At 35.6% G+C, this 533,715-nt stretch overlaps 4 protein-coding genes and 1 non-coding gene across 8 annotated transcripts in view; 4 read left to right on the top strand and 1 right to left on the bottom strand.

Moving 5' to 3' along the window:
• Positions 1–44,765, top strand: part of NP15.6 (NADH dehydrogenase [ubiquinone] 1 beta subcomplex subunit NP15.6) — a 48,331-nt gene extending 3,566 nt beyond the window's left edge. The window contains exons 2-3 of the mRNA XM_090411576.1: positions 25,199–25,332; positions 44,396–44,765. Coding sequence (XP_090267702.1) covers positions 25,199–25,332; positions 44,396–44,549 — 288 coding nt within the window. The 3' untranslated portion in view covers positions 44,550–44,765. The remainder of the gene's footprint in view (positions 1–25,198; positions 25,333–44,395) is intronic.
• A 15,039-nt stretch (positions 44,766–59,804) lies between these two features.
• On the top strand, positions 59,805–402,557 carry LOC150109791 (uncharacterized). 4 transcript variants are annotated; one of them, XM_090411294.1, is made up of 14 exons: positions 59,805–60,034; positions 71,696–72,127; positions 92,138–92,185; positions 120,020–120,223; positions 138,552–138,712; positions 199,125–199,249; positions 239,871–240,445; positions 259,150–259,278; positions 279,487–279,563; positions 316,367–316,509; positions 329,993–330,081; positions 343,766–343,846; positions 361,813–362,044; positions 402,412–402,557. In XM_090411294.1, exons 2-14 carry the CDS (start codon positions 71,789–71,791, stop codon positions 402,504–402,506), a joined length of 2,298 nt encoding a protein of 765 aa, XP_090267420.1. In that variant the 5' UTR covers positions 59,805–60,034; positions 71,696–71,788; the 3' UTR covers positions 402,507–402,557. The 4 variants fall into 4 exon arrangements, with proteins under 4 accessions (XP_090267420.1, XP_090267343.1, XP_090267504.1 ...); XM_090411217.1 differs by having other exon boundaries at positions 259,141–259,278; XM_090411378.1 differs by lacking the exon at positions 92,138–92,185 and having other exon boundaries at positions 259,141–259,278.
• A 90,556-nt stretch (positions 402,558–493,113) lies between these two features.
• On the top strand, positions 493,114–503,617 carry LOC150109790 (uncharacterized). Its single transcript, XM_090396662.1, has 5 exons — positions 493,114–493,168; positions 496,136–496,232; positions 501,361–501,540; positions 501,783–501,965; positions 502,936–503,617. The coding sequence occupies exons 2-5, from the start codon at positions 496,148–496,150 to the stop codon at positions 503,439–503,441; spliced, it is 954 nt and encodes a 317-aa protein (XP_090252788.1). The 5' UTR covers positions 493,114–493,168; positions 496,136–496,147; the 3' UTR covers positions 503,442–503,617.
• A 2,560-nt stretch (positions 503,618–506,177) lies between these two features.
• LOC150109789 (protein lethal(2)essential for life-like) lies at positions 506,178–507,061 on the bottom strand. Its single transcript, XM_090411112.1, has one exon. The coding sequence runs from the start codon at positions 506,949–506,951 to the stop codon at positions 506,424–506,426; it is 528 nt and encodes a 175-aa protein (XP_090267238.1). The 5' UTR covers positions 506,952–507,061; the 3' UTR covers positions 506,178–506,423.
• A 21,167-nt stretch (positions 507,062–528,228) lies between these two features.
• Positions 528,229–528,347, top strand: LOC150109788 (5S ribosomal RNA). Its single transcript, XR_016549065.1, has one exon. It is a non-coding gene; the product is annotated as a 5S ribosomal RNA (ribosomal RNA).
• Positions 528,348–533,715: the final 5,368 nt, after the last annotated feature.

The following is a 533,715-nucleotide window of genomic DNA, read 5'->3' as shown; positions in this document are numbered from 1 at the left end:
CTAAAGTCCTTTGATGGGCACCCTCTAATGTTGCTGTTGGGCAGAAGGCCTAAGAATTAAAGTTTCTGAAATTTCTGTTTGATTAAGATATATTGATGATGTGTTCTTTATTTGGCCACATTATTCAGAAACATTAGATTCTTTCCTTCTCTATCTCAACAGCCAGCACCCCAGAATCCAGTTCGCTTTAGTAAAAGAAAATAACAATAGCATGCCTTTTCTAGACTCTAATCATACATACACCTAATCGCATCCTTTCTTTTTTTTTTGGTTTATACATACATAACCCTCCCCCTCCCCTCAACAGTACAGTGTCAGCAGAGCCCCAACCTCTGTTCATCCCAGGCTTCCCTTACAGCTGAACTCTTCTTCATTCACTAGACCTTGCTGTCCAGTGGTTACAGTGCTAAAAAATTCAAATTAGTTCCATCTTCTCACATCCTTATCAATATACAGACTATGGGAATGCTATTATTATTCCCCAGAGCAGCTCAAAAAAAATTACCAGAACTTTAAAGAAATTCAGGTAACCCTCGTATAATGCGGATGTTAGGTTCCATAGAAATGTCGGGTTATATAAATCGCATTATGTGAGACTTAGATCACATAGAAAAAGTAGGGTTAGGTTCCTAAATCGTTTTTTTTTTTTAATTATATAAACAATGACATATCCAACAAGAACAATATTTTTATTTAATTCAGGTAATTCATGTAAGTTAAGAAAACAAACTATGAGACAAATACATAGTATAAAATTATAAAAATTACAAATTGTACATAAATTATATTGCACATGATGCATAAATGTATTAGACATGATAAAATAAAGCACATATTTTAAACGTCAACACTGTCTTCAGAAATAACATTTCATAGATGTTCTTTAAGTGGCCGGAGGTCGTCACCACTTAAAATCTCTTGGACATAATTTGTATAATTCTCATTGCATACTTCAGCTGGTTTAGTCATCAAGAAGTCAGTAATAATACTTTACTTTCCACTATGTTGCAGTTTTTTATTAAGTTCATAATATGGCGCTAAACAAATATCCAATTGTCTTGTGAATTTTTCTGAGCGCTCCATTGAGGGATCATTGTCCGTAAAATAACTTCTTAACTTTCTTGCCAAGTCCAATCCTTCTGCTAATTTCTTTAAACTGAATCTTTAACGGATTCATCACAATCAGAATCTTCGACAGAACTTTTCCCGTCATTTGGTTTGATGCCATATATTAATTGTACCAGTTCCTCATTTAAATCTGTTTCTCCATCAATTAATAGCTCGGCATCCACTGGAGATACGAAATTTTGTTCCAGAAGGGCTTCAGGCCATATTTTTTTCCAGCAAGCGTTCAGCATAGAGGGTTGTAATTCCTTAATGGACAGAGAAATAATTTTCACACAATTCAATATTGAAAACTCTTTCTACGCTTGAGGCGGTGTCATGTTTGCATTAGATTCCATTTTTTCCAGGATTAATTGGAATGTTTGCCAAATATAATATGACTTAAATGTTGATATTATTCCTTGGTCGAGTGGTTGAATAAATGAAGTAGTATTAGGCAGCAAAAAAGTTATTTTAATATTCAGATGGCTTAAATTTGTTGGGTGGCCTGGTGCATTGTCTAAAATAAGTAGAATTTTGAAGTCCATATTGTTTGTGTAACTTTCTACATCAGGTACAAAACACTTGAAAAACCAATTTTCAAACATGCTAGCTGTAACCATGCCTTTTTGTTGGCTCACCAATAAACAGGTAGGGTGGACTTGTTGAGCCTTTCATCGCACGAGGATTTGTGGATTGGTTAATAAACATTGGTTTTTGTCATGTAATCACCTGATGCATTACTACAAAACTGTGGTGTAATTCTATCTTTGGAAACTTTGAATCCAGGAGCTGATCTTTCATTTTTCGAAATATAGGTGTGGTTTGGCATTTTTTTCCAATATAACCCAGATTCATCTGCATCGAACACCTGGTATGCACTATAACCACCTTCTTTAATGATTTTTAAAAGTTCTGCTAGGTATTTCAGGTAGCTTCAACGTCTGCTGATGCTCATTCTCCCTGGATTTTAAGATTATACAAAGAAAATCGCTTTTTAAAGTTTTTGAACCAATCCTTACTGGCTCAAAATCCTTGCTGAGAGTTTCCTCTGAAGATTTTTGATCGAGTTCTTTTAAATGTTTATAAACTTAGAGAGCTTTTTGCTTAATAAGGTGTCCATGCAAAGGAATTTTCTTTTGAGTGCAATCTTCTATCCAAATCATTAGAGATTTCTCCATTTTTTTCTATTAGAATATCGCAAACACAAGCAACGTGCTTTGCACTTACCATTGACCCAGCTATAACACTTTCTCGGATTTTATGTTCATTTTGTTTGATTGTTTTCAAATTGTTGATTCATTTAAATTCAGAGTCCTTGCAACAACTCCTGGTTTTTCTTCAATTTTCAACTGATCCAAGATTTTGATTTTTTCTTCAAGAGAAATGAATTTCCTCTTCAATGTTGGTTTTTTTCCCTTTCGTTGCAGTTTTAGTGGTCATTTCAATAAAAATAAACTTTTACATAAAAAAAGCATTACATATGTATGTAACTCACCAGAAAATAAACTGCTCAGCTTGAGAATAACACACTTATGATTTTTAATATGCTTTCTGGCAGAAAACGAAGACAATTTTCAACAATATACAGTTTATACAGTAAACCCTAGATGGCGAACCTATGGCACTCGAGCCAGAGGTGGCACATAAATGATTTGCAGGTGATATCCTTTTATACGCTTATAAATTATTCAACTTTTTTTTTTAATTAGTACAATACGAACAAGCTGAATTTTGTTTTACACAAGAGAGCAGCTATAAAGACATGCATATGATTGGTGCTGTATTAACAAAAGATCACGTGATCTAAAGACAAATGCAACCCACAAGTGTTGAATTGAAATGCTAATTCTCTTCAGTCGAATTCCGTAACATCTGAAACTGTTGTTGTGTCCTGAATAAGCATTAAGGTTTACATTAAAATATTCAGGTCACAACATTAATTCTACTCAGGCAGAGAACATGGAACGTTGGCAATAGAAAAAAAATAAGCTGTATGTGAATACAAGTCAGGATAAAGTTTAAGGAATTGTACAAAATTGTATAAAGTGTTTAAATATAATCTGTATTAAGTGTGGGCCTGATAATAGAAATCCATGTAAGCTGGCAAAATCCGTTTGAAAAACCAGCCTCTTGCACTGAAATAGTAAAGCCTGTGAATCAGGGTTCAAAGGTCACGTATTCCTGGAAGACACTAAGTGTCTTCCAGGAATAGTGCCTCCTATTCCTGGAAGACACTTAGGTTTCCCCTTCCAATACTTTCATAATGCAGGCACACGTGCAAAAAAAAATAATAGAGGGAGCTAATGAGATTGAGTTGGACACACGTGACCGAGTTGGCGCGTATCACAAATATCGAGATTTTACGAGAGGAGAAAATTGAACAAAAAGGCCTTGCATGAAGATTCAAGCTCTTATCTTTTTTCCTGGATTCCTAATCTCTCGGAGTGGTCCTGCTCGTCGTAGGAGGGAAGTCCCTGCCCAGTCGCGGAAGGCACTTAGTTCATCCGTCGTAGCGTTCGTATTGGGCCAAGCTATGTCTGTGTTCTAGGATAGCTGTGATGTTGTCGTATGACGGAGGGACTAAATTGAGCCGTCCATTCAAGGCGACGTTACCGTGCCACTTCCCATGTTTCCCTCGGAGATTCTACTCGCACAGATCTATGGAAGATATCCTCCAAAGCGATTACATTTGAAGGCCTTGATGATTAGACAAGGCGGGAACAAGTTTTAAGAGTTCAAGGACAGAAATGGTAATGTAGACTTTTGAAATACTAATTCCAGTTGTAAGAAGAGTGTGAATTTCCTGTGCGAACGTTTAAATTGGACTGAACTTAAAGAACTGTAAGAGTGGCCTACAACTAGATGCGTGTCCGAATCAGTGTTAAGAATTGTTTGCCCACGAGGCTGAATAGATACAAGATTATGTTAAACTAAGTGTAATTGTGCTGATGTGTTCACTGATAGCCACGTGTATCCGAATGGCTTAATGATAATCTGTGAATTTTACTTTATGATTGTATTTAAGGTTATTAAGATTTAGTATGTGTGATAAGTACAAGTTAATTAGAGTTTTTGATCTGAGTTGAGTGCAACCATATTATCCTGTTTTGAGATGTATTATAGTGTATCACCTTAAAGCTAATTAAATTGTTTCATTCATGTACTTGCCTGATCTGCCTATATTATATGAATTCAAAACTACCGCTCATAAAATTAACAATGAACCAAGCGGGATAAACCCATGAATACTAATGCAATAAGTAAGCCACGACTGTAAGAAAGAAAAGGACAAGCGAGAGGGAGATAAATTTATGCTTGATCAAATAATCATTAACTCTCTGAAGGAGTCACCCTGAACAAGAATCCTTTCTACCTAGGTATTAGCTGGCACAGCATAAATATAAATGTGTTAATACTTATAGGGTGAACTTCTTCAGATTGTTTGTTTAGGACATAGAGAGGCCAATAGGACTGCAAGGCACTGAATGAGAGAATATTTGATTGTAGAGTTTAAATTATAAGGGATAAATGTGTATAAGTAAGGTACAGTGTTAGACGAGTTTTGAATTTAAGAAAGATAGAATATTGGATTAGTTAAGAAAGGGTAGAAAAAAGGGTAAATATCTAATTAAGTAAAGAAAAAGCAAACAAGATAAGAAAGGGGCAATAACATAAATAACAGAGTCGAGAGGATGGTAAAGACAAAGGATAAGAAAAAGACACAACATAAATGGCGCAGCTGGTAGGATGAAGGAAAGATATAAAACAATAGAAGTTAATCTAAACGATTAGAGTACAAACATATTATAACAAATAAGTAGAGAGATAAATAATATAAGAAAAGCACTAACATAAATAGCGTAGCCGATAAGGTTAAGATAGAAAAAGGTTTAGGTTGGAAAAGATTGAATAAAATACAACCATTGTATAAATAAAAACAAGAATTCGACATAACACTGTCATAACAACATTCACTATTAGTTTTAACACATTCACAGCAGGTGTCATTTATCGTTCCAACAGAACTTCTCTTACTTCTCTTACTCAACTCACACAAATGTTTCAACCGTTGGTTGAATTTTATGGCTTCTTGTTTGCGTTTGAGGTGGCAGGCAAACTCGCACATTCATTATATGGCATGGTAGAATTTTATTTTAAGTTAGCCTTTGTGATCTGTCATAATGACATCGAGAATTTCAAATGCAATAAAACAAACACTTATTTCATAATTGAAAAATTGGACAATAGTTTTTACTTAGATACTGTGTTTCAGTGCAACATATGATTTTGCTTAAATCTATAGAGCATAGTTTCTGTGAGAGGGGACATGTGATTTATTAGATAGCGCCGTTTTTATTCCATCTGTCTCTAATTGCACTATTTGTTGAGAATGACATAGACTGCAAAAGCCTCTGTACAGTATCTTATTCAGTGATACAATAAAACTAAATTCGATACTTATAACTACTTGCACGATACGGGCAGACACAAATTTAACGAAGATAAAATTTGATTTTTAAGTCCCGTGGTGAAAAATATATGAAAAATAAATAAATAAAAGGTTACTAGAAATTATAGACCGCGTTGAACAAGGGATACTACAATTTGTGGACTGCGTTATATTGAAACCGCATTGTATAAGTACCGTGTTATACGAGGGTTACCTGTATAATCTTCATCCTGCTTTCAATCATTATTTGAAGTGAGCTTCCCTTCTTTGCTCTCCTAATGATCTGGAACAGAAGGAAAAGAAGTTTACAGGGTTCCTTATTCTTGTAACTAAAGGTTTGAATATCAGGAGGTTGCTGAGAAGAGAGTGAAAGATAACAGTGTGGTAAGAAAGGTAGTCAGTGAGTTTGCCTAGGTACAGCGAGCAGAATTATGAATGGGATGGTAGCTGAGATGTTTGAAGGAAAAGGAATTCATTTTGTGAATGTGTGAGATGAATTTGAGGGACAGGATTTGGTATGAGTCAGCTGGAGAAATTGTTGCAAGAGACAGCGATGAGTGAAGTAAATGGAAGACCTCGGGAAGTGAGAGATAACGTGGAACAGCACATGGTGGGAGAACAGCAGGTTGGAGAGTTGTGAATTCAGAGGTGAGTGAGGAAAATGAAAAGAAGGAACACAAGACGAACAAGGAAATGCGGGATGTTGGGGACAGAGAGGCACTGCTTGAGATGAGTGGATGATGGATACAGGAGCAAAGGTATGTTTGTACATCACAGGATTGGGATGACCAGGGATATAGGGGGAGAGAAATGGGTTTGAGGAGAGGTATAAGATCAGTGATAGAGACTTGCACCCAAGGGAGGGGGTCACATCTGAGGAGTGGGGTTGAGTTAAGAACCAGAAATAAGCTGGTATTTATGTGCCAGAAGTATTCAAATAAAGAAAATTAAATTGTAGCATTATTTGCCCAAAAATTGTGGGAATAAGCGAGGATGACATTCTAATAGGAATACAGATGGATGGATATGTTTTTCATGAGAACAGTCAAAATAAAGGTGGGGGTACTTTTGATGTTAGCAGAGGAGTTATCTCCAACTAAGGTGAACTAAGAAAAGGGTGATCATTATAAGTGAGTTTAATTATGATAATATAGACTGTAATTAAGAGACAGCATCTGAGAGCAAAGGAAATAAATTTCTTGAGTTCTTGAGGCAGTTCGTAACAGAGGGTACATGTGGATCAAGGATCTTGGATTTGAATATCTCATCAGAGGATGTTATTGTAAATGAGGTATTGATTACTTGGGTGGTGGGGTGGCTAGTCATATGAGGACTTCTGTGAGAAAGAGATATATGTGTGACTATAAAGCTGGTGATTATGAGAAACTCAGAAGACAGCATGCAGCTACATCATGGCATGAAGAATTGGAAGTAAAGGAAATCAGTTCTGCTTGGGACCTGTTCAGCAACTTTCTGGCAGAGACAATGTCTTAATGCATTCCAAAGATCAAGAAGTTGAATAAGGTGGTGTGAGATGGACAAATGAAGAGGTGAATCACGAAATTTGGAAGAAGACAGCAATAAGGAGGCAGCAAAAGTTGAGTGCCATTTACATATTTGGTTTAATCCTTTATCCAAGTGTAAGCAAACAAAGTTTGCTCCTGAAATATTTTCAGGACTGGGACAACTTGTGGTAAAGGTGGTATAAGTTCTGATCAGTTGCCTTAGTATCTCCCATAATGCAAAGCACATCTCCTTGCAGACATGTATGATGCTATGCATTAAGGGAAGGGCCACTACCCAGACCGGTTTCAACCTTTATTGAGGTCTCGTCAGTAGGAGCTAGACCCAGAGGTGGTGATTCTTAGTCCTTATAAGAACTGGCTTAAAGGGGCGAGGACAGTGTGGGAATAAGGTGTTATTGAGCTATTAAAGCTCTGATCATGGCATGAGGGTAACAGCAATAGCCGAGCCTCAGTTAGAGCTTCATTGGCTACAGCATTGCCATCCATTACCCTCTAAGGGTATTAATCACCCTTCACATAATTTTTTGTGATACTAAGGTGGAAGTAATACAAAAGTCATATCACCATATACCAGTTGCCAAAAGGTGTCAACACCTTATTATTAAAATTCTCTGGATTAGCGATAGTTGATGGAAGTTTTTTCACTCGGCTATGCTACCAATTACATATTTGGTTTAATCCTTTATCCAAGTGTAAGCAAACAATAAAGGTCGAAACTAGTCTGGGTAGTGGCCCTTCCCTTAATGCATAGCATCAAACATGTCTGCAAGGAGATGTGTTTTGCATTATGAGAGATACTATGGCAACTGATCAGAACTTATATCACCTTTACCACGAGTTGCCCCAGTCCTGAAAATATTTCAGGCGCAAACTTTGTTTGCTTACACTTGGATAAAGGATTAAACCAAATATGTAATTGGTAGCATAGGCAAGTGAAAAAACTTCCATCAAAAGATGAGTGATTGTGATAGTTGGTTGCATGAAGAGTGCAAAGAGCAAGCAAGAGAGGCAACATGGTAAGGGTATCAAAAGTGCAGTATAAACAGCAATGAGGCTAAAAGGAATCCTCAAGAGTTTTTGATAGAAGAAAGAATGATTATGGAAAGATGATACTGGTTGGAGAGAATGGTAGAATAATAACCACTGAAGAGTATATGATAGAGATGTTGAATGAGCAGTTCATAAAGGTATTTCATCTTTGTGACAGTAACATTATGCAGAACTTGAGAGCAGCAGGAAAGAGGAGTCACTGATGGTGAGTGAGCAGGGGATATATGAGGAATTGAGTAAATTTGGTGTCAGTAAAGCCTTAGGACTTAATGGTATATCACTGCGTGTCTTGAGGGAATGTTCCATGGAGTTAACAGTGGCTTTAACTTACCTCTTTAACTCGTGCCTTAGATTTGCTCAAGTTTCAAAGCATTGAAAAGAGGACAAAATTGTCCTGCTTTATAAAGGGAGTGATAAGACTAAGACTTTTAATTACAGATCAGTATGTTTGTCTGGAGTTGTTCTCAAAATGTTGGAGAAGCTAGTGAGGACAAGGATTCATAACTGGGTTGACAGCAGCTGAATTCTCTTTAATGGACAGCATGGGTTTGCTAAAGGAAGATTGTGTTTTAGCAATCTGTTTACTCATTATAACAAGTGACAAATACACGAGACAAGGGAGATGCATATACAGTAGTACATTTAAATTTTGCAAAGACTTTTGATGAATGGTCATATTGCATAATTAAATTGAACAGATGGGGAGTTGGATAGTAGATTTGTATATTGAATTGGAGATTGGCTATCTGACAGGTATTAGCAGGTTGTGTATGAGGACTCATATCCCAGAAGAGGAAAGTCACTGGTGTGTGCCACAGTGGTCTGTTTTGGGTTTATGATTATTTAATTTATAATTACATTGGAAGGGGCTTAAATGGTACAGTTTTTTTGCAGATTATGCAAATTCAGGGAGAGTTATGAGATGTAGAGAAGATGTTGTAGCCTTGCAAGAGGACTTGGATAGACTCTCTGAATTAAATGGTTGAGAGTGTGTGTGAGGGATGTCAGTTTAATGTAGCAAAATGTAGGGTTTAAAATTTGAGAAGCAAAGGTGGAATGCAGAATATAGAATTGGTGGAGATTTCTTAGAGGAGTTGGAGGAGATGCAAGATATGGGGGCATTGGTGGATAGGGACTTGAAATTTCATGGGCATCTTGCTAAAATTGTGAGGACAACATAGGGATGATGCAGAGAATACTGATGTGTAGAAGGATGTTATGAGTCCATTGTACGAGGCTTTGATCCAACCACATTACTGCGTGCAGATTTGTTCACCTGGTTTTCAAAAATATGATGAGTTGTTGGCGAGGGTTCATTTACTAAGTCAGTTTAGGGGTTCTGGAATGTAGACTATTAATACAGATTGAGAGAGAATGCAGATTGCAGAGCCTAGTAGAAAAATGAAGAGGAGAGACAATGATCGAGGCATATAAGTTGGTAAGGGATAATTACCAGATTAATGAGGATGAGATTTTTCATAAAATGTCTGGAAACAGGGTGAGAACATGAGGCCATTCCTGGAAGTTATATAAGGAGCATATGAGTAAAGAGGTGAGGAGTACATTTTGTGCATGGAGAGTGGTAGATGATTGGAATGCATTGCCTCAGAGTATAATGAGTTCAGAGACGGAATGCATTTAAGTCAAGGTGTATGGTGAGCTGTGCATGTGAGAGTGTGACCTCCCACGATGAGTCTTGACTGCATGGAAGTCTGATGATGATAATAATATAGAACATGTGTTTCCAATGAGAAATATGGGATATACAGAAACTTTTACAAGTTACATGAAAGTTGTAGATTGAAATATTAGATTTTTTTCTTCTACCTTAACACTACTTTATTTTTGTTGTCGTTATAAAAATTAATCCACATTCTTTTTTCCTTTCACTTTAAATATTAATTTTAAGTCATAACTAGCCATTTTCAATATGATTATGGGAAAAATAATGACACAAAAAAATTGACTCTGAAGCATAGTCCAAAAGTCTACAAATAAAAAAAAATTTAATTAACATAAGCAATTCAGTTATTAATTAGTTATAATGAATTATTTCACTTATGTCTCAATTTCTAGATCAATTAATTTTAAGTATTGTTGTCTCTTTCTTTTTCATACTTAAATTAAATTTTAATTTTTAAAACTGATTCAGTGTGCTTATATATTCCAACTCTTCTATCAATTCTGTTAGAATAAGGCACTATAGAGAACAAGGAGTGAGAAGAGAGTTGGACAAAATAACTTAATAACTCTTAAAGATGAAAACAGGGTACTAATTAAAGAGAAGAACAGATCATAAGAATAATAGAATCCTTTTATGCCAAGTTTTCTAAGATGATTCCCAAGACTTAAAACCAATACAAAAACAAAAATGTAATATCCAAATGGAAGAGGGGGGGAGTATCCAGATATCTTCTGATGTTTTAAAAGAAGTTCAGTATGCAATGGGTTGCATGACTAATGGAAAGACACCAGGTGAAGATGGATTACTAATAAAAGTTCTGAAAGCAGATGGTGTACCAGTCATTATGTTAATAAAATTTATACATCATGCCTAAGACAGAAGACTATCAAAGAGTTGGAACAATGCTACCTTTGTTATAGTTTTTGAAAAGGGAGACAGTGAAGATATTAAAAATATTGCCCTATCAGTCTCCTTTCAACAGTATATAAAATTTTTACAAAAATCATTAGCAACAGAATACAAAACAGATTTGATATTTACCAACCTCCAGAACAAGCAGAATGCAGAAAAAATTACAGCACCATTGATCATATGTATGTAATAAGATAAATAACTGAAAAGACAAATAATGCCAAAAACCTTTAGGGCTGGCATTTATTTTGAAAAGGCATTTGATTCAATCTCAACATTAGCTATTATAGAAACCCTTAAAAATCAAGGAATTGAAAAAACTTACATTGATATGCTGGCCTGGTTGGCCAAGTCATTAGTATCTGCTCTCCAGCCAAAAGGTTGCAGGTTCGAATCCTGCAGTGGGCATGGATGTTTGTGTTTATCTGTGAAAATACTAGTGGTGGTGGACAGTAGATGGCATTGGTTTAGATGATGCAGTTGGTGGATGAGGTTGAGTGTTGGAGACAGAGAGTTGTACAGTAGGTGCCCTTCCTCGATGAGTCGTAGACTCTCTGGGGTGTTAAATAATAATATACTTAGTTATATATATATAAAAATTCAGCTGCATCTTTAAAATCAGGAATAGATATGAACTTTTCTATAAAAAAAAAACGAGTTAGACAGGGAGATGCCCTTTCATCTAAATTTACAGCATCTCTGGAAGAAATTTTAAAAAACTATATTGGAAAAATAGAGGAATATTGGTAAATGGGTAAGAACTAAACCACCTATTTACCGATGATGTTGTTGTTCTTTTAGGAAGCTCTGCAAGAGAACTTCAACAAATGATCACCGAATTGATGAAAAACTCCCACTGACGAGACCTCAAAGGTCGAAACCGGTCTGGGTAGTGGCCCTTCCCTTAATGCATAACATTATACATATTATTATTATTCAGGCCTCCAAGGAGTCAAAAGACTCATCGAGGGAGGTCCTTCCTAAGACATAAAGTCTGTCAAGACTCATCGAGGGGAGGTCCCCCTCTGAGAAACACAAAGTCTATCATACCACTCTTTAAACTCACTGACCGTTCTCGCTCCCACCACTCCATCAGGCAATGCATTCCACGGCTCAACCACCCTCCACACAAAGGAACCACTCCTTGAAGTTTGCCCGCTAGAGGGCCAGACGAATGGTTGTGTTTTCAGAGAGCTCCCGAAAGCTAAGTACAATTTTGAGTAAAAATTAGAATATAGGTTAAAATCATAACGTAATATTGCCTAATTTTGGTAGCTTGTTGTGTCTGTGGGATTTTGGTGTGAATTACGTTATTTAATTTAGTATATAAGTTACGTTTCATAGATTTGAATATGGCGCCAATGCGACGTAAGATAATGGCGTCCAAAAATACGACGCCATTGTACAAAAACTATAATGCGAGAGAGTTTGTCCAATGTGATGTGTGTGGGATGTATGCATTCCCGAATGAGGCTGGAATTTGGATTGAAAGTGATAGTGGTGGGAGAATGTGTAGAAAGTGTAAGCAAAGTGAGGAGTTGAAGTATGTGTCAGGTAGTGAGATAGTTATGGTTGAAGAAAGCCAGAATTGCCAGAATGTGAGTGAAAATAGTGGCTTGATAGAGAATTGCGATGTACAAGATGGCAATGAGAGCAGTGATCTAAGAAAGAGCGAAAGCAACCATACTGAGAGAGAAAATGGTTTGAATAATAAAATAATGAGGAATTATTTGTAGGAAGTGAGATTGCTAGGTTGCACACAGTGATACAAAATGCGCAGTGGCAATTAGAGCACCTGCAAAACTCTTTCCAGAGTGATTCGGATAACGTAAAAAAACAGTGCAAGAATGAGAGAGTTTCTGAAATGAAGGAAAGAGTGTTGTATGGTGACTCGTTATTAAGAGGGGTGATAGATGGCAGTGTAACTAAATCGTACTTACCGGGTACGAAATTTAAGGATGTAAGTGAGAGTATTAGAGTGCAAAAACAGAGGGCGAAAGAATTAATAATTGTGGCGGGTACGAATGAATTGAAAGGTGATAAATTTTTTATGAGAGAGGACTTGAAAGTATTGTTAAAGGTAGCAAAACAAAAGAGTGACAGAGTTAGAATGGTTAGTCTGTTGCCGCGGTATGACAGAGAGGAGTTTAGGAGGAGGGCCATAATTGCAAATGACATTATGCGTAGGTTATGCAGACGGTGTGGTGTGGAATTCGTGGACGTGTGGAATGAGTTTGAAGGGCGAAAGGACTTATACAAGATGGATGGCCTGCATTTGAATGGACTTGGTGTGCGGAGACTGGAAAGAGTGTTGCTGAATGAAGGGAAAATGGATGTGCAAAACCAGGGAAACTAGAACTACCAAGGAGGGGGGGGGGATGGATATGCAGACATCAGTGAGGCAGATGAGTGTAAGAATGTATATAATGTACCCGAGCCAGCACTAAGGACAAAAAATGGGAATGGGTCATTTAGAATAACGTATCAACATAGGGGTGGGACTAAGGGATCACTGCATTTCATGTATACTAATGCCAGGAGTATTAGGAACAAGAAGGAAGAATTTTTGGCCTTGATTGGCTCTTCCTGGCCACAGGTTATTGGCATTAGTGAAACATGGCTGACGGAAGAAGATATAGTTAGTGAGATAGAATGTGTAGGTTATAATGTGTTTAGGAGGGACAGAGAGAATAAAATGGGGGGAGGGGTATTATTGATGATAGCTGATGAACTGCAGCCAAGGAGAATTGAAGTTGTATCGCAGGATAGTGAAAGGAGCTCATTTGAGGCTATTTGGTGTGAGATTGAGACTGGCAGAATAAAATATACAGTTGGGTGCTGCTATAGACCAGGTGATGGAATAGATGGTGGAGATAGTATGCATAGGGAAATTGATGAAATGAGTGGAAGGAGGGTAATTATTATGGGGGATTTCAACTATGGTAACATTGATTGGAAAGAGGAGAGGACACATGTGAGGAAGGAAAAGGATTTTATTCAATTATTAAGGGATAACTATCTGAGACAGCATGTAATTGAAAATACTAGGGGTGTGAGAGTGCTTGACCTGGTAATAGCATCTGAGAATTTGACTGTAATGAATATGACCATGTTGCCACCTATTGGTGAGAGTGATCATAAAGTCTTGACCTGGGAGGTGGCTAAAGGTGTAGAATTTTCGATTAAGACAGGGTATATGTGGAATTACCGTGCTGGCAAGTATGACAAGCTTAGGAGATTGCTTGGATCAGTGCCATGGCATGCACAACTGCAAGGGCTGGACGTGGATAGAGCATGGGAAGTGGTCAAGGAGCATTTACAGGAGGTAATGGCTGATAGTATACCTAGGGTCCGAATAGTAAAACAAGTAGGGGTTAAATGGATGAATAACACCATTAAGCTTGAGCTGCAAAAAAAGAAACAACTGTGGAGGGAATTTAAAGAAAGGGGTGACCTGCAGGCACACGAACGGTATAAAGTGCAGGCCAGAAAGGTAACGAGTGTGGTAAAAAAAGCAAAAGCGGACTATGAAAGGATACTAGCTTTGCAAGCAAAAGAGAATCCAAAACAGTTCTTTCAATATGCTGCAAGCAAGAAAAAAACTGTACACTGTAAAATGATTTTAAGGAATGACGATGGTAAGGAGGTCACTGAATCAGTCGATATAGTGGAGTTACTGAGCGCGCACTTTGCAAAAGCATATCATCCAGGTGGTGACATTGAAAAAATGAAGGAACCATTAGTTTATACGGGAATAGTGATGAATGAAGTGGAGGTGACTAGTCTATTACAGAACCTTAATGTGAACACATCTGTGGGATTGGATGGTATACCGGCACGGGTCTTGCGTGAAGCGGCTAAAGAATTATCAGTGCCCTTGACCATGTTGTTTAATCTGAGTCTCAGGTCTGGCTTAGTCCCGAAGGTGTGGAAAGAGGGGAAAATAGTTTCACTGCATAAAGGAGGATCCAAAACTACGGTTGCAAATTACCGACCGATCAGCATATCAGGAGTCGTTGTCAAGGTCTTAGAGAAAGTAGTCAAGGGAAAAATACAGGAATGGATTGATGAAAACGAGATACTGTACAGGGGACAGCATGGCTTTGTGAAGGGTAGATCATGCTTCAGTAACTTGCTCAAGTTTTATAACAAGGTGACATCTGAACTGGATAAGGGAAATGGGTTTACAGTGATACTGCTGGACCTGGCAAAGGCATTTGACAGGATACCACATGGAATACTAATCCGTAAACTACAACATATGGGAATGGATATAGGGTTGGTGAGGTGGATAGGTGGTTGGTTGATGGAGAGATATCAAAGAGTAGTTTATTCAGGAGTAGAGTCCAAAAGACGGCCTGTGACTAGTGGTGTGCCGCAGGGTTCTGTTCTTGGACCACTGCTGTTTAATCTGTTCATTAACGATATAGGGAAGGATCTAAGTGGAACAATTCATTTGTTCGCTGATGATGCAAAGTTGGGTATGGCAATAGTGAATGCAGAAGATGTCAAAGTCTTGCAGGATGATTTGGATAGATTGGAGTTCTGGGCTAAGGAGAATGGATGTCAATTTAATGTGACAAAATGTAAGGTTATGCATTTTGGGGTGAAAAGATTAGCAGCAGTATACCACATTGGTGGAACTGTACTCCAAGAGATTGATGAGGCCAGGGACTTGGGAGTGTTGGTGGATAGGGAGATGAAGTTTAGGGGGCACACTGCAAAAGTAGCTAAATCAGCTCATCAACTCACTTGGTTTTTGAAAAATACCTTGACGAGCAGAGACAAGCAAGTTATTGTACCTCTCTACCGAGCCTTGATAAGACCTCATCTCGTCTACTGTGCCCAGATTTGGTCTCCTCGGTTCCTTCTTGATGGGGAGGAGGTGGAGAGGATCCAGAGGCGAGTGACTAAGATGATAACAGGTCTATGGAATGAACCATATGAGAACAGGTTGAAGATTTGTGGGTTGCAGAAACTAGTTGATAGGCGGAGGAGGGGAGATATGATCGAGACATTCAAATTGCTAAAGGGATTCTATAGGATTAATTCAGGGGATATTTTTGAGATCAGGACTGGTGGTGGGAGAACTAGGGGACACCTATGGAAGCTGGGCAAGAGTGTGGTTAGCAGGGGTGTTAGAGCTGGGTTCTTTACTTTTAGAGTGATAAATGAGTGGAATAAGCTGCCAGAGTCTGTTGTGGGTGCTATGACTGTGAACGAGTTCAAGACAAGGTATGATAGATATTGTGAGAATGTAATCGCATAGTTGTGTGGACATGATGTTTAGGGCCTCCCTCGATGAGTCTAAGGACTCCTGGAGTCGCCCGAAATAATAATAATAATAATAATAATAATTACCCTCTTGCTCACAGTTTCCTTTCGTAACTTCCAGGGATGGCCTCTTGTCATCACTCCTTCCCGCTGTTCAACCAAGCGAAAGAACTCCCCAGTGTCAACCCTGTAACCACCTCTCAACAGTTTAAAAGTCTCAATCATATCACCTCTCCTTCTTCTATCCACCAAACTCTGCAGTCCACATTCTCTCAGCCGATCCTCATAACTATCCTTGTACAGTCCTGAAACCATCTTTGTCATCCGTCTTTGTATCCTTTCCACAGTTAATTTATCCCCTTCAAATCCTGGGGACCAAATCTGAGAACAATAGTCCAAGTGTAGTCTGATCAGAGACTTATACAACGGAATGATAACCCTCTTATCTCTGCAGGGCAGTGTCCTTCTCATAATAGCAGCAATCCTCTGTGTTACCTTCACCACCTTTGCAATATGTCCCCTAAACTTCAGGTTTCTATCAGTCATCAACCCCAGATCTCTTGTCTCCCCAACTTCCTCCAGTATAACTCCTCCCATAGAGTATGCAGCATCCCATCGATGTTTCCCAAACCTCAAGACCTTACATTTTGCTGCATTAAACTGACATCCCCATTCATTTGCCCATCTATCTAGCTTATTTAAATCCTCTTGCAGGTCTACCACATCTGCACTACCACTTCTCATCATCCGCAAACAACTGAATATCCCCCTGCAATCCACTGTCATTGATATAAAGTTTAAACAATATAGGTCCTAGTACTGAGCCCTGTGGGACCCCACTTGTAACCCTCTGCCTCCTGGAAACTGCTCCACCATATACAACTCTCTGATACCTATCAGACAGCCAATCCTGAATCCAGTTGACCAATCTGACATCCAGACCCATGTGCTGCAACTTAAATATCAGCTTATCATGTGGCACCCTGTCAAATGCCTTCACCAAGTCTAAGAAAATTGCAGTATATGCCTTTCCCTCATCTAATGTTCTTGTAACTTTATTATAAAAGGCTAGCATATTGCTAAAACAAGAGCGTCCTTTCACAAATCCATGTTGATTCTCACAGATAACATTACCCTCATCTGCCCAATGCTGTATACGGTCCCTCCCTACTTTCTCCAAGATCTTAACAACTACTGATGACACACAGACTGGCCTATAATTAGACACTTCCAGTCTGTTACCACCCTTATGCAATGGCACTATCTTACCTTCCTTCCATTCCCTGGGCACCTTTGTCAAAGCCAGACTTTCATTGAAAAGCCACGTTAAAGGCACTGTCAATTCCCTAGCACATTCTCTCAAAACTCGTGGTGAAATACCATCCAGTCCGACAGCTTTACTGACATCCAGAGTACTCAGTATCTGAAACACACTCTCCTCCTGTACCTCCAGACCTCGAACCAGTCCTATCCCTCTAGCATTAAAACTGACTCCTCTAGGATGAAAAACTCCAATAAAGTGTTCATTGAACAATTCCACTATGTCCTTTGCATTAGTCACTCTATTCCCATTTTTATCCCACAATATCATTCTTCCACAGTCATTTCTCCTCCTACTGGCCACATAGCTAAAAAATTCCCTAGGATTTTCTTTGGATCTTAGGGCCAATCTCTTCTCATATTCCAGTTTCGCTTTCCTTACCACACTAGTCACTCTTCTGGCCTGTGTCTTATATTCCTCAAGCATCTCTTCACCTGTCTCTTATATCTCTTCCATAGCCTCTTTTTCACATGCAATTCCTGTTTAATATTGTTTGTCATCCACTTTACTCCAAATTGCGTCCTCTTCTTCACTCGTGGTATACAACTTATCATTGCTGATAACAAATATTCTTTCACAATTTCCCACACACTAGTGATATCCCGGCCTTCCAATTCCTCCCTCCATGAAACTTCCCGAAGTTGACGTCTAAGACTATTATAATCACCTGCCTTATAATTCCACATAAGTTCCCGTCTCTTTGATACTCCTGCATGTCTATTCATTTTCCAAGTCAACACCATATGGTCACTCTCTCCAACTGGTGGGAGAGACGTCAACTCAGTTATTATCAACTCTTCTGATGCTATAACCAAATCCAAAACTTTTGAACCTCTTGTTCCCTCTGTTACATGTTGCCTAAGACATTTGTCCCTCAAGAATTCTAGAAATTCCAATCCCCTATTGCTACATGCATCTTCCTCTCTCCAATTTATACTATTGAAGTTAAAATCTCCCATAACAATCATTCTTCTTGCACTTGCCAAACTTAGCTGTTTAAACATCTCCTGGTCCCCATCCTCTGTGCTCCTGGGTCTGTAGCAACACCCTACTAAATATCCTGTCTTGCCTACCTCTACCTCACACCATATGCTCTCAAAATCATTTGTCTCACTTCCTTTCAAATTCTCCACTCGCAAGGAGATGTATTTTGCATTATGGAAGATACTGAGATAGGAGTGATGTTAGCTTGGTCCACCTTTGCTACAAGTTTCCTGGTGTTCTACTACCTTACCTCAGTGCTGAAGATATTTTCATGCGCAAACTTTGTTTGCTCACACTTGGATAAAGGATTAAACTAAATTTATTATATTAGCACTGAATTGAATGCAGAAAGTCAAAAGAAAGGATTAAATATAAACAAAGACAAAAAAAATAATGTATGATAAATACATTACCAAAAAGCCAGTACAAATGGAACACCGGGAAATTGATATAGTAACTTCCTATGTTTACCTAGGACAAAAGATCACAGTAGAGGGTGACTACAAACAAGAAATTATATGTAACATCGAACTTAGTTGGATAGCCTTTGGAAAACACCATGAAGCATTCAATGGAAATATCCCAATCTGCCTTAAAAAAAAAGATATTCTTCATTTGTATACTCTGGTAATGATATATGAAAGTAAACACTGACTAAATAATTGACCAAGTTGAGGATTATCCAGAGGAAAATGGAAAGATCATTACTTAGTATTACCATCCTAGATAGAAAACATGATACTTGAGTCAGGGCTCAGATTAGGGTGAGAAACATAACAGCCATTAATAGATCCAAATAACAATGGGTAGGTTACATTGCAAGAAGTATTAAGAAATGGACAAAGATGATGTCAGAATGATATCTTAGAGATGGAAAGAGAGCTACAGGAAGTCCTAAGAGATGGTGGGAGAATGAGATTAAAAGAGATGGAAGTAACTCTGGCATAGAAAGGCTCATGATAGGAATGAATGGAGGACTTTCAGGGAGATTTTTGTCCAGCATTGGACAGAAAATGGCTGATGATGATGAAGGCACTACAGAACATTATCCAAAATAATTTAAGGTTATGTTTTTTGTATGATATACTTATGATTTATGAAATCACTATATTCAATAACTGAAATTATTGTTGAATTAAGGGAAGAGCAAGTGCACTTCTTTTATAAGCAATGTAGTGTGAATGAAAAACATATAATTTCTCTGATAACATTCAGAAAAACTTTTAGAATTTAGAATCATCCCCTGCTTTTGACATTCTCTGACTAAGGTTTCTTGCCCCATTTATTAACAATAATTTGTTGCATTCACCAGTCCCCAAACAGTGATAACCATCCTGACTTCTTCATATCCTCTTCCATGAAACTTTACTATCTACAATCCAGCTATCCAAATAGTGAGGTCATCTTTTTGTGTAACCTCAATGTCCACAATTTCAACAGGTCTCCCTATTCCAACACCACTGACCAAGCTGGACAAGAAGCAAAAGTCTTTGTCATAAGTAGTACCTAACACAGATCGCACCTACCTACTTGAATTCTGACTTCACTCTCAAATATTCTTGATCTCTTTTTGACCAGTTCTCCTTCTAGCTACACTGTACAGGTCACCTTTCCTCTCCTCTCTGCAACTCTGACCACAATCCTGTACAAGTCTTTTCTCTCTCTCTCATAAAATTCCCCACTACCCATTCCCAACCTCGCATCCTTTATCACTACAAAGGATCCAACTGGAATGACATGACCTTCAAAATATCTACCTCCTCCTTTCCTTGTCTGATGATTGTTTCCACTCATCTGACCCTAACCTGCTGTGAATGAATTAAAAAATTTTTCTCGCCGGCATAAAGACCTTCATTCTCAATTCAAGGCATAATCCTCATCTGCTTTTCAAGCACTGGTTAAACCAAAGGTGTACCAAAGCAGTCGAAGAAAAAAAAATTTAGCTTACTGCAATTGGCTTGCTTGAAGGACTCCAATTTCATACTCTGCTACACCAAAGCACCCAACATATGCAAATCACATCAGCAGATCCAAATCTGATTTCATAAAGATCGACAGCAAAAAAAAAAAACTTGCCTTCTGGTCCCTCGCTAAGGTCATCAGATGCAACTTCTACTCTCCTCCTGCGCTTCCACCTCTCTCATCCTAATGACTCTATTGCTACTTCACCCAAAAATAAAGATGAGGACCTGGCATCACTCTTTTCCTCAAACTCTTGCGTTGATGACCAGGAAAAATCACCTCCTACCATACCCTAATCCTAACATCATATGCCTCCATAGTTTGATGAAAATAAATCAGGAACTACTAAACAACTTGGATTCTAAAAAGTCTTTTGATCCTGATGGCATCTCCTATTGTTTTCAAACATTCTGGTCCAGAATTAACACTCGTCCTGCATCATCTCTAAAACTACTAAGTCCTCTCCAGATTAATGGAGAGGACTGTGGACTGGTGGTCCCATGCCAGCTGATGAAATTCATCCACAACTTAAGGATAATCACAAACATCCATGACCATTTAAATCCACAGCCTGTTTGTTGGTGCATATACACTAGCCACTTGGCCAAGCAGGTTGGCATCTTGTTCAAGATTTCCTTTCACCATTCTGGTTCTGATAACTGATCATTTTGATTATCAATCTATATCTCAGAAAGCTGGTTACATGATTCCAGTGAGATAATCTTCATAATCTTCCATGGAGGTTGCAACATCTGTAGTTCTGACTAGCACTCTTCTCTAACTTCCAGACACAACATGAAGAGAAGCTGACTGACTTGTAGTGATTTAGTGCAACATGTTAATCTACCTACACTTGTTAGAGTTTGATAATTGTCAGCATTCTCTTGATTCACATACACTGTTGACTTTAATTCTTCTGCTCACATTTCTCACCATAACTTTGTCCATGTTTCCTTTTCAATAGATTGTTCTCCTGTCCACTCTCAGCTTTGTGACCTATTGTCGCTATAATATTGCCAATTGAAATACTTGGAATGATTATTGCTTCCACTTTTCTAATCTAAACACTTGCTCTCATCTAATAACTGAAATTATTCTTTCTGAAATGAGTGCCTTTATTCTCCATTTCATTCAAAACCTCCCATCCTTGTTCGAGCCTTTGTTTTCCAACAAATGTTGCCAAATTTGTTGCTAAGAATGCAGCATACACTCAGTGGCTTGGGTTAGGTTAATCCATTCTCTCATTTAGCCTGTAACAACTCCCAGAAAATTAAAAAAATATGTAGCAGAACTTTGAGGCCAAATGCACTAAGCTTGCCTCATGCTGAAATGGCATTCGTCTAGGTCAGTGTTTTCTCAAACTTTCCAAGCCCAAGGACCAGTAAAATGCTTAAAACAATTCTGCGGGCCACTAAGTTACAGAGGCATAGCTAGGGGGAGGGGGGGAGATCTGCCCCCTGGCGGCACCTTTTTTGGCATTTATGAAATCTTGTCTTACTGTCTATAAAACAGCAACTGAGTGATGAAATAAACTTTGATAATGTGATCGATGATTTTGCAAACAGAAAAGCAAGAAAAATAACATTTTAGAATGTTGGAATTAAAGTTTTACTTCAAAAATAAACATACTATTTTTTTTTAAATTTATTTCCCTATATGTCGTTTTAATTTTTTGTATTTTTTTTAAAAAACCTATGTAGGAATTACCAACATTTTGGAAAAACTGTGCCATTTATAACATAATAAATCTAAAAGCATGTTTTGAAAGATATGGCAACATAATTAATTAAATTGGAAGTAAACAATTAAAAGTGTATCATCATTGAACAAAGTTTTAATTTTTATTAAACAAATAAATAAGATGATATAATTATGTTACTACTTACTTTTAATGAGATGGTTGAGCTTCTCGGCCCTTGCAGAGTTGCTGGGTATCTGGCTCAATATTGGTCAACTTCAGTCGAAGATCGGCACACACACTAAGACGATTTCTGTATTTTGTTTTTATTTGAAGGAGCAATGAAAATCCTTTCTCACAAAGATAGGTTGTAGAAAACTGCAGGATGATTTTCAATGCTTCTTTAGATAATTCCGGAAATTCACTTCTCACTGAAGATGAGATCCAAAATCGAGCAAAAACCAAGATCACGGAATTGCATTTTAAGCCCACTGTCACTTGAAAGTTCAATTAACTGTTCTTTTTTTGATAACGAAAGGTCGTTCTCGTGACTGCAAGCCTGAAATGGATCGCGAACCCACAGAAATTTCTTTTCTGTTTATGTTCGGAATATGTTTCAAAATTCCGTTTTAGATTTTAGAGGTGATCACAAACCTTTTCCACAAACTCAGAATCAACAAAAATATCATTTTCATTGAAAAGGATTCCAATGTTGGAAAAGGTGCAAATTGTCTGTCTTTTACATAATTAATCCATAAAATCAGTTTTTTCTCGAATGCCTTTATTTTGTCGTAGGCATCGAGAACAGTTAAAAAATTTTACTGAAGGGAGAGATTTAGTTCGTTTAATTTCGAAAAAATGTCTGAAAGATAGGATAGCGTTGATAACCATGCTTCATCAACAAGGAGTGATGCAAAATTAGAATTACGTTCATTTACAAATAATAAAATTTCGTGCCTTAATTGAAATAACCTTGTTAGTACTTTGCCCCTGAAAAGCCAGCGAATTTCAGAATGAAGCAAAAGTTGTGTATATTCACTGCCCATTTCATTGCAGAGTACTGAAAATAATCTGTTATTTAACGGTCGACCTTTAATAAAATTAACTAGCTTGACAGCATTGTATAGCACAGTTTTAAATTCTGGTGGCATTCCTTTGGAGGCTAACGCTTCCCTATGTATGAAACAGTGCACACAATTCATATCCAGAGCTACTTCTTTGACCTTAGAAGCAACTCCACTATGCCTGCATGTAAGAGCGCGAGCTCCATCCGAACAGAAGCCTATACATTTTTCCAACTGGATCCTTTTGTGTACTATGTAATTATTGAGAGTATGAAATATTTCTTCTCCAGTTATTCAGGATGACAAAGTTCTACAAAACAGAATATCATCATGAATGTTGTTATCATGCACATATCTTACGTAGCATATTAACTGTGCATTGTTTGTAACAACAGTAGTCTTGTCTATTTGTAACACATAATAAGGGCCCTTCTTAACTCTTTCAATTAACTGAGATTCTATGTCACCTGCCATGTGATTAATTCTGCGACCGACAGTGTCATTTGAAAGAGGAATCAAATCAACATCTTTTAGTAACTTGCTGCTAAACATTGTTTTTACCACATCTTTTATAGCTGAAAGTAGTAAATTTTCCCCAATAGAATGAGGTTTCCCTGTTTTCGCTATGCGTAAACTTAAGAGATAGGATGCTTCCAGTGCTTTGCTATTAATGGAACCCATGGCCGAAACTATATCTTTCCTATGATTTAATGTCCCTAAGCATCGCTGAAAAAATTCATTTGGCTTATTTTTCATATCACAATGTTTAGTTTCTAAATGTCGTCTGAGTTTTGCAGGTTTCATATACTCGTTCGACAACACTTCATAACACAAAACACATTGAGGTTTCTGTTCACTTTCATCTCCACACCAAGTAAACCTGAATTCCAAATATAAACTGTTATATTTCCTACTGTATTTTTTCTTTGAACTGCTTATTTCTTCTACTTTAATAGTATCAGATTTACTGGCCGTTATAAGACATGTATTACAATTTGGGTTAGCATTACCTGTTCCATTTGCTCTTCTTTTCAAAGTCCTAGTACTAAGCCACTTTTCCATTATTAAAAAAATGTTTCCAAAAAATATATAAATACTGGGGTTAACTCACAACACACTTTGTTCAAGTATCACCTAGCACTTCTGAAGATACATGAGCCTTGAAGGAAACCTTCAATAATAAAAATCTATACACAACAAGCGGTTGAAATGTTGATAACACATGTTCACTTCAAATCTGACAAAACAGCAAGGGAAAGCGGAAGCAATAAAACTATATTGTTTTCCACTTTACTCCTCTTTTATTATTCATCATTCTGCATCTACAAATTTAGTGGCAGAATGACAAATAATAAAAGAGGGGTGAAGTGAAAAACAATAGTTTTATTGCTTCCGCCTTTGAACATTCTGACGCTATTTGTTGGATTTTTGAAGGCTCCATTTCATTTCAATAATTTTACTTACTTATTCAATTTTAATTTGTTTTGTTTGGATAATTGAAAAAAAAATATTTATTTAATTAATTTAAGTCTGCCTGCGGACCACCTGTCCCATCGTCCACCGGTTGAGAAACACTGGTCTAGGTTGTTGAGCAAAACTCCATTCTCTTTCAACCTCAATCTCTCTCTCATCCAGATGGAACAAAGGCAACATTATCTAAAGATAATACGCACCTTTTGGCATCAGTCTTTTTCTGCCACTCTTGTTTAGACAACCTAGGTATGTATCCTCCTTTAAAAAAATTCTGGAGAAAAAAAATTGTTAGCTTTTGAAATGCAATGTTACACCAGATATGTAATATAGGCATGTATCAGATATATCGAATGAGATGGTTGGATGAAGCATATCCAACTTTCTGATCTTTGCATGGTTCTGTCTGTGACTTAATGTGTCCTTTTTTTTTTTTTGATGTTGTTCTCTTTAGTTGTGCTTTTGATCTTGTTTTACTGTTATGCCTGTGAATAAGTTGGCTGATCTGCAAATTAATGTTAGCATAGACTTAGTTCTGTTACTGATTCTAATGAACATTTATTTATTCCTAGTAGCTTATTCACTCTGATATTATGTAAGTCAAATGTCATGTTACTCACTATATCTGTTTATATATTTAAATATGCATAGTTGCTAAAAATGCAGCATACGCTCAGTGGCTTGAGTAGCATTAATTCTATTTCCCATTAATGCAGAATTGGATTAGTTTTGGGTTCGACTTAGAAGACATCCGAGAAGACAGGCAGCATATGCATCTTATGCTTTTTGGTGGTATTACTCTGATTACCATTGGAGGAATTTTTCTATTTTCATACCTGCCAGATTTCAGGTATGTGTTAATAAACAAATTGTTATTTGCTATTTCACTCCTCCCCATATCTTGTTGTAGTATTTTTTTTCCTTCTCTCCTCTCATTCCATATTTCTGTTCAGTTATATTAAGATATCATATTATTAAGTTTATAAACGAATAGCAGATTACAATTAATCATATCTGTTTCTTTAGGAATTGCAAAGATGTTTTGTTTCAGGCTTTTGTTCTTAATTGTTTTGGTCAATGTACATAAGCAGTTATTCCAGGTATGATGAAATATCTAGAATGGCTGCATATTGACATCAGTTCAGAGTTGGCAGTTTTTGCCTATCAAAGGGAAAAGTAATAGACAGTATGAGTGAATTCTTGTCATCACTATGGATATAGTGAATGTCAGCATGACAAGATTCAGGTGTTCTCAGCACATGTATGCATTTCATTCCCACCTCAGTTTGAGATGTTGATGATAACCAGGAAACATTATAAACTGTAGGATTAGTGATATGAATAGGTCTTGTTGTTTAGCCACATGACAAGAATTACAGCTTAATATAAAGTTAATCTTCAATGGTTTTATGGAGTTGGTGGAGAATATGTAAAAGTGTCACTTTGTGTGCGTGTGCACGTGCGCGCATTACGAATATGCTTCTTCTCATTAGGTGTATCGAATTCATTTGAATATCTTCAGCTCAAAACCGTGAGCAAAATTTTTTAACTTTTCAGCTTTGAAAAAATCTTTCTCCTGAGCACCTCTATAACCCACTTGGAAGAATGACTCACCAGAGAACACATGCTGTTAAGACAAAAATATACATACTATTGCATTTATTACCCATTAGTAGGTAATAAATGCAATAGTATGTGAATTCTGTAGTGTATTTAGTGGATAGAGAATTTGTGCAGTGTGTAAATGGTGAATTAAGTAGTAAAGATATTAAATGGCCCTTGGTGAGTGCTTGGAGATACATATCAATAATGATAATAAGCAAATAAACAATACAGCAATAACATACCAGTGGCATGATGTGTTTTAAAATACCTGGGTTTGATTGATGCTGATCCAAGATATCTTCAGTAAAAGAACTTTTTCAACTGAAGATAATTTGGTCTTATATGAGAGCTACCTAAATGATGATTATGTGAGATTTAATTATTGTTAATTTTTTAAAGCATATCCATCTGTTTTTCTGAGAAACTTCATTTCTGCTGTTTGAATTCGTTTTTCATCTTTCCTTTTTATGGTCCATGTTTCGCTTTGGTATAGTAGAGTTGGTTTTGTCAAGACATTATATAGTCTGATTCTAAGTGTGTTTTTGTGTTAGGGATGGCTTAAATATATTATTTATTATACCATTTACTTTGACGTATGATAAATCACATCCTAAGTATCTGAAAGTATTTACTTTCTTTACTTGTTCTAATATTTTATTATCTTTCACTATTTTACTTCTTATTGGGTTTTCTCCTTTGAATGCCATTATTTTATTTATTTTTTTTTTTTTTTTAGATATTGTCATATTGTTTTCAGATATCATTTAATGATTTTAATGATCTTTGTAAATCATCTTCTGATGTAGCTTATACTATTTGATCATCTGCAAATAGTAGTGTATCGATCTTCATTTGTTATTGGGTTATTTGTATACCAAATGGGTTATATTGTTTCCAGATTGTTATAATTTTATTTATATATTAATATATATATATATATATATATATATATATAATGCTAATTAACTGCTATTTTATTTCCTGTATATATTTCTTGAATGGATTGTAAAAGTTGGTTTGGTACGTTTAAATTGGTTAAACATACTATTATTATTATTACTGGTAAAAAATTTAATTTATTATTATTTATTGAATCCTGATCATTGATTGTGCCTTTTTTTAAAGATATCAGTGGTATCAGATTTCTACACTCAAACTAGAGCAGATGGAGTTGGATATTAGATTTATGCACTGGATTGGAGACTGACTATCTGGTAGGTGTCAGCAAGTTGTGTATAGGGGAGCAATATCTTGGAGGAGTAAAGTCACTAGTGGTGTGCCTCAGAGGAGTGTTTTAGGGTCACTGCTGTTTAACCTGTATGTTAATGATATTGGGTGTATTATGATGAGTTGTGTGTATGACAAAAGGACTTCCTAGATGAGCCATGGGATCGTAGGATAATAATAATAATAAATCTAAGCATATAAGTCAGATCCTAGATATGTATTTTAAAACTTCTCACTTAAAGAGAACTATCTTCCTCTTTTTTATTCTGGAGTTTACAGAATTTCCTGCTCTTGCAGCTTATGTTATTATGGATAAACTGGTCATTCTGCACAAATTCATCTTAAAGAACATCAGGAATACATTGCACTTAAAGAATCCAACATACCTACACCTGAACAAAAACAATTGCCTAAAACTTTCTCAATTTTGAGAAGTTATACTGACTAATACTAACCATTCACATTGCCAGTGTAAAATAATCTCTCATGATAAGTAACTTCAATGTATATCATGTTCGGTTTTACATGGTTTTTAATTCAGGAAAATGTACTAAAAATAAAGCCTCAAAAAATTCTTCCACTTCTACCTTAGTAGAACCTTCTGTGGAACCATAGGAACAAATAAGTCTCATTGTCCAGTTCCCCATTCTCATATTTGTCCACATCACTCCACTTGAGATTACCTGCCATTCAAGAAGATTAGCCTCATATTCGTATTTAGTGTTGAATATTATGACTACTCCTTTTCTTCGATTGTCGTTGCCTGAATATAACATTTTATATTTATTGCTCAGAAAGATCTTGCCAGTTTTTGCCTTTTTTGTTTCAGTCACCCCTATTATGTCGATCTGGTACTTATCCAGTTCCTCAGCTAGCTCCATTTCTTTGCCATTCAGGCTTCTTATGTTGATAGTACTGATCTTGAACTCTGGTGATGTTGAATTGGGGTGGGTTTTAGGATTTGTTCCAGTAGCTGACGTTTCGCTGTTTGCCCTGGTTCCCCTGGTGAAAACAACAGGGGCCTTGTTTAACTGGGTGACACCCCAGCCAGCATGAAATTCTATCATGTACCATCATTTCTTATTTTGGTTTAAGCTTTTATTTAATCGCCATGACTAATTTAAGGTTGGAATACAGTAAGGTGGGGAATACGATTAAGATATCTGCATTGTCTTTGGAGTAACTTCTTATACTCTCACACTCAATATACAGTCTAGCTGGTGTAGTCATCAAACAAATAAATTTGCTAGACTATAGAGTGTGGGAGATAAGATATTGTATAAGCATATGTAGTGTGGCAGTTGGAAGATAAGACATCTGACCATTAACGATAAAGAGAAGGCAAAGCAGGGTATTACAAAATATATTACAACTATTAAAGCATATTTTACACATCTATGGCACATGACAGTGAACAAGACTCATCAGCTGTATATTTTAGGGCCATTGCTATTTAACCTGTATGTTAATGATATTGGCAAGGATTTGGATGGGGTTATTCAATTGTTTGCAGATGATGATGCAAGGCTGGGACAAACTATGAAGAGTAGAGCAGATGTTGTGGCCTTACATTTTGAACATTGAACTGACATTCCCACCCATATTCATTCACTCAATCTATTCAAGTCAGGATGTCAGTTCAATGTTCGAAATGTAAAGTTTTAAATTGTGGGAAACAAAGATGGGTTGTGGAATTTATGCTCCAGGGAGTCCAAAGACTCATCGAGGGAGGGCACCTGTTATACAACTCCTCTCTCCAACTACAACGAACCGCAACTACACCAACGCCATCTACCGCCCACCATCACTAGTATTTTCACAGACAATCACAAACATTCATGCCCATGGCAGGATTCGAACCCACAGCCTTTTGGCTGGAGAGCATATACACTAACCACTCAGCCAACCAGGCCGGCAAATGAGTTGTAGAATAGGTGCCCTCCCTCGATGAGTCTTTAGAGGTGTCAGGTAATAAAAATAATATACCTGCCAAGTGTAAATTCCACATCCCATCCCCTATATTGTTGGAGGTGGAGGAAATATGAGATCTTGGGGATGATGTTGATAAGGGTTTAAAATTTAGAGGATATGCCAAAATTGTGAGGAAAACACAATGAATTCTGGGGATGATGCAGAGGACACTGATTTGTAGAAGTAAGGAGATCCTTGTTCCATTGTATAAGGCTTTGATTAGTCCACACGTGGACTACTGTGCACAGATTTGGTCACCTGGTTTTCAAAAGGACGAAGAGATGTTGGAAAGAGTCCATGGGCGACTGACTAAGGTAGTTTCTGATCTCTTGAATGTTGAATATGAATTTCATAATGCCTATATGGAAAATGGACCAGGCTAACTAGAGTACTTTGTTTCCCATCTTGCAAAATTTAATGCAGATACAGTCAGTTAAATACCTATCAGTAAAGTATATAACAGACTGTGTTCTCCAAGTAGCAACAGCATCAATTCCAAAAACATCTCAATCTCCACTCTATCCAAAGCCTTGGTGGTACTCTGAGCATCAGGTAACCAAAAAAAAATCAGTATATCGAATGAAATATATTTCATAGATACCCCACCACATCAAACTAAATATTTTTAAGTGTGCTTGGGCCAAAGCACATTATTATTATTGTTGTTGTTCTGGGCAACTCCAAGGAGTCGACAGACTCATCGAGGGAGGCCCTAACATCATGTCAAGAACAACTATTCGACATTGACACAGTATCTATCATACCTTGCCTTGAACTCATTCACGGTCGTAGCACCCACAGCAGACTCTGGAAGCTTATTCCACTCATTCACCACTCTCCAAGTAAAAAACCTAGCTCTAACACCCTTGTCAATCATGCTCTTGCCCAGCTTCCATGCATGGCCCCTAGTCCTCCCACCACCAGTCATATTTTCAAAAATATCTTCTGGATCAATCTTGTAGAAACCCTTCAGTAATTTGAATGTCTCAATCATATCACCTCTCCTTTGCCTATCGTCTAATCTCTGCAACCCACAAATCTTCAACCTATTCTCATAAGGTTCATTCCACAGACCTTCTATCATCTTGGTCACTCGTCTCTAGATCCTCTCCACTTCCCATCACGAAGAAACCCTGATGCCCATAACTGGGCACAGTAGTCCAGATGGGGTCTTATCAAAGCTCGATACAGAGGAACAACAACTTGTTTGTCTCTGCATGTTAAAGTATTTTTCAGAAGCCAAGTGATTTAGTCACTTTTGCAATGTGCCCCCTAAACTTCAATTCCCTATCCACCAACACTCCCAAATCCCTGGCCTCATCAATCTCCTGGAGTACGGTTCCACCAATATACTGCTGCTATTCTTTTCACTCCAAAGTGCATAACCTTACACTTTGCCACATTAAATTGACATCCATTTTTCCTAGCCCAGTCCTCCAAACTATCCAAATCATCCTGTAAAATTTTGACATCCTGTGCACTCATAATTGCTCTACCCAACTTTGCATCATCAGCAAACAAGTGAACACTTCCTCTCAAATCCCTTCCTATATCATTGATGAACAAATTGAAAAGCAGTGGTCCAAGAACAGATCCCTGCGGCACACCACTAGTCACAAGCCATCTTTTAGACTCCACACCTGCATAAACCACTCTCTGGTATCTCTCCTTCAACCACCCTCCTATCCATCTCACCAACCCTATATCTATCCCCATCTGCTCCAGTTTACTGATTAGGGTTCCATGTGGTATCCTGTCAAAGGCCTTGGCAAGTTCCAGTAGTATCACTGTAAACCCATTACCCCTATCCAGTTCAGCCGTCACTGTGTTATAGAACGTGAGCAAGTTACTGAGGCATGATCTACCCTTCACAAAACCATTTTGTCCCCCATACAATATCCCATTTTCATCTATCCAATCCTGTATTCTTTTCTTGACTAATTTCTCTAAGACCTTGACAATGATTCCTGATATGCTAATCGGTCGGTAATTTAAAACAGCAGTCTCGGAACCACCTTTATGCAGTGGAACTATTTTCCCCTCTTTCCACTCCCTCGGGACTAACCCAGACCCGAGACTCAAATTAAACAAAACAGTCAAGGGTACTGACAATTCTTTAACTGCTTCTCGTATGACACGAGGTGGTATACAATCCAATCCCACGGATGTATTGACATTGAGGTTATGCAATAGACTACTCACCTCCACTTCATTCACCACAATTCCCGTATAATCTACTGGTTTATTCGTTTCTGCAATGTTACCACCTGGATGATATATACTTGCAAAGTGCTCACTCAGTAACTCAACTATATCAACTGATTCAGTTACCTCCCTACCATTGGCATTCTTTAAAATCATTCTGCCATGCACATTTTCCTTTTACTTGCTACATATCTAAAAAACTGTTTAGGATTCTCTTTAGCCCATGGCCAATGTTCTTTCGTAATCCTTTTTTGCTTTTCTTACCACACTCGTTACTCTTCTGGCCTGCACTTTATACCGTTCATGTGCCTGCTAGTCACCTTTCTCCTTAAATTCCCTGCATAGTTGTTTCTTTTTTTGCAGCTCAAGCTTAATGGTGTTATTCATCCATTTAACCCCTACTTGATTTATTATTCGGACTCTAGATATACAGTCAGCCATTGCTTCATGCAAACACTTCTTAACTGCCTTCCATGCACTATCAACTTCTAGTCCTTGCAGTTGTACATGCCATGGCACTAAACCAATCAAACTTCTAAGCTTGTCATACTTTCCAGCCCGATAATTCCACATGTACCCTGTCTTAATTGAAAATTCCACACCTTTAGCCACCTTCCAAGTCAAGACCCTATGATCACTCTCACCAATTGGTGACAATGTAGTCATATTTGTTTCAGCCAAATCCTCAGATGTAATTACTAGGTCAAGCATTCTCTGACCCCTAGTATTTTCCATTACATGCTGTCGCAGATAGTTATCCCTTAATAACCGCATAAAATCCAGTTCCTTCCTCCCGTGTGTCCTCTCCTCACTCCAATCAATGCGACTATAGTTGAAATCTCCCATAATAATTACCCTCCTTCCACTCATTTCTTCTATTTGCTTGTGCATACTGTCACCACCATCTTTTCCATCACCTGGTCTATAGCAGCACCCAATTGTATATTTTGTTCTGCTAGCCACAATCTCACACCAAATGGCCTCAAATGTGCTCTTTTCTCTATCCTGCAATTCAACTTCTATTCTCCTTGGCTGCAGCTCATCAGCTATCAAGAACAATACTCCTCCCCCCATTTTATTCTCCCTGTCATTCCTGAACACACTATACCCATCACATTCAATCCCACTAGCTATATCATTTACAGTCATACATGATTCACTAATACCAATAACCTATGGTCTGGAAGTGCCAACCATGGCCAAAAACTCTTCCTTCTTGTTCCTAATACTCCTAGCATTAGTGTACATGAATTTAAGACCCCCATTAGCCCCAACCCCTACCTTGATGCCTTATATTAACTATCCCACTCTGATTTGTTGTCCTTATTCGCTCGGGCATATTATATTCATTCATACATTCAATTGCCTCCCTAAGGACTGTATATCTAACCCCCCCCCTTAATAAATCTAGTTTCCCTGAATTTGCACATCCACTACATTCAGCAACACTTTCTCAAGTCTCCTTACACTGTAACCATTCAAATGCAAGCCATCCATCTTATATAGATCCTTTCGCCCATTGAACTCACTCCACACATACACAAATTCCACACCACTCGTCATACATAACCGACGCATAAAGTCATTCGCAATTATGGGCCTCTTTTTAAACATTTCACTGTCATACCGTGGCAAAAGACTAATCATTGTAACTCTCTCTCTCTCTTTTCTTTTGCTACCTCAAACAGTTCATTCAGGTCTTCTATCATTTCCATTTTATCTCCTTTCAAATCATTCGTACCTGCCACAACAATCATTTCTTTCACCCTTTCTTTTTGCTCTCTAATAGACTCAGTTACATCCTTTATGGTCGCGCCAGGTTGGTACGATTTTGTCAAATCCTCTACTAACACACCTCATACTAACGAGTCTCCATACAGCACTCTATCCTTCATTTTGTTCATGTTCACACTCATACGCCTATTTTTCCTGTCATACTTTTTATTATTGGCTGGTTCATTCAGTCGACTTTTGCTCATACGCTCTAGCTGCTGTTTTATCCTTTGTATCGCACCATTCAACAACGCGATCTCACTCATTGCATCTATTTCATCTTTTTTATTCTCTGTAAAACCATTTATACTATCATTCACACTTTCTACATTCACACTCTCACAATTCTCTGGTACAACCTTGTCGTTTCTTGTCATATCCCTATTTTCTTCATTCTGAAGTTTGACAAAAATATCACACTCACGATCCGAAATACACTTCAATTCCTCATTCTCCCTACATTTTCTACACACATTCACTCCTTTATTATCATCTAACCACACTCTGACCGCACTCCGCAAAGCGTACATTTCACAGATAGTACACTGATTCATCTCCTTTACATTACCGTTCTTGAAAGAAGATGGTGAACCATCATTACTGGCCGCTATTTTCTTTCATACTGGAGCCATACTAGTAACGTATTTTATCAAATTATAAATTATAAACACCAAAAACACACAAACAGATGCACTAACAAAGCAAGGCAAACAAAACTATGCAATATTAAAGTAAATTTATCAACGATAACTGAAAATAATGCTTATCTTATCAGAGCTTTCACGAACACTACACGCTACGAATCCCTCTAGCGGCGACTTCCTGACATAGATTATGTTATAAAACACTTTAGTACACTAACTACACTAATAAAACTACCATAATATACTAAAATTACACAATTAAATCTAACAAAATATTAATAAATCAACAAAAATCATAAATCTTTCAGGAGCTCTCCGACAGTACGTCCTTTCACCAGCTAGCCTCGACACCAGTCCTCAATTATGCGAGACATCAGAGTCAAAAACAATTTTGGATCCAATTTACTTCATCGATTAATCAAAGAACCAGTGCAAAAATTGTATAGGATAAAATCTGGAAAATGAAAGGTAGATGCAGAACATACCATTTGTCTACTTCAGACCATAATGGATATGTTGTTGTTGTTGCTGATCTCAAAGCTATTGTAAAATTGCAGACACTTTTGGAGAAATTTTTCCCAGGATATTTTCAGAGAATATGAAGATGCTCATATTCTCCTGAATTTTGTAATTTTGAAAGAGCAACATGGGAATATGCAGTCCAACATGTTTGAGCTGTACAATCAGCCATTTTTTCAAGGAACTGAAAAGAACTTTTATTGTCTTACTCTAATGTGGTAGTCCTTGATTATATCCATTATAAAATTATGAAACATCTGCCATTATCTTCTATGGATCTCTTTTATCTTTACTTACCTTTTCAAAAAATTCTATAACCACCCTGATTTGTGGAGGGACTAATTGTATCATGGCCACCAACTCTGCACTCTTTTTCCTAATATTCTTTGCATTAGTATATATAAGTCCTGTAACTTTCCTTCTCACATTTCTTTACCTCATCATTCAAGTGTTTGGCAATGCTTCTCCCATTGAGGCCATCCCTATATTCCCATCTTGTCTTCATTCATTATCTCACACCAATTCTGGTATCTTACACTGACAGTCCCATCATCTAGTTTTTGCTTCCCTGACCAGTTACATGCTCTTCTCCTCTCAGAACAATCTGCCCAGCTTCATGCTACTGCTGTTACTCAAATGCAGACTGTCTGCAGCAAACAGCCCTCTCCTACCTTTTAAATTTCTCCCATATGTCCACAGACGCAAGTCTTATCTTCCTGCACATTCTAGATATCATGATACCCAGAATGTGCAGGAAGAGAATTTGTGATAATTGTTGCCCTTCTCCTCAGCTCTCTACTATTATTCCTTGACAATATACTCACAATTCTCACTTTCACACACTTTTGCTTTGCTTTTGCTAACACTTACCCAACAGAATTTGCAAGTCTCTAGCATACTTGCAAATTCTGTTTGTAAATCATTTGTTCCAGCCAGCACACTAAACTCTTCTACATTTCTTCTCCTCTCTTCACCTCAGACACTTTCTTGACACTTTCTCTGTTTTACATAGTTCTGAGAGTCCTCATACGGCACTACACTACACTACTTTTCACCGTTACACTATTATTGTTATCTTTGACTCTTCTACTACTGGCACTTCCTTCTTCCACCTCTAGCTACCAATCTCTTCTCTAAATATCCTATCTCACTTAATAAAAATAACTAACACTAGGTTTATTGGTTGTAAAGATTTGTTACTACTAGTCACTACTAGTTTCACCATGTAAACTAGTGGCTTCATCTGGGTTTGGATGAACATATAAATATAAATAAACAACAAGCTTTGATTATGAATCAATACATTACTGAAAAAAATACCAAATGTATAGGAACCATTACACAAGTACAATAGAAACACGTGGAACATGGATGCTGGCACATGGTCAGTCATTTTTCAGCAGGTGCGTCCGATAGTTAGCAGAGAAATTAAACTCTCACGGGTGACTTCCAAATGTCACACAGAATTATCCCTTGGTTTCTGTTTAGGGTACCTTGTTATAGATTACCACTGGAACCTCTTTTATGTTGTGGGAGCTGTAATCTTCTTCTGTATATGGCATTGAGCTCTTATCCCATTCAGTGAAATGGTATGCCAACACTGAATTGTCCACTCTGTTGTTGTTGACGTCTCCAATATGCTCCTTTTGTCTTATTTCTAAAAAACGACTCAAAGTTTGTAATTAAGGCCACAAGAACATTATGCAATGCAGCCATAACAATGTTATGGCTGCATTGCATAAAGAGAATTGATACACTATGATAATGGTGGGTTTGTTAAGTCATTTGATAGGATACCACATGAAAGGCTGTTGCATAAACTGGAGAATATGGGATTGGAATATAAACTCTTGACTTGCATCAGTGGATGGTTGACAAACAAATATCAAAAAAATAGTATATGGTGGGTGTGAATCTGCCAGATTTAAGTTGACTAGTGGTATATCTCAGGATTCAGTCTTTGGGGCTTTGTTGTTCAATCTATACATTAATGACATTAGGAATGGTCTAACAGGAGATGTGCAATTGTTTTCCAATGATGCAAAAATAGGCAGGGCAATCAGGGATGCTACTGATATTACTATTATTACGGGCAACTCCAGGGAGTCATTAGACTCATCGAGGGAGGCCCCAAATCATATTCATCACAACTATTCGACATTCATACAGTATCTATCATATCTCGCCTTAAACTCATTCACTTTCACAGACTCAAGGAGCGCATTCCACTCATTCACTACTCTAAAAGTAAAGAACCCAGCTCTAACACCTTTACTAACCAGACTTTTGCCCAGTTTCCATGGATGTCCCCTAGTCCTCCCACAACCAGCCTTGTTCTCAAAAATATCCTCTGAATTAATTTTATAGAAACCCTTCAGTAATTTGAATGTCTCAATCATATCTCCCCTCCTCCGCCTATCAACCAATTTTTGCAACCCACAAATCCTCAACCTGTTCTCATAAGGTTCATTCCACAGACCTGCTATCATCTTGGTCATTCGCCTCTGGATCCTCTCCACCTCCTCCCGATCAAGAAGAAACCTAGGTGACCAAATCTGAGCACAGTAGTCAAGATGGGGTCTTATCAAGGCTCGATACAGAGGAACAATAACCTGCTTGTCTCTGCATGTCAACGTATTCTTCAGCAACCAAGTGATTTGATGAGCTGATTTGGCCACTTTTGCAATGTGTCCCCTAAATTTCAATTCCTTATCCACCAACACTCCTAAATCTCGTGCCTCATCAATTTCCTGGAGCACGGTTCCACCAATGCAGTAAACTGCCGCCAATCTTTTCACCCCAAAATGCATAACCTTACATTTTGCCACATTAAATTGACATCCATTCTCCTTAGCCCAGACCTCCAATCTATCCAAATCATCCTGCAAAATTTTGACGTCATCTGCATTCACTATTGCCCTACCCAACTTCGCATCATCTGGAAACAAATGAACTGTTCCTCTCAGATCCTTTCCTATATCATTTATGAACAAATTAAACAGCAGTGGTCCAAGAACAGATCCTTGTGGCACACCACTAGTCACAGGGCGTCTTGTGGACTCTACTCCTGAGTAAACCACTCTCTGATATCTCTCCGTCAACCACCCTCCTATCCATCTCACCAACCCTATGCCCATCCACATATGCTGCAGTTTACTGATTAGGATTCCATGTGGTATCCTGTCAAAGGGCATTAGCAAGGTCCAGTAGAATCACTGTAAACCCATTACCCTTATCCAGTTCAGCTGTCACTGTGTTATAATACGTGAGCAAGTTACTGAGGCATGACCTACCCTTCACAAAACCATGCTGTCCCCGATACAGTATCCCATTTTCTTCTATCCAATCATGTATTTTCCTCTTGACTATTTTCTCTAAGACCTTGATAATGATTCCTGTTATGCTGATTGGCTGGTAATTTTCAACAGCAGCCTTGGAACCACCTTTGTGCAGCGGAACTATTTTCCCCCTCTTTCCACCCCCTTTGGGACTGACCCAGTCCTGAGGCTTAAATTAAACAAAATGGTCAAGGGCACTGACAATTCTTTAGCTGCTTCATGTACGACACGAGCTGGTATACCATCCAATCCCACAGATGTATTGACTTTGAGGTTCTGTAATAGACTAGTTACCTCTACTTCATTCATCACAATTCCAGTATAAGCTGTTGGTTCTTCCATTCCTGCAAAGTCACCACCTGGATGATATACTCTTGCAAAGTGCTCGCTCAGTAATTCCACAATATCGACTGATTCGGTTACCACCCTACCCTCAGCATTTTTTTAAGATCATTCTACCATGAGCATTTTTCCTTTTACTTGCAACATATTGAAAAAACTATTTGGGATTCTCTTTAGCCTGCGTGGCCAATTTCCTTTCGTAATCTGCTTTTGCTTTTCTTACCACCCTTGTTACCATCCTGGCCTGAGCTTTATACTGTTCCTGCACCTGATGGTCACCCTTCTCTTTAAATTCCCTCCACAATTGTTTCTTTTTTTGCAGCTCAAGCTTAATAGTGTTATTCATCCATTTAACCCCTACTTGATTTATTATTCGGACTCTTGGTATACAGTCAACCATTGCCTCCTGCAAACAGTTCTTAACCACCTCCCATGCACTATCAACATCCAGCCCTTGCAATTTCACATGCCATGGCATTGAGCCAAGCACACACCTAAGCTTGTCATACTTTCCAGCCCGGTAATTCCACATGTACCCTGTCTTAATTGTAAATTCGACTCCTTTAGCCACCTCCCAAGTCACGACCTTATGGTCACTCTCACCAATTGGTGGCAACATGGTCATGTTCGTTACAGCCACATTCTCAGTTGCAATTACTAGGTCAAGCACTCTCTGCCCCCTGGTATTTTCCACTACATGTTGCCGTTGATAGTTGTCCCTTAATAACCGCATAAAATCCAATTCCTTCCTCCCATGTGCCCGCTCCTCTGTCCAGTCAATGTTACCATAATTGAAATCACCCATAATAATTACCCTCCTTCCACTCATTTCTTCTGTTTGCTTATGCATACTATCCCCACCATCTATTCCATCACCTGGTCTATAGCAGCACCCAATTGTATATTTTGTTCTGCTAGATTCTATCTCACACCAAACAGCCTCAAATGTGCTTTTTTCCCCATCCTGCAGTTCAACTTCTATACTCCTTGGCTGAAGCTCATCAGCTGTCATCAATAACACTCCTCCCCCCTTTTTATTCACCTTGTCACTCCTGAACACGCTATACCCGTCGCATTCAATCCCACTAGCTTTATCATCTTCTGTCAGCCATGTTTCACTAATACCAACAACCTGTGGCCTGGAAGTGCCAACCATGGCCAAAAACTCTTCCTTCTTGTTCCTAATACTCCTGGCATTAGTGTACATGAATTGCAGAAGCCCATTTGTCCCAACCCTACTTTGATGCCTTATACTAACTATCCCATTCTGATTTGTTGTCCGTCCTACTCGCTCGGGCATAATATACTCATTTATACACTTAACTACCTCCCTAAAGTCTGCATATCTACTCCACCCCCTTAATAAATCTAGTTTCCCTGATTCTGTACATCCATTTCCACATCATTCATCAACACTTTTTCAAGTCTCCATACACCAACTCCATTCAAATGTAACCCATCCATCTTATATAAGTCCTTTCGCCCATCGAACTCATTCCACACATCCACAAATTCCACACCACTCTCCATGCATAACCCACGCATAAAGTCATTGGCAATTATGGCCCTCCTTCTAAACACTTCGCTGTCATACCGCGGTAAGATACTCACCATCCTAACTCTCTCACTCTCCTTTTGCTACTTCAAATAACTCCCTCACATCCTCTATCATTTCCATTTTGTCCTCTTTCAAATCATTCGTTCCTGCCACGATTGTCATCTCTTTCACCCTCTGTTTTTGCAGTCGAATAGATTCGCTGACGTCCTTTATGTTCGCACCCGGCTGGTACGACTTCGTTAAACTCTCAATTATTACACCTCTTAATAGCGAATCCCCATACAGCACTCGCTCCTTCATTTTATTGACGTTTACGAACATTCTATTATTTGCCGTCACAGACTTCCGCCGGTTATTTGTCGGTACGTTCAACACACATTTTTCCATACGCTCTAGTTGTCTTTTAGCTCTGTGTATCGCACCGTTCAAACGGGCAATTTCGCTACTCGCATTTATCTCACCATTTTCATTATCGATCAAATCATCCATTCTTTCTGTATTTCTACATTCATTTACACTTTCAGCGACGCTCTCACACCTATCTGGCACTACCACGCAATTCTCTAGCACACCACCATTTTCTACATTCTGACTATCGTTAACGATGTCACTCTCGACACACGAAACATGCTTGAAATCCTCATTCTCTTTACACTTTCTGCACATATTAACTCCACTATCACTTTCTAACCAGACTCCCACCGCTCTTCGCAAGGCATACATCTCACAGACAGAACATTGCATAAATTCGTGATATTCAGCACTTACAAAATTATTTGAATATGCTGGAAACTTGGGCAAAAAAAATGACTGTCAGTTTAATGTTAGTAAGTGTAAAGTTATGTACTTTGGAATGATGAGATATCCAATGGCATATTATATTAGTGGGGGTTATGTTACAAGAAACGATGAGGCTAGGAATCTTTGTACAATGTTGGATAGGAATTTGAAGTTCAAAGGTCACATAGCAAAACTTGCAAATACAACTCAGAGGAAAATTGCAATGCTGAAGCAAACCTTGACTTGCAAGGAGTGATTTTGCCTCTTTATAAAGCCTTGATAAGACTGCACCAGGATTATTGTGCACAGATTAGGTCTTCTAGGTTCCAAGGGGATAAAGAACCTGTGAAAAGGATGCAAAGAAGAGTTACAAAGATTATATCCAGATTATTGGTTTTAGATTATGAAGACAGATTGCGAGTATGTAGATTACAGACTCTGGTTACAGGAGAAAGAGAGGTGATATGGTAGAGGTATATGAACTTCTGAATGGCTGTTATAGGATATTGTCTAATGAAATTTTTTATTATATGGAAGGTGGGAAGAGAATATGGGGAGGGGCATCCACAGAAGTTAAGATTGTTCTCAGTCAAGTTATGTTGACTGAGAACAATCTTAACTTGCTGCTCTGTTATACTCACAGAGCAGCGAGTGAGTATAACACTTTGCCTTTAGGGATAGTGAGTGCATCTAATGTGAATGCATTTAAGGGAAGGTATGACAGATGATTTGGGTGATTTAGAGACACTCTTGATCAGTCCTTGACTCCCTGGAGGGCTCAGATGATGATAATGATTATAACAGAAAAGTATATTATGTCTTGTCTATTATAATGAACTTTATAACCAAGCAAAAAAACTACAATTCCCCTGCTTATTGTTGGCCTAAAAGAGGTTTGAAAAAGGTCAATGTAAAAGGAAGGTTTCCAAAATGTGTCGATGTTTAGTCTCAAGCAGGATGTCCATCTGTGTACTAAGGTGCTATAGGTAGTTTACAGTGTTTTGTGGGTGAGCACAAAAGAGTATGATCTATAAATACGCAGTACCTTGCTTCCATGTGTGGAGGTGACCTTAACGATTCTCAGCTTAGGATGTCAGTGGCAGCTAATTGAAAAGAAAAGATTAACAGGGCTGTAGAGTCAAAAAAAAAAAAAAAAAAAAAGCATTTTGTCAGATTGACTGTGCAGTCTAAACATGGACTGATGAAGCATATCTGATTTGTGTTACCACTACTTATGAAAGGTTATAAACCTATAGTACAGTAGTAATATGAATGCACTAAAGATACTTTTCATTTTTTATTTTATTTTATTTATTTATTTATTTATTTTGTATTTTTATGTATTTTGACATAATCTGAAATGCCTACTTTAGAGTTCAGTCATGGAAATTGTCAAGCCACTTTATGCCTCCAGTAAAGAGGGAAGTGGTCTCACACTGGATGATGAAACCAGTGCATGGAATGCTCCATGCGTTGGCAATTCCCTTGAATGGAGGTCAAGCAGATTGAGAATGAGCTTCTCCACTAAGACAGATGTTCATTCACCTTGCCTGAAGAATATCTGCATGCCCGTGCATGTACACACACACACACACACAGAGAGAGACAGAGACAGACAGAGGCTGTCTGAAGTGATGGATTTCATAGGGATAGAAGGACAAAGGTATGCCAGCAATACAAACTGATTGGTGTTTCTAGGTTAGTCGCATCTTTGGGGTAATGCACCCGGACATATTTTCCAATTGCTTTAGATCCTTTGTCATTAGTAAAGCAAGTACTGATTAGTGCGGTCTGCCTGCACATCATTGCACCAAATACTGTCATTCATATAACTCATTTTAGGAATGTTAGTCAAGTGAGTAATATTTATTATCCAACTAGTTTCACCGATTTTTTGCTATCGACATCTTCAGGGATACAATTGGTAAGCGATATGAAAATAACAGACTAGGTTTTAACTGACAGTTCTAATTCATACAAAATTAGTACTGTGCGTGAGACAATACGTGTGTTGTGGGTACATGATTTATTTGTTGAGAGACATAATGTAATTGCCGTGAAAGTTCATTTCTTTAGTGTTTAGTGATCTAATTAAAGTTTTCCAAATATCCGGTAGATTAGACCTTGATTCTTATTTAGGTTTCCTGTTGAACGGCGACTATAGCAGCTTCCTTGAAGGTTCTAGAATGGTAGTTCTCTTCTATATAGGGCATATGACTCTTATCCCACTCAATAAGATGGTTGGTAGTGGGAAGAAAGGCCTGAAATATCTTGTCTGTTGTTTTTAACATAGCCTACGTGCTCCTTCTGTCTCGTTTTGAAGCTTCTAGAGGTCTGACCATTGATAAGGATGTCATCTACATATCTGTAGTATGTAGAAAATCTACAACTTGGTACAGATATGTAGATGACATCTTTATCATTTGGAATCATAAGAAAAAAGAACTAACAGATTATCTCAACGAAATGAATTGTTTCCACCATACTATCAAATTCACATTGGAAATTGAAAAAGATGAAAAACTTCCATTCCTATACATCCTAATAAAGAAACAAACTAATAACAGTATCAACCTGTCTGTGTATAGAAACCTTACGAATACTGGATGTTACCTCCATTTCAACTCGTCACATCATATATCCCAGAAACTTAGCATTATCCATATGCTTAAGAAAAGAGCTATACCACAGACCAAGATGACTTACAAGAAGAATTAACTACTATATCCAGAAAGCTATCCTTAAATGGTTATCCTAAAAGACTCATCAACAAGATTCTCTTTTCGGATATACCACAAAGACAACATGATGACACCCGATACATCAGCACTGTAACTATCCCATTTGTTAGCACCATTTCCAAAAAATTGGCTATCCTTCTAAAACCACACAATATTAGACTAACATTCAAGCCAGTCAACACTATTCGGAAATTTTTAAGATCACCGAAAGACCCTCATCCATTCTACAAGTACTCTGGAGTATACAATATACCTTGTTCCTGTGGTGTTAGTTACAATGGTCAGACCTCTAGAAGCTTCGAAACGAGACAGAAGGAGCACGTAGGCTATGTTAGAAACAACAGACAAGATATTTCAGGCCTTTCTTCCCACTTTGCCACTACCAACCATCTTATTGAGTGGGATAAGAGTCATATGCCCTATATAGAAGAGAACTACCATTCCAGAACCTTCAAGGAAGCTGCTATAGTCGCCCATTCAACAGTAAACCTAAATAAGAATCAAGGTCTAATCCTACTGGATATTTGGAAAACTAATTAGATCACTAAACACTAAAGAAATGAACTTTCATGGCAATTACATTACGTCTCTCAACAAATAAATCATGTACCCACGACACATGTATTGTCTCACGCACAGTACTAATTTTGTATGAATTAGAACTGTCAGTTAAAATCTAGTCTGTTATTTTCATGTCGCTTATCAATTGTATCCCTGAAGATGTCGATAGCAAAAAATCGGTGAAACTAGTTGGATAATAAATATTACTCACTTGAGTAACATTCCTAAAATGAGTTATAGTTTCTAATACAAGTAGTCAAGAAAAAAAGCCACACTACTGTCATTCATGTTTGCTGTTTCCTGCACATAATGGTTCCTTTGAACATGTCATTACAATACCTAGGAATGGTTGTTACAAAAACAAAAGTCCAAAGGGCAGGAATTCATCACATCTGTGTAGGATCATTAATTTTCACAGCTTGTGGAATGCCTCAGCATATCAATGCTATTCTGAGGACTCAAGTTTTCTTTGACATGGAATTAAGTGGATTGGTCTCGTATGGTGGTAGAGGGTTTTTTCATCCCTTAAAACGGCTGGTTCCTCTTGCATGTAAATATGTATATACACAAACATGATTATAGTGTATATATATATATATATATATATATATATATATATATATAGTTTTTCTGTTGTTATTTTTTACAGAATGCAAAACTGGACAATAAGAGAAGCCTATTTGGAATTACACAGGAGAGAAAAAACAGGCATGTACCCATTAATTGACAAAAATTTAATTGATCCAAGTAAAATTACATTACCATCAGAAGAAGAACTCGAAGATACGGAAGTAATTATATAGGGGAAAATCCTATGTTATATAAACCAGTGTAGTAAATTAAATGTTCTTTGAAGTTTTAATTAAAAAAAGAAAAAAATACTGAACTACATTTAGAAATTTTGGATTTATGAAATAAATATTAATAGAGATAGTAGATTATGGCATTTAGTGCAATTTGAATGTAGCAAGTATATACATATAAAGAAAAGAATAAAAGTTAACTGTTTGTTGTTTTTTCTTGTGAGTTAGTGTAAAATATTTTACCACCCTTTCATTCATTCATTCATTACATTTGGTTAACTGGCTTTCGTTTATCTAATTTTTTTAGTGGAATAAGATAGTTTCCTGTTTTTAGGAAAGTGTAAACTTAGTTATTAAAGGACTGGTGCAAGGGCTATCATCTAAGACTAGCCTTGCATGTAGAAAGCTTACAGAATTCCACTTCTCATAGTTAAGATTTGAACCAAGTCTGCTTTTAAATGAAGTAATACGTGGTAAAATCACTTAGTCATTTGGGAATCAAAGAACAGTGAAGTAGCGAACAAGGTTTTCTCCACTGAAGCCTATATTGAAGTGGATAACAAAAATAATTTAATCTCCGAAATTGCTGAGTTAGCAAAAAGCAGATTATTATACAGACAATGAGGGAATTACAGAAAGTTGAGCAGCATTTAGAGGAACGTAGGAAGAATAAAAAAAATTCAAAATGAAAAGCAACAAAGCAAGGAATCAGGTAATTAAAGTTGATGGTAAAAAGAAGGATGTTATTGGTATGGTGACTATCATAAAACATATCATTGATGAGTGAGTTATGATGCGAAGTTTTTCCAGAACAAGAAAATATAATGCAAGAAATTGCAAACAGAAAAGAAAAACAAAAGAGGTAATTCTGGTAGGCACCAATGACATAACTAGCAATAAATTCAGTATGAGAGAAGAGAGTGAGAAAGTAAAAATTGTTAGTATATTATCTAGATGTGATGGAAATCAATAAGAAGAAGGTCTATGATGGTAAACAATTTGATGCATAGGCTGTGTAGAAGGAATGGATGTGAGTTTTTGGATGAGTGAGTTTGAGATGAGATTGAATTTGTATAATAGAGATAGCCTACACTCGAATGTGTTTGGCATCAGGAGTCTTGAAAGTTATTGATATGAGACCTAACACAGAGTCAAGGAACCCGAATTCTGATGGGAAGAATCATGAGCATCTGTGTTAATGATGAGGATGGTTATTATTATGGAAATGGAGATAGAACAATTCTGTGTTCGCCCAGTTTGGACCTATCAAACAAAGTGTAAAGATGTCTACTTTAGTAAGGAACTAGATAAGAACAGAGATCTGCAAGTTGTCGATCTGTGTCATGCAGACCACAGACAAGAGTATACAAAATAACAGGCAGGTAGCATTATGTCTGTACATGAATGCTAGGAGCATCAGAAATGAAGGAGTAGATTTTGTTGCCTTGCTTAATAAGAAATATAAACACAAATATAAACAGACGGCAAAGGCAGGTTATTAAAATGTGCATATGATTCGTGCAGTATTAACAAAAGATCACGCAAAAAGATAAAAGCATAGCTGACAATTGAGTTGAAATGCTAACTCTCTTCAACCAATGCCATATGTGAAACTGCCATAACATTCATTATATATATATATATATATATATATATATTACTTAGTTTTAACACTTTTACGAATTTTAACACGTTTGGTTGAATTTTATTGCTGCCTTGGGAAATCGAACTCACACACATATAATTAATAACAATAGTTTTTAAATTGTACATATTTGATCTGATGTATTAAAATAAAGAACTTATTATTAAAAGACCAGAAGGTAAATGATGAAATATACAAAGATAAAATAGACTGAAGCATTCGAACACATGCACGCCATCAAACACGAATGATCAATTGTAATGGCCTAACAGTTACTAAAGTGTATGTTTTAAATGTAACTTAATGCGTTTGTTTTCACACCAGTTCAGCCTTGAAAATGCTAGACAGTGGCTAGTGAAACTTGTTGGCTCTTTATATTTTATCATTTACCTTCTGGTCTTTTAATAATAAAAGTTCTTTATTATAACAATAGTTTTTAGTTAGATACTGTGTTTGCCCATGCAACATATGGTTTTGTTTCAGTCTGTACAGCGTAGTTTCTGTATGAGGGGACATGTGATTCATTAATTAGTGTCTTTTTATCCCCGTTGTCTCTAATTGCACTATTTGTTGAGAAATATATTACACAGACTCCTCATACCTTATTCACTGGCATAATAAAAGTACTTGTTTTTATTGCCTCTGCAGTATAGTGGCTGTTAGGGAGGGCGAGTTACTATCTCCCCACATGAACTTGTTTAAGCTTTTTTTTTTCATGTGAAGTATATGTGAAACTTTTATTGGTAACAGAAAACTAACCTCAGATGACAGTGATAATATAAAACGAGTTTTGATATGTATATAAAGTCGATATCAACAGTCCCTGATTACGAACGCGTGATGAAAGGGACAGGAAGATTTGGAGCTTCCCTGGAGAGCATTCGAAGTAAATACAATTAACCACTGCTTTGAAATGAAACATATGAATAAGCAATATTTACTAATATTCATTAAGTGCCGAAATATACAGGAAGCAAAGTTTGTGAACCAACACCAATGTGTGAATTTTTCCATTAAAATATAAAAAATAACAAAAAAGAAATAATAAATAATAAAAGTTAAATACGTTTCTTTTAAAATAAAAAAATCTACTTATTCTTAAAACACTTTAAATTTGTTTTCATTATTTTACGGCCCCCCTCAACAAAACCTACGGCCTCCAAGGGGGCTGTTTGGGAAGCGCTGTTTTATGGGACATTGTACATTCAATCCAAACAATCAATGAAGTATGTTGTAATAATTTCGACAAATTATTTTCTTTTGATATATTGCACACAGGTACCTATAAACACGACCTGGAGCATCGTTGTTTTTCACGCCAGGATAACTGTCCACATTGGCAGCGTCTTTTTTGTTGAAACTTGTTTTGATGCAGAGTGCGTTACTTTCTGTGAAGTATACCCTTTGACATTTTCGAGATGAACTGTGGTTCGATGGTGTTCATGCATATCAAAAGATAAAATCTGCCAAATGGGTTCTGAGGTACTGATGCATAGTCCGGTTTGGTATAAATATAATTCGCTACGTTTGTTTTGATATTATTCTTATTATCTGAGATCTCCAGGGAATCAAGGACTCATTGAGGCAGGCTATGAATCACCCGCATCAGCTGTCATACCTTCCCTTGAATGCTTTTGTTCATATTATTTTTAAGCTTTTGTTGATATTCTTATTATTATCTTAGATCTCCAGGGAATCAAGGACTCATTGAGGCAGGCTATGAATCACCCACATCAACTGTCATACCTTCCCTTAAATGCATTCACACTAGATGCACTCACCACCCCTAAAGGCAAACTATCCCAATCACTGCTCTGTGACTTACATGGATGCCCCGTGTTCTCTCCCTACCTTCCATATAATGAAAAATTTCATCTGACGATATCCTATAACAGCCATTCAAAAGTTTAGAGCTCTATCATATTCCTGTTAACCAGTCTACAATCCACATATTCGCAATCTGTCCTCATAATCTAAATCCCATAATCCAGATATAATCTTTGTAACTCTTTTTTGCACTCTTTCCACAGCTTCTTTGTCCCCTGGAATTCCAGAGAACAAATCTGCGCACAATAATCCAGGTGTGATCTTATCAAAGCCGTATAAAGATGCCAGCAAAGGTTGGTCGATTGGTAGGGCCTCTGCTACTAATGGCTCATGCTGAAAGTTAAGCAAATTTGAGCGTGGTTGGAAGGGGTAAATCGTTCGATGCTGTTGGCACACAAATTTAACAATATCTGGTCACAGGTATTAATGAAAGAACTTAATTTCGTAATATCTAAGAAAATTAACAATATCTTGTTACAAAATAATGGCCAGATATTGTTAAATTGCAGTACGGGCCTTGGAGGTGGGTAAATAAAAAATGATCACTACTCCTTAATCTTTAGGTGTAATCCATGAAAATGCACATAATCCTCTATTGCTGCAGAGATCATCAAAATCGGTCAGTTATTTATTGAGTTATAAGTGAACATCGAATACAGACTTTGCTTGATAAATCCATATAGATAAAAAATAAATACAATTATAGTTATTCATTTTTAATTCACTTTAAATTATTAACAGCTGTATATACAAAGAGCAAATAAAACAAAGAAATTTTACATTCCCTGAATATAAAACTAATTAAATACTAAACAAATATAAATGAAAATAGTTAGGTCATATAAATCGAATTGACAATAGCAGACTGCCTAAAATACTATACGGATATAAATCAGTGGAGTTCTCATCCCAATCTACAAGTGAAAAGGTGATGTTCAAGATTGTGGCAACTATAGAGGGATCAAGCTGATGTAACATGTTGAAGATATGGGAAAGAGTAATGGAAGGAAGGATACACCAGGAAACAAAAATTGGTGAGGAGCAGTTTTGATTTATGCCAGGAAGAGGGACAACGGACGCAATATTTGCACTAATGCGATTGATGGGGAAATATAGGGAGATGCAGGCGGAGCTACATAAGGTTTATAGACCTGGAAAAGGCGTACGACAGAGTGGCCAGACAGAGGTATGGAGGTCTATGAGTGAGCAAAAACTTGGGTCAGTTCCAGTGTTGGAATGACAGAGGGTTTCCCCATTGTTGTAGGGCTCCATCAGGGATCAATTCAGAACCCCTACCTCTTTGATCTGGTCGTGGATGTACTAGTGGGGGACATCAAGGAGGCGCCAGGGAGCGTGATGTTTGCCGATATTCTCTGCGAATCATCCCGAGAGAAACTTTAAAAGACCCTGGTAGAGTGGAGAAAGGTATTGGAGGAGGGAGGCATGAAAATGAACCGGGTAAAGACCGAATATATGTCAACAGGGAATGATGAGGATATGATCATATGACTCGAGGGTGAAAGGTTAACTTCAGGGAAGAAATTTAAGACCTTGGGTCGGTCATCGAGAGGAACGGTGACCTGGATGAGGAAATACAGCACTGAATAACATGCGGCTGGATAAACTGGAGGAAGATGAGCGGGATTCTGTGCGACAAGAGAGTGAGTTGTAAGATGAAAGAAATGCTGTATAAGATGGTGGTGAGGCCGGCGATGCTCCATGGTGCGGAGACGTGGCCTATAACAAATGGATGAGTGGTGTGACAAAGGACAGGATAAGGAATGACTACATCAGAGGGACGGTCAAGGTAGAACTGATCAGTAAGAAGGTGCAAGAAAGCAGGCTGAGGTGGTTCGGTCATGTAGAGAGGAGTGAGGAGTATGTTGGTGAGCATGTGGAGGGAAGGAGGAAAAGAGGCAGGCCCAAACTCAGATGGAGAAATAAGGTGGCAGAGGATCTTAGGGAGAAAGGATGGAGTCTGGAAGATGCCCTGGAATAGAGAATTTGGAAGAAGATTAAAGATGGGAACGCCGACTCCGGGATAAGGCATAGCGAAAGAAGAAGATTTGAATGAAATATTAATATAACCTCTCCCAAATTACATTTATCTGAGAGGGAGTGTTGCAGTGTTACTAATATTTGAAATGGGATTCACGGATACCAAAAGTTTGGGGACCCACTGCTGTAGAGGACAAACGATTGGAACAAAATGAATATTGAAAAAAGCCAATCTTGTAGAGACTCAGTCCACTATATATATATATATATATACATACAGGGTGTTCAGGATAAATTTGACAATTTCGTAAGGAAAAAGAAAATCTTCTTTGTATCTATTAAATTTAATGAATTGACAAAAAAACATTACAGGCAGAGTTAATTACAATACTATCAACAAGATTTACTCAAAATAACCACCATTAGCATCGATCACAGCTTCAATTCTGCTTCGGAACCTCGAACAAGCTGATGCTACAGTCTCCCTGGGAAGGGCCGCAAAAACTGTTTTAATTTTATCCATTAACTGGGCTTTTGTATTATTGGAAGTGCGATTGGTGTCTTTTTCAACTGCGCCCCATACAAAATAATCCATGGGGTTAAGGTCTGGGGAGTTTGGAGGCCAAACATTTGGACTGGTGAAGTCGTAGAAATTTTCAGACAACCATTTTTGACTTTTCCCAGAGGTGTGGCAAGGGGCCGAATCCTGCTGCCATACATACGGCCTACCATTGGCTACCAGGGCTTGGTAGCCAATGGTAGGCCGTTGTTATCCAGGGCTTGTTATCCAGGGCTTGACTACAGTTAGCAACTCCACGAACAAAGCCCGAATTCCAATGCCAGGGTTCTTCAACACCTGTTCCTGCAGATTTGCGAGGAATTCTGCTGTACGAACGCAATCAGACCGTCTGCTAGGGATCTTTCTTCTTGCTACATCCTCGTAGTCACCATTGCAAGTCTCTAGTTCATGCCTGATTGTTTTTACTGTATTCAGGGAGCATTGGGCAGCAGTCGTAATATCCTTATTTTGATGGCGGGCACGAATCATCATGATACAAGTTATTCTCTTCCATGATTCAGGTGGGTTCCAGCTATCCATCCTTTCTGACATCTTGTATATGAATGAAGAAGGGTCCAAACTTTTAAATGAAGAGAAGTGTATGTTAATACATGTAACTTACGGAAAAATATAATTAATTATAAATATGTCAAATTTATCCTGAACACCCTGTATATATTTAAAAACAGTAGTGCAAAGCTTTTATTGGCAGAAAAAGTCTTTGATGAAATGAACAGGCAAAATCATTTAAAATATTATTATACCATCCATGAAGTCAGCAGACTCATCATGGCAGGCATTCAATTGACATGTTTATCATACTGAATCTGAAAATCCTTAACACTCCCTGCATTAATAATATAACAACCTAACAAAATATTAGCTGATTTAAATATACAAAACTAACCCTTAGTCAATTCCAGAACTATACATTCATCAGGATTCAAATGACAGCGAGTATCATATTGGAACAACATCAACAGGCTCGTGGTGGATACTCTATAACTTATACATTTTAGTAGCAGAATATCATAATACAAATAAACTCAGAAATAACTAAGTTTCAAGACGACCAAGTCGTATTAGATAACTCACAGGATTTAAAAGGACCATTAAATGAAATATCCGTTCTAGCATCTCAGAAAAAAACATTCTCAACAATCTTATGTAAATATATGTTGCTACAACTCAGCGAATGCAGAGGTATTTGATTCTAATTTATTCAGATAGATGAGATTTGTGAGCAATAGGAAATAATAATAATAATGGAAGAGACTAAATATGGAAAAAGGAGGAAATAATGTGTGACTAAGAAGAACAAATTTCTTGAGCTACTTATGGACAGCTCTCTTATAGAACATTTAATACACTGACTGTGGCTTGAGTGTTAGATTTAATAATTTGCATACCACGGCGCTTGGCGGTACGAAGGAAGATTTGGTTTCGAGTCTAGTCGGCGACTAGAGGAAATTTTTCTAAGCATTTTAACGACCGGTTCCCGAGTTAGTCGATTTCTGGTATGGGCAAGCGGGTTTTTCCTCCTGGAAACTCGGGTTTTTCGTCCCGTAAACTCAAGAAAATCGACCGTAGAGCCCACGTTATTTCAGACATTAAATAAATTGTGTTAAGGTTAGGGACCATGAGATGGCAGACATTTGAGCCGTCTCTCTTCACTGTGTACCGTTTAATTAGTGATAGCCTTGGGCCATCTATCTCTGATTGGTGCCAGTGGAGATTGAACTGCCCACTCAGTCTCCAAAAGTTAGATAAGGATAAATGGCCTCGCCTACTCCCGTATACGGAAATAAAAAGGCGTTAGCAGATTTTTTTTTTCATCTCATATAATGATAAAAGTTTCACCGTGAGGTTGCTAATTCAGGAGTTGATTATGTGTTTTGATGTGTGGAGTGAACAGACAGATACAGAATTCATGAAACAAGGGAGATCCTTGTTTCACGAAGTCTCTGTAATTCTTGAAATTACAGACTATGAAAGCGAGAAAAACAGCAATGTCTGAACTTGTCCCATAATCAGTTACAGTAATGTCAAATTGTATTCCTAAAGTTTTGAGTTAAAGTAGGGATGAAATGGATTAGTCGTGGAATTATGCAGATGGCTTCTAAGAAAGTGAACGTGATGCAGAAGATATAACTGGATACTCCACACCAAAAAAAAAAAACAGAAAAGTGCTGACTAGGAAGTTGACAGGTGTTCCTTATAAGGAAATAAAAACAAACAAATTGGTTAATTCAGTTTTATGTTTTTTTTTAAATTAATCACTATTATTCATACATAATATTTACATGGGAGAGCCTGTGTAGCTCAGGGGATGTGGCGTTTGTGCACCGCAGCGCTTGACCGCACGAAGGAAGACTTACTTTTGAATCTAGTCGGCGACTAAAGGAAATTTTTCTAAGCCATTTTTCGCCCGGTTTCCTAGTTAGTCGATCTCTGGCACGTTTTTTTCTCTGGGAAATTCGGGTTTTTCTTCCCGTAAACCAAAGAAAATCGACTGCAGAACCCACATTATTTCTGACATTAAATATATTGTGTTAGGATTAGGGACCACAAGATGGCGCTTGGTGAGCCGTCTCTTGACTGCGTGCTACTTAATTAGTGATAGCTTTGTGCCAGCTATCTGATTGGGTACCAGTGGTGATTGAACTGCCCACTCAGTCTCCAAAAGTTAGGGCTAAAACAGCCTCGCCTACTTCCTTTACGGGAATGAAAAAAGGCATTAGCTGATTTATAATTTATTTTATATTATAATATTTACATGTACATATCATCATCATACGTATCAAGGATTTAGGCCTACCATGGCCTGTTCCGGCATTAGAAGTCATCGTTGAATCGTTTAAGAGGACGTCCTGGTTTTCTTTTTCCTAATGGCTTGTACTTTAAGGCTTGTTTTGGTAATCTTTCTGTTTTCATTCTTTGAACGTGTTCCATCCATTTATGTTTATATTTTTTAATTTTTTCTATTACTGGTTCTTGGTTTAATTCTTTCATAATATCTTCGTTTCTTTTGTGATCAAATAGGGTATACTGCAGTTTTTCTCATAAACTTCATTTCTGCTGTTGTTAATCTTTGTTTGTCTTTTTGTTTTATTGTCCAGATTTCGCTTCCATACATTAAGACCGGTAAGGCTAATGTATTGTATACTTTTAGCCTGGTTTGTTTTTGAACTAGGTTTGGTTTAAATATAGTGTTAATTACACCTGTTATTTTAAAATATTTTGCAATTTTTACGTTTATATCTTTTTCATTTTCATATGTGATCATACATCCAAGGTAGTTAAATGAATTCACCTGTTCTAAGATCTTGTTATTTATTACTATTTTAGTTCTTGCTGGATCTTGTCCTTTAAAGGCCATAGTTTTTGATTTTTCTGACGATATTATCATACCGTAATCTTTGGATATCTCATTTAGATTTAAAATAGCTTTCTGCAAGTTATCTTCAGAATTTGTAATTATTATTTGGTCGTCTGCAAAGAGGAGAGTGTTTAAGTTAACTGTAAGTGAAAGTTTAATTCCTTGGTGTAAATTTTTACTCCATTTTATTTTTATTTCATTTAAGTAGATATTAAAAGAGTTGCTGAGAGGGGACATCCCTGTTGGAACCCTTGGTTTATCTCTCTTGTATATGATAGCACTTGATTTAATCTTATTTGTATTTGATTATTTTCATATATACTTGTGATAGCTTTTAGGACATTATTTGATATTTGTCTTTCTTTTAATATGTTAAATAATATGTTTCTTTTAACTTTGTCAAATGCTTTTTCAAAGTCAATAAATGCAATATGTGTTTCCAAATTATATTCTCTTCTTTTCTCTACTATTAATTTTAGGCAAAATGCTGGGTCTATACATGATCGTCCTTTTCTAAATCCATTCTGTACCTCTAGAATAAAGTTTTCGTTATATTTCATTAGTTTGTTATTTAAGATTCTGCTATATATTTTGTAACAGGAATTTAGTATACTGATACCTCTATAGTTTTTAGGGTCATCTCTATTACCTTTCTTAAAGATAGGAATCACACATGTACATATACACTACTATATATAAACAGAGGTACCTACACGTGCATTAATTTATTTATGAAAAAAACTAATTATATATACATAATTAGTTTTTATCAGCTCTCTCTCTCTCTCTCTCTCTCTCTCTCTCTCTCTCTCTCTCTCTCTCTATATATATATATATATATATATATATATATATATATATATATATATATATATATACACTCGGCCAGCCTGGTTAGCATATCTGCCCTCCACCCAAAAGGCTGCAGGTTCGAATCCTGCTATGGGCATAGCTGTTTGTGGTTGTCTTTGGAAACACTGGTGATGGCGGTAAATAGCGTTAGCGTAGATGATGATGGTAGTTGTGGTTTGTAGTAGTTAGTAGAGACAGAGTTGTAGAGTAGGTGATGAGTCTTTGGACTCATCACCCTCACTCAATGAGTCTTTGGACTCCCTGGAGGTGTTATATAATAATATATATATATATATATGTGTGTGTGTGTGTGTGTGTGTGTGTGTGAATGAGCTGTTCATCCTCAACAGAATACAATTTTTTTATAAAGGCTTGTATCACCTGTTCAAACATACAGAGAAAAAAAACAAATATAACGAATACCACTAATACATTTGAGATGTGTATATGAGTACTAATAAATGAATAACAGGCCATGCATATTACTAAACCATCGAATATGCATTCGACACTGTAAGGCATGAGTGCATCTTTGAAGTAGTAAAGGAAATAGTTTGAGAACAAACTATAAGAAGAGATGGTTGAAAGTTTTTTATTTATGATAATGTAGAAAGTCATGTAATAATAAATAGATAAAAAACTCTCCACACCTTTTCCAAATCAAATGTTTCGTACGACAAGGTGATCCTCTCTCTCACTTTCTCTATGACTCTCTTCGCATTAACACTTGAACTATTAAGTAAGGAATAAATACAAATAAATCAATTCAAAGAACTATTCATTGCAAAAGTCAAGCGAAACTGGATGTGGCGTTTGCACACCATGGCGCTTGATCGCAAGAAGGAAGACTTGGTTTCAAATCTAGTCAGCGACTAAAGGAAATTTTTCTAATCCTTTTTTCTAACGGTTTCGGAGTAAGTTGATCTCTGTCACGGGCAAAAGTGTTTTTTTCTCCCGGAAACACGGGTTTTTCGTCCCGTAAACCGAAGAAAGTCGACCGTCAAACCCACACTATTTCAGACATTAAATATATCGTGTTATGTTAGGGACCACGAGGTGGCAGCTTGTTGAGCCGTCTCTCTTCACTGACTGCTGCTTAATTAGTGATAGCCTGGGGGTAGCTATCTCTGATTGGCTACCAGTGGAGATTGAAACTGCCCACTCAGTCTCCAAAAGTTAAATATGGCTAAAACAGCCTCGCCTACTCCATATACGGGAATAAAAAGGAGTTAGCCGATTTTTTTTTATTTTTATACTCCAATGATATAACACTTACCATAGAAAGTAAAACAATCACGGAGGAAACTTAGAATATTGGATTCGTTCGGAAAGGCCACAGTTCTTAAATTAAATTTGATCTTACTATGCGATAATTAGCAATTGAAAACGGAAACTAAAATCCCGGCAGTTTTGTACAGTAAAATTAAAGTCTTAGGAATCAAAATTGGAAGCCTGGATCAGTGTGGAAATGGGAATCAAAAATTCATAGGCTCTTTGCGACGTACATATGGGGTTTCACAATGGTAATCACAGTCACAAGGGAGATGCGTTGTACAACACTCTTCCAAGAAATAGAAGTTGGAGGTCTAGGCTTAGTCAATATACAACTGAAAACATCGATTATCAAACCCATAATTGCAGGAAAGTCCATAAAATCAAATTATGAAATTCCCTTTCTACAAAATTGCGTTCTGAAAGACAGGCCCGGCTCGAGGTAGGGTCGAAATGGTCAAATGCTGCAGGCAGAAAAGTAAAAGGGCGGAAAACTTACAAAGGTTTGTTATAATTATACTGTGGCAAAAAAAAAAAAAAATTATAAATGAAAAATTAATTAAATTGGATATACATATTTCAAAAATATAAAATTTATGCTTACATATATATGAAGATAATTATATTCTATTCTAATTGTATAAGCTCCAAATAATTATTTTTATTTTGATAATCCCTGGGATGGAAACATTTATATCCAATTTCATTGAGAAAATTTGATCTTATAAATAGAATATTTATATTTAAAAAACAAAATTAATCGGAAAATTTTATTTAGTAATTTAATATTTTAATATACAACTTTGATATATTAATAAATAATAACTCTTTTCCTTCTATTAAACAAGGACCACCTAGAATGTTCATTGAAATGGTTGAGGTATACCGTGTTGTTGTAGAAGAAAACTACATCGCAGAGAAGTTACTAAATACCAAATCACGAGCAGTATATGAAAACTTTTCTAGATCCACTTTCTCTATACTGCAGCACCTAGAACAAAGAAGAGGAAAGATCATTCTAAGCTTAGTTTTAAACAATATATTTTGACTTCCAATAAGGTCATTCTACAAAACATTTTCTTCAAGTGTGCATCATGCATGTTTACCGCCAAAATGTGGGTTGTGGTAGGGGCATACTGTTGGATGGCACGGTAACCTGTCACTTTTGGAATGAACCAGAAACTTTACTACAAGATTATTTACTGTAAAAAGCGGAAGAAATCTGTAATGTTGTGAAACGATAGATGCGACAGATTCCAATAAATGAAAATTGTACTATCTATATACAGTATATATTAGCTAAACGAGAAGGAGCTAAGCAGGAAACAAATAATCATAATCATTATAACTATTTATGATATTTGTACAAATATGTATTTATACAAATAAATATGTATAAATATGATATTTGTATAAATAGTAGAAAAAGAAAACAGTGGATGTGGCTCAGCGGCAGTAGTTCAGTGGATGTGGCGTTAGAACACACCAGAGCGCTTGACCACACGAAGGAAAACTTACTTTCGAATCTAGTCGGCGACTAGAGGAAATTTTTCTAAGCCTGTTTACGACCTGTTCCCAAGTTAGTGGCGATTTCCGGAATGGGCAAGCGGGTTTTTTCTCACGGAACCTCTGGTTTTTCGTCCCGTAAACCAAAGAAAATCGACCGTAGAACCCACATTATTTCAGACATTAAATATATTGTCTTAGGGTTAGAAACCACAAGATGGCGGCACTTGTTGATCCGTCTCTCTTCACTGCGTGCCGCTTAATTAGTGATAACTTTGTGTCAGCTATCTGTGAATGGGTACTAGTGGAGATTGAACTGCCTACCCAAAGTTAGATAGGGCTAAAACGGCCTCGCCTACTTCCTTTATGGAAACAATCCTTTTTTCCCAAGTAAGCTAAGTATTTTTAACATAGTATATACCCAAGGTAATAAACTTTCTACATCTTACTCTCATTCTTAGATTTTTATTTAATAAGGTCAAAGCACCTTGTCACAACTTGTTTAGTTAAAATTTATAAGCTCTGCATTACTTCAACCTTTGCATTTTTGGGTCTGTCTCCCACTGAGGAGACGTCAATAAAGGTCTTAACCTGTTTGGGTAGTGACCCTTGCCTTTAATGCATGGCATCATACATCTCCGCAAGGGGATGTGTTTTACATTAGGGAAAATACTAAGGAAAGTGATTAGATCTTGCTCCACCTTTACTACAAGTTGCCTCAGACCTGTTCAGGCACAAACCTGACTTACTTGTCTGTTTGCTTACTTGGGAAAAAGGATTAAAACCTAGCTTATAAAATTGCTTGGTATCTTTAACATAGTATGTACCCAAAGTAAAAAACTTTCTACATCTTTCTCTCATCCTGAGATTTTTATTTAATAAGGTCAAAGCACCTTCTGGCAATTTGTTTAGGTAAAATTTATAAGCTCTGCATTACTTCAACCTTGGCATTTTTGGGTCTGTCCCCCACTGACGAGACCTCAATAAAGGTTGAAACCGGTTGGAAGCTTGGGTGATGAATGGCAATGCTGTAGCCTGTGAAATTAACTGAGGCACGGCTGTTGCTGTTACCCTTCCAGATGAGCAAATGAGCAGCTCTGCTCAGTGGTGGGGGAGCTTGCCATGGTGTAGAGCCAACCGGTTCTCAGAGTTCTTCTCAGTGGCAGGGTGAGCCTGTTACTGAGGGGAACAACGCTGAGTTTCTGACTTTCTGATCCTGCGGGTCGCTCGTTATTGGAAGATCCGGGGGATTTTACGAGTTTTTGGAGAGGTATCCCCACACTTAAACAAAGGGAAACTGGTCTGGATAGTGGCCCTTGCCTTTAATGAATAGCATCATACATCTCCGCAAGGGGATGTGCTTTGCATTAGGGGAAATGCTATGTAAAGTGATCAGATCTTACTCCACCTTTACTACGAGTTGCCTCAGACCTGAAGTATGTTCAGGCACAAACTTGACTTACTTCTCTGTTTGCTTATTGGGAAAAAAGATTAAAACCTAGCTTATAAAATTGCTTGGTATCTTTAACATTGTATATACCCAAGGTAAAAAACTCTCTCTCTCTCTCTCTCTCTCTCTCTCTCTATCTATCTATCTATCTATCTATATATATATATATATATATATATATATATATATATATATATATATATATATATATATATATATATATATATATATATATATATATATATATATATATATATATATATATATATATATATATATATATATATATATATATATATCCGAACGTTGTTCCCATAATACTGAAAAAACATCTAGAAACACTTGAGTTAGATGGATTAAAAACTGTTAAAAACTGGGCATTTGCAAAAATCGCTTTGTACCACACAGCATTCATATTCAGAAGGTATTGCGACAATTCATAGGCCCTTAGGTAGGGCTCGAATTAGTGGAATATAACCAGCCTTTTACTTAAGGCTGATTCATCCAAATCAAGCTTGATTTGGATGAATCAGCCTTAATGAATATTATGTGTATATATACGAAGTGTGTGTGTGTGTGTGTGACTGCAAATCCAATCCAATTCTCTGATTGACAGTTAACTCTATTTGGTAGAGTTTATATTTAACTCTCAATTTTTCTATTTTCCTGGTCATAGATGGCACTAGTTTGTGTATTGTGATAGGACATGTGATCAGTGGGAATTTGTATTTGTTATTCGGTACTGTTTGCTGAAGAGAGTTGGTGTATATACATAAAATCGAGTTATGAATAGTTTATTAGATTAGTCAATTTTATTTAACGAACAGTTGTATCAGTTATATGTGTATTAGTATAGACTAAGCTATGAAACGAGTAGGAAGCTTATAACATTGCTTTATTTAGAATTTTGTACTTACGGAAACTTGTCATCTCTTCCTTCATCTTATAATGCTAAATGGGATGATTTCCAGTAAACGAAATTAAAGATGGAATATTGGTAATAAAAAAAAATAAAACAAATGACTATTATTACGTTACACCTCCAATTCTACGTAAACACACTGACAATTGTAATTATATCCAATTTCATTGAGAAAATTAGATTCTCTTATAAATATAATATTTTTATTCTTTATCATAATTTATTATATTGTTTTGGAAAGATAACTATATTTAAAATTAGTTGCTTAATCTAATGTAAGATGTTCCAAGGAAATCATCTTCACTTTGAAAAGTTCACAATCAGTAGCAGTTGGTTCTAAATGCATTTATCCAAGTGCAGTGCTGTGCGCTAGACTAAGCAGTAGCGTTTTAATATTTGATTCACTGAATTAACAAGCAAGAAATTGTAACATTCGACGAGCCACTGTGCTTATTTTGTAAAACAATAGATACCAGTACTTGTTATTTGGTCGTCTTCACGTGTTAGGCAATTGTTTGCCTGTAATGTTTTCAAGGGTTTAAAAACTCTTCTGTTCATGTCCTCCTGGGTAGTCCTCTTGATCGGTGTCCCTTTGGTTTATATTTCCAGGTAATATTTGGCTATCTGTCCTCATTCATTCTTTCTATGTGGTTTTTCCATAGTTCTTTCTATAGTTTGTGATGTCTTCTGTTATGTTAATTATGAATAATTGTTTTCTTATTTCTTATCTTGTCTATTCTTTTATAGCCTGCAAGCGGTTTTAGGAACTTCAATTCTGCAGCTTCCACTTGTCTTTTATGTTATTTGGTATACTAGATAAATGTAAATAATTACAAATTTTCCTAGTACTCATATGTCAAAACATTATTGCTAATGTAAAGGTGATGGTAAGCCATTGTGAACCAATCCCCACAAGCACTGTATATAGATGTGTGTATACACTATCTACCAATAATTTTCTTGACACTAGCAATTTACAGTTGATACTAGAAGGTGAACCCTAATATCAGGTATGCCCACCTTTGGCTTTGATCACCTCCTGCACCCCTTTGAGGGAGGCTTTCCACCAAAGTGCAGCAGACATCAGGTGGAATTTATCTCCATTTCTCCATCAAAGCAGCACTGAATTTAGTGACAGATTGAGGATGTGCTGTCCTGGACCTCAATTGTCACTCCAATTCATTCCACAGGTGTTCGATGAGATTGAGGTCAGGACTCTGTGCAAGGCAGGGCAGTTGTTTAACACCCAACTCTTCATGCCATTCCATAACAACAGCTGCAACTTTGTGGCATGGCGCATTGTCATCTTGATAGTAACACAGGTCTGTTCCATAAAAACTCCATGGTGTAGGTAGCACCTGATTATCCAGAATATCAAAGTACTGAGCTGCCTTCATGGAACCATGGACAATGACCAGTGGTCCCACTCCAAACCAGATGAATCCCATTATTTCTTCACCACCAAACTTTAGTGGTACAACACACTGTGGTAACAAGTGTTCACCAGTCTGCCTCCACACTCACACCCTGCAATCAGACTGGAAACAGATGAACCTTGATTCATAACTACAGAGTACCATTTTCCACTGGTCAATTGTCCAGTTCACATACTCTTTGCATCAGGCCAGAGAAGCTGCCTTGTTCATTGTTGTGATGTTCAGTCGTTAACCTTTTGTGGAAACCCAATAGAGTTTGTTTTGTACAGTGGTGCTCTGGAACTCATCATGGATGGTCTGTGCCAATTGTAGCTGGTTTTTGTGTGCCACGTGTTTTAACATTCTCCTGTCCCTGTCAGTCATTTTCGGCAGATGCCATGGGCGTTTTCCTGCACTAGTGATACCAGAATGTCTCAATTTGTTGATCGCGTTGTCAACTGTTGATTTTTGCATGCTCCAGTTGAGCGGCAATGCATGTATGTGACAGCCTATAATGACATCTCTCATGAAGTTGCTAAGTTCATGTCGTGTTGCCATATCACCTGTATTCAACTGCTATGATGAAATACTGCTTCCTCCCATCTGGAAACAGATGAACCTTGATTCATAACTACAGAATACCATTTTCCACTCATCAATTGTCCAATTCACATGCTCTTTTCTTCAGGCCAGAGAAATTATGAAATACTATGATGAAATACTGCTTCCTCCCATCTGTATACCATTTTTATGTTATTAACAAACCTGGAATGTTTCATAACTTCAAATAACAGGAGTGTCTAGACAAGTATTGGTAGATGGTGTATATATATGTGTGTATGTGTGTGTGTGTGTGTGTGTGTGTGTGTGTGTATATATATATATATATATATATATATATGCACGTGCATGTTTGCTTATATATATTATATATATAAGCAAACACAAATTTTTATGACTAGATATGTGTGTTGAATGGGGCTGGTTTGCCTGTTCTGAGAGATGAAAAGCCTGAGTTTCTGCTTGGAAAAACTCACCTTTTAGTCTTATTTATATATATATATATATATATATATATATATATATACACATACATACATACATACATACACCTTATATAATATTTCCATTTATGCTTTAATTAATATCACTTAATGCTAAATATTTTAAACATTTATTCTTGTTGATTTAACAGCAGAGCAGAAATGAATATCAGATATACAAAGATGTGTCTGAAAGAATTTGAAGAAAAAAGAAGTAATAAAAATGAGGAGTACATGCTGGATTTCTATTCATGTCGTCACTTCAGCATAAAGATATACAAACAAAAAAAAAATGAAAATCTTTGAAGATGAGAATTAATCTTGGTAAGTCATTGCCACACTCTGAAGGAAACATTAATTCTGCTATGGAAGCATATGGTGAGCAGCAGAGTTGATCACATCGTCAATCCGTTGCACAAGTTGTGTGCAAGGATATCCAAACTCCATGGTGTCAGGAAGTTATAGAGGCAGTCATGGAAAAAGAAGAAAGCACATTATTATGCAGCATCTTTAAGGAGTCTAGTAAACTCATCGTAGAAGTGTATTGCACTCCAGTAAACTCATCGTAGAAGTGTATTGCACTCCAGTACACTCACCTTGCTGCTGTCACTATTCAGTCTTTCAGCCATGCATAATAACACTACTATCTTCAATAACTGTCATCTACTTCCTATAAAGGTGACATTAAAGCTGAATCAAAGGACATCTAGATGGCTGGAGTAATTGCTTTGAAACAGTACTGAGTTAAACAAGAAGTGACAGAACAGTGGTAGGAAACATTGAAGAGGAATGCAATCAGGAATATACATCAATACTTGAGATAGATTTCCATTTCACTAAATTTGAGAATTACAAAAGAAGTTCTCCACTAAGCATTTAGGTGTGATTTATCAAGCATATGAATTTGGAAATTCATAATGAAGGTTTACAATTTGTAAACTTTTTTTTGGCAACATATGAGATGTGCTTGTTGAAGGTAAATTTTTCATTTATTGTTACTCCTAGGTATTTTAGCTCACTGGGTACCTCGAGAACTTGTAGAAAGACTGTTACAGGTTGTTTTGATTTTTTATGTGAGATGTGTAGTACTTCAGACTTAGTGCTATTGAATGTAACTTTCTTCTCACATGTCCACTATAATTTTAAAGAGTTCTTCATTGGCCATTACTTCCAATAAGATAGAGTAAGTTTTTGCACCCGAATCATTATCATCGCATCATCGGCTTTTGTTTCAGTAGTGAAAGGAAGTCTTAAAAGCAAGTCATACTGGATGTTCCAGAAGCCTGCTCCACAGCAGGAGGCTTACAGGGCCTCATTTGACTTATTTTGTTACATTTGTGGCTTTTAATGTCATGTTTGCCCTTTTGTCTGTAAAATAATTTTTTGTAAGATAGAGTAGATTTTCTGGACATTTAAATCTCTTAATTGATTGATTATAGCTGGCTGCCACACAGCATCGAAGGCTCCTTGTACATAGAGTGAAATCAGTAGTACAACTTTTTTTGCTGTAGACTATCTTCTGTGAACTCTTTGACCTCCATAAATTGCATCTACTGTGCTTGATTGAGGTCTAAATGCATACTGATTGCTGCTTAGTAGATTTCTTGAGTGGACATAGTGCATTATTCTGTTTATCAGAAGTTTTTCTAGCACCTTACCAGCAGCGTTTATGAGACTGATTGGCCTGTATTTGATAATTTCATTGAATGTTTCTTTTCCTGGTTTGATTATGAGTATAATTTTAGAGCGTTTCCGTATTAAAGAAAATTACCCTCTTTTTTAGTCATTAAATGTAAATGAATTGGGGAATTCGACAAACGCTTCTTGGAGTATATCACTGGTTATTCCGTTCTCTCCAGGAGATTTTCTTGGACCATTGATTTTAATACTGACTTGATTTCATTAGTTGTAAAGAAGTCATCATTAAGAATATCTATGTCTGTTTTCATTCTTTGCCTGTGAGTTTTGTGGATTTCTTCTTCTGTCGATTCATCGTCATCAGGAATAAAGTTGTTTTTCATAATAGCTGCATTTTTTGCTAAGTTTTTAGTATAGGTGTCTGTTGTCTTTAATAGTTGATAATATAGGTATTTTATTCTTGCTTGCTGATAATTTACATATGATATTCTAATTCGATATGGTTGAAACAGTACAGAATTTTTTCCATGATTCTGTTTTCACGTTTGTAATTTTGAAGTGATAGCTGTATTTGGCTTTATAGTAGTTCTGTTTTCTGCTCTCTCTTAAATCTTAGTTATTGTATTTTCTTTGATATAGTTATCTATATCAAAGTCTATAGTACGAGTTCATTAACACGCTTTCTTAGGACTGTTAGGTCTAAGAAAACGTCGTTCCACCAAGGTGCTGATTTTTTTTCCATCGATGTTTAGCTTTTTATTTATTCTGAGTGTTTGGTTGCTGGATTTTTTCTGACCTGATGAAAGTGCAGAAGCAGGGAAGTCTTTATTGACTTGTGCTGATGCATAGATGGCCAGGTTCTTGTCTAAGCTGAGCTGTTGTTTGCTGATCCCAATAAAGTGATGTTCCGAGATTAGGCAGGAAAATTCTCTTTTTAATGCTTTTACAAATATCTCTAGATTTATTTAAGTTATGGGATATTGATATTACATCCCATATTGTTTCATAGCCAAATAAGAAACTCAAAGAGTTTCACTGATGAGACCTCAATAAAGGTTGAAACCGGTCTGGGTAGTGACCTTCTCTCACTCATAATGTAGAACAGTAATAGCTCCTAAGAGCTGGGCTTCACATTATGGGGAAATATCAAGAATAGCGATCAGAGCTTGCTCCACCCTTACCACGAGTTGCCTCAGTGTTGCACTCCCTACAGGATCAGTTGTAACACTATCCAGGTATTTGCTTACGCTTGGACTCGCTGAACTTTATATATTTACTATATTCGGCATGAAACTCTTTGAGTTTCTTATTTGGCTATGAAACAATATGGGATGTAATATCCCTTAACTTTAAGTTTATATGTCGCCGAATTGAAGCCTTTGGCTCTTCATATAATTAATATCTCTAGATTGCTTTTATCGGTTAAGTACTTGATGTTTATGCAATGGTGTGTATTCCATTTAAATTTTTGTTACTGATAATTGAAATGAGTAATGATAATTGGAATGAGTTTGAGGGATGAAGTGAGCTGTATGGGAGCGATGGACTGCATTTGAGTGGTTATGGTGTGAGTCGCTGAGAGACTACCGCTGGAAGGTAGAGAAGTGAATAGAGAGAACGAATCAGATCGAGAGGGGAGTGATGTGGAAGAGCAGGAGAGTAAGACAGCAGAGATTGAAGAAGTGGAAATGAATGGGGAAGTGAGTGGTATGAGTATAGAAAATGAGAGAATGGGTGTGCAAGAGGAGCAGGGAAACGGGGAGGCTCAGGGTGGACAGGGGTACACAGCGTGAGAAAGGTGGATGCTCCAAGAGGAGGTGAGAGCATGTGTAGGCAGGAAAGAAATGGGATGACCAGGGATCAAGAGGAAACAGATGAAATTGAAAAGGGTTCTAAAATGAAGAAGCAGAAAGGGAAATGGCCACAGTCCAGCATGGAGAGATCACATCGAGTGAATGGTATCAGTGGAACTAGTTGTAGATCCAGAAATGAGCTGTTGTGTTTGTATACCAATGCGCGAAATATAAGAAACAAGGCAGATGAAATGGTTGCACTAATTGCGTCTGTTCACCCAAAGACTGTCGGAATAAGTGAGACATGGTTAGATGAGGACGACATCCTGACAGGAATAGAGATGGAAGGGTATGATATGTTTCGTGTGGATAGAAGGGGTAAAAAGGAAGGGGGAGTGCTGCTATTGATGATAGAGAAAGAGTTATATCCATACAAGATACAGATGCAAGAGGGAAATAGGGCCAATGGTTGTGAGGCTGTATGGTGTGAGATAGAGGTGAATAGAATCAAATACTTGGTGGGATGTTGTTATAGACCTGGTAATGTGGATAGTGGTGATAGTGAAATGTATAGTCAAATAAGTAAAGGGTGAACATTATGGGTGATTTTAATTATGGCAATATAGACTGGAATGAAGAGATAGCAACTGGAAGTAAAGAAAATGAGTTTCTTGAGTTATTGAGGGATAACTACCTCAGACAGCATGTAACAGAGGGCACACGAGGATTAAGGGTCTTTGATTTGGTCATCTCATCAGAGGATGTAATTATAAATGAGGTGTCAAATCATCCACCAATTGGTGAAAGTGACCACGAGGTGATTACCTGGGTGGTTGCCAGCAGTGCAAAGACCCCTGTGGAAAAAGGGTATATGTGGAACTACAAGGGGGGGTGATTATGAAGAGCTCAGGAGACAGCTTGCGGGTGTAGCATGGAATGAGGAGTTAGCTGGAAAAGAGATCGGTGTAGCTTGGGGGATTTTCAAAAACTATTTAGTAGATGAAATGTCTAAATGTATTGCAAGGGTGAGAAGGTTAAATAAGGTAGGTGTTAGATGGATGAATAAAGAGATTAAGCATGCGATACAGAGAAAAACAGCATTGTGGCGGCAGCATAAGAGAAGTGGAAGTAACCAATTTCATGAGGTCTACAAAGACCAGGCAAGGAGGGTGACTTGGTTGGTGAGAGTAGCTAAAGAGAGGTATGAACATTAGTTAGCTAACGAAGCTAAAAAGAATCCTAGTTAGTTCTTTCGATATGTAGCCAGCAAAAGAAAGAATGATTATGGAAGGATGACATTGATTGGAGGAAATAGTATAAAGACAGCTGTTGCAGAATGTGTGGTGGAGATACTTAATGAGCACTTCATAAAGATCTTTCAATCTTGTGAATGTGACTTCATGGAGAGATTAAGAGCAGTTGATGATGGGGAGGAGAGACTGACTGTAAGTGAGCAAGAGGTGTTTGGGGAGTTGAGTAAACTAGATGTAAATAAGGCTGTGGGACTTGATAATATATCACCGCATATTCTGAAGGAATGTGCCAGAGAGTTGACACCTGCCTTGACATATTTTTTTAATACGAGTCTTAAAAAACATACGAATCTTAAAAAAATACGAACTTGACCAAGTTTAACACTTGGTCAAGTTCCTAAAGAGTGGAAGGAGAGCAAGATTGTGCCACCTCATAAAGGAGGTGATCGAACTCAAGCATCAAACTATAGGCCTATCTCTGTGTCAGGTGTTGTGGTTAAGTTGTTGGAGAAGCTTGTGAGAACTAGGATCTAGAGTTGGGTTGACAGCAATGGTATAATCTTTGATGGACAGCATGGATTTGTTAAAGGGAGGTCATGTTTTAGTAATGTACTTACTTATTACAATAAAGTGACTGCTTCCTTGGGCAGAGGAGAAGGATACACAGTAATATACTTGGATTTCGCAAAGGCTTCTGATAGAGTACCTCATGATAAGTTGACAGTCAAACTAGAGCAGATGGAGTTGGATATTAGATTAGTGCATTGGATTGGAGACTGGCTATCTGATAGGTATCAACAAGTTGTGTATGGGGGTGCGATATCCAGGAAAAGGAAAGTCACTAGCGGAGTGTCTCAGGGGTCTGTTTTAGGGCCATTACTATTTAACTTGTATATTAATGATATTGGCGAAGATTTGGATGGAGATATTCAGTTGTTTACAGATGATGCAAAGTTGAGACGAACCATAAAGAGTAGTGAAGATGTTGTAGCCTTTCAAGAAGACTTGAATAAATTGAGTGATTGAGCAAGCAAATGGGGATGTGAGTTGAATGTTGCAAAATGTCAGGTTTTAAAATTTGGAAAACAAAGATGCGATGCAGAATTTATGCTTGGTGAGAATATATTGTTGGAGGTAGAGGAAATAAGAGATCTGGGGGTGATTGTGGATAAGGATCTAAAATTTAGGGGACACATTGCCAAAATTGTGAAGACAACACAAAGACTTCTGGGAATGATGCGGAGGACACTGACATGTAGAAGTAAGGAGATTCTTGTTCCATTGTATAAGGCTTTGATTAGGCCACACATGGACTATTGTGCCCAGATTTGGTCACAGGGTTTTCAGAAGGATGAAGAGATGTAGGAAAGGGTCCAAAAGGCGACTGACTAAGGTAGTTTGTGAGCTCTGGAATGTCGAGTATGAGGAAAGATTGAGAAGATGTAATTTGCAGAGTCTGGTGGACAGGAGGAAGAGGGGAGATATGTTAATGACCTACAAGTTGGTAAGGGGTTGTTATAAGATCAATGGTGGAGAAGTTCTACAGAGAATAGTGGGAGATCAGGGGAGAACCAGAGGTCATCCCTGGAAACTGTATAAAGAGGGTGTGAGTAGAGGAGTGAGAGGCAGGTTTTTTTCATGCAGAGTTGTGAATGATTGGAATGCCTTGCCTGAGAGTGTGGTGGTGTCTGCAAGGAGTTTGAGTGTGTTTTAAGACACGGTATGATGAGATGTGTGTGTGTGTGATAAAAGGACCTCCCAGATGAGTCTTTGACTATGAGGTCTTGGGAAATAATAATAATAATAACGGAACTTAATAAGCTTTTCTCTTCTTTGTATCTCCATTCAGAAACCCAGAGTAAAATAGTGTTGTTTGCTATTGTTAAATCAATGAAGCGGCTTCCTCTGGGTATTTTCAAATGATAGAGTGTTACAGTCGTTGTTTAGTATGTGTAGGGAATTTGATGCTAAGAACTCTTCCAAATTTTTACCTCTATTGTTTGTGCTCTCATTGCACCATAAACCAAATGAGCATTATCTATTCCAGGAATTAGGCTGTGGTCGATGGTAAAATGTACAATGTTGTCCATTTTTTCTAAGTTGTATTTTATGTTGGTGTTTTAGTTTAGATACATACTTGCAGCAAAAGTTTTAATTCTTCTTTATGTAATTTCGATAAGTATCAGTACTTATCAAAATTAATCCTCGTTGCTGTGCTAAGAAATTAATAATTCAGGGTTGACGACAAGTATTGCAGCTCTCTTTCTTTCTGATCTTTTGGAAAATATTTTATAATTAGTTGGAAAGCTGCATATTTTGTTGTTGATGTTGTAGGGTTCTTGTATTAATGCTAGTTCTATATTTTTTCTATTTATGAATTCTGTTAAATTATTTGCAGCCTTGGTAGAGCATTGAAGATTTATTTGAAGGCATGCCAGGGAAGTAGTGCTCTTTCTACTAGCTATATTATTGCTTTCCATAATCTATGTTTTGAATTTTGAGCAGTCTATAATAGTTGTATGTCAGGCTCTTTGCTTAGTGCTATGTGTTTTTGGTTTTCGCATGCTTGTCGTGATTTTGGCAATTTATGCATTTCATTTGAGACTTATTTCGTGGGCACTTGCTGAACTTATGTTCCTTAGAGCAGAATGGACAGGTGGTTTTTCTCCTTCAGTCTTGTGAATGATTGTGGAATTTGCAGTTAAAGCACCTCAGAACGCTTATGTAGTCTGTACAATGGCAAATTCTCCACAGCATTTTAACCCTGGTTATCAGCAATTTTGTCCTCACCATAGGATCAACTTCTATAATCAGGTTTCTCTTGTTCGTTTTTTTATTTGTCATGATGAATTTCTGTGTCATCTTTGTATTCCCACTGAAGAGTTCTTCACTCTGCATGCAGATTGAGTCAGTTGTGTTGTTCGTATCAATTTCACTGGGAATGTCAATTATATAATTAGCCTTGGAAGATGTTTCTTACTGGGATTTGCTGCTAACATGTCTTTGCATTCCTTAGAGATTTCGTTATGTAACAAGTCTATGTCAGTCTTTTCTTTGGATTCAATTAAGACTCCTCTGTTTATACTTTTCATTTTTGTGATTTTGATTTTTCTTGGGTTTACTATTTTTTTTTTTTTTCGCTGTTTAGTTGAGATTTCGGTTTCACTATTAATTTATAGCAAGGATTGTTTTCAGATTCGTCTTTGTTTTTAGCATTGTCTTTAATGACTTGCAAGTATGTCTGAGTAGGCTGAGCTAAGTTAGCATGTTCCTTGTTGTTTTTAATAGTCTAGTTCTATTGATACTTTAGTTTCATTTTTTATTTTATCGAATACCTTAGTTTGCTCACAGTTAGTATGTCCTTTTTAAAATCATTTCTTAAATTACCGCTTACTTTGGCAATGTTATACAGCAAATTGAGGGCTTTTTCGAACTCTGATTCGTCCTGTCCACCTTAATTTGTCTTGATGTTACTCAAAGTTGAAGTATTATAACTTCCCATTGAACTGCTAGATTTTCAACATCATCGTCATCATAATGCTAATTACCGGTATAGACCATATTGGTCTGTTCCGGTCTCATTATCCATCCAGTATCCTTTTTTGAGGTCTACCCTGCCTTCTCTTTCCAATTGGCTAATATTTTAGTATTTGTTTAGGATATCGGGTGTTGGCTATTTGGTTTACATGTTCTGTGTATTTCTGTTTATAATTGTTTAGTTTTTCTTCTATTGATTTTGTTTTTAGTTCTATTAAAATATCTTCATTCCTTTTTTTGGTCTAATAATGTGTATTCTGCAGTTCTTCTCATAAATCTCATTTCACTTGTTTTTATTCTTTATTTATCTTGTTTGTTGCCCAAATTTCACTGCCATATAGTAATGGACACTGCTAGAGTATTCTATATTTTCAAGCATGTTTATTTTTGTACTATATTTGGATTGGGTGTTCTATTTATCAGGCCTATAATCTGTAAAAATTTTGAAGTTTTTAATTTTGTCTTTTTCTCCTTCATATGATATTTCATATGAAGATTTCATATATTTCATATATAGATTTTCTAAGGTACAAAATTTAAGAATATGAACTTGCAGTTTTCTTACAGTTGCTGCTTGTTTCTAGAAATGCCTCCATGCAATTAGACTTCAGAAGGTTGTTTCTTGTGACCTTTGTACCTCCCATTGGCAGCAGTTCGGGGGGGGGGGGGGGGAGAGGTGCTAGCCCTTGCTAGCAGTTAATCCTATTATGAGCTGGACATTGTTTTTATTGTTACCAGAGATCAGGCTTCTGATTTGTAGCTGAATAATAGATTCAATCTGACTAGCAGTATTCAGTCCGTAAAAATAGAATAAAATTCACTTATACTTGCTTAGAACTATGAAACTATGGAGTAAATTACTCACTGTTAGAAACGGCACCGTTCAAGCTTTTGTGTGTGTGTGTGTGTGTGTGTGTGTGTGTGTGTGTGTGTGTGTGTGTGTGTGTGTGTGTGTGTGTGTGTTAACCTTACATGTTTGTTGTTATTGTCTATGAACTAAATTTGATTCTTATGTTTTTTTGTATTTAAAAAAATAATCTTTTTTTTTTTTTTTAAGTCATTTGCATATTGCAGAAGTTGGAACTTGGGAACACTTGTGGAGCATTACTCTACATGCTAATATTTTAGAATAAATGTCTTGGTACAGGAGATGTTTGGTATTCCCCTTATCTTACTTAGTCCTTTTGATTCCTTCATGGACAAATCAAGTCATCGATGGAAAAGGCCTCGTTTAGATGATGCTGGAGATCAGGCTTCTGCTAGTCGAAGTAATTATAGTTTAGAGACTGAAGATGCAGGTGTTGAAGACCTTTGGGGACAGACTGATTTTACAGCTGAAGAATATGACCTTCTGCAGAGCCAGATTGGGACACAAGAATCTACTCCAGATAGCTCATTTTGGAATAGACCTGGAACATCAAACCAAAGTGATAATCATGTCAGGAATAAGTATCTGCATAATCCTGCAGAAAATATCCCACTTAAACAGGTAATTTCATATTCAGATTAGTTCACATTTTTAAATGTATATAGAATTACTTTTTGAAAAACAAAATTTCATGGCATTAATGATTTCATTAATATGGAAATGTTGAAAATAAGTTTTTTATATCAGTCTAACAGGTGAGAGGTCAAAAAACTGTAACACAACAGTGCTGTTTGTAAGTAGGTGGTTATAAAGAAAGAAGGAATCTATAATTTGTTTCTTGATAAGCTGGAGGTTTTATTCATTGGGAAAAATAGTATTGGGAAGGCTATTCCAGAAAACAGAGGTAGAAGGAAGATGATGAGATATGGTTCAATAATTTTGAGTTGAGAACTGTGTATGAACGTTGGCCAGTGTCATCATGCTTTTACATGATTAAAGGAAAGCAGAAGAATGCTAGTAGCCAGTTTTGTGGAACATTCCAATGAGTATACCCTTAGAAAAAGTCAATGCAGAAACAGAACACCTATGAGAAAGTGATTGGAGAGCATCTTTGAGAAATGAATTGTCCTGTTCTGTATACAATCATGAACACTGAACACATAGCGAGATTTTTGGTGCCCAACCTGAAATGAAAAAAACAATTTAAGGTTGGGCAGATTTGGAATTTGTAGAGTGTCAGGAATTGAGCAATACAGAAGTAGTGTTTTTAATGAAAAAATAATAGCAAGTGTTTTGGATGCTGAGGAGGCCATGGATGAAGTAACATGCTATGCCAGGATAAGCTAGATGTGAAAGTCAGTACAAGAAGAGTAAGGTGATCTTCACTGGAAATCAATCAATAAGCACTGAAATTTACTAGGTTATCTTCACTCCTCGAGAATGGTGAGGAGCATAATGTTCAAGACATTGCTTATAGAAGATCTTGTAGATAAATCATTTAAATAACATAAAGTTTCTCAAATTAAGAAGCAGAATGGAGACTAGTACTGTCATCAGCAAACTATGAATAAGATTTGATATGAAGTTAGAGAGAGACAAATAAGTCATTGAAGCATAGGAGGAAACAAGAGCACAGCTCCCTGGGGTACTCCAGCATCGATAAAGAAATCTGATGAGAGGAAGCCATCCACTATTGAAATGTAGTGAACAACTAGAAAGAAAGCTGGAAATTTAGTTAACAAGGACAGAAGGGAAATCATATGGCAGGTTGCCTGCTGTGAAGGGCTCACTCTCAGACACAATCAGATCTGTTGGAAATATCAGAAACAATCATATCTTTCTCCAGATATCCCCCCCCTTTTCTCTCTGATGGTGGGTAAGGTTAGCAAGGAGGTCACAAAGTAATGAAGTAGTTGGCTCTTGAGGTGAGTGTAGTGGAATGATATGTTAATGGTTGATTTTTATCTCCCTGAATAGGAACTGTTGGATTTTGAAAGCATGCTTCCATGCTGTTGATCATTTTGTTTAGAGTAGAAAACACACATCTAGGGTTAAAAATTATTATTATGTGACACCTCCAGGGAGTCCAAAGACTCATCGAATTAACTAACTTTATTTAGTTATCAATTTATTAGACCAAATTTTGCTTGATCACAAGACATATTCATGAACATAAAGATGTGCTCTGTATATCTTTGTGTCCATGTGGTTACGATGAGGACTACATTTTTAGAGTCTATATTTTCCATGCAGCAAGTGCCAGACTCAACTTGCCCTGCATCTCCTGCTACTTAGACTTCCTCCACATATAACCTGGTAAAGCAGTAGCAGGATTATTCAGCAGTTTTACTGGGAAGTCTCCAGTTGTGTTACCATTAGGTTTAGTCGCATGTACTATATATTGACCACTTAGCAGAAACTGCTTTACTGCGTTACACTCAAATGGAGGAGGTGGTGGTGGTGCCAGCTCCCTAGTTTTAATGGGCATGCTTCACAGTGTTGATCGTTCCCAGTTATCTGCATTGCATGCGTGAAAAAAGCAGAGAAACTGGATACAGAACAAGGTAGTAGCCACTTCACCATACTAAACAGGGTAGTGGTGTTTTACCAGGCAATAAAAATTACCTACCAAGTAAGTTTTCTTTTAGCTAGGGAAGATATGCTTTTAAGGCAGTAGTACTCATTTCACCAGCACCCTGTTTGTGGTAACTCTCTACCATGAGAAGATATGGTTGACTTGATTGGGAGCAGCTATGTATTGTGTATCGCCAGTCCATTAATGGTCCTTAACTCAAGGATTATTAAGTAGGATAGAAAGCACTTATAATGCATGGTTTATATGGTACTTTAATTATTTCTTTCTTAAATTACTTGTTTTTTTTTTAATCTGATCTTCAAATGAAAAGTTGCAAAGCTTAGAGTATGTTAGTGCTGGGTATTTGTGAAAACTGAAGTAGGTAAAAAGTTATTGCTTTTAAATAATTTGATAATGATGTTTGTAATTTTTAAATCATGCTTATAATAGCTGCTTTGATAAAAAGTTGATGTGACCATGCAAAGCTTTCACATTATTTTATCCTTATTTCACAAAGGAAATACGGCTAAAATATACAATATATTTTAGCCTGATTTAGCTAGTAATTATGTGAAACATTATATTGAGAAAAAATTCACGGCTTCAGCAGTCATTTCATTGCGTAGCTGAAAACATTTTTTCATCCAAGCAATGAAATGATTGCCAAAGTTTATGTTCACTATCTATAATTCCATGGGTACTGTTGATTATTATTCTATTAAGTTTTTAATTATAGTGTTATAGTGCATTATAGTACACTCCTTCAGTAGGTTAAAAGTTCTCGGCCTTGACTACAGATGGTAACGTTATCGGCAAGATTTTTTTTCTAAGTTGGTACATCTGCCATATGCATCCATGTGAAATTATAAGTCGTTCTATCAAGTAGTTTGTTTTATACAGCCATCTGAATCAAAAGTGTTGTCTGTATTCTTTGAAATGGATAAAATTGAATATCGTTCAGTTATAAAATTCTTTGTAAAAGAAGGTTTAGCGCCAAAAGAAATTCATTTGAAGTTCATGAAAGTTTATGGACACTCTTCTCCTTCGTTTTCAACAATTAAGAAATGGGCTGCTGAGTTTAAACGTGGCCGTACCAGCCTTGAAGATGATCCACGTGAAGGACGTCCAAAAAGTGTAACAACACCAGAAATCATTGATTAAGTGCATGATATGGTATTGGATTACCAGCGAGTTAAAGTGCGTGAAATTGCTGAGACTATAGGTATTTCAAAAGAACGTGTAGGATATATTTTGCATGAAGAATTCCAAATGAAAAAGCTTTGTGCAAGATGGGTGCTGCACTTACTCACAGCAGATCAAAAATGTAAATGTAAATCAAAAATGCATTTACATTTTTGTGTAATGTTTTAATGTGTACATTAGTTGTGTAATGTAAATGTGAATACATTTACATTACACAACTTCAACCACAACTCTTACTCATAAACATGCACATACACTTATTTACGATTAATTAGTAAAAAAAAAAAACTTATCTGAAATGGAAACCTTCTTTCAAACTTTCCAGTGACACCACCTGGCACCATCATTTGCTTAAACCTGGATAAAGGATCAAACAAGAATATAATTTCTTGATAAGTACACTTGTTAAGTGTAATTATCATAGTATTTGATGATTTGTCTCTGTTTTGTGTGTATGTGTGTTGCTAGTCCTTAGTTTTGTTCTTTTTTCCCCCCAATGCCCTTGATGTGTTGTGACGTGTATCTCTACTGACCAGTCTGTTTGGACAGGAAGAAAACTATTTTTATACCTTGCTCATGCACTGTATTAGAGAGCTTGTAATGTGAAGGGATCATGTGTAAGGGAGTGATTTAATCCTCATCCAAATAGAATAGAACTATGCTTCTCAGAGCCATATGAGAAAAATGGAATGGGCAGTGCTCCAGAAAATATGACATAACAGTAATGTCATTGTATTAAAAGCCAACAAAGGTAATGCCACAATAGTCAAGGACACAGGTGAGTATGTTTAAAAAAAAAAAAAGTTGAACTTAAGTCAGTCATGAAATTTGCAGACACAGCCCATTCAGGGAAGATACATGACATCAAGGATGTAGAGAAAAATAAGAAAATAAATCAGGACTAGTGGTACATACAGCAGAAAAAAATCAAGTATTATTGGAGCATATAGAAATGACCTGAATGCTCTGATGAATTGATGACAACAATTCATCAGAGCATTCAGGATTAACTGAATTATTACTCTAATCATTGCAAATCTGATGTAGGATCAGATTTGGTCATTTTTCATTGAAAACTTGGCATGTAGATTTCAGATACTACATATCACACACTGCTAGCCATCATAGCACAGTACATAGTACATCATAGTGTGGATCATAGGTATGCAGTATACTCTGTTTCAAATATTCTGTATGACTGTTACTATTGACATTTTGTATGTGTGTGTGTACTTCAATTGAAAAAGTGTATGTACACAAAATCAGTTATGATTAAAAAAGCTTAATACAACAATTATTCAATAAAAACTCTTCATGTGTGAATATATATATATATGAGATAAATAAATGTTAAGCATGTTTCTCATCAATGGAAGTCTCTGAAGCAAAACAAAAATATTTCTTTACTGTGGGAAATTTTCGGTGAGACCACATTATAATACAAATAAAGAGTTTAATAAAAATAAGCAATTAAACCCCGACAAGTTTCATATGCTGCAAGACTTATTATCAGGGGTAGTGGTACATAAAAGTTTTACACAACAAAAGCGTATTAACAATTAATTACACATATTAGAAGTTTTTGAATACTTCACAACTGTTAAATATAATATAAACCAGAATACAAGCAGTAAATTTGTTACTGTAATTTTATATTGGGAATCAAGTTCAGATAATCTTTGAAAGCAATCAGCTCATCCACCATTCTGACCAAATGATGAAAACATTATTGATGTAATGTAACCAAATTTTTGGTTTCTTCTGATAATTTTTAATATGCAGTATTCTGCATATAAAAATTCAGTATAAAATTTATTCTTGAACTAGAATAGCACAAAAATTACTGTTCCTTAATATCCTTGTCAAAGTAAATGAAGAGGGAAAAAGGTTATCCTTTTCCTTGTACAGAAAAGCTATCACAACAGGAAGATTTTTAAATGCCACTTCACACCACCATCCATTGCAAAAGATAGGTATAATTAAAACTTTACGAAACCGGGCATACAATTCAAGCATGTCAATTAAAAGGAATGAAGAACTTCACTACTTGAAACAGAACCTTGCACTTAATGGTTTTGAACCCAAGATGATTAGAAAAATTCTTAATACGTCTCTTGCAACTCAATTACTTAAGATTTCAAGAATGCAATCATGCTGCCTTACATCAAGAACATCAACAAAGTGGCTGCATTGCTCCATGAGTACAACATAAAAGTAGCTTTTTTACCTTTACAAAAAATATCAAGATTCCTACATCGACCAAAATCTCCACATCACCTCATCAAAAAAACCAGTTGTCTATGAGATTCATTGCTCTTGTGGCATTTGTTATGTAGGCAGACAGGAAAGTTGGAAGAGATTCGACATGTCTGAACATGTAAAAGATGTTAAAAAAAGAAGAGAGCATAGATCAGGCCTGGCATTTTGCACAACTACTACGGCCATCGAGTACTTTGGCAACAAACAAAAATGTCATATATTGATAGCAAGTGTTTTAAACGAAAATTTAAAGAAGCCTTGCAAGTATTTAGGATCCCTACACAAAGCAATAAAAATCAAGTCTTAATTTTACATTAAGTATTGCCTGCTTTCATCAAAAATTTAACTGCCACAGACCTAGGATATATAGCATATACATCCTATATGCTATATATCCTAGGATATATAGCATATATATCCTATATGCTATATATCCTAGGATATATAGCATATAGGATATATATGCTATATATAGGATATATAGCATGTGTGATACCACAGAACGTGATAGCAACGACTAGTAGTATTCCTACATGCATACAGTAACGAATTTATCATTTGTATTCTGGTTTATCAATTATATTTAATAGTTGTAAAGTTATGAAAAACATCTAATATGTGTAATTAATTGTTAATAGTCTTTTGTTGTGTAAAGCTTATATACCGCTACCTCTGATGGTGTAAGTCTTACGATGTACGATACTTGTTGGGTTTCAATTGCTTATTTTTATTAAACTCCTTATTTATATTGTGTGGTCTCAATACTGAAAACTTCCCACAGGAACTTACATTTACATTATTTCTTTATTTTTAAAGAAAGGCAAAGATTAGTCAGTCTCATATGAAGTTTTTTTTATTTTTTTTTATGGAAAATAACTTCTTATCCCACAGAACAGTCATTCAGAGAGAACATAAATAGTTAACAGTACAATATGTAAAATTTGTAGATAAAGTTTCCTCATCCTCAACTGTTCTCAGTTGCATTTCTCAAAGAGGTAGTATATTTGCAATTTTTTTCATCTATTTGATATTTTGGGCAGCAGATACTTTACTGTACCTCATGCTGAAAATGCCATGGAAAGGTTTGGAGAAACTTATGCTGCTGCTGTTATTGACATTTTGAGAGCTTTTGACGATGTTTGGCATTGAGGTCAGCTAAACAAATTGCCATCATTTGGCCTAAATGCCACAATACGCAATTATATAGCCAGCTGTTGGATTCTAAATGAAGAGAAATGAAAATTATTAATACTTCTTTCAGAATCCAACATAATCCTCCATGTCAAAGGCAAGACTTGTAAATATTATTAATTGTTTGTCTCTTGCTTATAGTGTGTTATTCATATAATTGCCTTGAATTTTGTTTATTATTATTTAATAATATAATCTTAAGTAATGTAATAGTTATAAAAAGGACTCTGTATAAAAATGTCATTCATTTTATTTAATTTATTCCTATAATAATATTGTAAGAAATTATATATATGTAAGTTTAATGTATCCTATGTGAACTATGATATTTTTTATTTAACATTACTGAAAGAGAAAGTAATTTTATATAATTCTTCTGATTGAATTTGATTGACTGTTGTCAAGGAAATGGAGTTAATTTTAGATAGTGCGTGCATAGAGCGTGAGCTATGGTATTTGAAGGGTATAATTGATATAAGCTGAATGAGCTAGAACCATATTTTGGGAGGGAAGAATGAACGTATTTAATTGGAGAACGAAGGAAAACGGGAGAAAGCTTATGGACAGCAAGGAGCGAAGTAAGGGGATGGCAGAAATGGGGATTTGGAAATGCCGTAAATAGATTATGAAAGGACCGGGAAATTAATAGGCAATTAGGAATATTTCTACGGAATTCTAAAATTACTATGAATGCCAGTTGTTTTGAAGAAGAACAGTGCAAGGCTGAATTTAATGCATGGTAATAAATAAGGAATAAGTAGATTACCTAATACGTGTGCATCATGACTTATGAAGCTCTATGTTTAACATTTCAGTTATTATAGTGAAGATTTCTTTTGAATAGTGTTGCTTCAGTGTGATAGTTAACTACAGTTTTAAGTGTGCCTATAGTGAATCCAATGTGTAAAAGATGTAACCCAGTAAGAGCAGTCCATTTTTTTATATTTCAGCGTGAAGATATAAGAGTTAGCTCCGCCTGATATGTCTTAACATTAACTATGGCGTTCTACTAAAAATAGCCGAAGTATGGAGCTTTAAAGTGTTTCCCCTTTGAAGTGATAACTACCTCATAATTGAATTAAGTGTTAGTTGACTAAGAGAGAATTAGACAATTCTACTTTAAGAATAATTACTGTGAGACTCTGTAACATTGAACTGTGTGGACCATCTTCAATTATTCGGGTGAATATAGTATTTACAGCTGAGTGTGAGATGCCTAATGTTTTATGTTTGTTATGAGTATTTGGACTAAGCTGATTCGCATTATCTTGTTTTTTAAGTTTTACTTAAATGTACATGTTCTATAACCCTGTATTAAATGTTTATTTTATTGGATTCAATTTGTTGTTTGCCTGATTTTTCTTCATTGCACCGCTCATAAAGTTTATCGGACTTTGTGGAGGCCTTAAATGTTAATTTTAAACTCGGCCTGTAGAAAAGTGAGATTGCTAAAGTTAGTTGATGATTGATTTCACTATATTATATAGACTAATCTGAATATAGGGTGGTGCAGGATAATATAAATTTCTCTATATTTGGATTAGTAATCAACCAACAATTAATTAAGATAATAAAAAACAAATAATTTAAATAAGAACTACGTTCTAACAAAATGGCAGATTCAGAGTCAGGATGTACAATCCAACACAGCTCTCTCTCTGGTTCACTGCATGTTATGGTGGATTGCTACTGCTCTTTGAGCTTCCCTCCAATGCAGAAGTGCCTCAGGGTGCTGTCTGTCATCTACTCTTTCTCCTATATATAAGTGAACTACTCCCAGTCATTACTAATCATGTTCACAGCTTTGCAAATGATGATACCTTCATTCATCTTACTCTTTTGACAAACTCTGTAGTGCTATGAAATCTCAAACTTCAAGATCATCTAGAACCAATGCCTTAAACATTAATCTATGTACTATCCTTCAGTGGGGCACAGATGGTCATCTTTCAGTACCATCCAAATATACTCTTACCTTTTCTCTTGCAAAAAAGCAGCTCACCAATCCTTATCCTCAGTAAAACACAAATCATCAGACAAGACCAGATCTCTCTGTTTGGACTAGCATTTACCTTCTGTCTCTCCTGGCATAAACACATCACATCAGTAGCTTTCTCAGCAACAAGAAAATAGGCATGTTTTCATTCTAAATGCTATTTTACACCCATCCAATTTTTTAACTATACAAATTCTATATCCACCCGCTCTAAGAATACTTAACTTATTTTCAAGTGAAGTGGTTTACCTAAAGCATACTTAATTCTTGTACTATTCAGAGAGCAGTTTGGCTCATAGATGATGCCTATCTTTCTCTCTTACAGATTCACTTCAACTTCTATCTTGTTGATACAGTGTTTTGGCACTGTTCCCCCACTTTCTGTTGGGCTTGTTAAAACAAGAGCAACACTTGCTCAGCATTTCCTTTCATTGTAACTGCAAACATTCCAAATTTTGTATAATCACGTAATCACAAGAAAGATATTTATTTAACCAAATATTTCGGTCTGGAAATAGCAGACCATCGTCAGTAGTAATACAAGAACAGTTTAAAAAATACAAGCTAGAATACTAACGATCTATTGTTAGTATTCTAGCTTGTATTTTTTAAACTGTTGTTGTATTACCACTGACGATGGTCTGCTATTTCCAGACCGAAATATTTGGTTAAATAAATATCTTTCTTGTGATTACGTGATTATATCATTCAGCCTTATGTCGCAAGTATCCTTGAAACAACAGATACCAAATTTTGTTTCTCCTCTTTTATTTCATCTATCTCAGTCCTCTAGAAGAGCATTCATGAAGTATTCACAAACAGATACAACCTCCAACTCTTAAAAAAAAACAAAAAAAAACTTCTGTCTCAATCCTGACCTACACCACACACACATGCACTGATGTGTTTATAGAACTGATTTCTTGTGTATGCGTGATCTGTTAAACAAAATATTAAACTGATGTTATCTAGATAAAATTTGTTCATCAAGATACGACAGAAATTGTACATTTATTTTTTATTTTATATATATATATATATATATATATATATATTGCCTGGTTGGCCAAGTGGTTAGCGTATCTGCTCTCCAGCCAAAAGGTTGCAGATTCGAATCCCGTCATAGGCATGGATGTTTGTGATTGTCTGTGAAAATAATGGTGTTGTTGTTGTTGGCGGTAGATGGCATTGTTGTAGATCAGCGATTTTCAACTAGTGTGCTGCGAGAGGTCTTCGGGTGTGCCGCAAGATTTATGAAAACAAATTAATCGAAAGAAATAATGTCGTAATTTGCGCATTTATTTATTAGTGTCTGGTCTTCCATCTTCTTTGTAAATAAATCAAAATTATGCCTATTTTTTTGCCAGATCATCAAAAAAATTAAAAGAATATATTTTTAGTATGCCACAGAATTTTAATAATTAGTCTCTCCATCAACCACTGTCCTATCCATCTCACCAACCCTATATCCATCCCCATGTTTTGTAGGTTAGTGATTAGAATTCCATGTGGTATCCTGTCAAAGGCCTTAGCAAGGTCCAGTAGAATCATTGTAAACCCATTACCCTTATCCAGTTCAGCCATCACTGTGTTGTAAAATGTCAGCAAGTTACTAAGGCATAATCTACCCTTCACAAAACCATGCTCTCCCTCATACAGTATCCCATTTTCATCTATCCAATCCTGTATTTTCCTCTTGACTATTTTCTCCAAGACCTTGACAACGATTCCTGATATGCTGATCGGTCGGTAATTTACAACAGCAGTCTTGGAACCTTCTTTATGCAGTGGAACTATTTTCTCCTCTTTCTACCCCTTAGGACTAACCCAGACCCGAGACTCAAATTAAACAAAATGGTCAAGGGTACTGACAATTCTTTAGCCTCTTCAAGTACGACATGAGCTGGTATACCATCCACCAATCCCACAGATGTATTTGACATTGAGGTTTTGTAATAAACTATTCACCTTCACATCATTCACCACAATTCACGTATAAGCTGTTGATTCTTTCATTCCTGCAATGTCACCACCAGGATGATATACTCTTGCAAAGTGCTCGCTCAGTAATTCCACTATATCAACTGATTCGGTTACCTCCTTACCATCGGCATTCTTTAAAATCATTCTGCCGTATGCATTTTTTCTTTCATTTGCAACATATCGAAAAAACTGTTTGGAATTCTCATTAGTCTGCATGGATAATGTTCTTTTGTAATCTGCTTTTGCTTTTCTTACCACACTCGTTACCCTTTTGGCCTGCACTTTATACTGTTCATGTGCCTGCCGGTTGCCTTTCTCCTTCAATTCCCTCCACAGTTGTTTATTTTTTTGCAGCTCAAGCCTTAATGGTGTTATTCATCCATTTAATCCCTACTTGATTTATTATTCTGACTCTAGGTATACAGTCAACCATTGCCTCCTGCAAACACTTCTTAACTGCCTTCCATGCACTATCAACATCCAGCCCTTGCAGTTTTACATGCCATTCCACTGAACCAATCAAACTCCTAAGCTTGTCATATTTACCAGCCCGATAATTCCACATGTACCCTGTCTTAATTGTGAATGCCACGCCTTTAGCCACCTCCCAAATCAAGACTCTGTGATCACTCACCAATTGGTGGCAACGTAGTCATATTCATTACAGCCAAATTCTCAGATGCAATTACTAGGTCAAGCACTCTCTGACCCCTAGTATTTTCCATTACATGCTGTCGCAGATAGTTATCCCTTAATAACCACATAAATCCAATTCCTTCCTCCCATGTGTTCTCTCCTCTTTCCAATCAATGTTACCATAGTTGAAAGAAATTTCCCATAATAATTACCCTCCTTCCACTCATTTCTTCTATTTGCTTATGCATACTATCTCCACCATATATTCCATCACCTGGTATATAGAAGCATCCAATTGTATATTTTGTTCTGCTAGCCTCAATCTCACACCAAATAGCCCCAAATGTGCTCTTTTCTCTATCCTGCATTTCACCTTCTATTCTCCTTGGCTGCTGCTCATCAGCTATCATCAATAACACTCCTCCCCCCAATTTTATTCTCCCTGTCATTCCTGAACACACTATACCCCTCACATTCAATCCCACTAGCTATATCATCTTCTGTCAGCCATGTTTCACTAATGCCAATAACCTGTGGCTTGGAAGTGCCAACCAAGGCCAAAAATTCTTCCTTCTTGTTCCTAATACTTCTGGCATTAGTATACATGAATTGCAGAAGCCCATTTGTCCCATCCCTATTTTGATACCTTATACTAACCATCCCATTCTGATTTGTTGTCCTTCGTACTCGCTCGGGCATATTACACACATTCATACACTGAGCTGTCTCCCTAAAGTCTGCATATCTACTTCCCCCCTCCTAATAACTCTAGTTTCTCTGATTCTGCACATCCACTTCATTCAACAACACCTTTTCAAGTCTCCATACACCAAATCCATTCAAATGCAAACCATCCATCTTATATAAATTCTTTCGCCCATCGAACTCACTCCACACGTCCGCAAATTCCACAGCACTCCTCCTGCATAATCCATGCATAAAGTCATTAGCAATTTTGGCCCTACTTCTATAGTCTTCACTGTCGTACCGCTGCAACAGACTCACCATCCTAACTCTCTCACTCTTTTCTTTTGCTACCTCAAGTAATTCCTTCAAATCCTCTCTCATAGCCATTTTGTCTCCTTTCAAATCATTCATTCCTGCTACTACTATCAATTCTTTCACCCTCTGCTTTTGCACTCTAATAGACTCGCTTACATCCTGAATGTTCGCACCATGTTGGTATGATTTTGTCAAACTCTCACGTATCACACCTCTTACTAAAGAATCTCCGTACAACACTTGCTCTTTCATTTTGTTTACACTCACGATCATACTCTTATTTTTCTTATCATACTTTTGCCATTTATTAGTTGGTACGTTCGGTAAACATTTTTGCCAACACTCCAGCTGCTGATTCGACCTATGTATCGCTCCGCGCAAACTTACGATCTCACTCATTGCATCTATCTCATCATTTTTATTATCCATTAAACCATTCATTCGTTCTGTATTTTTACCTTCATTGTCACGTTCAATGTCGCTCTCACAGCTATCTGGTACTACCTCACAAATATCACTATTCATACTTCACATATCAATATTTTCTACATTCTGACTTTCAACAATGATATCACTCTCACGATCTGAAACTCACTTTAAATCCTCACATTCCTTACACTTTCTGCACACATTCACTCCACTATCATTGTCTAACCAGACTCCAACCGCTCTCCTCAAAGCATACATCTCACAAACGGTACACTGAATAAACTCCTTTATAAAATTTTTGAACAAAGATGGCGATCTGGACGCCACTGTATTCCTTCTTATCAGCGCCATGTGCACGCTATTAATCGTATCTATCAAATTACTAATTGAAATAACTCGGGAAAACACACAAAAGAAAAAAGAAAGCAGATAAAATTTCCTTACTTGACAAAATAAAAAGCCAGCCATCATCAGCTGGCAGAGGTAACTGGTGTGTTCCAAAATCTACAATTGCACATCGTTAGGCCAGCAGGACAAATTGCGAGAATGGACATTGTGCAATGGATAACAGGGAAAATCCCAGAAACGGAAGTGAGAAGTCAAGGGTTGCCATTGAGGAGGCTCTCAATCAATGGTTCTCTATTCTAACTGAATGAGGTGTGCCTGTGGTTAAATGTTAAAAACCAATTTGGAAGAGTTAGCTAGAAAGCTGGGCCATGTGAGCTTTAAAGCTATAGATGGTTATCATGATGAAAAACCAGACATGAAATGAAATTTAAGAAGGCACATGGAGAGAAGGACAGTGCTGATACTGTGAGTACTGACCAGTGGAAATCAACTAAACTACTTGACTTTCAGCAGAAGTTTAGTCCTCAGGTTAAAAAAAAAAAAAACAATGGATCGCACACCATGTTGTGTGCTGTAACATGTCATAAAGCGACAAACGGAAGCTGTTGGTTATTGGAAAAAGAGCCAAGCCTCGAAGCTTGGAAGGACTTATAGACAGTTTGCCAGTTCTGTATTATGCCAACAAGAATGCATGGATGACTTCTGTTATTTTTCAGGAATGGCTAATGAGTTGGGATGCAGAATTGCAATGAAATTCAAGAAAAATTCTTCTGCTTCTGAACAACTGTGTGGCAGACCCTCAGTTAAATTGTTTGTTTGAAAAACATTGAACTTAAATTTCTTCCACCACTGTTTTTGATTTAGATTTGTTTTCAGTGATGTGCACATCATTGAAAACATTAAATTTTTTTTGAGCAACTATCTGGTTCCTTCTGTTCATGCTATTCAGGATATTATTCTATCACAGAAGTGTACTATAGGACAAATTGTTTTGGAAGAAGGTTAATTGTGTTGATTTGTGTTGATTCTGTACGCATTACAATTATGGTCCTTGTGAATCTGATTAATAATGGCTTCTGGTCTGGTTTAAGTATTTTACTGTTTCATTTGGAAAAGAATGCAACTTTGTTCTGTGCAATAGAAAAAATTGGGAAGGGAAAATTTGCATGATGCACATGTGTTGTTATTAATGTTATAAATTTTAAGAAAAATTGCTGTTTAAATTCTTGAATTTTTTTGTGTATTGTCTAGTGCAGTGGTTCCCTAAGCGTGCGCCGCACCGCCCTGGGGAATCACGGCTTCCTCACATGGGTGCTGCGATTACAAAATTTTCATAATTTTATTTCTATTTTCAATCCAATGTGATAGGACGCGACATCTAGCGGACCTGATGCAAACCAGTAACTCACTTAGTAATAACTGTTTGCAGAAGTCTCTATAAATAGTTATTTATAGAGGCTTCTGCAAACTAGATCGTGCTCTACAATAATTAAGTTTCTCGATTGTTTTAGTAGTTTCTCGAACTTTTCTCTTCTCGAACTTTATATAGAAATTGTGTTTGTATATAAATAGCTAACAGTTTCGCGTGGTCTTAGTGTTGAATTAGTTTTTGAGGATTGTATCAACTGAATATTGTTGTGATTTAGTCAGGTTAAGTTTTTGAAGTATTTCTTTTCGTATGTATTTTAAAATTGGATCGGTTTTTACTAAACAGTAATAAGCTTTGTGAGAGAGAAAATAAAGAGGGTACACCGTCAAATAGTGGCAAGAGTGTGAAGACATGTAAATATCGAAAATATGATGACAGTTATTTGCACTTGGGTTTTACATCAACAGAAGTCAATGGTGAAGGGAGGCCGCAGTGTGTACTGTGTATGTCAGTTTTGGCACCAGAGTGCATGCTACCAAGTAAGTTGAAACGCCATTTAGCAACCAATCATCCCAGCATGGTTAGTACATCTCGTGACTACTTTATCAGAAAGTTAAAGGAGTTAAATCAACAAAAAAGTAGTTTTTATAAGCAGGCGTCAATACTAAGCAATGCTTTGCTAGCATCTTACAAGATGGCACATAGAATCGCAAAATATAAGAAGCCTCATACCATTGCAGAAGAACTCATTCTACCGGCTGCTATAGATATGGTGAACATATGATTGGCGAGTCTGCTGAGAAGCTGCTTTCAAAAGTGCTTTGTCCAATAACACCATCAGTCGCAGAATACAGCACATAGGTGGAGGACCCCAATGATCAATTAATTGAAAAAATAAAAGGGAAGGAATTTGGGTTGCAGCTGAATGAGGCCACAGATAATAATAATGATGCCCACTTGATTTGCTAGGTGTGGTTGTTTGGATCATACATCCTGGCTTTGAATCTGCCATCTTGTTGGAATGTTATTCTTATTTAAATTATCCATTTTTTTTTTTTTTTTATTAATTGTTGGTTGATTACTGATCCCAATATAGAGAAATTTCTATTATCTTGCACCACCCTATATTCAGATTAGTCTATATAATATAATGGAATCAATCATCAACTAACTTTTGCAATCTCACATTTTACAGGCCGAGGTTAATATTATCATTTAAGGCTTCCGCAAGGTCCGATAAACTTTATGAGCGGTGCAATGAAAGAGAATCAGGCAAACACCAAATTGGAATCAATAAAACAAAACATTTAATGCAGGGTTACATAACATGTACATTAAATATAACTTTGAAAACAAGATAATGCAAATCTCAAATACTCATAACAAACATAAAACATTACGCATCAGACATCCAGCTGCATCAATTTTACATTCTTACGAATAATTAAAAATGGTTCACACAGTTCAATGTTACAGAATCTTACAGTAAATATTCTTAAAATAGAATTCTCTAATTCTCTCTTAGTCAACAAATACTTAATTCAATTATGAGGTAGTTATCACTTCAAGGGAGAAACACTTTAAAGCTCCATACTTCGGTTATTTTTAGTAGAACGCCACAGTTAATGTTAAGACATATCAGGCGGAGCTAACTCTTATATCTTCATGCTGAAATATAAAAAAATGGACTGCTCTTACCGGGTTACATCTTTTACACATTGGATTCACTATAGGCACACTTAAAACTGTAGTTAACTATCATTCTGAAGCAACACTATTCAAAAGAAATCTTCACTATAATAACTGAAATGTTAAACATAGAGCTTCATAAGTCATGACGCACTCGTATTAGGTAATCTACTTATTCCTTATTTATTCATCATCATCATCATCACGAATCATGGGCTCACTGCTCGTTGATGTCTGATGCCTGTTTCACTATCTTCTTCCACCTTTCTTTGCACAGTGTGGCAGTTTTTGTACACCCATTCCACACCAGTCTTTTATATCGTCTATCCATTCTCTGTATGGTCTACCTCTTCTGTTTAAACCGTCCCAAATATCAACCTTTTTTCCACCTTTCTTTGCACAGTGTCGCAGTTTTTGTACACCCATTCCACACTAGTCTTTTATATCGTCTATCCATTCTCTTTATGGTCTACCTCTTCTGTTTAAACCGTCCAAAATATCAAACATAAATGTCTTTATCTTCCAGTCCTCACTCATTCTACAGATGTGTCCAAATAATTGCAGCTTCCATTTTATAATCTTCTGCATTAGATTCTGTTTTGGTTGTATCTTCTGATAGAGCTCTTCATTGGTGATTTTCTGTACCCATCCTATTCTTAGAATCTTCCTGTAACAAGTTCTTTCAAATGACAAAATTCTTTTTCTTGATTCCTTATTTATTACCCACGTTTCAGATCCATACGGTACACAGCTGAAGATGCATGTTTCCAATACTCTTAGTTTTGTTTGCAGACTGATCACTTTACTTTTCCAGATATTATCCATGGCCTTCAGATTTGTTCTTCCCTTTGCAATCCTGATCTTTATTTCTTTTTTACAGTCCAAGTCATATGTCAGTTTACTTTCCAAATATGTGAATTGTTCTACATTTTCTATATCAGTTCCATCCACTTGTATCTTTTGTTTCATGTTCTTCTCACCAAATACTATTGTCTTTGTTTTTTCAAAGTTCATAACAAGTCCAAATCTCTTCCCTTCCTCATTTAACAGTTTCAGTGTTTTTTGTAGTTCTCTTTCGTCTTCTTCAATAATAACAATGTCATCTGCAAATCTCAGATTGTTAATTCTCATTCCGTGTACAGATATTCCTTTGGTATCTTCTTTCATTTTATCCTTTGCTCTTTCTAAATGTGCGATGAAAATGCTTGGTGATATTGGGTCTCCCTGTCTAGTACCTCTGCTTGTTTTAAACCATTTCCCCAAATCATCACCTATTCTAACTGCTGCAACTGCATCCTGGTAAACATCCTTTAATATAGCTATTAGTTTTTTAAATATTCCTTATTTATTACCATGCATTAAATTCAGCCTTGCACTGTTCTTCTTCAAAACAACTGGCATTCGTTGTAATTTTAGAATTCCTTAGAAATATTCCTAATTGCCTGTTAATTTCCCAGTCCTTTCATAATCTGTTTACGGCATTTCCAAATCCCCATTTCTGCCACCCCCTTACTTCACTCCTTGCTGTCCATAAGCTTTCTCCCGTTTTCCTTCGTTCTCCAATTAAATACGTTCATTCTTCCTCCCAAAATCTGGCTCTAGCTCGTTCAGCTTATATCAGTTCCTTCTCCCTTCAAATACTATAGCTCATGCTCCATGCACATGCTATCTAAAATTAACTCTGTTTCCTTGACAACAGCCAATCAAATCTCAATGAGAAAAATTACATAAAGTCATATCAGCAGAATTCTACATATTTACATTCTCTTTCAGAAATACTAATAAAAAAAAATATATCACAGTTCACATAGGGTACATTAAACTTGCATGTATACATTTTCTTACAATATAATTATAGGAATAAATTAAATAAATTGAATGACATTTTAATACATAGTCCTTTCATTACTAATGCATATTCTAGATTAAATAATTAAACAATAATAAACAAAGTTAAAGTAATTATATGAATAATAATTTATAAGCAGGAGACTAACATCAAATAATATACACAATCCTTGCTTTTGACATGGTGGATTATGTTGGATTCTGAAAGAAGTATTAACAATTTTCATTTCTCTTCATTCAGAATCCAACAGGTTTATAGATGGTAATAACATTGTAGAAGACCTTCTCTTTTGTAAAAGTATCACTGCTGGTGCTAAGGCTCAAGAATTGTTCCAGATCCTTGATACTTTTATATCCAAAAATAATTTGAAGTGGACTAAGTGCGTTGGTGTTCTGTACTGATGGTGCTCATTCTATGTCCAGCTACTATAGAGGATTGCAGGCACTTATTCGAAGCAAAACCGCTGATGCACTGTGGACCCATTGCGTTATCCACAGGGAAGCAATCGTGTCAAAATATCTGAGTCCAACATTGAACCAGGTCTTAGAATATGTAGTGAACTTTATAAAAACTCGGCCGTTGAGGGCAAGGTTTTTCAAAAAACTATGTGAGGATATGGGATCCGAGCACGTCTTTGTTGTACTACAGCACTTCGCGATGGCTCTCTCGTGGTAATGTTTTGTCTCGTACATTTGAACTACGACAGAAAATTTATATTTTTCTTAAAGTATACTGAAAATTTTGTGAATGAATATTTTTTGGTAAAACTAGCATACTTATGTGATATTTTTGAAAAGATGAATGCTCTGAATCTCTCCCTGCAGGGATGCGACATGCACCATTTTAAGTCGATTGAGAAAATTTCAACTTTTATAAAAGAACTAAAACTATGGAAAAGAAAAATGAATGAAGATGGAGGCAAAGAATGTTTCCCCTTGTTGCAACAGTTTTTTGACCTCCAATGGAGTTGATTTCTCTCGAGGTATGAAATCCATTTTTGAAGAACACGTATCACAGCTTATCACCTGGTTTGAGAAATATTTTCAAAATGATAATATCGATAAATTTGCATGGATTCAAGATCTATTTAATGCCAGTGCTCCATCTGAATTTACTGCTGCAATAGAAGAGAATCTTATTGAGTTGTCTTTTGAAGACAAAATTTAGCAGAATGGAATTAACTGAATTTTGGATATCAGTAAAAGATGAATATCCCCTTCTGAGTGAAAAAGCTCAGAGAATTTTAATTTCATTTGCGACTTCTTATTTGTGTGAAGCTGGATTTTCGGCAGTTGCTGTGATAAAAACTAAGTATCGCGCGAAAATCAATGTGAATGTGGAGAAGGAAATGAGGGTGGCTGTGTCCAGTTTGGTTCCAAGATTTGAGAAAATGTGCGGTGATCAACAGGCTCTTCCATCCCACTAATGATAATTAGTTGAATTTGTTCAATTACTTTTTTTTTGTGATATTAAATACGTCTTTTATTTATTTTTACCTAATCCTTTAATTAAAAAAAATTATTTGCTATTTCGCAAAGTGTACTTGTTAGAATTTGACATGGGCGCCTTGGGAAAACCTGGATTCAGCAAGGGCACTGAGAATCAAAAAACTTTGGGAACCACTGGTCTAGTGCATTAATTTTTTGAAAGAGATGTTAACCAATAGACAGTGAAATGTAGATGTTTATTTTCTCAATCTTATCTATGAGTAAATTTCAGTTGTATTTATTGTTGCCTATTGTTCTTGTAGTTTTCAGTTTCAGTAGGCCAAACAATACTGAAGTATTGTTTTATTTTGATTAGCATGTTTTATAGAATCAAGTTGTTTTATCTACCAAATTCATAATAATAATAATAATAACTTTTTTTTTTTTGTTGTTGTTATTGTAAATTATATAGTAAACACTGACATCTTAATAGCTTATGGAAATAAAAACTAAGTTCTTGTTCATCAGTACAGACATATATGATAATGATCAGAGATTTGAAAATGGGTTCAGTTATCCAATAGTTGAGCTGTTAAGATTTCACTGTAAACAACGTTTGTTATAGTTTTTAAAATTTGTTGCAGTTGTTAAAGTGTTTTATTTTCTATTTCTCAGATATCTCATAATGAATTAGAGAAGCAGTTGGCATGCTATAAAGAAGAGGTAACTTAAAAAATTTAGTTTACACTTGTATGCTTTTTTTTTTTTTTTTTGGATAAAAAGTCATTTTTATTTTGTTGTCTGCTATTTGGCAGTTATCACTTACTTTTCTGTTATGATTTAAGAGATTGTCATCCTTTGTCAAAAACACAATAAAACTATTCATTTTTAACTCTACCCTGAAATCATATTGAGGACGTTAGAAAACCAGCTTGAATATTTTGCACTTCTTCAGTTCCGTATCTTGTTGGAAGAAACAAGAAACTGAAAATCGTAAGTATATTACCTAGATATGATAAATATGAATTAAGAAGGGCTATGATGGCAAATGATTCAATCCATAGACTGTATAGAAGGTACTGGATATGAGTTTTTGGGTGTACGGAGTGAGTCTGAGGGAAGATCAGATCTGTATAAGAGGGATGGCCTACATTCAGGGGTAGGCGTTTGGTATCAGGAGTCTTGAAAAATTATGATGGGAGCAATGGCAAGAATCTGTATGTAAAAGTGAGTGTGTTATAAAACTGTGTTAATAATGCGAATGGCATTATCATGGAAATGGTTATGAGGAGAGAATGAATTTGATTTTTTGTTTGTTTGGTTTGGACCCATCAGGCATGTGCAAAGGCACCTGCATAAATAAGACACTAGATAAGAATAGAGATCCATAAGTTGTCCAACTTTGTCCATCTGAAAAAGTCTCGGCCTAACAATGAAAAAACGAATTTATGTGTTGTGAATGGAGAACCTGTGGAACAAGTAAAACATTTCAGCTACTTAGGCACGATTTTTACTGAAGATGGTAAATTAAATATAGAAATAGACAACAGAATCAGCAAAACTGGTATGGTGGGAAGTCAATTGAATAAATTCATACGGAATAAGAAAGAAATTAGTCGGAACACTAAATTAGCTGTATACAAGACAGTGTTCAAACCAGTTTTAACTTATGGATCTGAGAGCTGGGTCAGAAGTAAAACACTTGACCAAAGACTAGAGACCGCAGATATGAGAGTCCTGAGAAAGATTAGAGGCGTGAATAGATGGCATCAATGGCAATATCATATTAAAAATAAGGATATTAGGAAAGAACTTGACATTGTCAGCATCCAGGAATGCGTTAGCAGAGCTAATCTCAGGTGGTATGGTCACTTAAATAGAATGGGAGAGGAAAGATTAGCAAAACAAGTGTTCTCTGCCAGGTTGGCAGGAAAACGACCCAGAGGAAGACCAAGATATAGGTAGATTGATATGGTACAAAGTGCCTTAGACGATAGAAATATAAGATCTGATAATGTTGGAGTCTTGACAAGTAACAGACTGATTTGGAGGAAAATTGTAGATAGGAAGTTAGTAATGATGTAATTTTTTCATGTAGTACTGTCATATCCTGTACACCCCTTGAGGGTACATGGCAGGAATTTGATGATGATGATGTTCCAGCACTATTATCCCATTCCTGTCATAGTTCTCAATAAGAACTGCAAAATTACTCCTCTACAGCTCCCATCACCTCTTGATTCGAAGAAAAATGCTGACCAACGAGGAAGAGTTTTAGTTTTGCGAAGAGATAGAAGTCAGAGGGAGCCAAATCTGGGGAATAGGGTGGATGTTCCAACAATTCATAGTGCAGATCCCTTAATTTTCCCATTGCCTTTGTGGGCAGGTGCATTGTCCTGATGAAAGATGATTTTTTTCTTCTGCAAACCGGGTCTTTTCTTATGAATTTTTTTGTCGAGTCTAGTTAAAAGATTGGAATAATATTCCCCGGTTATTGTTTTACCCTTTTCAAGATAATTAATAAACAAAATGCCTTTAGCATCCCAAAACACCGATACCATGACCTTTCCTGCTGATGGAACCGACTTTGACTTCTTTGGCACTGAACAACCGGCTTCTGTCTACTGTGATTTTTTAATGGTACTTGTGACATAATGATTAGAAATATATACACATTAACACAAGAATAATGTTTAATTTGCCAAATATTTTGGTCTGAATATTACAGACCATCTTCAGTGGCTACATAGGAATAGTTTTAAAAAACAAAGTGGAATACGAACAATTGATTATTCAGACATAGAACTAACCGCTTGATGTCATATCACGAAGTATTAGAAGAGTAAACATTTTTAAACTCATAATTAAAGATATTAATTCAGAAATTCATATAATAATCTTAACATTAGACTAATATAGGAAATTTACAAAAAAAAAAAAAAATTAATGTGAATACGAATGTACCTCTCAAAGAGACTTTGATAGGTACATCTTCCCACAAGATATTATAAAGTTATTTGATTTCGTAATGCATTCTGGATATTTCTTATGTCAAAACAAATTTTACAACCAAGTGGAAGGAACAGCCATGGGAAGTCCACTTTCTCCTGCTCTTGCCAACTTTTATTTAGAACATCTAGAAGTCCTGTTCTCATCTATATTCCCTCACCCATCCTTTTGGGTGAGATATATAGACGACATCTTTGCTGTATGGCCTCACAACAGAGACTCCTTACCTTCCTTTTTAAGCAGTATCAATTCCTGACATCCTCGTATAAAGTTTATTATGGAGATTGAAGAAGACAAGTTATCTTTTTTAGATATCCTTCTCATCCGTTCACCTTCTGGTATTCTTCCAACAACAGTTTACAGAAAACCAACTTTCACAGGTCGTTATATTCTCAAAGAATCTGCTCATCATCCTTGTCAAAAAACAGGAATCATAAAATGTTTAATCTGACAAGCCAAAACTAACTGTTCAACTTCTCATTTATTACAGAAGGAATTTTCGACTATCAAACATCACATGAAACTAAATGGCTTCTCCGAAAAGAGTACGCAACATCTTTTCGATTCTTACAATCCAACACAGAACAGCAAAGATTCAATACGCTGAATTCCAATTCTTTACATTTCCGGGATTTCAGAACCAATTTCAAGCATTCTGAGGAAATATGATTTAACAGCCACTTATACTCCTATTAACAAATTATCCACCTATTTTCCTTCATCTAAAGATAAACGCTCAACCTTGTCTCTACCAGGTGTGTATCAAGTTCCTTGTAATGTAATCTTTCCTACTTTGGACAAACTGGATGTTCTATAGAAAAAAAGAATTCAAGAGCATCAGTCATCAATTCAACACAACAAACCTGAGAAATCTGGATTAGCTCAGCATGGATTAGAAACAAGCCACAACATCCTTTGGTCCAAGACTCTCCTCCTACACAGATGTTGCTACAGATTTGAACGTTTATTTAAAGACAGTGTGGAGGCCTTACTTCAACGTCCTAACTTGTACGTAATGACTGTATATCTATATCAAAAATTTGGAAAAGTTTAATCAGGATAACACATTAATTTTTTTTTTTTTTTTTGTAAATTTCCTATATTAGGCTAATGTTATTTAAGATTATTATATGAATTTCTGAATTAATATCTTTAATTATGACTTTAAAAATGTTTACTCTTCTAATACTTTGATCATTCCCACATGTGTGAATGATCAATTGTTCGTATTCCATTTTGTTTTTTAAAACTATTCCTATGTAGCCACTGAAGATGGTCTGTAATATTCAGACCAAAATATTTGGCAAATTAAACATTATTCTTGTGCTAACGTGTATATATTTCCTGTCTACTGTTTTGACTGCTTTTGAATTCTGGTGTGTAATGGTGAATCCAGGTCTAATCCATAGTAATAAATCGATGCACAAAATCAGTTTTATTCTTGTTAAAATGCTGCATGCACTGTTCAGAGATTTTCATGCTAGTGCGTTTTTGATTTGCTCTGAGCAAATCTTGTGCAAAGCTTTTTCATTCAATTCTTCATGCAAAATATATCCTACATGTTCTTTTGAAATGCCTATAGTCTCAGCAATTTTACGTACTTTGACTCATTGGTATCTAATACCATATCGTGCACTTGATCAATGATTTCTGGTGGTGTTACACTTTGTGGATGTCCTTCATGTGGATCATCTTCAAGGCTGGTATGGCCATGTTTAATAAACTTGGCACCCCATAAACTTTTATGAACTTCGAATGAATATCTTTTGGCATTAAACCTTCTTTTACAAAGAATTTTATAACCACATGATACTCAATTTTATCCATTTCAAGGGATACAGACAACACTTTTGCTTCAGACAGCTGTATAAAACAAATTACTTGATAGAATGACTTGCAATTTCACATGGATGCTTATGACAGATGTACCAGCTTAGGAAAAAAAAACAACGCTTCCCGATGGTGGTGCCATCTATGGTTGAGACTGAGAACTTCTCAGACCAACCTCGTAAGTAGCTTATGCATGTACACGAATGCTAGGGGTATTAGAAACAAAAGAGTAGAGTTTGTTGCTTTGCTCAATAAATTGGGACCTCAGATTGTAGGCATTAGTGAGACCTGACTATCAGATGCAGACATACTAACTGGTATCGAATTTATGGATACAGTATTTTTTGGAAAGGATAGTTTCAATTCATCTAATGATATTAGATGAATTGAACCCATTTAGTGTTGAGACTTAATGTTGAGGCTGTTACTAGTAAGTTTTTCATCTGGCAGTGAGTTTGAAGTCATCTGGTGTGAAGAGCTTAACACGATGAAATACATACTGGGGTGTTGTTACAGACCTAGTGGATTGGTTGATAGTGATGATGAAATGCGTCAACAAATAAAGATAATGGGTAGCAAAAGGAGTAATCATAACGGTTTACTTTAATTATCCAAACATTGATTGGGTGGCAGTAAAATCTCATGAGAAGAATGAATTTATTGAGCTGTTGCAAGACACCCTCCTCAATCAAGGTCATAGAGTGTTCGATTTGATTATTTGATTCATTTAAAGGCCTGGCTATTCTGCCTCCAGTTGATGACAATGACCAGGAGATGCTCACTTAGGAAGTTGTCAAGTTTATGATTGTTCCATTCAGAAAAGGCTACATGCTGAATGGAACCGACTTTGACTTCTTTGGTGCTGAACAACCGACTTCTGTCTACTGTTTTGACTGCTTTTGGATTCTGGTGTGTAATGGTGAATTCAGGTCTCATCCATAGTAATAAATCGATGCACAAAATCATTTTTATTCTTGTTAAAATGCTCCATGCTTTTGAGAAGGAATTGACAGTTAATTATGACTGACTGAGGAGTATACTGCATCATGATATCAATTATTGGATGGGCAATATATTGACAGCCCATAGGCAGTGTTTAAAAAATAATTAAATGATAAAATATCAGAATGTGTCCCTAGAGTTCAAAGAATAAATAGAGTAGGAATGAAATGGATGTGTTATCTCATCAAGCAAGAGATTTGTAAGAAAAGGATGATATGGAAGGAATACCGTGTGCATAAGGATGTCAGTTATAATAATTATAAGAGTCCCAAGTGTTGTATGGAAAGCCAAGTTTGAGTATGAAAAGAAACTGGTTCCATAAGTTAAAGACAACCCCAAAGAATTTTATCATTATGCTACAAGCAAAAATAAAGAATGAATATGAAAGAATAACTCTATTGAATGTAGAGGGTGCAGGGTTGACAGATGCAGAGGAGATTGTTCAGTGAACTAGGTGCCTGTTTGGCTTAAAGTTGTCAACCTGATGTATGCAACATTGCACTCACTGCTACTTTTTCACTGAATGAAGAAACTGAGGTCTATGAGGAGGAGGTATTAGAACTGTTGCACAAACGGAATAGGAATTCAGCAATATGGACTGATGGGATATCAGCATGCATGCTAAACAATTCTACTGAACTGGCTATTCTTTTGATTAGGCTATGTATTTTGAGTCTCAGAACAGGGAAGATTCCACATGAGTGTGAAGAATGTATGGTAATCCCATTGCACAAGGGTGGTGCAAAGACCAATGTATCCAGCTATCGACCTGTTAGTATCTCAGGAGCAGTGGTGAAAATTTTAGAAAAGTAGGTTAGGGTTCACATTCAGAAATGGGTTGACAGAGAATCTCTACTTTGCAATGAGCAGCATGTATTTACTAAGGAAAGATGATGTTTTAGCGACTTGCTCACATTCTATAATAATGTTGCTGTTGAGTTGGATGGGGGAGGGGGGGGGAATTGGATACACCATGATACTTTTGCATTTTGCTAAGGCTTTTGACATATAGCATGGAAGACTGTTGCATAAATTGGAGAATATGGGTTTGGATTATAAAATATTAGCATGGATAAGAGGATGGGCTGACTGACAGATATCAAAATGTTTTATATGGAGGGATGTGAGTCCAAGATTTAAGATAACCAGTGGCGTACCACAAGGATCAATCCTTGGTTCACTATTATTCAATCTGCACATTAATGACATTGGGAAGGAATTGACAGGCATACAGCTATTTGTTGATGATGCAAAGATAGGTTGGGTAATCAGGAACAGCTGAAATTGTGGGCATTGGAAAATGTCATTTCAGTTAGTAAGTGTAAAATCATGCATTTTAGTCAGATTAGATGTCCAGTGTCATATTATATTGGTGGGATTATGTTAGAAGAAGCTGATCATACTAAGGAGTACAGTTTTAGTTGATAGGTAGTTGAAGTTCAAGGGCCATATAGCAGTGAGTGATTGCAAATACAAATCAGAGGATAATTGCAATGCTGAAATGAACTTTGACATGTAAGGATGTCATTTTGCTTCCATACAAGGCCTTGATAAGACCTTGTTTAGAGGTCTCCTTGTTTCATTGGATTCTTATACCATGGAGAGAGTGCAAAGGTGAGTGTTAAAAATGATATCAGGATTGTGAGATACAATTATGTAGACAAATTGAGAATTTGTGGACTGCAGACACTAGCAAACAGGAGAAAGATGGATGATATGATTGAAACTTAGACTTCTGAAAGGGCCATACAGTATTTCAGTCAATGGAAGTTTTAATTTTATGGAGGGTTGGGAAAGGATGGGAGGGCATCCTTGGAAGCTGAGAATGAATACAGTCAAAAAAAAAGTGAGAGCTAGATTTTTCTCTTATAGAGTGGTACATGATTAGAATGGATTTCCATTGGATGTTGTGTGCTAATAGGGTGAATGAATTCAAGAACAACTATTGACATCTGGTGTGTAGTATGTGGTCTTCCTTGATGAATCCCTGACTCTCTGGAGGTCTCTTATAATAATAATAACAATAATAATTACTGTTGTTGTTTGTTGTCAAGTCTATTGAAGAGCTTCTAGATATGACTGTAGAGCTGCTTTGGCAATCTGTTGAACTTTGATTCTTGAGCAGCATCAATTGCTTATCAAGAATAGATATGGGCAGGTGTTAGTTCAACTCCTGGACAGTTCCTGCATGCTTCATAGCTCCTACTACCATCTGGCTGAATTTTCATGCCTTTAAAATGTTCTGTCCTTAGTGTGGTGATGATTGTGGTTATTTCTGTATTTTCATTAATTTCACTGATTTCATTCTTCTTCTTGAGTGTTTGTTTTACCAATCTTATTTTGGTGATAGAGTTAGCATCAGTTAGTAATAGTGGGTGTAATTTTTTGAGGTAAATGTCTTGCTTCTTTGGCTAGACTGTCTGCTCTTTCATTGCCTTCAATATTTACATAGGCTAAAGAGCCAAGAGGCTATTTTTTTCCGGCAGCATAAAGTGTTGTACTACCCAGGTGTTGACTTATGCTTGGACTCGCCGATAGTTCTTCGGCATGAAACTCTTAGATTTCGATATCTGAGTTTCGTATCCAGCTTTAAAAATAATGAGGGATTTATTATCCACTTAACTTAATTTACATAGGCTGGTATCCATTGCAGTATTCTTAATTTTCAAATTTAATGTTGTTAGTTGTTCATGAATTTCCTGTGTGTGTTTTGTTTTTCCATTTTTTAATGCTTCAAGTGCAGATTTAGAGTCGCTGTAGATGGTTATTCCTTCTGTAATGTTTATTGCTGGATTAGAGAGATGGAACTTGAGAGCTGTTAATTCACAAGTGAAGTTTGAAGCTATTTTGCCAGCTGTGGTTTTGATTTGCATTTCCTCGCCTGCAGGTAGAGTTAGAAAAACCTCTGAACCTCCTTGGTTGAGTGTTTCATCAGATGAGCCATCAGTGTAGGCAATGACATGGTTAAGATTATTTAAGTGATGTATAGTGTCAAGTCCTTTTCTTTTATTTTCTTCCTGTGAATTCTTTTTTGAACAAGGTTTTAGGAGATTTAATTTTATCATTGTGTTTTTTGGTAGAATAGTGGAAAGGAATGGTTCTAAGTCGATCTGTTTTCTAATTTCATGATTGTATTGTAAAGTGGATGATCTCTTTAGTCTAGATTTAGTGAGATGTGATTCTGTTAGTGAATTTAACTATGGAAAGTTTTCTTCTGTCTTGTAATATGTGAAGCCCACACTGTTGTTGAGCTTTTAAATTATTTGTGGATCAGACTGCACCTATAACAATTTTTGCTGCCCTTGATTGTACTCTGTCAAGTTTTACTTTTGAGCTGGAGCCCAAATTGATCATATAAGTGCAGTATATGTAGTTTTGAGTGTCTTCGGTTTTGCACCCCACTTTGTTCCACAAAGCCTTTTGATGATATTAAACTTTTTAAGAGTTTTATTAGATATATTTGTAATATGAGTTGTAAATCTCAGGTTCAGCATCTAGGGTTAGGCCTAAGTATTTTGGAGACTGTTTTTTTATTTTGGTATTATATATTTTGATTTGGAGGTTGAAATTGTGTCTATTTTTTCTATGAGTGGAGAAGATGCTCAGTTTTATTTTTTCTGGGTGTATCTGTAATTTAAATTCCTTTGCCCATCTTTCTAAGCCTTTTATTGAATTATTTAGGACTTTTTCAGATTATTGAGGATTACTATATCGTCTGCAGAATATGATGGAAGGGACTTGGTGTACAAGAATGTTAGATCGTGTTATAGGATCAGAAGATCTGTCCATAACTAATGTAGCTATATTGTCTCCAATTTGGGAAAGTGATCATGTGATATTGACTTGGGAGATAGTAAAATGTGGAAATTCCAGTTAAGAAGGGATATATGCAGAACTACAAGGTGGCAGATGATTATGATTTACTTAGGAGGCAGCTGGAAGCCCTACCATGGAATAAAGATCTGCAAGAGAAGGATGTTCACAGCACATATGGGATAGTCAAGAAGTATCTGGAGGATGTATTATCACATTTTATATCCAAGTTCAGAAGGAAAAATCAGGTAGAAGTTAGGTGAATGAGTAGTATCTTTAAGCATGAGCTGCAAAAAAAAAAAAAAAGAAAATGTGGAGGATATAAAAGAAGAAAAGTGACCAGCTAACTCATGAACAGTACAAGGATTAGGCAAGAAAAATGACGTGTGATAAGGAAGGCAAAATCAAATTATGAGAAGAAATTAACAAAGCAGGCAAAAGGAAATCCTAAAGAGCTTTTTTGTAATGTGACAAGTAGGAGGAAGAATGACTGTGGAAGGATAACTTTAATGAGTTCAGATGGTATAGGCAACAGAGGCAGATGAAATTGTTGAGCTGCTGAGTGATTTTGTAGGGGTATATCATCCAAGTGAAGATATTGTTATGAGAGGTGACAGGAACTGATGCAAGAACAGAGGTCAAAAAATTAGAGATACTTAATATATTACAGAATCTGAATGCAAATACAGCTGTGGGATATCAACTTGTGTTTTAAGAGAATGTGCAGGGGAACTGGCAATGCCTTTGAATAGGCTGTTTAATTTAAGTCTCAGCTCTGCCAAAATCCTAAGAGAGTGGAAGGAGGGCAAAATAATTCCTTTGCATAAAGGAGGATCTGAGTCTGCACTAGCAAATTATAAACCAATCAGTAACTCAGGAGTGGTGGCGAAAGTATTCAAAAAGTTACTCAAAAAGAGAATTCAGGAATGAGTGGATAAGAATACAATGCTCTATGAAGGGGGGGGGGGGGGACTTTGTGAAGGGTCGGTCATGCTTTAGTAATCTAAACAAAAAAATCCACATTTGACGTCCATAGATGCCATGTGGTCACTCCCATACCTCACTGGGTTTTGAGAGTGTTGTGTCGTACATCCTGTCTTTGAATCCGCCATCTTGTTGGAACGTTGTTCTTATTTAAATTAATTGTTGGTTGATTACTAATCAAAATATAGAGAAATTTATATTTATACTGCGCCACTCTATATTCAGATTAATTTATGCAAAATAGTAGAATCAATCATCAACTAATTTAAGCAATCTCATTATTCATACAGGCCGAGTTTAAAATTAACATTTAAGGCTTCCGCAAGGTCCGATATCTTTATGAGCGGTGCAATGAAAGAGAATCAGGCACACACAAAATTGAAATCAAATAAACAAAACATTTAATGCAGGGTTATATGACAAGTACATAAGCTTAACTCTGAAAACAAGATAATGCAAATAACTTAGTTCAACTGGTTCATAACATTCTCATAGATTTAGACATAAGACAATCAGTTATTAAATCTATAGTTTTCCTAATAATTAAAATGGTTCACACAGTTCAATATTACAGAATCTCTCAGTAAATATTCTTACTGTTATCATTCAGTTAGCAAACTCTTAATTCATTGATGGTGGCAGTTATTACTTCAAGGGGAAATACTTTCAAACTTCTAACTTCGGCTAATCTCAGTAGAACACCACAGTTAATGTTAGAATATATCAGACGGAGCTAACTCTTATATCTTCACACTGAAATACAATAAAATAGGACTGTTCTTACTGGGTTAAATCCTTTGCACATCAGATTCACTGTAGGCACGTTTTAAAACTATATTTACTTATCACTCTGAAGCCACACTATTCAAAAGAGATCTTCTTTATGATAACTGAATTATTAATTATCGCGCTTCATAAGTCCTGATGCACTTGTAATAAGGCAGAATACTTATTCCATATCTACTTCTATGTGATAAATTCAGCTTTGCACAATCCTTCTTTAAATATGACTGGAATGCGTAGTAATTCTAGAACTCAGTAGAATTATTCTGGGATGCCTATTAATTTACCGGTCCTTTATTAATCCTATTACAGTTCTACAATTCCTGATACTGCCACCCCTTACTTTACTCCCAGCTGCCTATAAGTTTTCTCCTCGTCTTCTCCGTACTGTCCTGAGTGCTCCTTGTTTACTTTTGCTTTCTGCTTATTACCTTCATTCTTCCCACCAAAACTTGTTCTCACAGTCCAGCTCATATCAACTCCCTGCTTCCAATACCGTAGCTCACGCTCCACGCTCGCACTATCTATTTTTAACTTCGTTTCCATGACAACAGCCAAATAAAACATAAACAGAAGCATTACATAAGATTCATTCTTATATACAGCAATGATAAATAAAAAAATATTATAGTTTACATATGGTACATTACATATGTACAGGTTCTTATAGGATTATATTAATTAATTTAAATGATATTTTCATACAGAGTCTTTTTATTACTATTATGACATATTCTAAAATTATATAATTAAATAATAACTGACAAAATTCAAAGAAAATACATGAATAACAAATTTTAAGCAAGAGGCTAACAAATAATATTTAAACAAGTCTTGCTTAGAATATGGCAGATTATGTTAAATATGAATGAAGTATTATTGTTCCCAAATATCTTCATTCACAATTTAACAAGAGTGACCACATGACATTACTGTGTGTTCAGGTTTGGTCACCTGGATTTCTTGAGGATGAGGAAGTGGTGGAGAGGATCCGGAGACAAGTAACAGGATGGTGAGTGGTCTATGGAATGCTTCCTATGAGGATAGATTGAGGGTTTATGGATTGCTAAAGTTGGTTGATAGGTGAAAAGAAAAAGGGGGTGGGGAATGGTATGATTGAAACATTTGGGTTGTTTAAAGGATTTTATAGGATTGATGCAAGGGAAATGTCTCAGCACTTAGCTAGTGGGGGGGGGGGCAGAACAAGATGTCATCCCTGAAAGTTGGTTGGGTTAGCAAGTTTGTAAGAACTAGATTTGTCCTTGCAGTAGAGAGAGTGGTGAATAAATGTAATGAATTGCTTCAGTCAGTTGTGAGTACTTTGTGTATTAATGTTTTCAAGGAGAGGTATGATAGATATTATGTTGTAGTTTTGGTCTTCCACAATGAGCCTTAGGACTTCATGGAAGTGCCCTTGCAATAATGATAATAATAATAATAATAATGTTCCCCCACTTCAGTTCATTGATCTGTATAAGTTAATTTTCAAGGCCTTCTGATTTTTTTTCCCCCTCAAGTTCTGTAGACTATATTTTGTGAACTCTATTCTGTAAATGAATGTTTATCATTTTGTTAGGTGGGAGGTGAATTTCATCGCCTGGCATAAGACCACTTTGCTTACTGAAGGCCTGGAGCAGCTTGAAAAAGTTCAATGTTTGCTCTTTAGAATAGTGTTTCCTGATTAGGTTAAAAAATAAATAAATAAATAAATAAAAATAAAATTCATATAAATAGAAAAAAAATCCTTAGCTCACCCACAGTATGAATATACAGTCATCAAATTCTTGAAATGTATCCTCAGGAAGAGTACAGGATATTATGAGGGTATTACATGTAAATTTTAAATTATTACCAATTTTCTATCAGCATTTTTTCTGTAGAAAGCTTCTGTTATTAGGACCATATATTTTTAGATGAATAATTAGTTTAATAAAAAATAAACACACACACACACATACAAAGTAGAAACAGTTAATTACACATAGTAGATGTTATTAGAACTTCAAAATTGGTATATATAAATAAATAACCATAAAAAAAATTCTATTCAACATTTTTATTCTGGTGACTTATTTATATGTATGAATTATGAAGTTCTGTTAGCATCTAATATTTGTAATTAATTGTTTCTAGTTTCCTTATTTTTGTACTACCCCAAAACTTGTAGGGTTATATATGTTTATTTTTATTATTTTTATTAATCTTTTAAAATAAAATATAAATTTTATTTATATTTTTATTAAACTTATTATTTATCTAAAAATGTGGTCTCAATACTGGAAGCTGTTGGATCCTACTTGTTCTTAATCTGTACCTTGGATCCGACATGATTACAATTACGATGTTCTTAACTAATTGATAAGTTGAGTTGATTTCTAATTCAAATATAGAGAAAATTTATATTTAAAGACTGTGCCACTCTATATCTGAATTAGTTCAAGAATTGAAGATAAATCAACCCCTTAACTATTTCTCCTTAATATATATACTGGCCGAGTATATTTGACTTACTTAATTTACCCGCCTTGGTTCGAATATTTTGAATGGTGCAGTAAAAAAGATTCAGGCAAAATACAACTTTAGATAAACAAAAACAAATATTTAATTTTATAATCACAAATTATACACTTAAGATCAAAATCACTAATTAAGATATTACAAATGCTTTAGCTCTTCTGATAATACAGTCATACAAACTCAGGAATTAGTGGATCTGTTATCTCTATAATACAGTCTTCTCACAGTTCCTTAAGTTCCAAATACAACAAAAAATGCAGTAATACCTCTTCACAAACAAACACTTTTAAATTTACATTTTAGCTAACTTCTTCAATAGTTATTGTTAGTATAAGGAAATTCTAGGATGAAACTCTCACACTTTTCTGCAAAGGAATATTAATGGTTGGAATAGTCTTACCGATAATTTTCTTTCTTCATAAACTTACACGCAAACATTTTTATATAACTGTAAACACTTTGAGCAGTATACGGCACTCATTAAAACAAATCTAAGCAATAACTGAATTAATCATCGGTCACAATACACATAAACAAGCGTTGTTGCATAAAGCACTACTGATCACTCATGAAATAAGGCAACACACAATAATTCCTTAACGTGAGGTTTTATATGCACAGTTGTTCACTCTTCCGGCATTCAATTAATTCTTAGACACTACAATTCTAAACACAGCTATCGGTATACTTCAACTTTACAGCTTTACTATTCTTTAGTAACTTCGTGCTTTGCTTCAAGTTTCCGTGTGTCCTTGAAAGGTCGGCCCTGAAATTAAATCTCAACTCAATTATTGCTAGTCTATTTAGTAGTTAGCTGTTTTCCGTAGCTATAATTGTTATTCTACAACTTATTAGCTAACCGCCTCTCGACTAGTAGACTTTATTTAGCTGCTTGAGTGACTTGCCGACTCGCTATTATCGCACTGTGATTCCCGAATGCTCAGATTCCAACCTAATGCCAATCTCTCTCTAATAAATCTCTAATGCTTCCAATTAATTAATAATTCCAGCGTTCATTGCTTATATATCTGTTTTTCCCCCTAAATTGCTCACGTGATTTCTTTCTAAAACTCTTTTCAATAAACCTCACGTGGTGGTCCAAAACGTGCTCGCTTACTTACATACGTTTCCATGACAACAAAACAAAATATAATAAAATTGAGCTATTGCATAACGTTAAACTTCTACAAACAGGAATAAATAGACAATATTTACATTTCAATAAATGCGCAGTTAAAATATTGAATATAAATTCTTATAATATTAACATAGTAATACATAAAATAGCTTAATAATATTTAATACAGTCTTATCACTATTAATACATATATCTTTGATTAAATAATTAGATATTAGACAAAATTAAAGTAGTTATATGAATATTAAATTGTAAAATAAGTTGTTTACATTAAATAATATTTACAATTGTAGCCTTTGTGATGGAAGATCATGTTGGATTCTGAAGCAAATAATAATTACTTTAATCTCTACATAATCAGAATCCAACAAAGCTTCCAGCAGAACTGCTAAACCACAGAAACTTGCCTATTAATCATTTGTCTATCAAGACTCCAATATTATCAGATCTTATATTTCTGTCTTCTAAGGCATTCTTACTGTAACAATCCACTTAGATCTTGGTCTTTGTCCGAGTCTTTTTCCTGACAAAGAGCACTTGTTTTGCTAACATTCCCTGTCTCATTCAGTTCAAGTGACCTTACCACCTGAGATTATCTCTGCTAACATATTCCTCTATGTCAGGTTCTTTCCTAATATCCTTATTTTTAATATGTTACTGCCATTTATGCTATCTGTTCACTTCCTCATCATCATCAAAATATTAATTTTATTTATATTTTTATTAAACTTGTTATCAGATTCCTGATATATACCCTCAGGGAGTGTACTGGATAATTATGATAGTACTACATTAAAATGTTACACCACTACCTATTTTCAATCAATAATTGTTCAATAATATTCACTTGGGGTGCTTAAGGGTCAAAGCTGTATAACTGAGAGGAGACCTCCACATAGCCTTTAAAGGAATGCGGAGCACCGATCAGGGCTTCTAACCTAATGTCCAATCCTCACCTTCTCGTGTTGCACCCTGTTGGGTACCTACCTGGATACTGAACGAATGAGGATGGGCTGGCAATTTGGAAATTAGCCAACCAAATTGTATTCTTATTGGCTTAAACCAAAATACAAAATGATGGTACAACATGACAAAATTTCATGTCGGCTGGTTAAACAAGGCCCCCGTTGTTTTTGCCAAGGAACTAGGGCGAACAGCAAAAAGTCAGCTACTGGAACAAATCTGAAAACACACCCCAACTCAACATCACCAGAGTTAAAGATGGGTATTATCAACATAAGAAGCCTGAATGGCAAAGAAATGGAGCTAGCTGAGGAATTAGATAAGTACCAGATCGACATAATAAGGGTGACTGAAACAAAAAAGACCAAAACTGGTGAGATCTTTCTGAGCAATAAATACAAAATGTTATATTCAGGCAATGACAATCAAGGAAAAGTAGTAGCCATAGTATTCAACACTAAATATGATGCTAATCTTCTTGAATGGCAGGCAGTCTCAAGTAGAGTGATGTGGGCAAATATGAGAATGGGGAACTGGACAATGAGATTATTTGTGCCTATAATCCCATAGAAGGTTCTATCAAGGTAGAAGTGGAGGAATTTTTTGAGGATTTATATACAGCAGCTGACACAATGAAAAAGGAAAAGTTGGTCCTTGTTGAGGATCTAAATAGCAGAGTAGGAAATGATTGTGAGACATACAAAAATATTTTCAGAAAATTTGGAGAAAAGAGCAAAGCTAATAATAATGGCAAATACCTGTTGGATTCTTTGGGGAGACCTCACCCCTACCAAGGGCATCCCTCGGGTGGTGGATGAGGGAAGCCCAAGCGGGCAGCTCCGAATAACGAATAAGGAGCCGTGGACCAAAGGCACACTTCAGAACCATGGTCAGGAGAAGTGCTGTAGACCACTGTAAAGATGCCAGCAAGTAGAAGAAAAAAAGGCCCCCAGTCCTGCATGACTCTTTGCAATCCCACCAAGGTGGTGGTGAGAAATCTGCAAGAGTTTGTGTGTGTCTGTGTGTGTGTGGGGGGGGGGTGCTAAGAATCTCACAGAGGAAGGTAGACCACTGTCGTGACGACTTTTTTCTGTCGTGTTCTAAATTACCATCTAGATTCAAGTCACTTTTATGAATAATACAACTAATTACGAAATGATCACCGATCCAAAAGTAGGGAAATTTATATTTATACTGCGCCACCCTATTCTTAGATTAGTCTATATAAATAGTAGGATCAGTTCTAAATTAAGTTAGCAGTCATCTCATTAGGCCAAATCATCTATTATCATTTTTACTTGGGGTTCCCGCAAGATTCGAATATTTATGAACGGTGCAATAATAAGGAATTCAGGCAAACACAATATTTAGATCAACAAAATAAAACATTTAATATATGATATGGTTAACAAATACAAGAACTCTGTTTTAAAATGGAACTATACAATTAACTTAACACATCTTCTTAGGTCACTGATGCTAATTCAATGTTCTAATTTTCATATACTATTCACAGTCTCAAATACACAAATCTTCTTATCTCAAGTTAATATAACAATTTCACATCTTATTCAGTCTTCACAAATCTATCAGCTCAATGTTTATATTCACAGCAGGCAATAAACTACGTAAGCTATATTCCAAGCAAATATATTCCCGGACCTTGAGCATCGGAGGTATATTACAGTTAATGCTAGAATAGAGAAACTTATACAACTACTCTTACCAGACAAATTCTTCAACACATCAAATTATTGAGAGAGCACTTATGAATTAACTTAATTAACGTTAGCGGAATACACATAACAAATATTCTCCATAGTTTAAACTGTATTACTGTAAGTCGCACTTCACTATTCGAAACAACAGTAATTAGGTACTGATATCTTTTCTTGTTCACTTTTCTCCAAGTAATCAATATAACCTTTTCCTAGGGCAACATAGAATTTAATCGTAATCCAGATTAACTAGAACTAATCAGAATTTTCGCATTGACTGTCCAGTTTCCTTTCATCTGATTACGGTATCAACCTTTCTTCATAACAACAGCAGATTTCGCTTATAACATTAAACTTTATGTTTCACTACTTATAGGTTCACTTCCGAACACTATACTCATAAATTTCTGCCCTGAGGATTATATAATCTTGGTTCCGCAAAACTTTCTCCTCACTCTTAATAATTCTTCTCTATATCCCCCTTATCTATGACCTTCACTCCCCTCTCTATATCTCCCTATCTGACCTTCACTCCCACCTTACGTTCGAACGCCACGTTCTTCTCCACTCGTGGTTGTTTACGCGTGCGTCTCCATGACAATAGACTAAACGTAAACATTTCGCTAATGTAATGTATGGTCTATTACTACTACTACATGAGTGATTACATAACATTAAATATTTCTCAAATAAGAACAACAGAATATTTAAGCTACTTCTTCAACTTATTGATTACGTATACAGTTAAATATAAAATAACACTTTACGTTACACCATATATATTTGGTTATACAAAATTCTATACATTTTATTATTTTATAAACTAATAATAGGTCAGGTTTTAATTAAATATTTATTTAGTAATTCTCAATTAAGGAATAATAAATAATTTTATATAAGTCATGATTAATATTTAATAAGCAATGTTAAATGTGAATGAAAAAAAATAAATTACATAACATAGCTTCATTCACAATTTAACACCACCATCTGGAAATCCAACCCTGTTTATTGGTTCCTTCAACACTCGAACTCTATCTTCTGACCCCATATTGATTTCCTGCTTTCGAGAACTGCAAAATGTAAAGTTTGATGTCCTTGCTATTTGTGAAACCCGAAGAAGCTCTGAATTAACAGCAAAATGGAACAATGGCTACCAAATTTTCCTGGGAGCTTCAGATAATGCTACAAGGGCTGGAGGAGTTGGCTTCATAAATGAAAAGCTAACGAAAAATATTATTTCTTGCACAATTCATTCTGAACGACTAGGAACACTAAAATTAAAACTTGGAGAATCCATAACAATAAAAATAATAGTAGCCTACGAACCCGCCTCAACAGCTGATGAAGAAGAAATAGAAAATTTCTATGAACACCTATGAGAAACATTACTAAAAAAACAACATACACAATAGTGTGTGGAGATTTCAACGCAAAGATTGGTACAGGATTTATTGAAGAAAAATACATTGGATCGTGGGGGAAGGGGAAAGAAATGAATGAGGTGAACTCCTGGCTGAATTTGTAGAAGCAGAAAGGCTCTACATTATGAATAGTTTCTTTAAAAAGAGAACTGGAAAAAGATGGACTTGGCGATCTCCAAATGGAGAGACAAGAAATGAAATTGATTTCATTCTAACTGATTGCAAAAGAATAATAAAAAATGTTGAAGTCATTGGGAAAACCTACTGCAACATTCAATCAGACCACCATCCAATAAGAGCCACCCTTAAAATACACAAAAAAAATGAAGAACGCATACGAGCACAGTCCAACCATATAAAAACACTCAAAACAGATAAACCCAGAAGAATTTAGAAAAAATGTGGACGAAACTGACTGGAAATTAAAAAATGACATAGAAGAAGATTTAACTAACTTTAACAATCAATTAATGAACTGCAAAGAAAGAACCTTGTATGAACTTCATCCTAAGACCAGGGAATGCCTATCAGCAAGAACAATAGAACTATTGAAGAAAAGAAGAATACTGAAAGATACAGGAAAAGACCATCTAGAATATAAAATTATTTGTAAACAATTGAGACAGAATATCAAAGACGACTATGGCATATATAGAACAACAAAATTGGCAGAAGCAGCTAGGCTCTGCAGTAGCCTAAAAAAAAAAAGTAGAAAAAGAAATAAATCTAAAGCAACCACTACCGTCTGCCTTCATAGACAATCAAGGAAACAGACACACAAATAGAGGTGAAATGGAAAAAATAGTAAAATCGTTTTATGAGAACCTTTACTCATCTAAACAAGTAATCACATCTCCAGTACCAGACAAAAATTTGGAAAATTTGGAAATACCATCTGTCCTACCTGAAGAAGTAAAAATGGCTATCCACCATATGAAAAATGATCGATCACCAGGAATTGACGGTATAAAATCTAATGAATTAAAAATGGGTTGACAAATACTCTTTAAAGCTTTAGCAGAAAGCTTTAAAGAGCATTACCCGATATATACAATTAAGGAAAGTACCCACTGAATGGAAAACATCAAAGACCATAATTCTGCATAAAAAAGGTAATAAAGAAGACATCAGTAACTACAGACCCATCTGTCTATTATCGCGCACACATAAAATATTCGCCAGAGTCATCCTAAACGGAATACAAACCTCCATCAATGAAAATAGCTGCAAAGAACAGACTGGTTTCAAAAAAGGCTTTTCAACAATAGATCACATTCAAACTATTACTCAGCTAACAGAAAGATGCAGAGAATACCAGATCCCACTTTGTCTTCTTTTTATAGATTTTAAAAAGGAATTTGACACTGTTGACCATAACGCAGTATTTCAAGCTTTAATAGAACAAGGCGTAGAAAAAGCATACTTCCAACTCATAAAAGATATCAACAAAGAAGGCACATCAAATATCGCCCTTTTCAATCACCCAATTACAATTAACTTAAGTAGAGGAGTACATCAGGGTGATGTCTTATCACCTAATCTCTTCACATCTACTCTGGACAGCATCATTCGAAAAATTGACATGAAACATGGAATAAACATTGATGGTGAAATGTTAAATATCCTATTATTTGCCGATGATGTGGTATTAATATCTCACTCACCCAAACTCTTAGAATCAATGCTGAATAACATAAGCCAAAACTGCCAAAAAATTGGATTGGAAATACACCCGGACAAAACAAGATGGATGAAAAACAAATACTGTAAAGATCATGCAATCACTCTAGAATTTCGCACCATTGAAAAAGTTGAAGAATACATCTACCTCGGCCAGTCCATAAAATGAATAATGATATATCAAATGAAATAGCAAGGAGAAAAAGAGCTGTTTGGATAGCCTTCAACCAAATAAAATCAATAATTACCAACCAAAACATAGATATACAAATAAGAGCCCATCTTTTCAATAGTCACATCTTACAAGCATTAACTTATGGCAGTAAAACATGGAACACAATTTTAAAAGAAGAACAAAGCTTAATAACAACTCAATGTGCAATAGAAAGAAGAATGTGCAATAATATAAACAAAATAGACCCCGTAAGACACACAGAAATCAGGAAGAAGTCTGGATTCACGGACATAATAAAAGCAATCTACAACAGCAAAAGAAGATGGGCAGGACATCTCGCCAGAATGAGAGACAACAGATGGACAGTCAGAGTTACAAACTGGTATCCGAGAGATACCAAAAGAAAATCTGGAAGAACAGCCTTAAGGTGAGAAGACACAATGATTAAGAAAGTCGGAAGAAAATAGAGAAGAAAGGCCCAAGACAGGAATAACTGGACTCTTTATGACCTGCAATCATGGAGAAATCCTGACTGAAATCATAGGTCCATCAAGGTAACCTGCTGGATTTCTGCTCAGGACATGGACTGGTTATTACTAACACCATGTTCCAACATAAAAATGTGCACAAATTCACATGGAGAGAAGAGACAAGGAATAAGGAAAGTCTCATTGACTATGTATTGTTGATAGTGATGTTTTCTCCCTGGTGCAGGACACCAGAGTGTACAGAGGATTTGAAACTGGAAGTGATCACTATTTAGTCATGAGCATTCAATATGAAATTGAATTTCATATTGACAAGAATGAACGTAAGAAAGTTTTAAAGTGAATAAAAGTTGAGCAGCTCTCAGATGTGAACTGTAGACTAAAATACACAAAGATTATTGAAGAAAAAATGAAAGTGTTTGAGAACAGGAACCAAACCTTGGAGATTCAGTGGCAAGCCTTGAAGAAAACCCTGATTGATTCAGCCAGAGAGGCATGTGGTGAGGTTGTCTGCAAGGATAGAAAAATCATAACTCCATGGTGGACACAGGAAGTTAAAGAAGAAAGCATATCAAAAGTTCCTGGCAAATAAATCAGCTTCTGCTCTTAGAGAATACAGAGACAAATGTAAGAAAGCAAAACACCATGTAAAACTAGCTAAACAAAAGTCATGGGAGGACTTTGACAAGAACATTGAAAATAAATATCAAGAAGGTGGCAAAATATTCTGGAGGTTGTTGATGAAGCTTAAGAATGGAGGAAAGCGCGCTGTAAAAGGAGTTAGAGATGATAAAGGTGACATGAAATCAGAAGAAGATGATATCCTTGAAGTATGGAGTAATTACTTCGAAAAATTGCTAAATGAAACAAGCAGTGAGAGCACAGTGGTAAAAAACACTCAACAGGCATACAGTCAGGAATACATATCCATACTTGAAGTAAAAAAAGCCATGAAAGGCTTGAAACGTGGAAAGATACACAGGAGTAGATGATATTCGACTAGAAATGCTGAAGTATGGTGGTATAAAACTCTTACAGTGGTTGCACTGCATAGTTCTGAAGGTCTGGACAGAGGGACGAATTCCTGATGATTGGAGTAGAGCTCTCATAGTACCCATATATAAAAAGGGAAATAAAACTGAATGTGAGAATTGCTGACCTTTCTTAAGAAATGGTTGAGAAGAATTGTGGAAGAAATGCTTGGTGAAGAACAAGCTGGATTCAAGCCAAATAGAGGCTGTCAGGATCAGATCTTCACTTTATGACAACTAGTGGAGAAATCATGGGAATATAACAAAGATCTGTATTTAGGTTTTGTCGATCTGGAAAAGGCATATGACAAGGTGCCAAGAGAGAAGCTATTCAATACGCTACAGTTATATGGTGTCAATTGGGCATTATATCAATCAATGCTTAGTCTGTGTTTGAGTTGGTCAGCAGTTAGAATTGAAGTAAGTACAGGAAGATGGTTTAATGTTAAATATGGTGTGAGACAAGGATGTACATTATCCCCTCTGCTATTCATTATCTATATGGATCACATTATGAAGGAAAGCATGATATCAAAATTGGAGATGTTAATGTCAGCTCTTCGTTTTATGCAGATGATGTTATACTTCTATAAATAAATAAATATTTATAAATAAATCTGCTATAAGTCTGCAAGATTCCCTGACTAAATTGAATAACTATTTAAATGGATATGGTATGAAGGTCAGCAATACAAAGACAATGAAAATAGGCAGAATTGTTAAAAATGTCAACTGCGTTGTGAACGGAAAACCTGTGGAACAAGTAAAACATTTCAGCTACTCAGGCACAGTTTTTAGTGAAGATAGTATATTAAATATGAAAATGGACAACAGAATCACAAAGCTGGTAGGAAGTCATCATCATCATACGTATCAAGGATTTAGGCCTAGCATTGCCTGTTCCGGCTTTAGAAGTCATCGTTGAATCGTTTAAGAGGACGTCCTGGTTTTCTTTTTCCTAATGGCTTGTACTTTAAGGCTTGTTTTGGTAATCTTTTTGTTTTCATTCTTTGAACGTGTTCCATCCATTTGTGTTTATATTTTTTAATTTTTTCTATTACTGGTTCTTGGTTTAATTCTTTCATAATATCTTCGTTTCTTTTGTGATCAAATAGGGTATACTTTGCAGTTTTTCTCATAAATTTCATTTCTGCTGTTGTTAATCTTTGTTTGTCTTTTTGTTTTATTGTCCAGATTTCACTTCCATACATTAAGACCAGTAGGGCTAAAGTATTGTATACTTTTAGCCTGGTTTGTTTTTGAACTAGGTTTGGTTTAAATATAGAGTTAATTACACCTGTTATTTTTAAATATTTTGCAATTTTTATGTTTATATCTTTTTCATTTTCATATGTGATCATACATCCTAGGTAGTTAAATGAATTCACCTGTTCTAAGATCTTGTTATCTATTAGTATTTTAGTTCTTGCTGGATCTTGTCCTTTAAAGGCCATAGTTTTTGATTTTTCTGACGATATTATCATAACATAATCTTTGGATATCTCATTTAGATCTAAAATAGCTTTCTGTAAGTTATCTTCAGAATTTGTAATTATTATTTAGTTGTCTGCAAAGAGGATAGTGTTTAAGTTAACTGTAGATGAAAGTTTAATTCATTGATGTAAATTTTTACTCCATTTTATTATTATTTCATTTAAGTAGATATTAAAAAGAGTTGCTGATAGGGGACATCACTGACGGACCCCTTGGTTTATCTCTCTCTTATATGATAGCTCGTGATTTAATCTTATTTGTATTTGATTATTTTCGTATATACTTGTGATAGCTTTTAGGATATTATTTGGTATTTGTCTTTCTTTTAATATGTTAAATAATATGTTTCTTTTAACTTTGTCAAATGCTTTTTCAAAGTCAATAAATGCAATATGTGTTTCCAAATTATATTCTCTTCTTTTCTCTACTATTAATTTTAGGCAAAAGGCTGGGTCTATACATGATCATCCTTTTCTAAATCCATTCTGTACCTCTAGAATAAAGTTTTTGTTATATTTCATTAGTTTGTTATTTAAGATTCTGCTATATATTTTGTAACAGGAATTTAGTATACTGATACCTCTATAGTTTTTAGGGTCATCTCTATTACCTTTCTTAAAGATAGGAATTACAATTGCTTTTTTCCATTCTATTGGGGGGATACCAGTTGAGTAAATTTTATTTAAAAATAATAAGAGTCTTTCTTTGAATCTTGTTCCTGCGTATTTATATAGTTCTGAACCTAGCTTATCTTCTCCAGGTGATTTTCCGTTTCTTGTTTCTTTCAGGCTGATTTCTAATTCTTCTTCAGTTATTTCCTTTTCATTTTCGTTAATTGTTTGCCAGTTGTCTTTTTTAAAATATTTGTCTGTCCACAGTTCTGTGTAGTAATTTATGAAATTCTTCTAATTTCAATTCAGTGTTTAATTTTATGTTTTCTTTGGTATCTGCATTTAGGTGTTTCAAAATCTTATATACATTGGGTCTTCTTTTATATAAATCATGTTCTAAATTAGAAACAAATTTATTCCATGATTCTCTATGTCTTTTTCTTACTTCTCTTTTAGCTATGGCTCTTATTCTTTTATATTCTATTTCATCTTCTAATCTTTTACTGCTTAACCATTTGTGATAGGCTTCTTTTTTCTTTTTGATTATTTCTTTGATTGTATCATCCCAGATCTTCAGTTTTTTTCTTTTATTGAATTTTTTGGTCTTTCCTAAGCTTTTATTTGCTGCTGCATTTAGTATAATTTTTATATTAAGCCATTCTATTTCTGTTTCTTCATTTTGTTTTATTTTATCTAGATATTGGTTAATTCTTTGTTCATATAGCCATTGTACATTTGTGTCATTCAACAGTCTAGTTTTATAAACATATGTTTTAATTTTTCTTTCTGTTCTTGTTACTTGTAGCCATTTAGGTGGTAATCTTAATTTTATTTTAACTTTTATTAAATTTTATTAAAAATAGGAAGTCAGTTGAATAAATTCATATGGAATAAAGAAGAAATTAATCGGAACACTAAATTAGCTATACAAGAGAGTGTTCAAACCAGTTTTAACTTATGGATCTGAGAGATGGGTCAGAAGTAAAACACTTGACCCAAAGACTAGAGACCGCAGATATAAGAGTCCTGAGAAAGATTATAGGTGTGAACAGATGGCAATATCGTATTATCAATATCAATGGCAATATCAATGGCAATATCATATTAAAAATGAGGATATTAGGAAAGAACTTGATATTATCAGCATCCAGGAATGTGTTAGCATAGCTAATCTCAGATGGTATGGTCATTTAAACAGAATGGGCGAGGAATGATTAGCCAAACAAGTGTTGTCTGCCAGGTTGGCAGGAAAACAACTCAGAGGAAGACCAAGATATAGGTGGATTGATATGGTACAGTGTGCCTTAGACTATAGAAATATAAGATCTGATAATGTTTTAGTCTTGACAAGTAACAGATTGATTTGGAGGAAAATTGTAGATAGGAAGTTAGTAATGATGTAAATTTTTCATGTAGCACTATCATATCCTGTACATCCCTTGAGGGTCCATGGCAGGAATTTGATGATATGATAATATTCACTCCCTTAATATTTTTAACTCCCATATCTGTAGTCTCCAGTCTTTTTTTATCAAATGTGTTATTTCTAAGCCACTTGTCAGATCCATAAGTTATAATTGGTTTTTGACACAGAACATTGGTTCTTTTATCATCTGCTCCGACTGTCTTTCCACATCCAGATTTTTGATAGCTTTTTCGACTTCAAGTTGATATTATATTCCTGATCGCATTCCTTTTGTGTGTTTTCTATCATAGTGCTGTCATTTCATTTAGCAGTCGTTCAAAGGAATTACTCCATATATCTAGAATATCTTTATCTTCAATTTTCATTATCATCTTTGATTCCTTTTATAGTACTCTCTCCTCCATTTCTAAGCTTTTTCAATAGTCTCCAAAATTTTTTGCTGCCTTCCTGATAATACATAATACATATATTTGCTATGTTCTTATCAAACTCTTCCTATGACTCCTTTACGTTTCTTCACTTTTTTACATTTTACTGTATACTCTCTTTGTGTCCTGAATAGCTTACTTACTTGCCAGAAACATTTGATATGCTTTCTTCTTTCCTTTACTTTTCTACTTTTCTGAATCCCCCATGGAGGTCTGAATTTTCTATCCTTGCACACCACCTCATCACATGCCTTTCTGCCTGAATAAATTGTGTTCTTCAGGACTTGCCATTGATGTTTCATTTTTGTTTTCAACCTCTTTCATCTTTTCTTGTATGATGTTCAAAAACCAATTATGTACTTGACTCTATAATTCATTTCTGAAAGCTGCTGAACTTTAATTCATTTTAAATTTTCTTAATTTCTCAATTTCTCATCAAAAAATAAGAAATTCAATTTTATCTTGCTCAAAATAAAATTATGATCACTTTAGATTTCAAATCCTGTATGTATTCTTGTGTCCTGAACTAATTAGTAAACAAATAGCAAGCCTACAACAAATTATTTCTTTTGTCCCTGCTAGTTCACTATAAAGATGTGTGTGTGTGTGTGTGTGTGTGTATACTTACATCGATATGTATTAAGAGCGTTTCTATTTTTTTAACAAACAAATAGCAAAAAACCTTCAGCTATAACAGATTATTTCTTTGGTCTTTTCTAGTTCACTGTTGAGAGATTTCAGTTTGTTTACTTTGATCTTCCATCTTTTCACAACGTGTACTACATTTCACTTTGGAGTATCCAAACAGATTATAATGACTAATAACAAATTATTGATATGATGATTGACATTCAAACATGTTTGAAACTACATGTGCTCCTTGTATTGTCCATACTGGCTAAGCTGATATTGGTGATTATTTTCTAATACACTTTTTTTATTCTGTTCTTTCTTTTTATAGGTGATTAAAATCATTCAGTATATTTAGAGTTAAGCCTAAATAATTATCCCCTCTGCTATTCATTATCTATATGGAACGCATTATGAAGGAAAGTGGTATTAAACCTGATATTAAAATTGGAGATGTTAATCTCAGATCTTTACTTTATGCAGATGATATTATACTTTTAAATAAATCCAGTAGAAGTCTCCAAGATTCCCTGACTAAATTGAATAACTGTTGTAATAAATTTGGTATGAAAATCAGCAGTAACAAGACAAAGACGATGAAAATAGGCTGAAACATTGAAAATATCAACTGCATCATGAATGGAGAACCTATAAAACAATTAAAGCATTTCGTGTACTTAGGCACAATTTTTAGTAAATAAATAACAGAATCAGCAAAGCATCCTGAGAACAATTAGGAGTGTGATCAGATTTCATCAATAACAATATCATATTAAAAACGAGGATATTAGGAAAGAACTTAACATTATTAGCATCCAGGAATGTGTTAGCAGAGCTAATTTCAGGTGATATGGTCACTTAAACAGAATGGGAGAGGAAAGATTAGCAAAGCAAGTGTTTTCTCTGCTAGTATGGCAGGAGTAAGACCCAGAGGAAGACAAAGATATAGGTGGACTAATACAGTAAAAAAGTGCCTTAGAAGACAGAAATATAAGATCTGATAATGTTTGAGGTCTTGACAGGTAACAGATTGATTTGGAGGAAAATTGTTAATAGGAAGTTAGTAATGATGTAAGTTTTTCATATAGTACTATCATAATATCCTGTACACCTCTTGAGGGTAAATGTCAGGAATTTGATGATTATGTAGTCCCTTTTATTTAATGCACGTACATTATTTATTTATTGTTTTGTAATTTCCACTATTAATGATGGTATTATCTGTTATTCATTTTTCAAAGACTTTGTGAGTTTGAAAAATGAATAACGGATAATATCATCATTAATACTGGAAATTACAAAATAAATAATATTAATAAAATTGGTTGGTGGGAGGGAAGAATCGTTATTCTTGGGTGTTTGATGGGAATTAGTCATGGTAATGATAACAATAATTATATATATTGTTTTTAGATCAAGTTGCTGAAAGAACAACAGTATGCACAAGAAGGCCAAATTAAAATGCTCAAAAAATCTTTGGAGAAAACATCAAGAGAACTTGATTCAGAACGCTTAGAAAGAGAAGAAAATGTTCAAATGAAAATTGAACAGTATAAAGAACATGAAGAAAAATTGCAGCGACAACTACAAACATTGCAAACTGAATTGCAGTTCAAGGTAAAGAAATTTAAAAATTATTATTGTTTTACTGATGTTATTTGCAGAACACTGAATAATCTGAAGAATTATCAAATAAAAAAAATAAAATAAAACAATAAATAAAATAATTTTCGATACATTTCTGTTTAGTTGGCAGCTTAATATAATTGTGCAGTGGTTTCCCCCCCCCCCTTATCCACTGTTTTGCTTTCTGGTTTCAGTTACCCGCAGTCAACTCCAGTCCAAAAATATTAAATGGAAAATTCCAGAAATAAACAATCCATTCGCTTTAAATTGCACACCCTTCTGAGTAGCATGACAAAATCTTGCACCGTCCTTCCTGGGACATGAATCATCCCATTGTCCAGCATATCCATGATGTACTGTATAACGCTACTTGCCCTTTAATCATTTAGTAGCTGTCTCAGTTATCAGATATACTGTTATGGTGTTGCAGTGCTTGTGTTCAAGCAAACCTTGTTTTACTTAAAGTGCACGAGTAGGATGCTGGCAAAGAGAAGCCATAAAGTGCTTCCTTTAACTGAAAAGGTGAAAGAAAAAATTGTATGCTGAAGTTGCTAAGATTACATTCATATAATTTATTACAGTATATTGTTATAATTGTTCTATTTTATTATTAGTTATTGTTGTTAATCTCTTACTGTGCCTAATTTATAAATTAAACTTTATCATAAGTATGTATGTATGTATAGGGAAAAACATAGCATGTATAGGATTCGGTACTATCCGTGGTTTCAGGTATCCGCTGATGGTTTTGGAACTTATCCCCCCTTGGATTATGAAGGAAAGTGGTATTAAACATGATATCAAAATTGGAGATGTTAATGTCAGCTCTTTGCTTTATCCGGACGATGTTATACTTCTAAATAAATCTGCTACAAGTTTGCAAGATTCCCTGACTAAATTGAATAACTGTTGTAATAGGTATGGTATGAAGGTCAGCAGTAAAAGGACAATGAAAATAGGTAGAATTGTTGAAAATGTCAACTGTGTTGTGAATGGGGAACCTGTGAAACAAGTTAAACATTTCAGATACTTAGGCATGCTTTTTACTGAAGATGGTAAATTAAATATGGAAATAGACAGCAGAATCAACAAAGCTGGTATGTAGGCAGCCAATTGAATAAATTCATATGGAAGAAGAGAGAAATTGGTCAGAACACTAAATTAGCTGTATACAAGACAGTTCTCAAACCAGTTTTTACTTATGGATCTGAGAGCTGGGTCAGAAGTAAAACACTTGACCAAAGACTATAAACTGCAGATATGAGAGTCCTGAGAAAGATTAGAGGCGTGAACAGATAGCATCAATGGCAATGTCATATTAAAAATGAGGATATTGGGAAAGAACTTGACATTGTCAGCATCCAGGAATGCATTAGCAGAGCTAATCTCAGGTGGTATGGTCATTTAAACAGAATGGGCAAGGAAAGACAAGTGTTCTCTGCCAGGTTGGCAGGAAAACGACCCAGAGGAAGACCAAGATATAGGTGGATTGATATGGTACAAAGTGCCTTAGATGATAGAAATATAAGATCTGATAATGTTGGGGTCTTGACAAGTAATAGACTGATTTGTAGGAAAATTGTAGATAGGAAGTTAGTAATGATGTAAATTTTTCATGTAGTACTATCATATCCTGCACACCCCTTGAGGGTACATATCAGGAATTTGATGATGATGGTGATGAACTCTAATCTAGAGAATTGTAATAATAAGGTGATATACATCTGTTGTATATGAAAAATATTACTTCTGCATTAATTTAAACTTGGTATCTCTTCTGCATCTAGTTCCTAATGATGAAATCTCAATAATGGTTGAAACTCTTCTCTAGTGGCCCTTTCCGTAGCATTATATATGTCTGAAAGAGTATGTGCTTTGTATTATGGGATACAAAGGCAATTAATGTGATGTCCTGAGCTTCTATATACAAGTAGCCAAGTTGCAAATGTACTTCACTTGCAAACTTTCTTTGCTTACATTTGGATAAAGGATAAAACATGAATATACTTTCTCAGCAAGCATAATATAATTTATTTATTTATTTTTTATTTTTTTAATTTGCTACATAGTTTGCCCATTCTACTTCAGATATCAAAGTAAATTTTTTTCATTACACTTTAGTTCTCCAATAAACGGGACAATGGCTTCATATCAGGTCATTAAATTCGTCTTCAAACCTAAAGACAATTAAGGTCTATATCCATAGTGGTGTAAAATCTCTCATGATATGTGACTTCGTAACTTATTTTCATTTTATATGGTTTTTTGTTTAGGAGAATGTACTCAGAATAATGCTAAATTGTTTGATTGAAATAATCTTTTCTGTAATAATATTGTATTGAACCTTTGTAAAAATAATGTGGCGCATGATGTCATCATGTAAGGCTATTAAGTAATGTTAAATCAGTAAGTCTAACGCTGAGATTAGTGAAGAATTCTGAGAATTGCTATAGATGAAAATTTCTAGACCCATGAAGAATGACTTCATCGTGTCCGAAGTTGATACGGGACCATAGTTGCCATGGATAAAGAATTCCAAAAACTCATGAAGAATGACAGCAGCATGTCCGAAGGTAAATATGTGACCATTTTCGAGAGGCATGTGCATAATGGAGAACAGAGCCTATGTAAGCCAATTCGTCAGGAAGAAATTTTGTCTGAGGGTTTTCTAAGCTTTCGCTTACCAAAGTCATTATCACACCAAGTTTGCTGTTGGAAATTAAAAGAGAAGCATCGTAAGGTCTAATTCTTCTATCTGGGATCGTCACCAAGCAAGAAATATTGTATCGCTTGTCTTGAAGGGAAGGAGCTGTACATTGCAGCCAAGTTAAGAGTCCTATAAAGCAAAGGCATAGCTGACAACTTGGACAAGGAAGAAATTTAGCAGGAAAACAGGAACATGTCAGCAAGTGGAAAGAAATTTGATATTTTAAGCATACTTGTGACATAAAGACTGAATAATATATGCACGTAAACATAAGAAAGATATTTAAGTTAAGGGATATTATATCCCATATTGTTTCTTAGCCGAATAAGAAACTTATAGTCTTGGCAATTCTCATAGAAGGGATGCAAGTTCTGTTCGCTACAAACTTGGTATTAACTTGGTCTATCTACTCACTGATGAGACCTCAAAAAAGGTTGAAACTGGTCTGGGTAGTGACCTTCTCTCATAATGTTGAACAATAATACAGCTCCTAAGAGTTAAGTTCATATTATGGGTAAATATCAAGAATAGTGATCAGAGCTTGCTCCACCCTTTCTATGAGTTGCCTCAGCTTGCACTACCTTCAAGGGTCAGTTGCTGCTCTATCCAGGTATTTGCTTACGATTGGAATTGCCGAACTTTATATAGTTTCTATATTCGGCATGAAACTCTTTGAGTTTCTTATTCGGCTAAGAAACAATATGAGATATAATATCCCTTAACTTAAATATGTTCATGTCGCTGAATTGAAGCCTTTGGCTCTTCACTATAATTACAAGAAAGATATTTAATTAACCAAATATTTCGGTCTGGAAATAGCAGACCATCTTCAGTGGCACTACAAGAACAGTTCAAAAAAAAAATACAAGGTGGAATACTAACAATAGATCATTTAAAAAAAAACAAGCCGTGTGATGTTATATCTCTAAATATTAAAGGGAATATTTTTAAGCAGAGACATGATTAAAATAAAGATATTAATTAATAATATTAAATAACATAAAATTAATATGAATTAATGCATTATCCTGATTAGACTTTTCCATTCATATAGAATCTTTATATACGAATGTACCTGTCAAGGAGACGTTAAAATTACTTGCTGACATCTTTCCAGAAGACATTATAAAACTATTCGATTTCGTAATACACTCTGGATATTTCTTATGTCAAAACAAATTTTAGCCAAGTAGAAGGAACAGCCATGGGAAGTCCTCTCTCTCTCCTGCTTTAGTCAACTTTTATTTAGAACATCTAGAAAAAGTCCTCTTCTCATCTATTTTTCTTCAACCATCCTTTTGGGTAAGATATATAGATGACATCTTTACTGTATGGCCACGCAACAAAGACTCCTTACTGTTCTTTTTTAAACAGTATCAATTTCTTACATCATCGTATAAAGTTTACTATGGAAATGGAAGAAAACAACCAGTTATCTTTTTTAGACGTTCTCCTCATCCAGTCATCTTCAGATACTCTTACAACTACAGTTTACGGTAAACCAATGTTCACAGGTCGTTATATTCTTAAAGAATCAGCCCATTATCCTTGTCAAAAAACAGGAATCATAAAATATCTAATCAGAAGAGCCCAAACTAATTGTTCTACTTCTAATTTTCTACAGAAAGAACTTTCTACTATCCAACAACACATGAAACTCAATAGCTTTTCCGAAAAGAGTACCCAACATCTTCTCGATTCTTATAATCCACCACAAAACAATGAAGATTCAATATGTCGAGTTCCAATTCCTTACATCTCCGGGATTTCAGAACCTATCGCAGGAATTCTGAAGAAATATAAGTTAACAGCTACGTATTCACCTATTAACAAATTATCTTCCCATTTTCCTTCTCAACAAGACATGCTCAACTATATCTCTTCCTGGAGTTTATCAAATTCCCTGCAACTGTGATCTCTTCTATTTTGGACAAACTGGATGCTCTCTTGAAAAAAGAATCCAAGAACATCAATCCTCCATTCATCACAACAAACCTGAAAAATCTGGATTGGCTCAGCACGGGATTGAAACTAACCACAACATCCTTTGGTCAAAAACTCGCCTCTTACCTAGATCCCGTTATAAATTTGAATGTTTATTCAAAGAAAGTGTAGAGGCCTTACTCCATCGTCCTAACCTGAATCGGAATGACTGTATATCTGTATCAAAAATCTGGGAAAGTCTAATCAGGATAACTCATTAATTCATATTAATTTTATGTTATTTAATATTATTAATTAATATCTTTATTTTAATCATGTCTCTGCTTAAAAATATTCCCTTTAATACTTAGTGATATCACATCACGTGGCTTGTTCTATTTTTAAATGATCTATTGTTAGTATTCCACCTTGTATTTTTTTTACAACTGTTCTTGTAGTGCCACTGAAGATGGTCTGCTATTTCCAGACCGAAATATTTGGTTAATTAAATATCTTTATTGTGTTTACGTGCATATATTATTAAGGGGAAAGAAAGACAAGAAGAAAAATTACGTGTGAACAAAGGGTTAATGTGAAAGACTGTCTGCTGAACAAAATCTGTAAGTAGTTGTAATACTGAACAAGAAGAATATGTCAAGTGTCTATGTTTATGAGATATGTTAATGGTGAATTAGGCATAACCAAGATATGTCTTATATTCAATTAATATTATGCTAGATTGTGAGTTAGCTTAGAACTAAAGTTTAGAGTAGAAAGAAAGTTTAGAGTAGAAAGAAAACCATTTAATTAAGTCTGTTTGACTTAATTAAATGGTTTATAAACAATAGATTCCGTCAATGCACTATCTTAAAAAAAATTTGAACCTGCATAAGATAGAAGTTTATATGAATTATATTTAAACCACGACTAGTTTAAAGAAAAAATAATATAAGCGGGGAATATAAACGATATGTGCTTAGTCTTTGATTTAAGATTTTATGTTCTCACACTTAATATATAGTCTAACTGGCATGATCTTTAAAACAAATGAATTTGTTAGACTATAGAGCAGTGGTTCTTAACTGGTGTTCCCCGGAACACTTGTGTTCCGCGAGCTGGTTACAAGTGTTCTGCGATTAAAAGATGTCACATGACACAGTTCTGAGTGTAATTGGCTACTCTGATCCTAACAACTGAAGACTGCTATGCGCATTGACTTCTAACCAATAGAATATCGTTTATAGGTCAATGGCTCTATTAAATGATTTGTTATCCTTGCAAATAAAATAAATCCGAATATTAGCTCTATGCACTGTTTTTTGCACAGAGAATCCCTAGTTTCAAAAACATTATCGGCAATATTAAAACCTGTACTAAACTAAGTTGTAAAGACGGTAAATTACATCAAGTCAAGTCCTTTAAAAGCATAGCATGCCTTTTTAAAAAACTTTACATATCTATGGAAGCCAAGTACAAATCTTTGCTTTTGCACACTGAAATAAGATGATTATCCAGAGGGTAAAATGCTATTCTGAATATTAGAACTTAAGAATGAATTACTGGCCTGTTTTCAAAATGAAGATACAGATGTTTTTGTAAAAATGTCTTGAAAATGATATTTGGTGTGCTAAAATGGCATATTTAGTGATATTTTTAATTACTTAAATAGCATTAATACAAGTATCCAAGGGAAAAATGAAAATATTTTAACGTCCACTTACAAATTGTCAGCTCTTCAGAAAAAAGTATCTCTTCGGAAAAACCACATATTATTATTTGTCACCTCCAGGGAGTCCAAAGACTCATCGAGGGAGGGAACACTCTACAACTCTGTCTCCACCAACTTAAAGCAACGACACTAATGCCATCTATTGCCAACCACCACCACTAGTATTTCCACAGACAATCACAAACCTCCATGCCCACGTCATGATTCGAACCTGCAGCCTTTTGGCTGGAGAGCAGATATGCTAACCACTATCAGAAAAAAAAATACAATAGATATACAGTAGATATATTAAAAAAAAAATACAGTAGAAATACAGCATCATAATAAAAATGTCGAGAGAATTATTTTCGTTATAACAGAACATTTAACAATATTGGAAGAAAAAATTTCAAGTTACTTTCCTTCTTTAAATACATACAATTATGACTGGATACGAAATCCATTTGGCACAGTTAATACATTGAGTTGTGAATTTTTGTTACAAGAAGAAGAACAATTAGTTGCCTTGTCAAAGGATCGTACTCTAAAAATTAAATTCTCTGAAATAACTCTTGAGGAATTTTTGATTTTTGTCCAAGCCGAATACCGAGCTCCCTCCACAAGGGCACTGAAAATTTTGTTACAGTTTCAACATCATATTTGAGGTTAGCTCGGTTTCTCAATATTAACCACTAAAAATCGTGAAAGACTTACTAATATAGACAAAGAGATGAGTGTAGGTATATCACATATTAGACCTGATATTGCTAATCTGTAAAAGCCGACAAGCTCAAGTATCGTATTAAAATAAGTCCCATTTTTATAAAAGGCAAGTCCATGCATATATTTATTGTTAGTTTTATGACCCTAATGCTTTTGGTGTTCCCCAAATTTTTCTTATAATCAGAAGTGTTCCGTGACTTCATAAAGGTTAAGAACCACTGCTATAGAGCATGAGAAATAAGATATAGTAGATGGTGGCAGCCGAGGGTTACGGCAGCTGACCATTCTCAAACATTAAATATAGAAAGCAAAATCAAAGCAGGGTAATAAAAACACAAATTTAATTATTGCAGTGGTAATCCTTAGTCTGTTGATTGGAGAACAGCTACCTTAACAAATTGGACCAACCCAAATTGGTTAAGGTATCTGGGATTATATTGGAAGTTTCTTTTATGGTCATTTATTGTGTGTAATGGTAAATGGCTTCTTCTTATCAGATTTCGTTATCATTCGTCGGGTATACACACCTCCCTGGTTGGCTGAGTGGTTAGCGTATCTGCTCTCCAGCTAAAAAAAACAAACAAAAAAAAGGCTGCGGGTTTGAATCCTGCCACAGGCTTGGATGTTTGTGATTTTCTGTGAAAATATTAGTGGTTTGGGCGGTAGATGGCATTGATGTAGTTGGTGGTTTGTGAGTGGTGGAGATACAGAGTTCTAGAGTTGATGCCCTCCCTCGATGAGTCTTTGGACTTCCTAGAGGTGTCACGTAATAATAATAATGATACACCCCAACTCAACATCACCAGAGTTAAAGATTGGTACTATCAACATAAGAAGCCTGAATGGCAAAAAAATGGAGCTAGCTGAGGAATTAGATAAGTACCAGATCGACATTATAGGAGTGACTGAAACAAAAAAGACAAAAACTGGTGAGATCTTTCTGAGCAATAAATACAAAATGTTATATTCAGGCAATGACAATCAAGGAAAAGAAGGACTAGCCATAGTATTCAACACAAAATACGAGGCTAATCTTCATCAATGGCAGTCAGTCTCAAGTAGAGTAATGTGGGCAAATATGAAAATAGGGAACTGGACAATGAGACTTATTTGTGACTATGGTCCCACAGAAGGTTCTACTAAGGTAGAAGTGGAGGAATTTTTTGAGGCTTTAGAAAAAGCAACTGACACAATTAAAAAGGAAAAGTTGGTCCTTGTTGAGGATCTAAATAGCAGAGTAGGAAATGATTATGAGACATACAAAAATATTTTGGGAAAATTTGGAGAAAAGAGCAAAGCTAATAATAATGGCAAATATCTGTTGGATTTCTGCTCAGGACATGGACTGGTTATTACTAACACCATGTTCCAACATAAAAATGTGCACAAATTCACATGGAGAGAAGAGGCAAGGAATACGAAAAGTCTCATTGATTATGTTATTGTTGATAGTGATGTTTTCTCCTTGGTGCAGGACACCAGAGTGTACAGAGGATTTGAAATTGGAAGTGATCACTATTTAGTCTTGAGCAGGATAAAATTGAATTTCATATTGAAAAGAATGATATGTAAGAAAGTTTTAAAGCGAATAAAAGTTGAGCAGCTCTCAGATGTGAACTGTAGACAAAAATACACAAAGATTATTGAAGAAAAAATGAAAGAGTTTGAGAACAGGAATCAAACCTTGGAGATTCAGTGGCAAGCCTTAAAGAAAGCCCTGATTTATTCAACTAGAGAGGCATGTGGTGAAGTTGTCTGCAAGGATAGAAAAATCAGAACTCCATGGTGGACACAGGAAGTTAGAGGCAGTGAAGGATAAGAAGAAAGCATATCAAATGTTCCTGGCAAATAAGTCAACTTGTGCTCTTAGAGAATACAGAGACAAATGCAAGAATGCTAAACAGTGTGTGTAAAACTAGCTAAACAAAAGTCATGGGAGGACTTTGGCAAGAATATAGAAAATAAATATCAAGAAGGTGGCAAAATATTCTGGAGGTTGTTGAAGAAGCTTAGGAATGGAGGAAAGAGTGCTTAGAGATGATAAAGGTGACATGAAAACGTGAGAAAAAGATATCCTTGAAGTATGGAGTAATTACTTTGAAAAACAGCTAAATGAAACAAGCAGTGATGACGGCACAGTGGTAAAAAACACTGACCAGGCATGCAGTCAGGAATACATATCCATACTTGAATTAGAAAAAGGCCATCAAAGGCTTGAAATGTGGAAAGGCAGCAGGAGTAGATGATATTCGAGCAGAAATGCTGAAGTATGGTGGTATAAAAGTCTTACAGTGGCTGCACTGCATAGTTCAGAAAGCCTGGACAGAGGGACGAATTCCTGATGATTGGAGTAGAGCTCTCATAGTACCCATATATAAAAAGGGAAATAAAACTGAATGTGAGAATTACATAGGTATTTCCTTACTGAGTGTTCCTGGCAAGATCTATGCAAGTATACTTGAGAAACGATTGAGAAGAATTGTGGAAGAAAAGCTGGGTGAAGAACAAGCTGGATTCAGGCCAAATAGAGGCTGTCAGGATCAGATCTTCACTTTATGACAAATAGTCGAGAAAGCATGGGAATATAACAAAGATCTGTATTTAAGTTTTGTCGATTTGGAAAAGGCATATGACAAGGTGCCAAGAGAGGAGCTATTCAATACGCTACAGTTATATGGTGTCAATGGGACATTATATCATGCAATACTTAGTCTTTATTTGAGTTGTAAGTCAGCAATTAGAATTGAAGGAAGTACAGGAAGATGGTTAATGTTAAATCTGGTGTGAGACAAGGATGTACATTATCCCCTCTGTTATTCATTATCTATATGGATCACATTATGAAGGAAAGTGGTATTAAACATGATATCAAAATTGGAGATGTTAATGTCAGCTCTTTGCTTTATGCGGATGATGTTATACTTCTAAATAAATCTGCTACAAGTCTGCAAGATTCTCTGACTAAATTGAATAACTGTTGTAATAGATATGGTATAAAGGTCAGCAATAAAAAGACAAAGACAATGAAAATAGGCAGAATCATTGAAAATGTCAACTGTGTTGTGAATGGAGAACCTGTGGAACAAGTAAAACATTTCAGCTACTTATGCACGATTTTTAGTGAAGATGGTAAATTAAATATAGAAATAGACAACAGAATCAGCAAAGCTGGTATGGTGGGAAGTCAATTGAATAAATTCATATGGAATAAGAGAGAAATTAGTTGGAACACTAAATTAGCTGTATACAAGACAGGATTCAAACCAGTTTTAACTTATGGATCTGAGAGCTGGGTCAGAAGTAAAACACTTGACCAAAGACTAGAGACCGCAGATATGAGAGTCCTGAGAAAGATTAGAGGTGTGAATGGATGGCATCAATGGCAATATCATATTAAAAATGAGGATATTAGGAAAGAACTTGACATTGTCGGCATCCAGTAATGCGTTAGCAGAGCTAATCTATGGTCATTTAAACAGAATGGGCGAGGAAAGATTAGCGAAACAAGTGTTCTCTGCCAGGTTGGCAGGAAAACAACTCAGAGGAAGACCAAGATATAGGTGGATTGATATGGTACTTATATCTTACTTATACAGTGTGCCTTAGATGATAGAAATATAAGATCTGATAATGTCGGAGTCTTGACAAGTAACAGACTGATTTGGAGGAAAATTGTAGATAGGAAGTTAGTAATGATGTAATTTTTTTCATGTACTGCTATCATATCCTGTACAACCCTTGAGGGTACATGGCAGGAATTTGATGATGATGGTTCTGTTCTAGTCCATGCTGTTTGTTCATTATCATAACGCTAAATACAGTTATAGATTATATTGGTCTGTTCTGGTCTCATATTATTATACATATTTATTATTATAGATGAAATATCTTGAGTTCTGCCATTCCTTCTCTTCTCATTTGATTTATATTTCATTAATTGTTTAAGATATCAGGTGTTGACCATTCAGTTTGCATGCTCTATCCAATTTTGTTTGTAATTATTTAGGTTTTTTTTTCTATTGATTTTATTTTAAGTTCTTTTAAAATATCTTCCTTTTTTTAAAAAATCTAATAATGTGTATTTTACAGTTCTTCTCATGGATCTTATTTTATACCCAAGTTTTGCTATCATATAATGGTGTATGCACTATGACAAATGATAATTAACACCGGGTTTAAACCTAGATACTGCTCAAGTATTGTATATTTTCAAGCATGTTTCTTTTTGTACAATATTTGGATTAAGCGTTCTATTTATCAAGCCTGTAATATAAAAATTTTGAAGTTTTTAATTTTTTTCTTTTAAAGAGTCTTGTGCCATAGTTATATTACTCATTTACACAAAAACATGAAGCATTGGTAATAATATTTATTTGATAGAAAGCCAGATATTCAATGGCGGTGACAGTTGATTATAAGATAGAATGCAAAAAAATGGATTTATTTGAAACAGAAAGAGCCACGTGATGTTATAACTGAGGGAAAGATTAATCATTACTGTAAAAACAACCTAAACAACCAGGAAAAAGTACATAGAGTTTCAATCCCATACATTTAAGGAGTTTTAGAACCGATTTCCAGAATTCTGAAGAAATAAAATTGAGTGACTTTGTTTCTCCTTCTTCAAAAAATAAACACTCACCAATATCTCTCCCTGGTGTACACCAAGTTCCTTGTGACTGCCATCTATCCTACTTTGGACAAAGTAGATGCTCAATAAAAAAAGAGAATTCAAGAATATCTAGTTTTGAAGGGAAACTTACACTATAGTGTCATAAATCTACATGAAAACACAAGGAGAAATATTATTTATTAAATATACTGCCAAATATTTCGGTTTGAAACTAACAAACTATCATGAGTGGCCTGAATGACATTTTTTATAAAGTAGAGTGCAGACAATTGACTTATTCAAAATCGTACAAGCCGAATGATGTTAAATTGTTAATAGTGTTATGCTTCACTGAAGGAAAGGTTAACCATAAAAGTTTATATTATCATCCAAAAAAAATAATAATAATATCATACTAAACAGATCATCATTAGATAGATGTAGTATCTAGTGGTTTCTTAGGATCTTCTAATTTTATAAATATCATTGACCTTAATTTAAAAAAAGAAATGTGCCTTAGATCAAACTTTCCCATATTTTTGACAAGGATAGGCATTAATTCTGATTCAAGTTAGGGCGGTGAAGTAAGGCCTCATCACTCTCTTTAAATAGGTGTTAGAATTTATAGACATCTGTGCAGAAGGTGAGTTTTAGACCAGAGAATGTTGTGGTGTGTTCTGTGTTGCACCAATCCAGACTTATCGGATTTGTTGTGAAGAATATAAGATTGATGTTCTTGTATTTTTTTTCTATTGAACATCCAGTTTGTCCAAAGTAGGAAAGCTGGCAGTCACATGGAACTTGATATACACCAGGAAGAGACATCGTTGAGAGTTTATCTTTAGATCATGGGAAATATGTGGATAGTTTATTAATGAGAATATAAGTATCTACTAAATCATATTTCCTCAGAATTCTTGAAATGGGCTCTGAAATGCTGGAGATGTATGGGATTGGAACTCGATGATTCTTTGTTATTTTGGTTGGGTTTGTAGGAGTCAAGACGTGTAGTTCTTTCGGAGAAGCCATTTAGTTTCATATACTGTTTGTTAGTAGAAAGTTCTTCCTGTAACTGATGAGAAGTTGAACAGTTAGTTCTAGCTCATCGAATTAAACATTTTATGATTCCTGTCTTTTGAGAAGGATGATGTACAAATTGTTGGAGAAAGTATCGTCCAGTAAAAGTGGGTTTCTATAAACTGATGTTAAATTATCTGATGGTGAGTGGATGAGAATAATGTCTAAAAAGAATAATTTGTTGTCTTTTACAATTTCCATAGTGAATTTGATATAAGGGTGTAAGATATTGATTTTAGTTAAAAGAGTAGGTAAGGAATCTAAATTGTGAGGTCACACAGTTAAAAATGTCGTCTATATGTCTAACCCAAATTGAAGGTTGAAGATTTATAGATGAAAAAAAGGTGTCTTCTAAATTCTATAAATAAAAGTTGGCTACAGCAGGAGAGAGTGGACTTTGCAGTTCCTTCTACCTGGTTAGAATTTGTTTTGACAACAGAAATATCCAGAATGTATCACAAATTCAAATCGTTTTACTATATCTTGTGGGAAAATATCAGTAAGTAGTTGTGAAGTCTCTTTGAGAGGTACACTTGTGCTTGTGAATAGGGATTCTACATCAAAGCTCAAAGATCAGTAGATTGTATGGAGATATTTTTTAATTTTTCTAAGAAATCTGACAAGTTTTTTTAAAAAAGAACGAGAATTGCCTATATGTGATTTCACTGGATTTGCTAAATATTTGGCTATGTGTAAGTAGGTGAATCAATAGTCCACAATCAGACGGAGAGGAATATCTTTCTTATGGATCTTAGGTAGGCCACAAAACCTAGGAGTTCTTGCAAAATGTGTTTTTAACTTTTCTAGAGGGGATTTTAATTTCTTAAGTTGCCTGTTAGTGGGGTTGTGATTCAGTTCTTGGTAGGTTGAGCGATCTTGTAGTAAAAGAGAAAAAAAAAAAGGAAAAAAAAACCAGTAGCCACCAAATTGTATTTCTTCAGAATTTCTAGAAATTTTCCTTGGTTACTGAACCTTTCCATAGTATGTGTCCAGTGGTGAGCGGTTTAAGCTACAAAATCAGCTATGTATCTTGAATGGCAGAATCTGTACTGTTGTTTCACTGATTAATTCTTAGTCCTGTAAGTAGTGGAAGGGTTGGCTATTGATGACTTTTTCCATTATTCTGGAGAGGACAGAGATGATGGCAGTTGGTCAGTAATTTGACAGTAGACTTTGTTGCCGTTTTTTGGAATAGGATAGATATGAGACTGCTTCCATTCATTGGAATGAGTATCGGATATGTATCCTTTCTTTCATGGTTACACAGTGATCAGAATTCATCATAAAAATTATGGAAACAACTACTGTGTTAGAGTTAAACTTCAGTTTAATATAATGAAGTTTCTAGAAGTAAAACTTTCTAGAGTAAAACTTCCAGGAATATCTGGAAGTTTTGCTCTAACATGGTAGCTATTTTCATAATAATAAATTATAGAGATGATGCAAGGTGGGTGGTGTTAGCTCTGGAGTAGAACATTTGAGAACAATTGGGAAGGTGCCATCAGGACCAGAAGGCTTTTTAGTATCCAAGTTATTTAGTACTTTTCTGATGACTTTTTTCAAAAACTACAGGAGGCCTACAGTGCTTGGATTCTGATATGGTAGGAGGTGTTTTTCCTTGGTCATATTGCAGGAGTTTGAGATAAAGAGTGATGCCAGGAGGTCAGCTTCATCTTTGGGTGAAGTAACAGTAGTGCCATCAGGATGAGATAGAAGTGGAACTTCAAGAGGGCAGAAATTGCATCCAATGGCTTTAACAAGTGACCAGAAGGCATGGCTTCCATTTGGACACGAGGTGAATTTCTGCTGGTTGTCATCATGAAATTGGATTTGGGTATACTGATGATGGATCTGCATGTGTTGTGTGCTTTGGTATAGGCATAGTATGAAGCTGGAGGATGCGAGAATGGGAGTGGTTGCAGGAGACATATGAAATTGTGGTCTGAGTTGTTGAGAGGTGAAGTGACCTCTACAGTGTATCTGGATGGAAACTGGTCAAAAAGAGATCCAGAGTATTTGAAGAATGAAGAGGATTATCAGATTCGAGTGGATAAACGTACAATTTGTGTTTGGTCATTACTTATAGCAAAGACTTCTGCTTCTTGTCTTGCTTGGTCTGTGGTGTTGTAGTAGGAGAGCCAGTTGGAATTATGGACATTGATGTCACCCAGGAAGATGACCTCACTATTTGGATAGCTGGGCTGCAGGTGGTCAAGTTTCATTGACCACCTGCAGATATGAAGATATCTGAGCAATAAACTAATGCCTCTGTTTTGAGACTGGTAAATGCAACAAATGAAAGTTACTAAATGGGGTAAGGAGATCAAAACCAAGAGATTTTAAATTAGTCATTCTCTGGTATGCTCTGTCAGATTTCACAAAGGCACAGATGCCACCCTTGTGGTGAAAATAATTGTAAAGTGTGTAGTTTGGGCACTGGAGGTGGAAAGTAGTAGATGTAGCTGCAATCTGGGTTTTTTCCAGACATAAGATATCTGTTATCGAAGACTGCAAGTGATGGTGGACATCATTTATGTTAAGGCCACCACAGATGTTAGTAAAATGGATGTGAAAGTGAGTTTTTGATAAAGAGATTCTGGTATGAATTGTATGTTGTGGCTGATTGTGATGTGACTTTTTTGATGGGATTAATTTGTGGGAAATTTGCTTTTTTCGCAGTTGCACTGTTATTGTTTGTGAGAGTTTTGTTCATAAGTTTGAATTAGATGGAAGGATACAGTGGGGATGTGCAGCGAGAGAAGATACTCTTGAACATCCATACAAAGAGAAACCAGTCTCTTTGCCATGATGTGGCCTTGACAGTACTCCCCACATTCCACTACTTGGACTCCCTCTCAAGGCATGACCTGGCAGAGTATGTAGCAGTGGAATTATGCACCAGTTGATTGGGAAGCCTCCTGGCTTGTTACTGACAGATTTGTGCCTATGCACTAACTGGCAGCTGGCCTGCAGCACCACCATTTTATCTGCTGTATTCTTGAAATGTACTCAGGAGTTTCTGGATCTCTAAGTATGTTTGTCATGTCCTTGAAGAGTTCATTCACACTACACAGAGAAGAGAAGGGCGTGGAGGGAACAGAAACCGGAATCTCTTCTCTGGAGACCAAATGAGACATATTTGCCACTTTAGACTTCCAATAAGCTGGGCAGTAGTATTTCACTAGGTGACGGAAGAACATCTACCACTTAGTGACTAGTTGGCATTTCCTCCAACTAATAAGGTATCCCTTTTGTAGTGGGAATACTTGCTAGTTTTGCCAGAGCCGCTCTTTTTGGAAACAGGCCATATTGCAGAAAGGTGATGTTGACTGACAGGAAGAGGCTGTATATTGCTCATTCCCACCTGTTAGTACCCCATTCAATAAACTAATGCCTCTGTAATTATCAGGTTTTCTTTTATCTCCATTTTTAAATATAGGTGTTACTATTTTTGTATTCCATTCTATTTGTATTTGTCCATTTATGTATATTTTATTTATAAATTTTAATAATCTCTGATGGAATTTTTTTCTACCAAATTTATGCAGTTTGGAGTTTATCCCATCTTCTCTTTTTATTTTACTTAGGTTGCCCTTTAATTCTTTCATTATTATTATATCATTTAAAGCATTTTATAAGTTTTTAATGCAATTTTTTTTAATGTTAGTGTTATCTGTCCAAAGATCTGTAAAGCAACCTGAGATTTCTTTTAAATCTACATCACAATTTATATTTGCAGTTTTTTTTTATCTGCAAATTTTTATTCATGTGCTTTAATATTTCATAGGCACTGGGTCTTATTTTGTATATATCGTTTTCTAGGTATAATACAAATTTTTCCCAGCTTTCACTGTCTCTTTCTGGTTTCTCTTTTGTCTTTTTTGCTCATCTTTTTTTATATTTGATTTCATCTTCTTGTTTTTTACTACTCAATCATCTTTTTAAAGAGCTTGCTTTTTATTTTCAATTATTATTTTTATTTCATTGTCTGATATATGTAATTTTTTTATCTGTATGGTATTTTTTATGTCCCTAGACTTTTATATGCTGCTGATGTAATAATTTCTTTCATCTTCATATATCTTCAAACCTAAAGACAATTAAAAAGTCTATATCCATAGTGGGATTTGAACCGTAGCTTGCTGGTGAGAATAGATATACCTTAACCAATTGGACCAACCAGGATTATATTGCCAGTTTCTTTTATAGTTATGTATTGTGTATCATGGTAAATTGCTTCCTCTTATCAGATTTCTCGTACAAGGTTCTGTATTCTAGTCTATGCTCTTTATTCTATATTTCATTAATATTCTATATTAATGACCTCTCTCTCAAACTTCATATTCATATTTTTGCTGATGAGAGTACTCTCAATTCCTCTTCATTTGAAAAAACTTTTGCTTAAATGACTGAAAGTTCAGTATATTTTAAAATTAATGTCTTAACACTGATCTCCTCACTATTCTCAAGTATGAAGATAATCTGGTGATTTTCAGTACTATCAAAACATAGCCCTCTCATATAACCAAGAAAGATCTTATTTCTTACTTTTTGATAATGTTCATTTTGAGTTTCAATAATGAAGATCATCCCCCTCTCCTCCCCCTTTTTGGAAGATTTCACTTGCAGCTTAATTTGGCATAAACATTAATCCATAGCCCTCTCAGCCTCCAGAAACTTAGTTTTCATTCAAAATACTATTTCTCTCCTACTCAACTCCCTAATCCCATGACCAATAAAGAACAGTATTCTACTTGTGCAGTATTAGGTGGTGCTCCAAAACATGAAAACAATCTCCCTAGGAGCTCTTTATTGTATATAGAATAGGGCAGTTCATCTAATAGGTTACACCTCTTTCACTGACTCCTTTTCTCTTAGATTTTCTGTTTCTGAAGTATGCTTTTTTTCATAGCTGTAGCAAACTCATAGCATGGAGGCAACATGAAGATTTGACTGTAATTTCATGATGTTTTCAACATTATCCACTTTTTAGGGGTGGGGAAATCAGTAGTCTTAAAAATGAGTTCACATTTAAATGATCTAGCTTGTTATATGAAGATTTTAACAAAATAACAGTTTTTATAGAAACTTCAACTGCATTATATTCAAGCATATTATTATTACTATGTGACACCTCCAGGGAGTCCAAAGACTCATCAAGGGAGGCACCTGCTCTACAACTCTCCATCTCCACCACTCCACCAACCACAGCTACCTTCATCATCTACACTAACACCATCTACCGCCGACCACCACCACTACTATTCTCGCAGACAGTCAAGTATTTTCACAGACATCCATGCCCATGGCAGGATTCGAACCCGCAGCCTTTTGGCTGGAGGGAGAGCGGATATACTAACCATTCAGCCAAACAGGCTGGCTTGAAGCATATGATGCTTCAACTGCTTGCACAAACATTTGGAGCTTTATCTGCTTGTATACAAATCAGCATTGTGGAAATGCCCCACTATGTTGATTTGTCTGCTAATATTTTCAGAAGATTATTCAGAGAAAAAAAAACTATATAATGAATATGCAAAATGCAACTGATTAATTATATCTGCTTTAGGGACAGGAAGTGCTTGCTGCAAGTGAAAAGAATCATGTCTTACAGCAGAGATTAAAGGATATTCCGATTTCAGAAGAGAAGTGTATTGGTAGTTCTTGTAAACAGCCACTGCTGAAACATTCTCCTAATAGAAAAGGATCCCCAAAGAAATTTTTAAATAGGTAGTTTTTAATTTTTAATTTGATTAAAAGTATTAATTTTTACTTTTTTAAATTTTTCTTCCTTTTTTACATCCTCATTTCATCTCCGTTGATGTGTTTGTCTCAGTGGCTTGTCATGTCCAAGTAGCTTGGCTTCATGTACAGAATTAATTGGACACTTCATCCTACTTTCTCTACTTATGCATAGTCCACAATATGTCAAAGATTACATTCTCTGTCTAATTTCCAATTTTTTAGATTGAAACCCTTCCATCTATTTATAAATGCTTTTTATAAGTGAAGACAACTTCCATTCTCTGTATGAGACTGGAATTAGTCTTCAGTTTTAAAAGAATTTTATTCTTCTGATAAATTCATTATAATAGTTTCCACTGAGCATGCAAGTCACTGTAAAATGACTTCAGCATTGAAGATGGGCATCATATATAGATCATTTATATGTTACAAAGATCATTAATGTGATATAAAAACTGCATATAATTATTTTTATCATTAATATATGTATCATTAATTATTTAAATTAATTAAAATATTATCACATTAGATGGCTGGCAATAAAACAGTAGCTGTGAGATATCTAAATTTGATTTATAAATTTTGATAGCTATTCTATAGTTTCATTTATGGACATTATATAAATTTCATTTAAATCTTACACTCTAAGGGAGCAGGAAAAAAACCCAGCAAGATACAATTACATTATTTACCTAACTTTCTCTCTTTTTGACATATTCTCATCATCATCATCATCCTTTCAGGGATTAGGCCCAGTAGCCCAGTTCCAGTCTCTTTCCATTTTTTACTTGGTCGTCCCTGACTTCTGTATCCTCCAACCGGGTAGTTTTGGAGTATTTTTTTTGGGCATTCTTGAACTGTCCATTCTTTTGATATGGTCAATCCACTTCTTTTGGTATTCATATACTTTTCTATTACTGAGTCTGTTTTTAGTTCTTTACATATTTCTGTGCTTCTTTTGTCCCAGAGAGTATAGCCTGCTGTCCTTCGCAGGAAATTAATTTCTCCAGTTTTTATGGTCCATAATTCACTTCCATACAGTAGAGGTCTTGCCAGAACTTTATAAACTCTTATTCCTGTATGCTTTTGAACTTGTTAGGTTTGAAAATATTATTGATCATTCCTGTTATCTTTAGAAATTTGAAATTTTTATGTCAATGTCAGCTTCTTTTGTATATGTTACAGCACATGCAAGGTATTTGAAACATTTAATTTGTTCTAAAATTTTATTTTCAATCATGATTTTACTTCTGACTGGAAATGGTTATTTAAATGGCATAATTTTTGTTTTATTTGTTGAGATTTGCATTCCAAATTTTTTTTGCACTTTTATGTTTAAGACATATATTAATTTTTGAACTTCACATCTTTTCTTGCTATGATTATTTGGTCATCTTCAAACAGAAGGGTATTAAGCATAGTTCCATGATCCAGTTTAAATGCCGGTTTTATATTTTCCTTCCATTTCTTTACTAATTCATCTATATAGATATTAAATAACAGTGGTGAAATTGGGCACCTTGATGGACCCCTCTGTTTATTGATTTCCATTCTGTAACTTTTTCATTGATTCTTACAGCTATTTGGTTTTCTAATGCATGTTAGTTATTGTAGCAAACTACTGATTTGGAATGTTTAGATTCTTGAATATGGTTCACAGATTGCTCCCTAAGACTCTGTCAAAGGCTTTCTGGTAGTCTACAAATGCTATGTGGATTTCTATGTTATATTTGTAATTTTTTCCATTGAGATTTTTAATGTAAAAGCTGGGTCATGCACAGTCATCCTTTTCAAAAGTCATTTTGTTCTTTGTAAAGTTTATGTTCTACATATGATTTTAGTTTTGAAGTTAATATTTTTGCTTATAACTTATAACCAGTATTTAGAAGACTTATTCCTCTAGTTTTCACAGTTGCACTTATCGTCTTTTTTGTATATTGGGATGATAATTATCTTATTTCTGCTTCCTGGGATTTTTCCTTACTGCCAGATATATTGTTAAATAATTTTAAAAGTCATTTGATGAATAGAATGTCTGCATATTTTATAAGTTCTATATTTATTCTGTCTTCTCCAGGGTATTTTCCTGATTTACTTTGCTGTATTGCCTGTTGGATTTCTTGTAATGTTATTTCTTCCACTATATAGGTAGTAGTAAGCATTATGTCAGTTTTAGATTTGTTACTATCTTGCCATAAGTTTTGGAAGAAGTCCAGCCAGTTTTTCTCTTTGATTATTTCAAGTTTCACTTTTCTTTTACCTCCTTATTCATATTCCTTAGAATTTTGTATGTATTTCTCTTCACGGTAAGATCTCTTTCCAATTTTGCTATGAAGGTATCCCTGTTTCTCTATTCTTTTTTTGATGTGCTTTTTTTTGCTATTGCTCTTGTATTTATAATTACTTTTTGCTTCTGGTGATTTTGTGTTTATCTAATGTTTATATGGTTCTTTCTTATCTTTGATTATTGCTTTGATGCCTTTCTCCCAGTTTCTTATTCCCTTTCTTTCTTCCATTTAAATTTTCTAAAAAAAGTAGTTGATACTTTTATCATCCAAGAGTTGAACTCTAAAAGATTCCTAGAGATTTCTTTTAGCACTGATTTGGTTAATTTTAAACCATCTTGGGAGTAGAGTATTCTTAATTTTCCTTGTAAGAGATAATGATTGGATTCTATTTCTGCACTTCTAAACACCTGACTAGTATCATATTAGCTGTTTTCCTATTAGCTATTATATAGTCTGTTATACTTTTTAGGTTTCTTGTTTCCCAAGTGAATTTATGGCGATCTTTATGCTTGAAAAAAGTGGTTCTAATTTTTGAGTTATTATATGCAGAAAAATCCCTAAGTCTGTATCCATTTTTATTGCATGTTGTTTTCATCATTTGTTCCTATATTTGTACCTAGTGGAATGTTCCCCACTCTGGCATTAAAATCTCCCATTATTAATAGATAATCATTTGCATTTATTTTATCTGTTATTTTTTGTAAATTTGAATAAAAGGCATTGCTATCTTCCTCTCCTCCTTCCTGTAAGGCACAGATACCACTAATAGTCAGGAAGCCATAGTTTATTTGTAATCTTAATTCTAGAATTCTCTCGCTCCAGTATTTGTAATGTGTGATATATTTTTTAATTGATTTGTGACTAAAAATCATTACTCCTGCTTTTACTCTTTCTTCCTTTTTAACTCTACTGTAGATATAGATGTAATTATCTGTTTCATATGAACCTTTTAGTTTATTCTTTGTTACTCTTATTACTGCTAATTTGATATTTCTGTCTATTAGAGTTTTGTCCAGATCTTGATATTGTAATGGATACTCTTGAGTAGCAAGATTCCAGATATTCTTGTTTATTTTTATTTTTCCCCTTATCCTGCTCTTATTTGGTAACCTGTCTGAGTCCTTTTCCAGAGTGGTAGTCCAGTTACTTCTTTCTTGAGGCATTGGAGTAAGAAAAGATTCAGATAGATTGGTTACTGGCCATCCACAGCCTAGCTTGGTGGTGGGCTGCATGCTATGATCCTCTCAAGTAGGATCACCTAGCCTCTCCTCTCCAATACAACTCTCACCTCCACATGGTGAACCCTGGAATCTGAGCAACTAAGTGGAAGATTAGGTACTAAACCTCCCACCTCCCAGTGGGCTTCTAAACTTGGCCAAAGTTTCCCTTCTCTTGTGAACAAGCTTCCCACTGGGAGGTGGGGGGTTTAGTACCTAATCTTCCACTTAGTTGCTCAGATTCCAGGGTTCACCATGTGGAGGTGAGAGTTGTATTGGAGAGGAGAGGCTAGGTGATCCTACTTGAGAGGATCATATATTGCGCATCCATCCCCTTTGAACTCCTTTTTCATATTGTGAAAATTATAAATATTTTGGTTCACCAGAAATTCAGTCAGAAATGTTCATATTCTGGAGATATAAAAGATTTACAGTGTCTGGACTGCATAATTCAGAATTATGCTGTCCAGACACTGTAATGTGTGTAATGTGTAAAATTTTACACAATTCTGGACTGCATAATTCTTCTGAATTATGCAGTCCAGAATTGTGTAAAAATGGAAATAAAAGTAAATTTGAAAATTATGGAGGAACTTCCCTATTGCATGTTCCTTGTGAGATTAAGTATATTTAAGTATATTAAGTATGAGATTAAGTATATTTAAAAGAAGTTGGAAAAATTATGAAAGAGAAATTTTGGGAAGAATAAGTTGGAGACTAGACTAGACCAGGTATGAGTTGTGAAGATCAGATTTTCACTCTAAGACAAACATTCAAAAATAATAAGGATCTCTATTTAAGTTTTGTTGATTTAGAAAAGCATACAGAAAGGTACTAAGAGGAAAAACTGTTCATACTGCAGTTATGTGTAGTCAACAGACCAAGCCAACTTAAATAAAGAACTCAGTCTTTATTTAAGTTATAACATAGGCATATCAGTTAGATTTGATCTGTATTTAACAAGGATTTGCATTTAAGTTTTATAGATTTGGAGAGGCATGTGACAAGGTGCCAAGAGAAAAGCAATTTAGAATCAGAACACTTGCAAGTAAATGGGACATTTCATATTACAATATATATAGTCTTTAATTTGCAAGTCAGAATTGAAGGGGTGACTTCAGTTTCAACTTATGTAACATTTGATGTAAAATCAAGTGTAATATAAGATTTTACACTGTGCATCCTTGGATTAACTTGTTATTCATAATCTCTGTGTATGAATCACATTGTGAAGGAAGGTGACATAAACTTGATATTGAGATTACAGATATTCAACTTAGCTTTGGGAAGAATAAGTTTACTTTGTGCATGTAATGTGAAAATAAATCCATTAAGTTTTCAGATTCTTTAGCTAAATGAAATAACTAATATCATAAATTTTGCATGAAAATAAACAATAAAAAGAAAAACAGGCAGGAATATAGAAAACATCAACTGCATTCTCAGTGGGGAATCTGACAGTACTGCTATTTAGGTACTTTTTTTTCTTTTTTTTTTTTTTTAATAGCAAATTGTACTTGTCAAGAAATTGTATTCATGTTTAATCCTCTATCCAGGTGTAAGCAAACAAAGCTCATGCATGAAAAAAAAAAAAAAAACTATCACTTTTCCGTGAAGATAACTAATTAAATTTGGAAATAGCTAATAGAGCAAACAAATCTGAGAAGCATCTTCAAGAAATTTATTTGGAATAAGAGAGAAATTAGCCAAAACCTAAACTAGCAGTACACAAGATAATGTTCAAACCTATTTTTAGCATAAGCATCTGAAAGCTGGGCTAGAAATAAAACAGTTGGTCAAAGATTAGATATAATACAATTGAGAGTTCTAAGAATATTAGAGGATAACTGGTAATTAGTTTACAGAATTAACAACGCAATAAAGTATATTAATTAAAGGTAACTTTAATGAATTACTTTAATGAATATCTTTAATTAATATACTTTATTGCGTTGTTAATTCCGTAAACTAATTACCAGTTATGCCTGACCAACGTATAAGCCTTGCTACTAGAATATTAGAGGATACAAAATTAATAACGGAAAACTCACGTACAAAGATTATTTAATAGTATAATTTTCGCCTGTGTGTCACAGGCATCTTCAGTACATTCTAAGCTCAAATTAAACAATAACTGACAATTCCAAAAAGCGCCACCTAGGTAGGTGGTGCTTTTTGATTATTATTATGCCACCTAAGATTATACTATTAAATAATCTTTGTACGTGAGTTTTCCATTATTAATTTTGTATCGATATGTCTACTCACAGTATACCTCTTTTAACACTTAATATTAGAGGAATTATTATGTGGCACCTCCAGGGAGTCCAAGGACTCATCGCAGGAGGGCTCTACTTTACTTTGCTATATACATCTCATCCTCTCCACTACTACTTAATTCTCCTACTATGACACTACTTCCATCAACACCATCTACTGCCATCATTACCAATTATCTGTAAATTGCATGTGATCTAAAGATTGATTTGTCTGTATGCAGGATGAAAAAGTTGAGTTTCCAGGAGAAAAAAATCTTGCTACCTCTGCATGAGATTGTCTAACTCACCTTCAGTTGAAAAAGCCCATATAACAATACCTCTTGTCATGATGAGAATCGAACCCTGGTCTATTCCAGTTGAAGGGTGCAATGTTCTGTTCATTCTCCTAATGAACAGCACCAATGCCAGCAACATATTTAAAATGGATATATTGTTTGCATTTGGGAATGTGCGATCAGGGCTAATCTCTTGTTATTCATGACTTAAACAGAATGGAGAGGAATGGTTAGTTGACCAGGTGTTTGATGACAGGAAAAGACACAGAGTAATATGTAGTTATATTGATGCAATTCAGGTTTATTAGAAGAAAAAATAATGCCCTCGCATATATCAAATTAATTTGGAGGAAAATATTGATAGAAAGTTTGCAATGTAAATTTAATGATGTACTGCTACAGCCTACAGTATCTTGTACAACCCTTTCCCCCCTCTTTTGAGGGTACAATCAGGAAGTTGACAATGGTTTTGAGACCTGTAGTAGCTCTATTTATATATATCTTTTTTGCCAATTCATTTTGGAATGTGACATTTTTAGGCAGCATTTCCAAATGTAAATGTATCAAGGTCTTATAAAGAGGAATAACAACTTCCTTATCTCTACTTGTTAATGTGTTCTTCAATAGTCAAGTAATCTTATGGGCTACCTTAGCAACTGTAGCAATATGTCTTCTAAACTTTAACTCTCTGTTTACCACCACCACCATCCCTTTTGAAGGATGGTGGTGGTATTTGAAGGTGTTTTTAAGGTTGTTGCATCAGCATGCAACCACCTTCAAAATCTCTACTTCATCTATTTCCTGGAGTACAGTGCCATCAATGTGATACATGACTTAATCTATTTATCCCAAAATGTATAACTTGACATTTCTCCACATTAAACTGAGCCCCATTATCTTTTGCCCATTCTGATGGCTTATTTAAATCATCTTGCAATCTCCACATCACCTTGATTAACTATTACACTACCTAATTTTGCATCATCAGCAAACAACTGAATATTTCTTTTCAGGTTATTTCCTATATCATTTATGTACAAATTAACACAATGGTCCCAGCATCGAATCTTGCAGCACACCACTAGTCATCTGTTTTTGCATCGATTCTTCCTCCATATACCACTTTTTGATATCTGTCTAGCAACCACCCTCTTATCCATTTAACCAGTGTCATATCCATCCCCATTTGTTCTAATTTGCATAATAGAGTTCCATGTGGTATTCTGTTAAATGCATTTGCAAAATACTACAGAATCATCACGTAGCCCTTTCTTTTATCCAACTCTGCTGTTACTTTATTAAAAAAATATAGTAAATTACTAAAGCATGGCCGACCCTCACTAAGCCATGTTGTCCTTCATACAGTATCATATTTTTATCCACCCATACTTGAATTCTGTTTTTGACCAATTTTTCCAATACTTTTACCATCATTCCTGAGATACTGATTGGTCTATCATTTGCTACCAGTCTTAGAACCTCCTTTATGCAAGGGAATTATTTTGCCCTCTTTTCACTCCTTTGAAACTCTATCAGGGCTGGAATTAAATTAAAGAGCCTAGTCCATGGCATTGCCAGTTCCCTTGCACATTCTCGCAAAACCCGAGCTGATATTCCACAGCTTTACTTACATTGAGATTATGCAATATTCCAAGACCTTCCAATTCATCCATCTGATCCTGCATTAAAACAGTAACCTCACTAGGATGATATACTCTTGCAAATTGTGTAGACTTCACTGAAAAGGAACTATACATAGCAATAGATCAAACAAAATGCAGGAAAATCCTCAGGGAATTGATGGAATCAGAGCAGAAGCTTCCAAAAATGGTATAACACATATTCCCATCCCCTTTGCCATAACGAATCAAGCATTAAACACTGGAACAATACCTCAACAGTGGAACAAGGCCTTATTGTCTCTATACCCAAAGAGGGCAGTCTTAATAGAATGGATAACTACAGAGGTATTACTTTGCTATCAACCACAGTTAAAATCTATAATAGGATGATACTCAATAGAGTAGAACCTTACTTAACACCACTTTTAAGAAAAAACCAAGATGGATTTCTAAAAAAAAACGATGTACAATAGAACAGATACATTGCATCAGAAGAATCATAGAAGGTTCATGTGATAAAAACTTACCACTCTTTAACCTTTATAGACTTCCAAAAAGCCTTTGACTCCATTAATAGAGAAGCAATGTTTAAAATACTCAACTTCTATGGTCCATCCTCGGCACCTTATAAATATTACATTGCTACAGTAATCTTTAAAACAGAAACATCTGAATCCTTTCCAGTGACAGGAGTCCTGCAAGGTGATGTACTAGCACCTCATTTTATTATTATTATTATTATTATTACATCCTCCATGGAGTCGACAAAGTCATCATAGGAGGTTCAATTGACAACATGTTTATCATATAGAATCTTAAAGTCCTTAACACTAATTGCATTAACAACACATTCTGGTAATGCATTCCATTCACTGACAGTTCTCCAATCTACTCCTCATACCCCTCTTCACCACACTTTTACATAACTTCCAGGAATGACCTCTGGTTCTCCTCCTCTCACCTTCTACTCTTTTTATAATCCCCTCTGGATTAATCTGATAAAATCCACTCACTAACTTAAACATCTCTATCATATCACATCTCTTCCTCCTATCCACCAAACTCTGCAAACAACCCTCAACCTCTCTCCATAGCTAGAATTCCAAAGTCCTGACATTGTCTTAGTCACTTGCCTCTGGACCCTTTCCAATGTCTCCACATCACATTGAAAACCAGGTGACCAGATCTGAGCACAGTCCAAGTATGGTCTGACCAGTGCCTTATACGGTGGCACAAGCACTTCCTTATCTTTGCATGTTAGAATACTTCTTATCATAGCACTAGCAATGTGCCCTCTAAACTTCAGTCTACTGTCAGCTATCACTCCCAAATCTCTAATCTCATCCACTTCTTGCAGTACAGCACCATCAATATAGTACACAGCCTTATATTTCTGCACTCCAAAATGCAACACCTTGTGCTTATTGATATTAAAACTACAACCCCACTCTTTTGTCCAAGTCAAAAGTCTATTCAAATCTTTCTGAAGGGAATTAACATCAGCAATGCTACTTATAATTCTTCTGAACTTTACATCATAATCAGCAAACAACTGAAGATCTCCAGTCAGTCCACATGATATATCATTTTTACAAACAAGTCAAATAGCAGGGACCGAAGAACAGAACCCTGGGGTATGCCACTGGTTACCCTTCTTTTTTGAGAAACTGCTCCATCATAGACAACCTGCTGGTATCGTTCAGAGAGCCAATCTCTGATTCATCTAACCAATATACTGTCTATTCCCATCCTCTGTAGCTTGTGCACCAACTTATCATGTGGTAATCTATCAAATGCTTTTGCAAAGTCCAAGATTATCACTGTATATAATTCTCCCTTTTCTAGCACACTTGTTATTATAAATATTTAACACACTTGTTATCATAAAATGCAAGTAAATTACTAAAACAGAACCTACCCTTTACAAATCCATGCTGATCATCATAAAGAATGCTATGTCATCAACCTAGTTCTGCATTCTATTCCTTACCAATCTCTCCAACACCCTTACCACAACTTCAGTTATACAGACTGGCCTATAGTTAGAGACTTCTGACTTAGAGCCATGCTTGTGGAGTGGTACTATTTTGCCTTCTTTCCATCCTTAGGAACCCTACCCACTGCAAGACTTTCATTAAATAACCAGGTCAAGGGCATAACCAATTGTGGTGCACATTCCTTAAGCATATGTGGTGATATATCATCCATTCCCACAGTCTTATTCACATCTAATCCAACAACATCTGATACACCTCTGCTTCTTTCACTTCTAATTTTTCTAATACTTGCCTCTCTTTTATATATTGTACCGGATCATTTATAAAAGTATGATATACACTGATGAAGTGCTCGTTTAATAATTCCACTATATCCTTTGCAGCTGTTAGTCTACTCCCATGACTATCCACTATTGTTAGTCTGCCATAATTATTCTTCCTCTTGCTTGCTATTTAGCAGAAAAATTCCCCTGAGTTAACCTTGGCTTGACCAGCCAGTCTCCTCTCATACTGCACCTTTTTTTTCTTTACCATGATTTTGCTGTTTCTCCATTTCACTCTCCCACTCTATTTACTTGCTTAAACCTTGGTATGCAGTCATGCATTGCTTTTGTCAGACTACTGCCTTATGAATTTCCATGCATTGTCAACATCTTTTCCACTCTGCTCATTTACCCAACATATTGATGCTAACTGACTACAGAGCTTCCTATAATCACCTGCTTTACACTTCCACATGTATTTATTTTTGGCAGTGACCTTTTTTTGTTTCATCACTTCCCAAACAAGTACCTCTTGATCACTCTCACCAACTGGCAGCAGTGTCAACGCCTCATTAACAACTACACCTTGTGAAGTTATCACCAAATCCAAAGCATTAAAGCCTCTAGTTGCTTCAGTCACGTGCTGCTTAAGATACTTATCTCTCAGAAATTCCACAAACTCGCTCTCCTTGTTCCCATATTCTATATGGGAACAAGGAGAGTTCAGTCTATATTCCTGTAATTAAAGTCTCCCATCAGGATCACCTTCTTTTTACATGCCCAACTAATTTGCCTAAACATTTCACAATCAGTATTCACTGCATTCCCTGGCCTATAACAGCATCCTATCAGATATGCTAACCTTTTTATTTAAACTTCACACCACACAGATTCAAAATCTGTGCATGCATCATCAACTTCCACACTTTATGGACACAATTCCTCTGCAATCGTTAACAGCACTCCCCCCCCCCCTCCTCTTTTCACATCTCTCTCCTTCCAGAAAATTCTATATCCTTCTGATTCTATTCCTGACATCACATCCTCCTCAGACAACCAAGTTTCACTTATTCCAATTACTTTTGGGCATACTATCTCAATCAATGCCACAAACTCGCCTCTCTTATTTCGAATATTCCTTACATTTGTGTATAAACATAACAATCCCTATGTGTTTGAAGCCATCCTACCAGTACCAACATTCTTTATTCTAGCTGCTATACTACACCTCTCACTCTTCAGTTTGACTACTCTCATTTCCCTGATCCTGACTGTGATTTCCTTTCTTACCTGTCTTATCCTCACCTTTATGCATTCCATGACCTTGTGCTGCTGCTGCAACCACATCTTCAACTTCATGTTCATCTTCCTCCTTTTTTTCTTGGTATGCTTGGACTACATCTTCCAGACCATCAACACAGATGATTTAACATTAGAACATCCACCCACACCATGCAAATAAGCGATCTTAGTTTTGCTGATGACATTGTACTTATTGATACAGAACCCAATAAATTTACAAAAACATCTCAGTCTACTAGATGCACAGGCTAAACTTATTGGTCTGCAGATCAACATCCAAAAGTTCAAAGTATTCTCAGTAGGTTATGAAATTTATACTTCATATCAACAATAAACCCTTAGAAAAAAGTAAAAGATTTTCAATATCTTGGATTGTACATCAGCAATACAGAAAATGATATTAGTAAATGTAAACAGCTGCCTCTAGTCTTCCATAACAAACTTTGCCCCCATCTGGAAATCATCATTAATATCGTTAAAGACAAAATTTAGACTACAGCATGCAACCACCTTCCTTGAATATTCTTCTTGACAGTATATTTCTCATTTTACCATCTCCCAAGTCAAGACTTCATGGTTACTTTCACCGATCGGAGACAATGTGGTCATCTTGGTTATGGATAGCTCTTCTGATCCTATGACCAGGTCCAATACTCTCACACCACTAGTTCCCTCCATTCCATGCTACCTCGAGTAATTATCTCTTAGTAGGTGTATAAATTCCATTTCCTTCCTACCGCATGATCTTTCTTCCTTCCAGTCTATATCTCCATAGTTGAAGTTTCCCCATAATAATCACTTGACCTGTACTCGTACTAATTTGCCAATGCATGTCTTCCAGATCATCTGTGAAACTCCTTGTCCTATAACAACAGCCAACTGTATATTTTGTCTTACTGGCCTTAATCTGATACCTATCTCCTATTCTTTTTGGCTGAAATTCTTCCAATCATCAGCATTACCCTCCCATCCTATTTTCTCTATCTTTCCTGAAAATACTAACTGAACCATTCTCATTCTATCCCTGTAACTACATCATCATCTGTTAGCCAAGTCTCACTAATGCTTATAACGTTTGGTGAGATTGCACGAAATAATGCCCCAACTCCTCTCTCTTGTTCCTGATACTTTTATCATTAGTATATAGAAATTGTATCATCCCTTTAGGCCCCCACCCTCCTTTACCTCGTGAATTTGACTATCCTATTCAATATGGGTGCCTTCACACAAACTCACCTGATTCCAATCTAATTGCTTAAGTTTTTCTGAATTTGCACTTCAGCATGCTCAGTGAACAAAGCTATTTCTAGACACCTAACACCAAAACCATTTAGATGCAGTCCATCAGAAATGTACAAATTCTTCTTACCACCAAACACAGACCACAGATACACAAATCCTATATCATTCCTTCTGCATAACCTATGTATAGATTCATTAGTTAGCAACCTAATTAGAAGTCTTCATCTTCTTAACTCTTCAGTTTTGCCTCTTCCAACAACTCTTTTACATCCTCTCTCATATAATACCTCTTGCCTCTCAAATCTTTCATGCTAACCAAGACAGTAATTTCTTTTAATATTCTGCTGAATTTATCATAAAATTTAATTCACTTGTCTTAATCTCCACAAAAAGAACAAAGAATTATGCTAATAAATTATTTTGTAAAATTTTAAAGTGTGAGGATTTTCATTGTCTCTGAACTTATGGTTCATGCTGCTCCTTTTGTAATCTTTGATATAAAGAGATAAGCAAAGCTTTTATTTTATGCAGTGCCCTTAGATCAGAATGTATCTTTTGACTTCAACTCTTTTTAAGTTAAAAGTTCAAGAAGTTATCGTATATAGGTATTATTGCCTAGCTTTGTTGTACTTTTGAATAATAATCTTTGTTGGAAGTTTTTCCTCTTGGTTATACTATAAATTAAAGATACCAAGAAATTATATACTTGGTTTAATCCTTTATCCAAGTGTAAGCAAACAAATTTTGCACCTGAAATATAATCAGGACAGGGCAACTCATATATAGAAGCTAATGACTTCACATCTGGCTCTCACTGACGAGACCTCAATAAAGGTGAAAACCGGTCTGAGTAGTGATCCTTCCCATAATGCATAGCATTATACATACCCTTAAGGGTATGTGCTTTGCATTATGGGATACTAAGGCAAGTGATGTGAAGTCATTAGCTTCTATATACGAGTTGCCCTGTCCTAATTATATTTCAGGTGCAAATTTGAATAAAGGATTAACCCATGTATATGATTTCTTGGTATCTTTGTTTGGAGTGGCGATTGTAGATGGTGATGAATGAATATTATATTAGTGATTAGGGCTGAATAATAAGATGGAACTGCATTGAATTTTAAAATTTAAAAACTGAGATATGAATGTAAAAGTTTAAAGCATAAAAATGATGAATGATTTTACAAGTTTTATAGTGTATTTAATAGTAAATACACTATAAAACTTGTAAAAATGAAAAGCGAGAAATATTAAGAGATTAAAATCTAGAACTTAAAAACTAAAGGATGAGAAAAAGCCTCAAAAGTAAAACATGAATACATAAAAATATATGGTGAAAGATGAAATCAGGAAAGAATAAAATAACAAAATTTCTTATTGCTTTTTATGTAGGCTGTGTCAATAGTGTGAAGGTATTTTGATTGGTTGAAGGTTTTTTTTTTTGTTGTTAAGGAGCTGCCAAATTTCAGATATAATGTAGGGGCATTGGACATTGATAGTATTGCAATGGGTTTTATTTCATCAGCTTCTGATATTCTTAACTTTGTTTAATTTTTATTTTATTTTTTTGGAAGTTAAGAGTTGGTTAATTAAGAGAATGGTTACTTTTGCTATTTGTCGATTGCAATTGTATTGTATTGCATGTGCTTCTGTTTCTGTAGTTGGGCTTTTTGAATTTGGTTAGTTTGTTTTTTGGTTTCTTTTAGGAAAAATTCAGGTATGGGTATATGACAATCATGATAATGCTAGTAGAGTCTTCACTCCAAATTTTAAAGATTGTTATTGCTAAAAGTACAATGGAGTTAGTGGCAACATCTATATATGATAATTTCATTAAATTTTTAATTTAAAAAGAGTTGCATTGAAAAGACACATTCTGATTCATAGGTGCTTAAATAAAATAAAAGCTTTATCTCTTTATATCAAAGTTGTTAAAACTTATGTTATAAAGTATCATTAAACTTTAGCAATGTTTCATAATGGTGAGGATTAGTAAAGGAATTTGTTTCCTTTGTTGCTAAAAGAAAAAAAAAATCAAAAATTAAATTGGTATAAGTGTGAGAGAAAACGAATGATAAAAATGGTGGAATCTTATGGAATCTTTTGAAATGAATTTTATGTAAATAATTATATTTATTTATATAAAAAACTTCTTATATTAACTTATATAAAAACTTATATAAAAAATATAAGTTAATGTCTTTTTTTTTTATTATTAAATTCTCGTGCCTTTTTTCAAGACTAAGTATAAGTGAATGTAATATATGAGATTTTAAACATTTGGGGAAACTAAAAATTTGCTTTAAAGTGGATAAATATATTTGAAAGAAATCAGAAATACTTAAAAATACTCGTGATAGAAACTAACCTGGTTTTATAGATGAAAAATATTAAGGAAATATAATATTGAAAAAAAAAAATACATGCACATATATATATTTCACACTTTTAAAGAGTAAGTTTATGCATTTTGGGATGAAAATATTATTAGATATACTGCATTGATAGAACTGAAATGCAAGCAATTACAGTGGCTAGGGATTCAGGGGTGCTAGTCGACTCTGGTTCAAAGTTCAGAAGCCATATTGCAAAAGTGACTAAAATAAACTCATAGTATTACTTGGTTATTGAAGAACACACTAAGTAAAGGAAATATAATATAAACTAGCAGAGATAAAGAAATCATCATATCGAGGTGACCAGATCGTGCACAGATCTGGTCACCTTTATTCCTTGGAGATGTAGAAGAGGTGGAAAGGATCCAGATGCGAATGATAAAAATGGTGGCAGGTCTATGGAATGCTCATTATGAGGATAGATTGAAGATTTGTGGGTTTCAGAAATTGGCTGATAGAAGGAAAGAGTAAGAGCATGATAGAACCATATAAGTAACTTAAAGTTGTTATAGTATGACACAGATGAAATTTTTTCAGTTCATGACTAGTATTGGGGCGAACTAAGGGGTCATTCCTGGAAATTAAGAAAGAGTTTAGTTATCAAGGCCGTGAGGGTAGCTTTTTTTTTTTTGAACAGTTGTGAATGAGTGGAATGTGTTGCCTGAGTCATTGGTGAGTTCTGTATCATTGTATTATGCAAATGGAGGTTAGTATTTGGTTTTTGGAATATTAGTGGACCTCCTGCAGTGACTACAGATTCCATGGAGGTGTCCATAATAATAAACAAAAAAATTAATGATCTTATTTTAAGTTGAGAATAAATTTAATATTCATGAAATTTGCTTATTTCACTTGTAATGTTAACAGACATCATAAGCACTGTGACACACAGAAACCACGAATCTCTATAGATGAAGCAATCTCTGAGAGAGGGCGATGAATGCCATTTATAAATAAGTAAAGTTTCTTAGCAGTAGTACCCATCTATAAAAAAGGGAATAAAAGCTGAGAAGAACAAACCGAGTTTAGGCCAAGCAGATATCATCAGGATCAGATTTTCACTTTAAGACAAATATTTGAGAAATCATGGGAATATAACCAAGATTTGTATTTCAGCTTTGTAGATCTGGAAAAGGCATATGACAAGGTGCCAAGAGGAGAACTGTTCAAAACACTCCAGTTATAGGTGTAAATGGGACATTATATCAAACAATACATACTCTCTATTTTTGGAGTTATAAATCAGCAGTTAGAACTGAAGGAGGTACAGGAAGATGGTTTGATGTTAAGTCTGGTGTACAACAAGGGTATTCATTATCTATATTGATCACATCATGAAAGAAAGTGGTATTAAACCTGATATCAAAATTGGCGATGTTAATCTCAGCTCTTTACTTTATGAAGATGATGTTATACTTTTAAATAAATCTAGTACAAGTGTTCATGATTTCTTGACATTGAATAACTGTCATAATAAATTTGGTATGAAAATCAGAATAGAAAGACAGAGACAATGAAAAATAGACAGAAAAAACATTGAAAACATCAGCAGCATCCTGAATAGTGAACCTATAGAACAAGTAAAACATTTCAGTTATTTAGGCACAATTTTTTGTGAAGGTGGCAAATTAAATTTGAAAATAGCAAAGTTAGCAAAGCTGATGTTGTAGGAAGTCAACTGAATAAATTTATATGGAATAAGAGAGATTAGTCAAAACACTAACTAGCTGTATAGAAGACAGTGTTCAAACAATTTTAACTTATGGATCTGAGAGCTGGATTACAAATGAAACTCTTGGAGTTTCATTTGTAGAAATGGGTCCAGAGAAAGATTAGGGGACTAAACAGATGGCATTAATGGCAGTATAATATTAAAAATGAGGAGATTAGGAAAGAACTTGCTATTGTTAGCATTCAGGAAAGTGTTAACAGAGCTAATCTTAGGTGGTATGGCCACTTAAACAGAATGGGAGAGGAAAGATTAGCAAAACAAGTGTTCTTTGCCAGGATGCAGAAAAAAGACTCAGAGGAAGACCAAGATGTAGGTGGATTGATACAGTTAAAAGTGTCTTAGAAGACAGAAATATAGGATCTGATAATGTTGGAGTCTTGACAGATAACATTGATTTGGAGGAAAATTGTTGATAGGAAGTTAGTAATGATGTAAGTTTTTCATGTAGTACTATCATAAGATCCTGTACCACCCCATGAGGGTATATGTCAGGAATTTGATAAGTTTTTCAGCTAGAGTTATCACATCATCATATTACTTGTAAAATGATGTAAGCTGAGTGAGATGCTGGAGTTTTTGACTGGAGCCATTGAGCATATGCTGAATTTTTCTTGGACTGCTTTGACACAATTGTTGAAAATCAAGGTTTGGATAAGAATCAAGGGTTTTGAGTGGAGTGGGGAATAAAAGCATTCATACAAGTGAGAATAATTTCTGTTATCAGATCAAAATAGGTGCTGAAAATCAGACCATAGAAATAAGCCTTTGGTTATTTCAAATATTCATCCCAATTGCACTTTTGTATTGCTGCAAGACGAGATTGAGAATGACTGGAAGAAGGATGGTCTGTAGTAAAGAAGAAGTGGACAAGATTATTGTCGGACTTGCTAAGAGGAGAGGAGAGGCAACATCAGTTCACATCCTCTGTTTTCTATTATTACTGATATCAAACAGTTTAGCTTCTTATCTAGCTTGATTTATAAAGTGCTGGATATTAGGGAAGCCAATCTGAATTGTGGATGGTGAAATCATCAATTAAGATCATCTCACACAATTAGGATAATTAGACTGTATGTGATTGACTTTCAAATAGTTGGTGAAGTAATCAGTGCAAGGAAAATGATGGAGACAGCAGATGAAGGCAAGAAAGTGAGGTAATGAAATCTTTAGCCAAAGCAGATATATATATAAGCGAGATTTCAGGTCCAATAACCTTTGGCATAGGATATCAGACCCTTTTTGGCATAAATTTCATCCCTTTTTGCAAAAGGTATCAATAAAAGATTTAATGAGGAAAGTTAATGTATGATGTTGCAGAAGATGCCAGTTGTGGCTTTTTGGTGCACATTATTGATATTAGAATTAAGACCTCAGATGTGGTGCATAAGGGTCAAATCTGGATAACTGGGAGGAGACCTCCACTTTAAGGAATGCAAAGAACCAACTAGGGCTTCTGACATAATGTTGTAAAAATATTTATGTAGCTATAAGAAGTCTAAATATTTTTACATAAAGTTTACCAAGGTCAAGCCCAATAAGAATTGTGACTTGTAAAAATAGATGTATGTTATATGTAAATAATCCCAATGGGAATTTGTATATTGCTCTATGCCAAATAAGGGAATATTCTAGAAGGTGCAGTATTAAGGCAATACCTTGTAATAGTAAAGCAGTATAATTTTAGATTTTTGAAAAGACGTCAAACTTTGTGTGTGTTCTACATGGGAAGCTCAAGGTCAGTGCTAGGTGGACTGACAAAAGCTTCAAACAAATGTCCGCTGCCAGAACGAATAGGATTTAGGGAGTGTAGAAGAAAAACAAAGGAAAGGTCAGTCAGAGAAAAGGATCAAGGAATTTCACCGAAATGTTCAGGCTTCACATATCTCCACACAAGGATTCGGAAGTGACCCAATAAAAGGCGTGGGCAAAAAGATCGCATCATCGGTTCAGAAATTTTTGTCAGTGATCCAGAGGTTGTGATCGGGAAGTTGCCAACGGTTGTCCAGCAGATGTAAGCCATCGAGGACGCGACGTCCGGAGAAATCATGCCAGTGATCTGAAAGAAAGATGACGAGGAGCTGATCCGCCAGGCAAAACTGATAGTTGATGACGAATTGACGAGTCTTTGCTGGGAGCTGTTGTCAGAGGGAAGAAATTGCTCCGTTAATCCAACACGCATGCAAGCATTCCACAAGCCGATAATCGTCGCCCGAAGTGCGGCAGGACAGAGTATCCTAGAAACACCAGGAGACCTATTGCCGGCATAAAGAGGGATTGAAAAACCTGACACAGAATGGAAATCCATTTCGAAGCCAAGTACACAGAGGGTAGCAGCTATAAAGTGAGTTGACCCGTTTGTTAAATTTCCTTGAGCTTTTAAGAGAACACTTATTAATGGATTGTAAGTAGAGGCTGATCTAAATAGCCATATCTAACAGTTAAGGATTATGAAGTAATTAAGTGTCAGGAATTTGTAGTTTGAATTAAGTCATAGTATAACTGTTTGCTGAATTGGTGAAATTTGCCTATAGAATATTCCCAGCATAGAAAGGAAAGAGCAATTGTGTGTAAAAGACATTATGTGTTCGATGAGTATAAATGATTTATGTGATATTAAGAAAATTAGCTAAATATGTGATATGATTTGTGTGAGAAAATGCAGGAACTTAACTAGTCTATTTATGCAGATTTGAATTGTGATGTTTCTTTTTATTATTGAAAATACAGTGTAAATTTGTCTTATGTGAATTAAAATTTTGTTGTTTAAATATTAATAGAGTGTTGCCTGATATTTTAGTTCTTTGATGCACTGTTCTAAAAAAAAAAAACTGAGCTTGTGAGCAGGGAAGATAGATAATTAATACGAGAATTAGATAAAGGGATAGCCACGACTGTATATAAGAGTAAGGAATGATATCTACCAAAAGTAGTAATATTTAATGCCATAAAAGGATTTCCTGAGGCGCAGTCACTAATTCAAATAAATATCTAGAGATCCTTGGTATAATAAAAATAGGAATACTACTGGAGGTAAAAATAAGGGACAGGAGGATATAAGTTTAAAGTCAATAGAGTTGTATAAGGGAACAGAGACATAAGTTAAAGATTTGGGTATTGACGATAAGATATATAAGATATAGAAGAGAGATATAGAAATAAAATAAGAGAGATATAGAAATAAATAAGAGAGAGATATAAAGAAATAAGATAAAGAAAAATATAGAAAAACCCTAAGATATTACAGTGGTGCAGTAACGACAGGATATTAAAGAAATAAGGACAAAATAGAAAAAAACACACACTACAGTTTACAATGTCTTCTCCTCAACTTCTCTTGGTATACCCTGTTAGGTATTTACCCAGATACTGAACAAACAAGGATGGGCTGGCAATTTGGGATTTAGCCAACCAAATTGTATTCTTATTGGCTTAAACCAATTAAAACGATGATACAACATGACAGAATTTGATACTGGCTGGGACATCACTTTGTTAAATGAGGTCCCCATTACTTTCGTCAGAGAACACCAGGGTGAACAGTGCAAAGTCAGTTACTAAAACAAAACCCATAACACATCCCAACTCAACATCAGCAGAGCTAAAGATTAGTACTATCAGTGTGAAAAGCATCAATGGAAGTAGCGGAAGAATTGGATAAGTACCAATTCGACATATTAGGCATGACTAAAACAAAGAAGACAAAAACAGGTATCTTTCTAAGCAAGAAATATTTACAAAATGTTATATTCAGGCAATAACAATCAGGAAAAACAGAGAGTAGTATTCAACACTGAATATAAAGATAATCTTCTTGAATGGCAGACAGATATTAAGCAGGGATATGCGCTTAAATATCAGAATGAGGAACTGGACTATGAGACGTATTTGTTCCTACAGTCTAGAAGGTTCAACTAAGGAAGAAGTGGAGACATTTCTTGAAGTATTAGAGAAGGCAGCAGACTTAATGAAAAAGGAAATGTTGGTCCTTGTTGGAGATCTAAATGGCAGATTAGGAAATGATTACCAGACATATAGAAATATTTTGAGAAAATTTGGAGAAAAGAGCAAAGCTAATAATAACTTGCAGGATTTCTGCTCAGGACATGGATTTGTTATTACTAATACCATGCACTTGGTGGTAATACCAATCCAGTAATACCAAGTTCCGGGGTGCTTAAGAGTCAAAGTTGTATAACTGAGAGGAGACACATAGCCTTAAAAGGAATGCGGAGAACCGACCAGTGCTTCTGACCTAATGTCCAATCCTCACCTTCTCGTGGTGTAATCCTCACCCTGTTGGGTATCTACCTGGATACTGAACGAACGAGGATGGGCTGGCAATTTGGGATTTAGCCACCCAAATTGTATTCCTATTGGTTAAACCAAAATACAAAATGATGGTACAACATGACCAAATTTCATGCCGGCTTGGGCTTTCACCCGGTTAAACAAGGCCCCCGTTGTTTTCACCAGGGAACCAGGGCGAACAGCGAAAAGTCAGCTACTGGAACAAATCTGAAAACACACCCCAACTCAACATCACCACAGTTAAAGATTGGTACTATCAACATAAGAAACCTGAATGGCAAAGAAATGGAGCTAGCTGAGGAATTAGATAAGTACCAGATCGACATAATAAGGGTGACTGAAACAAAAAAGACAAAAACTGGTGAGATCTTTCTGAGCAATAAATACAAAATGTTATATTCAAGCAATGACAATCAAGGAAAAGGAGTAGCCATAGTATCGAGTAGAGTGATGTGGGCAAATATGAGATTGGGGAACTGGACAATGACACCTATTTGTGCCTATGGTCCCACAGAAGGTTCTATTAAGATAGAAGTGGAGGAATTTTTTGAGGCTCTAGAGAAAGCTACTGACACAATGAAAAAGGAAAAATTGGTCCTTGTTGGGAATCTAAATAGCAGAGTAGGAAGTGATTGTCAGACATACAAAAATGTTTTGGGAAAATTTGGAGAAAAGAGCAAAGCTAATAATAATGGCAAATACCTGTTGGATTTCTGCTCAGGACATAGTCTGTTATTACTGTTGGATCCTGGTTCTTCTTAATCTATACCTTGGATCTGACATGATTACTATTACAATGTTCTTAACTAATTGATAAGTTGTGAGTTGATTTCTAATTCAAATATAAAGAAATTTTATATTTAAAGACTGCATCACTTTATATCTGAATTAGTTCAAGAATTGAAGATAAACCAACTCTCAACTACCCTTCCTTTATATGTTGTTATTATATATACTGGCCGAGTATATTTAACTTCCTTAATTCACACGCTTTGGTTCGAATATTTTATAAATGGTGCAGTAAAAGAGATTCAGGCAAAATGCAACTTTAGATAAACAAAAACAAACATTTAATTTTAAAATCACAAATTTTACATTTAAGATCAAATCACTAATTAAGTTATTATAAACACTTCAGCCTTTCTGATAATACTGTCATACAATCTCAGACAATGGTAAATTTGTTATCTCTAATACAGTCTTCTCACAATTCTTTAAGTTCCAAATACAATAAAATCACAGTAATACCACTTTAAGAAAACACTTTTAATTTTACACTTCAGTTAATTCTCACCAATAGTTACTGTTAATATAAGGAAATTCTAGGATGAAATTCTCACACTTCTCTGTATAGGAATATTGACGGTTGGAATAATCTTACCGATAATCTTTTTTCTTCACCTACTTATACATAAACACTTTTTATAACTGTAAACACTTAAACAGTAACTGGCACTCATTAAATAAATTCTTCTAAGCAATAACTGAATTAATCATCAGTCACAATACACATAAACAAATGTTGTTGCATAAAGTACTACTGATCACTCATGAAATAAGGCAACACACAATAATTCTTAACTTGAGGTTTTATATGCACAGTTGTTCATTCCTCCTGCATTCAAATAATTCTTTAGGCACTATAAACGGTAAACTTCAACTTTACACCCTCTACTACTCTAGTAACTCCTTGCTTTATTTCAAGATTCTGTGTGTCCTAGACAGGTTGGCCCTGAATTTAAATCTCAACTCAAGTATCGCTAGTCTATTTAGTAGTCATTCAGCTGTCTTCCGTAGCTATAATTGTTATTTTACAACTTATTAGCTAACCGCCTCTCAACTAGTAGACTTTAATTAGCTGCTTGAGTGACTTGCCGACTCTCTATTATCGCACTGTGATTCCCCGAATGCTCCAATTCCAACCTAATGCCAGTCCTCTCTCTCTCTGTTTCCTTATTATTTTTATTTTCGGCGTTCTTCGCTTATATCTCCGTTTTTCCCACCTAAATTCTTCTCGTGATTTTCCTTCTAAAACTCTTTTCAATAAACATTCTCCTCACGTGGTTCCAAAACGTGCTCACTCACTTACATATGTTTCCATGACAACCAAACAAAATATAATGAAATCGAGGTATTGCATAACGCTAAACTTCTACAAATAGGAATAAATAGACAATATTTACATTTCAATAAATGCGCAGTTAAAATATTGAATATAAATTCTTATAATATTAACATAGTAATAAATAAAATAGCTTAATAATATTTAATACAGTCTTATCACTATTAATACATATATCTTTCTCGTAGACAGGCTTATACGTTGGTTATGCATTTCTAAATAACTTAGGGAATTGAAACAACGTAGATCTGAATATAAATTAAATAATATTTTAATAGAAATATCCATAGCAAAACCACCCAAAACCAATATATCCAACAAGGAATTTAAAGCCCTACAGGAATTGAGAAATAATAAAGAATTAGTCATCACCAAAGCAGATAAAGGAAATGCAACTGTAGTACTTAACCAAAAGGACTACAAAGGTAAGCTGCTCTTCTATTAGATCGGGCTACTTACCTCCCTATCAATTACAATCCCACCAACTCACAAATTAGAAAACTTCACAGGCTCCTTAAGGAAGTCACTTCTTGGCCTGTAGAAGTTACCAACAGATTAAAACCGTTTAACTCTATACCCCCCCCCCCCCCCCCCGAATTTACGGACTCCCAAAAATACATAAAGAAAATGTGCCATTACGTCCCATAGTGGATAGCATTGATTCCCCCACATACAAATTAGCTAAACATTTGGCCAAAGAGCTCACACACTATACTGGCAACACACCATCACACATAAAAAACTCAGCCCACTTCAAAGCCAGCATAGAAAACCTTACACTCCAACATACTGACATAATGGTCAGCTTCGACGTCTCTTCCTTATTCACAAATGTCCCACTCAAGGAAACTTTAGAGCTTATCCAAGCTAAATTTTCCCCCGATATCTCAGCCCTATTTCAGTTCACAATGAACTCAGGCTATTTCGTTTGGCAGGGAAAATTCTACAAACAAATAGAGGGGACAGCCATGGGCTCACCACTCTCACCACCCTTGGCCAATTTCTTTATGTAGACCTTTTAGGAAAAAGCCTTAGCCTCTGCCCCACAAAAACCAACCATATGGCTTCACTACGTTGATGATGTGTTCGCTATTTGGCCACATGGCTCTGAAACACTCCTCTCCTTCCTTACACACTTAAACAACCAACACGCCAGAATCAAGTTCACCCTGGAAAAAGAGGAAAACAACTACCTCCCTTTCCTAGACACACTAGTCACCCGCCAGCCTGATGGAACTTTGGTTTTCTCAGTTTACAGAAAATCCACCCATACAGGCAGATACATCCACCAACAATCCCCCCCCCCCTCACAACAATAAGGAGTGGTAAAAACTTTACACAACAGGGCTAAACTAATCTGTTCTAACGACATAGCCCTTAACACTGAACTAAATCACATCCTCAACACTTTCTCAGCCAATGGCTACCCCCCCAAAAAAAATCCAAAAAAAAATATTAAAACCTACAAACAACAGCTCCCCTCCACAAAAAAGATTACTCTGAATCCATCACCATTCCCTACATCCGAGGCACCTCAGAAAAAATTACCAAAATTCTAAAAAAACATGACCTCACCTCCTGTTACAGGCCTTACAGAAAATTGGCATCCCTTATCCACTCTACCAAAGACCAACCACTTCCCCTAGACCTACCTGGTGTATACCAGGTCCCTTGCAGTTGTAAACTGTCGTACTTTGGCCAAACAGGCAGGACAGCGAATATCAGAATTTCTGAACACAAGGACTACATCCGGTTTTACAAGTATAGCCATTCTGGTCTTGCAGACCATGCTCTGGATACTCGCCACAGAATACAGTGGAAGAAAGCAACAATAATACACCGGAGCAAATATAAATTCGAAAGATTATTTATGGAATCAGCCTCTGCCCTAAGAAACTCTCCAAACCTCAACAAATTTGGTTGTATGCGACTGCCCCAAATTTGGGAGGCATACATCAGCAGACCTTCAGCCCAACGGCCAAGAACGCCCACTTAGCCCGCCAGAGGGCACCATCAGGACTTCTAGGAGAACGATAGCTTCAAATCTTCATTCTTAGTTACTGTATTGTTATTGCCTTGTGTGCACCTGCCTTTTTGTAAGTTCCTTTAGAAAATGACATATATCTTTGATTAAATAATTAGATATTAGACAAAATTAAAGTAGTTATATGAATATTAAATTGTAAAATAAGTTGTTTACATTAAATAATATTTACAATTGTAGCCTTTGTGATGGAAGATCAAGTTGGATTCTGAAGCGAATAATAATTACTCTAATCTCTACATAATCAGAATCTAACATTACTAACACCATGTTCCAACATAAAAATGTGCACAAATTCACATGGAGAGAAAAGGCAATGAATAAGAAAAGTGTCATTGACTATGTTATTGTTGATAGTGATGTTTTCTCCCTGGTGCAGGACACCAGAGCGTACAGAGGATTTGAAATTGGAAGTGATCACTATTTAGTCTTGAGCAGGATAAAATTGAATTTCGTATTGAAAAGAATGACATGTAATAAAGTTTTAAAGCGGATAAAAGTAGAGCAGCTCTCAGATGTGAACTGTAGACTAAAATACACAAAGATTATTAAAGGAAAAATGAAAGAGTTTGAGAACAGGAATCAAACCTTGGAGATTCAGTGGCAAGCCTTGAAGAAAACCCTGATTGATTCAGCTAGAGAGGCATGTGGTGAAGTTGTCTGCAAGGATAGAAAAATTAGTACTCCATGGTGGACACAGGAAGTTAAAGAGGCAGTGAAGGAAAAGAAGAAAGCATATCAAAAGTTCCTGGCAAATAAATCAGCTTGTGCTCTTAGAGAATACAGAGACAAATGTAAGAAAGCTAAACACTGTGTAAAACTAACTAAAAAAGTCATGGGAGGCTTTGGCAAGAATATAGAAAATAAGTATCAAGAAGGTGGCAAAATATTCTGGAGGTTGTTGAAGAAGCTTAGGAATGGAGGAAAGAGTGCTGTAAAAGGAGTTAGAAATGATAAAGGTGACATGAAAACTGGAGAAAAAGATATTCTTGAAGTATGGAATAATTACTTTGAAAATTTGCTAAATGTAACAAGCAGTGATGACGGCACAGTGATAAAAAACACTGACCAGTCATGCAGTCTGTAATACATATCCATATTTGAAGTAGAAAAAGCCATCAAAGGCTTGAAATGTGGAAAGGCAGCAGGAGTAGATATATTCAACCAGAAATGCTGAAGTATACTTGAGAAACGGTTGAAAAGAATTAATCACTTTTTTCTTCAGAGTTTGTGACTAAGACTCCAAGATTTGGTTCTTGTTTTTGAACTGTTTCATTATTTGTTCAGTAATGTTTGTATCTATGGTCTACAGTTTGTATGTCAAAGCTGCTGAACTTTGTCTTTTTTTAAATCTTTTTTTACATACTGTTGCTTGCAATATGCTAGTCAGTTTTATCCTACTTAAAACTGAGTGATGGTCTTTGAATTTAAAATCCCTGTGCTCTCCTGTATCCTGAACCAACAATGACATAATCAGTGAGGCTTTTCTTATTTCTTGTGTTTTCTCTCCATGAATTTGTGCACATCTTTATGTTGGTACATGGTATTAGTAATGACTAGTCTATGCTGAGAAATCCAGCAGAAATACTTAACCATTATTATTCGCCTTCTATATATATATATATATATATATATATATATATTGCTGCAATTAGGATTAACTCGGGATGTATACATTTATAAGATTAAAATTTAACTGACTAGAACCCGAGAAAGTATAACAAAAACCTTTAATAAATCACGACTAGTTTCATCGGTATTCCGACTTCTTCAGGTGAGTAAGAAATAACATAAGACTTATAAAAATAACAAGGAAAAAAAATATGGACTTTCTAACTTAATAAAAAGAAACAGAATAGTAACAGTCATATTTGAATAGATGACCGCATGCTACTGTTGGCATAAGTAGAATGTGTGTGGCAACTAATTTTAGAGTGCCAGTATTGGATTACTGTGCTATGTGAATCTGACAAATTGTAGCTTAGATTGTTGTTCAAGTGTGAAGGGTCCAGAACTATTTCTTTTGATTCTATAATACATCTTTCAAATTCATTCTTGCATATATATAAATTGGTTGTGTGGTCCCAATCAACTTGGTGTTGCCGTTCTTCGAGGTTAGAATTTGTGGAGAAAAGCACATGACTGGAAAGGGCGCTCGCTCTTGTTCTACTGTACGGGATGTCATGTCTGTGTTCCTCAAGATGAAGTGAAACAGATTTATCTGTCTGGCCAAAATAAGGTCAACCACAATCACACACAACTTTATAAACACCAGGAAAATGCAGTTGGTTGTGTTTTGGTTTTGGTCGACTCAGAAAAGAACGAAGTTTTGGCAGAGTAGTATAGTCGGTCTTTATGTTGAATTTCTTCAAAATCCTAGATAGTTTTGGGGTAAGAGAGCTGATAAATGGTAACTGTATATGAGTGATAGGGTTGGATTCATCTTCTTGTCGAGGTTGTTGGCATGGTCTCAAACATTTAGTGATGTTACGAGATGAATATCCATTATTTAAGAAGGTGTTTTTCAGGAAGTTAAGCTCTGTTTGTTTGTAGGTCTTCTTCTGTGGAAGTGAGGCATCTTGCTCGATGGGCAAGGGTGGAGATGATGCCCAGTTTCTGAGGAGGGAAGTGATGAGAAGAGCCACGCAAATATCTATCAGTGTGGGTGGTTTTCGGAAAAACTGAAAATTTAAGACAGTCAGGTGATCTTTAGATCTAAGAAGGGGAGAACATCATTCTAGTTCTGAAGTGAATTTAATGTTCTGATGTTGATTATTTAAATGGTTTAGGAAGTTTTGAAATTCCTTCCAAACCATGTTCCCAGATAAGGAAGACGTCATCAATGTAGCGTAACCAGAGTTTAGGTTTTAAAGTAGCTATAGAAATAACTCTCTCTTCAAAATCTTCTAAAAGAATGTTAGCTAAGACTGGGGAAAGAGGGCTGCCCATAGCTAACCCGCTAGTTTGTTTATATATTTTATCCTCATAGCAGAAATGGCCGGAATTGATGCAGTGAATTAGAAGAGCAAATATTTTTTTAGAAACCTTGTTCTTCAGAAGAGTCAGAATATCTGTTGGTACATTCGTAAAAAGAGACACGATGTCAAAACTCACCATTCTGTCAGAGTCTATGAGATTTAAATTTTTAATTTTTGAGATAAAATCTTCAGAGTTTTTGATGAAGGAGGAGGAATTGCCAACTAAATGTTTTAAAGGAGCTGCAAGATATTTTACAGATTGTCTGTATGTATGTATGATTGTATGAATCAATACCTTCCACAACAGGTCTTAGAGGAGTGTCAACCTTGTGGATCTTAGGCAGGCCGTACAAACGAGAAATAAGGGGATGGAGAGATGGTCTTGTGTGTGTCTAGGAAGTTCAGAAGTAGATTTTAGAAGATTGAATAGTACGGTTATGAAGTTCTCTTGTGGGATCACTTTCTAGAATAGAATAGGTATCAGAACTTAATAAGTTGTTAATCTTTGAACGATAGTCAGATTTGTCTAAGATTACAGTTGCATTCCCTTTATCAACAGGTAAGATAATAATGTCATTGTTGTTACGAAGCTGGTGGGTCGCTTTTCTTTCTGTCGGAGATAGATTATCTGTAGGATGACGACTGTTGTTTATAGTAAAGATGGTGTTGTGACGTATTCTCTATTGATGTTCGAATCCGCCATCTTGCTAAAAGTCACTTTCATAAAATACAAGTAAACTAATTGTAAATTAATCACTGATCTAAGGGTAGAGAAATTTCTATTATACTGCGCCACTCTATCCTTAGATAAGTCTATATGATTTAGTAGGATCAATTCAAAATTAGTTAGCAGTCTTTTCACTCATTCAGGCCGAAGTATTTATTTTCTCTCTTTGGGATTCCCGCTAGATTCGAATTTTTGTGAACGGTGCAGTAAAAGAGATTCAGGCAAAATACAACTTTTGATTAACAAACACATACATAAATTCTACTTCTAATTTAAACAATAAAAACAAGTCAAATATTAAGCCAAGTCAATCACATTAGTTCAACCTTCCAAGCCTTCACATACACTTTCTCAGCTTCTGAGTTACAAAGTTCCTACACATATATAAATATAATAGAACTTCCTATCTAATCAGTTTTCACACACTTCTCAGTCATGCTATAAGTTCAAAATATCACAGGCACTAATAGTTGAAAATATCTCTCTAATAATTCTTAACTTCAACTCTCAATCACGAAGAGTTTCCACAGTTGAGATTAGGTTAAGCATAGCGTAATTAACACTCAATTCTTCAAGCATTGAAATAATACACTAAGATAGTCCTTACCGGAAATAGTTCCTAGTACATCAAATACGTTGTGAGCAAACTTTTAAATTATTTTTATTTCACTTAAGAACACATCTACAAGACTAAGATTATAGTTGTCTAAGATTACAGTTGCATTCCCTTTATCAGCAGGTAAGATAATAATGTAATTATTGTTACGAAGCTGGTGGGTCGCTTTTCTTTCTGTCGGAGATAGATTATCTGTAGGATGACGACTGTTGTTTATAGTGAAGATGGCATCAATCCTAAGTAGATTCGCAGTTAGTTTTGGTAACTGTGCAGCTGCCTTTTCAACTTTTGTCAGAAAGAATTCCTTAGGAATGGTGGTCGGAGAAGGAATGAAGTTAAGACCCTTAGAGAGTACGTTAAGTTCTGCAGGAGAAAGAGTGTGAGAGGATTTGTTAATCACAACATTTTTTAGATTTTGTGAATTGATATGGGGTTGGCGAGTTTGCTCCTGTTTAAGTTGGTTAAATTTTCTGATAAGAATTAATTTGTTGGAGAGTTGTGATCTAGAAGCATGGAGAGAGCTCATGTTTTTAATATTAGTCCAGGACCTGTTATCTAAAGATGAACTTAAGGTATTTTCAAAAGAATCTCTTTTACAAAACAAAGAAGCTAATGTGGACTTGGTATCTGCGATTCTTTCATTTAATAAATCAAGTTTAGCCTTTCGGTAGATATTATAAGCACGTTTAGTGCGAATCGATTCTCTGAACTCTAAAAACTTTGGTATGACAGAGTGAATTTGCATCTTTTCAGAAAAACTAACCTATTAAAAAAAGTCCAATTTTTACCAGACTTTTTTCATAATCCTTGATATGATGTACATTAACCTCGTCAGAAAGTATATATTGTTGCAATTAGGATTGACTCTGGATGTATACATTTATAAGATTAAAATTTATGACTAGAACCCGAGAAAGTATAACAAAAACCTTTAATAAATCACGACTAGTTTCATAGGTATTCTGACTTCTTCAGGTGAGTAAGAAATAACATAAGACTTATAAAAATAACAAGGTAAGAAACATGGACTTTCTAGCTTAATAAAAAGAAACAGAATCATAACAGTCATATTTGAATAGGTGATCGCATGCTACTGTTGGCATGAGTAGAATGTGTGTGACACTAATTTTAGAGTGCCAGTATTGGATTACTGTGCTATGTGAATCAGGCAAATTGTAGCTTAGATTGTTGTTCAAGTGTGAAGGGTCCAGAACTATTTCTTTTGATTCTATAATACATCTTTCAAATTCATCCTTACATATATATAAATTGGTTATGTGGTCCCAATCAACTTGGTGTTGCCGTTCTTCGAGGTTAGACTTCATAACCGTACAAACAATCTTCTAAAATCTACTTCTGAACTTCCTAGACACACAAGACTATCTCTCCATCCCCTTATTTCTCGTTTGTATGGCCTGCCTAAGATCCACAAGGCTGACACTCCTCTAAGACCTATTGTGGAAGGTATTGACTCACCCACGTACAATCTGTCTAAATATCTTGCCAACTGAATGTTTTAAAAAAGCTGCAATTCCTCCTCCGTCATCAAAAACTCTGAAGATTTTATCTCAAAAATTAAAAATTTAAATCTCATAGACTCTGACAGAATGGTGAATTTTGACATCGTGTCTCTTTTTACGAATGTACCAACAGATATTCTGACTCTTCTGAAGAACAAGGTTTCTAAAAAAAATTTGCTCTTCTAATTCACTGCATCAATTCCGGCCATTTCTGCTATGAGGATAAAATATATAAACAAACTAGCAGGTTAGCTATGGGCAGCCCTCTATCCCCAGTCTTAGCTAACATTTTTTTAGAAGATTTTGAAGAGAGAGTTATTTCTATAGCTAACTTTAAAACCTAAACTGTGGTTACGCTACATTGATGACGTCCTCCTTATCTGGGAACATGGTTCGGAGGAACTTCAAACTTCCTAAACCATTTAAATAATCAACATCAGAACATTAAATTTACTTCAGAACTAGAGATTAACGGCATTCTCCCGTTCTTAGATCTAAAGATCGGTACATCACCTGACTGTCTCAAATTTTCAGTTTTTCCGAAAACCACCCACACTGATAGATATTTGCGTGGCTCTTCTCATCACTTCCCTCCTCAGAAACTGGGCATCATCTCCACCCTTGCCCATCGAGCAAGATGCCTCACTTCCACAGAAGAAGACCTACAAACAAACAGAGCTTAACTTCCTGAAAAACACCTTCTTAAATAATGGATATTCATCTCGTAACATCACTAAATGTTTGAGACCATGCCAACAACCTCGACAAGAAGATGAATCCAACCCTATCACTCATATACAGTTACCATTTATCAGCTCTCTTACCCCAAAACTATCTAGGATTTTGAAGAAATTCAACATAAAGACCGACTATACTACTCTGCCAAAACTTCGTTCTTTTCTGAGTCAACCACAACCGGCTGCATTTTCCTGTGTTTATAAAGTTATGTGTGACTGTGCTCGATCTTATTTTGGCCAGACAGATAAATCTGTTTCACTTCATCTTGAGGAACATAGACATGACATCTCCTACAGTAGAACAAGAGCGAGCGCCCTTTCCAGTCGTGCTCTTCTCCGCAAATTCTAACCTCGAAGAACAGCAACACCAAGTTGATTGGGACCACACAACCAATTTATATATATGTAAGGATGAATTTGAAAGACATATTATAGAATCAAAAGAAATAGTTCTGGACCCTTCACACTTGAACAACAATCTAAGCTATAATTTGTCTGATTTACATAGCGCAGTAATCCGATACTGGTGCTCTAAATTAGCTGTCACACACATTCTACTCATGCCAACAGTAGCACGCGGTCACCTATTCAAATATGACTGTTACTATTCTGTTTCTTTTTATTAAGCTAGAAAGTCCATGTTTTTTACCTTGTTATTTTTATAAGTCTTATGTTATTTCTTACTCACCTGAAGAAGTCGGAATACCAATGAAACTAGTCATGAGTTATTAAAGGTTTTTGTTATACTTTCTTGGGTTCTAATCAGTTAAATTTTAATCTTATAAATATATATATATATATATATATATTTTTTTTTTTTAATTAAATGACTGGATACTGAGGGATGTAAGTAAAATATAATTTAATTTTTTAACATTAAATCATCATTTAATTTTTAAAAAACATGTCTCTCCACTGAATAAACCAGTCTTGCCACATGTATATATATCTCATCTCATCTTCCTTTCCCTCTTTTACCTTGCGGTGTCGAGGGTTTATTATTCACCAGACCTCAAACCATTCACAGGATAAGGTGGTCAGCCCTATGACCCAGTGTATCCTATGTCTGTAGTGTTGAGATCTCAAGGCCGGTTTGCTTGCTTTGCTGGATGAAAAACCCCAGGATAAATTGGAGAAGAAACCCCACTGTCCACGTCCAAGACTGGCTAACTTGGCTTTGGCTGAGGAAGATCCTTCAGCTCCTCACGGCACTGATGGGAATCGAACCTAGGACACTCCTTCACCAGGCATATGGTTGTGAAACGCATAGCCACTAGGCTAACCGCATCGACATTACACACACACGCACACACTTTTTTTTTTTTCATCACTTGGAGGTGACCCAACTCAGGTCATAGGAAGTTCTCAAACACCAAGCCATGTTTGGCCTTGTTTAGTGAACACTGCAAACTACTATACTTAGATTCCCTCTGGACTCAACCTGGCAATAAACTAATAGCAAGCAGTTAGTAGTAGCTCAATACATTAAAGGAGTCTTTGAAAATCAAAATTAAATTTAAAATACCATTAAGTATCATTTACAGATAGATTGCAAACCAACATTTAAACTAATTTCCTTATCAGCTCCTCTAAAAATGAAGTTCACCTGTTATGAGTATCTGGAATGTACAGGATACATTGCCCTGTATGTTGGTCATTCTGCTAAAAATACAGCTGAATGAGAGGGGGGGGGGGCAAGGCATACACTTAACAACAACAACATGCATACAATAAGATGGTAAAAACTATTACTCTAAAATGACCTCCACTTTAAGAGTGAAAAGTTATTTTGAGAGTCTGCTTATGCTCCTCTACACATTTCTAATGTTAAATTGGATGTTAAAAAAATGCTCAATATTTGAGTGTCTCCTTCTTCAAAATCAACAATAAACCAGCCAGCTTTGATTGTACTCTAATAATAGTAAAAATAATAATATTTACCACTGTTATCTTTAATCTTTGAGAATGCCTAAATTATTATATCAAAATATTGAATTAATTTTTGAAGGTTTTTATAAAACTGTTGCATATTTAAAAAGAGATCATGAAAAGTACTGATAAACACCTAGAACAAAACGATATTAAAGCAACTGATATAACTACAAGAAAGAGCATACGAGAATACAAGAATATAAGAACATAAGTTACTTTGCTACTAGTATGTTATTTCTTCTGGTTATATCAATTGCTTTAATATAATTTTTGTTCAAGGTGTTTATCAGAACTCCCCCCCCCCATATTTAGATGTGTTTGTATTTCCAGTTTATTTTACGCTGGAGATACAAAAGATGTTTGATAGAACACTCCATGACAAAGTATTGTTGAAATTGAATAGGATGAGGATAGATAGTTAGTTGATATCCTAATTACAGGGATGATTGGCCATTAGGAACCAGCGAGTTGTGTGGTTGTTCACTGCCTTGAAAGGTGATGAGCAGGATGCTGCAGTATTTGGTTCTTGCACTGCTGTTGTTTAATCTGTATATTGATGATATGTGGTAGAGAGGAGATATTTGAAATTCAGATGTTTGCTGATGCTGAATTGTGAAGAGCAGTTTTAAGTAGCACAGATGAAGATGAAAGTGGCCAGTTTTTCCTTTTCAGTGTGATATGAGACATCAGTTTAATGTTGCTAAATGAAAAGTGATTAATTTTAGCCACAGGACATAGAAAGAGGAGTATTGTAGAATTTAACTTCTGCATGTGGAGGAAATGAAGGATCTAAGCATGTGGATAGTGAATCAAATGGCAAAGGATGTGTTGCAAAAGTTTTAAAGGTTATCCTGAAAATTGCTTTTATAATCAGTAGGATGCTTGATAAGGAGTTGGTGGTTCCACTGTATAATGCACTAATCAGACCATATACAGATTTCTATACACAAATCAAGTCCCTCCCTCCTTGGATATATAAGTGATAGGAAACTTTAGGGATAGAGAGAGTGTATGTACAGTTAAATAACTTAACTATCTTTAGAATTTGGAATATTAGGTACAAGAAAAGATTAAAGGATGCATCCTGCAGAGTTTGATAAATAAGTGGAGAAACAGTAGTATGATTGAGAGATATAACTTGGTGAAAGGAGCATATAAGATAGATATAGAAAAGTTATTGTGTAGAGTTATAGATTGTGGAAGAATGAAAAGTCATCTCTGGAAACTGTATAATTTTATTGGTAAGGAAGTGAAAAAGGAGACTATTTTTTGCATGATAAGCAGTGAACAAACATCACAGAATTCAAGATAAGCACACTAAACATAAGAGGTACTACCAATGGAAAAGTGGAACTGATAGAAGAATTGAAAATTACTACATTGACATAATTAGTGATACTGAAACAAGGACAAAAACACATAAGATGATTCTAAATTATAACTATCAAAGATTATGAATGGGATGCTAAAGGAGTTGTGTGAAGAGAAAGGAGTTCATTTTGTGAATGAGTGAGATGAATTTGAAGGACAGATGGAGCTGTATAATAAAGTTTGGCTGCATTTAAATGGATTTGGTATGCGTCAGCCGGAGAGACTTGTTTCAAGAAAGTAATGATCAAAGTGAATGGAAGACCTGAGGAAGCAAGAGGTGATGTGGAAGAGCAGAAAAGTAGGGTAGGAGAATGCAGCTTGTGAATGTAGAGATGAGTTGCATGGATGAAGAGAATGAGAGATAAGGAACACAATACAAACAGGAAAATGGGTAGGACACAGAGGGAGAAGAACAGATGATGGATACAAGAGCAGATGCTCATATTCTCTTCATGAAGGGAAATGGTAAGACTAAAATCTTTGAATTACAGGCCAGTCTCTTTGTCTGGAGTTGTGGTAGATGCTAGAGAGGGTTGTGAAGACCAGGATTCAGAATTGGGATAAATGATGACTACAACATTCTCTTTTATGGACTACATGGATTTGCTAAAGGAAGGTCATGTTTTAGCAATCTAGTTACTTCTCTAACAAGGTGACAGGAGGAGCATCGGACAAATGGAATGCATACATGGTTGTACAGGTAGTCCTCGATTTACGACGGAGTTCCGTTCCAACGTCTCCATTGTAAGTCGATTCTGACGTGAGTCAAGAACTTTTTTTTAATTCTTGATTTGGTTGATTTCAGTTATACTTTCATAAATTAGGTTGCTATTTACTTAAAATGATTAAAAATATATAAACTTACATAAACATTTATAAATTATTTATTAGCACATATACATATAAATAAATAAATACAAAATTAAGAAAGAAAAATTTAATAAAAAAATACATAAACACATATCAAAAATGGTGCATTTTTGAAATTCCTTTAAATATTAGTTAACATAGACAAAAACTTATTAACGATGTCTTTAATTAAACAGGTGAGTTACTGTAACTCATTTGGACGATATATGGTTATTTCTCGCAATTGGGAGTAGCTTTTTTAATTAGAAAATTGGTTAATGTTGTCTGTTGGTTTTTTTTTTTCCCTTTTCTTCTTCATGTATTTCGCGATAATATCTGACTGCTTCTCGAATTTTCTTTTCGACTTTGGCGAAGCAATCAGTGTCTTGATCCATATTTTCGAGTAACCGAAGTCCTTGATTTAGTTTAAAAAATATTTCAGCTAATCCTTTTACAGTAAAATTTTTTAACGATTTCTCTTCTTCATCTTCCTCATTATTCCTTTCTTCTTCTACAACTCTTTCATTTCAGAAAATCAAGTCTTGATCAGTCAGTTCACGTTCTATATTGGTAATATTGATTTCTAGATCCAATTTTCTTGCAATTTCAACAATTTCTTCACCAATTTGTTCTAACATACTATGCTCATTGTACTCTTCGAGTGTCTCCTGCAGTAGTAACTTCTTCCAAATTCCTTTTCCTTGCATACATTATTCTGATACTTCCTTCCATGAAGTTCCCAATGTTCTGGATACTTTGGTTAATATCGTAATTTTTCCAAAAATCGCGTAATGTTGTAGCATTGTTGTCCATTGCTGTTATTGCTTGAGAAAATGTAGTTTTCAGATAATATGTCTTGAATATAGCAATCAAACCTTGATCCATAGGTTGAATCACAGCTGTTGTATTGGGTGGTAGATACATCACATTTATATTTTCATGCAAATTGCCAATGTGAAGAGGATCTCCTGGAGCATTGTCAAGCAGCAATAGAATTTTAAAAGGAATGTTTTTTCAAGACAGTAGACACGTACTTCTGGAATAAAACAATTTAAGAACCAGTCTTCGAATAAAACAATTGTCATCCAAGCCGTAGGATTACTCCTGTAGTAAACCGGCAATTTAGTCTTGTCAGTGTTTTTCAAAGCTCTGGGGTTTTGTGAACGGTAAACAAGAAATGGTTTTAATTTAAAACCAGCAGCATTTCCTCTAAGAAGAAGCGTAACCCTATCTTTAAATGCCTTAAAACCAGGCGCCGATGTAGCTTCTCTGTGAATATAAGTTCGTTCTGGCATTCTTTTCCAGAACAGTCCAGTTTCATCTATGTTAAAAATCTGCTCTAGCAAATAGCCTTAATCTTTTATCATCTTTTTCAGATTTTTCTTGAAAATTTCGGCAGTTTCAAAATTGGAACTGGCAGCTTCTGTCGTTATTTGTATGTTATGTAAGTAAAATCAGCTTTTGAATCGATAAAACCAACTTTTACTAGTGTTAAATATATGCTCGGCGTATTTATCTTCTTGTTGTTTCCTAAAATTGTCAAATACTGTGATATATGTATGTATATGCTGACGGCAAAGTATAGAAATAATTTTTGGCCGTCATAAGTACGAATCGTTGTAAGTCGAGTCGTCGTAAGTCGAGGACTACCTGCATATTTTGATTATGTTAAAGCCTTTGATAGATTGCCTCATGACAAATTGATAATTAAATTGAAACAGATGATTTGGATAGTAGATTAGTGCACTGGATTGGAGATTGGGAGATTGGCTGTCTGATAGTTATCAGCAAGCTGTGTGGAGGGGTAATATCCCAGATGAAGATGGACATGAATAGACTTTCTGAATGGGCAAATGAATGGTGCTGCCAGTTTAGCATAGCAAAGTATAAATTTTTAAAGTTTGGGAAGCATCAATTGGATTTAGAGTATAAGATTGGTGGGAATATCTTAGAAGAGATGGAGGAAATGAGGATCTGGATATATGTTGGTGGATAAGGACCTGAAATTTCATGGATATTTCTGTAAAAATTTTGAGGACATAGCAGTGCATTATGGCAATGATGCAGGATAAAGAATGTTCTGATTCCATTGCATAAGGAATTTGAAAACCCAGCAATCAAATATGCATATGGATCTATATGCATATTTGATTGCTGGGTTTTCAAATGGATGAGGTGTCGGAGAGGATTCATCGATTAAGATATAAGAGAAAAAGAGTTTGAAGATAAAGAGACTAAGTTGGTTTGTAGTCTCATGGAGAATGAGGACAGATTGAGAGCATGCAAATTGCAGAACCTAGGAGATAGGAGGAGGAGAAAAGGAGGCATGATTGAGACGTATAAGATAAGGGGTAATTACCAGATTAATGTGGATGAGATTTTTCATAGAATGGCTGGAAATGAAAACAAGAGCCATACTTGGAAGCTCTGTATGGAGGGTGTGAACAAAATCATGAGGAGTAGATTTTTTGCATGGAGAGTGGTGGGTTATTGAAATGTATTGCCTGAAAGTGTGGTGAATGCATTTAAGTCAAGGTATGATGAGCTGTGCATGTGAGAGTGACCATGATGAGTTGTTGACTCTGTGGATTTCTGATAGTAATAATAATATAATGACCACAAGTTATATTAAGGTAATAATGATCTGGGAAAAGATGGAGTAACTAGTCTTCGACAGCTAACTCATATATATTCTTCTTCAATAGCCAGCAATATCAAGTAGAGGAATGTGGACAGATATCAAAATTATACAGTGAGACTTATTAGTGCCTATGGTGTAACTCAGTGTTTCTCAACATTTTTTGGATCATGCCCCCACCTTAACATCTCAAAGATTTTGATGCATCCCCCTCTAGCATAATAGTCAGCCAAGTTCAATATAATATAAATATGTGCATGTCATCATCATCATCAAATTCCTGCCATGTACCCTCAAGTGGTGTACAGGATATGATAGTGCTACATGAAAAATTTACATCATTACTAACTTCCTATCTACAATTTTCCTCCAGATCAGTCTGTTACTTGTCAAGACTCCAATATTATCAGGTCTTATATTTCTGTCATCCAAGGCACTTTGTACCATATAAATCCACCTATATCTTGGTCATCCTCTGGGTCATTTTCCTGCAAACCTGGCAGAGAACACTTGTTTTGCCAATCTTTCCTCGCCCATTCTGTTTAAATGACCATACCACCTGAGATTAGCTCTGCTAACACATTCCTGGATGCTGACAATGTCATGTTCTTTCCTAATATCCTTGTTTTTAATATGATATTGCCATTGATGCCATCTTTTCATGCCTCTAATCTTTCTCAGGATTCTCATATCTGTGGTCAAGTGTTTTACTTCTGACCCAGCTCTCAGATCCATAAGTTAAAACTGGTTTGAAAACTGTCTTGACAGCTAATTTAGTGTTATTACTAATTTCTCTCTTATTCCATATGAATTTATCCAATTGACTTCCTACTATACGAGCTTTATTGATTCTTTTGTCTATTTCCATATTTAATTTACCATCTTCACTAAAAATTGTGCCTAAGTAGGTGAAATGTTTTACTTGTTCCACAGGTTTTCAGTTCACAATGCAGCTGACATTTTCAACGATTCTGTTTATTTTCATTATCTTTGTGTTTTGAATAAAAAGACAAAGAAAAAATGTCTTTGTCTTTTTATTGCTGACATTCATACCATATCTATTACAACAGTTATTCAATTTAATCAAGGAATCTTGCAGACTCGTAGCAGATTTATTGATAAGTATAACATCGTCTTCATAAAGCAAAGAGCTAATATTAACATCTCCATATTTGATATCATGTTTAATACCACTTTCCTTCATAATGTGATCCATATATATAATGAATAACAGAGGGGATAATGTACATCCTTGTGTCACACCAGATTTAACATTAACCATCTTCCTGTACTTCCATCAATTCTAACGGCTGACTTACAACTGAAATAAATACTATGTATTGCTTGATATAATGCCCCATTGACACCGTATAACTGTAGCGTATTGAATAGCTTCTCTCATGGCACCTTGTCATATGCCTTTTCCAGATCTACAAAACTGAAATCAAGATCTTTGTTATATTTCTGTGATTTCTCGACTAATTGTCATAAAGTGAAGATCTGATCCTGACAGCCTCTATTTGGCCGGAATCCAGTTTGTTCTTCACCAAGTTTTTCTTCTGCAATTCTTTTCAGCTGTTTCTCATGTATACTTGCATATATCTTACCAGGAACACTCAGTAGGGAAATACCTCTGTAATTTTTACATTCAGTTTATTTCCCTTTTTATATATGGGTACTATGAAAGCCTTCTCCAATCATCGGGAATTCGTCCCTCTGTCCAGGCCTTCTGAACCATGCAGTGCAGCCACTGCAAGACTTTTATACCACCATACTTCAGCATTTCTGGTCGAGTATCATCTACTCCTGCTACCTTTACATTTTAAACTTTTGATGGCTTTTTCTACTTCAAGTATGGATATATATTCCTGACTATATGCCTGTCGAGTGATTTTTACCACTGTGCTATCACTGCTTGTTTCATTTAGCAATTTCTTGAAGTAATTACTCCATACTTCAAGGATATCTTTTTCTCAACAACCTCCAGAATATTTTGCCACCTTCTTGATATTTATTTTCTATGTTCTTGCCAAAGTCCTCCCATGACTTTTGTTTAGCTAGTTTTACACAGTGTTTTGCTTTCTTACATTTGTCTCTGTCTCTGTATTCTCTAAGAGCACAAGCTGATTTATTTGCCAGGAACTTTTGATATGCTTTCTTCTTTTCCTTCACTGCCTCTTTAACATCCTGTTTCCAACATGGAGTTCTGATTTTTCTATCCTTGCAGACAACCTCACCACACATGCCTCTCTGGCTGAATCAATCAGGATTTTCTTCAAGGCTTGCCACTGAATTTCCAAAGTTTGGTTCCTGTTCTCAAACTCTTTCATTTTTCCTTCAATAATCTTAGTGTATTTTAGTCTACAGTTCACATCTGAGAGCTGCTCAACTTTAATTCGCTTTAAAACTTTCTTACATGTTATTCTTTTCAATATGAAATTCTATTTCATCCTACTCAAGACTAAATAGTGATCACTTCCAATTTCAGATCCTCTGTACACTCTGGTTTCCTGCAACAGGGAGAAAACATCACTATCAATAATAACATAGTCATTGAGACTTTCCTTATTCCTTGCCTCTTCTCTCCATGTGAATTTGTGCACATTTTTATGTTGGAACATGGTGTTAGTAATAACCAGTCCACGTCCTGAGCAGAAATCCAACACATATTTGCCATTATTATTAGCTTTGCTTTTTTCTCCAAATTTTTCCGAAATATTTTTGTATGTCTGACAGTCATTTCCTACTCTACTATTTAGATCCCCAACAAGGACCAACTTTTCATTTTTCATTGTGTCAGTTGCTTTTTCTGAAGCCTCAAAAAATTCCTCCACTTCTACCTTAGTAGAGCCTTCTGTGGGACCATAGGCACAAATAAGTCTCGTTGTCCAGTTCCCCATTCTCATATTTGCCCACATTACTCTACTTGAGACTGACTGCCATTCAAGAAGATTAGCCTCGTATTTTGTGTTGAATACTATGGCTACTCCTTCTTTTCCTTGATTGTCATTGCCTGAATATAACATTTTGTATTTATTGCTCAGAAAGATCTCACCAGTTTTTGTCTTTTTTGTTTCAGTCACCCATATTATGTAGATCTGGTACTTATCTAATTCCTCAACTAGCTCCATTTCTTTGCCATTCGGGCTTCTTTATGTTGATAGTACCGATCTTTAACTCTGGTGATATTAAGTTGGAGTTTGTTTTCAGATTTGTTCCAGTAGCTGACTTTTTGCTGTTCGCCCTGGTTCCCTGGTGAAAACAACGGGGACCTTGTTTAACTGGGCGACACCCCAGGCGGCATGAAATTTTGTCATGTTGTGCCATCATTTTGTAATCAGGTTTAAGCCAATAAGAATATAATTGATCAGGTAAATCCCAAATTGCCAGCCCGTCCTTGTTCGTTCAGTATCCAGGTAGATACCCAACAGGGTGCACCACGAGAAGGTGAGGATTGGACATTAGGTCAGAAGCCCTGGTGGGTTCTCCGCATTGCTTTAAAGGCTATGTGGAGGTCCCCCTCTCATTTATACAGCTTTGACCCTTAAGCATCCCATATGTGCATGTAAATTTTCTAATTGCCCCCAAAATATTCATATTGTCCTCCTGTGGGACATACGACCCACGTTGAGAAACACTGGTGTAACTGAAGCTTTTACTAAGAAAGGAGGGGAAAAATGTTTGAAAGTGCTAGAAAAAGCAGCTGATATAAATAAAAATGAAAGCTGGCCCCTGTTGGAGATATAAATATCAGAGTAGGAAATGAATACCAGACATAGAAATGTGCTGGGAAAATTTGTAGAACAGTGCATATCTAATGATGATAGTAAGTACTTGCTGGATTTCTCTTCAGCACATGGAGTAGTTATCACTGATACCATATTGCAATATAAAAATGTTCACTAATTTACATGGAAAGAAGATATATGGAATAAGAAAGTCTTATTCACCATGTTATTGTTAACAATATTTTTACAATGGTTTAGGACACAAGTGTGTACAGGAAATTTGAAATGGGAAGTGATCACCATTTAGTTTTGAGTAGAATAAAATTGAATACCATATTTAAAAGAAAAACACATAAGCAAGTTTTAAATTAATCACAGCTGAGCAACTTTCAGAGTTTAACTGCATTTAAGTATTACATTATTCAAATAAAAATGAAGGAGCTTGAAAATAGTAATCAAACCTTGGGGACTCAGTAGCAGATTGAAGAAAACATTGATTTGGCCAGAGAGACATTTGGCAAGGTTGTCTGAATAGAAATATCAGAATTCCATGGTGGACTCCAGAAGTTAGAGGTAGTAAAAAAACTGAAGAAAGGGTATCAAAAGGTCTTAGGAAGTAAGTCAGCGTATGCTCTGAAAATATGGGGGAAAAAAATAAGACAGCGAAGTAGTGTGTAAAAGTAGTGAAACAAAAATCTTGGAAAGACAGAGATAAGCACATACATATTAGAAACGTGGCAAAATATTCTGGAGATTAATGAAAAAGCTTAGAAATGGAGACAAAGGTGACATGAAAAGTAAAGAATGCATTCTAGATGTCATAGAAGAAAGATAGCTAAATGAAACAAGGAATGGGAGCATTGTGGTGGAAAATGTGGATGCAATCAGGAGGTAGATATATTTGAGGTAGATTTCCACATTTCAAAACCCTGAAATATGGAAAGGCAGCTGGAGTAGATGACATTCAACCAGAAACCATCTGGCCTTGTTGAATAATATACCCACTCTCCAACCAACAGGTTGGGGGTTTGAATCTTACCATGGGTATAGATGTTTATAAAAGATTGTTCGTAGGGCTCTCATAGTACCCATCTATAAAGGAAATAAAACTGAATTTGAGAATAACAGAAATATTTCTCTACTGAGTATTTTGTGTTAGATTTATGCAACCATACTTGAAAAAAGCCTTAGTGAAAAATTGTGAAAGAGAAACTTTGAGAACTGTATTAAAGTTAAATTGGGGTTGTTGGGATCAGATAATTGAGAAATTATGGAAATATAACAAGGATCTATATTTGAGTTTTATAAATCTGGAGAAGGCATATGATGAGCGAGAAGGTATACAAGAGAAAAGCTGTTTAAAACACTTAAATTGTATAGTGTAAGTGTGGCATTGTACCAAGTGATAGTGTATTGATGTAAGTTTGCAGTTATAATTGAAGGAGGAGATAAATTATGAAACAAAATGGTATTAATTGTGATATCAGAGATATCAACTTACCTCTTTGCATTTATGCAAATGATGTACTCCTAAACAAATCCATTGCATGTATAGTGTAAGTGTGGCATTGTACCAAGTGATAGTGTATTGATGTAAGTTTGCAGTTATAATTGAAGGAGGAGATAAATTATGAAACAAAATGGTATTAATTGTGATATCAGAGATATCAACTTACCTCTTTGCATTTATGCAAATGATGTACTCCTAAACAAATCCATTGCAGGTCTACAGAATTCTCAAAGTAAACTAAATAACAGTTATAACAACTATAGCATGAAAATCAGCAATAAAAACATCAAACTTTGAAAATAGGCAGGAACGTAGAATATTTTGCTGAATAGTATGAGGGTTGTTTGAAAAGTTTGGTAAAAAAATAAGTTAAACCCATTTTTTTTGGAAAAAAAATTGCCTTTATTTCTCAACATAGTCTCCATCGAGGTCTACACATTTAGTCCAGTGAGTTTCCAATTTTTTCATCCCATCTAAAAAGTAGGATTTGTCAAATTGTGCAAAATAGTCATTGACATATAATAAAATTAGTTTAATCCTTTATCCAAGTGTGAGCAAACAAAGTTTGCGCCTGAAGTATCTTCAGGACTAGGGTAAAGTGATACAACACCAGGGCAACTCGTTGCAAAGGTGGAGAAAGCTACCAACACTCCTAACTCAGTATCTCCTATAATGCAAAACACATCTCCTTGCGGATATGTCTAATGTTATGCATTAAAGGAAGGGCCACTACCCAGACTAGTTTCGACCTTTATTGAGGTCTCTTCAGTGGGAGCCAGGCCCTAGTGGAAATACCAGGCAGAAGCATTAGCAGGTCATCTCTACCTATAGGAGTTGCCAAATGGTGTGCCACCCTTTTTTAATAAATTACTCTGGATTTAGAGAAAGATGTTGAAAGTTTATTTTTTCACTTGGTTAGAGTGTAATAAAATTAGTTTAATCCTTTATCCAAGTGTGAGCAAACAAAGTTTGCGCCTGAAGTATCTTCAGGACTAGGGTAAAGTGATACAACACCAGGGCAACTCGTTGCAAAGGTGGAGAAAGCTACCAACACTCCTAACTCAGTATCTCCTATAATGCAAAACACATCTCCTTGCAGATATGTCTAATGTTATGCATTAAAGGAAGGGCCACTACCCAGACTAGTTTCGACCTTTATTGAGGTAGAATGGGAGTTCATGTCTCTCATCATTGGCCTTTGGAGAATAAAGCATGCTGAGGATCAGCAGACAGTAAAAGAGGAGTATGATATAAGATAGAGTAGGATAGTAGGAGGTAAAAAGAGGCCTCAGTCAACCTGTTTAGCCTTATTGGCTAATTGGTCTGTAACATATAATCTCAATTTACCTGTTCAGAAAAGGTTAAACATAGACTTTTGTCTCTAGTTCTCATATTATTTTATCTAAAGTAATGATTTACTCCAGTATTAATGGAGGTTCTTTTTATGTTACTAAATATAATATCCTTATTTTTATTCCAGGTATGTATATATATATATATATATTATATATATATATATATTTTTTTTTTTTTTTTTTAACAGGATATAAATAATAGGACTTGTTTAAATATTTATTTTAAATCTAAAATAACGGGACTTAAGGTCCGGTAAGTAGGAATGAATAGGAACTTACTGAGGAACTCGTATACCTGGTACCACTGGGACTTAGAATGGGGAAGAGACTGGCCCGGGAGATGCCGCTCACGAGGAGCAGCACCGCCTCGCAGTAAGCCTTCGCTGCCCGGGTTCTCAGCTCTCCCCCCCTTGTTTGGAGTAAAGAGACCGTGCCAGCGAAAGCTTTGTGGCTAGGGGAAACAGAGTGGTTATTCTTTTTCCTGGGGTGGGGGGATGGTGGGTTTTTTTTTGGGTTCTAAAGAGATATACAGGGCTTGATGCGTCCCTGTATAAGAAAGCATATTATCGGTGGTTTGCAGTATTGATTCACAAATTTAAAGTCTCCTAGTAAGTGCCTTTCTTGTGCAAGAAATTTGTGTAAGTAGAAAAAGAAACCTTTTCTTATTCTTGCATACATTAAATTTGCGTCTCGTACCTGGGATTTTTTCCGTACTTTCCAGATGTGATATTTTAGTACATTGATTAGGAAGATAGTGAACTTTTGGGTTTTTTGGACTGGTGGCGGGAATTGTAGTCGTACTACCTCTTCTACTGTCAGCATGGGGATTCCCAATGCTGTGCTGAGTCTCCGCCAGATGCGTTGGGCTGGTGGGCAAAAATAAAAGAAGTGGTCCACCGTTTCCACGTCCCGGCAGACATCGCAGAATGGCTCGCAAGGGTTAGGTACATACCGGGATTTCACCTGTTTCACCGGGAGCCGCCCGTAGGCTATTCTCCAGGCTAGATCCCGATGAAAAGGCTGTCCCCAGCTATTTTTGATGTTTCTGAAGAGAATTTCATTATTTGTACTAAGATTGGGTGTATCACGCCTGGAAAGTTGGAAGAAATCCCAGTATACTGCTTTGGGTTTGTGTGTGAGGATTGCTATTCCTCTGTCTCTGAGTGTTGTGATCGATTTCACTACTGTACGGTACCACTTGGGCACCCCCCTTGCGCGGGGTCCAGCATAGTCCGTGATCCCAAAGAGGGGGAGGAAAAGTCCTATAAAATATCTAATTAGTAGGCCAGAAATGTGGTTGGAGTTTAAGGCCTTCCGTACGGTTTTGAACGTGTTTGCTTGTAGCAAGCTTCTGTGATCGGGCAGAGCATAACCCCCTACTTCCTGTTTGAGTTGTAGATATTCTTTCTTTACTTCGCGTTTTCTCCCATTCCAGAAGAAATCCAGGAGTTCTTTTGATAATTTATTTTCTTGTGCCAGTGTGATGCCTGTGATATTGACAGTGTGCATCAGCATTGGGGTGACGATTGTTTTTATTACTGTCGCTCTGCCATAAAAGGAGAAGAAGGTTGGTTTGAACAGCCTTATCCTTTCCCTGCTTGTCTCCTGCAATTTTTGGATTGGTAGTGCTAGGGTGTCTGAAAAGGGCACGCCTAGTATAGTTAGAGGCTGTGTCTGTAGCGTTAAACCGTAGGGAAGTCCAGTGCTATGGAAATTTCCGAAACTTTTGATTTGGGTTTTTTGTGCGTTAACGCGAAGACCACTGACTATGCTGAATTTTTGCAGCGTGTGCAGATATAGATGGACTCAGAGTCTCTGAGTGTAGCCACTACATCGTCTGCATATGCCACTATTTTGCATTGTCTGGAGCCTTGGGGAAGTGGAATACCGTTAATTACGGAGGGGTTCTAGTACTAGGGAGAAGAGGAGGGGGCTTAGCGGGCAGCCTTGCCTAACCCCTCTCTTTATGCGGATTGGTTCTGTTAGAAACCCATTAATAGATAGTTGGGTCGTGGCTTCCGCATACATGTTTTTAATTGTACGCCGAAGTCTCGGGCCCACGCCTGTTTTTAGTAGGATGTTCTGCAAGTACCTGTGGTTGACGCTGTCAAACGCTTTCTCCAGGTCGGTGGAGAGAAGTGCCAGGGGGTATTTTTTCTCTGGCCAGTTTGATCAAGTCTCTTAACAAAAAGAGATTGAATTCCATAGATCTACCAGGGATCCCATAGACCTGTGAGCTTGTTATTATTTTTTCGATACCACCCTTAAGGCGCGTGCAGATAATTTTTGCAAAAATCTTGTAGTCTACGTTGGTTAGGGAGATTGGATGCCAGTTATTCGACAAAGTCCGATCTCGGTCTTTCTTGGGGATAAAGATGGTGTGGCTCTTAACGAATTCCTCGGGGATGTTTCCCGAAGTGAGGAATTCGTTAAAGATGTTTATTAACGCTGCCAATGCAAATTCCCAGATAGATCTATAGAATTCTATCCCCAGTCCGTCTGGCCCTGGGGTCTTCTTTGTTTTCATCATTCTGTACGTGGCCTTTAATTCGGCTGCAGTTATCGGCCTGTCCTGCAGGGCACTAAGATGATCGGGAAAACGTGTTGCGTCCCACTCACTGAAGTCATCCGTGCCTTGCCGGTCAGAGAAGATACCGATATACTGCTGATGAAAGTGACCGAGTATTTCGTGGGTTGAGCGTAAAATCTGGCCCTTCTCCTCGATCTGGTGAATCGTTTTCTCATCATTAGCCGCCACCCGTTGTTGGTTGTAGAATGCGGTGGAAGGTGTTTCCAAATGTCTGAGATAGAGTCTCGTTCGAAAGTCGAGGTCCTCGAATCTACTCTGCCGCTCTTGCTGCAGTTCTATTTCTACTTGTCTGATGAGATCTCCGCAGGGAACTCCGCTCCGTTCGTTTGTCCGGTACCAGCCGAGTTCCCTGTAGAGATCCCTCAGCCGTTTGCGTTTTTGGTAGGCCCTTTTGCGTCCACATTTTTGGAACAGTTCCCTAGCCTGCCTCTTGAAGGTCAGCCAGTTTTCCCAGTCCCAGTTGGTGTTTGTCCGTCCGTCACAGAGGTTCTGTAGCTGGTTGCTGAAAAGACTGGGGAAGGTAGGAGGGAGCCTCCAAGGACCTCTGGCTGTTTCCATCACCTCTGGGAGCGTGATTTTTAGTATGACCATCTTGTGGTCGGTTGTCAAGTTATGCACTGCGGTGTGACGTATCCTCTGAACATATTGTTCCAGGTTTTGGGACACGTACACCCTGTCTAGTCTTGTCGATATCTGGCCGCGGCCCCACGTAGTTTCTACTTTGGCGGGGTTATTCCGCCTCCAGATATCGACGAGGTCAAAATTTATACAGCATCGATTTAAAGCGGCAATGCCGCCAGTTCCGTTGTTTGCGTTCCCGCCTATTTTGTCTAGACTTGTGTCTTACACACAGTTCCAGTCACCTGCAACTATTAGGTGTTCTGCTCCCAGGAGATAGTTTTCAAGTGCAGAGAAGAAACCACTTCTGTGGTATGGATTGTTCGGGGCGTAAACTGCAGCAAGTCGGATGGTACGGCCACCGTACTTCCAGTCCACCATTACTAGGCGTCCTGTGGCGTCTTTTTGGACGTTGAAGAACCCCCCCCGCGATTGGGGGGCGAATTAGTATCCCCACCCCTTGCGAGTGAGCGTCCCCGAAGCACCAGTAGCTGGTGACCGGATAGCTTCTTGAGAAGTTCTCCACGTCCCAATGCTTATAGAAATGAGTTTCTTGTATCAGGAGGATATTAATTTTGTGTTAACATTAGCCTCCAGACAGCGCTTTGCGCAAAGGGGTTGCGTAGTCCGTTAGTGTTTAAAGTTGCGATTTTAACTTCCATGTTGGTGTTAGAATGAGGGGGGGGCGTTATCTGGTGTTTGTTTTATGAAACCCGGTTCTGGTTCCTCGTCGGAGCTGGTTGCACTTTGAGCATCCGAGACAATGACAAGCCTGTCTGTAGAGTCCCTGTCTTCGTCAGAGTCCATTTCGTGGACTTGGGGTTGTGCCAATTGATCCATTACTGGGGGTAGGCTCTCTAACATCGTAACGTCACTGTCGAGGGGCTTTGCGCCTATTGTTCGACGTTGACCTGTGGTCTCTGTTTCGTCCTCCGATGACATCATGCTGCTTTGTTTCGCTTTTTTCTTTTCCTGTGATTCCGTTTCTCTTGCGCGCTTTGTTGGGGCGCTGGGTGTGACCTCTTCCTCTTTCCTGCAAGCTTCATGGTTTGCCACATTGATGCTGGTGATGTTCTGTGTGTGGCGGCTTGCCTTGGGTATCTTTGGGGTTTTCGTTTCCGTTGCTGCTTCCTTTTCAGCCTGCTGGCCGAGCTCCTGAAAATCGCTCCTTGATATTTTCTCAGGGTTCCCGATGGGCGTTGCCCTAATCGGTGTTATGGTCCCTCCTGTTGCTTCTGAGTGTGTCTTGTACGGACATGTGTCCAATTTGTGGGTCAGAGCCCCACACTTAATACAGGGTTCTGTACAGCTTTCCATTTTATGCTTTGACGATTTGCAATTTCTGCATTGTATTCGAGGGCAATCTGCCCCAAGGTGTTCCTCCGAATTACATCTAAAGCACCTTTTTTTCACACCTGGGTAGTTCACCATTACCCTCGTTCCCCCCAAAAAAACAAAATTGGGGACTTCTTTTTTCATGTCAATCTGGATTTCAACATCTCCTGTTTTCCATCCTTTATAGTCTGCATACTCCATTGCTTTAATCTCGTGAATTTCCCCCCATTGGCTAAAGAATTTCTTGACTTCAGGTTCGTTCTCTAGGTATTCTAGTGGAAACCTGGTTATTTTTAGCGTTTTTCGTAGGCTCCCTACTAGAAACGGTCTGATTGTTTGTCCACAACAAATGAAACCCTCTAATAATTTCTTTTTTGTTTGTTCGCTTTTGACCACTATTTGAAATCTATTGTTCCCATAAGGTATAAAACCGTATATATTTTCAGCCCCTACTGTTTCGATTAGAGCTCTCGCTAACGCCCGCTGATCTACGGGCTTCGTGAGCTCGATACCGAGCGTCCTAGTTCTAGGCAAAAAATGCGACATGGTTACAGAAATTCCTGACTACTGGGTGTAGAAAGGGAATGTAAGGGAGGGCAAAATCGAGGAACGTTGGGCGTTCCTCGCCGCAAACAAAGCGATACCAGAATAGACGGATAAAACAGGCAATAAAAAGAAAAAAAAGGTCTTACCAAAGCTGGGGTACTACTGCGGAATCTGAGCATGGAGCTCTCTTTTCGGGCCGTTGAAACTGGATCTTCTTGAGAGGTAGACGTCTGCCTTCGGCCGGAGCTTTCGCGGGGGTCCTCGGGAACTGTCTCTGGAATCCGCTGCGTTCTGCCGATGTCGATATTGAGGTCTCTTCAGTGGGAGCCAGGCCCTAGTGGAAATACCAGGCAGAAGCATTAGCAGGTCATCTCTACCTATAGGAGTTGCCAAATGGTGTGCCACCCTTTTTTAATAAATTACTCTGGATTTAGAGAAAGATGTTGAAAGTTTATTTTTTCACTTGGTTAGAGTATAATAAAATTAGTTTAATCCTTTATCCAAGTGTGAGCAAACAAAGTTTGCGCCTGAAGTATCTTCAGGACTAGGGTAAAGTGATACAACACCAGGGCAACTCGTTGCAAAGGTGGAGAAAGCTACCACTGAAGAGACCTCAATAAAGGTCGAAACTAGTCTGGGTAGTGGCCCTTCCTTTAATGCATAACATTAGACATATCCGCAAGGAGATGTGTTTTGCATTATAGGAGATACTGAGTTAGGAGTGTTGGTAGCTTTCTCCACCTTTGCAACGAGTTGCCCTGGTGTTGTATCACTTTACCCTAGTCCTGAAGATACTTCAGGCGCAAACTTTGTTTGCTCACACTTGGATAAAGGATTAAACTAATTTTATTATACTCTAACCAAGTGAAAAAATAAACTTTCAACATCTTTCTCTAAATCCAGAGTAATTTATTAAAAAAGGGTGGCACACCATTTGGCAACTCCTATAGGTAGAGATGACCTGCTAATGCTTCTGCCTGGTATTTCCACTAGGGCCTGGCTCCCACTGAAGAGACCTCAATAAAGGTCGAAACTAGTCTGGGTAGTGGCCCTTCCTTTAATGCATAACATTAGACATATCCGCAAGGAGATGTGTTTTGCATTATATAGGAGATACTGAGTTAGGAGTGTTGGTAGCTTTCTCCACCTTTGCAACGAGTTGCCCTGGTGTTGTATCACTTTACCCTAGTCCTGAAGATACTTCAGGCGCAAACTTTGTTTGCTCACACTTGGATAAAGGATTAAAGTAATTTTATTATACTCTAACCAAGTGAAAAAATAAACTTTCAATAGTCATTGACAGTTTATGACATCCTCATTTGAAGAAAACTGTTTCCCGCTGTGCCAAATTTTTAAGTTTGGGAACAAGAAGTAGTCACATGGAGCCAAGTCCGGAGAATATGGTGGATGTGGAACTAATTCGAATCTCGTGCAATATTGCCATTGCGATGGCCGATGTGTGGGACGGTGCATTGTCTTGATGAAAGTGCACTTTTTTTGGTGTGCCAAGCTTGGCCATTTTTCTTCAGTTCTTTTTAAAACGCCTGTTATTGTCTTACCCTTTTCCAAATAGTTTGTCATGATAATTTCTTGGGAATCCCAAAAAACTGGCAATCACCCTCCTATGTTGAATTGAATTTAAACGGTATTGAATCGAACACAGATTGATCAATTTTATCAATCTGTGTTCGATTCAGTACCATTTAAATTCAATTCAACATGTGTGACGAACACAAGCCTATCCATGCGTTTAAATCACCTTCCCAGCTGACAAAATGGTCCGCTTTTTTTGGTGTTCTTTCACCAGGCATTGTCTACTGTTTTCACTGCTGCTTGGTCTCAGGTGTGTAGTGGTGGATCCAAGTTTCGTCTACAGTCGCAAAAAATCCTGTGAATTGCGATTAAACAACGCCAAACATGTTTAAATGTCGCTTTTCACATGCATTTTTGATTGACAGTCAACAGTTGTGGTACCCATTGTGTGCACAGCTTTTTCATGTGCAATTTTTCATGCATGATATTATAATATTATACACCTGTTCAGTTGAGATGCTTAAAATCTCAGCAATTTCACGCGCTTTCACTTGGTGGTCTTCCATAATGATACCATTGATTTTGTCAGTCATTTCTGTCATATTGTCCTCAGTTGGGCATCCAGAGCATGCTTCATCTTCGATGGACTTACAACCACGTTTAAACTCATTTATCCCAAAATAAATAGTCTTTAATGCTGGTGCAGAGTCCCCATGAACTGCATCTAACTCTGCTTTGATCTGTGCAGCCGTCCACTTCTTCAAATAATAGCTGTTTTATCACTGCACGAAACTTGCTTTTCTCCATTTTTATGAAAAATGCGAACATGGTCATTTTAAATGTTTACCAAATGAGAACTATGCGTTATTGCCAGGGGTCATGAAAAAAAGATGATACGTGCCGAAAATAAATAATTGGTATAAATAAACGAATTGTGTCCTCTTCTATTGGAAATTTACCAAACTTTTCGACCAACCCTCATATGTAAATTCCTTAAATAAAACGAACAACAAATTCCCACTCCAAAACCAGACTATACACACACTATATGCTTACCCTATTTCAAAGGTACAACAGATAAACTGGACTTCCTCCTGGAACAACACAGAATCTGAACTGTGTGCAAACTTCTAAACAAAATTTCTACCTGCCTAAGACAAATCTAGAATTGCCTAGATCCTCTCTCCTTTGCAGGTGTCTCCAGCATCCTCTGCCCGTGTGAAACTCAATATTTTGGACAGACAAGACAAACAACTACTTTGATCAGGAAAAAAGGAACATAAAAATACATCTGGAATGGAGAACCAAAAAGTGGACTATCTCAACAAGTCTAGAGAAATACCACTTCGTAAGATGGAAGTAAGCTAGACTGCTGTATAAATCTCTGGTTTAAATCAGAGAGACTATTCCTGGAAACAGCACAAGTTCTACAGAACCTGGTCGGTCTTCTGTAACAGAATAGATGATATTATTTTAAATTGATTTGGGCAAACTGTCCTATCTATCCATCAACATTAACAGGAATCATCATAAAGAGTGCCACTGTTGCCCTCCATGCACATAACTGTCCTTGTTATCCAGGTCATTTTACTTTGTGTCTCCGCTGAGTGCATAGTGTTAAATTGCCTCTCATAATGCTCTGAAAATTATCTACTACTGACATTTTGCTAGCTTAAGCAAGCAAAATGTCAGTAGTAAATAATTAATTTTAGCTAGTAAATTATTTATATACATTCCAGGGTCTACGTAGTTTACTGTTCCAGAAACTTCGACATGAATACACCCACTCTCTGCTTGGAAAGAAATCAATGGATATTCCCATGGGCAAGGTGCATTGTGCCATGTAATGAATCTTGTGTTGTAACCCGTATAAATTGGAGGAATATGATGCTCCCAAGTCACTGCAACTGTATATGGGTGAAATGGCTGCAAGAAGAGGCACCGACTGAAATACGATAGAATGCCATGTTGCAGGCCTATCTGTTGGGCAAATTGTTGGCAGATTGGAATATCTCAGGTCAACAATCAATGATACCATACTGAGATTGAAGTGCAGGGAGTTAACTGCAAGTGCTGTCTGCAATGGATGACACACCACACTCACTGAATGTGACTATCGGGTGCTACAAAGGATAATATGTAAAAACTGCCATTAGTCAGCTGGCATGTTGAATGTGGAGTTCTGGGCACCGACTGAAATATGAATCTATACAAAACATTCAGAATTAAGGCTCACAATATGGGTTTCCATGGTAGGACCATAATATGCTAGTCCCACATTATCTAAACTCACATGCCACATTGTCTTCATTGATCCAAAGAGCATGTACATTGGGGACATGGATTGGAAAGCTGTGTTATGGAGTGACAAATCACGTTACACCCTATACTGAGCAGATGGATGGATGGGTGTAGGTGTGGCAGATGTCCAGTGAATGTCTCTTACCAGAGTGCTTACCCCCCCATCCCCCTTGCACTATAAAATTTGGAAGTGGTGGTGATGATGATGATGGTATATATCACCTAGGAAAAGCAGGATTTGGCCTCAAACCATTCTTTGTGATGCCATTGACGTTGAACTGCAACAGGTATCTAAACATTCTGGATAATGCAATGATTCGCACTTTGTAGCAAGTCTATGGATTTATTAGCCCATTGTCTCTTTCAGCAACACAATGTATACTGTAACATAAATTGAAAGCCAAAGCTATTTTTCTGGCATCCTTAATAATAATTAAGGGGATACAAATCCCTTGTTGTTCAACTGCCAGTAAGCAAAACTCTAACATCGAGAACTACGAATCTATGAGTTTCATATATACCGAAAAACTATCGGCGAATCCAAATGTAAATGACCACTTGGTAGTACAACACCAAGGCAGCTCGAAGCAGAGGTGGAGCAAGCTCCCTCACTATCCTTGATATTTTCTCATAATGTAAAAACACAGACCCTAGGGGATGTAATACTGTAATTACATTATGAGGAGAGGTCACTACCCAGACCTCTGTGGTCATTTACGCTTGGATTCGCCGATAGTTTTTCAGTATATATGAAACTCATAGATTCGTAGTTCTCGATCTTAGAGTTTTGCTTACTGGCAGTTGAACAACAAGGGATTTGTATCCCCTTAATTATTATTAAGGATGCCAGAAAAATAGTCGCTTGGCTTTCAATTTATGTTATAATATACAAACACACCTTTATGGCATTCGTATAGTAAAGGTATGTAAGTTCTTTTCACTTAAACCTTGTTATCTTCCAGGTCTACCTACTCACTGATGAGACCTCAAAAAAGGTTGAAACCAGTCTGGGTAGTGACCTCTCCTCATAATGTAATTACAGTATTACATCCCCTAGGGGCTGTGTTTTTACATTATGAGAAAATATCAAGGATAGTGATGAGGCTTGCTCCACTTTTGCTTCGAGTTGCCTTGGTGTTGTACTACCAAGTGGTGATTTACACTTGGATTCGCCGATAGTTTTTCGGTATATATGAAACTCATAGATTTGTAGTTCTCGATGTTAGAGTTTTGCTTACTGGCAGTTGAACAACAAGGGATTTGTATCTCCTTAATTGCAATTTATACTGGTTTGTGGACATGAACATCACCACATTTGAATCTCAACCCTATTGAACATCTGTGGGATGAACTAGAGTGTTGGGTGAAGTCAAAGGACGTCCATTCCACAACAGTCCAGGACTATTGTACACTTGTGGAAGGTATACCCAATAGGATTTCTGCAGTCATCACAGTGAAAGGAGTTTGTTTGTTTGTTCCTCACACTATGGGGTCTGTTGATTTCTTTCCAAGCAGTGTATGTTGAACGTGTGGACAGACTTATGTGTTCGTCGAACATGTTGTTTATTATTTTAACGGTATAATAGAACACAGAAACTAAGTAAATAATTAATTTATTAACTTTATGCTGATATTTCGCTGGTGTTATAACCAGCATCTTCAGAGCACAAAAACACTGTTTGTCACAATACGCGAGACTAAAACAACATGGTGTACTTAAACAAAATTGTAGCAGCAACACAAAGACTAGAGTCCTGATTTTGGCGCCCTCTCTCTGAAAAAAAAAAAAAAAAAGGCTATCATATATTACTAGAGTTCTAGAAAAGTGCTAGTTTTTTCTTAATATGACTGTCTCCCAAATCTTCGGCAAGTTAATACAGCCATATTTGTTGAGATTTGGAGTGTGTTTTAGGGCTTCTGTTGCCTCTAAGAACAATCTCTCTGATTTATATGGGTTTCTGTGTAGTACTTTTGTGTTTTTCCAGTTGATCCTGTGTGCAGGGGTATCCAGAGCATGGTCTGCTAGGCCCCACTTCCCATAATGATAATTCCGGACGTATCTTTTATGTTCGCTGATGCAGATGTTCACAGTTCTTCCTGTTTGACCGTAGTAGGCTTGATTGCATGAGCAGGGTACTTGGTAGACTCCTGGCTGTGATAAAGGAGGAATGCTGTCCTTGGGTGAGTGGATGAGGGTGGCTAATTTGCTACATGGTCTGAATGTAGTGCGTAGTTTATGTTTATTGAGAATTTTTGAGATCTTTTCGGATGTGCCTTTAATGTAAGGGATGGTGACTGTTTTGTTGTAGTTCTCTGTGGTGGATGGTGGGAGGGGTTTCTTAGGAGTGTTTAGTATTTTGTTTATTTTATGTGGATTGTAGCCGTTAGCCAAGAAGGTGTGGCGTAAGTGAATCAGTTCAGCAGTAAGAGCCTTGTCATTGGAACAGATTGAAATTGGTGCGGCAACTAAACAGGTTAGCCTTCTTAAAGAGGTGCCAAGACACCAAATTAATACCGAACTGTTTTAAAATCAAAAACAAGTTCCACTCGGCCAAAGCCCAACGCATCTATAAACGAGCGAGTGTAGCGCTTTTACGTGAACAGATTAACACCACTTGCCTGGAATTAGCAAAAGCAAATGCTACCATCAGCACATTACGAGAATCACTGCATAATATTCTAAATACGGAACTTTGGCAGATCTTAGATAACATCACCGACGCAACGGCAAAAAAAGAATTCGACAGAGTCAAAAACCGGCACCAAAATAAGTTTGAAAATCTCCTACAACGGAACACCATACAACGACCGCAATTACAGCAAGACCTCGTCGTCATGAATCTATCGTCACTCATCTTAAGCAAAGAAGCCACGACTGCTTTAAGTAGAGGGCACAACTTTGCCATAACTCCCAAGCAAGTTCCAAAAGCCGAAATAATGGCGTCCATCGAACGAGAATATACGACCTGTCTCCAACAATAGCTAACAACATATGTTTAGATGTGGCCAACATCCTAATCAAGTCCAAGCCTCCCAAAAGTAACATCCCACATAAGGAATTCATTGCTATAAAAGAGCTACACAACAACAGTCAGATTACCATAACAAAAGCAGACAAAGGAAATGCAACCGTGGTGATGGACACAACTGAATATGAAAACAAAATGCACACACTATTACAAGATCAGTCAACATACAAAATGATAGATCGCAATCCCACCAACACACAAAAGAATAAGGCACGAAAATTATTGAAAAAAGTCACTTCCTGGTCCAAAGACACAGTTAACAAACTCAAACCCTTCCATGTTAAAACACCGAGGATCTATGGAGCACCAAAAATTCACAAACAAGGCATACACCCCTACGCCCAATTATGGACAATATAAATAGTCCCACATACAAACTGGCTAGACATTTAGCGAAGCTACTAGCCACTCTCACAAACATTCTCCCTCCTTTGTCAAAAATTCAGCACACCTAAAAAGCATCTTACAACACCTTACCCTAAAAAGCTCAGACTTAATAGTAAGCTTTGACATCACTTCACGATTCACAAATATACCACTAATAGAAACACTCAATCTACTGAAGTCACACTTCCCCCCTGATATATTTGAACTATTCAAATTCACAATACATGCAGGATATTTCACATGGAAAGGGAAAATATACAAACAAATTGATGGCACAGCCATGGGCTCCCCCCCCCCCCCAGCCAACGTTTACATAGAACCTGGAAAAACGAGCAATCAATACAGCCACTCTCAAACCAACACTTTGGCTACGCTATGTTGATGATGTGCTTGCTATTTGGCCACATGGCCCTGAGACATTGAAAACATTCTTAGCACATTTAAATAGCCAAGATCCAAAAATCCACTTTACTATGGAACTGGAAGCCAACAACTGTCTGTCCTTCCTGGATACACTCATCACACGTCTCCCAGATGGTTCCTTATCATTTTCAGTTTTTAGAAAACCCACACATACTGGCAGATACTTACACAAACAATCACACCATCATCCTTCTCAACAATATGGCATATTAAAAACACTAACCCATAGAGCGAGAGCAATCTGTTCCAATGACAAAGCTCTTACTGCTGAACTGACTCACTTATGAGTCAGTTCAGCAGTAAGTGCCACACCTTCTTGGCCAATGGCTACAATCCACATAAAATAAACAAAATACTAAACACTCCTAAGAAACCCCTCCCACCATCCACCACAGAGAACTACAACAAAACAGTCACCATCCCTTACATTAAAGGCACATCCGAAAAGATCTCAAAAATTCTCAATAAACATAAACTACGCACTACATTCAGACCATGTAGCAAATTAGCCACCCTCATCCACTCACCCAAGGACAGCATTCCTCCTTTATCACAGCCAGGAGTCTACCAAGTACCCTGCTCATGCAATCAAGCCTACTATGGTCAAACAGGAAGAACTGTGAACATCTGCATCAGCGAACATAAAAGATACGTCCGGAATTATCATTATGGGAAGTCGGGCCTAGCAGACCATGCTCTGGATACCCCTGCACACAGGATCAACTGGAAAAACACAAAAGTACTACACAGAAACCCGTATAAATCAGAGAGATTGTTCTTAGAGGCAACAGAAGCCCTAAAACACACTCCAAATCTCAACAAATATGGCTGTATTAACTTGCCGAAGATCTGGGAGACAGTCATATTAAGAAAAAACTAGCACTTTTCTAGAACTCTAGTAATATATGATAGCCTTTTTTTTTTTTTTTTTTCAGATAGAGGGTGCCAAAATCAGGACTCTAGTCTTTGTGTTGCTGCTACAATTTTGTTTAAGTACACCATGTTGTTTTAGTCTCGCGTATTGTGACAAACAGTGTTTTTGTGCTCTGAAGATGCTGGTTATAACACCAGCGAAATATCAGCATAAAGTTAATAAATTAATTATTTACTTAGTTTCTGTGTTCTATTATACCATTAAAATAATAAACAAAGTGTATGTTGAAGGGAGGATATTAATGATCCATCCATATTTTATAGCCAAATGCAAAAAAAAAAATATTTTTTTGTTATAAAATACAGGATCTATATTAGATTATTCCTATGATCATTCATATAATCAATGCACTATTAAAAGGCAAATATACGGGCTCTGTGCAAGCTTGTGTCCTTTATATATGTACATACTAAGGCATTTCCTATTCCAAAGGTTATATCCTCATAAGTTCTCTGGTAAATTTTTGAAACTAAGTTTATTTTTATTTCTGTGTATAAGATGTGCTTGAATCCATATTCACAATATCCACATAATATTCACAATTTCAATACAATAAAACTCACTAAATTTTAAAGGGGAACACTTATATTTAAAAAAAAAATACTATACAGTGTTAAAATCAGAAGAGGTGTTGCACTTATTTTTCCAAATAACAAAATATTAACAGAACTTTTATTAAAAATTATCAGCTGTAGAGAATAATTATGGATTTATTAATCACAAGGAATTCATGATAAATTCTGATTTATGAAAAAAAAAAAGATTAGCTGTTTTTGGGAACAGCCTATGCCTGATTTCTTCATAAATATTTTCTCTTCTTACAACACTCTTGTCAATAAACATTTTCTCTTAGAAATTGTAATGTGGAATAATTTTTTTTTAGTAGTCTTGGATTTTTTCTTCTAAATAGTTGGAGTATGGCTTGTTATTCCATTCAGTCATTGCAGTTATATTTTGCCTATTTGCCATCTGCATCTTTTTTTTTTTTTTGGTAAATTATCTATTAATGTGAAATAATGTTTGTTGTTTTGTTGGATTTACTCTAGATTCTGACTGCTTGCTTTCATTTCTTTCATTTCATTTTTAAAATTTTTTTATTATTTATTTATTTTAAAAATTTATTGTTATGCTTGCATTTTTACATGATTAATCATAGATGTATTTCTCCTGAGACACACAGCTTTTTTGTTTGCATATTTTACATTTCAGAAATTTAACTCTTCACATAAATCACAAAACTTCCAATAATGATTTTTTATTATTCATGGAAAACTATGCTTTTTCAATATTTTAAGACAAATGTTCATATCTCATAATATAAACAACTTTTTAAGACTGCATATATAAAATAAAATAAAATCATCAAAGAAAGTGCTTATAACAAATTCAAGAAGCCTTTGTATGAAGGGAACAAGATAAGGGTAGGATATTCCCAATTCTTTGCATTTGCTATGATGCACATATCAGGAATATTTCTGCTTTGGCCAAATACTGAAGCAAAACTGAATATTTGGAGCATCCCTACTTTTTATTTCATTTTATCTATCTCTCTATATATGTGTATATATATTGACGAATTTTTTTATATATATATATATTGACAGATAATTTTTATGTATATTGACAGTTAATTTTTATATATATTGACAGATTCTCTTTTCCTAGTGAAGATCACTTAGGTAAAACTACAACCAAGTTAGATGCCTCGGTGCAGGTTGAATGCAAAGATCCTAGCATCAAGAAAGCATTTCATTTGATTCTTCCATGTTCTCATGGTTGGTATTAACGAATTTGAAGAAGATGAAATATTACAAAAATTATAAATTACAACTGAGTTTAAATAGAAGTACAAATTATTATTACTGACAAAGAAGTTTGTTTTAAATAAAATCTTTTTGCACATGCCTCCTCCTCTTCCTCATCATCAAATTCCTGATATATACCCTCAAGGGGATGTGCTGCCTCCTCTATATTCTGCCACTCTGGTTAGTCAAGTGATTACCATATCTGCTCTTAAGTCAAAGGGCTACAGGTTTGAATCCTTCCTTGGCAGTGGATGTTTGTGACATTCTTCATTTATTCATATACATTTATACATATATGTATGTTAATATGAATGTGCAAATTTCCATTAATCTGCAGATTCCCTAGGTAATGTTCACATTACCTGTATACCGTTCACTCATTAGTTGAAAAATAAAAATCCATTCTACACTTTAATGACATTATTTAATGTACACATCTACTAAATATCATTAGATAAAATTCGAATTTTATCTCAAACACACAGATTATCTAATGAGTACCTATCTTTGTCTCAAGGATACTTACTTCATCTTGAGAAATTTCAACCTTGTTAATACATATTCTTTTATTTGGAATTGTACTATATTATTATAACATTTGTTTAGTTGTTTCATCATTCTCTCCCTTCTACCATTGCCAGTTGATAAATGTGTAGAATTGTCAAATATCTATTCTACATAGAGTTTTACTTCTTAATTTTCGTTGGAAAGAGGTTTGATAAGTTTTTGAGATCCTTGCATACAAAGTACATCATACTGCTGTATAATTCTGTAGTTCTGAGAGGATCCGTTTTTATTTGTGGATTTGATTCATTTAACATCTTCTATCAGTGACCAATATTTTTCTTTTGTTACCACAAAACTATTTGATTTAAAATCTTACTTTAAAAATATAGCATAAAACTTTTCTTTCATGTCTTGCTTGTACCGAACTCATTGTTTCCATTTTTATGAGGGTAAATAATTTTTTTTAATCACTGCAATTGACACATGCACTCATTAACTCTACTTTTTTGACAACTGACATTCACTAGGATTGTGGACACGAAGGAACAGTGGACAGGCCTTCATAAGCAGCTTATTTTAACATCTTTTCAGACATATATTATGCTCTAACCATTAATGTGAACATTAACTAGTTAAAGTGAGAAATAATTTTTTTTTCTACTTTAATGATGTGATTCAGTTAATGTTGACAACAACTAGGAAATGTTAACATTAATGACTTGCAAACATTAGTGTTGATATGTTGATATATATCAATATTCCCTTATCTGTGGGGAATACGTTCTAAGTATTTTACCTTGGGTATAATAGCTGCAGGGTCAGCTAGACTTGCATTATGTGCTGGTGCAAAATTGACTTATTTCTCTGTTTGCTTACTTGAGAAATGGAGTAAAACCAAGTTTAAAATAACTTGGTATCTTTAACATGTATATACATACACACACATACACACACACACAAAAAGGAAAAGTTGGTCCATGCTGGGGATCTAAATAGCAGAGTAGGAAGTGATTGTGAGACATAAAAAAATATTTTGGGAAAATTTGGAGAAAAGAGCAAAGCTAATAATAATGGCAAATACCTTTTGGATTTCTGCTCAGAACATGGACTGGTTATTACTAACACCATGTTCCAACATAAAAATGTGCACAAATTCACATGGAGAGAAGAGGCAAGGAATAAGAAAAGTCTCATTCACTATGTTATTGTTGATAATGATGTTTTCTCCCTGGTGCAGGACATCAGAGCATACAGAGGATTTGAAATTGGAAGTGATCACTATTTAGTCTTGAGCAGGATAAAATTGAATTTCATATTGAAAAGAATAACATGTAAGAAAGTTTTAAAGCCAATAAAAGTTGAGCAGCTCTCACATGTGAACTGTAGACTAAAATACAGAAATATTATTGAAAAGAAAATGAAAGTGTTTGAGAACAGGAATCAAACCTTGGAGATTCAGTGGCAAACCTAGAAGAAAACCCTGATTGATTCAGCCAGAGAGGCATGTGGTGAGGTTGTCTGCAAGAATAAAAAAATCAGAACTCCCTGGTGGACACAGGAAGTTAAAGAAGCAGTGAAGGAAAAGAAGAAAGCATATCAAAAGTTCCTGGCAAATAAGTCAGCTTTTGCTCTTAGAGAATACAGAGACAAATGTAAATAAGCGAAACACTGTGTAAAACTAGCTAAACAAAAGTCATGGGAGGACTTTGGCAAGAGCATAGAAAATAAATATCAAGAAGGTGGCAAAATATTCTGGAGGTTGTTGAAGAAGCTTAGAAATGGAGGAAAGTATGCTGCAAAAGGAGTTAGAGATGATAAAGGTGACATGAAAACTGGAGAAAAAGATATTCTTGAGGTATGGAGTAATTACTTCGAAAAATTGCTAAATGAATCAAACAGTGATACCACAGTGGTAAAAAACACTCAACAGGCAAACAGTCAGGAATACATATCCATACTTGAAATAGAAAAAGCCATCAAAGGCTTGAAATGTGGAAAGGCAGCAGGAATAGATGATGATCGACCAGAAATGCTGAAGTATGGTGGTATAAAAGTCTTACAGTGGCTACACTGCATAGTTCAGAATGTGTGGACAGAGGGACGAATTCCCAATGATTGGAGTAGAGCTCTCATAGTACCCATATATAAAAAGGGAAATAAAACTGAATGTGAAAATTACAGATGTATTTCTCTACTGAGTGTTCCTGGTAAGATTTATGCCAGTATACTTGAGAAACGGTTGAGAGGAATTGTGGAAGAAAAGCTTGGTGAAGAACAAGATGGATTCAGGCCAAATAGAGGCTGTCAGGATCAGATCTTCACTTTATGACAAATAGTCAATAAATCATGGGAATATAACAAAGATCTGTATTTAAGTTTTGTCCAACTGGAAAAGGCATATGATAAGATGCCAAGAGAGAAGCTATTCAATATGCTACATGCATTATATGGTGTCAATGGGGCATTATATCAAGCAATACTTAGTCTTTATTTGAGTTGTAAGTCAGCAGTTAGAATTGAAGTACAGGAAGATGGTTTAATGTTAAATCTGGTGTGAGACAAGGATGTACATTATCCCCTCTGTTATTCATTATCTATATGGATCACATTATGAAGTAAGTGGTATTAAACATCATCATCATCAAATCCCTGCCATGTACCTTCACGGGGTGTGATACAGGATATGATAGTACTACATGAAACAAATTACATCATTACTAACTTCCTATCTACAATTTTCCTCCAAATCAGTCTGTTACTTGTCAAGACTCCAATATTATCAGATCTTATATTTCTATCGTCTAAGGTACTTTGTACCATATGAATCCACCTATATCTTGGTCTTCCTGTGGGTCGTTTTGCTGCCAACCTTGCAGAGAATACCTGTTTTGTTAATCTTTCCTTGCCCATTCTGTTTAAGTGACCATACTACCTGAGATTAGCTCTGCTTACCATTCCTGGATGCTGACAATGTCAAGTTCTTTCCTAATATCCTTGTTTTTAATATGATATTGCCATTGGTATGGAATTTGCAAATCGTCTGGAATTTGTCCCTCTGTCTAGGCATTCTATGCAGTGCAGCCACTGTAAGACTCTAATACCACCATACTTCAGCATTTCTGGTCGAATATCATCTACTCCTGCTGGCTTTCCACATTTCAAGCCTACAATGGCTTTTTCTACTTCAAGTATGGATATGTATTCCTGACTGCATGCCTGGTCGGTATTTTTTACGACTGTGCTGTTATCACTGCTTGTTTCATTTAGCAGTTTTTCAAAGTAATTACTCCATACCTCAAGGATATCTTTTTCTCCCGTTTTCATGTCACCATTATCATCTCTAACTCCTTTTACAGCACTCTTTCCTCCATTCCTAAGCTTCTTCAACAACCTCCAGAATATTTTGCCACCTTCTTGATATTTATTTTGTATATTCTTGCCAAAGTCCTCCCATGACTTTTGTTTAGCTAGTTTTACAGTGTTTAGCATTCTTGTATTTGTCTCTATATTCTCTATGAGCACAAGCTAACTTATTTGACAGAAAGGTTTGATATGCTTTCTTCTTTTCCTTCATTGCCTCTTTAACTTCCTGTGTCCACGAGAGAGTTCCGATTTTTTTATCCTTGCAGACAACCTCACCACATGCCTCTCTGGCAGAATCAATCAATGTTTTCTTCAGAGTTTGCCACTGAATCTGAAGGGTTTGATTCCTGTTCTCAAATTCTTTCATTTTTTCTTCAATAATCTTTGTGTATTTTAGTCTACAGTTCACATCTGAGAGCTGCTCAACTTTTATTCTCTTTAAACCTTTCTTAAATGTTATTCTTTTCAATTTAAATTCAATTTTATCCTGCTCAAGACTAAATAGTGATCACTTCCAATTTCAAATCCTCTGTACACTGTGGTGTCCTGCACCAGGGAGAAAACATCACTATCAATAATAACATAGTCAATGAGACTTTTCTTATTCCTAGCCTCTTCTCTCCATGTGAATTTGTGCACATTTTTATGTTGGAAAATGGTGTTAGTAATAACCAGTCCATGTCCTGAGCAGAAATCCAACAGATATTTGCCATTATTATTAGCTTTGCTCTTTTCTCCAAATTTTCCCAAAATATTTTTGTATGTCTTACAATCATTTCCTACTCTGTTATTTAGATCCCTAACAAGGGCCAACTTTCCTTTTTCATTGTGTCAGTTGCTTTTTCTAAAGCCTCAAAAAATTCCTCTACTTCTACCTTAGTAGAACCTTCTGTGGGACCATAGGCACAAATAAGTCTCATTGTCCAGTTCCCCATTCTCATATTTGCCCACAAATATGAGAATTGAGACTGACTGCCATTCAAGAAGATTAGCTTCGTATTTTGTGTTGAATACTATGGCTACTCCTTCTTTTCCTTGATTGTCATTGCCTGAATATAACATTTTATATTTATTGCTCAGAAAGATCTCACCAGTTTTTGTCTTTTTTGTTTCAGTCACCCCTATTATGTCGAACTGGTACTTATCTAATTCCTCAGCTAGCTCCATTTCTTTGCCATTCAGGCTTCTTACATTGATAGTACTGATCTTTAACTCTGGTGATGTTGAGTTGGGGTTTGTTTTCAGATTTGTTCCAGTAGCTGACTTTTCGCTGTTCACCCTGGTTCTCTGGCAAAAATAACAGGGACCTTGTTTAACCGGGCGACACTCTAGCTGGAATGAAATTTTGTCATGTTGTACCATCATTTTTTATTTTGGTTTAACCAAGAAAAATACAATTTGGTCTGCTAAATCCCAGATTGCCAGCCCATCCTCGTTCATTCAGTATCCAAGTAGATACCCAACAGGGTGCGCCACGAGAAGGTGAGGATTGGACATTAGGTCAGAAGCCCTGGTCGGTTCTCCGCATTCCTTTAAAGGCTATGTGGAGGTCTCCTCTCCGTTATATAGCTTTGACCCTTAAGCACCCCGTGGTATTATTGATGATATCAAAATTGGGGATGTTAATGTCAGCTCTTTGCTTTATGCGGATGATGTTTATACTTCTAAATAAATCTGCTACAAGTCTGCAAGATTCCCTGACTAAATTGAATAACAATTGTAATAGATATGGTATGAATGTCAGCAATAAAAAGAGAAATACAATGAAAATAAACAGAATCGTTGAAAATGTCAACTGCATTGTGAACGGAGAACATTTGGAACAAGTAAAACATTTCACCTACTTCGGTATGATTTTTTGTGTAGATGGTAAATTAATTATGGAAATAGACAACATAATCAATAAAGCTCATATAGTAGGAAGTCAATTGGATAAATTTATGGAATAAGAGAGAAATTAGTCAGAACACTAAATTAGCTGTATAAGACAGTTTTCAAACCAGTTTTAACTTATGGATCTGAGAGCTGAGTCAGAAGTAAAACACTTGACCAAAGACTAGAGACCACAGATATGAGAATCCTGAGCAAGATTAAAGGCATGAACAGATGGCATCAATGGTTATATTATATTAAAAACAAGGATATTAGGAAAGAACTTGACATTGTCAGCATCCAGGAATGTGTTAGCACAGCTAATCTCAGGTGGTATGGTCATTTAAACAGAATGGGCGAGTAAAGATTATCAAAACAAGTTTGCTCTGCCAGGTTGGCAAGAAAATGACCCAGAGGAAGTCCAAGATATAGGTGGATTGATACGGTACAGAGTGCCTGAGACGATAGAAATATAAGATCTGATAATGTTGGAATCTTGAAAAGTTAGACTGATTTGGAGGAAAATTGTAGATAGGAAGTTAGTAATGATGTAAATTTTTCATGTAGTATTATCCTGTACACCCCTTGAATGTACATGGCAGGAATTTGATGATGATGATATATACATACCTAAACCTTTTTTTATCCGAATTCGGTGTTACGCGAATTGGGATATCGAAAATAATTTTTTTTAATGCGATTTTTATTCACTTTTACGCGACCAACCTAAAGTTTAAGTTAGGAAAAAATGTTTAATTGAAGGAAATTCTGAGAATTTTGTGGAATTGCATTCTTGTTTCAATTAAGAAAATTCTAAATTCTTACAAATTTCATTTATTGGGAATTCTCCGAATTACATAAGTGACTGTGCATAAAAAAGCAGTTCTTAGCAGTTTGAATTTTGTGTTTGAGTAGACAACATAGTTGCTGCATTTTTCGCATTTGCATTTTTTAAGTGAAATCAGAATAAAAATCGCATTATAAAATTAATAATTTTGCCAAGATATAATAAATGGTAAGCTATATGTAATTTTCATACTTTCATTTCATTAACCGAAGATTTTAATCCAGCCCTCATGATGTTGCCGATAACCAAAAAAAAAAAAAAAAAGGAAAGCCGTTTCCTTGGATATGGAAATTCAAATTTTAGATCATCTTTAAACTGGGGAAGGTGCGACGGCTGTGGGTAAGCATTTTGGAGTCCGTGTATCAACTGTCAGATCTATAAAGAAAAATGAAGGGGTTATTAGAAAAGTGGTATGTTCTGGTACAAAATCTAGTGCGAAATTATCCTCATACATAAGAGATGTTGTTCTAGAAAAGGCCGAAAAAGCTTTAGTGATGTGGATAGAAGATAATGTACAAAAAAAGAATGCAAGTTGATGGAAATTCCATCAAGCAATCAGCATTGAGATTTTATGAACAGATTAAAAAACTGCAGCCGGATACTTCATCCCAATCGAGAAAAAAATATGAATTTCTTGCAAGCAATGGTTGGCTGGCTAAGTTTATTAAAAGACATGCTCTTCATAATATATAAATTAAAGGTGAAACGGCTTCTGCTGATGAAACAGCTGCTAAAGCATTTCTACAAAAACTTGTTAAAATAATTGAAGATGGAGATTACACTCGTGAACAAGTTTGGAATACGGATGAAACCGGCCTTTTCTGGAAAAAAATGCCAAACAGATCTTACTTATTACCTGTTCCCTTCAATCATACTGCAGAATTCCCCAATATAATAAGTTTGGCATGTGAAATTGGTGGAGAAGGATTCGATGATCTTCCATCGGCAGATATCGTAGAATTGTTAATTGATAAACCTCTTAGTGAAGAAGAAATAGTGGAGATTGTTTCTGAAACTCCTGAAAGCGAAGAAGTTAATGATAATGATCAAGATAATCCTACTTTTACTACTTTTTTGCCCAACCTAATCCAAATGAAGAACGTGCTGGAAAGGTTTCACGTGAGCTTAAGTTGTTAATGTCTTCATACAGAGAATTATATCGCGACTTATCTAAAGCATCAACACAGCGATTAATAACTGAGTTCATGCCTAAACTACTGAAACAACCAGTGGTACTTTTGTTCAAGACATGACAAGAAGAATTCCACAAGTTGTGGCGGAAGTCGATGACGATAATACCATATCTAGTAGTTCTAGTGATATTACAGTCTCACGAAAATGAAAGCTTTCGCTTTTATTGTCAGAAACTGATAGCGAATAACATAATATTTTTATATAATCCTTAGCAAACAACTGAAATGAATGTTTTTTTTAAAGTTATTAAAATTCATTATATGTATGTGTGTTCTCCATGAAATGTAAATAAAAATCTTATGATCCTAATGAATTTAATGTTTTTTTTTTTCATTATTTTGCTTATATTTCAGGTTTGGAACCAATCTTCACTTTTTCTATGGAGTTAGTAGTTCTTTTTGTGCATAAATTTTAGGAACGTATCTATCGCGTAAAAAGAGGTTTAGGTGTGTGTGTGTGTGCTGTTTTTTCCCTATACGTACATACCTATGATAAAGTTTAATTTATAATAAATTTAGTCTAATCCTTTATCCAAGTGTAAGCAAACAAAGTTTGCTCCTGAAGTATCTTCAGGAATGAGGCAACTTGTAGTAAAGGTGGACCAAGCTCTCATCACTCCTTGTCTCAGTATCTCCCATAATGCAAAGCACATCTCCTTGCAGACATGTATAATGGTATGCATTATACATGTCTGCAAGGAGATTATACAAGGGAAGGGCCACTACCCAGACCGGTTTCGACCTTTTCAGGCACAAACTTTACACTTGGATCAAGATTAAACTAAATTTATTATAGTCTAACCAAGTGGAAAATAAACTTCCAACATCTTTCTCTAAATCCAGAGTAATTTAATAATAAGGTGGTACACCTTTTGACAACTTGTATAGGTAAATATGACCTCTCCATTGCTTCTGCCTTAGTATCACCACTTCTGGGTCTGGCTCCCACTGACAAGACCTCAATAAAGGGAAAAACTGGCCTGGATAGTGGCCCTTCCCTTAATGCATAGCATTATAATTACCATTATAGATGTGCCAAACATACCCTTTGGCACATCTGAATTGCCAGCATCATTATTCTTGCACTTTGGGGCCATTATTAAGTAAAATAAGTGTTACTTCTAAACAAGCCCTGCAATATGGCAATAGTCGATCTGATAACTGAGAATTACTCTGAACGGCATGCAATTTAAAACTTATGAATTGTTTAATCAAATTATTACGGTTTTGTGACCACATTTTTATTAAGAAAGACTGTTTTTTAAAACTAAACAAGTACTAAAAAACAAACCCAACAAGTTTCATTAGTCGTCAGACTAACAGGGGTAAAGAGAACTAACAGTTTAAAGCACAAACTATAAGAAATTACAAAAAAGCAAGTTCATTTGTTGATATTATGAACATCAAAAAAGTTCTTTAAAAAGCCGAATAACAGATCTATACAACCATTAATCGTGTTAGCTGGAAACAATGCTATTTGATGTCGCGTTCTATGCTTCACTTTCACTCTGTCCAAGGTCTTAACTGGGTAAATTTTTAATAAACGCTGACCAAACAATGCAACAAAAATCAAGGTTTGATTTTAAATCAATTTAAAATCAAACCTTGATTTTTGTTGCATTGTGTAGGAATTTTAATCATATTTGCTGCCTCTTTGAATTTTCTTGTGAAACAGTTTTTATCAATGTAGGACATGTTTGTTCTGCCCCAGAGTATATCATGACCAGTGGAAGCTGTGTGAAATGCCAAGCCAGACTTATGCTCTCTCTTTTTTTGTACGTCGTTTCAATGTTCACTCATGCGGATTTCTCCCAATCTCCCCGTCTGGCCTACATAGCAGATGCCACAGGAACAGTGAGTATTATAAACTCCTGGCTTTTTCATTGGGTGATGTGGAGGTTTCGGAGGATGAAGAGATTTTGATATTTTTTCAAGTGGCAGGAAAGTCACTTTTATGTTGTACTTGTAGAGAAGTTTGGCTAATTTATCTGTTACATTCTTGATATAAGGAAGGGTGCTGCATTCTTGAAGTCTTGTTTATTTAAGTTTCTTGTAGGTGCTGTATTGAAAATTTTCTTAATTGTCTTAGTTTTGAAACTATTCAGTTGTAGGATCTGTGTTAAGTATTGTATTTCTTCTCTCCTCTTTTCTTCTGTACTGGGGATGTTGTATGCTTTATCCCTTAAGGTTTTTATGAGGTCTATTTTTTGCTTGGGGTGGTGGTGGTGTGAGGTAGCATGAAGGAATCTTCCTGTGTTTGTTGGCTTTCTATAAATTGAGAATGATAATCTGTTTTTTCTTTCATTTATTTCTATAAGGATGTCTAGGAAAGGAAGTTTTTTATTTTCTTCTAGTTTCAGAGTAAATTTTATGTTAGGATGTAGGTTATTAAGATAGTCTTTAAATGCAGTCAGTTCTAGTGCTATTCCTGACCAAATGATGAATATTGTCCACATAGTGGAGCCAAATTTTTGGTTTGATATGCCAGTTTTGTAGGGCATTATTTTCAAAATTTTCCATATAGAGGTTTGCTAGAGCTGGTGAGAGGGGTGAATCCATTGCTAGTCCTTCTTTTTGTTCCCAGAGTTTGTCTTGATAAAGGAAGAATGTGTTTTTTATGCAATGTTTGTAGAGCTGTACAATGTCCAGTGGGAAGAGATTTTCTAGAATGTTTGCTGTTTAATTTCTTGGAATCTTTGTGAAAATTCCTACGCAATGCAACAAAAATCAAGTTTGGTCAGCGTTTATTAAAAATTTACCCAGTTCAGACCTCGGACAGAGTGAAAGTGAAGCACAGAACGCGACATCAAATAGCATTGTTTCCAGCTGATACGTATTAATGGTTGTATAGATCTGTTATTCGGTTTTTTCATCATCATTATCAAATTTCTGCCATGTACCCTCAAGAGGTATACAGGATATGATAGTACTACATGAAATAAATTACATCATTACTAACTTCCTATCTACAATTTTCCTCCAAATCAGTCTGTTACTTGTCAAGACTCCAACATTATCAGATCGTATATTTCGATCGTATATTCGGTTTTTTTAACAAACTTTTTTGATGTTCATAATACCAACAAATGAACTTGTTTTTTCATAATTTCTTATAGTTTGTGCTTTAAATTGTTAGTTCTCTTTACCCCTGAAGATGTTAGTCTGACGACTAATGGAACTTGTCGGGTTTGTTTTTTAGTACTTGTTTAGTTTTAAAAAACAGTCTTGTTTAATAAAAATGTGGTCACAAAACCGTAATAATTTGATTGAACTTAACCACAGAAACCTCTGTGTGATTATGAATTGTTTATTTCTGGAATTTTCCATTTAATATTTTTGGACTCCTGGGGAAGACCTGACTCCTACCAGGAGCGTACCTCAGGTGGCAGATGAAGGAAACCCCAACGGGTTGCTCCGAATAAAGAATAAGGAGTCATGGACCAAAGGATGCAGCAGAGGAGTGGCAAGCCAGCTGCATTATTTTGCCATTCAACCCTATGAATCAGGAGTCTCCACTGCATCAAGAGAATGTTACTGCGTCTGATGCAGTAACATTCATCGGAAACCAACGCAACTGATCCTAGATCACACGGAGCAGTCGAGAAGTTTAGTATGTGGTCAACCAATAGAATTTCACATCTCTTAACCTTAAATATAAGGACACTGTTAAAACCTGGGAAAATAAATTTGATGGTAAAAGAACTTGCTAGGATTAAATGGGACATTTTAGGTTTGGCTGAAACCCCATTGGACAGGAGAAGGAGTTATAAATCTAAATTCAGGAAAACTATTCTACTTGGGCAGAGAGGACAATATACATAGAGAAGGAGTCGCCATTTTAGTGAATAATAGTCTACAAAATGCAATCATGGCCATAGAACCACATAGCCCAAGAATGATTGCTATCAGATTAAAAGGTAAAAAAAAAAATGTTCACTTTATTATTATTGAAATCTACACTCCCGACCAGTCACATGAAGATGAAGAAATCAATACCTTTTATGATAAGTTGCAAGATCTAATAGACAAGACCAATAAGAAAGATATATCAATAGTGATGGGAGATTTTAATGCCAAAATTGGGAAGTTCACCCCAGGCATGGAGGATGTTATGGGCAGGTTCGAAGTTGATAACAGAAATGAAAGAGGTGAAAGAATTTTAGAATTTTGTAAAGCAAATAATCTATTTATCTGTAACACCCTTTTTTTCCATAGACCTTCCCACAAATACACATGGACCTCACCAGATGGTACAACAAAGAACCATCTGGTGAGGTCCATGTGTATTGATTACATTCTAATCAAACACAATTGGAAATCATCAGTGCAAAATGTTAGAACTTTAAAAACTCCAGACTTTGACATTGATAATGAACTGCTAGCAGCAAAAATTAAACTAAAATTCAAGTATCGTAAATCACGAGCTCCTATGAACAAAGTGGACCTGTCAAAACTGAAAGAGAAATCTATGCAAGATAATTATCAGACACTAATAGGAAATGAGTTTAGAAGATTATCCTATGACAATATTGAAAACACAGAATCAAGGTAAAAAAATTACCTTGATTTGGTCTTGATGTTATACCAAACATACGTGGTACAACATCAAGACCAAATCATGAATGGATAACCCCTGAAATTCTAAATACTTTAGAAGAAAAAAGAACAGCAAAGCATATATTAAATATAAAAAATACAGAAGAAAATAAACAACATTATAAGAATCTTAAAAACAAAATTGATAAAATGTGCATATCTGCCAAAAATAACTGGTTGGAAGAAAAAGCAGAACTCTGCAAAGAAACTAATAAAAGAAATGATAATAAAACTATACAAAATTATCAAAGAATTAACTAAAATCTGTAAAGATAAACCATTAACAATGAAAGATAAAAACAATCTAGAAACTGGGTCAATACAAAATATTAAAATAATTTGGAAGGACTACTATCAAACATTATTTCAAAAAGAACAGGAGGAGGAAAGTATAACAGAAAAGATGATATATGAAAAGGCACCACCCATAACCTCAGCAGAAATTATAAATGCAATAAACCAAATGAAACTTTCAAAAGCTACGGGTAAAGATGAAATATCTATAGAACTATGGAAATATGATGGCAAGGAAGCCATTAATTTCTTAATGAATTTATTTAATCAAATTCTTTATACTAGAGTAATTCCAACTGACTGGAAAACAGGAATTATTATACCAATTCACAAAAAAGGAGACGAATATTTGAAATTACAGTCCCATAACACTCTTAAGTCATAGTTATAAACTATTCATTCGAATTATACAAAAGAGAACACAGGTGCTTACAGAAAAAATCACAGAGGAAAACCAAGCAGGATTCAGGCCACATAGACCAACTATAGACCATGTCTTCACCATTAATAATATAGCAGAAAAATATTGCGAATACAACCTGCCCATATACTGTTGTTTTGTAGATTTTAAGCATGTCTTTGATTCAATTAATAGAAACAAATTGATTACTATCCTAAAAACGTAAAAATGGATTCTGATATTTTAACATTTATTACAAATTATTATGGAGACACAAGGCTTTTGTTAAAACAAACGACATTAAAACCGAGAATTTCAGAGTCAAGAAAGGTGTAATGCAGGGATGCCCTCTCTCACCTCAACTCTTTATCCTCTTCCTAGAAGAAGTCTGTAAAACCATAGCCAATGAACCAGGTGTAAAAATCAATGGTACCAACATTAATCACATAAGATATCATTATTAAGACATACAAAAATATTTTGGGAAAATTTGGAGAAAAGAGCAAAGCTAATAATAATGGCAAATATCTATTGGATTTCTGCTCAGGACATGGACTGGTTATTACTAATACCATGTTCCAACATAAAAATGTGCACAACTTCACATGGAGAGAAGAGGCTAGGAATAAGAAAAGTCTCATTGACTATGTTATTGTTGATAGTGATGTTTTCTCCCTGGTGCAGGACACCAGAGTGTACAGAGGATTTGAAATTGGAAGTGATCACTATTTAGTCTTGAGCAGGATAAAATTGAATTTCATATTGAAAAGAATAACATGTAAGAAAGTTTTAAAGCGAATCAAAGTTGAGCAGCTCTCAGATGTGAACTGTAGACTAAAATACAGAAATATTATTGAAAAGAAAATGAAAGTGTTTGAGAACAGGAATCAAACCTTGGAGATTCAGTGGCAAACTCTGAAGGAAACATTGATTGATTCTGCCAGAGAGGCATGTGGTGAGGTTGTGTGCAAAGATAAAAAAATCAGAACTCCCTAGTGGACACAGGAAGTTAAAGAAGCAGTGAAGGAAAAGAAGAAAGCATATCAAAAGTTCCTGGCAAATAAGTCAGCTTTTACTCTTACAGAATACAGAGACAAATGTAAGAAAGCTAAACAGTGTGTAAAACTAGCTAAACAAAAGTCATGGGAGGACTTTGGCAAGAATATAGAAAATAAATATCAAGAAGGTGGCAAAATATTCTGGAGGTTGTTGAAGAAGCTTAGGAATGGAGGAAAGAGTGCTGTAAAAGGAATTAGAGATGATAAAGGTGAAATGAAAACAGGAGAAAAAGATATCCTTGAAGTATGGAGTAATTGCTTTGAAAAACTGCTAAATGAAACAAGCAGTGATGACAGCACAGTGATAAAAAACACTGACCAGGCATGCAGTCAGGAATACATATCCATACTCGAAGTAGAAAAAGCCATCAGGCTTGAAATGTGGAAAGGCAGCAGGAGTAGATGATATTCGACCAGAAATGCTGAAGTATTGTGGTATAAGAGTCTTACAGTGGCTGCACTGCATAGTTCAGAAAGCCTGGACAGAGGGACGAATTCCCGATGATTGGAGTAGAGCTCTCATAGTACCCATATATAAAAAGGGAAATAAAACTGAATGTGAGAATTACAGAGGTATTTCCCTACTGAGTGTTCCTGGCGAGATCTATGCACGTATACTTGAGAAACGGTTGAGAAGAATTGTGGAAGAAAAGCTTGGTGAAGAACAAGCTGGATTCAGGCCAAATAGAGGCTGTCAGGATCAGATCTTCACTTTACGACAAATAGTCGAGAAAGCATGGGAATATAACAAAGATCTGTATTTAAGTTTTGTCGATTTGGAAAAGGCATATGACAAGGTGCCAAGAGAGAAGCTGTTCAATACGCTGCAGTTATATGGTGTCAATGGGGCATTATATCAAGCAATACTTAGTCTTTATTTGAGTTGTGAGTCAGCAGTTAGAATTGAAGGAAGTACAGGAAGATGGTTTAATGTTAAATCTGGTGTGAGACAAGGATGTACATTATCCCCTGTTATTCATTATCTATATGGATCACATTATGAAGGAATGTGGTATTAAACCTGATATCAAAATTGGAGATGTTAATGTCAGCTCTTTGCTTTATGCGGATGATGTTATACTTCTAAATAAATCCGCTACAAGTCTGCGAGATTCTCTGACTAAATTGAATAGCTGTTGTAATAGATATGGTATGAAGGTCAGTAATAAAAAGACAAAGACAATGAAAATAGGCAGAATCATTGAAAATGTCAACTGTGTTGTGAATGGAGAACTTGTGGAACAAGTAAAACATTTCAGCTACTTAGGCACAATTTTTACTGAAGATGGTAAACTAAATATAGAAATAGTCAACAGAATTAGGAAAGCTGGTATCGTGGGAAGTCAATTGAATAAATTCATATGGAATAAGAAAGAAATTAAACGTGTGGACAGACTTATGTGTTCGTCGAACATGTTGTTTATTATTTTAACGGTATAATAGAACACAGAAACTAAGTAAATAATTGATTTATTAACTTGATGCTGATATTTCGCTGGTATTATAACCAGCATCTTCAGAGCACAAAAACACTGTTTGTCACAATACGCGAGACTAAAACAACATGGTGTACATTAAAAAAATTGTAGCAGCAACACAAAGACTAGAGTCCTGATTTTGGCGCCCTCTATCTGAAAAAAAAAAAAAAAAAAAAAAAAAAAACACTCTATCATATATTGCTAGAGTCCTAGAAAAGTGCTAGTTTTTCCTTAATATGACTGTCTCCCAGATCTTCGGCAAGTTAATACAGCCATATTTGTTGAGATTTGGCGTGTGTTTTAGGGCTTCTGTCGCCTCTTAAGAACAATCTCTCTGATTTATATGGGTTTCTGTGTAGTACTTTTGTGTTTTTCCAGTTGATCCTGTGTGCAGGGGTATCCAGAGCATGGTCTGCTAGGCCCGACTATGATATTTCCGGACGTATCGTTTATGTTCGCTGATGCGGATATTCACAGTTCTTCCTGTTTGACCGTAGTAGGCTTGATTGCATGAGCAGGGTACTTGGTAGACTCCTGGATGTGATAAAGGAGGAATGCTGTCCTTGGGTGAGCGGATGAGGGTGGCTAATTTGCTACATGGTCTGAATGTAGTGCGTAGTTTATGCTTAATGAGAATTCTTGAGATCTTTTCGGATGTCCCTTTAATGTAAGGGATGGTGACTGTTTTGTTGTAGTTCTCTGTGGTGGATGGTGAGAGGGGTTTCTTAGGAGTGTTTAGTATTTTGTTTATTTTTTGTGGATTGTAGCCGTTGGCCAAGAAGGTGTGGCGTAAGTGAGTCAGTTCAGCAGTAAGAGCCTTGTCATTTGAACAGATTGCTCTCGCTCTATGGGTGATGAAATATCAGCATCAAGTTAATAAATCAATTATTTACTTAGTTCCTGTGTTCTATTATACCGTTAAAATAATAAACAACAAGAAAGAAATTAGTCGGAACACTAAATTAGCTGTATACAAGACAGTGTTCAAACCAGTTTTAACTTATGGATCTGAGAGCTGGGTCAGAAGTAAAACACTTGACCAAAGACTAGAGACCGCAGATATGAGAGTCCTGAGAAAGAGAGGCGTGAACAGATGGCATCAATGGCAATATCATATTAAAAATGAGGATATTAGGAAAGAACTTGACATTGTCAGCATCCAGGAATGCGTTAGCAGAGCTAATCTCAGATGGTATGGTCACTTAAATAGAATGGGAGAGGAAAGATTAGCAAAACAAGTGTTCTCTGCCAGGTTGGCAGGAAAACGACCCAGAGGAAGACCAAGATATAGGTGGATTGATACGGTACAAAGTGCCTTAGACGATAGAAATATAAGATCTGATAATGTTGGAGTCTTGACAAGTAACAGACTGATTTGGAGGAAAATTGTAGATAGGAAGTTAGTAATGATGTAATTTTTTCATGTAGTACTGTCATATCCTGTACACCCCTTGAGGGTACATGGCAGGAATTTGATGATGATGATGATGATGATGATGATATCATTATTTTAGCAGATTCTAAACCGCAGCTAGAAAAACTGTTAATATTTTAAATGACTTGTAAAACTTATGGTATGAAAATAAATCTTCATAAAACAAAAATAATGAAGATAGGTAGAGAAGAAGAAAATATTTCTATAAATCTTGAAAATCACCTGCTGGAACAAGTTAATAAATATGTTTATCTTGGCAGTCTTATATCTAGTAACCTCAACAATATGGAAACAGTAAAACACAGGCTAAGTCTAGGTTGGACCAACATGAATAAACTAAACAAAATATGGAAAAATAAAAAAATCCACGAGTCTAAAATTAAAATTATATAAAACAATTATTATCCCAACAGCTACTTATGCTTCAGAAGCCTGGAGATCAACTCAACAACCAATTAAGAAACTTCAAGCATTTGAAATGAAATGCCTCAGAAAAATTAACAACACCCACTGGATGCAACACAAGACTAATGATCAAGTCAGAACAGATTTAGACTTCCCAGATAATATAATAGACACAATCATTAAGCATCAACTGAGATGGTTTGGTCATATTCAGAGAATGGCCCCTCATAGACTCCCATATTTAGCTCTCAATGGATATATCGGAAGACAAAGACCTAGAGGCAGACCAAGAAGGACTTGGATAAAGTTGCTGAAAGAACATTCACATCTTAGTGGACTCAATCCGTTACCAATTGGATGAGATGATTTTTGGACTGGGATTGACCACAGATAACTGAAACCATGGATAGGGGCAGGGGGGGGGGCTATGGTACACTCCTCCAAGATGTACTGGGTCATCATGGGAGAAGTAGGCCCAATCCTCCCCATTAGGGAGGAGAGGCCTTCCTTGACACTGAATGAGATCAAAGGCAGCTCACTGTAGCAACTCATAAAAAAATATATATGGGTTGCTTATTGTCAAAGTTGCATAATTGGGAAGAGACCTTCATTTGAGGGATGTGAAGAACTGATCATCAAGGGAAGGTGAGGATTAGACATTCTAACTGAATATTCAATCCTTGCTTTCTCTTCATTTACATGTTATTTTGTAGGTATTTTGTGTGGGCATCACTTGCTTAAACAAGACGCCATATCTATCTGAGAACTAAGGTGGATGAATAGTGCAAAGTCAGCTACGATAACATAACAAACTCACTCATCCTAATCAGAATTGAAGTAGGTATCAAAATTGTAAGAAGTATCAGTGGAAAAGAAATGGAATAGCAGAATAAGTAGAGAAGGGCCATAATACATTCCAGTAGAATTTAGAAAACATAAGTAATATAGTACAGTAATTCTCTCATTCAGTTTGCACTTGAGAATGTAATTGCTACTTTCCAGGAGAGAATATTAAAGAAGTGATGAAAGTAATTGAGAAACATAAAAGAAAGGTAGGGTTTCTAGGAATAAGTGATTTAAGTAGTGATAAATAGTTTAAAAAAAAAATGAAAGGATTGCTGGAAGAAGCGAGAAAGAAGAGAGATGGGAAGAAAGCTAGATGAAGAGAGTGAAAATTTATAGTCCATTATTGAGATGGGACAGTTTTGATTTAAGAATGGAAGGCTACAATAGAAAATCATTCAATACAGCCTGTGTGGAAGAAATGGGTGTGATTTTTTAGATGTGTAGAGTGAGTTTGAAGCAATAATAATAATAAAAAGAGTGGTATGAGAGGGATAGGCTGCAGTTGAATAGATTTGGCATTAGAAGTCTGGAGAAAATATTTATTGAGGTGAGACCTAAGCAGAGTGAAGGAAACTAGATTATCATGTGAGGAATATTGAGAATGTGTCTGTAGATTCAGCTAAGACATGCAAACATGATAATGACATAAATGTTTAATGAGCATCTGGGGAAGGGAATAGACTGAACTTGTAATTCAGATGTTTTTGTTAGGAAATGGGAAAGGAAATTTTGAGGGATGGGAAAGAGAATATTGCCTAACTAATTCAAGCAAACTGCAGATGCAAGTGTATGACAAAGACATGAGATAACTTGCTACAAATGCCAGAAATATCAGGGACAGTAGGGTTGAGTTTTGTTGTCTTGATGAATATATTCTGACATAAGATTGTTGGCATAACTGAAACATCTATTTCAAAATCAAATATAGTAATTGAGTCAAAGAGTAAAAGGTTAGTATCTATAGGAAGGACAGAAGAGGTGGGGAGGAGTGACTAGACATCATCAAGTGTACAGGATATTATGATAGTAATACATGATAAAGTTACATCATTACTAACTTCTTGTTGACAGTTCCTCCAGAATCAACCTACCCTCTGTCAACATTCTGATATTCAGATCTTATATTTCTGTCTTCTAAGTTTTTTTTTTTTTTTTTACCATATCAATTCACCTAGATCTTACTCTTCCTCTGAGTCTTTTTTCTACCATCCTAGCAAAGAACACTTGTTTTGATAACCTTTTTTCTTCCACTCTGGTTAAGTAGGCATATACCACCTGACATAACCCTCTAACACATTCCTGAATGCTAATTATGTCAAGTTCTTCCTTAATATCCTCATTTTTAATATGATACTGCCACTGATGCCATCTGTTCAGTTCCCTTATCTTTATCAGGACCCTCATATTTGTGGTCTCCAGTCTTTGATCAGTTTTATTTCTAACACAGCTCTCAGATCCATAAGTTAAAATTAGTTTGAACATTATCTTGTATATAGCTATTTTAGTGCTTTGACTGTATGATTGTAAATTTATTCAGTTGATTTTCTACCATGCCATACCAGCTTTGCTAATTCATTGTCTGTGTCTATATTTAATTGGCATCTTTTCAAAAAATGTCCCTAAATATCTGAAATGTTTTACTTGCTTATTTATTTTCATTGTCTTTTTATTGCTGATTTTCATTCCAATTTTATTACAGTAGTTATTCAATTTAGTTAGAGAATCCTGCAGACTTGTACTGGGTTTACTTAGAAGTAGAACATCGTTTGCATAAAGTAAAGAGCTGAGATTCACATATTCAATTTTGATATCTGGTTTAATGTCACTTTCCTTCATAATGTGATCCATATAGATGATGAATAAGAGTGGAGATAATGTACACCCTTGTCGCACACCAGACTTAACATCAAACCATCTTCATGTACCTCCTTCAATTCTACTGCTGATTTATAACTCCAGAAATAGAGACTAACATTGCTCTCTTCAACAACCTCTTGACAATCATCCTTACATTCTCCTTGTTACCAACACAGTCATTTGTACTTAAAAAAAAAAAAAAAAAAGATTTTTGGCCTAGAAAAACAAACCTTGTTTCCCTTTTTATTTATCACCCCTCTAATCTTGAATCTCCATACAGGAGTAATCTTATCCGATATATTTCTTTCAAAAGACCATCTTTTGTCCATTTTTCCTCACATTTCCATGCAAATCTGTATTTCCCCTCAGTTCATCTCTCATACTTTTAATATCTTGCTTTATCTTTACCAACCAGTTACTTTCTCACTGCCATTTATGCCAGTTGCATTCACACTACATTGTACATCTGCTGTCTTACCATCAGACCTACCAACTTTCATGCATTCAATCATACTGCAACTCTGCTTATTTCTGTAGTTACACTCATGATCTCCTGCTCTGAGTTTTGACTGGTGCTGTTCACATTTTAAGACATTTCATGATCTGTATAATATTGTGATTGAGTTGGATAAAGGGATTGGAAAGTGTGGATGTTTCTAAGGCATCTAACGGTATACTACATGAAAGGCTATTGCATAAATTTGAGGATATGGGATTGATGTAAAAACTTTTGATTTGGAGAAGTATGTGGCTGATGGAAAGGTATCATAAAGTGATACATGAAGGTGTCAGTGTGGCAAGTTTGAGGTGACCAGTGGTGTATGCAAGGAATCAATCTTCTTCAAGTGTCATCCCCTAGAAGGAGGTTGGCAACCATGTCATGGAACTTTTTTCTTTCTTTTGCTGCTCTGGAACATTTATGGTAATTCAAGCCAGTCTAATACTTAATGTCTTCAAAACACATTCTCCTGGCTCTACCTCTCCCTCTTTTTCCATCCAGTTTTCCTTCTAATATTCTTCTAATTTCTGAATGCCTTCTTATCTAGTTAGATGTCCAAAATATTTAAGTTTTCATTCTTTAATTATTTTCATTAATATTATTTTCATTTTTGCTTTCTTTAAAACATCTTCATTTTTCATTTTCTCTGTCCATGATATTTTCAGCATACTTCTGATAGTCCACGTTTCGAAAGCTTCTAATTTTTTCTCTGCTTCTTTATTTAGAGTCCACGTTTCACTGTTGTAGAGAAGACTTGACCAGATATAGCATTTTATTAATCTTTTTCTTGTGTCTATGTTAATGTCTTTGGATATTAGAACAGTTTTCATATCAATAAAGGCTTTTCTTGTTATCTCTATTCTTCTTTTTATTTCTTTAAGGGAATTTCCTCTATCTGTAAACATTTGTCCCAAATATATAAAAGACTGAATCTGTTCAATTTTCTTTTTGTTAACAGTTATGTTTAATTTCTTATTTATTGGTTCTTTTATATAATCATGCACTTTGTTTTCTTTAGGTTAATAATTAATCCCGTGTCTAAGCTTCTGTTGTAAATTTCTGTGATTCTGTCATCTTCAGATTCAGCTATAAGGACTGTGTCATCTGCATACCTGAAGTTGTTGATATTCCTATCCCCGACTTTAACACCCTTCAATTCTGAAATATCTTTAAAAACTTGCTCACTATATATATTATACAGCAAGGGTGATAAGACACATCCTTGTCTTACTCCTTTTTTGATTTCAAAGTTGTAAGAATATGCATTTTTATATCTTATTGAGGCCATTTGATTCCAGATATATATTTGTAATTATATGTAGATCTTTTCCTTTTAACCCATTATTCTGTCGGATATGTATTAATTTCTTGTGATCTATTGAATCAAATGCTTTGGTGTAATCAATTAAACAAAGATACAGGTGTCCCTCGCTTTACACGATTAATTAGTTCTATGAAATAATCGCATGACATGAAATTTCGTAAAGTGAGTTGAATTTAGCATGGTGAGATAGGGATAGGGGTTTCTTCAGAAGGATAAAAAAAAATGAAAACTTTACACCTGTGAGTAAAAGAAATTTTAATGGACGAATTATTTAAACTTATAAACAAAACACACAAATTTCATTGTTTCATTGAGATTGAACACTTGCTGAGGCAAATAACCATGTTCCTGAATTACACTTCTAAATTTTGCTGGAAAGTTTTCAGTAGCAACAACATTATCTCCCACAGCCTTACCAGTCAGCTTGAGATTATGGAATCCATGTTGCACCTTGAAACGTTCAAACCACCCAGCACTTGCAGCAAAAGATTGCACTTTAGGATCAGAATCTATAGCATTCAAATCATCAAACAAAATTTCGGTTTAGCCTAGATAATTAAGGTGGATTACAGAACAGCACGTTGATTTTCATGTTCAATCCATTGGGCCAACATTCTTTCCAATTTCTCCATAATTGCTGCCCTTATCTGTGTTATCTTAGTTGTCGACATTCTCATCGCACTTTTACAACTTTCTTTTATTTTCTCTGCTTGATTTCTTATTGTTCTTAACACGTTTGCTGCCAGCTTCGAGTATACTTGTAGTTGGTATATGAGCCTCACAAGCCAACTACGAATATACTCGTATGTCGATTACCGACCTCCTATACCAAGCACGAGTTAACCCTTAGTATAAGTATCTTAATTTGGACCCTTTGCTTGTGAATAAAGCAGAGAGCGTGTCTGTGGGCTTGGTAGAAGGGAAATAATTCCAGCTAAAATATGGTATATTATATATGTGCCTCAGAAGCCAACTATGAATATACTCTTATGTCGATTACCGACCTCCTATGCCAAGCATGAGTTAACCTGTAATTTGTAAATCAAATTAAAACTAACAAAATCAATAAAAATAATAAAATGAAATCAATAAAATAAAAACCAATTTATTCTAAATTACGAATGATACACTTTAAAACAATTTTCCACACACGATGGTGGTTTTTCCTGGCAAACAGGACAATAATAACGTGTTTCGTGTACATACTCGGCATGGCTTTGTCGGGCGATTCTTTTTTTCTTTAGGTGGTAAAATTTCCAAATAATGAAGATCCTGAATCCTGCTGATATTCTATGATGCTGTAAGCTCATCTATTCCAACAAAAATTGAGATAAATTGATCTCTAAATTTAAATGCCGTCATTGCATTTCCAGTAATTATATTATAAAATTTATGCACATTTTGAATGTATATATCAAAAATGCGTATTGCCAATTTCTTTGGCCATCTAATTGTCTTTCGTAAAGTGGAATAGTAAGAAAGCATTTGATCAGAAAGATCGATGCCTGACATACCCAAATTATAGTTCCTAATGATATTTGCTTTTAATTGAATTTTACCATTCAGATTTTTCTCTTCAACCATTTCAAATTTGTGCATATTTGAAATGGAAAAAACTTCCTTCTTATCCTTCCATTTGCGATGATGAATTCATTAAATTCATCATCGCTGATATTAGTGTAAGCTTCTAATTCTTTATCAGCAAGTTTTCTTTTACTGGTCATGGCAAAACTAAAGGTTTTTAGAGACTAGACACAATAAACACAGTCATCAGCACATGTAATATATAGGTTGGGGTGATACGAGATTACTCGTAGTTGGCGTATGAAACAAAATTTTGTTTGATAAGTCGGCTACAAGATTACTTGTAGTTGGCATATGAAACAAAATTTTGTTTGATAAGTCGACTACAAGATTACTCGTAGTGACCTTGAAGACGCGAAAGTGCTTGGCGTGCGGGAACAAACTATGCCCGAGGAGCGTGGCAGCGAATGTGTTAAAGTTGATTCTGAAATTCCTGTAGCTCTGATTATGTCGACTGTGTGCTCATTATATTCATACCTGTTTATAACTTCTAATTTTTCCTCCAGTGTTATAGCTTTTCTCTGATTTTTAGTCTTGGAAGTATTTTGATCACAATTAACTCTTTTTTCCATAATGTTTGCGTTGCAGAAGACTCCAACGGAGCTTACTAGTTCTACATCTTTTGGGAGACTGACATGCAGCACAATGCCGACTTGTCAAAGCGGTGCGCACACAAGTTGTTTCGTGACCGTGCACAGGGTGACTGCGAAATTGCTACTGGTTGCGATTTTAAAAATCGCATTATAGCAAAAACACATACAGTGAGATTGCGTATAACGAGGGATACCTGTATATGCTTTTCTGGTTATCTAGGCTTCTTTCACATAATGTTTTCAAATTGATAATTCCTTCTCTTATACATTTGTCTTTTTGAAAATCTGATTGAGTGTCTTCTGTTTCTATTGACAGTGTCTTTTATTCTTTCTAGGATTATTCTCAGTTGTAATTTTGTAACATGGCTTGTTAAACTTATTAGTCTATATTCTGAATATTCAAATGTTCTTGGGATTTTGGGAATAGTGACAAAGATGGATTTCCTTAGATCATCACATTTGTATCCTGTATCATAGATGTTATTCAAAATAACCTTTAGGTCATTAATTGTGATTTCGTTTAAATTCTTTAACAATTCGATAGGGATCTGATCAGGTCCTGGTGTTTTACCTGTTTTCATTTGACTTAGAGCGTATTCTGTTTCTTCATATGTAATTGGTTCACCATCCATACTTTTTATAACAAAAATTGTCCAAGGAATCAGTCCTTGGACCATTTTTGTTCAGTCTATAGATTAATGATATTTCAAAGGAGATGTTGAGCTGTTTGAGGCACAGATATGCATGGCAGTCAGGATGCTATTATTTGTAGCACTTACAAAGGGATAGGCTTTAACTAAATTTTCAGCTTTGCAGATTATCATTTAAGTAAATGATAATCTGCAAATTTAGTGTTTAGAAATGTAAGTTATGCACTGTGAAATGATAAGATTTTCAATGGCATATTGTGTGATTATTCTTTGAAAATCTGATGAGGATATGGATCTTAGAGATATCATGGATAGGAAGTTAAAGTTCACATAGCAAAAATTGCAAATACAACTCAGAGAATAGTTGTGATGCTGAAACAAATATTGATGTGTAAGGATAAGAAAATAATTTTGCCTCTTTACAATAACTTAATAATTGCACACGACTGTTGTGAGACGTTGCAAAGAAGTGTTACAAAGATGATGTTGGAAGTTTATTTTGCACTTGGTTAGACTATAATAAATTTAGTTTAATCCTTTATTCAAGTTTTGGAGGCATTTGCATCCGAAAATATCTTCAAGACTAAGGTAAGGTGGTACATCCCTTGGCAACTCGTAGCAAAGGTAGTGCAAGTTCTTATCACTCCTTGTGTCAGCATCTCCCATAATGCAAAGCACATCTCCTTGCGGACATGTATACTGCTATGCATTAAGGGAAGGGCCACTACCCAGACCAGTTTCGACCTTTATTGAGGTCTCGTCAGTGGGAGGCAGACCCAGAGTGGTGATACTAAGGCAGAAGCAATGGACAGGTCATATTTGCCTATACGAGTTGCCAACCGGTGTACCACCTTATTATTAAATTACTCTGTATTTAGAGAAAGATGTTGGAAGTTTATTTTGCACTTGGTGAGACTATAATAAATTTAGTTTAATCCTTTATTCAAGTGTAAGCAAACAAAGTTTGCGCCCAAAAACATCTTCAGGATTGAGGTAAGGTGGTACATCCCTTGGCACATAGCAAAGGTGGTGCAAGCTCTCATCACTCCTTGTGTCAGTATCTACCATAATGCAAAGCACATCTCCTTGCGGACATGTATACTGTTATGCATTAAGGGAAGGGCCACTACCCAGACCGGTTTCGGCAGATCCAGAGTGGTGATATTAGGACAGAAGCAAGTAAGGCAGAAGCTTTTGAGTGAATTTAATGCACTCAAAAGTACAGGTAAGGATGTCGACTTTGTTGGTAAGGGTAACAAAAGTTCATTATGAATAGAAGTTAGCTAAAGCAGCCGAAAAAAAAAAAAAGAAAAAAGAAATCCTAGGAAGTTCTTTTGATATGTAGCCAGCATAAAAAAAAATAATAATAATTAATAAATAAATAAAGTAAAATAAAAAATAATAATGATTATAGTAAGATGACATTCATTGGAAAAAATGGTATAAGGACAACTGCTGCTGTGGAGGATATAGTTAAGATTTTTAATGACCAATTCATAAAGGTCTTTCATCCTTTTGAATGTGAAATCATGGAGAGTTTGAGATCAGTGGGTGATGAAGAGGAGATATTGGGAGTGAGCAACAGGTATATGAAGAAATCGAACAAACTTGATGTTGATCATGCTGTGGGACTTAATGATATATCACTGTATTTTGATGGAATGTGCTAGGCAGTTGACATCTATCTTGACATATTTGTTTAATATAAGTCTTACATTGGGCCAAGTTCCAAAGGAATGGTAAGCAAAAACAAAGCAAGATTGTACCATTTCATAAGGAAAATGAGAACTCAAGCACCAACTTATAGGTCAGTCTGTTTACCAGTCTGGTGTACCAGTTAAAGTGTTGGAGAAGCTGCTGAGAACCAGAATCCAGAATTGAGTTGATAACAGTGATATTATCTTTGATGGACAGCACAGATTTACCAAAGGGAGGTCATGTTTTAGTAATCTATTTACTTATTGCAATAAAGTGACAGCTGCATTGGATGAGAGAGATGGATACACAGCAGTATGCTTAGATTATACAAATGCTTTTGATAGATTACTGCATAATAAGTTAATAACTGGTAATTAGTTTACATAATTAACAATGCATATAAAGTATATTAATTAAAGATAACTTTAATAAATAACTTCTATATTTCAGCAACGTCACGCTGCCATCTTCAGGAACATAAAGATATGGTATGTGCACACAGGCACTAACAAAAGCAAATGAGGAAGAAAGCAAGAAACTAATATTGTTCCTAAAGTCCTAATGGTGCCCTCTGGCAGGCTAATTTGGTTGTCTTGGCAGCCTGCAGGAGGGCACCATTAGGACTTTAGGAACAATATTAGTTTCTTGCTTTCTTCCTCATTTGCTTTTGTTAGTGCCTGTGTGCACATACCATATCTTTATGTTCCTGAAGATAAGTTTTAAAAGAGGTAAACCATGAGTAGACATAACTATATATAATAAATAACGGAAAAACTCACGTAGAAATATTATTTAATGGTATAATTTTCGCCCGTGTGTCACAGGCATCTTCAGTACAATTAGGCACAAAAATCAAACATTAACTGACAATTCCAAAAAGCGCCACCTAAGTAGCTGGTGTAAGATAACTAAAAAGGTCAAAAAAAAAAAAAAAAATATTTAATACAATAAAAAGTTAGGAAAGATTAGCTGATTTGTAAAGTACTATCTCCCATAAAGGGGATAGACGTAAGCCGTCGGATCTGTTTAAGTTAGGAGAATGAAGTAGAGTTTCACATGCTTCTTTATAAAGGCGTTCCATGAGAAACTGACTTTTGTGAAGAACTCTTGTCTTTTTCCAATGAACTCTGTGTCTAGTGAAGATGGCATGTTCTGCAAGTCCAGACTTTTCAGGTTTAAAGTATTCAATATAAGATTGGTGTTCTTCTAGCCGAATGGAGGCAGATTTTCCCGTTTGTCCGAAATAACATAATCCACAAGAGCACGGAATCTGGTAGACACCTGGATGATTAAGATGTGGAAGCTTGTCCTTTGGAGAAGCGAGAAAGGTGGAGATTTTTCTAAACGGTCGAAAGGCAACAAAAATATTCAGTGGTTTTAAAATTTTTGCTATACGTTCACTGATGCCTTGTATATAAGGGATGGTAATGCGCGTTATTTCCTCTGTGTTTGAAGAGGGAGACATATTAAATCTACTCAAAGTTCTTTTAATGAAGTAATTCTTATAGCCATTAGATAGAAAGGAAGAAGTTATATAATTTCTCAATAAGTTAAACGCATTTCATCCTAGGATCAAGTTTACCCTAGAAGTAGAATCAAATAAGCAGTTAGCCTTTTTAGATCTTCTAATTCTTCGCCAACCAGATGGTAACCTACATTTCTCTGTTTATAGAAAGAAGACTCATACAGGCCATTATATCCATGCGGAATCTCATCACCATCCCAGTCAAAAGGCAGGAACTATTAAAACACTAGTTCATCGGGCCCACTCCTTTTGTTCTACAGACGATCTTTTACAGAAAGAAATACGATATATAACTTCTTCCTTTCTATCTAATGGCTATAAGAATTACTTCATTAAAAGAACTTTGAATAGATTTAATATGTCTCCCTCTTCAAACACAGAGGAAATAATGCGCATTACCATCCCTTATATACAAGGCATCAGTGAACGTATAGCAAAAATTTTAAAACCACTGAATATTTTTGTTGCCTTTCGACCGTTTAGAAAAATCTCCACCTTTCTCGCTTCTCCAAAGGACAAGCTTCCACATCTTAATCATCCAGGTGTCTACCAGATTCCGTGCTCTTGTGGATTATGTTATTTCGGACAAACGGGAAGATCTGCCTCCATTCGGCTAGAAGAACACCAATCTTATATTGAATACTTTAAACCTGAAAAGTCTGGACTTGCAGAACATGCCATCTTCACTAGACACAGAGTTCATTGGAAAAAGACAAGAGTTCTTCACAAAAGTCAGTTTCTCATGGAACGCCTTTATAAAGAAGCATGTGAAACTCTACTTCATTTTCCTAACTTAAACAGATCCGACGGCTTACGTCTATCCCCTTTATGGGAGATAGTACTTTACAAATCAGCTAATCTTTCCTAACTTTTTATTGTATTAAATATATATTTTTTTTTTTTGACCTTTTTAGTTATCTTACACCAGCTACTTAGGTGGCGCTTTTTGGAATTGTCAGTTAATGTTTGATTTTTGTGCCTAATTGTACTGAAGATGCCTGTGACACACGGGCGAAAATTATACCATTAAATAATATTTCTACGTGAGTTTTTCCGTTATTTATTATATATAGTTCCTGAAGATGGCAGCGTGACATTGCCGAAATATAGAAGTTATTAAAGTTATCTTTAATTAATATACTTTATATGCGTTGTTAATTCCGTAAACTAATTACCAGTTATGTTTGACCATCATATAAGCCTTGCTACTAGAATTAATAACTTAATAGTCAAACTTGAGCATATGGTGTTGGATATTACACTAGTGCAATGATTGGAGTTTGGATATTTGATAAATATCAGCAATTCGTGTATGGGAGAACGTTATCTCAGAAGAAGAAAGTCAGGGGTCTGCTTTATGGCCATTGCTGTTTAATCTGTATGTTAGTGATATTGGTGAAGACTTCATTGGAGTATTCAGTTGTTTGCAGATGATGCAAAGTTGGGAATGGTAAGCAAACTATAGAGGAGCAATGTTGTGGCCTTATAAGAGACTTGAATAGGCTGAGTGAATGGGCACAGGGATGGGGATATCAGTTCACTGTTGTGGAATATACGGTTTTGAAATTTAGAAAACAAAGATGGAATGTGAAATTTACTCTTGGTGGAGGAAATAAGAGGTGATGGTGGATGAGGATATAAAATTTAGAGGATACATTGCCAAAATTGTGAGGATAACACAACAAATTCTGATAAAGATGTGGAGGACACTGAGTTGTAGAAGTATTGGAGATATTGGTTCCATTAAATTAAAGATGACAAGAAATTATATTCTTGTTTCTTCCTTTATCCAATTCTTGTGAATGGCTTAGATGTTGGTTATGGATTTTTTACTAAATAATTTAAGGAAATTACAACGTAACTAGGATATACATTAAAATAAATGTTAATATACTTCAATATTTTGGCAACGTCATGTTGCCATTTTCAAGGAACTTAAGAACAAGACACATGCATGCAGACACAAGAAACAGTAAGTGAGGAAGAAGCAGAAAGCTATTATTTCTCCTAAAGTCCCGATAGTGCCCCCTAGCGGGCAGTGTTGGTATTCTTAGGCGATTGGGCTGAAGGTCTTCTGATGTAGGTTTCCCAAATTTAAGGCAGTCTCATGCAGCCAAATTTGTTGAGGTTTGGATTGTTTCTTAGGGCTGAAGCTGATTCCATGAAAAGCCTTTCATATTTGTATTTACTACGGTTTATTATCATGACTTTCTTCCACCGTATTCTATGGCAGGTATCCAGCGCATGGTCAGCAGGACCAGAGTGGCTGTATTGGTGAACCGGATGTAGTCCTTGTGTTCTAAAATTCTGATATTTGCTGTCCTGCCTGTTTGGCCAACGTAGGATAACTTACAGCTGCAAGGAACCTGGTATACACCAGGTAGGTCTAGGTGGGGGAGGTAGGTCTTTAGTAGAGTGGATAAGGGATGCCAATTTTTTATGTGGTCTGTAACAAGAAGTTAAGTGAGGTGTTTTTAGGATTTTTGTAAATTTTTCCGAGGTGCTGGGATATAGGTTATAGTGATGAATTTAGAGTAATCCTTCTTGTGAGGGGGGGGGGGTTGTGGTTTACTGGTTTTAATATTTGGGGGGGGGGGCAGCCATTGTTTGAGAAAGTTTGAGAATGTGGTTTAGTTCTGTGGTTAGGGCATTCTCATTTGAACAGATAAGTTTAGCCCTGTTGTGTAGTGTCTTAATGACTGCATATTGTTGCGAGGAGGGGTGGTGGGATTGTTGGTGAATTTATCTGCCTGTATGGGTGGGTTTTCTATAGACTGAGAAAACCAAGGTTCCATCAGGCTGGCGGGTGACTAGTGTGTCTAAGAAAGGAAGGCAGTTGTTTTTTTTTCCTCTTCCATGGTGAATTTGATTCTGGGGTGTTGGTTGTTTAAGTGTATTAGGAAGGAGAGGAATGCATCAGAGCCAAATAGCGAAACATCATCAACATAGCAAAGCCAAAAGGTTGGTTTTTTTGTGGGGTAGAGTTTAAGGCTTTCTCTTCAAAAGTCTCCATATAAAAGTTGGCCAAGGGTCAGGAGAGTGGAGAATCCATGGCTGTCCCCTCTATTTGTTTGTAGAATTTTCCTTGCCAAACAAAATAGCCTGAGTTCATTGTTAACTGAAATACGGCTGTGATATCGGGAGTAAATTTAGCTTGGATTAGCTCTAAGGATTCTTTGAGTGGGACATTTGTGAATAAGGAGGAGACATCAAAACTGACCATTATGTCAGTGTGTTTGAGTGTAAGGTTTTCTATGCTGGTTTAAGTGGGCTGTGTTTTTTATGTGTGTTGCCAGTATAGTGTGAGAGAGCTTTGGCCAAATGTTTAGCTAGTTTGTATGCAGGGGAATCAATTTCCACAGGTCAAGAAGTGACCTTCTTAAGGAGCCTGTGGAGTTTTCTAATTTGTGAGTTGGTGGGATTGTACTCGATAGGAAGGTAAGTAGCCCGATCTAACAATTTTAGCTTACCTATGTAATCCTTTTGGTTAAGCAATACTGTGGCGTTCCCTATATCAGCTTTAGTGATTATTATTTTCTTGTTTTTCTTTAATTTTAGTAGAGATTTAATTTCCTTACTGGGCATGTTGGCTTTTGGTGGTTTAGCTTTGGTCAGAACCCAAGCCACATCCAGTCTAATATCGTTGGCGACGCCCGTTCAATTCATATCATAATATCTTCAGCAGGTATTCTTCTGGGTGCAGTGGCGAAGTTGTGGCCACATGCGAGGGCGTCGAGTGCTTCAGGTTTCACACTAAATGACGAAAGGTTGACTTCCATTTCGGTAGGAAGTTGTGGTTTCGAGATCAAGTTCTTTTTTAAATTTTCAAATTTTTTGATGTGTTGATCTCGTACTTTTTAAAATTCTTTCTCCGCTGCAGTGCACGAGATGTCATATAAAATGAACCAAATTTCATATTTATAACCGTGCCAGCCAAGCCTTGCTCAGGGAGCAAATCGCCACGACTCGCCATTTCCTGAATGATGCTAACTTAGCTATCCAGGCACTCCAAGATGAACTTTCAAGCACCTTAAGCCACAAAATTTGGTCTATTTTATACGACATCTCGTGCACTGCAGCAGAGAAAGAATTTAAAAAAGTACGAGATAGACACATCAAAAAATTTGAAAATTTAAAAAAGAACTCAATGTCGAAACCACAACTTCCTACTGAAATGGTAGTCAACCTTTCGTCATTTAGTGTGAAACCTGAAGCACTCAACGCCCTCGCACATGGCCACAACTTCGCCATTGCGCCCAGAAGAATACCTGCTGAAGATATGTTACGAATTGAACGTGGGATGTGACACCTTTCAAACCATGTCACCGACAATATTAGACTGGATGTGGCTTGTGTTCTGACCAGAGCTAAACCAGCAAAAGCCAACATGCCCAGTAAGGAAATTAAATCTCTACTAGAATTAAAGAAAAACAAGAAAATAATAATCACCAAAGCTGATTAAGGGAACGCTACAGTATTGCTTAACCAAAAGGACTACACAGGTAAGCTGAAAGCTCTATTGTTAGATCGGGCTACTTACCGATTTACTATTTTACTATTTATGGACTCCCAAAAATACATAAGGAAAATGTGCCATTATGTCCCATAGTGGATGGCATTGATTCCCCCACATACAAACTAGCTAAACATTTGGCCAAAGTTCTCTCTCACTATACTGGCAACACACCTTCACACATAAAAAACTCAGCCCATTTCAAAGCCAGCATAGAAACCTTACACTCAAACACACTGACATAATGGTCAGTTTTGATGTCTCCTCCTTATTCACAAATGTCCCACTCAAAGAATCCTTAGAGCTAATCCAAACTAAATTTCCTCGCGATATCACAGCCCTATTTCAGTTCACAATGAACTCAGGCTATTTTGTTTGGCAAGGAAAATTCTACAAACAAATAGAGGGGACAGCCATGGGTTCTCCACTCTCCCCACCCTTGGCCAACTTTTATATGGAGACTTTTGAAGAGAAAGCCTTAAACTCTACCCCACAAAAAGCCAACCATTTGGCTTCGCTATGTTGATGATGTGTTCACTATTTGGCCACATGTCTCCAATGCACTCCTCTCCTTCCTAACACACTTAAACAACCAACACCCCAAAATCAAATTCACCCTGGAAGAGATAAAAATCAACTGCCTTCCTTTCTTAGACACACTAGTCACCCACCAGCCTGATGGACCTTGGTTTTCTCAGTTTATGGAAAACCCACCCATACAGGCAGATACATTCACCAACAATCCCACCACCCCCTCCTCGCAACAATATGCAGTCATTAAGACACTACACAACAGGGCTAAACTTATCTGTTCAAATGACAGTGCCTTAACCACAGAACTAAACCATATTCTCAGCACTTTCTCAGCCAAAAAAAATCCAAAAAATATTGAAACCAGTAACCCATAACCCCCCCCCCCCATCACAAAAAGGATTACTCTAAATCCATCACCCATACCCTATATCCGAGGCACCTCGGAAAAAATTACAAAAATCCTGAAAAAACATGACTTCTTGTTACAGACAATATAAAAAATTGGCATCCCTTATCCGCTCTACTACACTAAAGACCAACCCCCCCCCCCACCTCCCAGACCTACCTGGTGTATACCAGGTTCCTTGCAGCTGTAAGCTGTCCTACTTTGGCCAAACAGGCAGGACAGCAAATATCAGAATTTCAGTACACAAGGACTACATTCAGTTTCACCAATATAGCCACTTTGGTCTTGCTGACCATGCACTGGATACCTGCCATAGAATACGGTGGATGAAAGCCATGATAATACACCGTAGTAAATACAAATATGAAAGGTTTTTCATGGAATCAGTTTCAGCCCTAAGAAACAATCCAAACCTCAACAAATTTGGCTGCATGAGACTGCCTTAAATTTGGGAAACCTACATCAGAAGACCTTCAGCCCAATCGCCTAAGAATACCAACATTGCCCGCTAGGGGGCATCATCAGGACTTTAGGAGAAATAATAGCTTCCTGCTTCTTCCTCACTTACTGTTTCTTGTGCCTGCATGCACGTATCTTGTTCTTAAGTTCCTTGAAAATGGCAATGTGACGTTGCCGAAATATTGAAGTATATTAACATTTATTTTAATGTATATCCTAGTTACATTGTAATTTCTTTAAATTATTTAGTAAAAAAAAAAAATTTCTTTATCTAAGAGTAAGTAAATAAAGTGTACACATGAATTAACTTCACGACTGGACTCGTATATAAAGACTAATGACTTCATATCAATTTCCTTAGTATTCCTTAGTTATTTTAGGTTTCATTGGCAAGAACCACACCCAGAAGTGATACCAAGGTTGAAGTAATGCAGAAGTCATATTTCCATATACAAGTAGTCTAAAGGTGTCATGCCATACTAAAATACTTTGGATTTGAAATAAATGTTGAAAGTTTTTTCACTTGGTTATACTATAAATTAAAGATGCCAAGGAATTTATATTATATTTGTCTGTAAGGATAATGTGCTTTGCATTATGGGATACTAAGGCAATACAGTATAACCAAGCAAAAAACTTTCAACAATACTAATTCCATTGTATAAGGTCCTAATTAGGCCACATGTGGACTTCTACTACTGTAGAGCCTCCATAGCTCAGTTGGTATATACTAGGCCTGCCCAACTTGATTGTCTTTGAGGGCCAAACCCAACTTGGACCACCTGACCAATGGCCAGATCACTTCGGACCTTGAATCTTAGACTAGTCCACTGCAGCTAAACTTAAGTAAATTTCTTAATAGGTCTACAGTAAATACTAATTAATATGCATATTTAAATTTTTTGGAGAGTTGCGATTAAAATTATAATCAAAATTATTTACAAACAGATATAGGCAAAATTTCTCAATAAAAACCACTTAAACATAAACACAAAGTTCACTGAGAATATCACACTTATCTCAGTGAAATATCAGTGGCTGAATGTCACGTTGTGACACATTGCATTTCTTTGTTGCCATTATTTTATCAAAATTTGATGTTATGTTTGAAGTGGTCATTCTTAATATGGCCTCTAAATTGATATCACTTAAAGATGAATGCTGTTTGGTTTTGTTCAAGTTCATGACCGAAAATGTTTGTTCACAACAAGTATATGTGCTCCCAAACATACAAAATACCAGGTAGGCAGTATCCAACAAACTTTTAAATTTATCCTGATCCAGAATAGAATAAAACTCTTGTAAAGTACTCTCCCTATGCTTGACCCGATAGTTTTCAGAACACTGGAGATCAGTAACTTCCATCTGGAGTTCGACAGGTAGATTTCCTGCTTCGACAGAAAATGGATCCTGAATCACTTTTATGCAGACTTCATCTCTTCATTACTCAATGGCATTCTTTTCTGAAACTCCTCACTTAGAAGTGATATGTGCTTCTTATATTTCCTACCCACCATTGAATGATATTCTGATGGAATATTCTGTCAACAAGTTAAGAAATTTGACATATCCCCCTTAGCAAATTGATTTTCAAACAAACTTAATTTCATTTTGAATGCCTTTATAAGAGACATTAACTGAAAAACAAACTTATTTTTTCCTTGAAGCTGTAAGTTAAACCACTTAAACATAAATCTTGATTCCATTCTTCATCCATTATTTCTGGGAATTTTTCCATATCTTCTTGAGATTCCAAAAATTCAACTAGTTCATTTTTTAGAGCGACAAAGTGTGACAAAACTTTACCGTGGCTCAACCAACGTACATCAGTGTAGTATGGCAGATCTCTGCACTTGGCATCATTTTCTTCTAGAAACGCCTGAAACATTCTGTGTTTCAAACCCCGAGCTCGAATATAGTTGACCAGAACAAATACTACTTTAATCACATGTTCAAACTGCAAAACCTTTGAACATAACACCTGCTGATGAATTAGACAGTGAAATTTTGTCAATGGTTTACTTGCATACTGTTCAATAAATGTTACAGCACTAACATTTTTTCCACACATAGATGGGGCACCATCAGTGCAAACTGCTACTAAATTCTTGAAATTTAAGGATAGTTTTTCGGTTACACACATCTTTACATTTTCTGCAATCTCCTTTCTTGTTGTTCTTCCTTTCATTGAACACAAACCAGCAAGCTTCTCTGTCACCTCAAAATTCTTATAAACGCCTCTTACATATATTAAAAGTTGTGCAGTATTTTTCAAGTCAGTACTTTCATCCATAGCAAAGGAATAATCGACAAATTCACTAGCCGATTTTTGCATGTTATCTTAAGATCCTCAGCAATATCAGCCACCCTGTGCTGAACAGTCATATGGGACAAACTGATATTTTCAAAATTATTTTTCTTTTCAGGATGCAATTCAGAAACGGCAATCGTCAGACACTTTTTTATCAACTCTCCCTCAGTAAATGATTTGCCGGCATAAACTGTTTCTTGTGATATTTTTAAGCTTACTTTTGTGGCAATTTCATTTGCAGATGTCACTGTTTTAAAGGCTTGTTACTCACTGCTAAGGACTTTCAATAACTTTGCTGCTTTTATTTGCTTTTCGCTTGCCTCCAACTTGCCAAGGTTAGGATGTTTCGATTCAAAATGATGTCTTAGATTGTACTCTTTTGGCACAGCGATAGATTCCCAGCAAACAATGCATACTATTTTGTCCTTAAACAACGTAAAAAATATTTGTTTGTCCACTCAGGGTTAAATGCTCGATGTTCCGAATCTATTTTACGCTTTTTTACTTAAGCTCATTGTGTCGAGATTGACAATATTAATTACAAAAAACTAATGATGAAAAACTCACAATAATGATGGTTATGATAACAGTTATGTAATGTATTGCTCCAGCTACAACCAACCACCACACTGCCAAAGCCAGTCAAGCCACGGCCAACTTTGTGTAATATGATTCGTTCTCGTTCGTAGACATCAAGTTGTCATTGCAGAGATGTAACTTTGAATTTCCCCGCAGCGACACCGGCGCTAACAAAACCTCGAAGCGATTGTAATAATTTGTCATTAAATACGACAGTGGGAATAACTCCAAATGCAATTTATTGTCGAGTTGAAAGAAACATGATTGTGACATTAATCGCATGAACGTAAACATGCAGAGTCTTAGTAAAAAATTTAATTCAACGCTAGGAAAAAATCATCTGATTTCATATTCCCCTATGATTAAATAATTTCAATAATGCAGATGGGCCAAAAAAAATAGCATTATGGGCAACTCGGGTTTTTCGTCTCTCAGGCAAACTGACTCCATGAACACACACATCTACAGACATTATACACTCCTGGAATAAGGATTAACCAACCTATTGTGTTGGATTTTGGATTTGAATGCCTACACATGGTGAATTGTGGGTCTACACGTGAGCATAAATCAGCTAGATAGACTACTATGTGCAGATTAAGTACTTGGTTTTCAAAAGGATGAAGAGATGCTGGAGGGTCTAGAGGCAATTGACCAAAATAGTTTCTGAACTCTGGAATATTGAATATCAAGAAAGGTTGTGAAGATACAGTTTACACAGTCTAGTGGATAGGAGGAAGAGGGTTGATATAACAGACTTACAAGTTGATAAAGAGTTGTTATAGGATTAAATTTGAAGAGATTTTTCATAAAATGGTGGGAGATTGTAGAAAAGGAGACTTGGATAACATTATGGCCTGAATTATTAAGAACAGAGTTGACATCTATAGCATATTTATTAAGAGAATGGTTAAGAAGAGATCATGAGTGTTGATGGAGTTTAGAGGAATATTGGATTATCTTGTCAGCAGGTGGATAGTTCGTGAAAGATTATTACCGACACTGGAAATTTTAATGTCTCTAGTCTCAATCATTGGATGAAAAAAAAAAAAAAAAAACTGCACTGAGTTGCAAACATCAGATCAGGATCCAAATATCCAGTCAGGTCATCTTTGACCTGACTGGATATTTGGATTATAAATGATATAAACTTCACAGATAGATAATAAAAAATGTCAAAGTATTTGTTAGAATTTGGAGAGTGACAGAGATAGCAAATTAATATAACTAAATGAGGGAAGGAGACATTTGTGAAGTCTACCAGAGAATGTCAGACTTTTCTAGACATTTCTGAATGAAATTATTATTATTATTACATTACACCTCCAGGGAGTCCAAAGACTCATCAAGGGAGGGCATCTACTCTACAACTTTTCGTCTCACTACTCCACCAACCTTCATCACCTAACACCAACACCATCTACCACCGACTACCACTTTCACAAACAATCACAAACATCCATGCCACAACGGGATTCGAACCCCCAGCCTTTTGGCTGGAGAGCGGATATGCTAACCACTCAGCCAACCAGGCGGATAAGAGATGCATGTTTGGTTTAATTTTTTTGGTTTAATACAATTGTTATATGTCCAATATGTAGGTTTTGAGCATTTCCATCTCTTGATTAAAAGATTGTTTACATTGTCTTTTCTTTATAATTATATGTTTATATTTACTTACTATAATGACATGTGCCTATTTATTTGATAATTATATGCATAATTTAGCTTGTTGTAAGGTTAGAAATCTTCGGATAACATACCAATATATACAGTTCCCCCCTTTTATAGAAGAAATTATGCAGAGCATAGTTAGGAAAGTTGAGGTAGACAAAATTAGCTGAAACATTAAATTGTCAGTATACAATACATTTGTTCAAACCTGTGTTAACTTCTAGATTTGTAAGTTAGATTAAATATGAAATAGTTGATCAAAGAACTAGAGACTACAAAATGGCAGAATTGTATTTAGAACAAAGAGATTACAAAAAGAACTTGTCATTATTAGCATTCAGTAATTTGTGAACAGAACTAAATGTAACACTGTATTGTCATATAAACAGAATGAGAGAGGAAAAATTCAGGAAGCAAATATTTGATGTGTTAGGACAGTAAAAAAAAATAAATGATTAAAAATATATAGAGGAAGATTTTGATGATTGATGCAGTTAGTATGTTTTAGAAATTAAAAAGTAAGATCTGAAAACACTGAAATCCTGACATATAACAGATTAGCTCAGAAAAAAACTTGATAATTCTGAACATCCTTTGATGGCAAATCTGAAATTGATGATAAGAGATACACGTTTGGTTTAATTTTTTTGGTTTAATACAGTTGTTATATGTCCCATATGTACGTTTTGAGCATTTCCATCTCTTGATTAAAAGATTGTTTACATTGTCTTCTTTATAATTATATGTTTATATATACTTACTATAATGACATGCCTATTTATTTGATTATATGCATAATTTAGCTTGTTGTAATGTTAGAAATCTTCAGATAATGTACCAATATATACAGTTCTCCTTTCAATGTTCCATTTAATATATTTTACTATTAGTATTTTTGTACCAGATTTTTCTTATATGATCTAATTTTCATTACGGTTCATGTAAAGAAGATATATAACTTTTAAATTTTCTCCTTATCATGTATATTAATCTCAAATGTATATTCTCAGATGTGTTACTTAAGATTTAGCATAGAGAAAAATATATAATTGCAAAATAAACCAAGTGCAAAATATACTTCCAACATCTTTCTCTAAATCCAGAGTAATTTAATAATAAGGTGCTACACCCTTTGGCAACTCGTATAGATAAATATGACCTCTCCATTTCTTCTGCCTTGGTATCACCACTTCTGGATCTGTCTCCCACTGACAAGACCTCGATAAAGGTCAAAACCGGTGTGGGTAGTGGCCCTTCCCTTAATGCATAGCATTATACATGTCTGCAAGGAGATGTACGTTGCATTATGGGAGATACTGAAATAAGAGCTTGGTCTACCTTTGCTACGAAGGGCCAACAGATGTACCACTTTGCCTCAGTCTTGAAGATATTTTCAGGCGCAAACTTTGTTTGCTTACACTTGGATAAAGGATTAAACTAAATTTATTATAGTCTAACCAAGTGCAAAATAAACTTCCAACATCTTTCTCTAAATTCAGAGTAATTTAATAATAATAAGGTACACCCTTTGGTAACTCGTATAAGTAAATATGACCTCTCCATTGCTTCTGCCTTGGTCTCACCACTTCTGGGTCTGCCTCCCACTGACGAGACCTCAATAAAGGTTGAAACTGGTCTGGGTAGTGGCCCTTCCCTTAATGCATAGCATTATACATGTTCCCAAGGAGATGTGCTTTGCATTATGGGAGATACTAAGACAAGGAGAGATGAGAGCTTGGTCCACCTTTGCTGCAAGGTGCCAACAGATGTACCACCTTGCCTCAGTCCTGAAGATATTTTCAGGCACAAACTTTGTTTGCCTACCTTGGATAAAGGATTAAACTAAATTTATTATAGTAAAATATATAAAAATATGCTATAGTTAATTTTTTTAGGGTGGCATTAATTTTCTTTGTCTTTTGTTTGTAACTTTTTTTGATAGTGTTCCATTTACTACAAAAATGTTTGCTATAGGTAGAGATGACTATAGTTTAAAAGTTGTGGTTTGTATGATGATAGCTGCACTCTGAGTGTTGTCCTTTTTTTTTTTTTATATAAAAATTAATACTTAAAATCTTTTTCATCTTATAGGTGAACCTCATGGATCTGCTCTAGTATCAAAATTATTGTGCAGCCGACTTTCCTTCCTGACCCTTTTTTCTGAATCATTTACCTCTAGTGATTCAGAAGCCCAGACTGATCAATTAATGTTTAACAGTAATGCAGGCTGGTGGAAACCTTTGCATTTAACCAGTGGTATTTCTTGTGGTATGCGTAGCCAAGTATCTGAAGTAGCAAGATTTAGTTTAGCAAAACTGAATGCAACTTCATTGACTGCAAACAGACTTCATATATTTCCTTCTCTTGAGAATTTTTTGAGAGAATATTTGAATTCCTTACATATTATAACTATCCAAGGAAAAAATTCCTCTTCAAATAGCTCCCATAACACCAATAGCAGCTCAGGAAAAGATGGCTCAGCTAGTTTGTTTCCTTCATTATCATCTTCTTTTTCTTGTGATAACTTTCAGCATTTGCAAATGCAAGCAGCAGCAGCACTTGAAAATTTAGTAAAATTGCTTGCAGTTCAAAATCCATGTAGTTTAAAAGCTTCAAATACCAAACATTTTACTAATCAGATGAAAACAAGCCAAAAGGAAAATGAGGTATATATTGGTTTTCTGTTTGTTGACTTCACACATTTAAAAGATATTTATATAATGACTATGTTATTAGCAAGATTTGGTATGAATATGCATGCAAAATCAGTAGCACACATGCTTGAATTGGAATCTCTGTACGTACAGTTGCATATTCATGGATTAAGACTACAGGGCTGAAATTATAATTAAATTAAAATATAGCCGATTAATTATTTGATACAGTTGAGGATAACCATTTCCCAAACTTTTGAAATAGCGAGACAGTCATTCCAATTAAGATTAGGTCTATGAAGTAAGGCTTCAGCACTTTCTTTATATAAACATTCATGTTTATATATGGATCTATATAGTAGCTTAGCATTTTGTCATTGGATGCCGTGGTTAGCATTTTCGATTCCATGTTGTGCAAGGCCAGATTTGTGAGGTTTGATGGGAGGGATGTGGTCTTGATGTTGAGAGATGCATTTATTTATAGATCTTCCTGTTTGTCCATAGTCAGACAAGTTACACGAACATAGCACTTCGTATATGCTCGGTAGCATCATTGGTGAGAGTTTATTTTTGGAGAAGGTAGCCAGTTGTGAATTCGGTTAATGAGTTTATAGGTAGCAATGAGTTGATATGTTTACCAAATGTTCAGAGATGCCTTTAATATATGGTAGAGGAGTCCTGTGGGCTTGTCCGGATTGATTTGACTTACTATTCCAAAAGTTTGTGAAATTGTTATCCTCAATTGCGTCATATAATTTATTTGTTATATTTTAATTTCAGCTGAGTAGTCTTAATCCATGAACATGTGACTGTATACATAGAGGGATTCCAATTTAAACATGCGCTACTGTTTTCTGAATTGAATTCCTATTGTTGTTCGATAATTGTACTGATGATGTCTTATACATAAGAAAAAATATCTACATAATAAATAAGTTATTTACTGACATCTGTTATTCTATAGTTATGGATACCCGACAGCTGTCGCTATATAAAATAGTTTAATTGTTGTTCTCAAACTAAAACTTCCTTACACCTTTATCTTTTCATTGTGACATTCAGTTTTATTCTATCAGAACTAAATGTTGATCACTTCCTATTTCAAATCCCTCATATACTCTTGTGTCCTGAACTGTGGTGAAAATATTACTATCCACAATAATTCAGTCGATGAGAACTTTTTTTATTATAGAACATGGTATTAATGATAACTAATCTATAACCTGAATAGGAATCTACTATTATTAGCTTTTACCTTTTCTCCAAATTTTCTAAGTGCATTCTGTCTAATATTCATTTCCTGACCTGCTGTTTAGCTCTCTAACAATGACCAGTTTTTTATACACCACACATAAGTTGCTTTCTCAGATCACTCAGAAAACTTCATCCTTAATAAATACACACAAATCTCATTGGCCAGTTGCTCATTTTGATGTTTTCCTATGTCACTTTACTCGATTTTGCCTATCATTTAAGCAGATTGTTTCTTATTAAAATAAGTTTTATGACTTACATGTGTAACAAAAATATAGAATTTTATTCAAAACTGCAATATATTTCATCTGTTGTCATCGTCACGGAGACACAGTTAACTACATTTAAAACATGAATTACAGGGTCAAAGCTGTATAACTCAGAGGAGACCTCCACATAGCCTTTAAAGGAATGCAGAGAACTGACCAGGGCTTCTGATCTAATGTCCAATCATCACCTTCTCATGGTGCACCCTGTTCGGTATCTCCTTGGATACTGAACGAACGAGGATGGGCTGGCAATTTGAGATTTAGCCGACCAAATTGTATTCTTATTGGTTAAACCAAAATATAAAAAAATGATGGTACAACATGGCAAAATTTCATGCCGGCTAGGGCGTCGCCCGTTTAAACAAGGCCCCTGTTGTTTTCGCCAGGGAACCAGGGCGAACAGCGAAAAGTCAGCTACTGGAACAAATCTAAAAACAAACCCCAACTCAACATCACCAGAGTTAAAGATCGGTACTATCAACGTAAGAAGCCTGAATGGCAAAGAAATGGAGCTAGCTATGGAATTAGATAAGTACCAGATCGACATAATAGGGGTGACTGAAACAAAAAAGACCAAAACTGGTGAGATCTTTCTGAGCAATAAATACAAAATGTTATATTCAGGCAATAACAATCAAGGAAAAGAAGGAGTAGCCATAGTATTCAACACAAAATACGAGGCTAATCTTCTTGAATGGCAGTCAGTCTCAATAGAGTAATGTGGGCAAATATGAGAATGGGGAACTGGACAATGAGACTTATTTGTGCCTATGGTCCCACAGAAGGTTCTACTGAGGTAGAAGTGGAGGAATTTTTAGAGGCTTTAGAAAAAGCAACTGACAAAATGAAAAAGAAAAAGTTGGTCCTTGTTGGGGATCTAAATAGCAGAGTAGGAAATAGAAATGATTGTGAGACATACAAAAATATTTTGGGAAAATTTGGAGAAAAGAGCAAAGCTAATAATAATGGCAAATATCTGTTGGATTTCTGCTCAGGACATGGACTGGTTATTACTAACACCATGTTCCAACATAAAAATGTGCACAAATTCACATGGAGAGAAGAGGCTAGGAATAAGAAAAGTCTCATTGACTATGTTATTGTTGATAGTGATGTTTTCTCCCTGGTGCAGGACACCAGAGTGTACAGAGGATTTGAAATTGGAAGTGATCACTATTTAGTCTTGAGCAGGATAAAATTGAAGTTCATACTGAAAAGAATGACATGTAAGAAAGTTTTAAAGCAAATAAAAGTCGAGCAGCTCTCAGATGTGAACTGTAGACTAAAATACACAAAGATTATTGAAGAAAAAATGAAAGAGTTTGAGAACAGGAATCAAACCCTGGAGATTCAGTGGCAAACTCTGAAGAAAACATTGATTGATTCAGCCAGAGAGGCATGTGGTGAGGTTGTCTGCAAGGATAAAAAAAATCAGAACTCCCTGGTGGACACAGGAAGTTAAAGAGGCAGTGAAGGAAAAGAAGAAAGCATATCAAACCTTTCTGTCAAATAAGTCAGCTTGTGCTCTGAGAGAATATAGAAACAAATGCAAGAAAGCAAAACACTGTGTAAAACTAGCTAAACAAAAGTCATGGGAGGACGTTGGCAAGAATATAGAAAATAAATATCAAGAAGGTGGCAAAATATTCTGGAGGTTGTTGAAGAAGCTTAGGAATGGAGGAAAGAGTGATGTGAAAGGAGTTAGAGATGATAAAGGTGACATGAAAACAGGAGAAAAAGATATCCTTGAAGTATGGAGTAATTACTTTGAAAAACTGCTAAATGAAACAAGCAGTGATGATAGCACCAGGCATTCAGTCAGGAATACATATCCACACCTGAAGTAGAAAAAGTCATCAAAGGCTTGAAATGTGGAAAGGCAGCAGGAGTAGATGATATTCGACCAGAAATGCTGAAGTATGGTGGTATAAGAGTCTTGCAGTGGCTGCACTGCATGGTTCAGAAGGCCTGGACAGAGGGACGAATTCCTGGTGATTGGAGTAGGGCTTTCATAGTACCCATATATAAAAAGGAAAATAAAACTGAATGTGAGAATTACAGAGGTATTTCCCTACTGAGTGTTCCTGGTAAGATCTATGCAAGTATGCTTGAGAAACGGTTGAAAAGAATTGTGGAAGAAAAGCTTGGTGGAGAACAAGCTGGATTCATGCCAAATAGAGGCTGTCAGGATCAGATCTTCACTTTACGACAAATAGTCGAGAAAGCATGGGAATATAACAAAGATCTGTATTTAAGTTTTGTCGATTTGGAAAAGGCATATGACAAGGTGCCAAGAGAGAAGCTATTCAATACGCTGCAGTTATATGGTGTCAATGGGGCATTATATCAAGCAATATGTAGTCTTTATTTGAGTTGTAAGTCAGCAGTTAGAATTGATGGAAGTACAGGAAGATATTGTTTATTGTTAAATCTGGTGTGAGACAAGGATGTATATTATCCCCTCTGTTATTCATTATCTATATGGATCACATTATGAAGGAAAGTGGTATTAAACATGATATCAAAATTGGAGATGTTAATGTCAGCTCTTTGCTTTATGCAGATGATGTTATACTTCTAAAAAAATCTGCTACAAGTCTGCAAGATTCTCTGACTAAATTGAATAGCTGTTGTAATAGATATGGTATTAAGGTCAGCAATAAAAAGACAAAGACAATGAAAATAGGCAGAATCATTGAAAATCTCGACTGTGTTGTGAATGGAGAACCTGTGGAACAAGTAAAACATTTCAGCTACTTAGCCACGATTTTTAGTGAAGATGGTAAATTAAATATAGAAATAGACAACAGAATCAGCAAAGCTGGTATGGTGGGAAGTCAATTGAATAAATTCATATGGAATAAGAGAGAAATTAGTCGGAACACTAAATTAGCTGTATACAAGACAGTGTTCAAACCAGTTTTAACTTATGGATCTGAGAGCTGGGTCAGAAGTAAAACACTTTACCCAAGGACTAGAGACCGCAGATATAAGAGTCCTGAGAAAGATTATAGGCGTGAACAGATGGCATCAATTGCAATATCATATTAAAAACGAGGATATTAGGAAAGAACTTGACATTGTCAGCATCCAGGAATGCGTTAGCAGAGCTAATCTCAGGTAGTATGGTCACGTAAAGAGAATGGGCGAGGAAAGATTAGCAAAACAAATGTTGTCTGCCAGGTTGGCAGGAAAACGACCCAGAGGAAGACCAAGATATAGGTGGATTGGTGCGGTACAAAGTATCTTAGATGATAGAAATATAAGATCTGATAATGTTGGAGTCTTGACAAGTAACAGATTGATTTGGAGGAAAATTGTAGATAAGAAGTTAGTAATGATGTAATTTTTTTCATGTAGTACTATTATATCCTGTACACCCCTTGAGGGTACATGGCAGGAATTTGATGATGATGATGAAGTTGTGTATATTAGCTAGTGTCTTAGTCACAGCTGAAATATATGATGTTATACTATTAGCAGAGCTAATCTGAGATGGTATGGTCACTTAAACGGAATGGGCGAGGAAAGATTAGCAAACAAGTGTTGTCTGCCAGGTTGGCAGGAAAACGACCCAGAGGAAGATCAAGATATAGGTGGACTGGTGCGGTACAAAGTGTCTTAGACGATAGAAATATAAGATCTGATAATGTTGGAGTCTTGACAAGTAACAGATTGATTTGGAGGAAAATTGTAGCTAGGTAGTTAGTAATGATGTAATTTTTTTCATGTAATACTATTATATCCTGTACACCCCTTGAGGGTACATGGCAAGAATTTGATGATGATGATGAAGTTGTGTATATTAGCTAGTGTCTCAGTCACAGCTGAAATATATGATATTATACTATTAATTAAAGTTCAAAGTAACAATTGTAGAAAGTTGCATGGATAAAAATTAATTTAAAATAATTATTAATTTAAAAAAAAATTTATGGAACATTTAATAGTGATCACTTCCAAAAACTTGGATATTGGCATGCAATCTGATTGCTTCAGGTTCGGATGATTTAGTGCCATTTCACGTGTTTCAGGTAAAAGACAATCGAATTCAAACCTGTTTTAATGAAAACATTTTGTCTAGTTCGGTTTCTGAGCTAGTCTGAAGAGAGCATCTACAGTGAATTTACAAAGAATCCTTGCTACTTGTTCCAGGGTTCTTTTAAGGTAGAGTATTGAAATTCTTTTCACATTCAATTGTGGTCTGGCAAAAGGACGATAATTAGCAATAATATTTTCAATGATAGTTTTGTTGTATCCATTACATATCAGATTACTTTTAATTTTATACAGTTTATCTAACAAAATGGGATCAGAAGAGCAGATTCATTGAGCTCTATATACAAGACTCTTGATAATACCCATTTCCTGTGATGGGAGGATGAGTGAACGTATCTGCCAGTAAAGGTTTGCTTTCGATAAACTTGAAAATTCAGTGTCACCTGTGGAATTATTATGGCATTCAGAATTAAATTAATAATTAATTTAAATTCTTTTTTTTTATCTATGTAACTTCCTACAATGGTTCCTTTGAACTCTAGTAGTGTAATATTATATACTTCAGTTGCAACCAAGACACAAGTTAATATAAAAAAAAAAAAAAAATCAGCTAATTCTTTTTTATTCCCGTATACAAGGAGTAGGCGAGGCCATTTAGCCCTATCTAACTTTTGGAGACTGAGTGGGCAGTTCAATCTACACTGGTACCAATCAGAGATAGATGGCCCAAGGCTATCACTAATTAAGTAGTACACAGTGAAGAGAGATGGCTCAAATGTGCTGCCATCTCGTGGTCCCTAATCCTAACACAATATATTTAATGTTTGAAATAATGTGGGTTCTATGGTCGATTTTCTTGAATTTGCAGGACGAAAAACCTGAGTTTCCAGGAGGGAAAACCCGCTTGCCCGTGCCAGAGATCGACTAACTCGGGAACCGGTCGAAAAAAGGCTTAGAAAAATTTCCTCTAGTCGCCGACTAAACTCTAAACCAAGTCTTCCTTCGTGCGGCCAAGTGCCGTGGTGTGCAAACGGTTTATGACTCATTGTGATTCGTGTTTGTACATTTAACTGTTTCCCTGGTGATGTCCATGTAATGTTGGATGAAATATATTGGAGTTTTTGAATAAAATTCTATATAATTTTTGTTGCATAAAAGCATTGAAAGTTTTATTTTAATATGTCTAGTGCACATGTTCCATCGAAATGATTGATGATGTTTTGAATACTATAGCTACTCCTTCCTTTCCCTAATAATCATTGCCTATATATAACATCCTGTGGTAGTTATTTAGAAGACTCTTTTTTGTTTGTTTTGGCAACTTCAGTTATGTCAGTGCAGCACTTCTCTAAGTTTTCTGCCAGTTTCACTTTTTGATACTTATGTTTATATTAGCTGACTTCAAAACCGAATAAGAAACTCAAAGGTCTTTGAGTTTCTTATTTGGTTTTAAAACTATGTGGGATTTAATATCCCCTTAATTTAAGTAATGTTTTCATTGCCGAAATGAAGCTTATTAGCTCTTTATACTTAAGTAACTTAATGGTTGCACCTGTTTGGAAAACTCGTTCGCAGGGTATATAAGTTCTTTTCGCTATACACTTTGGTATTAGGTCTAGCTACTCACTGATGAAGCCTCAAAAAAGGCTGAAACCGGTCTGGGTAGTGACCTCCCTCCATAATGTAATAACAGCATACATTTCCTTGGAAATGTGTTTTTACATTATGGAAAATACCTAAGAATAGCGATCTGAACTTCCCTCACCTTTGCAACGAGTCGTCCGGTATTGTACTACGTACTAGGATCACTTGCATTGGCTAACACTAGTGTCGCCGATATTTTATAGTTTACTATATTCGGCAAGAAACTCTCTGATTCCAGTCTTTGAGTTTCTTATTCGGTTTTAAAACTATGTGGGATTTAATATCCCCTTAATTTAAGTAATTATATTCTTGTTTAATCCTATATCCAAGGGTAAACAAACAAAGTTTGCACATGATGTTTCTACACTACTAGGTTGCTTGTATAAAGAGGCTAATGACTTCACATTAATTGCCATAGTATCCCATAATGTAAAGCACACATCCTTTCGAATGTGTACAGTTGCTATGCATTATTGGAAGAACAACTACTCAGACCAGTTTTTGACCTTTATGGATATTTCATCAAAAGTCATATTTCTCATATACAAGCAGTGAAATGGTAAATTCAATTTTGGTATTTCTTCTCGGTCTGGCCCCACTGATTACCTTATATGGAACATCCTACAATGAGTCTTTTTGATTCCTATAATCCATCTTAAACTGCAATGAAACATTCCAGACAGTTCCTATCCTGTAAATTCTTAAAAAGTATGTTCTGGTAGCTACATTCATTCCTTTCATCAAATTATCATCGTGGTTCTCATCTTCTAAAGATAAACAATCCCCTCCCTCTTCATGGTGTTTACCAAGTTCCATGTGACTGCCACCTATATTACTTTAGACAAACTCAACATTCATTGGAGAAAAGAATTCCACAACACCAATCTTACATCATATAAGAAATTTGAGAAATCTTGCCTTGCATAATGTGAAATTGATACTGATCGCATTATCCTATGGTCTAAAATGCACTTAATCCATCATTGTAGCCATGAGTTCTAATGTTTATTTATAGAAAGCAATGAAGCATTACTCCATCATTCAAATTTGAATCAGAACGACTGTGTTTTCACAGTCAGAGGTATGGGAAACTCTTATTCCAATCACACATCATTAATTATAATTTTTTTTTAAAAATAATATCATGTTTCCTCTGTTATTCCTTTGTGTTGTTTTATACACAGTTCTTACTGTTTTAAATAATCCACTGTTTGATTTTTATTGTAGTACTCTTCATGACGCACGCACATGCACCTTGCTTTTGAATGGAAAGATGAGGGTGACAATATTTGGAGTCAAACTTGATTGATCTGAGAACATGTGGTAAGAGAACGGTGTTGATGATGATGGTGATTCATAAATCAGACCAGTAAAAAAGACCAATGATGAATCAAATGGACTATACATTTTTTTGAAAAAGGAAATTTTCAAAAACTAAAAATATGTACAGCAGTATCTTCCCATGGATCAGAACGTTAGCAGTCAACTTGCTGAAGTTTTCCTTGCCCAAATGGAAACACAGTTCTTATCAACCCCACACCCCTCCCTCAATATTTTATACTACAATGCAACATTGAAGGGGGGGGGGGGTTGATATAATCTTTAATGATGTCCTATGTATTGGCAACGGTAATGCTATATAAAAACTAATTGTTTCTTTAAACATCTTTAGCCATAAACTCTAAAATTCTCTATCAAATATGAAAAAGATGGAATCTGTAAATTTGGTAAACTGACACTCACCAGATCTGAACATTATATTAGTACTAAGGTATACCATAAACCTACCAGCATTGGAAACTACTTGCATTTCTCCTCTTGTCATCCTTAGTAAAGATCGATCATTTTTTAACAAAGTTTATTTAACAATTACAAGTACTCTTCTACTGCTCTAACTCAAGAAATCACATACCTTAAAAACATCATCCTTTCTCTAATACCCTCAATAACTAATAGATTATGCAATCTAAGTTTCCAAAAATTGTATGCCTTCCTCCCAAAGCAGCTTATCCAAATTCTACACCATTCTAAAATTCCCATGTATTCATAATATTTCAAAAATTGTGCAGATATTCAAATTACAGAATTGCTTTCACTACGAGCAAAAGACTACAAAATTTAAAACCTAAACCCACAATATCTCACTGATGTTTTACTATGGCACCATGTCATTTAAAAGTTTAACTGTCAATCAGGATGCAATACTTGCTACATTGGCTCCACTATTAGTTGTTTGAAGTCTCACTTAATGGAACATTATTGTGATTGCAATATCTGCATACCAGAATGCTAACATCCCATCACTAAAAAAACAAGAAAAAAAAAACCAATAATATCAACAAAAATCCCACCACTGAAATATCATGGCATGCAATACAATATAAACATATCCCAACATTCATCATGATGGTACAACATGACAAAATTTCATGCCGGCTGGGGCATCGCCCGGTTAAACAAGGTCCCCGTTGTTTTCGCCAGGGAACAAGGGCGAACAGCGAAAAGTCAGCTACTGGACAAATCTGAAAACAAACCCCAACTCAACATCACCAGAGTTAAAGATCGGTACTATCAACGTAAGAAGCCTGAATGGCAAAGAAATGGAGCTAGCTGAGGAATTAGATAAGTACCAGATCGACATAATAGGGGTGACAGAAACAAAAAAGGACCAAAACTGGTGAGATCTTTCTGACAATAAATACAAAATGTTATATTCAGGCAATGACAATCAAGGAACAGAAGGAGTAGCCATAGTATTCAACACAAAATATGAGGCTAATCTTCTTGAATGGCAATCAGTCTCAAGTAGAGTAATGTGGGCAAATATGAGAATGGGGAACTGGACAATGAGACTTATTTGTGCCTATGGTCCCACAGAAGGTTCTACTAAGGTAGAAGTGGAGGAATTTTTTGACGCTTTAGAAAAAGCAACTGACACAATGAAAAAGGAAAAGTTGGTCCTTGTAGGGGATCTAAATAGCAGAGTAGGAAATGATTGTGAGACATACAAAAATATTTTGGGAAAATTTGGAGAAAAGAGCAAAGCTAATAATAATGGCAAATATCTGTTGGATTTCTGCTCAGGACACGGGTTGGTTATTACTAACACCATGTTCCAACATAAAAATGTGCACAAATTCACATGGAGAGAAGAGGCTAGGAATAAGAAAAGTCTCATTGACTATGTTATTGTTAATAGTGATGTTTTCTCCCTGGTGCAGGACACCAGAGTGTACAGAGGATTTGAAATTGGAAGTGATCACTATTTAGTCTTGAGCAGGATAAAATTGAAGTTCATATTGAAAAGAATAACATGTAAGAAAGTTTTAAAGCGAATAAAAGTTGAGCAGCTTTCAGATTACAAAAACAATTAATGTAACATGCACACAAAAACTTACAATACTAAGCCCAACCACGTGGGTGACACTAAAGTCCTATCTAGGTGGAGCACCCTCTTAGGGCGGTAGTACGTGGCCTGGAATGTAAGGTGGGACCTCTGGTGATGAGTGTTTTCCAAAGCTTAATGCAACCGTATTTGTTAAGATTTGGTTGGTTTCTGAGAGCTGCTGCTGCTTCTAAGAAAAGTCTTTCTTTCTTGAATTTGCTGTGGTGGAGCATGGTGGTTTTATTCCATGATACTCTGTGGGTGGTGTCCAAAACATGGTCAGCCAAGCCTGAATGGCCATAGTTGTGTTTAACGATGTACGACTTGTGTTCCTCCAGGCGGATGGATGCTGATCTGCCTGTCTGTCCAAAGTACGCAAGCTTACAGGAACAGGGTACTTTACAACTCAAATAAAAACTAAGTAATACTTAGTCTTTATTTGAGTTGTAAGTCAGCAGTTGGAATTGAAGGAAGTACAGGAAGATGGTTTAATTTTAAATCTGGTGTGAGACAAGGATGTACATTATCCCCTCTGTTTTCATTATTATTATGGATCACATTATGAAGGAAAGTGGTATTAAAAATGATATTGAAATTGGAGATGTTAATGTCAGCTCTTTGCTTTATGTGGATGATGTTATACTTCTAAATAAATCCGCTAAAAGTCTGCAAGATTCTCTGACTAAATTGAATAGCTGTTGTAATAGATATGGTATGAAGGTCAGCAATAAAAAGATAAAGACAATGAAAATAGGCAGAATCATTGAAAATGTCAACTGTGTTGTGAATGGAGAACCTGTGGAACAAGTAAAACATTTCAGCTACTTAGGCACGATTTTTACTGAAGATGGTAAGTTCAATATAGAAATAGACAACAGAATCAGCAAAGCTGGTATGGTGGGAAGTCAATTGAATAAATTCATATGGAATAAGAGAGAAATTAGTCGGAACACTAAATTAGCTGTATACAAGACAGTGTTCAAACCAGTTTTAACTTATGGATCTGAGAGCTGGGTCAGAAGTAAAACACTTGACCCAAAGACTAGAGACCGCAGATATAAGAGTCCTGAGAAAGATTATAGGCATGAACAGATGGCATCAATTGCAATATCATATTAAAAACGAGGATATTAGGAAAGAACTTGACATTGTCAGCATCCAGGAATGCGTTAGCAGAGCTATCTCAGGTGGTATGGTCACTTAAACAGAATGGGAGAGGAAAGATTAGCAAAACAAGTGTTCTCTGCCAGGTTGGCAGCAAAACGACCCAAAGGTAGACCAAGATATAGGTGGATTGATACGGTACAAAGTGCCTTAGACGATAGAAATATAAGATCTGATAATGTTGGAGTCTTGACAAGTAACAGACTGATTTGGAGGAAAATTGTAGATAGGAAGTTAGTAATGATGTAATTTTTTCATGTAGTACTATCATATCCTGTACACCCCTTGAGGGACATGGCAGGAATTTGATGATCATGATGATAATTTCAACTCCTCCCCCCATTACTTGCAAACAAACCAAACTCCTCTTAATACATAATCTCAACAACATGGTAGCTCATAGTCAGTTTTTTGCTATGAGCTATCATCTGATGACAGTTCTCAAGAAATAGCCATCACTACCATCATGCTGCTGGTCTTGTGTATATATATATATTACTAGTTTTAGCACTTTTTTTGCTCATTAATTCTTCATTTTTATAGATTTTTAGTTCCAAAATTTTCCTGTTCAAAATTTATAGTCCATTTTATGATTTATTATTATTATTATTAATTTTTTTTTTTTTTGTTTACTGGTCTTGTTTATGCCTCATCGTCATCAATACCATTTCTTACCACATGTTCTTGGCTCAATCAAGTTTGGCTCCAAATATTTTGTCCTTCTTGTTCTCCAAAAATATACAAACAGTATGCCTTTTAAAATTACTCTTTGGTGTTAACTGTAATTTATATTAGTCTTTCAAATATCAACATAAATTTTTATGTTGATATTTAAAATCTATTTACAACTTAGCTTCTATTTGGAGATACAGGGTGACTTCATAATCTACTAAACTTAATTTGACATTAGGAGCAACATGAAACTTTAACTGCAAAAAAATCTAGTTCAATAAATGTATTTTTTTCTCTTGGTGTTTTTTATTAATAAAATCTAAGCCTTACCATACATACATATATCATACTTTTATCTTCACAGATTCCTTTCAGTGTGCTGTATTCTTTCTTCCATTTCTTGTTTCTTCTTATTAATAAACTTCAGAACATTTTGTTACCTTCATGAGTTTTATCATCTATATTCTCAGTCTTCCCATAACATTTAATTAGGTGGTTTTATATGTTTACTTTTATGCTTTTCTTTCCTTTGTCGAAGAACAAGTGCTAATTTGCTTTTGACATGGTTCATTCTTTTCCAAGACTGCTTCTAACTTCTTGAGTCACCATGAAATTCCGATTTTTTTCCCTTCTCTGTCCTTATAGATAATAGCATACTTCCCTGTCTGAATCAGTCAATGTTCTCTACAACTGGTCACTACATTTCTAGGGTTTGGTTCTTTTAATTTTCTTTCACTTTATATATCTGAGTCTATAATTCATTCTGAAAGCTGCTTGACTTTGATTATTTTAAAAACGTTCACGTATAGTTTTCTATATATATATATATATATATATATATATATTTATTTATAAAGAATTGAATGACTAAAACCGAGATTTAAGTAAAAAGGTTTTAATATAAAAACACGACTAGTTTCGGCTTAACAGCCTTCATCAGGTGAGATTATAAAAGAAAGAAAAAAGAAAAAACACTGAAGCTTAAATAAACTATGAAAGTCATAGAGTCTCTATACACAATTGACACTAAATTGTTGCGGTTGTATTTAAAGCTGTTCTTTCGTTAGTTGTATTGTTGGGAAAGTGTGTTCTCTATGATGTTCATAGTTTATTTAAGCTTCAGTGTTTTTTCTTTTTTCTTTCTTTTATAATCTCACCTGATGAAGGCTGCTAAGCCAAAACTAGTCGTGTTTTTATATTAACACCTTTTTACTTAAATCTCGGTTCTAGTCATTCAGTTCTTTATAAAAATATGTATGTTAACCAAGTTAATGATCATTCTTTCATATATATATATATATATATTTTTTTTTTTTTAAATTTATTACCTTGCTCAAAACTAAAGGGAAGATCACTTCCTATTTTAAAATTCTCTATATATTTTTGTATTCTCACCAGCATAAAGATATCGCTATCAACAAAACACATAAACAGAAAAAAATCAATAAATTTTTTCTGTTTGTGTGTTTTTTCCATGTCACTTTATTCACATTTTCTATGTTTTAACATTGTGTTACTAAAACATGTTCTTTCTTATTATGAACAGAAATCCATCAGCTGGATTTTTTCTTTTTTTTTCTCTGGAAAAATTTTAGGAAAGAGCAAATTAGTTTTAAACCACCTTTCTGCTCTAAACAGTAGAGCAGAAAATATATTAAATTGATAAAGTACGGTGATGCTAATTATCCAGTCTTCGTTTAGCCCTTTGAATGGGTCAGTGTATTAACTGACTTCTGGCACAGTACCATATAATTGTACCATCAATTATTATTATTATTTAGACCTCCATGGAATCAAAAAACTCATCGCAGGAGATCCTTCCTAGGAAACACAAAGTCTATCAAGACTCATCATGAGAGGTCCCTCCTAGGAAACACAAAGTCTATCATACTACTCCTTAAACTCATTGACCGTTCTCGCTCTCACCACCCTATCAGGCAATGCATTCCACAGTTCAACCATCCTCCATGCAAAGAAACCACTCCTCACCCTCTTGCTCACAGTTTCCTTTCATAACTTCCAGGGATGGCCCCTTGTCATCACTTCTTCCTGCTGTTCAACCAAGTGAAAGAACTTCCCAGTGTCAACCCTGTAACCACCTCTCAACAGTTTGAAAGTCTCAATCATATCACCTCTCCTTCTGTTCACCAAACTCTGCAGTCCGCATTCCCTCAGCTGATCCTCATAACTAACATTGTACAATCCTGAAACCATCTTTGTTATCTGCCTTTGTAACCTTTCCACAGTCATCTCATTCCCTAGACATTCCACCTGCTCTTTCAGCTCATCTATTTTTGTCTGCGTCAGCCACTCTTATTTGCCATTCATCCTCCCAATTGAGACCCTCTCCAAAAACTCTCGCTATATTTCTCTCGCTATTCTTGCCCTCTATCATACCACTCATCTCTCTACGTGGAGAATCTCCCACCTCTGACTTAATGAGGTCAGTTATAGTCATCTCTGACTTACCAATTTCCCCCATTGCCTGCATTTTGTGCATATACGTATTTCCCCTTCTCTCACCTGCCACATATACAACTGCTGGGACACATACATTCCATAAGTCCCGCATACCAAATCCCATATTATATCATGCAAAATGGAAACCTTAAATGGGAGAGGACTTGGTGATGTGCCATTTACAATTTTAGCTATCGCCGTTATTCAAAATAGTGAGGAACTATTACAAGTAAACGCTGAATAAGTATAAGGGAGTATAACTATAGGTAACTATATAAGTAAAAGTACAAACAAAATACAAACAAAACATTTAAGTATACTAAATATAAATAAAATAAAACTAAATAATGAAAACTTATGTTATCTTCATCTTCTCTTCCACCGTTGCATCCGATTCCGACTCCGTCTTCTCGGTAACCAAGATACACAATATAGCGACAACAACTAACTCCAAAAACAACCACAGAAGGACACTTGTATTACAGAAAAACAACTTAGCACAAATCTTGACAGAAGTCACACTATTCACCGATTAAAAAAGCACTTTTTTCAGCACAGCTCAAATTCCCTCCACTTTCTCCGGCGACTCTAGTGCCCTCCCTTATTATACAAAAAACCAGCTCTGCAGTAATCTGACTGGCAAGTTGCTTTCCCAGTGTGGTTGGAAGAGATTGCATTGTTTTAATCCTTTACTCAAGTGTAAGCAAACAAGGTTTGCTTATCGAAGTATCTTCACGACTAGTCCTTTACTATGCCTCTGTATCTTATCGAAGTATCTTCACGAAGTATCTTTACTATGCCTCTGTATCTTATCGAAGTATCTTTACTATGCCTCTGTATCTTCACGACTAGTCCACTAATTATGCCTCTATACCATAATTCGCATTATGGTATACTGAGACATCAGTTGTCTCAGTATACCATAATGCAAAGCACACTTCCTTTTCTTATTTTGCTCTGTATTATGGGAAAGGTCACTACTCAGATGACTAGTTTCAAAAGTTAAATCAATGCAAAAGTCATATTTTCTATTTACAAGTAATAAAATTGCATATTCTGAATCAGAGATAGCTGTAGAAAGGGTTTTTGGCTTTTTTTTCACTTGCTTACAAAGGATGTTTTTCTTTTTACTAAAGAAAGAACCATATGGCTTCATCTTGGTGATGAAATTGCATAAAAAAGTGGATACTAAAGATCCAACATTATTTCAAAGCTGAATGTTTGTAGAAACTATGGAAGTTTTGTAAAATGATCTGATAGTTTACTTGAATACAGTCCTCAGTATCAGATTTGCCTTGGTTTCCATTACTTACAACAACATGACTGCTGCCCTTATCACTTTACCTTTGCCCTGCTGCTTTAATATCCACTTTTTCTTAGTAATTATTTTTATGCACTGATTTAGAGTTCACTTACAAAAAAAATACATTTCTCTGACATTAGATTTCTTTAATATTGAATTGAATACTAAATAAAATATCATTTTATTTAGTATTCATTTGATAAAGCCTTTATCAAATGCTCTGCACTAATAAAAAGTGATATATGGATTCTTGGGGCAGCAGTCATGTTCTTTAATATGTAGTGCAATCTAAAGCAAATGCAATGCCAAGGATTATATTCTTGTAAGCTCTCAAGTCAAATTTATGAAACTGTCATAGTTTTTTACAAACATTCGACTTTGAAATAATGTTGGAGCTTTAATATCCACTTTTTCCATGTAATGTTATTCTTGTTTAATCCTTTGCCCAAGTGTATGCATAACAATAGACATCTGAAAGAAAGTATGCTTTGCATTGTGGGATACTAAGAAAATTGATGTGAAGTCAACAGCTTCTGTATACAAATAGACTAGTTGTGAAGCTTTGTTGTGCAAACTTTGTGTGCTTACACTTGGGTAAATGATTAAGATGAGTATAATTTCTTGTCATGTATATGATATACTTTTAACTAAGTGAAGACACTGTCTAGAACTCACTCACTCATGCACTCTTCTCTCTCTCTCTCTCTCTCACTCATCCAGAGCGTTGCAATAATATGGCTAATTACTATATGTAAATGAAAATTTTATGACTACTTCATTGATTTAACTTGTTCTTGCTCCCTCTGATGAGACCTCAGTAAAGGTTGAAACAGATCTTGGTCTCAGTAAAGTTGAAACAGATGCCAACATACATATGGATTTTGTGCATTGAAGGATTTAAACAAGAATATGCAACAAATTATAGACAGCTGTCCTCTCTAATGATTAAAGGAGTTTGCTTTGCTTGTTTTCCTTACAAGAATCTTCTGTGACACTCAAATAAGTCTTTGTTGAATTTTCAATTTTGAAATTCGCTCTTCCTGTATCTACTTTTTCCCCTCTGCAATCACTGGTGCATGTATATAACATGTTATAGTTGTAATTTAGAAATCTCTCGCATGTTTTTATATTCATCTCAACATTCTGATTATATGCTACTTCTGTTCAATTTACCTTCATGCAAATTATTATATATTATAATAGTATATAATAGTAATTAAGTTACTTGACAAACCATCATTTAATGTACTGCAGAAATTTGAGCCTTACCTTAATTTAAAATGCAGGATAATGATTCCTTGCATGCAACCATTGAGAATGGCAATTATTAGTGCAATGGCAAATTTTTATATTCATAATAAGGTCTGATGTACTAACTTGCAGAGTTGGCATGGAGCCCATAATAGCATAGCAGTTCCCACGTTCCCCCCCTCCCAACCCGATACAATTACTGGTCTTGAAACAAGAAAAATTTTTGTTTTTAAATAATCTATAAAAAGGCAGTTTTGAAAAAGAAGTGCTAATATTGAAAGTTCCTGTCAAGTAAGTCATTGTGCACATATAAGGAATACAGAGAAAATGAAAGCCACATGATGTCTAAAAATAGCGAAACAAAAATGTTACTGAAAGACTTGGGAAAGATTATAAAGATAAATTATACAGTTTAGTCAGTAATGAGAAAAAAGAGGTTGTGATAAAACCTTATAATTACTTAACAGTTTTATTAATGCTGAAGGAAATTTGCAATACATGATAGAGTGGGATAGAATGAAATGTCAATCATACCTGGATGTTTATGTTAGAGTGTGGTTAACAAGGTTGGTTTTTTGTTTGGAAAGTGGAGTAAATGGAATGGGTTACCAAATGTCTTGAGTGTCTTGTCTTGAATGAGTATAAGGAGTATGATAAGTTATGATACCTGTGGTATTAATATAGATAAATTGAAATATCCAGTTCAGCCCACAACCTCATTCACACCTGCTGTTATCTATCCCACTCAAATTTAGAACCTAAGCATTTGAACTGTATCATTAATTAATGCTACGTTCAGCATCATATGATCATTCTTCTTCACTCACTTCGAGAATATCTGTGGGTACACCATATGCACGTGTATCACCCCCCCCCCCCAAAAAAAAAAAAAAATTCTAGTTTGCCTGACTTTGCAGTTCAAAACTCTTGCTCAAGATGCCTAACTACAAGTCTTTATGCTCATTAAACTCACTCCATGTATTCACAAACTCCATACTTTTTACTGCACAACCTGTACATTGGTTTATTTGCAGTCATGATCCTTCCTCTCAGCTCACTTTTATCATATTATGACAGCAGACTCAAAGCATGCAATTTTTGTATCTTCTTGTATCTCCTATTTAATATTAAATCTATCTTGTCATATCTCATTGGAATGAAATTATGTGCAAATGATCTATCCTCTACATCCCTTGAGGGTGCAGGATATTAGGAAACGATGATAAAAAACTTTATTATATTTAAATTTCTTTTATAATCTATTTCAAAATTATAATTTTATTCTGTTTGAATTTTGTAATTTGAGACAGAGCAGTGTTCTTTTAAGAAACTTCATGTCGAAGAGTTTCAGCAGCATGATTATGGTGACCAGTCATCTAGCCTTCTAGAATATGCACAGTTAATTCCTTTATTAATAACTCTTTCCAACCCAGTGTTTCTTAGTGTGAGTATTAATGCTTCAAGTATGCTTCATATAGCTTAAGGATGTTCAAATATTTTTATAAACATTGGTATTTAATTTTTTTTTTTTTTTAATCTCATTGGCACACTTAATAATAATACTCCATTATTATAATTTTACTTTATTTTATTTATTTATTTATTTTTTTATATTATTAAAGAAACTTACTCCTTGTTCAATGGAAGAAGCATACAGTTGCTTAGATATAATAAATGGAAATAATATGGTGACCAGCTCTTGGAGATCTTGATTACCAGGCTGACAGTTACTTAATAATATTCTCCCAGGTTTTTGGGAGCTGTTTCAGATTCCAAAAACATCTGTTTAATCATGAAAGTTTGTTAGACTCTGTTTCAATATATATCTGTATATAAAGAAGTTTTTTTTTCCCCTTCAAATACAATCTTAATAAGTGTGTGCATTCCTTGAGAATGGGTGTAGCATAGATGCAAAACTAAAATTATTTATATTCATTAAGATAAAAATTGTGAGTTCTTCCAGTGTGGAGAGCATACTGATTTGCAAGATCATGTGATCTTTCGAAGTTACACTGTACTTGATGAAAGTAATCTTCATTTGTTACCATTCTGGGATTACAGTTCATGCCATTCAGGCTTCAGACTATCCAATAGGGGTAAAAACATCTTTATCATACAGATATTGGTACAAATCAGAGAGACTGTTTTTGGAATCTTACAACTCTCTCATCCCTAAATTAAGTAAAGATAGTTACGTTACACCACAAAAAATCTGATAGAAACTCTGTCAGGATTGTAGGTAAGGGTTATAGGACAGAGCTGCCAGTCTTTTCAATGTTCAAATACTGGTATTGATATAGAAATACTATTTTTTTTTTAATTGTTTATGAATAAATCATAAACAATTAAAAAAATAATTGTTTATGATTTATTCACATAAAGTATAGAAAATTGATAACAATAAATCATGCACAACAAGTGTAATGAAAGCCGAAAAATATCATGAAGCTCAGTTAACTAGACACTTTGCACACAAAAGTAAACATAAATATATTGCATGTTAAAGAATAATTTTAGAGATTTCTGTATCATAAAAATCTAAAAAGTAACCATGAAAAGAATACTGGATTTTGATAGTCACATTCAAAAAAAAAAAAAAAATCTGGTAAATGAAATAGCCTGACTTTTGATGTGTGGATATCAGTATGCAATAGATATTTAAATATAAATGCTCACTCTGTTGAGGAAATTTTGGAATATTGGACTAGTGTAATGTGTACAGTAGCATGCCATCAGAGAATTGCTTAGAATTTGTAGAGAAGAAAGTAAGCGAATGTGGTCTGTCTCTAAAGATATAATTTGTGACAACTGATGGTTCATCCTTTATGACCAAATTTGATAAACTAATGGAACAACGGACAAATCAGCAGAAGAGGATTCATATCCCAATGGTGAAATGTGCGGAAGAATCTTCAGAAGAGTAGACCTCTATAAACAACCTGGGCTCAGCTGGCTCCTGCTGTTTATACATGTCTGCAAGGAGATGTGCTTTGCATTATGGGATACCAAAGCAAGTGATGAGAAGTTATATACCACCTTTGCCACGAGTTGCCCCAGTCCTGAAAATACTTAAATTGCAAACTTTGTTTGCTTATGCTTGGATAAAGGATTAAACCAAATATATAATTGGAATCTATATTTTGTATATTGTAGAGTTGCAGTATGAACTACCAAGCCTCCATCCATGAGCTCCGTGAAAATTGCCATTGCCTCTTCTCTTCCGTACTGCCGAATAGGAACTAAAAACTGACCTAGATGCTCCTTTTTCTCTCCCTTTCAGCTGCTTAAATATCTTTCTCGTTCTTTGTTCTCACTCCGGAGTGTCTATGATTACTCTTCGGCACAATGATGTCACTCCAGTCCTCTCTTGTCAAACGTCTTTGTTTTTATGTGCTTAATTTGTTTCCAAGTTGTTGTGAACTTTTCTGACATATTTTTTTGCTGACTCACTGTGTTAATAAGGGTTAATCCCTTTCTCTATTTTTAAACACAATACTTAAACAGGTAATATCTAACATATTTTACAAAGTAGTTAATTTACATTAAACCAATATTTATACATCATACCCTGTAAAATCGAGCTCAACAGGTTAATTATATTAACTTATCGTATGAGATTTTACAATAGTTGGCGAACATGGACTGGGAACAAGAAATGAGAGAGGAGGAAACTGTCTTATTCAATTTGGCAAAGAAGCAGAACTAATGATCACAAACACATGGTTTAAGCTACCACCCCAAAGGCTATATACTTGGTGATCACCACGGGATGATAATTCATATATAATCAGAAACCAAATTGATTACTTGCTAATTAATCAATGATTTCAAAGTTCCATAAAGAGCAAGCACAAAAACCCAGAGATAAGAAAAAAAAGAAAAGAAAGAAAACTGTAATGCAAGGATGCGTGTTGTCGCCTCTCCTTTTTAACATATACCCAAAAGCCATAAATTAAAGATACCAAGAAATTATATACTTGGTTTAATCCTTTATCCAAGTGTAAGCAAACAAAGTTTGCATCTGAAGTATTTTCAGGACTGGGGCAACTTGTGGTAAAGGTGGTATGACTTCACATTACTTGCCGTGGTATCCCATAATGCAAAGCACATCTCCTTGCATGAAATTTACATGAAGCAGAACGTTAATGTTCTCCAAATTCTTCCTAATACAAGAAATTGCCCTTGGACTCCTCAATGAGGCTTTGGACTCCACCAATGAATCCAAAGGCTCATTGACAGAGGGCACTTACTCCACAATTCTCCGCCTCCATCACTCACTCCACCAACTACAACAAATCGCAACTACTTTCATCATCTACACCAATGGCATCTACAACCACCATTAGTATTTTCACAGACAATTGCAAACATCCATGCCCATGGTTGGATTTGAACCCAGAGCCTTTTGGCTGGAAAGCAGATACACTCGACCTACCAGGCTGGCAATTGATATTATGAGTCAACAATTTTATGAAAGACTTAAGCATTGGTTAAAAACTTAGCTGTAGCTTCACAAAAATTCAATACCTAGAAAATATGGTTAAAATGGAAATAAGATTTTTTAAACTTGAAGGAAAGGGATGGGTAAACCTGCAACTCGTCTATGACTGTTTTATTATAATACCACTAAGCATAGGATCCAAAAAAGGTTTTTTTTTTTGCCACTAATCAAATATGCATCAAAATTATTCCAGCTTAAGCAATAATTCATTAATTGCTTATGTTTCTTAAGTTTAGTCAGACAGATGATGTGAATGTTTAAACAACTAAAATTTGCAGTGCGAATGTGTATTTTTTTTTTTTAGAATAACTATTTTTAATTTTTCTTTTTGTCGGAATATTTATTATCATAAAAAAAAAAAGTTTGCTTTTAAACATGAATTCAAGTAATTAATTCTGGTAACAATTCCAATTTTCTGGCAATGGATGGCCCGGCAGACAAAATTACAAGAACACACTTGTAATTCCTATGACCACTCAATTAGTTAACTAGGCAGTCACAGATGGTAATGTGTGCGTGTGCATACTCACTTAATTATTTACTTCTGCATTTGATGATGACTTCTTAATTTTAAGTGAGTTCCTAGTGTGAAAAAGAAAAAAAAAAAAATGCTAAAATTTAATTTTAAAAAAATGCATATAAAGAATTATTTTCTTACATTTAACCTAAGTAGCTTCAAAGCAAGGGCCAACCATGGTGGTGTCCAACATAAGCACAAGTCCATATCCACTTACTGTATAATTTGTAGTCGTCCATGATGCTTTAGAGATATGCAAGACATGTTATTAGTGAATCAGAGATCTACTGATGAATTATTACATGACACCCATTGGTCTGGCAAAACAACTAATCTAGCAAGGCTCTGTAACCAAGGGTTCTGGAAAATTGCTGGTGTACCTGTACTTGTTCTTTCCTTACTTTTTGCACTCAACTATTAAAATTTTATTGAGAAAAATGTTTGCTTTTGAAATATCAGGATATTGGTGTTCCAAAAACAAATTAAGGATGTGTAATTAAGGATGAAATGCTACCTTTTTAATTAAAATACTTCTTACCATGTTTACATATATATGTGTATATGAGTGGCCCTGTATATGTATATATAAGGCAGAAACTGGAATGAGATGGTAAGAATTATTTTAATTAAAACCACGTTTCATCCTTAATTACACAGGATTTCTTCAGGTGTAAACACAAAAACTGGACATGAAGTTATTTATTTATTTATTCTTATGGTTTAATGTTTGATGACCAATGTTCAGACCAGAAAGCCAATCCAGGGCCTCATCTGTCACCTCATGGATGTCCTGGAGGCCACCACCATGAAATTGGTTCTTTGGGCAGTCATTCACAGTATGAGTGATTGTCTGGGCCACAGGGGAACAGTCACAATAAGAGTGGTCTGATAGTCTCCATTTATGCAGTAGGTAGCCACATCTGCCCTGGTTAATTCTGATCCTGTTGCTAGATGACCAAATCTTCCTAGGAAGGGCAAAACCAAGCTGCAGAGCACTGGGATCTTCAACCAGGAAACCATTTGTTGGAAGATTATTGGACCAATGTTCTCTCCATATGTCAGGTGTTGATGGTAAGGTAGCTGAAGAGAGTTCATCCATGGACCAGAAAGGGTTTTGTGATTTTAGGTGAATACTAGGTGGATTTATGAGAGTCTGGTGTGCAGGGCTTCTGCCCCTGTGCCACTCTCAAAGTATTTTAATTAAAAAGATGTCATTTCATCCTTAATTTGTTTTTGGAATACCAATATTCAGACTCTCTTCTTGTTAGTAAAGACTAACAAAGGTGACAACTACTGTGTAGTTATAGAAGCGACTGATGTTTTTAAAATATTTCTAATTGTGCATGTTCCCACATTTGGCTAATGATGGTTAGGATGTATGTCAACAAGTTGATACCTGGGTTTTTAGCACTTGATGTCTTATTACTGAAGCATCTTGTGGATCAGCTGAACAGAGTAGATGTGATGACAAAGTTGAGGCTTTGTTGGTATTCAGTATCTCGAATATGTTCTTCAATGCGCGTTGCTTGATAATTTTTTCTTTCTCTAAAATAACCTGTATTCACACCATAACTGATAGATACCCAGATATTCAGGTGGTCCATGTCAAGGTCGTGTGGATCAGAGTGGTGAACTCATCCTGGTAAAGGGAGTCAATACTGTTTTGAAGAGGCTTCATCACTCTTCTATATATTGGCTTTATTTTCATAAAATTTGCCAAAATATTTAAAGAACAAAAATCGAAAACAGTATTTACCCCTTTATCAAGATGAGATCAATATTCCAAACAACAAAACCCTGACATGGTCCACTTAAATATTCAGAGGTCCATTGGCTTTGGTGCAATTGAAGGTCATATTTCTGTGGACAGACGAAGAATCTATTGAACAATGCATTGTTTTTAAAATCCGAGATACTGAATGCTGAAGAAGTGAGGCCTGATCTTTGTCACGACATGTACCTCTTCATATGACTCTCACAATATGCTTCGGCAGTGAGACATCAAATGTTGCGAGATAAATCTGAACTGTTACACCACTGCCATGGCATAACCTAGGGAAAAAGTTGAGAATACTTAGAAATGGCATTGGATCCAAAACATACAAATGTAAACCCAAGTATCAATTTGTTGGAATACATACTAGCTATTATAGCTAAACATGTATGCGATGAGCACACGCAACATGCTCACCAATGCAACCCACAATTAGAAATATTTTAAAAGAATCAGTCTCTTGTATAACTATAGTGTTTATCACCTTTGTTATTCTTTACTGTTTGTCTACTAGATTTTTTCATGTTTACACCTGAAGAAATCCTCTGTAATTATTATGTCATGTTTTTAATTAAAGTAATTGTTACAACATTAAGTGATCATCACTTAGTTTTAAGTAGGATAAAACTGAATAAAAAAACTGAATCAGATTTTCACTTTACAACAAGTAGTTGAGAATTCATGGGAATATAACAAAGATCGTTATTTAAGTTTTGTAGATCTGGAAAAGGCACATGACAAGGTGCCAAGAGAGAAAATATTCAAAACGCTATAGTTGTATAGTGTCAATGAGGCATTATATCAAGAATATTTCATCTTTATTTGAATAGTAAATCAGCAGTTAGAATTGAAGGAAGTAGAGGAAGATGGTTTAATGTTAAATCTGGCATCAGACAAGGATGTACATTATCCCCTCTGTTATTTATTATCTATGTGGATCACATTATGAAGGAAAGTGGCATTTAATCTGATATCAAAATTGGAGATTTAATCTCAGCTCTTTACTTTATGCAGATGATGTTATACTTCTAAATAAATTTGCTACAAGTCTACAAGATTACTTTACTAAATTGAATAACTGTTGTAATGGATATGGTATGAAGGTCAGCAATAACAAGGCAATGAAAATAGGCAGAAGCATTGAAAATATCAATGGCATTGTGAATGGAGAACCTATAGAACAAGTGAAACACTTCAGCTACTTAGGCACGATTTTTAGTGAAATTAAATATGGAAATAGAAAATAGAATCAATAAAACTGGTATGATAGGACGTCAACTGAATAAATTTATATGGAATAAGAGAGAAATTAGTCAAAACAATAAATAAGCTGTATAATAAGACAGTGTTCAAACCAATTTTAACTTATGGATCTGAGAGCTGGATTAGAAGTAAAACACTTGACCAAAAACTATTGACCACAGATATGAGAGTCCTGAGAAAGATTAGGGGCATTAAGAAATGGCATCAATGGTAATATCATATTAAAAACGAGAATATTAGGAAAGAACTTGACATTATTAGCATCCAGGAATGTGTTAGCAGAGTTAATCTCAAGTAGTATGGTCACTTAAACAGAATGGGAGAGGGAAGTTGGAAGTTTATTTTGCACTTGGTTAGACTATAATAAATTTAGTTTAATCCTTTATCCAAGTGTGAGCAAACAAAGTTTGCACCTGAAAATATCTTCAGGAGTGAGGCAACTTGTAGTAAAGGTGGACCAAGCTCTCATCACTCCTTGTCTCAGTATTTCCCACCATGCAAAGCAGATCTCCTTACAGACATGTATAATGCTATGCATTAAGGGAAGGGCCACTACCCAGACCGGTTTCGACCTTTATTGAGGTCTCGTCAGTGGGAGGCATACCCAGAAGTGGTAATACTAAAGCAGAAGCAATGGAAAGGTCATATTTATTATAGTCTAGCCAAGTGCAAAATAAACTTCCAACATCTTTCTCTAAATCCAGAGTAATTTAATAATAAGGTGGTACACCAGTTGTGGGTCTGCCTCCCACTGATGAGACCTCAATAAAGGTCGAAACTGGTCTGGGTAGTGGCCCTTCCCTTAATGCATAGCATTATACATGTCTGCAAGGAGATCTGCTTTGCATGGTGGGAGATACTGAGACAAGGAGTGATGAGAGCTTGGTCCACCTTTGCTACGAGTTGCCTACAGATGCACCTTACCTCAGTCCTGAAGATATTTTCAGGCGCAAACTTTGTTTTGTCACACTTGGATAAAGGATTAAACTAAATTTATTATGGGAGAGGGAAGATTATCAAAATAAGTGTTCTCGGCCAGCCTGGCAGGAAAAAGACCCAAAGGAAGACCATGATATAGGTGGATTGATATGGTAAAAAGTGCATTAGAAGATAGATATATAAGATCTGATAATGTTGGAGTCTTGACAGGTTACAGATTGATTTGGAGGAAAATTGTAGATAGAAAGTTAGTAATGATGTAAATTTTTCATGTAGTACTATCATACTACAGAAGAAATGAGGTTCATACCCTGTACGCTCCTTGAGGGTACATGTCAGGAATTTGATGATGATGATAAAATTAAATACACATTGAAAATAACAGTATGTAAAAAAAAGTTTTAAAAAGAATTAAAGTTGAGCAGCTTTTGCAGATAAACTACACCCAACGACAGTGTTATTGAAGAAAGATGAAACAGTTGGAAAATAAGAACCAAACCTTGGAGTCTCATTGATAAACTATGAAGAAAACATTGTTAGATTCAGCTAATGAGGCATGTGGTGAAGTTGTCCCCAAGGATTGAAAAATAAGAACCCCATGGTGGACACAAGAAGTTAAAGCGGCAGTTCTGGAAAAGAAGAAAGCATACGAAACGTTCCTAGCAAATAAGTTAGCAGATGCCTAAAAAAATAAAAAGAATACAAGGAAACTAAGCTACTATATGTGAAAGTAGCTAAACAAACCTCATGGGGAGACTTTTGTAAGAATACAGAGGGTAAATATCAGATAGGTGGCAACATGTGCTGGAGGCTGTTTAAAAGTTAGAAATGGAGGGGAAAAGGAATGCAGAAGGAATCAGAAGTAATAAAAGTGACATGAAAACTTTAAGGATAAGAATATCCTAGATGTTTAGAGTAATTATTTTGAAAGTCTGTTAATTGAAAAAAGCAATGACAGAACCTTAGTTGAAAATTTTCAAGAAATGCAAAATGCAAATATCTGTACTTGAAGTAAAAAAAGCTGTCAAAAAACTTGAAATGTGGAAAGGCAGCCAGAGTATATGATGTTCAGCCAGACATGCTGAAATATGGAGGTATTAAATTTTTGCAATAGCTACACTGCATAATTCAGAGGACTTGGTCAGAAGGTTGAATTCCAGATGACTGGAGTAAGCTCTCATAGTTCCCATCTATAAAAAAGAGAATAAACCTGAATGTGAGAATTACAGAAGAATTCCTCTATTAAGTGTTCTAGGTAAGATTTATGCAAGCATACTTGAAAAGTATTTAGGTACTTGGGTTCTTTCGTGACTAAAGACAACAAAGTTGAGGCTGATGTCCAGAGTCGGGTAAATGCTGCGAATGTGGCCTATTATCAGGTGCATCCCCTTTTCGCCTTGCGCTTTCCGTTTTGGACTACAAAGGTGGGACTATACATGACTTTGATCAGGCCTGTTCTCCTCTACGGTGTTGAAGCATGGACTCTCACGGCGAGACAAGCCGATCACCTGAGAGTATTTGAGAAAAGATGCTATGACGTATCTATGGAGGGGTCATGGCAGATGGAGTCTGGAGGAGGCAGTCCAATAATGCCATACACGCTTTATACAACTCGGCAGACGTCTTGATGGAGCTGCGAGCCTGGCGTCTTCAGTGACTGGGGCACCTGTACTGTGTGGGCCCCGAAAGGACTGTGAGACAAGTGTGGGAGGCCCGAACATGATCAAGGAGGCCGCCAGGGAGACCAAGAAAGAGATGTGCGGATCAGGAGAAGGAAGATCTGCAGGCTGTCGGGCTGGAGACCAGAACGTGGCAGAGTGTTGCAGAAGACCGTGCCCAGTGGTGATCTGGTGCTTGAGACCAAATGTCCCCCAGGGCTGATAGTGCCTGGCTAATGTAATGTATATACTTCAAAAGAGGCAGAAAAAAATTTTGGAAGACAAACTTGGAGAAGAACAGCTGAATTCAGGCCGGATAGAAATTGTCAGGATCAGATTTTCATTTTATAACAAATAATTGAGAAATCATGGTAATATGACAAGGATCTGTAATTAAATTTTGTAGATCTGGAAAAGGCATATGACAAGGTACCTAGGAAAAAGCTTTTCAAAATGCTGCAGTTATATGGATAAAGAACATTATACAAGGCAATACTTAGTCTATATTTGTAAATCTGAAGTTAGAATTGTAGGTTGATACAGGAAGATGGTTTGATGTAAAATTAGGTGTAAGACAGACATGCATATTATAAAGGAAAGGGGGTATTAAACTATACAGTAAAACCCCTTTTTTACACTTTTGATGGAAAAAAGTGTAAAAAGCAGGAAATATAAAAAAAAAATTTTAAAAAGGCTAAAAGATGACTTACTGCTAGTATGTGAGTCTACATACTAGATTACAAAATTTTAATAACTGAAAATAAAGGAATTTACAACTACTTACATTTCATCATCATCAAATTCCTGACATGTACCCTCAAGGGGTGTACAGGATATGATAGTACTACATGAAAAATTTACATCATTACTAACTTCCTATCTACAATTTTCCTCCAAATCAGTCTGTTACTTGTCAAGACTCCAACATTATTAGATCTTATATTTCTATCGTCTAAGGCACTTTGTACCGTATCAATCCACCTATATCTTGGTCTTCCTCTGGGTCGTTTTTCCTGCCAAACTGCTAGAGAACACTTGTTTTGCTAATCTTTCCTCCCCCATTCTGTTTAAGTGACCATACCACCTGAGATTAGCTCTGCTAACGCATTCCTTTCCTAATATCCTCGTTTTTAATATGATATTGCCATCTGTTCACGCCTCTAATCTTTCTCCGAACTCTCATATCTGCAGTCTCTAGTCCTTGGTCAAGTGTTTTACTTCAGACCCAGCTCTCAGATCCATAAGTTAAAACTGGTTTGAACACTGTCTTGTATACAGCTAATTTAGTGTTTTTGCTAATTTCTCTCTTATTCCATATAAATTTATTCAGTTGACTTCCTACCATACCAGCTTTGTTGATTCTTTTGTCTATTTCCATATTTAATTTACCATCTTCACCAAAAATCGTACCTAAGTAGCTGAAATGTTTTTCTTGCTCCACAGGTTCTCCATTCACAACACAGTTGACATTTTCAACAATTCTACCTATTTTTATTGTCTTTGTTTTTTTTACTACTGACCGTCATACCATATCTATTACAATAGTTATTCAATTTAATGGAATCTTGCAAACTTGTAGCAGATTTATTTAGAAGTATAACATCATCAGCACAAAGCAAAGAGCTGACATTAACATCTCCAATTTTGATATCATGTTTAATACCACTTACTTCATAATGTGATCCATATAGATAATGAATAACAGATGGGATGATGTACATCCTTGTCTCACACCAGATTTAACATTAAACCATCTTCCTGTACTTGAATTCTAACTGCTGACTTACAACTCAAATAAAGACTAAGTTTTGCTTGATATAATGCCCCATTGACACCATATAACTGTAGTGTATTGAATAGTTTCTCTCTTGAGACCTTGTCATATGCCTTTTCCCGATTGACAAATCTTAAATACAGATCTTTGTTATATTCCCATGCTTTCTCAACTATTTGTCGCAAATTGAAGCTCGATCCTATCAGCCTCTATTTGGCCTGAATCCAGCTTGTTCTTCGCCAAGATTTTCTTCCACAATTCTTTTCAACCGTTTCTCAAGTATATTTGCATAGATCTTGCCAGGAACACTCAGTAGGGAAATACCTCTGTAATTCTCACATTCAGTTTTATTTCCCTTTTTATATATGGGCTCTATTAGAGCTCTACTCCAGTCATCAGGAATTCGTTCTTCTGTCCAGACCTTCTGAACTATGCAGTGCAGCCACTGTAAGACTTTTATACCACCATACTTCAGCATTTCTGATCAAATATCATCTACTCCTGCTGCCTTTCCACATTTCAAGCCTTTCATGGCTTTTTTTACTTCAAGTGTGGATATGTATTGACTGTATGCCTGTTGAGTGTTATCACTGCTTGTTTAATTTAGCAATTTTTCGAAGTAATTACTTCGTACTTCAAGGATATCTTTTTCTCCTGTTTTCATGACACCTTTATCATCTCTAACTCCTTTTACAGCACTCTTTCCTCCATTTCTAAGTTTCTTCAACAACCTCCAGAATATCTTTAACTCTTTAACTTCTTGTGTCCACCATGGAGTTCTGATTTTTCTATCTTTGCAGACAACCTCACCACATGCCTCTCTGGCTGAATCAATCAGTGTTTCCTTCAAGGCTTGCCACTGAATCTTCAAGGTTTGATTCCTATTCTCAAACTCTTTCATTTTTTTTTTTTTTTATAATCTTTGTGTATTTTAGTCTACAGTTCACATCTGAGAGCTGCTCAACTTTATTCGTTTTAAAACTTTCTTACATGTTATTCTTTTCAATATGAAATTCAATTTTATCCTGCTCAAGACTAAATAGTGATCTCTTCTAATTTCAAATCCTCTGCCCTGCACCAGGGAGAAAACATCACTATTGTTGATTGTTTTTGCTTTTTTTTTTTTTTTTTTTTTTTTTTTGACATAGCACCAGCAGATTGCTTTTCATTGAGTTTAATGCTGACCTGTTTTACCATCATGTTCAAAGTGGACACAAAGAGTCCAAGATCTTTTGCTAAATGCACACTTGTTCCGGCATGCCAATCTATATGTTGCAGAATTGCCATCTTTCCTTCTACCGAAATACATTTCCGTCTTCTTTCTCCATGTGACTAACATGGATGATCCACCACTGCAACTTGAAAGCGACTTTCACACGCTAAATTACGTAGCAGAAATTCTGCAATATCAATTCGTATTGTGATTGAAAAAGCACGGTATCGCTCATTACTACATTATTGCTGCAAGTGTGCAAGTCACCGTGATGGTGGAAACAAAAAGTATAGCCGAAAGCAACGCCATCTGGGAACAGAAATGCACAGATTTCCACAGAAATCGATTCAAAAATCAGTATTGCCACCCGAGAAAAAAACAAATCATGGGAAATGACGTCCGCATCAAGTTGTTAATGGTGGGAAAACAATATATCGTAAGAATAGGCCTTAAGACGGCACCAACGGAAACTGACATAAATGGCAGGAAAACGTAAATTGCAGGAACTTAAAAATGGGGTTATACTGTATTATAATTGTTATTATAATATTAGATATCAGAGTTCTTAGAAACATTTAGAGTTTGAACAAATGGCATCAATAGCAGATTCATATTAAAAATGATGACATTAGGAAGGAATACACACATTAAACCTAGTTTCTCACTCCTAGCTCCCAGCAGTTTATAAATGTGCAGACACTGCCCAATGCAAACGAGGACTCTTATTCCTCTATATTTATTTATTCCAGTTAACTCTCCTTTCTTAATATAGACTATCTGATCCAAATTATCCAGACACCTACTCGAAATTGTAATCAGACTCTCGCTGTGACACACTTTCCAGCAGTGAAAATTAATACAGGGTTGGTCTACCCTTTGCTTCTATGACAGCTCTAACTTTGCCGGGGAGACTTTCGACCAGGTGTCGGAATGTCTCTGGTGGAATGGCAGCCCATTCTTCCTGAAGAGCTGTAGCCAGAGCAGCTCATGATGTGGGTTGTTGGGGTCTGGAGCGAAGTTGGCATTCTAATTCATCCCAAAGGTGTTTTATGGGATTCAGGTCGGGGCTCTGGGCTAGCCAGTCCATTTCTGGAACGTTATTGTCCACAAATAACAGTTCCCTCACAGACCTTGCTTTATGACAGGTAGCATTGTCATGCTGATACAGACAATAGTCATCACCAAATTGAACTTCTACCATAGACAGTACACAATGGGTCAAAATGTCCTTGTACCTTTCAACATTTAGATTTCTGTGTAGTGTTACGACAGGGCCAAGTCCATTTCATGAAAAACACCCCCACACTGTAATACCACCTCCTCCAAATTTCACTGTTGGCACTACACATGCTTGCAGGAATCATTCTCCAGGCATTCACCACACCCAGGCCTTCCCATTGAACTGCCACAATGTAAAACGTGTGATTTGGAGTGATTCATCACTCCAAATCACACATTTCCAGTTGTCCAGTGGCATCGCTCTTTACACCACTGCAGGCAGTGCTTAGCATTCACAGGAGAAATGTTTGGTTTATGGGCAGCTGCTCGACCATGGAACCCCATTCTTCTTAACTCTCGACGCACAGTCATGGTGCTGGCTGGAACTCCTGGGTGATTGCTTCACTCAATGTCTGGCGATTTCCATGAACCACCTTCAATGCTCGATGGTCCCTGTCTATCATTAAATGCAGCCTACCCGACCGTGGTTTTGTTGTGGTTGTGCTTTCACATTTCCACTTCAAAATCATGTCACCAACTGTTGACTTGGGCAACTTGAGGAGGGTTGAAATGTCTCTGACAGATTTCTTACTGATGTGTCAACCAATAACCAGTCCATATTTGAAGTCACTTGCTCCCTTGACCTACCCATTCTGCTCGTACTTCTTATCATTGAACAACACACAGTTCTGTGCCTCCTTTTATACCGGTAAGTGAGGTCTTAGTGACATCTAGACATCAGTTTATGAATTACAGAGGGGTATCCGGGCACTTTTAATCAGATAGTGTTTATCTTTTAATCAGTCACATACATATTCTTCAGCAGTTATTTATTAACCATCTTTAATGCTTAATATTATTATTATTATCTGAAACCTCCAGGGAGTCAAGGACTTATTGAGGGAGGCTATAAAACACCCAAACCAACTGTCATCATCGACATGAACCATTGACACACTGCCCGTTGGTGTCCAATGCCTCCTTTCTTGTCCAGTGCACAGTGTTGCAGTTTCTGTAACCCTCTCACTCGTTCTGCAGATATGTCCAAATAATTGCAGCTTCTGTTGTATAATTTTCTGCATTAAATTCTCCTTTGGTTGTATCTTCTGATAGAGCTCTTCATTTGTGATTTTCTGTACCCATCCTAATCTTAGAATCCTCATGCAACAAGTTCTTTCAAATGCCCAAATTCTTTTTCTTGATTTCTTATTTATTATCCATGTTTCAGATCCATACAGTACACTGCTAAAGATGCATGCTTCTAGTACTCTTAATTTCGTTTGCAGGCTGATCGCTTTACTTTTCCAGATTCTTTTCCAGATGTTATCCGTATCCTTCAGATTTGTTCTTCCCTTTGCAATCGTGATCTTTATTTCTTTTTTGCAGTCCAAGTCATATGTCATTCTACTTCCCAAATATGTGAATTGTTCTACATTTTCTATATCAGTTCCATCCACTTTTATATTTTGTTTCATGTCACCAAATACCGTTGTCTTTGATTTTTCAAAGTTTATAACAAATCCAAATCTCTTCCCTTCCTTATTTAACAGTTTGTGTTTTTTTGTAGTTCTCTTTCGTCATCTTCAGTGATAACAATGTCATCTGCAAATCTCAGATTGTTAATTCTCATCCAATGTACTATTCCTTTCACATTTTCCTTCATTTTGTTCATTGCTCTTTCTAAATGTGCGATGAAAATGCCTTCTTTTAAATACCTTTTTCATATCTTCTTTTAAATTCTTTCACTCATTACCCCTAAAGGCAAACTATTCCACTCACTCACTGTTTTGTGAAAGAAAAATCTAAACGTAGCTCTTATCCCTTTCTTAACTGTGAACAAACTTAACTTCCATGGATCTCCCCCATGTTCTCTCACTACCTTACATATGATGAAAATTTTCTTCAGATGATATCCTATAACACCCGGCTTATGGAAAAGTCGCCCCTCGCATTTCGCCCCTGTAGATAATGAGTAGGTTACAAAAATGTAAATACAGTCAACTCTCGATAACTCAAATTTTTATTGAAGTCCTAGCCCCTTTAGTGGAGATTCAATGTTGAACTCTCTCGATTACTCGAACCGAACTTCCGATAACTCTAACTTTTCCGAACAAATTTTGAAAATTACATTTGTGTACAAATTGTCATGTAGGTTTTAAACTAATTTCTCCCCTTTTGTATGTCTTCAGGGTTCTGTTTCCATTGTGAAAGTATTAACTGGAACTGTTAATCATTTCACAATGGAAAGAATACATACTTGACCACGAGGGCAATAGTCATGTGGTTAGTGACGGACATGGGGGGGGGGGAAGAACAGTGGACAGCGCGCGTTTGCTGTTTTCACCACCTCGTTATCGGCGGTGCATCGCGCGAACGTCACAGGCAGTGCAATATCTACATATTATTTTTTCATCTTGATTGATTAATCCTGTGTGTACAATGGCAAAAAGTGTTCCGTCAATAAGAGGCAAAAGAAAATTGGTAGATGATGACAACCACATTTACGTGTTTTCAAAGAGAACTGTAGATGAACAACATGGAATCTGGGTTTGTGAAAAACGTTCCACCTGCAAAGGGCCTGTTTGGACAGAGGGTTTGAAAGGCCCAGTTGTGAAAGTCGTAACAAAACATAACCTTGCAGCTCAAGCTACAAGGTCAGAAGCACTGCAATTGATTGGTCAAATACAGCAACAACATGAATGAACGGCCACAGCAAATTGTTGCATCAGTAATTGCAGAGGCTCATGCCAATGTCACGGTGTTACTTCCTAAAAAGGATTCACTTAAACGAACCATTCGTCATGTTCGATGCAACAGTGGTCTTTACCGAGCAATCTCCAGGACCTAGTAATTCTACAAAATTATCAAGAAATTATTATTGATGGCAATGTACAACAGTTTTTGATGTATGATTCTCAGGATGGACTGCTCCCTGTTTGCATGCTTATTTTTTCCACTAGTAACAATCTTCAGTTATTAGTGCATAGCCAGGAGTGGTTTTCTGATGCAACTTTTAGCACAGTACCCACGCATTTCCAGCAGCTGTATACAATTCATGTGGTTCAATTCAATACAGTTATTCCAGTGGGCTATGCGCTTCTGGCAAACAAAACTCATGCCACATACATCAAGTTGCTTCAAGAAGTTAAAAATCTACAACCGGGTCTCCAACCCCAGCGACTTATGACAGATTTTGAACAAAGTGCCATGCAAGCCTTCCAACAAGAATTTCCTGGTATTATAAATACCGGTTGTTTTTTTTTTTTTTCATCTTTTCTAAAGCGTTTGGCAAAAGGTACAGAATGAAGGTTTAAAAGCCTGATACGAACAAGACCATGAAATTGCTAGTCGGATTCGAATGATTCCGGTATTGGCATTTATTCCTTTTGCCAACGTTATGCAAGCATTTGAAGATTTAGTTGAAGCTGATGATTTCCCCACTTAAGCTATGGTGATTGCAAACTACTTTGAAGATACATATGTTGGAAGAAGACAACGGAGAGGCCGGCAATTACCCATCTTTGCCATCGAATTGTGGAATGTTTACACACAAACACTGGATGATCAGCAACCTACCAACAATGGTGTGGAGGGGCGGCACAGGAAATTTCAAGAAACTTGTGCTACTTTATTCCCAAATATTTATCGATTCATTGATTCTTTAAAGAAACAAGGGAGCACAATTTCGAAATTACACAACGAATTGTTGGTAATTCGGCAATCAAAGAAACAAGAAGTATGCTGCAATTTCTGCTAGAATCAAAACGATAGTCCAAGATTTTTAAAATCGTAATGTAATGATTACCTTAGAGGCCTTACATACAACTTCGAGTTTTAAACAATAATAATGTGCATTTATTCTATTAAAACAAAATAAATTAGAATTATTAAAAAATTAGGTGTATTATTTACATTTTTATAGCTTACTCATCTACAGGGGGTGAATTTTCTGGATCCTATAACACCCATTCAAAAGTTTATATACCTCTATCATATCACTCCTCTTTCTCCTGTTAACCAGAGTCTGTAATCCACATACTTGCAATCTCTTTTCATACTCTAAATCCCATAATCCAGATATGAGAGTTACAATCTTTGTAACTCTTCTTTGCACCATTTCCATAGCTTTATCCCCTTTGAACCCACAAGACCAAATCTGTGCACAATAATCCAGGTGTAGTTGTATCAAGTTCTTATAAAGAACTTGATACGATCCTTATCCTTACATGTCAAGGTTCACGTCAACATCGCAATTATCCTCAGTTATATTTGAAACTTTTACTATGTGACCTTTGAACTTCAAATTCCTATCAACCATTACACCATGATCCTAGCCTAATCATATTCTTCATCATATTCTCTAATTGTTGTATATATGCTATTTAATCTAGTTGTTTTTCTTTTTTTTTTTTAAATTTAATTTAATTTTTATTTATTTCTTAACTGTGTTAAGAAATAAATTAAAATCAATTAAAAATCTTACTACTTTATTGCTTTTAGTTTTCTCTTAGTCTAGTTATAGTTGCATATCTTGTATATATTCAGCCTGGTTGCCCATGTAGTTAGCGTGTCTGCTCTCCATTCAACAGGATGCAGATTCAAATTCTGTTCGGATGTTTTTGATAGTGTTTAGTCAGAAGATGAATTTCATCACCCAGTGTGAGGTCACCAATCCCACCTAATAGAGTTGCCTGAGGCGGCTTGAAAAAGTTTTGTGTTTGGTCTCTAGAGCAGGCTCTCCAGACCATCTCAAAACTAAATTAAAAAAAAAAAAAAAAAAAAAAAACAGTGTGCGTGCGTACGTGTGTGTGTGTGTGAGTGAGTGAGTGAGTGAGTGACTGAAAACCGAGGTTTTTAGTTAAACTGTATTAATATACACAACTAGTTTCGTCTGAGAACAGACGAAACTAGTTGTGTATATTAATTAAGTAGATGAACAGACTTCGTCAGGTGCAAGTGAAAAGGACATAAAAAATATCAGAGAGAACCATACAAGTAGTGGATTTCTACATCACAGAACGTATAAAATAACAGAAGTTAACATTTAAATTGAAGAACGAAACGAACTCTGGCTGTTGCATGTAAGGTCTTGCGATCTCCAGTATTGAATAGCAGAGTCTGGCAAACTATAGCTTAGGTTGCTATTAGTATGAACGGGGTCAAGAACGATTTCCTTAGATTCTAGAATCCGTCTCTCTAATTCGTCATAACCGTAATAACATCCATGAACGTTGTTAGTTAAATCCCAGCGTATTTGATCTGGGAGGCTTTCTTCGTTAGAGTTTGCCAAAAATAATACATGGCTGGACGAGGCGTTGGCTCAAGTTCTGTTGTAGGAGATGTCTCTTTGATGCTCTTCTAGGAAGAGTTCGATGGATTTTTCCATTTGACCATAGTATGGTTTACCACAATTGCAGAGAACTTGATAGACATCAGGATACTGAAGATTATTATGTCTATCCTTTGGACTGTTTAAGATTGAGCAAAGAAAGTAGTGAAAAAAAGTCTTCATATTGTATTTCCTTAAAATTTTGGAATTTGGAATTGGTTGTATCTTCATTGTGTTGTTGATAGTGACAGTTAAACAATATTCTATTTATAGTTCTAGAGTATCCATTGTTCTTGAAGGTATTTTGAAGGTGTTTGAGTTCATTGTGAAGTTTTTATTTGTCTGACAACAAAGATTTTGCTCGATGACCCAGAGTTGAACAATCTATACTCTATACTTTAGGAGAACTCTAGATTTGGTCCTGTAGTATCAGTTGCCTGATGGGAAGGATATTGGCAGTACATGAAAAGTGTTAAAAAAATACCTCAATGCTGCAGTATCAGAACATGTCCCTGGAGTTTGAAGAATGAACAGGGATCTGCAATCTTATTAAGCAAGAGATACTTATAAAAAAGATGATGCAGAAGGATGATGTCAGTTATTAAAATTATAAGGCACAGGCCAGAAGGGTTCCTAGTATTGTATGGAGAGCTAAGTCTGGGCATATAAAGAAACTGCTTCTGCATGTTAAAGCTCCAAAGGAACTTAACTGCTATGCTGCAAGTAAAAGAAAATATGGGAAAAAATAATTGCTGAGTGTGCATGGTGCTCACACTCATATGTAGGTGGCAGAAAGATTGCAAATGCAGCTCAGAGGATAATTGCAATGATAAAATGTACATTGAATGTAAGGATAAGAAAGACATTTTGCTAGAATGCATTGATATGACCTCTTATACTATTGTGCACAGATCTGGTGTTCTGGTTTCCATGGCAATGTAGATACAGTAGCTTACAGACATTAACAAACAGGAGAAAGAGAGAGTGATATGATAGAGATCTACAAACTTTGAAAGGGCCTATGGAATACCAGTAAATTGAATTATATGGAGGTTGGGAAGAGAATGAGAAGGCATCTGTGGAAGTTGAGAATGAGAGCCAGATTTTCCTCTCATGAATTGATATGTGATTGGAATGCCTTGCTTTTGGATACAGTGAGTGCAGGTGTCATGAACAAATTCAATGAAAGGTGTGACATCTGGGTAATATGTGTCCTTCCTGGAAGAGTCCTGACTCTTGTGTCTCTGTGAATAATAGTAAGTGATATCTTGTAGGATGTTTCTTATTTAAGATATTTAAATTACATGATTTAAATAAGTTGCCAGAAAAAATATTTCTTTCCAAAATTTTACAGCATTACTAGTTTTTGTCTGTTTTAATAAATAATGAAATTGTCATTTTTGTGTTGCTGTAATAATATGGTGTAATATTATGAATGACAATGAAGTAATTTTTTTCTAATATAGGGTGAATTCATTAATAAATTAGTTGTAGAGTGGGCACTTGCAGCTGTTTTGGTGGTGTCTTTGAATTCACCATCTAGGTATGTGTCTATTTTTGTACAGATTATGCAGTATGTTGGATATTACAGTAGATTCTCACTATAGCAAACAACAAACTCACTCGAAATAATAAACTCTGAAAATTCTTTCAAATCCTCTGTGAATGTCATGCAAATCTTCGAATTGTATGACATTCACTAGCAATTTTCCAGGTTTGAGTTTGCTATAGTAATATATGATACCATGTTGTTTGACATGATAAAATGGAGGGCAAGATTTTTTAAATGAAATGACTCTTATCAGTATTTTTGCTGTCAAGTTAGACAATATATTTAGTAAGAGAATAAATAAAATATTGCAAAAAAAAGCAATAATGAAATCTTAAAATTTCATCAGCTCAAAGACGTAATTAAAACATTATGGCATTGTTCCCAGTGGTGCCTCTAAGCTGTGCGCAGGTGGGTGTGGGTGGTCAAAGAGAATGCACCCACCCCATAACTGCAGCCATAAAATTTTTGCTTTTAGAATTTCAAATTTACAGTTAGTAATTTTTGAACATACTATAAAAACAAGTTACACGATAAATCATACTTGTCACTTTATTTTATTTAGTAATTTCTCTAGTGTCTCCTCTCCATTATTACTCTAACCCACTCCAACTTAATACATTCTGATTAGTTACTTTTGGCCTGTGCTCTAGCATAACTTTTGTTAATTTATCTGTTAGTAATTTCTAGCCAATCCAAATGTCAGGTCAAAAGTGTTAATAGTTGACCTGTTTAGTGTGACTTTAGCATACTATGTGTATGTAAAGTGGCTTGTTTCTTTGTATATACAGTGTGTGTGTTACAGATGACCTTGATATGAAGTTCAAGATATCAGGTTATCATTTTGGTTTATATTAAACTGAAATTATTACTAACATAGTGTTTTTCTCCATAATTTATTAAAACAAATGTTGATCACCACATAAAGAAAGGATTAACTGAATTAATACATATTGTTCTTGATTTTCTTGATCTCTTTTAATTTTTGCTTTAAACATTTAAGTGACTATGTTATCTTAGATTAGTGTATGTCACCACACATTCTATAATATCTTCAGCCTAAAGGCTGTGGGGTCCAAATCCTGCCAGGGGCATGGATGCTTGTGATGGTTTGTGAAATGTGGTGGTAGCCAATAAATGCCATTGGTGTAGATGATAGTGGTAGTGGAAGTTTTGGGTGGATGAAGTGGTGGAGAAAGAGTTGTAAAGTAAGTGTCCTCCCTTGATGAGTCTTTGAACTTTTTGGAGGTGTCATGTAATAATAATATTAACAATGAAGAGATCAAGTTATCTTCTGATCTCTTCATTTTTAATGTTTATTTTTATCTCATTCTTCCACCTCTAATTTATTTGGAAATACTCATATCTGGAATTTTCATTTTTTGATTGAGTGGTGTTGTACCACTGGGCGTACCCGGTGTTGTACCACCAGACGACACCTTGGTATCTCCACTTGGGCCTGGCTCCCACTGAAGAGACCTCAATAAAGGTTGAAACTAGTCTGGGTAGTGGCCCTTTCCTTAATGCATAACATTATACATATATGCAAGGAGATGTGTTTTGCATTGTGGGAGATACTGAGATAGGAGTGTTGGTAGCTTGCTCCACCTTTGCAAGGAGTCGCCCAGTGTTGTACCACTTTACCCCAGTCCTGAAGATACTTTCAGGTGCAAATTTTGTTTGCACACACTTGGATAAAGGATTAAACTAAATTTATTATAGTCTGACCAAGTGAAAAATAAACTTTCAACATCTTTCTCTAAATCCAGAGTAATTTAATAAAAAGGTGGCACACCGTTTGGCAACTCCTATAGGTAGAGATGACCTTGCTAATGCTTCTGCCTGGTATCTCCACTTGGGCCTGGCTCCCACTGAAGAGACCTCAATAAAGGTCGAAACTAGTCTGGGTAGTGGCCCTACCCTTAATGCATAACATTATACATAACCGCAAGGAGATGTGTTTTACATTATGGGAGATACTGAGATAGGAATGATGTTAGCTTGCTCCACCTTTGCAACGAGTTGCCCAGTGTTGTACCACTTTACCCCAGTCCTGAAGATACTTTCAGGTGCAAACTTTGTTTGCATATACTTGGATAAAGGATTAAACTAAATTTATTATTATTATTATTCAATACATGTTGATTTTTCTGAAGTTGGTCTTCATTTGCAGCAAAAATAACTTGATCATCAGCATACAAAAGGCTGTTTAATTCTTTATTTCCTATTTTAAATTCCTATGATTTTTTTCCCCCTCCATTCTCTTGAAATTTTTTCCATATATATATATATATATATATATATTGAAGAGTATTGGTGATAATCCACTTCCTTGAATGAGACTGCTGTTGGTTTTAATTTTTTCTGTTGTTTCATTATTAATTTTAATTTTAATATAGCTTCCTTTCCATTATATTTGCTATTGTGGTTCTATTGCTTTTGTGGTGCAAGGTGGAGCTTTCAATTCATACAGTATATTGATTAATTTTGTTCTATTGATTTGATTATACTTTCTCATAATCTAGGAAGGCCATATATGTTGGCAGGTTAAATTCTATAATTTGTTTGAGTGGAATCTGTGCAGGATCTTCCTTTCCTAAAGCCACATTGTTCTTCTTCAATAATTTCCTCAGCCTATGGTGTTAATTTACTGTTAATTATATCTAGATATATTTTATAGCATGTATTTAATAAGGATATTCCTCTGTAGTTTCTGCACTCCTTTCTGTTTCCTTTTTTGAATATGCTTGTCTATTGCTGTCTAACATCCCACAAGAATAGAAGTTTAATTAATCGTAATTGAGAGCTGTATTTGTATTGTTTTGAATTTATTCCATCTTCTCCTGTAGCTTTTCTATTTTTTAGTTTCCCATTGTTTTCTTTAGATCATTTAACTCTATTGGTTCTTCATTTGTTTCATGACTTATTACTTGTTTTGTTTCAATTTGATTATTATTGTTTAGAAGCTGGGTGTAGTGATTGGTCCATTCTTTTGTGAAGGGGCCATCTAATTGTAGATTATCCTTTGTTTCTTGAGTCATTTTTTAATGATTTTATAGCTCTTTAGTTGAGGTCCATTTATGTCATGCTCTAATCTTGATACAAATTTTTCCCAGTCTTGTCTTCTGATTTTCCTGGTTTCTCTTCTTGTTATTGTTCTGATTCTTTTATATTCTGTTTAATTTCCTATGGTTCTGTTGTTTAACCATTTAAGATAGATTTCTTTTTTCTTTCATATTAAAGATTTATTTCTGGATTCCAGGTTCTTAGCCCTTTCCTTTTTCTTCGCAGTTTTGTTCCTATGGCTTCATGTGCTGCTTGTTTTACTATTTGTTTAATGTTTTGCCATTCATTTTCTGTATCTGTATCTTAAATTATTTTCTTTGTATGATTTGTAAGTCTTCTTTGATATAGTTTTCTGATACTATCTTGCTGTAACAGTTCTATTTTAAATTGCTCCTGCTTTTGTTTTTGTATTCTTGTATTGTTTCTATTTCTCTGGTTTGGGATCTTAATAGTACTGATTAATAATAGTGGTCTGAGTCAATATTTCATCCTCTGTATACGCTGCAATTTCTTACCAACTTCTTTAGTTTTTCACCCACTATTATATAGCCTATCTATCCATAGTTCACTGGGCATCCACAGATGCCATATAATCATTCCAATGCTCATGATCTTCCACACCAGGCCTTCCCATATAGTCCTGTTGTATGCTTTTCTGGCGGCCTCAACTCTCTGAAGATCAATCACTCCACACATCACTCCATCCATCCATCTCATTTCTACCCCTTTCTATTTTCCCAGGAACTTGGCTTATTATTTTTGTGAGAAGTACCCCTTCCATCCTTTCTATGTGTCCAAAATATTTTAACTTTCTTCTGTCAATATCCTTAAAGGGGGTGCTTAAGGGTCAACGCTGTATAACTGAGAGGAGACCTCCACATAGCCTTTAAAGGAATGCGGAGAACCGACCAGGGCTTCTGACCTAATGTCCAATCCTCACCTTCTCGTGGTGCACCCTGTTGGGTATCTACTTTGATACTGAACAAACGAGGATGGGCTGGCAATTTGGGATTTAGCCGACCAAATTGTATTCTTATTGGTTAAACCAAAATAAAAAATGATGGTACAACATGACAAAATTTCATGCCGGCTGGGGCGTCGCCCGGTTAAACAAGGCCCCCGTTGTTTTCGCCAGGGAACCAGGGCGAACAGCGAAAAGTCAGCTACTGGAACAAATCTGAAAACAAACCCCAACTCAACATCACCAGAGTTAAAGATCGGTACTATCAACGTAAGAAGCCTGAATGGCAAAGAAATGGAGCTAGCTGAGGAATTAGATAAGTACCAGATCGACATAATAGGGGTGACTGAAACAAAAATGACCAAAACTGGTGAGATCTTTCTGAGCAATAAATACAAAATGTTATATTCAGGCAATAACAATCAAGGAAAAGAAGGAGTAGCCATAGTATTCAACACAAAATACGAGGCTAATCTTCTTGAATGGCAGTCAGTCTCAAGTAGAGTAATGTGGGCAAATATGAGAATGGGGAACTGGACAATGAGACTTATTTGTGCCTATAGTCCCACAGAAGGTTCTACTAAGGTAGAAGTGGAGGAATTTTTTGAGGCTTTAGAAAAAGCAACTGACACAATGAAAAAGGAAAAGTTGGTCCTTGTTGGGGATCTAAATAGTAGAGTAGGAAATGATTGTGAGACATACAAAAATATTTTGGGAAAATTTGGAGAAAAGAGCAAAGCTAATAATAATGGCAAATATCTGTTGGATTTCTGCTCAGGACATGGACTGGTTATTACTAACACCATGTTCCAACATAAAAATGTGCACAAATTCACATGGAGAGAAGAGGCTAGGAATAAGAAAAGTCTCATTGACTATGTTATTGTTGATAGTGATGTTTTCTCCCTGGTGCAGGACACCAGAGTGTACAGAGGATTTGAAATTGGAAGTGATCACTATTTAGTCTTGAGCAGGATAAAATTGAATTTCATATTGAAAAGAATAACATGTAAGAAAGTTTTAAAGCGAATAAAAGTTGAGCAGCTCTCAGATGTAAACTGTAGACTAAAATACAGAAATATTATTGAAAAGAAAATGAAAGAGTTTGAGAACAGGAATCAAACCTTGGAGATTCAGTGGCAAACTCTGAAGGAAACATTGATTGATTCTGCCAGAGAGGCATGTGGTGAGGTTGTGTGCAAAGATAAAAAAATCAGAACTCCCTGGTGGACACAGGAAGTTAAAGAGGCAGTGAAGGAAAAGAAGAAAGCATATCAAAAGTTCCTGGCAAATAAGTCAGCTTTTACTCTTACAGAATACAGAGACAAATGTAAGAAAGCTAAACAGTGTGTAAAACTAGCTAAACAAAAGTCATGGGAGGACTTTGGCAAGAATATAGAAAATAAATATCAAGAAGGTGGCAAAATATTCTGGAGGTTGTTGAAGAAGCTTAGGAATGGAGGAAAGAGTGCTGTAAAAGGAATTAGAGATGATAAAGGTGAAATAAAAACAGGAGAAAAAGATATCCTTGAAGTATGGAGTAATTACTTTGAAAAACTGCTAAATGAAACAAGCAGTGATGACAGCACAGTGATAAAAAACACTGACCAGGCATGCAGTCAGGAATACATATCCATACTTGAAGTAGAAAAAGCCATCAAAGGCTTGAAATGTGGAAAGGCAGCAGGAGTAGATGATATTCGACCAGAAATGCTGAAGTATGGTGGTATAAGAGTCTTACAGTGGCTGCACTGCATAGTTCAGAAAGCCTGGACAGAGGGACGAATTCCCGATGATTGGAGTAGAGCTCTCATAGTACCCATATATAAAAAGGGAAATAAAACTGAATGCGAGAATTACAGAGGTATTTCCCTACTGAGTGTTCCTGGCAAGATCTATGCAAGTATACTTGAGAAACGGTTGAGAAGAATTGTGGAAGAAAAGCTTGGTGAAGAACAAGCTGGATTCAGGCCAAATAGAGGCTGTCAGGATCAGATCTTCACTTTACGACAAATAGTCGAGAAAGCATGGGAATATAACAAAGATCTGTATTTAAGTTTTGTCGATTTGGAAAAGGCATATGACAAGGTGCCAAGAGAGAAGCTATTCAATACGCTGCAGTTATATGGTGTCAATGGGGCATTATATCAAGCAATACTTAGTCTTTATTTGAGTTGTGAGTCAGCAGTTAGAATTGAAGGAAGTACAGGAAGATGGTTTAATGTTAAATCTGGTGTGAGACAAGGATGTACATTATCCCCTCTGTTATTCATTATCTATATGGATCACATTATAAAGGAATGTGGTATTAAACCTGATATCAAAATTGGAGATGTTAATGTCAGCTGTTTGCTTTATGCGGATGATGTTATACTTCTAAATAAATCCGCTACAAGTCTGCAAGATTCTCTGACTAAATTGAATAGCTGTTGTAATAGATATGGTATGAAGGTCAGCAATAAAAAGACAAAGACAATGAAAATAGGCAGAATCATTGAAAATGTCAACTGGGTTGTGAATGGAGAACCTGTGGAACAAGTAAAACATTTCAGCTACTTAGGCACAATTTTTACTGAAGATGGTAAACTAAACATAGAAATAGACAACAGAATCAGCAAAGCTGGTATCGTGGGAAGTCAATTGAATAAATTCATATGGAATAAGAAAGAAATTAGTCGGAACACTAAATTAGCTGTATACAAGACTGTGTTCAAACCAATTTTAACTTATGGATCTGAGAGCTGGGTCAGAAGTAAAACACTTGACCAAAGACTAGAGACCGCAGATATGAGAGTCCTGAGAAAGATTATAGGCATGAACAGATGGCATCAATGGCAATATCATATTAAAAATGAGGATATTAGGAAAGAACTTGACATTGTCAGCATCCAGGAATGCGTTAGCAGAGCTAATCTCAGATGGTATGGTCACTTAAATAGAATGGGAGAGGAAAGATTAGCAAAACAAGTGTTCTCTGCCAGGTTGGCAGGAAAACGACCCAGAGGAAGACCAAGATATAGGTGGATTGATACAGTACAAAGTGCCTTAGACGATAGAAATATAAGATCTGATAATGTTGGAGTCTTGACAAGTAACAGACTGATTTGGAGGAAAATTGTAGATAGGAAGTTAGTAATGATGTAATTTTTTCATGTAGTACTGTCATATCCTGTACACCCCTTGAGGGTACATGGCAGGAATTTGATGATGATGATGATATCCCTAAAGAGTCTTAAAGTTCTACTGATCTTTTCTAACACTCATTCATTTGTACACCTTTCAGTATATGATATCCCCAACAGCCTTCTGTAACACCAATCTCAAAAGGAGATATCGTTTTTTTATCTGACTTCTTTAGGTTCGAAATCCATAAGTTGCTGTTAGAAAAACAACTGCATCCAAAATCCTCAACTTTATTCCCTTGCAAATAGATCCATCCTTCCAGATTTTAGACATGTCTCTGACTGTTGTTTTAGCCATTCCTAATCTTCTTCTGAACAGCAATTCTTCACATTAATAATGGATCCCAAGTACTCAAACTTGCTGACTTCCACGATTCTTTCTCCATTAAGGTAGACTTGTTTCTCAAGAGCTTCTCTGTTTGTATTTCCTTTGAGAACCATAATCTTTGTCTTGCTAGGATTGAGTTGAAGTCCTCTGTTATTACTGATCTTGTTAACTTTATCAAGAATTAGTCCTAGTTCTTTCATGTCATTACAAAAGAGTACTGTATCATCAGCATACCTCAGATTACTGATCATTCAACCTCCTATCCTAATTCCTGTCCTGAGCTCATCCAGTGCTTCACGCATGATGTCCTCCACATATATACTAAACAAGTGAGGAGAAAATAAACATCCTTGCATAACTCCTTTTCCAACTTGAAGCCAGTCAGTCAATCCAACACCTGTTCTTACTGTGGCTTCTTGCTCCCTGTACAAGTTGCCTATCAACCTGAGTGTGTTGAGGAAAACCCATTCTTTTCATTACTTCCCACAGTTTCACATGCTGAACACAGTCAAAAGCTTTAGCATAGTCTAAGAAACATATTACCAGAGGGATATTCTTTATATTCTGTCTCTATGCTCTATAATCTGTCTAAGGCAAAGGATCTGATCACTGGTGCCCTTATCTTTCCTAAAACCTGCTTGTTCCTTGGAACTTGGTTCCTCTGCCTCAACTCTGACCTCAATCCTATTTAGCATGATCTTCAATAAAATTTTGTTTGCATGAGATATTAAACTAATAGTTCTTGCATGCCTTCATATCACCTTTCTTATGTGGTGGTATGAAAACTGACTTCTTCCAGTCTCTAGGCCATGATCCTGTCTCCCATATCCTTGTAATCAATCTATGGAACACTCTTATACCTCCATCTCTTGTAGCTTTAATTAACTGCTGGGATTTCATCTGAACCTGGGGCCTTATTGCTGTTAAGCTGCTTAACTGCTCTTTCAACTTCATGCCTAAGTGGAGGAGGTTCCAAATCAAAATTTTCCTGGTGAGAGGGCTCCACATTTTCTTTATCCACTCTGCTGTACAGTTCTTCACAGTATTCCATCTGTTTTTGATTTTCAGCTCTTCTGTTAGTAATGCTCCATTCCTGTCTTTGAATATATAGTCAATAATACTTTTATATCCTCTGGCTTCCCATGTATATCTTTATGTTTAAAGAAGCTGTTTGGTGATTTTCAAGCTATATAGGCCACAAATTTCCTGAGTTCTCTTCCATTGTTATTTATAGTGTTTCCTCCTTGATTAGCTATTAAATGTTTAAATATATTTGATCCAATTCTAGCATTGAAATTACCTGCAATGATTGAGTAATCTTGTTTATTTGTGTTCTGAATTATGTTTTTATAGAATTCTTCTGTTTCAGATTTTGTTCCTTCTTTGGGTGCATATATTCCTATCATTGTAATAAATTTCTTATTTAATTGAAGTATAGCCATTATTATTCTTTCAGAGATCCAGTTATATGATTCAATTTGGTCTTTCCATTTATTGTTGATCATGGTTTCTATACCTGCAGCAGCTCGTTTTTTGCTGGGTACTCCACTGTATATTAAACTGTAGTCCTGAAGTTCTGTAGAGTCTTGATTTTTTCTTTGTTTCTGAAATTACTGCTATTTCTATTTTCATTTCTGTTAGAGCTTTTTGTATTTCTTCGATCTTGTGATTGATGCCTCTTATGTTTACTGTTCCGATCCGTATCCAGTTCATAATCCTTTTTTTCCATTTCCATTTTGTTATCCATTTGGGCTATCCGATTTTTATTCCCAAAGTGCTAATTACAGCATTCAAAATACATTACTGTTGATGTTTTAGAAATATGATAATGGAATCGGGGAATTTCCATCACAATAAATATAATACGTATTCTCATATACTAATTGAAAAATAGGTGAAAAAAAAGAATTCGGGACTTTAAGTTTAAAGAGCTAATAAGCTTCATTTCGGCAATGAAAACATTACTTAAATTAAGGGGATATTAAATCCCACATAGTTTTAAAACCGAATAAGAAACTCAAAGATTGGAATCAGAGAGTTTCTTGCCGAATATAGTAAACTATAAAATATCGGCGACACTAGCGTTAGCCAATGCAAGTGATCCTAGTACGTAGTACAATACCGGACGACTCGTTGCAAAGGTGGGGAAGTTCAGATCGCTATTCTTAGGTATTTTCCATAATGTAATAACACATTTCCTAGGAAATGTATGCTGTTATTACATTATGGAGGGTGGTCACTACTCAGACCGGTTTCAGCCTTTTTTGAGGCTTCATCAGTGAGTAGCTAGACCTAATACCAAAGTGTATAGCGAAAAGAACTTATATACTTCGCGAACGAGTTTTCCAAACAGGTGCAACCATTAAGTTATTTAAGTATAAAGAGCTAATAAGCTTCATTTCGGCAATGAAAACATTACTTAAATTAAGGGGATATTAAATCCCACATAGTTTTAAAACCGAATAAGAAACTCAAAGATTGAAATCAGAGAGTTTCTTGCCGAATATAGTAAACTATAAAGTATCGGCGACACTAGCGTTAGCCAATGCAAGTGATCCTAGTACATAGTACATTACCAGGGCAACTCGTTGCAAAGGTGGGGGGGGGGGAAGTTCAGATCACTATTCTTAGGTATTTTCCATAATGTAATAACACATTTCCTAGGAAATGTATGCTGTTATTACATTATGGAGGGAGGTCACTACCCAGACCGGTTTCAGCCTTTTTTGAAGCTTCATCAGTGAGTAGCTAGACCTAATACCAAAGTGTATAGCGAAAAGAACTTCAATCTTTGAGTTTCTTATTCGGTTTTAAAACTATGTGGGATTTAATATCCCCTTAATTTAAGTAAAGAATTCAGGACTCTGTAGATAGGAATATGATACTTTATAAGGGACAACAGGGTTTTGGGAAAGCTAGATCTTGCATTAGTAATTTGCTTACTTTTTATAATACAGCATGTTGAGTACAGGAGAAGACAGGTGACTTGTGGTACATCGCTCTATACTTGATCCTCTGTTGTTTAATTTGTACATGATATAGGAAATGGTTTGAGAGGAAATAGTCAGTTGTTGCTGATGATGCAAAATCAGGAAGAGCAATGATAAATGAAGGCGATACAGAGATCCTGCAGGAAGACATAAATCAACTGACTAGCAGTATGGGCAAAGGTAAATGGCACTAATAAGTCCACATATGGACTACTCTGCACAGATCTGACACCCATATTTCATGGGGATGAAGAAGTGGTGGAGAAGATCCAGAAGCTGGTGACAAAGATTGTGGAAGATCTATGGGATAATGATAATAGATTGGCAATCTGTGGGCTTCAAAAACTAGCTGATGAGCAAAAAGAAGAGACATGATAGAAGCATAAAGTTATTCAAAGAATTTTATAGGATTGTTAACACTGAAGACGTTTTTCAGTATGTGGCAGGAAGGGAGAGAACAAAGGGTCACCAATGGAAATGATGTAAAAGTGTGGTTATCAATTAGGACTAAGTACTTTGGGTCACCGATGGAAATGATGTAAAATGATGAGTGAGATTAAGGGTGTTAGGACTAGATATTTTGCTTGGAGGATGGTGAATGGATGCCAGAGGTTATTGTGAGTGCTTTGTCAATGAATGAGTTTAAGGAGAGGTATGATAGGTATTGTGTAAATAATGGATCATCTGTGGTCAGTTTTCTCACTCCATGGAGATACCTCATCATCATCAAATTCCTGACATGTACCTCAAGGGGTGTACAGAATATGATAGTACTACATGAAAAATTTACATCATCACTAACTCCCTATCTACAATTTTCCTCCAAATCAGTCTGTTACTTGTGAAGACTCCAACATTATCAGATCTTATATTTCTATTGTCTAAGGCACTTTGTACCATATCAATCCACCTATATCTTGGTCTTCCTCTGGGTCATTTTCCTGCCAACTTGGAAAAGTACACTTGTTTTGCTAGATTAAAGACTGTACTGTATCAGACACTTTGTACTGTATCAATCCACCTATATCTTGTGTTAAATCAGAGTGAACCAGAATATTAAAGAAAATTATGTTTCACTCGGACTTAACATCGTTATCACTCTTTTAAAAGAATTAACGATTTATCAGAAATGTAGAAGCACTTGTATAGAAATTTTACCTTTAGTTTTATATCTTATCTTATTTTGTAATGTGAAATTTCATTATATTTTGGTGTATAGCTGCTTAGTCTCAGATACTATGTAAATAACTAACCATTTGCTGGGTGAGAGATAATAAACAAAATGTGAAATGACCAGCTTCAGAAACACGTAGTGAGAGTACAGGTACATCTGTTATGTAGCACATTGCCTCCCCCCCCCTTTCACCGTGATGCTACGAAAGTTACGAGAGGATTCTGCAAGCGGTGCTTAGTGCCGTGTGACATAGAGAACATATGACACAGATATCAATGACGAAAGAGAAAAGTGGCACAAAGTTGTTTAAAAGGAGCAGTAATGCTGCACACTGGGCTTTTAGACGTTTTCTTGCTGCTGTATTCCTGTGCCTCGGAAGTCCTGCTGGTATGGAGCCTCCACATGGGTTTCTTTTGTTCGAGGAAGTTACGACCAAATGACCAAGGGAACTTACCAGTCAGAAACAAAAGCCCAGCAGATCATGATAGTGGAAAACTACAGAAATCTTCCAAAATGAAGTGTGGAGAAAATCGTAAAGAGTATCCAGTAAAGTGTGAAGTGAAGCGGTCAACGTAGGTAGATATCTGACGAGATACTGAAAAGTAGCATACCAGAAAATTGGTAAGGTGAAAACTTTGTCTTTTAACTAATGGAATTGAATAAGAAGATTTTATTGTAAGTGCTACAAGAGACTCTTTGAACTGTTAAGTGATAGATTTAAGAAAGAAACAGAATATTGTCTCATGAAATGCACCTTGAGAGAGAGAGATATACAAGAGTTCTTAATTAGGCCTGAGATATATGTAAATTGAATAAGATTTGTCAGAGAAGATTTTGAATGGATTTTGATATATATTAAGAATGAGATTTGATCGAATAGAGTGATACAACAAGACTATGTGATAAAATGTTATTAAGTTTCTCAGATAGAATTTTATGGATAGGATAAATATCTGTATGTAAGAGTGCTAATGCTGTACCAAAATTTTATTAAATGATTAACTCAGTACTTCAAAGTGTATTATATGTATTCTACTTGTAATTAAAATGTTTTGTTTAACTATAAATGTTGTCTTGCCTGTACTTAGATCCTACTGCACTTGCTCATAAAATATAGCGAACCTCGAAGGCAGGAAAATTAAAATATTATCAGGTCATGACTGCAAGTTTGGAAAATTATAGCTGAGAAGGGTGAATGCTGACTGTGTTCTGACTCCTTGATCATACATGTTTTGTATAATCTAAGATTCAGGGTGACGCAGCATTAATAAATAATTTTCTCTGAGTTTAATTAAGGAGTTGGAACCAGTGCTGAGACAAAGAAATAGGCCTCTGCCATTTGCATTTCTTTATCTCACAAAACAACAGCCTCACTCTTGTCAGGGATTCGGCCAGTAATAAGTATAGTGAGATAAAAGTTAAGAGATAAATCATATTGAAAAGGTAATAAGTAGGAATTATTGAAAGAAAGATACATTAGTATCTTTCTTTCAATAAATCAATTTCAATAGAAGCAGATTTTCCCATTTGTCCGAAATAAGATAATCGTAATCATCCAGGTGTCTACCAGATTCCGTGCTCTTGTGGATTATCTTATTTTGGACAAACGGGAAGATCTGTTTCTATTCGGCTAGAAGAGCACCAATCTTATATTGAATACTTTAAACCTGAAAAGTCTGGACTTACAGAACATGCCATCTTCACTAGACACAGAGTTCATTGGAGAAAGTCAAGAGTTCTTCACAAAAGTCAGTTTCTCATGGAACGTCTTTATAAAGAAACATGTGAAACTCTACTTCATTCTCCTAACTTAAACAGATCCGACAGCTTATGTCTATTCCCTTTATGGGAGATAGTACTTTACAAATCAGCTAATCTTTCCTAACTTTTTATCGTATTGATTTTTTTTTAGGAAAGTTACTGACCTTTTTAGTTATCTTACACCAGCTACTTAGGCGGCGCTTTATGGAATTGTCAGTTATTGTTTAATTTGAGTTTAATGTACTGAAGTTATACTATTAATAATCTTTGTACATGAGTTTTTTCCATTATTAATTTTGTATCAATATATCATTTTCTGTTCAACCACATCTCAGAGATCCCAATAATCTTTGGGCCAGGCTGATGCTACCAGCGCCACTAATTCTTCTCCTTTATTTGTGATGCTCCTGGCATTAGTATAAAGCATAAAAATGTCACTGCTTCTATACCTATGATTATTCCATCCAGACCCCACTGGACTCAGTGTTACCTGATGTCATTCATCCCCCTTCCCCCAAACACCCATTCCCACAAGAGGCCATCCCTGCTACCATCCACCCTGGGAATTCTAGTTTTCCTGCATTGACACACCAACTCATTCAGAAAACAGCAATCTCTCCAGATGCCTATGTCCTTCCTCATTCAAATGCAAGCGGTCTCTCGCATACAGTTCCTTTCTATCCTGAAATGCCTCCAAACATGCACATATTCCAATCCTCCCTTCTAACACATTCTACCTATTATGCTATTCATTATTGCTGCTCTTTTGCTCAGCTCGTCACTATCATTCCTGGGCAACACACACACACACTCACTCACTCACTCACTCTTTCCTCTCTGCATTTTCTTTCGTACAACCTCAAGCAAGAATCTCAGATCTCTTATCACATTACATGCCAAATTTCTTATAGCTATTATTCTAAGTGCTGACTTAAATATAGACTATGTTTTGCTCTATGTAATGTACTATCTACCCCATATAATTGTGGTGTTCTGAAAAGCTTCTCTCGGTGCATCTTGGCATATGCCTTTTCCAGATCTACAAAACTTAAGTACACATTCCTTATGATATTTCCATGATTTTCAACTATTTGTCATAAAGTTAAAATCTGATCATGACAACCTTTATTTGGCCTAAATCCAGCTGGCTATTCACCATGCTTCTCTTCCAAATTTATGGAAACTATTAAAGCTCTCTATTCCAATCATCTGGAATTTGACCTTCTGACACTAGGCCATCTGAATTATGCAGTGCAACTACTGCAAAACTTTTATACTTCCATATGTAAGCATTTCTGGTTGAATATCATCTACCATAGTTGCCTTTCCACATTTCAAGTTTTTGATAGCTTTTTTCTACTTTAAGTATTGATGTGTACTCCTCTTTGCATTCCTCTTGGAAATATTCTGTTACGTTTTTTCACTGCTTGTTTCATATTTAGGATATCCTTATTCTCTGTTTTCGTATCACCTTTATTATCTTTGATTGCTTTTACAGTACTCTTTCCTCCATTTCTGAGCTTTTTCAATAGCACCCAGAACATTTTTCCACCTTTCTGATATTTATTTTCTATATTCTTACCAAAGTCTTCCAGTGACTTTTGCTACTTTTACACACATGGCTGTCTTACATTTTTCTTTCTATTCTTTTAGGGCATCTGCCAACTTATTTGCTAGGAACTTTTGGTATGTTTTCTTCTTTTCCAGGACTGCTTATTTGACTTACTGTGTGCATCATGGTGTCCACTTTTTCTATCCTTGTAGACAAGGGTAGACATTGCTAAATCAATGTCTTCTTCAGAGTTTGCCACTGAGACTCCAAGGTTTTGTTCATTTTCAGACTGTTTCAAATTTTCTTTATGGCTCTGTCACTTAAATGGAAACTTAATTATGTCCTAAAAATAAAGTCTTGTTCAGAGTATTCTACATTGACTAGTCTCTTTTCTCTTCATTGGAAAGCTCAATATTACATTCATAAAACTGTCATATATCCTTTTGGTATGCATATAAAAGAGCCTGTGCAATCTGTTGGCATGAATGATAACAGCATTTCCTCCATGACAGGTTTGCACTCCATCCTGCATCCTCTCACTTTGTCAACTACAGAAATCATACTCCATTGTTAATGCACACAGGATAGCTCACTAATTTTTTTGCCCATTTATACTCATCAGTCATCATGGCATGAAACAATTACCAATCGCATGATGTTAAGCCTGAAATTAAGTTGAGAGTCTAGTTAATGTAGAAAGAGAAAAGAGGACATTGTTCTTGCTAGGCTCTGCATAGGTCACAATCATCTCTCACATTCTTATCGACTGAGGGCTGATGACCCACTTATGTGTGAAAATTGCAACACTCTTCTTATATTGTCATATTTTGGTGAAGTGCCAGCACTTCAAACGAGAGAGGAATGACCTTTTTACCTATCTAGGTAAGCCATATACATTCAGGGAGATGTTATCAGAATTCAGGCAAATTACATGACATTTTTAATTTTTTACAAAGAATTTATACAAATACATTTGATTATAAATTTTATTTATATGTCAGTACTGCATGGCTTCACTTCATTTTTGTACATACATATTATTTATTAATTTATCTCTGTGTATTTAATATTACCTTGTGTACTGCTGTAACCTTTGGTATTATTATTATTTTGGGCAACTCCAAGGAGTTGACAGACTCATCGAGGGAGGCCCTAATATGTCAAGAACAACTATTCGACATTCACACAGTATCTATCATACCTCGCCTTGAACTCATTCACGGTCATAGCACCTACAACAGACTCTCGCAGCTTATTCCACTCATTCACCACTCTCCAAGAAAAAAACCTAGCTCTAACACCCCTGCTAACCACATTCTTGCCCAGCTTCCATGTATGGCCCCTAGTCCTCCCACCACCAGTCCTATTCTCAAAAATATCTTCTGGATTAATCTTATAGAAACCATTCAGTAATTTGAATGTCTCAATCATATCACCCCTTTTCCGCCTATCAACCAATTTTTGCAACCCACAAATCTTCAACCTGTTCTCATAAGGTTCATTCCACAGACCTGCTATCATTTTGGTCACTCGTCTCTGGATCCTCTCCACCTCCTCCCCATCAAGAAGAAACTCTGGCACCCATTTCTGGGCACAGTAGTCTAGATGGGGTCTTATCAAAGCTTGATACAGAGGAACAATAACTTGTTTGTCTCTGCTTGTTAAAGTATTTTTCAGAAGCCAAGTGATTTGATGAGCTGATATAGCCACTTTTGCGATATGCCCCTAAACTTCAATTCCCTATCCGCCAACACTCCCAAATCCCTGGCCTCATCAATCTCCTGGAGTACGGTTCCACCAATGTGATATACTGCTGCTAATCTTTTCACCCCAAAATGCATAACCTTACACTTTGTCGCATTAAATTGACATCCATTTTCCTTAGCCCAGTCCTCCAAACTATCCAAATCATCCTTCAAAATTTTGACATCCTGTGCACTCACAATTGCTCTACCCAACTTTGCTTCATCAGCAAACAAGTGAACACTTCCTCTCAGATCCTTTCCTATATCATTAATGAACAAATTGAAAAGTAGTGTTCCAAGAACAGAACCCTGTGGCACACCACTAGTCACAAGCTGTCTTTTGGACTCAACTCCTGAGTAAACCACTCTCTGGTATCTCTCTCAACCACCCTCCTATCCATCTCACCAACCCTATATCCATCCCCATCTGCTCCAGTTTACTGATTAGAGTTCTATGTGGTATCCTGTCAAATGCCTTGGCAAGGTCCAGTAGAATCACTGTAAACCCATTACCCTTATCCAGTTCAGCCGTCACTGTGTTATAAAGCATGAGCATGTTATTGAGGCATGATCTACCCTTCACAAAACCATGTTGTCCCCCATACAGTATCCTATTTTCGTCTATCCAATCCTGTATTCTTCTCTTGACTAATTTCTCCAAGACCTTGACAAAGATTCCTGATATACTAATTGGTCAGTAATTTACAACAGCAGTCTTGGAACCTCCTTTATTCAGTGGAACTATTTCCTCCTCTTTCCACCCCCTCGGAACTAACCCAGACCCAAGACTCAAATTAAATAAAAATGGTCAAGGGTACTGACAATTCTTTAGCCGTTTGACGTATGACACAAGCTGGTATACCATCCAATCCCACATATGTATTGATATTGATGTTTTGCAATAGACTACTCACCTCCACTTCATTCACCACAATTCCCATATAATCTATTGGTTCATTCATTTCTGCAATGTCACCACCTGGATGATATATTCTTGCAAAGTGCTTGCTCAGTAATTCAACTATATCAACTGATTCGGTACCTCCCTACCATCAGCATTCTTTAAAATCATTCTGCCATATACATTTTTTCTTTTACTTGCAACATATCGAAAAAACTGTTTGGGATTCTCTTTAGCCTGCATGGCCAATGTTCTTTCATAATCCCTTTTTGCTTTTCTTACCGCACTCGTTACCCTTCTGGCTGTGCTTTATATCGTTCATGTGCTTGCTGGTCAATTTTCTCCTTAAATTCCCTCCATAGTTGTTTCTATTTTTGCAGCTCAAGCTTAATGGTGTTATTCATCCATTTAACCCCTACTTGATTTATTATTCGGACTCTAGGTATACAGTCAGCCATTGCTTCATGCAAACACTTCTTAACTGCCTCCCATGCACTATCAACTTCTAGCCCTTGCAGTTGAACATGCCATGGCACTGAACCAATCAAACTCCTAAGCTTTTCATACTTACCAGCTCGATAATTCCACATGTACCCTGTTTTAATTGTAAATTCCACACCTTTAGCCACCTCCCAAGTCAAGACCCTATGATCACTCTCACCAGTTGGTGGCAACGTGGTCATATTCGTTACAGCCAAATTCTCAGATGCAATTACTAGGTCAAGCACTCTCTGACCCCTAGTATTTTCCATTACATGCTGTTGCAGATAGTTATCCCTTAATAACCGCATAAAATCCAATTCCTTCCTCTCATGTGTCCTCTCCTTCTTCCAATCAGTGTTACCATAGTTGAAATCTCCCATAATGATTACCCTCCTTCCACCCATTTCTTCTATTTGCTTATGCATACTATCTCCTCCATCTATTCCATCACCTGATCTATAGCAGCACCCAACTGTATATTTTGTTCTGCTAGTTTTAGTCTCACACCAAATAGCCTCAAATGTGCTCTTTTCTCTATCCTGCAGTTCCACTTCTATTCTCCTTGGCTGTAGCTCATCAGCTATCATCAATAACACTCCTCCCCCCATTTTATTCTCCCTGTCACTCCTGAACACACCATACCCCTCACATTCAATCCCACTAGCTGTGTCATCTTCTGTCAGCCATGTTCCACTAATGCCTTGGTTAGAAGTGCCAACCAAGGTCAAAAATTCTTCCTTCTTGTTCCTAATACTTCTGGCATTAGTATACATGAATTGCAGAAGCCGATTTGTCCCATCCCTCTTTTGATGCCTTATAACAACTATCCCATTCTGATTCGTGGTCTTTCCTACTCGCGCATGACCTTCGCTGTTCTCTTGCGTAAACTATAAATCAACCAACCAACCTGTTGAAGAATCCTTCTATGTAGAAACATAGGAGTTAGTTATCTGCTGGATTTGATGAAGGTTGCAACCATTCGATTTAGTTCTATTCAAGACTTGATGTTCTTGTTGTAAGCTTGAGCAAAAGGAGCCCACATTATGCACTATTAATTAATGACTCAATAACACCAATTTTTTGAGCAGTGTGATGAGCAGGCTTTTGATGATCTGCCAGTAAAGGTAGGTTTTTCACTTAAACACTAGTTGTTCAAGTACCAGAGGGCTGTGCGAGTAAGATGAATGTCCAAAATGGAAACCTACCATACTTTTTCCAATGTAGGAAAGTAGTAAGTTCATTTTCAGAATGAGGCCAAGCAACAAAACATCATCAATGTAATGAAACCAAAGAGAGGGGGTTGCAGATTAATGGATGAGAACAAGATATCTTTTGTGATGGTTCAAAAAATAGTTAGCCAAAGGTGGAGACATAGATCTCCTCATGGCATTGCCTTCAATACTATATAAATTGAGTGGATATTAGATCAACCATTACTTCAAAGCCAAATGTGGAAACTATGAAAGTTTTTTTAAGGTAAATTACATAGACATTGCCCAAGCATCTATATATTTGCCTGTTGGCTAATGAAATAATTCTAGATCTAATATCCACTTGATTTATGTAATTTTACATTGTCAAACTGAAGCTTTTTGTCTCTTTGTTTTAGTAATTACTTTTACTCACTGAGAGTTGACTTAAGAAAAATACATCTCTCTGACATTTCAAGTTTCTTAGTACTGAACAAGAGTTTTTGCTTTCTTAAGGTTTCTACCTGATCTCTGAGGAGAACCAACCAGTTCGAAACAGCTGTGAGGTCAGTGAAACTTTATCAAAATGGACCATTAAAATGCGAATATATAAACACTTGGGTGGCACCTATGTCTTCTAAATGGTTCATACCAAGTCAACTCCTGAATGCTGAGGAGTGTATTCCCGTAAACTCTGGTCAATTTATTTACCTTATGAAACATTCATAGTTTCTACATTCTGCTTTGAAATAATGCTGGATCTAATATCCACTTGATTTATATAATTTTCCATTGCCGACTGAAGCCTTTTGGCTCATTAATATATTTTTAATATATAATTTAATATATTGCCTTCAATATATTTATTGAGGGATGCTCAAGGGTCAAAGCTGTATAACTGAGAGGAGACCTCCACATAGCCTTTAAAGGAATGCGGAGAACCGACCAGGGCTTCTGACCTAATGTCCAATCCTCACCTTCTCGTGGTGCACCCTGTTGGGTATCTACTTTGATACTGAACGAACGAGGATGGGCTGGCAATTTGGGATTTAGCCGACCAAATTGTATTCTTATTGGTTAAACCAAAATAAAAAATGATGGTACAACATGACAAAATTTCATGCCGGCTGGGGCGTCGCCCGGTTAAACAAGGTCCCCGTTGTTTTCGCCAGGGAACCAGGGCGAACAACGAAAAGTCAGCTACTGGAACAAATCTGAAAACAAACCCCAACTCAACATCACCAGAGTTAAAGATCGGTACTATCAACGTAAGAAGCCTGAATGGCAAAGAAATGGAGCTAGCTGAGGAATTAGATAAGTACCAGATTGACATAATAGGGGTGACTGAAACAAAAAAGACCAAAACTGGTGAGATCTTTCTGAGCAATAAATACAAAATGTTATATTCAGGTAATAACAATCAAGGAAAAGAAGGAGTAGCCATAGTATTCAACACAAAATACGAGGCTAATCTTCTTGAATGGCAGTCAGTCTCAAGTAGAGTAATGTGGGCAAATATGAGAATGGGGAACTGGACAATGAGACTTATTTGTGCCTATGGTCCCACAGAAGGTTCTACTAAGGTAGAAGTGGAGGAATTTTTTGAGGCTTTAGAAAAAGCAACTGACACAATGAAAAAGGAAAAGTTGGTCCTTGTTGGGGATCTAAATAGTAGAGTAGGAAATGATTGTGAGACATACAAAAATATTTTGGGAAAATTTGGAGAAAAGAGCAAAGCTAATAATAATGGCAAATATCTGTTGGATTTCTGCTCAGGACATGGACTGGTTATTACTAACACCATGTTCCAACATAAAAATGTGCACAAATTCACATGGAGAGAAGAGGCTAGGAATAAGAAAAGTCTCATTGACTATGTTATTGTTGATAGTGATGTTTTCTCCCTGGTGCAGGACACCAGAGTGTACAGAGGATTTGAAATTGGAAATGATCACTATTTAGTCTTGAGCAGGATAAAATTGAATTTCATATTGAAAAGAATAACATGTAAGAAAGTTTTAAAGCGAATAAAAGTTGAGCAGCTCTCAGATGTAAACTGTAGACTAAAATACAGAAATATTATTGAAAAGAAAATGAAAGAGTTTGAGAACAGGAATCAAACCTTGGAGATTCAGTGGCAAACTCTAAAGGAAACATTGATTGATTCTGTCAGAGAGGCATGTGGTGAGGTTGTGTGCAAAGATAAAAAAAATCAGAACTCCCTGGTGGACACAGGAAGTTAAAGAGACAGTGAAGGAAAAGAAGAAAGCATATCAAAAGTTCCTGGCAAATAAGTCAGCTTTTACTCTTACAGAATACAGAGACAAACGTAAGAAAGCTAAACAGTGTGTAAAACTAGCTAAACAAAAGTCATGGGAGGACTTTGGCAAGAATATAGAAAATAAATATCAAGAAGGTGGCAAAATATTCTGGAGGTTGTTGAAGAAGCTTAGGAATGGAGGAAAGAGTGCTGTAAAAGGAATTAGAGATGATAAAGGTGAAATGAAAACAGGAGAAAAAGATATCCTTGAAGTATGGAGTAATTACTTTGAAAAACTGCTAAATGAAACAAGCAGTGATGACAGCACAGTGATAAAAAACACTGACCAGGCATGCAGTCAAGAATACATATCCATACTTGAAGTAGAAAAAGCCATCAAAGGCTTGAAATGTGGAAAGGCAGCAGGAGTAGATGATATTCGACCAGAAATGCTGAAGTATGGTGGTATAAGAGTCTCACAGTGGCTGCACTGCATAGTTCAGAAAGCCTGGACAGAGGGACAAATTCCCGATGATTGGAGTAGAGCTCTCATAGTACCCATATATATAAAGGGAAATAAAACTGAATGTGAGAATTACAGAGGTATTTCCCTACTGAGTGTTCCTGGCAAGATCTATGCAAGTATACTTGAGAAACGGTTGAGAAGAATTGTGGAAGAAAAGCTTGGTGAAGAACAAGCTGGATTCAGGCCAAATAGAGGCTGTCAGGATCAGATCTTCACTTTACGACAAATAGTCGAGAAAGCATGGGAATATAACAAAGATCTGTATTTAAGTTTTGTCGATTTGGAAAAGGCATATGACAAGGTGCCAAGAGAGAAGCTATTCAATACGCTGCAGTTATATGGTGTCAATGGGGCATTATATCAAGCAATACTTAGTCTTTATTTGAGTTGTGAGTCAGCAGTTAGAATTGAAGGAAGTACAGGAAGATGGTTTAATGTTAAATCTGGTGTGAGACAAGGATGTACATTATCCCCTCTGTTATTTATTATCTATATGGATCACATTATGAAGGAATGTGGTATTAAACCTGATATCAAAATTGGAGATGTTAATGTCAGCTCTTTGCTTTATGCGGATGATGTTATACTTCTAAATAAATCCGCTACAAGTCTGCAAGATTCTCTGACTAAATTGAATAGCTGTTGTAATAGATATGGTATGAAGGTCAGCAATAAAAAAGACAATGAAAATAGGCAGAATCATTGAAAATGTCAACTGTGTTGTGAATGGAGAACCTGTGGAACAAATAAAACATTTCAGCTACTTAGGCACAATTTTTACTGAAGATGGTAAACTAAATATAGAAATAGACAACAGAATCAGCAAAGCTGGTATTGTGGGAAGTCAATTGAATAAATTCATATGGAATAAGAAAGAAATTAGTCGGAACACTAAATTAGCTGTATACAAGACAGTGTTCAAACCAGTTTTAACTTATGGATCTGAGAGCTGGGTCAGAAGTAAAACACTTGACCAAAGACTAGAGACCACAGATATGAGAGTCCTGAGAAAGATTAGAGGCGTGAACAGATGGCATCAATGGCAATATCATATTAAAAATGAGGATATTAGGAAAGAACTTGACATTGTCAGCATCCAGGAATGCGTTAGCAGAGCTAATCTCAGATGGTATGGTCACTTAAATAGAATGGGAGAGGAAAGATTAGCAAAACAAGTGTTCTCTGCCAGGTTGGCAGGAAAACGACCCAGAGGAAGACCAAGATATAGGTGGATTGATACGGTACAAAGTGCCTTAGACGATAGAAATATAAGATCTGATAATGTTGGAGTCTTGACAAGTAACAGACTGATTTGGAGGAAAATTGTAGATAGGAAGTTAGTAATGATGTAATTTTTTCATGTAGTACTGTCATATCCTGTACACCCCTTGAGGGTACATGGCAGGAATTTGATGATGATGATGATGATATATTTATTGAAGGCAATAAATTTTCAATATATTTATTTATTGTTTTTCCAGCTGAAATATCCTAATTGCATAACAAATCCAAAAATCTTCACATCAGGAGGGAATCATATAGTAACCTAATGTGTCAGATATGACATGGAGTAGGATGCAGGAATTGAAGGAGAAGAGTGATGCCAGCAGTGGCAGCCCATGAAGTTTTAAATGGGGATGCTGCCTATACAAAATAATTTAAAAAAAATTATTTTTTTCCTAATCACTAACCAATTTATTAATAAATAAATCTACAGATTTATTTATTAATAAATTGGTTACTAATTAGAAAAAAAAGAATGATTTTTTTTAAATTTTGTGTAGGCAGCACTCCCACTTAAAACTTCACTGGCTGCCAGTAAGTTGGCCTTGTCTTTAGTGAGGTAACTACAGTACCATCAAGATGTGAGAATGGTGGAAAGCTGGTGTGGGCAAAAATTGTGTCCAGTGGTCTTTGCAAGGGACCAGCTAGTGCAACTACCACGTGGGCACAGGTGAATTTGCAGCATTTATCCCTTTCAAAGTCTGACTTTGACTAGATAATGGTTCTTTTGCAACTGTTGCGAGCTGCAATATAGGCAGAGTGGACAGCTGGAATTTTGGTCTTGAGCCATTCCAGGTAAGCAAAGGTTTTTTGTTTACAGCATTGGCACACTTTTTTTGAGAACCAAGGCTTGGATGGTGGCTGCAAATTTGGGGTAGAATAAAGGATGAAAGCCTTCATTCCTATGAGGATGATTTCTGTTATTTGGTGTTTTGGATCAGAAGAACTGAAACAGTAGTACAACCATGGGATAGAAGTCACGGAGGTCCTTCCATTTGGCACCGTTGTAGTGCCAAAGGATACGAAACTGAACAGGTGGGTGAAAGTTGTTCTGTGGCAAAAGAGACTTGTATGAGGTTGTGGTCAGAGTTACTAAGAGGAGAACCAACAACCACAGTATATCTGTTGAGAGTTTATTTTTCACTTGGTTAGACTATAATAAGTTTAGTTTAATCCTTTATCCAAGTGTGAGCAAACAAAGTTTGCGCCTGAAAGTTTCTTCAGGACTGGGGTAAGGTAGTGCAACACCAGGCAACTCGTTGCAAAGGTGGAGAAAGATCTCATCACTCCTATCTCAGTATCTCCCATCCTATAGATCATCCTATAGAGGTCATCCTATAGGTTAGGATGACCTCTCATTGCTTCTGCCTTTGTATCTCCACTACTGGGCCTGGCTCCCACTGACGAGACCTCAATAAAGGTCAAAACCGGTATGGGTAGTGGCCCTTGCCTTAATGCATAGCATTACACATATCTGCAAGGAGATGTGCTTTGCATTATGGGAGATACTGAGATAGGAGTGATGAGAGCTTTCTCCACTTTTGCAACGAGTTGCATGGTGTTGCACTACCTTACCCCAGTCCTGAAGATGCTTTCAGGCGCACTTTGTTTGCTCACACTTGGATAAAGGATTAAACTAAACTTATTCACACGATATCTGGAAGGGGAGCTTGTTAGGAAGGGGTCAAGCGGGTCGGCAAATTGGAAGGGGTTGTCAGGTATTCTGGTAGGAAGATTGATGATCTGAGATAGGTCATTGCTGATCACAAATACTTCAACATCTCTGCCTGCTTGATCAGTGAAACTGGAGAAGGGAAGCCAATATGCATTATGGACATTAAAGTCACTAAGAAGGATGACCTCACTATTGGGGTATTTCGACTGCAGAAAGTCAAGCTTTAGAGAGAGAGAGAGAGAGCTGAAGAGGTCAGGATGGTTGACTGAGGGGCAGATTGGTAGTAAAATTATGAATTGAAGCAGATCAAACAGTGGGGATTCGGGAATTTGCAGTTTCTTTCTGATGTGGTATGTCAGTTCTGACAAATGCAGAAGTGCTGTCCTTATGACAGAAAGAGCTGTATAATGTAGTTGAGGTTGCAGCTGGGATTGATAGGAATAGTAGTTCTGGTTTAGATGACTATAGGTGGTGGCGCACGTCATTTATATTTCTGTTTAGACCATGGATGTTGGTGAAGTGGAGTGTTGGTAGGTTGTTTGGTTGGATTTTTGATGTTTTTTAGGATTGGATTTTTTTTTTTTTTTCTGCCTTCTTTTCTTCTTTTTCTGCAATTTTCTGTACTTCTTTATACAGTCTTCATCTGAAACTTTTGTTTCACAGTTCTCACTAACTGTTTTACCACTACATTTTCAAATCTTTATCTAGCAGCACTGTCTTGCCAATCTCTTTGTTAAATTTTGTTAATGCACAAACAGATATTTTATTCCTTGTACTATCAAAGTACAGTGAATAAAATACAGTACTGGCCTTTTATTTATTCTTATGGAATTTCCTCCCTTTTTCTCCCCCATCCCTATTGGGGCGAGTTGAGCCCCCTCATGGGGGGGGGAGGGTTAAGTATTTATGGCTGTAGATCCATGTGTGTTCATAGGAATGGTTTTGCCTGCTTGCAGGATGAAAAATGCCAAATAAACTGGCAGAAAAAACCCTACTGCCCACGCCCAAGACCCGGTTAACTTGGCTATGGCTGAGGAAGATCCTCAAATTCCTCACGTCTTTGACGTGAGGAATTTGAGGTAATCGAACCTGGGACACTCCTTCCCCAGTCATATGGTTGCAAATTGCACAGCCACTGCGTGGTTAGCCTTGAATTCATTGACATTTTCACATCCATATAATTATGGAAGTATACACAAGTCAAGGCCAGCAACATAACCTTTGGATGTTATTATTATTACGTGACACCTCCAAGGAGTCTCAAGGACTCATCATGAATAGGTACTCTGCTACACACATCTCTCTTGCTACTTAATTCTTTACCTACTCATGATGACCATCACCACCAACTACTGTCCATCACCACCAACAACAGTATTTTTTTTTTGAAAATTGTGTATCTTTTCATGGCTGATTTGTCTGCACACACAATGAAAAAAACACACGGATCTTTCCCTCCAGGAGGGAGAAAATATTGCTATAGAAATTAACACAAAGCACATATTTTGATATATATTATTGATGTTGTTATTTAGGTGGTTAAACAACTGTCATACACCATTCTCGCATTCTCCTGTCACCTCACTTCATAATGCAGTTGCAGCATGAAGTGAAGATTTTCTCACTAGCATCAGTAGCCTGAACAAATGTATTGAAGGTAGTGATAATACCCTGTTCCATGAGTTGCTGGAGTAAGGTGGTATTTGATGAACCTGCTAATGGAATGACTGTTGTAAGTGCAAGTGATCATAAATCAAAGATTGACTGTATTTCTGTCATTCTCTCTCCTCCTCCCCCTTCATAAATATGATGAAAATGGGATGAAAAAAAATAATAAAATTAGACAAAGCACTGCATTGGTAATGCAATGCAGTTTGTCTTGTCTGAAAAAAAAAAAAAAAGGAAAAAAGTGTGAATATCTTTTACAAAATAATTTTGTAAAAGATTTGCTTAGCAATTACATTGCTAAGCAAAAATGATTTTTTTTTCTTTCTTCCTAAAGTATTCATATGTTCATTACATCTGAGTGATTTTTGTAACTGTTGCCAGTAAATAAGTGAAGTTTAAAAAAAATTAAAAGCTCTAAAAATGTGAATTTAAATTTGTACAAAAAAATTATTTCAATAATTTTGATATTTGTGAAATGAATTATTGAAATATTTCAATAATTGTTTCATTTAATGTCATGAGATGTTTGAATTCATATCAGAATCTTAAAAAAAAAAAAAGAAAAGAGAAGAACAGGGAATGCGCTCGCATGCACACACACACACAAAAATTTGACTGAAACTTACTTTTCGTCATTCCAAATGTACATGTTACCAGTGAAAATAAGTGGTATCTCACTAATAAAAACCATGCTCATTCAGATTAACGAATTTCTCCTCAAGAGACAAAAATAATCAGATTCTAATGGTACATCAATTTAATTCTGTAAATAAATGAAGTAACTGATAGAAAAAAAGCTACTGTACTGTAATGTAAAACTGAAAAAATAATAGAGCACGGAAGTTTATTTTAGTAAAAAATTTAGTTTGTATGTACCTATATTGTTCAGGATTCTGATTTAATAAAATTGCATAGTTCGGTCCATAAATTAATTGCATAAAAATATCACTTTCTTGTACACAACAAAAGTTTCACAAAATAACACACACAAAAAAAGGTTTTTTGATTTCTTTGTAAAAAAGTCACAGGTTTTCTTTTGCTTCTTGGAAGCTAGAATTTTTTCAAATGCTTCTTCTCGGAGCTGCATTTGCAATAAAATTTTGTGGAATGAAATATCATTCTGCTTAGCTCATTCTATACACACATTAAAACTGACAGATGCCTCTTCACGTTTTACTTTTTTTTTCTTCAAGTTCTTTATCATCATCTAATTCATTCTGTAGCATCATATTTATAATTTCAGCATCTGATTTGATTTCGAATTCACTTTCGGTTCATTTGGTACATTCTGTAACATCTGTTTGTGAAATTTCAACATCTAGATTTATATTTTTAACCAAATTTTGTGGGGTGCTTAAGGGTCAGGGGTGCTTAAGGGTCAAAGCTGTATAACTGAGAGGAGACCTCCACATAGCCTTTCAAGGAATGCGGAGAACCGACCAGAGCTTCCGACCTAATGTCCAATCCTCACCTTCTCGTGGGTGCACCCTGTTGGGTATCTACTTTGATACTGAACGAACGAGGATGGGCTGACAATTTGGGATTTAGCAGACCAAATTGTATTCTTATTGGTTAAACCAAAATAAAAAATGATGGTACAACATGACAAAATTTCATGCCGGCTGGGGCGTCGCCCGGTTAAACAAGGCCCCCGTTGTTTTCGCCAGAGAACCAGGGCGAACAGCGAAAAGTCAGCTACTGGAACAAATCTGAAAACAAACCCCAACTTAATATCACCAGAGTTAAAGATCGGTACTATCAACGTAAGAAGCCTGAATGGCAAAGAAATGGAGCTAGCTGAGGAATTAGATAAGTACCAGATCGACATAATAGGGGTGACTGAAACAAAAAAAGACCAAAACTGGTGAGATCTTTCTGAGCAATAAATACAAAATGTTATATTCAGGCAATGACAACCAAGAAAAAGGAGTAGCTATAGTATTCAACACAAAATACGAGGCTAATCTTCTTGAATGGCAGTCAGTCTCAAGTAGAGTAATATAGGCAAATATGAGAATGGGGAACTGGACAATGAGACTTATTTGTGCCTATGGTCCCACAGAAGGTTCTACTAAGGTAGAAGTGGAGGAATTTTTTGACGCTTTAGAAAAAGCAACTGACACAATGAAAAAGGAAAAGTTGGTCCATGTTGGGGATCTAAATAGCAGAGTAGGAAATGATTGTGAGACATACAAAAATATTTTGGGAAAATTTGGAGAAAAGAGCAAAGCTAATAATAATGGCAAATATCTGTTGGATTTCTGCTCAGGACATGGACTGGTTATTACTAACACCATGTTCCAACATAAAAATGTGCACAAATTCACATGGAGAGAAGAGGCAAGGAATAAGAAAAGTCTCATTGACTATGTTATTGTTGATAGTGATGTTTTCTCCCTGGTGCAGGACACCAGAGAGTACAGAGGATTTGAAATTGGAAGTGATCACTATTTAGTCTTGAGCAGGATAAAATTGAATTTCATATTGAAAAGAATAACATGTAAGAAAGTTTTAAAGCGAATAAAAGTTGAGCAGCTCTCAGATGTGAACTGTAGACTAAAATACAGAAATATTATTGAAAAGAAAATGAAAGAGTTTGAGAACAGGAATCAAACCTTGGAGATTCAGTGGCAAACTCTGAAGAAAACATTGATTGATTCTGCCAGAGAGGCATGTGGTGAGGTTGTGTGCAAGGATAAAAAATCAGAACTTCCTGGTGGACACAGGAAGTTAAAGAGGCAGTGAAGGAAAAGAAGAAAGCATATCAAAAGTTCCTGTCAAATAAGTCAGCTTGTGCTCTTAGAGAATATACAGACAGATGCAAGAACGCTAAACACTGTGTAAAACTAGCTAAACAAAAGTCATGGGAGGACGTTGGCAAGAATATAGAAAATAAATATCAAGAAAGTGGCAAAATATTCTGGAGGTTGTTGAAGAAGCTTAGGAATGGAGGAAAGAGTGCTGTAAAAGGTGTTAGAGATGATACAGGTGACATGAAAACAGTAGAAAAAGATATCCTTGAAGTATGGAGTAATTACTTTGAAAAACTGCTAAATGAAACAAGCAGTGATGACAGCACAGTGATAAAAAACACTGACCAGGCATGCAGTCAGGAATACATATTCATACTTGATGTAGAAAAATCCATCAAAGGCTTGAAATGTGGAAAGGCAGCAGGAGTAGAAGATATTCGACCAGAAATGCTGAGGTATGGTGGTATAAAAGTCTTACAGTGGCTGCACTGCATAGTTCAGAAAGCCTGGACAGAGGGACGAATTCCCGATGATTGGAGTAGAGCTCTCATAGTACCCATATATAAAAAGGGAAATAAAACTGAATGTGAGAATTACAGAGGTATTTCCCTACTTAGTGTTCCTGTCAAGATCTATGCAAGTATACTTGAGAAACGGTTGAGAAGAATTGTGGAAGAAAAGCTTGGTGAAGAACAAGCTGGATTCAGGCCAAATAGAGGTTGTCAGGATCAGATCTTCACTTTACGACAAATAGTCGAGAAAGCATGGGAATATAACAAAGATCTGTATTTAAGTTTTGTCGATTTGGAAAAGGCATATGACAAGGTGCCAAGAGAGAAGCTATTCAATATGCTGCAGTTATATGGTGTCAATGGGGCATTATATCAAGTAATACTTAGTCTTTATTTGAGTTGTAAGTCAGCAGTTAGAATTGAAGGAAGTACAGGAAGATATTTTATTGTTAAATCTGGTGTGAGACAAGGATGTACATTATCCCCTCTGTTATTCATTATCTATATGGATCACATTATGAAGGAAAGTGGTATTAAACTGATATCAAAATTGGAGATGTTAATGTCAGCTCTTTGCTTTATGCGGATGATGTTATACTTCTAAATAAATCCGCTACAATTCTGCAAGATTCTCTGACTAAATTCAATTGCTGTTGTAATAGATATGGTATGAAGGTCAGCAATAAAAAGACAAAGACAATGAAAATAGGCCGAATCATTGAAAATGTCAACTGTGTTGTGAATGGAGAACTTGTGGAACAAGTAAAACATTTCAGCTACTTTGGCACGATTTTTACTGAAGATGGTAAATTAAATATAGAAATAGACAACAGAATCAGCAAAGCTGGTATCGTGGGAAGTCAACTGAATAAATTCATATGGAATAAGAGAGAAATTAGTCGGAACACTAAATTAGCTGTATACAAGACAGTGTTCAAACCAGTTTTAACTTATGGATCTGAGAGCAGTGTCAGAAGTATAACTCTTGACCAAAGACTAGAATCCGCAGATATGAGAGTCCTGAGAAAGATTAGAGGCGTGAACAGATGCCATCAATCGCAATATCATATTGAAAATGAGGATATTAGGAAAGAACTTGACATTGTCAGCATCCAGGAATGCGTTAGCAGATCTAATCTCTGGTGGTATGGTTACTTAAATAGAATGGGAGAGGAAAGATTAGCAAAACAAGTGTTCTCTGCCAGGTTGGCAACAAAACGACCCAGAGGAAGACCAAGGTATAGGTGGATTGATACGGTACAAAGTGCCTTAGACGATAGAAATATAAAATCTGATAATGCTGGAGTCTTGACAAGTAACAGACTGAATTGGAGGAAAATTGTAGATAGGAAGTTAGTAATGATGTAATTTTTTCATGTAGTACTGTCATATCCTGTACACCCCTTGAGGGTACATGGCAGGAATTTGATGATGATGATGACCAAATTTTGCACATTTTGAATTTCCTCTTTTTGTGTATCACCATAGTTATACTCGACTGTAATAATAATAAAATAAATAATAACACTTAAAATAATATGTAATAAATAAAACTTTTTTTCCTTTCAAATCGCAGTTCGGATTACTAGAGGGTTTGGATTAGCGAGGTACCACTGTATACCATTGTTTTTTTCCAAAGGATTTTTTTGGAAGCTTGATTTTACACAAAGTAGTGTTATTGGAAATGAAACAGCAGAAAATTTCCTTTTTTGAATCAAAACATCATTATACCAGGAAGGTATTACATTTTTATAAAAGTTTAAACAAAATAGAAAATACTTCACATCAATCATTGTGCTTTTGAAATTATTGCAGTATAATTTAATTGGAGCACTTCCAATCCACAGATGGAAATTAAAAACAAATCATGTTGGAGTGGGAAAAAGTTGCAATTATCAGCTTATCCTTAAACAGCTACATACACAAAACAAACTCAGACTGGCTGTCATGATCACTGTTTGGTAACATTGCACTTGGAAGGGAAAACACAAAACTAAAGTGGTCTGAAAATTGGTAATTCAATTATGGATACATGCTATGTGCCAAAGAGGAACAAGAATTGGTTTAGGAATTAAGGAAATTTCAGTTTACTGAAGCTGAAAACTGGTCAGTACTGAATAAAACAATACACAATCAAGAAGTTTTATCAGTTGTATCATATGTATATATATTTTAGTACAAAAGTAAATCTATGGGCAATGGATGAGATATATAGGCTTCTGAAAGAACATGCTATAAGATTCTACTAATTGAGTGGGCGTAAAAGGTAACAAATGAACAAATATAAAGCCTAGTGGTTAGCATATCTGCTCTCCAGCCAAAACGTTGTGGGTTCAAATCCTGCCGTGGGCATGGATGTTTGTGATTATCTGTGAAAATACTAGTGTTGGTCGGGTGTAGATGCCATTGGTGATGATGAACGTTGTTGTAGTTGGTGGAGACGGAGAGTTGTGGAGTAGGTGCCCCTCCCCTAATGGGTCTTTGGACTCTCTGGAGGTGCTATGTAATAATGATAAAGAAAGTGAACTGCATAGAGAATCTAATGCAGAAAATAATTCAAAGGAAACTTAAGCTTTATGCTTAAGTTTCCTTTGAATTATTTTCCATTTTGTAGTTGAATGGATTACAGTAAAAAGATAAAAATCTTGATGTTTGGTACAATGTTATAGAAAGATTCTACTAATTGGTTGGGCATGAAAGGTAACAAATGAAGAACTGTATATATATATATATATATATATATATATATAAAGAAAGTAAAGTGCAAAGAGAATGTAATGTGGAAAATAATTCAAAGTAAACTTAAGCTTTTTGGACATAACTATTGGATGGATTATAACAGAAAGATAAAAACCTTGATGTTTGGTACAATGGATGATATAAACTGAGGAGGAAGGCAAAGATAAGAGAGTGAATAGATGATGTGGAAAAATTTGCAAGATTTTAAGTCACCTGGCAAAGAATGGTGAAAAAGCATTGACACCAACAAGCATTGGATTCATGAACACTGATGATGATGATGATAATATATTAGTAACACATGAAAATGTCCTTTTCCTAAACAGCTTAATGGACCATGTAGAGCTAATGATGCCATCATTAAGTTTCTCCATTTATTCCTCATAAGCTATATCTGGTGTAAATGTTTTATCTGGCTGGTCTTGTCTTTCACCATCCATCCATTATGTTCAAGGTCTTCCTGTGGGTCTATTCTTGTCAACTTTATTTGCAAGTACTTGTTTAATTAAATAGTTATCTACTCTCCAGATGTGACCAAACCACTCAATGATAGAAGAGTGGAGCTTTGAAACAAGCTTTGTTCCTCAATTATGTCTTCATTCATACAGTTCAGTATTTTGATTGTAAGACAGTCCAAATTTTTTTTTTTATCAGTACTTTTCTTTCACTTGTGATCTCCCTTTGTTGTTGACCATTTTTCACAACCATATCAGTAGTCTTCATTAGCGTAAATATAATTTTTTGGGGGGGATTTTCTTGTAATTCTCTGGATTGTAGGAGTTGTAAGATTGCAAAACATCTATGATTGATCTTTTTACTTCTCTTATTTATCTCTTAATGCATATTGTTGTATCTGTTAGTAGTGAACTCTAGATAATTGAAATTATTCACTTTTTCAAAGATGTAATTATCAACAACAAGTTAAATCGGTTCTGATGAGTTCTTGAAATGCATATATATTTAGTAATTTCCTGGTTTATGACGAGGCATACTTGCTTTAGTTAAAATATGTATAACTCTAGATCAGAGGTCGGCAACCTTTTTAATATGAAGAGCGCAATATAAAATTTGAAAATTACGGAGGGCTAATGACACAGGTATTTTTTCTCTCATTTTGGAGATTCTATGATTAGTTGTTTTTAAGAAAAAATTAGATTTCAAATTTTAACATTATTTTATTTAAATCACTTTTACAGCATATTTTTGTCATATTTGAATAAATATAAAATACCATAAAAAATAAAAAATTTTATGGTATTTTATATTTATTCTAATTTAAAATAAATTTAAATTAAAAAAAAACTAATTTAAAATAAAATTAGTTGTTTTTAAGAAAAAATTAGATTTCAGTTTTTAACATTATTTTATTTAACTCACTTTTACAACATATTTTTGTCATATATGAATAAATATAAAATACCATAAAAAATAAAATAATAAATGAATGCAAAAATATAAATTCAATATGATTTGATGAGAAACAGGGCCTTGTACATCATCTGCTCATTTTTTATAATCAAGCATATAGTTTGAAGTACCTGCTCTTAAACAATTATCCAAATGTTGAGTCTGTAAGTTGAGATCAATATTTCGATTTTAAATATGCCATATTTGAAAACAGGGTCTCGCAGTTGTATGTAGTTGCACAATGTGAATAAATTTTTAGTGACCATTTTCTCAGAATAGGAAAAGTATCTATCAACTTCCAGAACATTTTGTCATCATGATGAACTTTTAAAATTATGTTGTTTTGTAAATTAATTATTTCCATTTCCAAGTCTTCTGTATTACTTAGCTTGAAGTAATTGGAAATTTTAGCAGGTGTATCATCTTCAGTAAACTATAATAAAATTAAATTTAATCCTTACACTTGGATAAAGGATTAAACTAAATCTATTATAGTCTAACCAAGTGGGGGGGGAAACTTCCAACATCTTCAGTAAACATTTGAAATATCTTTCTATATTACTTTTTTTTTTTAGAAATAGCCACACTATTATTGCATAATAAACAAATACATTTTCCGTTAAGATTGATAAAGCAATACTCTTCCTCCCAGTCATCATTAAAATACTACGTTCTTTTCCTTTCATGTTTATCCATTATAAAAGGTTAAAAATATCTCTGTAAACAAAGTATTTAGTCCAGGTATCTGTCCAGGCTCTGTAAACAAAGCCTGGACAGAGGAACGAATTCCCGATGATTGGAGTAGAGCTCTCATAGTACCCATATATAAAAAGGGAAATAAAACTGAATGTGAGAATTTCAGAGGTATTTCCCTACTGAGTGTTCCTGGCAAGATCTATGCAAGTATACTTGAGAAACGGTTGAGAAGAATTGTGGAAGAAAAGCTTGGTGAAGAACAAGCTGGATTCAGGCCAAATAGAGGCTGTCAGGATCAGATCTTCACTTTATGACAAATAGTCGAGAAAGCATGGGAATATAACAAAGATCTGTATTTAAGTTTTGTCGATTTGGAAAAGGCATATGACAAGGTGCTATGAGAGAAGCTATTCAATACGCTGCAGTTATATGGTGTCAATGGGGCATTATATCAAGCAATACTTAGTCTTTATTTGAGTTGTAAGTCAGCAGTTAGAATTGAAGGAAGTACAGGACGATGGTTTAATGTTAAATCTGGTATGAGACAAGGATGTACATTATCCCCTCTGTTATTCATTATCTATATGGATCACATTATGAAGGGAAGTGGTATTAAACCTGATATAAAAATTGGAGGTGTTAATCTCAGCTCTTTGCTTTATGTGGATGATGTTATACTTCTAAATAAATCCACTACAAGTCTGCAAGATTCTCTCACTAAATTCAATTGCTGTTGTAATAGATATGGTATGAAGGTCAGCAATAAAAAGACAAAGACAATGAAAATAGGCAGAATCATTGAAAATGTCAACTGTGTTGTGAATGGAGAACCTGTGGAACAAGTAAAACATTTCAGCTACTTAGGCACGATTTTTACTGAAGAATTAAATATAGAAATAGACAACAGAATCAGCAAAGCTGGTATGGTGGGAAGTCAATTGAATAAATTCATATGGAATAAGAGAGACATTAGTCGGAACACTAAATTAGCTGTATACAAGACAGTATTCAAACCAGTTTTAAATTATGGATCTGAGAGCTGGGTCAGAAGTAAAACACTTGACCAAAGACTAGACACTGCAGATATGAGAGTCCTGAGAAAGATTAGAAGCATGAACAGATGGCATCAATGGCAATATCATAATAAAAATGAGGATATTAGGAAAGAACCTGACATTGTCAGCATCCAAGAATGCGTTAGCAGAGCTAATCTCAGGTGGTTTGGTCACTTAAACAGAATGAGCAAGGAAAGATTAGCAAAACAAGTGTTCTCTGCCAGGTTGGCAGGAAAACAACCCAGAGGAAGACCAAGATATAGGTGGATTGATACGGTACAAAGTGCCTTAGACGATAGAAATATAAGATCTGATAATGTTGGAGTCTTGACAAGTAACAGACTGATTTGGAGGAAAATTGTAGATAGGAAGTTAGTAATGATGTAATTTTTTCATGTAGTACTGTCATATCCTGTACACCCCTTGAGGGTACATGGCAGGAATTTGATGATGATGATGATGATGACAAAGTATTTTATATTTGCACTGATAGGAGGAGTGATTCAACAAACACACAATAAAAAACAAAGGATTCTAACAACATTTAGAAGTGGTGTGAAGGGTAATGAGAGCGGTCACATTGATAACTAGATGATGTCAACAATTCAAACTACTTATGATCAGTGGTCTCTCATCTTAATAGGCACAAATAAAGCAGTTTACAATAATTTCTCTGAGGCGCACTAAAAATTCACTGTGGGCTCCATGATGCTTGCAGGTGCTGCATTGCCGACTCCTGCTCTAGATTATTTTCTTTTAATGTTTTACTTTGACATGTGAACTTTAAAAATAAATTTGTCAGTATCACATTTCCACCTTTATATGTAAATTAGCAATATGTTCACATTTGTATAATGACAAAAAATTCATTTATTTTATTTTCAATTAGCTTGGAGACTTATCTTCATCAGCTGAATCTTTCTGACTTTATTTGTGGAGCCTGTGGATTTGAAGTTTCATATTTAGCACTACAGATTATACAGCATTTATTACCCCAGCAGGGTATGAGAAATTTCTTATGTAGTCATGCTGGTAAGTTTTAGCTCTGATAATGTTTGTTTCATCATAAGTTTCATCATTATTAACAGACCTCGATGGAGTTGAGAGACTCATTGTGGGAGATCCCACTCTCACATGCACATCTCATCATACCTTGACTTAAATGTATTCACTATCCATTGCACTCACCACACACTCTCAGGGAGTGCATTTCAATCACTTACCACTCTCCATGCAAAAAATCTACTCCTCGCTCCCCCATACCCACCTTATGCTGTTTCCAGGGATCTTGTTCTCTCCCCTGTCTGCAGATATTTTGTGAAAATTCTCATAAAAATCCAGTATTTACCAACTTATACATCTCGATCATGTCTCCCCCTCTCTTCCTTCCACTAGGCTCTGTAATTTGCATTCGCTCAATCTGTCACCATGTTCTACATTCCAGAGACCAGAAACCAACTTTGTCAATCTTCTCTGGACCCTCTCCAACATCTCATCTTTTTTGAAAACCTGGACCAAATCTGTGCACAAAAATTTATATGTGGTCTGATTAGAGTTTTGTACAATAGAATCAAAATATCCCTACTTCTACATGTTGCTATTCTCTACATCATTCCTATAATCCATTGTGTTGTCCTCTCAATTTTAGAAAAATGTCCATAAGATTTCAAGTCCCTATCTACATTGTCCCCAAAATCTTTCATCTCCTCCAATCCTATACTTTGCATCCCATCTTTGCTTTCCACATTTTTGAAACTTTTCACTTTACAACATTAAACTGATATCCCCACACACTCACCAATTCAGTCTATTTAGGTCCTCTTGCAAAGCTACAACATTTCCTCTGCTTCTCGTAACTCTCCCCAACTGTGCATCATCTACAAACTGTATATTACCATTAAGCCATTTCCAGTGTCATTTACATACAAATTAAACAACAGTGGTCCCAAAACCAGATCCCTGGAACATGCCACCAGTGACTTTCCTCTTTTGGGGTTTTGTAAAATGCGTGCATCAATTGTGTCGTTGTAATATTTTTAGCCTTTACTACTACTTGTCATTTAACTTGTGTTATTTATTTTCTCTTAATTGAATGCTTATGCTTTCTTAAGTTTATTCTATCCCTTATGATATCTCTTGTCTTATTCCCCACAGTTATCTCTTAATGCTCTTATATAAGGTGATGCTGGTAGTGAATTGACGTACTAGACAATTCTCAGGTACAGATAGCAATCTCTTATGCTGAAAAGAACTTAGGAAAATTGATTTGATTCGTGACTGCGCCATCTAAGTTTCTAATTAATAAGCAATGGAGATGAGCTATAACACCTATAGGATAATTCTATCAATGGTCTAAGACTTAAATTACAGTCGTGGCTATTCCTTAGTTCCCCTTGTTTACAGGTTTGAATATTTTTTTAAGACAGTGCATTGAGTAAAGATCAGGCGAAAGTTCTCCATATGCATATGCAAATCTGAAAGTGAAGTCTTAAGCTTAACATCAAAAAAAAAAAAAAATCTTAATTAATATGGTTGTTCTATCTGGAGTTATAATTTACATGTTGAAGCTGTCTTTGAAAAAGTCTAGAAAAGAATAGATCACATCAAAATTCCTACAATAGAAAATGCAAAGACAAATGCAGTAAAGTTAACATTCCACAATATAGGTACACTATCTAGAGAATAGTGTGTGTGTCTGGGGCAATGACTGAGATATTGTCACCCAGACAAACAAGGACTGTGTCATCTTTTGAAGAGACTAGGAGAGATGATGAAAAATGTGCTACTAGTAACAGTGACCTTCCCATGAATATAAAGATATTTAAACATGAATTTCATCTGAGAAACAGATTTATGATTGGAACATGGAATGTTAGATCATTATCAATGTGGCGAACTTCAATTCTGCAATAAGAATTAGAATGTTAACGAATTGTTCATCATTGGGTTATGCGAGACCGAAGACACATCATTCTTCTTCAACAGAAGAATGAAGTGTCTTTCTTTACTCAGGTATTCCAGTAGAAAGGCAGGGAGTTGCTTTCTTGATCCAAAAGAATATTAAGCACTGTGTCATTGACTTTAAACCTGTGAATAATATGCCTGCAGTAGTTATGCAAATATTTGCACCAACAATCTCATGTGATGATCAGAAAGTGGATCATTTATGACCAAATCAATAAACTGATCCATGAAATACCTAAGAAAGACTTTCTGATAGTACAAGGGGTTTGGAATGCAAAAACGGATTAAATGTAGGAAGGAATGTTTCTCACCTTTGTCGATCTTTTTTTATTAGGAAAAACAAATGACAAGGATATGAAACTGATAGAATTTGCTTTGCTGAATAATCTCACCATAATAACATGCTTTTTCCACATAAAAGGTCACAAAAATGGACCTGGATCTCCCCATGTGGAAGACTTATCAAAACTAAATATAAAACATGCAAGAACTCGATGTTTCTTAGATGCTGACATTGGAGGTAACTATAATTTAGTCATAGCAACATTTATGTTGCAATTTGGAACTTAAAACTACAAAAAAATTTAGAACTACAAGAAAAATAAGAAACAGAAGTTTAACCTTACACAACTCATATCAAATACCACTAAAGAATTATTGCTTCTGCTCTGCTCTTTCTCATCTCTTTACTTTATGCAGATGATGTTGCACTTCTAAATAAATCCATTATAAGTCTGCAAGATTCCCTGACTAAATTGAATAACTGTTGTAATAAATTTGATATGAAAATCAGCAATAACAAGACAAAGACAATGAAATATTAATTAAAAGAAACTTTAATGAATACTCCCTATATTTCGGCAATGTCACATTGCCATCTTCATGGGAACATACAAATATGACACGTGCACGCAGGAACTACAAAAACAAATGAGGCAGAAGATAAGCAACTACTCTTGTTCCTAAAGTCCTAGTGGTGTCCCCTAGCGGGCTATATTGGGTTGTCCTGGCCGTTGGGCTGATGTTCTCATGATGTAAGTCTCCCGAATTTGGGGCAGTCTCATGCACCCAAATTTGTTGAGGTTTGGAATGTTTTTTAGAGCTGAGGCTGATTCTATGAATAGTCTTTCGTACCTGAATGCTGCAGTGTATTACTTTGGCTTTCTTCCAATATATTCTGTGGCAGGTATCTAGAGCATGGTCTGCAAGCCCTGAGTGGCTGTATTGGTGAAACCGGATGTAGTCCTTGTGTTCTAAAATCCTGATATTCGCTGTCCTGCCTGTTTGGCCAAAGTAGGACAGTTTACAGCTGCAAAGGACCTGGTATACCCCAGGTAGGTCCAGGGGAAGTGGTTGGTAGAGCAGATAAGGGATGCCAACCTTTTATATGGTTTGTAAAAAGAAGTCAGGTCATATTTTTTAAGGATTTTGGTTATTTTTTCTGAGGTGCCCTGGATGTAGGGAATGGTGATAGATTTAGTGTAATCTTTATTTAAAGGGGGGGGAGGGTTGTGATTTACTGGTTTTAATATTTTTGGGGGATTGTAGCCATTGGCTAAGAAAGTATAAAGGATGTGGTTTAGTTCCGTAGTTAGGGCATTGTAAACAGATTAATTTTGCCCTGTTGTATAGTATTTTAATAATCCCATATTGTTGTTGGGGGGGGGGGGGGTTTGCTGGTGAATGTATCTGCCTGTATGGGTGGGTTTTCTATAAACAGAAAAAACCAAGGATCCATCAGACTGGTGAGTGATTAGAGTGTCTAGGAAAGGGAGGCTGTTGTTCTCCTCTTTTCCCAAGGTGAACAGGATTCTGGGGTGTTGGTTGTTTAATTGTGTTAAGGAGTGGAGTGTATCTGAGCCATGTGGCCAAATAGCGAACACATCATCCACATAACGAAGCGAAATAGTTTTTTTTTTTTTGGGGGGGGGGGGCAGAGTTTAATGCTTTCTCTTCAAATGCCTCCATAAAGAAATTGGCCAAGGGTGGGGAAAGTAGTGAACCCATGGCTGTCCCCTCTGTCTGTAGAATTTTCCTTGCCAAACAAAATAGTCTGAGTTCATTGTGAACTGAAATAGAGCTGAGATATCTAGAGGAAATTTGGCTTGGGTGAGATCTAAGGTTTCCTTGAGTGGGACATTTGTGAATAGGGAGGAGATGTCAAAACTGACCATTATGTCAGTATGTTGGAGTGAGAGGTTTTCTATACTGGCTTTGAAGTGGCTGAGTTTATTATGTGTGATGGTGTGTTGCCAGTATAGTGTGTGAGTGCTTTGGCTAAATGTTTGGTTAATTTATATGTGGGGGAATCAACACCATTCACTATGGGACATAATGGCATATTTAGTTTATGTATTTTTGGAAGTCCATATAAACAGGGGGTCTAGAGTTAAATGGTTTTAGTTTGTTGGTAACTTCCACAGGCCAAGAAGTGACCTTCTTAAGGAGCCAATGGAGTGTTCTAATTTGAGAGCTGGTAGGATTATATTCAATTGGCTCCTTAAGAAGGTCACTTCTTGGCCTGTGGAAGTTACCAACAAACTAAAACCATTTAACTCTAGACCCCCTGTTTATATGGACTTCCATATAAACAGGGGGTCTAGAGTTAATAATAAAACATTAAGCTTACTTGTGTAGTCCTTTTAGTTGAGAACCACAGTGGAGTTACCCTTATCCACTTTGGTGATTACTATTTCCTTGTTTTTCTTCATTTCTAGTAGAGCTGTATATTCGTCTTTGGATATGTTGGTTTTTGGTGGTCTTGCTTGGTGAGAACACCGGCTACATCCAGTCTTACATTGTTGGCAATATGGTTTGGAAGGTTGCAGATGCACCATGTTCTATTTGGATCATTATTTCCTCGGCAGGTATTTTTTTTTAGGCGATAAGGCGAAATTGTGGCCACATGCAAGAGCGTTGAGTGCTTCAGGCTTCAAAACAACAGAAGAGAGGTTGACTAAAGTGGGAGACTTACATCATGAGAACATCAGCCCAATATAGCCCGCTAGGGGGAACCATTAGGATTTTAGGAACAAGAGTAGTTGCTTATTTTTTGCCTCATTTGCATTTTGTAGTTCCTGCGTGCATGTGTCATATTTGTATGTTCCCATGAAGATGGCAATTTGACATTGCCGAAAAGGGTACATATCAGGAATTTAATGATGATGATGAAAATGCAATATTAATAAATCTTGGACTACCCAAGAAATATTACAGATTTGTGATCAGTGGAGAAGATTATGGCCAATTCTGCACATTTTGAACAACAATGAACAGTATTTATCTTTAGCAGACAGATAAAAAAAGGTTTGCAAAAAAAAAATAATGGTTATCCAAAGAATGCGAAGAAATTGAATATAATCTTCATAAGAATAACCAAAGAGAGTATAAGAAATTAACAAAGCCCTTTGTTCATAGCAGCTGGATAACTGAGGATGAGGATGGAACAAATATTACTGATTATGAAAAAATACTGAAGAGATGGAATGATTATTCAAATACGAGGTGGTCTGAAAAGTTCTCGGCCTTGACCATAGATGGCAACACTATCGACAAGATTTCTTTTTTTCTAAGTTGGTACATCTGTCAAAAGCATCCATGCAAAATTGCAAGTCATCCTATCAAGTAGTTTGTGTTGTACAGTTATCTGAAGCCAAACTGTTGTCTTTGAAATAGATAAAATGGAGTATCGTGCAGTTATAAAATTCGTTGTAAAAGAAGGTTTAATGCCAAAAGAAATTCATCCGAAGTTCATAAAAGTTTATGGGCTGCCAAGTTTAAACATGGTCGTACCAGCCTTGAAGATGATCCATGTGAATGACATCCAAAAAATGTAACAACACCAGAAATCATTGATCATGTGCATGATGTGATATTGGATGACCGGCGAGTCAAAGTACATAAAATTGCTGAGACTATAGGCATTTCAAAAGAACGTGTAGGATATATTTTGCATGAAGAATTGCAAATGAAAAAGCTTTGCGCAAGATGGTGCCACGCTTGCTCACATCAGATCAAAAACACACTCACATGAAAATCTCTGAACAGTGCTTGGAGCATTTTAACAAGAATAAAACTGATTTTGTGCATCGATTTATTACTATGGATGAGACTTGGATTTACCATTACACACCAGAATCCAAACAGCAGTCAAAACAGTGGACAGAAGTCAGTTGTTTCAGCACCAAAGAAGACAAAGTCAGTTCCATCAAAAGGAAAGGTTATGGCATCAGTGTTTTGGGATGCTAAAGGCATTTCATTTATTAATTATTTTGAAAAGGGTAAAACAATAACCAGGGAATATTATTTCGATCAGACTAGATGAAAAAATTCGTGAGAAAAGATCCAATTTGCAGAAGAAAAAAATCATCTTTCATCACAAAAGTGTTTCGACAATGGGAAAATTAAGAGGGATCTACACTATGAATTGTTGGATCATACATCCTATTCTCCAGATTTGGCTCCCTCTGACTTCTAGCTCTTCAAAAAACTAAAACTCTTCCTCATTAGTCACCTTTTTTCTTCTAATCAAGAGGTGAGTGCAGCTGTAGAAGGTTATTTTGCAGATCTTACTGAGAACCACCACCGGGTAATGGCACTGGAGGATCGCTGAAATAAATGTATTAGTCTTAAGGGAGATTATGTTGAAAAATAAAAATAATTTTGAAATTATAAATTCGTTTTTTCATTGTTAGGCTGAGAACTTTTCAGACCACCCTCGTAAACTATTCATGTGTGATAACTTGGACCAAGAAAATTTAGAAGGAATTGTCCCCAATGATAATAGAGACAGTGATTATCCTATACTTAGAGAAGAAGTAGAAAATGCCATCTTAAGATCAAAATGGAATTGACAATATTCCAACAGAACTACTTAAAGAAAGACAAGAATGTATTGTTAATGCACTCCACAAAATTTGCCAGTAGGTGTGGAACACAGACATCTGGCCAGAAGACTGATGCACAGTTACCATTCGAAAAAAAGAAACAGCAAAAATGTGCAATAATTTTATGGCAATTAGCCTCATCACAAGCAAAATATCTTTGTACCAGCTTACGCTCACCTATTGAAGCAAAAATAGAGTTTAATTTTTCAGATTTCCAGGCTGGATTTAGAAAGAATAGGAATATTGGCATACAATTGAACCATATGTGTTCTATTCATTTTTGAAATTATGGATTCTACAACCATGTTAAAATAACTCTTTTTATTATCCCGACGTTTTGATCTATAAACAGGACTGTAGAAAATCCCAGATCCTAAATCTAAAATAACAACTTTAATACTAAAAAAATAGGACATCACTGTTAAAGAAAAAAATCTATAAGAGAGAATGTTTATTCATGTTGTAATTTGTAATTTTTTTTTTTTAAATCAAAAATAACAATTGTAATAATAGCAATAGGACATCACTGTTACTGGAAGGAAAACCATCTATAAGCAAGAATGTTTATTCATGTAATCATAAATTAAATCTAGCTTGATGTAATTATTATTATTTTTTATTTTTATTTTTTCACTAGAGGTCATGCCAGTGATTACCATGTGATCAAATCATTGTTTCTCTAGCTTACGGTTCGAAATGTAATGCAGCTTGCCTTGTATATTTATGTATGCTCCAGATGATGATCTTGATATGAAGGTCGAAACGTCGGGATAATATAAAAAGAGTTATTTTAATACGGTTGTAGAATCCATAATTTCAAAAATGAATACTGATTACTGTGTAACACTAAAAGAAAGGAATGTGTGTTCTATATCACTGGAGAAAAATATGTAGGACATAATAAAAGTAATGTGTCTTAATTTAATTGATCTACAGAAAGTCTTTGAATCTATTTGGCATGACATGATACCCTTTGGAAAATTCTGTAGCATTAAGGAATATGCAAGAAAATAATATGCAGTCATATTGATTGAATCCCTATACTCATTTTCTGAAATGATGCTGAAATCAAAGGTATGGCAGCACTCTCCTTTTCTAATGGGGTAAGACAGTAGTACAAATTATTACCAGTGTTATTCAACTGCTTCCTCAAATATGTTGTAAATGAAGCCCTGGAGAACTGTGATATCGGATTTACATCAGAAGGAAGAAGAATAAGTCATCTAAAGTTTGCTGATGATATTGATCTTCTAGTAGAAAACAAATCAGATTTTTAAGGAATTACAAAATTAACTTGTACTTGAAAAATATGGTTTAACCATAAGTACCCCAAAATCAAAAACAGTGACAAATATCTGTGCTTCTGACCAAGAAGAAAGTGCTATAGCAGAAATTGAAAAATCTTGATTACACATACACCCATAGAAGAAGTTGATTAGTTTAAATACCTAGGCAATATCTTAAATAAAGATGGCAGATCAAGATGGTTTATGGTTTTTTGTGATTTAAAATTTGAGTAGGAGTAGTTTGGAAGAAGAAAGTAAAAAAAAAAGAAATGGATTCTTAAATCATTTCTACCCCAATGGAATAAAAGCAAGACTTTTACTCCTAAAAACTTTGAGGATAGCAGGCAGCCAGATATCTCCAACTTTAGCCATCATCTAACTCAGGAACCAGTAGGAAAAAAAAAAACAACTAGAAAAGTTTTTTTTTTTTTTTTTGAATATGAAAAATCTTGATTACACATACACCCATAGAAGAAGTTGATTAGTTTAAATACCTAGGCAATATCTTAAATAAAGATGGCAGATCAAGATGGTTTATGGTTTTTTATGATTTAAAATTTGAGTAGGAGTAGTTTGGAAGAAGAAAGTAAAAAAAGAAATGGATTCTTAAATCATTTCTATCCCAATGGAATAAAAGCAAGACTTTTACTCCTAAAAACTTTTTAGGAGTAAAAGATAGCAGGCAGCCAGATATCTCCAACTTTAGCCATCATCTAACTCAGGAACCAGTAGGAAAAAAAAAAAAAAAAATAGAAAAGTTTCTATAGTTGAAGACTTTAATCAAACTCTAAATGGTCTGACACTTCAGCACTATGGAAGCAAATGCCATTTCAATAGGGCTACACATACAGCCTTGGAGCAAAAAAAAGTAGTTTTGATTTAGATGTGGACAATTAAAGGAAAGTCACAAATATGATTAATTTCAGTGGAGAGGCTGATATGGTTCAAAGAAATGGACTAGCTTTATTTGCAAGTTTTAATTAACAAATATGTAATATGAATATGTAAGGTGGGGACAAAGAAATGTATAGGTAACTTAGCTTAGTGAGCAAGCAAAGGGTGATCATTATGGGTCATTTCAACTATCAATATTGATTGGAATGAAGAGATATCAGCTGGCTATATCATTAGAGGATGTGACTATTAGGAAGGGTGATTACATTGAAAGGTGATGGATGTACCTACTGATGATGATAAGGCTCCATTTAGTAAACAGGTGACTTGAGCATCAAGGAAGGACAGACAGTTGTTTTATAATGATGACTTGTAAAATAGATTCTAGGATGTTTCTTAAGGCAGGGAACTAGAAGAAGAAATCAAAGAACTTAATCTTACTCCTTCCTTTATAAAAATTTAGAATGATTCAAAAAATTAACTGATGCTGGACTATGCCTTATTTCATGTAATATATATCTATTATATTATCTGTAGACTGGTCCCTACTCTTCTTTCTTTCTTTCCTTCTTGCTTTCCCCCCCCCCCACCCAATCTTTCCTATTTAATTTTCTTCATCTCTTGCAGTTTGTTTAGCCTTACTTAATAGGCTAAACAAACAACACAGAAGAAGGCAATAGCAAACCACCTCTGTATATATTTTGCCAAGAAAATCTTATGACCAGAGGCTTAAGTTATTGTGATATAATGCTGGAAGATGGGACACCCAGGTTGGAAGGCACTGAAATGGCTACTGGGGAAAAGCAGAATAGAGTAGAAATTTCATTGAAGCTAACAAGAATAAGGAAGCTGAATCAAAGCCCTCTGGAATTTCAACTTCTGATAGAGTTAATCTCAGAAGAAGAAGAAGATTCCTCTGCTTTACTGATTTAGATAAAATAGGAACATGGAATGTAAGAAGTATGTATCAAGGATAACTGGAACTAGTGAAGAAAATAATGAGAAGAAATCAAGATGTTAGGAATCAGTGAACTGAGATGGATAGGAATGAGTCATTTTGATACCGGTGATTTCATGATATATTACTCTGGACATGAAAACCATCAAAGAAATGGAGTAGTATTCATAGTTAGAAGAAAATACAGAAAAGACATTTTAGGTTACAACCCAGTGTCTGATAGAATAATTCTAATCAAAATAAAGACATATCCAGTGAATGTTACACTCATACAGATGTATGCACCCACTATGGATTCAAGTGAAGATGAGGTAGAAGAATTTTACAGCAGCAGAAAATTTGGTTTAGGACTGAGGAATGAAGCTGTAGAAAGGATTTTGGAGTTTTGTGTTGAGAACAGTTGCTTTATTGCAAACACGTGCTTCCAACACCATAAAATAAGATTGTACATGTAAAGAAGATCACATGGACTTCCTAATGGAGAATACAGAAACCAGATAGATGATATTGTTTCCAGCAGAAGGTGGAGGAGTACTATCCAAGCAGCAAAAACACTACCTGGTGCAGACTGTGTGACAGATCATGAATTATTGATAGCTGAAGTTAAATTGAAATTAAGAGCTAAGAAAAAACAAAAAGACAGTGTCAGTTGATTTAGATCCTATAAATGAAGCATTTAAAGTAGAAGTCGGAAAGAAATTAAAAAGTTTGGAGAAGATAGGAAGAGAATTAGAAGAACTGTGGGAAGAAACAAAATGTACAGTCATAGAAGCTGGAAAGAATACTCTTAAAGCAACAACAAAGAAAGATTGTAAATGGCTGTCAGAAGAAGCTATTCAAATAGCAGAGGAAAGAAGAAAAATGAAACTTCAGAGAAACAAAGAAAGGGTTAGACAACTGAGTGCAGATTTCCAAAGACTGGCTAGGAAAGATAAGGAAAAACATCTGAACAAATGGTGTGAGGAAATTGAAGAAAGTAATATTATGGGCAGAACAAGAAATCTGTTGAGAAAAATAAATGATGTTACAGGAAAGTTTATCCCTAGATTAGGAATTGTAAAAAGTAATTCATGTAAATGTCTGATGGAAGAAGAAGCAGTGAAAAAAAAAGATGGAAAGAGTATGTATGTAGAGGATTTGTACAAGAAAGATAATAATAATGAAGAAGAATTTGTTGAGGAACCCATGATAATGAAAAGTGAGGAGATATCAGCAATGAAACAGCTGCCAAAAGGAAAAGCTCCTGGAACTGATGGTGTGTCAGTGGAATTATTAAAAGCAGCTGGGGATGAAGTAGCGAATATATTGACTGAAATTTGTCAACAGGTTTGGAAAAAAAATATGCTGGCCTAGAGAATGGAAAACATCAGTATTAATCCCAAAAAAATCAAATGCCAGAAATTGTGATAATATAGAAAACCATTGCTTTAATTTCACATGCAAGTCGTTATGCTGAAAGTGATCCAACAAAGGTTGGAGCCATATTTGAATAGAAGAATGCCACAAGAACAGGCAAGCTTTAGGAGAGGTAGAGGAACCAGAGACCAAATAGCAAACATGAGACCGATTATGGAAAGAACAAGACAATTTCAGAAGGAAGCATTCATTTGTTTTATCGATTCTAAGAAAGCTTTTGATTGTGTGGATCACAACAGACTAGAGATTGTAATGAGATCAATGGGAATACCTGAATATCTAATTCTCTCATTAAGAGAGCTGTATGACAACCAAGAATCTTCAGCAAAAACAGTCTTTGGAGAAACAGACTGTGTTCGAATGGAGAAAGGGGTGCAGCAAGGTTGTATACTGTTGCCCTACCTTTTTAATAATTATAGTGAACATGTTTTGAGAATGGCTGATTTGGACAAAGATCCATCTGGAATCAAGATTGGTGGCAGGAAAATAAATAATTTAAGATATGCAGATGATACAATCCTCATAGCAGAAACTAAGGAAGATCTGAAGCAGTTGATTTTATTGGTTAAGAGGGAAAGTAACAAATCCTATGTCCTATCCTATCCCAATGGCTTTAACAGGGGCCTTTAAGGTACACAACCTTCCAAGCATACTTGGATTTCGGAACTGAAATACGAGGATAAGATGGTCAACCCTATGCCTCTAAGTATTCCCGACTGTATCCCCGTGTGTTCATGGGGCCAGTTTGCCTGCTTGTGGGATGAAAGCCCCCAGATAAACTGTCGGAAAAAACCCTGCTGTCCACGCCCAAGACTGGCTAACTTGGCTATGGCTGAGGAAGATCCTTAAGCTCCTCACATCATCAACGGAAATCAAACCTAGGACACTCCTTCCCCAGGCATATGGTTGCGAAGTGCAAAGCCAATAGGCTAACCATGCAGATGGAAAGTAACAAAGCTGAGCTTAATTTAAACATCAGGCAAAACAAAGATGATGACTTCTGGCAATTTGAATGAATTTATAATAGAGTGAGATAAAATAGAAATCGTTGAAAATTATGATTTACTGGGATCCAGAATCAGAAATGATGGTAAATGTGAAAATGAAATTAAAAGAAGGATAATCACAGGGAAAAAAGCGATGTTAAACCTGACAAAAATTATGAAAGATAGAGGTGTGAGTAAAGCCACAAAAGTTAGAATTGCCAAACCAATGGTATTTCCAGTAGTGCTGTATGGATGTGAAAGCTGGATTATTGAGAAGAAAGACAGAAAGCGAATTGATTTATTTGAATTATGGGTGTGGAGGAGACTATTAAGAATCTTGTGGACTTCAAGAATGACCAATAAAAAGGTTTTAGAGAATATAAAGACAGAATGCTCCTTGGAGGTGATGATCGCTAAACAGAAGTTGATGTACTTTGGACATATTATGTGAGCTGATGAGTCATTAGAAAAGACAGTTATGTTGGAGAGAATTGAGGGAATGAGAAGAAGAGGACCACCACAAATGAGTTGGATGGACAACATAAAAGAACTTACCAACTTGAACTTACAGCTACTGAAAGAAAGGATAAGAAGCCAAGTATAATGGGGAGAGCCTTTGTTCACAAGATCATCAAGAGTCGAAAACGACTGGATGGTACATAATGACATTTTATTCCCACAAGGTTGTTCAAAGAACTGGTGCAATTTATAAACATGAAACAATAAATTTCATTTCATAATGTTATTACTTTTAGCATAAATAACTAATTTTTTTAAAAAAAACTTCCCAGTCTTTAACCTAGCAAAACAAGTGTACTTTTCCAGGTTGGCAGGAAAACGACCCAGAGGAAGACCAAGATATAGGTGGATTGATACGGTACAAAGTGCCTTAGATGATAGAAATATAAGATCTGATAATGTTGGAGTCTTGACAAGTAACAGACTGATTTGGAGGAAAATTGTAGATAGGAAGTTAGTAATGATGTAAATTTTTCATGTAGTACTATCATATCCTGTACACCCCTTGAGGGTACATGTCAGGAATTTGATGATGATATATCATAATTTCTCAACTCTCACTTGTGGGACTGATTTGAAAATTAAAAAACTTATTGTTTTCTTTAGAGCCATGCATATTCCAGAATATAGCTCAGCTGTGTTCACAAATGCAGACAAAGTTAGAAGTTCATCAGGTTACTAACCTCCTCACAACTGTAAGTATAATTTTTAAGCTCTAATGAGTTGAATTTATTCAGAAATTTGAAATATTATATTTGGCTAACTTCATTTCCTCATAGTTTATAAAATATTATTTAGTTATAAGTATAGAAAAAAGAACCTAAAGTCTTTAGTTAGTATCAAATACTATCCTTTTATAATTTTTGATGCAAACTAAAATTCTTCACTGTTAAAACTTAAGTTTCAGAGGCAAGCATTGCTTTTCTGCTTGGCTATTATAAGACTGTAATATATAATTGTTATCTATTCTTAATAGTTTTTGAATCCTTTGGACCAAATTTAAAATCAGAGATGAGCCATTATATACCAACCCCTAAGTGCAAAATTATGGAGTAATTGGCATAGCAAGCACAGCTATAATATTTTTGGTTGGAATAATAAGTCAGAGAAAAATTAGGATAGGATTTCTCGGCACGTTTCTCAGCTTACCATGGTGACAACATGACAGATTTTATGTACCACTATACACTTTGTGTGTTTACAGCTGGTGACAAAATGTTATACATATTATTATATTAAAATTAAGTGAATCACGTAAAATAATTTTTTTTAATCAATAGAATTTTTAATATATCATATTTCAAACTGTATTCGAAAATTTGCAGTTAAGATTAAAAAAAAAAATTATTTATTAATAAAATTCTTGATCAACCTACCATGAAAACCTCAAACCACACATTGAGAAACATTGCTTTTGATTCTTTTCTTTGATTTGAATGATACACTAATTCAGAGTGCATATGCTTTCTTTTTTTTTTTAATGCATGATTTTGAAAAGAAGTTATCTTTCTCAGGAGTATGTATCAATACTTGAAGTAGAAAAAGCTGCCCAAAACTTGAAATGTAGAAAGGCAGCTGAAGTAAATGATATTCAACTGCATAATGCTCAAATATGGAGGTATAAAAGTTTTGCAGTGGCCACACTGCATAATTCAGATGATTGGAGTAGAGCACTCATATAAAAAAGGGAATAAAGCTGAATGTATAATTACAGAGGAATTTCTTTACTAAGTGTTCTACATAAGATTTATGCAATCATACTCGAAAAGAGGCTGAAAAAAATTGTGTAAAAGAAACTCTGAGAAAAACAAGCTAGATTCTGGCCAAACAGAGTTGTTGGGATCGTATTTTCACTTTACGACAAATAGTTGAGGGGTACTTAAGTGAGCTGTATAACTGAGAGGAGACATCCACATAGCCTTTAAAGGAATGCAGAGAACTGACCAGGGCTTCTGACTTAATGTCCAATCCTCACTTACTTGTGGTACACCACGAGAAGGTGAGGATTGGACATTCTATCTACCTTGGATTGGACGTTATATCTACCTGGATACTAAACGAACGAGGATGGGCTGAAAATTTGGGATTTAGCAGACCAAATTGTATTCTTATTGCCTTAAACCAATATAGAAAATGATGGTAGAACATGACAAAATTTCATGCCGCCTGGGGCGTCACCCGTTTAAACAAGGCCCCCATTGGTTTTGCCAGGTAACCAGGGCGAACAGCGAAAAGTCACCTACTGGAACAAATCTGAAAGCACACCCCAACTCAATATCACTAGAGTTAAAGATCGGTAATATCAACATAAGAAGCCTGAATGGCAAAGAAATAGAATTAGCTGAAGAATTAGATAAGTACCAGATCGACATAATAGGGGTGACTGAAACAAAAAAGACAAAAACTGTCGAGATCTTTCTGAGCAATAAATACAAAATGTTACATTCAGAAAATGACAATCAAGGAAAAGGAGTAGCAGCCATAGTATTCAACACAAAATACGAGGCTAATCTTCTTGAATGGCAGGCTGTCTCAAGTAGAGTGATGTGGGCAAATATCAGAATGGGGAATTGCACAATGAGACTTATTTGTGCCTATGGTCCCACAGAAGGTTCTACTAAGAAGTGCAAGACTTTTTTGATGCTTTAGAAAAAGAAACTGACACAATGAAAAAGGAAAAGTTGGTCCTTGTTGGGAATCTAAATAGCAGAGTAGGAAATGATTCTGAGACATACAAAAACATTTTGGAAAAATTTGGAGAAAAAAGCAAAGCTAATAATAATGGCAAATACCTGTTGGATTTCTGCTCAGGACATGGACTGGTTATTACTAACACCATGTTCCAAAATAAAAATGTGCACAAATTCACATGGAAAAAAGAGGCAAGGAATAAGAAAAGTCTCATTGACTACGTTATTGCCGATAGTGATGTTTTCTCCCTGGTGCAGGACACCAGAGTGTACAGAGGATTTGAAATTGGAAGTGATCACTATTTAGTCTTGAGCACGATAAAATTGAATTTAGTATTGAAAAGAATGACCTGTAAGAAAGTTTTAAAGTGAATGAAAGTTGAGCAGCTCTCAGATGTGAACTGTAGACTAAAATACACAAAGATTATTGAAGGATAAATGAAAGCGTTTGAGAACAGGAATCAAACCTTGGAGATTCAGTGGCAAGCCTTGAAGAAAACACTGATTGATTCAGCCAGAGAGACATTTTTGAGGTTGTCTGCAAGGATAGAAAAATCAGAACTCCATGATGGACACAGGAAGTTAAAGAGGCTGTGAAGGAAAAGAAGAAAGCATATCAAAAGTTCCTGATAAATAAGTCAGCTTGTGCTCTTAGAGAATACAGAGACAAATGTAAAGAAACACTGTGTGAAACTAGCTAAACAAAAGTCATAGGAAGACTTTGGCAAGAACATAGAAAATAAATATCAAGAAGGTGGCAAAATATTCTGGAGGTTGTTGAAGAAGCTTAGAAATGGAAGAAAGAATGCTGTAAAAGGAGTGTGAGATGATAAAGGTGATATGAAAACAGGAGAAAAAGATATCCTTGAAATATGGAGTAATTACTTTGAAAAACTGCTAAATGAAAAGCAGTGATGATAGTACAGTGGTAAAAAACACTGACCAGGCATGCAGTCAGGAATACATATCCATACTTGAAGTAGAAAAAGCCATCAAAGGCTTGAAATGTGGAAAGGCAGCAGGAGTAGATGATATTTGAGCAGAAATGCTGAAGTATGGTGGTATAAGAGTCTTACAGTCACTGCACTACATAGTTCAGAAAGCCTAGACAGAGGGACGAATTCCCAATGATTGGAGTAGAGCTTTAATAGTACTCATATATAAAACGGGAAATAAAACTGAATGTGAAGATTACAGAGGTATTTCATTACTGAGTGTTCCTGGCAAGATCTATGCAAGTATACTTGAGAAACGGTTGAAAAGAATTGTGGAAGAAAAGCTTGGTGGAGAACAAGCTGGATTCAGGCTAAATAGAGGCTGTCAGGAACAGATCTTCACTTTACGACAAATAGTTGAGAAAACATGGGAATATAACAAAGATCTGTATTTAAGTTTTTTCGATTTGGAAAAGGCATATGACAAGGTGCCAAGAGAGAAGTTATTCAATATACTGCAGTTATATGGTGTCAATGGGGCATTATATCAAGCAATACTTAGTCTTTATTTGAGTTGTAAGTCAGCAGTTACAATTGAAGGAAGTAATGGAAGATGGTTTAATGTTAAATCTGTTGTGAGACAAGGATGTACATTATCCCCTCTGTTATTCATTATCTATATGGATCACATTATGAAGGAAAGTGATATTAAACATGATATCAAAATTGGAGATGTTAATGTCAGTTCTTTGCTTTATGCGGATGATGTTATACTTCTAAATAAATCCACTAAAAGTCTGTAAGATTCTCTGACTAAATTGAATAGCTGTTGTAATAGATATGGTATGAAAGTCAGCATTAAAAAGACAAAGACAATGAAAATAGGCAGAATCATTGAAAATGTTAACTGTGTTGTGATTGGAGAACCTGTGGAACAAGTAAAACATTTCAGCTACTTAGGCATGATTTTTAGTGAAGATGGTAAATTAAATATAGAAATAGCCAACAGAATCAGCAGAGCTGGTATGGTAGGAAGTCAATTGAATAAATTCATATTGAAGAAGAGAGAAATTAGTCGGAACACTAAATTAGCTGTATACAAGACAGTGTTCAAACCAGTTTTAACTTATGGATCTGAGAGCTGGGTCAGAAGTAAAACACTTGACCCAAAGACTAGAGACCGCAGATATGAGAGTCCTGAGAAAGATTATAGGCGTGAACAGATGGCATCAATGGCAATATCATATTTAAAACGAGGATATTAGGAAAGAACTTGACATTGTCAGCATCCAGGAATGTGTTAGCAGAGCTAATCTCAGGTGGTATGGTCACCTAAACAGAATGGGTGAGGAAAGATTAGCAAAACAAGTGTTCTCTGCCAGGTTGGCAACAAAACGACCCAGAGGAAGACCAAGATATAGGTGGATTGATACAGTACAAAGTGCCTTAGACGATAGAAATATAAGATCTGATAATGTTGGAGTCTTGACAAGTAAGAGACTGATTTGGAGGAAAATTGTAGATAGGAAGTTAGTAATGATATAATTTTTTCATGTAGTACCGTCATATCCTGTACACTCCTTGAGGGTACATGGCAGGAATTTGATGATGATGACTTGCGGCTTAGCCGTGACCATTGATCCTATTAGTCATTTCTTACGGGGTGCTTAAGGGTCATAGCTGTATAACTGAGAGGAGACCTCCACATAGCCTTTAAAGGAATGCGGAGAACCGACCAGGGCTTCTGACCTAATGTCCAATCCTCACCTTCTCGTGGTGCACCCTGTTGGGTATCTACTTTGATACTGAACGAACGAGGATGGGCTGGCAATTTGGGATTTAGCCGACCAAATTGTATTCTTATTGGTTAAACCAAAATAAAAAATGATGGTACAACATGACAAAATTTCATGCCGGCTGGGGCGTCGCCCGGTTAAACAAGGCCCCCGTTGTTTTCGCCAGGGAACCAGGGTGAACAGCGAAAAGTCAGCTACTGGAACAAATCTGAAAACAAACCCCAACTCAACATCACCAGAGTTGAAGATCGGTACTATCAACGTAAGAAGCCTGAATGGCAAAGAAATGGAGCTAGCTGAGGAATTAGATAAGTACCAGATCGACATAATAGGGGTGACTGAAACAAAAAAGACCAAAACTGGTGAGATCTTTCTGAGCAATAAATACAAAATGTTATATTCAGGCAATAACAATCAAGGAAAAGAAGGAGTAGCCATAGTATTCAACACAAAATACGAGGCTAATCTTCTTGAATGGCAGTCAGTCTCAAGTAGAGTAATGTGGGCAAATATGAGAATGGGGAACTGGACAATGAGACTTATTTGTGCCTATGGTCCCACAGAAGGTTCTACTAAGGTAGAAGTGGAAGAATTTTTTGAGGCTTTAGAAAAAGCAACTGACACAATGAAAAAGGAAAAGTTGGTCCTTGTTGGGGATCTAAATAGTAGAGTAGGAAATGATTGTGAGACATACAAAAATATTTTGGGAAAATTTGGAGAAAAGAGCAAAGCTAATAATAATGGCAAATATCTGTTGGATTTCTGCTCAGGACATGGACTGGTTATTACTAACACCATGTTCCAACATAAAAATGTGCACAAATTCACATGGAGAGAAGAGGCTAGGAATAAGAAAAGTCTCATTGACTATGTTATTGTTGATAGTGATGTTTTCTCCCTGGTGCAGGACACCAGAGTGTACAGAGGATTTGAAATTGGAAGTGATCACTATTTAGTCTTGAGCAGGATAAAATTGAATTTCATATTGAAAAGAATAACATGTAAGAAAGTTTTAAAGCGAATAAAAGTTGAGCAGCTCTCAGATGTAAACTGTAGACTAAAATACAGAAATATTATTGAAAAGAAAATGAAAGAGTTTGAGAACAGGAATCAAACCTTGGAGATTCAGTGGCAAACTCTGAAGGAAACATTGATTGATTCTGCCAGAGAGGCATGTGGTGAGGTTGTGTGCAAAGATAAAAAAATCAGAACTCCCTGGTGGACACAGGAAGTCAAAGAGGCAGTGAAGGAAAAGAAGAAAGCATATCAAAAGTTCCTGGCAAATAAGTCAGCTTTTACTCTTACAGAATACAGAGACAAATGTAAGAAAGCTAAACAGTGTGTAAAACTAGCTAAACAAAAGTCATGGGAGGACTTTGGCAAGAATATAGAAAATAAATATCAAGAAGGTGGCAAAATATTCTGGAGGTTGTTGAAGAAGCTTAGGAATGGAGGAAAGAGTGCTGTAAAAGGAATTAGAGGTGATAAAGGTGAAATGAAAACAGGAGAAAAAGATATCCTTGAAGTATGGAGTAATTACTTTGAAAAACTGCTAAATGAAACAAGCAGTGATGACAGCACAGTGATAAAAAACACTGACCAGGCATGCAGTCAGGAATACATATCCATACTTGAAGTAGAAAAAGCCATCAAAGGCTTGAAATGTGGAAAGGCAGCAGGAGTAGATGATATTCGACCAGAAATGCTGAAGTATGGTGGTATAAGAGTCTTACAGTGGCTGCACTGCATAGTTCAGAAAGCCTGGACAGAGGGACGAATTCCCGATGATTGGAGTAGAGCTCTCATAGTACCCATATATAAAAAGGGAAATAAAACTGAATGTGAGAATTACAGAGGTATTTCCCTACTGAGTGTTCCTGGCAAGATCTATGCAAGTATACTTGAGAAACGGTTGAGAAGAATTGTGGAAGAAAAGCTTGGTGAAGAACAAGCTGGATTCAGGCCAAATAGAGGCTGCCAGGATCAGATCTTCACTTTACGACAAATAGTCGAGAAAGCATGGGAATATAACAAAGATCTGTATTTAAGTTTTGTCGATTTGGAAAAGGCATATGACAAGGTGCCAAGAGAGAAGCTATTCAATACGCTGCAGTTATATGGTGTCAATGGGGCATTATATCAAGCAATACTTAGTCTTTATCTGAGTTGTGAGTCAGCAGTTAGAATTGAAGGAAGTACAGGAAGATGGTTTAATGTTAAATCTGGTGTGAGACAAGGATGTACATTATCCCCTCTGTTATTCATTATCTATATGGATCACATTATGAAGGAATGTGGTATTAAACCTGATATCAAAATTGGAGATGTTAATGTCAGCTCTTTGCTTTATGCGGATGATGTTATACTTCTAAAGAAATCCGCTACAAGTCTGCAAGATTCTCTGACTAAATTGAATAGCTGTTGTAATAGATATGGTATGAAGGTCAGCAATAAAAAGACAAAGACAATGAAAATAGGCAGAATCATTGAAAATGTCAACTGTGTTGTGAATGGAGAACCTGTGGAACAAGTAAAACATTTCAGCTACTTAGGCACAATTTTTACTGAAGATGGTAAACTAAATATAGAAATAGACAACAGAATCAGCAAAGCTGGTATCGTGGGAAGTCAATTGAATAAATTCATATGGAATAAGAAAGAAATTAGTCGGAACACTAAATTAGCTGTATACAAGACTGTGTTCAAACCAATTTTAACTTATGGATCTGAGAGCTGGGTCAGAAGTAAAACACTTGACCAAAGACTAGAGACCGCAGATATGAGAGTCCTGAGAAAGATTAGAGGCGTGAACAGATGGCATCAATGGCAATATCATATTAAAAATGAGGATATTAGGAAAGAACTTGACATTGTCAGCATCCAGGAATGTGTTAGCAGAGCTAATCTCAGATGGTATGGTCACTTAAATAGAATGGGATTGGAAAGATTAGCAAAACAAGTGTTCTCTGCCAGGTTGGCAGGAAAACGACCCAGAGGAAGACCAAGATATAGGTGGATTGATACGGTACAAAGTGCCTTAGACGATAGAAATATAAGATCTGATAATGTTGGAGTCTTGACAAGTAACAGACTGATTTGGAGGAAAATTGTAGATAGGAAGTTAGTAATGATGTAATTTTTTCATGTAGTACTGTCATATCCTGTACACCCCTTGAGGGTACATGGCAGGAATTTGATGATGATGATGATGATGATGTCATTTCTTACCTAGCGACTTACGATTTTATGATAGTTTGATAATACATAAATTAAGCCATTATTTATTTACATGAAATGCTAATCTGACATTATTCTTAATTTTTAGCTTTCTGTTTTACAATAAATATATTCCAATATATTATACTGATACGTACTTTCATATACAACCACTTAGGTGTTTCTCACCTTCTGCTGGTAAGCAGGTATTATGCAAATTTCTTTGTAATTTTGTAAAGCTTACATGTTAGATCCTGAATGAATAACTTGTCAAGAAGTTCTCCATTCAGTATCTAACACTGGTCTTGCTCAGCATGAAGTAGATCCCAATATCACATGGTCCAGTAATCAACTTTCTTGCATGTTCTTCTTTTCAATATATGAAATTCGATTTTATCCTGCTCAGGACTAAATAGTGATCACTTCCAATTTTTATGTTGGAACATTGTGTTAGTAATAACCAGTCCATGTCCTGAGCAGAAATCAGACAAGCATTTGCCATTATTTGAAAAAAATATGTAAAATTTGGAGAAAAATTTTGGTAAAATTTTCTCCAAATTTTCCCAAAATATTTTTGTATGTCTGACAATCATTTCCTACTCTGCTATTTAGATCCCCAACAAGGACCAACTTTTCCTTTTTCATTGTATCAGTTGCTTTTTCTAAAGCCTCAAAAAATTCCTCCACTTCTACCGTAGGAGAACCTTCTGTGGCACCATAGACACAAATAAGTCTCATTGTCCAGTTCCCCATTCTCATATTTGCCCACATCACTCTGCCTGAAATTGCCTGCCATTCAAGAATATTAGCCTCGTATTTTGTGTTGAATACTATGGCTTCTCCTTCTTTTCTAACATTTTGTATTTATTGCTCAGAAAGATATCACCAGTTTTTGCCATTTTTGTTTCAGTCACCCTTATTATATCGATTTGGCACTTATCCAATTCATCAGCTAATTCCATTTCTTTGCTGTTCAGGCTTCTTATGTTGATTGTGGCAATCTTGAACTCTGGTGATATTGAGTTGGGGTGGGTTTTAGGATTTGTTCCATTGGCTGACTTTTCGCTACTTGCCCTGGTTCCCCTGGCGAAAACAATGGAGGTGTTGTTTAACTGGGTGGCGCCAGAGCTGCCATGAAATTCTGTCATGTTGTACCATCATTTTTTATTTTGGTTTAAGCCAATTAGAATACAATTTGGTCAACTAAAAGCTATAGATGATATAAACTGGAAGCAGGGGAGAAATTTTCATTTTGTACAGTTCCTATGGAATAATTACATAAAATGGCATAGAGTTGTGGTTTGAGAGTGGAGTGCCAGATCTGGTGATAGCATCAGAGGATTTGTCAGTAGCCTTGGCAACAACATTGCTTCTAAATGGATTGAGTAATGAATAACATGGAGCCTTGGCTTGTGAAGTTGCCAAACACTTGGAATTTTCAGTTAAGAAGGTATATATGCAAAATTACAGGATATGTGTTTTTGACAAGAAAGCTAAGGGAGCATCTTAAAGCAATATTGTGTTATAAGAATGGGCCAGAAAAAAGGTGTTAGCAGCACCTAGGAGATGGTAAAAGGATGTGGAAAGTAGGGAGAAAAAGGCAGAAGCATACGAAATAGTTGACTTGTTGAGTGACCATCTTGCACACATTTTAGCATCTAGATGATGATATAGTGCCAGATGCAAATAAGCACTGATGTAAAAATTGAGGTAAATTGATTGGAAATGCTTAGGGTACTGCAAAAATCTTAGTGCAAAATATGATTGTGGAATTAGATATGCTATTGTCCTAGGTATGACAAGAATGTGCACTGGAATTGGCAGTGCCTCTGACCAGGCTGTTTAAGTCTCAGATCTGGAAAAGTGTCAGGTGAGTGGAAAGAAGGCAAAATATTTACATTGCATAAAGCAGACTCCAAGATAGAATATCAAATTTTAGACTGATCACTATTTCAGGAGTGGTGGTTAAGCTACTCAAGAAGATCGGAGGCATAATTCAGAAAGAGTGGATAAGAATATGATACATCATATTCTCACACCCTTTTTGAGTAGGAAGGGTATTCTGCCTCCTAATTTCTCCATTATTTCCTTAACCATCACTCCTGAAATCATATGAGAATACTGTTTGGGGGGGGGGGGGGGGCGATGATTGGATCTTGCCTTGGCAATTTAATTACTTTTCATAGCAAATTGACAGTTGGACCAGACAGTTGAGAAGAAATAATTTAAAGATAAATATCCAGCAGTTTGTTGATGATGCAAAACTGTTAGAACAATAATCATAATAAAGATGATCTAGAGATCCTGTAGGATGATTGAAATAGACTGGTTGCATGGGTAAAGGATAATGGTTTCTAGTTATTTCGAATTGTAAAGTTATGCAAAGTTTTCATTGATGGAAATGATGTACAGGAATTTGATTGTGGTTCAGGATTGAAATTCAGAGGATGTATTGCAAAAGTGGCCACAATAGGTCATTAGATTACCTAACTGTTCTGGTAATCTAATCTGGTAATTGAAAAACACACTGATCAACAGAGTTAAGGAGGTTATAATCCTCTTCATTTACAAGAGTTAGTTATTGGTACATCTGATCTACTACACGTGTGCATGAGGTTCTTTAAGGTTAAGGAAGGTGGAGAGGAAAGTTTATCAATATGGAAAAATAGAAATATATAAGTTATTAAAGGATTTTTTTTTTTATATAGGATTGATGAATTTTTTCAATCAATGACAAGAAGAGAGAATAAGTAGTTACCCCTGGAAATTATTGTAAGAGTGTGGTTAGTAGGACAAGGGGACTAAATTATTTGTTTGAAAAGAGTGGTGAATCGTTTGGCAGAGTCAGTGGTAAGTCTTTGGTGTATGTGTGTCTCCTCCAGTGAGTTTTCAGACTCCATGAAGATGTGTAAGTAATAATATAGGCCACCTCTGGCCATAAACAATTGAAACAGTTGGAGAAACTTGTGCAGTTTCACTTGGAGGGCTGCTTGGCAAACTTCTTAGGGTCTGCTTTCTATTCTTTGTAATTCAGTCATCTGTTTTCTTTTGTTGTTCACTGTGAGTAATGGTGGTGGGGCAGTTTTCACTTTTAAAATTTTTTATTAATGCACGTGGTCATCAAGTTGTTGGAAATTTTTAACCAAGTATATTTTGTATAATCTATTGCATAACCTCAATGTCAATACATCTGTGGGATTGGATTGTATACCAGCTCGTGTCATACGAGAAGCAGTTAAAGAATTGTCAGTACCCTTGACTGTTTTGTTTAATTTGAGTCTCGGGTCTGGGTTAGTCCCGAGGGAGTGGAAAGAGGGGAAAATAGTTCCACTGCATAAAGGTGGTTCCGAGACTGCTGTTTTAAATTACCGACCGATTAGCATATCAGGAATCATTGTCAAGGTCTTAGAGAAATTAGTCAAGAAAAGAATACAGGATTGGATAGATGAAAATGGGATATTGTATGGGGGACAACATGGTTTTGTGAAGGGTAGATCATGCCTCAGTAACTTGCTCACGTTTTATAACACAGTGACGGCTGAACTGGATAGGGGTAATGGGTTTACAGTGATACTACTGGACCTTGCCAAGGCCTTTGATAGGATACCACATGGAACCCTAATCAGTAAACTGGAGCAGATGGGTATAGATATAGGGTTGGTGAGATGGATAAGAGGGTGGTTGAAGGAGAGATATCAAAGAGTGGTTTATTCAGGAGTGGAGTCTAAAAGACGTCTTGTGACTAGTGGAGTGCCACAGGGCTCTGTTCTTGGACCACTGCTTTTCAATTTGTTCATCAATGATATTGAAAAGTATCTGAGAGGAAGTGTTCACTTGTTTGCTGATGATGCAAAGTTGGGTAGAGCAATTGTGAGTGCACAGGATGTCAAAATTTTACAGGATGATTTGGATAGTTTGGAGGACTGGGCTAGGAAAAATGGATGTCAATTTAATGTGGCAAAGTGTAAGGTTATGCACTTTGGGGTGAAAAGAATAGCAGCAGTATATCGCATTGGTGGAACCATACTCCAGGAGATTGATGAGGCCAGGGATTTGGGAGTGTTGGTGGATAGGGTGTTGAAGTTTAGGGGGCACATTGCAAAAGTAACTAAAACAGCTCACCAAATCACTTGGCTTCTGAAAAATACTTTAACATGCAGAGACGAACAAGTTGTTGTTCCTCTGTATCGAGCCTTGATAAGACCCCATCTGGACTTCTGTGCCCAGCTATGGGCAACAGGGTTTCTTCGTGATGGGGAGGAAGTGGAGAGGGTCCAGAGACGAGTGACCAAGATGATAGCAGGTCTGTGGAATGAACCTTATGAGAATAGGTTGAAGATTTGTGGGTTGCAGAAATTGGACGATAGGCGAAGGAGGGGTGATATGATTGAGACATTCAAATTACTGAAGGGTTTTTATAAGATTGATCCAGAAGATATTTTTGAAAATATGACTGGTGGTGGGAGGACTAGGGGCCATGCATGGAAGCTGGGCAAGAGCGTGGTTGACAAGGGTGTTAGAGCTAGGTTCTTTACTTGGAGAGTGGTAAATGAGTGGAATAAGCTTCCAGAGTCTGTTGTGGGTGCTACGACCGTGAATGAGTTCAAGGCAAGGTATGATAGATACTGTGTGAATGTTGAATAGTTGTTCTTGACATGATGTTAGGGCCTCCCTCGATGAGTCTGTCGATTCCTTGGAGTTTCCCGGAACAATAATAATAATAATAATAATAATAATAATATAAATTTCTTGGTATCTTTAATTTTTAGTGTTCATCAGGATTTGTTATTTTACACATATGCATAAATCCTCTTTCTAATATACCTAAATAACATTACCTCGCTGACCTTATTTCTCATCCATAGTTTAGCTGATAATAATGCTCTATTTTTCCTACTCATATAGCAAACCTTAGGGTGCTCAAGCATTGCAAGCTTCAGTATCTTCTGCAATTATTACCATGAACACTGATTTGTTTCTTTCGATGAGATGATGATAACCTAGCTGCCCTTTCACTACTTCCAAATACAGTTTTTTTGTAAGAAAAAAAAAAAAAGACTGGTTCTTTTTCTCTTGCCATTGATAATGCTTGGCTCATAGTCAAAACCGGATCTCTCATCTCAGTGTTACACTTGCCTTTAATCTTTCCTGACTCAAACAAATCACTTCTATAGTGTCTTCAGCTTCCAGCAATCTTGGACTTTTTTTCACGGAAGACATTGCTGCTTATCAGTTCATCCCACATTTGCAATGGTGTACCAAAAAAAAACCTCTCTAAAATTTCTTGGTGTCCAGAAAGGGTATGTCTGTTAGTTCTTTCTCATTGTACCCCCCCCTCCATTTCTGCTAAACATACCAATAAAACCAAGCAATAGCTATCTAGTATCCATTTACATTTGAATTGCTCTGCAAATCTGTTTCTTTTATTCATCTTTCATTCCAATTACATCAGTTCTGTGGAACAGTTTCTCGTGAAGTTATTTCTCCAGACTACAATTTCCATCTCTTTAAAAAGAATATCAATAGATTACTTTTCACTTACCTCTGCCTACACATGACATTGCTTTACTATAGGTTTTGCAGCCTCTTTTGTGTGTGTGTGTATGGGAGGGGAGGGATGATATAAAAAATAAATAACATCAATAATAATATCAGGAATTTGATTATGATGACATAATTGCCTTTGAGTATTTAGAACTTGTATGTATTTTAAAACATTTCATATTTGTATTTATTTGACAGATCATAAACACACTATCAGGTGTAATTTCATGCTATGGTATTTCAGCTTTCACTGATGCAAGCTGCACATGTGCTGCTCATGTGAGTTAATTTCATTTTAATTTAAAATTAATTCTTAAATTATCAAGTCATTAATTAATTTTTTTATTATTATTGTAGAATTTTATTATACATGCATTGGATTAATATAAGCGTTTTATTTTTTAATGTATTTCAGAAGTGCATGAGGATATGGTTAGGAAGCATGTTGGGTGTGAATGTGTTGAAGGAACTGCTTACATTTTCTTAATGCATCTTCAGTTAATGTATTCAGTAAGATATGTTAGTATTTAGGCATGAGCTATTTATGTCAGACTATTTACAGAATCACAGAGAGATTAAACATATTGAAATTATATATTTTTGATATTTCTATCTGTCAGTTGCAAGGTATATAAGATACAAAAAATAAGAAGTCTCATTGACTATGTTATTGTGGATTGAAATATTTTCACAATAGTTTTGGACACAATGGCATACAGGGGATTTTAAATAGGAAATTATCACCATTTAATATAGAAAAACAAAATTGAATATCATGTCGAAAAAAAAGAAATTAAGAAACTTAAAAAGGATCAAAGTAAACTAGTTTTCTGAGGTGGATTTAAGTTTGCAAATATTATTGGAAGTAAAAGGAAAGAGTTTGAAAACAGCAGTTAAACCTTGGAGACCCATTGACAGACTGTGAAGAAAACATTGATTAATTCTCAGTCCTATATACACCCCTTACGGATACATGGCAGGAATTTGATGATGATGATGTTATATTAGCTGTTTTCATATTATCACTTTTTCTAATCAGTATAAAAAAATAGTAAAAGCATTTCATTTCTGTAGTTAGAAAAATTGCAAAATTCATTACTGTTAAAGAATGTGTATACAGCTATCAGTCAGTACATCGGTACACTTTTCAGGAGATATATTCTATAAATATAAGTTATCTGGCATGAGATCACATCGCTGAGATCATAATGGCACATAATCTTTACTGTTGTTCAATTTATAAGTATAGAAACCAGAAATCTAGAAAGGTATAAGTATGTTTACAGAATATCCAATTCCACCTTCTTTAAAGAATCAGATGGTGTAACATTTAGCTTGCTTCAGAGGTTGAAACTAAAGTTAAGAATATTGGAAGACTATAAAACTGTAATATTGAATACTTATTACAAGATTCATTGATAAGTTTTCTCCGTAGTACATATTCATCAGAAAGTAACAGATTCCAATTTACCTATGTGATAAAAACTTAATAAAATGTCCAGTCATTATAATTTCAAAACATTTTTTTTTTTAATTCTTATCAAAAAATTTCAGATACGTTTACAATTATACTCTAAATTCAAAAAGTAATTAGTAAGAAAAATTGTTTTTTTCTGGCAATAAGTCCCATCAATGTGGAATCATATATATTAAATTTTTGCCAATTGATATCAGAACATACATTCAACTTTTTCAATCATACACCAAAATGCAAAGACTTGCAAAAGGAAAAGACTAAATCTCATCATCATCATGAAATTCCTGAAGAGATGTACAGGATAGCATGATAGTTCTGCATAAAAACTTACATCATTACTGACTTCCTATCAACAATTTTCCTTTAAATCAGTCTGTTATCTGTCAAGACTCCAACATTATCAGATCTTATATTTCTGTCTTCTAAGGCACTTTTTACTGTATCAATCTACCTATATCTTGGTCTTCCTCTGGGTCTTTTTCCTGCCAACCTGGCAGAGAACACTTGTTTTGATAATCTTTCCTCTCCCATTCTGTTTCAGTGATCATACCTGAGATTAGCTCCGAACACATCCCTGGATGCTAACAATGTCAGTTTCTTTCCTAATATCCTCATTTTTAACATGATATTGCCATTGATGCGTTTGTTCATGCCCCTAAGCTTTCTCAGTATCAGTGGTCTCTAGTCTTTGGTGTATTCCTAGCTCGCTTCCACATGGTGCACCCTGGGTAATGCTAAATGAGCTAGAGCGGCTACTGGCAGCCAGACCTATCTTAACGATCTCCTGGCTATAGACACATGAAATTACAAGCTATGCAATCACCAAACAGTCCTTTTCAGGACCACAAGAAATGAAGAGAAGTCAAGAAAAGAAAACTAGTTGCTAATTTCCAGATTTGCCAACTCAACATTGAAGGAATTGGCTTTGCTAAAAGTTAATATCTCTCAAAAATCCTTTGAGAAAATGATATAGACATATCTGTCATTCAAGAGATGCACACATCTAATGAACAACAATTGAAATCTAGAGGAAAAATTGCAGGGTACGATATACCAGGAGCTACATATCACCAAGCTCATGGCTGTGCAACTTATGTATGCAATAATATAGAGCATGCCCACTTAATATCAGCAAATATTAATCAGAATATACACACTATCATAGCCAAAATTGAAGATCTCACAGTAATTAACATCTATAAGCCTTCCCTGGTAGAATGGCCACCTGAAGTAATTCCCATATTTCCACATCCTACTATTTACATAGGAGATTTTAACAGCCATCACATCATGTGGAATTACAATAATAATGATGAAAATGGTGAAGCATTAACAAACTGGGCTGAGCAAAACAATCTTAGTTTAATATTTGATGCAAAGGGGAATACAACCCAGACCTCTGCTTTGTTACCCAAAATTTGCAAAATCAACCAATAAACAACAAGACAAGTCCTTGAAGATTTTTCACACAGCCAACATTGCCCAGTATTGGTAGAAGTAGGAATACAAATACCAATAATACGGTCTATTCCACGACCAAGATGGAATTTTAGAAAAGCAAAATGGCCAGATTTTTCACAAGAACTGGATAAAATAGTAAGATGGATACCTCCTGTGAGTGAAAATTACAACAGATTTATTGGAGCAGTCATATCAACAGCGAAGTATATTCCAAGGGGTTTCCGAAAGGAATACATACCTGGCTGGAATAAAGACTGCGAAGAGCTATACCAAGTCTGCTTAGAATCTGGTGACTGTGACATAGCTGACGAATTATTCCAGAAGCTTGATAATGAGCACAGAAAAAAATGGATAAAAAGTACAGAGGACTTAGACTTGAAAAAATCAAGTAGAAAAGCATGGAGCCTATTAAAGAAGTTAGGTGAAAGTAACCCAATCACTCGTAAAGATCCTTTGGTGACTCCAGATCAAATTGCCTGTAGAATAACCTCGCTGTCTAGAGCCCCTCGAGATCATCAACACACACTAGAATTAAACGAACACTCAAAAACTTATGACAAAGTGCAGATGGCAGTTCCCAATTTTCAAGAGAAATTACCACAGACGAAACAACTGAGGCCTTGAAGGAGGTCAAAACTGGCAAAGCACCAGGCTTTGATGGTGTTCACCCTGAATTCTTGGTAAACTGTGGAAAAAATGCTCGTCAATGGCTATCAAGATTCTTTTCTCACATTTTAAGGACCGGAAACCTTCCAACACCCTTTAAGAGAACCAAAATAATAACCAAATTGAAATTGGAAGTGATCACTATTTAGTCTTGAGCAGGATAAAATTGAATTTCATATTGAAAAGAATAACATGTAAGAAAGTTTTAAAGCGAATAAAAGTTGAGCAGCTCTCAGATGTGAGCTGTAGACTAAAATACACAAAGATTATTGAAGGAAAAACGAAAGAGTTTGAGAACAGGAATCAAACCTTGGAGATTCGGTGGCAAACTCTGAAGAAAACATTGATTGATTCTGCCAGAGAGGCATGTGGTGAGGTTGTTTGTAAGGATAAAAAAATCAGAACTCCTTGGTGGACACAGGAGGTTAAAGAGGCAGTGAAGGAAAAGAAGAAAGCATACCAAAAGTTCCTGTCAAATAAGTCAGCTTGTGCTCTTAGAGAATATAGAGACAAATGCAAGAATGCTAAACACTCTGTAAAACTAGCTAAACAAAAGTCATGGGAGGACTTTGGCAAGAATATAGAAAATAAATATCAAGAAGGTGGCAAAATATTCTGGAGGTTGTTGAAGAAGCTTAAGAATGGAGGAAAGAGTGCTATAAAAGGAATTAGAGATGATAAAGGTGACATGAAAACGGGAGAAAAAGATATCCTTGAAGTATGGAGTAATTACTTTGAAAAACTGCTAAATGAAACAAGCAGTGATAACAGCACAGTGGTAAAAAACACTCACCAGGCATGCAGTCAGGAATACATATCCATACTTGAAGTAGAAAAAGCCATCAAAGGCTTGAAATGTGGAAAGGCAGCAGGAGTAGATGATATTCGACCAGAAATGCTGAATTATGGTGGTATAAGAGTCTTACAGTGGCTGCACTGCATAGTTCAGAAAGCCTGGACAGAGGGACGAATTCCCGATGATTGGAGTAGAGCTCTCATAGTACCCATATATAAAAAGGGAAATAAAACTGCATGTGAGAATTACAGAGGTATTTCCCTACTTAGTGTTCCTGGCAAGATCTATGCAAGTATACTTGAGAAACGGTTGAGAAGAATTGTGGAAGAAAAGCTTGGTGAAGAACAAGCTGGATTCAGGCCAAATAGAGGCTGTCAGGATCAGATCTTCACTTTACAACAAATAGTCGAGAAAGCATGGGAATATAACAAAGATCTGTATTTAAGTTTTGTCGATCTGGAAAAGGCATATGACAAGGTGCCAAGAGAGAAGCTATTCAATACGCTGCAGTTATATGGTGTCAATGGGACATTATATCAAGTAATACTTAGTCTTTATTTGAGTTGTAAGTCAGCAGTTCGAATTGAAGTACAGGAAGATGGTTTAATGTTAAATCTGGTGTGAGACAAGGATGTACATTATCCCCTCTGTTATTCATTATCTATATGGATCACATTATGAAGGAAAGTGGTATTAAACATGATATCAAAATTGGAGATGTTGATGTCAGCTCTTTGCTTTATGCGGATGATGTTATACTTCTAAATAAATCCTCTACAAGTCTGCAAGATTCTCTGACTAAATTGAGTAGCTGTTGTAATAGATATGGTATGAAGGTCAGCAATAAAAAGACAAAGACAATGAAAATAGGTAAAATTGTTGAAAATGTCAACTGTGTTGTGAATGGAGAACCTGTGGAACAAGTAAAACATTTCAGCTATTTAGGCACGATTTTTACTGAAGATGGTAAATTAAATATAGAAATAGACAACAGAATCAGCAAAGCTGGTATGGTGGGAAGTCAATTGAATAAATTCATATGGAATAAGAGAGAAATTAGTCGGAACACTAAATTAGCTGTATACAAGACAGTGTTCAAACCAGTTTTAACTTATGGATCTGAGAGCTGGGTCAGAAGTAAAACACTTGACCAAAGACTAGAGACTGCAGATATGAGAGTCCTGAGAAAGATTATAGGCGTGAACAGATGGCATCAATGGCAGTATCATATTAAAAACGAGGATATTAGGAAAGAACCTGACATTGTCAGCATCCAGGAATGCGTTAGCAGAGCTAATCTCAGGTGGTATGGTCACTTAAACAGAATGGGCGAGGAAAGATTAGCAAAACAAGTGTTCTCTGCCAGGTTGGCAGGAAAACGACCGAGAGGAAGACCAAGATATAGGTGGATTGGTACGGTACAAAGTGCTTTAGACGATAGAAATATAAGATCTGATAATGTTGGAGTCTTGACAAGTAACAGACTGATTTGGAGGAAAATTGTAGATAGGAAGTTAGTAATGTAATTTTTTTCATGTAGTACTATCATGATGATGTTGATGATATAAATACTTTTTCCTTTATTGTCTTGAAATATTCAAGGTCTTTGTTGCTTTTATCATTATGCTGTGTTTTTAAATGTTCTTTCATTTTTGAAGGTTTCGTAGCATCATTACTAAATATTTTCTAACATAAGGCACATTGGTTTTGTTTCATTACTGGGAGAAGGCACAAACCTGAAATTTAAATATTCTATCAAATATTGAAGACACTTTCTTTTTTGCATCACACATGATCATTAGGGATTTTCCATAAGAAATTATATCAACGCAACTCAGACTCCACTAAAATAATTATTTTAATTAAGAACTATTACAACAAAATAAATAATCCACTCCCAAACACTGCAGAACGAAAATATCTAGTGACACTAGAAATAGCATTGAATTTGACAACTGCAGTGGCGTTAAAAGGAAACTGATCATAACCACTTGAACAAAAATCTGCTTGGACTAACTAAAATAATTTAATGCATGAGGATAAGCCACTTTGCTGACTTCCCAAGTTAATGACTTGTTTTGTATACTAACTCTAGATTTCTAGAATCTTTGAGAGGAAATATTTTCTTTAAAGACCTTTAAAATAATCTTACTGAGCCCACTGGCTTTATTAAGAACTAATGACCCACAGAATTTTTACCAACCACTTTGAGAATCCTGTCTAGAAGATGGAGAGAATCTTTTGGTTATCTAATTTTTGGTATGGCTTTAAGGCAGTCTGTATGTCATACCACCTTTTTTAAAATCTCTTGAAATTTTTTCTAAGCTGCACCATTTGTAAAGACAATTGGTTTTTTTGTGTCCTGGATTTGGTGGTGGGGGGGGGGGGTTGGCATTGAGTGTTCTGTTGATTTTATGAAGGGAAAAGTTACTGTCTGAAATATTGCAGATGTACTTGATTCCTGTGGATAAACTAGTCTGGTTCAAGCAAATGAGTCTAGCTTAATTAGCTAAGTTTTTTTTTCCGTAACACCATATTGCTTAGAGCAGTGATGGTGGTAGTTGGGGGGGGGGGGAATGTGGCATTTTATATATGTATCTTCCATTGCGGGTAGGTTTTTGGTAAACAGAAAAGGATAAGGATTTGTTGGGAGGTCAGGTGGCAAGAGTTTTGAGGAAAGGCAAACAACTATTGTTTTTCTTTTAAACTGTGAAACAAACCTCAAGTGTTGGCTGTTGAATTGTGGTAAAAATGTTTCCCCACCATTGTGGGTTTGATGGGAGAGAAGTACCAGGTTTAGGGTTTTGTTTTCAAAATGTTTCATGAAAAGGCCAGTGAGGGAGTGGGGCCCAGTTATGCCTTCAGCCTTGTAGGTTTTTTCTTGTCATGTAAAATAGCCTAAGTTTATGGTAAAACTGAATAAGACTGCTGTGTCAGAGGAAAGAGAGTCTGTAGTTCTGATGTTTCTTTTAAGGATGCATTCATGAATATGGAGATTACATGAAAAATGATCATATTGTCAGTATCTTTATAGATCAAGTTGGACAATCAAGATCTGAAATATACAAGGTTTTTAATGTACCCCATGGGCTATTATTTCATGAGCTAAGAAGTATTTGGCCACTTTATAAGTAGGGGAACCAATACTGTCCATTTTAAATCTCTCAAGGGTATGTTCTATTTATGTATTTTTGGTAGTCCATGAATCCTCAAAAGCCTGAGATTATAAATTTTTGAATCATTTTAGGACACAAGGTTATAATTTTGTCTAATAAATTTTGCATTTTTTTTGGTAGAGTCAGTCTCAATTAAGTAGTAAGTAGAATGATCTCTTAGTAAGATCAACATTGTTCAAACATAGTCAGATTAAAAGCTTTGCAGATTTTAGAATATTAGTTGGGCCTAGTCAAATATATTGATGATATTGGAGGGGATGCTGTAGATGCCCTGTTCTAATTTGCCATTATTTGTAGACTGGGTGCTTGCTTTGGAGCTGTGGAAAAGTTATGGCCAAGGCTGAGAGCACTGATGGCTTCTTTCTTTCTTGAGCTGAATTGACAATAGATTAATTACAGTCTGTTCTTGTGGAAAATTAGGTTTGTGTTTTCTATGGATGATTCTTTTAAATGTCTCCAACACTTTACTGCAAAAAGAATTTTAAAAAGTGAAGGCTTGCCATATGCAAAAATTCAACAATTGAGCCAAGAAAATACAGAACTCTCATTTTCCACCAGAACAGCAGATTGGAATTAACCTCTTACCGATTCAGCTCAAGAAAGAAGTGTATCATTACACTTATCCTCAGCCATAACTTCACCTTAGCTCCAGAGCAAGTATCCAGTCTACAAATAATGATAAAAACAGAACAGGGCATCTACGCCTCCTGTTCCATATCAGCAATAATATTTAGCTAGACATAGTCTACCAAAGAGAGACATACTTTACATCTTAGGGGACTTAAATGCAAAAGTGGGAAAGAGTATGAGAGTCAGGCCAGAGTGTGGTATGTTTGGTCTGGGTGAACATAACACCCATGATGAAAGACTGTTGGAATTTGCCCACGCTAACAGATTAGTTATTACCAATACCTGCTTCCCGAAACATCCACAATGGTCCTATACTTGAACATCTAACATTGATAGGTCAAGGCACCAGATTGATTATATCCTGGCTCTCCAGCAATGGAACATGATCATCTCTGATGTGCATATCACATCAGAGATGATCATGCTTGTCCTGGAGCAGATTGCAGTACAGACCATCAGCTAGAAAGAGCCAAAGTAAGACTAAGACTCTGAAAACTTCTAGGTCAGGCACATCTCACTAGATTGGATGTTAGAGTAATTCCTAGCAGATTCACAGAAGAAACATCAACTCGGTTAGATGATTTTTGGAGACCAATGAGGAGTACTCACCAGAAATGCTTTGAGAAGGAGTCAAGATGATAATACAGGATACAGTGAAGAAGTATCTCGGCCCAATAAGAAGACCAAGAGACCCATGGATATCAGATTCAACATGGGAATTAATCAAAAGAAGGCAGTTGGAAAAACAAAGAGACATAGGGACTGAAGAATACAAGAGATTACATAGAGAAGCCAGAAGAGCCATCAAGCAGGACAAGGAAAAGTTTCATACTAATAAATGTAAAGAGATAGAGTTCCAGATGAGAAGGCACAATTATAAAAGAATGTTTTATTTAGTTCGTGACTTAAAGCATAAGTTTAAGCATAAATTGAATGTTGCAGAAGAGTCGGAAATCAAAATCAGATGGAAAGAATACTGGAGGAACTGTACAGCAGAGTGGTTAAAAAAAATTTGGAGTTAAAGAAAATTTTCCCTCTCACCAGGAGAATTTTGATTTGGAACCTCCTCCACTTTGGCATGAAGTTGAAAGAGCAGTTAAGCAGCTTAACAGCAATAAGGCCCCTGGTGCAGATGAAATCCCAACAGAGTTAATTAAAGCCACAGGAGATGGAGAGATAAGAGTGTTTTCATAATTGATTACAAGGATATAGAAGACAGGATCAATGGATAGAGACTGGAAGAAGTCGGTTTTCGTACCACTACATAAGAAAGGTGAAATGAAGGTGTGCAAGAACTATAGTTGAATAAAGCATATCTTGAATAAAATCATGTAAGCAAAATTTTATTCAAGATATGCTAAATAGAATTGAGGCCAAAGTTGGGGCAAAGATGCTGAGGCATCTTTTAGGAAAAGCAAGGGCACCAGAGATGAGATCCTTTGTCTTAGACAGATTATAGAAAAATATAAAGAATTCAGACTCCCTCTGGTAATGTGTTTCTTAGCCTACTCTAAAGCTTTTGACTGTGCTCAGCATGTGAAACTGTGGGAAGTAGTGAAAAGAATGGGTTTTCCTCAACACACAGTTGGCTGTCAGGTTGATAGCCAACTTGTACATGGAGCAGGTGTTGGATTGGCCAATTGGCTTCGAGTTGGAAAAGGAGTTAGGCAAGGATGTTTACTTTCTCCTCACTTGTTTAGTATATATGCAGAAGACATCATGTGTGAAGCACTGGATGAGCTCAGGATTTATGTTTGATCTGCATCTGCACACCTCAGATTGATCAGTAATCTGAGGTATGCTGATGATACAGTACTCCTTTGTAATGACAACGAAGAACTAGGACAAATTCTTGACGAAGTTAACAAGATCAGTAATAACAGAGGACTTCAACTCAATCCTAGCAAGATAAAGATTATGAGTCTCGAAGGAAATATAAACAGGGAAGCTCTTGAGAAACAAGTGTACGTTAATGGAGAAAGAATTGAGGAAGTTATCAAGTTTGAGTACCTGGGATCCATTAATAATGTGAAGAATTGCTATTCAGAAGACATCAGAAGAAGGTTAGGAATGGCTAAAACAACAGTCAGAGACATATCTAAAATCTGGAAGGATGGATCTATCTCCATGGGAACAAAGTTGAAGAATTTGGATGCAGTTGTTTTTCCAACAGCGACTTATGGATGTGAGACTTGAAACCTAAAGAAGTCAGATAAGAAATGCCATCCAGTATATGATATCCTCAACAGACGGCTGTTGAGGATATCATATACTGGATGTCATACAAATGAATGGGCATTAGAAAAGATCAGTAGAACTTTAAGGCTCCTTAAGGATATTGACAGAAGAAAGTTAAAATATTTTAGACACATAGAAAGGATGATAGGGGACTTCTGAGAACAGTAATAGAAGATAAAGTTCCTGGAAAAAGAGGAAGGGGTAGACCATCAATGAGATGGATGGATGGTGCGTGTGGAGTGACTGATCTTCAGAGAGTTGAGGCAGAAAAGCAAACAACAGGACTACATGGCGAAGCCTGGTGTGGCACATCACTGACCATCAGAGTGACCATATGGCATCTATAGATGCCCAGTGAACATATAGTTAGACATAACGAACATTCTAATATCTGCAAAGCTTCTGAAAAAATCTATCCCATGCTGAACTTGTCACACTAAAAATGCCATGCCACAAGAGTATCATCATCAAAGCTGAGAATGATAACCCTATGGTGGTATACTGGATAATCAAAAAATGTAGATCTTACTCTGAGCTTGATGTAATTATAGTTCACCCACAGATTTGAGACCCTTCACCACTTCTGCACTTGTCAACAAGAGGAGAATCCATTCCGATAATAGGGTAATCAGTCCGTATTGTGGGATGAGTTGTTTATTATTACACATCGGAAAATTAAATTTTCTTTTATGATCATTGTAGTTAACTATGTTGCTTGTATAACAGTTGGAAAATTTTACCTATAAAGCACGTGATTTCACTTGTTGGCAAGCAATTCGTACATCCTTCATTTCTTTCACCCTTCAGCATGAATCGACTATTCTTGGCAAGATGCCAAGCAGAGATCTACAAACCGTGGGTGAACTATACCGATTTATTGATCCCAACCTACACACGCACACACATAGACAAACAGAGCATTCCAAAAATTATTAAAGTTATATCCTGGTCTCCTGAAACCAGGATATAACTTTGTTTAATAATTTTTGGAATGCTTTGAAATCATATAATCCCAGACTTTCCAGATTTATGAACTACCCAAAATACACAAACAGAGTACTCACTTGAGATCCATAGTGGACTGTATTGAATCCCTTACTAAAGTGGCCAAACACTTCTCAAGAATTCTCTTTACAGGCAACACTTCTTTCTATGTTAAAAACTCCATGCATCTCATCTTGTCACATTTGATTCTTAAAGACACTGACATCATCGCAATTTTGACACAGCCTCCCTAGTCACAAATATATACCTTGAAAAGAAATCTCAGAACTATTTCAAATGCTCTTTCCTTCTGACGTAGAAGCCTTGTTTTACAATGACTGGCTCTGGCTGTTTTACATAGCAAGAAAAAAATCTGCAAACAGATGCAGAGTATAATTATTAATCCCCTCACTAATCTTTTCATGGAACATTTTGAAAACACAACTCTAAACCCGCCTCCCCTGTCAAACTCACAATATGGCTATGCTATGTGGACAATTATGTGTTCTCCATTTGGCCAAAAGGTGGAAATATGTTGGGAATGTTTTTAGCACACCTTAACAGCCAAGAGGATCCATTTCACTATTGAAAAGAAAAACAATAGTGATCTGTCCTTCCTTGACACTCTGGCCACCCAATTATCTTCTGGATCTTTATCCTTTTCTGTTGAAAAACTGCCCACACTGGAAGGTCCTTGATATTTTATTTATTGAGCTAGAACATATCCCCACAGAAATTGATCACATCTGCAGCACTTGATGTATGGGGCCATACATCCAGAAAAAAATCTTGAGCACAAAAATTTCAAGGGTTTTAAAAAGCTATACCATACTTCACTGCTCCCAAGCCATACCTAATAATTACTTACCCTTATCTACTCACTCTTCATCTAATAAGTGATCTACAACATCTCTTGCTTCTGCAGACTACCCTATTTTGGACCAACAGGAAATATCACATATCCATCTGGAGAAACGTAGAAACCCACTCTCGCTATTACCTGCAGTACAGCCATTCTGAAGTAGCGATACTTCACATTTGTAGACAACCATGCCATGGATGTGAATCACCAGATACCATTAGGATCATAACCGGATGCCTAAGACCAACCCCAGTCAACAAGCTGTATCCTTTAGCAGGCATAGCGCCACCAGGCATAAGACGTCAAGTGGCCGGTGAGATGGAGAAAAAAAAGCAGATGACGGACGAAAGACATCCAATGTATGGCCATGTTATCACAGCTTCTCGACTCAAATCGAGGCATAGTTTTATGTAAAGAACTAAACCATGGATCCATAAACCTGACGCCTTGTTCTATGGAGGGAATCGGTTCTACTTCAAGAAGCCCCCATAATTAAGGAAGAGTTAACCAAGGGATATCACCTACCCTATAGCACTTGGAGGATGCAGAAGTAACCTGATGAAACGGGGTTATGCAGATGATGACAGCTGTGACTGCAGAGACGTCCAAACTGACGAACATCTTTTATGTTGCCCAGATCTAATCGATGTGTACTCCACGGATGACATTCTGATGGTCAATGACAAGGTGATACAAGCCGCTGTTTTTTGTATGGAGAGGATATGATTAGTGTTCCAGACTCGGAAAGTAAAGTAAGTACCAGATTCAAAGGGGGGGACCTTCCTATTATACTAGAACTGATACAAATTGGAGAGATTATTTCTAGAATCTACCATAGTATTACAGATCCTGCTTTTCATATTCTCTGTTTATCTTGCTGACCATGTTGAAATATTGGCATAGTAATTTATTAGCTGAATAAATTTAGTTCATAATTATTCTCTTTAGACTTGTTTTTCTCCATTTAATTTCAAGATAATGATTAAAGTCAGTTTCCAGAAGACAAGTGCATTGATAAACAGATTTGAAAAAATATAAGAATCTTACTCCTGGTGATTTAGTGCTTTTAAATATAATTTGCCTTAAAAAGATTGGTAAAATTATGCAAAAAGACTTCAGCTCTATACAGAATATTAGAAAAGTTGTTTTCAGGAAATGCAAGGTCTGAAGAATCCAAGTAAAAGTACTGAATGTGCACTCTGATAGGTTGAGGTTATGCATAATTAAGGATTGACAGCTTAATAAGGTTAGAAGATATTTAAATGCATTATTGAAGGAGTTTTTTCAGTTTAATAATAAGACAGTCAATAAAATAAAATGCCATCTAATTCTTCATGAGAAAATTCAAGACAACAAATCCACAGTAAGAATTGTAAAAGACAATTTAGTTATATCTGTAAGTGTAAACTAATATTTAGGTCCAGTAGATAAGTGTAGTTTAGATGAGCTAACATCAAATATTCTAACTTATGCACTACATCATCTTGTAGGTTAATGTATTATTTTATCAAGATATCTAGAATATCATTTTTTAACTGCTAGTGAAGAGTCCACACTAACATTTGATAATTCCACAGAATTGAATAAATTATATAGAAAGTTATAAAGAAGGAAACGAATAATATTTTTCTGATATTTGTGATAGAGAGTTACATCTCACAAATTACAGCTGACAGATCTGATAAAAAAAAATCGCAAGTGTGAATTTTTTGTTCAAAGAAAAAGTAAGCCATCGTAAATTCTCACGTGTTGGGTTTTCACATTATATAAATCGAGTGTAAATAACATTTAAGTGTATATTAGGATAGTGCATGTCAGGATAAAACTTCAAAAAGAAAAAAACTCTTATTTGTATTTGCACACCTATTATTGCTAAAACTTTCTTATCAATAAGCAGTAAATACAAAGGTAAAATTAGACATATTTTAAATAGTCAACTTGCTTACCTTGATTTGCATATTAATGTTGTATATGAATAATACTTTGTTTTATTATAGTAGTTAATCCTAAATCATTGTAATGTGCAATTGCTATGATAATTGCAGCTGTGTTGTCTCATGACTTGAGTATGGGCATGCATGTTAGTTGTCATTTTGGACAAATATCATCTGGAAATGGAAATACTAGCTAGAGAAGGGAAGAGAGAGAGAGAGAGAGAGAAGCAGCAGCAGAAAAACTGCTGATTTGATTCCTGTGATCTTGGAAAAAAAATTTTAAATGGATCTTTACTTAACCCCAAGAAAAAACTGAAATTAATTTTAATGGATGGTACACTGTATCAAACCTTCAATATGTATATCAGTGAGAATACTATATGCTCAAAGTAATTGGAAGCAAGTCATAAAGTGAGACAAATTCTACAATAAAATTATTTTCTTTCATGGTTACACGATGATCAGAATTATAAAAATTATGGAAACAACTGCCATGTTAGAGTTAAACTTCAGTTTAATATAAACCAAAATAATCACTCGATGTTTCTACCTTCACATGAAAGTCATCTGGAGTATACACGTATATACAATGAAACAAGCTGCACTACATTCTACATGGTATGTTCAAGTTCAAGATGAGATGTGTGTGAGATAAAAGGACCTCCTAGATGAGTCTTTGACTCCATGAGGTCTTGTTTAATAATAATAATAATAATAATAATAATAAGTTACATTGATTTGGTTAACCGTTAAAACTACTGGCCTGACCTCTGGTGAAAAAAAAAAACACTTACTACATCAATGCTAGAGTCCTGCTATTATTATTAATAATAATATTTATTACCATATATATGATAATAATAACAGGACTGTAGCATTGATGTAAGTTTTTTTTTCCCACCAGCGTCAGGCCAGTAGTTTTAAGGGTTGACTAAATCAGTGTAACTTTAGCATACCATGTAGATTGTATTGCAGCTTGTTTCTTTGTATATATATGTGTATACACTCGAGGTCAAAATGTCGAGGGATTATTTTGGTTTATATTAAACTGAAATTTTACTCTAACATGGTAGTTGTTTCCATAATTATTATAATAAAATCTATAATAAAATTATTTTTCTTGGAATCGTTTTTGGAACTGCTAAATTAAATATTGTCAGATTGATTATCTTCATGTTCACTTCAGGAAGTTACAGAAAGATGCTCTTCACCAAACTTTCTTTCTAAAAGATGTATGCAAGCAAGTCTAAGGAATTCAAGATGTAAAACAAATTGAATGGATGAATGAGTAGAAAATTTTTGAAATATATGTATGTGTATATATATAATAAATATAATAAACTAAAGGAAAATAATGAAAGATCAAGATTATAATTGCAAACAAATTAAGTTCAAGATGAATGAGTGAGTAGAATATTAAAATAAATAATAAATATTATTTATTATTTTATATATATTTAATTATATTTATTAAATATATATAAAATAATAATTGGCCGCCATAGTTGGCCGAGTGGTTAGCGTATCTGCTCTCCATCCAAAAGGCCGTGGGCATGGATGTTTGTGATTGTTGTGGAAATAATAGTGGTGGTGGTTGGCGGTAGATGGCATTGGTGTAGTTGTGGCTGGTAGTGAGTTGTAGAGTGGATACCATTCCTCGATGAGTCTTTGGACTCCCTGGAGGTGTTACTTAATAATAATAAATACAATAAACTAAAGGAAAATAATGCAGGATTGAGATTATAATTGCATATGAAGTTACTTGCATAGTCAAGAATGAAACTATAGAATTATTAGCTGAATACAGTGTTAATATGTTAATTAATGTCATCTCTCAAAAACATTTAATTGTAAAGAAGGTTTTTTTTTTCCTTTGAGCTCATATTATGTAATCTTTAGAATGCCAGTAGTTATCTTTTCTATTTATTTAGAATTATATATATAGAAAAGTAGAAATTAGTCTTTATTAATTGTAATTCTACAGATAATATGACATCAGTTTTTGAAGATAAAGCAAATAATTTAACATTCAGAATTGTAAAAAAAAAATACATATATATTTGTTTATGCTATATATATATATATATATATATATACATACATACACACACACACACACACACACACACATTTTTTTATACACAGTGTGTTTGTTAAGTAATGAGATTGATTTTTTACAGGGCAGCCCTTTGAATAAAAGTAACAAACGTGTTTATAGTTTTGACCACTATTCTTATTATATATATATATATTTTTTTTTTTTTTTGACCGTATTCTTATCACAGGTGCAACTTTTGAGTTGTTTGACACAGCAGTTTTTGTGTGGTAACCATTGAAGTAAGAGTGTGTGTAAGTGGAGCATGTCAGAAGTTTTGTCATGGAGCAAAGAGCTATGATAAAATTTTACTGTAAATTAGGAAAAACTTCTAATAGAAATGTACCAAGACCTAAAAAAAAGTTTATGGTGATGGCTGCCAGATCATGGAATGGCATGAAATGTATTCTCCCCTGGCAGAAGAAAGTCAGGTTACAAAAATCACATGTCAAGACAATGGTCGTTGTGTTTTTAGACACTGCTGGAATTATACACTGTGAATATGTTCCTGAGGACACCACAGCAAACAGTCAGCATTATTTAGGAGTAATGCAACATCTGTATGCCTGTGCACTACCTGTGAAGCAGATTCTGGCTTCGAAGTCAATCTGTGTAATAGAACATCTCCCCCCCCCCTGTTTTTGCCAGATTTGGCTCTCACATTTTCTTCTTCCCAAAGATGAAGTGTGCCTTGAAAGGGGAGCACTTCAGTGACATTGAGGAGATCCAATGCAGTGTGATCCAAACACTGAAGGAGGTTTCTATTCAGGACTTCCACCATACCTTCAAACACCTGTACTACAGATGTAAACATTGTGTGAAGTTGGAGAGAAGAGGGAGATTATTTTGAATCTGTGTAATTGACAATTCCAAATATAATTCTTTGTTTTGATATAATAATTGTCTCATTTCTTAATGGGCATACTGTGTACATAAGCTTCATTCTTTGGAATTCACCACATGTTGATTTTGAAGGCAGTGCACTATCAACAGTCATCATAATGGTATTTAAGTAAGAGGTGAAAAGAAAAAACAGAAGAACATGTAGTGAATGCAATAGACTCTTGAAGATGTCACCCATACAGAGCATCCTGTCTCCATGCTGTAACTGACATCGACAGTGTTTCCCCACATACTATTATACAGCCTTCCTCCAGATGTGATCTGAGAGAGTGTAAGTGACAGCTGGATTATGTGCTAGCTGTCCATAGGACAGCTGGCACATAATGCACACCTATGGAACTGCTTTACTGCTGTATCCTCAAAGTTGGGGAATGCTTTGGGTTTTCATATGTTTGGCATATCCTTGAATAATGTCACTTCCACTGCATATTAGAAAATTTGAGAGGCAGATGCCAGAACCTTTACTCTTGAAGATGATTCTTAATTAGGTGATATTATCTTTTCATCATCTACCACATTCAGAGTAATATTAGGCAATGCCCACAGTAATGTTAATAGAAGATTGATCTCTAGATACACTGCACTGTTTTAGGTATGTCACAATAAAGGACAGCATATCATTTCATATTTGAATACCTGGCTAGTACCCATTATGTGATAGTAGGTACTCAATGTCATTTTTGATGTAGAGAACTTTTTTTTTGATGTGTAACATGAAGATATGAGTTTCTTTCGAGGTAAGATTAAAGCACATTGGAAGAAATGTGTCATGTTGAAAAACAAATGTTCGTTCATTCATTACAATCATTTACGCTTAGAGTAAAAACATTTTGTTCGCTCTCTCATACCATCTTCGTGTGCTTAATTAAACACACTTAATTGTTTAAGTGTTTAAACACACTTAATTGTTTAAGTGTGTTTAAACAATTAAGTTGTTTAAATACACTTCCTTCCATAAATCTATAATTAACATGTGTTATTGCATAACTACTGAATTTGGTATAATTTAATCATTATTTTTAGTGGCTACCAGTGATGATCACCAGCCTGCTGAAGCAGCTTCAGAATTATGATGTAGATCAAAATCCTGTACACCTTGAATGCTTAAGAAGAGGAATTTGTTTATTAGTTCATATGTCATATAAAAGAACATCATTCAGAGATTTTCGGAGAACTGTAGAGAATAATTATATAGTTTTAATATGTGGACTAGCTAAACTTTGTAAAAAAGAATACTCTTTCAGGAAGTTATCTGGTAAGTTCGTATGCTTTCAAAAAAAAAAAAGAATGGATGTGGAGGATAACTCCTCTTTTTCTACCTTCTACTCTTTTTTTTAGTCTTAAATGTGAGATTGAAATTGTCATGAAATATCTAACATTTGAATAAGCTATGTAGGACAAATATATTTAGATGCAAACACCGGAGTATTTTTATTTATTGAAAATTTGCAATCCATAAAACTTATCTGGGAGGTTTTTTAATATACAGCAAAATATATAATATATTGTCTGCAGTCATGGTTATAAATGAGATAAAATGCACAGATCATCAACGTTTGGTGTTACAAGTCTGTTGCATTGAAATGGCAGCTGTCTTCTCCTGAACAGTTTAAATTCTTAGCCAGCCAAACCTTTCTGCATTATTGGCACCAGACTATCCACATTTAAACTGTTGGCATCACTCATTTATCATTCCCATGTTTCAGAAAAAATATTTCTCCTCTAATGCAGGAATGCTGCTGAGTGCCTTTCATAATTTAATTTTTTTTAGACCACAGAAATCACATGCTACTTCATGAAACATCTACACTGGAGAATAATCTCCATGAATACAGATTAATTTTTGAGGAATTATGATTTGTTTATATTTTTTGAAATGTTTATAGCATTCCAACCATTATTATCAAATTCCTAATATGTTTCCACAGGAAGTGTTGGTCGATTGGTAGAGCCTCTGCTACTAATGGCTCAGTTAAGTAAGTTTGAGTGTGGTTAGTAGTTGGAAGGGGACCAATCGTTCAATGCTGTTGGCACACTCTCCCTCGATGAGTCTTTGGATTCCCTGGAGGTGTCTAATAATAATAATAATTATTATTAATATAATTAACGGCTATTTTAGCCTGTTTTTGTTTAGGAGTATCCCTTATATTTAATACATTGGCTAACATAACTCAAAAGGGGTATATATATATTTTAGGGCATTATGGGCGAGTATAGAAGGCAATTATGGCAGAATAAAAAATGTGGAAAGATTATGTACATACCTTGATTTTGGTTTAAAGATGCCTTCTAAATCCAAGCTCTTGTTGAAGGGGGGGGAAGAGAGGGAAAGAACATGGGGATGTACTTGAGACACGGGAAATAAGTTTGGGAACCCGGGTTACTATTAATAATATATATATAAATATATATATTATTTTGTTGTGGGGAGAGGGGGGGGGAAGAAGGGGAAGGGTATCCTTATGTGGAAACTGGGGCAAGGGTTTACGGGGTGTGGACCGTTTCGGTCATCGCCTGACTATCGTCGGGACTTTGTGGGAATGACTGTAGGGCTATGTCAAGGCTGCAAGATGTATCTGCCAAATTTGGGCATTTGTTGTCGCTAAATGGCCGGAGGCGTGGCTTAATTTGTAAGTTTTGGAACGTCCAACATTCGGAAATTAGGTAGGAGTGGTGGACGTTGATAGAATTACCATCGCATTTTATGGCAATAGTTTCAGATATTCTAAGCATCGTTTCGTTTTCTTGTTTGTCAATAATTATGGCTTTGTCAATTTGGGGGATGTATTTTAGTTCAAGGGCGTGAGCTGCAATTTCAGTCTTCCCTGTATTTTGTGGTTTGTTTTTCTTTTTGATGTTGCGATGTTTTTTCGTGTTCAGATATTCTGGAATGGGAATATTGCAATCCCTGAAGTGCTCTTGTAGTCTAGTCCATAACGACCTAATTGTAGAGCCCGTGTAGGTGACGTCACAGTCTTTTTGACAAGGAAATTTGTAGACTACGTTGTGGTGTTTGAATAATTCATTATGAGTGTCTACAAATTTCCTTGTCAAAAAGACTGTGACGTCACCTACACGGGCTCTACAATTAGGTCGTTATGGACTAGACTACAAGAGCACTTCAGGGATTGCAATATTCCCATTCCAGAATATCTGAACACGAAAAAACATCGCCCATAATGCCCTAAAATATATATATACCCCTTTTGAGTTATGTTAGCCAATGTATTAAATATAAGGGACACTCCTAAACAAAAACAGGCTAAAATAGCCGTTAATTATATTAATAGTGTTTAAGAGGAGTAGCATGGGAATTTCCCAGAAATTATACTTAATAATAATAATATTATGATAAATAGGACTCTGTTATTGTCAGATCTTATCTTTCATTCTTCTGAGACACCTGACTCATTTCATCTAGATCTTGGTCTTACTTTAGGTCAGATTTAGTACACATGGCTAAATTCAGATATGAGGAATGCCATATTGAAAGAGACAGACTGATGTCCATTCGACTTTTACTGCTAGATATAGCATATTACTAGAAGAGAGTGGAAATGATGAGAAAGTTTGTGAATAATATATCTGACTGTGTTAATAAGTTATGTTGTAAAGAGAGGTTACCATCTGGAAGACAGTATTAAGGTGTGTTCAGAAAGGATGGAATATTACTAATCTCCCTTTCCATGATAAAACAGATTCCTGGACTGTTGAGGAGGGTATGTCTCTAATGTGTCTAAGCCATGAGGCCAAACTGAGATCACATCATCGATATCTCTTCATCTCTTAGCAAGACAGAATGTTTTCAAAAATAAGTAAAAATTGGAAAGGCAAGAACCAACTACAGTACCTTCTATCTTGTATATTTTGTTCTTCGAAAAGAAAATATCCTGCATGGATGAAAAACTCATAGGTGATGTGGAGAGGGGGAGGGGTAATGTGATCATTCAAAAGAATATTGATATCAGAATTTATTAAGATTAAATTTTTAATAGAGAGAGAACCTTTAATTCTCTAATAATGAGTATAACTTTTAATGTAATTACCAGTGAGGGAAGTAACAGATTTTGCTAATTGTTTGGGAATCAGTGAGAGGATTATTAGGTTTGTAGGCTTTTGGTAATCTGCATATAGGGATGAGGAGGGTATGTAAGCAAAATGTATTAAATTTTTTAGCAATTTCAGAAGACCAAGTACTTTTTTTGAGTAAACCTTTTGTTTTAACCATAAAATTGGTAGGATAATTATCTAAAAGAATATAACTAGAGCAGTCTCTGAGCATAACATTCCACTTTTTAATTATATTCATTTGTAGTGATGACCACAGCATTGCCTTTGTTTGCGCTAGTGATTTTTCTATGGAAAGACAGTCATCACTATGTTTCCATAGATTCTTAGGAACAAACTGGTCAGAAGAAAGATCACTTTCAAGGAGTAAAACTAAATAAGGATGTTGCCGATGTCAAGCCTAATGTTGTTAACAATATCTGGAATCAAGTCAGATACCACGTTTTTTTATTGTCATCAGATTCCTAATATGCAGTCTCAGGTGGGTGTACAGGATATTATAATTGCACAAAAAAAATTACTAACTTTCCTCCAAATTAATCTGTTATCCATCAGGACTCCGTCATTATCAGATCTTATATTTCAGTCTTCTAAGGTACTTCTTGGTCCACCTAGCTTCTGGTCTTCCTCTGGATTTTTTTCCTGCCTGACAACACTGCCAGACAGAAAAAGGCTAAGAACACTTCCTCTTCTTGTTTTCATTCTGTTTAAGTGACATCTGAGATGAGCTCTGCTAACACATTCCTGAATGCTAACAATTTCAAGTTCTTTCCTAATATCCTAATTTTTAATATGATACTGCTATTAATACCATCTATTCACTTCCCTAATCTTTCTCAGAACTCTAACATCTGTGGTCTCTAGTATTGGATCAAGTGTTTTATTTCTTACTCAGTTCTCAGATCCATAAGTTAAAATGGTTTGAATACCATCTTGTATGCAATATGGTGTTTGGACTAATTTTTCTCTTATTCCATATAAATTTATTTATTTGACTTCTTACTTTACCAGCTTTGCTAATTCTGTTGTCTATTTGTGTATTAAATTTACCATCTTCACTAAAAATCATGTCTAAATAGCTGAAGTGTTCACTTTATTGTTTTATATATATCTCTTGTTCTCTATTCAGGATGTAGCTGATGTTTTCAATGTTCTGCCTATTTTCATAGTCTGTATTTTTATTGCTGATTTTTATACCAAATTTATTATGGCAGTTATTCAATTTTGTTAGGGAATCCTGTAGACTTTATATAGGATTTATTTAGGAAAATAATATCATTAGTATAAATTAATGAGTTGAAATTAACATTTCCATAAAGTTTAATGTCACTTTCCTTCATAGCATAATACATATAGATGAGGAATAACAGTGGAGAATATTGGTTTTATGTTAAATCATAACTGATTTAACATAAAACCAGTTTCCTGTGACAACTTCAATTGTAACTGCTGACTTGACACAAATATGGACTGTATTACTTGATTGAATGTCTCATTTATATCAATATTAATGTTTTAAACAGTTTTTACTTGTCATCACTAATTTTCTTGAAGCAATTAGCTGACATGAATTCTAAACAACATTTAAGTTTAAATGTATGATTTTCACAACTTGTTTGTCTTCTGTTTCTTCACTCTTTTTCTCCTTCTTTCTCATATGGCCTGTTCCAGCCTTAGAAGTCATCGTTGAATCGTTTAAGAGGACATCCTGGTTTTCTTTTTCTTAATGGCTTGTACTTTAAGGCTTGTTTTGGTAATCTTTCTGTTTTCATTCTTTGAACGTGTTCCATCCATCTATGTTTATATTTTTTAATTTTTTCAATTACTGGTTCTTGGTTTAATTCTTTCATAATATCTTCGTTTCTTTTGTGATCAAATAGGGTATACTTTGCAGTTTTTCTCATAAACTTCATTTCTGCTGTTGTTAATCTTTGTTTGTCTTTTTGTTTTATTGTCCAGATTTCACTTCCATACATTAAGACCGGTAGGGCTAATGTATTGTATACTTTTAGCCTGGTTTGTTTTTGAACTAGGTTTGGTTTAAATATAGAGTTAATTACACCTGTTATTTTTAAATATTTTGCAATTTTTATGTTTATATCTTTTTCATTTTCATATGTGATCATACATCCTAGGTAGTTAAATGAATTCACCTGTTCTAAGATCTTGTTATCTAATACTATTTTAGTTCTTCCTGGATCTTGTCCTTTAAAGGCCATAGTTTTTGATTTTTCCATTGATATTATCATACCATAATCTTTGGATATCTCATTTAGATTTAAAATAGCTTTCTGTAAGTTATCTTCAGAATTTGTAATTATTATTTGGTCGTCTGCAAAGAGGAGAGTGTTTAAGTTAACTGTAGGTGAAAGTTTAATTCCTTGATGTAAATTTTTACTCCATTTTATTATTATTTCATTTAAGTAGATATTAAAAAGAGTTGCTGAGAGGGGACATCCCTGTCGGACCCCTTGGTTTATCTCTCTCGTATATGATAGCTCATGATTTAATCTTATTTGTATTTGATTACTTTCGTATATACTTGTGACAGCTTTTAGGATATTATTTGGTATTTGTCTTTCTTTTAATATGTTAAATAATATGTTTCTTTTAACTTTGTCAAATGCTTTTTCAAAGTCAATAAATGCAATATGTGTTTCTAAATTATATTCTCTTCTTTTCTCTATTATTAATTTTAGGCAGAAGGCTGGGTCTATACATGATCATCCTTTTCTAAATCCATTTTGTACCTCTAGAATAAAGTTTTTGGAATATTTCATTAGTTTGTTATTTTAAGATTCTGTTGTATATTTTGTAACATGAATTTAGTATACTGATACCTCTATAGTTTTTAGGGTCATCTCTATTACCTTTCTTAAAGATAGGAATCACAATTGCTTTTTTCCATTCTATTGGGGGGATAAAAGTTGAGTAAATTTTATTTAAAAATAATAAGTCTTCCTTTGAATCTTGTTCCTGCATATTTATATAGTTCTGAACCTAGCTTATCTTCTCCAGGTGATTTTCCGTTTCTTGTTTCTTTCAGGCTGATTTCTAATTCTTCTTCAGTTATTTCATTTTCGTTAATTGTTTGCCAGTTGTCTTTTTTAAAATATTTGTCTGTCCACAGTTCTGTGTAGTAATTTAGAAAATTTAGAAATTCTTCTAATTTCAATTCAGTGTTTAATTTTATGTTTTCTTTGGTATCTGCATTTAGGTGTTTCAAAATCTTATATACATTGGGTCTTATTTTATATAAATCATGTTCTAAATTAGAAACAAATTTATTCCATGATTCTCTGTCTTTTTCTGACTTCTCTTTTAGCTATGGCTCTTATTCTTTTATATTCTATTTCATCTTCTAATCTTTTACTGCTTAACCATTTGTGATAGGCTTCTTTTTTCTTTTTGATTATTTCTTTGATTGTATCATCCCAGATCTTCAGTTTTTTTCTTTTATTGGATTTTTTGGTCTTTCCTAAGCTTTCATTTGCTGCTGCATTTAGTATCGTTTTTATATTAAGCCATTCTCTTTCTATTTCTTCATTTTGTTTTATTTTATCTAGATACTGGTTAATTCTTTGTTCATATAGCCATTGTACATTTGTGTCATTCAGTAGTCTAGTTTTATAAACAAATGTTTCAATTTTTCTTTCTGTTCTTGTTACTTGTAGCCATTTAAGTGGTAATCTTAATTTTATTTTAACAAGGAAGTGGTCACTGCTTATTTCATATCCTCTGTGAACTCTAACATCTAGTGAAAATTTTTATGTCTTTTCATTTAATATGAAGTAATCTAATATTGATTTCCATCCTCTTGCTGCCCAAGTATATTTATGTATGTCTTTATGTTTATAGAAGGAATTCATTATTTTTAGGTTATTATAAACTACAAAGTCAATCAATTTTTTACCATTTCTGTTTAGAGTGTGTTCTCCATGTATTCCTATATTATTATTAATTTTTGTGTTTCCAATTCTTGCATTTAAGTCTCCTGCTAAAATTATGTAATCATTTTTATTTATTTTATTATATATGTTTTGTAGCTGATTATAAAAATCAATATTATCCTGTTCTCTTCCTTCTTCTGGGGCATATAAACCAATTATTGTTAAATAGCCTCTATCTATTTTTATTCTAGCTTCTATTATTCTTTCATTCCATAATTTATAATGTTTTAACTGTTTTGAAAGGGAGTTATGAATCCAAATCATGACTCCTGCTTGTGCTCTTTGGTCTCTGTCGACTCCACTGTATATCACATTAATTTTCAGTTCTCATAGTTCTTTTTTGTTTCAGTGATTACTGCTATTTTAAAATTTCTTTCATTTAATAACTGGTCTAATTCTATTTCTTTATATGCTATTCCTCTTACATTCCAGTTTGCTATGTGTATTATATTTTGTCGTTTCCATTTTCGTTTTCCCTTTTCCATTCCAGGGTCGTTTCCCATAGATTCAATCCGATTATCTTTTTCTGTCAGCTTACAAGTATGGTTATGTTCTCCATGTCAGGGGACTAGCCTGACGATGAAATAGTTCAGTGGTAGGGCTGCTACATTAAGGCTTCTGAACTCGCCTTCTTCCGAATTTAAACCCATAGGAGGAATAGAGTATATTGAAGGGGAAAGGGTAGATTATAGAAGAAATATAGTAAGGTTTATAGAGAGGACATAGTTGTAAGGCCAGAAATGAAAAGACCCCATGGCCCTCGAGTACTCTAATAGCACAAGGGTCATAACTCTTCTTACTTTATAAGTAAGAAGAGTTGGCTGATAAGGCCTTATAGGAAAGATTAAAGTAAGTGGGTCTTCCTCAAAGTAGAAGAAGGAGAGGATAGATCCAGCTAGGGGTCCATGGGAGTGCCGCTTCCCTTACAATCAAGATGATTGCCCCTTATGGCCCTGTTGGTCCACGAGCCCTTATTCAGTATATTCGGACCACCCCACCATATATATATATATATATACACACACACACGCACGCGCATGTACACACACACATGGTGGGCTCCCCTATCCGCGACCCAGGGACGCGCACTCTAGGGGTTACAGGGTCCCCTGAGAGTTCTTGTTGATGGATTACTAATTATACATCAATCACCCTTTCATTAGTTTGTGTGTGGTAGGAGCAGCGAATAATTCCATATGATAAAGCAGTGGAGCATTTCCTCTCGAGCAACCCATATTTTCATTTTTCTGCTAGTGTATTTTCTTGAAAGGCTTCAAAATTCTTAAAAATTTAATATTTCCAGTCTAAGCCAAATTTCTCATCCATGCATGCTGCTGTTGTTATGTCCTCCAAAAATTTGGCATGAAATGTTTCTTACTGTTCCATTGTGCATGTGCAGTGAAAAAACTGCATATAAATTATCTTCAATTTGTTCAACATTAATTACAGGATAATTCATAAGAAAAGAATCCATTTTCCCCATGTAGTCAAGATCAACAGCCTATCATTGAGCATGACTACAAGGGGAAATATGCAAGAGAAAACCTGGATTCTTTTTAACCTGGCTTCTTTGAAATCTAATTAATGCCTGATAGAATAGTTAATCCTATCTGCATTGCATATGTCATAGTTGTCAATTGTGTTCATGTGTTGTTTGCAGGATGCAACAGTTTCTGGGAGGGGCAGCCCTGCCACCATCATATGAGGCCAGCTAACTCACTTTCATTTGAAAAACCCTTATAAGGGTTAGCATTGCATCACAGATGAGATCTGAACAAGTCTTTCCAACCGAAGTGCATCACTGAAACTGACTGGGCTATGGAGGCTAAAAAAAGATTCTGCATTGATATTTTTTAGTCAAATTATGTCAAAGAGAAAGTTTGTGCTATCAAACAATCCTGTCGGATGAGAGAAACTGAGAAATACAGTTCTGTCAATTTCTCAAAAAAAAATGGTTTCTGTGAAATTTTATTTTACTGTTGATTGCCATGCATGTAATCACTGTTATTAAAAAAAAGCAAATAAAATGTTTTTTTTTTTTCTGCAGTCAGGATTTTTCCTCTGTTACGTTATACATTCCATGCCACTTTATCATAAAGAAATAACAGATAATAAAAACTGAATGATAACACAAACCTTATGTTTGTGTTTATTGTTTAAATTTCAACATACGAATACATAAGAAAATTTTTAATCTTCTATAGAGCACCCTACTTTAACCTACTATTTCTGGCCGTGATTGATTGATTGATATTTGTTGAAATCTTACCTTCTTCCAATCTATGTTTCATATTTGAAGTCCTTCATGATAATTACTTGACCTACACTCATTGTGCTAATTTATTGTTGCATATATTCCATATCATCTCATCCCTCCCTCCTGGTCCTGTTAGTAGTAACCAACTTTATATTCTGCTTCAAATGACCTGCTACACACACACACACACACACACACACACAAATTGCCTCTTTCTAAACTTCTCACCCAAATCCTATTTTCTCTATCTTCCCTGAAAAACTATATTGCTCACATTCTCTACTGTAACTTATGATTTACTGTCAGCCAAGTCTCACTAATGCCAATCACTTTTTGCATGAGCAGCAACAAATGCCAAAAACTTCCCCATCTTATTCTTGATATATCTAGTATTATAATACATAAATTATATCATTCCATTTGGCTCTTAACTATTTTAAAACTTGTAGTGACTACCTTATTTGAATTTCTCACTTGAGAGAAGACTAGATTCTGAACTTTTTGATAATTCTTGCATTCACTTCCATCACTGGAGTCTTCACACACCTAATGCAATGACACTAATATTCACTTTTCCTGACTTGGCATTTCCATGCTCTCAGTGAACAATACATTCTTGAAACACCTTACTCCAAATCCATTTAGGTACAATTTATCCATAACATATATAAGTCCTTCCATTCAAATTCAGTCCAGAGGTCTCCTGCAAACTTCACACCATTCCTTCTGCACAACCTATGCTTATTCATTTGAAAAATGAATTCAGATTAACAATCAAATTAGTTAAAACACTAAACTAGCTGTATACAATATGGTGATCAAACCAATTTTAACTTATGGATCTGGGAGATGGGTTAGAAATAAAACTGAATCAAAGACTGGAAAATACAGATATGAAGTTCTGAGAAAGATTTGAAGAGTGAAGAGATGGCAGTACATTAAAAATGAGGATGTTAGGAAAGAGCTTGGCATTGTTAGTATTCATTGTTATCATCCAAAACACGTCCTTTTTGCCAGGATGGAAGGAGAAAGACCCAGAGGAAGAATAAGATCTAGGTGGATTGATACACACACACGAGAAATATAAGATGTGATAATAGCAGATAATATGGATAATAATAGGTACTCGTCCCTCCAACTTAATCTCTTATCTTGAAAGATAAGAGATTAATTTGGAGGGATAATTGTCAATAGGAAGTTAGTGGCAAGATATTCTGGAGATTGTTGAAGAAGCTCAGAAATGGAGAAAAGAGTGCTGTAAAAGGAATTAGAAATCATAAAGGTGACATGAAAACAGCAGAAAAAGATATCCTTGATGTATGGAGTAATTACTTCAAAAAATTGCTAAATGAAACAAAAAGTGACAGTACAGTGGTAAAAAAAAAAACTCAAAAGGCATGCAATCAGGAATACATATCCATATTGAAGTAGAAAAAGCCATCAAAAGCCAGAAATGTGGAAAGATAGCTGGAGTAGACAATAACGACTAGAAATACTCAAGTATGGAGGTATAAAAGTCCCACAATGGCTGCACTGCATAGTTCAGAAGGCCTGAACAGAGGAATGAATTCCAAATGATTGGAGAGCTCTCATAATACCAATATATAAAAAGGAAAATAAAAATGAATGTGAGAATTACAGAGACATTTCTCTACTGAGTGGTAAGATTTATGGAAGCGAAGCTTGGTGAAGAACAAGCTAGATTCAGGCCAAATAGAGCTGTCAGGATCCGATTTTCATTTTACAACTAACAGTTGAGAAATCACAGGAATATAACAAAGATCTATATTTAAGACTTGTAGATCTGGAAAACATATATGAGAAGGTGCTCATATACAAAATGCTACGGTTGTATCGCATCAGTGAGGCATTATATCAAGCAATACTTCATTTTTATTTGAGTTGTAGGCCAGCAGTTAGAATTAAAGGAAGTACAGGAAAATGGTTTAATGTTAAATCTGGTGTCAGACAAGGATGTACATTATTACCTCTGTTATTCATTATCTATATGGATCACATTATGAAGGAGAGTGGTATTAAACATGATATCAAAACTGGAGATGTTAATCTCAGCTCTTTACTTTATGCAGATGATGTTATACTTTTAATAAAACCAGTAAAAGTCTCCAAGATTCCCTGACTAAATTGAATAACTGTTGTAATAAATTTGGTATGAAAATCAGCAATAACAAGATAAAGACAATGAAAATAGGCAGAAACATTAAAAATATCAATTGCATCGTGAATGGAGAACCTATAGACAAGAGTAAACATTTTAGCTACTTAGACACAATTTTTAGTTAAGATGGTAAATTAAATATGTAAATAGACAATGGAATTAACAAAGCTGATATGGTAAAAAGTCAACTGAAGAAATTTATATGGAATAAGAGAGAAATCAGTCATCACACTAAATAGCTGTATACAAGAGTGTTCAAAACCAATTTTAACTTATGGATATGAGAGATGAGTTAGAAATAAAACACTTGACCAAAGACTAGACCACAGATATGAGAATCCTGAGAAAGATTAGAGCCATGAACAGATTGTATCAATGGCAATATCCTATTTAAAACGAGGATATTAGAAAAGAACTTGACACTGTTAACATCCAGGAATGTGTTAGCAGAACTAATCTCAGATGGTGTGATCACTTAAACAGAATGGGCGAGGAAAGATTAGCAAAACAAGTGTTCTCTGTCAGGTTGGCAGGAAAAAGACCCAGAAGAAGATCAAGATATAGCTGGAGTGATACAGTAAAAAGTGCCTTAGAAGACAGAAATATAAGATCTGAGAATGTTGGAGTCTTGACAGGTAACGGATTGATTTGGAGGAAAATTATATAAAGGAAGTTAGGAAAATTATATAAAGGAAGTTAGTAATGATGTAGATTTTTCATGTAGTACTATCATATCCTGTACACCCCTTGAGTGTACATGTCAAGAATTTGATGATGATGATGATACACTTTCATGGCAAATTAGCAAAGTTGATATGGTATGGGGTCAAAAGAATAATTTTGTATACAATAAGGGAGAAGAGAGTCCGTAAAAACATTAACTATGTCTATACAAAACAGTGTTCAAACCAAATTTAAATTATGGATCAGACAGCTAACATTAGAAATAAAATATATGACATCATTGGCAGATAATTGTTAGCATTCTGGAATATGCAGAGCTAAAGTAAGAACATTCACTTAAAAAAGAATGGAAGAGGAAGATTAGCAAAACAAGTGTCTGTTGTCATATGTTAGGAAAATGACTTAGGGTAAGGGTCAGCAATGTATGAGCCAAGAATTAGTGAGTGACCCACAAAAACATTTGGGGGTGACCTGCCGAAAGTATGATTAGAATCTACATTTTTAAAATTAAAAAAAGCAAATAAGTTGATTCTTTTTGTGTCTTTATTTATATTTAATACAGTTATTAAATATAAATAATGATATATTAAATATAAATGTTTATTGCTCTGGAGAAAGCATAGGATAGAGTGACAAGGCAAGAAATCTGGAAGTGTCTGAGGGAGATTCTAGAAGGTACCAAAGAAATATGTCAGGATAGTGCAGGAGATGTACAGAAATGTGAAGACAAGAGTTCGGCCCTGTCTGGGAGAGACAGAAAGCTTTCAAGTGACAGTTGGTTTGCATCAAGGGTTAACATTAAGTCCATTCCTGTTTTAATATTGTGATGGAGGTCGTGACGGAAGAGATGAGAGAAGATGCACCTTGGACAATGTTGTATGCAGATGACATCATGATTTTTTAGCCATATTAGAACCAAAGAAAAAAGAAATCTAGGAATTTTCAAGCTGTGTGGAAATAAAAGCATGGAGTTGTGGAAAACTTCGATAAGGTTGTGTGTAGTTTATGCATGCAAAGCGTCAAAGTCAAACTCACAAACAAGTCAAACTTACAATATTGAGTCATTATGAAACCAAGCATCTGAGTTCAATGGGCAAATTTAGCATGGAAGAAAGATCAGCATACATATATAAAACAATGTATAACTGAAGTATAAGTATAATCAGGACCAGTGTCCAACAAAAGCTGGCTTTATTGCATCCATCCTTTATTAAAAGCCTTTTACAGATTGTAATTTTCTGAAAAATACTTTTGACTGTGCTGAGGAATTTTAAAGATTTTAAGAAGCAAAACCATATAATTAAGAGAATTAAAGAAATGTCTTTATCAGCTTATACTGTTCACAATGTAAAGTCAACAATGTCAAACAATATTGTTGAGAAATGATCTATTGTCATGTGATATTTTTAGTATTGCTTGGTTGGCAATAGTAGCTCATTATGGCTCAAATAAATCACAACAAATCAAAAAAGAATTTGGTACTACTAAAGGATCTGATATTTTTCAAAACTCTATGGATTTCACAGATTTTGGTGAAGGAAGGTCCTGATTATACTTATACTTAAAGAAACACTTATCTGTAATGACTGACAGTGTCCTAGCCATGCATTGCAAAAAGATTGGATTTATAAAACTTTTTTAAAATGAAATTTGTCATCCAATTTTATCATTTCATTGTATAATTCATGAAAACGTCTGAGTGCTAAAGCATGTGCAAAACAATTAAAGTTATGAATATTGCAGTAAAAATAATAAATTTAATCAAAGCACATTCAGCTCTCACGTACAAATGATTCAACTTCTTATTGGAAAGATATGGACTCAGAATATGGCGATCTGTTGTTAGATTCAGAAGTTTGATGGTTAAGCAGAGGCAAAATTTTATACATTTGTAGGCTGTATGGATGAAATTAAAATATTTTTAAATGAATAAGGTGAAAATTTTCCACAACTTGATAATCATATTTGGTTAATGAATCTTGGGCTATTAACTAATATAATGAATTATTTCAATGATTAGAATATTTGCCTGCAGGGTAAAAATTTTACTATCTTATATATGCATCAAGAATGGAAAAGTTTTGTGAATAAACTCATTTTGTTGAGAAAGGACATTAAGCGATCACAATTTAAATATTTTCCCACAGTAAAAATATTCATGAACAATTGTCAAGAGCCAATTGAAAATCTAAAATTGGAATTTCCAAATATGACTATGCATGGAGATATATTTAATTTCATAATTAATCCAGAGGACTTTGATGAAACAAAATTAATTTTGAACAAAATCAAAATCAATTCAATCAATTCTGTTTAGAAACAGAGTTGATTGAATTCAAAAGTTCAAAGTTCAAGGACTAATAAATTTAAAGAAATGTGCAAGGAACTAGATAAAGATATCAAAATCAAATTATAACAATGTTGGGCATCGATTCCTTCAACATTTATAGAAATGAAAAAAAAGTTTCAGTAGCTATTCTATCTGTATTTGGTTCATCATGTATATGCAAGCAAATATTTTCTCAGATGAATTATTGACAACTCTGAGTCATGTGTCTGAGTAACTTTCCAATTATGAACGAAATTTAGATATCCCGTGCAAAGATAAACAAAAATAAGGACGTCACTGAAATCATGTTTAAAATAACATTTTTCTATTGTTTGTTTTTGTGTGTGTATATATATATATATTTTTTTATAATTGTTTACATATATTTATCGTTATTGATATTATGTTTGCATTATTTATATACTTCTGTGATAATTTCTGTTTGCAATATCGAAATAGTATTTAAAAGATTTTTATACTTTATTTTTATATTCATTTATAAAAAGAATAAAGGTTTTATTTTTCTGTAATGCATAGTGCTTTATTTATAAAACTTTTTTTTTTTTTACTAACATCAACCCCCCGGCGTTTGTCCATTAAGTGGTGAATATACAAATTGCAAAATTTGACCCATGGTGAAATAAGGCTGCTGAAATATATCTAACTAAAAACTATTGTCCAATTTTTCAATTATGAAATAAGTGTTTCTTTTAGGGGTGCTTAAGGGTCAAAGCTGTATAACTGAGAGGAGACCTCCACATAGCCTTTAAAGGAATGCAGAGAACCGACCAGGGCTTCTGACCTAATGTCCAATCCTCACCTTCTCGTGGTGCACCCTGTTGGGTATCTACATTGATACTGAACAAACGAGGATGGGCTGGCAATTTGGGATTTAGCCGACCAAATTGTATTCTTATTGGTTAAACCAAAATAAAAAATGATGGTACAACATGACAAAATTTCATGCCTGCTGGGGCATCGCCCAGTTAAACAAGGCCCCCGTTGTTTTCGCCAGGGAACCAGGACGAACAGCGAAAAGTCAGCTACTGGAACAAATCTGAAAACAAACCCCAACTCAACATCACCAGAGTTAAAGATCGGTACTATCAACGTAAGAAGCCTGAATGGCAAAGAAATGGAGCTAGCTGAGGAATTAGATAAGTACTACCAGATCGACATAATAGGGGTGACTGAAACAAAAAAGACCAAAACTGGTGAGATCTTTCTGAGCAATAAATACAAAATGTTATATTCAGGCAATGACAATCAAGGAAAAGAAGGAGTAGCCATAGTATTCAACACAAAATACGAGGCTAATCTTCTTGAATGGCAGTCAGTCTCAAGTAGAGTAACGTGGGCAAATATGAGAATGGGGAACTGGACAATGAGACTTATTTGTGCCTATGGCCCCACCGAAGGTTCTACTAAGGTAGAAGTGGAGGAATTTTTTGACGCTTTAGAAAAAGCAACTGACACAATGAAAAAGGAAAAGTTGGTCCTTGTTGGGAATCTAAATAGCAGAGTAGGAAACGATTGTGAGACATACAAAAATATTTTGGGAAAATTTGGAGAAAAGAGCAAAGCTAATAATAATGGCAAATATCTGTTGGATTTCTGCTCAGGACATGGACTGGTTATTACTAACACCATGTTCCAACATAAAAATGTGCACAAATTCACATGGAGAGAAGAGGCTAGGAATAAGAAAAGTCTCATTGACTATGTTATTGTTGATAGTGATGTTTTCTCCCTGGTGCAGGACACCAGAGTGTACAGAGGATTTGAAATTGGAAGTGATCACTATTTAGTCTCGAGCAGGATAAAATTGAATTTCATATTGAAAAGAATAACATGAAAGAAAGTTTTAAAGCGGATAAAAGTTGAGCAGCTCTCAGATGTGAACTGTAGACTAAAATACAGAATGATTATTGAAAAGAAAACGAAAGAGTTTGAGAACAGGAATCAAGCCTTGGAGATTCAGTGGCAAACTCTGAAGAAAACCCTGATTGATTCTGCCAGAGAGGCATGTGATGAGGTTGTCTGCAAGGATAAAAAAATCAGAACTCCCTGGTGGACACAGGAGGTTAAATAGGCAGTGAAGGAAAAGAAGAAAGCATATCAAAAGTTCCTGGCAAATAAGTCAGCTTTTACTCTTACAGAATACAGAGACAAATGTAAGAAAGCTAAATAGTGTGTAAAACTAGCTAAACAAAAGTCATGGGAGGATTTTGGCAAGAATATAGAAAATAAATATCAAGAAGGTGGCAAAATATTCTGGAGGTTGTTGAAGAAGCTTAGGAATGGAAGAAAGAGTGCTGTAAAAGGAGTTTGAGATGATAAAGGTGACATGAAAACAGGAGAAAAAGATATCCTTGAAGTATGGAGTAATTACTTTGAAAAACAGCTAAATGGAACAAGCAGTGATGACAGCACAGTGATAAAAAACACTGACCAGGCATGCAGTCAGGAATACATATCCATACTTGAAGTAGAAAAAGCCATCAAAGGCTTGAAATGTGGAAAGGCAGCAGGAGTAGATGATATTCGAGCAGAAATGCTGAAGTATGGTGGTATAAGAGTCTTACAGTGGCTGCACTGCATAGTTCAGAAAGCCTGGACAGAGGGAGGAATTCCCGATGATTGGAGTAGAGCTCTCATAGTACCCATATATAAAAAGGGAAATAAAACTGAATGTGAGAATTACAGAGCTATTTTCCTACTGAGTGTTCCTGGGAAGATCTATGCAAGTATACTTGAGAAACGGTTGAGAAGAATTGTGGAAGAAAAGCTTGGTGAAGAACAAGCTGTATTCAGGCCAAATAGAGGCTGTCAGGATCAGATCTTCACTTTACCACAAATAGTCGAGAAAGCCTGGAAATATAACAAAGATCTATATTTAAGTTTTGTCGATTTGGAAAAGGCATATGACAAGGTGCCAAGAGAGAAGCTATTCAATACGCTGCAGTTATATGGTGTCAATGGGACATTATATCAAGCAATATTTAGTCTTTATTTGAGTTGTAAGTCAGCAGTTAGAATTGAAGGAAGTACAGGAAGATGGTTTAATGTTAAATCTGGTGTGAGACAAGGATGTACATTATCTTCACTTTACCACAAATAGTCGAGAAAGCCTGGGAATATAACAAAGATCTGTATTTAAGTTTTGTCGATTTTGGAAAAGGCATATGACAAGGTGCCAAGAGAGAAGCTATTCAATATGCTGCAGTTATATGGTGTCAAAGGGACATTATATCAATTATTATTATTATTATTATTATTATTACGGGTATCTCCATGGAGTCAGTAGACTCATCGCGGGAGACCCAAACTAGCAAAACAATATCTGTCATATCTCTTCTTGAATTCATTTACAGATGAAGAGCTCACAACAAAGTCAGGCAATGAATTCCACTCATTCACCACCCTCCAGGCAAAAAACCTTGTTCTGACACCTTTGTTAACCACACTCTTCTTTAATTTCCAGAGATGACCTCTTGTTCTTCCATCACTATCACACAGCTGAAACATTTCCCCTGCATCAATCCTATAAAAACCTTTTAGTAATTTGAATGTTTCTATCATATCCCCTCTTCTTCGCCTATCAGCCAATCTCTGCAATCCACACGCTCTCAATCTATCAATGTAGGGAGCATTTTTTATATCACTCACCAACTTGGTCACTCTTCTCTGAACCCTCTCCACAGCCTCCTCATCTCCAAGGAATCCAGGTGACCAGACCTGAGCACAGTAATCCAAATGTGGAAGTATCAATGCTTTATAAAGGGGAATAATAACCTCTTTATCTCTGGATGTCAGTGTGTTCCTCAACAACCAAGTAATCCTATGTACAATCTTGGACACCTTAGCAATGTGTCCTCTGAACTTCATCTCCTTATCTACCAATACCCCTAAGTCCCTAGCCTCATCAATCTCTTGGAGTACCTTTCCATCTATGTAGTACACAGCTGGTAATCTTTTAATCCCAAAATGCAAGACTTTACACTTTTCCACATTGAACTGACATCCATTTTCTTTTGCCCATTTTACCAGCTTATTTAAATCCTCCTGCAAACTTTCAACATCAGCTTGATTTTTTATTGCACTACACAACTTTGCATCATCAGCAAACAACTGAATATCTCCCTTTAAGCCGTTTCCTATATCATTTATATACAAATTAAACAACATTCAAGCAATATTTAGTCTTTATTTGAGTTGTAAGTCAGCAGTTAGAATTGAAGGAAGTACAGGAAGATGGTTTAATGTTAAATCTGGTGTGAGACAAGGATGTACATTATCCCCTCTGTTATTCATTATCTATATGGATCACATTATGAAGGAAAGTGGTATTAAACCTGATATCAAAATTGGAGATGTTAATGTCAGCTCTTTGCTTAATGCAGATGATGTTATACTTCTAAATAAATCTGCTACAAGTCTGCAAGATTCTCTGACTAAATTGAATAGCTGTTGTAATAGATATGGTATGAAGGTCAGCAATAAAAAGACAAAGACAATGAAAATAGGCAGAATCATTGAAAATGTTAACTGTGTTGTGAATGGAGAACCTGTGGAACAAGTAAAACATTTCAGCTACTTAGGCACAATTTTTACTGAAGATGGTAAATTAAATATAGAAATAGACATCAGAATCAGCAGAGCTGGTATGGTGGGAAGTCAATTGAATAAATTCATATGGAATAAGAGAGAAATTAGTCGGAATACAAAATTAGCTGTATGCAAGACAGTGTTCAAACCAGTTTTAACTTATGGATCTGAGAGCTGGGTCAGAAGTAAAACACTTGACCAAAGACTAGAGACCTCAGATATGAGAGTCCTGAGAAAGATTAGAGGCGTGAACAGATGGCATCAATGGCAATATCATATTAAAAATTAGGATGTTAGGAAAGAACTTGACATTGTCAGCATCCAGGAATGCATTAGCAGAGCTAATCTCAGGTGGTATGGTCGTTTAAATAGAATGGGAGAGGAAAGATTAGCAAAACAAGTGTTCTCTGCCAGGTTGGCAGGAAAACGACCCAGAGGAACACCAAGATATAGGTGGATTGATACGGTACAAAGTGCCTTAGACGATAGAAATATAAGATCTGATAATGTTGGAGTCTTGACAAGTAAGAGACTGATTTGGAGGAAAGTTGTAGATAGGAAGTTAGTAATGATGTAATTTTTTCATGTAGTACTGTCATATCCTGTACACCCCTTCAGGGTACATGGTAGGAATTTGATGATGATGATAGGCACGATTTTTAGTGAAGATGGTAAATTAAATATAGAAATAGACAACAGACTCAGCAAAGCTGGTAATGTGGGAAGTCAATTGAATAAATTCATATGGAGTAAGAAAGAAATTAGTCGGAACACTAAATTAGCTGAATACAAGACAGTGTTCAAACCAGTTTTAACTTATGGATCTGAGAGCTGGGTCAGAAGTAAAACACTTGACCAAAGACTAGAGACCGCAGATATGAGAGTCCTGAGAAAGATTAGAGGCGTGAACAGATGGCATCAATGGCAATATCATATTAAAAATTAGGATATTAGGAAAGAACTTGACATTGTCAGCATCCAGGAATGCATTAGCAGAGCTAATCTCAGGTGCTATGGTCATTTAAATAGAATGGGAGAGGAAAGATTAGCAAAACAAGTGTTCTCTGCCAGGTTGGCAGGAAAACGACCCAGAGGTACACCAAGATATAGGTGGATTGATACGGTACAAAGTGCCTTAGACAATAGAAATATAAGATCTGATAATGTTGGAGTCTTGACAAGTAAGAGACTGATTTGGAGGAAAGTTGTAGATAGGAAGTTAGTAATGATGTAATTTTTTCATGTAGTACTGTCATATCCTGTACACCCCTTGAGGGTACATGGCAGGAATTTGATGATGATGATGGTGTTTGTTTTATTGCATTTGAAATTCTCGATGTCATTATGACAGATCACAAAGGCTAACTTAAAATAAAAGACTACCAAGAATTGAAACATGCCATATAATGAATGTGTGAGTTCGCCTGTCAAGAATCCATAAAATTCAACCAAGGGTTGAAACGTTTGTTTGAGTTGAGCTAGTCAGTAATGAGAAGTTCCATCGGAACGATAAATGATACCCTGTTGTGAATGTTGTTATGACAGTTTCAGATGTTATGGAATTCGATTGAAGAGAATTAACATTTCAACTCAACACTTGGCAGTTGCTTTTGTCTTTGGATCGTACAATCTTTTGTTAATATCGCACCAATCATATGCATGTCTTTATAGCTGCTGTCTTGTGTAAAACAAAATTCATCTGGTATGTATTGTAATTAAAAAAAAAAAAACTTGCATAATTTATAAGGGTATAAAAGGATATCACTTGTAAATCGTTGACATGCCTGCAAAATTCTCAGACGTGCCCCCCTCTGGCATGAGTGCCATAGGTTCGCCATCTATGGTTTACTGTATAAAGTGTTTATTGTTGAAAATTGTCTTCGTTTTTTGCCAGGAAAGCGCATTTAAAATGATAAGTGTGTTATTCTCAAGCTGAGCAGTTTATTTTCTGGTGAGTTACATACATATGTAATGCTTTTTATTATGTAAAAGTTTATTATTATTGTAATGGCCGCTAAAACTGCAATGAAAGGGGAAACATCAACGTTGAAGAGGAAATTCATTTCTCTCGAAGAAAAAATTAAAATCTTGGATCGGTTGAAAATTGGAGAAAAACCAGGAGTTGTTGCAAGGACTCTGAATTGAAATGAATCAACAATTCGAACAATCAAACAAAATGAACATTAAATCTGAGAGTGTATTATTGCTGGGTCAACAGTAAGTGCAAAGCGTGTTGCTCATGTTCGCGATATTCTAATAGAAAAAATTGAGAAATCTCTAATGATTTGGATAGAAGATTGCACTCAAAAGAAAATTCCTTTGGATGGACACCTTATTAAGCAAAAAGCTCTCAAAGTTTATAAACATTTCAAAGAACTCGATCAAGATTCTTCAGAAGAAATCTCTCAGCATGGATTTTGTGCCAGTAAGGGTTGATTCAAAAACTTTTAAAAGCGGTTTTCTTTGTATAATCTTAAAATCTAGGGAGCATCAGCAGACGTTGAAGCTGCCCAGAAATACCCAGCAGAACTTTTAAAAATTATTAAAGAAGGTGGTTACAATACAGACCAGGTGTTCAATGCAGATGAATCTGGGTTATACTGGGGGAAAATGCCAAAACGCATCTATATATGTATATATTTCGAAAAATGAAAGATCCTGGATTCAAAGTTTCCAAAATTGAATTACTCTACTGTTTTGTAGTAATGCATCAGGTGATTACATGACAAAACCAATGTTTATTAACCGATCCTCATGCGATGAAAGGGCTCGACAAGTCCACCCTACCTGTTTATTTGCGGGCCAACAAAAAAAGGCATGGGTTACAGCTAGCATGTTTGAAAATTGGTTTTTCAAGCGTTTTGTACCCGATGTAGAAAGTTAGGCAAAGAAAAAGAATATGGACTTCAAAATTCTACTAATTTTAGATAACTCACCAGGCCACCCAACAAATTTAAGTCATCCGAATATTAAAATAACTCTTTTGCCGCCTAATACTACTTCACTTATTCAACCACTTGATCAAGGAATAATATCAACATTTAAGTCATGTTATATTCGGCGAACATTTCAATTAATTTTGGAAAATGGGATGTAATCCAAACATGACGCTGCCTCAAGCATGGAAAGAGTTTTCAATATTGAATTGTGTAAAAATTATTTCTCTGTCCATTAAGGAATTACAACCCTCTATGGTGAATGCTTGCTGGAAAAAAATATGGCCTGAAGCCGTTCTGGAACAAAATTTCGTACTTCCAGTGGATGCCAAGCTATGTCGTATAATAAACGTTGCACACATTTTTGTGTGCAACGCTTTTGCGATATGGTTGAAAACGAAATTAGTGAATTAATTGATGGAGAAACAGATTTAAATGCGGGGGAACTGGTACAATTAATAGATGCTGTCGAACCAAATGGCGGGGAAAGTTCTGCTGAAAATTCTGATTGTGATGAATCCGTTAAAGATTTCAGTTTAAAGAAATTAGCAGAAGGATTGGATTTGGCAAGAAAGCTAGGAAGTTATTTTACAGATAATGATCCCTCAATGGAGCGCTCGGGAAAATTCACAAGACAGTTGGATTTTTGTTTAGTGCCATATTATGAACTTAATAAAAAATTATAGCATAGTGGAAAGCAAAGTCTTATTACTGACTTTTTGATGACTAAACCAGCCGAAGTATGCAATGAGAATTATACAAATGGTGTCCAAGAGATTTCAAGTGGTGACGACCTCCGGCCACTTAAAGAACATCTACAAAATGTTATTTCTGAAGACAGTGATGACGATTAAAATATGCGCTTTATTTTATTGTGTCTGAAACATTTATGCATTATGTGCAATGAAATTTATGTACAATTTGTAATTGTTATAATTTTATACTACGTATATGTCTCATAGTTTGTTTTCTTAACTTACGTGAATTACTGAATTAAATAAAAATATTGTTTTTGTTGGATATGTCATTGTTATTTATATAATTTAAAAAAAAAAAAAACGATTTCGGAACCTAACCCTACTTTTTCCATGTGATCTAAGTCTCATATAATGCGATTTGTATAACGCAGCATTTCTATGGAACCTAACATCCGCTTTATACGAGGGTTACCTGTATATTATAATTTAATTCTTTCTTGGGATCACTTAAGACCAACTGGAGCTTCTGACCTAATGTCCAATCCACACATTCACATGGTTCACCCAGTTTGTAGGTATCTACTGGGTACTGACGAACAAGGATGGGCTGGCAATTTGGGACTTAGCTGAACAAATTGTACTCCATTGGCTTGAACCATAAATCCATATGATGGCACAATATAGTGAAATTTAATGCCAGCTGAGGTGATGCCTGGTTAAACAGGGTCGCTGCTGTTTTTGACAGGGAACCAGGGCAAACAATGATAAGTCAGATACTGGAACAAGCTCCAACTCAACATGTACAAGAAGGAGGAACTGAAGATAGGAACCATCGATATTAGGAGTATTAATGGAAAGGAAATTGAACTTGCAGAAGAATTGGAAAAGAACCATGTGGACATAATTGTCATTACTGAGACAAAGACAAAAATAGGTGAGATCTTACTAAATAAATCATCACCTTGATCATTATTTTCATGCAATAATGATCAAGGAAATCAAGGAAAGAAATTCATAGTGATAGCATTTAACACTAAACATGAAGATAACTTGTTGATTGAAAGGCAGTTTCAGGTAGAGTTATGTGGACAAACTTCAAAATGTAGAAATGGACAATGAAACTTATTTGTGCTTATGATCCCACAGAAGGGTCTTCTAAGGAAGGAGTAGAGAAATTTTTGAGTCATTAGAACAAGTAGCTGACATAAAGAGAAAAAGTGATCCTTATTGGAGGTTGAAGCAGCAGAATAAGAAATGAATCCCACTAAGCATATATAAGAACATTTTGAGAGAATTTAGATAAAGGGCAAAGCTAAACAATAATGATATTTACTGGATTTCTGCTAAGGACATGGACTAGTGATTACTAATATCATTTTTCAACATAAAGATATGCACAAGTGCACATGGAGAGAAAACACAAGAAATAGGAAAAGAATCTTTGACTATGTTATTGTTGATAGTGTCATGCTGGTTCAGGATACAAGAGTGTACAGAGATTTGCTGTTGGAAGTGACCGTTACTTAGTACTAAGGAGGATAAAAATGGATATCGCATTGAAAAGAACAGGACATAAGAAAATTTTAAACAGAATTAAAAGTTGAGCAGCTTTTACAAGTAAATTGTAGACTTCACTATACAAACATTATTAAAGAAAATATGAAACAAATTGAAAACAAGAACCAAACGTTCAAGTCTCAAAACTTCTTAGAGTTTTGAGACTTGAACATTTGAGACATCGCCGCCAAGGCACGGTTCACAAGTTCATTTTTAAGAAACAAAATTTTTACCATAAAAACAAAAAATTCTTAGAATGATCAATATTAAAATAAATATGGCCAGATACATTGAATAAAAATTTTAAAAAAATTATATATTGCTGCATCATTGATCAGCCGGCTGTTTACAATTTTGCAGCGAGAGCAGGCTAAACTTGCCTGCAGGATGGTGTGTCTACTGCAGTCTGTCTAAAGTGAAACGGTGAACAGTTTTTATGTGCAGAAACGAATTTTCATACAAAATATTTGTTCCTAGTTAGCCAGTCATATGGTACGCATCTCAGTAGGCTACTGACAGCAGCGCAGTGCAGACTATTATTTCGTCTCTGTCGTGTTGTGTAATAATTTCTTGTGGGTATAAAATAGAAATGGAATCAAAAATTTAAATAAAAAGTTATCCTGGGCACAAAACCGTAAGCGTCATGCTGCGAAAGAAGCAGTTAAGGTTATTATGAAACAAACTGGGGCACTTAATAAATTTGTTAAAATATTAAAATATTCTGATGTAGGTTGTAACCAACTCGATACATCAGAAATCAGAGTTGAAGAACCGTGCATATCATCCAGTTTGCATGAAAGTACTATTGCAACTATTGAACAAGATAACAAGACGCATGATTTAAGTGAAAAACAGTTAGGAGAAGATTTAGTTGTAGTTGACCAAGAAACTAACACATTGTTAGTCTCTGTAAATTTAGAAGATCCAGGTGAATGGGGAAATATTAATGAAAAATTACGAGTTGTTTTAATTGAAATTGGGCCTGTTCAAAAGAAAAATATAATATATTCCAGAAATACATATGGTCGTAAATTTGACGACACGTATTATAATAGAAAAATGGAAAACGGGGAGCTCGTGCTATGAACATGGCTCATTATTTCTGAAACTTTCAATTTTAAGAAACTTTAAATTGTTGCAAACGTTTTGCACCTACTGAATCAAGTAGTCTTGTAGAAGGTTATAATGATTGGAGAAATGTAAGTACAACTTTGCATAGACATGAGACCAGTTTAACTCACATGAAAAATTTCTTAAAATGGAAGGAATATAAAAATTTAATAATCAAAACTACTATTGATTGCCAGACTCAAAGCATGTATGAAATGGAAAAGAAACGTTGGACGAGTGTTTTAGAATGCCCGATTGAAATTATAAAATTGGGAGGTTGCAAAATCTGTGGATTTTTCTATTAAGAAGGGGTATGTACGGAACTACAGGTTAGGCAATTATAACAAGCTTCGGAGTGAGCTTGCAGCCATCCCATGGCAGAACATATTGCAAGGGAAAGATGTTAGCAGTGCTTGGGATAAAATCAGCGGGTATCTGAGGAAAGCAATATCAGATTGTGTCCCCATGGTTAGGAGGTCAAACAAGGCAGGCATTAGATGGATGAGCAGTAGTATCAAGCTTGAACTGCAAAAAAAGAAAATGTTATGGAGAATTTACAAGGAGAAAGGCGATCAGGACACCCATGAGCAGTACAAGGCTCAAGCTAGGAAAGTTACCAGCATAGTAAGAAAAGCTAAATCAGATTATGAGAAGACCTTAGCCAAAGAGATCAAGGGTAATCCCAAAGAGTTCTTCCGCTATGTGGCAAGTAAGAGGAAGAATGACTTCGGAAGGATAACCTTAGTGGGTGCTGATGGTATTGAGGTGACAAAATCAGATGTAATAGTCGAGTTACTGAGTGATCATTTTTCAAAAGTCTATCACCCAAGTGAGGATATCTCTATACCTACAGCAATACCTAATGTGAGAATTGAAGCTAAAGAATCAGAGGTATTAAATATATTGCAAAACTTAAATGCAAACACTGCGGTAGGCTTAGATGGAATATCAGCTCGGGTGTTGCGTGAATGTGCAAATGAATTGTCAACCCCTCTCACCTGGATATTTAACTTAAGTTTGAACTCTGGTATGGTCCCTAGGGAGTGGAAGTTAGGCAAAGTGGTTCCTTTGCATAAGGGTGGCTCTAAAACTGCGGTATTGAATTACAGACCAATCACCATCTCAGGAGTAGTGGTAAAAGTATTGGAAAAGTTGGTTAAAGACAAAATTCAAGAATGGGTGGATCAGGATATGATACTCTATAGAGGCCAACATGGTTTTGTTAAAGGTAGATCCTGCCTTAGCAATCTATTAACTATTCATAATAGAATAACATCTGAGTTGGACAAAGGAACTAGCTACACAGTGGTACTTCTGGATTTTGCTAAGGCTTTTGACAGGATACCCCATAGAACACTGTTACGCAAATTGGAGCAGATGGGAATGGATATTAAATTGGTGATATGGATAGGAGAATGGCTCAGGGAGAGATTCCATAAGGTGGTGTATGGAGGAGCCGAGTCCAGAATGAGGCAGGTGACCAGTGGTGTGCCTCAGGGCTCTGTGCTTGGGCCAATGTTGTTTAATTTGTATATAAATGATATAGGAAACGGCTTAAAGGGAGATATTCAGTTGTTTGCTGATGATGCAAAGTTGTGTAGTGCAATAAAAAATCAAGCTGATGTTGAAAGTTTGCAGGAGGATTTAAATAAGCTGGTAAAATGGGCAAAAGAAAATGGATGTCAGTTCAATGTGGAAAAGTGTAAAGTCTTGCATTTTGGGATTAAAAGATTACCAGCTGTGTACTACATCGATGGAAAGGTACTCCAAGAGATTGATGAGGCTAGGGACTTAGGGGTATTGGTAGATAGGGAGATGAAGTTCAGAGGACACATTGCTAAGGTGTCCAAGATTGCACATAGGATTACTTGGTTGTTGAGGAACACACTGACATCCAGAGATAAAGAGGTTATTATTCCCCTTTATAAAGCATTGATACTTCCACATTTGGATTACTGTGCTCAGGTCTGGTCACCTGGATTCCTTGGAGATGAGGAGGCTGTGGAGAGGGTTCAGAGAAGAGTGACCAAGTTGGTGAGTGATATAAAAAATGCTCCCTACATTGATAGATTGAGAGCTTGTGGATTGCAGAGATTGGTTGATAGGCGAAGAAGAGGGGATATGATAGAAACATTCAAATTACTAAAAGGTTTTTATAGGATTGATGCAGGGGAAATGTTTCAGCTGTGTGAAAGTGATGGAAGAACAAGAGGTCATCTCTGGAAATTAAAGAAGAGTGTGGTTAACAAAGGTGTCAGAACAAGGTTTTTTGCCTGGAGGGTGGTGAATGAGTGGAATTCATTGCCTGACTTAGTTGTGAGCTCTTCGTCTGTAAATGAATTCAAGAAGAGATATGACAGATATTGTTTTGCTAGTTTGGGTCTCCCGCGATGAGTCTACTGACTCCATGGAGATACCCGTAATAATAATAATAAAATTCCTTGGTAGCCAAAATGTAGCTTTTTGCGGATCATCTGATAAATTATGTGAAAGGAATAACGGCAATTTTTTAAAATTAGTTGAACTGTTTGCAAAGTTTGATCCCGTTATGGAAAATCATGTTGAAAGGGCCCTACAACAAAACAATAGAGTACACTATTTGAGTAAAGACAGTCAAAATAAAATATTGGAAACTTTAAGTAACGCAATCAGGGATACAATTTTATTATCAATTCAAAAATCTTAATATTATTCCATAATTTTAGACTGCATACCTGATGCAAGTAAAACAGAACAAATGACCATTATTATTTGCTTTGTTTCCTGTGACAATGGAATTGTCAAGATCAGGAAAAACGTTTTAGGTTTTGTAGATATACCAGATTCCACGGACATGGTTTATGTGCAACAATAATGGAACAACTGGAAAAATGAAACATCCCCATTGAAGACATGCGAGGTCAAGGGTATGGCAATGCAGCAAATATCAAAGGGAAAAAAATATGGGCTCCAAAATTTCCTTTTGAACAAAAATCCTTGAGCTTTTTACGTGCCATGTGCTGCTCATACTTAAATTTAATCATTAACGATGCACCCAAAATGAATGCAGATACAATTAGTTTCTTTGCAATTATTCAAGAAATATACAATTTCTTTTCATTCTCTTACAAACATTGGCAATCCTTTTAAAGTTTGTAAAAAAAATTAACATTGAAACAGCCATCAGATACGCGATGGGAAAATAAAATTAATGGAATCCGCCCTCTACAATATCAGTTACGAGAAATTTACGATGCACTTTTTTGAAATTTTAAATAATGAAAATTTTAATAAAGAAACTCAGCATGAAGCACAAACATTATGTGCTAAAATAAAGGACTACAAATTTATTTGATCTCTTATAACTGGGCATAATTTACTTAACAGAATAAACCCTGTGAGTAAAATGCTTCAAGACAAAAATATGAACATTACACTTGCTTTAGAATCTATCGAAAACTTAAAAATATTCTTACAAGAGTATCGATCAGATACAAATTTTAAGTTCTAAAACGGCAAAAGAACTGAGTGAAGAGGTGGATGGAGAACAAGAATTTAAAACTGGTACGGAAGTCCGACGACAAAAGAAGACACGACAATTTGACTATGAGCGTCATGACAAAACGCCACAATCGCCAGAAGATAAATTTAGAGTGAATGTGTTTTATACACTTCTAGACGTTGCAATGTGTTCGTTAATAGAACGTTTTGAACAACTAAAAACATATTATGATAATTTCAATTTCTTGTATAGATTACTACAAATTAATAACGAAGATTTTTCGCAAAAAATTGTGACGATTTAGAGATTCTCTTGAAGGACGGCGACAATAAAGACGTAAATGCAATAGAACTATATGATGAGTTATGTGCTTTCCGGATATTTTTCGGAAGGATAATTTAAATATTCAAAACCCTTTTGATATTCTTAATTTTATTGTATCCAATAATTTATCTTTCCCTAACTTTTCAATTGCTTTAAGAATGCTATTAACCTTACCTGTTAGTGTAGTGAGCGGTGAACATTCCTTTTCCAAGTTGAAATTGATTAAAACCTACTTAAGAACAAGTATCTCAGAAAAAAGGCTTGTTAGTTTGGCGTTAATAGCTATTGAAAATTATATGTGCAGAATTAAATGTTAAGACCATTATTTCTAATTTTATGAATATGAAATCAAAAACCCTAAAATTTGATTTAAAAAATTTCAAGTATATTTATGTAATTTAATTTAGTTTCTGTTATTCTGTAAAGATGTTATTTTTTGAATACTTATATTAAATGTTCTAATTATTTCTGAATTCTTTTCTTATTTTCCTAAAAGATATTTCCAGTTATTAAAATTTTTTTAAAATTACTAAGAATTTACTAACTTGTAAAATGAAAGAATTTTTAAACTTTAGTTCAAATAAATTTTAACTTTAATAAAAATTCATTTTAATTTTGTTAGCGATTCGGGGATTCGGGTCGGTGAGAAGGCTATAATCCCTGTATCATTATATTCACCGATTAAAGTGAAGTGACTTTGTCAAAATTTGCTTTAACTTTTAAGAATTTTTTGAATATTCGGGTTTTTAACAATTATCCTGCCTAGTCAACATCCCCGGTTCGTTACATTTACCGAACCAACGTGTGGCTGTTTTGTCAAAATTTATTTAAGAAATTTCAAATAATTTAAATTTTTATTATCATAAAAGAACCACACACGACTGGATCATTACAGTGGCGCTTAGATAGAAATAGCATGTGGGCGCCAAAGACCCTAGCGCCGGTTCTGAACGTAGCTAAACAAAAGTCATGGGAAGACTTTGGAGAGAATATAGAAAATAAATATCAGGAAGTTGGCAAAATATTGTGGAGGCTATTGAAGAAGCTTATAAATGGAGGAAAGAATAGAATACTATAAAAGGAATATGAAAAAAATAGGATAATGGTGATGTAAAAATGTCTAGGGTAATTACTTTGAAAAACTGTTAAATGAACTAAGCAATGACTAGAAAATTTTCAAGAGGAATACTCAATACTTGAGGTAGAAAAAGCCGTAAATTACTTGAAATGTTGAAAAGTTAGCTGGAGTAGATGATATTCGACCAGAATATCATCTACTCCAGAACAGAAACTTGGAGAAGAACAATCTGGGTTCAGGCCTTAAGTTTTGTACATCTGGAAAAGGCATACGACAAGGTACCCAGTTAAACAACTTAAACTTAGATGCACAGTCTATGTTTAAGTTGTCAGTCAGCAGTTTAGAATTGAAGAAAATACAGGAAGATGGTTTGATATAAATCGACGGTAAGACAAGGATTCACATTATTATCTTCTCTCTTATTCATCATTTATATGGATCACATTATGAAAGAAAGTGGCATTAGACCTGATATTAGATTTGGAGATGTCAAACTTAACTCTTTGTTTTATGCAGATGATGTTGTACCTAAGCACATCTGGTTCAAGTCTCAATATTTCTATAACTAAATTGAATAACAGCTGTAACAAATTTGTATTAAACTCAGCAATAAAAAGACCAAAATCTGAAAACAGGCAGGAGTATAGAAAACCTCAGCTGCATTCTGAATGGAGAGCCTATAGAACAAATAAAATATTTCTGCTATTTAGGTACAGTTTTTAGTGAAGATGCTGGTTACATCTTGCAGTGGATGTGTTGCAAAAACTGCTATATATATGCACTGAAAAATGGGAAAGATCTATGAACTTTTGGTAAACGAGAAGAAAGAAAGCGTTAATGTATGTAAAAAATATCTGGATAGATTAGAGCAATTAGAAATAGGAACAAATGTCGGGACTGTAGTAGAAGAACTTCAGCAGGAGTTAAAAAGTGAAATGAAACATCTGGAAGAGGATATTAAACAGCTAAAGGAGAGATTGGCTGTTGATAAGGAAAAACAGGAAGTTAATGTTATAAAGAAAGAAACAAAAGATAATTGTATATCAGTGTACGGGGACTTGATCATTAGAGGTGTGATTAAACTAAGAATAAATAATAATAATTACTAATAAAGTGCACAAAACATGCTTTTCTCGTGGAACAATAAAGCAAATAACTGATGCGTTGCTGAAAAGGAAATACCGGACACCAAAATTAGTGGCAGTCATGGGCACAAATGACATAATTGGGGAGAAGAATGTTAACAGAAACTTGAAGTTTTTGCAGCAGGTAAAGAAGAATAGTGTTGTTGGGAAATTCATAGGCATGTTGCCCAGATATGATAACAGTGAATCGAGAAGGAGAGTAGAGATAATGAATAGTAACATGGCTGAGTTGAGTTGTGTAAAGCAAAGGGGTTTCAATTTGTAAATCTGTGGAGTGAATTTGAAGGGAAGTTTAAATGGTATAAAGCTGATGGATTACATTTGAATGGGTTTGGTGTTGGGCATTTAGAAAGGCTATTGTTTTCTGAGAAGGTACAGAGTTAAGAAGTTAATGTAGCAAATGATCGGAGTCTACCTGTGAAACAGGATAGCACAAATCAACAGATTGTACAGCAGGAGGAAGGTGGATTTGCACAAGGTGATGGAATGCATAAAGATGAGGATGAAACAGGTAAGAATGGAAATCACAGTCAGCTTCAGGGAAACGGGAGTGGTCAAACCGAAGAGAGAGAGAGAGAGAGAGAGAGAGAGAGATGTAGTATAGCAGCTAGAATAGAGAATGTTGGTGCCGGTAGGATCTAGTCAAACATAGCGATTGTTATTGTTTATACACAAATGTAAGGAGTATTCAAAACAAAAGAGCTGAGTTTGTGGCATTGATTGAGACTGTCTAAAAGTAATTGGAATAAGTGAAACTTGGTTGTCTGAGGAGGATGTGATGTCGGGAATAGAATCATAAGGATATATAATCTTCTGGAAGGATAGAGATATGAAATGAGGGGGGTGGGGGTGCTGTTAATGAATGCAGAGGAATTGTGTCTGCAAAATGTGCAAGTTGATGGTACATGCAGAGATTTTGAATCTGTGTGGTGCGAAGTTGAAATAAACAGGTTAGTATATCTGATAGGATGCTGTTATAGGCCAGGGAATGCAGAGGATACTGATTGTAAAATGTTTAAACAAATTAGTTGGGCATTTAAAAGAAGGTGATCCTGATGGGAGACTTTAATTACAGGAATATAGACTGGAAGGAGAAGATAGTGTATGGGAACAAGGAGAGCGAGTTTGTGGAATTTCTGAGAGATAAGTATCTTAAGCAGCATGTGACTGAACAACTAGAGGCTTTAATGCTTTGGATTTGGTGATAACTTCACAAGGTGTAGTTGTTAATGAGGTGTTGACACTGTCACCAGTTGGTGACAGTGATCATGAGGTACTTGTTTAAAAAGTGATGAAACAAGAAAGGTCACTGCCAAAAATGGATACATGTGGAAGCATAAAGAGGAAGCTCTGTAGTCAGTTAGCATCAGTACATTGGGTAGATGAACTGAGCAGAAAAGATGTTGCCATTGCATGAAAACTCATAAGGCAGTATTTGACAAAAGCAGTGTGTGACTGCATACCAAGGGTTAAGCAAGTAAATAGAATGGGCATGAAATGGATGAACAGCAAAATCAAACAAGCTGTGCTGGAAAAGAAAATGTTATGGAGGAGGTACAAGACAGTTGGTGGTGATCAGATCCATGAAGAGTATAAGGTGCAGGCTATAAAGGTGACGAGCACAGTAAAGAAAGAAAAGGTGCAATGTGAGAGGAAATTGCCTGGTCAAGCCAAGGTTATCTCAAGGGAATTTTTCCACTACATGGCAAGCAATAGGAAGAATAATTATGGCAGGCTAACATTGGTGAATAGGGCAGCAAACTAACAGCTGCAAAGGACATAGTAGAATTATTGAACAAGCACTTTATCAGCGTATATCATACTACTATAAATTATCCGGTACAATATATAGAAGAGAGCCAACTATTAGGAGAATTTGAAGTGAAAGAAACAGAGGTGTATCAGATGTTGGATGTGAATAAGGCTGTAGAAATAGGTGACATATCACCACATATGGTTAAGTGATGTGCACCACAGTTGGTTATGTCCTTGACCTGGTTATTCAATGAAAGTCTTGCAGTGGGTAAGGTTCATAAAGAATGGAAAGAAGGCAAAATAAGACTGAAGTTTCCAACTATAGGCCAGTCTCTATAACTGCAGTTGGGGTCAAGGTATTGGAGAGATTGGTAAGGAATAGAATACAGAATTGGGTTGATGGACATGGCATTCTTTATGATGGTCAGCATGGATTTGTAAAGGGTAGGTCCTGTTTCAGTAATTTACTTGCATTTTATGACAAGGTGATGTGTGTTAATAAGGGAGAATCATATACAGTAATATTCTTAGACTTTGCAAAAGCGTTTGATAGATTACCACATGATAGGTTGGTGTACAAGCTGCAGAGGATGGGAATAGACAGTATATTTAGATGGATCAGAGATTGGCTCTCTGAACGATACCAACAGGTTGTGTATGATGGAGCAGTGTCTCAAACAAGAAGGGTAACTAGTGGCATGCCCCAGGGTTCTGTTCTTGGGGCTCTGCTGTTTAACTAGTTTCTAAATGATATATCACATAGACTGACTGGGGATCTTCAGTTATTTGCTGATGATGCAAAGCTGAGAAGCATTATAAGTAGCACTGCTGATGCTGAATCCCTTCAGAAAGATTTGAATAGACTTTTTACTTGGACAAAAGAGTGGGGTTGCAGTTTTAATATCAATAAGTGCAAGGTGTTGCATTTTGGAGTGCAGAAATATAAGGCTGTGTACCATATCGATGGTGCTGTACTGCAGGAAGTGGATGAGATTAGTGATTTGGGAGTGATGGTTGACAATAGACTGAAGTTTAGATGGTATATTGCTAGTGTTGCACATCATAGTGCTGCTATGATAAGAAGTACTCTAACATGCAAGGATAAGGAAGTGGTTGTGCCACTGTATAAGGCACTGGTCAGACCACAATTGGGCTATTGTGCTCAGATCTGGTCACCTGGTTTTCAATGTGATGTGATGGGGTCATTGGAGAGAGTCCAGAGATGTGTGACTAAGACAGTATCAGGAGTTTGGGATGCTGGCTATGGAGAGAGAGGTTGAAGAGATGTGGATGCAGAGTTTGGTGGATAGGAGGAAGAGAGGTGATATGATAGAGATGTTTAAGTTAGTGAGAGGATTTTATCAGATTAATCCAGAGGGGATTGTAAAAAGAGTAGAAGGTGAGAGGGGAAGAACCAGAGGTCATTCCCAGAAGAGTTATGTAAAAGTGTGGTGAATAAGGGTGTGAGGAGTAGATTTTTTACATTGAGAATCGTCAGTGAATGGAATGCATTGCCAGAACGTGTTGGTAATGCAAGGAGTGTTAATGACCTTAAGGTTCTATATGATAAATATGTTGTCAGTTGAATGAACCTCCCACTATGAGTCTGTTGCCTCCATGGAAGGTGTAATAATAATAATCTAGAAATAGACAACAGAATAAGCAAAACTGGTATTGTGGAGAACTAGCTGAATAAATTTATATGGAATAAGAGAACAATTAGTCAAAACACCAACCTAACAGTATATAAGGTTTTTCAATCAAGTTTTAAGTTATGCATCTGAGAGTTGCATTACAAAATTATGAAAGAGAATCAGTGGCACAATCATATTAAAAATTTTAGAAAGGACCTTGACATTATTAGCATTCAAGAATGTGTCAACAGAACTAACCTAAGGTGGTATGACCACGTAAATAAAATAGATGAGGAAAGGTTAGCACAACAGATGTTTGATGCCAAGATGGCAGAAACGATTGCAGATTGATTCAGTGAGCAGTGCCTAGAAACATGAAATGTTAAATATGACAATATTGGTGTGCTCACAAGTAATAGATAATTTGGAGAAAAATTTTTCATAGGAGATTAATAATAAGGTCAACTTAATGATGTAGTTCTACCATAGTTACCTGAATACCCCTTGACAGTACATATCAGGAAATGATGAGAATTCTTTCCCAATCCTCAAGCCTTTTCTACCTATAAATTATAGTAATGCAGTCACCACACTGCATTAAAACCCTGCTCTCAAATCGATCATATCTCTTCCCATAAGAACCAATTTCTTACTCTTTCATTTGATGTGTGTGTATGTTTCTGTTCCTGCAACTTGACCTAATCTGGCAGACTAGAGGGGGTTCAACTATTAATATCTGCTTGGAAGAACATCAAAAAGGCATCTGTAATCATGAGTGCAGACATTTTGTCTGTCAAAGCATACCTTCAGGACACACACAATCAAATAAAAAAAAAATTATGCTTCATAACAGCAAGTTCATCTGTGAAGGGTGGGGTGGGGTGGGGAACTGCTCCTATATAAACCATTCGACTTAAAATATGGTTGTGTTAAACTTTCCAAAGTATAGGGAGCTTCCTAAGCATCCTGAGTTTCGTTTAACCTCTTACTGCTAGCACTTATAAAGGCCATTCTTCCTAGCTTTGACTTTTCTGTCTATTAATTTTTACATTACTTTTTGTTGTATACACAGTGTGCCGGTTATATAATGAGATTCATTTTTTACAGGACAACCCTTTTAATAAAAGTAGCAAATATGTTAATTGTTTTGTCCACTACAGTGTGTTGTAATCACGGGTACAACTTTTGAGTTGGGTGATGCAGCAGTTTTGTATGGCAACCATTGAAGTGAGTGCAGCATATCAGAAGTTGCCATGGAGCAAAGAGCTGTGATAAAATTTTACTGTAAATTAAGAAAAACTGCTACAGAAGTCCACCAAGACCTCCCCCTCCCCCCCCAAAAAAAAAAAATAATAATAATAAAACACTTATGCCAATGACTGTATTAGACATGCACAAGTATTCTGCTGGTTTTCAAGGTTTAAAGAGCGAAGGGAGTTCCTGGAGAATGAACCTGGTGTGATGGCCAGTTTTCGCATGGACAAATGAAAATGTGGTGAAAGTTAGGGAAATTGTTGCCCATGACTGGAAAATAACCACTAGGTTACAGCTTGGTATTGGTAAGGAAATGGCCAGATTAATTTTAAAAAGTGATGTGCACAAGAGGAAGATTTGTTTGAGGTTTGGGCTGCACACATTGACACATGAACAGAGAGAGAGAGAGCACCAGGTTGCATGTTATCAAAATTTCATATCCATGCAGTTGATCAAGATTGCGATGTGTTGCAAAAAATTGCCACTGGTAATGAAAGCTCTTGTTTTCAGTTTGTTCCAGAAACAAAATGCCATAGCATGGAATCTCTTCTCTCTGGCAGAAGAAAGTTAGTTTGCAAAAATCACATGTCAAGACTTTTTTTTTTTTAATGTTGCTGGAATTATCCACTGTGAATGTCTTGTCCCCCTACTACTTCATTCTCCACCTATACGCAATGCCATGTACTGCCCATCGTTATCACCATCAATAACAGTATTTTTTTTGTCTGTAAATTGCATGTGTGTGTGTTCTCTTGCCTGCATATATGATAAAAAAAACCAGTTTCCAGGAGAAAAGACCCTGCTACTTCCATATGAGATTGGCTAACTCATCTTCAGTTGGAAAAAAAAAAAATGTTAAGATTCCTCTTGTTATGATGAGAATTGAACCCAGGTCTTTTCCATTTGAAGGGTGCAATGTTCCATTCTTCTAATTTTGCTATGGAAGCACATTATATTTGACAAGACTTGCACACCTCCAGAAATCCATACTGTTGCCAGCAGGAATATTTGTCATCTGTCTACCACTAAACTGTACTAGTGCTATGTACTAAAGGAAGAGCCATGAGGCTTCATTTTGGCAATATAAAGTTACAATGGCAAAGTGGATACTAGATCACACATTATTTCAAAGCCGAATGTTTGTAGAAGCTATGAAAGTTTCATAAGTTGACCGGAGAGCTAACAAGAATATAATCTCGACATCCCCAAGTCGCCTTAGCTTACACTACTTAAAAGACATGAGTGCTGCCCAAGTGTCCATATATTCACCTTTTAGTAGTGCATTTGAGAAGGTTTCAGCTGTTTTGAACTGGTTGGTTCTCTTCAGAGACCAGGGATATGCTTAATTATAAAATTATGCCAAAGATATGATTTTGTTTCTCTTAAGCTTTTGATTACTTTTGAAACCTTGTATTTGTATTTCTCAATAATTTTCAAAACATAAGTAACTGTGGTATTTGTTGTGTTTTTGTTCCTATAAATTGAAAGATTGTACAAGTTCATGCTCTTCACAAACATCCATGCCTTCTGCTGTATTCAAACCCACAGCTTTGTTTATCTGTGGGGTTTACCACAGGCTGCAGCTCAGCTAGTAAAAAATCTTAGTTTCTTATGATACTTATGTAAAACAAAGTGTTGTATAGTAAATTTAAGACCATCCTATCTAATTTTGTTAAAATAAAACTGTTAACACTGTTCACAGATTTCATTATATGTATTTGAATGCATATAATAATTTTCTGGTTTGCTTTGTAAATACCTAATTTATGGGATAAAAAAAATCTTATTTTGTTTTGATATAGCTTGCATATAAAAAATCAATCAACAATGAATGTACTCTAATGAAAATTAACTATCATTTAGATATTGGTCAAGTGTAGGTGAATAACTAATTTAATTACCAACTAGTTTCGCCAGCTTGTGCTGTCAGCTTCATCAGGGTACAATCAGGAAAGCAAAGAAACGAAAATTACAAGCTAAACGTTAACTGACAATTCTATTTCAATAACAAAATAGTAGTGCAATGAAACAATATGCGTGTTGCGGATACATGATTTACTTGTTGAGATGCATTTTGTAGTTTGCACTGAAGTTCATTTCTTGTGTGTTTATTGTTCTAATTAAAGTCTTCCATATATCTGGTAGGATTAAACCTTGGTTCCTGTGGAGGTTATTTGTGGAACGGGCGACTGTAGCAGCTTCTTTGAAGATTCTGGAACGGTAGTTTTCTTCTATATATGGCAGAAGAAAACTACCGTTCCAGAGTGATCTTAGAAATTTCTGGATAGTTTCAACTGGTTTGAAGGTCACTCTAATATTGTGTGGTTTTAGGAGGCAAGCTAGTTTTTTGGAGTGGTACCAGGCGTATGGAATAGTTATAGTAGTTATATATTGGATATCATCACATTGTCTTTGTGATATATCAGAGAAGAGAATCTTGTTAACAAGTCCTCTATGGTAGCCATTTAGGAGTAGATTGTTTGATATTTTATTTAATTCTTCTTGTAAATCATTATGGTCTGTGGTGAATTGTATAGCTCTTTTCTTTAGCATATGAATAATGCTGAGTTTTGGGAGATGTGGTGTGATGAGGTAAAGTTTAGATAACCAACCAGTATTTGTTGGTTTTCTATAAAATGATAAGTTGACATTGTTATTTTCTTCATTATGATGTCTAGGAATAGTAGTTGTTTGTCCTTTTCAAGATCTAGTGTGAATTAAAAAACATCTCTATCTCTGAAAATGATATACTTGCCAGCCTTGATGTCACTTCCCTGTTTACCAACATTCCAGTGGTTGAAGTTATCAACATCTTAGACAATTTATTCCCACAAGACGTCTCTTCATTGTTTAGCCACTGTCTATCTTCTATTTCATATGGAAGAAAACAATTTACAAACAATTGACCAGATTGGCCATGGGCAGCCCCCTCTCACCCTCTTGTGCTGACTTATTTATGGAAGAGCTTGAAAGTAATATCTTCTCTCAAATTAATCCAAAACCTAAGGTATGGTTCAGATTTGTTGATGACATCTTTATCATTTGAAACCACAAAAAGGAAGAGCTATTAGATTACCTAAACAAAATCAATATGTTATACCATACTATCAAATTCACACTAGATCTTGAAAAGGACAAACAACTACCATTCCTAGATATCATAATAAAGAAAAAAAGAAAATAACAGTGTCAACTTATCAGTTTATAGAAAACCAACAAATACTGGACGTTATCTAAACTTTAGCTCATCAACATCACATCTCCCAAAAACTCAGCATTATTCATATGCTAAAGAAAAGAGCTATACAATTCACCACAGACTATAATGATTTACAAGAAGAATTAAATAAAATATCAAACAATCTACTCCTAAATGGCTACCATAGAGAACTTGTTAACAAGATTCTCTTCTCTGATATACCACAAAGACAACATGATGACACCCAATATATAACTATTATAACTATTCCATACGTTGGTACCATCTCCCAAAAACTAGCTCGCCTCCTAAAACCACACAATATTAGAGTGACCTTCAAACCAGTTGAAACTATCCAGAAATTTCTAAGATCACCAAAAGATTTCAATCCTTTCTACAAACATGCAGGAGTTTATAACATCCCTTGTTCCTGTGGTCTAAGTTACATTGGTTAGACGTCTAGAAGCTTCAAAGTGAGACAAAAGGAACACATCAGCTATGTTAGAAACAACAGACAAGATATTTCTGGCCTTTCTTCCCACTTCTCTACAACCAGCCATGTTATTGAATGGAATAAAAGTCTTATGCCATATATAGAAGAAAACTACCGTTCCAGAATCTTCAAAGAAGCTGCTACAGTCGCCCGTTCCACAAATAACCTCCACAGGAACCAAGGTTTAATCCTACCAGATATATGGAATACTTGAATTAGAACAATAAACACACAAGAAATGAACTTCAGTGCAAACTACAAAATGCATCTCAACAAGTAAATCGTGTATCTGCGACACGCATATTGTTTCACGTGCACTACTATTTTGTTATTGAAATAGAATTGTCAGTTAACGTTTATCTTGTAATTTTCGTTTCTTTGCTTTCCTGATTGTACCCTGATGAAGCCAACAGCACAAGCTGGCAAACTAGTTGGTAATTAAATTAGTTATTCACCTACACTTGACCAATATCTAAATAATAGTTAATTTTCATTAATCTTTGTGGTCAAAAATTAACAATTTCTAAATGAATGTACACTATTTCAAACTCAAAAGTAATAAACCAGATCTTAAACAAATTGAGTATCTATTTTCATGATGACTGGATGGTTTAACATAATAGCAAATTTTAATATAATTTAAACTTTTTCACTAAAATGTTTTGCTTTTTATGTATAATTATATATACAAAACTTTTGTTTTATGTACACTTTTTAAAAAAAATGCTTATTCATCTTGCATGCTTGAAGATGTTTACGTTTTGTGTGATATATTTTCAGGAAGTTAAATTCAAATGATGATTATTTCTATTTCGCTAATTTTTAAATATTCCACTGAAATGGGTTTTGAAATAATTTATATTGTTCATGCTTTTGTTTGTAGATAATGTTCAAGATCTATGGGATTTTGGTCAGGATGATAGTGGAGAGTTTGACATGGAAGTGCCAGTTCCTGATTTAAGTGACAATTCTGATTAGAAGTGTTCGATTTTTTTTCCAACTAATTTTTATTCTATCAGTGTAAATAGCATGAACAATGTATAAAATAAATGTCTTTTTTATATTTTTAAGTGAGGTGCAACTTTCTCAAAATATCTTTATCACCAACAATAATTGGCATGAGTTAATGTGTTTTAATACAGTGAAGATATTTTATTATAATTAAGATAAAAAAACAGTAGCTTGAAGTTCTGGGCTTTACATTCAACCCACTCTAACAAACTACCCCTTTCCCAAAATAAAAAATTTAAATAAAATGTCCATATCAAATCCTTATTTATTGTGCAGTAATGAGATTTACAGTAAATAAACAACAATAAACGTATTTGTAGTAGAAATATTCACATTATAGAAAATCATAACCTGCTTTTCTACTAACAAGCGCTGCAAGAATGAATATTTGTAGTTGTCTTTTAGATAAGAGATGAATGTCAAAATCATGGATGTTATTGAATGTGATTTTTTTTTCCAAGTAATTAGCATCTTATATTTATTGAATATGTTGACTACATTTATAAGAAGCAAACTTTTAACCTTATAAACTGGTTATGCCTAATGTTTCCTATCATTAAAATGCAAAATCAACACAAAATATGACTATCTTTATCTCCTCTCTTATATACCAGAGAAACATCTTAACTGCTTTATTTTGTTGAAGTTTAAAATTCATAAATTTATACCATAATAAACTAAAATACTTAAAATATGTATATATTTTATAAAGTTAAAATATAAATTTTCATTTTATTATTATTGTGTGTGCATGCACATGTGCTCACAGTGTGAATTCCTCCCACAATAGTGATGCATTGTTTATGCAGTGCATTAGTACTGTGGATGGTTAACAGTTAGCTAATTGGAAATCCTCTTCTAGAGATCAAACATGGAACTTTTTTTTTTCAGGCCTTTTTTTAGAACTCATTAAGTTGGGTAACTGTCTCACATAGGACAATGAAATTTACTTCCCACTTAAGAAATTCACAAACATCCATGCCCACAGTGTTATTGGAACCAGTGGCCTGTTGGTTGGAGAGCTGACCATCACCTTGGTTTCTGTACCCACAAAATTTTTGGTGACTGTAACAATTTTTGCTTATAGTGCAATGGATGGTATATTCTGTTCTGTGGTTTAATTTTTTTTTAATTTTATGTTTTGATATTTATTAATTTTGATAAATATATATCAAAGCTGTAAATTGTGTCTTCTGTTTTTCTAGTCTTTTCTTGGTTATAACCCCGTTAATGATGGGATACTTTCTATTAGACTTAAGGCTCAGCCTACCAATAAATCAATCATGGTAGTTTATGCACCCCACATGAACAGGCCTGAAGAAGAGAGTGAGGAATTCTAGGAAAATTTACAAACTGTTTTGTACTGCCTACCAAGGAGAGACATACTTTACATCTTAGGAGACTTAAAGGCAAAAGTGGGAAAGAGTATGAGAGTCAGCCCAGAGTGTGGCATGTTTGGTCTGGGTGAACGTAACACCCATGGTGAAAGACTGGAATTTGCCCATGCTAACATATTAGTTATTAACAATACCTGCTTTCAGAAACACCTATATGGACTTATAAGTGAATATCTAACATTGATAGGTCAAAGCACCAGATTGATTACATCCTGGCTCTCCAATGGTGGAAGACAAGCATCTCTGATGTGCATACTTGTTCTGGAGCAGGTTGTGGTACAGACCATCAGCTAGTAAGAGACAAAGTAAGACTAAGACTCTGAAAACTTCCAGGTCAGGCACATCCCACTAGATGTTAGAATAATTCCTAGTGGATTCACAGAAGAAACATCAATTTAGTTGGATGATTTTTTGGAGACCATTGAGGAGAACTCACCAGAAATACTTTGGGAAGGAGTAAAGGTGATAACACAGGATACAGCCAAGAAATATTTCAGCCCAATAAGAAGACCAAGAGATTTATGGATATCAGATTCAACATGGGAACTAATCAAAAGAAGGCAATTGGAAAAACAGAGACACAATAGAGATTATATAGGGAAGTCAAAAGAGCCATCAAGCAGGAAAAGTTCTACACTAATAAATGTGAAGAGATAGAGTTACAAATGAGAAGGCACAATTATAAAAGGATGTTTTATTTAGTTTGTGATCTAAAGCACAAGTTTAAGCTCAAACTGAATGTCATCAAAGACAGGAATGGAGCCTTACTAACATAAGAGTTGGAAATCAAAAACAGATGAAAAGAATGCTGTGAGAAACTGTACAATAGAGTGGATAAAGAAAATTTGGAGGAGCCCTCTCACCACAGGAAAATTCTGATTTGGATCCTCTTCCACTTAGGCATGAAGTTGAAAGAGCAGTTTAACAGCAATAAGGTCCCAGATGCAGATGGAATCCAAACAGAGTTAATTAAGACCACAGGGGATGGGGGGGGGGATAAGAGTGTTTTATGGATTGATTACAAGGATATGGGAGACAGGATCATGGCCTAGAGACTGGAATAAGTCAGTTTTCATACCATTACATAAGAAGGGAGATATGAAAGCTTGCAAGAACTATAGAACTATTAGTTTAATATTTCATGCAAGCAAAATTTTATTGAAGATCATGCTAAATAGGGTTGAGGCAGAGATGCCTGAGGAACAAGCAGATTTTAGGAAATTTAAGGAAACCAGAGATCAGATCCTTTGCTTTAGACAGATCATAGAAAAGTATAAAGAATTCTGACTCCCTCTGGTAATGTGGTTCTTAGACTACTCTGAAGCCTTTGAGTATGTTCAGCATGTGAAACTGTGGATAGTAATGAAAAGAATGGGTTTTCCTCAACACACAGTCGGCTATCAGGTTGATAGCCAACTTGTACAGGGAGCAGGTGTTGGATTGACTAATTGGCTTCAAGTTGGAAAAGGAGTTAGGCAAGGATGTTTACTTTCTCCTCACTTGTTTAGTATATATGCAGAGGACATCATGCATGAAGCATTGGATAAGCTCAAGACAGGAATTAGGATAGGAGGTAGATTGATCAGTAATTTGAGGTATGCTGATGATACAGTGCTCCTTTGTAATGACAAGGAAGAACTAGAACAAATTCTTGACAAAGTCAACAAGATCAGTAATAACAGAGGACTTCAACTCAATCCTAGCAAGATAAAGATTATGGTTCTCAAAGGAAATACAAACAGGGAAGCTCTTAAGAAACAAGTGTACGTTAATGAAGAAAGAATTGAGTAAGTTAGCAAGTTTGAGTACCTGGGCTCCATTAATAATGTGAAGAATTGCTGTTCAGAAGATGTCAGAAGAAGGTTAGGAATGGCTAAAACAACAGTCAGAGAAGTGTCTAAAATCTGGGAGGATGGATCTGTCTCCATGGGAAGAAAGTTAAGGATTTTGGATGCAGTTGTTTTTCCAACAGCAATTTATGGATGTGAGACTTGTAACCTAAAGAAGTCAGATAAGAAAAGGATAGCTGCTTTTGAGATATGGTGTTACAGAAGGCTGTTGAGGATATCATATATGATAAGGTATACAAATGAATAGGTATTAGAAAAGATCAGTAGAACTTTAAGGCTCCTGAATTTATACTGACAAAAGGAAGTTAAAATATTTTGGACACATTGAAAGGATGGAAAGAGGACTTCTCAGAAGAAGATAAAGTTCCTGGAAGAGAGAATGGGGTAGACCATCAATGAGACGGATGGATGATGTGTGTGAAGTGACTGATCTTCAGAGAGTTGATGCATCCAGAAAAGCATACAACAGGCCTGATGTGACACATCACCGAGCATTGGAGTGCCCATACATGTAAAGAACCAACCACAGGTAACAATGGTTCTGTACTTTCTAGTAAAGAACCATTTACACTGGTCAGTTGTCAGTGTAGGAATGTAAAGAAAGAGAGAGAGAGAAAAAAAGGGTGTTCCAGGATATTTTGTCTTTTGGTATTATGATGGCACCATCTGAATTTGAGGGAATTGGATATATGAAAAGGCTATTACTAAACCCATTGTCATTGGTGATGGACTAAAAGAAATGATAGGATCAATGTTCCCTCTAAGATGTGTGCGCGCTCACATGTTTTACAACTAGCGCGCAAAGCAAAAAATATGCGCACGCTAGATTTTCAAGATGAAATTAAAATTTATTAATTAAAGAAGTTCCACCTAAACATTAACCTATAAATTCTATAAAAAATATGGTAACTTGGCAACACTCAAGCCTATAAACCTTGCATTTTTTATTACATTCTCGAAGTTGCACAAAACTTATATAAATTATTAACAGTAACCCTATTTGAGGCTAGCGATTTGATGCCAAAGTGAGAGGGGTGTGGCTTAAATGTGTAATTTTTAAGTAGCATATATAATGGTACACGGTTTGTTTACATCTCAGGCCTGACTCATGGAAAATTCCGAAAAGTGATTGGCTGATCAAATTAGTTCAAGATCATGACGAATTAAAACAATGGTTTCATAATTTTAATAAAAATAATTAAATACTTTTAAAAACTTAAATTAGAGTACAATTAAAAATATTGTAGCATTTCAAAATTCTCTAATTTTTAAAAGGAATTTTAAAATAGTAGACTAAATAATAACATTCATGTACACGCATTGAGATACAACCAAGTTAATTAAATCTATCCTCTAGGCATATCTTTTAGCTCTTGTGTTGCCCTCGACAATGTTTAGTGTTGGTTCAGCTTTTGCCTTGCCAAGTTATTCAGTGAATAGTGTACATTTGTAAATTTATAAAAACAATAAAAAACATTCTTCAAATAACAAAATTACAAAAATCTGATGCACCATGTCAAATTCAAAGGAAGCAAAAGGTGTGAAGTGAAAACAAACTGCTAGCTGCTTTAAAAGTGAATGGCTGGATGAAATAGTGAAAACTGCTATGCTAAAAGCTCATGAGTTGATAAACATTCAGCTGTGTGAAATATTTATGTATGATGCTACAATTGGTGTTGTTTGTATTTATTGTCGTGATGCAAAGGTTGCTGGGGATTTTGCTAATGGGAAGAAGTTTGATGTCACTTGGAAGTTGGACTTTTTTGAAACGTCATTTGATAAGTAAAATACATCTGGATGGTGTACACAAACTTAGGCAACAAAATCGTTCATTGCCAGCTACAGGAATACTGTGTATGCTACGTGAAAGTTCAGATGACCAAGAGAGAAAACGATCAAACCCAGAGCAGATTAAAGTTCTTATTGACAGTGTCTTATTAGTTGTTAAGATGAATAACTGTTTACTTTCAGTTCAACATATTAATGAACATATGGAAAAGTATGTTCAACTCCCAGACAGTTGGCGAAGCAAAAATTATGCATTTAAATTTCTGGAAACAATCAATTTAATTGTTGAAAATGACATATTTGAGCAAATTGCATCTGCAAATTTCCACAAATGTCTCATTCTCTATTTTAAGTTTAGACATAAAGATTGTAATGAATATAAAACATATTTTGGCGGAATAATTCAGTTGCAGGCATGTGATGCCTCCTCCATTGTGTGAGCTATTAAAAGTTTTATCAAGAAAAGAAACTTGATCTCCAAAAAATGGTGATGTTTACCTCTGATGGAGCCGCAGTGATGCTGGGCAAAGTTAATAGTGTCGCTGCAAAACTTAAATTAGAAGTTCCACATCTTGTCCAGCAAAGCAACACTGTGTAGCTCACAGATCCCCAGATCCTCACTGTGAGGATCTGGGGATCTGTGACGTGGAAGGAAATTAAACTAATCAGAGATATTGATACATTAATGAGAACAGTGTACACACCCTTTTCTCGTTCCACAGTGAAAAGACATGAATTTAAAGAAATTGGCGAGGCGTCTGAAAATGAAGTTATTGCCTTCAGACCACTCAATGAAGTGCGGTGGCTATCCAGACATTTTGCATTATAGGCAATAATAAGAAACTGAGGGACTGATCACATATTTTGAAAAAGACAAATCAAATGATCCCGTGGTGATTATTGTCACAATAAATTAACTAATGTGACATTCAAAGTAGCTGTTAATGTTTTAAGTAATGTTTTTGAAGAAATGGCTTCCCTATGCAAAATCTCACAAAGGAGTAACCTTACACCACTAGACAGTCATCATTTTGCCAGAGGGAAGATTAACACATCAGGAATCAGTATTTAGAAGGTGATGCTTGCTGGAGTGACAGAGTAAATGCTTTACTTAAACAAGAGGAGACTGAACCAATAGATACTAGGCCCCTGTTAAATTTTATAAATTGTTTATGTGCACATTTAGATGACAGATTCCCTGAGAATGAGATACAAGAATGGTCAGTGTTTGATATCTCTTCTATTTCACATTGTGATGTCTCATTTGGTAGTGAACATGTTAATGCCCTTTGTCTTAAATATCATGATTTTCTGGATGATACTACAGAAATAATTAGTCAGTTTAATGATTTCAAATTTTCTGTACAAGAAAAAATTAAATGCAAAATGATATCAAATTTTGCACAAATGGTTGTATTTGCACTTCAAAATGAGCAGTTTTGTGATTTGGCAAAGTTGATGGATATTGGAGGAACCTTCCTTGCATCTAGTACAGACTGTGAGCAAGGTTTTAGTCTAATGAATCAAATAAAAAACCAACTTAGAAACCGTTTAGGAGAATGTCATTTGAATATGCAAATGAGAGTGAAAAGTTACCAATTATATGGAAATTCAATTAATTTAGATAGTGTGAATAAAGAGCAGGTGAATGCCAAAGACAGAAGAGAGAAAAAATAAAGAGATAGAAGCTAGAACTAAACAAGATGAGAATTAGTAACGGACTTATTATGAATGTTTAACAAGGTGAGAATTTGTAACGGGAATATTTTATTATGTATGTTTAGAATTATTTGCAGAGTTAGAAAATTTAATTAAAGGCAATCTATCACTAGTGTTATCTTTTTTTTTTACTTTATTTCTTACTTCTAATCAGATCAATATTAAATACATATGAAATATTTATGTTAGCTTTGTGATTGATGTCATACAACTTAATTGGTGATGGTAATAATACACACTTAGAATCCTATCTAGTACAGTCGGTATCATGTTGGCCTCGCATGCACTAAGTCCCCAGATCGAGTCCTGCCCAAGGCTTGTGAATCGTGATTTCCGACTGTTTACTGGGGAGGCTACTGTCATGTGTGGGAACACTGTAGGGAGTTGGGGTGACCTGGCTGACGTCCCATTGACACCAGAAGGTAAAGAGTGAACTAAAATCTTTTAACTTTTTTGCTTAAATGATCGGTATGGTGACTCATATGGGTGCACACATACTTTTCAAAAAAAGGCAAATTTTGCACACACGCAAATTTCTGCGCACTCAGCAAAAAATTAGAGGGAACATTGGATAGGATATATATTTTTTGCATCTGATCCTTTCAAAATGAGATTTTTATGATAATACTACTTGGTAAAGCCATAAATTGTTTACTTTAATATAATTTGTACTTTAAACTTATAATCCAGAAACCCAACAAATTTTCCTGAGTCACTCTAGACTACTACATTCTCAATGGTAGCTCACCTGGCAATGAAAACCAATGCTTTGACAGCATGTTTGATGCACAATAACAAGGTCTTCATTCCATCAAAAGTTATTTCAGGGATTTTGGCTAGAGAAAGTGTGATCACATACAGTAAAAACAGTAATCATACATTGCAAAAAAAGAGTAGAAAATAAGAAGGTATTCTCAGTTGATGCAAACTTCATTATGATTTGAGTTATCAAGAGGAAATTGACTGAGGGTAGATGGAGAATTGTCCAATTTTCTGAAGGGTAGGTAGTTGATTTGCATTATGATTTCAGAAATGTCTAAATATTACTCCTATTATGACAGAAGGAATCCAGTTGGACTTAAATTGTTTACTTTAATATAATAAGAGTACTCATTGGTGAATGAAAAAAAGTTACAGGACTTCTTTTTATTCTTATATTGATTTGTTAATGCCCAGCATTTGAATAGTGTGTTGTAGTATCTTGAACCAATTGGTCTCTCACTTACTCTCTTATTTCTATATATCAATGACCTATTCCAATTGATTACTAATCCAGTACACAATTTTACCAATGACAGCACACTGCACTCATACTTCTCATTCAACATGCTCACACAAATCACTACAGTCCCCTGAACAACAACCTCTGCTGTCCTAAATTCTGATCTTTAAACTATTATTCTGTGGCTTTGGGCAATCTTTAAGTTTCACTTCCAGTATAACACAGATCTGTCTTATCTCAAAAAAAAAAAAAAAAAAACTTCTGTTTTACTGTCAACAATACCCACATTTCCAGTCCAGATGAGACCTCTCTTGGTACAGGCAACTGTTGCTTCCTCAATATCCAAAAAATTAGGATTTCGTTTTTCTCAGAGTATTACTATTAACTATACAAATTACAAACCACCGAACTGTTGAATGTTGTCTACACATCTGGGGTTGTGTCCCCAAGCACTCTTTAAAATTACTGGACTCGATACAGAATGAACATTGGCCATATTCATCCAAACATGAACAATGTTCATCCAATCTGACATAAATAACTTCTCCACTCTCTGGTAAATCCACTGAAACACACAGCAACTACTATTCAATGCGTTTTCTTGATTCAGCTCCAAATCCACAGAAAAACTCCTCATTTATCCATTCTACTGCTACTGTCTGGAATAGCCTCCCATCCTACATATTACTAGGGCATCCAGAACTTTTCAAACTAAACATGTTCCATTTGGTAGTAATGTACTATAATTTGCCCAAACCCTTCTGTATGAAATTATATATATATATATATATATATATATATATATATATATAGGGTGACCATAATTAAAGAGGAGGTCCTCAGAGCCCTGTAAGTGAAAACTGTATTCAATGAAATTCAATTAAACTTGGTGTAAGTACACTCTGGAGCATGTGATTTTTATTTACAGAAGATTAAAAAAAAAAAAACAGTACAAAATTCTGCTACCGAGGAACACTTGGTGCTATAAGTGCATGGTTTGGGATTAATTAAAACAGTAATTGGCTATAACAGAAACAACAAATCAATTTTCGTGTTTAGATAACATATTGAACCACACCTACAGGTGTGGTTCAATATGTACTTTCAGATGTTCTAAGAACTGCATTCTGTGAATAATATTTTCTACAGCAGAATGCAACAGATCTGCATTGATTTGCCTCACATGCTGTGTTCTGTCTTTCAAGGTTGCTAAATCAGGAACATGTCCTTCATACACCACATGTTTCAGATGCCTCCACAGCCAAAAGTCAGAGCAGAACGAGGTGGCCAAGTTGTGGGCGACTAATCACTCTGTGTTCTGTGAAGTATTTTCATAAATTTTGCTGTACCAGCAATCCAATGTGAGGTGGCTCCAGGGGCGAATTCTCCATGCTTGCTGCGCAAGCTCATTACTTGAGAAAGAAGTAATATTTATTTGTTAATAAATGCATGCATTTATAAACATTCCATTTAGGCTTTTATTTTTTGTAGACAGAAGGCATCTTAAGCTTGCGTGGCAATAATTGAGCTTTGCGTGGTGTATCAAAGGCCGATGCTTGCTCGTCTAGTCAAAGCTACCTTGGCTTGCTTGGTTGTGTGAGCTTCCAGGTCCTCACTGCAGCACTGTGATTTCATTCCTGCGCATAGCCATTTCTGCTCCATTCACGTTGTCTTAAACACAGACCATATGCAGTCAAAGTAGCTTCAGCCAGCCTTTACAAGTGTGCATGTTTCTTGGGAAAATTAAGTTAAAACCAACTTTTTATGATGACGTTATTGACCAGTTCATAAAGAAGAACCGTAGGGTAGAATTTGTATTCAAGTAGCTAAATTGAAAATGATAGAATATCATTTGTAAAATAAATGTTGTATTTGTATGATTAGATGTACATAAATTTCTAAATATATAGTTTTAAATGATCAGTAATTCATTATTCCACTAATCAGACTTCAATCACACCTTTCACTCCCTGAATGATAACAAGAGCAAACGTGAATTTCAAGACCAGCATTCATCCCTGGGTGGCTTCATCCTTCATAATATGGCATAGTCAAGGCATCTTCACTGTTTTGCAGCTGCAGAACAAAAATGTTGTGCAGCATCTCTCAATACCTAACAGCAGAAACAGTACAAGTCACCAGTCCTGTTAGGCAAAGTACTTCGAAAAAGCATGGACCAATAATAAACAATGCAGTGGAACCACACTGTGACTTTCAGTCAATGTAAAGGGGTCTGATTGAACATGAGAGTTATTTGCAGCTGAAATGCAGCAACTGTTTGAGTTAATCTACCATTAAGATAAATATGTGCCTTGTCAGAAACTGTCAAATTTCTGCATCACCATGAAGCAAAGCTTGAGTATTGGAGATCTTCTAGAGGAAAACCTCAGCATTTGATGCAGGATTTTCTACACGGCTGAGTATAGCATGTCATTTGCCTTGATATTGCCCCAGCCTATTGGACCCTTATGCGTTATTCATTCCGTGTTCCATGATGGCGGTTGTAACTTCGTTAACTTGTTGAGGAATAATTTGTTTGCACCCTCATTCTGACCTCAGTCTGCTATTTTCCAATCGTTAAATCATTTTTCTAAAATTTATTACTGTCACTGGAGCTTTTCTCCTATCCTTCAAATGTCGAAATTCTCGGTGCACGGCATTAACATTATTGCATTGTTGAAAGCAAAACTTGACTAGCAATGCATGTTCCAGTAAGGAACGTGTCACACATTGAAGTGCATGAGTTCCATAGTAGTTCAATCTTATCAGAATGATGCCAATCTGTTTCGATCTTCCTTATATTCACCACATCAATAGAAACTGATATTATTCAAATATGCGATTCTAGGCCAAATCTCCCCTGGTTGCACAATTTTGTATTATTTTTTATCATCTGTATGACTAATTATCCATTTAATTTTCAGGGTGAGTGATTAATTGTATAGAGATAGTGATCAGTGAAGTACTTCAAGTGTAATAAAATTGTGTTTTTGGGGTGTAAAAATTCACAATACTAGCCATGCCATCCAGATGCAAAAAAAGTAAGTTGAAAAAATGATTGTCTTAGTTAGTACAAATGAGTGTCAGCCTGGTTGGCCAAGTGGTTAGTATATCCGCTCTCCAGCTAAAGGCTGTGGGTGTTTGTGATGTCTGTGAAAATACTAGTCGTGACATTGGTGGGTTGTTGAATGGTGGAGACAGAGTTGTAGAGTAGGTGCCCTCCCTCGATGAGTCTGGACTCCTGGAGGCATCATGAATAATAATAATAATTTCAGAAGCGAGAAGTATTCTATGAGAGAGGATGTAAAGAGTTGTTACGAGAAGCCAAACTGAGGAGCGAGAAGGTGAACATTGTAAGTCTCCTACCATGTTATGATAGAGGCGAACTGAGGAGAATGGCATTGATAGCCAATGAGTTTATACGTAGATTTGTGCAGAAGGAATGATGTAGGATCTGTGGTCTGCGTTTGATGGAATGGATTTATACAATGCCGATGGACTGCATCTAAATGGTTATGGTGTTAGGTGTCTAGAGAGCTTTGTTCACTGAGCATGCTGAAGCACAAATTCAGGAAAACAAGCAATTAGAGTGGAAGCAGGTGAGTTTGTGTGAAGGCACCCATGAAGCAAGTGAGTGTGCAAATGACCAAGTGAAATCTAGCCTCTCAAGTAAAACATTTGAATACCCTATTCAAACTTTTAGTCAATTCAGAAAGTAAAGGTGTGTGTGGTGGGGGGAATAAAGGGATTTTGCCATTTCTATATACTAATGCCAGAAGTGTCAGTAACAAGAGGGAGGAGTTTTTGGCATTGATTGATTAGCGCAACCTGACCAAAAGTTATAGGCATTAGTGAGAGTTGGCTAATAGCAGATGATATAGTTACAGGGGCTGAATGTGAAGAGTTGAGTATTTTCAAAGAACATAAGATGGGTAGAGGAGTACTACTCATGATAGCAGATGAATTGCAGCCAAAAAGAATAGAAGACAGCTGGGCAGATGGCTGTTCGTTTAAAGGAATCTGGTGTGAAATTAAGGCCAGTAAGCCAAATATACAGTTAGTTGTTGCTATAGCCCATCTTGTTGGCCAGATGATATGGAAGATATGCATTGCCAAATTAGTACAAGTACAGGCTGAGTGATTATTATTGGGGACTTCAACTATGAGATATAGACTGGAAGGAAAAAAGATTACATGGCAGGAAGAAAAGCAAATTTAGCATGTGATGGAGAGCATTGGATAATTTAGCACTCAAGTCAGCATGTGATGGAGAGCATTGGACCTGGTCATAGGATCAAAAGAGCTATCCATAACAAAGGTGACCACAGGGCCTCTGATTGGTGAAATGGAAACAACTTTGGAGGTTTTAAAACACGAAGAATATTGTAAAAAGAATGGGTATATGTAAAACTACAAGGCAGGTTTATTACAAGCTTCAGAAGAAGCTTAAATCTGCTATGGCATAAAACACTGCAGGATAAGGAGGTTAGTATTACATGGAATATAGTTAAGGGTCATCTAGAGGAAATAGTATTAAATTGTATACCCGAGATAGGAATTAGAAGGAGTAATATCATGCATGATCTACAGAAGAAAATGCTGTAAGGGGTGTACAAAGAAACTTGATTAGAAAGTTCATGAACAGCACAAGTATGGAAGTCAATATCACTTTATGAGAAAATCCAGACAAGGATGCCAAAGGAAATCCCAGAGTTCTTTCATTATGTGGCAAGTAAGAATAAGAATGACTATGAAAGATTAACCTTAATGAGTGAGGATGGTCACGAGGAGACAGAAGCAGATAAAATAGTTGAGGTACTGAGTGACCACTTTGCAAGGCTATACATCCTACTAAGGTTACTGCTTTAACATAGGTGTCAGACACTGCAGTGGGAACAGCAGTGTCTGACACCTATGTTAAAGCAGAATATTGCAGAATCTCAAATTAAATACAGCAATGAGATGGGATGGGTATCAGCTAGGATTTTGCAATAATGTGCAAGGAAATAGCAATATTTCTGACTAGGCTCTTTAATTGAAGTCTCAGTTCTAATAAATTTCCAATAGAGAGTAAAGAAAGCACTCCAATCAGTATTTCAGGCATGGTGGTAAAATACTAGAAAAATTGGTCAAAAAAAGAATTCAAGAATGAGGATAAAAATATGATACTATATGAGAGTCAACTGGATTTCTGAAGGGTAGTCATGCCTTAGTAATTTGCTAAGTTTTATAATAGAGAAACAGCTGAATTGAAAAAAGGAAATGGCTATAGGATGATTTTTGCAAAAGCATTTGATTAAATGCTGCATAGAATTGTTACACAAATAAAAAAAAATGGGAATGGACATGACATTGTTAAGTAGATAAGAGGGTGACTGCTGGACAGATATCAAAAAGTGGTATATGGAGGAGGAAGAATCGAGGCAAAAACAGATAATAAGTGGTGTGTCTCAAGGTTCAGTGCCGTGACCATTCTTGTTTAATTTATATGTAAATGATATAGGAAATAACCTAAAAGGAAATATTCAGATGTTTGTTGATGATGCAAAATTAAGTACAGTAATCAAGGTGATGTGAAAAGCTTTCAAGACGATTAAAATAAACTGTCAGTATGTCAAAAAATAATGAGTGGCAGTTTAATGTGGAGAAATGTAAATCACATTGATGGCACTATACTCCAGGGTATAGATGAAGCAAGAGTTTTAGGGGTGATGGTCGACAGAGAGTTAAAGTTTAGAGGACATGTTGCTAAGGTAGCCCATACGATTACTTGGTTATTATTAATAACATCTCACCTCATGGAGTCAGAGACTCATCGTGGGAGGTACACACCATGCTCATCCAACTGTGCCTTAAAATTATTCAAAATGTCTATATTCACAACACACTCATGCAATGCATTCCACCCACTAACCACTCTTCATGCAAAAGAATCTCCTCACTCCTCTGCTCACACCCTCTTTATACATTAAATTAAAGATACCAAGAAATTATATAATTGGTTTAATCCTTTATCCAAGTGTAAGCGAACAAGTTTGCGCCTGAAGTATTTTTCAGGACGGGCAACTCATATAAAGCTAATGACTTCACATCATTTTCTTTAGTATCCTATAATGCAAAGCACATATCCTTTCAGGTATGTATAATGCTATGCATTATGAGAAGGGGTCACTACCCAGACTGGTTTTGACCTTTATTGAGGTCTCATCAGTGGGAGCCAGACCCAGAGGTGATACTAAGGTTGAGGTAATGTAGAAGTCATGTTTACATATATGAATAGCCAAATGGTGACCCAGTCATGAAAATAGTTCAGGCACAAACTTGTTTCCTTAAACTTGGATAAAGGATGAAACCAAGTATATAATTTCCTGGTATCTTTAATTTATAGTATAATCAAATGGAAATGTTTCCAACAACTTTCTCTAATCCAGAGTATTTTATTGATAAGGTGTGATACCTTTTGGCTACTCGTATATGAAAATATGACTTCTGCATTACTTCAATCTTAGTATCACCTCTGCATCTGAATCCCATTGATGACACCTCAATAAATCACCTCTGCATCTGAATCCCATTGATGACACCTCAATAAAGATCGAAACCAGGCTGGGTAGTGATCCTCCCCATAATGCATAGCATTATACATGTCTGCAAGGAGATGTGCTTTGCATTATGGGATACTAAGGCAAGTGATGTGAAGTCATTAGCTTTATACGAGTTGCCCCAGTCCTGAAAATACTCGAGGCGCCATGTTGTTTGTGCAAACCTTTTTTACACTTGGATAAAGAATTAAACCAAGTATATAATTTCTTGGTATCTTTAATTTATAGTATAAGTGCTTCTTCCAACCTGTTTATACAGTTTCCAGCAACGGCCTCTTGTTCTATCATCCTCTCTCATTATATGAAAAATGTCTTCCATGTCAACCTGACAACAACCCCTGACTATCTTATATGCTCAATCATAACTCCTTGTCTTCCTCCTATTCACAAGGCTTTGCAATTTACATTCTTTCAATCTGTCCTCATACTTCATAATCCAAAGACCACTGACCAACTTTGGGAATCTTCTCTGGACCCTTTCACACATATCCTCGTCATCATGAAACCCCGGCGACCAAAACTGGGCACAATCTATGAGACCTGATCATGGCCTTATACAATGGTATCATAACCTCATTATTTCTACACATGTCAGGGTTCTCTGCAACATTGCCATTATCCGATGTAACATCTTCACAATTTGTGCAATGTGGCCTCTGAATTTCAGGTGCTTGTCTACCACCATTCCTAGATCTCTCATCTCCTCTACCTCCTTTGAAGTTTTCCAATCAGGCGTATCATTGTTTGAAAAATTTCAAAAACCTTACACACAGAACTAACATTCCGTTTAACTGCCATTAAGCAGTTATGGCCTTACAGGACCTACTCGAGTCCTGTAAGGCCATAACGTCTGCTTGACTCTGCATTGCTGGCCCCAATTTTGCATCATCTGCAGATCACTAGTTGAATCTATTCCAGTGTCATTAACATACAAATCGAACTTCAATGGTTTCAAAACGGATCCCTGTGGCATACCACTAGTGACCTTCCTCTTTCAGGATACTGCACCCAATATACAACTTTATGATACCTGCCTGACAGCTAGTCACTAATCCTACTTGGAAGTCTTTTATCCAGTGGCATCTGGTTTTATTTATTTAACATCTTGTACTGTGGCAGCCTATGAAAAACTTTTTGCAAAATCTAAGTACACAACGATATATGCATCTCCCCTGTCTAAGGGGAGATGTCATCTTGTTATAGTATACAAGTAAGCTAGTTAAACATGATCTTCCCTTAACAGAGTATAACCACAAAGTATGCTACTGTTTCCAATCCAACTTTGTATGCTACGTCTCACCGATCTCTCCTGTACCTTCACCACAACTCCAGATATACAGATTGGCCTATAATTTGAAGCCTCGGTGTTTTCGCCATCTTCATTCAGAGGAACTATTTTACTTTTTCCACTCCCTTGGAGCCTGTGCTGTTGTAAGACTTATGCTCCTACCAACTGCTTGGAACATTCCCTTAAGACATGTGGTAATATCTACCTCAATCTGAGCTTGGACTGTATGAACGAGAACAAGAACACGTGACATCATCCAGTATTGTTCAACGTCAATAACGTTTTATATCTGCATTCTGTTATTTGAGTTTATGAATAGCCAGACGGTTATGATTTGTATTCATTAATTTCTCTTGTTTAAACTTTAAGTTATACTATTTACCCATGAAGATGTAAATCCTACGATTTACGAAACTTCTCGGGAACTATTATTATTTCAGTATTTTGTATAACTGAATAATAAAAATGTGGTGTAATCACCGAAATATGTCTTTTGAACCAATTAGCCACAGAAGTCTACGCCTGCAATGTGGTAAATATGTCATCAAATCCTATTGCCTTATGGACATCAACATTATTTATTTTCTCAAATACCTCTTGCTCACTTAGAATTAAGCCATCCTCTCCTATGTCCTCTACACTTAAGTTCCTCATCATTCCACCTGATTAGGATGAAATACCCTTATAACCGGTTACTAAATACCTTAACAATGTCTACAGTTACCGTTCTACCATTTTCATCCATTAACATAATCTTACCATGATCATTATTGCTTCTACTTGCTACATATCTAAAAAACTTTCAAGGTTTTTTTTTTCCCACCTGATTTACAAATTTCTGCTCATTCTGCTTTTTGTTTTCCTTACTAAGTCACTCTCCTGGCTTGTTCTTTATACCCTTCATGTAACTGATTATAATTATTATTCATCTTGCTACCTCCAAAGTACTTTCTTCTTCCAGATTTCATGCTTAAGCCCCTCATTCATCCATTTCACACCTAACTTATTCAGCATTTTTGGCCTTCGGAATGCATTCACAGATTGATGTGGTTTCATATTTCTTTATCAGTTCCCAGGCAGCCTTTATTTCCTTACCTGCTGAACTCCTCCTTCCATGTTATAGCTCCAAACTGTCTCCTAAGCTTGTCATAATCACCAGCCTTATAATTCCACATATATCCTTTCCTTACAGAAGTCCATATATGGCTCCCACAACCCAGCTGATCACTCGCACCGACTGGAGGAAAGTGCGAAACCTCACTCACAATTGCATCCTGTGATGAAATGATCAGATTTAAAACTTGCAATCCTCGCGTGCCCTCCTTTACATGCTGCCTGAGATAGTTATCTCTCAAGAAATTCATTTTACTTATACCCAATTGCTATTTCTCCATTCCAATCTATACAGAATGAGAATTAACAATCTGAGATTTGCAGATGACATTGTTATTATTGAAGAAGACGAAAGAGAACTACAAAAAACACTGAAATTGTTAAATGAGGAAGGGAAGAGATTTGGACTTGTTATGAACTTTGAAAAAACAAAGACAATGGTATTTGGTGAGAAGAACATGAAACAAAAGATACAAGTGGATGGAACTGATATAGAAAATGTAGAACAATTCACATATTTGGGAAGTAAACTGACATATGATTTCGACTGTAAAAAAGAAATAAAGATCAGGATTGCAAAGGGAAGAACAAATCTGAAGGCCATGGATAACATCTGGAAAAGTAAAGTGATCAGTCTGCAAACAAAACTAAGAGTGTTGGAAACATGCATCTTCAGCGGTGTACTGTACGGATCTGAAACGTGGGTAATAAATAAGGAATCAAGAAAAAGAATTTTGTCATTTGAAAGAACTTGTTACAGGAAGATTCTAAGAATAAGATGGGTACAGAAAATCACCAATGAAGAGCTCTATCAGAAGATACAACCAAAACAGAATCTAATGCAGAAGATTATAAAACGGAAGCTGCAATTATTTGGACACATCTGTAGAATGAGTGAGGACCGGAAGATAAAGACATTTATGTTTGGTATTTTGGATGGTTTAAACAGAAGAGGTAGACCATACAGAGAATGGATAGACAATATAAAAGACTGGTGTGGAATGGGTGTACAAAAACTGCGACACTGTGCACTGGACAAAGAAAGGTGGAAGAAGATAGTGAAACAGGCATCAGACATCAACGGGCAGTGAGCCCATGATTCGTGATGATGATGATGATAATAATTACCATTCCTTTGTTCACTAATCCAATTTGTTTATACATTTCTTCATCACCACATTCCAGATTCCCAGACTAATAGCAACATCCAAATAAATATGTCTTCCAGTAAACCTTCACATTATACCACACTGCCTCAAAACCATTGCCACTATTTCCCTCTTTCATGTCTACCTTACATGGACATAATTCCCCTGCTATCATCAGCAGCACTCTCCCTCCCTTCTTGTCGTTTCTATCCGCGCAAAAAATACTCTATCCTTCCATTTATTCCTCTTGCATAACCCATGCACTGACTCATTTGCTATTATGGGCTTCCTCAGTTCAATTCTGTCATACTACGACTGCCGATCCATTACCTTAACTTTCTCAGTCTTTGGACATCCATTGAAGTTGTGTGGTTAATAAGGGTTTGCAGATGAGATTTTTTGCATTAAAAGTGATGAACGAGTGGAATGGATTGCCGGAGAGGAGATGACAGGTTTCATGTGTGAAGACAGGAGAGTCAAACGGGCGGCCCGCAGGCCGCCCGTTTGACACCCCTGTCTTTAGAGGATGTCCTGGGTTTCTTTTTCCTGATGGCTTGTACTTCAAGGCTTGTTTTGGTAATCTTTCTGTTTTCTTTCTTTGAACGTGTTCCATTCATTTCTGGTTACATTTTTTAACTTTTTTTCTATAACCGATTCCTGGTTTAATTCTTTCATAATTACTTCATTTCTTTTGTGATCGAATAGAGTATACTTGGCAGTTTTCTCGTAAACATCATTTAAGCTTTTATTAATCTTTTGTTTGTCTTTTTGTTTTATTGTCCAGATTTCACTTTCATACAATTGGACTGGTAAGGCTAATTTATTATATACTTTTAATCCCCTTTATTTTCGAACTAGATTATGTTTAAATATAGAGTTAATTACACTTATTATTTTTTAAATATTTTACAATTTTTAGGTTTATATATTTTTCATTTTCATAAATAATCATACATACTAGGTAGTTAAATGAATTTACTTATCTATTATTATTATTTTACTTCTTACTGGATCTTGTCCTTTAATAGCCATCGTTTTTTATTTTTCTGTTGATATTATCATTCCATAATATCATTACATACTTTATTTTTTGTAAGTTATCTTCAGAATTTAATTATTATTTGATCGTCGGCAAAAAGGAGAGTGTTTAAGTTTACTGTAGGAGAAAGTTTAATCCCTTGATGTAAATTTTTATTCCATTTTATTATTATTTCATTTAAGTAGATATTAAAAAGAGTTGCTGAAAGGGGACATCCCTGTCAGACTTCTTGGTTTATCTCTCTCCTATATGATAGCTCGTGATTTAATCTTATTTGTATTTGATTATTTTCATATATACTTGTGATAGCTTTCAGAATATTATTTGGTATTTGTCTTTCTTCTAATATGTTAAATAAAATGCTTCTTTTAACTTTGTCAAATGCTTTTTCAAAGTCAATAAATGCAATATGTGTTTCTAAATTGTATTCTCTTCCTTTCTCTATTATTAATTTTAGGCAAAAGGCCGGGTCTATACATGATCGTCCTTTTCTAAATCCATTCTGTACTTTTAAAATAAAGTTTTCGGAATATTTTATTAGTTTGTTATTTAAAATTCTGCTATATATTTTGTAACAGGAATTTAGAAGACTTATACCACTATGATTTTTAGGGTCATCTCTACTACCTTTTTTAAAGTAGGGATCACAATTGCTTTTTTCCATTCTATTGTTGGGTTGCTGGTTGAATAGATTTTCTTTAAAAATAATAGGATTCTTTGTTTGAATCTTGTTCTTGCGTATTTATATAATTCTGAAACTAGCTTATCTTCTCTAGGTGATGTTCCATTTCATGTTTCTTTCAGGCTGATTTCTAATTCTTCTTTATTTATTTCCTTTTCATTTTCATTAAACGTTTGCCAATTATATTTTTTAAAATATTTATCTCCACAATTCTGTATAAAAATTTAGAAATTCTTCTAATTTCAATTCGTGTTTAATTTTATGTTTTCTTTGGTATCTGTACTTAAGTGTTTCAAAATCTTATATACATTGGGTCTTGTTTTATATAAATCATGTTCTAAATTAGAAACAAATTTGTTCCATGATTCTCTGTCTTTTTCTGACTTCTCTTTTAGCTATGGCTCTTATTCTTTTATATTCTATTTCATCTTCTAATCTTTTACTGCTTAACCATTTATGATAGGCTTATTTTTTCATTTTTATTATTTCTTTGATTGTATCATCCATATGTTTTCAGTTTTTTTCCTTTTATTGGATTTTTTGGTCTTTCTTAAGCTTTCGTTTGTTGCTGTATTTAGTATTGTTTTTATGTTAAGCCATTCTATTTCTATTTCTTCATTTTGTTTTATTTTATCTAAATATTGGTTAATTCGTTTTTCATATTGCCATAGATTTTCGTGTCATTTAATAATCTAGTTTTTATAAACTAGATATACTTGATCTCCTAAATTGTTTTAATGATCTCTCAAAAATGTTTTAAATTTTGATCCTCCAGATAATAATAATAATAAAAAGCTTTCAGTTTGGAGTGGAAATAATGTACGGTAATTCGATTGCACAACGGTGGTGCACAGACCGATGTATCCAACTATTGACCAATCAGTGTCTCAGCAGTGGTGAGAAGATTTTGGAAAAGTTGGTTAGTACTCGCACTCAGAAATGGGTTCACAGTGAATCTCTGCTTTGCAATGAACAGCATGAGTTTACTAAGAGAAAGTCATATTTTAGCACCTTGCTCTCTATAACAATGTTATTATTGAACTAGAAAAGGGGGAATGGACACACGATGATACTTTCGGATTTTGCTGAGGCTTTTGACAGAATGTAGTAGCATGTTAAGTAGTATGGCAGACTGTTGCATAAATTAGAGAATTCGGATTTTAATTATAAAATATTAACCTGGTTAAGAGGATGGCTGGCGGACAGATATCAAAAAGTCGCATATGGAGGTGCGAATCTACGAGATTCAAGGTAACCAGTAGCGTGCCTCAAGGATCGGTTCTTGGTCCGCTGTTATTCCATCTGTATTAATGACATTGGGAAAGATTTTAAATGTGCCATATAGTTATTTATTGATGATAGAAAGATACGTAAGGTAATCAGGAAAGCGGCTTATGTGCAGTGCTTGCAGAATGATCTGAATCCGTTGTGGCTCAGATAGAAAGCTGGCGGACAGATATCAAAAAGTCGCATATGGAGGTGCGAATCTACGAGATTCAAGGTAACCAGTAGCGTGCCTCAAGGATCGGTTCTTGGTCCGCTGTTATTCCATCTGTATTAATGACATTGGGAAAGATTTTACATGTGCCATATAGTTATTTATTGATGATAGAAAGATACGTAAGGTAATCAGGAAAGCGGCTTATGTGCAGTGCTTGCAGAATGATCTGAATCCGTTGTGGCTCAGATAGAAAGAGTCGAGGAGCGTGTTAAAATGATATCAGGATTGTGGAATACACACGAAGACAAATTGAGAATTTGTAGGCTGCAGACACTTGAAAACAGGAGAAAGATTGGGGGAGGGTGATGTGATTGAGACTTACAAATTTCTGAAAAAGTTATACAGGATTTCAGTTGATGGAATTTTTCAATTTATGGAAGGTGGGGAAAAGAGAAGAGGGCATCCTTGGAAGCTGAAAATGAAGGAGGTGAGGGCTAGATTTTTCTCTCATAGTATGGCGCATGATTGGAATGATTACCGTTGGATGTTGTGAGTGCAAGCAGTGTGAATGAATTCAAGAATAAGTATGATAGCTGGTGCGTGTTTTCTCTCGATGAGTCCCTGCCTCTCTAGAAGTCTCTCTAAATAATAATAATAATAATGATATATGCACTTTCGTAAGTGCAATCACTCCTTCCATTGGTGGGGAGGAGGGCTTTCACTAAGCTATGAGCGGCAGTTCATACTCATTCCGCTTAAAATTTTCATGAATATCCGTAAACAAGCCAATTATCTCGGTCTTTTTTTCTTCAATGACAATTCATATTTTTCGTAAAAACATTGATTTCTGTATATTTTAGACACTTTGTTTCGCATTTTGTGTTCCGCAAAATAGTTTGATTGAAATAAAAAAAACCTACAACTGTCAATAAAATCCACTAACTACCATAATGGCATTTGTCAATAAACAATTTTAAAATTCCTAAATAGTTCCCTAATGTAAAATAATTTATTTTGTCCATTCGTATGCAAGCAAGTTAGTCTGGCTTGGTGAATTTTACTGAAATTTATAACAGTTCTTAAGATTTTAGGTTTTGCTATAAGATTCGTTTGGCCTAAATGGTTTTGGTTCACTTGTTGTGGTGACGAATGCTATAAGTAGACATAAATGTGATTCATGAAATACACATACGAATGTTTTGTATCCACATGCAGAAGACGGTTTCCATTGCGCAGGCTTACGTGGAGTGAGGACGAAATACACTTGTGTTGTTGTTGTTATTCTCACGTAATACGAATACTGGCAACAAAACTGTATTGGGATGAAGAATTGATTGAATATGCAAAATGTGCTCCTTGCTTAAAGAATACAATTCATTTTCTTATAAACTACTACCTCCAGCTTTAAGCCGCAGTTTATATGGCATGTTAAGTAGCTAACTTTGAACAGGAAATACAAATTTTTGCTTATCTCTTTATTCAGAGAACTGTTTGTAAAATAATAATTTACAACTCCTTAATTACACTACAGTGTTTTGCACACATTAAAACAGAAGTTTAGAAAAAACTGTTATGTCACTAATCCTATCTTTCCAGCTGAAGAACTGGACTCCTTTGTGTGATGTAAATGGTTTCTGTAGTTTACTCGCACTGCATTCCATGCTTCGTATATATAAGCACAGATTCAAAATCTCGAGTGTCGACCTTATATCTTCTCTTTCTTACAATCATTTAGCAACAAAGTTCTTCCTAAAGACGTCCATACACCCCAATGATCTAGTTCAGCAAGCTGTAGACTATGAGGTAATGAATATATGCAAATATAAAAGACCAAAAGCCATTTTAACTTCCTGTAGCGATGCATAATCTCCATGCCCATCCAGGGCGAGCAAACTTCTCATAAAATTCTATCCTCAATGCAGCCGTAACAGATAGCGGGGAATATGAAAAGCATCTTTCTTCACCCCTAAAGACATTAATGTCAATTGTCAAATGGAGTGTCGAGGTCACACACACACACACGGAACAAATTAAGCCTTATATGAAGTATCAGTTCGAGCTCGGGATCGCAACGTACTTCCCTGACGCCAGTGTAGATAATTACCTCTATTCAGCAATAAAGTCCATCTGCTCTTTCAATTTTGAAGATAGAGAATCTATTTAATGAATTTAGAGATCTTGTTTATATTAAAGGACTTCCTTCAACTCAGTGAAAGTCTTCTTGTGTGATTCTTCAGATCGACTAATACATCAGCAGAAAGATTAATTGCCATATACTGTACATGGTGGCTGGCTTTGATGGGATTTCTTCATTAGATTCTTAGTCATTCTTCATGTCTTGGTGGATATTTTCGAATTTTTCTGAAAGTTTGGCCTCCAGAGGTGATTCATGTTTTAAGCTTCCTTTGTTATGCTTTTTTCTTCCAGGGGTATCTATATTAGAGTTTAGAAATTAGCAACCAAAATTCAACACGTACACTACCTAGAAGGCCACCAAATCATGAGCACTCATCAGTATGAATTCTGCCACTATCGAAAGTATTACTCCAAGGCTTGTGCGGCTATCCATTTAAGTCCATCCAGTGAAGACGTTCCCAGCATTCTTATTTCCACGGTATGGATCTTCTGACAAGCGTCTGGTATTCCATGAACCTATTCGTAATTATTGTTCCAAGGCTTGTGTGGCTTATATATCTGTTTAAGTCCGTCCAGTGAAGACGTTCTCAGCATTCTTATTTCCACAGTAAGGAGCTTCTGACAAGCTTCTGGAAGTCCATTAATCTATTCATAAACGATTGTTCCAAGGCGTGTGTGGCTATCCGTTTAAGTCCGTCCAGTGAAGACGTTCTCAGCATTCTTATTTCCACGGTATGGATCTTCGAGAAGCGTCTGGTATTCCATGAACCTATTCGTTAATTATTGTTCCAAAGCTTGTGTGGCTATCCATTTAAGTCCGTCCTATGAAGACGATCTCAGCATTCTTATTTCCACGGTAAGGAGCTTCTGACAAGCTTCTGGCAGTCCATTAATCTATTCGTGGAGTGTTTCTTCTAGGGTTGTGTGGCTATCCATTTAAGTTCGTCCAGCGAAGAATACTTGGCACATGATTTGTGACTAGGTGATTTTTTTTCTTAGAAATGTATTCTTCTGAACCCTAATATGGGTCCTTTCTGGCATGCAAGTCCTACTGGTAGTAATGCTACCGCCGGTATAGTCATGATTGGAATGAGCATGATTGCATACAGTAAATCAACAGCAATAGTAGAATAAAATGAAAATAAACAACAATAAACTAAATAAGCGAATTGAATCCATAAATGCAGCAGTCTCATAATCTTGAATTTCGTTTTTAAAATAAACAAAGTGAATATTATAACAGAAAAAAATGAGTACAATGAAATAAAAATAATACAATAATAAAATATAATAAAGAATAAAATACAAAATATAAAACTGAATAACCATAAAATGAATACACTAGATTAAATAAACATGAATAAACAAACTAAATGCATAAATGTGGCTGTAACATGATCTACAACAATTTAGAGTTTTTTAAAGAAAACAAAGCTAAAATTATATGTGAAAATAACAAAGCAATAAAAAACAACAGGTCAACTCATCGTCTTTTTCTTGAATTTAGACTTGTTCACCCTGTAATTGAAATAAAATAAATATTAGCAGGAAATATTTAGTAATAACAATTAGCAGAATTGTCAGGGTTGAATGCCGTAATTCCTGCGTTCGTTGAACACAGAGTGTGTTGATGTTTAATTGAGTGAATAGTTTTCACACGATTCTGAAATCGTGGGAAACTAATTCTTAACGACAGTATTTATTAATACAACAATCGCAAGAGACAATGGGTACATAGAACTGCGCATGGGCTAAGAGATTTTTTAGTAATTTTATTATATTTTATTTATTTGCTTTTTTAGTTGTGTTGCTTGTTTAAAAAAAAATTATCGGGAAACCCCCTTCTACAGACTGAATATGGATGATTTGCAATCGCCTTCAGACCTCCAATATGCAGAGGGTGGTCCCGTACCAGAAGATAAAATTGAACTCCCCCCTCCCCCTCCTAAAGACAATCACAAAAATCTCGATTCGAAACCGCAGCCTCATTGGAGAGCGGGTACGGTGTCCACGCGGTCCATCCACTACGGCTTGCTGCTTACTTCAGTATTTCACTGCATCAGAAACCGAAGGGAAATGCGGACTGAAAGCACGGCTTATCTTTCGTTCGCTACGGATGAGAATCTGAGATTATTCTATTTGTGATTGATTTTTAACATTTTCATCATTTTAATGGTTGTTTTATTTAAGTATTCACTCCTGCTATTCCAAATGAAAAATCCGAAGGGTCATTTTTTCTCGAAGATTTCCTTTTTTTTTTATGTCAGTGCTGTAAAAATTTTGCTTAATTAAATCGTATTTCATTCTCAAACTAGGGGCGAACTTAATATCACAATCCACACAAGACAAACACATTAATATTAGTCTGTAGCTAAATTACGTTTGGTCTACGCTTAAAAATGTGTAACAACAGCTATATTAAGCCATCGTGAAATATTTCCTAAAGATTATATATATATACAACATAAGATTATAATATAACTAAAATATAAATAAATAGGATATGATGCTCTTCAATGTAGACGATGTTATCTTCTAGGTTGACGCCCAAATCTATAAGATCCTTACGGTATTCAAACACGGCATTAAATTCCTTGTAGTGCTCATTTTTAACCTTAATTTCTTTCTTTGTGGACTGTAACGAATGACAGAATGGAGAAAATTTTAATAACAGTAAATGGAAATATTGAGAAATGCTACAATCAAAATTTAATTTTCCATTGAAATCTTTCCACGTGTGAATCAACAAACAATCAACAAACATAGTATCCATATGAATGAAAGAATGGAAAGAAAGAAGTAAAAAAAAAAAAAAACTTATTAATTCTGAACATCGGGAGTGCAGAATTTTCCAGCAAAACAGACTATCTTAAACGCCAGAGGCAATTATTCGCTTGAGAATATTCAGAAATACTGTTGTGAAGAGAGATTCCTTCGATTATTAGGCATACGAAAACAAAAAAAAAAAAGCTTCTTCCGGATGGATATCAGGGTAATCCACTCCAGATAAGCACGAATTAAGAAAATAATAATTATAAATGGTGACGAATGATTATTACGAACCAATCAAATTGAAACAATTTGATTGGTTCAAAATGCGACGGACAGTGTCGCATTACGCTAATAGTTCGCAGCTCACTATGACCTGCATATGCTTGCTCATGTAGTAACACCGTGGTAAACACAATGCTGCTAGCGTCCTTAGCCCTCCTAAGTGGTACAAGATGGATTTTTATTATTTTTTGTACAAAATAAAAGAATTGTATAGAATTGTTGATGATAAAATTAAATATTACAAGCAAATATATAAATAAATTATAAATATATTTATATATTGAGAAAAATTGGGGATGCTGCAGTTCCGCAGTGCCTATGCATGAGCCGCCCCTGCTTATAACATATATTTACAACATATATTTTTACAACATATAATATTATAACATTAATATTATTATAATTTTGATTCTTGTCAAATTTGCAGGACGCAGGAAATTTTAAAATCAGCCATAATATTTTATTTCTGGATTGAAGTGCATTGAGTACTAAAATTTGGTAACGAATTTCTTGGCTTTTTAATTTAATTGGCATCTCTACAAATAACTGCAGCCGATTATGTAAACACTTTATAAAAAGAAATCGAAAGAAATGATCGTTTCAAAGCCTCTGAACATTTTAGAAAATACAGTTCTTGGTTTCTTTTAGATGGATTTGTTTTTTCTATTATCCTTTAGATTTAATTCCAGTTTAAATAGTTTTTTTTTAATTTTTATTTTCATTAAATGTCATTCGCCCTCTCATATAATATATATAAAGATAGATGACTCAGGCGCATGCGTGATGCGCAAAGGGGATCACATAATTTGATATTGTTGAACATATCGATTTTGTTCGGCGTCTGTGTATAAATATAAATGGGAATTCAAAAAAAAAAAAAAAAAAATGACAATAATGAATGCGAAGGAGAAGATAAGCTGATAGATAAATGGGAATTAAAAATGATATAAGATAAATGGGAATTCAAAAAAAAAAAAAGAAATGACAATAATGAATACGAAGGAGAAGATAAGCTGAGTCGATTTATGTACGCCATTTATTTTTTCATTTATTTTATTTTTCAAAGTGTGGCTGTGGATTGGTTTCTTTCCCTCCGGACGCTTCACTTTCCCATGATAAACGTCAAACCAACACTGAACTCCTTTTGTTTTAGCGACGAGTACATTTTGGTCAAATATTAAATTGAATTCTGCAGTTTATGGCGTTGCAATCCTAACTGGACATAACTTTCCTGATAGATATTATTCAAAAAAAAAAAAAAAATCAGCTAACGCCTTTTTATTCCCGTATACGGGAGTAGGCGAGGCCATTTAGCCCTATCTAACTTTTGGAGACTGAGTGGGCAGTTCAATCTCCACTGGTACCCAATCAGAGACAGATGGCCCGAGGCTATCACTAATTAAGCGGTACGCAGTGATGAGAGACGGCTCAAATGTGCCGCCATCTCGTGGTCCCTAATCCTACCACAATATATTTAATGTCTGAAATAATGTGGGTTCTACGGTCGATTTTCTTGAGTTTACAGGACGAAAAACCCGAGTTTCCGGGAGGAAAAACCTGCTTGCCCGTGCCAGAGATCGACTAACTCGGGAACCGGTCGAAAAAAGGCTTAGAAAATTTCCTCTAGTCGCCGACTAGACTCGAAACCAAGCCTTCTTTCGTGCGGCCAAGCGCGGTGGTGTGCAAACGCCACATCCACTGAGCTACACAGGCTATAGAAATTATTTAATAATAATAATAATAATAATAATAATAATAATAATAATAATAATAATAATAATAATAATAATAATAATAATAATAATAATAATAATAATAATAATAACCATTTCAGAACGCATATAAATCAGTACCAATTTGGAGCTTCCGTAGCTCAGTCGGTATAGACGAAGGCCTTTGGCCGGGAAGACCTGGATGCGATTCTCGTCCGTGACGTCCCTCTGAACAGGCAAACCGGCTCGTGAACACACACAGATTTACAGTCATAAAATACTTAATCCCTCACTAGGAGGGGCCCAACCACTCCTAAGGGGCGGTCGAGGAACGGGAGATCCCCCACACGAATAAAAATAAGTACCACTTTGGATCGGGACCATCGTCAGCTTGCTGCAGACGCGCATCGAACTGCAGAGAAAATGAAATGTCTTCCCAGAATTCCAAACCTGCTTCGGTTTGTTTACTCCATCACATAAACAGCTTCTTTATGCATTTATTCATGTTTAATGTTTAATATAAATGCATACTGAAATGCAATTTTATTCAAATTTCTTTAATAACTATTTTTAAAGGTTTCTTTAATTCTTATCAGAAAATTTTATCTAGTTCTTATCTAGAAAAATATTAAGATTAATGTTTATATTACAATTTTTTAACTTTATATTATAATAATATTTATAATAATTTTTTTGTTTTTAAAACTAGCTTAAAAAAAGAAGAAGATGTTTTATCAACATTGATATGTTAGAGAACGGTTGAGACAAAGTGGCTATAATCTACTCATCAAAAAGACCGCTTCAAAAATTGTTGACACTTGATATCCAATGTGTAGTTTCTCATTTGTGTATAGAAGGCAGCACCAGTCATTTCAAAGTGAAGGCTTGTGTTATATTTACTGGACTAGCTCTGGGTAGGATTACGTGTTAGGCATTGCGTACGAATTATGGTATAACCATGTCCACCTGTTCATATTGAATCCGAATAACGTACAGTTAAGCACGTGGCATTCCATGCTTTGCGATATTCTTCAACTCTTCAACGAAAAATGTTATTCTTACGCGCTGATGTGATCGTTCCAATAAATAATGTCTCCGCTCAGTTGGTGTGCCTGGTTGTTAACAGCTATGGAGACCGTTTGTAAATAGAGCAGTTCAACATTTTACCCAATGCTTTCACGTGAGATGCCTGCAGATAAATTAGTTTTGCCACTCTTTCTAAAAATTAAAAAAAAAAAAACTCCCCAAAAAATTCATTTTATGGATGAATTGGATTTGGATTGAGACTCAGGACAATCACACTGCATTCCCCTTTTATACGTAATAGGAAAAGAAAGAAATTCGTTCATCAACAGTAATAATCCTGCACGTGTGTGCGTGCGTGCGTGAAAAAGCTGGTGCACCCACTGAATCTTTTTACTGGAGCGTATTGTCCAAAGGATGGAGATGGCAGTGCAATGATATGGATTTCGTTCATGGAATCATTCGTACTACACTGTCGAGACTACACGCTTGTATCATTCCCACACAATACCGCTCCCTGCAAAAAAAAAAAAAAAAAGAAAGAAAGAAAGCAAAAGAAAAAAAGAATGCAACCATTTGTATGACGATAATAACATCTGAACAGTAGCGGGCACAAAACATCAACCTGAATTCTGAAAGGACATCTGTTGGATGAAAAGTAAAGCAGAACGACGACACGCCCGAGACAAGATATTTTATTAGAGGAACTTTTAGATTTTGGAAAAATTGGTCAGTGCTCGTACTCAGAGATGGGGTTGACAGTGAATCTCTGCTTTGCAATGAACAGCATGAGTTTACTAAGAGAAAGTCATATTTTAGCACCTTGCTCACATTCCAAAATGATGTTACCACTGAGCTATGCAAGGGGAATGAACACAACATGATACTTTTAGATTTTGGTAAGGCTTCTGACAGAATACAGTGTAACCGATATGCTGTTATTGTAACAAAAGGCCGTTTGTTTGACTATATTGTAATATCTTCTTTATTCTAATTAGCAGTGCGCTTTTGCTTTCGTAACCTTTCTTACTTATTCTATTACGTATTATGCTTATCCACCTTTCGTATTTACTAGTTGTATGCCTATGAACTCTGGAAAATTTATTTGTTAAGACTGCGCCACCAGTATTTCTATATCGGCATAAGACTTAGTAATATGTCCGGTAGATCTCTCTTTCTCTCTCTTACTAGCGTAAATTCGTTCAACAAAGTTTATATAAACAGTCGTGGTTCTGAAGTACTTCAATTACACATTTAATACTCTAGTTGTTTCCCGCTCACAGATCGGATTTTATTTAGGAACAGTGCAATGCAAAATAAGAGATCAGGCTGCACTCTATTGACATAAATAAAACACATTTGTTTACATTAATAATAAATGACATTAAATAATCGATAGGGAGGTTACTGCCGCTACCTATCCGTTAAACGTTTAGCATACAGAAACAAAAATTCCCCTTTCAATACTAAATAACTATTCAATATAATTACTCAATTATTTCTCTGCATATTAAATCAAATTATTGAAACTCTAACTTACAAAGAGGTTAGCTAACTATGCTAAATTATTCCACAAATCTTATGCCAATTATGAACAAATCAGAGGACTCTCTTAAAGACACTTCTTATTACTATTTCTTATCAGTCCATCTATAACGTATCTCCTAGATTACAAAAGGAATGTACAACAAAATATGGAACAGACTTACAGAGGCTCTGTGTCGCACACTCATCCAAAAGTCTTACACTAAAGTCCCTGTGCCTTTTCTTTCATCTCAGGTCTTAGGCTTCCTTCTGGAGTGTCTTGCTTCAGCGGCATCTCATCGGGATATTCACGGGCTTTGGACTGCAATCTGCAGTACACCAATAGCTCAGGCAAAAGGACATCTGAGCAACATTTGGCTCGGGTATTTATATAGGCATTTCTCTCAACATTTTCATCTGGCTTGGCCTCGCCGTAACCTCCCGTCCTCTGGTTTCTACTACCGGTATAACTGCTGATATCTCTAACTGCTGCCCCCGATGTTCGGCTCAGTCTCTTCTTATTTGGCGTTCTCCAGGTCCTTGCACCAAGGGATGTAAACCCCAAAGAATTCGACACGACTCCTTGAACTTCTGTTAAGACCGATCCGTTCTTTCTTCTCCTCCCAGCACTCCTTTAATGCTATCTTGTCAGGCAGCAGAAACTTGTCTGAAACTTGCCTACCTCTTCGACAATAACTCTGAAGGTGTTTATATGCAGAGCTCGCAAACAACTTTCTCATACACTTAAATCGTAAACAACTTTCTTATGACCTTACATAGAGCTATTATACAATGTTCCGGTGGCAAAGTATTGCCTTTGTTTTTGACATTCTAGAAATTTTTGTTAAAGGTAAGTACAGTCACTTCCCATAGGGTTATTCACATTAATATTTAGCGTAAAATATATAGAGACAAACAAGGTTATTTTTGTAACAATCTCATGAGATTTCACCTCTGTAAAAATCGATGCAAAGCGCCTTGGTATTTTCAAGCTACATCGAGTTTTACAACAATATGGAAGACGTTGCATAAATTAGAGAACATGGGTTTCGATTATAAAATATTAACGTGGTTGAGAGGATGGCTGACTGATAGATATCAAAGAATCGTATATGGTGGTGGTGAGAATCTGTGAGATTCAAGGTAACCAGTAGTATGACCCAAGAATCAGTTCTTGGTCCAATGTTATTCCATCTGTAAATTAATGACGTTGGGAAAGATTTCACATGTGACATACAGTTATTTATTTGATGATGGAAAGATATGTAAGGTAATCAGGAATACGACGAATATGCAGAATGATCTGAATCCGTTGTGATTCAGATACAGAGAGTGCCGAGGAGAGTCTCTAAATGATATACGAAGACGAATTGAGAATTTGTAGATCGCAGACACTGGAAAACAGGAGAAAGAGGGGGTGATATGATTGAGACTTCTGAACTTCTGAAAGGGTCATACAGGATTTCAGTTGGTGGAATTCTTCATTTTATGGAAGGTGGGGGGAAGGCAATTCTTGGAAGCTGAGAACGAAGGGGGGTGAGAGCTATATTTTTTCTCTCATAGGATGGCGCATGATTGGAATGATTGCCGTTGGATGTTGTGGGTGCAAGTAACTTCAATGAATTCAAGAATAAGTGTGATAGCTGGTGCGTGTAGTCTGTGGTCTCCATTGACCCAGACGTCCAGTAAAATAGCCAAAAACGAATTAGTGCGTCCTGTTGTTGTTCTCTTAAAAAATGTTGAAGAATCAAATTTAAAGAGCGTAGTGGAGTTCGTTATGTGTATCCCTGGAACAAACGTGTGTCGAAAGATTATTTTCTCGCATGAACGCACTGTGGACTGATGAGAAAAACAAATTGTCTGTAAAAACTGTAAAATTAATGCTTATTGTAAAATCATTCTTCAGTGAGGATTGTGTAGCTTTTCATGACATCATTCTTAAAAACGAACAATTGTTAAGTGAAATTCATTCTTCAGAAAAGTATTGCAAGAGTGAGCAAGACTGATTGGTTAATAAGAATATTGTCAGGTGAGAAGAGCATTACTGCATTAAAAATCTATTTTGTATCTATAATAGTAAGTAAAAAACCATTTGAAGGCAACTTAGTTGCTTAATGAAAATATGCAGCCTAAAAATTTGATTTATTATTTGTTTACTTATACTTAGTAAAGTGTGTGTGCATAGTAAACCTTACCAGGAACACACTTAGAAAGTTAGAATCATTTTGTAAGACTGGCATATGTGATGGATGCGGATACTAAACTTTAACCTTAAGTCATAAGTGTCCCGTATTTTTTTCCAATGTATCTGGGATCCCCCCCTACCCCCCCTGGAAGTCTCTGTAAATAATAATAATGATATATGAACTTTCCCAAGTGCATACCATATATGCACTTGGAAGAGTGTCCTCCCATTGGTGGGGAAAAAGCCTCCGGTCAGCTGTGAGAGGCAGTACTTACTCATTTAGCTTAAAATTATTATAAATAACCGTTATTAAGCCAATTATCTGTCCTTTTGTTGACAATTCATATTTTTCGTAAAACTATTCAGTTTTCTATTTTTTAATCAAGTTCCAGTTGCGTTTTCTGTTTCAACTTTCGTACTCTCTCATACGATTCTTATTCATTTGTTTATCGTTCAGTCTCATATATTCTAATCCTATTTTATCAAATTAAAAAAAAAATCAGCTAACGCCTTTTTATTCCCGTATACGGGAGTAGGCGAGGCCATTTAGCCCTATCTAACTTTTTGGAGACTGAGTGGGCAGTTCAATCTCCACTGGTACCCAATAAGAGACAGATGGCCCAAGGCTATCACTAATTAAGCGGTACGCAGTGAAGAGAGACGGCTCAAATGTGCCGCCATCTCGTGGTCCCTAACCCTAACACAATATATTTAATGTCTGAAATAATGTGGGTTCTACGGTCGATTTTCTTGAGTATACAGGACGAAAAACCCGAGTTTCCGGGAGGAAAACCTGCTTGCCCGTGCCAGAGATCGACTAACTCAGGAACCGGTCGAAAAAAAGGCTTAGAAAAATTTCCTCTAGTCACCGACTGGACTCGAAACCAAGTCTTCCTTCGTGCGGCCAAGTGCGGTGGTGTGCAAACGCCACATCCACTGAGCTACACAGGCTCAAATTATCATATTCTATTTATCATATTCTAACTTGAGTGACATTAAAAGAAAACATCATTTTGTCTCTTCAAGTAATTCGAACTAAAATACATCACAGTTTCATACTTTAACGTATATGATATTTAAGGATAAAAAATGGTATAGTAGGATTTTTTTCAGAAATTAAAAAAATTCATTCTTAAAAAAGTTAGAAACTGGAGATTTAATACTACTGAATTTTTATTATAAGGATTTTTAAGTTATTCTTTTTAAAATAATTTTATAAATTTCTGATATTACAGGTTATTCAGACATTAATCCCATAATCTGAATGTGGTTTGTGTTCCTCGCGACAGTCAATACGAGAGAAGTGAGCTGGGGAAATTTTATTTTACCTGCGCTAAAATGTATTAAAATAGATAAGCCAGTTAGTAATTGTTCACCAAAAGAACCTCATTATTAATTTCGTGGTTTTTGTCGTGCTTGGCGGCTGTTTTATTGAGTGACGACATGCTACTTGACCGTATAAATTTATTATTATTTTTTTAATTTCTAAATACTGAATTTCATTTAGAGCCTGTGTAGCTCAGTGGATGTGGCGTTTGCATACCACGGCGCTTGGCCGCACGAAAGAAGACTTGGTTTCGAGTCTAGTCGGCGACTAGAGGAAATTTTTCTAAGCCTTTTTTCGACCGGTTCCCGAGTTAGTGGATCTCTGCACGGGCAAGCGGGTTTTTCGTCCCGTAAACTCAAGAAAATCGACCGTATAACCCACATTATTTCAGACATTAAAAATATATTGTGTTAGGGTTAGGGATCACGAGATGGCGGCACATTTGAGCCGTCTCTCTTCACTGTGTACCGCTTAATTAGTGATAACCTTGGGCCATCTATCTCTGATTGGTACCAGTGGAGATTGAACTGCCCACTCAGTCTCCAAAAGTTAGATAGGGCTAAATGGCCTCGCCTACTCCCGGCATACGGGAATAAAAAGGCGTTAGCTGATTTTTTTTATTTTATTTTTTTGAATTTCATTTAATACTATTCAGTCGGCCAATGAATTTAATAAAAGTTGCAATTTACGAAGTACACAAGTAAAATAAAGAAACGGAACTCCCTGAATATCTGTTGTGTACATCCTACGAATATATTGCAAATTTTATTAAATATTGTGCGGATTTAAGGTTGATTTATTGCAAATGTATGTTTTAGACACTTTTTTTTTCTCCGCAATAGTTCGATTGAAATAAAAAAATCTGCAACTATGAATAAAATCCACCAACTGCCATAACGGCATTTGTCAATAAGCACACCTATAAAATTCCTATAGGAATTTTATAGGTGCCTATAGGTCGTCCTTTACGTAAAATATGTATAATTTTATTTTGTCCATTCGTATGCAAGTTAGTCTGGCTTTCTGGCTTGGTGAATTTTACTGAAATTTACAGCAGTTCTAAAGATTTTAGGCTTTGTAATAAGATTCATTTAGACTGCATAGTTTAAATTTTTTTTAAAAAAATAATAATTTACAGCTCCTAAACTACAGGAGAGTGTTTTGTTGTTCACTTGTTGTGGTGATGAATGCTATAAGCAGACACAAATGCGATTCATGAGATGTTTTGTATCCACATGCAGAAGACGAACTCCATTGCGCAGGCTTCCTGGAGTGAGGACGTGATACAGTTGCGTTGTTGTTATTCTCACGCGGTACGAATACGACAACAAAACTGTGTTAAGATGAAGAATTGATTGAATATGCAAAATGTGCTCCTTGTTTAAAGACTACAACTCATTTTCTTATAAATTACTCCCTCCAGCCTTGAGCCGCATTATGTATCGAATGTTCGTAGTTAAGATTGAACAGAAAATACAATTTTTTTTCTTTTATTTTTATTCAGAGAACTGTTTCCAAAATAATAATTTACAACTCCTTAACTACACTCGAATGTTTTGCACATAGGAAAACAAAAGTTTAGTCAAAACTGTTATGTCACTAATTCCATTTTTTCAGCTGAAAAACTGGACTCCTTTGTGTGACGTAAATGGTTTCTGTAGTTTACACGCACTGCATTCCATGCTTCGCGTGTATTCGCACAGATTGAAAATCTGGAATCTCGAGTTCACACACACACACACACACACACACGCGGAACAAATTAAGTCTTATATGAAGTAGCAATTCGGGCTCAGGATCGCGACTTAGTTCCCTGACGCCAGTGTAGATAATTCCCTCTATTCCACACGAAGCCAACCTGTTCTTTCAATTCCGAAGATAGAGAATCTATTTAATGATGTAGAGATATTCCTTTATATTAAAAGACTTCCTTCAACTCAGTAAAATCTTCTTGCGTGATTCTTCAGATAGATCATTCATCCCCCGCAAGATTAATTGCCATATGCATGGTGGCCTCGATGGGATTTCTCGATTAGATTCGTAGTCATTCTTCTTGTCTTGGTGGCAAGTTTCGAATTGTCCTGAAGGTTTGAGCTCCAGAGGTGATTCCTGTTTTAAGTTGCCTTTTTTATGCTTTCTTCTTCCAGCAGTATCTAGATTAGAGTATCCTCGATACGATTCCAGATGTTTGCAATATTTTCGCCCTCCTCGGGCTGAACTTCTGTTTTAATTCACTTTCATATTTTCTTCTCTTTTTATATCTAGTTCGCTAATATTGCATCTCAGTTGATTTGCATCTGCTGAAAAATATTTACTGTTTACTTCAAGTAATGCCGATTAGAAGCACTCAGCTCCTCTGAAGCAACGGATATTCAGAATGCAATTTCCACATCGTTTAATGATTATGATATACCCAGGGAGGGTAATGGATGGCAATGCTGTTGCCAATGAAGTTTTAACTGAGGCGCGGCTATTGCTGTTACCGTCCTGCCATGATCAGAGCTTTATATAGCTCAATAACACCCTATCCATTCATTTTCTTTACGGATAACGGGGAATATGAAAAGTATTCTTGTTTTGATTGAACGTATGATCATTAGGAGATTTCCACGTCTGCTTGCGTGTATTCTTCCTCATAAAAATAGTTCAGCGTATTATTAAGTTTCTGGATGTGACCAAACTAAATAATCTCTCTCCATTATTGTTACTGGTGCCGAGTTATGCGATGCCGAGCATCTTACGTACGTCGGAATTTGGTTTTCGGACGAGCCTGGTCACGCCACGTCTCCATCTCAGCATTCTCATTTCATTTGCTCGTGTTGTTTGCCAGCATCTGCTCCGTACATGGCAACTTGCCTTATGATTGTTCTACAGATCTTTGATTTTAGGTAAGTGGAATCTTCTTATCAAAAAGAACTATTTCATTCATGAATGATTTCTTGAAAGGTTCCAACGCTCTACCAAAATTTTGGCATTTCATAAACCTATTCGTAAATTATTATTCCAAGGATCATGTGACTATCCATTCAAGTCAGACCAGTGAAGATCACTTCGAACCTATTTCCTGACTAGACGAGAAATATTTGTCGGCCCCATAATCAACCTTCAACTTGGAGGACAAGAGTGACTCTTCGTCTAAACGCTTGGTTACCCCGTGCCCATCTCAGAATTCTTATTTCCACTGTATGGAGCTTCTGACAAGCTTCTCGCAGTCCATTGATCAATTCATAAACTAATGTTCCAAGGCTTGTGTGGCTATCCATTTAAGTCCGTCCAGTTAAAACTATCTCAACATTCTTATTTCCACGGTAAGGAGCTTCTGACAAGCTTCTGACAGTTCATTAACCTATTCGTTAATTATTGTTCCAAGGCTTGTGTGACTATCCATTTATGTTCGTTCAGAGAAGACGATCACAGCATTTTTATTTCCACGGTATGGAGCTTTTGAGAAGCTTCTGGCCGTCCATTAATCTATTCATAAACTAATGTTCCAAGGCTTGGTGGCTATCCATTTAAGTACGTCCAGTGAAGACGATCTCAGCATTCATATCTCCATGATCTGGAGCATCTGACAAGTATCTGGCAGTCCATTAATCTATTCATAATCTAATGTTCCAAGGCTTGTGTGGCTATCCCTTTAAGTACGTCCAGTGAAGACAATCTCAGCATTCTTTTCCACAGTAAGGAGCTTCTGATAAGTTTCTGGTAGTCCATTAGTCTATTCGTGGAGTATTTCTTCAAGAGCTGTGTTGCTGCCAGTGAATATTACTTGGCACATGATTTGTGACTAGGTGATTTTTTTTCTTAGAAATGGTGTATTCGTCTGAACCCTAATATGGGTCCTGTCGGGCATGAAAGTCTTACTGGTAGCAATGCTACCACCGGTATAGTTCATAACATGGTTGGAATGAGCATGGTTGCGTACAATAAATTAAGAGCAACAGTAGAATGAAATAAAAATAATTAAACAACGAAATAAAAATAATAAAATAAATAATGAAATGAAATCCATGAATGTAGCAGTCACATAATCTTAAAGAATTTTGTTTTTAAAATAAACAAAGATAAATAATATTATAATAGAAAAAACGAACACAATGAAATAGAAATGCAGTAAATGAAAAAGAATAACAAAATAAAATACGAAATATTAACTAAATAATCAAACGAAATTGAATAAAACGTGGAATAAACAAACTAAATGCATATCTGTGGCCCTGCCATAATCTACAAGAATTTAGACTTTTTAAGCAAAACAAAGTTAAAATTATTTGTGAAAATTACAGATGGAAAAAATAACAACAGGACATCCGATCCTCTTCTCGAATTTAAACTTGGTTTTCCCTGAAAGCAAAATAAAAGAAATATTAGCAGAATTCTCGTGGCTGATTGACGTAATTTCTGCATTCGTTGAACACAGAGATTGTTGAGGAATTTAAAATCGTGTAAAACTAATTCTCGCCGACAGTATTTATAAATACAGCAATTGCAAGAGACAATGCGCACATTAGTACTGAGCATGGGCCAAGAGGTTTTTAGTAATTTTATTGTTTTATTTACTTTTTAGTTTTGTTGCTTTTTTTTAAATAATTCGGAAACCCTCTTCTAGAGACTAACGTGGATGATTTTCAAACATCTTCAGACCTCCAATATGCTGGGGGTGATCCCATACCACAAAATACCAAAATTCAACCCCCACCCTAAAGACAATCACAGAAATCTGGATTCGAAACCGCAGCCTTTTTTGGAGAGCAGGTGCGAGGTCACGCAGTCCATCCAAGATGGCTGGTTGCTTACTTCAGTATTTCACTGCATTAGAAGGGAAATGCGGACTGAAAGCACGGTTTATCTTTCGTTCGCTACGAAATCTGAAATCATTCTATTTGTTAACAGATGATTTTTAACATTTTCATCGTTTTATTGGTTGTTTTATTTAAGTATTCACTTCTGCTTTTCCAAATGAAAAATCGAAGGGTCATTTTTTTTTCGAGGATTTCCTTCTTTTTTTTTTTTTCCCTGAATGCTGTAAAAACTTTACTTAATTCCATCGTATTTCATTCTCAAACTGGGGGCGAACTTAAAATCGCTGTCCATGCACGACACACTCAAATTAATATTAGTCTGCAGTTAAATGCGTAACAACAGTTATATTAAGCCATCATGAAATATTTCCTAAAGATTATATATACATAAAATGAGATTATAGTATAACTATAATATAGCTAAAGATTATAACATAACATAAAACACAAAGCGTAAAATAAAAATAAAAACATTAAATAGAAAAATAACTTAAAACTACCAAAACACCATAATCCTTCGCCTCACATCTTCATTCTCTGGGAAAAACTATCCAAAATGCTTCCTAACTACATTTATCCCGTTCTTCATATTAATTCCAAGGAAGAAATTGATTCTGCAGTCAATAAACTTACTGATCAAATCAACACAGCCATAGCATCTATCACTTCAAATGCAATTGCTTTTAAGCCTAAACGACTACCAGATGACATAATGAACTTAATCAGGGGAAAAAATAAAGCAAGAAAAATATACCACAACACCAGAGCACCCCAAGACAAAAAATATCTCAACAAAATGAGCAGTGCAGTGAGAGACGCACTTAAAGCCCACAGAAACAAACTACGTGAAGACAAATTAGCCTCCATATCACCTGGTGATCAAACTGTCTGGAAGTTCCTGAGAAACATCAAAAACATAAACAAATCTCTTCCTCCTTTGAAATCTTACCTGAACATTGTTTACACAGATGCAAAAAAAGTCGAAACTATAGCTAAAAATTTATTTTTAGCTATAGTTTCTATTTTCTATAATTTATGAATTATAGCCCTTCTTATGATAATCTAAATTTCAATCATATTTACAAAGCCCACCGCCACGTCAGACACGTGTTAAAACGGCCTGATACCTGTACCAGCCAACTCACACTTACTTCTCCAGCTGAAATTTATGACATTATAAAGAACTTAAAGAATAAAAAAGCTCCAGGGCCTGACGGCATATCCAACAAAGTTATTAAAACTGCTACTCCGAAAGGCCATCGTACATCTTACAACAATAATAAATGCTATGTTCAGGTTTAAGTACTTTCCCTCTGCATGGAAGTTGGCAGACGTAGTTCCTATATACAAGCCTTGCAAGGATCCTCAGCAGCCTCAAAGTTATCGTCCCATAAGTCTGATTTCCAATTTGGGCAAAATAGCAGAAAAAGCTATCCTTTCCAGAATTCAACTTTCAGTAAAAAAATTAAACACCTTTCCTTCAGAACAGTTTGGTTTTTGCCAGTTTCACAGTACCACCTAACAAATTCATACACTAATCGAATTCATTACCACAAGTTACAATTGGCACCAATACACCAGAGTAGTTTTTCTTGACTTAGAAAAGGCGTTCGACAAATTATGGCACTTTGGACTACTATTACTACCATACAAGTTGATTTTAGCTGGCATTCCATTAGATCTAGTCCAAATTATAAGAGTGGCAGACGAATGCAAGACAAACAATGATATATTATCTACCCAGCGACGAATCTTCGCAGGAGTGCCTCAAGGGTCCCTACTGGCATCGATACTTTTCACGATTTACATGGTGGACATTCCGCAAAATCCAATGTCATCTATCATTGCCCTATACGCAGACGACACAGCTATACTAACCAGATCTATTAAACCGCACCGTGTCACCAAGAAACTGCAAGAAAACCCGCAGAGATTAGAGCACTGATTCTCGAAATGGAGATTGCAAGTAAACCCTCAGAAGAGTATCGCCATGCTCTTCACTAAAAACTCAATATCTCCCAAAGATGACATCTTCCTATTTAATATCAAGATTCCCTAGAAAGCAGAAGATAAATATCTGGGTGTACTGCTGGACAGAAAACTAACCTTCAGTCCACATATAAAAGCCTCATTTACAAAAGCATCAAAAATCATTGCACAGTTTTACCCTCTTATCAATAGGAATAGCAAGCTGGATACCAAAATATCAGTTGATGATTCGACCCATTATTACTTATGCATCCCCAGCCTAGAGCCACACCTCAAGTACAAATACAGAGTGCAAAACAAATGTCTCCGCATGATCTTAAACGCACCATGGTATATCAGAAATGTCCAACTCCACCAGGATACAAATATCCCCTACATCTACTCTTTCCCGCCGTCTTCAGCAGTAAAGTTATTCTCAGCATCCTATTCACATCCAAATGAATTAGTGCAACAAGCAGCAAATTATGATGAAAAGACTTCTCCAAATATAGGAGACCCAAGGACATCCTACTTTCAAATGAAGATCTTTAAATCTCACCCACTCAGGCAGAGCACAGCAACCCTACACAGCCACCCTTTCAGATAGCAGGGATTATAAAAGCATTTTGCTTCACACTTATAGTCAGCAACGTCTTGCGTCTTGCGTTATTATTTTGGCTTTTACTGTTGGACCAACCTATCAATTGTATATTCAGTGCATTTCAGTGCTATTTAGGTACATCGAAATGCGTTACAGTCGAATTTTTGCTTTGATATTTTTTAATGGTGGTGATAAAAGCAAACTTCTTATTCTAAGTCAACCGCGTTATGTTATTATTAATGAGGGATAACATGTCCTTATTCTTTATTCCCAATCTCATGAAAGGTTGGACGAGTCAGAATTTGTGGTTTACTCTTTGCAATTAAAGCACTATGGTTTTTAATAGAAGGGTTATAAATTCATTACATTTTCAGGATAATAAGGAATTCTGTTCTACGCTTCTTCACGGGCTTATATTTACGTCCCGTATCTAGGGGGTGGCGCTTTTGATGGTGAAATGAATCGTAAATAATCGGAAGTAACACCTACAACTTGCTTTCTGAAGTTGGGGATGGCAATGCACGCGCTGAATTCGGGCATAAGAAATATTTTGTTTTTGAAATTATTGCGAGGATAAAAAAAATTCAACATATCGTGATTGGCTGAGAGAAGAACACAGAAGATAAATGGAATAAGAGCGGCAAAATATTTTGTCGGTATTTTGGGGGGGGGGGAACTAAAATGGAGGGAAAAGGTCTGTAAAAAATATTCAGATATTAAGATGGCGACGTAAAAACAGAAAATAAGGATATTTCATGTCTCCACGAAGGAGAGACGAGTGTGCTGCATCCACAAAAGTTATTACGAAATGCGGAGTGGAAAGTGTTGAATAAATTAAACGAAAATCATTTTAGTTTCTTCCACAACTAACAGATTAATTTGGAATAAAATTGTTCACGGGGATCTGATAATAATGCATTCTTAATTATCATGATTATAAAGATATTGCAAAATTAAAACATTTAAAATAATTATAAAAATTATTTTGAATAATTTTTTAATAATATTTTAAATAATTATAAAAATTTATTTTAAAATAATTATAAAAATTATTTTAAAGCAAACGCAATAAGTTATTTAATTGAAATGAATATCTTTGGAACCCAGTCGGGTGCGAGGATGCACTTTGGTTGGAAAGACCTGCGTTCTGTTCTCAAGGGAGACTCCGAATTAGCCGATCTCATCAGTAGTTTTTTTTTTTTTTTTCTATTTGTTCTTCTTCTTCTTCCACACACACACACACACACACTGAACGAGGAAGAAAAAACAAGAGGTCATTCGTGTGGAGATTGAATAAGAGTTCGGTGAACAGGAAAGTGAAAGGAAAAGATTTTTGTCGTGGCGAGTGGTGAAATATGTTACCAGAGAGAGAGAGAGAGAGAGAATATGATGAGTGCAACTTCATTGAATGAATTCAAGGAGCATCGAGTGAGCGTCACTGATTATTCCCGAAAGTGTTTGAAGTGTAAATATGAAGTATATGAGTTGGTGTTATTTATCGAGGGGACTTCCCGCGAGTGCCCCATGGAAATTCCATCGTCATAATAATAATGATAATAATATAATTAAATTGATCGTTTTTCATTAGTGTTTATTTAATATTTAAAGTAAAAGCTTTATTTTATTTATTTTTTTTAAATCTTTTTCTTTGAATTCTGACTTGTAGCAGTCGACGCCTCTCTTACTTCACTTGTGTCAAAACTACTGTAAATGGACGGATGGTAATCATTAGACATAATTAATTATCTAGTTGGATTAAGGGAAACGAAATGTAATGTTTATATAATTCCCGTTGTTGTTATTATTAATGTTATTTGTTCGTGCAGAAAAAGTCGTTTTTGTTTTGGAAGAACTTCTGAAACAGCCTGGTATTATTAAAAATTTATTTTATTTTATTTTATTTTATTTTATTTATTTCTTATTATTCTTTTTTTGAGATTTTAATGTAAGTGTGACGACCAATAGGATGATGGCTCCTCTCACAACCAGCAGACTAGAATTCTGTAATTCTTTGCCCACCCAGGATACTAATATCTTGGATAGGCGGCAAGATATTATGCTGTGTTTCCGTTAATTTTCTTAAGAACATGGGTAAATTAAAGATCTTATATTAAAAATTATCAACAGAAGGTACGTTTTTAATAGATTGTAAAAACCAGACAACATTACTTTCTTACAGCAAGTATACTTAGCATACATTATCAGTTGAAAAAATAAAAAGAAAAAGAAACAAAGAGAAAAAAAAATAACTGAAGAGGAAATAATTTTCATGTTATTAGCCAAAAAAAAAGGGCTAATAACAGGTCCAAACTTTCCGTAGTCCAATGGAAATTCAAGCATCATTTATAAATGGAGGAGGCGCTAAACCGGTAAAGGCGATCAAAATTTAAAATCCAAATTTGGCTCATGGTCTTTTTCCTAGCCAAAGAGGGAAGTTCTATAAAATTTGGCTGTGTTAGATGAAACAGAATAAACCGAGAAAGGAATCTGGTGGCTTCATTTTTATGGTGGGGTTCGAACAGTTTTCGAAGTATAAGTAAAAAAAACGTAAAATTCAAGAGAGTGAGTGAGACTATCCAAGATTCAAGGTGTTCAGTCCGAACATAGCATACGGCCTTCTCAGAGCGAGAGGTGGGTTCCGTGAAATATATTTGATAACTGGGCCTAACAGTTACAAATATAAGCACAGAACCACATAACGAGTCGGGAAGGATGATTTTCGAACCCAGAAATTTGCAAATTTGTAAATAAATCACCCTTCCATGCTAATTTGAAAAATTCACTATAATAAAAAGTCACACTCTTATTGCCCTGATGAATACATAAAAATCTTAAACTTTAAGAATAATATTCTCCCCATCCATTTGGAAGTCCGTGTGATTGTGTGTCGTACATGAAATCGACAAACTGCATCCCTAAATTTAAAGCTGACAATTTAACTGCAAAGAACTAAGTGGTTCGAAGTATCAGTGGATATCGGCTTCACGACAACTGATATTTTAGAAAAATCTAATTACGGATTCAAAATCATTGGAAAATAGGTTTCGTGTACCTTAAATCATTTTGTGTTCGTGAGAGAAATCACGTCAGTCGTAGCATAAATAAATTCATCTCATAAATAAAGAATCGATAATTTCCTAAATAATTACATAATTACGTCATTTTGAAACTGCTAAATACTTACTAATAATACTTCTAGCATCACTTTAAAAGAGGCGCTTTATGAACTTCCAGATGGAGAATTTCTCCTCTTCAATATAGCCCATGTCCTCTGTTACTTTCACGCCCAAACGTAGAAGATTTTCACGGTATTTAATTGCGCCATTAAATAGCTTATAGTGGTCATGTCTAAGCTTACTTTCTTTCTTTGTGCGACTGTAACGAATGACAGAATGGAGAAAATTTAATAACAGTAAACGGAAATATTGAGAAATTCTACAATCAAAATTTCATTTTTCCGTTGAAATCCTTCCACGTGTGAATCAACAAACAATCAACAAACACAGTATCCACATGAATGAAAGGATGGAAAGAAAGAAGAAAAAAAATACTTTTTAATTCTGAACATCAGGAATGCAGAATTTTCCAGCAAAACGGAATATCTTAAACGCCAGAGGCAATTATTCGCTTGAGAATATTCAGAAATTCTTTCGATTATTAGGCATACGAAAAAAAAAGCTTCTTCCGGATGGATATCAGGGTAATCCACTCCAGATAAGCACGAAGTAAAGAAAATAATAATTGTAAATGGTGACGTGTGATTATTATGAACCAAGCAAACTGTTTCGACCAGCAAAAAAAAAAAAAAAAAGCTTATCATCATAGTTCCATTTTTAAGTCCATTATAGATAATAAAAATACATAAATAAATAAGTGCAATAATAAATAGGCTGAAGTAAATTAATGTGTCAGTTGAGTCACTTTATGCAAGTTTTAACGCTGAATGGCCGCAAGATTTCAATGGAAAGAACTCTAGATAGATTGATACGAGACCTGTCATCCTCCTACGGTTTTCTGTTTGTTACAAACGTTTATTTGGTCGGTGCGTTTCGCACTGAATGAATACACTTTTACATTAAAACTGAACAAATTGCTACCACAATCGTTATCACCATTAATAAGGCTTCTTTCATATACTTTTGTAAAATATTCATCGAATAGAATCATACTTACTGGAATTCCCTAACTCGATCTTCTACGAAGGATACACGTTTTGGTTGCTGGGGATCAACAGGAGTTGAAGGTCCAGGAGCATCAAGCATGCTGGCATTGTCTCCTGAAGCAGATGGATCACTAGTAGTGGCTGCAGGTTCTTGTGCAGCAAGCATAGCATTTTTTGATTCCGAATCAGTCATTTCTTGAGTACTTTCTTGTTGTTCAGAGGTGGAAGGGCCAGCGAAATTAACAACATCTTTGTCTGCAAATACGACCATTTTCTTGGATTTAGTATCCACCAAAGTGGATGGCCCGGGAACGCCGAGAGTGAAAGCTTTTTGTTCTGAAGAAACTGTTTTCTCTTCTCTGCATCCAGAAGGGGCAGATGGGTCACTATTAGTGGCTGCAGGTTCTCGTGCAGCAAGCATAATATTTTGTGATTCATAATTGTCCATTTCTTGATCAGTTTCTTGTTGTTCAGAGGTGGAAGTGCCAGCACAATTAACAACACCTTCGTCTGCATATGCGGCAATTTGCTTAGATTGATTATCCACAAAAGTGGATGGTCCGGGAACGCCGAGAGTGAAAGGTTTTTGCTCTGAAGAAACAAAGTTTTCTTCAATGCATCCAAAAGGAGTAGATGGGTCACTACTAGTGGCTGGAGGTTCTTGTACAGCAAGCACGGTAATTCCTGATACATTATTGACCATTTCTTGATGAGCTTCAGGAGTTGAAGGAGCAAAAACATTTAGTGATGGTGCATTATATGAACTAGCATATCGTGAAGTATGTCTTAATATACCACGTGGTGGAGGTGGTGGCAGTTGTGGGCGTTTCTTTTTGATGCACGGAACTAATCCTGGAAGAAATTGGAAATAGAATATTTTTAATAATGGATTGTGTTCTTCTGAAAAGACGGAGAAATAAATTCTTAGTTTATGCCGCCTTTTAGATAATTCAAATAGTCAAAAAATAAATACAAAAATTTAGCTGAGTACTGTTCAATTTGCTTACTGTTCAATATATTTTAGTGCCATACACAGTCGTACTGCTATAGAGTTCGTATAAAATAAGTAAAGGAACCTGAATATTAAGAAGGAGAAGTGCTGTGAATGGAACAATATTTTATCGCCAAAAGAAAAAAAAAATCCGAAAATTTGTAACAACTTATGAGAATATTATCTTCGACATGGCAGTTACCTTTGCTGGTACTACTTAAAAGACACGAACTCTACCAAACAAGTCGACATATTTGTCTTTGATTAGTGCTTGAATTTGATTTTCCTGGCATGACAGCTGTTTCGAACTGTTGGTTCTCACAGAGACACAATTAGTTTGTTCAAATTTCCCAAGTTCCAAAAACTCGTGAGCGACCTACGATGATCACTCCCTACCTCTGTCATCTAACTCCGAAACTGCTTACGAATCTCTAGGTTCCCCCCGAGAACATTCATCCAAATCTCAGTGTTAGATCCTGAATGGAGGATTTTCTAAGAAGTTGTTCATTCAGAACAACTGTCCTATTAAGCTATCTCAAATAACGTAAGTCGACAGACAAGTCATGAGTAACAGTGCAAAGGTCGCGTCTGAAACGCGTGTATCGGTCGTAACGCAGGAGGCTACAATCGTAACCTCCTGCGGAAAAATTGTAACCGCGCTTTCCCTCGAAGACAGCACCTAACAGCAATAGGGAGAGTAGGGATCATCTTAAGGACATTAAAACTAAGGGTTATGCGAAAAATAGGATACAACAAAAAAGGGGCGCTAGAACATGGGATATAAGGCAATGCGCGCCATATTGTAAGGAGCTTTTTGTTCCGGATTTCATCTCGAGGATTCTTGACCGGTGGTCGGAGAAAGGACGAGCCAGGGTTCTATGATGTCGGACAGCGGGCCGTTTTCCTGATTATGCTGAACAAGATTCCACGCAGAGCTGTACGCGAATCATCAGCCTATGCAGAAATCGTGCCAGCCGCAGGATGTCCCATCGGAATGGAGCGGAGATAGCCCTCAGTCGCGGAAGAAAATAGTTCGAGTCCGGCAGCAGTAGAAAGGACGACGTAGCCAAAAGCCAGGCGCTGAGATTGCCGATCGAAGGATGACCAGATTCTATTAACAACACGTGGTAGTTAATAGACCTTCGGAAAGAACTGGATAATGTAGAGATCTTTGTTATATGTTACAGACGTGATAGAAGATTGAAAGTTATGTTTGATTAAGTAATGTGGACAATCCTTTAGAGAACTTGGATAATATTTCGTATTTGGGACAGCAAAATTCTGTTGGACAAGGAATTGTCACGAACGAATCTAATTGCATGTGACTGAAGTAATAAGTGTATTTTGTTTAGTAGATCACCTTAACTGAGAAAGCAACGAGTTGTAGAGTATGTACTCTATGAATAGCATGCATGGGAGAATCTTAATTTAGTGTAATATTGTCATTGCTTTCTATTGTTCTGCGTGATTAACAATTGATCTGTCTAGGTGAACTTGATTAATTTAGAATTGTTTAATTATCTTAGCATGAGATTTAACTTAGCAAAAGATTTAGAAGTTTCAGTAATTTGATTCCATTTAGTTGTAATTGTCATTTAGTTCCAATAAACATATTTTGTTGCACATGCCTGAGTCATGCCTGAATTCGAGATATCAAATTATCACTTATAAAATTAGAACCATAGCGGGAGAAATTTTAGATAGATATGTTTAAGTAAGAGATCATTGGTCCCGACTGCAAAGTACCGATATCTATTTAAGTGTGTCTGTGTGAGAGTGTATGCCAATGAATCTAGGAATATTTCCCTGAACTTGAATAAATTCCCGTCATAGGATACTGGCTGGCGCAGTAAAAATACAAATTGCCAGTATCTGAAAAGGAAATATCCCTAGGTGGAATCTAGTTAGGCTACACACAACAAAAAATAATAGAGGAAGAAGTATAAAAAATAAGAAATTATAGAGAAACAACAATATAACATCAGTCAGGTGCAGTCGCAGCCTCACAAAGCGTCAGCTCAGAGCGAAGGCAGACAATGAAATATCAGCTAAACCGAGGCACCGACAAAGCCTGCTCGCTGGAAACGAATATTCAAACCACCCAAGTTCCACAAAGTTGGAAAGAGTGACATTAAAAAGACCAGCGTCCAGAAAACTGCAAACTCGTCAGCGTATCAAAAGGGATCATTCTTTCGATCGGCTAACTAATCAGTGCCCGAATTGCCACAGTGCCCATATTGATACGCGCATTACGCTAATAGCTCGAATCTCACTATGACGTCCATATGCTTGAGCGCGTATCAATATGGCACTGTGGTAAACACAGTGCTGCTAGCGTCCTACGCCCTCCTCAATGCTACAAGAGGGATTTTTATTATTTTTTGTACAAAATAAGAGAATTGTATAGGATTGTCGATGATAAAATTAAATATTACAAGCAAATATGAATAAATTATAAATATATTTATATATCGAGAAAAATTGGGGATGACCTCAGGGGCGGCTCGTGCCTATGCACGAGCCTCCCCCTGCTTATAACATATATTTACAACATATATTTTTACAACATATAATATTATAACATTAATAATAAATTAATCGAGCTGTGTGCAAGGTGACAACATCGCATTTTAACGCGAAGTACGAAATTCCATATATTCCGGTGATATTTCGAAACACTCTCTAATTTACGCATAAGCACACTGAGGAGTTCGCATATTTATGTAAAGGGGAGGAATAAGAGAATGAAATAGTAAATAATAATATTAGATATAAGAAGTAATAACATGCAGTTGTATGACGATGGCTAGCAGTCATCACCGCTGCAAGCCAATCTTCAATATTCGGGAATTCCATTGCAATTCGAAATCGCCTGGAATAGAAGTTAAAGCACTTACTTCGTATATACTTCATCTTCATCTTGACTAGCTATGAAATCTTCTTCACTTGAGTTTTTATCAATAACGCTTTATTTTATGGGAGCTTAGTAGGGTTATCCTAGCAGGTGAATCAAATGCTTTACAATCAGTCATATGAACAAAAGCTAATTCTTTGTGTGAATGACGTGTTAACAATCGAACACGTTGTTTTGGTGTTTAGCATTGGCGTCATTGTTTTCTTTCATCAAATTAGGTTCCCCTCTTTTTTTTTTTTTTTGTTTACAAAATTATGTCCAGATAACAATTAAATTTGAATTCAAATTCTGTAAAAACAGCCACATTTCTTTACGAAAAACATATTTTAGGACACAACATTTTGATTCCTAGTTCATATCAACGCATACATTTTTTTTTTTAATCATCATTTTCAATAGAAAATTGTGTTTCTTTTTCTTTGTAATTTTTCACTCATTAAAGGGTAGGAAAAACTTGCGTTTTTATTTTATTTTATTTTTTTAAAATAACGAATATAAAGAATCATTTGTGAAAAAACAACGAGCTTAATATTTTTTACAATTGGTAACTAAAAAGACTTGCAGGAATCTATCTCAATCTGAATTGGATATTACTCTTCGGGAATTTTATGTATGAAATAAGAAAAAAGAAGAATCATTAACTTGTAAACTGAGAATTGATTAAAAAAATAAAGTGACAATAAAAATAATAAGTGAATTGAATGTCGAAGCAACTCCATATAATCTTGTAGTATATTACATATTCAGGACTTGAAGTTTTCGATTGCCATTTTAACTTATGGACAATCAAAGCAATTATCTCAGGTTGATAACAAAGAGGGTGCTTGCTAGTCTCAATCACGTGTTTACAATCATATTCTGTACCTAAAAAACTGAAGAAAAAGATCCCAATGAACATGAATCCTCACATTTCCGATATGCAACTGTTTGTAATTGCAAATAGCTACATGCAAAAGAGAACGGGAAAAAAAAATGCAAAGAGAGAACGATTCTGTGTTCGTCTGTTTCGGACGTAGTAAGCATGTGTAGAGATGTCTGCATAAGCAAGGAAATAGATAAGAACAGAGATCTGCAAGTTTTCGAACTGTGTCACGCAGATCACAGACAAGAGTATGCAAAAAAAAAAAAAAAAGGAAAAAAGAAAGAAAGAAAGAAAGCATACTTGTAATGCATGCATGCAATATGTCTGTAGGCGAACGCCAGGAATATCAAAAACACAGGATTAGAGTTTGTGTGACCTGGCTATAGAATCAGACAAGCTAACTGGTATCGAGTATAAAGGGAACAGTATTTTTAGGAAGGATACGACAGGAGGGGGAATGCTTCTAATTTAGACTTGAGACCCATGACTGAAGGATTTTTCACGTAGCAGTGGGTTTGAAGCCATCTGGGGTGGAGTCGAACAAGATAACCGTGACAACGCTCAATTTACATAGTAGGATGTTGTTACAGACCTGGGGGATCGGTTGCTTATAATAAAGAAATTATCGCCAAATAAAGACGATAGTCGCGAAAAGAGTAATCATAAGGGGAACTTTAATTATCGGAACATTGATTGGGTAGCTATGAAATCGCACGAGAAGAATGAAACTGAATTTATTGAGCTGTTGGGGGACAACATCCTCAAGCAGCCCTGTGACAGAAGGAAATCGAGGGCAAAGAGCGTTAGATTTGATTGTAGGGTCCGGGGGGGGGGTTACAGTTATAGACGTAACTATTCTGCCTCCAGTTGGTGACAGTGATCATGCAGTACTCACTTGGGAAGTGACTAAGTTTATGAATGTTCCCTTCAGAAAAGGTTACATGTTGAACTACAACGCAGGAAATTATTACAAACTGAGGAGTACACTGAGTGCAGTGGAATGGGATCGGTTGCTGCATGGGAAGAATATCGTCGGTGCAGGGGAAGCATTAAAAATATACCTAAAGGATACAAAATATCAGAATGTGTCCCGAGAGTTCGAAGAATAAATGGGGTAGGAGTCAAATGGGTGTGTAATCTCATTAAGCAAGAGTTTCGTAAGGAAAAGATGATGTGGAAGGAATACCGTGTGTATAAGGATGATATCCGTTACGATAATTATAAGGAGGAGGCGAGAAGAGTCACGAGTGTTGTATGAAAAGCTAAGTCCGAGTATGAAAAGAAACTCCATCTGCAAGCTAAAGATAACCCACGAGAATTCGCTGCGAGTGGCTGATGCAGAAGAGATTGTTCAGCTACTGTGTAGTCATTTTGAAAAAACTATCAGCCTGGTATATGAAACACTGAAGATACCTCTTCACTGTAAGAGGAAATCATGCATATGAGGGGAAGTAGTAGAGCTGTTGTACAACTGAATAAGAATTCTGCAATAGGAACTGATGGGCTATCAGCCCATCCCATTCAAGCGCTATCTCCTATCTAGGAGGTTGCGGCTCTTTCAATGAATAATTGCGGCTCTTTTCGTTATTAAACAATCTATTTTTGAATAATGCAAAATGAGTGTTATTTATTAAATTAGAAACCAGAAACCCTAAATATAGCATTTGCAATAAATTAAGGACATTCCACATTAAGTCAAGGATATTTTTCAATTGAAAATAGTTCGCGTGGTTAGCCTAGTGGCTTTGCGCTTCGCAACCATATGCCTGGGGAAGAAATTCCTGGGTTCGATTCCCGTCGCCGATGGGAGGAGTTTAAGGATCTGCCATAGCCAAGTTAGCCGGTCTTGGGTGTGGACAGCAGGGTTTTTCTCCCGGTTTATCTGGGGTTTTTCATCCCGCAAGCAGGCAAACCGGCCCAGTGAACATACACGGATATACAACCATAAATACTTAACCCCCCATGAGGGGACCTCAACTCGCTCCAATAGGGACGGGGGAGAAAAAGGAGGACACTCCATATGAATAAATAAATAAATAAATTGAAAATAGTACATGCGATGCTGAAAATTTTAATACTTGCCTGTTTGAACTCTTTGAAATCATACGCGAAAATCCTTCTTTACATTCGTCTTGGATTATCACGGATAATGCAAGAATTCATAAACTCACTGATTTGTCTTAATTATTCGTGCCAATTAAAATGACTTAAATTATGTTTTATGTTGTTTTTATTTATTAAACCGAATACGTCACGCTGGCTAGCACATGTAGCGCTTCGGTACATATTTTAAATTAAAGATATTTTTAATTAAAGAAGAAGATATTTTAAATTAAAAAAAATTGAAGAAATAGGTATGTTATTGGATTTCCTACATATGCTTTTGTAAGGAGGAGGAAATCTTTGTTTTATTATTTAATATTTAAAAATATAACTTCGTGCGACGTGTAACCCCTGTGTTTTACAAGTATGATACCTGTTACTGTAAAAAAACTGAATAAATAATTTAATTATAATATTTTTCAATTTAGTTTCTAAATTTAAAGCAGTGATGAGCAATTAAATAGTAGATCAAATACTCCGTTCGATCCTCATAAGAATATTTTCTTTTTCTTTGATAAGAAAGTATTAATTTATTTTCCATTATTTAGGTATATTTTAATATTTAACCTGCACAAATAAATCCACATGCAAAAATCAACATTCATAAAAGAGATTTTTCATTAAAATATACCAAATGTGCGCTACAAAACGAACATCGTGGACCGCACAAAAATCCTGAGAGGGTCGCATACAGCCCGGGAACCGTTGGTTACTCATTACTGCGTGTGGCTCCCTAAATTTTTTTTTAACAGATATAATTTTAAAAATGGCTCTGCACTCCAAAAATGTTGCGACGCTGGTCTATACAGACTGAGCTATGGACTCTGGGATATCAGCACGGATGCTAGAAGAATGTTCAGCAGAACAGGGAAGATTCCACAGAAGTGGAAAGAATCCCATTACAGAAGAGCGGTGTAAAGATCGATGTATCCAACTATCGACCAATCAGTAGGGTGGTGAAGATTTTGGTAAAGTTGGTTACGACTCGCATTCAGAAATGGATTGACGAAGAATCTCTACTTAGCAATGAACAGCATGAGTTTACTAAGGGAAGGTCATGATTTAGCATCTTGCTCACGTTCTACAATTATGTTACCACTGAGGTAGACAGAGGGGAATGGATACACCCTTTTGGGTTCTGCTAATGCTCCTGACAGAATGGAGTATGGAAGACTGTTGCATTAATAAAATATGGGTTTGGATTATAAAATATTGGCATAATGGTGGTAATTTATGGTTTTGATGGTAGAAGGACAGCAAAGGTCATACTGCACCGTATCAAAGGTTAGAGCAGTAGTACATTAGATGAGACAATCACAAACATCCATGCCCACAGCGTAAATGGCTACGTCGATTGAGCACTAGATAAAAATGGTCAATTGTCTTGCTTGCTTTGGAGCAGACCGAACTGAAGCGAGTCTCGTTAGTTGGCAATGCAATTGGGATATCAAACATTATCACTGCACGGTCGAGGGGTGTTCGCGTTCTCTTAACCAAAATACAGCTCTTCGAACAACATTTTCGTCTATCTTCTGACACAACAATACTAAAAGCATCTCACGTAACCAAGCAACTTCCAAACTCATTAACAGATTTGGCACATTTGAGGGATATCTTCGCCCCTCCCCCTGTGCATTGAAGAGTGGTATGGTATAATATAGATAGCAAGGAGACTTACGGAATGTCTGCTGATAGCGTGTTCTGAAGGTGGAAGACCCTACAACTTAACTAGTAGTGTAAGCTAATCATTCAGGCATGACGTAAGTAGCTAGATTAGACTGATTAGAAAATTAGCTGTGACGAACTTATAAAAGGGAGGCCATTACGCCACAGTTTTTCATTTAAAAGCCTGAACATCAATAAACCATTTAATAAATCTATTTGTATCCACTTACATATAAAAAACAAACGTCAAATGCGGACTGTAAAGAAAACTTCATTTGCAGGCATCGCAGTTTACTTAAAGGAATGGATCAAAAATCGAAAAGACAATAGATTGGCATATCTCTGGTCTTTCCGTTTTCTATGCCAAAATTTTGATTTCTTAAAAAATAATAATAATCTTTATTGGTCTTCGAAAATAGTTATAAATACTCCTCCTCCTTATACGCATATTTGGCATAGCCTATTACGATTTGAAACCGCAACCGCCTCGAAAATAAACCAGACAAAACTATACATTTTGTATATATTAGAACTACACACACACACACACACACACACACACACACACACACACACACATATATATATATATATATTATATAATATATATATATATATATATATATATATATATATATACAGGCCTGGCTGGTGGCGTGTGTGCAATATACACAGGCGCCGCAGAAGAAAAGGCGCCTAAAAGATGCCAAAAAATATGAGATAAGACGAACAACGAATGGTACATATAATTATGAATGTACGTCGTCTTCCGCTCGGGCCCCTTTAGATCTTCCCGGAAACGAACACATAAATTCTGAAATTGTATCCTGGACCCGATTATATCACTGTAATTGTTGATTAAAATGTACGAAAATATACCTAAAATAGTTCTTATTTATTTATTGATGTATCATAAATCAGCTTATGATTAATTGTTAATTTCATTGTAAGGGTCGTATCCTAATTTTAATAGGATCGGATGCATGTGGTCCGGCCCTAAAAGTCGGCTTACTACTGATAACTCATTCCTCTCGACATTCTTGCCTGTTATAACAGCGGGCTGTTAGGGCAGCGTCAGCGACACAAAATAATCGGCGAACTCTCGAGTCCAATGCGAAACATTCTTGTAAAATTCTCTTATCTATTTTCGTCGAATCTTCAAAATTAATTTATTTATTAATGCAAAATTAATGTAAAGAATATTTGAATAAATCTCTTAACTTTATATTACTATTTTATATTATTTTGAAAATTTATATAACTTGAAAAAATTTGCATAAGCAGGACTAATCCGTAGATAACATTATACTGTAAAGTGGTTTTCATTTGTTTTTCGTTTCCTGTTCGTTTTATTCACTTTATTCAAAAAAAAAACTTCCTTGGAAAGGCGCCGAACACACAAGAAAAATACTAGGCGCCGGTCCTGTATGTGGAAAGTTTTTTACCTTGGGTATATACTACGTTAAAGATACCAAGCAATTTTATAAACTTGGTTTTAATCCTTTTTCCCAAGTAAGCAAACAGACAAGTAAATCAAGTTTGCGCCTGCACGAAGTGCAAGTCTGAGGCAACTCGTGGTAGAGGTGAAGTAAGCTAGGATCACTTTCCTTAGTATTTTCCCCTAAGGCAAAACACATTCCCTTGCGGAGCTTACTCAACCTTCACCATGAGTTGCCTCAGACTTGCATTACGTGCAGGCACAAATTTGACTTACTTGTCTGTTTGCTTACTTGGGAAAAAGGATTAAAACCTAGCTTGTAAAATTGCTTGGTATCTTTAACATAGTATATACCCAAGGTAAAAAACTTTCTACATCTTACTCCATCCCATAGAACCCACATTATTTCAGACATTAAATATATTGTGTTAGGGTCAGGGACCACGAGATGGCGGCACATTTGAGCCGTCTCTCTTCACTGCGTACTGCTTAATTAGTGATAGCCTTGGGCCATCTATCTCTGATTGGTACCAGTAGAGATTGAACTGCCCACTCAGTCTCCAAAAGGTAGATCTAAATGGCCTCGCCTACTCCCCGTATACGGGAATTAAAAGGCGTTAGCTTTTTTTTTTTTTTTTACTCCATCCTGAGATTTTTATTTAATAAGGTCAAAGCACTTTGTCGCAACTTGTATATATATAATATTCATCAAAGCTCGATTTGCTTCCTCAGTCTTAAGAAAAGGCTGGTTATATTCCACTAATTCGGGCCCTACCCAAGGGCCTATGAGTTGTGGAAATACTTTCTGAAAATGAAAGCTGTGCCGAACAAAGCGGCCTTTTGAAGCTGCCCAATTTTAATCCATCTAACTCGAGTGCTTCTAGATGTTTTTTAAATGTTTTAGGGATGGCGCCTAAAGCACCTATTATTATGGGAACAACTTTTGTTTTCTTTTGCCAGATTCGTTCAACTTCGATTTGCAAATCGCGATATTTTGTAATTTTTTCATTTTCTTTGTTGTCAATCCGACTATCTCCTGGTACTGATATTTCGATAAACGTAACACCCTTATTTTCACTTTTTTCAACCACTGTGATATCGGGTATGTTGCATTCCAAGCTTTTGTCAGTCTGGATTTTGAAATCCCAGAGTATTTTAACTTTTTCATTCTCAACCACTTTCTGGTGAACTTTATGCTTCCAATAGTCTTTAGATACTTCAAACCCATATTTTTTACATAAATGCCAGTGATCTTAGCTACGTTATCATGCCTTTTACGGTACTCAATTTGTGCGATTTTGCTGCATCCACTTATAATGTGGTCTACCGTTTCTTCCTTTTCTTTGCACAATCTGCATTTACTGTCTTCTTGAAGTTTTTGTATTTTTGCTTTCATAACGTTGGTTTTAATGGCCTGTTCTTGTGCTGCAAAAATTACCGATTCTGTTTCTTTCTTTAATGCTCCATTTCTCAACCATTGCCAGGTCAAGTTGCTGTCAGCGCTGTCCTCTATGCTGTGAAGATATTTTCCATGCAATGCCTTATTTTTCCATCTTTCGGTTCTCACTTTTACTTGGTTGGTTTTGTATTCCAATTCTGTCTCCATGGGTTTAAATAAACCCTCTTTCCTTACCTCAATTAGAAAATTTTCCGTTGTTTGCTGCAGATAATCATTTAAATTTCGTTTTTCTTCTTCAATAACTTGCTTCACTTGTAATAATCCTCTACTTCCTTTTTTGCGTGATAGATAGAGTCTATCAATGTCTGTGCGAGGATTGAGGGTATGGTGCATTGTCATTAATTTTCGAGTTTTTCGATCTAAATCTTCCATCTCTAGCTGGGTCCATTCAACAATGCCTGCTGAATATCTCAGAACAGGTATGGCCCAGGTATTAATTGCTTTTATCAAATTCCCAGCATTAAGCATTGATTTAAGGACTATTACACTTTTTTTATAAAATCTTTATCAAGTAGCTTTATTTTTATCCTCCTACATGTTTCGCCAATCCGTTTCTATTGGCATCCTCAGGGAATACAAATCAGTAAGCAAAAATGAAGGTTACAGACTAGGTTAAAACCGATGGTTCTAAATCATACAAAAGGTATTGTGCGTGACAATGTGCGTGTCTCGTTAACGTGATTTATTCGTAATGAGTCATGACGTAATTGTTATGAAAGTTCATTTCTTTGATATTTAATGATCTGATAAAAGTTTTCCAAATTTCTGGTAAAATTAGACCTTGATTCTTGTTTAGGTTTTCAGTTTTACGGACGACTGTAGCTGCTTCTTTAAAGGTTCTTGAATGGTAGTTATCTTCTATGTATGGCATAAGGCTCTTATCCCACTCAATATGATGGTTAGTAGAGGCAAAGTGGCATGAAAGGCCTGAAATGTCTTGTCTGTTATTTCTGACATATCCTTTGTGTTCTTTCTTTCTCGTTTCGAAGCTTCTAGATGTCTGACCTACGTAACTAATACCACATGAACAAGGAATATTATATACTCCAGAGTATTTGTAGAATGGGTGAGGATCTTTCGGTGATCTTAAAAATTTCCGAATAGTGTTGATTGGTTTGAATGCCACGCTGATCTTATGTGGTTTTCACCCATTCTACAAATACTCTGGAGTATATAATATTCCTTGTTCATGTGGTATTAGTTACGTAGGTCAGACATCTAGAAGCTTCGAAACGAGAAAGAAAGAACACATAGGATATGTCAGAAATAACAGACAAGACATTTCAGGCCTTTCATGCTACTTTGCCGCTACTAACCATCATATTGAGTGGGATAAGAGCCTTATGCCATACATAGAAGATAACTACCATTCAAGAACCTTTAAAGAAGCAGCTACAGTCGTCCGTAAAACTGAAAACATAAACAAGAATCAAGGTCTAATTTTACCAGAAATTTGGAAAACTTTTATCAGATCATTAAATATCAAAGAAATAAACTTTCATAACAATTACGTCATGACTCATTACGAATAAATCACGTTAACGAGACACGCACATTGTCACGCACAATACCTTTTGTATGATTTAGAACCATCGGTTTTAACCTAGTCTGTAACCTTCATTTTTGCTTACTGATTTGTATTCCCTGAGGATGCCAATAGAAACGGATTGACGAAACATGTAGGAGGATAAAAATAAAGCTACTTGATAAAGATTTTATAAAAAAAAGTGTAATAGTCTTATGAATAATTGTCAAGAAAAAATTCAACATATTGATTTAAGGAGTTTTCTTAGTCGTCTTATGTATTCTGCTCTAGTTCTTTCTTTGATCTTATTGTGCAGAATTTGTGATGCTTCTAAAATTCCCAAATATTTGTAGCTATCTTCGAATTTTATTGCTTTGATTATTTCACCATTAAGCAGCTTGATTTCGTTCATATCTTCAAACTTTTCTCTTGTTATTCCAGCAATTGCACATTTGTCTAAGCCAAAATCCATTGATATATCTTGACTGAATATGTGCACAGTGTTTAGCAAGATTTTGCATATAACTTCAAATCGTCCATGTATAAAAGGTGAGATATCTTTGCACTCTTTTGCGCAGTTTGGTAACCATGGGTAGTTTTATTTAAAATTCTAGTTTAGGGGATCAATGACAATATAAACAATAGAGGAGATAATGAGTCTCCTTGAAAGATGCCCCTTTTTATATTTACCTCTCCAATTTCTTCTCTATTTATAACCAACGTTGTTTTCCAGTTTTTCATGCTGGATTGCAAAAAGTTTTGCACGTTTTTGCTAATACCAAATAGTTCTGTGCATTTTAAAATCCAACTATGAGGCACCGAATTTTTATTTAATAAGGTCAAAGCACTTTGTCGCAACTTGTATATATATGTGTGTGTGTATTGGTTGAAACCGGTTGAAACCGGTCTGGGTAGTGACCCCACCTATAATGTATTGCAGTATACATCTCTTAGTGAGATGTGCTTTACATTATGGAAAATACTAAGAATAGTGATCAGAACTTTACCCACCTTTACTATGAGTTGCACCACCTTTAGACTTGAACTACATTCAGGCGCAAACTTAACTGTTTGCTTACTTGGGATTAGGAGTAAAATAACTAAGTTTATAAAATGGCTTAGTAACCTTAATATGTATGTATGTATGTATGTATGTATGTATGATATATATATGTATGTGTGTATGTATATATATATATATATATATATGTATATGTATATATATAAATTAACTTGTTATCTATTTTCTCGGTTTTAATCAGTCAAAAAAAGATGAACATAACTACCGTATTTTTCGGACCATAAGACTCGCCTTTTTACATAGAAAAATCGACTGAAAATTGAGGTGCTTCTTCTTATTGTCCGAAGGTAACATTAAAATACGAATCTTTACACTGTACCGAAGCTGTTAGCGAAGTTCAATCACTGGCGCAATATGTTATCTCGCTGCATGCGGATGAATCACCGATTTAGAGCTCAATAGTCATTAGTGTGCAAACATATGCGCTTTTGTACGGTTCATTTGAATTATTTTTTACAAGTTGTTAAAATTTTTATCTTAAAATAAGAACAAATGAGTGTAAAACAAAAAAAAGACTTTCATATAACGTGAGTTATAAATTAAATATGATAAATTATGCAAAACAATATGGAAACAGAGCAGCAGAAAGACATTTTGGTCCACCACCAACAGAAAAAATGGTTCGCGAGTGAAGAAAACAAGAGGAACAAAACTGCTATGTAAACACACGAAAACATACCGTACGCACCTAGAAAAATGGCCAGAATTTAGAAGTACAAATGAAAAATTGGGTAACAAATCATCGAAAGATGGGAATATCTGTTTCTACGAAAATGATAATTTTTGAAGCGAAACGATGGACAACTGCTAATGGAATTTTAGATTTTACCGGATCACCGTCTTGGTGCGTTAGATTTATGAAAAGACAGGGTTATGCGTACGTACAAAAACCACTCTAGCCCAGGGGTCGGCAACCTGCGGCTCTCGAGCCACATGCGGCTCTTTGGATGTGAAGCTGCGGCTCTTTAGTTCCATACACAAATATTATTTATTTTATCAAAAAAAAATTTAAAAATAGTTCTGAATCGATTAACGAGGATTAGGCACCGATTCTATCTCTCAGCCACTTGTACTCGCTTTTCACCGCACCCCTCCCCCGTGACACGCATCGTCACTGTTGTCAGTCCGTCGGAAGCTCTCGGAAGTTTATATGTTTGGCAATTTTCATTGATTTCGGCATAGCTGGGCATAACACCTTTACTCGTAAACTAAGTATCTAATATTTGCCAAAATTAAAAAAAAAAACTAAAATGTGCAGACTGCGCCGTGAAAAACACGTTCTGACAAGTCCGTTCGTGCCAGTGGGCGATCACCGCACACGGGAGGCGATCACAGATGCGACGAAACTATATACTTATAGTCAATCAGTACGTGAGAGAGTGAGACAAACAGTGTTTCGTGTCTAAATTATTTATTTTAATAATTAAATTATTAGAGAATTATTTATTTTATTTAGGTAGGTATTTTTAATTGGGAAATATCGTTGTAAAATGTTTTTTGATAAATTATATTTCATTATGCCCAGCTTCTCGTATCCGCTAAAACAGTACAAGATAGAATAGCTAAAATGTCTTCAAATGTAACATATTTGCAGGTGGAAGATATTCAACCTTCTCCTGCCTTATCACTTGCTATAGATGAGTCTTGCGACATAAAAGACACGGCACAAGTTGCCCTTTTTGTCAGGTATATGTCTTCCCAAGGTACAAAAGAAGAACTTCTAGGATTGCTACCGCTCTCGGGACAAACTAGAGGGGAAGATATAGCGAATGCCGTGCAAAAATGCCTTGAAGACAATAAGATCTTGTGGCTCTTTAAACACTTTTTAAAATTTTGTGGCTCTTTAAAAACTTTGAAATTTTGTAAATTGTAATTTTTGACTCTTCCGACTCAAAAGGTTGCCGACCCCGGCTCTAGCCCAAAAAATGCCGGCTGACTATGAAGCTAAAATTATAGAATTCCATAGATTTGTCATGTCAGCGAGAAGGAAATTTAACTTTGAGCTTAATCAAATTGCGAACATGGATTCTTGCCGCGTATATAAAGGGATTGTCGCAATTAATTTCGCCGCGTTAATCAAATCCCGCGTTAAGCAAGGGATACCTGTATAGTTTACGATCGATTAGGATCGGATCTAACATTGAAATTGCGACATAAATTTTTATTATTACAATTATATTCCAGCAGATTGTTGCATCCATATTGTAACTATAAATGTCGTATGAAAACGAATACATCGATACCGGTGCGAGATATATGCAGGGATTTTTAGAAACTAAAGTTTTCAGAAAAAAAGCTGCAAATGGGGATGACTTACCAAGAATCTCCTCTTCGTTATAGCTAATTCGGGCCTCGAGAGCGGTTTCCTTGTGTGCATTGTCAAAGTCATCTATCCAAATAGCATAATCTTCTTTCCCATTATTCCAAGTAAACATCACAAATAATTTACAAGATTTTAGATACGTAATGAACACCTTTCACGAATGTCTAATGAGAAGTGAAAGCAGAACGTGAAATAGACAGCAATGGTAGGCCAATAGAGATAGAACAGCTGTGATTGGTGCCGTATTAACAAAAGATCGCGTTACCAAAACACAAAATCAAGACGACATTTTTGAGCTGAAACGCTAATTCTCTTCAACCAAATTCCATAATATCTGAAACTGTCTTAACAACATTCACTCTATAGTCTTAGTTTTAACATTTGTGTGTGTGTGTGTGTGTGTGAGTGGGTGCACTCACACACACACATCTAACTAAAAGATACCGTGTTTGCCGGCACAACATATGGTTTTACTTGAGTTAAACAGCATGGTTAATGTGGGAGCGGACATGTGATTCATTAGTTAGTGCCGTTTTTATACCAGTTGTCTCTAATCGCACTAAAGAAATATAATACACAGACAGTAAATGTCTCTGTACTTTATTCAGTGGTTCAATAAAACTACTTGTTTTTCTTGCATCTGCAGTATAATGGCAGTTGGGGAAAGCGTGTTGTTTACCGCGGGGAGCGAGTTATCGTCCCGACGTGAAAGTGGTTAAACTTTATTTTCGTGAGCGATCTATATGCAAAACATTTTTATTTCTTTTTTCATAAAGTAAAATCAAGGTACAGGGGTGTGAGTCATATGCGAGGGCGAGTTATATTCGAGTAAATAGGGTATCTCTGTTTTATTAGAAAAAGTAACCATTCTTTTTTTTAAATCTTTCCTTGAGGCATCGGGGGCCGCAAGAAATAGCACCCCTTAGGATCTCCTGCGATGAGTCTTCAGACTCAATGGAGGTGTCCGTATGATGATGATAATAATAATCCAAACATTGATTGGGTAGAAGAGAAATTTCATGTTAAGAATGAAGAGGCATTTAATGAATTGTTGTGAAACAACTTTCTCAGGCAGCATGTGAAAGAAGTAACTGAAGGTTTTTAAGTCTTGGATTTGCTCATAGCATCAGAAGGGATCTCTGTTAAGAATATTATTATTTTATCACCAGTTAGTGACAGTGATCATGCTTTGCTTTCTTGGGAAGTATCTAATTATAATTTTCCCATTAGAACAAGTTACATGCTGAACTACAAAACTAGAAATTATGATCAACTTAGGAGAATACTATCTTTGCTTCCATGGTATCAGTTACTGAATGGGATAAATGTCAGTAAAGCATGGGAATCTTTGAAAAAGTGCTGATATCCGAATGTTTCTAGTGTTCGAAGAATAAATAGGTTGGGAGTGAAATGCATGTGCAGCCTTATTAAGCATGAGATCCACAAGGAGAAGAAGTTAATGTGCAAAAAATATTGCGAGAATCAGAGTGAGGAGAGTTACATAATATATACAGTGCATGCCAGAAAAGTAAAGAGTATTGTGTAGAAAGGTAAATCTCAAGTATGATAAGAAATTGGTAATGCAGTCAAAAAGAATTTATTGTTATGTCGCAACCAAAAGAAAGAATGAATGTGGAAGAATAACTTTATTGAATGCAGGTGGTATATGAATATTGGAAGCTAAGGAGATTTCAGTTAATGAGTGCTCACTTTGCTAAGATTTATCAACCAGGTGTATGTAGCATGGTGAATGGTGCTACTGCTACGCTGGATGAAGAGTTAGAGGTTCATGAAAATGAGGATGAAGAGCTCTTGCATAACCAGGATAAGAATTTGTGAATAGGGACAGATGGAATATCTGCCTGTTTGTTAAAGGAATGTTCAGCTGAATTGACTAGGCCTTTCACACATTTGTATAACTTGAGTCTCAGCTCACGAATGATAGAACTGCTGTACAGGCATATAAAACACAGCAGTTTTATAGTTTTAAAGTGGTTCTAACTCCTGTTTTTAATTTGAAAGTGTTTCAAAGTAATTATATTTATCATGCCAAAGATAATGATACAAAATTCATCAAAATCGTCTAAGAAGAATCCAAATTTTGAGTGCTGAAAATTGAACAGAGTGGACCGTGGTCAACAATGAGCAAAGAACAAAGGATGTCTTTACAGTCATGCTACATTTGCTCAAGGAAGAAAGGTAAGTCATGAAATGCATCAAATGCCTGAAGAATTTATCGTCCGATGGAAATTATATAATTTGTAGGAAATGGTGTTGGAATCTTCACTTTACATATTCTGGCCTTTCAGAAACAACCTGGCAGCGTAAATCCAATGAAAAACGCGAGGAATAGAAGTGCCTGTACTTCGAACAAAGAAACACTGCCACACATGGCGCAGCCGATTATACTGGAGACAGAATCAGACGATGAACTGAACAGACAAAAAATACAGGTGAGTCTTATAATTTGAATTCTTTAAATATACTTATAGAAAATGGTTTAGAAAATAAAAGAGCCAGCTTAGTAGATCTTGTCCAAGAACTCTAATAAATAGAATGAACAAATAACAAACAAAAAAAAAACTAGCCAATATCAGGATTTTGTTAAATTATTATGTTTAACAGTGGAAGAAGTCTTGCAAACGGTAAAAGACATCAAAAATAGTGTTATCGTACTAACTGACAGGCAACATAATTTGATGAAAGAGACATACGAACTCCATCAAGAACTTCATTCCCTAAAACTACAATGTGAACGTTTAAATCAGCAACAACATAAAGAAGATCTTGTCATAAACGGTCTTCCTGAAACTGCACCTACAGAAAACCTCAGAGACGTGGTTTTAAAATTAGTTATACTGTTATAATGTATAACGACATTCAGACTGTAAATCGGATTCCAAGAAAGAACAAAAATCAAGACCGCACCAGTCATAGTTCGTCTTACAAGCAAGTCCACAAGGGACAATCTCAAAGGCTAGCACACTGAAAAAACCAGTTGTCAAGGACGTGAATGCATTTGCACAAGCCAATCTTTCTATCTGAATATTTAACACCTTTCAACCAGAATCTGTTGTACCAAATAAGAAAAGCAAAAAATAAAATAAAATAAAATAAATAAAATTTAAAAAAAAAACACCATGTTTTGTGGATCAAAGATGCTAACATATTCTTGAGGAGGTCACAAACTTCAAAGTGGATACAAATCAAAAGCTTAGAAGACATAGATAGGCTTCCACAGTGAAATAAAAAGACTCCTAATTAGATTAAAAAGAAGACCACAACAAAAAATGAATGTGAACTTTCAGACGTAATAACACCAGAATATATCAGTAATTTCACTTTGATCAGACCTCTCAAACATCAGCCTACTTCCAACACCGCAATCAAATCAATAAAAAATATCTAAATGGTGTCATCCTCAGATAAGCTTATTAAAAAGCTTCAAGGACGCAAGCTGAGACATTACATCTCAACCGAGATCATCAGAAAGGAAAAAAATCCATCTATTACATTGAAATGCTAGTTACAGTGCTTGATTACATTAAAAGCAACATTGTAAAATATAATTTATTGTTATTGTATAAATACTGTTAAAAATGTAATCTTATTCAATTGCAAACTATAAATTACCATCTACAGTGATTATTATTAATGCATTATACAAAAAAAATGAAAATTTGTATGAAATTCATTCTAAAAAAAACAACAGTACAACATGTTTTGTAAATGCATAATACATAACTATAATTTTAATAAGAAAAATTATCCAATTTTTTTGTTGCTTTTATAGAAATCTAATATGGAAAATAAACCATAATCTGCAGTACTAAGCTGCAATACTTAGTAAAATAATTTGTTGGATTGTCATTACGATGATTATTGTATATACATAAATATTTTTTGAGATCGATAATTAAAAAAAATTAAAAAAACCCCTCTCCCCGGCTCCCTTTTCCCATAAACCCTTCCCCTTGCTCTAAAAAACAGTTTCTATTTTCAGCCCCCTTTTCATCTTTTTCTCACCCTATAAAAAGAGCGCTCTGTCCACCTTTAAAAATAATATATGTATATATTATATAAAAAAACGGTTTTTTTTTAAATTAATTCTCCCATATTGCCTAAGCCTCCTCCTCCCACTCTTCCTTTCAACACCATAACACCAGAAGTATGCACACTGCAGAAAGAAAACAGACAACATCCAAGAAAAGGTATGTGCGAATTTTCTTCTATTATGCTACATATATTTGTCTCTAAAATGCATCTGCAATGCCCTAAGAATTCTTGAGTAAAAAGCCAATGACATTAAAAAAGGGGCACTCCTAAACAAAAGCAGGCAAATAGCCGTAAAATAATAATAATAATTATTATTATTATTGTACGGTCGCTTCCATGGAGTTCGACGACTCATCGCAGGAGACCCAATCTATCCACACAATCCATCTTATCCCCACATCCTTGAACCCATTAACAGACGAAGCACTCACAACTGACTCTGGCAACCCATTCCACTCATTCACAGCTCTCTAAGCAAAACGTCTAGTCCTCTCACACCTACTAACAACACTTTATTCAACTTTCAGGGAAGATCCCTTGTTCTGGCCCCTCCAGCTAAGTGCTGAAACGTTTCCCCTGCATCGATCCTATAAAACCTTTTAAGCAACTTAAATTCAACGAACTTCTGCAATCCACACACTCTCAATATATCTTCATAGGAAACAGACCACTGACCAACTTGGTCACACCTCTGAATCTTCTGCAATGCTTCCACATCCCCAAGAAACCCAGGAGAACAATCTCTAATCTTTAACTCTCTGTTTATTACATCCTGAAATCTCTTGCTTCATCTACTTCCTGGAGTACAGTACCATCAATGTGATATAACTTTCATAATCGGTTTTTCCCGAAATGCACAGATTTACATTTCTCCACGTGAAACTGATATACTTTACTTATACTGAGAGCTTATTTAAATTGTATTGCAAGCTCTCCACATTGGCTTCATTAACTATTACACTACCTAATTTCGATTCATTATCAAACAACTGAATATTTCCTTTCAAGTTACTTCCTACAACATTTACAGGGTGTTCGGGATAAATTTGACATATTTATAATTAATTATATTTTTCCGTAAGTTACATGTATTAACACACACTTCTCTTCATTTAAAAGTTTGGACCCTTCTTCATTCATATACAAGATGTCAGAAAGGATGGATAGCTGGAACCCACCTGAATCATGGAAGAGAATAACTTGTATCATGATGATTCGTGCCCGCCATCAAAATAAGGATATTACGACTGCTGCCCAATGCTCCCTGAATACAGTAAAAACAATCAGGCATGAACTAGAGACTTGCAATGGTGACTACGAGGATGTAGCAAGAAAAAAGATCCCTAGCAGATGATCTGATTGCGTTCGTACAGCAGAATTCCTCGCAAATCTGCAGGAACAGGTGTTGAAGAACCCTGGCATTGGAATTCGGGCTTTGTTTGTGGAGTTGCTAACTGTAGTCAAGCCCTGGATAACAAGGGTAGCCAATGGTAGGCCGTATGTATGGCAGCAGGATTCGGCCCTTTGCCACACCTCTGGGAAAAGTCAAAAATGGTTGTCTGAAAATTTCTACGACTTCACCAGTCCAAATGTTTGGCCTCCAAACTCCCCAGACCTTAACCCCATGGATTATTTTGTATGGGGCGCAGTTGAAAAAGACACCAATCGCACTTCCAGTAATACAAAATGGATAAAATTAAAACAGTTTTTGCGGCCCTTCCCAGGGAGACTGTAGCATCAGCTTGTTCGAGGTTCCGAAGCAGAATTGAAGCTGTGATCGATGCTAATGGTGGTTATTTTGAGTAAATCTTGTTGATAGTATTGTAATTAACTCTGCCTGTAATGTTATTTTGTCAATTCATTAAATTTAATAGATACAAAGAAGATTTTCTTTTTCCTTACGAAACTGTCAAATTTATCCCGAACACCCTGTATGTACAAATTAAACAGCAATGGTCCTACCAGTAAACCTTGCAGCTCACTACTAATCAACTGCTTTTGCCTTGGTTCTGCCCCTCGATATACCACTTTTGATATCTGTCCAGCAGCAACACATTCTGCACTTGTGTCATATACATCCCCATTTGTTCTAATTAGTGTATCAGAGATCCAGGAGGTATTCTGTCAAATGCCTTTGCAATATCCAGCAGAATCATCATCATGTAGCCATTTCTATTATCAAATCTGCTGTTATTGTATTATAAGAGGTTAGTAAATTACAAGGGATGACCAACTCTTCACAAAGAGCGATGTTGTCCGCAATACAGCATCATATTTTTATCTACTCATTTTTGAATTCTGTTTTGACCAATTTTTCTAGTACATGAGATACTGATTGGTCTACAATTTTCTACTGCAGTCTTAGGAACGCTCTTATGCAAGGGAATTATTTTGTCCTCTTTCCACTCCCATGAGTCATTACCAGAGCTGAGACTTAACTTAAAGAGCCTAGTCAGAGGCTCTTCAGAGTCAGTGTTCCCTTGCACATTCTTGCAAAAGCCCAGCTGATATCCCATTTAATCCCACGGTAGCATTTACATTGAGATTCTGCAATATTCTAAGAACCTCCAATTCATCCACCTTTGTTCCCATATCGGTGTCTGTCACATAGATTAAAGCAGTAACCTCACTAAGAAGATACCCTTGCAAAGTGGTCACTCGGAAACACGACTATTTTATCTACTCCTCCTGTCACTTCGTGATCATCGTCACTCATTACGGTTAATCTCTACCGACGGTGCAAGACGTGCATTTGCACGAGGCGGCAAGTGTTTTTGGGGCGGAAAAACTGGCATAAACTATATGAAAAATAAGGGGGAGGGGCGGCAAAATATGCTACTGCGCAGGGCGACAAAATTCCTAGGGACGGCCCTGTTAATCTCCATAGTCATTCTTCCTCTTACTTGCCACATAACGAAAGAAATCTTCAGGATGTCCTTTGGCCTGCTTGGCCAGATTCCTCTCATATTCTGATTTTGCCTTCCTTGTCATGCTGGTCACCTTTTTTTTTGCCTTGCCTTATATTGTTCTTAAGTTCATCTTTCTCTTTATATATCCCCGGCAGCATTTTCTTCTTCTGCAGCTCATAATTAATGGTTTTACTCATCCATTTAACTCCTATCTGATTAACCCTCCTTACTTGAGGTATACAATTTAATATTTCTTCATCTAGATGACCCTTAATTATATCCCATGCACTTCTAATATCCCTACCAGGCAGTGTTTTATGCCATGGTGCAGATTTAAGCTTCTTCTTAAGCTTATCATAATCACCTGCCTTGTAGTTCCACAACTACCTCTTCATGATGCAATACTCCTCATATTTTATAATGTCCCAAGTCAAGATCCCATGGTTACTTTCACCAATCGGAGGCAATGTAGTCACTATAGATAGGTCTTTTGATTCTATGACCAGGTCCAATGCTCTCATACTCATAGTTCTCTCCATCTCATGCTGCCTCAAGTAGTTATCTCTCAGTAGGTGTATAAATTCGATTTATTTCGTGCCATGTGATCTTCCTTTCTTTCCAGTCTATATTTCTATATTTGAAGTCCCCCCATAATAATCCTTCGACCTGTACTCATTGTACTAATCTGGCGATGCATGTCTTCCAGATCACCTGTGGAACTCCCTGGCCTATAGCAACAACCAACTGTATATTTTGTCTTACTGGTCTTAATATAACAGACTGCTTCAAATGAACAGCCATCTTACTGCTTGTCTCCTATTGTTTTTGGCTGCAATTCATCCACTAACATCTGCATTACCTCCCCCCCCCATCCTATCTTCGCTGAAAATACTAAACATTCTATTCCTATAATGACATTATCTGTGTTAGTGAAAGCTTACTAATGCATATAACCTTTGGCAAGGTTGCACTGGCCAATGCCAAAATCTCCTTCCTCTTGTTCCAGATACTACTCACATTAGTATATAAAAACAGCAACATATCTTTATTCCCCCACCCACCTTTACTTTCTGAATTGCCTAACCTGTTCAATGTTTTTGCTTGACTGACTAGATTCCGCATTTGGTCATTCTCACACTCACTCGCTTCATGGTTGCCTTCGCACAAACTCACTTGCTTTCAGCCTAATTGCTTAAGTTTTCCTGAATTTGCGTTTCAGCATGCTCATTGAACAAAGCTCTCCAGACACCTAACACCAAAACCATTCAGATGCAGCCATCAGCATTGTATTAATCCTTTCCGTCAAACAGAGACCACAGATCCACAAATTCTACATCATTCCTGTTGCACAATCTACGTATAGACTCATTGGCTATCAACGTCCTCCTCGTCAGATCGCCTATATCATAGCGTAGTACTGTGGCGGCTGGTGACAATAGAAACAGGTGGGGCCAAAAACAACTTAATTTTTTTTTTTTTTTATATTTATATAGTGCATTGAGCATTGAGCTATTAATTTTTTTTTTTTTATATTTATATAGTGCATTGAGCATTGAGCTATTAATTTTTTTTTTTAAATTGGAAAAACGAGAAACGTTTTTCCAATAAACTATCGATTTTGTTCATACTTAAAATATACTGTTTATGGACGTAATAAAAATTTAAACTTTAAAATAAATTATAACAAAAAACGACAACAATAATTAAACACATTAAAAACAATACAACAGAACAACGAGAATAAATAATAAGACAATGAAAGAATCACGTATTATTTACGTACAAACGCAGTGATTGGGCCAGACTAAACGGGCCCCAAAGATAAGCGTTGCGCCTGGTAAACAAACAAACACGATCGTTGCTGCTCGTACCTCATACATGCCCTGTGTTCTACACGTATAAAATAGGGCCAGCCGTGGCTGGCCCCAGAGACCGTACTAAGTCGCATTATACAATATTGCCACAAAATACTATTGTATTTTTTTCTTTTTATTATAATTATTAATCGATAAAACGTGTTGGAAATTACAAGAAACATATTTTTTAAAACTACAATTATTGGGCTACTTATACAAATATAGGTGGGGCCCGGCCCCTATAGATGAGCCGCCCCTGGCGTAGTAGGAGATTTACTATCTTCGCCTTCTCGCTCTTCAGTTTTGACTCTTCTAACAACTCCTTTACAATCATTTCCTTCGACTTACCTTTTTGCATCTAAATGGCGTCAGTAATACGTGAATATTTGCACCCGGGAAATATGATTTTGGCATACTTTTGTTAAGTGCTCCCTTGATCATAGAATCTCTGTAAATAATTTTCTCCTTAACTTTTTTCTTTTTTTGTTCGATCGGTCTTTGTTACCAATTTGGTCTGCGTGTTTCTTTGTCTTCTCGGCCTGCAATTTCTTTATTAACGTTCATTTTGTTCTCCTCTATTTTTTCGGCTGCATCCGATATTAATGACATAATTTTCTCCGACCGTCAGGATAATGTCCGCTCTATTATTATTTCCTGCCTTTTCCTCACTTAACAGGCACTCGCTTTTCAAACATTTATTACTCTCTCTCTATATATACGATTTCTGAGAGCCATACCGACAAATCGTAATAAAAACAACAACAAAGTCTTTCTTACAACTAAATAGCTCAGCAATCCCACACCCGTTTAAAACAAAAAGTAAAATAAGTTAGCCTAATATTATCAACTAGAATACGAAAAAGTTACTTTTCTTTCAAGAGCTTTAAATCAATACCTACACATACAATACGCCACCTAACGGCGATCAATCTGATCTAAATCACCATAATTTTGTGATTTAGATCAGATTGTGTCTAAATCACAATCTGATCTAAATGTGAATTAGATTATGAAGACATATTGCGAGTGTCTATTACACACACACACACACACACACACACACACACACACACACACACACACACACACACACACACACACACACACACACACACACACACACACACACACACACACACACACACACACACACACACACACACACACACACACACACACACACACACACACACACACACACACACACACAAAATCAAAATCAGCTAATGCCTTTTATTCCCGTATAGGGAGTAGGCGAAACCATTTTAGCATTATCTAACTTTTGTAGACCGATTGGACAGTTTAATTCTCACTGATGGCGAATCAGAGATTACTGGCCCAACGCTACCACAAATTGGCACGCAGGGAACGGACGAATAACAAGTGCCGCCATCTCGTGCTTCATAACCCTAACACGATCTGGAATAAAAAGCCCGTGCGAGAGATCGACTAACTCTGGAACCGGTCTGAAAAAGGGTTTGAAGATGTTCCTCTAGTCAGCTACTAGATTTTAACCCAAGTTTTCCTTCATGCGGTCAAGCGTCGTAGAATGCAAATGCCACTTCCACTGTGCTACATATATTTTATTAACAACAAAGCATCTATGTACAATCTGGATAGGAATAAATATATATACATCTATTTACAATTATATGCATTTTGTACATAGTATGCTCATTTTAATTAGCATTTTTCTTTGACATTTCTTTGTGATTTCACATTGTGTATATTATCTGTGTTTATACAGTCTTTTTTTTTTTTTTTCATGATAATCTGCTCAGTGCTTTCTGTTTCCTATAGTCCTTATGCTTCCTCTGAACTTTTAATTTTTTTTTAAAATTTAGTGTGTCATACATTCTATCATTCTATCTGAATTATTGTTGTCATTTTATCTTAAGCACTCATTAACAATTTAATTACTATTTCATAAATCCTATTTGTTTCTATATGTAGTTACATTTAACTGTTTGCTGGTAGTATATTACGTCTTCCTTTCTTGGGTTTGTGATATATATTTTTTTGTCATGTTAGGAAACACTTCTTAAATAATTTCTTCTCTAATAAACCTGTGTAATGTTTGTTTTTAAAATATAAAGGTTTGGTTCATACATTATGAACTTATCGTAGAACTTTAAGTGCTATTTACATATATCATATTTAAACAAATACATATAATTACTTTACATAAAATGTGGTCAAGCTCTTCCATTACAAATATTGTCATTGACATTTTTGAAACATAAAATTAAACTACAATCTCCATAATTGACCATTATTATATACAAGGCTACAACCAATTATAGTATAAAGCAATTGATATAGGTGGTTATACAGCTTAATGAGGAAGTATGTTATATGTGTTTCTTTTGCTTATGTATATTTATTTTATTTCTTCGCGGTCTACAAGAAGTTTTGTATGGGTTTGTTTTAAGTTTTCTATTTATGGTGGGTCTTTTATTTCTATGATCTGCAGTTGTTCTTCGAATTCTGAGATGAGACCCATATTTGCCGCCATTGGTGTTTGGTTATTTTGTTTCTGTTTATGGTATCTGTGAGTGTGTCTTTTAATATGTTGTTTATTTTCCTGAGTATGTGTGGTCCTGTTTCCCTTCCGTAAATTTTGTCGCATCTGTATGTCCATATCGAGTACATGATTGTTATGATGATGATTGCTTTAGCTGTGTTAATGGTACCTTCGTTTAACTAGAATAATGTGTGTTCTGTTATGAGTTCTTTGTGTTTTATGAGTGTTTGAACGGTGTTCCATATTCGCGAGGTGTGTGGGCAATACATCATTAAGTGATAAAGTGTTTCTGGTTGGGGGAAAAACTGATATGTGGCGGGGCGTTGAAGCGGGATCCCTTTCGCTGCGCATCATATTTTTGTGGGCAAGCAAGCGTGGTGTACTTTGTAGCAGAAGGTTTTTAATTTGGGATTTATTGGCAGACTGAAAACTTTTTTAAGTGCGTTTGATAGTCTTACTGTCCCTCTTTCAATCTCCCGGTGTTGTGGTGGTGGGGGGGGGGTATAACTGTGCGCGTGAGTTTGATGTGTGCAGCTTTAGGTCTCATCTTCAAAAATTCGTTTATTCCTATGTATTTATTAATAAAGTTGTAGCCTTCCGCGATCTCGTGGAACATTTTTGGTGTTTTATCACTCGAATGCGGAAGGGAACATATTACTTTCTCGGGCATTATCTTCTGCATATAGTATAGTATATTGCGCTCCACGCTTTTTCCTCTGTGTAAGCTCTCTTCCACTGTGCTACGCCGGCTCTTTATGTTACAGACTCTAGTTATCAGGAGAAAGTGGGGTGATATGATAGAGGTCTGTCAACTTCTGAATGGGCATTATAGGATCTCGTAAGATGAAAATTTTCGTTAAAAAGAAGGTCGGGAGAGAGAACACGGAGGATTCCATGGAAGTTTGTTTGCAGTCAAGGAAGGGACAAGAGCAAGGTTTTTCTCTCACAGAGCAGTGAGTAAGTGGAATAGTTTGCCTTTAGGGGTAGTGAGTGCATATAGTGTGAATGAATTTAAGGGAAAAGACAGTTGGTTTGATGATTTATAGCCTCCTTTGATGAGTCCTTGACTCCCTGGAGGTCTCAGATAATAATAATAACTCATTATTATTATGTTATTATAATAATACCTCATTATAATAACTAAATAGTTCAGAAAGCCTGGACAGAGGGACGAATTCCCGATGATTGGAGTAGAACTCTAATAGTACCCATATATAAAAAGGGAAATAAAACTGAATGTGAGAATTACAGAGGTATTTCCCCTACTGAGTGTTCCTGGCAAGATCTATGCAAGTATACTTGAGAAACAGTTGAGAAGAATTGTGGAAGAAAAGCTTGGTGAAGAACAAGCTGGATTCAGGCCAAATAGAGGCTGTCAGGATCAGATCTTCGCTTTACGACAAATAGTCGAGAAAGCATGGGAATATAACAAAGATCTGTATTTAAGTTTTGTTGATTTGGAAAAGGCATATGATAAGGTGCCAAGAGAGAAGTTATTCAATATGCTGCAGTTATATGGTGTCAATGGGGCATTATATCAAGCAATACCAGCAGTTAGAATTGAAGGAAGTAATGGAAGATGGTTTAATGTTAAATTTGGTGTGAGACAAGGATGTACATTATCCCCTCTGTTATTCATTATCTACAGTATATGGATCACATTATGAAGGAAAGTGGTATTAAACATGATATCAAAATTGGAGATGTTAATGTCAGCTCTTTGCTTTATGCGGATGATGTTATACTTCTAAATAAATCCGCTAAAAGTCTGCAAGATTCTCTGACTAAATTGAATAGCTGTTGTAATAGATATGGTATGAAGGTCAGCAATAAAAAAAAGACAAAGACAATGAAAATAGGCAGAATCGTTGAAAATGTCAACTGTGTTGTCAATGGAGAACCTGTGGAACAAGTAAAAAATTTCAGCTACTTAGGCACCATTTTTTAGTGAAGATGGTAAATTAAATATAGAAATAGACAACAGAATCAGCAAAGCTGGTATGGTGGGAAGTCAATTGAATAAATTCACATGGAATAAGAGAGAAATTACTCGGAACACTAAATTAGCTGAATACAAGACTGTGCTCAGACCAGTTTTAACTTGTGGATCTTAGAGCTGGGTCAGAAGTAAAACACTTGACCAAAGACTAGAGACCGCCGATGTGAGAGTCCTGAGAAATATTATAGGCGTGAACAGATGGCATCAGTGGGAATATCATATTAAAAACGAGAATATTAGGAAAGAACTTGACATTGTCAGCATCCAGGAATGCGTTAGCAGAGCTAATCTTAGGTTGTATGGTCATTTAAACAGAATCGACGAGGAAAGATTGGCAAAACAAGTGTTCTCTGCCAGGTTGGCAGGAAAAGGACCCAGAGGAAGACCAAAGTTATAAGTGGATTGATACGGTACAAAGTGCCTTAGACGATAGAAATATAAGATCTGATAATGTTGGAGTCTTAGCAAGTGACAGACTGATTTGGAGGAAAATTGTGGATAGGATATAGTACTATCATATCCTGTACACCCCTTGAGGGTACATCGCGGAATTTGATGATAATAATAATAATAATAATATAACGTTCCATAGTGTACTTACGCCATGTTTGGTTGAATTTCGTCCAATCAATTTTTCGCTAAAAGGCTCTTGAACACCTTCTCTTTAATAATGGCCATCCTGTATTTAAAAAAAAAATGTTTAGCCGCACTCTTAACTGCCATCTTCAGTCTTAATTTCAAATCACCAAGAAATCTAAAACGAGCGGCAAGTCGTTCCAATTTCAAACTGAAGCAACCAGCTTCAATACCACTGTTTCATTTCGTCCCTCCTTATTTTCTGTAACTTCCTTGTGCATCTTATAAAGAATACTAACTTGCAATTATTTGTAATTGCAAGTTATTGTAATTACAAATGTGATCCTTCAATAATAACAGATCAGCAATGCTGTTATATTGTTGAGGATATTAAAAATCTATTCCTTAGCTGTATACTCATACTCACAGTCAAAGAGAAGGAACGAAATTTTTTTTTCTTTTTTCTTTTTTTTTCAGCTCTCCGAAGCTGGCTTAGTTCAAAATTTTTTTTTAAAAAAGGTTGGGTGGGGGTGGTGGATAAATCGGTCTGTACACAGACCTGAAGATCACATCCAACTGTAGTATTACTGAGAATTACTTTTGAAAATCAATTGGGCTAAGAGTGAATGTCCAACTAGACTCCTTAATGACAACAGAATTGACATTGCCATCATACAAGAAACCCATGCAAGCAATGAGTCCCAGCCTACGAGAAAGTGACTCCATTCCAGGTTTCAATCTTATAGGAGCAACATACCATCAAACGTATGGAGTAGCCACTTATGTCCGAAATTCACTTACTAAGGTCCGTTTCATTTCTGATAGCGATGTTTCAAACATATCTACAGTTATAAAAGTTAACGACTTAAAAATAATTAATGTCTACAAGCCACCATCTACAAGCTGGCCTGACGAAGTTTTGCTAAGCCTTAATGCACTCTGCAGTTTATATTGGAGACTTTAACAGTCATATCAATGGGCTAATAGAGAAACCGATGCAAATAATCCAAGCTAGCCTAGTGTGCAGATGCAAACAACATACAGTTGATTTTCGATCCCAAGGATAACTGCACTTTTAACTCAGCTAGGTGGAACAGTAGCACCAATAGTGACTTATGCTTTGTTGCAACCAGCCAAAGGATTCTCCTACTGTTGACCAGCTGTCGTGTTGTAGGAAGATTCCCACACAGTCAACACTACCCTGTGTTTATTGAGGTGGGCTCTCAAATCCCAATTGTTAAAACTACACCAATGCAACGTTTGAATTTCCTCAAGGCAAACTGCAGCAGCATCACATTCTCATCAGATCTCGATAAACATGTGTTCTGGATTCCACCATAACCTTGTGTCTACCGAATATTTGTGAAAATAGTAATTTTGACAGCGAAGAAACACATCCCTAGAGGCTAGAAAAGAATACATACATGGCTGGAGTGAAACCAGCGAAGCCCTTTATAACCTTTCTGAATAGCGGGAGTGTAGACGTCGCAGAGGATCTTATTATAAGCTTAAATGAAGCTAGAAAGAACAAATGGATTGATCCAATGGAAAAGTTGAACTTTAAACATTCAAGCAGGAAAGTATGGAGCCCCCTTAAAAAGTTGGGTGATAATCCCCATCGCCCCAATGCAAAAGCTGCTGTTATTGCCAAATGCATTGCCAATCGGAGAGTGAATCTGTCCAGAGCTAAATCAGAAAAAACCCACACTAAAATAATCAGGAAGGAATTGACCAGACTTAAAGAAGGTTCTTCTGAAGCTACCAATCTATCGAATTTATTCACCAAAGAAGTACTTCTTGCTGCACTCCAGCGAGTGAAAACTGATAAAGCATCTGAATTTGAAAATATTCTCTCTGAATTTTTAAAAAACTCCGCACCGAATAGTGGAATGGCTGACAAAATTCTTTCCTAATATTCTACAGAGTGGCAGATTACCAGCAGAATTTAAAAAAACGAAGATAATAGCCATCCTGAAACCCGGGAAGCCAACAGAAAAACCTAAAAGCTATAGACCCAGTGGCGCACCCAGGGAGGGTCAAGTAACCCTGCTCCTCCCCCCCCAAAAAAAAAGAAAGAAAAAGGAACAAAACACTAGAAAAATTTCCCAAAACCCTTTCCTAATTAAAATTCATTTTTTATTTATGTTGTGTCTTCTATTTCTATACTACTTATGAATTAGCGGTCACATACGTTGGGAATACCCTATAGCTCTCGGGAATCACGGCCGCTGTGAACGCATGGCGAACGAAGTAGTGCTCAAGCGCAAGGCCATCCCTAGGAATTTTGCCGCTCCGTGCAATAGCATATTTTGCCGCCCCAAAAAAACTTGCCATCCCGTGCAAATTCACGTCTTGCACCGTCGGTAGAGTCAGCCTTGCTCGGGCGTACCGACCGCTACTTCGTTTGCCCGAGCAGGGACAGAGGAGATCATGGGTATCATGTATTAGCGATCCCTGGAAAAGCTCAGTCATAGGTCGTGTGCAATGAGTAGTGTGTATTCTCAAATCGTCTGCTCAACTCCCCCCCCCCCCCAAAATTAAATCATGAGTGCTTCGGTCCACCAAGATTAAATCCTGAGTGCGCCACTGTATAGACCTACCTATAGCACTGCTCAGTGTCTGTCTTAAGCTATTAGAAAGACTTATTTTTAATAAAATTAGTACTATTATTATCGCCACTCTCCCTCATGAACAGGCCGGTTTCAGGCCAGCGCAGCTGTGAAGATCAAGTTTTGGCCCTAACGAATCATATAAAATCTGGTTTCAAAATGCCTTAAAATTGGTGCAGTCCCTATAGACTTGAGCTGCATATGATCCCGTACGTATCGAGGAATGTCGTGATCTACAAGCTGCTTACAATAATACTGAAATGTAAAACAAATGCCCATCTGATCAACACTATTCTACCTACCAGAACAATACATGTAGTTATAGATGATGTATGAGCAAGCCAAGAACACTTAACAATAGACTCCCACAAGGGTCAGTTATGGGCCCTCTTTAATTCAATTTGTATATTTCTGACCTTCCAAGGACAATGTCGAGAAAATTCGCATATGCTGATGATCGCATATGTTTACATCCCAATATCAGAACTTCTATACTCGAGAGCATATACGAACTAGTGACCTAGAGGCTAAACAACTTCTTTGAGAAGTGGCGTCTTATTTCCAGCACTATCACGACTGAAACGTGCTGTTTCCGTTTGAACAGCATGGCACGTGACAACTTAAGAGTGCCACTAAATGGGAACATACCACCACACAATTTTAATAGAAAGTATTTGGGCATAACCCTAGACCAGAACCGTCTCTTTTAATAGAAATCTTTCCAATATTGCTACCAAACTCGGGGATAGAAATAACATACTGCATAAATTTTCCGGAACAACCTGGGGGCTTGTGCTCCCACATTAAGACATCTGCTCTGGACCTCGTTTACTTAACTGCTGAATACTGAACAGTGCACACGTTAAATTAATTGATACCGTCCTGAATCATAACCAAAAACATAACAAGCGAGGATAACCAAAGCATACAACATATCACGTTTGATTGTCCTCAGAGAGCCTACTCAGGACCTGTAAATGACTTTATAATAGTTTCCGCTGATGCTGTTGATTGGCTGTCAGACTCAGACATTCAATTTCAATTTTATACTTATTTGTATATTTTTATATGTATGTATGACTATAGTGTCACCTCGCACTATTGTATCTTTTATACATATCTTATATATTTTATTTGTGTGTGTGTGTGTGTGTGTGTGTGTGTGTGTGTGTGTGTGTGTGTGTGTGTGTGTGTGTGTGTGTGTGTGTGTGTGTGTGTGTGTGTGTGTGTGTGTGTTTAGCCAAACGCTAAATAAAAATAAAATAAATAACTATTGAAGAAGTTAGGGAATATCAGACATTATCTTTTTCATATTCCGACTTCCATCTGTACCTTCGAGAAGATTCATAGTATGTGTTGTTCAAAACGTACTACGAATCCATTTTGATAAACAACATTCGTTGCCTAATACTTGAAATAATCTTTCATTTAAAGCAAAATATTGAGACAACTGCTATATTTGAATCATTGGAATAACTTTGAATAAATAATACTGTTTCTTTCGCTTTTCTCTGCCTACTCACTGCATACCATACTCACAGCTATATGAAAAACCTAACACGTCTTTTCTACTTTTAATTCGCATATGCCGTAAACTCCTTTTCATTTCTACTATCTGTTTATTATTTTTATTTCCTATAGTTAATCCACTTACAAAAGGTTGTAAACTTTTAAGTATTGGTTAGATAATTCAGGAACTATGTCCTCAAACTTTCATAAAAATTCCAGGCATGATTCAGATTTTGCAAAGCAGTTTTGCACCCTCTCAGGGTGGCATCACTTCTGTTGTCTGTGCATATGAATGAGAATGAATTCAAGAAGTATTTTATTTTATATCAGGCGACTCTCTGGAAATACCCGAGAATTATAATAATAAAAGTCTAGCTAGAGATATTTGCGAATCATGTAAAAGTATTCTGTAATTTTTTAAAAAATAATAATGATCAATAATAAATTGTGTTAAGATAAAACGTTGGTTTTACGAAAGAATAATCGAAATTATTATCGGAATTTTTCAGCTATTAACATTCTGGTGTCTAGACAATGACACAACAGCTTTCGATATTCCCCATTCTGCATTTCGAGTTATTATTTTTGACATCTGTCGGATAGTACAACCGAAATTGCTGCCTCGTGGATTTGAAACTTGATCCACTGGAATGCGATACGCCGAAGCTCTTGTTACGGGTGAGTTAAGGGTGAGTAGCGCACGCGGCTGAGATGATGCTGTACAGTAGCGGAAGTTTCTGCTAATTAAAATATAAATGCTTGGTAATATAGCCTTCATGGAGAGATGCAAACAGTATCTTCTTTTGACAAAGCAACAATTATTATATCAGGATTACGGATTCGCTGTAATTTTAATTCTGACCCTCTATAGCAGTGCTTCCCAAATATATTATTAATAATATTTATTGTATTTATATTCAATACAAAACATACACAGCGAATATTGCAAAAATCAAATGCAAATATTACTTTTTTAGCATCTTAGCATCTTACATACACATTTGACATGGCACATTTAGTCTTAAAACATTTGCATTTGATTTTTGCACTCAAATGGCAAACAGGCTCCAAAGGGACCGCGGTCCACAGTTTGGGAAGCGCTGCGCTATAGTATGCCTAGACATTATTTAAAAAGGTCTATATATAGTTGACCATTAAAAATATGAATTCTCATTCATTCAAGTTCCCCATAGTTAGGCTGACCATACGTACCGTTTTGAAAGGGACAGGCCGTTTTTTTTTTTTTTTTTCATATTTCCTGGCCGTTTCACTAAAAATGTCAATTTTGTCCCGTTTTTAACAAAAACTATAAATATACTTTAATATTATTAAATCATAAATTATTATTTATAACCTATAATCATATATCAATATCATGGATATCAGTAATTTTTATAACCGTGGAGCCGCATTGCTGTTCGATACTAAATATCTGCGGTGATTTATTCAGAGAAAAAAAAAAAAAAAATACATGTTGGCAAGACTTTCGCGTCTCAGTTTTAGTTTTTGTTTTGCATGTATGCTAATCGGTGGCTTTGTAATACAATGCCGGTGGTTTAAATTTCATATATTTTTTAAACTTTTAAGTCTTATTTTTTAAAGCTTTCAGTCTATCCTTGCAATGTCAAAGAGGAGAAACTGCAGTTTTAATGACGATTTCCAGAAAAAATTCAAATTTACTAAACTGGACAAGCTGTGTAGTGATGGAACAAAAGTGGTGTGCCAACATTGTAATGTCCGTTTTTCCGTTGCTCATGGAGGCAGAAGCGACATCAGACTTTATGGATTTAGTTAAAAACATGAGCTTGTTTATCGTGAGACGTGATGGTGATAGTGAAAGCGAGAAAATTGCAGCAAGTGAAGCTCTTGTTGCTTATCATACTGTGCTTAAGTTTTCATGCAAATGACTGCTTGTCGATATTGATGAATAAAATTTATGAATATATGCAAAATTCTTCAGCACGTACCAAATCAGAAGCAATAATTACCAATGTTTTATCACCATAAATGTTGGGCTTAGCAATAGAGGATTTGAATAAAACAAAAAAGCATTAATTTTCATTTTAGATGCAAAAAAAGACTTCAAACTTTTGATAATCGTTGTGCGGTACTCTTTGCCAAATTGTGGTGTTCGTGACAAAATTATAGACTTTATTTCCTTACCTGGGAAAACATTCAACCTACAGTGTGCTATGTTGAAGGAAGTAAGTGACAAATTTGCCTTACAAAACAAAATTGTTACTTTGTGTGCAGATAACACGAACACCGATTTTAGTGGTTGCAAAAGACTTGGCAAAAATAATGTGTTTATGTAATAAAACTTTTTTTTTTATTGTCTTACTTTTTCATGAAGTTATGTAATACAGAATATTACATAACCGTCGTCCTGTTTTTGCCATCCCAATGTCCCGTTTTTTCTCAAGGAATTACGGTCAGTCTACCCATAGTCATCACAAACTTGGTCAAGTTTCTTAAACACTACTGTTAGCACATGCATCAGCCAGCTTCTGAACTGTTTGTTAGCTCTATTTTAGTTATAAAATAGAAATTGTAGTTCTAAAATAGAAATAAAATTTCTGGTATGACTCTGAACAAATCGTAAACGAGAAACAGGGTAACAGGCGGCAATCTACACTGCTTATAAGAAATGTGTTGTCTTTGAAATTGCAGTTTTTATTTATTTATTAATTTTTCTATGTTATCCTAAATCCTGAGGCGGTTTTAATCCAGTAAATGAAAGAGCCTAAAGATGAATGAAAATAGGTATTAAATATGGCAATGTTCAATGACGTGTAAGTTCGGGTTGCCAGATTTTGGAAAACTAAATACGGGACATGGGTCACTCATGTCATGTATTTAGTTTTCAGAATACGGGACCATTTTGGTCAGTTTATTTTACAACATGAAAAATAAATTATGTATTTGGTTTTACAAAATAAGTATCAATACTTGTACTGGTGTACTACAAGGATCAGTGCTTGGTCCATTGTTATTCAATCTGTACATTAATGATATTGGGAAGGATTTGACAAGTGACATACAGTTATTTGCTGATGATGATGCAAAGATAGGTAGGGTAATCGGGAATGCTGCCGATATGCAGTCTTGGAGAATGATTTGAATAGGCTGGAATTGTGGGCATGGGAAAATGGGTGTCAGTTCAATGTCAGTAAATGTAAAGTCATTCACTTCAGTGTGATTAGATATCCAATATCTTATTATATTGGTGGGATTATGCTAGAAGAAACTGATGAGGCTATCATTTCCTTCCTATCAATTAACTTGGAGTGTTAATTGATAGGAAGTTGAAGTTCAGGGTTCATGTAGTAAAGATTGCAAATACAACTCAAAAAATAATTGCAATGCTGAAACGAACGTTCACATGAAAAGATAAGGATGTTATTTTGCCTCTTTACAAGGCCATGATAAGACCTCACTTGGACTATTGTGCGCAAGTTTGGTCTCATATTTCTGTTGTGATTCTGATATATTGGAGAGAGTACAAAGAAGAGTGTTAAAAATGATATCAGGATTGTGGAATACTGATTATGAAGAGAGAGATTGAGAATTTGAAGACTGCAGACTCTAGCAAACAGGAGAAAGAGGGATGACATGATTGAGACTTACAAACTTCTGAATGGGGCATACAGGATTTCATTTGATGGAAATTTTCAATTTATGGAGGGTGGGGAAAGAACGGGAGGGCATCCTTGGAAGCTGAGAATGAAGGCCGCCAAGAAAGGTTTGAGGGCTAGATTTTTCTCTCAGAGGGTGGTGCGTGATTGGAATGGATTGCCAATGGATGAATGTGCAAGCAGTGTGAATGAATTCAAGAATAAGTATGATAGCTGGTGTGTGTGTGTGTGTGTGTGTGTGTGTAGTATGTGGCCTACCTCGATGAGTCTCTCACTCCCTGGAGGTCTCACTTAATAATAATACTTTTGGAAAACTGGAACTCGAAATGCTCGATTTGTGTTTCTGAATATTAATGTGTTACGTAATATCCGATCGTCTCCCATGTGCAATAGTAAACGTTCGTCTACAGATTTTGCATTCAACTTCGTCGTTATGTTTTCTTTTGCAATAAAATTCCATTCTTTCGAATAATCATCGTTAAAAACGCATTTTTGTTTTAAAATTGTTAAGGGCTTAAGGAAAGAAACAAAATTTAATTTACCTTTGTATAATTAATAAAGAAAATTAATTTACCTTTAATTATATTTTTTATGTATTAACCAAATATCGCACATTCGAAAAAGGCGAGATATTAGTTTTTAATAATTAATGGTATAACATCCACGTACTGTACCGCACAATGTCCAAATATGAACTGTTGGAAAAGAAGCTAATGCAATATATCTCTGTACAGAATTATAAATAAAATGCTTGCACGAAATAAAAAGCGACCATTGAAAGGGACCGTCGCATCAGTAAACTGTAGATACAATTAATTTCCTCGAATTGTCAGTTTTTTATGGCTTACAAATCAATTTATTATTATTATTATTACTTGAAACCTCCGGAACCACGCGGTTAGCATAGTGGCTTTGCGCTTCGCAACTTCGCCTAGGGAAGGAGTGTCCCAGGTTCGATTTCCGTCATAGACGTGAGGAATTTGAGGATCTTCCTCAGACATAGCCAAGTTAGCTGGTCTTGGGCGCGGTCAGTAGGGTTTTTTCCGTCAGTTTATCTGGCGTTTTTCATCCCGCAAGCAGGCAAATCGGCCCCGTGAACATACGCCTCTACAGTCAAAAATATAACCCCCCCAGCGACAAGTCGGTTGGGAGTAGTACTAACAAGAAGTCGCATCTAAGTAACACGCGGACCCTGCATAGGAAACGGGAATAACGCATAGAGAAAGAAGAAGATTACTTGACACCTCCAGAGAGTTAAAAGACTCATCGAAGGAGTGCACCTGTTGTACAACTCTGTCTCCACCAACTGACAGCAACCACACCAACGCCATCTACCTCCGACTACCACTAGTATTTCCACAAACAAGCACAAACATCCACCCAAGGCAGGATTTCAACCCCCAGCCTTTTGGCTGGAGAGCGGATACTCTAACCACTCAGCCAAACAGGCCGGATTTGGATTATTCGAAAAGAATATTGAAAATTATAATTGCTTAACATAATAATTATAATTTTATCGTTTCATTAAAATACTTAAGGACATTAGGCTGTCCCTACAAGTACAATACGCGACACCAAATTTCGACATAAAATATGGGACGTCTGGCACGCCTAGTGTAAGTATATTGTGTGTGTTTGGGGGAGGGGTGAAAAAAAATTTCCTGCCTGAATACGAACTGTGTTCAGTAAAGAGTCAATTTACTGTGCCGATTTTTCATATAACTTCAGGTCATCCATATACAACAGATGGGAAATTTTAATATTCTCTTTAGGAATTTTAATATTTTAATTTTAATATTCTGTTTAGGAATTTCATATCTATGCAATTCCTAAAGAGAATATTAAAATTTCCCATCTGTTGTATATGGATGACCTGAAGTTATATGAAAAATCGGCACAGTAAATTGACTCTTTACTGAACACAGTTTGTATTCTGTCAGGAAATCAAAATGGACTCTGATTGAGATAAATGTGCAGTTTCATCAATTACACGAGAAAAAATCAATGACAGTTTTAATAGCAATTTTAATTAATTGCAGATCTTCAAGAAATCATTCGCTTGCCAAAATCGAATAATCGAAGACTGATTTTCAAAATTTGCACGATTTTGGTTGGTATTTGGGTTGTGAACTTTCTATAATTAATTTCCGAAATGTTCTTTAGATTACCTGGGAAAAAAAATAAAATGAAAAATTAATAATCAAAAACGTTATTCATATTTTAAAACCGTTCCTGATTTATGTGCCGATCTGTATTATCACTTTATTAACATAATGCTATTCTCTCTGTTAAAAGAAGTGAATTGTAAAAAAAAGCAATTAAATTAGAAATCTTCTGTTCAGTGCATTACACAACAAATGTTATTTTTGTTTCCTTTTTTTTTTCTTTTGTCACTTTATGTCTCTATTTAAGCATTACTTCGTTTATTTTTGATCCTCCATTTGCTATTGTAACATGGCATTGCACTCATAATCCTAAAAAAAGATCATCTTGATAAGCGTGTCTAATACATATGCTGAAAGATCGAACAAAAAATGACAGCTTTTGTCATTTTCGAAAGGCTGTTGAAGAAGAAGAAATGAGAATAAAAGCAATTTTACCTACCAAGAGTATGTCCAAAATACCAATTTAAATTTTTTATTTGGTCTCCAATCCAAATTCAGCCATCATTAATTTTTTTTGGACTACTGAGACAAAAGTGCCTAGAAAAAGTGTCTAGCGTTTCTACTATGAAAAAAAAAAAAAAAGATACTTTTTCATAGAAGAAATGCATCCCTTGTACTCTACTCCTGCAGGATACAGTCCAAAATGGGAGGGGGGGGGGCATTCCGAAAACCTAAAGCAGGTGATTGTCATCGTGAAAAAAATTTATTCCTCTGAAAATGTAGATAACAAATATAAAAAGCGCACGTTGAACATCATAATGACAGAGTGAAAAATCGAAATTGAAAGGTCAGAAAATAAGCAGTGATTAATTTTTAAAACCTTAAAAATTGTAAAAAATATTCTGTGGATCTTCTGAATAAAATAACCACCATAATTAGTTCAGGATTATTCACGTTGAATAATTAATATCTTGGGTTTACCCAGACCTGAAAAAATCAACTTTAATACATGATTATATATATATATATATATATATATATATATATATATATATATATATATAATAAAATATATTTTATATTTTATAATCATCATCATCATCATCATCATCAAATTCCTGCCATGTACCCTCAAGGGGTGTACAGGATATGATAGTACTACAAGAAAAAAATTACATCATTATTAATTTCCTATCTACAATTTTCCTCCAAATCAGTCTGTTACTTGTCAAGACTCCAACATTATCAGTTCTTATATTTCTATCGTCTAAAGCATTTTGTACCGTATCAATCCACATATATCTTGGTCTTCCTCTGGGTCGTTTTGCTGCCAACCTGGCAGAGAACACTTGTTTTGCTAATCTTTCCTCGCCCATTCTGTTTAAGTGACCATACCACCTAAGATTAGCTCTGCTAACACATTCCTGGATGCTGACAATGTCAAGTTCTTTCCTAATATCCTCGTTTTTAATATGATATTGCCATTGATGCCATCTGTTCATGCCTATAATCTTTCTCAGGACTCTCATATCTGTGGTCTCTAGTCTTTGGTAAAGTGTTTTACTTCTGACCCAGCTCTCAGATCCATAAGTTAAAACTGGATGGAACACTGCCTTGTACACAGCTAATTTAGTGTTCCGACTGATTTCTCTCTTATTCCATATGAATTTATTCAATTGACTTCCCACCATACCAGCTTTGCTGATTCTGTTGTCTATTTCTATATTTAATTTACCATCTTCAGTAAAAATCGTGCCTAAGTAGCTGAAATGTTTTACTTGTTCCACAGGTTCTCCATTCACAACACAGTTGACATTTTCAACGATTCTGCCTATTTTCATTGTCTTTGTCTTTTTTTTTATTGCTGACCTTCATACCATATCTATTACAACAGCTATTCAATTTAGTCAGAGAATCTTGCAGACTTTTAGCGGATTTATTTAGAAGTATAACATCATCCGCATAAAGCAAAGAGCTGACATTAACATCTCCAATTTTGATATCATGTTTAATGCCACTTTCCTTCATAATGTGATCCATATAGATAATGAATAACAGAGGGGATAATGTACATCCTTGTCTCACACCAGATTTAACATTAAACCATCTTCCTGTACTTCCTTCAATTCTAACTGCTGACTTACAACTCAAAAGACTAAGTATTACTTGATATAATGCCCCATTGACACCATATAACTGCAGCATATTGAATAGCTTCTCTCTTGGCACCTTGTCATATGCCTTTTCCAGATCGACAAAACTTAAATACAGATCTTTGTTATATTCCCATGCTTTCTCGACTATTTGTAGTAAAGTGAAGATCTGATCCTGACAGCCTCTATTTGGCCTGAATCCAGCTTGTTCTTTTATAATATATTTTAAAAATATATTATATTTTTAAAATATAATAATAAAAATATATAATATATATATATATATATATATATATATATATATATATATATATATATATATATATATATATAATACTAATCAAGGAATGGGGAATACAAGATGATAGCATTATGTAACGTATTTATCACCTTCCGTCTAGCCAGGTTGACAGAAATGAAATCAACAGCTTCCTTAAGAAGAAAGCTGCCTGATCGTCTGCTAATTTCAAAAGTTGGGGGGGGGGGATAGTGATGCCTTTTCTGTTTGGGAATAAAAGTTCGTTAGAGGCGTTTATTTATTCAATTCCTTTGATCTGTTATTGCCAAGTAACTTGGCGCCCTATAATTGACATTTTAATAATGATATATCTGCTTTGTTTGTTAATATGGGTTTTCTCTGGGCCATTTGTTTGTTTACCATAAGGGAATTCCTTTTACTTCAATGTGAGACCCACTAACTGCTATTCTACTAAAAAGCACATGTTAAATACCTCTTTTTGCTTAAAACAAACAAAGAAAAAAAGAAGCTTGGTTTCCATATAAGTGCTTTTCAGTTTTGAAGGTGAGTTAGGTTGGGTTGCTTCCGCTGAAGCTTTTGAGAAGGATAGAGCGTCCCCCTCCACTCAAATTCTGCATTTTGAAATAGATTATGAAAGCATGCAAAAACACGACTTCAGCACAGTAAAATCAATCCCCTTGCTAGTTGGAGTTGTCGACATTACATTGACAAGGCAGTTTCATGAGTTTTTTCCCCTTTTTAGGAAAGTAAATCAAAACTATCTATCTATCTATCTATTGTTATGTTTACCATAAAATTATTATTATTATTCTTATTACGTGACACCTCCAGGAAGTCCAAGGACTCATCGCGGGAGGGGCACTCTACTCTGCCTCACTAAATACATCTCACCCTCTCAACAACTACTTAATTCTCCTCCTCCTCCTACTACTACCATCAACTCCATCTACTGCCCATCATCACCAACAACAGTATTTTTTTTGGTCTGTAAATTGCGTGTGTTCTGAAAGGCAATTTATCTCCACCTGGGATGAAAAAGCTGCTTTTCTGGGGAAAAACCCTGATGCCCCCTATGAGAGCTATATATGGCTAACACGCAGATTATCAACCTCTCTCTAAAGAGAAACTGAATGAAAAGAGAGAGAGAGAGAGAGAGAGAGAGAGAGAGAGAGAGAGAGAGAGAGAGAGAGAGAGAGAGAGAGAGAAAGAACGCTCTATGTATATCTCTTTCCTCATGTGAAACTCCAAGTATCACTGAAACATCTTTGTAGAGAAATGGTCTGGTTTGGTGGATGCTCCCCACTTCTTAGAGGGAAATATCCGCCTGTCTAATATACAACCAGTTCTAGCAGAAAATTGCAGACAGAAAAATTGTAGAATTATCTGAAATATATTTGCTGGAAACAAGGGATAGTTGAACCATTTTTAGGTTATAAAATTCTTTTTTTTTCATTACAATACATTGACTTTTTTTTAACAGCGCAACATAAATTTATGCCTTTTTTACATGGTTTAATGGGCTGGAGTTAGGACCATGTCAACTCTCCTTTATGCTTATTTTATCACTTCGTATAAATGGTTTAATAAAGTACATAAAAAAAAAAAAAATATATATATATATATATATATATTTTTTTTTTTTTGTGAATTCCACGACTGAAAGCTTATAAATCTATAGTAGATTACTTTGAGTAGAATATGGTGAGATTATCCGGGAATTTCGCTCTAAAGACAAAACACGTTACTTTTTTTCTTTTTTTTTTTGTCGTCAGGTTTCTGATAAGATGGTAATGTCGTATAAGACGCTCATCTATCGCCTAAAGATATTCACAGATATCAACAGTAGATTTCAACCCACGACCTGTACACTGGAAAGCAGAGCTGCTATTCACCCAACTAGAAAGGCAAATTGTTATTAACTTTTATTATTACACTATATGGGATTTCAGAAAAAATTTCCAGTACAACAAATTGTGAACGATTGAACACGTGCGTCTGTTGCTTGGAAATATGTCTGTACCATTTTACTTCCTGCTGGAGAAATGCGATCTGCTGACGAGTTGGAATTTCTGGCTCCGAATGGTTGGCCATTCGTTAGAGTGGAGCGATTAGAAAACATTGTTAACAAATACGCACAAAGTATCAAACTTCATGATTTATGACATGTCGGATTACAACCGGTAGTTCGTGTTACCATTGGCGAAAACAGCTGAGCTGGACAGTCCTACGAACTATAAGAAGACCGGTGAGCGTTCGTGTGGTAGCACTTTGTTCCTGCACAGTCCGCTGCTGGTGGTAAGTACCTCTAGGTATATGATTGGTATTCTTCATTATAGATAAAATTAATTCCGATTAATTGAACTTGTAATTCAATGGTTTAAATAACGTACTCAATTCGCGATTCATATTCTTCCGCGACATTCAATACTTCATTAACACGTTCATTGTCGATCACGCTATATCGCGTGGACGTCGCTAACTAAATAAAAAAATAAAAAAAATTTGGCCACCACACGAAATTCCAATTTTCAGTTTGGCAATAAACGTGTTAATGAGATCTGAAAAATTAGCAGCCGTAGCTGATTATCAGCTACTAAGCTGAAGATCTCCTTAATGGAATTTTGTAGATGAAGCGTTTGAATTCCAGCCTACTGGTTAGCCTCGATGGCTAAGTGGACAGCGTGCTTGTCCTCCAACCGACTGCCTGAAAGTCCCCATTCTCTCATCGGCTTGGACATTCTTGAAAATTTTCTTGGACATTTTTGTTGGACATTCTTGAAAAAGTTTGGTCTCTACAACAGGGTTTCTTAGTCTGTCCAAGGTACTGCATAATGTATTTACAACCTCTCATGAATAGGATTGACATAAAGTAGAAAAGTAAGGAAAAGAAAAGAAAAATGCGTTCTGACTATATAGATGAAAAAGAATTAAACATCATATTTAAAAGCCCAAATAGTTTTTTTCACGCCTTATTAACAATTATTTAATAATGGTAGGAATAATAAGAACGATTTTCAATGACAAAACGCTTTATTGTACATCCATCCAATCGAAAAACCTGAATTACAGCAGTTCTGAAGTTAAGGGTGGATGTGTCCCTCTCATTTTCGCTTGGTGGAATTGTTCTACTAGAATGGCAAACTCCATGATTTAGCCATTCAAGTAATAAGAATGCCAAATAAAGTTTGCACCTTTTTAAGATACGTCCCAAAGTGACAACTTTTTAACTAACCTTTTTGAAGAAAGTTTGGCAGTCGGTCCTTTATGAGGTGCACTAATCCATCAATAAATGAAGACTTTGGGGAGATAATATTGTGGACAGCTGCCTCCAATTAGTAGCCATTAACTTTAAAACCGATTGCCTGTATTAATGTTAAAAAAAATCCTTCTTTACCATGGCAAAGAGTCACTAAATCGGAAACCAGAATGAGACCGTCTTAGAGAAAGGTCCTCCTGCAGTCAGACACTAGAATCGGATTTATCGGGCGGTCTCATATGATGACAGCAGGGATTTTTCTCCCTGAGACTTGGGTTTTTTAATTTATTAATAGCCTTAGTTGTTTGGTCATAACTTCAAATAGTCCAAATACGTTTCTCTGAGCAATTTAGTGCTATTGAAACAGAGACACCATTTCCTGAGGGATAGCGTATAGTCCTGCAGAATTGACAAAATATGATTTCCTTAATCTCTAGCCTGTTCGTGTTAAATTTTATTAGAACTAAATAAGTTGCAAACAAAATGCAGTTGCATAATTTTTAAGTCAGCACCCACAAAAGCTAAAGCATCTTTTTTATAATACTTCGTAAAAATGATAATTATTATTGAGTGTCTCCAAAGTGCAATTGGTAGAACGACTGGTGGCATTCTATCCTGCGGGTGCAAAAGACCTGATTTCGATTCTCGTCGTGTCTATAGATGGACTTTTTCAATTGAAAGTGAGCTGGCTAATCTGATATTGAGGTAACAAGGGTTTTTCTCCAGGGAATTCAGGGTTTTCATCCTGTATACAAGAAAATCGGCCAGAGAACCAATCTGCAGGCAAAAAGTACCAGTGGGCGGTGATAAATGGCATTATGTGCGGAGATGATTCAGTAGCGTAGGCGGTGACTTGAGTGAAATAGGGAATACTCTTACGAAGAGTCGAACTCCTTGTAGGCGTCATCTAATAATAATTATTTGATTTGAGCAGGAAAGGATCGAACGGACGGCTAAAGGAAATACTAGAAAGAATTAATTTTAGTTCATTTGTATTACATTAATATATTATAACAAACTACCCTGGCCTTGCCAAATTGTACAACTGCAGGATTAAAAAAAAGGGAATTTTTAAGAAGTGCTAAATAAACTATTCTTTCTGTGCGACGCATTTCTTCATACCATTGTACAAATTTTATAATAAATGAATACATCTATATATTTTAAACGAATAAATTTTAATATTATCTATACTACTGCTCAGATATAGAGATGATTTCCTTATGTCAATGGAATCGAGACGTGTTCCAGGGGGATAAGGGTTAAACGGGTTCCCTGGAGATGAGGAAATTGTGGAAAAGGTCCATCACCTGTTAACCAAAATAATATGTGGCTTCCGCAACTTTACATGAAGTCCCAATTGAAGGAGTGCGGCCTTCAATGCTTGAGAAATAGAATGAGACGATTGAAGAGAGGAAATACAGAAGACACATACGAGCCAAGGAGTTCTAACGATATAGATACAGGTGAAATTTTATAGCTCATGGCTGGTGGAGTAGTCGAGTCATCCCTAGAAGCTGAGTAAGAGTGCGGTTAGGAACAATGTGTCATGATATGCACTGACGTACACTCACAATTTCTGTTTACTGAGAACTCAGTAGACAGAAATTGTGAGTGTTTTCTGGTGAATATTTTTAAAGAGGGCCATAATAGATGCCAAGGAATTACTCCTGTCAGCTATTTGATGAGTCCCTGACTTCTTGGGGGGTGTCTACATAATAATAATAATAATAATAATAATAATAATAATAATAATAATAATATACGTTTTTATATATGTATGTATGTATGAAGCCATGAAATGAATTAATATGACGATATCTCCTTTTTTCCTTAAAGCGGAAAAAATAAACTGAAATAAAATTTTGCTCTTTGAATATTCGTTCATTGCTCAGATTAAATTATATTTTCTCAGCAGATTCGATGCACTTCACTTTTTTGATGTAGTTATATCAGTTTGATTTTTTTATTTTTTAGTAAAATCGTATTTGTTTTATATTTTTCAGTCAGGAAAGAAGATGATTTCGTCTATGAAAGCAGGGCTTTTGTCGATGTTGCTCCACCTAGTGGTTGCAAGTGTGCCCTATCCTCCGTCATCCCCAAGTACGTTGAAACTTCCTCTTTCCTATTTGAATCAACGTGATACTTTAAAGTTTACTATGTGTGTGTGTGTGTGTGTGTGTGTGTGTGTGCAAGGTCTCATCGGCACAATGCTCATAGTTGACCACAATATAAAACCTAAATAAAAAAATTCAAATGCATTGATTTCGGGACAATGTTCATGTCCAATCGATTTTTTTCGCAATATGCCGAGTATGTCTGTTACTGACTGGGTAGCCGGATGGATTATCGAATGATGAATCGGCATGAATGTTTGCGAGTGTCTCATTAGGGTGTAGTTGTGTTTCTTTGCCTGATATGAGATCACTGTCCTTCGTTTACAAACAAATAAATAATAGCACATTTCATGGTCTTGGAGGCCATGAGGTGTGCTGAACAAATATAAATATTATATCTGTGTACAAATGTCAATATGTCGAGATTCTAGTAGGTAAATTACCATAACTTTACTAACACAACTTTTTAACACACGGCTCCGTAGCACTTGTAGAGGGGGGGGGGGGGAATGCAATTTGCTTGGAAAGATCTTCGAATCTCGAAATACGAATAACTTCCATAAGGCTTTTTAAAGCAATGGAAGGTGAGTGAGTTGTCCCAAACATGGAGGGAGGGAGAGAGAGAGAACAAGTTTTCCTTTACTGGAATGTTTTTCTCCCTCTCTCTATCTATATATTTCTTCTACTTGGTCTTCTCAGCTGATAAGCAATTTTCATTATGCCTTAGTGGCTTCAACTCCAGGTTGTAAGTTTAAATTAATGTATTATTATGAATTCTTAAGCGTTTTTCTTTTCCAGTTTACATCCTTATTCCCCGCAACACTGCCTGTGCCTTAGTATTTCAAGATTATTTTTATTGTTTTTTGTTTTACTACATGCTGAAGTAAGTTTCTTTCGTTTCTCCTTTTCGTTTTCACAGAATTACTAAGCTGTTTTAGTGCTCATATATCTTAGTCCAATATTAAACATTTCTTAATCCAATATTAAAAGTAAATATCATTTACATTTACCATTTTACATTTACCATTTACTTTCTTCACAGCGATATTCAAAAACAGTTCGAAATAGTCTTATGGGTTCAAATATAATGCATTTAATACAAAGCAAGGAGTATAGAGATGAATAACAAAGAGAACTTCATAAAGCAGAATTTTAAATATTTCAAATATTTTATAGGAATATTATAGAAATTTCTAGGAATTTGCATTAAAATATCACTTGATACCAAAGAAAAAAAATCGTAGACAGCAATGATTTTGAAGTAGGTGAACTTGCTTGTCTGAAACGAAAAATAAAGGGCATGGGGAACTTGATGTTTCTATAAATAAAACGTTAGGCATTTTCGGAGAATCTGACAGCAGTTTCGTGCCATAGAATAATCATTTAAAAGAAATGTCGCGCTACGTAAAACACGCATGCGTGCTACATTTCTATATTTTGTTTTTCAACTTAGCAAGAAAATGAAACTTTTCCATTTTGCAAGCTTTTATATTTTCGGAGATGTGAATCACAGTTATTTCAGTTAACACGTGCATTTTTAAAGGGAATAAAAAAACTTCGGCTGTTAACATTTTCATGGGGCAGACGACATTCTTGTTCGTTTACTTACCGAATGCCACAGTCGGTAAGTCAGTGAAAGAAGCAAAGTAAATAAACAGTTCCTTGCGAACAGACTTTTTATGTCTCTACGTTCCCTACAGAACTGATTGCTCACTTTTCGTCTGCTTTTCTCCGAAAAATGCTTCTTACTGTATATGGCTTAAAAAGTGAATCAAATGTGTTACCAAAATAGATAGCCAAGCTGGATTTCTAAGTTTGGTTTAAGCTATTTCTTGCATATCTTATGTAACAGCAAATATGAAAAATTAAATAATACCGGAATTAAACTAGAAAAACAGTCATTGCCTTACTAATAATTCAACATTAAAGATCAACATGAAAATTAATAAAATTACGAAAGTTCATATCATTTCATGTTAACTATATATAAATAATTTATAAATAAAGCCATGCATGTTCTGTTTCATGAAAACTAAGTAATAATACAAATTATCGGCTTTGTAAAGGCGAAATTTTGAATTTAATGGTATTAATAATGTTATTAAAAGTTAGGTTTATCTACCAACTCTTGTTTAAGGGCAAGGTGGCTAAACTCACTAAACTTGTCGCACGTTTTAAAAAGGAAAGGTTCCTTTCAACTTCAGTAATCCTTTCTAAATTAGTCACAAGATTCTGTTTTTTTTTTTTTTTCCCTTTCTGAAAATGACTATTATTTTTATAATGCTATGTGAATTCATTCAGTTATATCTGTCATTTACGTCTAGAAAAATGTGCTCCTGGGTTTGTATGGAAGGACTGCGGAACTGCCTGTCCGCCAACGTGCGACAATTTTGGCAAGAACATTGCATGTCATCAGGTATGCGTACCAGGCTGTTTCTGTTCCGATGGAATGGTGCTGGATCGGCCAGGGGGTTCAGTATGCATCTTCCCATCGAAGTGTCGTATGTGAAATTCTGACTCTTATCAATAATTAACAGCAAAATAATGTTATAATGCTATATATCCCTAGGAATGTGCCAGATATTATAGTAGTCCAATACAAATATTTCATTCTAGCTTCCTATTAACAGTTTTCTTCCAAATTGATTTTCTTTCTTTTAAAGCAATCGTAACTCATTATCATCCCATTCATAATGTTCTTTCTTTCCCCCCCCCCCCCCCAAATCATTTTCTTTCAAATACTGTTTTGCTAATCTTGAACATCTTAACGCGTTTAAACGGGCATCACTTCAGAATCCCCCCCCCCCACACACACCCTGCAGAAATGTTCTTGAATATTAATGATTTTCTGATATTTTTATTTTAATACGATTGTGTCATTTGTGGATAGTTTCCGAACAATCAACTTTTATTGCTAATCCAATCAAAAGTTAATTTACCTTGAAACGAATTTTTGAAGACCGATTAGCAGCCAGTCTCCATCTTTCAGGATTCACGGTATCATCATCTATAATAGCATGAGTTCTGCAGTCAATTTTTTTGATATAGCGGTTTAAAATTTTCTGTTTTATGAAGCAAAACTTCCCCCTTACCAAAACTTTTCCCGCGAGAACCGCCCAAATAATAATAATAATAATAATAATAATAATAAAAGCTTAGAAAAGTTCCTCTAGTTGGCGACTAGAATGTAGTCTCCGACTAGAAGACCAAGCGCATTTCCACGGGGCCACACATCTACACATCTGATTTCACACCTTGAAGTAATTCTTAAAAAAAAAAAGGTTTTTTGGTTTTGTTGAAGGTAAATCTTGCTCAAGCGATCTGGAATGATAAAATGGATATACTGCAAAACGTTTAGATTTTTGTCCGGGCATCTGACAGGATTCCACACTGGAGGTTGTGTTCAGACCCAAAAAAGATGAGCATATAACAGAAGTCTTGTGATAAGAATGGAAGAAAGGTGCAACAGGAGTTCAGCATTTGGACTATTATTTTTTAGTTTGCACATTAACGATATTAGAGTTCGTCCGCACAGTAGAAGACATTATTTTCGACTATGCAAAGTAAGGGAGGAAGATAAGGGACATATCTGATACAGAATTCTTCCAGGGTGAACCGAATGGACTGGTTCCATGGACAAGTGATAATGACTGTCAGTTCAGTGTTTCTGAACGCAAAACATTTGAACTAAGGACATAATTAGCTGAATATTATATTAATAATAATATGCTACAAATGATTGCGGAAACAAGGAATCTGGGAGGGATAAGGGTGGATAGCATGTTGACGTTTAGTAGACGCATTTCGAAGTTGGTTAAGTGATCAAATCAGATAACTGCAATGTTTCTGACGTGTAACGTAACCAACTGAACTTCGGCATTTCAACAACACTAACTTGTTGAAATTGAGGTCATTCTCCCACTTCACAAGGGTTTGCTAAGATTGCATCTTGACTCCTATGCTCAGATGTGATTGCTTGGGTTCAAGAGAGATGAGAAGGCAATAGAAAAGATCCAGCAGCACGTAACCATTATCTGGTTTTCAGAATTGTGCTTATGAGAACAGAGACATACAGAAGAAATGTGTTCTTCACAGTAAGAGTAACCCGTAGCAGTTGTCATGATGGACATGTACAAGTGGCTAAGAGAATCATGGCGACATTTTACAACTCATGTCAGGAAGAGCAAACGGGAGATCATCCTTCGAAACTGAGCAAGAGCATTACTAGTTGTTCAGTGTTGAGCATCCTACGCGATGAGTCGGACTCCATGGAGGTGTCACATAATAATAATACGAATAACCTTTTTGTTGAGATCATGAGTAGCTTTGAATTCAACTACATCGACGACCAAGAGTGTGACTGGCTGCCCATGAACTTCGAAAAGTTACCAGAGATAACTGAAAACTGATGGGATAGGAAAAGTTAGCTAGGAAAATAAATGCTCTTTTAGAATTATCTATTTAATAAAAAATAAATAATACGTTTATTTGCCTCACGATACCACACACACACACACACACACACACACACACACACACACTTGCTATTTGATAGCAGCGTTGTTATTTTAGTGATACGAAGATCTTTTCGTGTCGGTGTAGGTATTGTTATTGGAAAGCAATATTTTTCAGATTTATCTTCAATGTAGTGCATGTGGTTATAATAAAGCAGATTAAAGCTGTGAAAACAGAAATGCAATTTTTTTTACCAGTCTGAAGCTAAAATGATAGTAAAATAAATAGTACCGACAGGAAAGGTATTAATCAAAACACAACCATTAAAAGAAAATGTTAAAATTAGAAAGTAGAATCAGCCTTTCTCTAAATTATAGCCTGCTATATTCTCCTACCTTTCATAGTTCTTCAAAAGATTATAAAGAGTCCATTAAAGGAATCAACATTTAATGGTCGCTAACTACTTGAAAAAAAAGTGGAGTTACACCATGCTGGCTTTTTTGGAAGTGTCATTTCCATCTTAAAAAACACGCTCAACTCGCACGAAAAACAAGGCAATGTTAATGTTTACTCACCCTGTGATCCATTTATGTTTAATAACTATAATTTTACGAATCGTATCAACTTTGAAAATAATTTCCCTAAATTTACATCCGCAGCAAAAGTGTGCCCATTCGGTTTCGAATATAAAACCTGCGGCCCTGCTTGTCCTGAAAACTGCGACACACTCGGCAGCAACCCTTACTGCACCCTGAAGTGCGTTGAAGGATGTTTCTGTCAGCGAGGACTGGTGCTTGACAAACCCGGCGGATCCGTTTGCATATCTCCACATCAATGTCGTAAGTTGCAATTCAGATAAGTATTCAATTGTTTCCATGACGCACCAGAATGACTGACTTCTCATAGCCATGATCACATTTTGGTTTTCAAGACTACTCTGATATAAGAGCATATCAAAATTTCGATACTCTGGTTCAGAGAACTTGGTTTGCCAAAGTTTGACCATGGCCAGTATGTGAAAATTTGTCTACAATCAGTAAGTGCTTTTTAAAGATTTTGATTTTTTGTTTTCTTTTTGCAGAAAAAAAGTGTCTCCCTGGCTTCGAGTGGAGCAACTGTGGTGCTCCTTGTCCAGAAACTTGTTCGAACCTCGGAGTGAGTCCCTGTTTATCAAAGTGTTTGCCAGGGTGTTTCTGTAGAAAAGGACTTGTATTGAACATGCCAGGCGGAACTCAATGTGTTCCACGTCATCAATGTTTCTATGGTTAGTACTTTTTTTAAAGGTTTCCCATCCATCATTTTCTTATTGTTTTCTTTTTTATCTGCATCTCTAGACAGCAAATGAAACGACTGACACGCCGTCCGAATTATAATTATTTAACACAGTTTTAATCACGTGAAAACATTCATCCCGAAGTGAGTATCCAGTTCTAATTTTTAAAATAATTTTCTATCCTTTTGCGGTTTATCTTCAAATTTATTTTTTAACTTAAAGAATTTAATTTAGAATACTTCTATCGTCCATTTAATATTTATCTCAGAAAGAGAAAGGAAGTTTATTTGAAATTGAAAACAACAGAAACTGAGGCTATTATGGCTTCAGTTTCTGTTCTATCGATTATCATGACTAGTTTGAATTTCTATCATTTGTCTAACTTTGGGGAACGGGAGTAGAAAATTATGTAATAGAGGCAAATTAATATCAGAAAAAAAATTTTTTTTTCACCGTTAGTATAGTCATCATTGCATCTTTTAAAGTTTCAAGAAGCTTCGCATCCTAAAAATAAAATAAAACAAAATAAAATACAAAATGGAGAATGAACTATAATATTTTTTAAAGTGTGTTATTATTCTTCCATTCACTGCCTTATTGAGAATGTCGAAAAGGCACATTTCATCAAACTAGTTTATTACTGTTCTTTCTTTCTTTTTTGAACACTAATTTTCGTGTTTAAATAACTATCTGGTTTGATGGTGTGTTAGTACATCTGTATTTAATTAATGATTATGATTAGTCATAATCATAATTTCAAATGTTCTTACTTTTCTCTTGAAAACGATGTAACATGTGTCATAAACTTTGTGAAAGATTTTAGGCCATAATAGCCTAAACAGATGCAGTGCATTATTTACTCTTAGATACACTATACAAAACATAATTGAATTCCATTAAATTTGCAAATAATCTTAATATTGATATGCTTTTAATAGTTTTATTCCTTTATCATTTTTAGTCCCACCACCCATTCCTGAACCTGTATATCCAGCTCCAGCGCCACCTGCCTATCCACCACCGAAGCCACCAACCTATCCTGCACCAGCTCCACCACCATCATATCCATCGCCGAAACCACCAGCCTATCCAGCACCAGCTCCTCCATCCTATCCGGCACCAAAACCTCCAACCTACCCAGCACCTGCTCCTCCAGCATATCCTTCACCTAAACCGCCAGCATATCCACCACCTCCACCAGTCTACGTTCCACCAGTTTATCCGGCACCGCCACCAGTTTACCCACCTCCCATACTTCCTCGCCCTCCATTCTGTGGTCCAGACTTTGAGTGGAGAGCTTGCGGTCCTGCCTGTCCTAGAAGTTGCAATAACCGAAATCCCATCTGTCCTAAGAAAGTCTGCCAAGCTGGATGTTTCTGTAAACCTGGACTGATACTTATAAAAGATTTTGGAGACAGATGTGTTCTTCCTAGTCACTGTCCAATTCCTCCACCGCCACCTTATTAATTCATCATCTATCCTTTATAAACCGCATCCTGAATGGAAATAGTTTAAAACATCTACAAAATAATCAGTATTCCATACTGTTGCAAATAAGTTTTTGTTTTTGAAAGTTGTGTTTAGTTTGCCATCCAACAAAGTGCATGGTTTTGATTTTCTAATAAAACTGCTTTTTTTACTAATTTCAGCATATTTTTTTCATACTTCATTTCACTAAAACATTCATCACGAACTATTTTAGATTAATCTTTTGTGTTTTGCAAATAATCAGTAGCATAATATAATTAAAACGATAACCGAAAGCTTAGAGAAACTCTAAAATCATAAATAAGTGTATAGAGTACAAATATTCCAAATAACACACACACACACACTATATATATATATATATATATTGAAAAGTGATTGAAAAGTTACGTCTATATTTAAGTCAACAATTTATCACAGAACCGAAGCATATAATTTCGAATAGTTTGTCTTGAAATGTCCGATAATAAACGACAATTGAAATGTTCAAACGAACAAACTTTACTCATTTCAATGCGTTTCACAGATTCCATATAACAGATTTCATCAAAATCTGCCCATCAGAGTGAAAGCACCTAAAAATAAAGGGGTGAAGACATGAGTATGTTCGGTTTTGGATATCTCAAATTTTAACTTAACAGAATATATCTTGAGTTTTGACATACAAGGAAACCACTCTAGACACAATTTAATCGTATGCTAAAAGAGAATATCTTCTTTCTTTAATTTTTGAGGATCTTTATTTGAGCTACTGAGTTTGTCAAGAACGAGATCTGTTTCTTTAAATACTATATTATATGTACTTAGGCTTAGAAGTCTTCACCTCTTTAAAAATAGTATGTGGCTATCAGAATAGATGTCACATGAATGTTGTCGGATGGATTTTTAATAATTTTTAATTGTACACTGAGAAATATCAACCATTTCTATCATTGATATTATAGGCAATGATAGAAATTCTTTAATGCTAATCCTAGCATATTATTATAGTATCTACATCCAGTTTTATTTAGAACACACCAAAAAGGAAAAAAAAAAAAAAAAAAAACAGAAAAATGACCTTCATTTGTATGCAGATAGTCATCGATGATCAGCACCCAAAGAGAATATCAGACAAATGATGATTAGTATATTTGCATTTGAACATATCGTTTTCTGTTAAGTAGTTAGGCTTAGCATGATTTCAACACAGCATGACTTCCCGACAATTTCGGACACGTTTTTTTCAGTTAGGTTATTATATTGCCCTGGATGGAAACAACTGTACAGTACCTTACCATACCATACCTTACCAAACCACATAAAGCATTCATTTTTCAGTTAGATAATGCTGGAAGTATGTGATGCTACCAGATCTACGATCTTTTATAGAATGAACACAGCCAAATGGGAAAATGCTCAGTTTTTCTTTGCTCCGTTTTTTAAAGATTGAAAGAGAAAGAGAGAGAGCATTGAAGATTCAGCTTCTATTCTCTGCACCGCCAATTTCCATTCGCCGATTTTATTCGAATGGAAAGGTCTGGGTTCGAAATCCTCGAAATGAAATTCAAGGGATAATTGGAACTAAAGTCGTGGGCTCTTACAATTAGTAAGTGCCCGTTGGAACATTGATGATGATGGAACTCACGTTGTCTCTCCTATGAAAGTTTGGATTCGTTGATAGCTTGAGTTCACTGTCTGTGATTGATGCAGAGCTGAGTGCTGCTGTTTATAGTATATATACGCAATTAGGAACGATTACAAGCAAAACAGATTATTTTCTATCATAAGACGGAATAATAACAACCAGTTACCTTCTTCTCATTCGTTAAATGATGGGTTAATTATCCTGCGAACAAATCTTTGACATCCGGATATTTCTGTCGTCTCTCTAAAGCCACAGCAGTTATTTTTCCTTTTATAATAATAGTTAGGAATAAGCGGTTAGTAGTTAAAAGGGGCCCAATCGTTCGATGGTGTTGGAACATTCTCTCTCGATGAGTCTTTGAACTAATTAATTGGACTAATTAATAATAATAATAATAATAATAATAATAATAATATGCGCAGTTTGTTTCAACAAACACAGTCTATAAACAGTGTAGCATGCAAACATAATCTCTAAATAATCATTTAGAGATTATGTTTTAAATTCATTTCTGAATAAAATAGAGTGAATACACTTTCAATACACTGAAAAGAAAAGTAATTGACTTTATATTATATTATATTTTTAATCAAAATAAGTTTTTATTTGATTTGATTTTTTAATATATTTGACATGAATTGGCGTGAAATTAGAAAAATCAAGTTAATTTATCGGTGAATGATTTCAAGGCAAATTATGATAGAGATTGTGCAACTTTTCATAACTGATAATTAATGTGTTTTTTTTAAGTGGACCACTGCGATGAGTCCACAGACTCTATGGAGGTTTCTGTATAATGATAATAATAATTATAATTCTCATAACAAATTTTTATTGGTGTCGGCTCACTTACATATGATATAAACAACTTTATAATTGTAACTCAATAAGATTATATATATAAATTTCTCTCTAGTTTTGTATAAATGCTTTTAAATGATTTAATTATTTCATTAGTAATAGTGCTAAAGAAGAACATTAGCATTATATTACAGTAAACCAATATATTACTCTACCTTGCAATTTACACACTTCACATTTTTCTGTATATAGCAATATTATGTTAGGTTCCCAAAAATATTCAACCGTAAACAAGAAATTTTTTTATTATTTTAATAAATTAAATTAGTTACAAGGTTACTCACCTAATTAGACATATAATTTGAGGTACAATAATCATTAGCATTTCTATTGAGTTCATAAGTAACATAATAATTATCATATTAAGCAATGGCACTGAACACGACATTTATGAAAATAACAGATATTATTGATATGCCTTACAAGAAATGAATGCAGTTAGTGAATATCATACAGAATCACTGTGCATTTTTCTATGGCAGGTTTGAATCGCCTTTAGAAGCCTTAACTTCAATTGGAACAGTTTTTTCGTTGGCTCCAGTGGTCGCCGCCTTAGACGGTACGTTTATATAAAGTATTCCATCACTGCTTAAAGTCGATGTTATCGCTTCCGGATCAGTACCTGTTGGCAGTTTGTACTTTCGAGTAAATTCTCGGGAAACCAAACCATGTTCATCCATTTTTTCCCGGTGCTTACAGCTGACAATAATAAAATCGTCAACAGTTTTAACCGTGATTTCCTCAGGAGTAAACTGATTAACGTCCAACATTATGGGGATATTGGACTGTTTTGTAGAAGGCGTAGAAAACCTGCTTCGACGGGTAATTATAGATGGTTCAGTAAAAAAAGATGATCGCACACGAGGTTTTGATCTTCTGAAAAATCCATCGTCATCATCATCATCAAATACTCTCATTGGTTCATTAAACCAACGTCTGGGCCAGCCATATAAATCTTGATCAAAAGAATGGGAAATCGGAATTATATTGTGGCGAGACATGGCACGTATTTTTCCGCTAGCAATTTACAATCGGCCGAAACACGTCCTGGCTCAGCAGAAAGCTTCCTTAAATAAACCTGTAGCCTAGAAAACTGAAAGATGACTACTCCACAGTATATTTATGTTTCCAAACCTCCTCTTATTTGTACTTTTAGCGCCGTCTATGGGAACAAACTATAATAACATCAAACATCAAGAGTAAAGCTCTATATAATTTTACAACGTTTTGTAATTCACAGCGTTTAAAGAGAACATGTTCTGTATAACTGAGATCATTTTATTATTAGTATTATTATTATTCATCTAAAGCTAATTATTACTTGGTAAGCATTCAAGCAGTTTTTGCAATTGTTCATCTCAGAAAAAAGTTTTCTTTTGTGATATCCACATTTAAAGAGGTCGCCACAGTTGCAAATTTTCATTTCAACGTGTGGCGTCAGACGACAGCTGTATTTATTAAGAAACGCAGCTTGGATCGCTGATTCCCAGAAGTTTAATGCTGTTATAAGCATATGTATCTATTTTTTTGCATTGCGTTGTGTACTTCATGTTTTCATTGGTGATAGGCGTAATTTTCGTATTTAGTCTAGAATAGTTAAATGCCTTGTACTGATTCCTCTTCAGCCTCATTAATATTTATCGTGAGGGATGGGGGGGGGGGAGGAATTCCAGGCAAGCACACAGCTAATGGCGATTACTAACAAATAGCCGAGGTCACCATACTGCGTCCCACCTTGAACGAGTTAGTCATTTAAAGAAAGCCATCCATGCACCGTTTTTTTTAGCATTCTTTTTTACATTTAAATTTAAATAATAATAATAATAACAATAATACTTTCCATTATAATAAATTTGTCATAAGATGTGGAAAGTATTTGATATTGGCTAATCAACTGTCTTGCCGAAATGTTAAGTAAAAATATATGCCAAGTTAGCTAGCTGTAAAGCGCTAAAGAAATTCGGCGTACAGTGAGTTGATTCGTATGGGCTAACAGTGTAGCCGCAACGACCAGGCGAATACAAATAAATTTATATGTTTTAAAATAGCTGTCACTAATGAATAATGACCAGGGCACATCCTCATTAAAAACGAATGAGAACACTGTATTTTTTCTCGATAACAGGGGGATGATTATTGGAAGAGACCCACAACAGACTTCTAGGTTGCACAACTTTCATGGAAAGGAAGGTTGTGCAACTTAGGCTTCGATACAACTCACGGAGAATTTATGATTTTAACATAAACAAATTCCTGATACAACTTTCAATCACGTGATTTTTAATGAAATAATAACAACGGAGTTATTTTCTCTATAAAAACTACCACTTTAGAGCACAAATGAGGAGAACAAATAAAATTAAAGCTAAGGATTAAACTATTAAACATGAACTAAGCTTCTATTAATTATATATATACAGTATATATATGTAAATAAGTTTTTTTTTTTACCTTGGAAATAATGTATATTAGGGTTACTAAGTAATAGTGCCCCACCCATAATGTATTGCAGTATACATCTCTTAGTGAGATGTGCTTTACATTATGGAATATACTAAGAATAGTGATCAGAGCTTTACCCACCTTTACAATGAGTTGCCTTGGTGTTGCACCACCTTTAGACTTGAACTACGTTTCAGGCGCAAACTTAACTGTTTGCTTACTTGGGATTAGGAGTAAAATAACTAAGTTTATAACATTACTTGGTAACCCTAATATACATTATTCCCAAGGTAAAAAAAAAACTTATTTACATCAATATCTCCTCCAGAGATTATTCAAAATAAAAACACCTTTTAACAACTTGCATAGGTAAAGTTGATAAGGCTCTGTATTACTAAAACCTTGGTATTTTCAACACAGTCATAAAGGTTGCAACCTCTACCAAAACCACTCTTAAGCCAAACCGACTACCAGAAGACATCGTGGAGTTAATTAGGAACAAAAACAAAGCAAGAAAAAGGTACCACAACACCTGTGCACCTCAGGACAAAAAGATCCTCAATAAACTTAACAATGAAATAAGAGAAGCACTTAAAGCTCACAGGACCGAAACATAGGAAGCCAAACTAGCCTCTGTATCACCCGGCGAACACTCTATCTGGAACATATTAAGAATTCTCAGAAACAAAAACAAATCTCTTCCCCCCACTCAAGTCAGACATGGGACCAGTATACACGGACGCAGAAAAAGCTGAAGAAATAGCAAAAAACCTAGAAAAACAGTGTAGTCCTACGTACGACAACTTGGACTTCAAGCATGTTTATAATATCCACCTCCATGTCAGACATGCACTGAAAGTCACCGATACCTGCAACAACGTACCTCCAAACACCTCACCAGCAGAAATCTATGAAGTTCTAAAGAAGTTAAAGAATAAAAAAGCCACTGGTCCAGATGGCATATCAAATAGAATAATTAAACTGCTTCCCCGAAGAGCTGTCGTATATCTCACCACCATAATCAACGCCATGTTCCGATTCAACTATTTCCCCAGCTACTGGAAAGTCGCAGATGTGGTCCCAGTGCATAAACCAGGTAAAGATCCACACCTGGCTGAAAGCTATTGATCCATCAGCCTAATCTCAAACTTAGGCAAAATTGCCGAAAAAATCATCCTCTCTAAACTCCAAGCCTCAGTCAATGAGTTAAATATCATTCCTAAGGAACAATTTGGCTTTAGACAACATCACAGTACTACTTGACAAATTCATAGGATAATTGAGTACATCACCACCGGTTACAATTGGCACCAGCACACTGAAGCAGTCTTCCTTGACATAACGAAAGCTTTTGACAAGATATGGCACTTGGGATTATTACACAAACTCATTTCAGCAGGCATACCACCAAGTATCGTCCACCTAATTAAGTCTTACCTCCAGGACAGACACATACAAGTCAAAATAAATGGTACAGTTTCAAGTCAGCGACGGATCTCTGCAGGAGTTGTTCCCCAAGGTTCCCTACTGGAACCGATCTTATTCTCGATATATATGGCAGACATCTCATACAACTCACTGTCATCCATCTTAGCACTTTATGCAGATGACACAGCAGTACTTGCCAGATCTCTGCGTCCACATCTTGTCACTAAAAAACTGCAAGACAATGGTTCTCCAAATGGAGATTACAAGTGAATCCCAAAAGAGTGTAGCGATATTTTCACCAGAAGAATGGTAACTCCCATGGGGGACCTTTATCTATTCAACACCAAAATCCGCTGGCAAACAGAAACAAAATATCTTGGAGTAATTCTGGGCAAAAGATTACCGTTCCAACCCACACATCAAAGCCTTATGCACGAAGGCATCTAAAACCATTGCACAACTTTACCCTCTAATAAATAGAAAAAGCAAACTAAATACCAGAATCAAAGTGCTCCTCTACCTGCTGACGATCCGCCCCCATGATGACATATGCATCTCCAGCCTGGAGACACACATCCAACACCAACATCCTCAGGCTACAGAGAGTGCAAAATAGGTGTTTGCGCATGATATTGGATGCACCGTGGTTTGTAAGGAACGTACAACTGCATAGAGATACAAACATCCCTTACATCTACTCCTTCTTACTAACTACAGCAGAAAAATTCTCAAAGATCTCTACACACCCCAACGATCTAGGTAAACAGGCAGTAAACTATGAAGAAACTGATCTCTTCAAATACAACAGGCCAAAATCCATCCTAAATACTTGCAACAATGACTAATCTCCGTGCCTCCCTAGGGCGAGCTCTCAGCTCATAAATTTTTCCTTCAATTCATCCTCCCTATCAGACAACGGGGAATAAAATGTTGCTTCACCCTTCTGGCCAATGATGTTATGTTATGTGACCTTGGTATTTAAAAAAAAAAAATCCTTTTCAGGACTTCCAGGGTAACGGATGGCAATGCTGTAGCCAGTGAAGTTTTAACTGAGGCTCGGCTATTGCCGTTACCCAGCCATGACTACATGACTAGGGCTTTTAGCTCAATAACACCCCATCCACAGAGATTTTCTTGATTCAGATGATGGGATAAAGAGTCAAGGACTCAGTTCATCTCCCAGTTCTTTTAACAACCTTGGTATTTAGGGCCTAGCTACTCACTGAGGAGACCTCAAAAAAGGTTGAAACCGGTGGGGGCTCCATGAGGCTCTGCTTGGGGATAGGTTTTTGCCTGTCTCTGAGTGGGGCCACCGTTGAGATTATGGCTCTTCTTGGTGGTGGGGTGAGCCTGCCACTGGGTAGAGCCAATACTGATAAGTTCTTCTCGGTGACGGGGTGAGCCTGTCATTGAGTAGAACAACGCAGATTTGGGCGATCTTTCGGGATCGTCTTATTTTTAGAGCCCGTTTCACTTTTACATTCAAAAAAGGTTGAAACCGGTCTGGGTAGTGACCTCATCCATAATGTATTGCAGTATACATCTCTTAGTGAGATATGCTTTATATTATGGAAAATACTAAGAATAGTGATCAGAGCTTTACCACAATGAGTTGCCCTGATGTTGCCCCACCTTTAGACTTGAACTACGTTTCAGGCGCAAACTTAACTGTTTGCTTACTTGGGATTAGGAGTAAAATAACTTGGTAACCCTAATATATATATTGCTAAAAAATAAAATTATCAGCTAACGCCTTTTTATTCCCGTATACGGGGAGTAGGCGAGGCCATTTAGCCCTATCTAACTTTTGGAGAATGAGTGGGCAGTTCAATCTCCACTGGTACCAATCAGAGATAGATGGCCCAAGGCTATCACTAATTAAGCGGTACTCAGTGAAGAGAGACGGCTCAAATGTGCCGCCATCTCGTGGTCCCGAACCCTAACACAATATATTTAATGTCTGAAATAATGTGGGTTCTACGGTCGATTTTCTTGAGTTTACAGGACGAAAAACCCGAGTTTCCGGGAGGAAAAACCTGCTTGCCCGTGCCAGAGATCGACTAACTCGGGAACCGGTCGAAAAAAGGCTTAGAAAAATTTCCTCTAGTCGCCGACTAGACTCGAAACCAAGTCTTCCTTCATGCGGCCATGCGCCGTGGTTGGCAAACGCCACATCCACTGAGCTACACAGGCTCAAAAAAAAATTAGTATTTATGTATATTTTTAATTTTTATTTGTTTTTATTTTTAAACCCCGTTACTTCCTGAACAGTAATACCGTCATTATGATACTAATTGTGATTATGAGAATCGATTATGAATCGATACATCTAACGTTCAGAATCATAATTGGGACTGAATCACTAATTATTAAGAGGAAATTATTATTACTAATACATAACAAATTTCAGAACTCATTTCGGAAGGTAGGTCAACACACACACACACACACACACACACACACACACACACACACACACACACACACACACACACACACACACACAGAGTGTGTTTAGCTGGTTTTGAGAGAAGAAAAAAAGAAACAAATAGGTACATTTGTAAATTTATTATGAGCAAGTAAGTATATACATTTATTAGCTATTAAGTTTTTCAACATGATAAAATCAGCATTAATTATTCTTTTATAATTAATTTTATGTTGTTCTTAAATTAACAGATGTAACAGTTTTGAGAGAAATCTTCAAAAAAAAAAAAAAAGAAAAAGAAAAAAAAGAAACCAGCAGACCACTACTCGAAGAAACCGATCAATTTTTGCATCACTTGTAAAATTTTAATGATGTAAAATTAATATAAATTTAATGCTGTAAAAATAACGGTTTCGATTTACTGTGATTCTAGTTCTACCGCCATTAATATGTCTTCCTTTCTAAATTTTAAAAATTACTCACATCGTTCACGGTGGCTGTATGACTGAATAATAAAGTTATACAATAAATACTAAAATAATTACTCCCATTTTAACAATAAATAATAAATATATTTCTAAAAATAAATAAAAACGCATTCTAATCAGACACTTTTCTTTATTCACTGAAAGGAATTGGCAGAGCTCTTTTAGTCCTAACTTTTTGGAAATCGGTGGGCAGAGGGCCTCCGTCCTAAACAGTCACCAACAGCGGAGCTCATGGTTATTTGATGGTTTTTTTCATAGCATCGAGATTGAGAGAGAGAGAGAGTAACAATACATAATATGAAAGTGGATTTTTTCAGGCTGTTTCACATGACTTGTGATTACTATCGGTCATACACATATACACTGTATGTTTCGTATTAAGTATATTTTTCCTATTAAACAATTGATTGCAAATGTTATGTGCAATAATTCTATTCTATCTCAATGTAATTTTTTTTTTTTAAATAAGTAATCTAAAACTCGTTTCTTCATTTCCTGCTTGTTAAGAGACATGGCGTACAGCAACAGAAATTTTCTCGCTACCTGACAAAAAAGAATCTTCCAGCTTGCATGCGTCTTACCGTATGCCTCAAATGCATCGGCCAGGTAAGTATTTGCTACATTCTTAGAGCAACAAAGTGGAAATTTTATTACTCTTTACTTATTGGATCCATTGTTGTGTAATTTGTATGTAGAAGTCTGAATGGTGATATGCAGTTGTTCGCAGATGATGTAAAGTTAGGAAGAATTATCAGAAGTAGAGCGGATGACGGGGCTTTGCAAGATGACGAATACACTGGCTGAGTGGGGATGTCAATTCAATGTTGCGAGGTGTGAGGTTTTGAAATATGGGAAGCAGGGATGGGATTTATAGTACACAATCGGTAGAAATATCTTGGAAGAGGTAGAGGAGATGAGAGTGATTGTAGGAGCTAAAATTTCGGGGACATGGTGCTAAAATTGTGAGGACAGCACTCACAACCCATAATGGGATGATGAGGAGGGTACTGACTGGTCGAATTAAGGATGTTATGGTTTCCTTGTATAAGGCTTTGATGAGGTCACACATGGATTACTGTGCACAGATATAGTCGCCTGGTTTTTTTAAAAGATGAGGAGATATTGGAAAAGGTCCAGAGAGATTGACTAAGGTGGTTTCTAGTCTCTAAAATGTTGAGTATGAAGACAGATTGAGAAAATGCAATTTGCAGAAATTAGTGGATAGAAGGAAGAGAGGGGATATGATCGAGGCATATAATACCTTAAGGGATTATTACCAGATTAATGTGGGGGATGTTTTGCATAAAATGGGTGAACATAGGGAGAGTACAAGAGGTCATCTCTGGAAGTTGTATAAGGAGAGTGTGAGCAAGGAGGTGAGGAGCAGGTTCTTTTGCATTGAGAGAGGTGAGTGATTTGAATGCATTTCCCTAGAATGTGGCGATTACAGAGATAGTCAACATATTTCAGGTGTGGTGTGATAAACTGTGTGTGTGTGTGTGTGTGTGTGTGACAGTGGGGCCTCCCACGATGAGGCTTTTAACTCCATGGAGGTTTAATAATAATAACAGTTTTCCACAGGCTGGCCATCAGTAATGCACGGGATCAAATTCAGTGGTAACGCACCTGTTGGAGGCTTCCTGATCAGTTGCCGAATAATCCTGACTCCGCTTACCCTTCTAGGTAGTGCATAAAGGGAGACCGGGTCAATGGTATGCAGGGGACACTGTCCGAAGCCACACTTGGACTGGAGTCTGGGCACTCTCTGTGAGTTATGTACACAAGTCCGTCACCCCAGCTGCATGCCCCTATGCTTTGTTTCTTGAATCAATCACCCTACAAATGAAAGTCAATCATAAAAATATTAGCGTTTTAACTGGAGATATAAAAAAATCTTGGTTACTTTCATGCCAAACCTGCAACCACAATGCAGAGATTTTAATTTTATTATTTTTTTAGTTCAAAGATTCCATATTGAGAGGTGCACAGATTTCAAACAAAAAAAAAGTTTACCAGAAAGATATATATGTGGACATGATATGGCAAGAGAGAGAGAGAGAGAACGATTATTAGGATATGACCTAACATTTTTTTCGTTCAGTGAAATTAAAAAGTGAACAGCACTTATTGTATTTGATTTATGGAGTCACCTACCTTTTGCAATTAAAAAAACCGCGTTTTTTTTCCCTCCAAAGTTATCAGTATAAGTTGGAGGTGACATCACTAAAAGATATCCGCAAATAAGGAGCTCCCTCATCTCCACTAGACTGAGCAGACATTTTCTGGTGATTCTGTTAGAGGGTTAGAGTATGGGGTGGAGGAGCATTGCAGAGAAGCGTTTCTTTCTTTTTTTTTTTTTTGCTCTGCATTTATCAGTATCAGTTGGAGGTTGTTTTTTTTTTCCTCCAAAGTTTTCAGTATCAGTTGGAGGTGACATCACTAAAAGATATCCGCAAATGAGAAGCTCGCTCATCTCCACTAGACTGATCAGACATTTTCTGGAGGAGAGAGGGGATGAGGGACATCACGGGTTAGGGAGTGGGGTGGAGGAGCATTGCAGGGAAGTCCTCTGTCATTCTCTTGACGACATTTTCACTTCCACGACCTAATGCTATTTTTTCCCCCATCCCAACAATTTCGGACATATGAGTGAAAGACCTAGTCACATGGTCTAACATCAAAAGTACTTTTAGAGAATAAAATACTTAACATAATAAGGACAAATAATATAGAATACCCTTCGAGCCACAGAGATAAGATTTGCCCTATGATGTGTCAAAGTAAGATAATCTTACATCAACATCGTGTACAACAGATGTTCGTGAATCATCTGTGCGAAAGTTTCATTTTGGAAGGAACAATCAGGGTCAAGAGTCAGGTAAACAGTACTATAAGGAAAAAGAAACGAGTCAAGTGTCTTTCCAGTTACGGCAATTCGTTCATCCATTGCAGGTATCGTATTGTGTTGTTGTGTTTTGTATCCAGGAAAGTAAAGTAAAATAATTAGTGAGTCACAAAAGTCATTGACATTTTCTTTCTTCAGGAAAATAGCACGAGACAAAAGTCTTCACATAGCTCTAAAAGGATGGAAACCGATTATTATTTTAGAAGACACGTACATTGTGATGTATTTATCCAGGACCACTTGGGAAAAATTATGCAGGAAGTGGTCTGATATCCTCGGCTACTTGCAAAGAAGAGTTGACTACGAAATGGACCTCAGTGAGTGTTATGTTCTGAAATGCCAAGATGGGGAACTAATACTTGATGATACAGGAGCTGATGGAAGTAAAGTTTTTCTATTAGTTGTGAAGAATCTGAGAGATTTTCACCAAAAATGTACGACATTGATAATCATTTACTATTTTTGGAAACTGAATTACCAGCTAGTCATACCATGGGGAAAATTATCGCTAATCATTTAAGTTCATCAATGGTAAAATTAGACTTTCAAGATTTTATCAAATTTGATAAAGATTCTTTATTTTGGGACATTTACGAACATTTTACAAAAATTGTTTGTGTATATTTGGTGACAAAAGAATACACAGAATCTTTAGGAAGGTATGGTGTCATATTCAGACTGACACAATATCAAATGTATGGAGCTGTGCTATGGTATCTGCTTTAAAAACTCTTTTGCATGACCAGCTATTTTGATGTAATGAAACCAAGAAGCAGTGAGTAACAAAAATTTTATTCATTGATCTCTTTGGAAAATGTTAAGAGTGTAAACTAAATATTGTGAAATATTTTTAGGTAATTAAATTTTCGATTTTTTCTAAGTGAATATACTTGTAAATAGTATTTCAGCAAAATAAAATATGCATTTGTAAACTTAAATGAACAAAGATGTGTGCTTTTGTTGTTGTGTTTTTCCACTGTGAATTTTTTTACTCAGTTATTCTGATTAGAATTTGATATTTAAATCTATAACTTTATACCTTAATGCATTCTGTTTAATTATTGTAAAAAAATCACTACTGTGAAATTAATGCCAGGAACTGGGGAAAAGTGTTGAAAACTGATATCCATGTAATTGATTATTTTAGAAATTATCTAATGCTACCTATTGACATTGAGTTATCTGAAAACAGTTCGTTCACATAATCGAAAATCCGAACTGTTAGAATTTGGTTGTTTTACAGAGAGACAGATAATTAACCCAAAAACGTGACTTAAACTCTTAAAGTTTGGTATAGAAAAAATATTTGTACTCTCCAGATAACACATATACAAATTTTACCTTTTCCCACACAAAGTAAGATAAAAACACACCAACAGTATATCCAACAGCATACAAAAACATGTTGTTGAGTCATCTGCGCAAAAGGTTCATTTTTGAAGGAACGGTCAGGGTAGGGCATGGTAAGGGTAATCAGTACTATAAGAAAAAACCATAGAGCCGAGTGACTTTGGACTTAAGGTAATCGTTCATCCACTGCAGTTGATGTTTTGTGTTTGGTAATGTAAAAATAATGGGTGAGCCACAAAATTCTTTGAAAGTTTCTTTGTGAAAAGTTCTAATTGTTTAGAATTTTGTAACAGAAGGTTAACATAAAATATAAGATCAGAGCTAATAATCAGTGAAATAATAATAAATAACTATTTATTTGTGGTGCTATATGAAGTAATCTAAGAAGAAGAAGAATGAAGGAAAATGATTATGAAAAATCGACAGTGGGTGAAAAATACGAATTTTCAGTTATAATTGGAATAATTGATTGTCAATTTCTTTTGAATAAGACTTCACATTTATTTCCTAAAGAAATTTGTATTTCTGATGGATTTAGTGTAAGATATGCAGTGACAAAATCACCTTGTAGTTGGAAAGAATTACCTGAAAGAGTTAAAAAACAGAATTCTTGGTTAATAAAATATAACCATCAGCTGAAGTGGGAAATTGGTTCACTACCTCTAGACAAACTAAGAAATTGGATGATAGAATCAACATGCAATATCATATATTACTCGCCAAAGGAAGAGAAAAATCAAAAACATTAACGAGGTTAATAGGGAGGCCTGTTCTTGATTTAAATGAAATTGGATGCCCAAAACGTGAAAACATAACGTGTACTTTTAAATGCTTTTGGAAACATAACGAAAGATTCTGCTTTTAATAATTTTCAGAAGTATATGTATGTTCCAAAAAAATAAATATGCAATCCTTAAATTTACTACAGTAATAAATTCCCAACTATCACCAAATGAAAAATTAACTTTCAGATGAGAGTCACATTGTCAAAACCAAATGATGGCAATTCCATAAGCATGGGAAGAACCTTTGATGTATTTTTCAATTTATTTATTTTCTGTATTGTTAGATTCAGTAAATACAATTTGTAAATAATATTTCATTCAAATAAAATGTGTAAATTTAAATGAACAAATTGGGTGTCGTTGATGTGTTATACAAATTTAAGTAAGACCATAACATTTTTTTCTTGTGAAATTTCATGCCACAAACTAACCAAAGACTTTTTTTTGAAAATCCACTCAGTCATCCACTGTGTCAACTCTTGGAAGCAAAAGGTAATAGGTATTAAATTAATAGGCACAATTTTAGTGCAGAATATTTCACCTGAAAAGGGACAAAAAAAGGTATCGTAGCATGTAGATAACGAGTGAATCAACATGCATATATCAAAAAATACTGGCCATTGGAAGAGAAAAATCAAAAAACATTAACAAACTTAATAGCCAGACCCATTCTTCATTTAAATGATACCAAATGATGAAAACAATATGTGTATGAATTTTGAAACTTTGAAAAACATGATGAATTTCTTGTTTGCTGTGATCATAAATATTTATTTGAGGGTAAACATTTTTTTTTCTTTACAATATTTCTTTATTTCTTTCTGAGCAAATTTTCATTTGAAATAAGAATAAATAATTATTTATTTGTATTGGAAAGAAATATAATAATTGTATTAAAAAAAAAAATATATATATATATAAATATCCCTATTGCGATATAAATGTCGGGCTGAGAGGACAACAAGTCAATCGGGACTAACGGAAATGTGTTTTACATAATTGAACTATGTAAAAACCATAGTTCAACTTGTTTTGAAATGTCACATGGAGAAAAATAATGTGAATTATACATAAGCAATGTATAATTCACGTGGGAAATTCATACACTATGAACATCAGCGCAAATGTGAAATCAGAAGAATAAGAAAAAAACCCTGTCTTTTTCACTTTATTTAATTTCTGTATGTTAGATTCAATAAATACAATTTGTTAATAATATTATAGTCAAATAAAAGGTAACATAGAAATTAACAAACTACATATATTACAGAGCTAATATTCATTTGAAATAAATTCCAGTTTCCTAGCTACACAAAATGTAAGCAAACAAACAAGCCATCTACTTGAAAACAATAAGTGTATAAAATCCTTAATCAGGGATGAATAATTTTAGGATATGTGTCATAAGAATTTTACACTAGAAAAACAGTCGTACTTCCCCGAACTGATAATACCACGCAAAACATCAAAGGGAGAACATGAGTCATGAAAAAGGTGACGATTGGATTGTGGTGTGGGAAGTATTATCAAACCCTCAAGTAAGACCAGGAGAATTCCAATCTCCACAGTTAGAAAAGTTCACAAGTAGACACAACAATTACCGATCACTGGCAGATATATTAGTCAGCAAAGACAGTTTTTAGGTTACACTCACCACTTTGGGAATAAAAACATAGTATGATCCAATGCTAAGGAATTAACAGTGTACCAAATGGACAGAAAATCTAAGGAATAAAAGTCAAATAGCTTTTCAGGTTATTACAGAAATTTCGTTCTTTCAAGATTCTGTGTGTTGTGGTGTGGATAAAAATTCAACTATTTTGGAATATCTATTTGCATTATGAAGAATCATTCTGGAAAGACTGTAAGTAAATTTAAATTATCATTAGAATTTTTAGACTACATACAAAAAAGTTATTGTAAGCTTTTAAGTCTCCATTTATTTTTAATTTATTTTTTTTAAATGCTGTTTGGTTTTTCTCTTCATGTAAACTAAAAAAAACACCATTACCCAAACATTTGTAAACAAGATAACATAAATTCTAAAAAGAGGTTGTCATATGCCAATAATCTTTTAATGATGTCACCTCCAACTGATAGTGATAACTTTGGAGCAAAAAAAAGTGTATGTTTGAGGGACACCAGCATATAATTAAATTATTCAGAAAGCCTAAACACTGCCGCCATCACGACCCTACTCTAAGAATTCCCACCCTTTAACAGGAAAGAAATACCCCAAAATGTATTGGAAAATTAGTGCAGTCATCTATAGACAACCAAAGACAAAACATGATGACAATGACGGATGTTGGTCACCCTGGGAAAATTCCAAGATATCTTATCTCAAAAACATCGCCCACAATTCCATAGGCAAACCAAAACACCATGTGATATCACAGAGAGACATATGTTCCCCACATATTTCCAAACACAAAACGTCACGATTGCTTATCTCTAAATATTACCCACAATGACTTAAGCGAACCGAACACACCACATGATGTCCCTGACAGATGAGGGTCCCAGCGAAATTCCAAACATTTCCAAACTTTATCTTATCACTATCCATCACCCATAATGCCATATGCAAACCATTCACTTATCTATAACTCATAACAACACACATCCAGGACACTGACGTCGCTTCCCCTTGCACCCTACCCCCATCTGGTTCATAGTGTCCCACCATTCACGACACGAATGCTTATCCACTAAAATATTGCCATTTTCCATTCAAAACAACAACAACGTCACTTATTTACAAGTAAAATGACATCACTTATCTTCATCTGATAAAAACAAACATTTACGACACAATCCCTTATGTTATCTTGATCGTCATCTGGTCAGAAGTTCCCCATCAATCACAATACGAATCCTAATATCTACCATCACCCATAATTCCATACGCGAACCAAAACACAAGAACTGACGTCGCTGACACCTATGCCCATAGGGAAATTTTAAACATTACAAACTCATGACATCACACACAATGACATCATCAAATGAACAACCCATCACGTCACAATTCCTTATCTTATTTTGATCTTGATCTGGTCAGAAGTGGCTCCCATACTTTCCCCTGTTATTGTTTTACCGTTTTCAAAATAATTAATAAAACAAAATGTCTGTCGCATCCCAAAACACCGATGCCGTGACCTTTCCTGCTAATGGAACCGACTTTGTCTTCTTTGGCGCAGAACAACTGTCTTCTGTCCACTGTTTTGACTGATGTTTGGATTCTGGTGTGTAATGGTGAATCAAAATCTTATCCATAGTAATAATTCGACTCACAAAATCAATTTTATTCTTGCTAAAACGATCCAAGCACTGTTTGGAGATTTTCATGCGAGTGCAATTTTGATCTGCTGTGAGTAAGCGTGGTACCCACCTTGCACAAAGCTTTTTCATTTGTAATTCTTCATGCAAAATATATCGTACACGTTCTTTTCAAATGCCTATAGTCTCAGCAATTTCACGCACTTTGACATCGGTCACCCAATATCATATCGTGCACTTGATCAATGATTTCTGGTGTTGTTACACTTTTTGGAGATCCTTCGCGTGGATCATCTTCAAGGCTGGTACGGCCACGTTTAAACTCGGCAGCCCATTTCTTAATTTTCGAAAACGGAGGAGAAGAGTGCCCATAAAAATTTTTGAACTTCGAATGGATTTGTTTTGGCATTAAACTTTCTTTTACAAAGAATTTTATAACTGTATGATACTCAATTTTATCCATTTCAAGGGATACAGACAACACTTTTGCTTCAGACAGCTGTATAAAACAAACTACTGCTGCCATCTACGGTCGAGGCTGAGAACATTTCAGACCACCGTCCTATATACATATATATAGGATTACAATTATGTATATATCCTCATATACAGTATAAGTTTCAAATGCACATACATATTAACAGTTAAATCTATACCTGGCTGCGACTGGTACTGAAACCAGGAACCCACCGAAATCTATTTTCTTTCTCAAATAAACTCATTAGAAGCTTCGAGAAAGAAAGCAGATATATCAACAAGAATGTACTCAGTAATTTGTATACTGAATTTTTGTAGAGAAGTAAAATATCTATTAAATATAGAATTTCAAAAAATATTTAAAAAAAACACACAAGACAAAATGCAGAAAAATTATGCATATTAGTACAGAATCATTCCATCATCATTATTACTATTGAACTGTGAGATGTATTACTGCATTGTATAGTTATATAGCAAATTATAGACTAATCAGTATCTCGGGTGTGGTGCTAGAAGTTCTACAAAAATTGTAAAAAAGAAAATTGAAGAATAGGTAGATAAAAAAATCATACTATGTGCGGGTAAGCATGGCATTATGAAGGGTCGGTCATATCTTAGTAATTTACTAACTTTTTATAATAGAGTAACAGCAGTCGAATAAATAATTGGCGGCTACAAGATGATTTTGGTAGATTTTGCAAATACATTTGAGACAATACCACATGGAACTCTCTTACGAAAATTAGAACAAATGGGAACGGCTGCTTGTCTTCACCGGATGCCGTGTATGTAATTAGTGATAGTCTTAGGCTAGCTATTTCTGACTGGTTACCGGTGGCGATTGAACTGCCCTCCTCATCCTCAAAAAGGTAGACAGGGCTAAACGGCCTTGCCTACTCCCTAGAAGGGAATAAAATGCGACATTAAATAAATCTTTTAATGCTATTTCATCCTCCAAGAGAAGTAGATGCAAAATGCTTTAGCATTAAGTTTTGGAACTGACTTTTTCCATCATCGATAGTCGATTCACCTTTACAGATGATGGGTCACAGTCAACTAGAATACGGTAGACAACAGTAATCTATTATTCCATCTAACTAGTATTTGCTGTGCTTTTTCAGTCGGTTTTGGCTGAAAAAAAAACATTAAAAAAGTTCATCTGGTCAGTGATTAGACTCAGACCTATAGCTGGGTTTCTTTTGAAAATCTGTCATTATGGAATTTACTATGCCGCTACACAGGTACCTTTGGATTCATATAAATATAATAGTAATAGAGTAACCATGAGACAAATATATTGTATCATCTTCATCATTAAACAATTCATGGATTTTGTAAACGAATAACCTGAATTGCTTTGAAATGTACACCTACCACCTGTAAGAGATTGATTTAGTTTTGGTTTAAAAGGTCGAGAAAACTTCTTGAAATGTTTTAAACCATTGATGTGTGCGTTCTATAAAAGGTAGTAAACGCACCAGTAGCATTGTGATAGCTAGAACAGGTCCCTCACATTTAATCACGTGGTTGTATAGAAAATAGATTATCAAAATATTAAATAGGGAAAGAACTCTGTAGGGGTTGCAAATCTTTTGAATTGATAGAACTTATATAGTTGCATTTATATAGTTTAAGTTACCTCTTTACTAAGAAAATAAAGTAAATTTTAAATAAATGTTTGCATGAAACGTTTTCACAACTTACTGAAGGCAGTTTGACGTCACCACAACGTTACTTAACTTACATAATAATGTGAAACACTCCCAGGAAAGTGTTTGCTATCATACGTTATAGAGAATTATTTCGTTTTGACTCCATTTTGATATTTACTTTTAGAATTTCTTAGGTAAGCAGACTTGTGGTGCTAACATTTGCTAACTCGATCAAAAAGTTATTTAATTTTATATGAAAAGAATAATAGTAGCAGAAATTCAGTACAATCAGAAAAGATCGAGTATACGATATACATTATATTATACAGACATATTACTAGTTAGGATTAGGAACAGGAAATGGTGTCAGTGGTCTATCTTATTCTCCTATTCCTTTGTGTAGCATGCTTGCCGAAATGACTCGATCTCGGCAAAAGCGAATGCTGAAGACGATTTTTCTACTGATTTCCAAACATTTTTTAATGTAAATCCCGACCCCAGAAAAGGCTGTAAACCTACGTATATAATACATTAATATCGTGGTTAGTTAAGGTATAGATAATCTACAAATCTTTCTTTAGAGGCTAAACATGGAACTTCTTGAAGCCACTTCAGACCACTAATATACAAAGTTGTGGTTTCACATGGTACGACAAAATGCCTACCTGTTGATTAGAAAGTGATTATGTTATCCATTCGGCCAACCAGGGATGCTAAAAGACTTCCAGCTACTTCTTGAAGTAAGAGAAACAAGGAACACAGTAAATACTCGACTATGATAATGGATCTCGTTTTTGACATTATTATAACTCCTGATATTCAAAAATGTGATCCATTATCATCACAGCTACGACATAAATGACCTTTGTATAAAGTCCATGAGCCCAAAGATTGGTGTTTTTTTTCTTTTTTTGTTTGTTTGTTTTTGAATTTCTTAAAAACAGGCTTAAAATTCCATGAGCACAAAGATTGGTGTTTTTTTTTTTTTGAATTTCTTAAAACAGGCTTAAAAGCAGTTTTGTTGCATAATAATGAGATGAGATACTAATAAAGCATGATACCATCATTGTGATATTGTCGTTGTGCAATTGATAGAACGACATGGCATGCCCCTTCCGTTGGAGAAGACCTGGTCTTGATTCTCTTCATGAAAAGTGAGGAATCTTTATATGAGCTTTGTAAACAGTCAGTTAGCCAGTTTCCTAAGGAAGTGGAGATGTTTTCTAGAGGCAGAGAGCACGTGCAGTTAATAGACAAAAACTGTTATAGTATATGGCGGATTGTGTAGCGTAGGGTAGACAATATCATTCATCTGGAATTTCTTAAATACTGTCATGATTCGGCATTATTTCTAAATATTAATTTTTTCAAACTTACACTCTGTCGTACTTGCTTTGGTCTTTGAAGAGCATGTTGGTCAATGACTAGGATTAATGGCATTATTCAAGAGTCAAAGGACGGACTCTCAGGGGACCGAACGTCCAGCTTTGGACATCTTTGACCAAGAAAGGATCCAATAATAACCCTCTATCATCAATTAAGGTTCTAGAAAAATGTCTTCAGCAGCCACGAAAGAAATACCGAGCCAGTAGATCATGGATTATGAGATGTTAAAAATGTTCGACAGGAGATCAACTAAGGAGGGGTCAAATCTTTCGAATGTTTTGTAAGAAAATCGAGAGAATGTTAATGAAGGATTTGTTTCAGATTAATATAGAAGAAGGCATGAGAAGAATGAAAGACTACTCTCTCTTGGAAATTATAATGAAAGAGCTAAAAGATTTATTTTTAAATTTTATTTTTATTTTTGTTTGCATAGTGTTGGCTGAGTTGAATGTATTGGTGGACCATGTGCGTGTTCAATGCAGAAACTGAATGCGTTTAAGGTAGTTTGATGAGATTTTGACTCCAAGGTTTGCTGATTATAACTTTTATTGTTTTTTTGATTCAAATTAAAATTAAATTGTATGTTTTAAAAATTTTGTTTCAGGTAGCAAGCATTACTTTCTTAAACACTGGACCTGGTGGACAGGTGCTACGTTAAGTATGTAAAATAATTTATTTTGATTAGCACTTATTGTTTTGTATTTTAAAGTCATTTGAAATATGTCATCCTTTGGAGTAGTGTCTAAACGTTTTTTTTTTTTTTTTTTTTTTTTGAGAGCACCTAAATGTCCTGTTATTAAATTTTGCGGGGTAGTCTGCGTATAATATTTTATCGCTTGGCAATTTTTTTTTAATACTTGGGAATTCATATCAACTCAGAAGAAATAACAGAAAATGAAGAGAAAGCACTTAAGGCAAACAAGATTTCTGAATTTTTTAACACCGCTACAGAAATGAAAACTCAGGAAATTTCTGTGCAAAACGTAATTCCATAAGATCAGAAATGAATATATCTACTCTTCTTCTTCGCGTTATTCCCACTTCCTATGCAGGGTCCGCGTGTTACTTAGATGCGACTTCTTGTTAGTACTACTCCCAACCGACCCGTCGCCTGGTCTGCCGCTGGGGGGGGGGATATATTTTTGACTGTAGAGGCGTATGTTCACGGGGCCGGTTTGCCTGCTTGCGGGATGAAAACGCCAGATAAACTGGCGGAAAAACCCTACTGCCCGCTCCCAAGACCGGCTAACTTGGCTATGCCTGAGGAAGATCCTCAAATTCCTCACGTCTACAACGGGAATCGAACCTGGGACACTCCTTCCCCAGGCATATGGTTGCGAAGCGCAAAGCCACTAGGCTAACCGCGCGGTCTAAATGAATATATCTACTCTATACTACAAAATGATAAGCTGAAATTGGAAACGGATGTGACGTCGGCTTGAAACGGATGTAGGCTGTAACGTTTTTGTCAAGTTATTTGAAACGTTTTGAAACTCAGGGGCTACCCTGAGTGTTGAGTCTTCAAAATTCGAGTAATCGGAATTCAAGCAGAACCGGCCTACCAGTCCGGAACACGCGGGGGAGCCGTAGGCGCCAGGGGGGCTCCCCCTTTTGAAGACTCGACATTCAGCTCAGGGGCTACCCTGAGTGTCGAGTCATCAGAATTCAAGGAGAACCGGCCTACCAGTCCCGAACACGGGGGATTGGGTGTCGTAGGCGTCAGGGGGAGGGGCTCCCTAGTATAAATATAAAAAAGGATATATGCCACCCAGTCAATTAATGGATAATAAACAGGAAAAAAGGAATAGCAAAAGCATGTCAACTCATAGTTGTATTCCAAGGGAGGCAGTCGACTTAATACGTATAACTGTTTTGAATTCTAAACCAAAAAAATCGGCACAGCAAAATTAAAGGCTCTTTTATTGATACTTGTAATCACGATAACATTTTAATAGCAAAAGTTAATAAAAATGCAACACGACTATCGCTCTTGATTCTAATATGTATAAAACAAGACGATGGAACTTTTCAGTGCTAGTAATATAATAATGTATTATAGATTTCATCGTTTTCTTATTGACATTCCATGTGGAGCACTAATAATAAAACAAATGCTTTAATCAAGATCTTTGTAACTAGCCTAAAGAAATCAAAGGTCAAATCACATCCATACATCCAAGATCATCCCAAGGATCAATAATGCACTTAAAATTCATAAAAAAAAAGGTATCCCTTTGAGACCGACTGTAGATGTCGGTCATTCTTCTACATACTATCGATGTATCCAAATATTTTGCAAAACTTGTAATTACACATGTAGGAATAACATCTTCCTTCAACAAGCATTCCTTCGAATGCTTGTTGAAGACAAAATTAAGAATAATATTTTAAATCAATCAAATATTTTAGCAAGTTTGAATGTACAAATCTTTATATCCACATTCCCAGAGAAGACACGGTACAATTGCTAGAACTTTTTCGACTTTACATCATTAGCCTTATCAAACATTATCTAGACAACAGACAACACGTCCTTCAAATATAGCCTTTTACTTCAAAGAGAAAAATTTAGATGGGAGCTTCAGTTTCTTCACACATGGCAAATATGTACACGAAATGCTGGGCTAGTTGGCTGAGTGGTAAGCGTATCCTCTTCAGCCAAAAGGCTGAGGGTTAAAATCCAGCCTTGGGTATGAATGTTTGTTATTTTCTGTGAAAATACTAGTGGCAGTAGATGGCGTTGGTGGATTGAGTGGTAGAGGGGAGAGTTGTAGAGCAAGTGCCCTCCCTTGATAAGTCTATGGACTTCCTGGAGGCAGAGGCGTAGCTACGGGGGGGGGGGGTCCGCCCCGGGTGGCACTTTGAAGCTTTTTGAACTTTTGCAGTTAATTCTAAAATACAGTCTGGAGAACTCATTTCCAAATATTGTAATACTACTTCGAATTTTCCTCACAATTGCTGTAAGTGTTGGTAGTTGTGAGAGGAGTTTTTCTAAATAAAATTGATTAAGAATTACCTACATTACTATGAAATAGACTTCGCCAATGTCATCGACGATTTTGCTAACAGAAAAGCAAGAAAAATAACATTTTAGAATGTTGAAATGAAAGTTTTACTTCCAAAATAAACATGGTGTTTTAATTTATTTCCCTATACGTGGTTTTGACTTTTTGTACTATTTTTGGTGTGTATTGAGAAGCGCGACAAACTCTAGCTACACCACTGCTAGCACATACACAAAGCTTAGGCGTTTTCTTAAAAAAAAAAAAAAAGTAATACATTTGTCTGCATATGCATCAGATTTTCATTTTCTTAACATTTTTAAAACCCTAAAATTTCTGTTTCTTTATTCTCTGAAAGAATAGGAGTGTTTTTCTTCCTCGCATAGTTGCCTGATAGTTACCTAAACAGCGAAATCCATCTAGTAGTCATCGTGTAATTGAGCATAAATGGAAAGAATAGAATTCTTTAGATGGAAAGAATTTGTATTTAAATACTTCTTGGTAGTAATATCGTAAAACCGTTATTAAAATCTGGTGAACGATATTTATTTTATATGAATTTCATATTTAATTATATAAAAACTAAAGTGACAATTGATCATAATGGGAATGAGTGCTTATATACCATTTTAACAACAATCATTAAACAAGCCAGCGGCCATACTAGGCTGAATACACCGGTTCTCGTCCGATCACCGAAGTTAAGCAGCGTTGGGCCCGGTCAGTACTTGGGAGGGTGACCACCTGGGAACACCGGGTGCTGCTGGCGCTAGTTTTTTTAATTTGCTTTCATGCTTCTTTTTTTTACTTTCTTTATATACATATATATATATCATCACCATCATGCATATCAAGGGTTTAGGCTTAGCATGACCTGTTCCAGCCTTAGAAGTCATGGTTCAAGAGGACGTCCTGGTTTTCTTTTTCCTAATGGCTTGTATTTTAAGGCTTGTTTTGGTAATCTTTCTGTTTTCATTCTTTGAACGTGTTCTATCCATTTATGTTTATATTTTTTAATTTTTTCTATTACTGGTTCTTGGTTTAATTCTTTCATAATTTCTTTTGTGATCAAATAGGGTATATTTGCTAAATCATATCCAGATTTAGTTGGACGTCTATAGACGTCCAACAAAATCTGGATATGATTCAGCCCACCTGTTTAAAGAATCAGGATAAGAAGTGCAATTTGACCGTCCTGTCCATTAGAAGGTGTGATAAACCCTCACGCTGACGAGCGGTTAATCGGATTATCTCACGTTCAGTTGCCTATAACAAGAAACGCACATCCTTGTTCTATGTTGGTTAACTGGATTTTAGTTATATAGGATAGATTAAAAATAGAGAAATTACTATATTTTTGTTTTCTCTTTTTATTGTACAATACAATTTTAATTTCTGGACAAAATAAAGGTCTTGCATAATTTCTTCACTTAAATATTGCCTTTCCTTGGAGAACCAATTTCATTTTTAATTTTTTTGCGCTAATTTTTTTCTAATCGCTTTCTAGAAAAAACATTATTCTTTGTTCTCGAAGAAATTAATTCACGATAATTATTTGAAATATTCTTTTAAAAAAAGAAAAGAAAACCGGCTGCCGACGTTCCAGATTATATTATTTCTATTTTTGTACAAAACCATCGAAATCGAATAATACTTCACAGATTTCCTTTAGGACACGCTGGAGCAACTTTGCTTTATAGAGAATAACATGAAATTCTTTAATCATATCACTAAATTTTTTCTTTATATAATATAGTCATCTACTGTTCTTTGTACTTTCACTTTCTTGGTTTCCCTGTATAATTGGTCATCACAAAATGAAATTAACAGTTATAGATATTTACTGCATAATTCAGATATTTTATTCTCCGATTTTTAAAGTAAGCGATACATTTGCTTATTTTTATCATTCAAAATATGTATATCAAATGCATCAAATGTGAAATTTCATTTGCTTTCACAATACAAATGAACTTTATTTCGAATTTGATAGCATCACCCCCCCCTCCCGTTGCAACATTACCAGACACCCGAAAGCTGTTATGAAACATAGATACAGTTTTTATTTCATTCGTGATTTTTCCATAATAATTGTTCCACATAACGTTTAATTTTTTCGACACAGAAACTAAGTTTTGATTATTAAAAATTTGCAAATTATAAACAAGAAAATATACATATTATTTCCCTATTGTTATAAATCAGGAAGTTATGTGACGTTGGCTAGTAGGGGAAATTAATATTTAAAATGTAGGATGACATTTTTAATGTCATCCTACAAATGCAATATCAGAATATGCTTCGAATGTCTGCTAATCAATCAGAAAGATGGAAAAACAGAACAAGGAATTTCTGCCTGTAAAATATTCAGTTATTGCACGAGGTACTTTAGTGTGCTGCCTTCTGGGCATGTTCTTTTGAACTAGTTCCCAGTGTGTGTGTGTGGGGGGGGGGGGTTAGTAATCTCCGTTAGTCTACAACTTGTTACTGGGCAGAAAGGAATATTAGAAAGTATACCCAATATACAATTCATTTGTGAGATGGCAAGCAAGAACAGCAGCAGCAGCAATAGCAGTAATTTTTTTCAAGATAATTATCAAATAATTTAGAATTTTTCGATAATAAAAGTGAAACTGATCACTATAAATAAAGAAATCATTTTTGGCATAAATACTTCATGAGCCTGTAAAAGAAATGTCAGTTTACTGTGTTAGGATATCTGAACAACAGAAAAAGAAACAAGACATTCTTACTTGAGGCAATTTAGTGCGACTTCTCGGAAACCTTCTGTCTTGTGTTTCTCAAAAGAGTAATCGATGACTTTTAGCTTTTCCTCTAGGTAAGAGGATTATTGTCCAGCATTTCTAAGACGTATTTCAGAAATAGCAATCAGCAGAAATAGAAGTAGTAATATTTAGATTTTTTTTTTTTTAAAAAAAAAAAGGAAACAGAAATAACACAATTGAAATTTCTTTGTGTGGTATACAGTTTTGCATGTTGAAAATACAGCATAGTATTTCTAAATCTTAGAATAATTTCAGCAGACCGCTGATTTCAGATTCAAAGAAAGAGTACAGAATTAGAAGCTTCGAATATACAACAATATTATTGCTTTAATTCTTTTGTCAAAAACGGTAAACTGAAATAAGAGATTTTGAATACCGTCTGAAAGCTTTTAAAACTATAGAAATTTAAAGTAGTTATGCAACTCAATTCCAGGACAGGAGAGAGGGGGGGGGGGGGTTTGCAGTAAAAAATCCTAAAAATGAGCATAAATTTTTAACCATTCCATACAAGATATCCTTCCTGTTATGTTTTCAACATATCTACATTGGTTAAGCACTGGATATTATAGTAATGTGTATCCTACAAAATAAAAATAAATAAATAAATAAAAAACATCTGTTGCAATTTTCAGCAAAAGAAGAAGGCGAAGAGTCTCTGATAAAATACCATCAGGTATAAATTTTTGATACTAAAAAAAGATACAATATCGGAAACCGAGTAATGCAGTTTATAATCATTTGCTATTCATAAAAAAAAAACAAAAATAATCGTTCCTGAAATTGAAATGTGGCAATCCATATAAAGGTATTTTGCAAAGAAAGAAAGCAAAATGTCATATTTATTTCACTAAATGTTATTTAAAAATATAAATATTTGACAAAATATTTTAAACGTAAACAAACATTTGAAAATTCGCGAAAAAGAATCTATATTGTCAGTAAATTGTTAGATAACAGAGAAAGGATCACAGCTAGGGCGTCCCCCCGTAAGCGACGCGCAGTTCTGTCGCCCGAGGACTGTGAGAAGTTGGCTAGGGCTACTGAACCAAGGACGGGTTCAGCTAAAGAAACGAGTCCAACAGAAAAGTAGCTGAATACAGTAGCTGAACCCACCTTTCTTTATGGCAGTGAGATCAAAAAAAAAAAAAGGAGATGAAAGAAGAAAAGAATTGAATCAGCCGAAATGAAATAACCGATATAACGGTGAGCTCATCTAGTGCGAATGAATTCACAATAGATGCACTACTTCAACAAGCAAACTGTTCCACTTATTCACTCACTGTTCTGTGCGAGAAAAAAATTAGAAAAATATCGAACTCCTTCTCTTTTTTAACCACCAAAATATAAGTTAACATCACCATAGTCTTAAGCTCTGATCTTTCCATTCTCCTTCGGTAATCAATTGCCTCTCCATCTAAGTATGGTATCGCTGATTGTTGACCTGGGATAGCCCAATATGTCGACAGTTTGCCGAATAACTAGGCTTGCATCCTACCACACCGCCTCTTTCAAATTCCGTGAGTTCCCTTCTCGCAGCCATTTCACCGGACACAGTTCCACTGACTTGGTAGCATCACACCTCTCTAATTTATAATGGTTACAAACACGTGACTCGTTAGCTGGCGCGATGCACCTTGCCCAATGGAGAGAGGTCCGACGACTTCTTTCCTAGCAGTGTATTTCCGCTGATCATCTGTTAGCAATTCTTCCAGCGATGTGCTTGCCATTTTTATTAAGTACTTGAAGACGTTATTGACAATGCTCTGTTACGATTACGCGAATAGACAGAGCTGGAAAATTCAAGAGTACACTGGTTAAAACATGTTCGACCCATAAGTATTCCGTAAATCCTCTTCTGTCGTTCCTACCAGTAATATTTTTACGAACGGAAGGCTAAAAATGGTCTCTTTTCTTAAAATATAACGCACCAATGCTTAAAAACGTTTTTTTTTTTTTTTTTTTTTTTTTTTTTTTGCTAAAGTGGCATTTTTCAGAGAAGCAATTGATCATTTCAGTAATGTTTTCGTTTTTTTTTTTTTTTTTTTAGACGATAGGAGAGCCGCAATAGTATGTGTGAAACCTTATTTTGATCCTGAGATTAGAAATGGTAAATTGTACGGTAAGTTCTTATGATTGCTATGGTTACTGAGAGAACAACAGAGAGAGAAATATATATCCTGTTATCTTTCCTTCTAAAATTCTTTTTTTTTCTATCCTAAATTATTGATTGTAATCTATTCAAAATATAACTGCTGTTAAACGAGAATTAAATCTGCTTGTTTTGCAGACAACAAGGTGAATCTATTTTTGCATTGGACATCACCTTCGCCCAACTGCTAGCGAAGAAAATTCTCGCTCATTCCCATAAATTTGTGCGAGATGGTAAGTATCAGATATATAATCGTCTGATGCAATCTTTGTGTTAGCAACTAGGAGTTCGTGTTAAGAGTAACTTGGATGGGAATAGTTTCGAAGTTTTGAGTAATTGGCTGATTACAACACTTCCTGAAAATAGAGTTTAAAATAAATGGCAACACTATCGAGGAATACTGGCTTAGTACGCGAAGCACCTTCGGCTACTGATAGTAGCGCGCGCACACACACACACACAAGTTATTTGAAATACACTAAATAGAGAAGGCGGTAGATGCAGATATTTCATGTTCAGAGATGTCTTGCGATTTACAACAGTGCATCCTATTAATTATTAATGAAATATTATTATGCTAATTTCGACAATATCTTTCATTGAAATCACTTCCCTTTCAGAGGAAGGTCGTCCTCACTACTAAACGTAGACATCTCAAAATACACTCCATTACTGGCTCAAGACCTTTGTTTGAGAATGCTCATGTGGGTAAGTTTGATTTTCCCATTCTTTATAAAATAAAATATTAATTACGATAGTGCAGTAAACAGAAAATGACAAATATGTCGTAATTAATATTTTTATGTTGCCATCAAGAATACATTAAAGAAATGAATTTACATACATTTAGAAGAAAGAAAAAAAAAATTCAAAGGTATCAATTAATTATGCAAAACTTGGATGTTTAGAAACTTTATACGTTTAGTTTTAGGCTATGGACCAATAAACTATTCCTAAAAAATGAACTTCTGCTGGATGCAAGGACAAGAAACATCCTTGCTTGTATTATTTATAAAGAGAACAACTGTCAGATCATAAAACTCTTTGTTCTCTTTGGTAGTACGTTTCTAAAAATATTCTTCATGTCTCAAGAATTAATGAAAAGTAAAATAATCCTTAAAATAATATAAGATTTTTAAAATAAATCTTAGCTAATTTAAGATGGATTTTATTTTTAAACCAACTAAATCTTTTACACTTCT

Source organism: Typopeltis vanoorti, chromosome 1, assembly GCF_054136105.1.
Source record: "Typopeltis vanoorti isolate ZY-2024b chromosome 1, IOZ_Tvanoo_1.0, whole genome shotgun sequence".
Taxonomy (NCBI): Eukaryota; Metazoa; Arthropoda; class Arachnida; order Uropygi; family Thelyphonidae; genus Typopeltis; species Typopeltis vanoorti.
Note: the sequence above shows the minus strand (reverse complement) of the source record. Positions and strands in the feature narration are given on the sequence as shown.

Excerpts from the sequence above, each read along its gene's own strand:
- LOC150109789 (XM_090411112.1), bottom strand. The coding sequence starts at position 506,951 with ATGTCTCGCCACAATATAATTCCGATTTCCCATTCTTTTGATCAAGAT.
- LOC150109791 (XM_090411217.1), top strand. The coding sequence starts at position 71,789 with ATGTTTGGTATTCCCCTTATCTTACTTAGTCCTTTTGATTCCTTCATG. Across the intron at positions 92,186-120,019 it reads TGGCATGCTATAAAGAAGAG|ATCAAGTTGCTGAAAGAACA; the intron begins GTAACTTAAAAA and ends TATTGTTTTTAG. Across the intron at positions 316,510-329,992 it reads TTTCTTATGTAGTCATGCTG|AGCCATGCATATTCCAGAAT; the intron begins GTAAGTTTTAGC and ends TGTTTTCTTTAG.
- LOC150109790 (XM_090396662.1), top strand. The coding sequence starts at position 496,148 with ATGATTTCGTCTATGAAAGCAGGGCTTTTGTCGATGTTGCTCCACCTA. Across the intron at positions 496,233-501,360 it reads CTATCCTCCGTCATCCCCAA|CAAAAGTGTGCCCATTCGGT; the intron begins GTACGTTGAAAC and ends TTACATCCGCAG. Across the intron at positions 501,966-502,935 it reads ACGTCATCAATGTTTCTATG|TCCCACCACCCATTCCTGAA; the intron begins GTTAGTACTTTT and ends TATCATTTTTAG.